The following is a 576,716-nucleotide window of genomic DNA, read 5'->3' on the forward strand; positions in this document are numbered from 1 at the left end:
GCAGCTCCAGACGCACCAAAAGAGAGAGAGCAGGGTTGCCCTGCCCCCTGGTTTATGCTCTCGAAAGTTTGACCTCCTGCCAGTGGAGAGGTAGGCGGGGATAACCCACACAGGAGCCTCTTCCTCCCTACAAAGAAGGGACTTATCACAGTAAGTACCAACGCTTGCTTTCGTTAGACTACATTTCCCATCTTCCCTGGCCATTGGCCATGCTTCCTGGGTGTGATGGGAACTATAGTACAGCAACATCTGGAGGACTCCGCATTGGCCAGCCACGATCCTTGCTGTCCTTCGGTGTAAATATTCTCAGGGTAGATTACGTAATAAAAAAGAAAACAAACACAACAAGATAGTACCAAAATTTAAAAAGCCTAAACGGCGGGTTAAAAAACGACAGCAATACAAATATTGCTGTTCAACCATCAAAATCCTGGGAAAATAAAATATTGTTGGCACCAGAAGGATAGCAAAGGAGGTGTCAGGCAAGGGTCTGGAGTGTGAACTACATAAACAGGGCACCACCACTGAGCTGATGGTAGTACTTTACTAGATAAGATGGTTGCATACTGTGATCGAAAGCCTTTGCTTTTTGTACGTGCAAATCCATTATTCCCAGCCTGTACAAATAATGGACCTAATCAATTGGAATGTTTCTTGCTCAGGTGCAAGTTATACAGGTGACTGTTGTACAATTCTAGGTTCTTCTGCACGCTGTACAGCAGTGCAGTTTGGCTTTGGCAAGGATCTACACACAAGCATCTTGCATGAGCCAAAAGCACTGCTGAATTTTCAGAGGTCAGTAGGTGTGATAATTTGGAAGTTCTGGCTGCATCCTGTGGCACAATGTTGAACCCCTCGCTGGAAGATCCAGGGGTGGCTTTTCAGTCAGCATAAAGTGCTGTAATGGGGTGGGGTGGATCCCGCTGCACACCTGACATTGTGTGCAGCCCTTTGGTTCCTTGTCTTTGTATGATATTCCTGCAGATACCTTTTCAATAAAGAGACCTTGATATTCCACCTGCATGCAAGTAGATTTTAATGAATGCTTTGCTTTGGGTTGGAATAACGACTGGTTCCACCTTCTCAAAATGGTGTGTCTTACCGGAGGTTTGCTTTGGTGCAAGAGGAGCACATACCATGCAAAGACTACCATGCAAAGGAAAAGAGTATTATCCTGCTGTACTTGTCCTACAAGGTACAATGGCTCATGTAACTTGAAGGTATTCTTTATTGCACTTTTGAATGCCTGGAAATACAGTATCTCAAGTACAGAATCACAGTCTTAAGGTAAGAGGTGTACACTGTGTACAATAACTGTACACAGTACTATTAATTAGCCTTAAGTGGACGAACTTTAACGATTTGGTTGTTTCCTCAGTTGGCCCTTGTTGACCCTTAAGTTATTCCTAAGGCTTAAAATAAATCATAGGATCATAGAATTGTAGAGTTGGAAGGGATCACAAGAGTCATCTAGTCCAACCCCTCAATACAGGAATCTTTTGCCCAATGTTTTTCAAAGCAGAGAAGACATAGAGGCTCAGTAACAGGTGGTGAGACTTCATAAATGACTTGGATGAAGGAATTGCAGGGATGTTCATCACATTTGCAGATGACACCAAACTAGGAGGGGTAACTAATGCCGCAGAAGACAGAATCAGCATTCAAAATGATCTTAACAGATTGGAGAACAGGGCAAAACAAAATGAATTTCAATAGGGACAAATGTAAGATTCTGTAATTAGGCAGGAAGAACCAGATGCACAACTATAGGATGGGGGACACCTGGCTTACAAGCAGTACATGTGAAAAGGGTCTTGGTCGACCACAAGCTTAACATGAGTCAACAGTGTGATGCAGCAGCAAAAAAAAAAGCTAATGCTAATCTAGGCTGCATCTTGTAACTTGAAATAACTTGAGATTCCTGCAATGCAGGCGGTTGGACTAGATGACCCTTGGGTCCCTTCCAACTCTAAGTTTATATGAGAGCAAGGAAGAGATGTTTATTAAAGCAGAGAAGACATACAGGCTCAGTAACAGGTGATGAGTCACAGCATCTGCTACGCTCAGGCTAGCTGGCAGGAAAGGAAAGGCTAGTCAAGCTAGAAGCAGTGGTCCAGGTTTATGGAGTCCAAGATCAGGGCAAGGAGTTCAGAACTGCAAGGAAGCAACAGAATTGTCCCAATGGGTTGGCACACCCACTCACCAAGCTTTCAAAGACTGGCAAGGCGTTCTTATTCGTGAGAATTGTGCCTTGCAAGACTGCTGAACATGTAGATGGTCACTGTGTCTACCAGGTCCTGGGCAACCTCCCCTAAGAGTGGACTGACTCCTCCCCTTGGATTCTGTTTCTGTGCCCCTTCCTCGGAGAGGAGAGGTGGGGGTCCCGCTTCCCCAGCCAGTGCAGCTGCATCCTGGAAGGGGGAAGTGTTCCCCTCCAGCCTATGTCCCCCAACCTCAGCCCCATTCATCACACTGTCATCCACCTATTCCCCCTCCTTGTCCATCTTAGGCCAGCCAAATCACTCCTGAGCCCGGAAAACACTTTAGGACTTAAAAGTGTATTCAGACCAAACCTCATAAACTATTGAAATACCATTGTAATGGGAGGGTTTTTCTTTTCTTTTCAAAATACAACCTTGCAATAAGCTCAGGGACACCTTTCATTCTAGAAATTAATATTGCCAGTAATAAGCTGTACAGTTACTATTGCTTGACAGCAGCAAGCAGCACGCTGTTTGTTATGTCTGCATCATCTACGGTCTTGTTTATGTAAAGAAACAAGTGATAAATTCTCTTTGCAACTTTTTCTCTAGGGTGGTTCTGCTTTGGCTAGATGTTTGTGTCAAACTCCAATTGAGGCAGTGTGAGCTAAAATACAGATGGAACGAAGTATTCATGGTTTTAAGTTGCCCATTATCCTGTGCTGGTTTGCTACAAACCATATGTATATACTGCTTTTAAACATTGGTTTGATCATGCATATGCTTGATTGGGGCCCCATTGTTCCTGATTAACAGTGGTAGAGATGCCTTATGAAAACCTGCATTCAGGTGTATGAAGATGCCCTATAGATACCTACAAAGAGATGCAGCTCTATTCATAGCAACATCAATAGAGAGGCTTCCAAAACTGACTTTCAGCAACATCTACATGTTATTTTTGTGTTTTTGTTTTTAAAGATACCTAGGCTCAGTTGTGCAGGTTTTTCTTGACTGAAACTTCTGTTGCACTCTAAAGACTGGAACCTACATTTAGGTCTGAGTGTTTAAATAAACCAAAAGCATAGGAGTTGTGCACATTTTATAGTATGCTTCCTAAAGCAATTCAGCAGTACGTCAGTCTTAGAAGTCATGTGCCTAAACACACCCCTCTTTGTTTTTAGATATGGGAATACTTGGTTGGGAGAGCACTCCATTGTCTTGAAAACACACATAGCTTTCTTCTGGTTTAGTTGTAGTGTTCCTGATCTCATAGCCACAGCCTCTCCATCTCCTGTCTTTTATTTCCTTTAGGCATGCTAGATCTGCATCAACGCTAACCAGTTTCATAACCAGGGTTTTCAGATCCAGTTCAAACCCTGGTTTCAAATTGGTTACATAGGAAAATCTGGCTGGCATTAGCCATGGTTGGTGATGATGCAGACATAATGCTTCACCGTGGTTAAAATAAAGGCAGTGGAGTAAGGATTCATGAGAGGGAATGGGGAGGGAACATGTTAAACCAGCAGCATGGTCAGGAGATTAGGAATGTGATATACATTTACATTAATTTATACTTAATAATTGGTTAAGTTATCAGTCTGAGAGTTGCTAGGTTTGGGAAATAGGAAGGCTGAACAAAATAAATATCTTTGATGATGAAGTGATTGTGCTATACAGGATAATCAGGACTATTGCTGATACACAGATTTCTGCTTATAACTGCTCATGTATATAATATGGTGTCTTTTTTTCTCTCCACTGTCATCAAATCTTGCCTGTGTTTCTTTATTCCAGTTTTATTGTCTAATTTTTTAATAAAATTTATTTTGCTCCTCGAAAGAAGGCTTGGTGACTTAATGATTGCAATGAAATTAATATTCGGTTCCATAAAATGCCTCAAAAGATTTTAAAACCAATTTGATCCTACCCTTATATTAAAATTGGCTATCACACCAACACACTCTAGAGCCCAGAGGTGGAAAATGTGTGGCCCTCCAGATGTTGAACTACAACTCCCATCATCCCTGAACATGGGCCATGCTGGCTGGGGCTGATGGGAGCTGGAGCCACAAGAACATCTGGAGCTCAGCAGGTTCTCTGCTGCTCTAGCACCTATTTGATACCTCAGAGTATCTGCTTTCTGTGGTATTTAGAAAGCCTTTGGGTGACTGTGCTTACACGAGTTAGGCCATATTGCTGCCAGTTTCCGTGCTATGGAAGTGCTCTCCATATAACAGAGATGGGGAAGCTGTGGCCCTCTACGTGCTGTTGGACTGAAATCCCCACCATTCCCTGACCATTGGCTATGCTAAGTGGGGCAGATGGGAACTGGGAATCCAATAATATCTAGAGGGCCAGCAGGGAGTTGTGGTGCTCTGCCCTTGAACTTCTGGCAGTGGTGTTGCAACTGCTTACCCAATGCAGGTGGAACAGGGGAGTGGTGAGGTCTGGGCTGGTCTAGTGCTGGATTGGCTCCGCTGGCATGCATATACACTGCCCTGCTAAGAAGGGACACTGCTGCCAGAAGGCCAGGTTCATAGCTCCCCTCCCTGCCAGTTGCTCCTGGTGTTCCCGTTCCCTGCCTATACTACGGTATGCTGCTGCCACAAGCCCAAAGTGGCGAGAGACAGCAGCACAGTAGATACATGTGTCCCACTCTGTGGCATCTGACTCTGCCAGCAGACAATTCCAGGCTTGGAGTTCTTTCCTCCATGAGACCCTCCTGTGTGACCCAGAGATTCCACAGCAGAGCAGCTAAGACCGGTGGGGAGGGAGTTTGCCGCCACCCCTTGTAACTCCTGTCCGTTTTCTTCCTTGGTTGAAATATTTGTTCAGTCAGCAGGATATCCAAATAAAAAAAGAAATGGTTTAATGGCTAATTAAAGCAAATACGGCAGCTGTTGTCAGAGCTGCGCCATTCTGGGTCACTGGCTCTTACTGAGATGGAGGTGCAGGGAGCTCAGCCTAGTGTGGCGTGTCATGGCAGGAGCGCTGGAATGGCTCTGTGGCCCCACACCACACCTGGCCAAGCAAAGGCGGCCTCCACCCCAACCCTGGGCTGCCTCACCAGCTGCTACCCTCCAGATCAATAAGGAGGCCCATGAGAGTGTTTAGGTGGTCCCTCCCTGGCCTTTCCACCTGTCCAGCCATTGCCAGGCCAGAACCCATTCCGTGGAATTGGAACATTTTGCCAAAATATGCATCACTTAAAACTTGCTGACGTTTGCCATGTTACTTGCCATTCACCCAGCTTAGAAAAGTCCTGTTGGACCCCCCTTGCGATCCATTTTGGCACATGTATTTGGCACATGTATTTGGCACATGTATTTCAATTTGTCATGAGCTCCTTGGAAGAAAGGCAGGCTTTAAATACAAAATTTAAAAAGGCTTTCCGTTCTAGGCTTGTGCAATCAGTTGTCCTACAAAGTCACCTGCACTACGTTGGCTGCACAACCCCGTTATGTAGCTTCCTTCATTGCACAAAGGTAAACTGCACAGCTCTTTGGATCCTGGCCAATGATTGTCCTAAGCTTTTGAAAATTCAATTTATTGCCTGGCTAGGTTGATTGGGCTAATTCAAAAGCCATCAGGGGGATGGAGGAGAGAAAAAGGGGTCCTGGAGTTAGACAGGTCAGGGGAGATTGGAGATCCCTATCAAGTGGTGCTGACTAGACTCCCATTTCCCCCCACTATTCATGTGGTGCTGGGATGGTACTCTGAGCACACAGCTGTGAGTGTGACAGCAATTTGCTCCCCTGCATTCTTTTGTCTTTGTTCAATCCTTGTCCTTTGGGCTAGTATAATAAAAGTGCTTTAGTAAGCAGGGTCAAATGGGATGTGCCAGTTGCAAACGTGAAATGGGACTATAGGCTGTGATTATGGGCTCTAATGTCTGATGAATCCTCCTTAATCACATGATATGAACTAATGTCACCATTTTATTATAAAACAACAATTGTGCTCAGCTACGGGAGGGAATAGAATGGATGACAGCTGCATTTTTAAACGTTTTGTTTAAGCAAGTACAGCGTGGCTGGTTTAGACAACAAGGAAAAATGAAGTTGAAATAACTGCAGATATTTTTAGTTGAAGGTTCATATTTTTAGGGCTGCTTTTTGTGCCCGTTGCTGTCGACCAAAACTCCCTTTGCAGCTTTTTGATTAGGAACTGTGGAGTTGCGAAACTGAAATTCAGGTATTAAAATGTCTTGCTGGTTCGCTTAACTTGTATGTCTGAAATGTTTTGGCATACTGTACAGTGTTGCTTTTTTAAAAAACAAAAACCTGGTGCTACACTATAGATCAGGGTGGCCAACTCCCAAGAGACTGTGATCTACTACTCTCAGAGTTAAAAACTGGCGGTGATCTACCCCCTTTTTGGGGGGTTCAGGTCAAAATTGTTGAGCTTTTTTTTTTTGTGCTGTGTATTTTTAAGATGGCAAAGATATATGAGCTACAATTTTTGCTGTGCATTGACATGACTTTCTTTATCCTGACCACTCTCATTTTTGAGAGCCAATTCACCCACGTGCATTTTCATGGCTCGCCAACTGACAGGGTGAGGAAGAAATGCCATTCAATTAGCATCTAAAAGCGATTTTACAAAATTCACATTTTCTGAAACAGTATGTGAACAGAAACAGAGCTATTCTGCAAAATTCTCATCTGGATTTCGCAATGCAGTTCTCCAGACAAGTAATGTGTACAAAAAATGTGTACACAATGATTAAGTGTGCATATAAATGCATATGTTAGAGAAAATAGCAAATAAATATGCATTGGGGGGTTGTTTTGCAAAAATGTCTACACCATGCAAAATTGCATATAGAAATGTGTACAGTAGGAGCAGTTCACAAAAATGCTGATTACTTTTCATTAAAAAATAGATAGCAAAGTGATTTAGAAATGTGGAGAACTGAACTGAAGTTCGGAAAAATGAGAAATTTAGAGAACAGAAACTGGCATATCTGCTTTTCCCTACCTGCTGATGAGCTAAAAGTGAGGCTTTGCACGTTAGCTAGCATGTTAAGTCATAAATTATGAGGCAACAAATGTCACATATGAACTGGCTCTCTATCTCTAGTGGTGCATTTAGCATCACTAGAAGGTAAACCTGCTAATCACATAAATAAATGGTAATTGCATTCACAGACTAAGGCTGGAAGTGACCCCCACTAGAAGGGGGGGGGAATAGCTAGTTCAGTTCCATCGTTCTGCCCACTTGTGGTGTGCTTTAAATCCCCTATCTTATCCCTAATTTATAGGGAATCGGCAGGGCAAAAACTAGGTTGTTTCACCATAATGTCTAGTTGTGTTAGGGATTGCCAACCTCTTTGGGCAATGGGAGGTTCTGGCAGGCGCCCCTGGGTTATGCCCTAGAAAACATGACCATGCATAAACTTACAAAATAATCACGACTAATATTATTTGATGCCTGCTTGCTTTTGTAAACTTTTGATTTATTTTTTGGAAACAAAACAACACACAGGTAGAAGAAAACCAGTAGTTATCATGGCTTGGTCAAGACATAGCCCTAAACTATCCTGGCTTGGATAAGGCAAGAACAAATCCTAGTTTGCTGATTTGGATACAATGACCAGCTATAGTCTGCGGAAAATGAAGCAGTAACTAAACTTCTCTGAAAGAACCAGGGAAGGAGGAAGAGCATACATGTTGAAAGTTGCTTCCATTCTCCCTCTTGTAGGTTTTTCCATTCCTGCAAATTAATTATGCTGCTAAAATGCCCAAGAAAGTCAATTAAAATAACAGGGTTTCATTTTCTGTCTCTGACAGCTCTACAATTCTGGCTCTATTATTCTGCCTGGTTAAGGTGGATTGTTTCAAGGCATCATCACTGATGTAATTCCAGGGGTGGCCAGGAGTTGTAGTCCAGCAACATCTGGAGAGGGACACGGGTGGCACTGTAGGTTAAACCACAGAGCCTAGGGCTTGCCGATCAGAAGGTCAGCGGTTTGAATCCCTGTGACGGGGTGAGCTCCCGTTGCTCGGTCCCTGCTCCTGCCAACCTAGCAGTTTGAAAGCACATCAAAATGCAAGTAGATAAATAGGTACCACTCCAGTGGGAAGGTAAACGGCGTTTCCGTGTGCTGCTCTGGTTCACCAGAAGCGGCTTAGTCATGCTGGGCCACATGACCCGGAAGCTGTACGCCGGCTCCCTTGGCCAGTAAAGCAAGATGAGTGCTGCAACCCCAGAGTCGGCCACAACTGGACCTAATGGTCAGGGGTCCCTTTACCTTTACTAACATCTGGAGAACATTAGACTGAAGAAGGCTACACTAAGTTTTTCATTCCAATAGCTGGCCGAGAGAGAGAGAAGTGGTGCATTTGATTCAGTGGATCCCTTCTATTATTCTATTATTCAGAAAGTAAGTATGATGTGCTTTCTACCTCCATTTTGTCCTAAGGAAAAGCTTAACCTGTTATATGTTGTGCATTGCTGGCTGCTGTTAAGGAGGAAACAGCAGGGCTGGGGAGGAACCATAGCTCAGCAGTAGAGCACCTGCCTTGCATGGAGAAAGGCTCAGGTTCAATCCCCATCATGTCCAGCCAGGTAGGGCTGGCAATTCCCACTGCCTGAAGAGCCCTGAAGAGCTGTTGCCAGTCAGTATATCGGGGCCGGCCCACCCATGAGGCAAGGTGAGCTGACCGTCTCAGGTGACACAATCCAAAGGAGTAGCAGATCTAGCCTCCAAGGAATGCATCACCAACTGTGGTGCACTCCTTGGAAGCCAGATCCTCCACCTCCTTAGCAGGCCCCTCCCTCCAGTATCGCCTCTATAGCAGCCTCTTGGCAAATAGGAAGCGCTGCTGGTTTCCTCCCACCTTTGCTCGTGGTGTAAAGTACGTTTCCGAGCACCATTCAAAGTGTTGGTGCTGACCTTTAAAGCCCTAAACGGCCTTGGTCCTGTATACATGAAGGAGCGTCTCCACCCCTATCGTTCAGCCCAGACGCTGAGGTCCAGCGCCAAGGGCCTTTTGGTGGTTCCCTCATTGCGAGAAGTGAAGCTGCAGGGAACCAGGCAGAGGGCCTTCTCGGTAGTGGCGCCCATCCTGTGGAACACCCTCCCTTCAGATGTGAAGGAAATAAGCAGCTATCCTATCTTTAAAAGATATCTGAAGGCAGCCCTGTTCAGGGAAGTTCTTAATATTTAATGCTGTACTGTTTTTAACACTTGATTGGGAGCCACCCAGAGTGGCTGGGGAAACTCAGCCAGATGGGTGGGGTACAAATAAATAATAATAATAATAATAATAATTATTATTATTATTATTATTATTATTATTCCCACCCTTGTTTCTGATGTAGATCTTCATCCACACCTTCTTTGTTGGGGGCGGGGCACGAGGATTTTATGGTTCCCCTCAGGTGCCAAAATGTCTTGGGCAGTATAGACAGAAGTGAGCTGGATGAGCTAGATGAAACAATGGTGTGCAAGGCAGATTTCTCTGTTGCTAAAAAGCTGGCAACCTTATTCAAAATCCCTCTTATATACTGATTTTTAAAAAATTATTACATCCCTGTTAATGACAACCATGCTATATATAGGAAAACAGATGTGGAAAACTTGTTGTAAAAATATTTCATCATCTATGCAGAGTTAAGACCCATCTGCCTCCATTCACATATAAAGCAGGGTATGTGGTTTTTAATTGGAAAAAAAAAGGCTGGAGAGGAGCTAAACTAAGGTGGGAAACATATTTCAGCCAAATGTCTGCCTGTGCTTGTGGGAAGGCCAAAGGGGACTGTGACTGGAGCAGTGGATGGGACTCTTATCTTTGCACATTAGGCTAAATCTCAACCACACAAAAGTCACACACGTCCTCTATTTTTCATTCAGGCAAGCAGGAGGCTTTTGCACAGTCCGAAGAAACATTACTAGCAGGACAAGAGTACTGAGGGAGGATGTGAAGTCTAATCAATGCTAGGTGTGACCAGGGGAGAGGCCTGAGGGCTGGGCAGAGAGGCCTGAGGGGCCATTTGTAGCCCCTGGAGCTGAGGTTCCCCATCCTTGAGCTAAGCCTCACCTGCACCTCTGTCCTTAATCCCACCAGTTTCATTGGTTTCTTTTCCTCCAAGCCTGACTTAGTTGGGGTAGCAGACCTAAGGCTAGTATCTGAAGCAAAGGTGCTGTTAGGTTGTCGGTGAACATATCAGACGACACAGCGATTCTTCAAACAGCTCTTGTTTATTCACAGGCCAGAACTGAACTGAACTGAAGGGTTCAGCCAGCCTGCTTATATAGAGCTCCACTACAACGCAACTGTAACAACTTTCTGTAACTATCCAATCACTGAACGTCACTTTTGATCCCTTATTTGCATATGTGGACCTGAGTGAAAACTATCTACAGTATCCCCCTGCTGGCCCAGGGTGAGAACTTCAGTACATAACAGGTGCAATGGGAGATAAGGTAGGGACTGGTCCAGGGCTCCTCACCTGTGCAACCTTGTTGATTTAACTTTAGTCCCCCACCTCTGCTGGCCTACTTTACAGCCCTTTGAAGGGCTGTCTGGTCCAAGTCTAGTTTAAAGAGCAAGTTCTGTAATAAGGGAGACCTGAAAGCACCTCAAAGTTGCCCATCAACAATTGGTGGCTGAACAGCAGACTCTGTGTGCACACAGCACACCTTCCCCATTAGGGTGAGCAGTACTAAGTGATAGTATTTCCTGCCCCCCTAAATTTGCATCTATATGCACAAATTAGCATATGCACTTTTTATGCAAATATGTCTCCTGTCCTCTTCTTCGGCATTGTGCACAAAGAACCAATACAGCCCTTTGATTTGTAGCATTTCTTGGACTGCTTTCAATGATGTTTGACTTTTTACAAACTGAGATACGATGTGCACTCTGCACATCAAACAATGCTTTTATTGTTTTCTCATTGAAGGCCAGATATATATAGAGAGAGAATATGTACCGTATGTGCCCGTGCACACCCAAATATTATTTGGCACGGAAGTTGTTTCAGTTAGTGTTAAATGACTTAAGCTGTGTCTTTTTAGCCCTATGCATACTGGAGAAAGTATGCATAGACTTTGCATTCATTATTTTTGGCACAGGACAAAACGTTGCACTCTGTAAGAAGCATCGTGCTTTGGCCCAAACAGGGCCTGTACCATGGCAAAATGAGTGTCAGCTGTGAGGCATGTGGTAGGGCTACATTTTGAAGATAATGCAAGGAAATTTTAACCTCTCTTTCTTAGTACAGTGGTACCTCGGGTTAAGTACTTAATTTGTTCCGGAGGTCAGTTCTTAACCTGAAACTGTTCTTAACCTGAAGCACCACTTTAGCTAATGAGGCCTCCTGCTGCTGCCGCGCTGCCAGAGCACGATTTCTGTTCTCATCCTGAAGCAAAGTTCTTAACCCGAGGTACTGCTTCTGGGTTAGCGGAGTCTGTAACCTGAAGCGTATGTAATCTGAGGTACCACTGTAGTGTGTGTTTGTGTGTCAGTGCAGGTGGAAAAGTGAAGTGGCTTGTATAAAGAAGAAGAAGAAGGAAATGAAAAAAATGTGTTTCCTGTACTTCTAACGAGGAATAATCCATGCTGCATTCATAATAAAAACAATAGTTGATAATTATTAGTGTTTGTGTAGACCAACATGCACAGCATCGTGCATAAGAACACAAGCAGAGCAGTGCTGGATCAGGCCAGTGGTCCATCTAATCCAGTATCTTGTTCTCTCAGTGGCCAACCAGTTGCCTTTGGGAAACTTGCAAACAACTGACATTCTGAAGCACTACTGCCTCTGATTGTGACATTATGGCTGGTAGCAATTGATAGCATCCTCTGTAAATTTTTCTAGTCCTCTTTTGAAGCCATCTAATTTGGTTATTTCTATATTCGTAATTGCATATAAAATTCAAAAGCATTAGTTTTGAAACACAGACTAAGGAAGTGAAGGCAGAAAGTTCTCAGGAGTCTGGAAATGAAGATAATTCCCTTCTGCCAGGAGGAGGCAGGCGTAATATTAATTCCTTTTTCAGGGTAATGTGTTCATTTAATGTTGCATGAACTGAGAAGAATGTAGCATAATTCTTTTAAGCTGCCGTGGTTCTCACATCTCCCAGCCTGTGAAAATATCTAGCTAACACAAATATTTTCAGTTGAGTTGGCCTGTCATTTCCCACAACTTTTCGCAGCTATGACTTTTCCCCAGTTGAGCTCCGGTTGCTGACGTCTGCGGTTTGTGCAAAATACAGTCCGCTATCACAACACATACACCCTCCAGGTCTCTGGCAATTCAAACACATTCGCCTTTAGCCTTTGCTCAAAGCAGCAAAACGTTATTTCTGCTTTTAATTCTATTTGAACATTTCACACTACAAAGCATGGACTCCTAGTTCCTGTGTGTGCTGTTTTTTCTTACTTTGCTTGGGGTGACCTTTCTCATGGGCATCTTGAAAATGGGTTTATTTCAGGACGTTTTCATCACTTCTAAAATGAAGAACTGAATCTATAAAATTGTGCAGCTTTTAAAACAACAACCACCACCACGTCCCACATAATTTGTGACTCTTAATATGTGGTGCTGTCTAACACAAAGAATGGCTTTTTGTTTGTTTGAAAGGACACAGTTAATGGATGCAAGTTAAGACTCATTTTCCTGGGATTTAGCTGTGGGTGAAGTGGAAAATCCAGGCTGTACTGAAGCTGAAACTTAGTTCTTCCCTGCCTGCTCTTGTTTTGTTCTGCAGGGTAAAACATTTCCAACACTGCTGTTCCTTTAAAAGAATTGTCTTTGCAAACCTGTCTTGCTCAAAGCTTTGGACTGGTCAAAGTTCAGGACAAAGTCTGCTCATCTCTGGTTGCAGTGGTGTGATCAATTCCTTAAATGTGAATTGTTTCTGAATACTGGTTGTATGAAAGGAAGCCAATGTCTTAGCCAGGGGCATAGTTGGATTTGTGTTGGTTTGGACAGGACACCCACCTGTCATCATCTTCTGCCTGGCTCTGTCTAGATTCAGAATGAAATGTCTCCCCAACAGTTGTCTTCAATTACTTTCTTTGGACCCCAAGTGCTCAGAAAAATCTGTCAAAATCTTCAATCATTTGAAAACTAGGGAGCTAAATAAAAAATTAACACCCGGGAGTACATTTCATGCGGTTAATGAGTATATTTTGTAAAATTACAACAAACACAGCTTTTTTCATTTTATTTTAAAAATCTAAACTAAAACAAGTTTTCTTGGATTTGCTGAAAACCTTTTCAGCACTTCCTTTTCAATTTCCTCCTTTTCCCCCAATGCATTTTTTCTGTGCACAACTCAGTTAGCGTGGCCTATTTAGATGCTCCCCTGTCACTGTCAACCTTAGGCAGGTCTTCACTCTCACAAGGTACTGAATGACTGCTCTACTAGTGCATGGCTGAGCAAGAGAGATGGAGCAGAGCCTTTTTTGTAGTGGGTTAAAGATTTTTATTTATTTACTTGATTTAGGAGGGTGGGCAGCCCATGGTCTTAGCACAGAGTCTTTGGCCTGCACAAGGGAACTGCATGCCCCTACAAATGCTCTGGAGCCAGCATAGGCAAACTCAGCCCTCCAGATGTTTTGGGACTACAATTCCCATCATCCCTGACCACTGTTCCTGCTAGCTAGGGATCATGGGAGTTGTAGGCCAAAAACATTTGGAGGGCTGAGTTTGCCTATGCCTGCTCTGGAGGGTTGAGGAGGAAACCCATAATAGATTGAGGTCGGGGAGGCAAGGGACAAAAAGTCCCAGTGTGCAGATTGAAATCCTTTTGCTAACTGGACAACTTGGTTAGATAGAACCCTATGTATTGTTTGGCAGTAGTTTTTGTACAGGGTGGGAGACCTGAGTGGCTCCCTACCACTCACATGCCATTGGAAGTGCCATTGGGGTTCCTTCCAGGCAGTGGCATTGTATGCCGTCCTTTCCTGGTGTGCAAGAATGCAGCTATCCTAGACCACCACATGACAACTGAGAGGAATGTGGATTTTGCCTTGCCACTAAGAACCATGTTATGAACGTGTAAGCTCAGAGGACCCCTTGTACATCAAGGAAGGGGGAACTTGTGGCCCGCCGATGTTGGTGGACTTAACTTCCATCAGCACCACGCAGTCAAGAATACAGGAGTTGGAGTCCAATATTATTTGGAGGGCCGCACGATCCCCACTCCTGATATTTATTTATTTTGTGTACCCCTGTCAGGCTCCAGGGAATCCGCTCCCCCTCTCTCATGGCTGGCTGCCAGTAAAGGAAATACAAGAAGCTCTTACCAAGGTCTTTTATTCAATATTCACCGAGAGAGACGTAGAAATGCCATCTCTCTTGGATAACGGTGTTGCTCCAAGTAAAGCTCCACCCCCTTGTCTCTCCTATAATACGTCATCCCTACATTGGCTGATCTGTGCTTCCTGCCTCTGAGCTTTCTGCTCTCCTACTTCCAATGCCCGTCGGGTCCTGGAATGCTTTCTAAAGACACTGAGTCTGTCAGCTGTCCCTTCCCTGGTGCTTCTTCTTCCTGCTCCTCTCCCAATATTTCCCAGCTTCTCCCCTCTGTGGCCTTCTGCAAACCACTGTTGTAAATCTATACTGTCTTCTCTTTTGCAGTAGAGGAGGGCAGTCTCCACCATTCCAACCTCAGTCCATTCCCTGACAGCAGGTAGCAGCAGCGCTGCATCCCAGCTCCCCACTACCAGGTCTTTTGCAAATCTGACCAGGGACTGGGTGCTGCACATAAATCGCTTCTTCTCTGGGATCCGTTTCAAGCCATGTGATGACTCCTCTTCAAAGTCTCCTCCTCTTACCATGTCTTCGTCGACTTCTGCATCTTAAGCCATTGGTTTCCAAAAGGGTCTGCTTCCAAAGACTTGTGCCTAGCTAAACTCACTGGCCCTTTCGCAGGGTGGTTGCGCATCCGCTTTTTACAGAGCGCAGTCCTCTATTTGAAGGGCTGCCTCGTCCAAGTCTGGTTTGAAGATAATAATCGGGGGAAGGGAGGAAGCAGAAGACTCCAAGTTGCTCAGTAGCTATCGAGAATATAAGGAGAACTTGCAGGCATGTGAAGGCTCTCCCAGACTACAGTGGTACCTCATGTTAAGAACTTAATTTATTCCGGAGGTCCATTCTTAACCTGAAACTGTTCTTAACCTGAAACACCACTTTAGCTAATGGGGCCTGCCACTGCACCGCCGCCGTATGATTTTTGTTCTCATCCTGAAGCAAAGTTCTTAACCTGAGGTACTATTTCTGGGTTAGCGGAGTCTGTAACCTGAAGCGTCAGTAACCCGAGGTACCACTGTATTGCTATTTTCAGGTTGGATTCAATCACATGCCAGCAAGCTCAGCTTGCACAATTATACGTAGAAGTTAGGAGACACAGCTGCTATGGAAAACAGTGTGCTTGTCTGCCCTTCTTTATTATGTGTAAGTGGTTGCCCTACGTTCTGACATAATTTTTGCACTCTGGGGGTTCACTGGGGAGGCAACTGCAGCTTAGTTCTTTTCCATGCCTGTATCATGGAAAGTGAGGGAAGGAAATTCCTTGTGGGTTCCTCTCACACATTCTGACTTCTGGTTTGTGGTGTGGGAATAAATGATATGACAATAGCTCCCACACAATAACTTCAGAGCAGGCCCTTTTATTGTCTTCCTGCACTGGAAGCAACAACAGTAAGTTACTTCCTAGAGTTCTCTCTATGTCAGACAACCTCAGCCTGAGAGGAGTAGTTGGTCACAGCCATACAGCACATGACTTCCCGTGGAATCCTGGGAGCTGTAGTTTAAGGGTGCTGGGAGTTGTGGCCCTGTGAAGGATAAACTATGGCTCCTGAGATTTTCTGGGGTAAGCTATCTGCTTTAAATGTGCTTTAAATGTACAGTGGTACCTCGGGTTAAGTACTTAATTCGTTCCGGAGGTCCGTTCTTAACCTGAACCTGTTCTTAACCTGAAGCACCACTTTAGCTAATGGGGCCTCCTGCTGCCTCCCGCTGTTGCTGTGCCGCCAGAGCACGATTTCTGTTCATCCTGAAGCAAAGTTCTTAACCCAAGGTACTATTTCTGGGTTAGCGGAGTCTGTAACCTGAAGCGTATGTAACCTGAAGTGTATGTAACCCGAGGTACCACTGTATGCTGTAGAGGTGACCATGATGTAAAGCTCTAAGAAAGTTGTTTGTGCTACTTGAAGAAGAAGAAACAGCAGCTGCAGCAACCAATGGGATGGGTGTGTGGAAATGTCATTTATAAGAGACAGCGTTATGGTACAAAAGTTTATTTAGTAACAGTTTTGTAAACATTTGAGGTAAATGAACATGGACACCAACTGGTTCTCACATAATTAATCTACAAGGCACTTCTTCAAAGACAGCACTTGGAACAGTTTGATGCTTTTGGCGTGATTACAAGTCCCTGACTCCCCAGAAAACTCTCTCCTTCCTTGTTGGGAGGTTCGGTGATGTCGAAGGACACGTGTACTTCGAGCGACATAAATGAGTAAACATTCTGATGCAATCCGATTCTCCAGTGGAAATACATTGCGTTAAGAGGGAATATATCCTCTGCTTCAAAATTGCACACACTTATTTCAAATGCAGTAAGCCCGCAATTTACACAGGGGTTACATTCTGGAGGTTGCACCTAAAGCCAGAATCATATATAGTCAAAACCCATTGGAGTCAATGATGAGTGGGATTACTAAAAGTCTCCCCCCCGCCCCGACACCTGCCCCCTTTTATTTTTTACTTTTTTACCCCAGTGCATAAAGCTGAATGTGTTAACCATGCGTAAATTGTGGGCTTACTGTATGCCAACAGTTGTGAAATGCCAGAAATCAAAGAGTATCATAACTAAACATTTTTTTAAAAAAATCCAAACCTGCATAGCCGTGTCTGCCTCATGGGAATAATTTATACTTATGCATAAGGTTTCACAAGAAATATCTCTGTGAACAAATAAAACTGGCATGTTGTTCGTAGCAAGCTTCAAATGATGGTGGCAACTTGTCCCGTAACAGCTGGACCCTGAACACACATATACGTTCCATTAATTGCAAATAAACTTTCACATATGGGCTTCAACACTTATCACGAAGTTCCCACACAGGGGACTTGTGGGAAGGCACATGTAAATCACAACTTGAGATGCATGCATCCTAACGATTAACACAGCATTATTGGTGCTTTAGAGAGGTGCACAGGCAAGAGGAAGACAGCCCTTGCTTCCAAGGAGCTTACAATCTAAAATAATGGGGAAGCGGAGGTGGGGGGTGGGAAGCAGACGAGAAGGGAGAGACAAAGGTGGGAATTATGTTATGCTCTACATGGGGTATTCCCATTATGGTCTGCTTGTGGAATTAACACAAATTCCTTCAGGAAAATTCAGTGTCTGCATTTTGTCCTGTTAGGCTGTGATCCTGAGCACACTGATAAACCAGCTACACATGTCCATTCAAAGGCAGCATTCAGACACAACATAGGATGCCTTTTCTCTGTAACCAGGCCTTTGCCCTTTAACTATCTGCGGCCTTTTGGAAGTGGGTGGGGTGTTTTTAATGCATTTCTAGCCCCCCCCCCCAGGTTTTAATGTATCTATGGTGGGGGGGGTGTTTGTTTGTTTGTTTGTTTGTTTGTCATGTTGGGTTGCCTCATGCAAGATAAAGCAACCCACACACTTAATAAAATAACAAATGGATAACTATCTACATGTCACAGAGGTGGATCTGAGTTCTAAATAACGGATAGCCCTGAATAACTGTAGTATGACATGAAGGGGCAGAGGCAACTTCAAGGGGAGAAGTAGCAGGAGGGATGGGTTGGGTGAGTGCTGAACATTCCTCTACGTGTTCTGCCTCCCTCTTCTCCTCTGTTCACTTATTCCCAACTTATTCTCTATTGTCTTGGAGCCTACGTGGGGGGTGGGGGGTGGCTGGACTGGTGGACTTACTTGGGAACATCTGCTTGGCATTCAGAAGATTCCAGGCTCAACCCCTGATATATCCAGGTACGACAGGGAATGTCCCCTTTCTGAAAACCTGGACACTGCTGCCAATCAGTGTAGACAATACTGATCTAGATGGACTCGGCATAAGGAAGCTTCCTATGCTGCCATCTTTCCTGGTTTGAATCTGCCGCCATCTTGCTACTTTACCTGTGTTGGGTGCAACCAATCTTCTAAAACACAGCTCTGCTTCTGTCGTGAAGAGTTTGACCTAAGAACCGCTTCATGTGGGATTCCCATTATTGCTCAAATTGTAGGCAACTTGCAGTGACAATTAGTGGTGGCTCTGGTCGGGCTGGGCATCCCCATTTACACCAAATGACACATACAGATGGTTCAGTAGGGCTCAGATGAACACCATAATATGGATAGAGTTGTCTATCCAGCTACACATTCCCATGAACAACACACTGAAAAGAATTTCCTTGCACAAATCTCTCGCTGCTTAGGGCAATGAAGTTTCTCTCAAGACAGTTACCATCCCCAACACCTCTGTATGTGGGAAAACATATGTAATGATGTACATGTTTGGAAAAAAACACTCTTTATGAATACACATGACTGGAGGGGCAGCTTCCTGCTGTGAAACAAACACATGTGAGATACAGTTTTTGTACATGACTCTTCTGTTTAGGGCAGGGAAACCCACTGTGTGAAGGGGCAATAATTTAATGTAAACTTCAGGAAACAGAATGATGAACAGAGCACACATTTCACAAGGAAGAGAATCCAGAGTACCTAAAAATACGTATATTTAAATACCCACCAGGATTTAAAAGTCAATAACATAATCAGCACACTAATAAGCAAAAAGAGATCAAACTGAAAAAGGTCCTAAAATACTGTTTCTATATCTATCTATCATCTATCTGTTACTGACCAATTTTTTTGGCTAATATGCTCCAAAGCTCCCTTTCCTCTTTATAGTTTTACCAAAACATGTTACAAGATATTTCAGTGACCTGAATTAACTTGTGTCTTACAAGATGTTAAAATGTGCTGTATCTTTTTTTCTTTCCATGTGTAGCTTCATTAACTTTGTGGGTAGCCTGGTGCCGATCTAAGGACTCCCTTGGCTTCTGATCAAAGCAGGCACAACTTTTTTTGTCTCTCCACTACAAAATTGGGTAGGAGGAGGGCTGTGTGCTGATTAAAGGCTCCCTTGGAGGGAGATATTCCCACTGTCCATAGTAATTCTTAACCATTCTGCTGCTGTTGGTGAACTAAAACAAACAAACTCAAACCCTTCTACATATTATTACATTGCTTTTCCCATGCTTGATCACCTGGGAGAAATGTCCCAATGGGGAAATCCCACCAATACATGGAGTACCAATGATGTTTATTAGCATAACTCGCAAGGGCGAATAGGGAGCAGGGGATTTCCTATATTTCTTTGACAGGGGAGCAGGGTGTGAGAAATTTGGCAGTGGCAAATATACATTGCATATACTTCCAGTAATAGGATATTTTTAAGTCTTACAGCTTCACTCTATGCCTGAGTATGTTGGTTTGCATCCAGTGGAAATTACCTGCAGGAAGGTCTACAAAGCTCGGTAGCGGAGTAACACAATTTTTAGACCAGGGCTAGGGAACCTGTGGCTCTGCAGATGTTGTTTGACTCCAACAACCACCATTCCCGGTTACTGGCCCTATTGGCTGGGGGAGTCCAAAAACATCTGGAGCGACAGAGGTTTCCCAAGCCCTGTTCCAGCAATTATATATAAAATAATTTAAGTTCCATTGAAGTAGATACAGTTTAAGGAAAGCAAAATCTGTGCAGGATTGTGGCCTGTGCCTCCGGTATGCTGCTTATGAATGCTGTACTTGTCAATGGGATTTAAAAAGCTATAGAGAGACAGTTTCAAAACCACATATGAGCATATGAATGTTACTTTTTCATTTGATTAATTGGAACACTCAGCTTCTTAAAAGTCACATGTGAAAACACCCTTATAAACATACTACTTTGAGAAACCTCTTCCAATATTAACAAGAGTTAATTGTCACCATACTCTCTGTTTTGTTTTAATGACCAAAAAACAACAACAAGGTAAATGAACATATTTACAGCAGGATATGTTGTTTTTCCCAGCAGATGTTTCTTGAACTAATTGCTTTCTAAGTTGGTTGAGGTGTTTTCTTGGTATTCATGAACTGAACCCTTGCTCCTATTCTGCTTTTGGTTCTTACTTGTGCTAATACTCTATGGCCTATGTAGATGTTATCTCAGTAAAAAGTAATAAATATTGGTATCTGATGCCAAAGCATTTCTCTATATCCTTCCAAGAGAGATGGAATTTATTTTAGTGAATTTAGAACAAGGCCTAGTTTTCAGTCCTACAACACTCCCCTGGGAGAAAGTCATATTGAACTCAGTGGGTCTTACTTTTGAGTTGGAATGCATAGGACATAGTATATTAAAAAGCTTAGCATACAAAGCAATCTTTTAAGTAAGGCTTGGCCCATGTGGCCAAAGCAATAAATAAATGATGCTATAATAAGTTTTCTTTTTCTTTTTATTATTATTATTATTATTATTATTATTATTATTTTGCAGATACCTTTAACATTGCTTGGAATGTGGGCAGCACAGAGAATTATCAGGGAGCCTAGGAAATTGTGAGTCAAATTCCATTCCAAGCTGTTCCTTCCTAGATCAAGAACAGCACTCATTAAATAGAAAACCAGACTAACTTTGGAAAAATCACTCTATTCCTTGAGATACATGCGTACAGTGTGTACAAAGAACATTGAAGCAACTATCTTTCCCCCTTTTCATTTATTTATTGAAATAAGATATATGGTGCTACCTTGGCAATTCGTTTTGTGTTACATTTCAGACAATAGAGTATAAAAAGAAAAGAAGAAGCAAACTGAGTACAATTCTGTTCTCATTTCTGCTTAGACAAGCCTGTTGACTTAATGCTGGCGTCAGCAACACTGCATATGCAACCCGGGGAGCAGAATGTCATCTATCATGATATATTAAGGCACTGCTTAGATGCCTTTAAAAGGGGATTAGACAAATCCACGCAGAATGGACCTATCAATGGCTATTAATCATGATGGCTATAGGGGTACATCCAGATTCAGAGGCATCAGGGAACGCAATTTGATGGTGGACCAACCAGGAGTGAGCATCTGATTGGTTGCTTTGGGAAGCAGCATGCTAGACTAGATAAACTTTTGGTCTGATCCAGACATTCCGGGCTGTATCCAATGCTGCCATTCCACCTGCACAGCAGATTTCCAGGTCTGCAAAAGATTATCCCCCTCCTCTCCCCTGCAGCCCCTCCAGAGCAGTTTTGGGGACAGGCAGAGAAAGGAGTGGAAGGGGAAATCCCACATGATTGGAAACCCCCCCCCCCCACACACACACTGTTGGATACAACCCAATGTCTTTAAATCTTCCTCTGATTTAGGTTGCAATCGTATATTGGCTTACTTGGAAATAAGCCTCGTTGAACTCAGTGAGACTTACTTCTGAGCATGCATGTGCCACATTGCACTGTTAATTGATAGCACAGTGCACTTCACTTTATGTCTTCAAAAAAGGACATCTTTAGTCTGGAATAAATAGATTCAGATAGTGGAAGACAAGTTGCCGCTTAGTCAAATAGACATCAACATTTCTAGACAGTAAAGTGGTTGAACGTGATTTAAATATATGAGAAAAGCAAACATGTGCATAAGAAATACCAGATAAAGCAGTTTTACACTGTACATTAGGCTATGATCCAGAAAAAGTCAGTTGCGCTTAGGTCCTGTTGAGATCGATGAGGCTAGTTGCAAATAACAAGACCAATGGATTTCAAAGCTACTCAAGCACAACTTTCTGTGGTACGGGGCCTAATTTTTCATTTTGGACATTTTTTTTATGCTGGAAATCAAACAGAAGCCAATTCCCATTTGTGAAGATGACCAGAGTCAATACAAAGACACAATAAAGATAAAACTAAAGAGCTAAGTGCACTGCCACATTAATTTGAAATACATAGGTTATTTTTAAAATCTTCAGGTGTGCACTGTAGTTATAGTCTTTCAATTTCACTGTTTATTACTTCTGCCAAATACATTTTACAACAGCAGACCCCCCCCCAAAAAAAATCTCTTTTTAGGTTGAGATTGTAATCTGCTGCTTATTTTACTCACTCCACTAAAATCAAGTGTTAATGCCTCTTTTTTAGCTCAGCTGTGCCCTCACTATTTCCCCCAGCTAGTTAAAAAATAATTAGCCACCTAAAATGCACAGTCCTAGTTCATCCTATAATTTTGTTCACAATAAGCATAAAATACTGGAACGGTTTCTTTGCTTTTCTGGGTTAAAAGCCAAAGTGTGCCATATCTTAAGATGTGTGTGCTTTACGTTCTTGTTCTTGCATTTATAGTTTCAGAAGTAATTTCAAGAAAGGCAACCAAAGGTTTAAAAATACATAGATTTAAAATGTGTCTTCATGGTTTGGAAACACTTGTGTAGAATTTCAAGCTTGACACTTCCTCACAGATTAAGAGCCAAAAAGAAAAGAAAAGAAATAAATGAAAAAAAATGAACACTTCAGTCTACAGCAGGGGGTCAGTACAGACCCATTAGAAACTGACAATTTGTGAAGAGCAGAAAGCTGCCTTAAATTAACTGAAGACACCTAAACCTGCTTTTGTTTTAATTGCGGCTCTTTGACCATGAAGGGGAAATATGATATGCAGTTACCTTCAGGGCTGACCCTATCATTAGGCAGAGTGAGGCAACAGCCTCAGGTGGCTGATGCTGAGGAGCAGCAGGGCCTTCTATTGGAGGTTAGAAATGTGTGTGCCACACAGTCTTTCCTGCATCCCTTAAACTAGTTTGCTGCCCTAAGATGTTGGGGAGGATGTTATCCCATTGGCACCATTTTAGTAAGATTCAACTGCTAGTCTAGTCAACTTCTGTATGTAGAGTGGGAAATGGGCACCATCTTGTCCTTTGCTTCAGGCAGCAAAATGGCTTGGACTGGCTTTGGTGAGCTTCAGGTTTATGGAAGTGAGGTGAACGGGAAGAAGAAACCCTCTGCTTACTAGAACTAAATGTGAGCCTCTGAAAGGAACTGGAACTGTGATGAGGGGCAGAATGAGATGACAGATGATGACAAGGACTAAGCACTGCTTGTTGGGATATGTGATTACAACATGATGTCCTCATTTGCTGCTAGCACCTATAATCTACGAAGGCCTCTTTTCCTCTCACGTGATCTGGCTGCTATTGGTCCCTTGACCAGTGGGCTGCGCTTTCGCCACCCCCAACCTATTACAAAACATTGGTGTTTGTCCCGCCCCCGCCCTCACCACCACTACAACCCACAGAGTGCAAGAACTGCAAGCTTCAAAGTTTGGGATCTTGGCCTCCCCTATCCCCTTGTCCTGGGGTTAAGCCTCCCTACCCCCAGAATAGTTCCCCTTTACACTTTGCTACCTTCGTCTTCTTATTCCTCCCAGCGTAGGGGATCCAGTTACACGGTCAAGTCATCAGACCTGGCTCTGCTGCTGCTGGATTTACTAGCCCTGCTCAAGCGACGCGTGTCTATGAGCAGCGGTGGGTCGTGCATCTCCACCAAGGTGCAGGCAGCCGACATCGAGGACCCTTCCTCTTCACCCTCTCCATCCCACTTGCTGCCACTTCCCCCACTCAGGCTGGTACTCAGGCTGCTGCTGTTGGCGGCAGCCACAGGCGACAGAGAAGGTGGAGGTGGCGGGTGCTCTCTGGGCTCCCCTTGCTCCGGGTGAGGTTGTTGGAGGCTACTGGGGGTGGAGGAGGCAGCTGAGCTGGAGCCTGCGAGTTTCCTCTGCTGCTCGACGGCCAAATTGGCCCAGTTGTGCTCATCAGCCAGTGCTTGGCTACTGAAGTAGGAGTTGTTGACGGGCGAAGGTGAAGGGATAGACGACGTGGTTGCGACTGGGGTGGAGACTGCCGTGTACCTGAGGGCTTTGTGCCTGTCCTCGCCGGCCAAAGGACCCCCTGGGTAGCCAGTCAGAGAGGTTGCAACAGAGGCCGGCTGGGGCCTGGAGGTAACGTCCGCATAGTGTGGCAACCCAGCTTGCTGATAAACCAGCGGGGTGATGGTACGAGTTTCAGGCATGGTGATGGAGGTCACGGTTGGTGGTGCTGCAGGTACCGGCAAGGCTGCGTGGGAGGCAGGTTTGGAGTCCTCCACTTCTGAGGCTGGTGTGATGGGGGTGAAGGTGGGTGCTGCATGGCTGCGTCTACTGGTCATGCCCTGCTTGAATTTTTTCCATCCCAAGTGGTACATCTCAAACATGTTGAGTAGCAGAGAGAGGCAGGCCACCGCCAGCATGAAGATGATGAAGATGGTCTTCTCCGTGGGCCGCGAAATGAAGCAATCTACAATGTTCGGGCAGGGCCAGCGGCCGCAACGGTAGAGTGGCTTCAACTCAAAACCGTAAAGGAAGTACTGGCCCAAGATAAAGGCTATTTCAAAGAGAGTTTTGAAGATAATGTTGAAAACGTAGGTGCGCAACAGGGCACCTGCCATGCGAATCCTGCCATGCTCATCGCGGACAGGTAGTTTCTCCTCTTTCTGCTTTGGCGGCTGCTTGTCGTTGCTGCCGCTGCTGTTCTCGCCACCGCTGCCAACTTCAGCTTTTGATCCTTGCAGGAGGCGGCTTGCTTCCCTGCCGTTTCCGGTTTTCCTAATCTCTTCTTCCTTCTCTTTTTTCTTTTCCTCCATGCGCACAATGTGGAGCACGTGACCCAGGTAGATGAGGGTCGGGGTGGAGACAAAGATGATCTGCAGCACCCAGAAGCGGATGTGGGAGATGGGGAAGGCTTCGTCATAGCAGACGTTCTCACAACCAGGTTGCTGGGTGTTGCATGTAAAATCTGATTGTTCATCTCCCCAGACCTCCTCAGCAGCCGCCCCCAGCACCAAAATCCTGAAGATAAACAGTACCGTCAGCCAAACTTTGCCAATAACTGTGGAGTGCTCTTGCGCATTCTCTAATAGTCTCCCCAGAAAGTTCCAGTCACCCATTGTTTCAGCTCTCTAACCTACAATAAGAACATTATGGCAGCATTATTACCAAAAATATTAAAAAAAAATCCCTGATAAACTGGTAAGCAATTCCCCCTCAAACCATGCTCAGGCATTTCTGTGCAAGGCAGTCTTTTCACAATAATGCATTATTATCATCAGTAAGAGTGGTGAAAAAACATATAATCTAGGATATTAGGTTGAAAAACAATAAATTCATGATTTGTAACTTTCAATTACAAAGGGACCATAGCACAGAAAATAGGTAAACATATAACGAAGGGCAAATTATCACTCATAGTAGCTCAGGAGGTGGGTGGTAGTTGGAAATCACTACAGCCGAACCTTCACATATAAAAATAACTCTGTAAAAATGCTTTGCAAAAAACACACACGTTTAAATATATATATTGAATTTGCAATTAGCTCACCTTCGCCATCTAGTGTCACATTGTACACAGTAACTAATATGGGCCTGGAGTGCCCAGACAGACACATTTTATCAGAGTGATCTTAACAGCACAATTCTCAGTATCAAAGTATTTTAACTTGAGTGCATCTCCCCCCCCCCCCCACGCGTCGTCAGTAGTACATTCCAGAAACATTTTTACCATGTGGTCAGCAGTATGTCTAGATGGAAGTCTTTTGGGAACTAAGGCTGGAGCTCTTCACAGAATTGCATTTTTGAACTTGCACATGAGCCCTTCAGGCCTCCCGATTAGGCCCTGGAACGCATGAGCTAATTGTTGGCTATACTCAGAATGGTGTTTTGCTAACAGTAGATTCTGTACTCAATTCAACAATTTGTTTCAAGAAGGGCCGGCAATAAAAGGTTGCTGTGTAGAGCAGTGGTTTTCAACCAGTGTGCCGTGGCACCCTGGGGTGCCTTGAATGGTGGTCAGGGATGCTGTGGGCAACACTGCCTTCTGTCCCTCTTTCCTTCCCTCCCTCCTCTGATGCCCTCTTGCATCTCTGCCTCCCAAAGACTTGCACAGCTGTTTGTTGCAGCAGCCCTGGCTACAAGCTCCCCAGGCGAATGCTGCCTCTGGGGCTGGCCAGGGGGTGCTGGCTGCCAGGAGCTGAGGCAGCCTCGGAGTAAGCAAGCAAGCAGGCAAGGGAGCCTAGCCAGCCAGTCCACCAGCCCTTGCTGTTGGGAATGGACAGACAAGTCCCAGGGGCAGTGTGAGGAGGCACCTCTATTTGGGGCAGGGGGGGCAGCTCTGAGACCAGGGGTGGCAGCAGCGGCTGCCCAGAGGACTCTCAAGGAGAGGGAAGAGGAGGCTGAGTGAACACTTCACAAGGGAGGGTGTTCGAAAAGGGGTGAGGGGCTGCCAGCTCTGCAGGCAAGGGGTGACATAACTGGGCTCCTGAGCCCCACAGGGGTGCCACAGAAAGAATGTAGTTGGCCAAGGGGGCTGTGAACTCAAAAAGGTTGAAAACCTCTGGTATAGAGTTTTCAATGTTCCAGCCAACCAGCTGTATGCCCCTTTCCAGAATACTCAATTCCACCAGCCCTATATTTCTGTTTCCCACACCAACAGTCAGCCAGCTTTCCATTGGCACTGAAAGTGTTGCATCTTTATTTAGCTGGGGTTTTTTTTTTGGGGGGGGGGTTCCCTTCCCTCACTGCAGATTTCTTTTAAGTTGGGTAGTGGGTTGTTGTTGTTTTGTAGTTCTGCAAACTTTCGTGTTCCTCCAATCCTCTTGTGTGGTTTTGGCTGCATGAGCTAAATGAGCTCATTATCAGTATACAGGATTACTATTGCAGCAAAAATGGTGATCAGCACAATATGTCTGTAAATCTTTAGATGATGCCCACTTCATTCCCTCTGTGCATGAGTTATATCACAAATGTCTCAGATATAAAGGCTGCTCTTCTCTTGACATGGAAAACACTTCATTTGCTTTCAGTTCCAATTTCCAGCAGTAGACATTCCTGCTTCCCTGTTGCCCCCCAAAGTCAGTCCCGAGTGCTGGGGGACCCAGTGCTGGTCAGAGCTGATGGGAGCTGCCATTGTAGGTTGGCAAGAACCTGCAGCAGCAAAGGGACAATGGAGGACCCACTTTTGCTTAAGCTGCTCACACAACAGCATATAAATAATGGCACAAAACCTACACATAGATACGATGAGCCCACTCACATTTCTTTCTTATTCTATATGCTAGGAAACCGCTGACTAGCTTCAGCTTTTTAAAATGTATATTTATCTATCTATCACATTTGAACCTTATCCTTCCTTCACTGAGCACAGAGCAGGGTCCACAATGTTAGCCAATTATCTTTTCCACAGTCTTGTGAACTAAGCTGAACTGAGAGATAGCTGTGGTGCGCAAATGAGTTCTCTGAGTGAGCAAGGATTTGAGCTTTGTCTTCCTACTCCAATAGTGTGTGTGTGTGTGTGTGTGTGTGTGTGTGTGTATGTGTGCGCGCGCGCGCACACACACACACACACACTGTAAAAACACACACATGTGGAATCAGTACACGGGGATCGCCTGCTAACTGCTCGGATCTCCTGTTCTGACTGCAGCTAGCCGAAATGCTTTCCTTGTGGGAAGGTGTTAGTGCGCAAAACATCCAAGCCTAACTTCCAGACTTGTCAACCTGGTGCCCTCCAGTGTGATCCAAAACATTGGTGAATTGCTGGCACTCCTCTGCTTCTGTTTCAGCTGAACCATAATCACAAAATGGTCAGGTTTAAACAGGGGAAAGCCTATGTGGACATCACACCTGGAGGGGTTGTATTGTAGCTGACTCTTGACAGTAGTCAGAGCAGCTTGAATTGTCAACTGATTAAATAGAAATACATTTATGTATTGCAGAATGCCATTGAGGGTTGAGGATCCTGAGAGGAATAGCTACAAGAAAGCTCATAAATTGATAAGCAAAAGCTACCACTTGTTGTTAATTTATCTATTTCATAAAATTTATACACCGTCTGATTGTAAAAAATAAATAAATCCTCAAAGCATTTTACAAAAAGATAAAATAATATTTTTTAAAAATACAAGACTTTGAAACATACAAAGAGTTAAAATGCTAAAACATATTGAAATGCACATCAGGATTTCTAAGCATCTGGATAAGCTTGCCTAAACGAGAATGTTTTTAAGAGGGATGTTTTAAATATTTTCTTTTTTCATGACTCTGGAAATAGGGGATTTTAAAATATTCCTCACTATAAAGTGTATCAGAGGCAAAAATAATAATAATTAAACATAAACAAAGTTCCAGGCCCATCAGTTCTGCAGGCAATCCTGGTTTGAAAGGTGTATTTGTATTGATTTCAGCAGAACACTGCTTCAACTATTTATTATTGTTAGAAGAGAAATCATATCAATCTCATTCAAAATACATAAACGGGAAAGAAAAGCCATTCTTGAGTTTCTTTATCATAGCATTTGTCATAGAGAAGAGGAAGCTGGCTCAGAACAAACTGCGCTCCAGGAGTACTTCATCTTTGCTTATTATAATCCCTAATATTTAATTGGGGAACTTAAAAAACCCCCTGCAATTAAAGCTTCACTTTAGGAATCAATTAGACAATCAAAGCTTTATTAATTTTACATGCATCAAATGACAGTACTTTCTTTTGAAGAAATCTACAAATATGTATATATTATTCTTTTAAACGTTTAATAGCATTTAGTCAAATCAGGGTTTCTCTCCAAATACATTAAAAGCTGTGAAATGAGCTTGAAAGTATGCCTCATACTAATGTTTAACAGCACAATCCTAAACATGTCTACTTAGAAGTAAGTCCTATTGAATTCTGGTGGGGCTTACTCCCAGGTAAATGGGGTTAGGATTGCAGCATTCATGCCAGTGGCACAATCTGTATCGGTTCCATGACACTTGTTCAGTCATTATTCCCTCTCTATAACGTCCAGAAAGCAGGATCAGAACAGGCGCAATCTAAATGTTCTTCAGCATCCTCTCTCAGATCCCCTCCAGCAAATCTAACGGATTCCTCCTCGGAAGGAAGGAAGGAACAAAGTGGTTCTTTTGGTAGAGACTGGCTTCAATTCAAAACGAATTCTATATAGAGATGGGGGAAATATGTGACTCTGCAGATGCTTTTGGACTTCCTCGCCCAAGCCAGCATGGTGGCCAGGGGTAATGGGATTTGTAGTCCATCTATATCTGAAGGACCACAGGTTCTCCAGTTCTGGTGCAATGGAAATCTCAAGAGCTTATGGGGGAAAGACAACCGGACACCAGTGGCTAATTAGACCTCCTCCGTGTGCATCTTCTTGTAAGAGTCTCTATGAAGTTAGTGATGGTGGATGACCCACACATTTCTAGAATTCAGCATGTTTGTTCTCAAGAGCTCCTGGTGAGAACTGCCACCAACACTTTCAGGGGCTTAGCTTCGGGAGGAGAAAGACGCGTGTCTGTCCCGAGGTCCGAAATATTTAAATATATTTAGATTGTGGTTCAAACTCACAGGGGCAGCCTCCTCTGAAGTCCTACCGAAGTGAAATGTAAACCAATCTAAACCGATTCGATTTCACTGACTCCGCCTAACCAAATCATCTTATAGTGGGCGGTGGGCTCGGGTTGCTTAAGAGCCAAATTGTTAAGAATCAAAACGCTATTAATTCATTTTGTTGTATTTAGCGTCAAGTGATTGAAAACATCGATTCCCTGGCTCCCTCCAACCAACGCCTTAAAAATACACAAACTCGTCCTATCTTAATCCGGAATTAGAAAATCGGATTTCACGAATATTCCGCACCAAGCAGTATTCATGACACCGGGGAAAGTGGGCGAGGGAGCCTTAAAGGAGCCGGCAATTTAACTTATGCTGGGAAAGGAAACGCTCAAGTCCCGCGCAGGCGGATCCACGCATGTTTACAGTACTTCAGAGTAAGTCCCACGGAGTCAAGGGGCTGGAGTGTGAGTTCGAGGAGACAATCCCGAACAGGCTCCTTTGCAAGAACGGCCACCGCTTCCGTGGAACTTGCTGCCAGGTAGATGCGTTTAGGATCGCACGCAATGATTTTGCACCTTGGCATCAGCATCTCGCGGTGCTCTGATTGTTTCGTTAGAGGGAAGATGCGCTGCATCCAACGGAGCTCATGACACCAGCCTAATAACCTCAACTTTTGCATACTCTGAAATAAGCCCGGCAGATTTTTTTACTGGGGCTTTTTCACTTAGTAAAATGTGCGGAGGATTGTCCCGCAAGACACGCCAGGAATTAAGGACTTACCTCCCGAGTAACCGAGACCTCACGACTAGCTGAATTCCTGGCATTTCTCGGGTGCCCCTGAGAACGTGGTTCCTGTTCCCACAAACACTGACACGCGGTTCCAAGACGTTCTCACGTTTCCCTACATTACACTGAGCGCCGATGGGGTGCACATTTGGTTTGCAACTTCGGCTCATGTGAACAAGGCTTCTAAATTCTAATTGTTAATTTTTTTTAAAAAATAAAAATGTGCCGATTCTAATTGCAAGTTCGTTTCCTAGCGATACTTCAAACGCCTCCCGGTGGTTAAAAGGTCTATTATAGACTTTCCCACTGCATTTTAGCAATAATTTTGGGGTGACACATAAAACTGGTTTGGGGTGGGGGGTGCGATCAGGCGGACGATCGGATTCTGGAGGAAAATTAACTACTAGTCCTGTGTGATCTCGGAATATTCCCTGCTATTTCACACCCGTGTACAAAAGTGCAAAGCAACTCGATTTCCCCTGCCCGATCTGCTGAACTGTCCACGCAATCCTATATTTGTGTGCTCAGAAGCAAGACCTGCTGCGTTCAGTGATACTTATCCCGAAGTAAATGGGTCCAGGATTGCAGCGAAGCCCGGGAACCAGCAAAAACTCTGAACCACTATTTACCTCTACGGTGCCCTTTTCTTGCAAACTCGGAGCAACAGGACAAGCCTCGCTCCTCATCCTCCGGTCTACCTTTCACACGATCCGAAGAATCCACTACCGTGTTTGGGCTTCGAGTCTGCTCGGGTATCTCTGACCTCTTTCCGTGGCATCTTATCCTCTGCCAACTAGTCGCAAATAAGCGAAGCAAATTAATTAGCAGGGCTTAATCTGAGTTCATCCTGCAGAGGGTAGATTCCTGTTTCGTATATATTCATGCGATTTATTTCCTGGTGGACAATTCTATTGACTTATTTCCGAATTCATGTTGAGCAGGATTGAGCCCTAGGCGCGAGTACTACGGGCAACACCTTAAAGTAACGGAAACGTTTTACCGTCTGCCCTTGCACTGATAAACAGCACGCCATCCTGAAGAGCATTCAGCACGTCCACTAAATAAAAAGTGCACATTTTAAAGGAAACGGTAAGTCGCAGTTAAAAATCAGAATTCCATGCCAGACTTGAATTTAAAATTTATGGTGTACATTGTCTCTCCCCCCCCTTCCTTAAATTCAATAAATTAATTTACTACTAGTAGTAGTGTCCAGGCACAGAACAATAGAAGGACAATACGCAGCTCCCTGCCTCGAGGAACTTACACTTCGAAATCTTACAAATTTCTACAGCGAGAAAAACAAGAAGGGGGGGGGCAAAGAAGGGCAACGGGGTGAATCACTGATGACCCTGGAAAACTCTTCTCACATGTTGCGTTTCGTTCGGTATATACTTTTAAGCAAGGCAAAGCAGGAAAAAAACTCGATATTCCCGAGGTTGTCATTATCACACCAAGGGGAAGCAAATTACACAACTTTGGACCAAAGCATCCCTACTGCTATGCAACCCGCCGCCTGCCAATATATGTGTGTGACAGATAAACACACACACACTGCCTTGTAACTACAGTATAGGAATTGTTTCTGAGACTGCAGTGTTACAAAAATGTCAATGTTATCGGTGGGGTATTCATTTAGTCATGTACGATTTCTTAATCAAATAAGACACAACAAAGCAAGCACTTGTCTTATCTAGTGGTTAAAGAAGCGACTGTCAGTGCAAAACACACACACACACACACACACACACACACCCCTAAAGCACTTAAGCGCTTGCAAACAAAACAAAAAAGAAACGAAGAGCAGCTTTTAGCAATCAAACAGGAAAAGGATAGAAATCAAATCCTCTCCCCTTACCCACCCCCATGAGCTACAGGAGAAGGCTGAACCGCGCCTGCCTTGGAGGCGACCCGAGCGCATCTCCTAACGCCAAAGCAGGCGCAGCGCAGGAGCTTCCAGCAGCAGAGCGTGCGCTCCCACAGCTGCCACACACACCCCACGCTCGCAACGGAGCCCCTTATTATAAGCGGCTGAGTGCAGATTTGCGCCCCGCAAAGCGGGACAGCACTCCCCCCCTTCCATTTGCAGCAGCAGAGGGAAGAAGTCCACGTTGCTAGACCTCAAGGAGGTGGCCAGGCCGGGCTGTACTTCGGAGCGGCCTTCGCTGCAGGGGAGGCTGCGGCGCGGAGCAGGTCCCTTCCCTTCCCTTCCCCGCCCCGGTCTCCCGCACCCGCGCGCGCCCTCCTTCTCCCGCTCTGCCCCGCGGCGCTTACCCCAAACTCTTGAGCGCAGCCGGCGGGCCAAGCTCACCAAAGTCCTTCTCGGCACATGGGAGTCAAAGGGCAGCCTGGCTCGAGGAGAGAGAGGAAGAAGAGCCAGAAGGGGAGGGAAGAAGGGGGAAAGGCAGAAGTCCTCTTATTCTCTCTCTTCCCCCCTCCCCCTAAAAAAAATTTAATAAGAAGAATAACGACGACAATAATAATAATAATAATAAGGATAAAATTAAAAAAAGAACGCTTAAAAAAAGGGTGGGAAATCTGTCCGGTGTGGAAGTTTAATGGCGCTTGGTAACGTGGGGCTCCCAGAGAGAGGGAGAGAGACCAGGGTCTCCCCCTCAGCCATCGCCGCTGTCACGTCGGATGAGCAAGGCCTGGCTGAACCCGCCAAGTTAGCGCCGGGGGAGAGGCTGGGCCCCGGCCAAGCCACGCCTCTCCGCCGGCTCAAGCGCGGCCCTTGAGGGCGCGGGGCGGGCGAGGCGTCGCTCTGCAGCGCTAGGCCTCGGAGGCTCCCGCCAAAGAGGAGCAGGCCCACGGGTTCAGGGCTGCGTCTGGAGCAGGAGGCAAGGGAGGGATAGGTTTCGTGTCTGTGAGGGGAAGGGATTCCGCCGTTTTAAGTTTTTCTGTAGGTTTATTTCATTTTATAGCATTTATTCATTGAGCTAGTTATTGCATTTCTGTGGCGTGTTTATGGAAGGGTGTGGGACCTCTGGTGTGGGGCACCTGCAGAGGTAGTTTGCCCACTTTTTGGTCCCCCCTCTGCCACTCGGCTGTCACCTGTGGCTCCTAGAAGCTGTCAGCATGTGACAGCGGCCACACTCTGGAAAGTGGCTTTGGCTGGGTGGCTAAACCAGGTCTCAAAACCCTCGGGGAGTTAGGGACTTCCCCTGCAAGTGGCTCTGGTGGATTGAGCGGATGAGACCAATGGTGGGTCCCATGGTCAAGAAGGCGGTTTCTGCACATGTTGTAGAGGGAAGTGAGGGGCAGATGGGGCTCGTCAACCTGGGAATCCAAGGAGAGGGAAAACTCTGACCCTAAACCTTCCCTGCTTCTTTGGGAGAAGAAAAATCTAAGCAGCAAACCCTACGAAATTCCAGAGTGGAGTCCCTAAGGCGGTTGGATGGCACCTTGTACGCCTCCTTCTGGCAATTCCAGCAGCCAAGCTGGTGCCAAGCCTATTGTTCTGCTTTCCTTCGGACCACATCGGTAAGAATGAGTCTTCACCCTCGGAGGCATACTCCATTATCTCTCGAGACAGACGGATGTCAACAGTACATTTCTATACTGCCCAATATCCAAGGATCACAGGGCAGTTTACGATCTAAAAGCACAAAAATATATAACATAGTAACAAACTAATAATACTAACCCCCCAGTTTAAAAGGTCATAGACCAGGCATCCCCAAACTTAGTCTTCTAGGTGTTTTGGGACTACAGTTCCCACCATCCCTAGCTAACAGGACCAGTGGTCAGGGATGATGGGAATTGTAGTCCCAAAACATCTGGAGAGCTGAGTTTGGGGATGCCTGCCATAGATTGTTTAATTAGCCAGAGGCCTGGGAGAAGAGGGGTGTTCTTCACCAGCACTTAAAGATATGCAGCAAAGGTGCCAGGCAAGCCTCCTTGGGGAGCCACCACAGAAAAGTCCTGGTAAGGGAGTCCACCCTAAGCAGTTCATTCCCAGGTGGGGATTAAATAACAAGTGAGACCAATGATATGAGAATCAAGGCAACTCTTTATTTCTCTGTGGGCACTTCAGGAACTGGAGATCTCCCTGCCCCCAACACAGCATAAAGTTTTTATATATGTTTCAAACAAAGAGCTTTAAGCCAAGCTAACTGATTACAATATGCTGCAACATGAGTCTGCATATTATACCCATCTCTAATTATAAACACTACACACTTGTCTAGTCTAGTTATTTGGCTTTTTTGTTACTTTTCCTTTCATTACACTTTGCTTCTTGCTATATCTCTTAGCAAGAGATATCTTTTATCCAACCTCTCCCATTCATCTTGTGAATGTCAAGTCATATAAACAGTGGCAGGCGTTCTACACGCCCTGACTTCTTTTGCTTCCATAGAATTGTTAGTTGTATGGGACCCCGAGGGTCATCTAGTCCAACCCCCTGCAATGCAATGCTAAATTTAGAGCACAGTTTCAAAACTATTGCTCCACAGCTCCATTCCCATGTTGCTACCCTCCGGACCTCTTGTGGAAGATGCACACAAAGAAGGACCTCGGTGGATGATCTCATAGTCCAGGTAGGTTCATATGGGGAGAGGCAGTCCTTGAGGTATTGTGACGCTGAGCCGTTTGGCATTGTAAGTCAAAAACAGCACTTTGAATTGGGCCCAGAAACTAATATTCATCCAGTGCAGTCACTGTGTAAGCAGTGGGATTGAGAAAGCTAGAAGGGAAGTGTCTTAATCACTTATCTGAGTGCTCATTTGTTTTGGTCAGCCTTATCCAGAGTTCAATGTAGTGGCAACAGCTTCGCTGTGACCCACTGGTTGAAGACCTCTGATCTAGATGCTGCTAGATTGGGAGGCACAAATGACCCTGGATACATTCTACAGAGACATGTGCTCCCCTGTCTGCTCCTGCTTCTGGGGAGTGTCCCTTGAGATAAGGTAATAAGGCAGGAGCCAGATTCTCAAACCCTGCCTTGTATCTGGTGGGATTTCTTTGGTCACAAGGGCCTTTTGTATGTTGCTGGACAGTCTTCAATACATCATCTTCCACAGCATGCACTTTGATGAAATATCTCACTTCGGTCTTGTGGAATGAAGAGCCAAAGGAGGGTTTAACCACAGTGGTGGTTTCTTTATGTAGGTGGGGAAAACCGTTAGTCAACATGAGGGTGTCTGGACAGGGTTGGGAAGGTGAGAAGTGAATCAGAACCTTGTCAGAAGTAGTACTGAAGAGGGGAGTATGAGTCCCATCTCAATCCCAACTTTTTCCAGAGTGTATTAGGAGCCTAGCAATAGATGGCATCTGATGTCCTGCCTTGGGTGTGTTCTAGTAAGCCCCTTCTGTTCAGTGAGTCTTCATCCCTAGTGTGTTTGACACTGAAGCCTATGGCTTTTGGAATTAATATAGATTGCGAATGGTGCTCATAAACAGCAGGTGGCAGTATGACAATTCAAAACACTTAGGCCGTGGTCTAAAGGTTGCAAAACTGTCAGAATCAAGCCAATAGCTGGAAGAGAAACATAGCCAGATGTTTAAAGAAGTGTGATGTTATAATTTTGAAATGGGAAAAGACTTGGTAAAACTACATGTGTTAATCTGCGGCCAAATAAATAAGTGAATAAGTAAGTACCGGTAAGTTGTGGTTATGATTGATTTCGGTTATCAGACTACCCCACCTACAAATTGCAAACAATTTCTTTTACAAATGCAGACAAAGTTCAACTGTTGAGAAAGACTTAGAGAAGAATAATAAGAACTTTTCCATATTATTAATTTTAGTGCAATAATTGTACAGTTTTAACTCAATTGATTCTCTTTCCCCTCTTTTAAAATAATAGGATCGAGGGAGGGATATCACATTACCCATGCCTCACATAGTTTGGGGTGATACTTAATCAGTTTCACCCTAACATGGACAGCTATTACAATTGTCAATACTGTCTTTTGGCTAGAAATAATTAACAATGGTGCTAATTGATATTTGTGTAGCATGTTGAAGGCATTTCACATGCATGAAGACCATGTGAAAGGATCATTTAAAAAAAGAATTGTTCAAGGCACACTATGTAGTCTTTGTGGATAAGTAAGCAGAGTATAGGCATAGCAAGTTTGGGTGGTTTCTGCAAGTTTACATAAGATGTTTGTACAGAATGAAATCTGATATTTGAAACAAGAGGTGGCAAGTCAGCTCAGTACAACTCACTAAGGGCTGTGAGAATCTTGAGATTCGGTTTCCTTCTTTTTTTAAAAAGCAACTTTCTGTTCCTTGTGATTGTGGCAGCAAAGTGTAATGATTGCATGTTTGAAAGGTTCAAACAAAAAGTCCTGTTTCAAATGTCACAGATTCTAAGTGTCAATATATTCTTATCATGAATAAATGTTGTAGCTGTTGTTGCACGCCACCCCAGTGGTGCGAGATTCCAGGGGTTCCAGGCGTTCACCCAGGGATTGTGTTTCCTTTAGGAAATGAAACAGTGGAGACTGTGGTGTCTTTATGATATATGGTTTATTTACACATATATACAACCTGAGCCTATGATTGAGAGGTTCACAGCATCAGCACCCCAAAAGAGTCTTGTTTCTCCTATAGCCACAGCCTTGGGTTAAAACAGAAATCAACCCACCGTACTTGGACTCTCTCTCTTTAGCAACCTGCAACCTTTTTTCCTATAGGTCACACCACAGCCAACCCTAAAGACTCTGCTTCAAACTCTCACGTTGTCTTCTAACTCATAGCTGGCCACCAAGAGCGGTAGACTCGTAATCTGGTGAACCGGGTTCGCTTCCCCGCTCCTCCACATGCAGCTGCTGGGTGACCTTGGGCTAGTCACACTTCTCTGAAGTCTCTCAGCCCCACTCACCTCATAGAGTGTTTGTTGTAGGGGATGGAAGGAAAAGGAGAATGTTAGCCGCTTTGAGACTCCTACGGGTAGTGATAAAGCGGGATATCAGATCCAAACTCCTCTTCTTCTTCCTTAATGGCTCATCTCCCAGGTGATTACTTCAAGAGGAAGCCATCCTCGATGCAGGGATTCAGGAGGTTTGATTAATTTCTAACACTTACTGGGTCGAGGACTTTATGGGAGTCTTGCGCTTAGTTCTTGGCATCTCCAGGTTAAAATTACTTAGGGGGCAGGGAAGGGAAAGCCTAAGCACCTGGAGAACTTCTGCCCAACAGAGTAGATGATGCAAGACTAAATGGAGCAGTGGTCTGACTCCGTATAAAGGTCACAAGCCAAGTTCCAAGGTGTGTTCTGGTCACCCCTCTGATTGTAGGTCAGATTATGTGGGTATTTTGAGTGGGTGTTTTTGAGGGTGTTGTTTAAGGCAGCATTTCAGCAGAATTTAGCTTACAGCAACTGGGGCAGCTCAAATATTTGGTTGCATGCCCTTGCCAGTTCCATTGATCCATATTTCCCCAGTATTTAACACCTGGTGTGCTATACATGCTGATCCAGAAAGTCCCTGGGAAGGTCACATAACTTCACAGCTTATGTGATGCTGAGGCAGGGTTAGTGGGTAAACACGCCCTATGATACCTTTTCTGTGCTTTAAATACTTTAAAAATGAAGGCAAAGCCCACTGATCCACCACCACAGCAAATTTTTCCAGCCCCTCAAGACCTTGCTGGGGTGTACGAAGCCCAAAACTTTGAAGGTAATGTCAACTGCCCACTCCTCAGTCATCATTTGATGAGCAAAAGGCAGCATTGACCATGCACCAGCTGAGCAGAGGGCCTGTGTGTGCGGATGTGAGAATATGCATGAGAGAGTATGGGGTGACCACATTTGTCTTTTGTAATAATGAGAGTGTTTAAGCAATTCGTTTGAACTATTTACAAAACTAGTGACCTATTTATAAATTTGAAATGTCCATATTTGCAGGCGTTTTGCACTGTTACAAGTGGCACTATATTTTCCACTCACTTTTGGTATAAACATAGCATACCCACAAACCCTTCAAGTAACAAAACTGAAGGCATGACAAATGTGATTTATTTATGAGTACAGGATAATTAGGAAAAAAGTGTCATTCATACAAATAATATATTTTGTAGTACTGACCATTGAGTAGCAGAATGTTCTTTTGGCAGTCATTCATTCAATTACGCATTCAACATGCAGAAGCATGAAACACACCAAAGTTCCTGTTTGTCATAGTTGGATTAAGGATGTTCTCAGGGAGACAGAATTACTTGTTCTAGCTAATCCTGATATATCTTTGTGGTTTCCTGAAACTGCTCATAATAGCTGTACAATAATTTCTTCCAACACGGTGTCATATATATATATATATATATATATATATATATATATATATATATATTCAGAACTTTTTAAAGGACAGAATTGGCTTTCTTCCTACATCAAGTGAAAGGCACATTTTAAATAGTAACAAAGTAGTGGCAGAACTCAGCTATAGTTTCTCCACAATTTATTCACATAGGCAGCTCTTATGTGGTATGCCCAGTTCTGTTGCCACCAGATTAATAAAAACCAAGAATATCATAGCACATTAAAGACTAACAGACTTTATCATACCACAGGTTTTCACAGACTGGAGTCCATTTCATCAGAGGCATGGAACAGTGTGCATCTGAAGCACACTCTAGTCCACCAAAACGTACGCTGAGTGTGGTGATCAAAACTGTTACAGAGCAATTTGATGGCATTTACATCTCAACAAAGGGAAATGCATATTAAATATATGATTTTTAGAGCTTCAAGTCCCATTAAACCCTGGTAAGGATTATATAAGGCAGTCAGGGTTTGCACAGCATGTTCAAGAGTGGCTGTTTGCAGATGTAACATGGCTAAACTGTGGTTTAGTGTGCTGTGTAAGAGCAAATGAGAAAAACTCTCCTGTATCAGACTAAAGGCTTATGTAGCCCTACATCCTATTTCTAGACACCTATGTGAAAGACATAGGTTGGGCATGAGCATCATAGCCCTGTCCCACTGCTCCCCCACAAATGGTATTCAGAGGAGGCAGGCTGCCTCTGATTATGGAAGTGAGTGAGCCTTGAGTTTGCTCTCCTCCTCTGGAAGGAAATTGGAAGCATTCAGTATTGTTTTCAACTAACCATGGTCTGTTGTTAAATTTAAACTGGGACAAACTGTGGTTGGTTTTAACTATGGTTTGTATAAACATGCCAACTTCAAACCATGATTTATCTGAATAAACCAGGTTTGTAAATCATAGCTAAAACTAACTGCAGTAAGTTGAGGGGGTAAAGTAATTAGGGAAATAATTGTTACTTATCCTGAGTCCTGAGAATAAAACACCTGATAAAGAATCATGATGTTTGAGGCTGTGCGCGCTTCTCGCCCAAAGGAGCAAAAAAGGAGCTGTTTAATAGTCAAAATACTAGCTTTGTAATTAGATGTATTTGGGTATTATCAGCCTGTACTGATAAAAGAATCCCTGCACTGTGGGTTAAATAAGATGGACTCCCACTATTTAGAAGGTGTGTAATTTACTATAGTTTAATTAAAAACAGATGAGCTTTTGAGCAATGCAAAATAGATACATGACATACAAACATCTAATGATTGGGCAGTGGTTTCTTGGGCTGAGACTTCTTCATGCAAGACTTTAGTATCAAATAAGACAACTCAAGTACATTTAGGAGCATGCAAATGCCTGACACAGCCAGCATGAAAATAGTAAATACAGTTTTCTCAGTGGGACGAGAAATAAAGCAATCTACTGTATTTGGGCAAGGAAAATCAGTGCATTTCACTACACGAGGCATACGGTACCCATCGTACATGTGATAAAATATGTACATGAATGTCGCTTCGAAGATAATTCGGAAGAAGAGGCTGCTGGTGTATGTCCACCATAAGGGTCCTTCGATGTGGAACTTCTGGGTTTTCAGACTTTCAAGGTCAATTTTCTCCCCATGTCGGTATTTCCGTTTCTTCTCATGCCTTCTGTAGGCAACATGCATTGCCACCAGAAGGGCAGGGGTAGACACAAAGATAAGCTGGAGAGCCCAAAGTCTAATATGAGAAACTGGGAAATAATCATCATAGCAGGTATTTTTGCACCCAGGTTGTAGAGTGTTACAAGTGAAATCTGACTGTTCGTCTCCCCAGACATTTTCTGCAGCCACCACAAGGATCATGACACGGAAAATGAAGAGGACAGTGAGCCATATCTTCCCAATGCTGGTTGAGTGTTTGTTTACACCTCCTAAAATGGATTGGAGGGTTCCCCACATGGTGGCTTGTGCGTTCTTTAGCCTATTAAGAAAAAGGAAAAAGAAAAAGCCAAATGATTAATTATTCTATTCCTTCACAAATGAGGAGGTCCTCTGCTGCTAGTACAGACAAGTTGTAAGCAGACGGGCAGAACAATTCTGAAATGTTTTGGCTTCTTTCTCTCCCACCCATTCTGGAAAATGAATGTTAAAACTTGATATACATCTATCCAAAGGAGCACAGTGACATTAAAACACTGACATAATTAAAGGGGTGGTTAAACCAGAGACTTCTTTTGGCATGGGAGTATGTTGATGGTATGCAGTGAATTTATACAACTAGGATTCACATATAAATGAAGCCCATATCTAAGCTCCAGCATATTCTTCTGTTCTGCCCTTATAGAAATATCCATTAAAGGAGGTGCTGTTAAAGGCTGGTTAGGTTATAATTAAACTAAAAACACTGGCATTTTTTCACTTTTCCAAATGCCATCCTATGGCAACTTTAGTTTACAAGATGACTTCAGATGTATGTACAGAAAGCCCGCTATTTGTGTGCATTTAACTTGTGTGCATGCAGGGAAGAGAGGGGAAGGGAGTGGGAACACCTGTGGTCACTGCAACTCATTCTTATTAAACTAAACTATGGTTTGACATTATATCTGAACTGGGTCAGAGGGAGAGGTGCACCTATTTGGCAATGGAAGTTATTATTATCATTAAAAAAAACTTACACAAAGGTAATGGAGAAATACGTTTTCCAAGATACTACATTTTAATGGCATGAAAGAATCTTGCTGTAACTGCAATCGCTGTATCATCACTTATCAATGATTACCATTCCCTGCTATTAGCGCAGATCTACACCACAAATGTAAACAGATTTAGTAATCATCCTCTGTCCTCAGAAAACCCAAAACCCTTAAGCTGTGATGGGGAGTAGGGGGTGTCAAGATATGTAACAATACCGTCAACAAACCTTGATTGCCAAGATTCCTTGATGGAAGAACCCCAAGCAGCAGCAGGAGAGGAGTAGCCAGAACCACAGCAAAACAGGTAAAACTTCTGCCACCAGCTCCCTGCTTTGCTTGGCTTCCCCCTGAAGGAAGGTGAGAGATGCCAGACCATCCTGGAAGACCCTGGATCCACTCACCATTGATTTGCAGGAAGCGACCTGCCTTCTGGGTGGGGTGAGCACCTTGAATTAGGCCCAGAAATGAACTGGTAACTAGTGGGGGAGTTGTTGACTCCATGTGAATTGTCATTTGAGCTAGGGAAGAGGGATGAGTTTTTGTTTATCTGCTAGTTAGTGGGTGGGAGTATTGCCTTGTTTTTTTGTTTCAGTATTGCAAATTGTTTTTTAGTACTATGTAGGGGGCTGGTTTGTTGTTTTTGTTTTCCCACATGTTGAATGAAATATTAGCATATTATATGATTTTCCCTTTTTTTATCGTATGATGTATTTGCACATCTTTTTCTTTAATATTAGTTGCTTGGAGACCTTTGGGTGACAGGCAACTAATCAGCTTAAATATTTATTAATCTGGGTTTTTTATATTAAAAAAACACAACCTGATATAATTTTATAGTTAGATATGCCTGTCAAACAACACCTTTGGGTTCATTTCTGGTGACCCTCAATTCTAATTTTTGTTGATATTGCTAATTAAGGTCAAACTCATTTTTAATCTTCATTTTCATTGGAGATGCCTGCATGCTGGTTTTGGCAGTTCACAAATAGAAATAAATCCAAATGTGTGTGCCCAATTATGCAGCTTTCCTATTCTAAGAGTGTGTTGGCATAGTACTATACAAACAAATAATGTGGTTTAGTAAAGCCTTAACAAGCAAGGCCAAGCTGACTTACAAGAAGACAGAACTCCAACATGTTATAACATAACCCTTGACATGGTAGCTTTCATTACACCCACTAACCCTAAGAAAAAAGTCGATAGATTTTGCTGATGTAATTAGGAGTTGCAGAATCAAGATGAAAAGATGGATAAAATTACCGGTATTTCTTTTCCTACTAATCACCCTCCTCCCTGTAGGATTTGATTTGAAAGCTGCACGGATTTATTTCTTTAAAATAAATCATTTATATGTTTTCCAATAACCAAGGTCTCGGGTTTTCCTATAACCAAGTTCAATAAGAAACCACACCAAACTCTGTGACCACAAATCAAATACACTTCTGCTAACCATTAAATAAGATGAAGACTTTCACCCCTATTAATTCAATTCAAACAAAGCATTCAACCAATAGAAAACAGGATAAATATCAAGTGTTTTACTCTTCTATTATATAGATCAGTGGTTCCTAATTGGTGGTCTGTAGACCCGAGTGAACCTGTGCCCCATTCACATAGCAAAAACTACAATAGAGGTATCAACATTTTCAAAGGAAGGGGGTCCATGTCTTGCCTTTGGAAAAAGAGGGAGTCCACAGGACTTAGCTAACTGGAAACCACTGATATTTTTTGCCAGTATTGCAAAATGTGAACTGACACAACAAATTCCATCTATCGTGTAAGCCTAATGTGTAACTGATGCAGACTCTTAAGGTTGCATTCAACTAAGACAAGACTAAGTAGGCTAAGGTAAAGGTAAAGGTACCCCTGCCCGTACGGGCCAGTCTTGACAGACTCTGGGGTTGTGCGCCCATCTCACTTAAGAGGCCAGGGGCCAGCGCTGTCCGGAGACACTTCCGGGTCACGTGGCCAGCGTGACATCGCCGCTCTGGCCAGAGCCAGAGCCAGAGCCGCACACGGAAACGCCGTTTACCTTCCCGCTGGTAAGTGGTCCCTATTTATCTACTTGCACCCGGAGGTGCTTTCGAACTGCTAGGTTGGCAGGCGCTGGGACCGAGCAGCGGGAGCGCACCCCGCCGCAGGGATTCGAACCGCCGACCTTTCGATCAGCAATCCCTAGGCGCTGAGGCTTTAACCCACAGCGCCACCTGTGTCCCTACCTAAGTAGGCTAGACCCATTGAAAATAATGAACCTATGTTAATCATGCCCATTAATTTGAATGGCTCTGCTTTGAGTAGGGCTAACATTTTATAGAACTCTTACCTATGAAGATTAAGGTTGCAATCCTGTATAAATTCACATGAGATTAAACATCATTGAGCTCAATTGGTTTTTAGTGAAATGCATAGGATTGCATTGTAAAACAGCAGTCCTGCACATACTGGAAAATACTCATTTGACAGACACGGTCCTATGTATGTCTGCTCAGATGATACCTTTGAGTAAATCATTTTCTCAATTCATCTACTATTCTAGAAACCTTAAGGTAAAAGGTTAGGTATATTAATATTAATACTACTAATGAATATTGCATCTTAAAGGTGAAAAATTAATCAGGCAACTGCAGTATCCCTCATGCAGAATTCTGCATCTACATGGATCACTCTGAGTAAAGGGGCAAATGGTTATCCAGGGCTCAACATCAAATCCATTTCTTCCTCCACTGTATGGAGAGGTCATATTGCAGATATTAAATATGTCATTCTTTCTGCATAAACTGTTAGATAACATTTTGAAATTACATCCCTGTATAAAATGCAAATGGTTAGCATATGAAAATCACAGAATGTTTCTCTGCTTGCATCTCTCACCCTTTCTGTCTTCAGCAGTATTATTTCCACTGGAATAATATGGCGGGGGAAGATAATAGAAGAAAAACACATGTAAACATGAGGATAGAATGGCATATGAAATATTAATTAAAATTTCAGCTATGAGGCTTTTTTAAACTGGAGAGATGTTTTATGTGTTTTGATTTCAGGAATCACTTTCTTGCCCCAGGAGGAAGAAAAAATGGGCGTTCCTAGTTCCGTGAGAATTTTACAGGCATTTTCATGACTTAATATTAAGGGAAGTTGTTGAAGCATGTTAACGCTTTAGTCACCCAAGAAAGAAATCACAGATTGTATTGAAAAGAGCTATTGAGAAGTAATATATCCCAAACATTCACTGTATAGTGAATGAAAGCAGTTCTTAGTTACTTCAATGTGAAATGATTTCAGTGGGCCACCTCTGAATATGACAAACATTTGGTTATCACACTTCATATTTAAGGTGCCACAGGATGTCTTGAAAAACTAGTCCTCCTCCTTTTTTGTACTAAGGTCTCTTAGAAGATGAAAATAAGCATCTTACAGGACAAATCCTACCCTTTCCTCACATGTTACGATTGTACCAGAAGACCGAAACTAATATTTTAAAATAAACATTACAAAAATCCTTGAGTTACATGGCATGACCATGTTGCTAACTTTGTATGATAATGTTTCACCATAATGGTGGGGCTGGACTTCACAGCTGGTTAGTAAAAGACAGCATGTGGCTATTAACTCCCAGCTGTAAGTTGTAGACTTTGGCCTTAACATGATGATGGGTCTTTCAAGAGAAAGACCTCTTTTTCCTGGCAGAACCTAAGCACTGGGAACCCAGCGAAGAGTCTGGACTACAGCCAACATCCTGGCAAAAGAAAGATCGTAACATCTTGTGTATCTCACAAAACCGAATGGGGAAAAAACATGTGTGGAGGGATTTGTTTCCCCAATTTTGTCTGTATTTCAATTCTGCTTTATCTCTCACACACAAACAAACGCGCGGAGCGGTCAGACTCCGCATGGTATTCAGCCGCTCCTTTCACTTGAACCCCTCACAGAAATCCTGCAGAGCTGAAAAGGGACCTCCAGGGTCATCTAGTCCAACCCCCCGCAATGCAGGAATCCTGCCCACAGCGAGACCGACCCCTTTCATACGTCTATAAGCCTAGCAAGCCAAATACACCGGACTCTGCTGCCCTGCGAAACGCAACCTTCTGATTTCTCTTGATCTTTTAAAACGCGCGCACAGCGTTTTAACCCCATTCCCTCTCCACCCCATGGAAGTGCCAGGCGCGGACATTTCCATTCACATCGGCTGGAGATTTCATCTCAACCTAAATCTTCCCTTCCCGCAAGGGGGGGGGGGGAGAGAAAGCATCGCCCCTGCAACAGCAGCAGCCCCATCACCTCGCTCAGCTCCGCGCGCGGGAGAAGAAACCGGTCCAGCTGCGTCCCCCCGCGGGGCTCCGTTCCGCTTCCCGGCGAAGTCCAGAGAGCGCCACTTGCTCGTAGGCTGCCTAGTTTCGTCGCCGCCGCCGCCGCCTCGGCAGCTTTGAGGGAGGCTCCTTCCTGTTCCCGGGCAGATGCTCTTTAGCGACGCCTTCGGCAGGCGCGGCTGCAAGGCAAGAGGCGGGAAGAGCCCGTGCGGACAAGGCGGGAGGAGGCGCCACCCTCGAAGAAATGGTTGGGACGCGGCCCCTTCCCGCCCTCCGACGACGCCTCCGCAGCGCTTTGACTTCTCCCCCTTCGCTTCTTGCCAGGGCTCCTGCGCTGGCAACAGCAGGTAGAAATTCAACATGTGGTGTGCACTGCCATTCAAATAGTGTTTGTGCGCACCGTGTCATGTGATTAATAATAATAATAATAATAATAATTAATAAATAATTTTATTTATATGCCGCCCTCCCCAGCCTCCTCAGGGCGGCTAACAACCAATAATAAAAACAAGTTGATTAAAATACAATTTAAAAAACAAGATTAAAATACAACATTAAAACATTAGGATGCAGCCTCTTCACAGGAGGAGAAAGGAAAAAGAAAGAGGCGGAGGGAATCAAATTGGCTCCAAGCCAAAGGCCAGGCGGAACAACTCTGTCTTACAGGCCCTGCGGAAAGAAATCAGATCCCGCAGGGCCCTGGTCTCATGAGGCAGAGCGTTCCACCAGGCCGGAGCCAGAGTTGAGAAGGCCCTGGCTCTGGTTGAGGCTAATCTGACTTCCTTAGGGCCGGGGACCTCTAGGGTGTTGCTATTTATGGACCTTGAGGCTCTCCGTGGGGCATACCAGGAGATATGTGGGGCCGGGCTTACCTGACACCCCCCCTCAATATTTTTTTCACCCTGGGGGGTGTAATAATGGGGAAAGCATCTACAGTGGTACCTCAGGTTAAGTACTTAATCCATTCTTAACCTGAAACTGTTCTTAACCTGAAGCACCACTTTAGCTAATGGGGCCTCCTGCTGCCGGAGCACGATTTCTGTTGTCATCCTGAAGCAAAGTTCTTAACCTGAGGTAATATTTCTGGGTTAGCGGAGTCTGTAACCTGAAGCGTATGTAACCCGAGGTACCACTGTACTGATGAAATTCCACTGCCTCTCTGTCACTGTGCTATTACAACCACGGTGTTAAGAGGTGGATTTAGGGGAGCACAACCCGTTTGGGTGCCAAGGGTGCCAACTTGAATAAAATATGGGGGGGCATGTAAGCCCCGCCACACACAATTGATCATATGTTGCAGTGCGCCCACATCATTAGAATGGCAATGTGCATCAACTGGTCTCCAATATTTTATGGGGGGGGGGGGGAGAGAGAAGGGACCTCAGCTCCTAGGAGTTGGGCTGGGCGCAGAGCCTCGGCGGGTGCCGCCAGGGTTAGGATGCCTCAGCTATACTTTAGAATGGAGCATGAGAGGTAGGGGGTGCTGAATCTTGGTGTTGCACAAGGTGCTGCTGAATTTTGAGACCCCAAGATCTACCGTTGTTAGGGTGGATCAGGAGCGGGAGACCTTTGGCACCTTTGGCCCTGAAGATGTTGCTGAACTACAGCTGCCATTAGCTGATTACAGGGGAAACATCAGAATAGGTACAGAATAAATGCTGCTGTTGTTGTTGGCACTGGTGCCACTTTCCAAAACGGCAATGAGAGTGCACTGGACGCAAAGCAAACTGGAGTGTGTACACACCCTCAGACGTTGGGAGGAATTTAATCAAGGACAGAGTGGTTCATGAGTCGTGATGGCTGCCGTCTGCTGTGCATACATTTAGGGAAATGCTAGCACGTGGAAAGAGACCTGAATGGCCAGCCAATGAGACAACAAGGATGTTTAACTTTTCATACACAAGTATTGGCTTCAATTGGTGTGCAATATGAAAGAAAGACTTCCATTGGCTGTCATATACAATCAATTTTTCTGGTCACATATGGGCACATACATTGTGTGTGTGACTCCAAGGCACATTTAAACCTAGCATGAGAAAACGCCCAAACCCAGGTTCAGACAGATTTTAGGCTTTCAGGTTCCATTTTGTTTTGCTTTTTTTTCTAGGATCTTAAGGCCCACTAACCAGAGCCACATGCCAGATAGGGGCTGGTGGATCAGAACCAGATGTTAAATAGTGATTCAGGGGCAAAGCCTTCTGCACTCATACCAACATGACCTTAATATAAAAATATAAATCAACGTCTCAGTTACAGCAAATCTAATCTGGGGCTGGAGGAAGTTAGCATTTTTGTTACTGCCATTGTTAAAAACTGGGAGTCAGGAACCCCTTGCTATTAACTACTGCAAAATACCCAGCAATTTACCAATAGAACTCAGTCCACCTTCTGCCCACCCCTCTCCTAAGTTGTTAGTCCCTATGATACATGTTGCACATGGATGATGCCACCTAAATGCAACACACACATATCTTGTATCAATTAGATACAAGTTGATCACATCAATAGTAAAGGGTTTTCTTGTCAATACACTTCAAAGCAGTGTCATTGAATGTGTGTGTTCCCCAGTTTTGAAGCCATATTCAGCTACAAGTCTGGTTAGCTTTTCCACATGGAATGTGGGCACTGGGGCAAAGTACACATTAATGGACTAAAACAGGTCATCCCCCCATGTGTTTCAAGTCATATTTGCATATCGCTGTACACAACAGAGAAGGGGTAGATATATTTTCAATCAATGTGTGTTACCTGCTTGGTTTCCGCTTGCCTGCTGCAGCCACCCCACCGACTCCTATTCATGAAATTGTCATTTGTGCATTATCTGCAATCTGCACATGTACAACAGCTGCTTCAAATGTGCACGTCTCATCTTAACTGCATTGCAATGTGTAATGTGGCTTATGGGATTTTTGCCAAGTTGAACAGAAACTTTAGAGCACTTCAAACGGTAACAGTCAGTATTTAACTTCTAAAACGAAAGAGGCTGAAGCTGTGTTTTCATTTCTGGATTCCTTAACCCCCTCAATTGCACAAAATCAGGGGCTTTTGTGTCTCCTTGGTACCCTGGCTGAAGCATGGGAAAAAAGTTCCCGGGTAAGTAATGACATTGAAAGAGAGGCTGGGCGCTTCAGAGGTGTAATATGTGTCAGGACTCATTGTCGTTCCTCACATGGTGTTTTGTTCGATATTATTCTGTGCCAAGCAATGAGGCGCTCTACTGACACTGTCCTGATATTCTGCAGGAAATAAGTGAAGAAAAAACCTCCAGCTAATAGACAAAAACAAACAATGCTCATTTGTATCCTCCGTGCCACTGTCTCTCTCCAAAACAATAAGGATGCTACACCATCACCAGTCTTGCTTGCCTGGAGTGAGACCTCCAATCTTATCTCAAAAATGAAAGATTCCTAGCAAGTCCTGTGGAAGAAGGGGCTCCTGTCTGAGAAGAAATTGCCTTAAGGATCCTTTCTGTTACTATTCACTGGCAAAGAAGCCCTCTAGGATGTGCCCTTGTCAGGAAAAAATGAACATTACCACCACCACTATGGCCCATTGATGTGCTTTAGCACGATAAACTACACTGCTTGGTAAGACTCAAGTTCATTCCCCATCTACCACCAGTGTTTACAGCAAGAACACTGCAACTTAATTTTAAAACAGTAAAAGTAAATACAGTATGCATTTCAGTGCTATGCAGCTTTAGAGCAAGTGGATAAAAAAAAATGGAATTTCATTATTTATTGGTGGATGAAAGGGTCAAAATGCATTTGTAAGAATTACTCAACTTTTCTGGCTCATTTGCTCCTAGTGTAGGGTATAGTTAGATTAAATCCAATTTTGTGCCTTTTCATTCTACTAATTTTTGATCCCCCATTGACTGGGTGCCACCTTCCTGTTGTGGTATGTTTTCAGAGTAAACAAACAAAGGCAACTAATGCAAACATGATAATGAGGCTTAACTATTAGGCATTTGCATTTTTAAGTGCATCCCCTCTGAGCACTGCTTCCCAAGTTACCAAATTCATAAATGGAAGTCATATTCATGTATGAAACTATAAAATTCATGGGCATGGGTGTGCACAGCACATTTCATTAAGGTGTGCACCCATAGATGATGATAATGATGATGATTTATTTCAGTGAAGGAAGGCGGGGAAATGATGAGACAAACAAATAAGGACAAGGAAGAAGTAAAGGGGCAGAAAGCTAACAAAACAACCACAACAAGAGGGTAAAGAAGCCAAAATGAAATATTTTTCCTGCAGAGCTGACCTGAGGCATGGAAGACCCAGAGGGCCAAGGGTGGGGTAGCTCCTTCTCTTCCTTGCTTGAGCAACAGCAAAAACAGGTCCTCACTTTTATTGAAACCATTTTTATTAATAATGGGCATGCATGTTTTTAAGTCTCACAATAAAACCCCACTAGTAACCAAAGGGTGCAGTGAGACTTGCAAGTTGTGCTTTGTGCCTGCAATGTAGGCAACCTTTTGAGGGGTAAGTAATCGAGCAATGCATGCCAGCAGGAAGAGACTGCAGATTCTGAATATTGACATTATGAATCCAAAAAGGGTCTTTAGGGCAATTCCCATAACTTAGTTATTCCAACTATTTATTCATCATATTTGCCTGCAGATATGAGCAGCAGTTGGGACACGGGTGGCTCTGTGGGTTAAACCACAGAGCCTAGGACTTGCCAATCAGAAGGTCAGCGGTTCGAATCCCCATGACGGGGTGAGCTCCCGTTGCTTGGTCCCTGTTCCTGCCAACCTAGCAGTTTGAAAGCATGTCAAAGTGCAAGTAGATAAATAGGTACCCCTCCGGCAGGAAGGTAAACAGCGTTTCCGTGTGCTGCTCTGGTTTGCCAGAAGCGGCTTAGTCATACTGGCCACATGACCCAGAAGCTGTACCCTGGCTCCCTTGGTCAATAAAGCGAGATGAGCGCCGCAACCCAAGAATCGGTCACGACTGGACCTAATGGCCAGGGGTCCCTTTACCTTTTATGAGCAGTGTTGTTTTTGCTTTTTAAATTATCGGGCAACAGAGAAATAGAATCTTGAAGTTCAATTTGTAAGTGTGTTTGTAATTCCACAAGTCCCATGTGGCTAACCTAAGGAGGGTCTGTCATGTAGCCTTCTTAAGTGATTAACATAAAACTTGAGTATTTGCAAATAAGATAATATAAAATTGATTTTGTAATTGTAAGGCTACTTATAATAATTGGGGAAAACAAGGTTTGAGGGAAAACATCTCCATTTTCAAGTCAACAGAACATGAGACGAGCCTTTCTCTACTTATAATGTTTTGTGATTAAGAAATTCTATTTGCAGTGCGTCAAGTTTTTCAGTAGTATACTTTACTTTCATTTACAAGTCATCATTCTTCCTTGTACCTGATGACATATTTTTTTCTCTTGCATAATTGTGGTATTATTGCGCATTCCTTCTATGGGATTGTGGTTCTGATTCATCAAGGCACTTAAGTGCAGATGGATACATACTGTGATTTCCCTCAAATAATAATACGTGCGCTGACATGTTTTTGAAATGTGTCTGTGAGGCAATATTCTCTGCATTTAGCGCACCTACATTGCTATATTATGCAAATATAGTGTCTAATAAAGCCAGTAATAGAATAGTTTTCCAGAGTTCAGTCAGTAGAGCATGAGACTCTTAATCTAAGGGTCACGGGTTTGAGCCCCACGTTGGGCAAAAAGATTCCTGCATTGCAGGGGGTTGGACCAGATGACCCCTGTGGTCCCTTCCAACTCTACAATTCTGTGGTGTGGGAGCATACAGGGATGCTGTTGAACTCCAAGTTGGGAGGCACGCATGCAGAGGTCAAGTTGAATGAATTGGTTCTTCTGAATTGAACTGGTAGGGTTTTCTTGAACTGTTGTAGTCACACAGACCACAGGGATTGTGTTTATGGGCTCCATGCAGAGGAACCAACTGGTTCAATAGCATCCCTGCATGCATCGGTCCTAGCTGCAAGCTCTATGATCATCTGGTGTAGCATGTGATTAAGGGACCACTGGCTAGTGATGCCAAGAAATGTTCTTTATACAGTGGTACCTCAGTTTACAAACGTAATCCGTTCCGAAAGTCCATTCTTAAACCAAAGTGTTCTTAAACCAAGGTGTGTTTTCCCATAGAAAGTAATGGAAAATGGATTAATCCGTTCCAGACGATGACAAACAACCCCTAAAACAGCAATTTAACATGAATTTTACTATCTAATGAGACCATTGATCCATAAAATGAAGGCAATAATCAAAGTACTGTACTATAAAATAAGTAAGACAGTATTGTAGATGATAATTTTTTTTAAAAAAAATTTCATATGTGCACTGATGATAGTCATTGTTTGGATGGGGGGCTTTTATCTATTCCTGCAGTCACACAATCAACCAGTAGCTGAACTAGGTTCTGCACAGTCACAAAAACAAGTCACAAGCCACAGTCACAAGTCAGTCCCATAAAACAAAGAACAAGTCACAGTCAAAAAAAGCCACACAAATAAAACACAAAAAATAGCAAAAACAAAAGCTCCAAATGTTACCTCTGTGTTGCATGGGTGCTTGGGACTCAACAGCCAACAGACTCAACAGGAAGCCTCTAATTGGCAGCTGGGGACTCAATTTACAAATGGAGCACACTCAACAGGAAGCGAAACATGTCCTGCTTCCAAGGCAAAGTTCACAAACCAAAACACCTACTTCCAGGTTTGCAGCGTTCTTATTCCAAGTTGTTCATAAACTAAGCTGTTCTTAAACCAAGGTACCACTGTACTGAGAAAAGGGTCTTCAGGCTGGTTATAAGGGATAAAGTGGTAAACCTGGGTTCATGTGGACTCTTCATGCCCCAAATGTCCTTATCCAGTTGGACCAATGTGTGAGAAAGACAGCTCCAAGTTGCTTTTCACGCTCTTTACTTTCCAGGTTGGGCAGGCTTCCAGGAAAACATTACTTAGCAATGAAAGGTGGTAAGTAGAGCAATTATGTCCCCAACCTTCCTGGTACTCTGCTTCTCCCCTCCCCTCCAAACCTAATATTTGATTGCAGATTAAAAATGGGGACATGTCCCTTTTGCATCACAGATAAAAAGTGACGTTCAATATTCACAGAATCACAAGTTTCTCCTGTGCAAGCTTCTGAGCTTGTGTTTTAGGAAATTAGAAGGGAGGCTTCCTGGGTGGGGGCTAGCTGCAAAGCTAAATGGTGGCATAATTTTATGTCCCTGAGCATGACCAGGGTGGTGGTGTCGCTTTGTGGCACAACTATAGGCTTTGGAACTGCAGAAATTTCACACCAGGAATGGTAATGATTCAAGGAATTTGAGGCTCCAAATCAAGTTTGCACATTTAGATCTAAAATAACAAATCACAGGGGGTTGAACTTTATGATCCTCAGAGTCCCTTCCAACTCTACAGCTCTATGATTCTATGATCCACCTCAATAGGGACACTCATCAAGGCTGCCCCCTGTCGCCGCTGCTTTTCGCAGAGAAGTCGTTGGATTAGCCATACTTGACAAACCTTAATAGAGACTCTGACAACGCAAAGAGAAAGGGAGAACTCAGCCTTGCCAGTGAATGGGTGACTACGTGAGAGACATGGTGCAAACCCTTTGTGTTTGTTTCACCATACTAATTAATGTGACTGTTTCCCGAACGTAGGTTGGTCAAGCAAAATAGGTTACTTTCTTAGCTGCGTCACGGTACAGTATTTTCTCTGTGCTCAGTTAGCATCCTTCCTTGACTTGCATCACCTCTAGGATTACAGTGGTACCTCAGGTTACATACGCTTCAGGTTAAATACGCTTCAGGTTACAGACTCCGCTAACCCAGAAATAGTGCTTCAGGTTAAGAACTTTGCTTCAGGATGAGAACAGAAATCGTGCTCCGGCAGCGCGGCGGCAGCAGGAGGCCCCATTAGCTAAAGTGGTGCTTCAGGTTAAGAACAGTTTCAGGTTAAGTACGGACCTCCGGAACGAATTAAGTACTTAACCCGAGGTACCACTGTACTGAGCAGTGACAGCATTGTACTCTAGATGGTGTTTTTGAGTAGATTTCCACCCCCTTTGAACCAAACTACACATTATGTCGGCTACTATATGTGCTTTTAAATGCATAATTAGTATTAAGCAATATGGGTGTACTTACGCTGAAACCAACTGGCTGCGCTGGAATAACACCACAAAATGTTCACAAGCATTTCTGTTACCCAGACAAAGTTGCAAAGTTAAACTGTTGAAATAGAGGTACAGTGCTGTCCCCTGTGGTGCTAAGATCTCTGTGTTATCTGTGTTATCTCCCAAAATATATCTTCCAAAAGTTTTTTTTTTGGAATTATAGGGACAGAACTACCTAAATTGTATAGAAATTTATTTATGCATGCTACCCCAGCAGCAAGAATGCTACTTGTCCGAATGTGGAAAGAAGCAGAAGTCCCAGTAAAGGAAGAATGGATACAAAAACTCATGGAATTTGCAGAAATGGCAAAATTTACTGGAAGTATAAGAAATCAAGACCATTTTTTTAAAATAAAAGAATGGAAATGGTTTATTGAATATTTACAGATAAATGATAAACAGATAAAAACATTATCAGGATTATTGTAATAACCTGCAGTTCCACAAGAGTATATTTTTATAGTAGATAATCAAATGAGCAAGTGAAATGAATTTGGATATGCAGAAGATATTTTTAAAAAATTAAGGAACCACAGAAAGGGGGGAAGGAAGTCAAATTTTGAAATGGTAAATTGGTTGTAAAACTAATGAAATGTATAAACTTGAAAAGTATAAATAAAAACTTTAAAAAGTGGGGAAAAAAACCTCTGTGTTACCAGCATAACGGGTGATTTTTATGAATGTCCCCTGCTGATAATGTAATGATAATCACCTGTCCTTTTCTGCATTTCCTTCTGACCTCGCAGTTCCCTACTCACCCAACTTAGGATAACACTTCATGCATCTGATGGAGCGAAGTTAATGAATGCCATAATAAATTGGTTACTGTGAGCTTCTGATAAAGTCCAAGCAGGTGTCTGCTTGTGCAATAATGCTTTGTGTTCATCACCTCCTCCATGCAGAACCCTGCATGTTCCCCCAAATCTTCTCTGGAGGCTTGGGGGGACCCTCCAGTGGAGATTTTGTGGGTGCTTGGGGTGGCTGGAGGTGACAGAAGAGGAACCAGGCACCCATTGCACAAATGGGAGAGCTTCCTTGTATGCCACCTCCGGTCTTTAAGATGCCCCAAGTCTCTTTGTTATCATAATGTTTGCAACCCAAGGAATGCTGTTAGCCTAGAAACAATGTGGCTGAAGGACAGGTGAGGATTAGACAACAGACAGAAAAACAAGAATGTGTATGACTAACACTGGCTATTGCTCTATGTATTTTGCATTTATTGGTGAAAAGTGTATCTTTAATTTGATGGGGTGACATGCTAAAAAAAAAGTAATTGAGATCTCTACAATTTAAGAAAAGCCACTAGTTTAACCACCATATGCAAATTGGAGAAGTAAAAATAAGTTAGTTTATTCAACTAAAAGCCAAGCAATTCTCATCTTGCGAAGGAATTAACTAAAAAGAAGTTATGTGTTTTTTATTTTTCTGTAACAATGTATGGACCTAGTGTGAACTTTCTGTAGAGATGTAGACCTCTTTTCTGCCTCTTCTCTTTATGTTGACAAAAAAACCAGAATTAAAAGTTGCATTTGATGGTTCATAATTGCTGTTCATTTTCTAGCACTTAATTTTGCAATGTCCTGCAGCATTTTATGGAGGGCAAGGGATGCTACATAAACATTTTACCTGTTTGTGTGTTTTTAAAGTCTCTGAAAGACCTTAATTACTGACTGGTGCTGAATAAAGTACTGGTGAGTCACAGCCACAGAGGATGATATTTGTATTGCAAAACTGGTCAAGCCCAGTGAAGCCTGGGCCAGAGTCCAGAGATGTGCCAACTTTTGATCCAAGATCAGCATTTGATGCCAGTGCTTGGCCCTTAAATGTAATAGCAGCATTTATTCATTATCTCCATGTTTTATTTATTGGAAAGGTCAAGACTTGGGTCATGTTGCGCATATGATAGGTGGAAAATGGCAGCCTTTAAGCTTACTAAGCAACAACACTGAATATCTAACACGTGAGGTGCAAGGTTCCTTCATTAATTTAAACAGCACATAACAATTGGGGTCTAGGATACTTCAAGGACTTTCTAATCCCTCATATCCCTGCCCAACAGCAGAGGTTTGGGGGGAAGTGACTGTTAGTTGTCCCCCATAATTTAGACAGAATCATAGAATAGAATCATAGAATCATAGAGTTGGAAGAGACCACAAGGGCCATCGAGTCCAACTCCTGCCAAGCAGGAAACACCATCAGAGCGTTCCTGACATATGGTTGGCAAGCCTCTGCTTAAAGACCTCCAAAGAAGGAGACTCCACCACACTCCTTGGCAGCAAATTCCACTGTCGAACAGCTCTTACTGTCAGGAAGTTCTTCCTAATGTTTAGGTGGAATCTTCTTTCTTGTAGTTTGGATCCATTGCTCCGTGTCCGCTTCTCTGGAGCAGCAGAAAACAACCTTTCTCCCTCCTCTATATGACATCCTTTTATATATTTGAACATGGCTATCATATCACCCCTTAACCTCCTCTTCTCCAGGCTAAACATGCCCAGCTCCCTTAGCCTTCCTCATAAGGCATCGTTTCCAGACCTTTGACCATTTTGGTTGCCCTCCTCTGGACACATTCCAGTTTGTCAGTGTCCTTCTTGAACTGTGGTGCCCAGAACTGGACACAGTACTCCAGGTGAGGTCTGAGCAGAGCAGAATACAGTGGCACTATTACTTCCCTTGATCTAGATGCTATACTCCTATTGATGCAGCCCAGAATTGCATTGGCTTTTTTAGCTGCCGCGTCACACTGTTGGCTCATGTCAAGTTTGTGGTCAACCAAGACTCCTAGATCCTTTTCACATGTACTGCTCTCAAGCCAGGTGTCACCCATCTTGTATTTGTGCCTCTCATTTTTTTTGCCCAATTGCAATACTTTACATTTCTCCCTGTTAAAGTTCATCTTTTTTGTTTTGGCCCAGATCTCTAATCTGTCAAGGTCGTTTTGAAGTGTGATCCTGTCCTCTGGGGTGTTAGCCACCCCTCCCAGTTTGGTGTAATCTGCAGATTTGATCAGGATGCCCTTGAGTCCATCATCCAAGTCGTTGATAAAGATGTTGAATAAGACCGGGCCCAAGACAGAACCCTGTGGCACCCCACTAGTCACTCTTCTCCAGGATGAAGAGGAACCAACCAAGAGGAACCAGGATGAAGATGTACGGTATGGTTCATATCCACCAAGAGCCATGTGTTTAGCACGGCAGGCTAAACAATTTAAACTTCCAGCAAAGGTCAGTTTAGCTCCCTCCCTAATGAACTTCTGGCACCAACTGAAAACATTTTTTGTAAAATATATACACACACACACACACACACACACCATTATATATACAGTGGTATCTCGGGTTAAGTACTTAATTTGTTCCGGAGGTCCGTTCTTAACCTGAAACTGTTCTTAACCTGAAGCACCACTTTAGCTAATGGGGCCTCCTGCTGCTGCCGCGTTGCTAGAGCACGATTTCTGTTCTCATCCTGAAGCAAAGTTCTTAACCTGAAGCACTATTTCTGGGTTAGCGGAGTCTTTAACCTGAAGCGTATGTAACCTGAGGTACCACTGTAGTAGTGGACCATGCAGGTATATGCATGTGTTATTTCTGGTTGGTAATTCATTTAAACTTGAAACCATACTTTGGACTGAGGAAAGGGCAAAGGCCAGCAACCGCAGTTGCATAAGCCAAGACACAGGTCAAGGGATTTTCAACCCCCTCTCCTTTTTTGAATAGCTTTATGCATCTCGGCTGCTCAAGTAGAGCTTCCATTGCCATTCACATGGGGGACGAATTAAAGAGCCTATTGCGGTTGTCCTAGTTTTGCAGAGAAAATGCATAATAGATGGGATTGCTGGGATAAACTGTTACGTAAAGGGCAAATAACAAGAGTCTGGGGAGTGACTGGAGCTCTGGGGCGCCAGCTGGCTAACCAAAGTTATTCCTTGGAAGAGATCTATATCTCAGCAACTTGTACACTCAGTCTTTGGCAAACCCTTGTTGAAACTGAAGCCCACATTAAAGACAGCAGGAAATCACCAGTTATTAATGTAAAGTCTAGTCGTCACAACGGATTGGGCTGTTAAGTAAACACGCCTTCCGGAGGTCAGATAATTATTATTATTTTTTTAATAATATTTATTAAAAATTTTCCAGAATAAAAAGGAAAGATAGCAAGAAAGAAAGAAAAAACAAATATGATTTACACTTGGTTTCAGTGGCATCTTTCCCGGACTTTCCCCCCCCCTCCCCCTCTTGTATTCCATTTCCCTTAAATTGATTCCACAGATTCTTACCCCAAATTTTAAACCCTTATTTGTAATTTTAAATAACCCATTTATTCCAAATTAATTTATCTTATTTATCTTAATGAACCATTTCTCCTTATATTTTATATAATTCCCTAAGATCGACCCCATTTCCCTTCCACGAATTCCCCTATTTTCAAACAACAAACATGAAAAAAGAAAAGAAAGAAATAATATATAATTTTACAGCCTTTGGATTCCAAATCTCCCGCCCCCCCCCATTCCCCGGTTCCAATCCCCAAAGTTCATCCATTGTCTACTGCCAGCCTGGTGTATCCACGTCTATATCTCAACTCCACTTTGCCGTCTTTTGATAGCTTTTAATTTCAGAAAGTCCAATCTCGAAAAAACTCTCAGAAAAAGTCATTGTTCTTCCATCCAGACCTCTATGTTTAAGAGTCTAACTTAAATTCTATTTCTTGGTCCTTTTAAAGTCTGGATGTTCCAAATACTCCGGCTTCAAATTTGGTCCAGCTCTTATTCCTCAGGTTGCTTTTTCCTGTTCTGCTGCAGAAACCTTCTAATTCAGAAACTTCTTGTTCTCCACAGAGGCTTTTGTTATTCAGGAACATAACTTGCGTCAAGTCCCTTCCTTTCTTCAATAGATAAATCCATTGTCTCCTTTAGTATAGAAACCTCTGTAGACAAAATAATGCTTCGTTTTTGCAGCTTTCCCAAGAGATAACAGATCCTGCTCAAATTCATAGTATTTTTCCACTTGCTGCTACTGTTGCAATGTCCCAGCCTCCCTCTAGAGGGAATATGGTAACTTAATTTCTTTCAAAATCAGACCCAAAAGTCAAATAACTTGTTGCCTTTATTTCCAATAATTTATGTCCAAATTGTAATAAATCTAACCAGCAAAGCCATCGTAACAAAGTTCTCTTTTATTTTCCTGCTTTGACAGCTACTTTGACAGCTGTCAAAGTTTCTGTGTCTCTTCACCAGTCTCTCATAGCGGATCGTTCCCGGTTCCTGGGGGGGTTGCATTTTAGTTCCCACAAATCAGTCTTCTCCTCCAGCACAATTATTGTAATTTCCCTTCGTGAAGTTAAAATTTTTTTTCAGGTAAACAAGTTCATCTCTCGATCTTAGTTGTCAAATCCTTGCGTTGAGCCATCTACAACGGGGGGGGGGGCGGACTTCCTTTTTGCACTCCCCCCGCTCGCTCCAAATTCAAAGATCAAATTTCCCTTTTAAGTCCAATCAATTTACTCACGGGTTGTTCCTTTTAGTCCAAATCCGAAATTTTCAAAGAAGAAGTCGTTGCTCTCCGCCGAATGGCATGCGGCTTCGCTGGGCAGGGGAAGCATTGGACTCACAGCACCACACCCCCCCCCCGTCACCCGCTCCGCAGCCTTTAAAAAGGCTCCTTCGCGGGTCGGGGGGGGCGCAAACGGTGCCCGCCGAGTCACCAAGTCCATGGGCATCTCCGCCCATGGTTTTTGAGGGTCCCCGCGTCGCCGGCACGGCAGGACCCGACCCCTACCCAGCCGACTCCCTCCGGAGCTCGGAGGGAGTCCGCCATTCGGCGATGGCGCCGACCCGGAAGTCCCAGAGGTCAGATAATTAAATACCTTCCAAGGTGTAACAAGTTCTTCAGAGTTTGCAACATGTCTCTTTGACTTCGCTGGAAAACCAACTCCTGTCAATTATCTAGCTACATGGTCTTGCATTACTGACACTGGAGTGCAATTCTGCTTCCTGGGAACTGGAAAAAGCCCCACCTGATGTGTTGATGTCTGATAGTTACAGGAAGCCTCTGGTGCATGACTGTGTCTTCTGTGGGGCAAAAAACCCCAGATTTATAGGATGATGCAAGAGAGGGCAGGAGGAGTTCATTCTTTCATAGAATTGCTAAAGCTCTCTGTAATACATAGCATCTGAAAGAGAAGCACTGTTGCCAAAGAGCTTGTGCCAGTCCAGATCTGTGCCCAGGATGATGACGAGGATTAGTTTAATTTACGACCCACCCTTCAGCCTAAGGTCCCAGGGCGGGTTACGTCAATTTAAAATGCAACATTAAAAACAGTTTAAAGCAAACTTACAATCACAAAAATAGGGTGGTAATGTGCATCTTAGGTGTCAAAAGCCAGGGTAAGGAGGTGCGTCTTCAGCATTCACCAAAAGCTGTGGAGTTAAGTTGGAGTTTTTGTGCTGCTGAGGATGCCATAGTGAAATGCTTGGATTGCAGTCTGATTCACTGGCATCTCTAAAAGTATATCTGCCCAAAGCATCCACTTCAATTTTCCACAGTCTTGTTGGGTAGATCCTTTCCTTGAACTGCTTATATGGTCATGACCAGGAACCAATTGAGATATGGGCCTGGTAACCTGGGAGACAGGAGTGCCTGGCGTGCTCTGGTCCATGGGGTCACGAAGAGTCGGACACGACTAAACAACTAAACAACAACCTGGGATATTGCTTCATTGCCAAAGGATGTCTCTTCATCCTTTCTACCACCTTCTCCAGCAGTCTCCTTGAAGGACACTAGTTCAGTGGGAGAGCATCTTCTTTGCATGCAGAAGGTCCCAGGTTTGATCCCAGACATCTCTAGGTAGGGCTGAGAGAGACCCCTATCCTGGAGAACTGCTATTAATCAGCATCAACAAAACATTTTATTTTTATTTTCCATAAAACCTTTGCAAAGACAACTACCTAGGAAAGGGGAGTGTGAACCATCTCAGGTTCTTGTTCCTTTAAGTTCATTGGGTTCATTCACTCCAAGTGTGTCAGCATAGTTGAGCTAGATCAACCAATGGCCTGACTCAGTAATGTGTGAGGCAGCTTCTTATCGTTACAGATCTGGGGTGACCAAGTTTGGATGTGCAAGGGCACTCATCACTCCTAGAACTAGTGAATGTTAGAAATTAATAAACGGTAGAATTTGAATAATATTTGGAGTATTGAAGGGAAGATGCCAGACGTCAGATTTGAAATACAGGCTGAACCAGTTCTGCTGTTCAGGAGATCACAGATAGTGATGCCATTAAGGAGAACTAAATGCCATGGAATCATAGAATTGTGAGTTGGAAGGGACCTTGAGGGTGCAGGAATGCCAGACCATTCAAGGACAATTGACCAGGAAGGTGCTGTCCTTCCTCCAGCTGTGTGTTAGTTAGCAGAAGAAATAGCAGAGTTTGGGAGGTTACAGGAGGCGTGATATCACACAGGAGAAATGTCCTTTTGAAAAACAAGAGGTCTGGATAAGGGGTGTGTGTGAGAGCAGAGGGTGGGGAGGAGCTCCTTGGAGCAAGGGTTCTTGGGAAGGAGAAAGGATGTGGGCAGAACTCCATGCAGGTGAAGGCAGAACTATCTTGGCAGGCTGGGACAGAGGCATGGAGATAGCGTTGAGGATACCTTGGGCTCAAGTGTTGCGCTGCTGTGGGGAACAAGCCCCTCTTGAGATGCCCTGAACTCTCTCCAAAGCAGACCCAGGTGTAAATATGTGTACAATAAGCCACATTTCTTAAAGACACCATCCTCCGCTGTGCCCAGTCTTCCCCAGCCTGGCTACCTGAGGTTGCTTGCAGAAGGAGCTCTTCTACCACAAACCAGTTAATCAGATCTAATTGTATTGGTTTGCAATGATAGTTCTTCCACATCATCCTGGTTGTTCTTTTGTTTTTGTTTATTAGCCCTGGATATCCATTGTGACTTGTCCACCCAACCTCCATACCTCTGGGCAGATCTTGACAGAAGGGATCTGCACTGTGGAGTGTTTTCATTGTCACTCCCTGTTCTCCTCTAGCTTTGCCCGTTCCCAGGCATATACCGTATTTTTTGCTCTATAACTCACTTTTTCCCTCCTAAAAAGTATGGGGAAATGTGTGTGCGTCTTATGGAGTGAATGCAGGCTGTGCAGCTATCCCAGAAGCCAGAACAGCAAGAGGGATTGCTGCTTTCACTGCGCAGAGATCCCTCTTGCTGTTCTGGCTTCTGAGATTCAGAATATTTTTTTTCTTGTTTTCTTCCTCCAAAAACTAGGTGCGTCTTGTGGTCTGGTGCGTCTTATAGAACGAAAAATACGGTAGGTTTTCTGTGTCTCTATGTATGCACATCTTTTTTTTTTTTTAATAATAATAATAAATATCAGGATGTGCACAAGCGTGCAATAGCTAACATTCCCAGTCTGATTCAGTCAGTAATCAGGTCTCACATTGAGCAAAATGGAGGGTTGCACCTTTTTTTTTGAGGAGAGTATCATTTTTTGTTTGGTTTGGGGTCCCCCCCTTGTAGAATAAACCCCTGTCTGGGAGAACCCTGTGACCCTTTCTTTAAAGAAAAGGGAAGGTGTGGAAGGACAGTTGATCACACATCTTGTCTGGAGCAATGGTGACAATTTTGGGTAGCATTGTCATCTTGCTCAGGGCGGCTGTATGCATGACTGGACACCACTGCTTAGCTAATTGTCATGGGTGTCATTAGTAACTGAGAGTTAATGAGTGTACAGTGCACTGGTGATGCAAAGCTAGGCTGAGGAGATGCAAGTGAGGGATTTGGGCAATTGTTCTATGGGGGGAAAATATTGTGTTGTGCTATATCAATCCATTCCTGCTGAAATCCCCTCTTTTTATGCAAATATTAAAAAGCTAAAGGAGCTTTTAACACCCTGATGCATTTGGTATCAGCATGAGCCAAATGAACATTTAGCTTAGTTTTTATATAATGATCAAAAATATTTATTGAATAGTCCCCCGAGTGGTTAAATTATCAGTTTCCCTTAAAAGTTCACCTCAGTGGGCTTTGGATAAGGAATTGCTAATGTCTTGTCACATTTCACATGCTGAGGCACTGACATGCTATTCCTCCCCCCCCCCCAAAAAAAAATAGTGAACCCATATTTCATTGTATTGTCCCTTCTAGTAGCTGTGCCTTCTCTTTGCTTCCCATCGAAGAGGTTTTTCCTCTTCAGAAAAGCCTGTATTTGATTCTGAGCAAGTGGGCAAGACAGCACCACTATTATATTTGCATTTTGTTTCTACCAAACAGCATCCATGTGGCATCCAAAAAGATTCAACTTGCCCTCATCTTCTGACTCTTCTCTCACTTTTCCTTCCTTCCTTCCTTCCTTCCTTCCTTCCTTCCTTCCTTCCTTCCTTCCTTCCTTTTTGCAAATTTTAGGGAGGTATGGGTGGGTTTCCTCTGCACAGGGACTGAGCTATTGTGAAATAAAGATACAGCGTTGTGAGCAATTGTCCTCATGATGATCACCTCACTTCTATGGGGGGAAATAGAGTTTTGTGTTCAGAACCCATTTCTTTGCAGAAAACATGTATTAAGGACACTGTCTTTTTATTCAAATTATGTTACGTAATTTTCACTTTTTTTCAGCTCAGCACCCTCTGCCTGTCCCCAGCCCAAATTCATTGTTCTGTACACCAATAAATTGGCAAACTATGAAAATAATAGCTCTGAAGGAGGAAGATTCTTTGTTTTAAAACATTAACAAACTATTAGAAACAAGGGTTAAATTTCAGACAATATACTGTCAGGAGCAACCGCAGGGGCCGAGGGCTGTATGGAGACTATGATGTGTGTGTGTGAAGACTTTGAGCCTTTGATTCCTCCATTGTCCTGATCCAAATGGCCCCCATTACACCTGCTGTGGTTGCGCCACGAGGAGTGCTTCCATTAGCACCAATGAAGGAAGTAATGCTTTCACATTCTGTGCTAGGATTTCATGGGAAGAATTAGCCAAACGCCTCTGCTAAGTTGACGTTTGCCACCCACAGGTGATGATGAGCTATGATCTCAGAAGAGAGATGAGCAAATGCCTCTTCCAAGAAAGAATCTGCTGCCTGAGCATCTTTTTTTATAATCGATTTATAAAACTGATTTCTTATAAAGGTACTCAGGGCAGTGGATGGTTGATTTAAAAACAAATAGATTGCAGCTACTGTTTTGCTCTCATTTATTGTTAGCGACCTTATAAGAAATACTGTTCAAGCTACCAGGATGACTTGCAGTTGCACAGCAAAGCGCTAGATGACAGCAGAGAGGCTTCTGTTGATATCCCTGGCCGCCAAAGCAGCTGGCGAAACAGCAACTACAGATGATGGCATTCCGATTTCCAGCTGCACTAAGGGAGTTCACTGTCCTGATGACATTGCTTGGCTGTAGTCTGCTGTTATTAGGATGAAAAGTGGGTGAGGCAATATGGGATGGTAGGCTGAGTCACAGGCAGTGGAGGTTCTGGTGAAAACCATTTAAGGTGCCTGAGTTCTGAAAGAGAGAGAGGCTAATTAAATTAATTAGTTTGTTTTTTTTAAAAGCAAATAAATCAGTGCTCATATTGTACCAAGGGCTCAAGGTGGGCTAGATGGCTAAGGGCGTGTCTGGATTTGTTTCTGCCCCAGATCAAATGCAATATAGGGCTGCTGTACAGGTTTGGCCTCTTAAATGCAGACGGGTACATCACAGGATGACACAGCGCCATTATCACAAATCATAATGCAGCTCAGATGCTGACTCAATCATTATATTCACTGGCAGTGCGGATAGAGCAAGCTGGTCACATGTGATATGAAAACAGCTATCAGGCCTTGCGTTTACTCTAGAGAGTCTTGGCAGGATTGGAACCAGGTTGTTTAAAGTTTTTTTTGCTCATTCAACTGGCCACAAGACTTCTTCATCTTAGGTAGCCTTTTGCAGCTTGTGGCTCACCAAGCTGCATGCAACGCAACACTATTGTGGCCTGTCAGTCAGCCAATAAAATTAAGTCTTGCTTCTGATGCCCATCTGCCCAGGGGTGCAAAAAATAAATAAATTAAAATGGGGATTGTCAAGTACTTGGCTGACTCACAACTTGTGGTAGGCAAAGCAGTGTAATTTATAATTTGGAATTAATGGTCTTACTTGGGAGACTTGCTCTTTATATGGCAAAGTGTGTTACCTCACTCACTTCCACGTGTGGTAGGTCGGCCCTGCAGAGCCACAGGGCTTTCTTGCTCAGTAGGCGGCGTGGGATGATGGGCTTCCTTCCCAGAGTCTTGCCCCGATGGCATCACGGAATGGATGGGCTGCGTTCAGCTTAGGAGGTCATGATGTGCATTCCTCGCCTTATGTATCGGATTAAACCCAGCCACTATGCTTCTTGCGCATCTGTGTGTGGCTGACAGCAGGAAGCAGGTGAGGACTCACTGTTAAAGTAGTTACTGCCAACAGGGATGAGCAAATCTCTCGGTTTCGGTTTTTCTCGGGTTCTCGTTTTCCCAATCTTAATTCAGTTCTCCACATCTCTACATCTGTTGGTGATTAAAAAAGAGAGAGATCCTCATGAAAATTCATTGTTTTAGTGCAAATTTCTCCCAATAAACACATTTTTAGCAAACACATATTTCCCTTAATATTTGTTTTTTCTCCAGTAAATGCATTTTGTCTGATATTTTTCACTAATATATGCATCTTTATGCACACTTTAGTTATATGCATTGTTGTACGCATTTCTTGGCTGGAGAACTGCTTTGCAGAATTCAGACATGCGTGACGTTTGAAGAACGGTTGCATTTCAGTTTGCGCATGGTTTCAGAAAGTATGAATTAGGTGAATTTTCCTTTACATGTGAGCTGAATCAAATTCTGCCTTCCAATGTATTTGCTGCCAATGTAGTTGCTGTCCTGGGCTCCCTTGGGAAGAAAGGTAGCATATAAATTTAATTATAAATAAAAGCACAGTGGCAACCTCATGCCTGCCAGCTTCCTGACTAGTCCCTCTGCTAGCTTCGTTTCTCGTACAGTCAATTGTGTGGACATACAACTGCTTTGGACTGGTACAGTTAGGACTCCTGGCATCAGATGCCCATCACATGTGCAGGCAACTTTTGGAAACATGTCTGTTTCTCAAGAACAAAGAGAAACATGGCTCCTAACAGACCAAGCTCTGCATTATTATGATGGGCCAGTATGCAGAAACACCGAGGAGAAATCCACACATCCAGCCAACTGATCTTTTATCCTTGGTGGAGATGAACCTTTCCCTTACTTCTGTCGTAGGTGGACTTTGTCAGGAGAGGAAGCAGAGGTTGCAGCACTCCTGGGATTATTGACTTGCAAGACCGGCTGAGAGTTGCTTGCGTGTAATTTTGATGGGTGTGGGAATAATTTGCCTTGACTGTCCTGTCTTGACGGAAGGGAATCAAAAAGAAAAGTCTAAGCTTTCCAAATTTTGTCGCAGGGAGTTTCCTTAACGTCATGAGAGAAGTTGGCTGGGCAGCTCCAGAGGCAATCTAGGTCATAGTCAAATGGCAGCTTCCAGTTTCATGCCGAGGTGGAACACAGCTGGAAACTGTTGGCCGTGTGCGCGGGGGGAAATGCAATAACATCCCTCTCCCTGGCACCTGCAGAAAAATCAGCTGTGTGGCTACATGTTTCAGTGGGGCTGTGGGTGTGATCCCTATTTGTAAAGCTGATTGTTTGCTTTAGGAATTAGTGGTTGATGTTCCTTCAGTGAGAGGTAACGAATGCTGGAGATGTTTGCCTGAATGAGCAATGCACCTGCAGGCTTACAGCTGAGATCTGTGGGGGTGCTGGCTAAAAAGAAGGTAGTGTATAACCCGGGGCACAACAGATGATAATTCCCACCCCCTGCAACTGGCTAAAAGCCAGTGTGGTGTTCAAGTTAGTGCTGTGTAGTGGTTGGAGAGTTGGACTAGGACCAGGGAGACCATTTGCCTGTGAAGCTCACGGTATGATCTTGGACCAATCACTCCCTCAGGGCTTGAGCCTAGAATGCATGGGTCCAAGTGGTTTTCCGCTTGCCTCATTTTCGGGAGTAAGATGGCATTAAATCACACCGTTCAAGTCAGAGCTAACTATGAGCAAAAACACAGTGTACACTGCATTGCAGCGGGTTGGGTCTCTTCCAACTTTATGATTCCGTGATTCTAGCCTACATTCTTGCTATTGCTCTTTTGATTTAGTCTTATATATGACTTTGAGTGGCGTGTGAGCTCTCACACAGCGAGGAGAATGTAATTAACCAAGATTAACTGAACTTGGTTTTGATTTCATGCACAGGTTCCAACACATCATGGTGCTCAAAGGAAGTATCTTTTTTTAAAAAAATTCTTATAACTTCACATCATGTTCTATGGTTTGGCCCAGGGAAAGAAAACAAATTCAGAACTTGAGCTGTGGCTCAAAATAAGCCTTGGGGAAGATATATTCCTTCCTCATAAGCGTATCATGTGGCTTAACTTGTTGAAACAATGTGTGACTAAAGTAAAAACCTTAACAGTGAGAATTGTGCTATACGTTGTATGCACCACATGCTCATTCTTGTTTGCTGGCTACGAGTAATATTTGTATGTGTGTGTTTTACAGAAGATATTGGCACAGTCCACATGAACAGAGCTAATAAAGAGAATTGCAGCCCTTCTGTGGAAGCAGAAAAAGTGTAAAATATGGTAGTCAATACAGAATGCAAACTGCCCAAAACTCTCAGTTTCCATGTTCAAAAGCATGTTTCTTGCTCTTATGGCTGTGGCTTGAAAGTGCGCAATCAATGGCTGCTGAAATTTCAGCGGTCAGAGATTAAGCCCAATAACATTTTCAGCAGCTGGGGGTGGGGGGCAGAAGTTCAATAGCTTGGCTTCTTCCATCTCAGTGACATTTTAATGTTCAGCGACAGCATCGTGGTTCCACTGTGGTTCAAGTGGAACCAACCCTTGTTTAAGGGGCTCCAATTGTCCTCAAATGTTTCTCAGAGCTTTAAAAACAAAACAAAACAAAACACCACCCAGTTTTTTCCTCCTGACATAGTATTCCATCTATGCATTGGTAGCTTGCAGCTCTGCCTAACTAGCTGGCTCTAACCACAAAAGAGGTAGCCTTTCTGAAGAAGCTCTGGGGTTCAGCATCTTGTCTAGCAATTTCACGCACCATATAACACTAGTCCACCATGGCCAAGCTGCAGACTCAGAGGCGTCTCATTTCCTCCCACTGCAATGGCCTCCTCTGCTTTCCAGCTCATGGTGGCCATAGTCTGTAGCAATAACACTCCTCTGCAAACTATGGTTAATGCAGGGATGGGGAGCCCATAGTGCTGCAGCGTGGTCCCACTTTGATTGTGACATCTGAACCGAGCCTACATTTTCCAAATAGCATTGTTGTCGGTGACTCGTCTCCAGCTCTCCTTCAATATCTGCCAATCTACAAGTTGCATAATGTCCACAACCTTTGTACCAGGCACAAATGTGGGCAGCGTGCCGACCCCAACCCAAGCCCTTCATGATCCTCATTATCAAATCTTCCAGCAAATCCTGTTTTCTCCCCAACTCCCAAGATGTGTTATCAGAAATGGGTGTTTTAGGGATCATTCTCCTCTGCCAGGCAAACAGCCCCCTGCTTCTCTCCTGTGGTGCAATGGGCCAGTGCATTGGTGATTTCAGCCCACCCAGGGATCGCTGTAGGCAGAATTCATGGACTGTAGGAGGTTGGACTAGATAACCCTCAGGGTCCCTTCCAACTCTACAATTCTAGAATTAGAATACAGTGGTACCTCCAGTTACGTACGCTTCAGGTTACATATGCTTCAGGTTACAGACTCCGCTAACCCAGAAATAGTACCTCAGGTTAAGAACTTTGCTTCAGGATGAGAACAGAAATCGTGCTCTGGGGGCGCAGCGGCAACGGGAGGCCCCATTAGCTAAAGTGGTGCTTCAGGTTAAGAACAGTTTCAGGTTAAGAACAGACCTCCAGAACGAATTAAGTACTTAACCCAAGGTACCACTGTATTGAAGCCAGAAGCTAACTGTATGAAGCACACACGTATTAGATGACTTCTGTCTTACCAGCAGTGGTAAACACTGGATAGCCCCCATATCATGCCGATTTCTAGCTTCATGAGAGTTTTTTTTGTATGTTGTGTTGTTTATTTTTCAATATGTTGCTTTGCTTCAACATCTGCTTTAAGGTTACTGTAGTGAGGTACAGGAAAGGGGTTAGGGTCATCTTACCTTTACCATGCTAGCTGAATTTGCACAGGTGCCTAAGTGTGCGTGTTTACCTTTTTACTGTTTACCTTTGTCTTGAATCTTTGCCATCGGGGCTGTGACACTTCATTGCTGTGTCTGCTTGAACTCACACAGCCAGGGCTCCTATAGAAAGTGTCTCTAAATATGCAACGGTGGCTGGTTCCCCTCAGCTCTTGTTGCAGTGATGCCAAGGCTGGCTCACCTATGAAGCAGAGTGTAGTAGCCGCCCGAGGTGGTGGAATCTCATGGGATGGTGTGTGGTCCCCCCCCCCCCGCCATGGGTGCCCCACCCCTGCAGTCATGTGGCAACAGCAGCTTCTGGCGAGATGTCACAAGAGTTCTGCGCAACCCCAATAAGTGAGACTTTGGTAGCAGGGTAGCGGGGCTGGAATCTTCCCGTTTCTTCTCAGGTGGCGAAATGGGATAAGTCAGGGGTCAGCAAACCTTTTCAGCAGGGGGCCGGTCCCTCAGACCTTGGTGGGGGGCAGACTATATTTTTTTTTGGGGGGGGGGAAATGAACAAATTCCTATGCCCCACAAATAACCCAAAGATGCATTTTAAATAAAAGCACACATTCTACTCATGTAAAAACGCACTGATTCCAGGCCTGTCCGTGGGCCGGATTTAGAAGGCGATTGGGCCACATCCAGCCCCCAGGCCTTAGTTTGCCTACCTGTCAGATAAGCTGCCCCTGATTAATGCTGTTGATAAATTAGAGGACCTTGCTGATTAGCTCAAAGGCCAATCAGGTCTTCCAGATGAGATGAATGCTGTGGAATGCACAATACTAAAGCTACAGCCTATTAAAGGAGATTCAAAGCAATTCCACATCCATTGCAAGTACCAACCCTGCCCCATCTTAAACTTGGTGAATTCCACACTTTTATCTTCAAATCTTTTCTATCATTTGTTATCTCCCAGTACAGCCGAATGTGGGGTTGTTGTTTTTTACTTAGCCATTAACATTTTTTTTAAAACTGCATGCAAAATATTAAACACATACCAAGTTAAATATATTTTTCCTTTATTTGAAACACTTTGTTCTAAAAATTTGCTCATACTGGTTGAGAGAAATTTCTTCACATTATTTTCAGCCAGTTAACCTCCCTTTCCCCACTACTGTCATTTCCAGTCTACAGGTTTTCATTTATTTATTTAAAAAAAAAAATACTCCTTGAAATCTTCTGCAGCGTACGAAACCAAAATGTCTTTGTTATTCAGATATGACTATATCATTCATGGATTAGAGTACAAATAAATTTAAAACTGGTAGTATGTAAAATAGAGTATTCATAGAATTATTTACAGCATGTAGTCATATGCTTAGAAATGATTCACTTCCAGCAGCGTGAAGACATCGGCCGTCATGCTAGCTTTCAACAAAATATTAAAAAGAGACGCTACTCATTCATACATGTTAATACCAAGGAACATGGCATATCAGACCGTATAAAAATACTTTGATTTAGATGCAAGCTCACAATTAAAACTGCTACCACAGTAGTAAAGTGTCTCATAATACTAATAGTATCTAGTCTGGAAGGCAGCTATTCCTTTCCTTTGGCTTTAGGATGAGTTTCAGCAAGAAGTTACTCACAAGTATTACTTTCTAATGAAATCAAAGCTGACTTGGTACAGATATGCATAATACGATGTCATCTCTTTAATTTCCAATACTCTTTACATTCCTATGTTGTTATTGACCTTTTAAAAAAATGACACCACGTGCCTAATTCCAACATGTTGTAATACGCATGTTTCCCCACTTAATTTATTGCTTAGTTAAATCTAACCAATATCACAGGCAACTATGAATGTGGCTATTCATTTATTTTGTATGAATCGCATGTTAGGCTTGTGGCCACCTTAGCTGCTTGGAAATCCCGTGACTGTGTTCTGGCAGCTGTCAGATATAAGCTCATTCATTTCGTTTTGTTTGCTTTCTTCTTTGTTCTCATGGTTAGTGTGATTTTTTGGTTTCCCTGCTCTTCTGGACCTTTTGACACAAACCTTCAGCAGCAAATAGGAGAGCTCGGCCACATTCAGCAGAATGCAAATGCCGGACACTGAAATCATGAAAATGGTAAAGACGGTCTTTTCAGTGGGACGAGAAACAAAGCAGTCCACTACGTTGGGACACGGCCAGGCGCTGCATTTCAGTAGCCGAGGCATGTGATATCCCTGATACATATAGTAAAACACATACATGAAAGAAGCTTCGAAAATCAGCCTGAACAAGATGCTGGCAGTGTATGTCCACCACAAGGGACCTTCGATGTGAAATTTCTGTTTCTTTATTTCTTCTATGTCCTTATATTCACAGCTTTTATCTCCCTTTCGGAACTTCTTTTTCCTTTCGTGCCGCCTGTACGCGACATGCATTGCCACCAAGAGTGCAGGGGTGGAGACAAAGATGAGCTGGAGGGCCCAGAGTCTGATGTGGGAAATGGGGAAAAAATGATCATAGCAGACGTTTTTGCATCCTGGTTGCAGCGTATTGCACACAAAATCATCTTGCTCATCACCCCAGACTTCCTCCGCTGCAACGACAAGGATCATAATACGGAAGATGAACAGGACAGTCAACCAAATCTTTCCAATACTGGTAGAATGTTGGTTTACACCTCCTAAAATGCCCTGCAGCGTTCCCCAGTCCATGTTATCGTTTGAGTCTTTGGACCTATTATGACAAGGAGAGGATATAAAAAAGAAGAAGGATTGAGTTATAAAATACAACACATTAAACATAAGCTGCTCCAACACAATCATGGAAAAAAATATTTATTAACTGAAGAATGATTTAAAAAGCAAATGAATCTTCTACTAAATTCAAAGTCCCAAAATAATGTGTGCCCAGAAAATAATTCTAATTCAGCTTCTTAGCTAAATACTAGTTCTGCTATAAAATATGAATGAGGCTTCTATCCTATACAAACTGACTTGAGAGTAACTCCCATGGAACTCAGCGGAACATTTTTTAGTGAACAAACTATGGATTGTGCTGTTAGTAGCATCCCATTAATGTGCACATATGGTGTGTTTTCATGATATTCTGCATCTGTTTCTTAAAACGGGCAGTTTTTGCATTTCATTACTAGGATACATGTTCCAACTAGGCATAGCCAGAACTTGTACAGCAACTGGCACCAAAAGGGAAATTTATTCCCACTGCAAACAACATCTGCCAACAACCACAGTAGGAGAGGAAAGGTTAAGCCCTCCTTCAGGCTTGCTGCAATCCTGATCATTACATGCTCCCTCCCTCCCAACGCTGTTTAAAACCTGAACATTAAATGCAAAGATGCATTTAATGTCATGTCTAGTTTGGCCCCAAAGCTCTAACAAGCATGATTCACTGTACTCCAAGCATGGCATAGAAGCATTATTGAATTTGTAATAGGAATGGAGAGGAAATACTTAAACTCGCTGGAGAGCTTGATTTCCACACATTATCCCACTTACTTCACATCAAATTGCTATGAATTATCTGCTTAATATTCTGTTGAGAACCAATTCCATCCTCAGTGGAACAAAACAATAGCAAAGCACACACCACTGCATTAAGAGTCTAAACTACCTTTTTAACCAGGTAAATGAACACATTAGTGAGGTATGTCAAGAAGTCAAGAGTGATATTCTACGTAGTCATACTAATGGTGCATTGAAATAAATGCATGTCTATTTCAAAGGGTCTGCTTTGAGCAGATATCACTCTAGGAGTCTTACTGCTTTCTTTAAGCCAGAGCAGTGCACAAAGAATCAGGGCGGGGCGGGGGGGGGGGGAGAGACTAAATTTTCTGTGCAATTTAGATTCACCAGAAAAAGATTTATCTTTTTTACATATCCCTGCTCCAAGGGAAATGCCTCGTTCTGGCAACTGTGCATTGCAGTGATTCAAAGCTTAACTACTGGCCTTCGATTGGTGAGTAAGGTCACAGCCTGTTCTAACGTGGATTGCAACAGCAGCACTTCACAATATAAATACATGGTAGAAAGTTTAAAAAAAATGCATGTTTGTGTTGAAGATGGATCCTGGGTTTGAAAAGTTTGGAGACTACTGACCTAAACTATATACTAAACTGTTACGGACTAAGCTTGGATCCGAGAGCAATAGGCAGGTAGGATCCTAGAATGCAACAAATGATTGGCCTGCTGGAGAAGACCAATCAGGCTCCAGGAGGGAAGCAGAATCAGCCAATCAGATGGGACTCATTGTGTAAATAATGTATATAAAAGCCTGAGGTTTGGGGGGGAACTCAATCACTGTTTTACAAGCTACAATAAAGAGCTTGAAATCACTGCAAGGCTCCGAGTATATTTCATAAACTATATGTACTAACATAAAATGTAACATTCAATTCAAGATACCAAGCAAGTAATACATTATCTACAATGAGTGATTTCACACAAAATGTATTGTTCTCCTAGGTGCTTCCAGGCATGGAAAATTTAGCAACATTCAATCATTGAATTTCTACTTAAATCTGGAAGAGGACTATCAATTATGCTGCCAGACTTCAAACACACTATAGTCAACTGGGCAATCTCCCTTTCCCCAGCTCCACTGTGTGTGTGGAAAGGGTTAAATGCCCCTCTCCCTTCATTGCACAATCCTCCCATTGCAACTGGGAAGGGAGAGAAACTGATATTAAAGCAATGCTATTTGGAACTGCAAGCGCCAACAGAATAGAGTTGGCTCTAAAGAGAAGAGACAGAACATAGAGAAGGAAATGTCTAGAGCAATGTATCCATGCCATAATGAACCAAGCAGGAGCACAAGAGGCCTTTTGCAACTGGGGAAATTGTGCAACTATTCCATTAAAGTGTTTGTTTTTTAAGTTCAGAATTTCTAAGCTCTGGCGGGAAATCCTGAAGCTGAACAGGGAACACATAACTTCAAGAAGGATGTTCTGCTTATGTTGTGAAGATGCCCTCTTAATGAGTGAACAGAACATGGTCATTCCACAGTAAGTTCAGTCTTCCACAGTAAGAAGCACTCCTAGTTTCTTATGACTTAATAAAGATCAACTCTTTACATAATAGGTTTCTGCTGGTTAGGAAGGCAACTTCCAAAATAGGAAGAATTTGTTTCAGTGGATGAGTAGTAGTCTTTCATTTTTTAAAAAGCACAAAATTATGTATGAAGAAAGAGAAAAGGCAATCAAAAACTCATGTTTTGAACTGGGAATGGTATATTTGATTTTGGATTGAGATAAAACCTTTTCTGGAGGAAATTGGCATTCATCCTGCATTCATCAAATTAGTGGAAATAACCTTCATAAAGAAAAGATATGATGAATGATTTCCATCTTATAATTTTTAAGTCATCCTGTAAGGCTGTTCCATTTCAAAGGTTCAGAGGAAGCAACACAAGTGAAAGTGAGCAACAGAATAACATTCCATCAATCTCTCTGCCTGACTTAACCATGGGATAAAGAGGCCATCACAAAGCGGTAGGTCTTACAGTGCTTTTGAAAGGTGCCAATGCTTAACTTACAATTCCATTTGTGGTCCAAAATAGTTGAACCCAGACCTTAGGTTTATGTTCTATTCCATTCATTTCTGCAGAATTAATTTCTGCATGATTATTTTTGTTTCAAATCACATTTTGTTTACAGATGGGATAGTGTAACATTATATGCAGGATGCAGTTAATTCTGATCCACGTATGTGTCATGGATACAACCTTTCATAACCCTGACTCAAGCTATGAGCACTGGGCAGGAAACGAGCTCAGCCACTTGCAAGAAAATTTGTGTGTCACACCCTTTTACCCAAGAAAGCACCAAAAATATTTTCTGCTCTGCTGGTTGAACATAATACAGCACTGCTGTTTAGAGTTAGAAGCTGCTAGACAGAGTCAAAATCTTAGATAACCAGGATTACTTAAGGGATCAAAGAAACTGAAACTTTTGGAGAGAATAGAGACCTGTTTCTGGACTCACTATTGAAAAGGCACTGTTTACACTATCTCTAGCTAATCTAGAAGATTAACTAAGCACCAAGTTTAGAAACATGTTATATTTCTTGCTTACAACAGGGATAAAATAGTTATATCTGAGTATCAGTTCTGAGCTATGCTTAGATCCATTTATATATCACATGGTACTATGGGTACACCAGGGCTTGACCAACATTTGCTCAGTAAACACATGAAGTGTGAAAAGGCATTTGTTCCCAACTACACAGTGGGCAGGTGCCAGGAAGCTACACCCAAATATGACCACCCCAATATATATATATGTTCACTGTATCTCCTCAAGTTGTGGGACATGCTTCTTCCCTTCACATTCAACATGATTACCACAGCAGTCTTTGGCCGAACATCAGTATATGAAGCTCCTTCAAAAATACACCTTAATAACACAAAAGTTAGTGGCATTTTTACAAGACATCATGTTAGAACCTGGCCACCGATATCATGAATTTCTGTTGAGCCCAGATTTGTGCCTCATTTCTTTATTAGTCTTATTGCTTTATTAAGCAATAATGATTATATACTTGGGAGACAAGAAAGATCGAAAGGTCTGCTTCCACACTATAGGAAGGTCAGTAAAGAAAATGCTGCATTCAGTGCTGGCCCAATAAAAGTTGCTGCCCAAAGCAGAGCCCAAATGGTTCCCTACCACTGGTATCTACACTGTATCCTATGAGCCAAATACAGCTGGCTGGGTTTGCATGCCAGCTGATGACATGCATTAGGAACAAATAACTTTATGTCTGTCTGAGCCAGTATAAAGTTTTGAAGCAAGGTTTGTAAAATGCTTGGATATGTCATCAGTAAGGACCACTCAACTAATTCAAATAATATGATCAATATAACACTAAGGATGTGGTCCAACGTTTCCTAGGAGAGCATCACAGGGTTCTTAGGAAGGACTGGATCAGCTCCTACATTGACAGTTCCAACGACCAACTCAGCTGACATTGGATTTGTAACGGTGGAAGACGCCAAAGGAATCCAAAGGATCCAAACGCTCCTAGACACTTGTCAAGTCACCAAACAAAGGGGGAAATGAGACATACTTCTGCTTTCCCATTCCTTCCCACCAGAAACAATGGGAAAGAGAATGTGCTTGTATGTGTATGTGCATACACAGTTGAAAGCCCTGCTGGCAAGAGCCCAAGAGAGCTTTAGATAAGGCAGTAGAACCACCCTCCCCCAGTCTTTAGAACAACAGCCTGAAGTTGTAATCCTATACACACTTAACTGGGGGTAAGCCCTATTGAAAATTATGGGACTTCTGAATAGACAGCTTTCGGTCAGCCTCAGAAAGAAGTCTGTTGCCTTCTAGAGGCACTTCCCCACAACAGTCTATTGTGGACTTGGGCATGCAAGTTTTTCTTCAGTGTCCAAGCAATACCACCACCATCAAAATACCTGTAGAAATGGTAAATCCAGACTGAGAAAATAATATGGGACAGTATTTTGGTGAGGAATACCATTTCTTGCATGCATGAGCAGCAAGCACACAGTTCACAGTAAACTTCTGTCCGGAAAAGCCCCTTTGTCTAGCTAGTGCAAAATATGGTATGGTGGCATATAATACAAAAATTCTCATTAAAGATTGAATGGCTTCTTCAAAGAGTTAGTATCACATGTTAAAAGTCAATCCGCTTCAGTTTAAATTGTAGTATAATCATCTTAAAAGTACCCTCTTCAGCAGTAAAAGTGGCTGGAAGAACTGCATAAAGCAGCAACCAGCAACAGCACCTGTGGATAAATACATGGTTCATCATATTGCAGTTACAGAAGACCGTGGCTGAGTTTTGTTTAGAAAACCTCCAAGCACCATCTCATATGGTAGTCAATAACGTAAGGACCAAATAAGGTAAAGGTAAAGGGACCCCTGACCATTAGGTCCAGTCGTGGCTGATTCGGGGGTTGCGGCGCTCATCTCGCTTTCTTGGCTGAGGGAGCTGGCATATAGCTTCTGGGTCATGTGGCCAGCATGACTAAGCCGCTTCTGGCAAACCAGAGCAGCACACGGAAACGCTGTTTACCTTCCGAACTGCTAGGTTGGCAGGAGCAGGGAATGAGCAACAGGAGCTCACCCCGTCACAGGGATTCAAACCGCCAATCTTCTGATCGGTAAGCCCTAGGCTCTGTGGTTTAACCCACAGCGCCACCCGCATCCCCCAATATAAGATACTGACTAGTGGACAATTCTAGGCCAGGAGGGTTTCCTTTCTTTTTTTCTTTTTAATAATGTTTTTATTTATTTTCATGGTACAGAAGATAAATAGAAGGGTTTCCTTTCTGACAGATAAATGACCACCAAGAACTGCTTTACTTACCATGAAAATAAATAAAAACATTATTAAAAAGAAAAAAAGAAAGGAAATCCTCCTGGCCTAGAATTATCCACTAGTCAGTATATTATATTATATATTATACTAATCCTGGATGCTACTAGCAAATAAAATATTAACTCTTGTCAGTCTGTCAAATGACTGTCTTTACCTTTCAATTTGACTTCATCTCCGTGTATCAGATGGCTACCAGAAATCATCACAGTTACAATATGCTACCTCAATTCACACATAATGCTAAGCCATAGTGCGGTTTATTCCAATGTTCAAAGGCAATACAGGACACTAAGCATGGTTTGTTCACTTGCAACAAATCACAATGTGAAACCATGGTTTGTTGTTCACTTCCAGACCATGGCTTCTTTTAGGAATGGTTTGGTGTTGACCAAACCAAACAGCCTTGTCCAAATTCAATAACCTTGGTTAGCTTTGCAAATATGCTGGGTTTGTTATACATAATAAAACAAAAACAAACCAATAACCCTCGACCCACAAATATTTAAAAGACTGTGGAATGTTAATCAGAGAAAGGCCTGGTTACAGAGAAAAATTGTCGTCTGGCACATAAAGATGTGTAATGAAGGCACAAGTCAAGCCTCCCTGGGGAGAACATTCCACAAATGGGGAGCCACTGCAGAAAAGGCCCATTCTCATGCTTCCACCCTCCAGACCTCTTGTGGAGGAGGCACATAAAGAAGGGCCTCAAATGATTGCAAGATCCAGGTCAGCTCATTTGGGGAGAGGCAATCTCTTTGGGGAGAGCATAGATTTTTAAGTGATCAGCAGCATGGGATTTTTCAAATTGTGCTTGCTATGCTAGTTTTCTCTCTGTGTGTATTCTACTTTTTTATTATATTTTCACATATCCTGAAAGTAGGTGCAACTTAAGATGCCTTTGAACAGTAATGTGGAGATAGTGGGTGGTGAAACCTGATGCATGATGAACAATGTTAGATGGCATCCAGATTGTTATCTGTTTTCAGTAACAGGGGTGGGCGGAATACATAGCTTGTTTGCAACAGATTTTGGCTAGACTGTAAGAAGCCCACTGGGTGAGGGACACAGACACACACACACACACACACACACAGACACACACACACGGAGCCATTTGGAAACACCAGACCCTTGGACTACTGATTAACTAAGATTGCAGAGAGAAAACGGCATTTTACTTTCTAGGTTAAGTTAAAATCTGCAAGGTACATTCACTTAAGAAACCTCCTTGTTAAATGTTTACCATTGAAGAAGTCATTCAATGTGGATTTCAGTACCTGGAGAATCTCTCAAGTACACTTGTGAGATTACAGATGGCATTCATACAACAGATAGATGAGAAATTCTAAATAACATCCATCCCCCAGAAAACTGTGGTTTCTCATCTACCACAGAAGAGGTACATGTCCACCTACTAACACAAATCCAAGTGAGATATTGTTACTTCTAGAAATGCACTTTTTTGCTGTCCTTGATGCTCCTTGCTATAGGAAGAGCAGCACCACACATTTAAAGCACATAACTTCTCCAAAGAAACCTGGGAACTGTAGTCTTTTAATGTTGCTGGGAACCATTGCTCGGAGGGGGGAAACTGCAGATCCCAGATTCTTTGGGGAAATTAATGTGCTTTATTTTTTATTATTAAAATTTGTATACCACCCTTCATCCAAAGATCACAAGGCAGTAATTCTTGTATCTATAAATACTAACAAAATATCCACTATGTTTCAGGTGCCATGGTGGTGGGTGGTTTGTATGTTTTAGGGATATCTGAGCTGCTACCATGCATCTCTATTTGCAACCTCTTTGAACCTTTAACAGTTTGCCAAATATAAATCACTGCACAATTAAAAAAAACCAACAACATATGGTCACGAAGACTGTCAAAGCTTGATTCTGAAGCAGCATCTCAAAAACTAAGAAACTTTTAGAGCCTGCCATTCATCTTAAATCCCAGAGCATTTTATTTTATAATTCACTATTTAATGTAATGTAACTTATTGTTCTTAAATGCTATGTCACAATTCACATTAAAGAATGGTAAAATGTTTCTTAAAATTCTTCCTAGCCTTGCACAACAAAATAACTTATTTGAGGCATATTGGACCTGGCTTCTGAGATAGCTCAGAGTCTTTCCCTTTGCTAAAGTTGTAGATACTCCATATGATTTAGCCATGGAAACTGGACTTATTCATACCCTATTGAATTGTAAGGTTAAGGGCTGACACTGCAACCTTACTTTCATTGCCTGGATAAAGGAAGCCATGGTAGTTGCCAAGTGGTTGATATTCCAGTCATGGAAGGCCAAAATTCAGCCTGGCATGGAGATACAGGTCATGGATATAGTAGACATTCTGGCAAAGGTGTAAATGGAAATAAACAGACCTGAAATTTTTAAAGAGATCTGGTTCATATCTTGAACATTTGACCACTTTAATTTGCCCCTGGACCAACAAACATATTGGTAAATGTGCCTTATCCATCCTTTAATTTTTATCCTTTGCATGATGAATGGGAAAAGTGAAGAAAGAAGTAGGAGAGAGAGGCAAAAATATTGGGCTAGGAACAAAGGAAGCTGTGTTTAAGTCCATTTAGTTCAATATTGTCTGGGTTGATGGGCAGGGTTTCAGAAAGAAGTATTTTCTAGCCATACCTGGAGCTGCCAGAGACTGAAACTGGGACTTTATGTATGCAAAGCTGTGCCATAAGCTAGGGTCCTACCCTGCTTCATATTCTAAAGATTTTCAAAGGATAATTTTCAAACCGTTAACTCAGGGCCCACTGAAATAAATATTAAAAGTTATTATTCCAGTGATTCCAATAGCACCTGTGACTAATACTATTCTGTGTGTATGGTGGATGATTGCCCCATCCACATCAGAATGCTCACCCTGGATTAAATTGGTTAGATTTTTTTTGATTTTTTTTTGTAAGAATAGGCAATGGTTCCCATCCAGGGATGGGAACCAATGACTAGTTGTCCATTACAGCAAATTTTGTAGAAATAGGCAGGGGAAAATATCTGTAAGATGGGCAGGTAACAGATCAATTTGAGCAAGTTATGTTAGTGTTTGTGCAAAAGCGTGCAATTACTCAGAACTCTTTTTCTAATTCTGAAGTCAGACATACCGTGCCCAACTTAGCAGTTCCTTTACTGTTCTATGTTCTGTGATGTCCAAATGGAAAATTGTACACTAATGCCTTAGCTACTAGTCTCTCAGGGCAAAACTATATGTAATCTTGGCAAATGTGTTACTTAACCAGAGGTCACTGGAAGCAGTAGGACTAGAGCTATAACTATTTCCATTTCCAGACAATGCATGTAATTTTGTAAACTAAGAAATCTTTAATAAAAAACAATAAACAACCCATAACTGTTTCCATTTGCTACATCACACTACTGATGCAGTTGCATTTTGTGGCTTAAAATTTTAAGTATTCAAGATCTATCAACTGCCTTTCTACAAAGAAAACATGATGCCATTTTATTCTTGTTATCTGTATCACTTCCATTGATCACAGTGAGCAAGAAACACACCCACTTTTAATTTACTGATCAATAATGTGTTGGAGCATAGGTTGTGTTGGACCTGTGACAGAAACTCCCAGAAAGGAATCTAATGATTTTACAAACTTAAGTCTGTTTCATCTACATGTGAGGCTTTTGTAAAAAAACAAAACCAGACTAGGTGTGTCACAAATTAACTTTAATTACTTCTGCCTTTATTTATTTTGCTAGATGGTTTGGGTATGTCATATACAGCTAGAACAACTACGCATTTACGGTAATTGGCTGCAAGTTAACAACAGAATAAGGAAATCCCCATGACTGCCCAATGTGATGTGCACTCCTTGTGATACTAGGCAGGAGAATACGGCAAAAGCTTTTATACTCTATAGAGAACCCTATGCAGAACTCTTAAACGTAAATGAGTACATTGCAAAGCCATCCAAACAGGTGGTGGAAGGAAGAAAAGCAGAGAGGGAGCCAGATTTATAGAAAAGTTTTGCAAAAAAACCCCATTGCTCTTTACTTCAGTGGAGATAATTAAATATCTACAATAACTGTACTCCACACATACATCAAAACTGGATTAAGATGCTCAACAGCATCTTTCTGCTTGAGCCACCAATAGAAAATTTCTTAACATTTGGCTCTCCAGAAGTTGCTGAACTACAGTTCCTATTATCCTTAGCCTTTAAGCATGCTTGGTGGAGCTGATGGGAGTTTTAGTTCAGCAACATCTGGAGTGCCAAATATTATCCACACTTGGATTGGAATCACAATTACACCACCAAAACAGATAGATAGAGCTGTGGGTATGTTTGAAGGAAGTGATTTATTTATATTTGTATCTCGTAATTTCTCTAATAATCTCAAAGCAGTATTTTAAACAAGAACCCAGACAGGCTTGAGCTTTTTGCTGCTTTTCTGGATCAGAGCTAATGACCTGCCAAAAACTGACCAATGAGGCAGGGGCTATAGAGAGATTTGAATTCATATCTTTCCAAGTCCAAAAGTTTACATATGTTATATATGTAGCATGCTGCCAAATGTATCAAAATCACATCATCATAGGGATATGGAATAACCATACCTACATGAAGAGAAGGGAGCAATACACCATTTTAAAAGGTAATTACATTATGAGGACCAAAGAGAACTGAAGTAGTGGCCACTCTATGAAAACAGAATCAGATGAAATTAGTGGGCAGGGTAGAAGAGTGGAAAAGAAATATGAAATAACTATTCACAACAAAACTTGCTAGATCTGTTTCTGAAGTGATGAAAAAGTAAATTAGATGCTTTTGAGTCTAGTAATCTTAAGGTGCTATTAGGTGTGTAAGTGCATTCTTGGCAAGGTCAACAGAAGTACCATTTGAGGACTAGGCAGTCCAATTTCCAAACAGTAACGACTTTAGTCTTACAATGGATATCTGAAGGAGGCATTAAGAACTCAGTTTTACGACTTTGATTAGATGATTTGTCCAAGATCTCATCAATGTATATGATAGAAGAAAACAATACACATAGACTGATTTCCATTCTTGTGCCTCTTCAAAAAAAGAAAAGAGAAATCTGATTATCTGTTAACCTATTTTTGCTCATAAACTCATCGTATTGTCTTTCCCTACAATTGCCATATTGATCAGCCTGGTGAGAGACCAGAAGTAAACAATGTAAAACGCAAAAGAGCAATTGAAGAAATAGATTCTACAGAAAGGCATCTTCCTGAACACCATGTTTACCAACCGTGTTGCGCAAGCTGATTACAAACTAGCCCATTTATTTTCTGAAGAGGCATATTGGACTCATCGCTCTCTTTATCCCGAAACTTCACAACTAAAGGAACTCCCCAGTGAGGAAGTCCCACTAAGACTAAATGGAGTGGAAATCTGGAAAGGAGATGCATGAAAGGGGATTATTTCTTTCACCAAAACCCACGGACAGTTAAAAAATAAAAATAAATCACACACACACCCCAAAAGTGTGTGCATGGGGGAGTCTTGTGGCATCTTAAAAATTATTGTGGCCGAAACTTTCAAGGGCAAATCCTCTCTTTAATTAGTCTCTTTCCTACTTGCTTGCTATGACAGACTCCTTCAGGATTATTATTTTTTTTAACAAAGGAGGAAATACTTTATAAAAGAACCTGTGCTGAATAGCACCAAGCTCCATTTTGTCTACATGAAGCCAACAGCCTCCGACCATGGAGCTCCTTGGATGTCAAGAATTTGCTTTGCTCTCTCTTCACCTCCCATCCCACCCCGCCTATACAAGTTAAACCCGGCTTTACCAAGTCCCACACAGGGCTCAGGCTTTCGGCTTCCCCTCCGAAAAACCCAGCACGCAACAAAACAGCAGCAAATATTCCCCTTCTGAGCATGTGCAGAGGGCGCTTTCCCTAGTCCGTTTGGAATTAGGGGTAGGTAGCGCTTGCAGACTCTTAGGCTTAGCCATCCCACTGGAGGTTGTGAACCATTCTGTGATCTTCGGGAGAAGGGCGGCATACGAATTCCACTAAATTTTTATTTTTAATGAAGAGTAGTATGGCGCCGGCTCGAAAGGGTCGCCCGGCTCCCCGAATTGGCGGCAGGCGCGCAAAGTCTCTCTCACCTGTCAGCGTCTGAGGGAAATCAACGCCCCTGAGCGCCTCGCCGAGCGCACCATGGGCTGGAAAAGGGCGGGAAAAGCGGACTTCGCCGGCGACGGGCTCCCCCCTCGGCGCTTCGGTGGTCGTCCGCGTCTCCTTCACTCCGGGGCCAGGCAACAACGGCTGCAGCTCGCGGTCTCTTTCTCTCCCCCTGAGAGCGTCAAAAAGTTCTTCCCTGTTGCTTCGCCGGCGGCTTTTAACCGCGCCCCCTACCTGCCTCCCGCCCTCCTTCCCTTGACGTGCCGGGACAAGAGGAGGAGGAGGCGAGGCCTCGTCCTCAGGGAGGCGGGAAAAGGGCGCGAGGGAAGGAGAAGGAGAAGAGCGGGCAGGAGAGAGAGGAGCCTCTCAGGGTCGAGAGGCGACGCCGAGCGGAGGGAGCCGGGCGAGGCCTCCCTCAGCCCCGGCGCCCCGCAGGTGTTCCTGGACGGCGGTTCCCGTCACCCCCGACCGCGATGGTGCATGGCGGGCACCCGGTTGGGGAAGTCAGCGCTCTCGACACCCCCCCCTTTTTTTTTTGCTGGGGCAAATTCGGCTATTCAATGGTAGAACCGCCAACTACATACCAAAAGCATCCAAACTGCAGCAGCGGGTAGAGTTAGGACATTTTATTAGAGCCACCTGAACGTCCCAACCGAGTTCAGGTAATAAATGCAGGTGTGGTGGAAAACTACACGCAGAGCTGGTCTGACCATGCATGAATTAGCTATATTTGTATATCACTTTCCAGGATACAATGCTCTGGGGAACTTCTGCCCCTTCCCAGCCAGAGTTGAGCACATTTGAATACCACAGATTTCAGCAGGAGAGATCATAAGAATCTTCTTTTTTATGCAGGTGGTGCTTTTATATTGTATTTTTATTCTATGAACCACCCTGAGATCTAAAGATGAAGGGCAGAACACAAATTATAATAATATAATATAATAAATAGAATAGTTGGAAGAAACCCTGAGGATTATCTATTCCAGTCCCATACAGTGCCAGAATACGTAGCTGTCCCATACAGGGATCAAACTTGCAACCTTGGCATTTATCGGCACCATGTTCTAACTGACAGATCTATCCAGATCTGACCCAAGTCTATGCACAACTCCATCCCATAGCATGACATGTTTAATTTGGTGGGAACAGGATTAATTAATTAAATTGCTTAATTAATTTCAGACATTTGATTGGCTATTGCACATATTGATGGTTAGTCATATGCTGCGTTTCAAATTGGTGTAACCTGCCCTGGGACATTAAGGTGAAGGGTGGGAAATAAAATAATAGTGGTGGTGAAATAAGGAGCTTCAGTGAAAATACCTCTTGAAAACTTTGCAAATCATGTCACCACTAGACAGGCATGAACTTTGAAGAAAGGCTGTGCAAGATCAGCTGTTGGGATAGTGGAAAGAGTGCTTGTGTCATACATAACACTCCTTTTCTGCAAGGATTAGGAAGAAGAGGCAGGGCATTCTGGAAGCACTTGTGACAGCTGGTCTCCAAGTTCATATTTCTTCATTCATGTGGGGGAAAGTGTTGTCTCCTTTCACAAATTGTGGAGCAATTATTATGCCTCATAATAAAAGTTCCCTGGATGAAATCTGACATGCTCCCCAATTCCAAACAGGGCTATTCTGTGCCAAAGTTATTAAGTGCAAGGATACGCAGAAGGAAATTGCACAGGGCTACCTTGAAAGAAGATAATCTGCTGAATGGTGGTTTAAGTTGAAACACATCTGCATCAGGCAATAAGATATGCTGTTGCTATTGCTAACACATGCCAAAAAAACCATTTGAAGATAAGCTATGTTTTCTGTGAATCTACCTCACAGGAATAACTAATGTGATTTTAAATATAATTGATATCCATATCTTCTTGAGATTTTTGAAACAAATACAGCTTGCTTGAAACAAATGCAGCTAACTTCAGGTAGTAAGCATTCAGCCTATTAGTTAAAAAGAGAGTTGGACACCTCTCCATTCTTTGCTATCATTGATATTGCACAGATGCAAAGGAGAAGTGATTTTATTGATTTAAATATTTATTAAATTTCTATACTGCCCTTCATCTGAAGATTACAGGGCTGTTTGCAACATCAAAATATAAGACAAGAAAACAAAATACATAATAAAAACAAAGCAAACATCTGTACGCCATTTATTTTCTAAATCACCTAGTTTGCCTTTTGAGTGACTCTAACAAACAATCGATCTGGTATATGACATCAAAGTTTGATTTGTTGCTGAAACACTGTATATTTTGATAAATAGAAGATACAACTGCTTGATCCTTTGGATCTTAGAGCACTTGCAGACTCACTATTTTTTAGTGGGATTCAATCAATCAGGTTGGCAACAAGATTAGATTTGTTACAATAAGGAAAGAGATAGGAAAATGCACTGGAAAGTATGGGGAAACACATGCTTTTAACGCAATGTCATCTAACCTCCCCAGAAACAAATCAGAATGAATTCTCATTAAATAGCAAACAGCATCCAATTTCCCTCTAAACAAATCAGGATGAGTGCTCAATGAACATGTTGGCTGGGACCACATTTAATGCTGCAGTCAGCATGTTTCACAGATAACTCTTCAAACTCAACTTTATCACCTGAAGTCAGCAAGCATTCCCCCTCCCTCCCCAAGTATATTTTTGTTTCAAGGTTAGTTTATCCAGTTTTCAGATCTTACAACTGAATTGCTTAGGAAATATTTTGTTTGTTAGAAATAAATTGCTAACAGTTTGGCTTTAAATTCTGGCTTTCCTGTATGCTGTATCATTCAATGAATAACTGATATATATTTCTCAACCTGGGATAGCTCTGTTATCCCAGGTTAGGATAGATTAAGAACATGAGAATGCAGGGGGTTGGACTAGATGATCCTCACGGTCTCTTCCAACTCTACACTCCTTTGATTCTATGATTCTCTCCCTTTAGGCATCTCCATTTATCTTATGCTGCCCACCAGTAAACAGCTTGGTTTAGTATTTCAGCTTGTCAAGCAACATCGAATGAACAACACCTGTATTGTTCCTCTGACTCTGGAAAAGGTACATGTGTTTTTACTTGTTAAAATTACTGGCAAAAGCAGATAACCAAATGAACCAAACTAGATGGTTCCTTTTTCCTAGCTACTTTCAGACAAGACTTTTGCAAGTGATAAAAGCACTGAATCAGGATACATAGACCTCTCAATGCGAAGAACTGTTCAGACTCTCATGCCGCTTGTTGCATTGCTGATCTATACATAATAGCAGGTTCAGCACAGCAACTATGCAAAACCACAAATTGCAAACTGACACCTCTTGATTGAGGTATGTTTCATCACCAACACATGCACTTTTTTTTTACTTACTCCTGCTGTTTCTGGAGGAACAACTGTTTTGAATAACTCCTATAGAACTAATGGGCTAAACCAGGCATAGGCAAACTCGGCCCTCCAGATATTTTGGGACTACAACTCCCATCATCCCTGACCACTGGTCCTGTTAGCTAGGGATGATGGGAGTTGTTGTCCCAAAACATCTGGAGGGCCGAGTTTGCCTATGCCTGGACTAAACAATTTAGTCTTTTGCATATCTCAGAAACTCCCAAGAATTATTAGAATCTTTTAGTTAGCTGAAAGTGCTATCTGCCTATATCTGTGCACCCAGTAAAAGCATGCAATGCTTTCTGTAAAGTTTTCTCTTTCTGTAGAGATTTCCTAAACCTCCAGTGCCAGGATATATACATAAGCTGCAAGATGCCATATTTTAAAAATTTGGTCTGAATTTAGTGGTCAGGTAATTTTAAGCATAGTTTAACAGACTTTACATTGATTGGCTGATATGTAGATGCCAGAGAGAGGGGTGAAGGAACTGTTTTATGAGGAATGGTTATATATTCAGATGCATTGCTTTACTTTATATGTGAATGGGGAACCTATGGCCCTCCATATGTTGTTAGACTACAGTTCCCATCAGCCCTGAATGCTGGTCATGCTGAGCAGGGTTTATGGGAGTTGGGAGTCCACAAATATTTGGAGGACAAAGCTTTCCCATGCCTGCTTTAAATGCATCACCAGTAGACTTTTAAATTGCCTTTATATATCAATAAGGAACAAGTATCTGCTTCAGTAAATGTGATATTATTTCATTCTTAATGGCCAACGGCAGCCATGTAATGGGAATATGTGTCTAGTTTAATATTCATTTGCTGTGCGTGGATTGCTATGGGATCAATCTTAATCTCATGAGATCAAGAAACCAGCTTGCTTGAGAATTAGATGCCATTCGTTAGTACAAATAGTTTTTGTGTTTTTTTAATGATGAAGCTTTAAAATACAACTCAGAGCTCCTCCTATTTACTTCTTTCTGAAAGAGGTCAGCATTCTAGACTAAGTCACACTAGTAGCTGTAATGTCAAACATGCCCCCTTGATGTTTGCCTCCAAAGGTCATTCTTGAACTAAGTTATTTAGATAAATCTTCTTGTAAATAAGAACACTTACTAAAATCTTGTATTAGTTTGATAAGAGATAAATTCCAGTTGATTAATGTGGAATGCAGAGCATCTGGTGTTAATTTCCTATTTTTATAACAGTATTATAGCATATTGCAAGGGTATAAGTGGGACCTGCAACAAATGGTTGCAGTGCATTACCCAGCCTAAAATGAGAGTTCCTGTTCGGTGTTCAAGCTGCCCATCCCTTCCAAGCAGGATATTCCACTTCTCCCTATTCCATTTTCCTTTTCCAACTGTTGTGCTGCATTCCATGACTACTGAACCCCTAAGGGAATTTTACTACTGTAGTGTTGTTGTTTTTTAAGTCTTTGTATTTCTGAAAACCCAGAATTCCCCTAAGCATGCTGATTTTCCTCTTGTTTTCCAATGGCCTTGCTGCCAGCGCTCCAACTAAAGCTCTGAGAGCACAATATTTCAACACAGTTAGCCTTTGATGTACATGGCAAGACACACACTTGCTAAAGCAGGGGGGAAAAACTCACTTGAGCCCTAAAATTACACCCACAGAGTCATTTCCTTTTCTGCATAATTACCACATGACAATATGAAGTGTCACAGAGGTCTCCTGTAGGTTGTTCATTAGCTATTCTAGCTCAGGCAGTAGGATCCTTAAGTTTTAAGATCTATATTAGAAGGAACAAGGGTGTCCAAACAGAGCAGAGGTGTATTTGGGGTTGCTTCATTGAAGTGAAAACCTGAGGTGGAGGAGTCCACATGTAAGGTGGAATAGAATGTTGCCATTGTGGCAGTAACTCAGTGACTTAAGATTTCATCTATTATGGTCAATTTATGGTCAATTTTTTATTTAGTGAAATGTTTAGACCACTAAACATCAAAATATCCAAGCAGTTTTCATGGTGCATTGCAATAATCCAGTCTTGAGGTATGAAATGCATGAATCACTATAGCTAAATTATCCCTGTCTGGGATCAGTTGTAGCTGATGTACCAGCTGAAGCTGGCAGATGACACTCTTAGCCACTGTGGTCACTTCCAGTGACAAAAATGAGTATAAGAGCATGCCCCAGGCTGCAAACCTTTTCCTTCAGAGGAAATGTGACCCCACCCAGAACAGGCAAATCTTCTAGATTCCTTGTGGTGTATTCAGTTCTTACAGTGCTGTGAACAACAGCAGCAGCTATCATCATCACCACCACCACCCACTCTTCACCAGCAGATCCCAGGATGGGTTACAACAATTTAAAAACAGTTAAAACTGAGGATAACTGAGAGTTTTGTGTGTACCATCCTATGTGACAGAGCTTCAGAGGTTATTTTGTATCAGTTGGGCCAGAGCACCCTAAAATGCTCAGGGTGGGTGAAAAGCTGTCTGATAAAAGTTTATGTATATAAAGAAGCTCCTTGCAGGGTCATCTGAGATGTCAAAGCAGGCATAATGGCACAGCAGCCTACAGGAGCCTGAACAATTTTTCTGCAGGCTTCTGCTTGGAAACAAGAAAAACCAGTTGCTCATAACTTGATTCTCTGAGAAGGGTTGTGCATCAGGCCAAAAGGGATGAGTGTGGTTCCATAGCGGAATGACCTGTTTGAAGCTGAAAACATTTTATTCCCTTTGCATGCCTGCTTGCTCATCTTTGTGAAAGTCATGTATACTTCTATGGACAATTCACATAGAACTGTAACCAACAAAACCAATGACTGTAACCAGTGATAACTGCTGAGTGTTCTATACTGATTCCTGTTGAATCCAGAAACAACCCTCAGCCAGCTGCACTGGGCTGCCTTCATAATTATACCATTCTATACCGTGCTGTCTGAGCCTCCCATACCATTTGATCATTTATTCTAACTTGTGACTCCGGATAACATTTGTCTTCCCAATCCCGAGCTAAGGATGAGAAAGGAAATGTTTTGGTTTATTTTCAGATATATTTACATCTGCATGCTGGTTATTAAGGTACACAAAATGGCTTAATATCCTTGCTCCTCCTTCCACTTTAATAAGCTCATAGCTTCTCTTAAGTCTCTCAAGTGTCCTGACTGCAGCTATCATCCATGAATGAATGGAAAGTTTTATGGGAGAGATAAGGCTGCAGCTGAGCATTATAAACGAAGCTGTTAGTTGTAGCATTAGTCCAGAACTTGGAATATCCCAGCTGATTTATCTTATGTATCTTTCAATCCATCCCTTTGTTCTCCAATTTACATAGCAACCCAGTGTGGCTGGGGGAGGGAAAATTTGAGACACAGAAAGCACCAAATCCAGAGCTATATAGAGGTCACACGCTGGGTGCGTTTCCATGACTTTTAATAAAGCCCCTCCCATTGGTTCGATTAGGGTGGTGTAGGGAGATACTAATGCTAGCTCCAGGACCAATGTACTTCTTCCCACTACATACCCCCCCCCCCCAATTCTGGGGGCACATCAGGGAAATAGGAGGACAATTTTCTGTCATGCCGCTCCTTGGCCCCCTTGTTTTTAGAGCAAGATGTCCTTTATGTGGCATCTAGGAGAGGGAGTTCTGCAAAATCCTGTGATCCTGCTGAGCAAAGCTAAATACGTACTAATATCATTGCACTGATGCCAGTTGATGTAACTGGTCATCACCCACTTTTAACACCCAGTCTCTTTCCTATATATAGTATAGATTAGCAAGTACTTCCCAGTTCTGTAACCTGTGGTTATTCATACCTAGGCTATGTGATTATTCATTACTGTTTATTCATGTCTATGTTGTTGCTTCATAATGGAGATTATGTTATTTCCAAATTGTTATTTCAAAGTTACTTTTTTAAAAAAATAAATAAATCACATTTTGCTAACTTTCTTCAAAACATTAGAAATCATTTCCTATCAATATAGACCGGTAGCATGTCTTGCTTTAATTTAACTTCTATGTGAGAGGTAGCTAACCTTCTTCGGCTGAGGGCTGCATTGCCAAACAGCCACCCCATCAACGGTCACATGCCAATGGTCGTCATGGCCAGTGTATGCACACATACATTCACCACATATGCATTCACACAGGACTTTCTCTCTATTCCCCGCTCTTTCATAAGCACACCACACATAGTACTAGGTTGAATACAACCTATGTGTGTGACTAAGAAGAACCTTCCATCAGTGCAAGCATGACTGCTTGACCAATGGAATGACCCCACCATACTGTTCTGGGGATTCTTCCGACCTTCTAGAGCAGATTAGGGAGGATGTCCCATTGTATAAGAGGGAATCCTTGCACTGGCTTCTCTAAGTGCACGGAATTCCTTTAATATGACTCAAACACTCAGACATGCATGCAGACACACACCACCAGAATTTGCAGCCCTCAGCTAAAGTGTCCCACAAATGACAAAGCCTCCTGCGATCTGACATCTCATAAGTTGATCTCCTCTATAGCTTCAGTCAGAGGAGCTACCAGCAGCAAAGTGCTGCATGCTGCCTCATGCTCTACAATAGGTGAGATAGTAGTAGTAGGATTGCACTTGTTTACACTACTAGCCATGCCAGCAGCCTCAGAACCAGGGAGAAGGGGAAACATTCAGTTGTGTATTCACTGCTTCTGCCTGCAACAGTGAAGGTGCACTTGGGTTGGGTGGAGGAGAAATGAAATTGTCAGTGCTGCTGCTTGCAGGTGCAGCACCTCTTGCATGTACCTTGTTCCCGGGGGCAACTGCCAGTATGATGTACATACCTCATGATGACCAAACATAATACTGGTAATAATAGGGATAGGACTGTGGTGATGACGACAGTAACATGATGAAAATGATTGTTAAATATATATGGTGTGATTCTTTGCTGCCTATAACAGTGAATGTTTGTTGACACACAATAGCACTCAGGCAGGCACTAAGAAAGTAAGAATTTAATAATACTAGTAATAATAAGAGTACTAAATAAGGCAGACTGTGCTTGGCTTCCAATACAAAATTACCCTATTTTTCGCTCTATAAGACTCACCAGACCACAAGACGCAGCTAGTTTTCGGAGGAGGAAAACAAGAAAAAAAAATCTGAATCTCAGAAGCCAGAACAGCAAGAGGGATTGCTTCGCAGTGAAAGCAGCAATCCCTCTTGCTGTTCTGGCTTCTGTGATAGCTGCGCAGCCTGCATTCGCTCCATAAGACGCACACACATTTCCCTTTACTTTTTAGGAGGGAAAAAGTGAGTCTTATAGAGCAAAAAATACGGTACTTAGGTTTGATGAAGGGATGTGTTGGGTAACAGCCACAACACATACAGAAAGAGGCACTAAGAAATAACTAGTTGAATAATAAGAACCACTTTATAATTACTTGTATAAAAGAATTAAAAATCACCAGGACTACACACATATAGTGAACTAAAAGCAAACTATTTTGCTAAGGAAAAGAGAGGATCCATTGACTTGCCTAGTAATAAGAATAAGCAAGTAATCAGCAACACTTACACTCAAATTCAGTCACAAAGGAACTCCCTCCTTCTCCTCACACTGGTGTTCCCATTATATGAAAAAAATAATCACACTTTTGGCAGACACAAAGCAGCATATATATTTTTTAAAGACGGAGTCCATAAGGTCCTTAGGATGGGATCCGTACTTTAACCCAGGGCATCTCATGCAGATCCCACATGGAGAACCCCCAAATCCCTCTGAGGCAACCTGCCCCAGTTCAAGATTCATTTGAATCCAAAGCATATGTCTAGCTCCTGAAATCTTTATAATCTTTGCAAGACTAGACATGACTAGGTGTTGGATTGTCAAGTTGCTAAATCACAGTTCATACCTCTTTCAAGATAAGATCCCTTTGAACAATTCTTTCTAACATCACTGCAATAGATTTGCTAGTGCGGGCAGCTCCTAAATGTTGACTATTTCCTGATTTAGGCAATTAACTTGAAATATGAAAGCAAGATACAAAGTGTATCTTATTTATATGTTCATTCAGACCTATCTGTTTATCTTATATGTTCTATTTCATAGAAGAAACCTTTGGTAATTATGTGCAAAAAATTACCAAAGGTTTCTTCTATGAAATAGAACATATACCGTATTTTTCGCTCTATAACATGCACCCGACCATAACACGCACGTAGTTTTTAGAGGAGGAAAATCCGTAGGCATGCCACCCGTAGGCATTCCCTCCATAACACGCACAGACATTTCGCCTTACTTTTTAGGAGGAAAAAAGTGAGTGTTATGGTGCACAAAATACGGTAAGATAAACAGATAGCACTGAATGAACATATAAATAGCCCTGTTTAAAATTGTCACAGCCATAGGAGCCACAGCGATAGGAGCCAACTGCTAGGGCCAACAATACATTATTTGAGGGGGCAGTGTCACTGAAATTGTATGCATGCACCGCATCATGTGATTTATTATGGGAGGCTGGGCTTATTTGCCGCTCCTATATTTTACTCAAGTTCACAGCCATATTGTTGCATCTCAGAGGAGTGGCAGGGCAGGCAAGCCCAATAATATTAGTGAAGTCTAGTGATAAAGTCCAGTCCAATCAGCGACTGCTTGCTGGTCAAGACCCTGGATAATTCCCTTTGGGCACTGTTGGCTAGAGAGCTGTTGCCTCAACAGTATACTGAGGTCTTGTGAAGATTGGTTGGCTAGATACTTCCTATTACCCTTCCCCACCCCTTTGTTGAGGAGCTGCCTATTCCTTTAAAATGCAGTTACCCTGCTCTCTAACCAGGGTTAGATCAAGGATATATTGGTGCATCAACAGCCTATAAAGCACTGCCAACTCCATCTTATCATGGGGCTGCAATCTTGTTTGCACTCATCAACTTATTTTACTATTAAAATCATTCACTGAGATCCAGCACCAAGAGCATTCTGGTGGTTCCCACACTGTGAGAAGTGAAGCTACAGGGAACTGGGCGGAGGGCCTTCTTCGTAGTGGCACCCTCCCTGTGGAATACCCTCCCTTCAAATGTCAAGGAGATGAGTAATTACATAACATTTAGGAAACACCTGAAGAAAGCTTTTTTAAGGTTTAATGCTTTATTATGTTTTTATATATGCTGGAAGCTGCCCAGAGTGGCTGGGGCAACCCAGTCAGATGGGTGTGGTACAAATCAACAACAACAACAACAAAAATATGGGAATTTGAACTGGTTTGGGACAAACAGGGAGGGCTGTTTACCTTCATATCCCAATAACTTGGAGCATTTGGCTGGCCATTGCATCAAGAAGTTTTGCTCCAGCATGGCTATCATGCTATGATATGTTATGTAACTACAATTTCATGTTTAACATGCTTTCAATATGAAATTCTCCAAATGCATTTAAATAATGCTTTTTAATTGAATGAAGGCCTTTCAAGGTCTTTGCTTGGAGAGTAGTCGTATTTTATTGCAACTGAAGGGTTTCCTTTTCTTGGCAATTTGTGTCTCCCTGGTTAAATATTACTAGATAAGTAAATGTTTCCATTTTCAGATTTGCTTCATAGTATACTTTTGTACTCAAGATCCGTGTACTTTAGGGATCACAGAACCTTGGGACTACAAAAAAACAACAACCCAGCACACAAATAAAGTGTAACCTTAGTTGGACAGATTGATGTTAACCAACTTTTCTATTCTAAATACAAGAAAGAGACTACAAACAATCAGAGGACTTGATAGCTGCAGTCCTCAGTCTTTTCAGATCCAGGAACCATCTTTAACCCAAATATTCCTTAATTTCAATGGTAGTACTGCTGTTGCAATTCACCAGTTCAAAATGAATGGTTTAGAGTATGATAATGTTCAGACAGAATTTAACCAAACTCTAAACTCCACTGATCTTTCCAAATACTAAACTTTGTAGTATGTTCAACTTTTAGCTTTCAGAATGAGACAATTTGACTTGCATTTCAGTTATAATGTACTCACATGTATAATTTATTACATTTCTGGAATTTTATATCAGAAATCCAGACTAATCTCAGGTATTATGGGGCCTTTGGGAATTATACTTTATGTCTGCAAAGTGTTATTATAAGCCACAATAAGATTAGGCTTGGAATAGTGAAAACACATGAGAATATAACATCCTCATATTGATATTGTTGCATGCCGCCCTGATCTCTGAGTGGTGTGAGATCTCAGGGGTTCCAGGCTCTTACCCAAGGTTTTGTTGTCTTTGGAATGAGGCACAGCGGAGAGTGTGGTGTCTTTATGATATATGGTTTATTTACACATATACACAACCTGAGGCTATGATGTAGGGGTTCACAGGGTCTTGCTTCCCTCAAAGCCACAGCCTTGGATTCAAACAGAAATCAAACATCGCTCTGACTCTCTGGCTTCCCAGGCTGCTACTTCCAGCTTCTATCTCACATCACTCAACTCTCCACTCTAGTGTTTCTCTTTCTAACTACCAGCCAGTTGAGGGAGGGGGCCCACCCATTTGTCCTCTAGTGCTGAGCCACTCCCTTTGTTCCCTTAAGGGCCTGTTTCCTAGGCTACCATCCCACCAGGAATTGAAATCCTTGCTTACATTTTAAGACTTGCTGGATCTATATCATAAAGAACAAATACATGTTCCTGTTTCAAGATAGATATCTGTCTTAGGATGTACTTCCAACAATATTTTCAAACAAAAGGGCTTCCAGTTGGGGCAGTATGCTCTGTTTCCCTTCCTTCCTGGCCTTCTATGTGCCTTTTATTTTCATTAGGTATAAAATTAGATTTTAAATACCAGGTTGGAGGAAAAAGAGATCTGTCTCTTGTAATGTGTGTAACCTTTGCCCTTCTGTCCTCCTTGCACCCTGCCTGCTTCATCCTTGTGTTATGTCTTGTCAAATCCAGTTTGTGTAGCTTTCAGATGGGATTACATTCAGTTTACCTCTTCCTTCCTTATAGAAATACTTTGAGAATTGCAAGGATTTTCTTTACAATATATTATTGTCAATCAATGAAATAAAGATATAAAAGATACACAATAACAGAAGAATAAATAAGGAAAATTTCAAACCAAAAGGATGATTAAGAAAAAGTTTCAAATACCATTATAGTTTTCCACCTAGTCATATAAAATTGAAGATTATATCACTGCTAGAAAGTATGTTTCTACACGACAAGTCTTAAACCTACACTCACACACATCATTTTAAGTATAAATAAAATATCTTCCAGTTAATATGACTGTTAATATTCTTGCAGCTGTTGCTGTAAGTAGCCGCTTTGTTCTGTATACTTCATATGGCGTATCACTTACTGTAGATAAACATAAGCCACAGCAGCAAATATCTTGGATAAAAGTATATTTAGTATTAACAGTTCATTCGTCTTGGGAAGCATGAAAATTATACTGAATGAAAATACTCTATAATAAAATTATGGTGGACACAATCCAGTCAAAAAAGTTTTAAAAATTATTTAGTGGTACACAAATGTTTACAGGCTTTGCTTGGATCATGTTATGTGTGACATATATACATATATCTCTCTATACAGCAAAGATTATAAAGTCTATAGAATCCTTATGATTCAATAACCTACATGGATGTCACTTCAGTATCGGAAATTAACATACAAGCCGCAACTATTTTGTTGCATATACAGGTAGTAGAAAGCAGCAGCAGGCTGTAGCTTCCCTATGTTTGCAGACTCAGCAAGTAAGCATTTATACTCATCACATCTGAAAGAGTTCCTAGAGTCTGGACTCAGAAGTGAAGAAGGATATAGCATTCTTTCCATGAGAGACATCCATGCACAAGACATGCTAAATGACAAGAAAGTTAACAATGGCACTCTCTTCAGTTCTTTCTTACATGAATGACTGGCCTATGAAAATAAGTTCTATCATCCATCTAATAGTCATAAGGGAAGGGGAGATGGGTGCATTAATGAGCAGAGCAGAAGTCTGGCAACCTGGGTGGGGATATTTCTGAGATGTCAACACCTTGCATAATTCTCATGGCTTTAATTCTGTGTAATGGAGTTGGGATAGATTCTGAAAGTTTCACATGCTTCCTTAGAAGTTTAGTGTGAAGCTCAGAATCTGCTTTCAGTAAAGCTGTGGCTTAAGAATTGTAATGTTAATGTAAACTCTTTTGGAGCAGTTGTTAAGGAGCCAGTAGAAGTGCTGTTTAGGCTTTTCATGACTAATCTCCTAAATGCTGCTGAAGATTATGTATCCTCCTTAGTAAATAATATATATATGACACAAAACTTTTAAGAAACAACTGTCAGATTAGTTGGCTTTAGTATGCTATCAAGCCCTTGAGGGGAAAAGGCTGCAAAGGCTCTACAAAGCTATAAACTACACAGTATACTGGGGGTTGCTTTTTCTGTCTCTTTAAAGAGCTTCAGATCCCTAACAGAGCCCCAATGTGCAGGTATTTCCTCTCAATCAGTGCTTCTTACCACAGCAGGGGAGGAAGTTGTGAATACAAAACAGCTGCTTAGTTTTCAAATAAGAGTTCAATCTCTATATCTGTTAATTATGCACCTCTGTTTTATGTAGTGTGCCATCTGCTGACAGAAAAGATAATAGTTTAGTTTCCTACCGCCTCTACTACTGCTGTCATTAATTATGAGCATGTAAAGATATTCTGAGTACTGTTTACCTGCCAAACTGACCCACAAACTTACCTCACTCTTTCTACTTTAAACTATGAATTATACTTATATAATTCAAACAAGGATTAACTACATCTTTTTATCTGCCTTTTTTAAAAAGCTGGTTTGAAATAAGCCAGTAATCAGCTTCAGCTTTGGGGCTTATACATAATGGCCACTGAATGTTAAAAATTCAGTCGAGATAGTCACATTCCCTGAAACAGGTTGAGTATTATGCATATTGACAAGAAAATGTAGTTGAGATATTTATTTTTTCTTATTTGGAGAACATGCATAAGAAAAAATGTTACTTATTTCTCACTAATATATGTATTTGTATGCACACTTATCCATTTTGTATACTTTTTTGTTGAAATGCACTGGAAATTTTTTAGTGAAGGTTTTGAAGATAGTTCTATTTCAGTTCACACACTGTATTGTTATAGGAAGTGCTATTTAGGTATATGTTCACATTAAAATGTGAATTGAACCAATTTTCTCCCCCATTCCTACTGGAGTTAAGTCTCATTGACTTTAATTTCTTAGAATCATAGCATTGTAGAGTTGGAAGGGGTCCCAAGGGTCATCTAGTCCAACCCTTTGAAATGAAGAAATCTCAACTAAAGCATCCATAACAGATGGCCATCCAACCTCTGCTTAAGACCCTCCAAGGAAGAAGAGTCCACCACCTCCTAAGGGAGCTCCACTGTCAAACAGCTCTTCCAGATGTTTAGCCGGAATCTCCTTTCTTGTAACTGCTTTGTCCTAGTCATGTAATGATTCCTCGCCCACACTGATGGACCTGTTCAAGTAAAACATCCCTCCCCCAGATTCTATCCAAATTAAGGGAGGATTGAGAGTGGATCTTGGGTTTGCAGGTTTTTCTTTCCTGCTCCTCCCTTTCCCACACTTCATCCACCCAGAAAGAAGTTGCCAGGGAAATGGGTGGATCTTGCATTTCTTTGAATGGAGAAATGAAGAGCTCCCTAATTCTGCAAGTGGGAACTTAAATTCACAGCACACCCTGACCAGTTAGTATTCCAACTCTATTCCAATTCATTAGAATTCTATGATTTTGTGACTGAAACTCTGGGGAACTTTGAGAGTCAGTGAAAACAATACTAAGTTATATGGACTAATAGTCTTACCCTGTATGAGGCAGCTTTTTATGTTCCAAAAACTATGGTACCAGAGGAGGCTTTAAATTGAGAACAGAACCAACATGTGGACAGAATGTAGTTCTTGAGCAAGGAAATGCAGAAGTGAGAGCTATTGTTCACCTCCAGGTGGTGCATTGTTTTGCACTTTTCCTGTCATTGTTCGTACACACAAACACACACTGCTTGATTGTAATAAAATCTCTAAATGGTTTAATAAAAATATTAAAATTATCAGCAGTAAAAACAGTTAGTTGTGCTCTTTAGCTTACACAAATAAAGTAAGGTAATAAATAAACAAAACAGACGAAGAAAGGACCAGATATGTATATACAGCCCCACAAACTCAGATATCAAATCATTGACTGGAAATAAAGGGACAGTTAAGTCCAGTCGCGAACGACTCTGGGGTTGCGGTGCTCATCTCGCTTTACAGGCCGAGGGAGCCGGTATTTGTCCGCTCCGCAGACAATTTTTCTGGGTCATGTGGCCAGTAAGCCGCTTCTGGCACAATGGAACACCGACACCAGAGCAGCGCACGGAAAAGCTGTTTACCTGGAAATACTGACCATCATTTCAATGTACCATATTTATTCTTATCAAGCTAAGGCAAACTTTAAAAATATTATAGTTTTTCTGGATAATTATTTCACAAATAAAGTACTGTAGTGGAATCTGAAATCCAGTTTTATTAATGAAATCAAATACTGTGTTATTTCACACAGTTATTTCGCGGGGATTTTCCCCTAGTCTGCGTCTGCATTGGATTTAAAGTAGTTTTAATTGCTTTTATTAAAATGAAATCTATTTACATGCATTTTACTGTTGCTATTTTATTGTTAAGTTGCTTTAAGATTGTTCATAGGAAGTGATTCACAAAATAGAAATAAATAAAAATTATATCCCATTCAGTCATACTTGCCAATTCTAGAATATGAATTTTAACTTACTGGCTTTTGAGCTTAAATATTACATTTTGAAAATACTCAGAACTGGTAAAAATTAATAGGATTTATAATCCTGTCTTTATATTAGCATACTGTATATACAGTAATAATACTTAGCCAGATATAAATTACAGTGGTACCTTGGGTTGCAACTGCTTTGGATTATAACCATGTCAAACCCAGAAGTGCATGTCCCTTTTTTTGGATTACAACCCATTTTGGGGGGGAGGCCCCACCGGCAAAAGCACGCCTTGGGTTACAACCTGTTTTGATTTACAATTGGACCTCTGGAACGGATTATGGTTGTAAACCAAGTTACCACTGTATATGCTTCTTTATCTGGTTTTTAATGTCCTTGCAAATACCAGTATGTTCCAGTAATAAATGCGTATTTGGTTAAATTATTGAAGTTCTGTTCTGACTTGTTGTGTAGTCATTGTCATTGGGCTTAAAATATTAGAGCAGAACTTTCAGGGAGTAGGCTAGGAGAAGCTGGATATCACCATGTCAAAGGAGGAAGAGAGGTGTTTTGTTTCTTGCCAAATCTCAGAAGACTCCTGGTGATGTATTTTTTAGTAGCTGCTATTTTATAATAAGTAGGAACTGGTGGCAGAATTTCCCTTTTAGATTTGAAGTACCAGTCCAGTGGTACCTCTAGTTATGAACTTAATTCATTCCAGAGGTCCATTCTTAACCTGAAACTATTCTTAACTAGAGGCGTGCTTTTGCTGCTGCTGCGCCGCCGGCACACAACTTCTGTTCTCATCCTGGGGCAAAGTTCTCAACTTGAGGTAACTCTTCCAGGTTAGCGGAGTTTGTAACCTGAAGCGTTTGTAACCTGAGGCGTTTGTAACTCGAGGTACCACTGTATTAAAAAAGAAGTGTAGATTTGGTCCATAAGAAGTCATGACTCAGGGGTTTTTTAAAGCAGGAACTTGCCAGAACTCAGTTCCAGCACCTCTCATTGCCATTATAAGAGAACAAGGGAGGTGTTTATGGTAAGTTCTGGCACCTCTTTTTCTAGAAAAATAGCACTGGATAGGAGTTACTATAATAGCAAAATTTTGATTTTGTGTCATATATCCACTAAGATACACATATAACTTGCTTGTCAGTTAAATTAAAGGTATTGTTCAGTGAACAGAATTCTATTATTTGCTATGGAAGCTGTAGATTGGCTGTAAAAGTTGAGAACATATGGGAGCTGGAATAGCTCAGTTGGTAAGAGCATGAGACTCTTAATCTCAGGGTTGTGGGTTTGAGCCCACATTGGGCAAAATATTTCTGCATTTGTAGGAATCTACAATTCTGTGATTCTGTTCTAAGAGACAGGAAGCACAAGTTTCATTCTCTTACTTTCTGATCCATGTTTTTCTTTTTCAATGTCTAAATCTGTAGTCAGATTATCAAGATCTCAAACTAGAGAGAGAGGGAGAGAGAAATTCTCCATCGCAGATGTTTTGATTTTCACATCAGGTGTTTCAAAGAATGAGGAATATGAAACATGAGTCACTTGTATTTCCTGTCACCACCTCTGCATGTCATGCATCTGAAGCTATTCAAGGTCACACAAAAAAACCTCTTCTTAGTTATGGACTCAGCAGTAAGTCTTGGATAAATTGTTATTTCTCAATTTCAGATCTGCATCTGTAAAATGGGAATAATAGTGGCCTCTTTCTCAGGAGTAATCAAGAGAAAGATAATAAAACTGTTTCCACACATCAAAAGATCTCTGTTATTAATAAGAAATTTGTTATAATAAAGTCAGTGAGACATAACCATTTAAATCCATGTAGTTCACTTTAATTAGTTATTTGTGTTGGTACACCAGACCATAAAGACCAGGTGCAAGCCTTACCATGTTTACTCAGAAACAAGTCCTATTTAATTCAGTGAGGCTTAATCCCAGGTTTAGGATTGTCAGCATAAACAATACTGTAACAAATAATAACTTGCCATTTCAAATCTTAAGCTTTCTGCTTTATAAACAGTATATAGCTCTACTTGTATTATCTAAGAAAAGAAATAATATTTTAAAATTGCTTGTTGCCTAAAAGTAGTTATACTGGAAATCAGTGTTAGAAACTGAGATATCAAAGCCAGGAGCTAAATGGCACCTTAAACCTAGGTTATGGGCACAATAACATAATGTCTAGGTGCACTTTTTTATAAGAAGAATACAACGCTGAAAATAAATGATCTGCAGCTAAAATACTATGTTCATTTTTTACATGGTCTAGTCCTTCCCCTGCCCACCCTCCTAATATTCTTAAGAGGGGTCTCTTCTCCAGTCTTCAGAGAGTAGCTGGAAGTGGGGAAGCAGAAAAAGGTCCCCCTTTCCTTCCACTCTGCAGTTTTAATCTGAAGTCTTAGGCGCAGTCCTGCACCCAGAGCTCAGAAACCTCTTGCACTAATGAAATTCCGCAGCAAAATGCGCCTATTTTGAAACTATTCAACCCACACATGTGGGCACCTGGAGGCATAAATTACAATTAATGTGTCCTCTCCTACCCATTAAAACCCATCCCATAGTTTGGGTGTCACTAATGCATGGATAACTGGTGAGATCCACTGTCTCAAGGTAGAGTTGCAGCTGGTGCATCAGCCTATGCTGACGCAAGGCAATCTTGGCCACAGCCACAGCTGAGCCTCCTCCCAGTTAGCAGTGTGTCCAGGAGCACCAATGTATATAGGACCCATGAGGAAAGTGTGGGAATATTATAGTTCTCTTTGAGATTTTCCTGACAATAATTACCATAATCCTAGCATAAAGATAAGGAGAGTTTGTTGAGCAAAGGTTAGGTGCATTATAGGGCTACTCTGTAAAGAAAGCAGAAGGCAAATAATGTGTGCACTGCTTCAAGAGGCAAGTGTAACAGTGAGTCAACGGCGGAATCCACACACATATGAAAAAATGCTGTGAAAATGCTTTTTTTAAAAAATCATTTTGAAATATACATTGAATTTTGCATAGCTCTCCATCTAGTTTCACACTTGTATATTGCACTTTACAACATATTTAAAACGTTTTATTTGCAGCTGTGTAGCTGAGTCCACTATCTGTTCTCAGTGTTTCATGTTGCTGGCTCAGCATACTGGGTGGCTGTCAATTGGAGGAATGTATATACCTCTCTCTGCCTATCCTCAAAAGAGGCAGCATTGCAACCCAAGTGTGCCCTCGTTCACCCCACTGAACTTCCTTAGAAACTAGTCTTGTAACTTGGTCCTTACAAAGAGGGCATGCTGAGCAAGATTTGAGACACACAAAAAAGTCCCGGGTTGCAATCGTACACTGACACAGGAGTAAGACCTACTGAACTCATTGGGACTTAACATCTGACTAGACAGGTAGAGGACTGAACTGTTGGTTTTATTACCGCCTTTTCTACAGCTGCTGCTTCCAGATTATTATTCACCTTGCTTGACAACAAGGTAGTAGGAGAGTAGACAGCCCACCAACCTAAAAATTATTCTCACCAGTAACTACAGTGAAACCAAAGAAAGCAGCACAGGGACCAAACCTTGCAACATATCCAGATACCTACACAAGCAATACTGTTACAGGACCTAATGATATGGGATATCATCTACTAGAGATGCCTCTCTACACAGAAGAACAAACGGCTACAAATCTTGACACCAGAAACAGCAGTAGCCAGAAACCATTATGAGAACATGTCAACATGTAGGGATATAACTGTCAAAGGAATTTCCAAGAGAGACTCCAGTGTGCAACCACTGAATTACTACAGAGGAATCTTTGTTCAGGAGCAGGCTTCACTTCCTCTTCTGTCTTCCTGAGAGACCAGAGAAGCCCTGTTTATCACAGGGTGGGGAGGGATTACAGATTTCTAATCCCATGTACCAATACCAGGATATTTGTGCTACTATGAGGCATGGCTGGCCTAGTGGAGTGGGTGTCTCTTGGCTGCCATTCTGACAATGGCATTGCTGCTGCTTACCTGGGTGATGCGGAAATGGGGCTGGGTGTTGGCAAGGGCAGGGCTCCGTGGGTGCAAAAGTTGAGCCAACTGCTGCTACCCTACCTAATCCCTGCACCATCCAGGTGAGTAAAAAGGTAGAAGGTAAAGGACCCCTGGATGGTTAAGTCCAGTCAAAGGTGACTATGGGGTTGTGGCACTCATCTCGCTTTCAGGCCAAGGGAGCCAGCGTTTGTTCACAGACAGCTTTCCAGGTCATGTAGCCAGCATGACTAAACCGCTTCTGGCGCAACGGAATACTGTGACGGAAACCAGAGCGCACTGAAACGCCGTGTACCTTACTGCCACAGCGGTACCTATTTATCTACTTTTGTAGATGGCATGCTTTTGAAACTGCTAGGTTGGCAGCAGCTAGGACAGAGCAACAGGAGCTCACACCATCGTGGGGATTCGAACCGCCAACCTTCCGATCAGCAAACCCAAGAGGCTCAGTGGCTTAGACCACAGCGCCACCTGCGCCCCTTTCATATCCAGGTGAGTGGCAGTGACAGCACTGTCAGAGGTGCAGCTCCACAGCAGCACCGATCTCAACAGCCACTCCTGGTTATCACCAACACTGCCTTAGGAAGTCTAGACATTTTGCTGCTATGTAATTATGTACCGTAATTATCACGGCCTGTTCTTTTTGCCTTTCTCTACTCTTTGACCTCTCCGTTCCACTATTATAGACTTCATGCATTTGATTAAGCAGACTCTATTATTAAAACCATTGTTAGCCTTTAAGGTGCTTCATTGTTTTTCTTGCATTTAGGCTGATTGATATTTTGGGATTTCTTTGATGGATATATTATTTTAAATTTTGTATTAGGGATAAGTGGAAAAGCTAGGCATTTTATCATTTTAAAAGGAAAAAATCCAAAGGAAAAAGACTGTGGTGGTAGTTTAACTAATTATACAATTGTGTTGACACAGTCCCATGAATGCATTCCAAGCATTATATCTGAATCTTTTCCAGAGTGTATAGTTGCATAATGGTACTTTTCCACAGTTCCATGTGTTTGAAAACCCATACATGGGAATTGTAAAGGGGGGGGACGACACTAGCTGGTGTAATATGTGCAAAGGTGCATCGTTTTGTAGAATATCAGCCTCTCTGAACAATAGGCCAATTTATTTAGAAGCAGAAGTCAGGCCTCTAAAATCTGTACATCATTAACTGGTGAGGGTATGATAAGGTAGAACCACTAGGTTAGATCCATACCATGTTATTTGAACTTGGGTTTCACTGAAATCCATGTGAAACATTTGCATTTATATGGGAAAATGCTGAGTAGACATGATTAGGATTGCACTGTTGGCCACAGTCCTACTGATTTCAATGGGAAAGTTTGAAAACAAATGACTTTCCCTGGTGAAAGTCATTTATTTAGATAACCTAGCTATAAAAACACCTAGCACCTTTAGAGAAGACAGACAACTAACAAATAAATCCCTACATGCAGGTTGCACATCCCTGCATTGTCAAATTGTCAAAGCAGTCTACTTAACCATTGTTGGCAATATTCATAAGACAAGATGCTATATCCAAAGGGCATCAGGGAGCAAATAGTTTGTCTATTTGCCCAAACTCAAACCATCTATGGTTTACTGAAACAAGGTAACTTCGAACCTTGGTTTATAAAGTTGCTTGTTTCAATTAACCATAGTTAGGATTAAACAGTTCAGCGTTCATATGTAGCCCTAAACTGTGGTTAATCAAAATGGAAAGAAAAACTTCCAATTTCTGCACAGCCACACTAGAGGAGCAGAAGGGAGTGAAATCACATGAGCCCAAGGCTCATCTAGCCTCATTCCTGGAACAATAAAAGTTTATCACCACATTCAAGAGCAGCCAGTAAGCCTGCTTTGGAGATACTGACCAGGTTCCGGCACTCCCCACTCCTGCTCCCATCTAGGCTGAATCAAGTTATTTTACATCCAAATATTCGCACTTGCCATTGTGGCATTCCGTGAGCAGACCAAGACTATTTTGTTACATTGGGCCTTCTGTTGTTAATTATGTTGTGTTCGTGCTAGTTTGCCATTTTCTTGCAATCAGTTCTCATGATTTAAAATTATTGTTGCTGTGTTCGAGTTGTGTGGTTGTAAACCACTTTGAAATCAGTCAGCGAAAGGTGATGTAGAAACTTTGAAAATGAAATAAATTGGCAACGTATTATGAAATTGGTAAAGTAATATATAAAGCAGTTTATATACAAAAGCATTATTAAATAGTTATTGATAAAGTTTCAAGAACGTAGAATACCCTAGGCTTTTTAAACAATTACTAAAGTCACTTGAAAAATATATTCTTTCAAGAAAATCTCTTTGCAAACTTGTCTTTAAGCTGTCCCAAAGCTGTGGTGGTGGTGGTGGTTTTCTTATGCAAGGATATTAACATAGCTATCCCTCTGGAACGTGTTGCAAATTTGTGATGCAAAAAACCCTAATTATCAAAGGAGATTATAATTATATACCCTTTCATTTCAGATACATAGAAAATAATGAATTATGACAACCAGGATAGTATGTGTTGCTGTAGTCTTAGATGACTGCTTATATAAACCTCATTCATTTACAATTACATCGTAAATACAAATCCCTAACGAAAGTCAACGTGTGCCTGCAAGCTACTTGGACTAGTAGAACTGGTGTGGTCAAAACACATCACCAGTGATGGTTCCATAGCAGATTTTCCCAACCCCAGTGCCTCAACAGATGTACCATCAAGTACTTTAGCTGGAAACATTGTGAGGTTCAAACCAAAATCCTGTAGGACTAAATATGTAAATCCTTCACATACATAGAAATCCATACGGATACTGCTAGGTTTCAAAAGTGAAACATTTGTTGTGGCTAACTTATACCATGCATCACATTCCACATTATGACTTTAAAAATTGGCTCTCTTGCATGAAGCACATCAGCCCAGTTCGACTCAGCAATTTAAGACCCTTGTGGTTCCTTCCAATGCTACAAATCTAAGTCAATAGTATAAAGGTTTAGAAGTCTCCCTTGAAGAAAAGCTATATATACCGATTCATCTTCAGAGCAGTCCTACCTCATAGATGATATTTTCTCATGCACCTCAGCCCCAGCGAGGAGGTCTCAAGGCACAACTTCACGGTCTGCTCAAAGAGATGGTGCAGCAGTAAACCAGGCTTCTCCTCCCAGGGCTCTGCTCAATGAGGGGAGGATGAAGCAGTTATGGAAATAACCTATGAATGCAGCACTTATCACCCACTATCAGATGCTGCACCCACAAGGGATTACATGAAAGCCCACCAGAAGCCAGGCTCCTATGTTGGATGTCATATAACAGGTTTTCAGCTAATCTGCCTAGCTCCAATACAAAGCACTAACATTCATCTACTTATAGGGATGCTTCGCGTAATTAATGTCCAAATAATAATTGAATTGCTCTTCAACTGCTTTACTCCTCCTCTGATACGATTTACTTCCACTCATGGTAATTTGCAACATGATTTAGCAGAACACTTTAAGTGGGTCTGCCACATTAGCAGAAGACTGCGGCTACATTCTCAGCAGTCTCAATGAATATACATTTACTCCTGAGAATAGCAATTTTTAGCAGCATAAATCAAAGCCACTACAGCTAAAATTAAAATATTCCTCAGAAGTCCAGGACAGCCATGAACTTACTTTTAATGGCCCTGGCAACCACCATTTAACTTCTATGATTTATATATAATTATAGTAACTTCTTAACATAGGGGTTCTACCACTGAGTTAAAGAGAATCTTGTCCAAGCTTAATCTTAGGGACAGGTAGAATATAAATTTAAATATAGAAATAATAATTCATGTACTGGTTAAAACAAATTGTCCATTCTTGCATACCACTTTTTCTCAAGCGCTCTACGTGGGGCTACCTTTGAAAGTGACCTGGAAACTACAACTAATCCAGAATGCGGCCGCCGAGACCGCATAACACCAGTTCTGAAAGACCTACATTGTCAAAGTGTTGGTCTGACCTTTAAAGTTCTAAATGGCCTCGGCCTGGTATACCTGAAGTGTCTCCACCCCCATCGTTCAACCCGGACACTGAGGTCCAGCTCCAAGATCCCTCTGGCGGTTCCCTTACTGCAAAAAGTGAGGTTACAGGGAACCAGGCAGAACGCCCTACCATCAGAGGTTAAGGAGATGAGTAATTATATAACACTGAGGAAGCACCTGAAGGCAGCCCTGTTTAGGGAAGTTTTTAATGTTTGATGCTTTATTGTATTTTTAATAATTTGTTGGAAGCCGCCCAGAGCAGCTGGGGAAACCCAGCGATATGGGCGGGGTGTAAATAAAAAATTACTATTATTATTATTAGCATAATTTCAAAATTATTTACACAAAATTAAAATTAACATTAACAGCAAGATTCTCAAACTGCATTAAAACCATAGTGTGATGTTGTGGTGTTGGAATTAGACAGTCACTTTTGCCTTTTTATGATAAGCACAAGATGAAGTACATAAACAATTGAATTCTCTGTAAGGTTCCACAGTGTTATAGACTGAAATACATTTACCACTAGCTGCAAAAACTTTCCCGTCCAAGCTAGCTACACTGGCGTCAGTAACTATCATTCAATGGATCCCTGTTCAGACCTGTACAGATAACAGCATGTGGTAACTTCAAAAGTAAACTTCACAGTGGGGTGATGCATTATCTGCATCTACCCTAGCTTATCTCAAGCTCAAATTTAATACTGGCATAAAAATATCCCACAAACATAACAGAGATTTCATTACATATGTTTATTGACAAGCAAAGTGAAGATATTTACCAGTGTTAAGAGAGCTTCAATATTTCAGAACAGAAGCAAGTTAGAACAAAATGACTTTTAAAAAGCCACACTCATATTTAATAAAATGAAATTAATGTTATGGCAATTATTTAGAAGCTGTATTATAATTCCACCATGATGTGGTTTAAATAAAGAAAAGAAGTTCTCTTTCTGTTAGATTTGCTAATGAGGTTTTGAACATCATGTAGTTATTAGCATAATGGAACCAATCAGTCAGTATAGCTCATCCCTGTCAACAAAATAGCCCTGAACACCATGCAATCATTAACAGACAATTGAAAAGTCATCATTATAAAATGGCAGCACAAAAACAACATCACCAGTAACCAAAAATAAAACGATTATACAGGGCTGTGATAATTAATCCAAGCTGAAACTCAACTAAACAAGATGGTCTTTACAGGTCTAGTCTAGAAGAAGCTAGGGTAGTCTCCCAAAGGTGGGAAATCCAGCTGAGAAAACCCTCTGCCCAGCACCTGCCATCCAAACGGAGGACAAGGAACTCCTCTGAGCAGAGTCTCCCCTGCTGAAGTTTCTTCTGTATCTATAATCCTCTTAAAACTTCACATTAAGACTAGGGCTAGGCGATATCTGATTTTCAACACTAATATATCACAAGCTAAACATTATGATATACTGATATATCACAATGTCTGAAATAAGGATGGAGCTATGCAGAGGCATTGTTGGCTTCACGGTTTTTCCTGCACCATGATTTTTGCACAGCTCCGGCGGCGCAGCGGCAGCAGGAGGCCCCATTAGCTAAAGTGTTGCTTCAGGTTAAGAACAGTTTCAGGTTAAGAACGGACCTCCGGAACGAATTAAGTACTTAACCCGAGGTACCACTGTATGGACTTCAAACTGGCTTTGGATGATATACTGATATATCACCCAGCCCTAGTTAAGACATGGAGGAAAACTGAGCAGCTTGCCCCATGTTGTCTATAAGTTATGCTACAGGAGGACCCTATGAGGTATCAACTACACTCCCCACCTGTGAAGGCATCTGCCAAGGTTACTGGTTCATTCCGTGTGGTATATAAAATATTGATATTTGTCCCATGGCCTAAGGCTTTCAATCTCACAAAAAGGCAGTTAGTTGGTTAGCAATGATGAAAACAAGGTCATCAGTTTATCTACAGAAATATTTTAAATCGGATATAAATTGTTGCCAATAAGAATTCTTCTACTTCATAAGACTAAAAAAAAAGGGGGAAACTGATTTTAAAAATGCTTTTCTCATATATATTTTTGTATATTGAATATGGTACAGTAATCTGTGGCTGAGGCATTGGTTGGTTCCACCTTCATAGTGGAGAGACATGCTTTGCAACAAAATGACACCAGATACAACCCTTGGTATCTCCAGGTAGATACGACTCTTGTTTGAATTCCTAGAAAGCCAGTGCCACTCAGTGTGGACAATACTAGATGGACCAATGATCTGATTTGATATGACGAAGCTTTCTTGATTAGTTCAACAACCAACACATAGTTGCATAGCTTCTACACAGACTAGTACAAGAAATATGTCTGCAATGGTATTTGAAACTTGGAATCACTGTAGAGAACTGAACTAAACAGAAGGAACTGATTCAGGTAAGATAGTCAACACAGCAGCCCAAAGAGTTATTTTTGAATGAGCTTCTCTTATCAATGAGCTGTATAGAACCCTGTTGAGAAAACTGTTTAGCTACCAAGCTGTGAACATCATATGGGTCCTGAATTTAGTACTCAAGGCTTCAGACAACACATCTGGAACAAGTAATATAACCTATGACATTGTAAACTGCATTTGTTTACTTGATTTTAGGGAAAGCTTTTTTAATCCCTAAAGTCACGTTGCAATTGGAAGAACAGTCAACAGAACCAGGTTAAAAACAACATCATCTTCCAGTCACTATTATATGTTCCTGTGTAGATTTATTGCCATCACAGGCACCATACCAAAGTCTATGATGCAAAGTTCATAATGTTAAAGGCCCTTTAACATTAATGAAACAGACTTGTCTCCAAATTAATTTGCTTATAATCTCAACTGATCATAAATCAGGGTGTGATGGCTAGTACTCAACAGAGCAGAATGCAGCCCAAAGGAACAACCAGTCATTATTTTTGTCCCAGCTTAATCTTATATTCCCCAAAATGCAAGCTCAAACACATCTTGGGCTAAATTAACCACAAAGTATGATTATAACAAGCATCATTTTAAATGAATAACATCAGTGTTCTGTACTATTAATATTTAAGGGTGTGCTGATAAGAAGCCATCCCAGAGTAAAACTACTAAAATTACATAATAATTAGTAATTTCTGTAATACAGGATGTTACTTAAAATGAAGGAAGTCTTGCATTGAAGGTGCAATTTACAATCAAATATGCAGTCCCACTGAAATCCATGCATCTGCCCCAAGGGTTTAGGATTGTAGCTTTAGATAAAAAAAATTCCAGCCTTAATTAACTTGACTATAGTTATGTGGATTGACCAACTCTGGCATTTGCAGCTGAGTCTTCCATGCTTTTAACATCTGCTTGTGGAAGAGATGCATGTGCCCATTCAAATACCAATCCAATGATGACTGCCGCTTTGGTTTAAAGATTATGCGTATTGTCAGATTTAATTTCCTTTTTCAGTTTAGCCAGGCGTGCAAGACATTCATCTCGCCAGTGTCTTCTGGCATTTAGGTGTTCAGGGTCAGCTGGGGTCTTTTCACACATTGCCTGGTAAGAAAAGGTTAAAAAAAATACAAGTCACAAATAGGAGAACTACAGTCATACCTTGGTTTACAGACGCTTCAGGTTGTGCGTTTTCGGGTTGCGCACTGCGCCGAACCCAGAAGTACCGGAGCGGGTTACTTCCGGGTTTCGGCGCATGCACAGAATCACTAAATCATGCATGCGCAGAAACGCTGAATCGTGACCCGCACATGTGCAGACGCAGCACTGCAGGTTGTGAACGCTGCAGGTTGCAGACATGCCTCCCGCACGGATCAAGTTCGCAACCCGAGCGTCCACTGTACAAGTAGGACCTGTAACAAAATGTTGCATTGTATCCTTCTACCTAAAAGAAGTGCAAAGCAATTTCAGTTTGTTGTGGAAGCAAAGGTCCTTTCCATTCAACCAGTATATAGCACAACAAATGGTGAATCCAGGTATCTCCCATCCATCTAGTTAAGGCTACAGTTTTGGAGATATCACGTTAACGTTAGTCCTAGAGAAAGAAGTTTGTACAGGAATCATAATGTGTAGACTAATTTTAAAGTGTTTTTTAAAATAAACATCAGACAGTGTAATCAAAGTAGGATGCAACCATGGTTTATCCTGTTTATTCTCATCTGGTCCTGAACAATGCCATTGCATTTTTTTATTTTAATTTTTTATTTATGGTTTTCAGTTATATACATTTTAATAGTTTTGCAGTCATTTAAACATTTCAAAACTTGACTTCCTTCCTCCTCTTTCTGCAGTTCCTTAAATTTATTTTTATCATTTCCTGCATATTTTAACTTAACTTATTCTTTTATTAATCTGCTTTAATTGTATACTCTTATGAAACTGCAGGTTATTACAATAATCCTGCCAATTTGTCATGCCACTGTTTTTTAAGCAACATAGAAGATTCCTGGTCCTTGGCCCTTTAGGCGTCAGTACATGCTGGGCATTTGACCTCCTTTTTGTCTCCTCATAGACATTGTAAAGCAATTTGTCTGTTTAGATGTCATTTTGAGTGTATCCTTAGAGAGGTAACTTACGTAAGGTGAAATACTTAAGCCTCTGCTTTTGTCAGGCATAAAGACAAGAATGGGCCTTGAAAGTCAAGAGAGACACTGGTGCCAGTAAGATAAGAATGAGACAGGCTGTTCTGGGAAGATTATACATTAAAGGAACTGAGTGGAAAGAATGAAATGACTAGCAAGAAGAGGTTCAGCTTTGTATCATGGAAGCATTTTTGCCCAATGTGTAAGAGTGCTCCAGATAATGACAACCAGTTTGTTGAATTAATGAGGTGACCCAAATATTCCAAAGTCGAGCATTTCAACTTACCTCTGATGAAAATACAGTGTTAGGTCCTTTGGGCATGTATAGTGGTTCCTCTACCCCCCTTAGATCAAACTGTCATTGCCTTTGGTGACAGCCATATAGCCTTATTTTGCATGTGGTTAATGTACTGATGTAGGGCGTACAACAGGTAAAGTTGGCGTATAACAGGTAAAGGTGGTGCGTATGCGCAATTCATTCTGTATGCTACACTGCAGAAGTGCCACCCAAAGTGGTAGCAGGCCATGAGCAATTGCTCACTGAGTCATATGCCTGCAGTTCATGCAAACTGGGCCCAGGTTGACTCTGCTGATCTCAACATCTATTAATTTATACAGTGTCGGAATTCATTGTTCATTAAACTTCCAAACAAAAGCCAACTGATGTGTAAACTGTACCAAAAATGGGTAAGAGCTGTTTCCTAAAAACAAGATATTAAATGCAGGCTGTAAGTTTGATGGATGTCATGTTACTCCAATTTGCACATGTACCTGATTGATTTTCTGTTCTGTTTTCCCTGCAAAATCTGGTATTGGCCCAAAGGTTTTCAAGACACGTATCATACCTTCACGGTATCTGTCACAATAGTTCAGCATTCCTGAAATACAATTGGAGATCTCTTGTTGGTCTTTCCTAAAAAGAGAATTCTACATATACAAAGAACCATAAAACCAACAGAATTTCAGATCTGAGAAGAATTTCAAACTTGAGAAATCAAATCATGTAGACAAAAAGAAAATATTTACAAGATGTCTGAAGTAGTTGGTGGTTGTTACTTCACATAGATCCATTGAAACCAATTGATCTGCTCTGATTATATTAATGGATATCACCCATTGATATTTACTCCATCTCTTGAGTAATTCAAACTTGGAAGCGTTAGCTATGAAATAATCCTGCTGTCATGAATACAGTACTACAGAAATATACAGAGATTATGATGGGGGAGCTGCCTGAAGCATAGTGTCCAATACAGTTTCCCCTGCTTGTTTTGCTGGTGATTTTTTTTTTTATAAGCTTAAAGTAATTCAGAAAGCTTGAAAACAAGCGTATAATGTTACCACATAATGTGGAACCTCAAAAGATTAGGCACCCACACAGGAGGTACTTTGTGTTAAGATAATACTGTGATAGGTAAATGAGAAAATGTCTCTAGAAGCACTGTATTGCTGGCAGGTTTTTTTCACTAAAAGGATCTGATAGCGTTTCTTTCTCGTTTTAAGTGCTGCTTTGCCAAAATTTTAAAATGCCCAGCTCTGGTATAAGAACTCACTGGACCCAAAATCAGCATTCACCATTATCATATTAAGTCAATTAGATATCCTTATAGTACTTCTCTTGTTAAAAAATGTTAAGGGCTTCCTTTCTATCTGTCAGCATTCAGTTCTCATGTTTCTCCCTCTCTCTGTGTTCTCACTGACTTGCTGTTGGCACTTGTTCTCTAATCACAAGGCTACTGGCACAGTGCCCTACAGTCAGTTCCCTTCCCATCTATGAAAGATTGTCATTGCAGAGCAAAGACTCCTACGACCCTAGTCAGAAGCAAGCCCCAGTAGTACATATTCACAACAACATCCTTGGGAGGAGCAGCTAAAGGCATTCATTTCCCAAATAGTGAAGTCCATTGGATAGCCTATAGGTTTATGGGTTGTTGTTTTTTTAATTTCGGACCCTTCAAAAATGAATCAGGTTCTCCCTTCCAGAACAAATGGAACAACCCAAGAAGTTCCATTTGTGTTGTATCCCCAAAGGTTGAGAATAAGTTGGACCCAGCAAGCTTTCACAGGTCTAAGGGATTGGTATTATTTTATTTTCTCAGTCAAGCCAGTGAAGTAACTCTTGTCTTTTTGTTCCTGGATCGGCAGCTGGAGATGTTTAGCACATGAAATGTACCAAATGGACTAGAACAGTCGGCCACAATTTTTGATAGATCAGACACAGCTCAACACAGGCTGAATTAACTTTGTTTTTGTTTTCCAGCTAGAAATGCAAAAAAGTGTGTGTGTGTTTGTGTGTATGAGACAGCATGCGAGTAAAGCTCCTTGCACATCACAATACACAACTGGAAGTTTATTATTGTTTTGGTGGATCATATATTGTGTAGACCTAGTCTTGGGGTGCTTCTATGTGATGACACTCTGAATTGGAACACTAGTCACCCACAAGCTGCATGTAAAAAACCATTTTTACCAGGCCTGAATTGGGGATAAAGCTACATGCCAAAGCAGTAATCCTTTATCTAAACCCAATGCTCCTCTTTAATGAAGTACCTCATGTTGCCAATTCTTATCATTCATCATGGTGATGTTTGGAACAGCTTTTACAAATGGCCTGGAACATCCTGATACTGAAGATTACGGTGTAAAGAAGAACAGGATTTAGGTCTTAGATCTGACCTGTTAAACCGAAATTCACAACAACTCCATATCATGAAACATTTGCATTGGAAACTCCCATGTTTAAATCTTAGTGGAACAAATGGCATACCTTCTGCATTCAGATGCATGGTTTCCAGGGGTCCAATAAAAGCGTACCGCATTCCCAAACCATCAGACATTACAAGGTCCAGATCATCAGAAGATATTACTCCATCCTGCATGGCGAGAACATTATGAATGTTGAAGAACTTCACAAATTCTACTTCTTTGCTTAATCTCTAATCCCAGGGATGGAGAATATATTGAAAACGGGTTGTTTTTTTAAGTAAACAAATCTGTTACTACTCTTAAATGAACCATATATATTATATACATGTATTACATCACGTACTATATTCTCTAGTTAGCTACAGAGTTACCTTCCTATAATATATTACTGTATCATTATTTATAATATAGTATCAGTGTGCTTTGTCTCTTTTATGGCAGTCGTGTGGAAGCATTGTCCCTCCAGTACAACTTTATCAGCCCTAGCCAACAATTAAAACATCTAAAAACTAAAAATGGAAGCATAACACAGGTTTTCTGAGCGGTAAATCCAAGTATATTTGGTAGAGAGCAAAGAGTCTTTGGAAGAAGAGAATCTTGGATAGTGGTGGGCTGAGCTGGAGAAGTAAAGGTCATATATTGGGATAGAAGAACAAGATCAAGGAAGGCTTTGAAAGTAAGGACAAGGAATGGCGAGGAAGTCAGTGTTTGGATTTAAGGGTAGGCAACTCACGATCAGGACGTGGGTGGCGCTGTGGTCTAAACCACTGAGCTTAGTGCTTGCCGATCGGAAGGTCGGCGGTTCGAATCCCCATGATGGGGTGAGCTCCTGTTGCTCGGTCCCTGCTCCTGCCAACCCAGCAGTTCAAAAGCATGTCAAAGTGCAAGTAGGTAAATAGGTACTGGTCCGGCTGGAAGGTAAACGGCATTTCTGTGCGCTGCTCCGGTTTCGCCACATGACCCAGAAAAACTGTCTGCGGACAAACGTTGGCTCCCTTGGCCAGTAAAGCGAGATGAGCGCCGCAACCCCAGAGTCGTTCACGACTGGACTTTACTGTCAGGGGTCCTTTACCTTTACCTTAACTCATGATCAGTCTAATGAGAAAGTTTGATGATTTGGGCGGAAGAGTACCAGAGACCAAGGTGAGACAATGGAAAACCACAGGACAAAACTGCTGTAGTTTAGGTGAGAGATAACCAGGACATGGAGCAGTTTTTTGCTAAGGGGATGAAAAGGAAGAGCCATATTTTTACAATGTTGTGAAGCAACATGACTTGGGCATGGGCTGAACATGGGGAACAAAGGAAATGAGTAAAAAATGAAATCAAGGCTATATTCCTGTTCAACAGGCTTAATGTTAACACTATAAAAGGATAAGCAAAGTGTACACAGAGAGAGGAAGGGTTGGGATGGAAGAGGTTCAGGCTTAGATACAGTAAACAGTTTAATTTAAATTTGACACGGTAACAAGGCATCTGTACAGAAATATATGAGAAAAGCAGCAGGAGATGTGGGATTAGAGTGAGAGTGAGAGATAGAGCTGGCTATCATCTGTGCGTAAAGGTAAAGGGACCCCTGACCATTAGGTCCAGTTGTGACCGACTCTGGGGTTGCGGCGCTCATCTTGCTTTATTGGCCGAGGGAGCCGGCGTACAGCTTCTGGCAAACCATAACAGCGCACGGAAACACCGTTTACCTTCCCGCCGGAGTGGTACCTATTTATCTACTTGCACTCTGATGTGCTTTTGAACTGCTTGGTTGGCAGGAGTAGGGACCGAGCAACGGGAGCTCACCCCGTCGCGGGGATTCGAACTGCTGACCTTCTGATCGGCAAGTCCTAGGCTCTGTGGTTTAACCCACAGCGCCACCCGCGTCCCTATATGCGCATAGGTGGTACCAAAAGCAATGGGATTTAATGAGGAAACATGGGGTTAGCATGTACCAACATAGAGAGGGAAAATGAGGAAAAGTTGGAGATGATTTTAAAAATACATTCACTTATCTCCTATTTATTTGTTTATTTTTAGAACAGTGGGACATTGGCATGTTCGAAGAAGTTGGAGAGAGGGGCTGATTATGTAGAAGAGAGGAAGGATAACAACAGGAGAGATTCCACAAGGAAGCAAGTGAGGATGGGATCGCAGGGGACATATGGAGGGGCAAGAAGAAACTAGGGTAGTTAACTTATCAACTGAGATATGGGGGGGAAAGAGGAAAGGCAGGTTTTTAAATGTTTATTATGTTTTTATATATGTTGGAAGTTACCCAGATGGCTGAGGCAACCCAGTCAGTTGGGCAGGGTACAAATATTTGATGATGATGATGATGATGATGATGATGATGACATAGACAGCAGAGAGGGGAAAGAGACCAGAGTGAACAGCTTTGGATATTAAACTGTATACTTTTGATTATTTGAATATTTGACTTTTTAGAATAAATGAGCATTTAAATTTGATGCTGGCAGCTACAACCAAAAAGAACAATTCTTTTCAAAAGACTTAGCAGCATAAACCATTATGAAGCTGCTCTGTACATTGTATGTAAGTAATGACTTTCCAGTTTATGCAAGGCACATTAGTGAAATCCTGCAGGGTGGGGCAGGGTACAGATTATGAGTAGAAGAGAGCAGAATTTCAGAAGAAATGTTAAGCGTTCTCATCCCACTTTCACTTCTTTTGAACAATTATGGTTTCCACTACAGTACAACTTTTGCTTTTGCTTTAGAAGTGTCTTTTAAAATGGAATTCTCCCAGCTGTATGTCTTCATGGTTGGAACAAGATGACTGAATACAGACAATGCAGGTGCCACACAACTGCTATGAGAAGCTGCTTGCATCATGTAGCCAATTTGCATGGCTTCAACATGCCAACGCTTTCAGGAAACTCCCAAATCTCCTATGTGGCATCCGTCACAAAGTGCTGTTCAAAGCTCAGTTAAATCTACAGGGTACATTTCCAAGAAATAGCATCACACCCTAAAAACAGGTTAGGACAAGTGCATCCTCTTGGCTGCTCCACAGGTTGCTGAAAACTTCTATAAGGCTATCCCTAACATATTTACAAAGCTGGGGTTTCCCCCATTTTTTAAATAAAGCTTAGATTAGAATACATATTCTTAGTTAAGAAAGTCACATTCCATCGTGGCATACTGAACAGTTTCTGTAGCATAACTAAGAAAATTACGGAAAGGCAGACCTCATTTCCAGAGGGCTACAGATACACAGCTCTGTCCCTGTTTAGTTGGTAATGCAGATCTGTAACACTCATAGCAGAAACCACAATCCTGCATCACCAGTTGAACTGGCACGTAACTGCACGTTCAGTGAATTGTGCTGTTTGGGGTCATTTTGTGATTCTGAAGAAACAGAGCTATGGTAGACATTTTTCTAGAAGTTATATAAAAAAGATACACAGCAATATAGGTCCCTGCAGAAATACCATCCAGAAAAAATGATGCCAATGGCCAATCTGACATACGCCATACATATATACTCTCCAGATCATTCCATTAAAATGCATCTTAAAAACCAAAAGCAGTGTTGAAAGAAGTCCTTAACAGGAGTTTGGTGAATTCCATTCATTGGCAATTTTCTCCTTTTCTTTGTAGCTTGCAGATATCAGGAACTCTACAGCACAAAATCTATTTTCCCTTCTCCGGGATACTTACTATATAAGTTGTCAGGGACTTGAGCAGGCCAATTTAATTTCTTTCTCTGTCCTCCATTTCCTTTTATTTTCTCCTTTGACTGACACACAAAAACACTGGATGTCTCAACTATAGATTTGACTTAATGTTTCTTTAGACTCTACTCCTCATCCCTAACACCCACCCACACCCACGGTTCAGATGCCATAATATTTTTGTAAGCTCTCATCTGGATGTTGTTTTTCAAATTAACATACTTGTGTACTTCTGTGTACCTAGGGTATCCACAAAGTATGTACAAGTTGCTCCTTTATTTCTGGGTAAAATAAAATAAATAATGACAAAACATGATGTCGAGATATTAAATTTTTTTGTACGGTATTACTATCCTTCAAAATGTCTCCCCCCGCAACAGAATAAGGCCTTTATTTAAAAAGTGCTTAGAAATCTGTAAATAGCTGGCATGTCTATAGCTAGAAGACCATCGACAAGTTCAAATTTCACATTCCCTTAGTAAGTCAGATCAGATGTTCAATTGACACACAAATAATTTTGTCCCTGCTGCCAAAAGAGTGTTTTTTAAAGACTACCCGTTGTTCTTTGTGCTTTTAGGAGTTCTTTACAGTCTTACAACATACAATTACAAATCCTTTGACTAATTCCCTTAGGAAGCAATCCTGCTCACTGTTGAGCCGGGTAAGCAGCAGTGAAGAAAGTAGCTGCTGTCCTAAGGGTGCCTTCCAAAGGTCTCTCTGGGGGCAACAAAATAAAGGAAGAAAAATAAGCTACTCAGTTCCACACATTACAAAAGCACCAGGAGCAACTTCTGCTTCTCCTTTTGCCATTGCTGCTGCAATGCGGCAAGTGGGAGTTATGGATCTCCTCCCCTGCAAGATCACTGGGGTCACAGGTCACGCTGTGGTGACTAGTTGCACGTCCCACATTACAGCAAAAGCAGACTTGGCTTGATTTTCCTTTGAAGTGTCGAAAGCATCTCCCACCCTATAGCACAGTCTGTTTTCAAAATGAGTTTAAAAACTCAAACAGAAGATGAACCTGTAAAGCAATTGCTTTATGTGCTTCTTTGGTTTCCTTCCCTAGAACTAATATGGTAAAACTCCATGAATGGATTATGCTGTCAGCGTGTTGTATTCATACTATTTTAAGTGGGAATGAAATAATGTTTAGGCAATGGAGATTGGATGCAACGTATTTTAATAATCCTGAGTTGGTAAATAGTATTAGTAAAGAGTTAAAATATATTTCTCAAAGGAACCAGAAGTCTCTTAGCCTACTATATGGGATCCAGGTAAGGCATATATAAGAGGTATAATTGTATTTTTAAAAGGTGTCAGAAATAAAGAAAATGAATATTCACAAGAAACTCAACTAAAAACTAAGATTAGCACTTAACAATAACTGCACAAACGAAACAGAAGTGTGCAAGGAGGTGAACAATTGAAGAGTACAAGACAACAGCTTGAATAAATGCAAGTTCAGAAGTGGGGGAGATCTTTAATGTTTCTTAGACAAAAACATTTTGAATTTGGTAACAAGCCATCTAAAATGCTAACAAAGTTATTAGGACATGCTCTGGCAGAATAAGTGGGTGAGACCATTAGTGGGTCCAACAGTCAAGAAGGCAGTTTCTGGAAGTGAGGGGCAGATAGGGCTCATCAACCTGGGAAGGTTGCCCATCTAGGAGAAGGAAAACTCAGTTCCTACACCTCTGTTGCCTTGTGGATATACTCATCCACGAGAAAGGCTTCAGGAGTAGACTCCGAGGAAAAATCCTGGGGGACATCTTCAGGAGAAGAAAAGGTTAAGGAGGAAACCCTACACAAATTTGGAGTGGAGCCCCTAAGATGGTTGGATGTTGCCTTGTATGCCTCCTTCTGGCAACTCCTTCAGCCAAGGTGGTGCCAAATGTATTGCTCTGCTTTCCTTTGGACCACATCCCTCCTTCTGGCAACTCCTACAGCCAAGCTGGTGCCAAATGTATTGCTCTGCTTTCCTTTGGACCACATCAGTGAGGCTGGGGGTCTTGTCCTCTGGTGCTGTCCAGGACTTCCGTACCCAGTTCTCAGGCTTGTGCCTTGGGGAGGTCACTTCAGTGCTGCAAATGCAGCAGTTTGATTTCATCCCCAGAGGCACACTCCATTGCCTCTCGAGACAGGCAAATGCCAACAAGTTGGCATCCACACATTGTTACTAATGAACTTATGAAATGGAAAAATTCCTGCAGAAAAATAAAGCGCTAGAAACTTTTCCAACCCACATCACTGATTGAAAACACATATGCAGTTTAACCCCAAGACCCCATGTGAAGCAACACATACAAGAATGAGGGTGGGGTGGGTAACTTTTGGCTGTCCGTATGTTGTTGGGCTCCTCCAACTCCCATCTTCCCTGACCACTGGCGACGATAAGAGTTGGAGTCCAACACCATAGTCAGGGCTACACCTGATCTATGATATCAAGAGAAAGATATAGAAAACCATGCATAACAATGCTTCCTTGCTATCACACATTGTTTACAGTTACACACAAAGGAAAAACAATAATGGGCTTCACCATTGAAACTCAAGACAAAGAGAGGAGACTGAGAAATTGCCTTTTTGCGCAAGGAGGTCATAACGAGTATCAGAGAATATGTAACTGTGGGAAATGCTACAAGCAATGTCACTACAAGCCATAATGAACTACACTCCAAAAAAGCAGCAGCAGGAGAAATTTGTCTTTTATTCCCTTGTATCAAATGATTATCAAAAGTTGAGAGATGTGATTCTTGAAAGCTGAGCTTACTGCTGCTTAAAGGATTACTTTCATAGTTGTTTCACTGAGCACAAATGTTATAAAGTATACCCAGAGCCTTCTGAATGCAACAGGAAACGAAGGGAAACAACATGAAAATCAATATTTCTCTCGCTGACCTTTTCACCTTGTTCTTCTGGGCTTGAATGAAAATGGCATTGTTTTGGAGTGTTCCTCATATTACTGTGCAACTTAGCTTGCGTCTCTCTTTTTTTAGCATTGACTAATTATCAGTTAATGTTATTACACAGGGGTTGTTAAGAAAATAATTAAAATATTTTGGAATATTAAATAATTTAAAATAATAATAAGTTTCTGGTCCTATTTATTAAAAGTAAGCTCCACTGAGCTCAACGAGACTGATCTCCAGACTAAGTAGTACAATGCAGTCTACTGGAAGCACATTCAAGTCAGTTAAAGAATAAAAATCATACATACACCAACAAGTCTCCATGCTTCACTAATGATTGCATACTGGAGTCGGTTCAGAGCAAAACCATCTATCTCTTTTGTCAACCGAACCGGAGATTGCCCAATCTTCTTCATCAGAGCATAGGTTTTCTCGACTGTAGAAGGTTCAGTTTCTGGGTGGGGAACCAATTCAACCAGAGGAACATAATATGGTGGGTTTACCTTTACACAAAACATATTTAGAAAGAAAAGAAACATATTTATGAACATACCATTACAGTCAGTTAACATAATTTGTGACCTTTGCATTTCAGGGGGTGGACAAGATAACCCTTGAGGTTCCCTTCCAATTCTATGAAAACCAGTACTGACATTAGGCAAGCCCTCTGATAGTACTATTAGATCAGGGGGTCAGCAATGTTTATCTTGCCTGGGCTAGATCGGTTCCGCGGAGATCCCTCTCCCTGCGCAGACGGGATTTCCGGCACCATGGAAGCACGTCTCCACGCCACGCTGTACCAGTGGCTCAGTTTGGGGGCGGCTCGGGGGCCAGTCAAACAACCTCCGTGACCCCTGTATTAGATGATAATATGGGCACACCCACCATCATTCTACTCATGGACAGACACGTATTTGCATGGCACTGGAAAATAATTAAATCATTCAATTCAAACCTGGAAATGGTAAGGGAGAGCTGGAGACTCCTTGTGGTTTGCAAGGGAGACCCTTCCCAGAGCCCGAAGAGGCACCAGTAAGGGCGGAAGAAGCCCTGAAGAGACTGGAGGTGCAGCGGAGCTTTGTTTATGCTGCTCAGCCTCCCCGCCTAGCAGCTGATGTGCGGGGTAGCGCAACAGCCACTTTCCTGCACATGCACCAGTCTCCTGGCAGCCCCAGAGCTTCAATTCTAGTTGTGGATATTTTTGGATACGGAATTTTTTTGATATGGATTGACGAGAGAGCGGCAGAGGGGCAGTTTAAAGGGTGTTTAGAGAATGCTCCCCATTTTACGTGATTTCACTTATGTGTGCGGGGGCCTAGAACACAATCCTTGCGTACGTGGGGAGTCACCTGTAACATATCATCAGTGTGGATGGCACTTGACAGAGTACAAGGGGATAGGCACCTTCCCTGATAAGCTTACAACCTAAAATTTATCACATGGAAAATAGTTGAGGGTGAGAGGGAAGGGTTTAACAGGAGAACAGGATGTGGTTGGTTCAGTTGCACATGCCTAGGTTGGCTATGATCCAACTTAAAGTGGAACATGGGAACCAAAAGCTTGTGCCACAAGTTTCAGGGAAATGTAGGATCTGAGTGTTGAATTCACAGAGGGAAGACCAAGTTGTTTCTTGTCTTTCCCAAGCCCAGTTTGGGTGCATGTCTTGACAACAGACGCTGACAAAAATGAACCAAGGTCTTTTAAAACTTGGAAAGGCACTGACTGAACCTGGGAGCCTCTGGATGTAAAGCAGATTGCTTTGCCACTAAGCCTACCCATCCCATGAAGAATATGATCTGCCTCCATGACCAGAATGGGGCACGGGTGGTGCTGTGGTCTAAACCACAGAGCCTAGGGCTTGCCGATCAGAAGGTCGGCAGTTCGAATCCCCACAACGGGGTGAGCTCCCGTTGCTCGGTCCCTGCTCCTGCCAACCTAGCAGTTCAAAAGCACATCAAAGTGCAAGTAGATAAATAGGTACCGCTCTGGCAGGAAGGTAAACAGCGTTTCCGTGCGCTGCTCTGGTTCGCCATAAGCGGCTTAGTCATGCTGGCCACATGACCCGGAACCTGTACGCCGGCTCCCTCGGCCAATAAAGCGAGATGAGCATTGCAACCCCAGAGTCATCTGCGACTGGGCCTAATGGTCAGGGGTCCCTTTACCTTTACCATGACCAGAGGCAGCAGTGCTTCTGAATATCAGTTGCTGGAAACCACAGAAGAGTAAGGAGAGTGCTCTTGTGCTCTGGTCCTGCTAGTGGGTTTCCCACAGACATCTGATTGAATCAAGGAAGAGACACCAAGGATCATCTAGTCCTGTGTTGTAGGAATCTCAACTAGACCATACATTACCAGGCGCTGGACTAGATGATTCAGCAGGCTCTTCTTACATTCTTAAAGCTTCTGATGGCTGTATTACAATACTAGAAGCAGCTGATGGCCATCACAAGCAGATGAGGACCACTGAGGTCTTGTTGTGCTTGTGGGTTTCCCTCTGGCATCTGCCTGGCCACTTCAAGCTAGATAGGACTTTGCTCTGATCCGGACTGGCTTTTCTAATGTAAATGTTAATTGTGATATACTGGTATATCACCATGTTGAAAACCAGGTATTGCCCAGCTCTACTGATTACTGTATTTATACCACTCTTCCCAGGGTAGCTTGCAAAACTGTGCCATCATAGAATAAATGCAACATATCAAAGTGGCATCCCTTTGAAAAACTTGCATATAAATGAGTAAGAACTGTACTTATGACATACAAGCCGAACACACAAATTTAGGCTTCAACACAATAAATTACTGAAGGATCTTGGTGTACTTACAGGATGTGCCACGATACACTGCTTAACGTGCTTTAGCCCGGTGAACAACTTTGTAGGCATAAGACAAGAGGTTGAGCTGCCTAGTATTACATCATTACTGACAATAAGGTCTAACTGGCCAAAAATCTTCTTTTTCAGTTCTAGGTTCTCAGGCGTACACTCCTAGAACACAAAAAAGTTGAAATCATTTAAAAAAACACCTATTACATTCATTTCACAAACTCTTTAGAAATAAACTAAGAAGTCGTTTTGAAAAGTGGCAAACAAACATCTGCTTACTGCTTTATAAATCGAAACAACTTACAACTTTCCACTGTCAAGCTAACACTTTATGGATCTTTAGGATCAACATTTCCAGATGCTGTGCTTAAGGAAAAGTGATTGCACCAGATACAAGAGCTAGTAAAATCACAATATTTTTTACAACGTGGTATCCTTTTATTAGCTTTGTAAAAACAAGTCTTTGATAACTTGCCTATCATCAAAACAGGTTTTTCATCTCATGCAAGTACTATCTAGGTTGAAAATAATACCCATGTCTTTGCATTTAAATGCCCCAATGATGATGGAATATTTATTTAATACATTTATAAAGCATTTTTTGAGATTAACTATTTTCTACTTATTTGTGAAAAGCTTATCTCTTATAATTTGAAACATTTTATTTTATCTTGTTCAGTGATCCTGATTACATAATGTAAAAAACAATGTGCAAACTTCCGTCTGGAGTAAAACACATTTCTCATGAGGCCAATAATTCCTCAAAGTTTTACAATGCCAGTTTTATAAAGTATACCAGTTAACTGAGAAATCACTGCACTTGTGGCAGATGTTATATGCTCCAAATTTCAGGGCTTGGGGAAGAAGCTTGCACAGGATGGAATTTTACTGACCTTTTAAAGTCAACAACCACTGCAGTTCTGAGTGATAGAACAGGGCCATTTTCGAACATCAGAACCAACTATAATGCATCCCTTTATTGGTGCAAAACAAGGCTTTGCTCGTAATTCCTGGATCGGTTCAGTCTGCAAGGTGGGTTACCTTTAAATATTTTCCTTTAGCAAAGTCACAAGGCTAGAACTCTGTAGATACTTGTTCAAACTAATAAAAGAGCAGCAGTGAATAGTTTTATTGTGAGATTCTCCACCTGAAACCCAAAGCTTTCTTTCAGATCAGATGATAGTCACAGAGGTGAAGCTCAACACTCTTGGAAACTCAAACCTACAATGATTATGCAAGGCTTCTGAATAGACCATTTGCTGAGGGCTTCTTTGATAGTGGCACAATTGTATTCAATTTGTTGGACTGGTGCAATAAAAGTTTCTGTCCTTGTCAAGCATGGATTTGTTTTCTTAGCTAGGGAGACTGACTCCCTGAAGAATAGAAGGAAAATTTAGCTCTAAACCAGCTATTAATCCGGGGCTTCATCACTTGCGACCAACTACAGAGCTTCTCAAACTATTCAGATCACCCTGAGAAAAAGATCAAACGTGAAATGGATAGGCCTAGTACTGAAAAGCCAGCTCACCTCAGTACAAGTCCACCTGAGTGAATTTTAAAAGGACATTGTATATTCCTGTGCCCATTTCTGTTTTGCTGAGGATCACACAGCTCATATGCACCAAAACAGTAGAGCCTTATTTGAAAACTTTAACACTTGAAAAAAAGGCTATTGCTGTAACCTGAATTTCAACTTAATTGACCCTTGTAAAAGCCCGATTAGGACATGCCAAATTGTTGGCTTTAACAATAATTCACTGTTGAGACTTCCCCCTTAGGTGTTTTAAAAAAATGCATGCCCCAGGTTTACAATGTAAATGCAGACAATAATGGGTAAAAGCCATAGGCACACTGTCCCTGAAAGTACCAGAACAGCATCATGAGAGAATTCCCAATTAATTCAATGAACACTTGAACTGTTGTGAATTACTCTGATATTATGTGCCCAACACCAAGAAAAAGTCAACTTGTTCCAGTCCTCAAGTATGTTTTGTACTGTACCTAAATGGAGCAATTTTATAATATGTAATTTTGAGGTACTCCCTACACATGAGCTGAATCTTTTTATTTATTTATTTAAAGTGTCTTCTTAAAAGGGAGAAAAGGCTGAGATCTGGGAGAAGGAGCTCACCAGTTCAAAATCAGAGGTGGCTACTCACATTTATATAAAGGTGAAACCAAGCTTTATTTAACCTCTGTCAAAGACCCAATTTGACACCCCCATGTGCATGTGCATTTGCGTACACATACATACACATACACACGGACACAGACACAGACACACACACACACACACACACACACACACACAGAGAGAGAGGGGGGGGGCTGGGAGCCTCAATGGCATCCCTCTGGAGGCTTCACGCCGGCAAAAAACACAACTACCCCCCCAGCTAGGATATTGTATAAGGTATGTCTATGGTGTGAATTAGGGACGCGGTTGGTGCTGTGGGTTAAACCACAGAGCCCAGGGCTTGCCGATCAGAAGGTTGGCAGTTCGAATCCCCACGACGGGGTGAGCTCCCGTTGCTCAGTCCCTGCTCCTGTCAACCTAGCAGTTCGAAAGCACGTCAAAGTGCAAGTAGATAAAAGGTACCGCTCCGGCGGGAAAGTAAACAGCGTTTCCGTGCACTGCTCTGGTTTGCCAGAAGCGGCTTAGTCATTGTAGAAGCTGGCCACATGACCTGGAAGCTGTACATTGGCTCCCTTGGCCAATAAAGCGAGATGAGCACCGCAACCCCAGAGTCTTCCGTGACTGGACCTAATAGTCAGGGGTCCCTTTACCTTTACGGTGTGAATTGTCCCCATTCTCAAGACAATCAGACTTGCAAATGTGGCCAGCTTCTACAATCCCAACAGCCCTTCACAGTAAGAGGCATTCTCCCTCACTGAATGTTCAGCCCTAGGAGGGTAAAGGATAGAAATATCTAATACTGCAAAGCCTATGTTTGTAATACTGAGACTCTTAAGTTGAAGTCATGCCCTGGATTTTCAGAAAGTTCTGTCCCCAATTACAGAGCCACCTTTTGGTATTTCAAAGACCCAATTTGCAATGAATAACACACCATCTGCACTATATACGTAAAAGCAGGTATCATATCACTTTAAACAGTTATGTTGTTGTTATTTAGTCATTTAGTCGTGTCTGACTCTTCGTGACCCCATGGACCAGAGCACGCCAGGCACTCCTGTCTTCCACTGCCTCCTGCAGTTTGGTCAAACTCATGCTGGTAGCTTCGAGAACACTGTCCAACCATCTCGTCCTCTGCCGTCCCCTTCTCCTTGGGCCCTCAATCTTTCCCAACATCAGGGTCTTTTCAAGGGAATCTTCTCTTCTCTTGAGGTGGCCAAAGTACTGGAGCCTCAGCTTCACGATCTGTCCTTCCAGTGAGCACTCAGGGCTGATTTCCTTCAGAATAGAGAGGTTTGATCTTCTTGCAGTCCATGGGACTCTCAAGAGTCTCCTCCAACACCATAATTCAAAAGCATCAATTGTTCGGCGATCAGCCTTCTTTATGGTCCAGCTCTCACTTCCATACATCACTACTGGGAAAACCATAGCTTTAACTATACGGACCTTTGTTGGCAAGGTGATGTCTCTGCTTTTTAAGATGCTTCATGGATCAAGGCAGTGATCCATGAAGGGGTAAACAGTTTTGGCTTCCCCCAAAGAATCCTGGGAAGTCTGCTTTGTTAAGAGTGCTGAGAGTATCGTGCAGATGAGGTTAGCAAGCAGTAAGAATTAAGTGGGACTGCCTGCAGCCAACAGGACTTCTATTCGTTATGTTGACACTGAACTTCTTTACATCCCAACATGAAGATTTGTGTGTTATGCTACGGTAGGTATTTTGTTTGTAAAAACCTCATTCAGAAACATACCACACTCGCAGAGCGAATGACAATTATATCTTTGGCATAGCAGGCAAGTGCTGACCTGTACTCAAATCCATTTCAGGGCATTTTTGTTTGTACTGCACATAATTTTACATGAGCAGCTATGAAAAGTAATATAAGGAAAATGTTAGAAGTAGGTAGTTGCACTCAAAGCAGATAGCAGATGGGTTGCATAAAGGTTCTTTAGAACCCCTGAAGCTTATTTATTTATGAAGTATTTTCATACTGCCATCTCATAAGATATCAGGGCAGTCTGTACAACATAAAAAACCGTTAAAAAAAACCTTAAAAATTATCATTAAACTGAATGGTTAATCAAAACGTTTTAAACAGCTGCATAGCCCTGCCGGCCTAAAAAGTGCCTTCAAGTGATGCCTGAAAGTCAAAAGCAAATATTCCTGCCAAATCCTCGCTGAAAGAGTGTTCTTCACAGTGCAAATATGAAAGGGAAAAGAATTGGAGCTGCCTGGAGGGACTAACCGTTGGTTAAGAAATGACGAAACAAAGCTTGCATAAGTGAATTTCAGTTTGCTCAGCATCAGAGTGTGCACCATTTCTGCAATACGGCAGGCAAGTGCTGGCAAGTACAGCAGATGTACTAATTCTCTGATTTAACTGGTATTAAGGAGAACATGAAGTGCAGGAGTTCTCCTTCAAATAATTCATCTTACGAGAAGTAACAAGCGAAGGTCCTAGAGTAGGGGTGAGGTACAGGGTCTGAATTTGGCCCTCTAGACCCTCCTACCTGGCCCTTGGGACTCTCCCTGGGTTATCTCCCTCCCCAGCCCTACTCCACACTCTCTGTGTATTTTGTATGGTTGGAATGTGTCCATGAACTAAAATAATATCAGCTTTCCTGGACGGAAAGATAACATAGCTTATATTCTCATTCTCACATAAGAAGGTGGCCTTATGACTGAAAAACCCCCACGACAGCCTCCCTCATCCCATGGGAACACTTGCAGTTATAAGTTAAGACAGTGTGTATACCATGCCCCTATCAGTGTGAACAGGACAGACGAAAAACGAGAACCACAATTACCCAGCCTTGTTAATTCAGCTGCTGCCTTGAATAATTGGATGAAGGATTTTGAAGGAAGTAGGGGGGAATGTTCTAGCAACACATTCAGGCTGCTCAGATTATTAAAAGCAGAGGGAGGAAAGAAAGAGAGCCCCTCTTTATAATATGTCAAAAGTGTCTTATGGAGAGGGTGGCAAGAGATTCTTCCTCACCCAGGCCTGCTACTACTTTAACTGGCCTGGATTGAACATAGCTTGGCACAAACATGCGATCGTGCCACTTCCAAGAGAGGTCACAGTTCTTTGCTCCTTCACCAGTCACTGTGCTGTTGCACACTCTGCTGAACTAAGTCGTGACTTGGCATGTCGTTCAGATTCCAGCCTAACTGCAGGCTGTAGCCAAGCTTTGTCGCATGGGATACAGCCGAGTTATTCAGATTTACTTCCACATTTGATCCATATTAACCACAAAACCCTTGAAAAAGTTTCAAATGAATTTTATGTATAACAACATTTCTTACAATAATGAGATTGGTCATGCCTGATTGAGACTATACACTTCCGTTGCCCGATTTTTATCAGATTTCTATTGGTGTTAATAAAGTCAACCATGAATACAGATAATATTCACTCCAGTAACTATGTAGCTATGCTTTACTTACTGAATAACTCGGAGCCTTTACTAATTGTGGTGAATTATCTTCTAACAAAAGACAAAGTCCAAAAATACAAAAAACAAAAAAACAAAATAGGACTTTCGAGAACCACAACCTCACATTGGAGGAATGAGAGTGAGTGAGTGGACATTCATGTCACTTTGTAAAATTGAGAGGCTGCAGATAACCAAATATTACACCTATGTGCTCTTCTCCTGTTCAATTGTAGGGCTTATGGGATAGAAGCCAATGATATTTGAAGAGGGTATTTATAGGTTTTTGCAAAGATGGCTCTCAAGAAGAATATCCCATTTCTCATTTCCCCAAGGCAACATTGTTATGACCATTGTATAAAATTAACAGAATTATGACATCAAGTAGCCCATTCTTTAACAACCGAGACCAATGGTCTTTAAAGAGAGAATGAGGGCACTTCCAGGGAACTTGTTTTGAGCATTGACTCCAATCAGATTGCTGGAAGGCTAAACGACATTATGTCAAAGTGAGTATTATCCTGCACTTCCCACTGAATTGTCCAACTTTGGCACAAAAAGTCCAATCCTTTAGAGAACTTGGTCTGCAGCATAAGACATTCCAGTCAACTATCATTGTGTAACCTGGATTTGCTGGTATGTGATTGAATCCCACCCTAAAATAGAAAGGTCCCTGGAAGCAACTTTAGTTTAAAGCCCCACTGACTTCTGTGGGAAACATTTAAGACCATGATTACACTTTTCCCAATAATTTTGTTTAGTTAATAAGTGACCATAGGCCAAGTAAATTGAAAAGCAGGGATGGAAGAACGGTACCTAAATACCTAAATCAATTTATATGAAGAGTATTTGCATTATGCTAGACAACTAATGTTTTATGGCTATGAAGTAAGTTTACCCACTGTATATAGTGAAGGAAAGAGAAAGTTTTAAATAAGAAACAAAGGAGAATGAAAAAGAACTCGCTAGATTTTATCTGTTTAACGTAGTTTAGGAAGTTTTAAGCATTAACATTCTCTTAACAGGTTTTTTTAAAAAGAATTTATACTCTTAAGGACAATGTTCATTACAGGAGTTCCAAGGAATGCAGTGAAATTACCATATACATGACAGGGCTAGGGTAGCACATCCACAGCAGAAGTAACCTCTGGAGCAGTGCTTCTCAACCTGTGGGTCCCCAGATGTTGTTGGACTACAACTCCCATCATCCCTGACCACTGGTCATGCTGGCTAGGAATGATGGGAGTTGTAGTCCACCAACATCTGGGGACCCACAGGTTGAGAAGCACTGCGTCTGGAGCCACCAGGACAGGAAATTGGAGCAGACGTCAAAGGCCTTCATTCAGAAAAAATGAGTAGGAGGGTCCACAAACTCAGTAGGGACCCTCATTTTTGATGAGATCAAGATAATAAACATTATCACCTAAAGAGCAGGGATCCAGGGGTCTTAGTAGACCACAAGCTTAGGACAACTCAACAGGCAGCAGCAAAAAAAGCTAATGCTATTCTAGGCTGCATCAACTGAAGTACAGTGTTCCGATCAATGGAAGTAATGGTCCCACTCTATTCCATCTTGGTCAGACCACACCAGGAATACTGTGTCCAGTTCTGGGCACCACAGTTTAAGAAGGCTATTGACAAGCTGCAACATGTGTAGAGGAGGGCGACCAGGATGATCAAGGGTTTGGAACGGTTGAGAGAGTTGGGTATGTCTAGCTTGCTAAAGAGGAGACTGAGAGGAAGTATGATAAAAAAAGGTAAAGGTAAAGGTACCCCTGCCCGAACGGGCCAGTCTTGACAGACTCTGGGGTTGTGCGCCCATCTCACTTAAGAGGCCAGGGGCCAGCGTTGTCCGGAGACACTTCCGGGTCACGTGGCCAGCGTGACGAAGCGGCTCTGGCCAGAGCCAGAGCCAGAGCCAGAGCCGCACACGGAAACGCCGTTTACCTTCCCGCTGGTAAGCGGTCCCTATTTATCTACTTGCACCCGGAGGTGCTTTCGAACTGCTAGGTTGGCAGGCGCTGGGACCGAGCAGCGGGAGCGCACCCCGCCGCAGGGATTCGAACCGCCGACCTTTCGATCAGCAAGCCCTAGGCGCTGAGGCTTTAACCCACAGCGCCACCTGCGTCCCAGGAAGTATGATACCCATCTTCAAATATCTAAAAGGCTGTCATATGGAGGATGGAGAAAGCTTGTCTTCTCCTGCTCAGAAAGACAGGACATAAACTAATGAATTAAAGTTACAAGACATGAAATTCCGACTAAACATCAGGAAGACCTTTCTGACAGTGAGAGCTGTTTGACAGTGGAATGGACTTTCTTGGAAGGTGGTGGACTCTCGTTCATTGGATATTTTTAAGCAGAGGTCGGATGGCTTTTTTTGTCATGGATGCTTTAGTTGAAATCAGCAAAGCAGTAGGAAGAATGGGATAGGGTGGGCTCCCGATAAGTGATCAACTTATATTTTCCTTAACATATGTATTAAATGAAATGTGTGTGTGTGTGTGTGTGTATTTCCAGGGTCAATCCTGAGCATCTCTAGGCAGAGCTGTCAATGTTGCGTCTGAAATCTTGGACAACCACTGCTGAACTGTGCAGACTAATGGTCTGAGTGAGTACAAAGCAGTCACCTATGTTTGGTATTTCACAGCCTCTCTTGACACGGTACTAGTCTGGCCATTGTAGGACGGCAACAAAATGTAAATGGGGGTACAGAAACCTTAGTCAAAGCTCTGACTAAGCACTGGCCATACACAAAGCTTGTGAGATACATAACTTATTGGAAAGCTGGTCAGGGGTTAGTGTCAGATACGTTTAAGTCATCATATGCTTGCTTTAGCAGTAGCTTCAATGCACCAGCTCCCTCTTCTGGAAGAAGAAGCGGGAATATTCAGGTAGAAGTTATCTTAAGCAGGGGATTGTATAAGCAAAATTATGCAAAGCCAAATTCCCCCCCCCCTCCAATAGTCCTGCACATCCATTTCTATCTCTCTGAGGCCAGTGCTGAGCAGGCCTTGCCCCCCCCCCAATGGAAAGCTTTTTAAGCCCCTCAAGCTTGCTTACCGAGCAGATCGTGCGAGGCCTTTGGAAGGCTCTGCAAAGTTGTGATGAGATTGTCTCAGAAACCTAAAAAGTAAGGTGGGGGCTTAAAAGCTCTTTCCATACTGTGTTTTCCCACTGCGAAAAGAGCTTTTTAAGCCCCCACCCCGCCCCGCTTGCTTTCCAGGCTCTGGGAAGGTTGCATGTGGGTTCCTGTGAGACCTCTTCTGGGGCAGAAGGTGTCTCCTGTTCTCTCGCCCATTTTATTTATTTTATTTTCTGTGGTCACATTTGCAAAATCAGTCTAAGATGAGAGCTACCCATATTGCAATTCTGTCTGTTTATAGTATTACATCACAAAACTACATGGAACCTTAACTGCATAGTTCTGCCTTTGAGAGTATGCCCCTCCTCCTGCAAGTTGCCAGTGCAGGGCATCAATCCAGATCAGGATATGTACAAACAACCCTTAAGAAATACGTGTAAAACTAGGGTAGTAAAATATATGATAAGACCCTTTTCACTACTTTCATTTTTAAGTTGATTTATCTGGGGGGGTACTCCAGTAAAATGAAGCAATAGAATAGAATAGAATTGACTGAAGCAACAGAATTTCCATTTCTGCACTTAGCTAGATCACCTATTTATTAAAATCTGGTATATTCTTTATGCACAACCTAACCACAAAAGATTCTATACAAAAGTACCTCCTGTAACCAGACTTCTGAAAACTTTACATATTAAGTGTGGCTGATTTAAACCGGATTTAAACTTATCGTTTACTTGGCCCACAAATTGCCAATGAAAAGAGGTAGGAGTACCACTTATAATTTTTGGTCAGTTAAGCTCTATTAGATGTAAAAAATTTGCTGGAATGGTAATGACCAGCTGCTGCATAGTCAAGGCTGTATTTAGAGGCCGGTGCTTTTAGTTTCATCCAACTATGAGATAAAGGTGGTGAATGAACAAATGATTAGAGCGTAAAGAAGCCAGTGAATTCCCCACAAAATTTCCTCCCTTTGGCCATGTCAAGCAAACAAGCATGTACTGTACTCACCTGAAGGTAAATGGCACCCTCTACTGCCGCTTTTAAATCTGTGCAGCCGCTAATGAGAGACAGCTGCTTGTCGGCTGTCAGAGTACCTTTCAGCATTCCTGTATTTCCTAGTTCTTTCAATTCTTTGCTGTTTGAAAACAGAAGAACAGCAGAAGAATTATGAGTTTTATTTATCACACGTACTAATAAGAATATACCACAGGAAAGATTCCGGCAACCCATTCTTCCCTACTGCACTCTTCACTTTTTCCATGCACACTTATTAAACGGAACCCTCGTGAAATATGGTGCAGTGAATGGCATTCTCAAGGACGCTGGTGGCGCTGTGGTCTAAACCACTGAGCCTCTTTGGGCTTGCCGATAAGAAGGTCGGCGGTTCAAATCCCCGCAATGGGGTGAGCTCCCGTTGCTCGGTCCCTGCTCCTGCCAACCTAGCAGTTCGAAAGCACGCCAAAAAGTGCAAGTAGATAAATAGGTACCACTCCGGTGGGAAGGTAAACGGCATTTCCATGTGCTGCTCTGGTTTTGATGTTCTGTTGCGCCAGAAGCGGCTTAGTCATGCTGGCCACATGACCCAGAAAAACTGTCTGTGGACAAACGCTGGCTCCCTCGGCCTGTAAAGCGAGATGAGTGCCGCAACCCCAGAGTCATCTGCAATTGGACTTAACTGTCAGCGGTCCTTTACCTTTTTATGGGCATTCTCTAGATTCATGCTTCAGAGCACAATGCAAACATTGTTATTCATTTATTAATTGCCTCCCATGCCAACATCTCAAGGTGGTGTGCAATAAAAATAGCTAAAAATGGCTAAACACAGCACAAAATGGCTAAACACAGCACAGAATACTTTCTTTTAAAAAAACCAGAAAGGCAAAAGCAATACAATACAGACACCCTTGGCAGAAATCCAGCTGGGAAAGCCTGTCAGAAGAAAAATGTCTTCATTTGTTCCTGGAAAGTGCAAATGGTGGGCTCTTCTTGTATCCCGAAATGCTATTCCAAAGAAAAGGGACAGTCATACTGAAAGTCTTGCTCCAAGATGCAGACTTCTGATATCTTTGGAATTTGCAGAAGGAGCTCTTCCACAGACCGCAGTGACCTCCTGGGCATACAAGGGAGAGGGTGGTCTCTCAAGTAACCTGGTCCTGAGCTGCGTAGGGCCTTACATGTTAGTACCAAGACCTTGAGCTTTTCCTTGTAGCAGATCAGAATCAGGCCAATTGCCCATCTAGTCCAGCATCTTGTTTCCACAACCAGAGCCTATGAGAAACCCACAGGCAGGACCCAAGTACACTCTCTCCTCCTGCAGTTTCCAGCAGCTGGTATTCAAAAGCCTAGTTCCTCAGACTATGAAGGCTGAGAACAACCATGATGGCCTTTGCCTCCATTAATTTGTCTAATCCTCTTTTAAAGCTATCCAAGTTGCTGGCTACCAGTGACTCCAGGGAGCCATCACTGATGTCCATGAGTCCTACCATTATGAGAGAAGAAATTTTTCTCTACCCACTTTCTATGTGACATGTATAATTCTATCATGTTGCCTTTTATTCGCATTTTCGCTAAACTACAAATCTGCAACCTTTCCCCATTGCTCCATCCCCTTGATCGTTTTGGCTGCCCTTTTTATATCTTACTCATCTTATTCATAGAAATATTTATATACCACTGTAACACAAAACATGTGAACTTTTCCAGCCTCTCCAGCAAATGAAAACCTTTTGCATGTCTGTTGATGACTGAACAAAGATTATACAAGAAAGGGCAGACTATTATTCGATGGAGGCACAGCATAATGTGATGTCCCAGACAATATTAACATACAGATTCCCAGTCATCAATCTGCCTCAACCTGCTCGTGTCTCCACCATTCTCATGCAGAGTATATTGCAAGTGGGACCTGCAACACTCGCATCCACCAGGAGGTGTTTAAAGTTATGTGCAGAGTGGTCACAACTTAAAAACGAGTCGTATGCAATAAATAAATACCGGATGTGGGGAAAACCTTGAAACGAAACAAAACCTTGAAAACAACTTGGCGCTCCTTCTCACAAGTCCGTGCTTCTGGCAAAGCCTTATGTTGATTATTGTTAGAGCAGTAATGTTTTCATATTGTACAATAGCAGTCCCATCACCCATAGGCAATTAGATGCTTCCTCATATTACAGACAGAGAAATCAGGGAAAACAACTTAACAAAGGAATTGGGAGTGAAACACTAATCTGATAAGGGGCTTTGCTTAGCCCTTAGTCCAGTCAAATCAATTCTGAAGGAGAAACAAAAAAATGCATTCCTCTTCACACTTTTAAGTATCCCTTACCACCAAACGCTCAGAAACATGAAACTGCTTTGCTGAACCCTCTCTCCCCAAGTGTTTTGTTTGCTTGTTCATTCTGCTGTTACCTAGGCAATGCCATTTTGGTAGTGCAAAGAATATCACATTTCTACCCTCAACAAAGAACACTCTGGCCTGTATGGATAACTTTTGTGATCACCATCGGAAGTTTGCAACGACATGGAGATAAGATGGGGCAATGTTAGAAACATAACTTCTCTGTGACATTTCAGTGGTACATCATGCGAGTTCTCAGGAAGTTGGACATGGGAATTTAAGCCAGCACCAACTCAATTCTTACAATTTAGCACAGCTGAAGTGTCCAAAGTGCTTCACGTGCATTATCTCAATAATTCTTACAACAGCATTGTAAATAGGTCACTATTGCCACCATCCCATATTGCAAGGGGTGGGGCTGACGCCAAGAGAACAGTATCTTATCTAAAGACACCTACGCAACTCCAGACTGAGTGATTTGAATACGGAAACTCCTAACTCTCAATAAGCATTCTGGAAACTTAAATCTCCACTTACTAGTATTGGAAGGGACTGGGCATCTTAAACAAGCTTTTTTAAGTGTTACTGATACAGTGGTACCTCGGGTTACATACGCTTCAGGTTACAGACTCCACTAACCCAGAAATAGTACCTCGAGTTAAGAACTTTGCTTCAGGATGAGAACAGAAATCGTGCTCCGGCAGCGTGGCAACAGCAGGAGGCCCCATTAGCTAAAGTGGTGCTTCAGGTTAAGAACAGTTTCAGGTTAAGTACGGACCTCCGGAACGAATTAAGTACTTAACCCGAGGTACCACTGTATTTTTATAACATGAAAAAAATAACAAACACATGGAGCATCTGAAAGGTGAAGGTATGTGACAAGCCAAGCAAGCTACTGAAAGGTGGAGGCAGCTGAGGCAGCTTCCCCTGCTGCCTTGAAACAGGCAAGGCGGACTGGCGAGGCTTAGCTGGGGGGCGGGAGGGCTTCTTTAAGTCTTCTCGCCGCCCTCCCCCCAGATGAACAAGCCCCATATCCCTCCAGTATGCACAAGCCGGAGGGACATGGAATTTGTTGAAGCAAAGGGAGGAGCAAGCTGTATTGTGCCTCGGCAATGCTGGTTGTTTCTCCCTCTGCAGTGGTATGAGGGCAGACTATGATGGTGGTTTCCCTCAGTGGTATATCACTGGTGAAACTGCCACCACTCCCAAGTCCCTCTGCCGCCAGAGTCCGGATGCAGCTTGTTTTCCCCTCAGCGCGCTGGTAGCAGTGGGACTCAGGAGGTAGCGGTTTCACCAGCAATATGCCACTGAGTGAAGCCGTCATCACTGTTTGCCCTAATACTAGTCCTGGGCGATATATGAATATATTGCCCAGGCCTACTAGGTGACCTTGGGCTAGTCCCAACCTCTTAACCTACCTCACAGGGTCGTTGTGTAAGGATTACCTGAGGAGAGGGGTGCACCATGTACTCCGTGGAGAAAATGGTGGGCTACAAATGCAATAAATAAGATCTTCTGTGTACCTGGAGGGACCAGCCAGATGGAGATGTCAGACTAAGCACTAAGATGAGAGATAAGGGACATCCTATCTCCATTCTATGTGCTAAAATCAGAGATAAGCCTCTGCCTGCTGTGTGACAGTAAAAGGATTTATTCCTGTGTGTGTGTGTGTGTGTGTGTGTGTGCGCACGCGCCTGCTATTGCTTTTAGAAGGCAATAGAGGACACATTGGACAATTGATCAAAAACTGGAGGGTTGGTAGTGGGGCTTGTGGGTCTCACTGAAGATCTACTACCTTTTATCCCATAATTTGAGCAGTACCTTGAATAGATAATCTCAATGCATCCTGAAATCCCATTGGTCCCCTGTTCATCTTGTTTAGAACTAAAAGCTAACCACAGTATTCAAACAATTATAATCCTGACTAATCTGTGCTAAAGGAACTCAAATGACTTACCCGATTTTTTCCAGGGCTTTTGTTACCTGTTCTTGTACAATATCATAAAGCTTTACTTGAAATCCAGCAGAAGCAAATAACATGGCCCAGCTACATCCAATGAGTCCACTAAGAAGAAAAGAGAAAACCGTTAGCACAAATCTTTTATTGTTATTTATTTGAAAATACTTACAGGCCACTTTTCCAGGCAAAGCCTGCCCAAAGCAGCTTACAGCAATAAAAACTACAAGTATATAAAAATGCTTTTTACTAAAAATCAATAATTATTATTGATCTATTCCACAGAAATTCCACAAAGAGAGTTTGGAATTCCAGAAACATAATGATATTACAGTCCCTTTCCGGCAAGCAGGACATAAATTATTCAGGAGAAGGCCAACTGAAACAAATGAGTTTTTAAGGTCTTCTGAAATGTCTGAGGTGTTGCTGCTATTGCAGTATTTCTGGGAAAGAACTCCAAAGGTGTGGTGGAGCCACCACAAAAGAGGCCCTGCCTCTTATGCTCAACCACCTCACAGACCTATTCCTGTCACAACACAGAAGCAAAACAAGGTTTTCCTGTTTCAGCACCTGTTGAAGGCAGCAACCTGGATGTGGATATAGTTAACCAACCCACAGATTCAGCAATAGAAGTTTAAGGTATGTTTTGAAAGGGCAATGAAGGACGCAACAGACCAATCAGCATATTACAAAGCAATTTGGCTCACACCCTACTTTTGGAACATCTAAGTTTATTAAGCAGAGAGCGAATGTTGAACAAAATGGACTTGGGTTGAAAATAGTCTTGTTTCACTATTCTGTAGGTTATTCTGCATGCTACAGGCCTGAAATTCTGCACACAGAGCATCCGTCCAAGTACATATGGAATGCAGAAAAATTCAGGTGAACATATATAGTCATATGACATTGCCTTACCCCAAGTTAGGCTATTCATCTAGCTTGCCCACTATTATATACTCTGATCATGGCTCCCTTGCCTGTCAGGATTCTTCCCTGTCCTGTTACCTGAAAAACTTGAGACTAAAGATATCAGGATTGAATCTGGGAGATTATGCATGTGCTCTACCACCAGGGTTCAGCCCCTCTTGGCAATTCTTTTTTTTTTTAATGTACTGCATATTGAGTCAATACTTATTTTTATTTTTTTACATAAAATGATATTCTATGCAATTCTATCTTAGATACTGCTTAGTAATGATAATACTCATTTCAAAGATCACCTAAATTGCACAGAGTCAACAAACAGTCCTGTTTAGTATCTGCCTGCCAACGGGCATAATTCTTGCTAAATACTGGGATCTAATTTGGATATCTAGATGCAAATTTTCTGGTCCTACAATAAAATATTAATATGGAAGGCACTCCCTAGCCCCATTCATTAATTCATTTGTTCAATTATGTATATGTAGTCAATTTCTCCTAGTTTTTTTAAATCACCCTTTTCATTTGCAGATAATATATTTGTATTACTTATTATTATTAATTGAATTTATATATACCACCCTATACCTGGAGGTCAGGTCTCAGGACGCTTCACAGAACAAAATCAAAATATAAAACCATAAAATATAGAATCAAAATAAAAACAACAACCTAATACCCCCCCCCAAAAAAAAACACACCACACATTTTAAAAGGGCATAGGATGTCAATCAAATCAACCAAAGTCCTGTTTAGAAAGGAATGTTTTTGCCCAGAGCCTAAAGGTACATGATAAAGGCACCAGAAGAACTGCCCTGGGGAGAGCATTCCACAGATGGGGAGCCACTGCAGAGAAGACCGATTATCATGTTGCCACCCTCTGGACCTCTCAAGGAGGAGGCACACCAAGAAGGGCCTCAGAAGATGATCTCGGGGTCCAGGTAGGTTCATATGGAAAGAGGCAGTCCTTGAGGTATTGCAGTCCTGCACCGTTTAAGGCTCTATAGGTCAAAACCAGCACTTTGAATTGGGCCCAGAAACTAATTGGTAGCCAATGCTGTCTGACCAGGATCAGTGTAATATGCTCAAACTGTTTTGCTCCAGTGAGCAACCTGGCCGCTGAATTCTGCACTAGCTGAAGTTTCTGAACCTTGAGATTACCAGAGCATAGACAACAGTAGTTAGGCTATCCCTGTCCACATAGGGGTGTAGCTGGGCCACGAGCTGAAGCTGATGGAAGGCACTCCGGGCCACAGAGGCCACCTTAGCCTCAAGCAACAGCAAAGGATCCAGGAGTACCCCTAAGCTACAAACCTGTTCCTTCAGAGGAAATGTAACCCCATTAAAAGCAGGCAATCTCCCACCCATCTGGCCTAGGGAACCACCCACTAACAGTGTCTCAGTCTTATTTGGATTGAGTTTCAGTTTGTTGGCTCTCATCCAGTCCATTACCAAGGCAAGACACTGGTCCAGCACTTCCACTGCCTCACCTGCAGATGTAAAGGAGAAATAGAGCTGAGTGTCATCAGCATACTGCTGACAACGTACTCCAAACCTCTGGATAACCCCACCCAGCAGTTTCATGTAGATGTTAAACAACGTGCGGAATAGGATTGAGCCCTGCAGAACCCCACAATGAAGGTTCCACAGGGCTGAAAAGCATTCCCCAAACAACACCCTCTAGGAACGACCATCCAAGTAGGACTGGAACCACCGCAAAGCGGTGCCACTCATCCCTAGTTCAGACAGTCGCTCCAGAAGGCATCTAAAGCCACTGAGAGGTTGAGGAAGAATTAACAGGGACGTGTTTCCCTTGTCTCTCTCTCAACGGAGGCCATCATACAGGGCGACCAAAGCAGTTTCTATGCCAAAACCCCAACTGAAATGGATCCAGAAAATCAGTTTCTTCCAAAAGCACTGGGATCTGGTCTTGCTCAGGAAAGGGAGATTAGCAACAGGCTGGTAGTTAGTTAGGTTTTCTGAATTCAGGGAAGGTTTCTTAAGGAGTGGTTTTACCACTGCCTCCTTCAAACAGGCAAGGACCACTCCCTCTCATAAAAAGGCATTGATCACCTCCCTACTCATGTGCTCTTATTTATTGTTTTGTTATTTCTTCCATGTAAAGAGCCAGTAAAATCCATGTTTAAAAATACGAGAGTACTCCTAAATTCTTTTCCATGTCTCTGTATTGCTGTAGTTGAAGGAATAATCTAAACTGAGAGTACATGTTGTAGTCAAGGTCCCTTCAGTTGCCCTGTCCACATCCTCAAATCACAACAACAGAACATGATTCCATACACTTTGACTGGCCAGTGCTCTAGAAACCTCCTCTAGAACTTTATCAACACTGACATCTAGTTTGGATCAAAATGTAAGTGACCTTGTGCTCAAAGTGCCTTGCAAATTGTTCACCGCAGGTCTCGGGAATCTCTCAAATTCAACAAGTCCGACAGCAGAACTTCCCAATAGGTCCTTCACCTCTGCATTTGGGGGTGGGGTGGAGGAAAGATTACCAAAGCCAATCTAAATCTCAACAGGTAGCGATCCATCCATGACAACACTGTTATATTAACCGGCACTAACAATTTCTCTGTGGCAATAAACAGATTCAGTGGACTTAGGATATATGTTGATTCCACAATGTACAGTAATACCTCAAGTTGAATGCGCTTTGGGTTGAGCGCCTTCGAGTTGTGCTCCGCGGCAACCTGGAAGTAACGGAGCACATTACTTCCGGGTTTCGCCGCTCACGCATGCGCTCAAAATGATGTCACACAAATGCGTGGTAGCAGTGAAACACGACCCGCAGACGCACCGTCCCGTCCTGCGTTCTGTTCGGGATGCGAACGGGGCTCCAGAACGGATCCTGTTCGCATCCCGAGGTACCACTGTATTGAGAGAGAGTATGGCAGTCATGTATTCCTCAGTTAGATCAACCAAATGGAATTGTCAATACACAGCTATAAGAATAAGAATAAGAATAATATTTTATTATTTATACCCCGTCCATCTGGCTGGGTTTCCAGGTGCAGTGGGGAAACTCTCAAAGAGGCAAGATAAGGCCACATGAAGTCACAAGTTATTAAAGGTTGTAGCTATAGTCATGTCATATCAAAGTCACTGAAGAGCAGACATCAGAACAGAATATTCCCGTTTTATTCTATTCTGCAGCCAGGCAGTCTATGCAAACACCTCTACGGATTTTAAATGCAAGAATGTGTCATGAGATGCAAAACACTCTTTTAATTAACATGTTTTTATTATTCTTAGGTGATAGCGAGAAAATCTTTGAGAAGCTTTTCAAAAGTCTTATCATATATTCTTAGGTGTTTCTTATTTAGAAAAGACTGTAAATAAAGCAGTCTGACTTTAAAAAATGATTTTTGCAAGTTCTTTTTTAAAATTACAGTGGTGCCTCGCAAGACAAAAATAATCTGTTCCGCGATTCTCTTCGTCTAGCAGTTTTTTCGTCTTGCGAAGCAAGCCCATTGACGGCTTAGCGGATTAGCGCTATTAGCGGTTTAGCAGCTTATCCGCTTAGCGGATAAGCAGATAAGCGGCTTAGAAAAAGGGGGGGAAAGGGGGGGAAAGTCGGAAAAACTCGCAAGACATTTCGTCTTGCGAAGCAAGCCCATAGGGAAATTCGTTTTGCAAAGCGCCTCCAAAACGGAAAAGCCTTTCGTTTAGCGGGTTTTTCGTCTTGCGAGGCATTCGTCTTGCGGGGCACCACTGTAAATTTCTATACCGTCCATCAGCTCTTGCCACGAAAATAACATGTGCTTTATATAAGAAAGTTATATAATCCTTGCATAATATTGTCCTCCTAGGTAAGCATGTATAGAATTGCAAGCTAAATGTGCTTAAATTGGCCCGGATTATGCCCACAGTAAAGTCCCATTGAGTTCAGTAGGACTTAATCTGAATGGCATGCATAGGATTGCACTATTAATTGCAATACATTTCCACTAGAAATTAAGCACATGCTCCACTTCAGACAATAAAATGTCTTGGGCACTGACATTATTGTGAATGGAACTGAATTGCCCAATAACTAAGCAAAGCAAAATAAGGAAGTATTTATCTTTTTTTATAACTGGGGACAATGATGCATGGGTCAAGTCATATTTGCCAGGAATCTTGCAGATCTCAACATCTGCAAGTAAAAGGCAGCAAAGGAGAAAATCGGAACAAAAAATGTGGAAGTATATTGCAAATGTGGCTGAGGAAGCTATCTATCTACACTACAACACTGTATACTAAAATAGGAAGACAATATGCTTTAGAATAACTGAAATAGAATTTACAGAGCAATCATAACCCATACAGGTGGAGTTTGGACAAATAACTTATGGTACCATCTTTTCTTGAATATGGCTTATAATTCAATGTATTAATATTTCCATAAGATGCTTTTAGACTTCAGAAAAGGCTTACGAACCTCTGAATCAGTACCGTATTTTTTGCTCTATAACACTCACTTTTTCCCTCCTAAAAAGGGGAATTGTGTGTGCGTCTTATGGAGCGAATGCAGGCTGCGCAGCTATCCCAGAAGCCAGAACAAGAAGAGGGATCGCTGCTTTCACTGCGCAGCAATCCCTCTTGCTGTTCTGGCTTCTGAGATTCAGAATATTTTTCGCCCTGTTTTCCTCCTCCAAAAACTAGGTGCGTCTTATGGGCTGGTGCGTCTTATAGAGCGAAAAATACGGTATATTGTCAGTATTTTCCTTATAAAAGCATATGTATATACAATACACTTTTTGCCATATTCACCATAGGAAATTAAAGCTTTCCACATATAAAGGCATGGATGACCACACACTTTCCTTGGAGTTTTACTGATTTCAATGGTACTTTGTTTTCATACAGTTAATAGCCGTGTTAAAAATTGGCAATAAACATGATTTGTTTATCACTTGTTCTCTTAATCAGTTAACAGGATACAAGAACAATACTGGTGCAATTCTACATGAAGGTTACTAATGGTACAGAGGTCATCTACTTCACAGTTTTATTCAGACATACACTCAATATTCAGAACAAACATGTACTTTCATTCACTTAGTTTACAAGAGTCTCTTAATCACATATCTGACAGCAATTCATAGTCCACAGTGCAGTAGCCTCAACAGACTACCAACAAACCTCTAGCACAGAAAGAATTGCTGGTTGACCTTTGTTCTGTGCTAGCTGAAGTGTTCCAATTTTCGACATTTAAGCAGTTTCCCAGTTGGTGCTACCATTGGGCAAAGTTTGACCTTACCCTCTACATACCACTGGTGACCGATGCATAACTGAGTGCAGCCCCTAGCTGCTGCCTTAGTCTAACAGCATGCGACAACGTAAAAGGCACATGCTCCAAACACAATTCACACCTCTTATGTTCTGCGGTCGGGCAGCAAGACTGCGTATGGAGCAAGCCTTGAGGTCCCTTTGTTTGAAGAGTTAAGGTTGGGGCAAAAACATTCAATTATAAAAATAAGCAAGCCAGAGTTTTAGGCCTTATCAAACGGGGGAAACGGAGGCATATATATTTTAAAGCCATTTGTGAGCTTCCAATAGACATTTGATCAGCCACCAAGTGAACAGAATGCTGGACTACATAGGCCTTCCATTTGATCCAGCAGGGCTCTTTTTTTCTTAATTATAAGCAAGCACACACAGCAGCACTAGTATTAGGTACAAATTTCCTGTTACTTTAATTAGATGCACTTAATTTAGAGGGAGAGAAAAAAGAACAACACATACAACCTGAACATAAATACATGAAGGCTATCCAGATTTCAATCAGGTTACTACACTATAAAATTATCTTGGCAAAAAATCTACATTTTGCTGTTTATAAAAGCTTTCCAAAACACACCACACTTTGAATTTCCATGCTGGCAATGGACTTTTTCCCGTGCTGCTATTCACCTAGAATATCCTTTAGCTCTCCATGTGTTTCAAGGTAATCTGTACAGACTAAACGCAAACAGATTAAATGGCTTAGATAAGTGTTCTATTCACACGCAGGAAAGTTACTCATTTGTTTTGTCTTTTTTAACACCTTGCTGCAGCAACAGCAAATGCCAATGTAAAAGTTGTGGTTTGGTGGCTTTGAAGATCCCACGCCTAAAACGCAGGTTCCACGTCCTTCGCGCTTTCCTGGGGGGAAGGGGGGCACAGGATCCCCTTTCCCGGACTGAAACACCCTTCTCCCTCCTCTCTCCGAGCCAACAGGAGAGCCCCTCGTCAAGGGATTTACCTGCCAACAATCACAACACGTCCCTCTTGCACGAGATCCATTGTGCCAAGTTCAGGTTGCAGCACTCACACGGCAGGAGGAGGAGAACCCGGGAAAAGCCACTGGGGGGGAACGTGGGCCAGCGGATCCCTTTTCAAGGCGGCGCTTCCTCCCCACCCCGCCACCCCCCAATTCCAAGGGATGTCACGGCCACTTCCATTGGCTCCCAGATAAGAACACTTCCCATTGGCTCCTCGGGTGCCCCAAGCGGCGGCTCGAGGGAACGTCTCCAGATGGGGGTTACCCGGGTCAAGGGGAAAAGAGAGGCGGGCGGGCGCGTGGGGCTCTTCAGCGGAGGGGGGCGAGGAAGGGGGTTCATTTGCTTCTTCCTGGCTTCGTTGTCGAAGGAAGTCGGCGGGGTGGGCGGGCAGTTCCGAGAGACTTTGCTTTCCCCTCATGGCTATGCATCCATATATATATGGCTTCCTCTTCCGCTTCTTTCTGTGGGGTGCTGCACGGCTGGGAGGATCGGGCCCTGTGAGGGTACCCACGAAGAGAGAGCGCATGCGCAAGCCAGAAAAGGCGGCAGGAGGTGCTACTTTACTCACCTCTTTCTCTTTGGGAAGGACTGCACAGCAGGTGTCTAGAAGAGCCACTTTGCAGGGACTCCATCCCAAGGGATGTGGGGTGGTGACCTCCTTGGCTGCGGTATTTGAAAGGCTTGGGGGGGGGGGAGAACCCACCACCAGCTTTTTCTTTCTCCCCAGGAAGCAGTGATGGCCACCAAGTTGAAAGGCTTTAAAAGAGGATTAGACAAATTAAAGGGAAACCCAGCCAGATGGGTTATTATTATTATTATTATTATTATTAGACACGCGGTGGCAGATGCCGCCTCAGGTGGTGGAAGCCAAGGTGTGCTGCCAAGGGGAAAGTCATATTGGTAACAATTCCAATATTTTGGCTGCAATCCATACATGTTTTCTTGAGAGTAAGATCCATTTAGTTCAATGGGACTTTGAGTAGACATGCCAAAGGTTGCAGATACTGCTGCAAGTGGGAGGGACACAGAAAGACTTTAATTCCACTGATTACTCAGGGAAAGAGGACACACAAACAAATCCCCTTATTCCTCTGCTGAGACAGAGGAAGGAGAAAGTGATATGCTACTAAACAGTCAATATTTACTCTGAGAGACCAGAGATAGGCACCCTTCAATAGGGCTTCTATGGACTTTTGCCATATACTATGAAATGGAAGCAGTGTTCCTTTCCATTTCATTTCCCCATTGTCCACATAATTTGGAAAAATTCAGAGGGCTTAGAAGGCCATTAAAAAATTGTATTGCACATTTTGGGGGACTTTTATATTTAATTAGTTACTGTAAATTGGCTCAAGTACTTCTTTTTGAAGGGCAGGGTATAAATGTTTAAAAGAAAAACATAAACCCACTTTTACTTTCCTAGTCTATAGAATATTATTATATATATATTCTCTCTCTCTCTCTCTCTCTCTGTGTGTGTGTGTGTGTGTGTGTGTGTATTTATTTCCTAGTCTATATAAGCAGTTCTGTTAAATGCTGTGAAAATATTTCCTTGCTCTGTCATGTCCTTTTCTGTTTAACATGTACTATTGTCATACACCAGTAATTCCCATACTGTTCCACATGAGAACTATTAGTGTGCCATGAGAAACGCATTGTATTAATTAAAGGCTTGTGTGAGCCCAGAAGTAAAAAAAGGTAAAGGTAAAGGTACCCCTGCCCGTACGGGCCAGTCTTGACAGACTCTGGGGTTGTGCGCCCATCTCACTTAAGAGGCCAGGGGCCAGCGCTGTCCGGAGACACTTCCGGGTCACGTGGCCAGCGTGACATCGCTGCTCTGGCCAGAGCCAGAGCCAGAGCCGCACACGGAAACGCCGTTTACCTTCCCGCTGGTAAGCGGTCCCTATTTATCTACTTGCACCCGGAGGTGCTTTCGAACTGCTAGGTTGGCAGGCGCTGGGACCGAGCAGCGGGAGCGCACCCCGCCGCAGGGATTCGAACCGCCGACCTTTCGATCGGCAAGCCCTAGGCGCTGAGGCTTTAACCCACAGCGCCACCTGCGTCCCGAGCCCAGAAGTACCCCACCACAAAGGAGGATGTCTACAACATCCCTGCAAAAGTGATTCACTCTAACTTTATTTCCTTCTGGTCACTGTTGAGGGTAGGCAATTGTGCCATCTATGTCAGGCTGGTATGATTATAGCACCCAGTCGTTTTCTATGCAGAAATGCAAAAGGATTACTCTATCGCAGAGAAGACTACCTCTTGCATCTCTGTGTGATTCATTGCTCTGGCCCTGCCTCCTTCCAATTAGTGTTAGAAAGGAAAAAAGTAAAGGTTTTTGGAGGACATTTCCTATATGTAGACATATAGAAGCTTTTCAGTTACTCAAGTAGAATTATGTATAACTAACAAGCTTCTATGTTCCTGCACCAACAGAAGCTGGCCCCATAAAATAAAGCGACATACACATTACTGTTTACTCTGGTACACTCCCACTGGTAGTGTCTGAAGCTGTGTACAGTACACATGAAGTTAACCACAATGCATATCTACAATGTTGTTTTCTTGGGAAAGACTGCTGTTTAATGTATTTTCCCCCTTAAAACCAGCTTCCGTCTAATTATAAAATGTAAGCCACATTCACTTTACAATCTGAGGTACTTTTGAGGTAGCTGTCATGCATGCACAATGACATGTATTTACAAAATTGTTATATGCACTGCAGCAGCAGTAGGATCAAGTCCCCAATCTTCTGAAAATAGGCACTGGGCTTTTGTACATAGTATGCACAGCACAAACCTTTGGATACCAGGCAGCTTGTCAGCTTAGCTAACAAAGTGTGGGATCTGAGAGAGTTTAGAAAATAAAATTACTGGAAACTACTTAAATCAGTTAACATGGATTTGTGATTCCTTCATTACTCCTTCCTGTTCCTTTCACTCCCACATCAATCACTGTTGTTGTACTCCAGTTTCCAAATTAACCAAACCTGCTACAACTTGTTTCTTGTCATTAAACAGAACCTAAACATCAAAGTGGAACTGCACCAATCCATCCAGAACAGGAAGTGTGCATACTAATAAAGAGATGAAAGTTCCAACAAAATATTGTGCCATCAAGCCACATGTTCCCATTGTTTAAACCACTTTAGGGCAACCTTACAAATTTGAACAGCGGGAAAATGTTAGAAGTTTCTAACTGACGAGGAGCATAGCCTGATCCTTACTGTATTTAAAATAATAAGAAAAAGGATTCTAATCAGGATAATTGCGTATGAGTGTGAAATCTTACATAGCTTAAACTCATCCTATTTATGCCCTTAAATTGTTCCCCTTTTATACAACAAATTGCACTATTTTTCTGCTCTCCCTTTTATTTCCCTGTAGTGCTCCCTTCGTTTTATGATCCAAACCCCGTCCTTATGCTCGCGCTAGGAAGTAGGACGTGACCAAAACTGTGGGCGCGCTAAGGATGCAGTAGCTTCACCTTGTGCTACTGCGCATGCTCTAATGCTTTCTCCTTTCCGAGCAGAGCGTTCTCGTCGCTAAGCAACCTGAAGGGGTGCATTGTGGGCTTGCGAGGGAGAGATATAGGCCCTAACGTTGACAACGACCCGGGGCTGCGTCGGTCGCCCGAGTAGAGGGAGGGAAGGCAGCGCGGACTTGCTGGACGTCTGATAAATTTCCTGAATATTGGTTGTCAATCTTATTACGCTTACAGGTTTTTTAAAATTTTATTATTCTGTAATTATTTTACTGTTTTGAAAAATATTTTCAGCAGTGTAACTCTCGTTTTGGTGTTTGCTTTTACTGTATAGGAAAACCGACACAACTGGAGTAGCTAATCGCAGCTCCCGACTCCAGAAGAGTTTAACGTCCATTGAGGTAAGCATGAAATTTTAATAAGTTTTTCTTTAAAAAACACTTTGGGGGTTTTTTGCTGTGATGGTTTGTATTGGGTTTTTCCCGTGATGATTTGTAATGCAAATACAAATAGCAGTAAGAAACTGATTTTGCTGGTGCAAGAGCATCGGTGATGCAAGTTAACTGTTACACAAAAGTGTGTGCCGATGCAGCTGAGCGATTACTATCTGTTCAAACGCTGTTAGGAATTATCACCGTGGGCGTAGTAGACAGGATTTTTGTTAGGGGTGGCAGGCTTTTGTTGGAGGCAGAATCTCAGATTTGTATTGATTTTTATGGATTGGGGGGGGGGGCAACTACCCTTTGCCCCCCCCCCCGGCTATGCCCATGATTATAACTTTTCTGATTTATTCCATTAGAAGTATATACTTGATCCTTATCAGTCTGGTTTTATTGCTTGCAACTGATGGTCATTACATTGTGAACCACAAAAAAAGCAAGGCATTCCAAGAGCAAGTTAAAACTATAACAACTTTTAGGACTGCAGGTTATCAAAACTTAATGTTATTAAGTTCCCAAAATCATTTGATTAAACAATCTCCCTGGCAGTTGTCACTGTTGTGGGTCCTATAATAAAAATGTAACTTCCTCACAGCTAGCACCTATAAAGCTACTTTAGGTAACCAGCTTGTTTACATTGGCCAGCACAGCAGTCATCTAATTTTGAAAAGCTGCTTAGTAAATTTTGAAATGAATAGAGGGACCTTTCCATAGGTAGATTGCATAATGGACAACATATGATATGGCACACAATGTTTTTGATCTGGCCTGATCCACAAACACAAAGACTATACTTTGTTGGGCTGTTAAATAATTTATCCATAAAATATTCTGTGAGCATAAACTGATCCCAGAAGAAAAAGACTTGAGCAGACACTCATAATTGGAAGATACCACAAAAGTAATCTAGTTTAATGCATACTTTATATGTTGTAACAATTTATGTAACTGGACTAACTGAATGTTTACTGAACGCTGAAGATAAAGGTAAATATTTTAACGTAGTCAATGTTTTATAGGTTAAAATGATGAAAAATGTCCACCTGGCAACCGAGGCAGATGAAGATGATATTTATTCTGGTTACAATGACTATAATCCTACCTTTGATACAGAGGTAAAAATATGGTGATACCAAGTTTATATGTGGATATTTTACAGTTTTGGTGTGATAAGGAAGCACATTCCCTGTTTCCGTGACCATCTGCTACTTTGCACAGAAGGGGAAATGAAAATGTGCAGAACAGTTTGGATCAGCGTAATTGACATTAAAAAGCTTGAGCTAGTGAAATAATGTCCTACTGTGAGTCTGCATACAAATGTAGCAAAGGCCATGGATGATATCCAATGTAAGCCACACTCGAAGTCAACCTGCTGTAACTTAAGTCCATTAATTTAAGTGGATTTAGTCTGAGCATGATTTCATTCTCTATCACCCTATAAGAACAAGTTACAGATAGGTAGCCGTGTTGGTCTGCCATAGTCAAAATAAAATAAAAGAAAAAAAATAAGAAAAATTCCTTCCAGTAGCACCTTAAAGACCAACTAAGTTAGTTCTAGGTATGAGCTTTCGTGTGCATGCACACTTGTATCTGAAGAAGTGTGCATGCACACGAAAGCTCATACCTAGAACTAACTTAGTTGGTCTTTAAGATGCTATTGGAAGGAATTTTTTTTCTTTTATTTTGTTTTGACTATAAGAACAAGTTAGTGAAAATCAAATGAAATGCATGTCTGTATTATCTAGCTACACTAGCAAACAAAATGAATTGCAAAGTTAATTATTTTAATGTTTATCTTTTTTATGTTGTTTTAGGATTTAGAGAATGATCCAGCTTTTCAGCAAGCTGTGAAAACTAGTCATGGTAGAAGACCTCCTGTAAGTAAATATTAAGAATTAAAATATATCAAAGTAAGCATGCGTAAGCACTTCTAGAAACTGCATTTCTGCTGCAGCAAGTTCAGCCTATATGCTTATTAGTCCCACTAAGTTCATCAAGGCTTTCTTTCTGCTGAGTATGGTTAAGATAGCAGCAGCCTTTGCTATTTTCACACCCAGCAGAAGTAGCATGTGTAGTGCCATAACTTTCCTCAGCTATTCTCCTGTACCTTTCATTGTGAAGTTTGCACTTTTCTTACATTTGTGCCCTTGGGACTTCCCAAGTAGTTTTCTTCTGTAATCAGACTCCACATATGTGACTCTCAGTTGTGCCCCTTGGAATGTTATGCTCAGAAAATCATGCTAAGGTTCTGGAGACGCAGTAAGGACAACCTGTTATGATCAAGCACTGAACATATGCAGTAATTAGCAAGTTATTGGAATTGAACAGAAATGTGCAAAGGGGCAATGAAAGTTTTCCTTGATAACTGCGCATAAGTAACCACTTAAGTATTTATCTATGTATGTTTCATTATTCTAGTCAAGCACTGTTCATACTGACTAGCAGTACTTCTCAAACCCAGCTCTTCAAAGTCCAGAGCAGAGGGTTTTTTTCTGAGACTAGCTACATGAGATTCCTTAAATGAAGATTCCGGGGGCCATATCTGTGGCCTCATACCCACAAGGCACATACTTTCTTCCTGAGCAACAGATGATTTTCTATCAGTGTTGACTTTCTGATCAACCATTTAGTAATACAGTAGGTTGGTAGCCTATTGCTTCAATAGATCTGACATGTGAGGATTGCCCCTATTTTTGGACAGTAGGAGACAGTCTTGTCTGAATTCTGAGAGTCACAACTTTTTAGTCTTTTGTCAAGAGGTTGCTCCAAAAACACGACATGATGACATTAAAACAATTTTGTATTTTCTCACGAATAAAGGGAAAAAACATTTTTAGAAATTGGTATATAGCTTTACTGTAATTTTCTGTAGTAATTATATTTTTAATATGCTAGTTTCTTTGAACGAATACATAATTCTTGCTTAATCTTTAATCTTTTCTAATAAGCTTACAGCCAAAGTTCCAGGTACATCAGGTTCACGACCCTTAGCTACTGGATATGGGGTAGGTTTTTATTTTGTACTGAAATTTACTCAGCTTTTCTTTCTTTGGCTCAGCACTTTCTCCAGTGAACCAATAAACATTGCTGTTTAATTTCTGATTCCAATAAGCCTATACAGTTGCATAGCGATGGGTCTTACATTATGCATAGATGTAACAGGGATTGATGCCAGACAGCGACAAGTGAAGTTCTGTAGCTGAAGAATCTCAGGGTGGTCTTCAGGTCACATAGTACAAACCCAGGAACTGGTCCTGGTACTTGTTGGCATTTGTCTTTTTCATGGTTTGTTAAACCTGCCATTCTTTGAATGAGATTTACTTTCCCACTTCAGAGAACATCAGTGTGAAGCTAGTGTTGCTTGTGCAGGGTGGAGAAGACAATTGGAGTTGTATCTTTCTCTGCTGCGGTTTAGAAATCTGGTATCTGCAGTGCGAGTTCCCATCCTTAGTTCTGTAAATTCTGTAATAATAGAGCAGTGTTCCCTTTACGGTTTTAGAACAGTATCCTCTGAGATCCAGCCCTGTTCTTCCCTTAGAAGCAGAGCATGCAGTGATTATTGACTTTAAATATTTTCTTACATTGTGCTAGTCAAAGACAACACTATCTTCATCAATGGGCAGACCAATGACAGCAGCTGTACAGGTAATATTGCTACAATTATTTATAGTTTATAGACAAGCATCAGTGTAATGTATAGAGCAAGTGAAGAGACAGGTCATGGTGAAGAGTTGAACTTCAAGCAGAAAGAAAAAGAGCTGAGAAAAAGAGGGGAGGGAGAACAAAATTCAGTGAACACAACATTAAATTTAATCTGTCTCTTTTTCTAAGCTATCATTATCTGTTTGTTTCTTCATAACTGTCATTGTATTTATCATGGGCTTCTAAAAGCTGAAGGTGTGTCTAGATTAAAACAAGCTTACACCTTTTCACGTATCAGTTTATTGCTTGATTTGGTGTATTTCCAAACATAGACCAGTTTCTTTCACATGCTGCAGAAGATGGAGGAATCTGTAGTAGGTAAGAAGCTAGAAAAGTTTCAGGTTGTGTTGTGTTGCCACCAGGTTGCAGGAGGGGTAAGCATGGTCAAATTCCTGAGGATGTTCTGTACTCTGCAGTATTTAAAACTACCTCTCTGGTATCAAGTCCTAAATGTGCTTCTTGTCTTGTAATACAATCAAATGCAGAAGCTGTGCTATCATCACTTAAATTAATCCAAGTGATTAATCAGCCAGTAAAAGCAGGGGTCCAGAGGGCATGTGATCAGTTGCATCTCTGTGACTATCCTGTCCGCATCATCAGGCTGCATCAACTGGAAATGATCCCGTAACAGTGGGCCAGATGTAGCATTGGAGACTTCAACTGGATTTGGTTTGGTAGCATCCAAGTCACTTTGAAATCAGATGCCTTTGCCCTCAAAGTGTATTGCAAAGCTCTTACAGCTAGTTACCATGTACTCCAGGAGTCTGTCCCTTGAATCTGGGGTAATGAGTCTCTGGTCCTCATGCAACAACCCTGTCAGCTGATTCCTCAAGGATGCAATAGATGCAGTGAAGAATGACTTATTTGCTGCCTTCACCCTTTGGTAGGCATGATTTTGTGTCATAGTGTGTGTTCAGTTGGCTTCAGAGCAAGATTTGCATCACTTGCAATCCAGTCTTCATATAGCCTGCTTCATCAACCACAGCTCCTTGGAGTACCAGGGAACAATACAATGTCCACCATTTCTCAGCCTTTTGGTATTGTACCTTGGTTTGTTAGTCTTTCTTTCATTGGAAGCCCCTGAAGAAGGGCTACCAATAATGATTTGCCAGCATCCTGAGACAATGTAACATATCATCTAATGGGAGCAATCCATTAGTAAAACCATTGTCTCCTTTCCCCCATTTGTTATACAGGGGTGGGGGGAAACCTCAACGTATATTGTGCAGCCTTTTGCTATGTCTAAACTTGATCAGTATTTTAGAAATGGTAAAATTAGATTGTTTAAAGAGAATAGTGTAAGATTATTCTGAATACCTCTAAGACTGATGCATTTTAGTAAAGTACAGTTACTGAGAAGTAAGGCTCACTGGGGTCAGTGGGGTTTGCTCCAAAGTAAGCGTGTAGAGCAGCAGCAGAGTACTATAAAAGAACAGACAGCATTTATCATCTGTGATCTTAGCATGGTGGGGCTACAGTACTAAATTCTGAGATAAGCCTCTGCTGCTGCCTTTTTCTATCAAAGAAAGGGTATCTTCCTGCTCTATGACTTCGTTTGAAATGCCTGATGCCATATGGCATCAGGTGCTTGGTGGGTGAGTGGCTCTGCCCATTTGTCAAAATGGCCTGTGAAGGGTGGGCCAATTTGTTTATTCTGTGAACTGCTGTTAGATCTTTTAATGAAGGGTGGCATATAAAATTAATGAATAATAAGAATAAGTAATAATTCTTGGATGTAGTCCTGGCCAGATGCCATTCTCCATCTCTGTTGTAGAGTATTGCAGTCTTGACAGGAGTTCAACTAGTGTATTTATTATAGAGTACCTAAAAGGTCATATAATTCAGTGTGATATAATTTATAAAGCCCTGCTTCCTCAGTTATCCATACAAGTAAGCTTTTGTTTTTAAAGGATGGTGTTGCTCGACCGATGACAGCAGTTCAGGCAGCAGGTTACACCAAAGCAGTTTCCAGAGGTACAGTTTTAGAAGAATCCTTGGCACTAAAAGGTTTTTTTAAAAGCCTTGGGAAGGCACTTTCTTACAGTTCACACTATTTACTAATCTGCAGGTTCTGTATTTGATCCTCTTGGTCAAGCAAGGGGACCAGCTCCTCCCCTAGAAACAAAGAACGAAGATAGGTATGTGGACAATGTTTGACTTTTGCAGTTAAATGCTTCAGATCTGTTTTGTTGTTGTTGTTCAGTAATTTTTCATTAAGATTCCACCATTTGTGTATCTGGATTCTGAAAAGAAAGAAAAGAATTTTATTAGAAGAGGCTTTTTGCTGTGCCTTTATTTTTCTTAGGTTGCTACAATATGGCTTTGATAATGTAGCAGTGGTCCTGGGTTATCTCACCATATGGTCAGTTGTACAAAGTTTAGCTTGCTTTCTGTGGGAAAGTGCTTTGCTGGCACGTTTTGATTTTTTAATATAAAAGCTAATAAGTTAACAACAGAGCTGCATTTAGCTATATATCTACTAGCTTGAATGAATTCAAAAATATATTATTTACATGTTGGTGGATCTGCAGACATAAATCGGAACGAGGCTGGCCAGCTGTGCACAATAACAGCAGAATCTTAAAGCAGCCAAAAATAACAGGGCTTCAGCAGCTTCTTTTAATTTCTTCTTCCTAGACCACCAAGTAAGGCATGCCTTTTAATGATCAAACGTGTTGTAATTTATCATCATCAATATTTATTAAATTTTGATAGTGTTCCATTACAATGTTCCTTGTGAGGCTGATGATACAGAATTAAACAATGACTGCAGTACAAAAATAAGGATCTAAATCAACGTTTATAAAATATTTCCCATGGCAAACAGATGCAAAGTAGTTTGTTGGCCAAGGCTTAGTTAAAAGGCTAAGCACCAAGTTAATTGTAGAAGGGAACTGAATGATTATTCTCAAGGGTTCTGTTTGGATTCAAAATCAGAGTGACATGGTAAAAGTAAAAAATCTTTTTTTCATGTAAGGAATAAAGCAGTTTGTAGCAACTGGAAAAGCTCACTGCTAAGGGTCACATCAGTCTTTATAATTTATTTATTCCTTTTTGTATTCCTGAGGCTTATAAGATTATAAAAAAAACTCCACAATAATATGATGTATGCAATTGCAAGAATAATAGCAGCTTATAAAGAAACGGCATCATCAAAAGTTGGAAGATTAAAATACAAGTCAGAACAGAGACGAGAATAAAACAATTATTCCAATACCAGAAATCTTTCAGGTGCCAGGTGATTGCCCCCAACCCCATCTGTAGGTTGGAACCAGGGAAGTGCAACAGGGTGTTCTCACTGAAATATGCTTTTGAGGATTGGGGGACCCTCCAGAGTGGCTTGGGATGGAGAGTAGGGTCCTGCAGTGTGAAGGAAGAATCACTGGAATTGGAGGAGGTGCACCTTTCATTGGTGGAAGTGCCTTTCTGCTCATGCAAAGCACATTTGAATCCAACCCCTGGATGGTAGCAGGCAAACTCCTACATCTGAAGAGAGTATTCTATAAATGTACCACCAGAGAAGACTCCCATCACCAGCTTAGTCAGTTGTTGTTGTTGTTGTTTTTAAAAAGCACACATTACCAGTGGTGTTTAATTTTTGTCATGGTATTTGTAGATCTTCATGATGATTTGATTCCATTGTGTTCCCTAACTTTAGTCCAGAGGGAAAGATTAAGCAGTTGGAAAAAAAAGTGAACGAGTTAGTTGAAGAAAGCTGCATTGCTCACAGTTGCGGAGACTTAAAGTTGGTAAGTCATAGCCTTTCATTTAAGCTGCTGCTTTCAGCTTAGTTGGCATACTGATAGCTGAAGCATATGAGACGGCTGCCACAAAGAAAGCTTGCCTGTCGAAGCATTCCGTGAACATCCCATAACATAGGAAGTCATTTGCCACACAAATTGGCCCATTCATTTGTTAGAGGTAACACAGTGGTGGTGCATTTGTGCAGAGCCATCAATCACTGACTCCCTTGTGTTAAGATACTGACATATGCAAGTATATTTATATGTGATAGATTGTACATGAAACACTTAAATTGACTAGCACTTCACCACTGGCCTGTCTATTTCAGACACAGTACACTTCCTCCTGGAAGAAATGCAGCCTGTTTCTGTTCTCAAAATGCATTTCTTAGAACCCAAGCCATGGAAACTCTCCTGGCTATTTAGTGTCCGTAAACTATATAGAGACAGATGTAGATTGTTTGCTAGCTCCCTGATGTGTGTGTATTTGTCCCTAAAGAAACACTATTGAATTTAGCCAGAAAGTACAATGAGAACTGCAATTTCTACTATATCTCCAATTTAATCATTCTTTCTGTGTGAATATGCTGTTTCTTGTTCTTTTACTGTTCTTCCCCTTATTGTCTTTATGTATGCTATAAAAATGTGTTTGTATAAGTGAAAATAAATTGTTTCATACAATATTTTCTAAAGAAGGGCAGAAGGTGCTACTGAAATGTGATTTGTTTCTTTAAGGCTCTTGAAAAGGCGAAAGATGCTGGAAGAAAGGAAAGAGCTTTAGTAAGACAACGTGAACAAACTATGTCTCCTGCCAACATCAACCTAGATCTTACTTACACTGTAAGTACTTGTCTATTTAGCAGATCAGTTTCTGACCTACCCTTTCTCAAGGACTTGAGGAAGGTAATGACAGTTGAGGGGGGGGGAAATGACAGTTGAGGGGGAAAAATATATACAAGAAGAACAGTATTCCAGTTTATCAAATAGAGTGCATGTCTAAAACGTGAAGAATGGTGATATTCATATGTGAATGCTGACACTCGGATAAATTTTGTAAATGCCTAAAATTTGAACTATACATTGTCCTGCCTCTATGATGTTAATCCAGCCACCTGGGATCTAGGGGGATTTAGTGAAGGAAGTTTCCCAGTAGTGATGTATGGAAGTGAGAGCTGGACCATAAAGAAGGCTGCTCGCCGAAGAATTGATGCTTTTGAATTATGGTGCTGGAGGAGACTCTTGAGAGTCCCATGGACTGCAAGAAGATCAAACCTCTCCATTCTGAAGGAAATCAGCCTGAGTGCTCACTGGAAGGACAGATTGTGAAGCTGAGGCTCCAGTACTTTGGCCACCTCATGAGAAGAGAAGATTCCCTGGAGAAGACCCTGATGTTGGGAAAGATGGGAGGGCACAAGGAGAAGGGGGTGACAGAGGACGAGATGGTTGGATAGTGTTTTCGAGGTTACCAGCATGAGTCTGACCAAGCTGCGGGGGGCAGTGGAGGACAGGAGTGCCTGGCGTTCTCTGGTCCATGGGGTCACGAAGAGTCGGACACGACTAAACGACTAAACAACAACAACAAAAGTGAAGGAAGGGAGGGAGACAATGCATCCCTGAAATACTGTCTTCTCCATAGTGAAGCCAGTTGCTGGTGTTGTCATTCCATTATGCTGCTGCTGCTGCTGCTTCTGGCTCCTCCAGGGGGCAGCTACTCTCTTGCTACTATGCTGACTGATGCATCATTTGTGATTATGAAATTCAAAGTTGGTTGTTTCTATCATATGATGTAAATGTTCTCACTTATTTTCTTTCAGGTGCTCTTTAATTTGGCCAGCCAGTACTCTGCTAATGAAATGTATGCAGAAGCATTAAATACCTATCAGGTCATAGTGAAAAACAAGATGTTTGTCAATGGAGGTAGGTTACACCCACAAAACCCAAACATTCAAATCAGTTCTTGGGTACATCCTAGGAGATGGGGACTCTTGGTCAGTGTCTTTAATTTGCGTTAAAACGAATGAGAAGTGAGAATCGGCAGCATCTCCTGATCCAACTCTGAATTCTGATTGTGTTATTGTGATTGGTTTGAAATCTGAAGTTATATATATTTATAAACTTACAAATTCTGTACAGATGCCAAATACTGGTTGCTTTCAGCTAAGATGACTTTATACTGCTATAGTTTGTTTCCTTCAAAAATAATTTGATAAATTCACAACCTCCCTCTTTTCAAAGTCACGTTTATTCCAAACACAAATGCACTTTTGGAGTCAATTCAGATTTTCCTATTAGGTTAAAACATGCAGGAAAAGGTACTGGGAACAAGTCCAAACCTACCCCAGCCTGCCTGCTCCCCCCTGCACTGCCACTGCTCCCCACTTTCCCTTGGTAGAAGCCAGGTTAAGAGAGTAGATTCAAGCTAATTTTGTGCTGGGCAAGAAGTTGCTTTTTACTCAAGGAGAATGGGCAACAGGAGAGTTTATGCTATCCTAAGGCCTGCTACTACACTCCTTAACCTGGCAGAAAATGAACCAAACTTTTTTTTAATGCCATTGCTTGTTGCCGCCAATAGTAGTTTCCCATTTCAAGCAATCACATAATCATTTCGGCAGCAGATTGCTCATCCTTGCCCAGTAATTTAAAGGCTGCTGATTCATCTGTATCCAAGGTATAGATTTTCTACATGTAACCCGAGTAAAATCCTGTGCGAGTCATGGGATACATCTGTGTCTCATTCTGTGCATTGTTTAATAGGCATGCTGAAGGTGAACATGGCAAATATTTATTTGAAGCAGAGAAACTATTCAAAAGCTATCAAATTTTACCGAATGGCTCTAGATCAGATTGCAAGTGTCCATAAAGAAATGAGGTGAGTTCCAACGAGAATAACTTTGACATTATTTGCTTATAATAATGTGATAAAAACAGTTAGAAAAAACTTTATAATAAGTTATAAAAACAAAAATTGCCTAAGGAGGTCCACCAGGCTTGGTTTCTTCCTATTTTTTGGAGGCTAGTTCAGACGTTTCTGTGTAGATGGGTTTTCAATTGATTTAACTTCTGTCTTTGTTTTATCTTGGGGCCAAAGTTTACATGATGGAGGCAGTCATGCCTGTGCATTCACCTATCTGCCCTCTTCATGTATAATGTTGAGAGGAGGAGTGTCTAACATTAACAATATACAAATTTAGTATTTATTATTACACAAATAAAATAAATAAATAAATAGCATTAACAGCAACATGTGAACATGGATGAGAGCCAGGTTGCACTCTTGTTGCATCTCCATTACTTTGGGCATTTTTCTTCCACTCTACTAGCAGTGAGCCAGGCTGGGAAATACCAAGGGAGGTAAAGTGGGGAAAGTTTCATCTCCACTCACAGCCTGCCCTTTTAATATAAATCATTGGCATTATAATTATCATCTTCCTACCCTACACCCCTATTTATGGTTAAATGGGGCTGACACATGGCTGTTTTTGGCCTAGTTTGGCCCTTGACTGGTTGCTGTTTTATTGTTTATAATATTGATTACATTGTTTAAATTGCATCCATTGCATTTGAACTGAAGTGTAAGCCGAACTACTAGTAGTATTTTTCAATCTACTCCTGTATGATAAGGTTCTAATGGTTATTTACTTATTTAGGATTAAAATAATGCAGAACATTGGAGTCGCATTTATTAAAACTGGCCAATATACAGACGCCATTAGCTCATTTGAGCACATCATGAGCACATCACCAAACCTAAAAGCAGGCTTCAACTTGATCCTTTGCTATTTTGCTACTGGAGACAGAGAACAAATGAAAAAGGCTTTCCAGAAATTAATTGCGGTGCCACTGGGAATTGATGACGACGACAAATACATTTCACAAGGAGTAAGCAGGAGCAAAGTTATATCTCCAATTCATAGGGCAAATAAGCTTGAGATGTTGATTACAGGGGTTCTTTGTTGGTATATTCCAGTGGTAGTGTTGGTTCAAATCCCACATGTGTCATGCTGAGAGGGGGATGAGCTGCGTAGTTCGGGGCTGTTGGTCTAGGGCAGGGGTGGGGGCCCTTGAGCTGGGGGTGGGGGCCACATCTCTTCCCTTTGGGACTTTCCCCTCCCCAGTCCACAACCCTCACTGCCCTTGTTTGAATGCATTTGGGTGAATGGATTGCAGTTCTGAACTGTGATGATGCCTCTTGCTTGTCTGTGGAAGGGATAATGTGTTTAGAAACTCCAACTTTTGCATAGTTGCAATGCAGTCTATTGTAGTTCTTTCAGCATTCTGTTACCAACAGTGACCAGCCAGATGCCGCTGAGAAAACCATAAGCATAGCATGCAAGCAACAACTCTTTCCTCTTGTTGTCCCCTTTGGGGGGGGGGAAGTAATTATTTTTCTGATAAAAAATATGACATGTAATGTACTGTAGTTTAGTCTGTTCTCATATGTATATGTGGGTTTGTATACATCCTCATCTGCTGTTGATGTAGCTGTAGTGAATAGACATTTATTTGCCTTATTTAGGATGATACACATACAAACCTACTGATTGAAGCTATTAAAAACGACAGCTTGCGGCAAATGGAGCGTGAAAGGTAAAGTTTGAAGTCCTTTCAAAGTTGCACCATCATAGTGTGTTCTATGAATGTGTGGAACAGCTGAACAGAGGTCTGGTCTAGATTACTGATTAAGCAAATATTGAACTCTCACCTTTTTTTTCTTTGCCATCCCTGTTTTTCTATGTAACTTCAAGTACCCATGTTCAGTCCTATTCAAGCTTTTTGTTTAGCTTTGCTTTTCTATTTTTATTTTTTACACTTCTGCAAACATATGGTTTTCCCCAAGTCCCTCTTGTGTGTGGATGGTACTCCTTTGGCTACATAAGGATCCAGACTCAAAGAATGAGTTCACTATTACTATATAGGATGTAGACACTACTACTGTTAATACATCGGATGAAGTGCTCTGTATAGTTCACAAATGCTTATGCCATAATATATCCATTAGTTTTTAAGGTGCCGCAAGACTCTTGGTGTTGTGTTCTGCTTCTATATGTTTGTGATATTTGTTTGAAATAATTTTTTGTGCTTTAAAGGAAAGCTACAGCAGAAAAGTATATCATGACGGCTGCTAAACTAATTGCTCCAGCGATTGAAACATCATTTGCTGTAGGCTATGATTGGTAGGTGGCATTTTTTCAGCTGAGTTGCCTTTCTCAGAAAACTCACATGTAAGTCAGTGGTTCACCAATTACAGCCTGTAGTAGTTTGGCCCAAGCTATGTATACCATTTTCTGCTTGTATTACATTTCACCAAGGCAACTATCTGTAAACAAACAATAAATGTCCATAAAAATGGCAAAATAATATCACCAGTAAATAAAGAGTTCACTTGTAATATGTTGTATTACAAGTCAACTCTTTATTTACTGTGTTTGCTATTGTTTAAGATAAAACTGATTTGGGAAAGAAACTACTTTTGCCAATTATATGGATGTTTATTGTTTGTTTACAGATGATATTATCTTGTGTCGATTGCAGTAATCATTGTATCACCACCCTGTTCATTGTTTTCTTGCATTACAGTTCATCATTTTAAAATGTGGCAATTCCTAAAGGTTTAAATGTTAAGCTTTTAATTCAGCAACCACATGATGTTCTCCCTAGGGTTACAATGAAACAAGTCACAGTTCATTCATCGTATACTTGCCTGTCAGACCTCCAGAGTGTAAATCCTAATCTGAGAAGTGGTACTATAGGTAGTGGCTCAGAATGAGAGCTGTGAGCTAGGAAATCCCTGGTTCAAATCACACCACAGCCATAAACGTCCTCATTGGCCTTTGGCAAGCAGCTATATCTCAGTCTGAAGTATAGTAGTACTGCAATAATAATAATACTGAGCCACCATACAGGGCCGCTATAAGTCAGGCCTCTGGAATTTTTCACTTGCCAAGATAGACTCAGTGCATTAGCCTGTTAATAGACCACCAAGTGTATAATAAGCCCCTGTTGCCTGTTTGCAACTGTAAACAAGCACGTCGTTTGTTTGGATCCTAAAACCAATATATTGGATTTGCCTGTAACTGATGCTTGGCAAAAACTGTACAGTTGCTTTCTTGACTTAGAGAGGCTCACTGCAACCAATAATTTCTCTCTTTTTTATTCTGTTCCAGGTGTGTAGAAATGGTAAAAGCTTCTCAGTATGTGGAGTTAGCCAATGACCTGGAAATCAATAAAGCAATTACATATTTGAGGCAAAAGGACTTTAATCAGGTATGATGGTGTACATAGCTTCCCCCTTATTTTATCCTTACAACCACCCTGTAATGCAGATTAGGCTGCAAATGTCTGACTACCCCAGCCACCGTGACAGTCTGTGTTCTAAGCAGTGGCATTTGCCACCAATCACTACTTGTTTTCTTGGAGATCACAGAATTGTAGTTAGAAGGGATCTCTAGGGTCATCTAGTCCAGCCGCCTGCAATGCAGGAATCTCATACATGACAGATGGCCATCCAACCTCTGCTTAAAAATCTCCCAGGAAGAATAATCCACCCCCTCTCATGGGAGTCTGTTCCATGGTCGAACAGCTCTTACTGTCAGAAGGTTCTTCCTGATGTTTAGCCAGAATCTCCTTTCTTGTAACTCGGATCCTTGCAGTTATTCCACGTAGCCAGTGGGATTTTTTTTGCTGTGTTCCTAAGCTTGCCTCTAACTACTGCAAGGTCCAGGGCAAGCTGCACTCACTCTTGCCCTTGTTAACAAGTGATACCATAATGAAATAAAAAGTGTGCCATCTACACACTGATATTATAGGAATACTGTGGTTGACAATGAGATAGTGGGCAAATCAACTGGCTATATTTGACTGGTCCTTTGACCAAAGTGCTAACTCTTGATAGGATTGGTTTGTGTAATGTGTCTGTCCTAAATGTTTCTCTTTCACTCATACATTTAATTTATTGGTGTTCAGCTCAGTTTCTCTGTTTATCAAAATGTTACTTTTCCTTTCCTTTTAATTATTCCTTTCCTTCTTTTGTACTGTCTCTCCCATTTTGTTTGGTACTGTAAGTATGAAGAGGTAGGTACTATACCAATACCTATTACAAGATGAAATTTGCATAGGTTTAGTGTAGTTTGTCAGTCTTTCAAAGAATCGGCAGCACTTAATGACTGGGTAAAGATGAATTGTCCTTTGCATTCTCTGCTCCTGCAGCTTAAACCCAGCTTTCCCCACCTAAATCTGGCATTAGCTGTCCAGGGAACTGAATGCTGATTCAGCAGTCATGTTTATTAGGGTTGCCATACATCCAGAATTTCCAGGACATAGCTGGGATTCGGCCGTTGGAAACAGCGTCTGGTCCGGAAAGTGGTTAAATATCCAAGAAAATCTGGACGTATGGCAACTCATGATGGAAGAGTAGATTCTGGCAAATGTCCTTTAAAATAGCTCAAAACTAAAAAAAAAGGGGGGGTTGCATGTACATTTATTATTTATTTACTTTATAATAATTAAATGTACAGCCATAGCCATACCCATAGAAAGAGCTGAATCTGTTTTTAAATTTGAAAAACTACTTCAGGGAGGGGAAGGAAGGTGGACTACTGATGTCACTGGCTTCCAACCAATCCGCACTCTGCACAGCCATCTTGCGCTATACACACACAGAAGTGGTTTCACCTGGGCTCCACCTGCGAGAAAGGCTGTGCTGCACTTCTAAAACATAAATCTAAAACAAAGCACTGTGAGCGTGCTTCAGCTGCAGACTCTGTACGCATCCTCCTTCCGCTATTAATTCTTATTAAATTCAGGTCCTTGGTTAGGCAAGGTTCTATACGCATTGCCATAGTTTTACTGTAGCTGCGTTGTTTTAGTTCTGTCGCTTTATTGGTAGCAATCTAGGTGTGTATCTTCTACAACTCACGCTGTAGTGCATTTGCTCATTATTTATGTTTTCCCATTTTCTTATCCTGAAATAAATTATATCCTCGGGGAGGTTTTCAGAAACCCACTTGAGCACCAGAGGTGAAGAAACCATGCAAAAACTGCCCTTTGATGGCTTTTGGCTTCACTGCCCAGGGTTGCCTTTCAAATTATTTTTGACGTGGTTGTTTAATTATTGTCAGTAAAAGTGAGGGGAGGTGTAGAATAAAAAGCAACCTCTACTTAACTTCAGGGTTATTTAACACAATACTTATTAATAATTCTAATGCCTCTGTATAGAAAAATGACAAGTACAGCAAATTATAACACATTTTTTATTTTGCTATGTGTAAACACAGTTTTTCCTATAAATCAAGAACATCTGTAGGAAAATACTTTTCATGACACTACTGGCTGTATTCCGACATAATAATGGGTTAGTGCTACACTCTAGCTTAGAATTCCGTCCAGATGAGGGCAATGGAAGGAAAATGATGATTACTGATCTGGGGTAAGCCCTGGTATCAACCCGTTTGAAATAAAATATAATAAGTGGATATTTCTAGCAAGCAGCATTCACTTTGCAAGATAATCTGCTATTTAGAAGGGAAGGTTGTAGCTAAGTGGTGGAGCAGGTTGAAATCACTGGCATTTCCTGGTAGGACTGGGTAAAGTCTCTGTCTCAACCCCTGGAGATCTGTTGCAGACTTGGGTATATAATACTGAGCTAAATGGACCAATGGTCAGTCTCAGTATATGGCTGTTTTGCTCAATTTCCCATGTTGCATCTTATTGAGAAATTTAGATAGTGACTTACTGATGATTGGACTTTACTTAGTATGCTAACTATTGCACTATACTTACTATACTGACTTGTTATGATTACCTAAAATGTTTTAACAACGGTTTTATACTCAAGTCCTTATTCCCATTATTTGGACACAAGTCTTGTGACTATAACAGAATTGATTTGGATAGGTGTGTTTAGGATTATAGCCAGATATTCTTAGCGATAAACAAAAACCCATGGTTGAGAGCTTCCATAAAACCTAAGCGTAAGTCACGCACCTCTGAAATTAATGGTTTCTTTAGATAATTCATTGTAATGAGAAAAATGTTCTGCTATAGTAGAAGTATGGACTTCCTAAGTGGTTTGCTGGGGAGCAATAAACTTGAGCTAGCCCCATGTGTTTTGCATATGCCCTCTTTTGCACCTCATAAATTAAGACAGTAATGCACTTTGTGCTGGAAACTGTAAACCTAAAATATACTTAAATTCTTGGCTTGCTGCTTTAAGGTACATTCACTTTATAGTAAGTAACTGAATTTCTGTGCTCCATAAACTTCTGTGTAGGAGAAAACGGAGCCTGGTGAATTGTAACAAGTATTTTTATATTGTAGGGAAAAAATGAGTCAAACTGAAACTGAAAGAAGTATAACTTTCCAAAGCAAAAATGCGGTGGCGGCTGATATGATTATGATCTACATTTTTTCAGGAAATTTTGGAACCTTCTTTTAAAAAGCAGTGAATTGCATTTATTTTAATTCCTGCTCCATGCAACAACATAATTTAAGTTCCAAATGTTTAAAAACAAAGCACTTTGTTAAGACTACTTGTACCTAGTGTAAATACAAATCCAATAGTACTATATTCTTTCTCCACATAGTAGAAAGTAGGGAAAACTTTGCTTAGGAAGAAGGAAAAGAGTTATTGTTGGGCTGCTTGTTTTTTTTTTTTTAAAAAAAAGTAGAGATGTGCTCTAAAGCACTGCAAAGCTGGTATGCACAGCTCTCGGTTCTTGTTAAATTTAGCAAAATTAAGCACCTGCAAGAACAGCATTATATGTCTGTCTGCTGTGGCAGAATTTTACATAATTAATTACCTAATCATTATGTTATTCCACGCTATTCATTTCAGCACAAAGGAATCACAATGCAATTGGAAAAGAAGTGATCAATGACATATTATTTGCGGACAAAAAACAACAGCAGCAAATACTGATCATATGTGCAGGATTGATTTCTTTTTCAGACATGAATAAGCAAACATCAACAATTTTCACTCCCATTTCCATCAGAATTCTCTGACATCCCTAGTTACATCCACACTGTAGTGACATTCTCTGTTGCTGCTGCCCACAAATTCCCCCACTTAGGATCAGGGTGCCAAAAATGCAGCCATGAGCTGGCGTCATCAAAATCCAGTAATTATTTTGAAAACAAATCACTTCAAGAACCTTGCATTTGTAATACAAAATGCATACAACAAATTAATTTGTTTTAAATTAATGATTCAGTGATGTCTACAAATTTATTTATTAAAAATATAATTCAGGATGGAAAAATACAGTGTGAATCCAGAATAAAAATGTACTTATCCTGGTTTCTTAAGACTGGTCATTGACCATAATAATAAAGATTTGATTTGATTTGGTTAAAACAACATAAAATAAAAATACAATAATGCCTAAAGCTATTCATCGTTAAAGATCTTAGTGCTCCTTATCTTGAGACATACTGTAGATCTGTTTTATAGCTGCTGAACTTACATGGCTTTCCTCAGATCATTCTGGGATGTAAAATTTCCAGTGCATAGTTATGCACGTTTACTCAGAAATCTGTTCCTTGCCCCTTCTCCCACTGAACTTCAGGGAAGAGGGCTTGACTGTAGTATATAGGCCTCTAAATGCATTTACTTGGGGAAAAGTTGCTTTTGATTTTATTGGAGCATCTTGAGTATTAATGAGTTTCAGATTGCTATCAAATGTGATTCTGTGATCTTAAACATGACACATACTATCATGCTTTATGATGTTATACTGACAGATAGACACTATATCCTATCCTAAGCGTTTATTTTGCATTGCTTCTCACTACAGAAAAAGTGCATCAACCCCAGTTTGCTTGAATGGTTTAACAACGTGAGTCACTTTATTATTACTTGCTTCTAGGCTGTGGAGACTTTAAAGATGTTTGAAAAAAAAGATAGCAGAGTTAAAAGTGCAGCTGCAACGAACCTTTCGTTTCTTTACTTCTTGGTGAGTGAATGCGTGGAAGGTGTATTTCAGTTAATTTACTTAATCCAAGTCTGAGAGCATGTGGCCACTTTGGATTTAATATATTTTGTCTTAAATTCAATTAGTAGTGGTTTCGAAGATAATTGTTGAACACATTTATTTGAATTAGAATGTTAAAACTGCCAACTCAGCTTCATTTTAATTGTTTCTTACGGTTGCATCCAACAAAGTCGCCCTACTTCTGCTTGTGCAATGGGACTTTCTTTCCTCCATTCCCTCACTCAAAAAACCCCCTTCTGCTCTGGAAACTTGGGGGAAACCCCAGAACAGATTTACTGCAAGAGAGGAGAGGAAGGAAGTTCCATTGTGAAGGTAGAAGCCCTTGTGTTGATAGAATACATTCATTGGAATTGGATACAACTCTTAATGTTCTAACACTTGGATATATTATTCTAATACCAACACTGCACATTTTGAGAAGCTCAGTCTGCATTAACTGAATAAAAACTCATCAAGAACTTCAGTAGAATCTTGATTTCACTTAATGCAGCCCACAAATGTCCATGACGAACCTGTCGCAGTGCCATAGACCTCTCTGTAAAAACAAAAAAGAATCATGAGTTCATTGTGATCTTTAAAGTGCACTGTGGTGTTATGACAGTTGTCATGACATGACAGACCTCTTCAGATGCCAGAAGTAGACTGAAAATGGAAAAGGCAGAGAATATTATTTTAATATTGCCTGCCTGCCTAAGATGTGATCAGTGCATTGTGGAAGCTCATCAGACTAATTGTGTATGATAAGAGCAGTAGAGGACAAGGGAAGACACGAGCCAGCGCCTGCTTTTTCCCTCTCTCACATCCAGTGGTGCAGGAAGAGGGGCAGGGGGGCGGTTCCATCCTGAAGGGGGTGACATCGCCGCGGGCGCCGCCATTGGGATGCTCTTGCATGGGCAACCGCTGCCCTCATTGTGGCACTTGCGCACGAGCAGCACCCCCATTGGGACGCTCGTGCAGGTGACATGCCACGCCCCCCCGCTCCAGGTGCCAAAGCCCCTAGCTCCTCCACTTCCCACAACCCACCCTAAGAAATGATAATGCAGATAACACGTCACCTCTTGGGTGGCTTGTGTAGTTTAGGACATTGCCCATGGAGTCATGGATGCTGGATTGGAGCATATACCCTGAACAATAGCTCTTTGTCTGGACTTCCTAGATTTGGTTATTGACATCAAGAGCCTTGAGACATAAAGGAAGAGAAAAACTATTAAAGTCCCTTTCCCAAAATTTGCTATAGGATAGAAGGATATTTGGAATGCTGATGTTAAGCTTGTTTCCCAGGTTTAATAGTAAATGGAATTTAATGATACATTTTTAATGAAATTTCAGAAACAGAATCTCTCCCATCTCTAATTTGATCAATGTACTGCTTGTGCCAGCAAAGTATTGAGGATGCAAAATGGCAACTGCTTAATTTGTATTGTGTTTAATTCAGGAAAATGAATTTACACAGGCAAGCCACTATGCAGATTTAGCAGTAAATTCTGATAGATACAACCCATCTGCTCTCACAAATAAAGGAAATACGATCTTTGCAAATGGAGACTATGAGAAGGCAGCAGAGTTCTATAAGGAATCTCTAAGAAATGATTCTTCGTGCACTGAAGCGCTTTACAACATTGGTAAGTCTAATATACTTTATGATAAATTTTGTGCTTGACATTCTGGTTATTATATGTATCCTTTTTAGAAGGGATTGAGGGACTACTTTTGAGCTTTATTATATCCTTCTGATTAAAGCTGTATTAACTGACGAAATAGTAGTGTGTGATATAATTGTAATTGTCTCTCTTTAGAATCTGCTGTCCACACAGATGCTGAGACAGAGTTTCTGTCTGAGCAAGTTTCTTTATCTCTTTCAACACTGACATATTGTTGTGCTTTTAACTGGGGTGAGGGGACACGAGAGGTACCCCTTATTTTTTAATGTTTATGTATTGTTGTTTAACTAATGGGCCTTTACACCAGCTTCTTGTACATAGGATTGCTCCCTTATTTCATTTTCCATAATAAACATGTTCTTAAATTTCTGCTTCTTCATCTTATGAGTCAATGAGATTTGAATCTTCCCATTTAGATGACCTTTGTTTTTAGGTTTAACATATAAAAAGCTGAACAGGTTAGATGAGTCATTGGATTCTTTTCTGAAGCTTCACGCTATCCTTCGAAACAGTGCCCAGGTTCTCTTCCAAATAGCAAGCATGTATCTTTTCAACAATTATAGAATCAATCATATTACACACTAAATCCTCTGTGTGTCTTTATAATGTAATAAAGATCTTTTTGAAGGAAGGGCGGGATACAGAATTTATAAATAAATAATAGTAAAGTGTATGATTACCTGAAGATTGCAGTTAAATTCCCATGCGTCAGACTCACAGTGAGAAGTTCCTTAACTGGTGGTACTTCAGATATGAATTAATGGAGGATCCTAATCAGGCCATTGAGTGGCTTATGCAACTCATCAGTGTTGTTCCAACGGACTCACATGCATTAGCAAAGCTTGGAGAACTCTATGACAGTGAAGGAGATAAGTCTCAGGCTTTTCAATATTACTACGAGGTATGTGCTTTTGCCTTCTGCAATAGGCATACAATGCAAAGGAACGCATGCTATCTTAAACTGATGCTTTGAAAAGGAAATTGTATATGGTAGACATTTTTATATAAAGTAGTAGCTATGTAAGTGTTGAATGTAGTTTGATGGTCACATTCAAGTATACATACGGCATAGGTCCCAATATGACTAATCCAACCCTCTGGGTTGGAGTCAGAGAACAATAAATAGCAGCACTCTTACAACTTCCCTCTCCCAACTTGCTACAGTCCCCTCTGTAAATGTGTAGAGTGGGGTACAGGGGGCTTCAGTGGTATGGGAAAATCAGAGAATTTTGTCGGGGATGTAATTCAGAAGGAGAAATATCTTTCTGTTTGCACGATACAGTCAAACTTCAGTTGTCGAACATAATTCGTTCCAGAAGACTGTTTGACTTCCGAAACATTTAACAACCGAGGCGCAGCTTTCGATTGTTTGCAAGAGCTTCTTGCACTCAAGCGGAAGCTGCGTTGGACGTTCGGGTTCTGAAAAACTGGAGGATTTACTTCCGGGTTTTTGGCATCCGGGAGCCAAAATGAGCTGTTGAAGAACTGAGGTTTGACTGTATTTTTTTGGATACATATATATGAATGAAAGAGAATTAGATATAGTTTCCTATGAGCTGCAATATTCAAATAATGGCTCTCTTTTTAATTCCTTGCTTTTAGCTGTAGCATCAACTAAAACTTTCCTACTGCAGCATCAAATAAAACTTCTGTATTTCCCGAAAAACTTCCTTCTTTCTTTTAACCACATAGTGGCCTTTGAATCACCATTCTCATTCTGTTCTTCCTCCTGGCAGCGGCCTATAATAATAATAATAATTTATTATTTATACCCTGCCCATCTGGCTGGGCCTCCCCAGCCACTCTGGGCGGCTTCCATAGAAACCAAAAATACAGTAAAATATATAGCTATGTTGTTGTTTTTTGCTTGCACAAGGAACAGCACGTTCTGTATTATTATTTTTTAAAAAAATCATAACAAGAATGGATTTGATCTGATATTTTAGCTTTTTGGGCAGCAGTCCTAAACACACTAGGGGAGTAACTCCATAGAGCATACTGGGATGTTTTTACCATGTGGAAGTGCATAGGATTGTACTGTAGATGTAGCTTGTTGTTGTTTTTTTAAGTCAAGACAACTAAAAATATTTTTCAATTGCCAATTTTACCTTTCAAAATATAAAATACACTCCTCCAACAGATTGGCAGGAAACCTGTCCTGAATACAGCTTTTTTCAAAATTGTAATGTAATGAAAAAATAAATTATATAAGAAAATGAAGGTACTTTGTGGAGTGTATCTTTAGTTTCACAAAATAAAAATGTTTGAAAATAGGACATGCAGAAACCTACCTCAGCAAAGTTTTCTAAAATGTCTTTTTGCTATTTGCAAAACCTGCCACATTTTCTTTAGGGATTAGTTAGTGTATTAGCACACTGCTCTCATTCATAAATTACATGTTTTCAGCATCTGGAGGATTAAACACATAAATGAGTAAGATATTCCGAAAGCAGAATAAATATGTTGTTTATCACTAATGTTGTATTTCTTCCACCTTCTTTATTTTGTCAGTCCTATCGGTATTTCCCTTCAAACATTGAGGTCATTGAATGGCTTGGAGCCTATTACATTGACACACAATTTTGTGAAAAAGCCATTCACTACTTTGAAAGAGCAGCACTTATTCAGTAAGCAACCATTCATGATGTTGTTATTTTTGTTGTTGTTGAGTGTTTAGACCAGTATCATTTGTAAGGGGACTTTCTGCAGTACACTTATATTGGACACGGGGGAAGCACATTGATATATATTTATGTATTATGCTACATGTAAATTATGGAGTAATTTGTTTGGAGTTTTAAAGGAAGGAATTCTAAGACTTCAGCTTAAGCCGAAACGCAGCACTGAGCAAATGCATCAACTTAGGTGGTCTTCATGTGATCAGAAGGTTTGATTACTCTGGATGACTTTTTTCCTAGGACTGCATTCATAAGAAACAGGAGGCAACATTTTTTAACAATCCTAGCCTACCCAAAGATGTTTGCTATATGAGAAAGTTTTGATTTATTTCCAGTGTTTCCTGCAAGCCACATAAGAACAGCAACAGGAATCACAGATAGCTACAGAGATGCTTCAACCATCATGTCCCCTCCCCAGCATCTCTCATACACACCCTCCCAAAGACAAATTAATTGCTTTGATAATTTTAAATCAAGAAATGTGTAGTGAGGACAATATGCTAGATATAAAAAAGCTATTGGGCCTGGGATTTGCTGCAGCTCATACATAAACCAATATTGAGCTATCTTGATCAACGTTCTAACTTAGCCTGCAGCAGCCTCCTTATTTTATTTTTTAAAATTCCCGTAAATGCGTTTAATTCTCACCAGCTGAAATAGTTGAACTTCAGTGTGCTTAACATTGGCTGGGACAATATCTTCTATGTGAAAAGAAAAAATGTTGGGCTCCATCTACTAAGCATACTGTACAATCTTCAACAACGTCCTTGCCAGATTAAAAACTGGCACGGTAACTTAATCCCAATGAATAGCATATTTCGCCCTCATGCTGGAATCCAAGCAAGGATTCATTTGGGTAAAAATTCACTTGGTGAATAATTTCCTTTATACCCTTGATGTTTAGAGCAAAGATGCATTTATTTAATTAATATCTTGCCACTCTTCCCAAGGGAGCTCAAGGCAGCAAACTAAATAACTAAATAGCAAAACAATACCCCAAAAAAAACCATGTAGAAAAATAATTATATCTTAAAAACATTGAAACATTTTATGAGTAACACTTTGGGATATTTACCTGCAGACCAACTCAGGTGAAGTGGCAATTGATGGTTGCAAGCTGCTTCAGAAGAAGTGGTAAGTCTCCTTTCGTATCTCATGCTGACTTTGATCATCACTTTGATCTCACTGTTTCACAGTGTTTAACCGTTGCAGGCAATCGGGAGGGTCTTTTTTTCATCCTGATCTTACGCACATTTACTCAGAGATAAGTTCAATGGGACTTACTCCCTGATAAATATGTATACGATTGCAGCCTTAATAACTAACTGGTTTCATTACGTGTTTTTTTATTTTGCATTTGAATGCTTAAAGAGCGTGCTATAATGTTTGGACTATTTGTAAAGTAGATTATTAAACATCAGGGGTTGTATTCAGCAAAGTTGACCCGTTAATGCAAGGACTTCAGCCCGTGCAAAGGGATTTCCTCTCCCTGTGCACCGCCAATACATTTTTGTGAGGGGGTTCTCCAACCCTCCAGAGCAGATAGGGGGCGCAAACAGGAAGAGGAAGCAGGAAAGGATGTCCTGTTGCACAGCTGCAAGTCCTTGTGCTAATGGGACGACTTGGTTGTATATAACCTGTGATCTCATTTTCCACATGTTTTTCAGGACAGTGGGTTTGGTCTTTCCTCAATAGCTGTGGTACTGTCAAGGACCCTGTTGCCTGAATAATACTAACCCTGTAATGGGGAGCGACAGCATTCTTGTATTATTTTTTTACAAATGGGTAACAATAAAAATGATATGTTTGACTATCTAACATCTTGAATTCTGAAGTGACCAAAATGCAGTTGGGATGTAGGAAATCTTTGATCTCTTGGCATATTTTTTCTTTAGTTAAAATCAGCCATGATAGGGGTAGGATATGGATTAGAGTTGCAATGCTGTGGTGTTTAACCCTTTCCCTCCCCATACCGTTTCCTGAAATAAATTGTCCTTCCAGAGCTACTCTTAACTGCAGAGGATGAGGGAGATGGGTACCCACATTTTCCCATTCTGCAGCTAAAAACAGCTTTGGCAGAGCAGACAGTTTTAAGCAGTGACAGACTTTGGCCTTTAAAATTTTAGCAGTGCCAAAATCCCCATCTCTCATCTTCCATTGTTTGTCATTGTTGTGGCACCCCTGCAGAGCCCTCTTGGCTCAGAGCTCAGCGCGGGCAAACTGGTTGTGCTCCCCTAAATCTGCTTTTTTAAAGTTGGGGAACACTGCGATGGGAAAGAATTAGACTCTCCCTCAGCCCTGCAAGCCAGTCCACCCCTTGCCCAAGCTAAGGGATGCTGGAGAACCTCTGTTTCTCATGCAGAGCTGTAGCTGGGGGCAGGCAAGTCTAGCCAGGGTTTCTGCCCTGGGTGAAGCCTCCAGAGGGATGCCAATGAGGCTCCCAGCCTCCTAGCATGTCTGGGCTGCAGATGGAGAGAAACATGAAAAAGTGAACAGCAGCCACAAGCTCCGTCCTGAAGAAGGCTTGTTTCCACTGTGATGCAGGGAGAAGGAGAGTTGGAAAATCTGGAGAAGCTGCGGGGCTCTCCCCAATGAAGAAGATAGGATGGCCTGTGGGTTTGCTACTGTGTGAGAAATAAATTTTGGAGGGGGGGCGGGAAGCTGAGGAAGAGAATCAGTTGAACTAGATGATCCTTGGGGTTCCTTCCAGCTGTACGATTCCGTGATCCCTTCAGAACTTTGAATGTGTTTAAATAGCTTTGGTTGAGTCATTTTACAGTCTATACATGATCTACACACAGGAAAGTAAGGGGTGTGTGAGCATTATTCCTGCCAGAGACAGTTCCCTGGCAAGCTCTGGTCAGCCCAGCTGCATTAGGAATGTAATGGAAGGGCACTTTCTACTTTAGACTCGCAAAAAGCATTTCTTCATCTTACACAGAACCTAAAATGACTACAAAATGTCTTTGACCCGGGTGACAGAAAACCTAGTTTTGGCCCTGTCTCATGGTAGTGTCTCTGTGTGTTTTATATTACTAACAGGTAACTACCAAAAAGCTCTTGATACCTACAAGGCGATTCACAGAAAGTTTCCTGAAAACGCGGAATGTAAGTGGTTTTATATGATGCACCTTTTATCCTAAGGACACTTTTTATATTGGATAGTCTTAAGGCAAGGGGAGCCAATAGCATGGCCTCCAGATGCTGTGGATTTCAACTCCCGTCATCTGACCTACTGACTAGGGAGCTGAAGACTGTGTACACAGCATACATTTAAAGCACTGCCCCCCTCTCCAAAAGAAGGATCTTGGAAATGGTAGTTTACTCCTAACAAAGCTACAATTCCCAGCGACCTTAACAAGCTACAGGTCCCAGGAATCTTTGGATGGGGGGAGGGATATGTTTGAAACGCATGGTGTATATGCAGTCTTCGTCTACATACAACAACTGGAGGGCACCATGTTGGCTACCCATGTGCAAAGTATCAATACTTGCCTTAACACAGTGATAACCATGATCCATTTGTGGCAGGTCAATGCCATCTATGTTGCTTCTCAAAATAAACCTACAGCCACCAGTCATGCCCTCATATGGCTCTGTGGTTAGCGCATAGCTCCTACACGAGCAGGCTTCCCAGTGCTCTTCAAACAGAGGGAGCCTCTCCATCTGAGAATTTCCTGCTTTGGGGTAAATAGGAAAGATGTGGAGAAAGGATCTTTTCTGGATCTCTCATGTTGAAATCTGGAAGTCCCATTTGCATAAAAATCATTGGATATAGGGCTTCTCTGTAGTGCATTGCATGCATAGTGTAGATGGCATTGGTGGGATACACACATGGGACTTCAACAAATGGCTTGTGCAGATCAACAGGTGCTGATATTCCTAACATGTATGAACAGTAAGTAAATTCAGTTTATGAACAACTAACTTTCAGTATGCTCATTAAAGATGTTCAGTATTCTGCGTACAAAGAGCCATTGACACTGGCTCCCTTGGATATATTCAATGCTCCTTCCTCAGTGTTCAGCATTGTAGGTAGCCATTCTAGCCATTGCTTGCTCCCATCATCATATCAACTCATCTAATCAGTGAGTTCAAACGCATCTGATGAAATGGACTCTGGCCACAAAAGCTTATGCTAGAATAAACATGTTCAATTCTAAGGTGTCACAAGGCTTGTTGTCGCTTTTGCTACCACAAACTAACATGGTTAGCCCATTAATTTTTTAAAAAACTGATCTAATAAATTACTTTTCAACATATTAGACTTTTTTGTGTTGTTTTCTTTTTCTTTTTTTAAGAATTTTTATTAACTGGCCAATCACATCAAATTAAATCACATCATATAAATTCCGAATTACAAAGCCAAATTTTTAAATTTTTGTTGGGGGAACCCATACTTCAAGATCCAAAGGGGAATTCAGATCATCTTCTTATTACTGCGTTAATGTCCAAATCAGTCCCAATCAGTCCAAACAAAGTTCATAATTCTATCCAGTCTTATCTTGGTGTTGCCACATCATATCTTGTTCGTATAATTTCTCTTTTTCCTTTACGATCTCTTCTGTTAGTCTCCTTAAGCCGATAGCAAGTGTAATAATCCTGTGTGGATTTCCCGTTCCTCCACTAAGTCCAGATGGTTTCCATATATCTCCTTCGTAGATAACATCACTTTTTCCATCGTAAATTTTGGCATTTGTCGCTCTTAAGTCCCACCGAGGAGTTGATTCACGATATGTAAACAACTCTGTTTCTTTCTCCTCCCAGACCCAAGAGCTCCCACAATGCCTCACAAAATGGTGACGGCATTTTTTTTCTGAGTGCGACACTCCAAAACTCTTAGCTTTCCAGCTTCATCTTGAAACATTGCCTTGGATCGAAAGTTTACCTCCACACAGCCTTAAATCCACAGCTTAAGTCCTTAATTTCTGACTCATTAGGGGAGGGGGATTCTTGTTAAATCACATAAAAAGGTAGAGGCAGGTTTTTCCCCCCCTCCCCCCTCAGTCATTTGTCATACCGTATCTTGACGTTCTTCTCGTATTTTATTGTTGTCTTGTTATCAGAGATCTCTTCTGTCAGCAGTATTTACTCCCCTTTTTCCTTGATGTATGTGCAATTAATCACGTCCAAATTGTTTCTTTTAAGGATCATTGCAACCAGCGGCGCGAATCGGGGACGGCGTCGAGGAGTGCCAAAAATCTCACAGGAGGGCTTTGTGCCTAGTGCCCCCACCCCCACAAATTCGGGGGTGGTATAGGGCACAGCAGGCAAGGGCCGTCCCCCCCATAATCCTGGGGGGGGTTAAGGAGGCTAATTACCCCCATCATAGCCTCCAAATTACTTCATGTGGGTCGGAGAGATGTTATTGTCAGCCATCTTCCGATGCGCCACCTAGTGGCCCCCCCCCCCCGTTTTGTGTTGTTTTCTTTGGGCTACAACTGCCACCATGGGCTTCTGCCCACCTCCATATCTAACCATGGACCTGTAACTTATTATTGTATTACCATTCTGCATATAGGAAAGTATTTTTACAAAATCCCAGCTTGTTTTTATTTAAATGTATTTCTTTTCACAGCTTCATTACTAGCTCTTTTTTACTACACTTCTGTCATGTTTGCTAAATCATATTGCCACTCAATAAATACAGTGGTCACAATTCAACACAGTAAAACTACTTAATCCATTGAAATCACAGGGCTTAATTGCAGTTGGATTGCGGTCATTGTTGCTAGGCTGTGTGCTCTGCTTATTTTTTCAGCTGCTTTTAAGTCCAATAATGGCAACCAATGGTATGACTTTTATACCACTAGGTTTACGCTTTTTGGTCCGACTCTGCACAGACATGGGCTTGAAAGAAATCCAAGAGTATGCAACAAAGCTTAAGAGAGTGGAAAAACTGAAAGAAATAAGGGAACAGGTATGTTGGGTCACTTAAACAACTAAATCTCACTGTTTCTCAAAAATCTGTAAAGAATGTTCTCTTAAATTGCAATTTGTATAAGCAGCTGAGGTGCGGCTGATTCTTCCTTTATTGCAAATGTTGCTCACAAGAACGGAAATCTTGGTATCTTGCTTTCTAAAGCTACTTTTTATGCTTCTGAACAAGCAGCTGTTTTCTGTCCTCAATGCAAATTAAGAAGTGGGTGGTAAAATATAAACTTTTAGAGGTTTGTGATTTAATTAGTCTGTCTAGGACCGTCAAACCAAAATTTCACTTCAAATACAATTCTTAATATAATATTTAGAACAGAGTTATTGTCTACATCTTACTGAGCTTGCTGGACTATCTGAGGCTGTGATCAGTGATCTATCTATGCTCAGTAGAAACATACTTTGGAATTAAAAATAAGCCCACCAGCATCTATGTTGTGACACAAACTGATCTGCATCTGTCATAAGTCACCCATTGTCCACTCCCATAACAGTTGCATACAAAAAGGACCAGCCAATGTACAGTGTGCCAGGAATGGCAATACTTAATATGAGAGCTGGGGTGGTGCAGTGGTTAGAGTGTCAAACCAGGACTTGGGAAGCCAAGGTTCAAATCCCCACTTGTCATTAAACTCACTTGGGCGAGTCCCTGTCTCTCAGCCATTGGAAACTCAGATCAATTCACATGCAAAACTAGTTAAACTGACTTTCTGTTTGTTTGTTTCGTTTTTCTGAGTGGCTGATAAATCTTCAGGGAAAATGCATTGCTGCAGGTTTTCATAATGGAATGCCCTCCCCCAGAGTACCTCACCTGACAAAAAGTTTGATGCCTTTCCTTTTTATTCGCCTAGGCCTTCCAGAATATTTTGTAGCTATTTTTCACGTTTTGTTTTGTGTCTGTATTTTCAGTCTTAAGTTCTACTTGTTGAAGGGGAGGGAGGTACAGCCCTGAAAATAATAAGCCACGCACAGGTTATTGATAAACAGCGAAAGGATCTTGCCCACTAGGTGTAGGCTTTGGCTGTAAAGTCTTTTGGCTGTACCTCACACTGCCCTGCTGCTCAGTACCTAGCAACTACAGTACTTGGAAGGATTAAGGAAGAGCTTCCACTACATCTCTTGGATACTGCTAATGCCATTCTACGATAGCATGGATCATACATTCAGAACTGTTGCTTTAGTACGATAGTTTCAGTTGAAAACATTAACTTAATAGTCTGTGCACCTGCACAAATTCTGTAGAGTTGTTCATGTATTTAGTCAAAGGTATTTCCATCTGTCTACAAGTTCATGACCTAAGAGACCTTACAGCCAAAGAAAATTTTCCTGCCTGTTTTTATGCTTCCTACATCAAGCTGACCTAGCAGTTTCTTTACAAGAAGTTGCTGAGGAACAGCTTTTTAAACACCACATATTCTGTGATTTTAGATGAATGCATACCCACACATCTTTTTTTTTTAAAAAAAGAGGTTTGCAAAATACACACTGGCGCTGGGGTGAGATTTGTTTTTCAAGCTAGCAATTAAAGGTTAACCTTGGATCCATGCACCTGTTGATTGCAAATTCAAATGTTGATTTTTGCACAATTGACAAAATCCATATTGTGAAAAGTGGGATTTATAATTAAAATCCCAATCAGTCGTGACATTAAAAAGTGTTTCTTGAGCAAAATTAGCGATTATAAAATTTATGCAGCTGGAAAAAATCTTACCGCCTTCCTCATTCCAAGAAAGTGCACTTTCCCAATAAATATTTTAACGGTTTTCATTTTAGAATTTACACTTTCCAACAAATAAATTAATGTTTTTAAATTCAGTGCCAAGTATATTAGAAACATAAAACCTGGAGGGTGGCAATTTTTTTAATGTGTTCCCTACAAGTTTGCAATAATAAAATAATTTTGGATTTACAAGATTTTAATATGCAGTCATTTTCTTGAAGTGCTGTTGAAGAATATCTTCACTATTTTTTCAGCTGAACCTTCCAACTGTAATATAAGGCATTTTTCATCATCTGTTTTATATGAACCTGATCTAAAATAGCATAGATTTTATTGAAATCCCTTTGCTGAACCTTCCAAGTCTATGCAAGCATTGTTAGGTTCAAGATTTTTATTACGTGCAACTTTTAAAACCGTGTTTTAATTATGCCGTTCAGTGACAACATGCCAAGTCCACTTCACTGCAATTTTTATTATATCTAGAAGTAAATGTACTTGGCAACTAGAAGTGCAATCTTACTGATTTCTTGGATTTGCTTAGGAATAAAGTTGATTCACATATGTATGTTCACCACTTGGTGACTGCTGTGTTCAGTGATGACTGTGTTCAGTGAATAGATCCTGCATAAATAGTAGAGTGTTAGGACCTGAAACATCAACTCTGTCACTGATGCTTTAGCTGAGTTTCCTACATTGCACTAGAAAGATGACCCTTGGGGTCTCTTCCAGCTTCTATGATTCTGCTTTTCTGCTTCAACAATATTTCATTATGGTCCTATCATTTTATAGTCAAAACAAAATAAAAAAATTCCTTCCAGTAGCACCTTAAAGACCAACTAAGTTAGTTCTTGGTATGAGCTTTCGTGTGCATGCACACTTCTTCAGATACACAGTATATTTTTTTATTTTGTTTTGACTATGGCAGACCAACACGGCTACCTATCTGTAACTATCATTTTATGTAATTGTATTTTGTATAAATTATAAAAATTATATATAATACATGTTCTATTTGCAAACAAAACATTTAAATAGCTACCTTTCTACCGGTAGGACAGGGGAGGCATAGGCGGAGCGAGGACTTTTGTTAGGGCAGCAGAACCTCAGATTTGTATTGATTTGTACTGCTTTTTACTTATTTGGGGGGCAGCTGCCACCCAGGCTACGTCCAAGGGGGAGGCACAGGAAGGAAACGAGGTTGGAAGTGGGACATGGTTGGGAAAAGTTTGGGAAACACTGCTGTGGAGGACATCAGGCATGGAAAAGTTCAAGTAATCGCCGATGTAATTGGAGCACACTTTTAAGTACACTTCTGATTGTTCCTTTGCAGTCCCATTTTGAACTTTCAGTCGTCATATGAAGTCACGTCCTCCACAGGTGGGCAGCCCTACCTGCCTGTCCAAGTGGCCCTCAGTCCTGTCAAAGCGGCCCTTGTCCAGGATATGCTTGCCTTGCCTGAGGTCAATGCTTGATTCATTTCCCCCTGAACCATTCCAACAATCTCACTGATTCTGTTTTAGTTTGTCATGTTAATTTTCATGCTTTATTATTTTCTTTTTTAAAAAAAGATTTTATTATTTCTTACTACTCTGGCAGCCATCCTTGGAACATAATTTATGTTGGTGGGGTTTGATATAAGTGACATAAACAAGTAATAGGTACAGTGGTACCTCGGGTTACATACGCTTCAGGTTACATACTCCTCTAACCCAGAAATAGTACCTTGGGTTAAGAACTTTGCTTCAGGATGAGAACAGAAATTGTGTGGCATCAGTGGGAGGCCCCATTAGCTAAAATGGTGCTTCAGGTTAAGAACAGTTTCAGGTTAAGAACGGACCTCCGGAACGAATTAAGTACTTAACCCGAGGTACCACTGTAATCAGAAATCTAATAGCTGCCAGTCATTAAATATACAGCAGTCAAGAATGGAGAAATCTAGTGACGTAGGCACAAGGAGACAAAACATGGATGACAAAGAGACAACATTAATTTGAATATTGGAAGCTGCCTAATACTGAGTCAGACCATTGGTCTGTCCAGCTCAGTATTGTCTACACTGACTGGCAGTGACTCTCCAGGGTTTCAGGCAGGAGTCTCTCCCAGTCCTACCCAGAGATGCTGGGGACTTGGAACCTTCTGCATGCATAGCAGATGCCCTACCACTGAGCTGCGGCCCTCCCCAGTGCCACCTTGGGATGGAATAGCCTTGCAGGCCAAATGAGCACAGTAGCACTTCTTGAGATATGCTTAGGGTTTCAGCTTTAGGGTAAGCTTTCCACTGGGAAGTTCTTTTCCACATGCTTCACAGAAACAATGGGGATACCACAAGACGATGATGGTGCTTTTGTATGATTCTCATTCATTTCACCAGAGTGTTGGACTGGAAAGCTTTCCAGCATGTGGAGCCCATCAGACCCTGAGTAGGAAGCCAGGGAAGTACAGTTGACTGAGTGTTTGGTTTGTTTATTTGCATATTTAGCTGTCTTGGTCCAAGATGGTCTGAGAAGTTTAGAATTCGTTCCAGTACACAGAGTAAAAACTGGCATTAGCGTTACACACGAATCTTCTTCGGTGATCACTTGTAGCCAAGTAAGATTGTCTTCCATAAACATGGTTTGAACAGTGAGTCTGTAAGTGACTGTGGAAGCCAATTCTGGATCCACACGTCCTTCCACAGCGGGGACATAGGTTTTCAGGAGGGAGTTGATCACGGTGAGGGTTTGCCAAACGTGCCTTCCTCTTAGTACGTTTCTCCCTTTTGTCCTGAGTTTGAGTGTCTTCAAAGCCCATGACACCTTTGATAAAGGCTGTTCTCCAATTGGAGCGTTCAAAGGCCAGTGTTTCCCAGTTGTCAGTGTTTCTACTACATTTTTAGACACAAATATAGTGTGTTGAACCTGCAACAAATCCCCACTCAGTCATGATGCTCACCAAATGGCCTCGCTATCCAGCAGAAGTGTGAGGTATACCTTGTATGTTAAAAGTAACAGAAATGATTGGTGATAATATTAAAGAGCACTTCTGTCTCTTTCTTCCTCTCCTCCCTAGCGTGTCAAGTCTGGCAGAGATGGCAGTGCCCGGGCACGCAGAGAAGGCAGCGGTGGTGGTGGTAAGTGCTGCTCATATGCTGCCATATTTAAGGTTTCTGAAAGCAAAGAAAATGTGATTCCATTTATTAATCCTGCCGTCTCCATTCTCTCTGTGGAGAGGGAGATGTGGATCAAAGGAGCATTGGAGAATTGCAGGGGATGGGGTAGAACATGTGAAAGGAGGTGATACCTAAATAACACTACTAAGAAGCCTGATGTACTTTAATTTGTTAAGATAGAGCCAGTGTACGGGTACTGAGTCAGGAAAACTGTGGTCCAACTCAAGATGTGATCAGTACCAAAACCTACTCATGGTGGTGGCTGTAAGGATCTCTGAGTTCACACTTAACGATTGGTATTTGCTTGTGGTTTCATATCCTGGTTCGTAAGCAAGGATTAAACCAATAAATCAGAAACTGATTTAGCAGCCCAAGATTGTTACATCTGAACCATATGTGGAATGCTTTAAATACTGTTTTTATTTTGTTTCATATCGAACAGAAACACATAATATTTGGTCTCTCATACGTGCCTTTATGGTGTAATATTTTGTCTAATCTCTCCCTTCTGTCAGATCCTGGTAGCATCACGCATAAAGGGGAGCGTCTGAGTGCTAAATTGAAAGCTTTGCCAGGAACATATGAGCCCTATGAAAGCAGTGGTAACAAAGAAATAGGTAACTGATGTTTCCAATAGCTTCCTTTGAAACAAAATACTGACTGTCAGAAGGCACCCTTTTTCTCATGCAGTTATTAAAAGTTAGAGACTGTGTTGCTTTTCTTTGTAAAAAAAATGTGTGTTTCTACTTCTCTTTTAAAATTTAGATGCTTCCTATATTGACCCACTTGGACCACAGGCTGAGAGACCAAAAACTGCACTGAGGAAAAAAATAGATGAAGATGAATTTGCTGATGAAGAACTGGGAGATGATCTGCTTCCAGAATAACCTGTAGCTCAGTATGGTAACCTTAAAAGCTTTGAAAGGAAAAAAAAGAGAAATGTTTCTTACAGGTTTTGATAAGGTTGTGAAGTTCTTATGTTTATTTAAGCAATGTGTATATGAACTGTGAATTTTGAGTAAACTGTTTTTATAAAGCACGATCTGAATGTTCTTTTGTTACTCATACAGATTATCCCATGAGGGAGGAAGTCTTTTCTGAATATTTGGGAAGATTAGGTAAAGATCTGGCAGGACAACATATAGTGAGCATTATGGAAATAAGAGCAGAAGGACACTTCTAGATTAGAACAAAGGACTATCTAGCCAAGCCAGCCAGCTACCTTTGGGAAGCCTACATGCAAGGTCTGAATGTAGTAATCTTCTCCTACTCCTGTTCCCCAGCATGCTCTCTCTGACCCTGAAAATAGAGGCATCTAACTCAGGGGTAGGTAACCTAAGGGATGTGGCCCAATCAGCTTCTCATTCCGGCCTGCAGATGGTCCAGGAATCAGTGTGTTTTTACATGAGTAGAATGTGTCCTTTTATTTAAAATGCATCTCTGGGTTATTTGTGGGGCATAGGAATTCTTTCATCCCTCCCCCCTCCCCCCCAAAAAATAGTCCGGCCCACCACATGGTCTGAGGGACAGCGGACCAGCCCACGGCTGAAAAAGGTTGCTGACCCCTGATCTAACTAGTATCCACATGGAATATCCTAAAACCCCTAATTTGATGATTCATTCTATGGGAGCAAATTTCATAGTTTTAACTATACACTCTGTGAAGAAGTACTTCCTTTATCTGCTCTAAAGTTTCCAACACACTCAGCTTTATTGGCTAGCCCGGCCTCTAGTATTATAGAGAGGGAGCAAAATTTTTATCCACTTTGTCTGCATGATGTGCAATTGTATACACCCAAGTCATTTTTATTTTGAAAGAAAACTTTTTGCCTTTAATATCATCCTTGCGTAGAATTTTGTAGTGACTGCAGGAAACCAAGTTAATTTCCGCTGTTGTCAATGCGATGGAAGCTGCCACCACTTGTCAGGCTTGCAGCTCTGAGGTTCCACTACAAGGGTAGATAACGTGGTGCCCTCCAGAAAGCATTGGACTACAACTCCCATCAGCCTCAGCCAACATGGCTGACTGTCAGTGATGGCAGAAGTTGTAGTCCAGTAACTTCTGGAGGGCAGTGTGTTGACTTCCCCTCTTCCACTTCATTGTGAGAAGTTTTCAACGATTTATCATCGCCGCCGAAGATCCAGTTTACCTTAAAGGTACTTAATTGCATTGTTCATGTCTGGATTTCATCACACAGTGTATTAGGATCTTAGACTGGAATTCTTTGTTGGAATTCCAATCTGTTCTTGAAGCAGAAGGAAAATGAATGTGCCAGATGTTTCCATGCTGGCATCACCTGCTGTTGGGACATTAGTCAATTGACTAAAGTCCAGTATTATCGAATATTCCAAGGTTCAAATCCTTACCTGGCTCTGAAAGTTACTAGGCAATGCTGGGCCTGTCAAAGACTCTCAGCCAACTACCTTACAGGTTTATTGGAAAGGTAAAATGGAAGGGGGGGCAATGTCTACTACTCTTACTTCATTAGGAGAAAGGGTGGAGGGAAACAAGCAATTCAGTCCATTTTTCAAAACACAATCATTTCACAATAACAGCTATCTAATTTGTTTTTGAGACAGCTTTTATACGTAACATTTTTGTTCCCCTAACAATACTTTGACAATATTTGATGGGTCGGTTGATTGGTGAATCCTGACATACAGTAAGTTCTTACCTGTTCATTTGCAGATCTCTTGTGTTATTGGGTGAATTTATTTGTGCCATACTAGCTACAACCAAATATTTCCCTTAGACCGAGCGGGCTTCTCCTAATAGTTGCTGGACTGAATTTTCCATATACTTTTCCATATCCATCAAGTAGTCTTTGTTTCATAGTTCTCTCCATACCTGTGAGAGTACTACAGAATACTGCATGTCCCCAGTAATAAGGTGGTTATGCCACTCACCAGCACTGAGATAATAGGAATTAAAGAAATTGAAGTAATTATTATTGCACAAATTTCCATAAGAATAGAATTGAAAAGCATGTTGCTACTGACTCCAAAAGGGACGCAGGTGGCGCTGTGGGTTAAAGCCTCAGCGCCTAGGACTTGCCGATCGAAAGGTCGGTGGTTCGAATCCCTGCGGCGGGGTGCGCTCCCGCTGCTCGGTCCCAGCGCCTGCCAACCTAGCAGTTCGAAAGCACCTCCGGGTGCAAGTAGATAAATAGGGACCGCTTACCAGCGGGAAGGTAAACGGCGTTTCCGTGTGCGGCTCTGGCTCGCCAGAGCAGCGATGTCACGCTGGCCACGTGACCCGGAAGTGTCTCCGGACAGCGCTGGCCCCTGGCCTCTTAAGTGAGATGGGCGCACAACCCCAGAGTCTGTCAAGACTGGCCCGTACGGGCAGGGGTACCTTTACCTTTACCTTACTGACTCCAAAGGTAGTGTTTCAGCTCTTTGCTTTTTTCCAGTTAACTGAATCATGACTTTTGACATACCATGATGTAAAAACTCCTACACATTTTTTCCTGTGCATAGTAGAGCAGTCCTTTAGCCGTAGCAGAAAAATGTGCTAGAGTCAGATCCAGCTCAAGAAATCTCCAGGGAATCATAAATTATGCGTTTGCTTCTCCTGTAAGCTAACAAAAACCCTTTCAGCTTGCAGAGGCCCCTTGTTTTCCTTTCTGCATTTCTGTCATATTTATTTGTAAAAGGCAGAAAGTTAGAAAGATACACTATAGTGGAAAACCCCCCCAAATGCTTTTGTTTAAATAATCTGAGGTTTTTTGTTGCGAGGGATAACTCACATATATTGTTTTGAACAAGAAAGGAGCAAAATTAGGATAAATTAAACTGCTGTTCTCCAAACTGTCTGTCTCACTCAATTCATAAATTAATTATATTTTATAGACAGGGAATGAAGCACACCCCAAAGCAACACTTATTGTTGTAACCTACCCCGGGAACTTAAGGTAAATAAATCTAATCATAGGTAACATAAACACAGTCTCTCTACGTGTTTTTTTCAGTGACAGCACTGTTGCCATTTTGAAAATGATGATTTTATTATTTATACCCCGCCCATCTGGCTGGGTTTCCCCAGCCACTCTGGGTGGCTTACAGCATATATAAAAACATAATCAAACATCAAACATTAAAAACTTCCTGAAACAGGGCTGCCTTCAGATGTCTTCTAAAAGTTGTATAGTTCTTTATCTCCTTGGCATCCGAAGGGTGTTCTGCAGGGAGGGTGCCACTACTGGAAATTTGCATATAAAAACAATAATCACATTATTTAGAGACAGAAAGGTGGAATGCTTATTAATGCTTATTTATCAAAACTGGCTTTATTTCCATTAATTAAGTGAATCCGAAGAACAATAGTTAAATGATAGAATATTCATGTTTCAAGGGCTCTAGTTCAAAATGCCAGGCACCTCCTGAGATCTTGAAAGACCATGCCTTAATATAATTGACATTATCAGACAAGATAGACCAACTTGGTAGAAATCAGCTTTATGTGTTCAATTCTGAGAAGTTATTGCAATGATGCTCTAGTAAGAAAGGCTTATTGATGCATCTCGAGAGAATAAATTGGCAATCTTGAGGATATCTGTAGGGCTCTGCCCATACATAATATTTGAATTACAGGAGGGGAGACCCATCTGGGCCCCATTTTCATCAGACCTGCAATTTGGCTAAAACTGGGAGGTGTTGGAGTGGGTTTCATTATGCCCCCACACCCTCATAATTCAAGTGTTGCTTAGGCTCAACACTAAGTAATCAGTGGAATTTTGTAAAATTAAAACAGATGGCTCTAGCAAGCTGGATCTAGTAGAATCAAAACACCTAGAATTCACATTCAGGACCTTACTTTTTGTGAACCGCCCATAGAAAAAGATGTTAGTACCCTGTGTTTCTTGATGACAGAAAGTGAGGAGGAATTAAAGAACCTTTTAATGAGGGTGAAAGAGGAAAGTGCAAAATATGCTCTGAAGCTCAACATAAAAAAATGAAGATCATGGCCACTGGGCCCATCACCTCCTGGCAAATAGAAGGGGAAGAAATGGAGGCAGTGAGAGATTTTACTTTCTTGGGCTCCATGATCACTGCAGATGGTGACAGCAGTCACGAAATTAAAAGACGCCTGCTTCTTGGAAGAAAAGCAATGACAAACCTAGACAGCATCTTAAAAAGCAGAGACATCACCTTGCCAACAAAGGTCTGTATAGTTAAAGCTATGGTTTTCCCAGTAGTGATGTATGGAAGTGAGAGCTGGACCATAAAGAAGGCTGATCGCCAAAGAATTGATGCTTTTGAACTATGGTGTTGGAGGAGACTCTTGAGAGTCCCATGGACTGCAAGAAGATCAAACCTCTCCATTCCTAAGGAAATCAGCCCTGAGTGCTCACTGGAAGGACAGATCGTTAAGCTGAGGCTCCAATACTTTGACCACCTCATGAGAAGAGAAGACTCCCTGGAAAAGATGCTGATGTTGGGAAAGATTGAGGGCACAAGGAGAAGGGGGAGACAGAGGACGAGATGGTTGGACAGTGTTCTCAAAGCTACCAGCATGAGTTTGACCTCCACTGTGGGAGGCAGTGGAAGACAGGAGTGCCTGGTGTGCTCAGGTCCATGGGGTCATAAAGAGTCGGACACGACTAAACAACAGCAATGCCATGAAGGCCTACGAGGATGCCTTGCTTGGGAATTGTGGGGTTGACATTCTTTTTGCACAGCCTGCTGCATCTTACGGTTTTCCCATTGCATTCTCTGCTGATTGGGACATAGAATGGTTTCGCGCGACAGCTGATCTGCAAGTGCATTGTTGAGGGGGATCAAAGAAGAGCTACAGTGGGGAGATTAGATCATTGACTTTTGCAGGATTGTTAGGCCTCTGGCCCAGGTGAGCGGACCCCGAGGAGGCCTGCTGCGCGCGCCTGGCTGCCCCTGCTTTCCTCCTCCTCAGTAAGCGCGGCAAAACTCTTCGCCAGCCAGGAGAACCTCCCCCTGCCTCCCGCTAGCTCAAGTCACACCCCAGCGAAGGAGGAAAAAAAAAAAACCTTCGCGAAGCAGCTGGGGCTGAAAATGATTTTGGCACCGGCAGGCCGGGGCGACGCAGTGCGAAGCGGGGCACTCTTCCAACTTCTCCTCTCGCCGCCCGCCCCCCCCCCAACCGCGAGAGCCAAGGCCATCAGCAAGCGCTTCACGCGCCGACGCTTCCCAGAGGCTCCTCGCGCGCCTGGCCGGGCTCCGGGTCCCGGCGCGCGCGCGTCCCCACCATGCAGACGGCCAAGGTAAGGAGGGAGACGCGCGCGACGTCGCGGACCCTTGGCGCAAACTTCCCGCCTGCTTGCCGTTGCTCCAATTCCCTTGCTAAGGCGGCGGCCGCGGCCGCGGCTGCAAGCTGCTCCTGCCGGCGGGGCTGGAAGGCTTGGCGCGGATTTGGTTGAAAGGCGCGCGCTGAGGCGGCGGAGCTCTTCCCAAGGGGCGCGCGGGGTGCTTTTCCTCAGAGGTCCTTGGGAGCCGGTGGGCGTCACTGGGTTGAGGATTCCCTGGGACAGGGAGGAATAAATTATTATTATTATTATTATTATTATTATTATTATTATTATTATTATTATTATTATTTATTATTATTATTTATTAATTCGAGGCAGCTTTTAAATTCGGTCCGAATGGGAAGCGTTACCTGGGCAGAAAATTACCTCTTGCAAGCTGAGATGCGCGGTTGGGATGAGCGGTTGCGCAGCGGGAGAATCGTTCGCACTGCCGCCGCGCAAACCAGGGCTGAGGACGCTGTTGGGCTGGCGCTGTAGAGGCTTAAAACGACCTGCAATGCAAGGCGGTGGGGTTAGACTAGGTGGCCCTTGTGGGATCCTTTCCAGCTCTCCAAGTTCTATGACCAAGCGTTGCGACTGCGAGGAGTGAGGCTCCCGACCTGTAATTATTTAACAGACGCAAGGATTAGGAGAGCGGGGCGAGGTTTACTGTGCAGGTTTACTGGGGCACCGTGGATTTCTATACTTGGGCATCGTCTGCCAATGGCACCTACTTAGCTGACAGAATGACGCCTTTCTTGCTTGGGAAGTGGATTCCTAATGTGAAATGAACAGTTTTACTCAAGGACCTACCAAGGATTAAATCCTTTTGCTGGATTAGATCCTATTTGCCCAGAAGTTCTGAATCCCACACTGATCACCCTGAGACTGTGCATCTAGGGATCCATGCCCCCCCTGCGCTTTCCTCTCATCACCTGTTTGAAGGATGGGTGATCATCAATCTCAAAACTGAATTCTGAATGCTGACTTATCTGTTTGATGAGTTTATATGTACAGATCTAAGTTCCTATCAAAAATGATTTACCAATGATTTACCAATCATAGGCTAGCTCGTTAAAGTTAATCTTTATATGTTTACCTGCTTGGGGGGAGGGGTCAAGTAAATAAATAAAAATACTTAAATAAGTAGAAATTGTAGAAAGAGTTTGACAGATGTTTCTAAGCACTTGGGGTCAAAATAAAGCAATTTAAAACAACAGTTGTTGAGACATTTCATTCCAAATCTGCTAGACAGAGCCAGACAGAGGATGATGGCAGGTGGGTGTCCTTCCTCCCTAATTTAAATCCTGACTATGCCTATGCTTGGATTATGTCCAATTTAACTTGATAGGGCTTACTTTTGAATAGATGTGTAAGATTCCATTTCAAATCTCTCTTGCGAACTAAATCTAGTGTACCTGTTATCCTCCTTCAGATGTGGGCGTGTCGGGGAAGCAAACACCTAGAAAAGCACCCTTTATATGTTTTCTTTTCCTGTGCATTATAGGTATGGGTGCTTGCCTGCCTTCTCTTGTGTGGACTCCCTTACCCTGGGTTAGAGACTTTCAAGGTAAGCAAGCGCCCACTGCGTGCACGAACCTGCGCTGACCGGCCTGAAGAGCTTCTGGAGCAGCTGTATGGGCGACTCACAGCAGGGATGCTCAGCGCTTTCCATCACACCTTGCAGCTGGAGCCTCTGGAAAAAGATCACAATACCAGTTGTCCAGCAGGGGGCAGATCAGCTGCGGACAAGGTGTACCGACTCCCTATCAACCTCAACAGCATCTCTCCTTGGTCCTACAGGTAATGTGAACGCAATTCATCTGCCACTCCCTAGCTTAAAATGTGAAGTAGGGTTGTGTGGTTGTCTTATCTCTCCACCTATGGCGCTGTGGCTATGTGTCGCTGAACTTCAGTTCTCATCAGCCCCAGCCAGCATGGCCAATGGCCTATAACATCTGGAGAGCCACAGGTTCCCCATCCTCTGCTCTGTGGCTTGAAGGGAGACGCCACACATGTGACTTGTGTCGAATAGGACCAGCCTATTGAGGCCGTTTCTTCATCTCTCTTCTGGTCTCTTAGAACTACTGATTCTTGAATTTGAAGGGGGAAATTAGTCACAAGACAGACCTTGCTTAATGCTGCACTTTTAAAAACCAGGGCAGAACTATGAGAGCTGTGCTTGCAGCTGATTCACTCCCCCCCCCCCCGCACCCCAACTTAATAGCAGCAGGACAGGTGAGCAGAACAGGGTCTGGGTGTCTTGTTCTACTCTCTAGTAATTAGGCTGTCACATTTTTAGCTCAACCGCAGCATCTGGGAAGCTGCTATTTTAAATGTGCATACAGGTGTCACAACAGGAAGAACTGAATTCAAAGCAAATGCATCCAAAGTGGGGCAGTTTCTAATTTTAAAAACGTGTGTTGTTATTATTATAATACTCTGAATAAATAGCAGCATTTGCATTTGGTTATGTACCTTTGTGGGAAATGCAAATATTGTCTTTTTAATGGCCACTAATAAACACTGGCTTATGTGGTTTGTCTTCTGCCTGCTTTAGCTTTAAAAACAGCTGTTTTCTCAATATGGTATTTTAAAACTAACTTTATGTATTTAGAAACAATGTTTACAAAGAATACAAGCTGAATGCCAGCACTCTAAACAGAAGCTCTGTATATACTGTACTGAAATATCAAAAATAGTACTTATACTTTGCCTGAATAGTTTAAAAACGTTAATATACTATTAACACTGAAGGTCACATAAGGTTGACCTACAATATATAGATCTTGGGCTGGAAATAACTTTGGAAGGATCCACTGTTAGATCAGCTGGGTGATTTGCACTAGATCTACAAGGACTTCTATTTTTCCCATTGTGTAACAATAGCAGGAATGGAAAAGCTTTCTCACCCCTCAAAACCAGGCTGCTTAAGTGAAGAAAGCTTGGAAGAAGACAAAGTTGATTTTTGTGCAAAAGTACTGTGAGCTCAGCTCTGATACTGAGCGCATGTTCAGTTGTGTTCTGAATTTACAGGGCTCTATTAGGAAGCAACGCCTGCCAACCTAGCAGTTCGAAAGCACCTCCGGGTGCAAGTAGATAAATAGGGACCACTTACTGGTGGGAAGGTAAACGGCGTTTCCGTGTGCGGCTCTGGCTCGCCAGAGCAGCGATGTCACGCTGGCCACGTGACCCGGAAGTGTCTCCGGACAGCGCTGGCCCCTGGCCTCTTAAGTGAGATGGGCGCACAACCCCAGAGTCTGTCAAGACTGGCCCGTACGGGCAGGGGTACCTTTACCTTTACCTATTAGGAAGCAAAAGTCGAGTCCACAGTCCTGGGCCCAACTACGCCTAGTCTAAGCAACAGCTTTCAGCCTCCAGTTCTGATTAATCAGGGCAGTCAACAAAACCAGAAATAGGATTAAGCTGTTTTGACCCTGGTTTCTGTTTAGTGGCTCTTCTTTTTCTCTGCCTTTTTCTTTTCTCCGGCTTTTTCTTTTTCTCCAGCTAAGTAGATGCAAGTACCCAAGTACCAGAGAGGCGAGTTCAAAAGTGTTTACGTTTTCTTTCCCATAAACAAGTTGGAACTTGAGAGGCCAGTTCAAATGCCTAAACGGCCTCGATCCAGTATACCTGAAGGAGCGTCTCCACCCCCACCATTCTGCCCGGACACTGAGGTCCAGCTCCGAGGGCCTTCTGGCGGTTCCCTCACTGCGAGAAGCCAAGTTACAGGGAACCAGGCAGAGGGCCTTCTCTGTAGTGGCACCCGCCCTGTGGAACACCCTCCCACCAGATGTCAAAGAGAAAAATAACTACCAAACTTTTAGAAGACATCTAAAGGCAGCCCTGTTTAGGGAAGCTTTTAATGTTTAATAGGTTATTGTATTTTAGTGTTTTGTTGGAAGCTGCCCAAAGTGGCTGGGGAAACCTAGCCAGATGGGTGGGATATAAATATTTTATTATTATTATTATTATTATTATTATTATTATTATTAAAACAAAATAAAAAAATTCCTTCCAGTAGCACCTTAAAGACCAACTAAGTTAGTTCTTGGTATGAGCTTTCGTGTGCATGCACACTTCTTCGTATCTGAAGAAGTGTGCATGCACACGAAAGCTCAAACCAAGAACTAACTTAGTTGGTCTTTAAGGTGCTACTGGAAGGAATTTTTTTATTTTGTTTTGACTATGGCAGACCAACACGGCTACCTATCTGTAACTATTATTATTATTATTATTATTATTATTATTATTATTATTATTCTGTCCAGTGGTTTCCCCCCTAGAAAACAGGTGCTGGTACTCACCATAAAGTTGTTACAGTAAGTGCCACACTTTTTAACAACTAAAAAAAGAAATGCCGATAGTGCATACACTTTAGTACCCCCTGAAAAATTTGCACTGATCTTGTTGGTCCTTGAGAGAGCTGTGCTGTGCTCCCCTGCACACGCTCTCTTTCTCATCCAGTTGCACAGATGCTGAGATGTCCCGTTCTTGAATTTGCCTGCCTTTGTTTCCCTTCTGCATGGGCCCCTCCTGATTACTTTTCATCTCCTCGCTGACTTGTTCACCAGCTCCCCCTTGTGATGTCATCTCCAGATGTCATTGGCCTGACCGGTTTAGAGTCCAGATTATTATTAATGATGGTGATGGTAAATAAATCCAGGCCTAAAGTCTTTTCCTGCAGCTCTTCCCTGGACACCTAACCCCAGTTTGATACGCTGCCATTTATCACTGCTCCTTCCGGTCCGTGTGGCTGCATTCCTAGCTCAGGCAACTGGGTTATTTCACAAAAGAGATAGAAGGCATCTGCTGAAATCCGCATGTAGGATAGTCATGCCAGACAGATCTGCCATAAACCTTTGTGGATCTGTAGTGCAGAAGTGGGGAACAGGATCTGGCCACTGGGCCAGATCTTTCTTCCACCCAATCATGCAAGCCAACTATGACAAGTGGGTGAGGCTACTCATCGGTCAATCACCTAACATCACAGTGGCATCAGGTGGCCCTTTTTTTTGCACAGGACTTTGCAGGCAATGCCGGTCGTCTGTTAAGCAGTGCCTGCGCACCATTATCAGCTGTAGTGGCATGCGCTGCCTTTCCATATGTGTAATTCAATTCAATTCATCTCAGCTCATAGTCCTTAGGACTATGTCAGCAGGTTGATTTGGCATCAGTTCAGCAACAGCATGCTTAGAAGATGCAGAGCCACCACACAGATGCAGAGTACCGCAAATGTGTTTCATCAAAGAACACACCTAAGGGATTGTTCAGTTGAAATTGCGCCCTTGCAAGGGAAAGCTAACACAACACAAGTAGAAGCTCTCCAGTGTTACTGTAGACGAACCAGGTCACTTAGTGCCATTCGCTTGCAGAAACGATCATGTGGAGCAATGCAGAGATGTGGAAGCATTTGGAAAGACCTGTAGGTATACATTGGAACAAATTGCATGTAAAAAATGGCACTGCCATCGTAACTCTCATGCTCTGTGCTGAAAATTCCACCTCTCAAATTGGATGGGCAACAGCATTTGGGCTCTTTATAACGCACTCAGGGATCTAACTTAATATGTAGAGCCTAAACCTTGCTGTTCAATAGGATGTACCAATAGCTCCAGTGGAAGATGCTTCTGGTAAGCATGCTTAAGACTGTAGCCACTGCCTTCTTTTTTCCTTTCTGGATGTTAATTTGACTACAGAAAATGGTCAAAATGTTAGAGGTGCCTGCGTGTAAGGAAACAGTCTACTTAAACTAGTCTGAATGGCTTGAGTAAGTGAGCAAAGTACAAAAGAAAACATAATTATCAGGACTCTAATCTGCAGGAAGAGATCTTCATTATTCCAAATCAATTAAACTGTAAGAAGAAAGGCCATATCTCAGTAGTAGTGCTCATGTTTTGCAGAAGGTACATCTGTGAATGTCCCTTGCCTGAAACCCTGGAAAGCTGCTGCCAGTGCGTGTGGACAGTACTGAGTTAAATAGGCCAATGGTGTGTCTCGCTGTAAGCCTGCTTCCTATATACATTTCAAAGACCTAATTCCAAATAGGCTTCAGTTGCCACTCAAAGAGTTTTAGAAGTGTTAAAGGATTTAGGAGACCCAGCTTAAGACATATATTTTTATTGAGTGTCTCTCAAGGGAGCCACGCAAGTATTTTGCAACGTTAAACTCCCTGACTCTTGGTAACACTTATTTTTGCAGCCTCCATTCTATAGGGCCCAAACTGGCACTACTGCTTTCACGTTCTTCTTCTGTATTTTTAATGACTAATTCCAGACATCCTGAACAGAGTCCAACTTGTAGGAAGCTTAGGCAGACTACAGTCATCTTGAATCACTATTAATTCACTCCTGACACTGAGCAACAAAACATTTAAGGTTTGAAGCAAATATAATTTTGTTAACAGCAATAGCAAATGGAATTGGATAACCTCTTGGGACTCGGTCCTGTTTGCCTTTAACTGATTTGTACATGCATTCCAAAAATCTAAAAGGTAGTCATTTCTCTTTTACTCTCTAGACTTTTTTTGTACATTCAGGCACTCCAAATACAAATTCCAGGTGCACAAATATATGTTCTGGTTAGATCAGCGTCAGAGTTGGATAAGACTGGGTCAGTGAGTGACTTGGCCTTCCCAAAGTGCTAGTTTGCACAGCTTAAGGATGTTTTAGAAAATGTAAACCATGGTAAATAGTGAGCATCATTCAAGAAATTTGTTTTGACCATTCTCTTCTAGCAGGTTAATTTGGTCATATTTATATGGGGTGGATGTGTTTAAGTAAGTCTGGTACATGGAGTTTGAAGCACTAATAGGGTTTTGAGTGGGGGGGGGAGGGCTCCCACTCATTAAAAAAACAACACCTCAATCTTTTTCTATTCATTCTTTAAATTAAAGTCACCGTGTCACAAATGGGAAAGCCTGTTTTACAATAAAGCACAGTCATACCATGAAGACCCTGTTTATCCTTCATGGGTTTTTTTGCATGTAGCTATTTGTGTGTAAAAAGCTGCACCAGTTGATTTACTGACTGTCAGGCAGTCTTTAGGCACCATTTGCCAGAAGAAAAAACTGGACCGAGAAAACCCTGCTTTCCCTTTTTCCCTTTTTCCTCATTGGTGTGTTAGCATGCGAGCCTCTTTCTCAGGGCTTACTATTTCCTAGAATGCTATATAAATATAACTATAAATGTATCACATGCATTATTGCAGACGGGCAGGGATTCCCTACGTGAACAGATAGCTCAAGGCAACAAAGCCTTTCTTTTTAAAAGGGGGCATTTCTGCACCAAGGCAATGAAGCTTGGTTGTGCAAAAAGTGAGCTTTTTCAGGAAAAATTGCTTTTGCTTCACATATGGACATGAGTTGCAGAAACTTGGATCTAGTTTTGTGTTCCATTTGAAGCCAGAGGTCATGTTCATCCTCTTTCCAGAGCATCCATCTATGTGATGCTGGAGCTCTGTGCCAAACATGTCCCCAAGCATGGCTTTGAATTACGCCTAATTTCTTCCATTCTGCGTTTGTTCGTGAGCTTCCAAGCAGCAACAGCTTCTGAAAAGGAAAGGTTATCTGATTTCCCTACCTCTTATTTAAACCTGCTTTTGCCTTCCTTGCTTTTACAAATAGGTACTTATCGCCTGCCTGTGAGTAGACATACGGTATATCCCCTGTTATGACGAAGGGCAGAACTACACATTTATTGCAGCTCTGTGAGTCCTTCAAAAGTGTAACTGGGTCTTGCTAAGTCAAGGAAGGGAGATCAAGGGGTTTTGGCTGTTACATAGCACTTCTCCCCTCTCCTCCGCTCCTGCCATGTGCTCCCTGTGTAAATCTGCTCCAGAGGGGGTCTTTTTTGGGGGGGGAACCCTGGAAGAGTTTTAGGGGGCACACAAAGGGTGCAGAGGTTAGGGGATCACAGCTAAAACATTGCACATCTAAAACTTATTGCGTTAGCAGGACTGTTTCGTTGGAGACCCACCTCCCCAAGCTGCTTCATTTTTTGGCAGTGTTAAGAGAATAACTTTGGGCCTGCTGTTAAAAATGAGCAGGAGCAGGGCCAGAAAAAAGGGGTCCAACTCTGTCCACAACAAAGGCACTGCATTAGTGCTAAAGATGTGTGGAAGAACAGAGACGGCATACCCTCTACAGCTAAGAATCCCCGGAAGGAAAACAGGCAAACTATTGATGTGCATCGGCTATGAGAGAGTTGAGCCGAATGAATCCACCTTACCATTGCATGAACAAGGAAACTGAGCATGCCTTTGTTTCAGATGCTGATCCGTTTAGGGAGCTGTCCAAAGGGTTTCTCTCTCCAAGTTTTCAAATAAGCAGGCCGTCTTTAAGAGCTGCAGCTGTTCCCCTCCTCCCCTCTCCTTGGCATAATAACGAAAACATTATTTAATGCAGTGCAAAGCAACTGTCAACATTTTGCCGTAATCTTTTCCAGCTGGGATAAAACAAGGAGTTGGGAGACGGTAGAGGACGCACAAACTGAGTCCCTTTTCTTTTCCTCTGGCACAGAATCTCCTATGACCCGGCAAGGTATCCAAAGTACATCCCCGAAGCCTATTGCCTATGCAAGGGCTGCCTGACTGGTGTTTACGGGGAGGAGAACTTCCACTTCCGGAGTGTCCCGGTGCTAATGCCAGCGGTCATCTTGCGCCGAACCACGACGTGCACCGGAGGACGCTATGTCTACACAGAGGATTATGTCACTATCCCAGTGGGCTGCACCTGTGTACCACAGGTACATGAAAAAGAAGTAGAGGGTGTAAATTCCAGCATAGACAAGCAAGGGGTAAAGTTGCTCGTTGAATCGTAACCGCAAGCCACCATCAGAATGAAGGCCCCAGAAGAAACCTGATGGCAAAGGTTGCTTTGCATGTCCTTTTAGCTTCGCCATTCCCTGGTTCTGGGAGTTCTAGAGTCCATTCATAAACACACACACACACACACACACCTGCATGATGATGTGGGCTGCAGCCTGCATCCATGAATGAGCCATTGGAGAACAGTCCATATGCACAGGACGTTTGTGCCAGCTCAAATACAGTCCCCTTCAGAGCAGTCAGGTCAATGTACCCGGCTGTGAGGCCTTTGTTTTTGATAGGGCAGATGGTGCTTGTGCATATATAGGGCCCACCCATAGAAGCAGCGTGCTTTGAAAATATCATTACAAACGTTGAGAAGACAGAAGCTGGAGGTGCGGTGGGACACAGTCCAGTGACACAGAGCCATGATGAGATTTGAAGAATCATAATGGGAATGAGTTGCACAAATTAAGAAATCACGCCTGGAAAGTAGCTCTGGGGATACAGTAGTAGTCCAGGAAATATTAGGCTTGTACCACCTAATAGCTGCTATAGATAAAGGCAGAGGTCCACAAATGTTGGCTTTGCTCTGAAGCAGAGCCATTATGTGTCGTCATCACTGACCCCCTTCTGAGACTCACATATGCCCTGGGGTCTGTCATGTCACACTGAACCTTAAAGGTAGTGCAAGCAGCTCATTTTTTATCTGCTCCGAACATCAAATGATGGGGGACTCCCTTTTGTCACATCTTCTAAATCCTTAATGTAGAGGTCGCTGAAAGGGCTGTGTCTTTAAGATATGACCCTGATGTTGGGATTCTGATGTTAGGATTCTAACAGTGCAATGTCCTGGACTCCTGATTATTTTTGTTTCAGCTTTAATTGTTACTTCTGTGTTCAAAGGAAGAAAACATTTCACAAAATATCATTTCAAAAGCAGCATCGGCAGACTCGCTGAAAAGGTAGCATCCTCACACTGCAAAGGAGTATCAGTCCACGAATAGTTTACTCAGGGGGCAGGTGTGAAATGTAGAGAAGTGAAGAACTTTACTGCTGGTGTTAACGAGGAGTAAAGTACTGGTGTTTTTCCAGTTTACAGCTCAGATGTTGATCAGGGCAGTATTGTATATGCCGCAAATGCACACCAACCCTATACAATATACTCTTGCTCACATAACATCATGGAAAGAGAAGTCTCGGCTTGAAAAATAGTCTGGTTTATGACCCCTTTCAAAAGTGTGGAAACATGCCAGTTGCCTTTTTAAGCTGTTCTTAGCTTTCATCTTACAAGCCAGTTATCAGTTTTAGATTTTTCAGGCTGTAGGAGCCTTTGGGAATAACAAGGATGATGAGAGATCAGATAAATGAAACCAAACTGCTTGGCCAAGGGGGGGGGGGGATGTGCCTTGGCTTCCATCGGTGAGAGAGGAAAGCACCTGCCAAATTAAATGAATGTATGAGCCAAAAGCTCTAAACAGCAAAGGTTCAGAAAACTGTGTAAGCTGGAGGCAGCAGCCTCTTTAAACTCCCAATGATAGACAAAGCTGTTGGCTCAATTTACAGGGTTAATTCTGTCTATAACTCCTTTCTCCGCAACTTCCTACATTGCAAACACCATCCTTTATGGATATTCTGAGACTTTCCTCATTTCCCAAGTCACCCATTCCACTTGGAGAGAGTGAGCCATGGTTTTCTAATGTGTAATGTTAGCAAACATCAATAGGTTACCAAATTGCTTTGCCTTTATTCATGTATCTTTCTAGCTTTCAGGTAGATGGTTGCTAATCTATCTCCAAATTGCACATGACACAGCAGTTGCCATTTGGCCTTTGTTTAGGGTGAACAGAATGACACCGTTGGACCTTCAGTAGTTGTGTAGAAGGGGTGGCAAATTTTTGGGATGAAGATTTCCCCTCAATTCAAGGAAGACACAAACTGAGAGTAGCAACTAGTATGATGACCTGCTCTGGTTCCCCAGAAGCGGCTTTGTCATGCTGGCCACATGACCCGGAAGCTGTCTGCAGACAAACGCCAGCTCCCTCGGCCTATAGAGTGAGATGAGCGCACACCTCCAGAGTCGTCCACGACTGGACCTAATGGTCAGGGGTACTTTTACCTTTATGATGACCTGAGAAGGGTGATTAGGAGGAAGAATCTGTAAACCAAATCCTATACGGAACAGTTAAAGAATACCTGGGTGCATCTAGCCTTGAAAAAATTAAGGAGAGACATTCCAGCCGTCTTCAAATATCTGAAGTGCTTTCATGTACCAAATGGAAGAATTTTGTGTTCTGTTGCTCCCGAGGATAAGTCTAGAACAAATAGGTGGAAATGGTGGGAAAGCCAATTTTGGCTAAACCTTACGGGAAACTTCCTAAGAGTACAAGCCACTCAACAGCGGAAGTGCCTGCCTCAGGAGGCAGAGAGCTCTCGTCTTCATTGGAGATATTTAAGCAGAGGCTGAACGAATGTCTGGGATTTTGTAGTCACACCTTCGCAATGTAGATCCTGCATTGAGCAGAGTGTTAGACAAGTTGACTTCCACGATTCCTTCCAACCCAGAGGCCCATCTCTGCATGAAAAGGCATATCTGCCAAAATCCCTTCTTTTTCATAATGGACTCTGGGGATGAGAGGATTTATTCCATTCTGTTATTTCCTCTGATGTGCTCTGCCCAGAGTTTAACTCCTGGTCTCTAGTTTAACTACTTTTTTATTTTTAAAAAATTACAACTAGTTTTTTTCACCATCTAGCTCTCATTTCTAAGTTTCTGAAATTACAGCACATACAGAGTGCAAATGAGCTGAAAGCTGAGGCATCTCCCTCCCCACAGCTTTCTTAATGCACCCCTTTGTACTGAAAAAAACAGTGCAGGAAGATCCATAACAATGTGAACCTATTTTTGGACGGTTTTACTAATGTGCACACTTGTTTTGACATGCTGGTAAATACCATCCAAAAAGAATCATCACACAATTGTGTAGAATCACATATTGCTGCTTTTACAATATTACCACACAAATGTTCACGAACACATTGGTAAAATGGTAGAAAAGGGATTGCAGTGCAATCTTGATCAAGTTTGTTTCCTCCCCCCCCCCCCCCCCCCCCCGGTTTTATCACCACGTGGAGAGGAATGACAGACACCCTGAAAAGCCACTGCTAATCAGAACAGGCAGCGCTGGGCAAAAACTGATCTGCTATAAGGCAGCTTCCTATGTTCCACCATAAAAATGAAAAAGAAGAACTCAAATACAGAACAACTGTGGAATTCTAATCCAATAAGAAACAAGAGATCAGCTAATTCAGATTTCCCAAAATCCAGGTAGAAACTTCTGAAATATGCCTAATGGAGCCTGGCTAACCTTTGCATCCATAACATGTCGTCCTTCTAGAAAACTTCCAAATGATGAATTTAATTTCTCTCTCGATTGCTGCGTTACACTGCACTATGCTGTGGCTCTTCCAACCAAACATTCCTTTGAGATTACAGCCCTGAGTCCATGGACCCCTAACAGAATCTCTGCATTCTATACTGGGGTGGCGGGGAGGGGGAAGGAGGGCAGATTTAAAAGGAAATAAATGCTTGTTGAATGCAGTCCAGACATAATTTGTGAGTACAATTCAAAGGAAACTGGCAGCTATACCTAATTTGATATAACTTTTATGGCAGGAGCCCCTCCCTGCAACTTTTATTGGAAATTCAGATGTGCAAATGGTGGTAGTCATTCACTTTAGTATCAAAATCAACCGACACAGAGGATTTTCCTTGCATCTGCCTTGTATTTTACAATACAACCAGCAGCATCCCACCATAATTTCCAGCATCAAACTGTTCAGGCATCTGTGACTACTATACTATGCAACTCACTGGCATGCACTATCAGAGAACAGCTAATTTTAATGCACCCATTTGACCACCGTTCATATGCTAAACTGGGTGGATTATGTGTATCTGCAAGTGTCTAACGCTAAAGTTGTGGCTTTCAGATGCCCCCGGGGAATCTTTTCCACACTGGCAAACTAGTTAATGACCTCTGCACATTTTGGTTGGAGGCGATTATTCATAATGGGAAGGAATAAGAATTTGCGTGGGGAATGCAACTATTATTGTAGAGGAAACTGTTCCTGTCAGAGCTGCCTCTAGGTCCCAGCTCACAGAGGACCAACGCTAGGCTGTAGTAATGTACAAAAGTCTTTATTGAAGCTCAGTTTCCATTTCAAAGCCACAGCGTGCAGCCCTACGTCTTAAACCCTAGATCGGCGAAGTCCCGTCTGAATCTCCTCCCCTCTGACACCAGTTTAAGATCCTAGCCCTGCTCCACCTTTTACGCTGCTCTCTCCTCCTCTGGGTCCTCCTGCCCGCTGGGGCACTGCCCTTTCTGGACTCTTCTGACGCTGAGTCGCTTAGCTCCTCCCCCTGCCTCCGGCGGGCTTTAGGACCCGGTTCCCAATCCTCATTCTCTGCTGTCCCACGCTCCTGTACATTTGAACTTGCCTCTCGCGCCAACCCAGTGACCTTCCTCCTGACCGTTACACTACTTCCGTCACTCCTTCCCTCTTCCGGGATACTGGCCGGATCTGACCTCCCCTCCGTTGTCTGACTCTCCGATGGAGGCGTGGTCAGCCCTGACTCCTCTCCTCTCCCTGCTGGGGGAGACGCTACTCCCGATACCTGTGACTCTTCCCCCCCACTATGCTCTGGTGGGGAAGCTGGTCCTGATTTCCAACTGCTGCTCTGGGAGTCCCCGCTGGCCCCTTGCTTCTGGGGTGTCCCCCTTGGGACCCCCCTTGCCCTGGCCACCGGCGCCCTCTTCTGTGAATCTTCCGATTCGCTGGAGAGGCTCATGGAATCTCTCAGGCCACTGTCATCTTCTCCTACGCTGCCCTCAGATTCTTCCCCTTCGCTCTCCATCTCCCCTCTTCCCTGTGCTTCTGCTCCTGAACCCCTGACAGTTCCAATCAAAGAGCAGAGCACTTGGCGGCTTAAGTAAGGGCAAGATTTTAAAGTACAGGCAATATACAGGCTTAATCTGGAGTTCTGAGATAATGAATACAAACCAGACTCGAACTATTGAAGATTTTGTGCCAAGGCATATGTATCCAATGTTCTCTTTTGCTCTTATTTCAGAATTTAGTTCATATTCAAATAAAAATGTAAAACCTTTGGTGGATAAGTTAAAGCACAGGGGGCTGTCACCTGTAGAATGCACCCTGCAGGGATGCTGGGCAAGTGAGAGGTGCTATGGCCGTGGGAACTGCTGAAATGCAGGGCTGTATGAAGATGCCAGGGCACTCAACTTCATAAGAACATAAAAGAGGCCGTGCTGGATCAGCTCAATGGCCCATCTAGTCCAGGCAGCCTGTTCCCACTGTGGCCAACCGGATGTCTATGGGAAGCTTTCCTCTGCCCAAAATATGAGGGGGAAAGAAGGAGCAGGTGTGTAAACACAAGGACCAGTGCATGGAAAGCTGGAAACCCCATGGGAAATGTTAACATCACACTTAACATGGATGTCAGCAAGCTCTTTAAAGCAAACTGGAGAAATGGGAGAACTGTAAAAATGGGAAGACTGACTTAAAAGGGAAGTAAGTACCGTATCTTCCCACATGTAAGACGATGTTTTTTATTATTAAAAAAAAGTTAAAAATTGGGGGTCGCCTTATACACAGATAGTGCAGAGGAGGGACGGTCAACTGATGGCATCCATGAGCAGGAGATTATTAGCGGTGATTTGGCGGGTGATTGGTGGCTGAGGCCAGGCCTACTGCCAATTCCCCCCTTTTCCTTAATTTGGAGTCTCCCCAAAATAGGGGTCATCTTATACGCTGGGGCATGTTATACATGGAAAAATACGGTAGTGTCCTGCACTGCTGAGCAGGGTGTAACTAAAATGAATGGTTGCAACTTTCCTCCTGGTAATTGCGTTAATCATTTGCTGGACTAGAGAGGAAGGGGCACCACACCTTCCCCTTCATCGTATCTTCAGTACAGGGAGGCCCCATAATCCATAAAATCAGACCAATACTCGTTAACAGTTAGGGTTCTGTACAATGACTGCAGCTCAGCCAATGGCTGGGGCAGAATAAAAAGCTAGCCATTCCCCATCTCCAAAGCAGAACAGGATTTAGGCAGTTTGAAAGGTTGGCAAGTCCCTGTACCATAATACATTATACAGGAGAATATAAGGACATTTTATGGCACACAAGTGTAAGAAAATGAATTCAGTACTGTGCATACAACTTCAGTTTGATAAAGGTCAGAAAGGTTATCCAACTGCCTCTTTGGATCAATGGATGTTATGCTGCAAAAGTGCTTAATGGCTTATTCAGAGAAAAATGAAATTAGTTCATGTTTCATATCTGAAAATGCTGTGAGATGCACCTTGAGTGTTTGATGAGGGTCACGGTCTTACGAATTAGGAAATAATTGGGAACAAGTATTTTGCAACTCAACCACATGATAAAGTCAGGTTCACAATACACCTGGAAAGATAATATGGCAGCCTAATAACATAAAATGCCCTTTAAAAAACATAGCATTTTAGAGTAGAATAGTCTCCCATTTCGGTGCAACATTTTAATAAAATGTTTTCCCTTCCTCTCTAAGAAGGCAATAATTTCTCTAAGAAAGTAATAATTTATCACAAATCAAATACACAAGGTAGCAATACATAATGAAAAATATGGAGCTTGTTACCAGTGCTGGAGTTCAGATTTATGCTTGCCAGGGACTCATGAAGAGGAACTCGGTTACATCACTTGATCTCAGCTTCAGTTGCCCAGAGAATTATAAAGAGCAATAGGAAAGGGAGCAAGACCTGTCAGTTGGGTTGGCAGTGTATAAGAAGTGTTTTGGTGGGAGAAAGGTTATCCAATGTTATTGCACCTGTTCCATGTCCACTTGCTCAACCCTTGCCTCTCATCACCACCTCCCTCCTATTAGCACAAATACTGCTGAATGTTAAAAACAAAAACAAATCACAAATGTTCACACCTCCAGAGAAGGAAAAAAGTCCCAGACTGAAATATTTGGTTAATTCTTTATGAGCAGTGTCAAGAAACAGAATCTAGTCCAGAATCATAGTTCACGTAACATCTAAATTCATTGGCTAGGTTTCGAGTATGTTTTGGAATAAACTTGCTCATCTTCACACCGAGATACTTAGCAGCATATTCCTCCATAACAGCACCTGCAGCAGAAAATGAACAAAAGATCATGTCTTAATGGAACAAAAAGAGTAAGAACTTTCTTGTTGGCCCATCACATTTCAAACAGTGGCCAACCTCAGACTTCTCAGAAGCAGGGCATGAAGGCAAATAGACTTTCTCTCTGGTTGCCACGAGCAGCCAATGTCCAGAGCCAACATTGAGATTTCAGTTTGCTATCATAGCAAAACAATGGCATATTTAAATTATCTTTTTTAACTACTCCTGTTTCCCCACACTATCCTATATCCCCTTACAGCAGCTTTCTGTAAGAGCTGACTGTTTCCCAAATTAAGATGCTGTACAAAATCATGAGCATTATCCTTTTAAATGAATGCAGACACTATAATTATAGATAATAAGATGTTAGATGTTGCAATGCTTATACCTGTACAAAGCAGAACCTTTCCTTTAGTCAAGTATTTTATGGTTTCTGCAGTTTTTCTGAGACACTCTTCAGACAGGTAGGGTGGATCTGCTACGACAATGTCAAAACTGTGTGCTGTGAGGTTGGCCGGAAGGTTCAAGGGATTGTTGTAATCGTAGAAAACATATTCAGCTCCATACACAGAAAATCTTTGGTCATATTCCAATAAACATGTTGAAAAATCTTTGTTGTCCTGTTCTTTCAATTTTTGATAAACACTGGGTGCACTAACACATGCTATTCTGAAAAGATAAAGAAAAAGGTTCAGATATTTAATCCAGAACTTGTGCTAAACAGCGTGTGCATGGTAACTTGAAGTTCTCATTGGCATAGCAATTACCCAAAAAAGAAGGATTTCTTTTTTCGAGTGGAAATGCTAACTTGGAATCACTGAATTTAAGAAACTTTACAAGCAACTGCAAACAAAACCCTCACACACCAAGTGGACTGTATCTTCCTTAATAAGGAAGGAGAGCACCCACAACTGTCTGCTCCTTCAGATATGACAAGGTTAAACAATGCATTTTTATTACCCGTGTATTCCCAATGATATCTCTACTGACTGCATTGTGTATATTCAACCATTACAGTTTTCATGCTCCAAGAAATGCAATCCCCACCACATGTAGGAGCCAAGGGATGAGCTTCTGTACTGCAAAAACAGTTGATCATACAAAGGTAATGTGCACAATTAGGACTGTGGCATGTCACAGGAACCAGAAAACTGGTCCTCCAAACAGTTCCGGAATGCCATCTTAGTCAAATTCACAATAAATATAAAAGAGGTCTTAGAGATGGACAGGAGTTCTTAGCATCATTTTGCAAAGTTCCCTTGGACCTCAGAAGTGAGGCTTGAAATCCATGCACAAATTAATAGATGGCCTCAAGTCTCAGTCTCAATTCATCTGTAAAATGGAAATGTTGGTTGCTTCGTCACAGGTAGGTGATAAGGAAAGCTTTGCATGTTATATGCAATGTAGAAATTATAAACACCAACATTTCACAGTCCTGTGCTTTAATGATCAAAGTTGTCTCACTATCAAAGCTGTATTACAGTGATGTACTACAGAAAGGTTGACAGATTAACATACTATGAAAAAAAATGGAAAACAGTATTACAATATTTTCAAAAAGACAAAAACACATTGCTAGATTCATAGAACTCACCTGCCACCACTTCCAGCTGCTCTTGCAGCCTCGTTAGCTAAATGGAGCGCAGTTTCAGCATCATACCAAAACTGGCTCAGTTGCTGGGGGTAATAAAGCACAAATATCAGTAATACACTTCTCTTGTACAATAAACGTCAACAGAATGGGGGGAAACACATCTGACTAAGCAAAATGGGGCTCAGGGTTGTATATAGCCTCCACTACGGATATCCAATAGTTGTGTCCTTTTCTCTTTCCATTTCATTGTCCCCTAAGTAAAAAGGGCACACAGAAGAAAAAGGGAGACACAACATGTCAAATGATCATGGTAGAGATCTGAAAGGTCAGACTGTGGAAGAATCAAGATGATAAGATACATCTTATCATCTGGATGATACAAGATACAATGATACAATGGACTCAGTAGACAATGCTGAGTGTTTGTGGGGGAGGGGGGGAGCCAGAGAAGCATCAGCAGCAACAGGGGTTAAAGATTGGCTGCTGGGTGCAGACAGTGGACATACACACCTCAATCACATTCATGGTAACAATTCATAATTTGTTACAGTATTTAAAATATGTATATGTGTGTGGCCCAGGTTTATGCGACAGACCAGGAACTAGCTGCCAAGAGAAGTGGGCAGGGAAACTAGAATGGGAAACAAGCAGGGTGGGGGAGGACCACATGCTTGATGCTTGGAAGACATATGAGAATTTCACGTCCCAAACTGGGATCAAGAATACAAGTAAGATTTTCCTGGCTCCACTCTTGGTTCCCTGCACCCTCCAAATGTCCAGTTCATACCCATTTCTTTGTCATGAGAAAAACTGGAAAGTACAGGTTAGGTAGAAAAAGCTGAGCCAATGATAACATTGTTTCTTAGTATTAAATTGGATCTTCGGTTCCGCTTAATTTTTCACTGAAGGAAAAGATAATCTCTCTTCCACTTTCCCAAACTGCAAGTTTCCCATGAGAAGCAAGCTAATGAGTGGAAATAGTGCAATTATACTAATGCAGTCAATGTCTAACAAACAGAGGAACACACACCACTATAGACAATTTGCTTGCCCAGAGTTTACATTCTGTGAACTGTTTCTCAATACAGCAAGATGACTTTAAAGCCAAAACCAAGTGTCAGAGCTGCCTCTAGGTCCCAGCTCACAGAGGACCAACGCTAGGCTGTAGTAATGTACAAAAGTCTTTATTGAAGCTCAGTTTCCATTTCAAAGCCACAGCGTGCAGCCCTACGTCTTAAACCCTAGATCGGCGAAGTCCCGTCTGAGTCCCCTCCCCTATGACACCAGTTTAAGATCCTAGCCCTGCTCCACCTTTTACGCTGCTCTCTCCTCCTCTGGGTCCTCCTGCCCGCTGGGGCATTGCCCTTTCTGGACTCTTCCAACGCTGAGTCGCTTAGCTCCTCCCCCTCCCTCCGGCGGGCTTTAGGACCCGGTTCCCAATCCTCATTCTCTGCTGTCCCGCGCTCCTGCACATTTGAACTTGCCTCTCGCGCCAGCCCAGTGACCTTTCTCCTAACCGTTACACTACTTCGGTCACTGCTTCCCTCTTCCGGGACACTGGCCGGATCTGACCTCTCCTCCGTTGTCCGACTTTCTGATGGAGGCGTGGTCAGCCCTACCTTATCTTCTCTCCCTGGTGGGAAATGCACTGGCCCCGATCCTTGGGACTCTTCCCCCCCACTCTGCTCTGGTGGGGAAGCTGGTCCTGATTTCCAGCTACTGCTCTGAGAGTCCCTGCTGCCCCCTTGCTCCTGGGGCATTCCCCTTGGGAACCCCCTACCCCTGGCCACTGGCGCCCCCTTCTGTGAATCTTCCGATTCGCTGGAGAGGCTCATGGAATCCCTCGGTCCACTGTCCTCTTCTCCTACGCTCCCCTCAGATTCTTCCCCTTCGCTCTCCATCTCCTCTCTTCCCTGTGCCTCTGCTCCTGAGCCCCTGACACCAAGTAAAAAATTTCATCTGAGCTGTAATAATAATGGTGGATCGCGATGTCATTTAGCATTCCAACTATTGTTAGTCTTGCTGGGTGCCTCTCTTATCATTTCTGTGATCCTGTACCATTCTATAGAAGTGCTACCACAAACTGTATTTTAGTCAAAATGCACCTGCTTACCCAGTTCTCTTCTATTGAGCCAAGAGAATTGTTATCAAATCTTTCTGTTGCCTTAACGTCTTCTCTCTGCTGTTGCTCAATATAGAACTCTTGCAGAGCAGATAAGGCTTCAGATGAAAGCTGAGGGACATCATCGTCACTGTCACTCATTTTCTAGACACAAAGGAAAATAAAACAACCCTTTTGTTAATTAACAAAAATCTTCAAAAGATACAGGGATTAGCTGTAAAATTATATCTCTTTGCCATAAGAGGCAGAGATGAGAACATTTTCTTGTTTCTGGCAACAACAAAAATAGGAATCAAGGCAATATTTCAGAAATATTTTAAATTTCATACATTTTGACTGCCCATACATCATGGAAATCATCTCTAGGAATCCTTATAGGAAAGGAGTTCTCAAATACTGTGGGTGTTTGCAGCTGATATTACTCCAGATTAATTCCCTTCCTATGCTATTTTCATGCTGTAGTTACATTTTAATTGGTGGGGAGGTGGGGAGTAAGAGAACTAGAAACACTCTTTAGTTTCACTTTTAAGGTGTCAAGCAAAATTATGATGTTTAAACTGTATATTTTATTATTCTCTTCTGAGCCAATATCAGCACAGCTGTCAACTTCAAAAGAACCATGTTTTCATGTCTACGAACTTCCAGCTGTGTATATTTATAGTATGTTAAACATGGTTCATAATGAAAAGTCTTGTATGGATTAAGATCAAATTTGACAAATGTATGCCTAAAGCAATTTAGTAGTAGTAGTGGTAGTAGTAGTAATAGTAATTTTTATACCCCACCCATCTGGCTGGGTTTCCCCAGCCACTCTGGGCAGCTTACAGTAGAGTCATACCTCGGGTTGAAGTAGCTTCGGGTTAAGCATTTTTGGGTCGCACTCCGTGGCAACCCGGAAGTAACTGAGCGTGTTATTTCTGGGTTTCACTGCTCGCGCATGCGCTCAAAATGACATCACACGCATGCGCGGAAGCTTCAGGATGTGAACGGGGCTCCGGAACGGATCCTGTTCACATCCAGAGGTACCACTGTACATATAAAAACATGTAAAACATAAGACATTAAAATTTTCCCAATACAGGGCTACCTTCAGATATTTTCTAAAAGTCTGACAGTTGTTTATTTCCTTGACATCTGATGGGAGGGCGTTCCACGGCAGGTGCCACTACCAAGAAGGCCCTCTGCCTGGTTCCCTGTAACCTCACTTCTCATAGTGGGGGAACTGCCAGATGGCCCTTGGAGCTGGACCTCAGTGTCTGGACTGAACCATGGGGGTGGAGACGCTCCTTCAGGTATACTGGGCTGTTGTTTAGAGCTTTAAAGGTCAGCACCAACACTTTGAATTGTGCTCGGAAACATACTGGGAGCCAATGTAGGTATTTCAGGACCGGTATTATATGGTCTCAGCGGCCACTCCCAGCACCAGTCTAGCTGCCGCATTCTGGATTAATTGTCATTTCCAAGTCACCTTGAAATGTAGCCCCATGTAGAGTGCATTGCAGTAGTCCAAGCAGGAGATGACTAGAGCATGTACCACTCTGGCAAGACAGTCCGCAGGCAGGTAAGAGTCTCAGCCTGTGTACCAGATGGAGCTGGTAGACAACTGCCCTGGACACCGAATTGACCTGCACCTCCATGGACAGCTGTGAGTTCAAAATGACTCCCAGGCTGCGCACCTGGTCCTTCAGGTGCACACTTACCCCATTCAGGACTAGGGAGTCCCCCATACCTGTCCGCCCCGTCCCCCCAAGACAGTACTTCTGTCTTGTCAGGATTCAACTTCAATCTGTTAGCCCCCATCCATCTTCCAACTGCCTCCAGACACTCACACAGGTCATTCACTGCCTTCACTGGTTCCGATTTAAAAGAGAGAGCTGGGCATCATCCACATACTGATGAACACCCAGCCCAAACCCAATGATTTCTCCCAGCAGCTCCATATAGATGTTTAAAACATCTCTCAAGTGCATTATAGAAATGCTTCTTTAAAAATTATTGCCTAGTTCACCACCACTCTGGGGCTTAAGTGACCAATTTATATCAGAAACATATAACCGATAGGGACACAATTTCTTCATATAACTTTGTATAGTGGTTGGCGTGTGCGGTGAGGTTTGGAAATAGTCAGACTCAAGCCCCACTTCGTCATAAAGCTCATGATGCGTCGGAAGTCGCTTTGCCACTTGACCTACATTGTGTTATTGGTTTTGATTTTTATCTAAGCAGAGATGAGAAGCCTGCGTCCCGCCAGACATTGTTGGATTACAACTCCTACCATCCCCGACTATGGACTGTGCTGAGATTGCCACAGGTTCTCCATCCCCAACCCGAGTAGTTCAAGGAAGCCACCACACTTAAGACCCTATTCGCCCAATTCATATTTGCAGGTGCTGGAGTGAAGGAAAGCCTTCCTTGACTTCTGCTCAGCTGCAAACTCAGCAGGGAACTTTGGGTCCAGCCAAGGGATCAGGGAGAGTTTTACACTATTCCTGAAGCATTTTGGGCTCGCTGTCTCTTCTCAATACCACCCACTTGTGCAACCTTTTATACGTTCCCTCTTCCTGTCCTTTCAAAACGAAAAAGAAAAAGGGGGCACCCGGGCTAGCGACTTCGAGAGCGCCCCAAATTGCTATGCATGCATCCCTGGAAGGCGGCGTGAGGAAACCTCAGCTAAATAGAACAAGTTTGCTACACTGACTGCCCCCCCCCCAAAAAAAAGTTTTTAAAGGAAGTGCGTTGGGAACTGCGGCGTGGAGGGACTTTGCAAACACACGCAGACACACCTGACCTTCACAAGGAAAAAAACACAAAATAAATAAACCCAGAGCGCTATTTGCGGGAACATGCTGCACCACACGCCACCTTTGCCCCTGTCGCTAACCTTTTCCACGATGCTGCGAGCTCAGCCCAATGCAAACATTCTCTCCCCACCCGCCCCGTCCCACGGCACGTCCTCTTCGTCCAACCTATTCCCCCCCCCCCCATAGGCACAACACTGAGAGCTGCCGGGCCTCCCCATCTCTCCCTTCGGGACTCCGCTCCTTCCCTCCTGCGCCGGCAGCCATTTGCCCTTCCCCGCCACTCACCGCAGCTTGGCGGCCTCTCCGCCCGCGGCCTCCCTTCCTCAGGCTCCGCCCGCCTCCCCTCGCGAGCAGCCGGGAAGCTTCTCTCTTGCGCCCTCTAGCGCAGGGAAAGCGGCTCCTTTGCTTGCCCTGTTTGTCCCTCAGAGCGAGCCTGATTTTTTTACTATTTTCTTTAATCTTGCCACCTACCGTTTATGACACACCTCATCTTTATTATTTCATTTTATATTAACGGAGTGTGGGTGGGTGGAACGGGCCAGTTAATAAGCATGCAAAGCTTACCTATAAACTAGTTAAGGAAAACCGACTTGGAAGCATGAGAATTAAAATAAAGAGGGGAAGGGAGGCGTTTAAATAAAAGGGGGAAGGGGCTGTTTGAAGGGAATAAACAGAACTCGGGGGAAAGAGAAATGGGAAACGAAGGGAAGGGTTTTAAAAAATGCTATTAGAGAGAACAACATTCATTAGTTCTGTATTATAATTAAGTTCAGCTACATGACCCTGCCAGTTATTGCAAAAGACCTGTGGGGGCTTCAGTTACTCGGACTACCAGATTTATTTAGGATTTGCAGCCTACCGGGAAGTAAGACCCATTGAGTTGAATGGGGCTTCCTCCCAAGTTCAGGAATTGAGTCTTCGTTCTGAGCAAGCTTTTGCTCTCTCTCCAGTTTGTACATTGGTGTAACAAATCAGTTACTGTTAAGTAGTTCTGTTCCAAATGGTCACTGAATATATAAAATTAGTTAACCTGATAGTCACAGCTATTGGTTGGTTCAACAACACTTCCATACTGCCCCAAGAACTGGGCGCCACTTAATATTAAATCCAGGGTTGCTGCCCCTCTGGTTGATTCAGTGGCCAACTGTTCTAGGGCAGTGTCATGCAAGGTACTGTATCTAGAAACATTACCTCTTTTGCCATAACAGTTCCTCCCACTAATATCAACTCCATGTTGCACAGGGCTCAAGAGATCATATGACCATCATTTTGTTGTTTCCTGACAGCTCCCATGGAACAAGAATTAAACTAGATCTTCAATGGGCCATCAAAATCTTACCTCGGGTTAAGAACTTAATTCGTTCTGGAGGTCTGTTCTTAACCTGAAACTGTTCTTAACCTGAAGCACCACTTTAGCTAATGGGGCCTCCTGCTGCCGCCACACCGCTGCTGTGCGATTTCTGTTCTCATCCTGAAGCAAAGTTCTTAACCCAAGGTACTATTTCTGGGTTAGCAGAGTCTGTAACCTGAAGCGTCTGTAACCCGAGGTACCACTGTAATGTTTTATCTTGTGCCTCCTTTCACCTCAACGGTAGTACTGACTGCAACTTTGGCATGCTGGATCAAAGCATGTACTGCATTGCAATGCTATGAGGTGTTTGCTATTGCTGTGTCTGGGGGCATTATTGCTCACTCCACCAGGCGTGCTGCTACCTTGGCTGCACCCAGTATTAAAGTTCCTGGCTGATATCTGTAGGATAGCCACCTGGTCCTCAGTTTCTTCCTTTATCAGGTACTATGGATCAGATACATTTTCCTTGGTCAAAGCTTTGTTCAGCAGATGGGTGCTCCAGAAAAAAGTCTCAGTGTAAGGGAGGACCCCTGGACAGTTAAGTCCAGCCAAAGGTGACTCTAGGGTGCAGCACTCATCTTGCTTTCAGGTCGAGGGAGCTGGCGTTTGTCCCCAGACAGCTTTCCAGGGTCATGCGTCCAGCATGACTAAACCACTTCTGGCACAACAGAACACCATGACAGAAGCCAGTGTGCATGGAAATGCCATTTACCCTACATCTGACTATAGATGGTTCCTCAGGCAAGTTCCTGACCCATATGGGGAGAGCTGTTGAATATCCCATCTTGGGATCCTTTCTGCAACTGCAGAAAAATTAAATATTGGTTCTTATTTGAGTCAGGAGATTGAAAGAATCTTCCCCGTTTCTCCCTTTCTTTCTCACTGCAGGGTGGAAGGTGGGACAGTGTAATCCTGACTGTAGTAGTATGTTTCTGGTTTGGGTGAGAGCTGTTCTCCTACTGCTCCTGCTGCTATGGCCCTTTTTCTTCTTCTAATGTTAATTGGAACTAGTTTGCTGTGGTGAAGAGTGTATGGCTGTTGAAAGCTGGACATCACTCAGGTTTTTCCATTGCTTTTTCCATCTTGGTACTGTTATGCCCTGGAATATGGAGAGGGGCTCTCTTCCTTGCAGACAGACTCTATGAATTGCACCCCCCTTGTCTACTAGTAGAACAAATGGGAAGAGCAACCCATATGTGTTTATGTCTTTGTATAGCACCTAAACAAGGCACATCATCATGATCACGGATGCAATCCTAAGCATGCTTCTCTGGAAGGAAGAGAGCCCCTTCCTTGAAAGTTAATCAAAATCAACATGACATGCATCAGAGAAATTATGTCTAGGGGTGAGTGTGTTAATATGAAACACTCTTATTCCTCTTTCAGAAATCTAACCTGTGGAACAAAGTTCACCTCCCTCCCAAATGCACCATTCCCATTCTGTGCCCCTCCAGATTATTTTTCTTTTTCATGCCACCAGCGGCTGCTATAGCTTACCCACTGTATTTGGGGCCAAGACTGGAATACATCCACAAACGTGGGTGAAAACATCATACAAAAATGCCGAATAGATGACGCAATGCATATATAATATGCATGAACATGTTTTTCAGTTTTACTTTTGAGTCCCAGAATTTTAAAGCAAGCTGGTGCACACTGTACAGGAGTCTCCACACCACCTACAAACAGCAAACCGGCTGGCTGTATTACAAATCCTCTTACGTCTGCTTTGCTATGAGCAAAGGAGATACATAAACCCAATGGCTCTACGTTGTTCAGATTCCAGCCTGTGTTCAAGCCAATATTTCAGCCCAACCCTAACTCCTCGGGTGATACTTTGATGCAGTACAATTTCTGTTTGGTCTAGAGACTGCATAGAAATTTTAGTAACTACTTCTTCACCAAACATGCCCCTCACGTTTTCAAACCGTAAGAGTGTGGCAACAAAAACTTACACAGTGAGCAAGAGACAAGGAAATACTAATATTTAAATATCTGCTCCAAAGTACACCACTGCAATAAAATAGAATTAATGAACTGCCCGAAGCCTACTTTGTCTTCACTCCAAAGGAAAGCAGTGTCCAACCTAGTGATAACAGAATAAACAATACAGGGAGGGAACTGCAGCCCAGTATAGGGAAAAAGGGCAGTAAGGGAACCCCTAGCTACTTTAAATGAATTTAAATCTCCAGGGCCTGATGAGCAGCACCTGAGAGAACTAAAGGATCTTGTGGATGTAATCTCAGTCTCTGTCTATAATTTTTGAGAATTCTTGAAGAATAGGTGACGTCCCTACAGATTGGAGACGTGCAAATGTTGTCCTAATATTCAAAAAGGGAGGGAAAGACCACCAGCTTGAAATCAATCTCAGGATCAAACAGTCGGTCTATGAGCACTTAGAAAAGGATGCTGTGATGAAAAGGATGGTGGATCAAGGGAATGTTGTGGAAATAGTGCATCTTGATTTCTGTAAGGCTTTTGGCAAGCTGGAATGTGTGCAGAAGAGGGCAACCATTGATCATCAAGGGTCTGGAAACCAAGCCTTATGAGGCACAGTTGATAGAATTGGGTATGTTTAGCCTGTTAAAGAGGAGACTGAGGAGATATTATAGTCATCTTCAAATATCTAAAGGGCTATCATATGCAGGGTGGAGCATATATGCAGGGTTTTCTCCTGTTCTAGAAGCTAGGACTCAGACCAATGGTTTCAAGTTATAAGAAAAGATTCCAACGTAACATCAGAAGAAGAGAAGAAGAGGAAGAGTTTGGATTTGATATCCTGCTTTATCACTACCCGAAGGAGTCTCAAAGCGGCTAACAATCTCCTTTCCCTTCCTCCCCCACAACAAACACTCTGTGAGGTGAGTGGGGCTGAGAGACTTCAGAGAAGTGTGACTGGCCCAAGGTCACCCAGCAGCTGCATGTGGAGGAGCGGAGACGCGAACCCGGTTCCCCAGATTACGAGACTACAGCTCTTAACCACTACACCACACTGGCTCTCAGGAAGAACTTTCTGACACTATGAGCTGTTCGACAATAGAACAGACTCCCTTGGGACGTTGTGGACTCGCCTTCCTTGGCAGTTTTTTAAGCAGAGGTTGGAAGGCCTTCTGTCAAGTATGAGCTAGTTGAGATTCCTGCATGTCAGGAGGTTGGAATGAATGACCCTGAAGGTCCCTTCCAACTCTACAATTCTATGAATCTATACTCAATTATAGTACATTCTGCTGATCAGTAGGTTTTAATACTATACAACTTCTCTCTAGTCTACAGTACCCATGTCCGTCCTTTTTATTACAAGGGCACTCAATTTAGGATCCAACAGCATCAGCATAATTCCCCACCCCAGAGCATATGTGGCTTTGCCTCAATAGCTATTCTAATAGGTAATACAGTGGTACCTCGGGTTAAATACTTAATTCATTCCGGAGGTCCGTTCTTAACCTGAAGCACCGCTTTAGCTAATGGGGCCTCCTGCTGCCGCCGTAGCCCGATTTCTGTTCTTATCCTGAAGCAAAGTTCTTAACCTGAGGTACTATTTCTGGGTTAGCGGAGTCTGTAACCTGAAGCATCTGTAACCTGAAGCGTCTGTAACCCGAGGTACCACTGTACATTTCAAAGTGGGTGGGTGGGTAACCAATGAATAATTTCAGGCATTTCTCCAGCAACAATACCACCTAATCCAGAAATTAAAGAGTATTTATTTGTTGAAGCAGCACTTGAAAATCCAGGGTTTGGGAGATAACTTCACTAGTTCTGAACAACAGCTGCTGTTCTCTCATGCCAATTTTTGCAGCTTTCTGGTTTATAAGCACCTAGCTTGCTGAATGTACTGGTCATCCATATGAGCAGCAGAATTCCCTGAGAAAACTAGTGTCTGGGATTGGCTAAAGAGACTGCTGAATATGAAATACTAGGCAATAAAAACATTCCCATATATTGAACATTATAACTGTTCCAAGAAAAGTTCAAGAGGCTTGTCTCCCACTAAATTAACCCCACTTCCACGGACTATGACAAATACCATTCTGACATATCTGTAAAGCTGGCAGAACAGCTTCCCTTCCCATACCTTTGCAACAGTCAGGCTGCTACCAGAAAAAGCAGGAAGAAAAATAAGATGTATTTTAGCAAAACCAGTATAATTAGAAGTAGAACAAAAATGAATTCAATAGCAAACCAATATGTACAGTGACAGATTTTCCCAAGGGAAATGGATAACCTATACACACCTACAGTATGGTTTGTTCATTCCTCATTCTTATGCTCTGTTCTAAAAGTATGAAAGGAACCAAATATAGAAATCAACATTACGGGGGGATGGGAATGTTTAAATGTGAACAAGGTTTTGCTTTACCAGGTTAAACTAATAATCAGTGTTGATGGTTTTTTCCCCAAGTTACAGTTCTCGTCTCAAAACTTGATGCGCCTATTTTAAAGACTGTAGATGGAGATATATATATATTTCAGTTAAAATAAGAGACAGGTACCTATTGTAACTTGCTTTCCTGAGGCAATTTGGTTTTGTTTGTTTTTAATACATATGCATTTATCAAAATATTTGCAAGACAATTCATTTCAACGGCCGTAAAGTCACAAAAGTGCATAAAAGCCTGAAGGCAGTCTGAGAGAACTTCAGCAGAACAGTCTTTGATTAGGATGGGGTAGAAGAGTACGTATAAGCATTCACCGCAGTTAAGTGTTGATCTTGTGAGAAGAGATCTTCCTAAGATTCTCTGGTCAATACAGCAATAGTTCAAAAGTAGCAAAATGCTGTTTTAAAAGCGATGGAGCAGATCAAGAAAAATGAATCATAGACACAACAGTTAAGAGCAGGTGTGACAAACATTGGATATTGGTTCCCCCGCCCCAGCTATTTTGCAGTATTGACATTGACTAAGTTTACCGAAAGAATAAACCAGACAAAAATATTTGTACTGTAGTCTTGCTTGCAGCAACCACCTCCTGCTTCAGAACAGATAGAAGACACGTAAGCCTGTTATATAATCCCACTTTTTGGTAAAAGGCAATACAATGATTTTTAGAGTTGAAGACAGAAGCTCAGATAGTCAAACATTCATGTAGAAGCAAGCATTATTAGGTGTAATAAAGAAAAAGTTGCAATCTATACTTCCAAGACTTCTGCAATAAAACATTTTTCTAGTCACCCAGCAAAGAATACCAAACCCAAATACTGTACTGAACGATGCACATTGAAGCACCAAGATTGTGGTGCTACATTTATGGGTGTTTTTCTTAAAAAAAAAACAACCCACTGTCAATTAAACAAAAGGTCTGATGTTTCAGTATCCAGCCAGGATTAAAAGAATGTTTCTCCTTTCCCTTCCACTCAAATGCTGTTCTAGAGAGAATTCATTTGCTGAACAAGGCAGGTTGGTAAAAATCCTACAGCAATAGTTCTTCATTAATGAGATATACAATCATAGCATGAAGCTGAAAAATAGAGTGTGAGCAAGAGAAAGGGCAGTGATGGGTGAATTTAAGGGTTTCCAAGTTGATGATGCTCACCTGTGAAAAGAAACAATTATTTCTGAAACAGGCTAGCATTATTCAGTCAACGGCAAGCCTCAATAATTTGAAGACAAACTGTTAGTTGCCCAAGATTAACATGTTTTTCCAGCTCCTAAAATTGGTGTCGTAAGAGACGAGAAAACAAAACAGCATCTGAGGTGTTGGGAAGGCAATCGTGATTTTGCAATGTTAATTGCACCCTGGTTGCCTCTTCCCAATACTGAATGCTCATTTCACTGCATTACCAAGAGCAAATGGCCCAGATTCTACTCAGATTTTGGTGGCACACAGAGGTAGAAAGCTGAATAACTCCCAAACTGGGTTGAAAATGTGCTACTATAAACTTATCTTGAGTAGAAACAACTGGAAAACAGTATTTCAGAATTCAGAGCAAAGGGAGATTGTAGTGGAAAAAGCAAGAACATGAACACCACAAAAATAAAGTTTCATAAGGAACCCTTTGCCACCAGTATTCTGGCTTCTTAGGTGACTATAACCTATGGCTTTTTAACATCAGCTTCCTCTTTATCATGGGATATTCAATTTACTCTGATATGCAGTGGGATTCAGGAACTCTTATGCAATTTCAGCACTGTCATTCCATTTTTTGTTTAATTGAGACCAGGCTGAGAACTGAAAAGGTTTCATGTTCTACTTCAGTCTTATGGTGAATTATGTTTAAATGTACAAAATTTACAGTGCAACATTCCACATATCTACTCAGAAATAAGTCCCATTGAATTCAAAGGAGCTCGCTCCTAGGGTGTGTAGGATTGCAACCTTCATGACCTACATCTTACAGGACCTTTAGCATTATGGCATTAAATTGTGTTCTGCATCATGAAGAGAAAAAAAAGATTTTGCATATTTGCCAATTTTTGCATAGCATGGAAGTCCAAAAAGAACTTGTTCTATTTAGAGGACTTCTCAAAATAGTGAAGAATCTCAAGTTACAGAGATGACTCCACAAACATCAGCTGGCCAACTCAACAAAATGCATACCCTTCCAGTCAGCTCAGTCAGGAAAAGCAAGTTTCTCTGAGTTACCAATGATTTCAGATGGCTATTGTTTTGCTTGTGAGGCGCTTTTGCACACACAGCCAATTTCTGGCGTAGTAGTAGTTCACATAACCCAACCTATTTCCAAATTAAATATCATCCTTGATTCTGCCCTATTACAAGACTGGAAAAACCTACCATACCTACTACACCCAATTTTAGAATTATTATACAAATGTGGACTATTAGTGGGAAACACTGCTTTGTTTGTATGTTTTTGTGATCACAGGGCTTTCTTTCAGTTTACATTGTAGTCAATTAACTGTCAAATAGTAGATGTTATAGTTAGCATATGGAGCTAGATTCTAAGCACTTCACAATAATATACAATTGTTTAATTGCTTGACAAGCATTATACCCAGTATTTGTGAATACGGGAAGAATAACTTTCACTTCGCTAAAGGTCATGGAGGACAGAACTGCTATTAGAATTTAGGATTCTTTTCCACTGAAATGTAAACTCACTTACCGCCCCGCCCCCCGCCCCTATATTTAATTTCAACAATAATTTGTGATAATACATTTTGCTAGGAGGTATGCCTTTAAAACTTATGAACTTAGTTACAATTGTTTTCAGATTTTTAGCTCTGTTGTAAGTTGAGATCATTAAATATCTATCCCCAATTTGAATATGTTTGTTTTATGTACAAAAAACTCTTCAAGAACCAGATGAAAGAACAAATTAGAATTCCTGTTCGGTTCTTTTGGCTATAAATATGCTAACACTTCTATTGACTCCCATGATGAGTTCAAAGTTAACTTCCCCATGCTCAATCCTCTAGTTTACTCTAGATGTATTAAACTTTGTCAGTCAGATTCATATGCTTTGAACAATCTAGCAATTAGCAGGGTGGAATTTTAAAAAGCTATCGCCAAGAGTAATGTATGTTTTGGAAAGGCTGACTTTAACCTTGGGGGAAGCAGGATTGGCGTGCTTATTATGAGAACAGACATCCCATGGAAGCGTCCAAACACCACATTCAATATTTTTATATGTTAGAATTATACAACTGTGACTTGCATAACAGATCCTTGCATAAATCAAATTTTTAAAGCATTTTCTGTAATTTCTCACTGTGTGCCAAAACAAAGTGCTCTTATGTTAATGAACCAATTTCTTTAAAAAAAGGTCGCATGGCTTAAATTAACAGCCAACTGAAATGCATTATTATTTTTTATTGACTTCCATGAGCTTTGTTTGTGCCCCCACTAATAGAAGTACATATTATCTCATTAAAGATTGCTTTCTTTTAAAGACATGGACATAGTCAAGTAATAAAAGAGCTCTCCAGTGTGGTGAAGGTGCATAGGCACCAAGCCAGGTTTCCAGAGCTACTATAAATCTCTGAAATTGGTAAAATGCTAACATTCAGAAGCTGGAGATACATATTGCGACATCTGGAAACATGTCGGATGGGGAAAGACAAGATTGAATGTCATTTATACTTTTAAAAAATACAAAAAACAGAAAAGATAGTCAGCCTTCTTAGATATTACTAACAGTTACAAAAATTTCAGGTAAAAATGTACTGGACAGTGTCCCTTTAATATAACATACATTTAAAATGAGGAAGAAAAGTTTAAGATTACAAATAATCCATGACAACTCTTAATTTTAGAACCAGTCTGCCAAGCATTGTTGTTCACAAGTTCCATTCATTTTGCACTGGCATGTACAGAAGCCTGTAGCACATGCCCTGGAAAAAAATGGAGGTGCAAAGCAGCAGTGTTTGGTAGATATCTCCCCAAGCCAGCCGGAAAGGTAGAATTCTTGGGCAAGTTTCACTATTGCCTTGCAAGTTTTTTACACTTTAAAAGGAATCTTGCAGACCTGCTTTTTCTCAAAGCTTCTAGAGATAACCCTCTTATCTCTATTTCCAGAAATTAGAGGTTCACATGGCACCAATTTTAATCACTAGTTATATAAACTAGAGCAGTTATACACAATAACTGAAAAATGCAATTGAGTTACACCCCAATTTGCTATGTAGTTGCCATCTGTGAAACCTATTTGCCTATTACTAACCGTTAACGGCCTTCAACACAACCGGTCATGTTTTGAAAGCTGTTGTTTCAGAACCCCCCGAATTATCAAATCATTTAAAAGGACACACTCAGAATCTGTCATAATTAGAGTGAGAATGGCTTTGGTGGAGCCACAGGAACTAAATTTTCAAACAAACAGGCACCAAAGAAATTTCCTCATTCTACAAAACAACACTAACATTAGATTAGAAAAACAGGTGAAACAATATTAACCAAGAAGGAAGAGACTTGGGCTCAGTTCAGATGTCACAGCCAAACCATGGTCCTCAAACGAGTGGTTTTTAGTTTGGATAAAAATTATGGCTAGTAGAAACCAACATTTGCACCATTCAGCCATCACTGCAAAATACGGCACATTGGAACATGGGGGAATGCATGAGCCTGCAAGGGGAGAAGGGAATGCATGAGCCCAGGGTGTGTTCTTGAAGGCAAAGCCATGGTTTGGTGGTGGTATCTCAATTGAGCCCTACTCAGTAAGTATTTCAGAACTTATCTTATTCAAGGAAACAACTTGCTCCTGCCTGTCTTCATTCTATGAAAAGGTTTTGCAGAAACAGTGACAAATCCCTCTCTTGATTTCTGGGTTCATGGCTTACCAAGAAGGAATTAAAGAAGTTATGTTTTGGACCCTTACAAAATCCCACAACGTGTGTGTGCGTGTATACACTCACGCATCAGGTAGTGTGATTAAATTTTGAGATGAACAGCTCAAGGGTGGCAAAGAATTGAAAACATGATGCTTATACAGAGGCGAATGTTTTATACATCCCCATATAAAATGTAAAAAAATTACTACTTGGAAATATCCAATGGGGGTGGGGGAATCTTGCAGAGGATGAAGCACAAGGCCTTGGAGACAAATTATCCCCTTCCTTCATCAAAACAGTTCGTTTTAACCAGCAGCATATGCATTAGCATTGGTTTAGTTTGGCTTGCAACTATTCAAAAATTCCCTGCTTCCATATTCTTGAGTTCCTGCCACTTCATTCCCATGGCAACCTCCTATTTGGTGGGTGCAGGATGAAACCATAAAGATAATCTTACATATTATTTTTTTAAAGTGCCAACACATTAAATGAGTGGGATCAGAGCAGCAGAAGACAAGCACCGCGGAATCTGACACTGGTGGCAAGACATCAGACCACAGTTCAGCATTCTGAATCTTGAAGATCAAACGTTCACGGCTTATGGCTAGACAAGTCTGACACTCGTGGAGTCTAGCCATTGGATCTAATGCCCCAACATAAAAAATAGTTTGTAGAAATTAATAATTTACACCATTTGAAACATTATTGCTTCAACAAATTCAGTCTAGTTCAGTCTAAAAATACACTGCAGTTGTGTACAACCTGGGCATGAATCAATAGATATCGAAAGTAAAATTACACATGAACTTCTCTCTTTACACTCACACGGACATAATACTCTCAAACACAGGAGGAGGGCTGCAAACAGGTACAATGGCAGCTTAATGCCAACATTCTAAAACAGTTCTGAAGACCCAAACTTGCCTTAGATTTCTCACCTAACTTACATCAGCTATTTTTATTTTTATTATTATTTCTTTTAAATTAAGGCAATGAGATGGCTACAGTTCCTAAAGTTCATTTCAGGGGAAACAAAAATATACACCTTTCTTCTTTCTGAACTTTAGGGCAGCAGCATATAATGTAGAAACTTGTATTACACAAACATGCAACGCCAGGTTGATGTAAAAAAACAAAAACAAAACCCCTCCAAAAAACAAGAATCCCCCCCAAAAAACCCTAAATCCACGTTAAAAAATATCATTTGGTGTTTTCTCTTCTTCTCCTTCTTCTTCTTCTTCTTCTTCTTCTTCTTCTTCTTCTCCTCTTAATTACACACACAGTTTTCAGAGGGGGGAAAAATAAAGCTTAAAATTGTTTTACAGTTCTGTATGTGTCTAAATCACACACTAAAAGGGTTTATAGTAACAGCAACAAAATTAGGAATCTGAATCGTCACTATTTGAGGCCATTTGGGACAAGGCACTGGTTATTTTGACTGTGCCCACATCTGTATACACTTGTGGAATTCTTTTCTCTCCCTCTTTCTCTCTCTCTCTCTCTCTCTCTCGAAGATTTCAGTTTTTCTGTTTATTCTGTACAACATAAAAAGGTATGACAGACTGTGGCTAACAGACATTAGCAGAAGCTGATTTTAGAGTTGACACCTCCTATTCCACTGCACTATATAAAAACTTCCAGGCTCTCTAAAATCTTGGATGGCTGCAAAAAACCCAGAAACAGGCGTTAAAATTAAGTCAGCTTTCAGCATTTTTCAGTGCATTTTGCAGAAAGGGTCAAGGTTAGGCATACAGTTCTGGTGTTTATTTTACACAGAGGAGACCACCGACATTTGACATAAAGTCTTCTAAACTTTTGAGGAAGGCCATCTTCTGCTTACGGTCCAAAGTTGGTGGAGTGCTGCTTGCAGTAAGCTTGTTGAAGGCATCTGCTAATCGCTGGTAAATTATAGGATCTTGTTGACTTGTTAATAATGTTTCAACTAATTCAGAATATTCTGCCTGTGAAGAAGAGAGTCTTTGTTACACAATAGAACACTGTAATTGATGTCCTTTTCATTTCATTATATATCGTTTCCCAGTAAGCTTTAACCTTTCAAGACCACCACATATGATAAAAATAACCTTCTTTAAAAGATGTTTAAAATAACCTTTGTAAAAAAACTCCATAATCTTTTATTTTGGGAATTATAGGGACAGAACTACCTACAATGTACAGAAACTTATTCATGTATGCTACTACAGCAGCTAGAATGTTACTCGCCCCAAAATGGAAAGAAGCAGAAGTCCCAGCAAAGGAAGAATGGATACAAAAAGTTATGGAATGCACAGAAATGGCAGAACTTACCAGAAGAATAAGAAATCAAGATAACAAACTTTTAATAAAATAATGGAAATGGTTTCTTGAATAGTTACAGATAAATCGTAAACAGATAAGAACATTGGCAGGATTATTGTAATAACACGCAGTTTTATAAGAATTTAATTTAAAGAAGATGAATAAATGAGCAAATTAAGTTAATTTGGATATGCAGAGGATACTAAAAAATAATTTAAGGAACCGCAGAAAGAGGGGGGAAGGAAGTCAAGTTTTGAAATGTTAAAATGATTGTAAAATTAGTGAAATGTATAAACTAGAAAAGTACAAATAATATTTGAAAAACGGGGGGGGGGGCGACATTGTAATTGATGAAGTATCAGCACTTATATCGTGTAAATCCAAAGATTTCACATAGATCCTAGTAGTATTAATAACAGCAATTCGAGGTAGGTCAATATTTAATTATTGCAGATCTGGGTGTGTGTGTGGGTGTGGGTGTGAAGGCTTAGGAAGAGGGTCTTGTCTCAGTCCACCAGGTGAAATTAAGGCTGAGGGTAAGGTGTGCAAGAGGGAGCTTCACTCTCCCAGACACCTCTTACTTCTTCACGCATGCACAGGCCTCTTAAGATTCCTATCCATTATTAGAATTATTCTGCATGGAAATAGGTGCTGAACATTACTGGTGAGAATAAATCCAGGATCCAAAGTTACTTGTTGTTAACTTCCTAGAGGCAGTTTATTCTCGACTCTGACATAAGCTGCTTGACATTTTGAGAACTATCACAGCTGTGATCATTGGAAGTGAAGAGAATAATAAAAACGCAGAAGCTCATACCTGATGCAAACATACTAACGTGTAAAACGCTTCACCCGCTGCAGCTGTCATTTCTGTATTGTGCTTTTGCAGTACCAGCATATCAAAAACCATCTAGATTGTAATAAAATGAAGTGACTTAATAACCTTGAAATCAGTTTTGTATACATGTTGACAGCTGAAAATCAGAACCTGTACTACAGAAGCCACGAGACGTCATAGCTATTCAAGACAGTCGCAATAAATAAACTTTAAAATTGCACACAGATCTGTGAGGTGGAGGGAGGGAGTTGTTGAAATCAGCTCCTGTGAATGATTCAATGCATATTCATTGAGCCAGAGTAACTACTCCTTTATTTTTATTTTGCCCTTCATATAACTATCCCAGAGAGTTTTACAATAAATTTGGCTCCTTGAATAGATAGGACCGCTTTTTTGTTTGGTTGCAAACATTATTCTACATTAAATATCAGAAGAAGGAATATTACATAGTGTGTATCCTAGCTAGCAGGGATGATGGGAGCTCCAGTCCAATGGCAGCTGGAGACCCAACTTTGAGAAACAATGCTTTAGCAGAAGTGTTGTGCAAGGCAACTCCCAATCCAGTTTTTGCACCTTAAAACTTTTGCAGAAGCTCATTTTAAGAACTTGGCATGGCTCACTAGAGTTTATACCCCACACCTTGTATTCTCCTTATTTGCCATTTCTTCTACTGGAGTACAACCTTTGAGACATGTGCCAGTCGGGCAATAGTTTGAGGAACGGCACTAACAGACTTTCTCCTTCCACTCATGTCTCTTTGGATTCGAGTTTCAGTTCACTTCTGATTCAGAACATGGATACTGACTTTGCTTTCTAGGGAAATAAAATGAATAGGTCCACGCCTGCAACTCACAAGACAGTTAAGATACGGAACACCCCTCTCACCTTAAGAAAGTGCCTTGTTGCTAAAAAGAGGGATGAATCGGTCTCCTGTGCTTTTGCACACTGTTCTGCTAATGGGGTCAGAGCTTCCAAGCAGAGCTGGCAAACGTCCGAACTCATTCTGATTAATCAAAGTCAAGGAATCAAAAAACATTTGCTACTGAAAACAGGAACGTGGCATCAGGAAAATATTAGCAATTAGACCTTGTAACTTGCCAACTAGCTTTAAAGAACACAAGACCATCATAGAGAAATTTGTTTTAAAATTGTCACCATTCTCCTACATGCACAAGTCCAGACCAACTGAAATCAATGGGACAAGTTATCACAACTAACTTAAGTCAACTTGATTTCCATAGGTCCACTCTAAGAATGATTATATATTGGTTCAACCCTACAAAATGTTTCCAGAAAAGGTTTCTTAATCATTTTTTCTCATGGTTCAACTCAAATGCAATTAAAGAAAGGGAAGAGAGAGTTTAGCGCTCAAACATGTACATGTAAGGGGGTCAGTAGAGAGACACACTGGCTAAAGGCAAAGGGAGGCACACAAAGTTCACCAAAAAGGATACGACGTCATCCCTAATTCTAGGGAATACATAAGGCTTTTAAACAAGTCTTCTGGAAGCTGTGGAATTTTCTCAGGGAATATTTCACAAATAAAAGTAATTAGTTTGTAGTACTGATTACACAGCGACGGAAACTATAGGAAGGAATAGAGAAATCTTGGTTAATTACAAACTTCTATTCTAGCACCTAAAATGCAAACTTCTATTCTAGCACCAGATTATAAACACCAGATTAGTCAAAAACAAAATACTACAGAATACAACATAGATGTCTTCAGTTTATACATAGTCCAGATCCTGCAGGCTAGTTCCAAATTGTTAATTCAAAACACACAGGTTACGTGAAGAAAAATAATTTTAAAAGCTACGGTTTAAGAATAAAAATTGCCGAATTATGGCAGGTAGAAATCAATTTGATGTAAAAATATTCATTTGCATTTACAGTGGTACCTTGGAAGCCAAATGCCTTGGCTCCCAAACAAATCGGTTCCCGAATTATCAAAACCTGGAAATGAGTGTTCCAGTTTTCAAATGATTTTCAGAAGCCGAACATCTTGCGTGGCTTCCGATTGGCTGCAGGACACTCTGCAGCCAATCAGAAACTGCGCTTTGGTTTTCAAACGGTTCCGGGAGTCGAACAGACTCCTGGAACGCATTTTGTTCAAGAACCAAGGTATGTCTGTATATCCAGCATTTCCTCCAATGAATTCAAGGTGGTGTACACAGTCCTCCCCCCCATTTTAATTTAAAGGCATTTCTGAAAAATTACAACTGAAACTCTGGGTGGACAGAACTACCAGTGGTGGGCTTCCCAGCAGCTTCAGTCTGTAGTAGGCCCCAAATGGGGTGTTCTGACAGGGTGGTAAGAGGCTGAGGCAGCTGAAAATTGAGCCTGCCCCATTGGCATTGGTCCAGATCAAAGCCTGATTGCTGTGCCAGTTCCAGGCTGCCTAGAAAAATTTGATTGTTCTGCAAGCCTCAGGCTAACATACACACGTACATATGCTGTACAAAGCTCAGAAAAAGGAGAAAGTTTCCAGGAATGGGTTGGCATTCCCACCCAGGAACACAAGAGCAGGCAGCAGTGGAAAATGTACTGTTGTATTTAATGGCTTGGTGTATCTAGACTTGCGGGCTAAGAGTTTCAGTTGCCTTGTAAGCCACCACCCTCTCTGCAATGTGGCATTCAATGGTACTTACTTTTAGCAAGTCTTGGGACATTAAAGGCAGAATTAGATTCACCCCATATAAGACAACGTCGGCTGCTGACACAGATCTACTTGTTGCCTGCCCAGGCTCATGTCCCCTAAATACTTCATCTAAAAGGAGAGGGGGATACAACAACACATCTGAAATATGCCCCATTAAGACAAATACACATTCCCTTCCTGACAAGTCTGATATATAACGAGCACACACTCTGCTTAAAAATTATTATGCAGAAGCAACTGGAGTTCAGAACAGGCATTCTTGTAAGTCCATCTTGAACTTGATTCTGGCCACTGTAGCTGGTCTTAATTTTCTTTTCAGAGGCACTAAGCAGCAGAATGTTGCACACATACCAGTTCTGCATGTTCTGTGTCCACGACTTGGTACAGATGTATTTTTAAAGACTCACTATACGCAATGATGCAAAGAATAAATTGTGTAAAGTTACAGATAGTGGATCAGATTCTTCTTTGGACTCCACAATGGACAAAAGGAATCTGAAACCCAACTAGGAAAGGAAGGAAGGCAACTCTAAAATAGAGAACTGCCATCAATTCCAGCTAGGGGATATTGAGCAATCCAACTGCATCACAGACTTAAGTTTGTGAGTTTTAAAAAAAATTGTATTTACTCTTCAATTTAAAGTTGTCTAGAAATAGATGCTTTGAATATATTTCAGAGCAAATGCCTCCTAATAATTTGGCTATAAATCTACCTTGTGGTACAACGAATCTCTTTGGTTCAAAGTACAGAAAGTACAAAATCTAGGCATTACATAAATTAGCCACAATAGTTTTCTGTAAAGTTCAGCATCATGAAGTTAAAATCTATCTCTAGGAAAGCTCAATGTAGAATCTCATATAACCTTTAATTATAAACTCGGAAAGACTTGCAAACCTTACACAGATATAAACCAGGAATCACATGTGTATGGTCCAAAGGTGATTAACGTGAGTCATTCACATTGAAGTTTCAGTTTCAAGTTTGGTGCAAAAAAAATCAAAGAATGTGAAATCACTGCATTTCCCCATTGGATAAAAGTATCTGTGCAGTTTTTGGTTGCTATCTGAACAAGTTTACCCATGAATAAACATGTGTATTAACTAATTATATAATTTCCAATGCATTAAAATTATATAATTTCCAATGCATTAAAATGAATATTCTCCTGTTTTAAATGAAAATGCTCTAATATTCTCATTAATTGAGAAAATTCTCAGGAATATTCTTGAGAGTATTCTCCAAAAGATTATTCTCGAGAATTTAACATCACTACTTATACTTAACACTTCCATTTAAGAGATTCATGCTCTGCCTTCCAGTTTATCAGAATTCCCAGCTGACTTCCAAAATTACACAATATTAAAGGATGAAACTTTAAAAATACAAAAGGAGCAAGCAATGTTAAAAAAAAAAAAAAGCAGGAGGGCAGCTTAAAAATGAGGGGGGGGGGGAGCAGGAAGTTCCATAATTGAGGTATCACTGGAGAAAATACCCTGTTAACTTGGTTGCCACATGTCCAACATTTAGAGGGACACTGAGATCTGGGGGGAGGGGGGATTATCTCAGTTTGTTTGTATCAAAGCATGTTTCATATTGAAGGAATGGGGAACACACCGGCCTCCGGGATCTGCCATTTATGTTGAGAGTTCAACAACATCTAAGGGCCATAGGCAAACTCGGCCCTCCAGATGTTTTGGGACTACAACTCGCATCATTCCTAGCTAACAGGACCAGTTGGTCAGGGATAATGGAAATTGTAGTCTCAAAACATCTGGAGGGCTGAGTTTGCCTATGCCTGCTTTAGCTACTCAAATGCCAAGAGGTAAAGTGCCTTTTAGGTGTGAAGAAGCCCAATGCTTCCCACCCCCACTCTGAATTCTCTCTTACCTGTATCACTGAAATCTATAAATTCTTTTGAAAGTAAATTGGTAAGGAGTTCCATGATGAGAAGAAGATCCTGGTATTGGTCCTCTTCTGCTGTAACATCTATCCGCTGCCTACCTAAATTATTTTTGGAATACACTTGAAGTAGGGTCAGACAAGCTTCGTATAAATTCATGGCTTTAGACTACAAAGAAAAGAAGAGGAGGCTTAGTGGGAAATGTACGTTTGTTTCAGTAAGGACAGCGCAAGCTTAAGAAACAGTTTCCATTACTACTTACGTTGTTCTAACAGTCTCTAGGATACCGTCTTTTTTATTATTTATTGCATTTGTCACTTTATAGAAAAAAACCAAATTTCCTGCAAGTGCACAACCAACAATACAATAAGGAAGTGAAATCCTAGCCAATCCCATTCGAATATGAGCACCACAGGAAAGGTTTGAAATCACACCCCAATATAACCCCAAAACTTGACCACCAAAAGCCTAGATAAAAGAAAACTTAAGCCTGGTGCCTAAAAACTGAGTGATGCCACGAGGTGTGTTTCCCCAGGGAGAGCATTCCACAAACAATTTCTCATTCTTCAAGAGCCATTTTCAAGTTCCTATGGGTGCGAATCCCTAAAGGGGAAAGCCAGCTTCATAAACTATGGCTTAAAGCGAGCTTGTATCCACCAATCATAGTAAAGGTTAACCACATTTTGTTTGAGGCTGGACAATATGGCAAACTGCAGTAAGTCACAAATGGATGCAGAAGTATGGTATTTGCGGTGGCCACTCTTCACCCCTGGAGGCACACTCCATTGTTTCTTGAGACAGACAGATGCCAACAGCACCACGAAGGAGAGGGAAGCATGTGAGCCTGGGAAGAAGGCTAGTCTTGTTCCTGTAATGTTAAACTATGTTAGTGCTAGGTCCAAAACAGCCCATCCTGCAGGATTTTTGATTGACTGAACCAATTCCAGAGCGGTAAATCTATTAAGTTAGTTGCAGCAAAAACCACAAACCTAACACAGGTACCTTGAAGGCATAACAAATTAATTGTGCCACACTCCTTCATGGGCTAGAGACCACTTCATCAGATGCATGAAACCCAGATGCATGACAGATGTTGTATGTTTATGTGTGCATGTGCACACAGACCAGCATAGGGCTGTTCTGTTGCTCTGTAGAGGACAAATGCTCATGAGTTCAAGCCAAAACCATTCCAAATGGGCAATGGAACAGCATAGAAAAACACCTAAAAATGGGCAAATACTTCTGCTAGTAAGCCAGAAATTTCCAGTCTCTAGTCAGCCCATCTGCTAACATCCAATCTGTTTGTGAACTCCATCTCAACAGCTTGTCTGTGCTTCCCTATGGAAATTTTCTGCTGCTGTATGGCCAGCTGTTCAGGAATAGATTTACTGGAAAAAGAATACAAAGCAGTTCTTAAGTTTGAAAGGTAGTGGGCAGGTAGGGTCTGGGATAGCCTGAAACATAAACCTTAAGTACTAAGGGGAATTAAAAGGGCTGACCAAGTGCTCCAGTCTTCAGAAACTTGCACCCCGCACCCACACCCAAATTGTGTATTTGTGCCGTTATTTACCTCTCCAAGATAGCATATTTGTTTATGTGCAACTTCAACAAAAACTTCTATAATGAGGTTAACAGTCTCTGGTGTATTCTTGTACACCTCCATGAGTCCAATGCAATTGGTGAGGAAGTCCATTAGAAAATTAAAGAGAATTGCTACATTGTCTATCTGCGTAGCCTCAGCGATGCCGCAAAGTGCCTCTAAGGTGGCAGTGATTTCCTGTTTCACCTCCTCCTCTTGACAAATCTGTTGGAAGTTTTCTTGGTTTATCACATTCAAGAACCGCTGCTGAAGTGGTTGAAGGACCTACGGAGGAAGAAGCAAAACAGAATGTGTTGCAGTTCCATGTTAAAGCAGTAACAAACCACCTCAGCTGGGGGTGTGAAATTTCTGACTTTTAACACTTAGCGAGAGCAGCTCTAACATTAGAGAGGGAGTACGTCTCTGAATGCCAATGGATGGGAATCGAGGGCTGTTGTGCTCAGATCCTGCTGCTGTGTTTCCTATAGGCCTTTGGTTGGCCACTGTAAGAACAGGATGCTGGAACAGATGGGCCACTAACCTGTTCCAGCAGGGCTTTTCTTGTGTCCTTACAGAGCCATGCCATTCCATAGCAGACAATCGGAAGATTAGCCACTGAAACCCTGTTCACTCTCCAACTTATTTGGAAGCCAGCCTGGCCTCCAGGAGGCCAGTCAAAAGCTATAGTCAAAAGGTGTCTTTTGACTATAGCTCAGGAACGTCCTTTGTCAAGCTTACAGTGCTACTTTGGTTGTTGAACGCAATCCGTTCCAGGAGTGCATTCGACTCCCGGAACGGTTCAAAAACCAAGGCGCGGCTTCCAATTGGTGGAAGGAGCTTCCTGCACTCAATCGGAAGCCACAGACACCGCATCAGACATCCGACTTCCGAAAAACATTAGCAAACCAGAACACTCACTTCCAAGTTTGTAGCGTTCGGGAGCCAATTTGTTTGACAACTAAGCCATTTCATTGTACTCTTTAGAAATGTGTCCCCGTTCGACAACGAAGCTATCACTGTATTTCCTGTTTTAGTGCCATTCTGCGAATCTGCAGAGACCATTATATCTTTAGGAGCTAGTGCTCTTGCTGTTCCTACTTATTTTTGCTGGTGGTTTTGTACTTATTACTGCTCTGCGGTAGAAAAGGCTTCCCGAGCAGCTTGCGGAAGATCAATAAAAATAAGGCAGCCCACAAGTTTACAATCTGATTCTTTCACCTACGCTATCATACAAACATTTGTCCTTCTGAACTTACTTCTGATAGTTTTTTGTTCCAGTGACATCATATAATACTAACACTTGGTTCTATGCGGATAAGAGGCTCCAGTAATTATTTCTGCAGTACTAACGTCAACTACATGATAAAGGTAAAGGTAAAGGACCCCTGGACTGTTAAGTCCAGTCAAAGGCGACTATGGGGTTGTGGCACTCATCTCGCTTCAGGCCAAGGGAGCTGGCGTTTGTCCAGACAGTTTTCTGGGTCATATGGCCAGCATGACTAAACCACTTCTGGTGCAACAGAACACTGTGACGGAAACCAGAGCGCACGAAAATGCTGTTTACTTTCCTGCCACAGCAGTACCTATTTATCCACTTGTACTGACATGCTTTCAAACTGCTAGGTTGGCAGGAGTTGGGACAGAGCAAAGGGAACTCACCCTGTTAAAGGGTAAAGGTAACCCTGCCCATCAGGGCCAGTCGTGACCGACTCTAGGGTTGTGCGCTCATCTCGCTCAAGAGGCCGGGAGCCGGCGCTGTCCGAAGACACTTCCGGGTCACGTGGCCAGCGTGACTAAGCTACATCTGGCGAGCCAGCACCAGCGCCGCACACGGAAGCGCCGTTTACCTTCCCGCTAGAAAGCGGTCCCTATTTATCTACTTGCACTTAGGGGTGCTTTCGAACTGCTAGGTAGGCAGGAGCTGGGACCGAACGACAGGAGCTCACCCCGCCGTGGGGATTCGAACCGCCGACCTTTCGATCCGCAGGTCCTAGGCTCTGTGGTTTAACCCACAGTGCCACCCACGTCCCTAACTACATGATACACTAAGACTAATGTTAAAATAAGCTGGCATTTAAAGGTTTGCTTGAATTTTGTCACATGCAAAAGGAGATGGGAAGCCTGTGGTCTTCCAGGTGGTGTTGGGACTCCCAACTCTTACCTCCGTCCAGTACTGCTGTTTGGTATCTGTGTCCATGTGAGCGAAACCTCCGAGAACTAAGGCTTTCATTAACGTTCGTTGCACAGAGCTAGACAAAAAGTGAAGAGGTGGGTTCCGCCGGGCAAACTGCTTTGCTAAGTTCCACCAGTTCTCACACTGAATCACTAAATTTGCCCTAAGAGCAGAAGGAGAATTAGACAATGTAGCTCAAAAGCGCACAGTAGTGACACAAATAAAGATTCAAAAGCCCTAAATGAGCAAGGCATATGGAGGACCCGTCTTCATCCATGCTGCTTTTGTAATTTTTAAGCAGGTTTCAGTGGCGGCCTCCTCCATGTGCCTCAGCCTTCCTAGATTAGGGGAGTAACCAGAGAGGTATTTTCCACCTGGATTAGGTTGTTACAGAAAGATAAAATACACACATACAATAGCTTTATTTCCTTAAAAAACAACCCCTAAAATTATGGTAAGGATTAAAAAACAACAATACAGTGATATTGTTAAGAACTTAATTCGTTCTGGAGGTCCATTCTTAACCTGAAACTGTTCTTAACCTGAGGTACCACTTTAGCTAATGGGGCCTCCTGCTGCCGCCACACCACTGCTGCATGGTTTCTGTTCTCATGCTGAAGCAAAGTTCTTAACCCAAGGTACTATTTCTGGATTAGTGGAGTCTGAAACCTGAAGCGTCTGTAATCCGAGGTACCACTGTAATCTAAATCAGCCTTCACCATACTGGTGCCATCCAGATGTTTAGGACTACAGCTCCCATTAGGCCCAGCCAGCTGATGTTCATAACATCTGGAGGGCACCAGGTGAATGAAGACTGATCGATGCACTGGGGATTCTTTCGAAAAATGACAACTATTTCCAGCAGTAGATGTGCAAAAGCGAATGCAGAGCCGGCAGTGGGATATTTTTTTTTGCATGGGGCACATCTATTTCTGAGGTCATTCTTGTTCCTCTTGTGCTCCCAAATTGAGGTCTAAAAAAATGCTGATGAAACAAGCTGTGGAACTCCCTCACTAGGCCTATTTGCCTGGCATCTTCCTAATTACATTTTACAGTGTAATCCTACTTACGTCCACTCTGTACAGGACTGCAGCCTTAAGCACAAGGTGATGTCTATCCTGTTTCTTTGGGCTTTTTAACGATATCCAGTTGAATTGTATGATGCTGTTAGGACTCCTTTGAGCTGCTTTATACATACTTGCATGCTCATCACTTGGTAACAGTGCACCCTGAAAGCTCTGAACCTGTGTGCTCTGAACTCACCTTGGATTTTGTTCTCAGAATGAACAGTGTAATTAAATGAGTGGCTGAATATTCTTAGCAAACACTGGTTATCCTTATTACCATCAGCTTTGATGGGGCCAAGCCAGAAGAGAGGCTTTACAAATAGCAATTTGCAAGAGAGTGGGATTTTTTTGGGTTTTGTAAACTTTCCCTTCTGATGTACATTGAACCTAACCTTTCTCAGGCACCTTGCAGCTGCTATTTATATAAACGAGAGACATCAGCTGCATTCATGCAACTAGCTAACAACAGAATCACAACCAAGAATGCTGGGGAAAGGCAAATATTTTTCTTTCAGCTTGTAACATTTAGGCTTACCTCTCTCTCCTTTCTACCAACGTTACTAGCAACTGCACGGTGTCATTTGCAAGGTCCTGCTCAGAACTCCACACGGCAAGGTTGCTGATTACTTTTTCTAAGAGGTAACCCACAATCCATTGAGCGCCCTCTGTGTCAGCACCAAATGCTGTATTGAATGGCAGACTTATCTAGAAAAAAAGGAGGAGAAAGGTAATCAATACTGTACCTTGATGAGCACCACATAATTACTCTCCCATGAAACTATGCTGACAATTTTGAATAGGCTAAGGAATGGTTGGGTAGCCTTTGCTCCTCCATATTTTGCCCAAATATTATTCCCATAACCACTGGCCATGCTAGCTGGACCTGATAAGAGTCCAACAGCATCTCGAGAGCCAGGGATCCCCTTTCCCTGGGAGAAGGCAGATCTTTTGAGTTGTGTAAGTTATACAGTACTTTGATAAGAAAATTCTCAAGTTCATTCCCTAATGCTGCCATGTTCACATGTCACAGCGGATCATGTTCCAAACACTTTCATTTTCTGTCTTGTCTAATAATTTATTTAACAAATTTTATACATCCCTTGACTGTAAGAAAACCTCTCGGTGGTTTTCAAAAATATAAAACAAAACACTGGATTTCTCCGTAAGTATGGGCTAACCACAATTTAAGGATGCTGTAATTATAACTGGAGGCACAGGATCCCTGGCAGTGCTGCATGCATATGTTTTCAAGTTAGAAACAAAGGTCTATGGTCTGATTTGAGCCCTAACCTGCATATGCAACAGAATGAGGTGGTAAAGGAAACTGAAGCATTTCAGACCAAAGGTGAGGTATGCCATTTTAGGAATTTCCCTCCATATACGGACTCCCTGTGAGTAAAATGTTAGCACATCAGACAGAAAGATTCTATAATACTCACTGCTATACAGTCGTATCTTGGATCTCAAATGCCTTGCGACTCAAACGTTTTGGCTCCCGAACGCTGTAAACCCAGAAGTGAGTGTTCCAGTTTGCAAACGTTCTTTGGAAGCCAAACATTTGGCGCGGCTTCTAATTGAGTGCAGGAAGCTCCTGCAGCCAATCGTAAGCCATGCCTTGGTTGTTGAACGTTTTTGGAAGTTGAACGGATTTCCAGAACGGATTCTGTTCAACAACCAAGGTACGACTGTACTAGCTTTCTACTTGCAGGCAGGTTTTTGTTTTTAGATAGAATTCAATCCTTTGCCTGCTGGTGGTCCGGTCTAATTGGATCACCTCAGAGTTCTAGCACCTCATCCCCAAGTCATGCTGCTGTATTTACTCTATTTAGAATAAGTAGTGAGCAAGACTAATAATGCAAGGTAGAAGCTTAGGCCTTCCCTAGCAAATTCATCACCTGATTCACCTGGTACATTTAAATGGAGGAGGGGGGAATGCTTTTAGATTAAAATAGTTTTACCTGGTCATACAGTTTTTCATCTACTAGGAGATAGGTTTTTGCCCACCGCTTAAGGAACCATACAATGTCTTTTCCCATTTGCGGGCTCAGGAGGTGCGTTAAATCTGCTCTTATTGCTCGAGATTCCACTTCTGACACTCTTAGAATAGAAGACAGTAACCTGAGGAAAATTAAAGACACCATGATTCTCCCTCAGTGTTCTCCTGTTTATCTATTTCCTCACCACAAACACACACACAGGCTTGAAATTTTCAAAATAAGGGCTGAGGTAGACTGAGTGACATGATCAGTACTGGGATTTCTTAAGGGCTGGGTGTAATTGTTCCTGTTTGGAAGAGTATGTTCTCAAAGGATTCTCTTAGCTCCTTCATGCTCTAAATGACAGCTATGCTGCCTGCCTTACAGACTAGTATGTGCTGAAGAGTCATCTACATTTGCCTGGGACTCAGGTTACTAGAGAAGAATTATTTCCCCAAGACCCAGATAGTGCTGGGAACACACTCTAAAGTTCTTGAAGCGTCTGTTGAAAGACGTGCCAATTTTAATGTCTCAAATTGGTCCAAAGCCACAAAGGGCTGTAATTTTGTAATTACTTCAATGGTAAAGTATGCAAGTCGGTGAATTAGACTAATAATAATAATAGTCATTGCTCAATGGTACAGCATGTATTTCACTGCATAATGTCCCAAGTTTAGCTCCCAGCACCCAGAATACAGGTTCTTGTGTAGCAAAACTGGGACAGATTCGTGATCTTAGAAAGCTTCTTCTGCCAGGCAGAAGGCAGGGCTGGGCTATTGGTCTAGATGAGTATAAGGCGACTCTTTAGAACTCTATTTTTGTCCGCAAGGTGTCTCTGCAGTGGCAACTGTACTATTTAAAGGGGAAACTGTGCTCATGGATATGTAATGAACAAACACCTAGGAAGTAACTGCAAACCCAAATGTGTTTACCATGTATTATGTGAAGTGGTTCTTAAGGATGCTTGTAGGGCTCTGGAAAGCCATTATCAATTTATTCTCAATTTTGACTTCCAAAATACTGGAACATGGTAAATATTATTTCTGTTGCCACTTCTATACCCATCTTCCCTTACATTTATTGACCAGTGCCGTGATTCCAAGACTTGCAGTGCTTCTAAGAAAATACTCAGCCACTGCAACATCACAATACTGCAAATCACATTCCATCTCACGGCACAATATTTCCCCCCAGCATGTATAAATATTGTCAACTTAAGGGTCACATGCGCAGCAATCAAAACATTTTATATTGTTTCTTGAAGAACATTAGCTGTCAAAAAGACCACAAGTTTAACATTAATTTGAACTGAAACAGGGGATGCTGTAAATTCAGTAGAATATACTATCACTTCCTCAAGATGAGATTTTGGAAACTGGCACTGCTCTTGTAAAAGAGAGGAAACCCTTCAAGTATTCCCCTTAAAAGTCAATTGAACTCCACATCTAAAATCCGTTTTGGAAGCACACAATTGGTTCTGTGAACTGCAGCCCTAACAGCCAATAGCTTGCAGTTGAAAAAAATCTACCCCTTTCAATGACTAGAATGCATTTTGAAAACCTCATACTGACTTAAGACAGTGTACGCTTGGGCCCCTGCTAAAGATAGAATTTTTATTAATTGTTTCTGCCTTGTTATGATATATAAATATACACTTCAGTGGATAACCTGCAGGTAGCATTTCTACACATGCCCACAACTCACTTCACTTCCCATTATAAACTACTTACTTGTCTGTTCAAACACTTAGCCCCCTCCAGACTTGGTGCTTTTGTCTAGTCATAGCTGCTCTTGCAGTGAAAACTGATTTTAAATTGCAATGCAGCACTAACCTCTCCTCAAAGCAGAGAAACCTTTACAGATTTGCTTCCTCCTCGACCATCAACTCTAGGTCACTACAGCAACTTGCCACGAAGCCTATTTAACACTTTTTCACCATGAGTGACATTCACAATGCTCACGTGGATTAAATAATCTAGAGTGTTAGCCCTATCTACCTCTGATTTGTTTTCAATATTTGGCATTAAAATACTAAATAAGTTACCTAATAACAGAATCGGTTCTGTTGTACCCTGGAATGGAAGAGGCCTTTTCTCCTGGAGATCCAAGAATTTGAAGCGTTGTATTGATGTCAACCTCAGTTGAATGCTTAATGGAATACTCCATTATTTCTGGAGGTATTAGCGGAGTCTCTCCCTGAGTATCATTAGCTAAGAGGTAGCCTTAAAATTAAAAGCAAACAAAACAAAAAAAGAAAGTAGTGACCTCAGGTTACCTGACCTAAATTAAGTACTGCTTTAAGGGCCATCAGAAGAGATGTTGAGAGCATTGGCATCAACATTTGACTATATTCTATCAGATGCTTAAGCTGTAACTTGCATTTACGTTACCATATTTCAGTTTTCTGCATGTGGGGACACATTCTGAAGAGTACAATGAAATATAATCACTGGGGTGGAAAGCAGCAGGCAATAGGAAAAAAATACTTATCACTGTAAACTACCACAGCAAATGTAAACTAACTTTTTAAGTAAGTACACAATGCAAATAACCTTCACAAATGTCAATTCGACCCTTTTTCACGTTCACTGTACCTGCAGCAAACCTGAAATATTTCAGAAGTTCTGCAATATTGGTAGTCCAAAGAAACTGACTTTCATTTCAGAGGGAATACAAAAAGGCTAGGAGTATTTCATTAGGAAGATGCGATAAAACAACTGTAGCCCTATGGAGGAAGAACCTATATATTATGAGGAATATATAGCATGTGAATCATGCCATTCCACCTGCCCTTGAACCTGATGAATGATTGCAAGTCTACGCCTCCTGCAGCATTAAACTCCATTTGAATGTGATACCCAGCAGGTGGCCGCCTGGCAGATTTGAGGGGGTAGGCAAGTGCCTGATTGGCTGGTGTGGTCCAATCTCAAAACTTGGGAGGCCCTACAAGTAACTCCTTGTTCAACACACCTTGCTTTGTCATCTGGTGAAAAGTTTTAGCCTTTCAAGAAGGAAGGTTCGACAAATGGCACGTCAGCGAAATTTCGCTGTAAGGAGACATTCAATTCTACAAACACACTGATGGGAAGCCGTCAACCATTCGTATGTTATGTACCAATAGTCTTTCTCTAAAACAGGACTAATAATTCTTCAAGCATCAGCCTGAACTTATCGTGGTGGGGAGGTGGCAATACACTGGAGGTAAATGTGACGTTCCGTTCATGCTTATTAAGGGGAAAGTAGTTTGCACTGTGATGAAGCTCTTGCCTCTGGAAGGTCTTTCCTCTGCTGCCCCTAGCTTGGTTAATGGGTGAGGGTCTGGGATTGACATTAAGTGGGCAATGAAGCTTATTTGCTGAGGGAGAACGTGTAGAAGATGCTGCTGCTGCTACATAAATTCTGGCTCCTTCAGTAGCAGCACTTTTGTTTGCCACCTTTCCATTCCCTTCCTCTTTTCAAGCTGGCTCTGGCCTCTGGAGCCACTTGCTTTAAGTAAAGCAAGAAAGCTAAATCTGGGTGGAATGAATCTCCACCTCAGTTGGTGATGGTGGAACATGGGAAGCAGCTATGCTACAGAGTCAGACAATTGGCCCATCTATCTCAGCGATGTCTGCACTGGCTGGCAGCAGCTCCCCGGGCTATCAGGCAGGACTTTCGCCCAGACCTACCTGCAGATGCTAGGGATTAAGCCTGGGACTTTCTGCATACAAAACAGATGCAAACTGGCCTTGGCAGTGGCAGCTATCGCCTCCACTAGGGTTATTTTGCTAAGCTTTCTGTGCTTGAGTTTCATTGTCTCAGTGCTAGTGGGACTAAGTGGTGAGGCTTTCTGAACTCTGAAGGAAGAGACTCCTTTTAAGATTCCCTAAATATTTAGGGTCATCGAAAAAAGTGGGGGGAGAAACTTAAGGTTGGGGGGTTGATAGCCTGTTGAGCTGAGTTTCTACTGGAAAAGCTCAGGCCATTGTGGCTAGGCAGCACCATTGGGCAGGGAGAAGAAGAAAAACTGCCTCTCCACTTCCTGCTTCCTGGCTTACAACTGTAAGAGCAGCTTCATCCCAATGTAAACTGTTCTCCCTCAGCAACAGAGAATTGATGTGTTGTTTAATGGTACTATCCTTTACCCAAACCTCTTCTTCAACAGATACACACCAGAGGCACTAAGAAACTTTTGCAAATGGAGTTATTCATTTTTTATCATTCTTTATTATATTTTGTTTTATGGCCGGGGGGCGGGCTATGATGAGCTTCTGTCACACTTACAGAAAGCCCAGCATGGCCTCTTCCTGCTCCCTTGAGGGCGCATCCTTCATGTGTGAACAGTGTACACGCAACTTCCATTGTTAAGCAAAAACTACCAAAACGTCAGTCAAAGCAGCACCCGCTTCCAACGGTGCAACATCAGTGGTTTGTGTGTTCAAAGATTTTCTACTCACCTGTGACTAGGATGAGCCAATGAATGTCCTCATATAGGTCATCAAGCGCTTTATTGTCAATAGAGGCTGACCCGGCTGAGCCAATTAACTGCTGATGCCTTTGCAACTGGCCATGAAGCCTCGTCACTCTGTCTTCTAATAAGCTGAGGGAAAGTATTGAGAAAACTTGATCGTAATTGCATTCACCCTGGGGGAAACCCCTATAAGCACATTTACAAAGGACTGCCACAGTCCAGAAATGATTGAAGGCCATACCTTGTAAGAAGAGGTATACAGTGTTCGGCAGCAATTCTTCCTAACATGCCTACGCTGGCCAGCTGGTCACAGAACTGCTCTCTGTCATCCTCCTGCAGCTCACTTATTTCTTCCTCTTCTCTGGAGGCAACACCATTCGCAGTCTGACATTGAAATGAGTTAAGCAGACGTTGAGAAGAAGAAGAAGAAGAAGAAGAAGAAGAAGAAGAAGAAGAAGAAGACGAGGAGGAGGAGGAGGAGGAGGAGGAGGAGTTTGGATTTGATATCCCGCTTTATCATTACCCGAAGGAGTCTCAAAGCGGCTAACGTTCTCCTTTCCCTTCATCCCCCACAACAAATACTCTGTGAGGCGAGTGGGGCTGAGAGACTTCAAAGAAGTGTGACTAGCCCAAGGTCACTCAGCAGCTGCATGTGGAGGCGCAGAGACGCGAACCCGGTTCCCCAGATTACGAATCTACCGCTCTTAGCCACTACACCACACTGGCTCTCTGTGAGTTCCAGTGAAGTTCCTCCACTGGTACACAGAAAGATACAACTCCCTGGCTGCTTGTTAACTGTTATTCCCCCCCCTCACCCCCCCCTTGGTACCTCAAAAACAAAACATAGATTCAAGAAATTCTGGCTGGTTTCCTCACTTTCTCTTCCCACAGGTAGAGGAACTAGAAACACCATTTAAAATTGCTGAAGACATCACAGTAAGGATGCAAGGCGTGACTTCTTTCTGAGGGCCTCTTTCAGCCCTCTTTCATTTATGCAAACCGTCAAATAATACTCTTAAACTTCAAAGCCTCAGCTGTTTCCTAAAGAGTGCCTCTCTACTTGAAAATCCTAGCTGCTACTTTGATATTGAACAAGCCAGCCTCTGCCATGCCAGCTGTGGCTTTTAAATGGTTACTCATGGGATGAGTGCCTCATCATGCAGAAATCTATGAATTAACCTGTATAAACAAATTACGCTAAAATTGCCAAATTATAAATTTGATGGCTTCATTTACTAAGTATTTCTTGTACTGGCACTGATAAGCTTCTAATAGTGCCACAGTGAGCATTAACCATGCTTTGTACAACACATGTAGAAACACTGAGGCACTTCAATATACTTTAAAAGGGCAACAATGGGCATTCCGTAAAACAAAAGGAATACGGCTTCTGATAGGTACTCGCTCTCAAGCAATCTACATAAAAAACTGGAAACCAAGCAAAATTTATATCCATTTTGTCCTTTAAAACACCGCAGAAGCTTGCTCTCTCTTCCTGGCTTGATAATACCCTACACCTTGAATTGTCAAAACGTAAAACCTTAATAATTCTGCAGTAGATTATATCTGAGATATGAAAAAACAACAACTAGATTCCGACTCTTCAGAACTTTAAATGGCAGACTAAGAAAGCTGGAGGAGGCTTAAGTCATACCGACAAGGAAATGACTGCCCTGTTGTTGTTGTTGTTGTTGTTGTTGTTGTTGTTGCTACTATTTGGTTAGGCTTTTTGCTTCCGATAGGTTTAGACTTGTTTAAATTGGGAATTTTTAAAATCCATTTTTGTTGTTAGGTGCCTTGGAAACAGTTACAGTGGTATATAAATTTAGGGCTCAGCTCACACTGCAGCAGCCTTCCCCAATCAGATGCCCTCTTGATATTTTGAACTATAATCCAATAGGTGCCAGCCAGCATCAAGGAAAGATCCCTTTTGTTTGTGGAGTTACAATTCTGGATCCAACCCATAGTCGATAGGTAAAATTACTTCTGCTATTTATTGTGTGGTTTGTCATGGGCAGGAGACAACTGGAGCTAAACAGCAGGAAGAAAAAGCTCAGTCAAGTGTCTTTCCTTTCTTGTAAATATGTCAGCCTCCTCTGTTAATTTTAATATTTATTTTATTGTAGGCAAACCAAAGTTTTTTAATTACTCTGCAACCCCAGACCTTCACTGACAGCTCAAGAACTTACCAAATTCCTTGTACCATCAGGAGCAGCTAAGTGGCACTGGATGTAAGAATTAAAAACCTGAACAGCATGTTGGGTAAAGAAGCCTTTATGGAAATGTTTGTCATCTTGTACCAGAGTTAGCCAGGATTCCAAGAGCTTGTCATATGCCTCCATGTATACCATGTCGTCTTTGTCAAGCTAAGGAAACAGAAGAAAAAGACCTGTTACCCGACAAAAAGTTGCCCAAGCTTTCTTCAAGTTACACTACTGTGCCTATTAAGAACACAAGGACAAAGTGTTTTCAATAACATACACTCGCAGATTATCAACACATGTACCACTCATTCCGAAAACAGTTCACAGTTGGCACTTTCTGGAGAAAGATACTTTTTAGTGGATCCAAGCATCTAAAACTGCAGACAGGCTGGATCCAAACAGCTGGTTGCAAAGTCAAGTAAGACACACCACCACCAGCTGTAGCCACTTGTGCCACCTCAAATGCCATTACAGAGGGTCCCTCAAGTCTCAGTTGGCTTTTCAGGGATGTAGGGGGTTGCAGCACAAATGAGGCTGCGAAAACCTGTTTGGGGAGCAGAACTCAACTTGCAGTTCTTAACGTCTAATCCATTTCGACTGTAACAAAGTAGGCAGATGTGTTTTGATGAATATGACATCTTTTTGTTAATTCGTTTACCTTTTTTAAAAAAACAAACAAACAAAAGACCACCAATATATTTTGCCTCTGAAAAACATCTTTAACATTTTGAGAATAAGGAATCATTGAACACAATGCCTCCAGTCAGTCAGTCTTCCATAGTAATAAGTGCTCCCTCTTGCGGGCTCTTTTTTTGCAAGTTATGAGGTCTCAAAACTCAAGGAAGTGTTTTAGCTACCTAACAAAAAACTAAAAAAACCCCAGCAGCTGCTCAGAGCTAAGCTTACCAAAAAGTTGTCTTATGATAATAATAATAATAATAATAATAATAATATTCCTTCTGAATTTCTTGAAAAATGATTAGAAAATTCAACCAGCTTCTTCAATGCATGGACAGTGGAATTAGAATAGACTCATAGCCCTTTTCACATATTGGTAAAACTGGATATAATCAACATGCAGTGAGATTGTCCCAGTTCAGTTCTTATGCCAAGTATACTCACTGGGCCGGCCTCACATACATATCATGGAGTCCCAGTGGAGTCCCATGATTAAATCATTGTTGTACTACAATAAAACATGATGACCGAAGCTGCCTGTTAAATTGAATAGCCCCTCCCCTAAATGAAACTGGAAGGCCTTGTTTCCTTTTCCCAGTCTCAAAATTCTTTTTTACACCCAGCTACTCCTTCCTCTTCCTCACCACCACACAGATGAGAAAAGCCTACTTATGTACCCCACCCCCAACCAAAGCACACAGCGATTGTCAAGAGATGTAACGCTTTTCCGAACTGAATTATTTCGAATGTGCTAGGTGCTGATCAATGTTATCGACTTCAGTCCATTTGGCACAACTTTTGGCTTGTTGCTGATCCTTGCTCTTCTCTGCACATATCAGGAGGGACTTCAGGAGTGCCGTGCACAGTGGTACCTCGGAAGTCAAACGGAATCTGTTCCGGAAGTCCATTCAACTTCTAAAACGTTTGGAAACCAAGGCACGGCTTCCGATTGGCTGTAGGAAGCTCCTGCAGACAATTGGAAGCTGCGGAAGCCGTGTCAGACGTTCAGGTTCCAAAGAACTTTCGCAAACCAGAACATTAACTTCCTGGTTTGCGGTGTTTGGGAGCCAAAATGTTTGAGTCGCAAGGCATTTGGGATGACTGTACTGCACTTGGTTTTTGGAGCAAACACTCATGGGCTGCTTCTGCCTGCACCAAACTTCAGCATAGCATAACTGCTCCCCAAATCCTCCTCTAAGAATGGGAGGTCTCATGTGGGACTGAGCTTTTACACTCCTGGTTCTGTGTAAGAACCTCCCTCCCTACTGTGTGTGGAGAACCTCGGGAGGGACACATGAGCATCTAGCCTGCCAAGTGGGTCAGGGATACTTCTTAAGCAAACAGCTTGGAGGAGGCCTGTAAAAGATTATGAAGGAAACCTGACAGCACAACTCACGCTTTTTTTCAACCCATATGGAGATCTATCATTCCATTCTACTGGAATGTTGTAAATACAAAGCAAAAATTAGCTTTGTGAGCCAAAAATACATGTTCTGTTAAGTGAAACCAGAACACATGCAAAAACTGGGCTGTTCTAGTAATTCAACTATTTAAAATATTCTTTAAAGAATGAGGAAACCTGAGCCACTTGAGCCTAACGCCCTGACAGCCCATAGGCTGGTCTTCCTGAAAATTTGGCCAACCCATGAAAAGGCAAACATCAACTACCAGAGCAGTTCATGGGAAACTGTCCCTTGTAATTTGTTTCCAGTCAATCAACTGCCTTTAGAAAAGTTCTGAAGGATATTAGCTTGTTTGATAACCATGTTGCGTCCCTCCCTGGTCATTTAATTAGAACACACGTTTAAAGACTCTTTGGGCACAAGGACATGCTGTACCAGTACGAACCTACAAGGTATTAAGAACTGTCAGTGCAGAATCCTCTGCAGGAAATCTAATACCCATCTGGTGTTTGAAATATAGCCATCTGTGCCAAAAGAAAAACCATAATCAAGAAAGCTAAGTGCCACTATGACATTGCATCCAAAATTAAGCAAAAGCGAATAAATTATTCCACTAGTTGCATTCAGGATTTTGGTGACAAGATGGCTTCAGAACCTTCGGGGAGGATGCATTATAAAAACTGGAAGAATGCAAGTGGTGGTGAACTGTTTGTGTAAGGCAGAAGATCCATTCAGTGCAAATGAACTGTAAGCAGATTCAATGATCTTCCATTACTTCTTTCAAGCTAGGACAAAATGCACTAAACTGCAATCAGGAGTGGTAAGGCCTACCTACACTGGACATTACAAGAAAACTTTATTATAAGATGAAAATGGATTTCATATGAAGCAGAATAAAGGCTATAAAGGGTGAGAGTTTGCACTGAGTAAGACCCAGAACAGAGTCTTAAGCCAATTTATGAAGAGTTGGTCTGTCGGTCTTTGATATTATTATTATTATTGTTATTGTTATTATTATTATTAGCCGCCCTTCGCCCTACAGGCCCAGAGCAGCTAAGAACAATTAAAACACAATCTCAAGAACAGTTTAAAGCAAATTACAATCAAAGTGTGTCCTAAATATATACATCTCATGTGTCAAAAGCCATGGTAAAGAGAAGTTTCTTCAGCATTCACCAAAAGTTGCATAATCAAGATGAAAGATGTACTTTTGTGGGGAGGAAGTTCTACAAGTTAGGCACCATATCTCCTGTGCACAAGCTTTTTTTTTTTTTTTTTTTTTACTAATACAAACATTATTTTTGCCTGGCAATATGTCTTTACATAGCTATGAAGCACCACATTCCGCCCTGACAAATCAACCCTTCCATGAATGGCAGGGGCTATGCATAATGTGTGCATCTTACTTGATTATAAACTAACTGGAATCAGCTGCGGAAGCAGTGTGTCTTTTCTAGGTTATGCCAAGTGTGAAGCTTTGCAGTGAAAATAGTAAAATGGTGGGGCAGTTGCAAGAAGAACCCAGGAGGGAAGAATGGTGTGAAGTTCATGGGATGTGAAAAGAAGTCCTGTCATATCAGTTGGGTATCCTTCACAAGAATAGTTAAAAAAGAGTCATGACAGTTATTCATTTCCATGCTTCAGGCACAGTATTGGTGCTCAAGCTGTACTTTGCTGTAGGTGTGTCAAACTACACACAAAAACATGAAGCGTATTGGAGGGAAACGTTTATCTGATTAGGATTTATTGAGCTTCCTTTTCAACTACCAGTTCATAAAAGGCACAGCAGTGAACAAAGCTGTTCATGTAACAAAAGTGTCCAATTCAATCCTGCTGTTCCCAATAAAAGGCAATGATTTCATGGATGGGAACTAAAGGGATAATTTAACAAGAACTAGATTTGGTATGGTGTCATAGCAAGAAAAACACCCCAAAGCAGCCTCATTTTTTCACTCTGTGGTTCCCGTTTCCCCACGTTAAAAATATTTTCTTAATTTTTTTAAAAAAGTAGTTATACTCTCAAGCAAAATTCAAAAGCTGCCACACTGAGGCAGCTACCTAACACACAATTTTAAAATGTGAATTCACTGCTGAAGTGCCAAGTTTTGAACTAGTACTAACTTCTCGCGTAATACTGTCTCAAAAACTGCTCTCCAATTACCCCGTTTGCACACAAAAAGTAAACTAAGACAACTCATTAGAACTATTACAAATATATTTAGCATTTGTGGGGTGGGGGTGGAGGATACATGGCAAGCTCAGCATTAACATGAACTAAAAACTTAAGATAAAATTTTTGAAGCAAGGCTTTAGGAATTCAAAGATCTGTACTCACCACTTCTTCCAAGGCAGCACTTCTCCCAAAAGAGCAAGTGAGGTGTGTGAGGCAGTTAACGAACGAAGAAAAAAGTTCATTTGGAATGGCTGTTAATATATTGCGAGGAAATACAGTGATCAAGTTGCTGATTATACTTGATATTCCCACTGCTTCAGAGTCCTCTATCTCAATTCTGTTAAGACAAAACATTTTTATTTTTTAAGAGAAAAGAGTAAATAACTCTACCGGCATAGTCAAATTAAGACCCACTGTCAAGAATCTTTTAAGTATTCCACGCCACTGTTCAAGCTGCAAAGAACTTCAGGAAGCAAGTCCCTCCCTCCTCAAATTCTAGGAAGCAAACCTATTACATACCCATTGATAGTGTTGAGCAATCCCTCAATGAAGTGAGCTAAGTAATCGACTTGAGAACTTTCGTCTGGAAACACTGGCCCGTGGAGAGAGGCTAGCTGAGCTAGGCACTGCAGCGAGTCTTGTGCCATATCTGTGTCTTCTCTAATTTTTCGATGCACCTTTTTGGAAGCAAGAGGGTTAACACCACATGAGAGGCGGGGGTAGGAAATTAGACATTCTTCTACCATAGTCACATGGCTCGCAATCCTAAAGAGCACATTGCAATTCCATGCACACTCAACACACGCTCAGGGCTTTCTCCACTGAATTTGAAATCAAGAGTCTTATTATTTCTAGGCACTTAAACCTTCCAAGCTGCCCTCTCAATATGCCAACTTCATAAGCCATATTTAATTAGTCGAAGGCAATGTTTCGCTGGGACCTACCTACATGTTGAACTGTCTATGCATGTTGAGACTTAAGAGAGAAACAGATGCCAGCCAGTCAGACATGCTGCTACTTCTAAAAACAGCAATAATGACAGCCATCTGTATTATGCTAACTATGCCTGGGCTACAGTGTCTTGCTAAAGTTAGTCGACAAGTTCAATCAAGATTATATAGATGCTTCTTTAGCAGAGGTAAACACAGAACCCGCAAGAAACCAAATATATTTTGCTTGCAGCAAAATCTTTTGATTCCGTTTTGATCCACTCATTTCTGTGAGCAGGATCATGCCACTCTTCCTCAGGAGGTCTTCAGTGAGAAGAAATCATCTCAACAAAGTGAGCATCCATTTATTGACTGAATTTTTATGACAAAATAAGAATATCAAGAGAACTTACTTTACATAAATTCTTGGATGCAAATTAGAGCATCTAGAATCCGACATCAAGAAATAGTCATCCAATAAGAAATATAATACTAGTAATTGAAATCTATGGATATAAATTAAATGAATGCCCATCTCAAAGTACTAAAAAAAATAGAAGTGGTGATAAATTAGAGTTCTCTTTGATTAAAGGAACACATTGAATTTTTAATATAATGAGATTCACTGTAGTGCTATGTTTTCTAGTTTAATCAAAGCTCCTACTGAAACACAAGCATGGCAAATAAACACTGCAAATCAGGAATTAGCCAGCACAGCAGAGAGTCTGCTTTTTAGATACTTAGTAAGCCATAAAAAAGCTGATAAATGTGTTAGTTACCCTTTCATTTGTATGAATTTGATATCTAAAATAAATCTAAGTGTGTCTGGTAAAAAGAGTGATATAATTTGAAAAGAAGTTCTTTTACCAATAAAAGTGAGCCTTTGAGCCAGAGACCTCATAACAGAGAATTACATTAGAAAGGGTTAACCTGTAAATGCAAAAACTATTTGCTTGTGAAGGTTCCCAGCTGACAGTAGCAACTGTCTGGGTTGTCTAGACAGCTGTTCACATTGTGTGCAGCTGTTAAATGGTCTGCCAGCAAGTTTTTCACCTTTTTGAAAATGCTTGAGCAAGATAAAAAAACTCACAAGTAACTATGTACACACAACAGCTAAAATTGTCAAGCAAATTAATACACTATACAAAATATTTACTAAACGCCATTTGACATCTAGACAAGAGTTTTAAATATTTCTTAGCTTGGTTTCAACCAATACCCGCACATTCCTGCAATACACAATTTTATTCCTGGAGATAAACCTAAACTGGTTTCTTCCATGTATTTTTTCCAGGATGGTAATCTATATTCTTAAAGCATTGTCTTTTTCTCCATTAATGTGCAATGATTTGGAACCAAACCAAAGCACCACTGAACATGTCTAGATGGCCACAGATTTCCTGAACAGAGTGCTCAAGGCACCAAAGGCTGCCTCACATGCAATGCCGTGATTTCTTATATGGTAGTGAGATCTATGTAGAAGACATACATGTGCACTGTTCACATGCAGCAAACATGCACGACAAAATTGAAGCATGTGTCCCTGGTTGCTTATGACAGCGACACACATCTTTCCTGCACGGAAACATCATCAAAGTAGGAAGTTGCCTACATGGGAAAACAGCCCTTAAGCTGCATTAAGTTCTGCTATACCAAATGAGAATAGGGCCTTCCGAGACAGCGGGCAAGGATTTGTCTGCTTTTTGTAATCGACTGGGAATTTTTAATTAAGTGTCGTTATTACGGAATTGACTAACTTCACCCTGCAACACAACTTCTCAGGTCTAAATGACACCCAGATTAAACCCTATTAAAATTCATTGGAAACTTAAATATGGTGCCTTCAATTCTTTTCACCAAGCAAGATCTTAAAGCAACAACATCAGCACGCGACTAGGCGCACATAGGCAGAATTTCCGTTAACCTCTAACAAACAAACCAACAAAAACAGTGTGACCTTTAGAAATATAACTGTTTGGCAAGTAAGAGAATTTCATCTATGCAACCCTCACCTGAATTCAGAGAAGGGAGTACCAGCTTCTTTCCTACTTAGCTAGCAACAGCAGAATGGGACTTACCGTAAAGAAAAGCTCCATAACTCTGCTGTCCAGGAGGGTCTCACGCCAGGACTCTGTTGGCTTTAGCATCACATTTTGTGAGGATTCAAACATAGCTATATAATGTCTGCCTAGTTATCGGGTGTCAAGGTCAACAACAACATTCCGACTTGGCTTTAAAGAAAGAGGAAAGAAAAAAAAGAATCCCAGATACAACAGGTCCCATTCAGAAAGAATGCAATGGAAACAAGCTTTAAGCCCCTCCACATACACAGCATAATTCATGCATGAGGGCAAGGAATAAAAGGTATTAAGGACTGGGGAAAAAGAATGCCCTAGGAATGCCAGATAACAGTTTGATCACAATGACGAGACATTCCATAGTGGCACAATCACTTTAATAATCATCCCGTTGTGACAGGAGAAAGGGAAACAAAAATGATACCACACTTGGCAGGTATGCAAACTTGAACAAAATATTTTTCTTAAACCATTCTGAAATGTTATTGGCTGGCTTTATCACAAATTTAAAACGAGCCCTTTGAAATCTGTTGATCCTGATCTTTATAACAATCTAACAGGCTTCACAGAATTAAATGGAGTTCATCTTCAAGCTATGCAGAAGAACAAATGAAAATCCTAATATATAAGTACTGGGGCAGAGCCATCCTGCTGGGGTGGGATGGAGAGAATCCAAGGTAGAAAGAAAGAAAGAAAGAAAGAAAGAAAGAAAGAAAGAGGAAGGAAGGAAGGAAGGACTACCACTAATTTCAGTGGGTCTTATTTCCAAGTTAATGAGCTAAGGATTTCTGAATCAAGGGACAGCCAATGAGTTCTATGCGGCTAGAGCATCAAAATGGGAGACAGTCCTCTAAAATAAACAGGCTGAACAAGCCTATCACAGAAAACTATTACAAAATATTATGAGATTTATTTTGGCAATAAAAATATACATGTAATAAAGACGTGAACATTTGCACTCAACGTTAAACCAAAGTTATAACAAACTATGAATGTTTAAGATATCTGCCAGTTATCTGATTTATTGTGTGGTTCAATTTATCGTATTTTGCCAAGCACAGAAAAATATTCCATTCATTTTAAAGTTCCACACATAAAGCAGGAAGAAACCATTGGTCTGAAGGGCTAAACCGCTAAACACATATTTCTTCCTAAAGATGCGTTGCACAGCTTTTGGAGGCCCCCCCCCCCATGATGCATAGTTGGCTAATTTCAAAACTGGAGTGGTAAATTACGCTGCACATCATTCACCACCCTATCAAACAACTGGTAGGCTTTTTTTGGGGGGGGGTGCTGAAAATTGAAAAACAACAACAAAGGAACCATTTCAGTGCTGTCAGAATACAATGCCTTTGACAATTATTCGATTTAAATAAAAACCATTTGCAATAAGGGTAGGGCTTAATGTAATTCAAGAGGGTGCACACTTGTTTTTAAAGATAAAGATTTGAAAGATTCTCACAACATATTAAGTATGTATTATTATTACAAAGTGTAAATGCAGCAGTTGCTATGATCAGAACGGCGGGTCTTGTCTTCTGTATGGGCCCTTTGGCCTCCAGCACCTCCCCCTCCTTTTTTAACCTCTTATTTTTAACTTTGCTTAGGGGCGGGGTGGGGTGTGCTGCAAAGTGCAATGTCACTAGGACCCCAGCCTCCTGCCATCTTAATTTGCCCAGAGGCAGATTTCTGCCAAAGGCCTGTGCCCCAAAGTCTTTTAAGAACCTAGCAACGCCCATGTAAATAAATAAAAACACCCAGATAAATACAAAAATATAAATAGCAGCTTCAGCATAAGTATATGTCTAACTGTATAACCACATATATTAATAAACCCCCCGGTTTGGTATCCTCTTGACCCGGCAGTCTAATTCCAGCTCCTATCTAGCTGCAGGTTTTTTGTGCTGCTAATTGTTGTCTTTCTGCAGATGCTTAGTCAAATATTTTGATGCATTTGCAACAGGCGAACTATGAGTGATTAGCAAAGAACGCAGCGACATAGCAAACGTAGCAGCCCGTTGGGAATAAAATTAGAATTCTGAAGCTTACATTTCCTCAAGACTGTTTGTCAAGATCAGGTGATTATTTCCCACATGTAATAAATGATCTTCCAAAGGATATAATTTGGAGGGAGAAAATTCCAGCTTAAGACCTGATTGGCTAGTGCAAGGTAACGCTGAAAGACTGAAGACATCTGAGCATTAAGGTTTTCACGCCGGCTGAATTCCTGTAGTACCTCTACTGTGAGCATGAATATCTGTCGGAGGTCGTCCTCCTGTGCAGGATAAGCAAAAACGTTTTAATTTCTTTGGTTAAAATAATAAAACTATCAGGATTTTTTTTTAAAAATAAAAATACATGCTCCTTAGTGTGTGTTCTTTGCAATCTGAAGACTGCCTTGCACCAAGTCAGATCACTGGTCTATCTAGGGCAGGGGTGCTAACTGGATTCTAGACCGGCTGGCAGTGAGAAGACCTTTAACCAGCCTTACCTGGAAATGTTAAGCAGTGGCGTGCAATCAGTGGACTAGGGGGACGAGGCTAGATCCATCTCTCCCACCACCTTCCCAAAGCCCACCACTGATGCCAAGAATTGACGTGCCTGCAAAGCACTCAGCTATGGCCCAAGTTAACAGACAGCTCTTTTCAGATGACAGGTGATCTAACGCAATGCGTGTGTGTGAAGAGGCTCATGGAGATAAGTGTTGTCTATTACCTACAAACTCAACTACTGTGCTTATGGATACTCTGTTAACTTTTGTGTACGTATCTGTAAGTGAAATGGGGATTTCCTTTATTCTATATTTCTAAGAAGATATGTGAACCATGCGTCCTTTGTTTACCTGAAATATCCGCTTGCAGTTGCCGTGGAACTCCATGCTTAGCCCAATGTTGCTGGTTTTACTTGAACTTGAGAACTCGCTCAACAGCGCCGTTAAAATGGAGCAGGCCAGTGTTTGCTGGAAGGATACAGGGGAAGTATTATTATTATTATTACTACTACTAAATTAAGTGTATGATGAAGTAAACTTCAACAATATCTTAAGAAGAGCCTGCTGGGTCAGGCTAATGGCCCATCTAGTCCAGCATCCTGTTCTCACACAGGGGCCATCCAGATGCCTGTGGGAACCCTGGAAGCAGGACCTGAGCACAGCAGTATTCTCGCCTCTGGCTACTGGTATTCAGAAGCACAGTGCCTCTGACCATGGAGGCAGAACATAGTTGTATACCACCCTCTACAGTGGTACCTCAGGTTACATACGCTTCAGGTTACATACGCTTCAAGTTACAGACTCCGCTAACCCAGAAATAGTGCTTCAAGTTAAGAACTTTGCTTCAGGATGAGAACAGAAATTGTGCTACGGCGGCGCGGCGGCAGCAGGAGGCCCCATTAGCTAAAGTGGTGCTTCAGTTTAAGAACAGTTTCAGGTTAAGTACGGACCTCCGGAACGAATTAAGTACTTAACCTGAGGTACCACTGTATTCAGAAGCACATTGCCTCTGACCATGGAGGCAGAACACAGTTGTATACCACCCTCTATCTGAAAATTGGGGGAGGGGGGGTACACAAAAAGGAAAAAAAGAAAACAAGTTTAATGGTTGAGATTCCTAAATGAATCAATAAAAGTCAAGATATGGCTTTATAGAACATTTCGGCTACCTTTATACTCAAAAGAGCTACTTATTGTCATGGTTCCAGTTACAGGTAGGTAGCCGTGTTGGTCTGCCATAGTCAAAACAAAATAAAAGAAAAAAAATTCCTTCCAGTAGCACCTTAAAGACCAACTAAGTTAGTTCTAGGTATGAGCTTTCGTGTGCATGCACACTTCTTCAGATACCAATCTGAAGAAGTATCTGAAGAAGTGTGCATGCACACGAAAGCTCATACCTAGAACTAACTTAGTTGGTCTTTAAGGTGCTACTGGAAGGAATTTTTTTTCTTTTATTTTGTTATTGTCATGGATCAGTCATAATCTTGCCAGGTTACAACACATGAGGCTTTAAAGTTTTTTTTTGGGGGGGGGGAGTTAAGGTTGGACACATATAAATTTCACATGAGAGTGTGGATAGAGAGAAGTTTCTCTCTCTCAAAAGGCTAGAACTTCAATGAAGCGGAATGGTGGAAAATTCAGGAAAGACAAGACCTTTTCACCCAGCACACGATGGAACGATCACAATGCGTAGTGGTGGCTACCCATATAGACACCTTTAAAAGGGAATTAGACAAACTCATAGATGATTTATCACTAGACATGATGGCTGTGTGCTCCAAGACCAGGGGCAGCAACAAGAGAGAGGGCTGCTTCACTCATGCCCTGCTTGTGGGCCTCATCCAGGAATCTGGTTAGCCACAGTGAAAAAAACATATGCTTGACTGGATGAGGCTTTGGTATCACCCAGCAGGGCTCTTCTTATGTTCTTATTCCAAGGTTCCAAAGCCCCTCTAAAAGCTAGAAGCTTTAAATATTGCATGCTCATATTAGTAGTACCTCGGGTTACATATGCTTCAGGTTACATACGCTTCAGGTTACAGACTCCGCTAACCCAGAAATAGTACCTTGGGTTAAGAACTTTGCTTCAGGATGAGAACAGAAATCGCTCAGCGGCAGCACAGCAACAGCGAGAGACCCTATTAGAGACCTCCAGAACGAATTAAGTACTTAACCCGAGGTACCACTGTATTTGTATTTTCCAGACAAAGGTCTGTTGCCGTTTTATCTTGGTAGCTAAACAGGTCTTGACCAGGCCAGTACCTGGATAGGAAAACCCTACCTGTGTCAATGAATTTCTCTAAAATCTGTAGTAGTGAACTTTGTTCAGTTCATCCACAAAATTTCCAGATGCACTGAAGTTCATAGATCTTCCAGACTCCATTAAAGGTGTATACTCTTGTCCCAAATGGGTCAAGCTTTACTTTTAAGGCGAACTTTCAAATACCAAATGGTACCTTTGGCGATAATTGTCACAATACCTATTTCTGCAAGGGAGAGCGATTTATAGCTCCTCTATATCATACATTAAATGTCCCGTATTCCATTGTTTTGCTCTTCACAATGGTTGTGTGCACAATAGATGTCTACAACTATTGGCTTTATTCCTAGACTATTTGGAGCCAAGGTGCCAAGGATGGACAGAGGAACAGGAATTGTTAAAGGGTCATGCATGCCGGCAAGTGTCCAGGGGTTAAACGGAAATATGCACACTACCTCTGAACACCCGAAAGATTAAAGTCGTGATGATACTATTTATGCGAGGTCACGCAACAGCTGACAGTAGTGCCATCCACCCACCAACTGCGACATCTTTGTTCAGAAATGCCTCTGATGTCAGTACCTTGACCCCACAGAGAGCTAGTTATCTCAGCTAGTATACACAAAATTAACATTCTTCTTAGCTATATAAATCCCAGACAATCCAAGAAAAAAAGAAAGAAAAAGAAAAAGATACTTTTAGATTAAATACGCATTTAAGTGGAATTCAGTGGAAAATTACAATACAGAGTTTGGACTCCACAGCCAAAACAAACAAGCAAAAAGCTTTATTTTATTTTCTAGAACTACTTATTGTCTACTGCTGCAGTGCATGCAGGTTATGGCTTTGGCCCATTCATGAATCGTCCTGAATTCTGGGGTGCTCGCTTCCTGACAGTCTACTACAAAAGCAAATTTCAACAAATTCAAGTGCTGGGCAGCAGGTCTCTATCCTTTCCTTATATTCTCATATACTTCAAACAATACCTGATGATTTCAGTCCTTTAATTTTTGTTAAGTCTCCATAGTAGTATTTTACATCACTATAACAGACTGATGCAGAGGTAATATTCCTGATCTACTAACCAGTGTGCTGTCATCTCACATGTTCTTTCCCTTCCCTCCCCAATTTCTCTCTTCCTTCTGTGATTTGCTTTAACCACGCTGTGCAGCTTGGTCAGCATTGGCCAAAACAATGGTTAAAACTGGCTAGAATTGCTTGCTAACCAAAGTTTGCAAATCCACATCGAACCCTGGTTAAGAAGAAAGATCTAAAGTGTTGTAACTGGAGACAGTACATTAGCTTCATACCAGTAAGGATTGTACCTCATGAAACTAGTTTGTCTCACTCACCAGAAATTTCATTAGTTCCACCACATGAACAAACTACATACCCAAACAATAACCCCATCTGACAAAATAAAATAGTTCTCTTGTTTGCAGAGTGAATTGTCTCTTAGAATAGCCTGGCACTTACCCCAGTTGGGCTTTACTACCAGGAATATACTTTATAAAAGTTTGCCATGCTTAAAAGAGACTTTCAGCTGCTCTAACGGAAGATCAATGAGAATGTGCTAAGAGAGATTAACTGGGCAATCAGACACCCAGTGGAAGAAAAGTGGTCCCAGACAATTATGATTGTTGTTTAAATTTAGGATCTAATGAACCCAACAATGCTACTTTGCAAAAAATATATAAATATATATATATATACTTTTTATTATAAGAGAAATAGTATGAATTATTTCTGCATGCTGCCGTGCTCTTACCAGAAGTGTGACTCGTGCCTTCAGAAAAGAATGTCACTTAAACTGAATGATAAAGCCAGAATGAATGTTTGAAGGGATTTCACACTTGTGTCTGGGACTGTCAATGGCATACGCGCACCATTTTATTTGAGAGTGGTTAGGTTACAGAGGATGAAAGGGATAAGAGTTCAAAGACTGTTTAGGAAAATAGAGGGGAGAGTGCACACCTGTCCAAAACACAGAATCTGATCGGAGAATTAATTTCGGCAGCTAAAACTGTTGTGTCTCCATCAGACATGTGCATCCTAGTCCGCGGCAAGTGAAGAAGGATCGCTTTGCTTTGACCAGTTGCCTTTGCTAGTGCTTCTCAAAACAGAAAACAGTGAAATCCCTTTGGAAAACGCCTGTGTGTATGTGTGTTTTCCTCTTTATATCTAAAGCAAAGAGAGTGCTGCACTTAGGGCCAAGAGGCTTCACAGTTGTGTTATCGCAGCATCTGAAGCTAATCCTGCTGTCTTAAATCATTTTCAGACACCGCCAAGATGATTTATAGGGTGGCTATTCTTCTGAAATGCTTCTGTGAAATCCATATTGTCATTGTTAGCTGATGTCTAAGAACGCAGGAAGTATTTGATAACACCACTCAAGAATTACTTGCAACTAATACAGCGGGAGGAAGCAGGCACAGTGAAACAAGGAAGCTCTAGAACTAACATGGGCGTTCTGGAAGCAAACCGTTTTCTAGAACAGCGACTTCAACAAGTAGCTTTTTGTTTTAAGTCCTTGTCCTTATGCAACCTTCCTCAGATGAAAAAGCGGTAAATATAGCTTCTCTTTTTCAGTCAATCCTGAATCATATGTACTGTTTAGATGTTCTGGGGTTAAATCCAGCTGCTACTCAAGTCAATGAAAACCCTCACACACTTTGACAAAGCTGGAGCCAACGCTCTCTGCGCTAGCTGAGTGTTGCATGGGTGCTTTTCAGAAAAGAAGGATCTCCCCAAGAAATCCTGCACACTGAGTAAATGTGGCTTGAATTGCATTTCATTACAGCTGAATTATGCATTCAGGGATAATTTTTTAAAAACATTAGTTAAGAGTTTGAGCTAGCGTGTCAACAAGTAGTTAACAATAGACCAAACAAAGAATCAACACACAAATTCAGGTTCATAAACTAGGGTTATGTATGTAGCTGCATGAAAACAAGAGGTAACTGGCTAACCGGAGACAATTCTCCCCTTTCAGCTATGGGTATCATGTCTAGACAACCACCTCTCAGCTTAGGGTGCTCAGATATCATTGCCCAAATAATTCCAGTCCGTAGCCTTACTGATATTTAGAATTATTCTTACATAGGAAATTGTTTTTACTGCTGTTTTTATTTTAAGGCTATCGCTTTTTATTTCTTTCCTCTATGTTAAACTAGTCGTGAATGGAAATAAATAAATAAAATGGTAACCGCAGACAGTTAAACAGGCTAGCAAAGAAAAAACCCCACTATAAACATTTGTGGCTTTATATAGGTTAGTTTAACATAACAACAAAGCATTCACCTTTATTTTCTTTTTCTAGTATTTATTACTACATTGATATCTCACTTTTCCTTCAAGGAGGAGTTTTTTCTCACAACAACCCTGTGAGGGAGGCTATGCTAAGAGGTGCTGGCTGGCCAAGGGCCATCCACTAAGCTTCGGGGGGATTTGAATCTCATCTCCTAGGCCCTAGTGCAGCACTCTAGTTGCTACAGCACACTGGCCTATCAATCAGCACCCACCAGCTCCCCAGCTTCTCTCGCTTAAGGACCTAATTACACAAAACTGGTCCACTGACAGACTGCTCCATTTATCTTTTCTTGATGTATTTTCATTTTTCTTCAAAACACTATTAGTAACAGATGCCTGAAGAGGCCTAAATTTGGCAACACTTCTTGAAATTGCATTGGGTTATCTATTTTTATACAGTTTACACGTATTCATATTTATATAGGTTTCTTACTGAACCATTCCTTGTTTATTTATCTTTGTACTAAATTACCTGCTTTAACACACGAGGTTTTGTTGTGCCATCTGTCTGTGGGCTATGCAATTTTGCTTCCCCTTCCTTTTCCCTTGCAAGTCGTGGGCGGAAAGCACCAACATTACTAATCTGGGCCCTAGAGAAGAAGGGTAAGCATGAAGAAGCCCCTTGGGCTTTCGTTTGCTGTTGCACTATTTCCAGCTCCAATTTATAAAACACAGGTTATTTTATTTTACGTTTTCATTTGCTAAATTTATATACCGCCCAACGTCTGAAGATCACAGGGTGGTTTACAACATAAAATCATGCACCAAAAGGACCCCCCACAAAAATGTGTAGAATAATAATAATTAAAAAATAACACACCCACACCTCACGTATGTTTAAAAGGACATAGATTTTGACAGCAAAGGCCTAACTGAAGAGGAATATTTTTGCCTGGCGTCTTTTACAACTGGAGTGAAGGGACAGGACTCTTCTAGATCATAAAACTTAAGATCTGTGTGCCCTGAGGGAAGGAAGAAGAGAAGCAGTCCAGGCTCCTATGGGCCGCATACCACTGCTCCTGAAGCAACTATCAGGTCGCTTGTGCCCCTTCACCCTCTTGCTACTTCAGATCTGTGTGCCCCGAAGGAAGGCAGATGTGAGGAAGGCCCAGACCAGGGGGATCATGCCAAATGGTCCCCAAAGGACCATCAGTCAGCCTGGAAGGACTCTGCTCTGCCGTTCTGTATCATTTGCTTTGATATTTTAAGATTGCAAACCATCTTGGGTAACTTGGCAACAAGGTCATGTATAAAGGCAATAAATAAAATGTTTCAAGAATCCACTTCTGCTCTTCCTTTATATAGAAAAAGGATCGGTGCAAAGCCTTAGGGGTTCCATTGCTTCATAGTAGAACTGTTATCAAGAGTTTGAGGGGGGCTTATCAGTTCCAATATGACCGAATTGTCCTATGTGTACTGAACTACAGTGATACCTCGGGTTACATACGCTTCAGGATACATACTCCGCTAAGCCAGAAATAGTACCTCGGGTTAAGAACTTTGCTTCAGGATGAGAACAGAAATCATGCAGCGGTGGCACAAGGCCCCATTAGCTAAAGTGGTGCTTCAGGTTAAGAACAGTTTCAGGTTAAGAACGGACCTCCGGAACGAATTAAGTTCTTAACCCGAGGTACCACTGTATATTCAAGACTACAATGTGATGCCCTTTCTATCAGTGGCTGCTACCACGTTTTGATGTCAACCTCTGTTAAAGTTAGCAGCGCTGGAATCAAGAAGCGTTTGCCAGAATTCACTGTGCAGCCTGTTTTACAAATTTACAAGGCACTTCATGGACAAAATTGCCCCGAGTGATAGCCTGCCTTCTTGCCTGCTTCAGTGACAGGAACAATATATTCCCACTGACAAGCTTTCTAACTGTCATCCATTCCACTTTGTTCTGTCTATAACAAATGAGTTAGTTTTGCGTGGTGATGCTGCTGCAATTTTCCTCTGAAACTGTTTGGTCTGGTTCTCGATACATAAAGCAGCAGCTTGCTTGCATGTTCTCAGATCCTCTTGTTCCACTTCAAAGAGTTACCCCTCTATACATTTGCTAATAGGTTAGGGTTTTTAAGCTTTCAAATTTCCAAAATCAGAACTTGCTCTGTGCAAGTTCAGATCCCACAAGTAACTTCCTTTGCCCATTTCCACAAAACATTGAATCCAAATGGACATACTATGGTTGTGCTACCGTTCCAAAGCAGAGCACAAACCAGCTTCCAACAGTGGGGTCCAATCCTGGTTTGGAGGGCAGGCACAAACCATAGTTTAATGTTCAAATGCAACAATAAAAGTAGCAACTTGATCTGCAAAGTGCAAGGGGGGGGGGGGAAGGAACATGAGGCTGGTTTGTGTAGCAGCAAACCACAGGTTGGTATTATAGCTGAACAGAGCTTCCATCTCTCATGCTATTAATAAGGCACCCCCACAGGACACAAAATGTAACAGCTGGCTCAGAATTTTTCACTGAAACTTTTGCTTCATGATTGTACTTAAATAAATTCAATTTTTAAAAAACAAAACCGGGATGAGATTTTGTTCAATTACAAAATGTTTTAAAAAATTGCTTCCTTAGAACACATTTTATGTGGGAGGGGAATAAATTTTTAGTTCCATTTTATAGCAATCCTTTACTGAAATGCTGAATTCAACCAGTTCCAAAGTTTTCCACAGGCCATCATGAACACCTTTACCCTCCTCCTCTGCTTTGAAACTTTCCAAGAGTACACAGCTCACTCAACACATTAGAAGCAGTGTTCAACAGACTATTTTTATGTATTAATATGAGGCAGCTCCCCAGGCAGCTAGAAGCAAGCAAGTACACGTACACACACACACACACACACACACACACACACACACGAGTATGATGCATCTGCACTTTAGGTCTCAAAGAGGGGAATCCTTCAAATAGCAAAAGCAGAAAGAGTACCAAGGTCCAGGGCCAAGGAACTGCAGGCATCTGTGGTTAAGAGGAGTCTCTCCCACACACATTTCCTCAGCATCTTGGAATCAGTGATGGAAAGCATGATTTAACTGACTAAAATTAGTCACTGGCTTTTTAGCAGAAGCTCTGTCCATCAGATACTGAAGCAGGCTATAGTGCAACAGATTACAAGAGGTAGAAACTTTCATGATGGGTGCTTCTAGTTATATAGGCAGTTTGGTCCACCCTCCTCAGCTCATAGAACAAGTGAATGGTGTTTTAGACACATCTGTATAAGATGTATTTTGCAGTTCGTCAAGGGTTTTTATGAATAACCAGAAATGTGTAAACCTCTTCATCAATGATGGTCAATGAGCAGGATTAGGCCTCTGAATCAATTCTATGTGGTGCCTGGTAGTCCTGTGAATCCTGCTCAAAAAAAATATTGCCCAATTTTACTTGTAAGGAATAGAAAAATGTTTTCCAGTTATAAAGCAGAAATAATCAACACATGCAATATTGCATCTCTTCCCAATTCGGTACACAAGATCCATGTAATTAAAAATGCATGTGTTTGCATAGAATGGTACACTCGAGTACGCTTGCTCTGTAAAAGTGAGAACATTTTCTGTTTGATAAAACACACTTTATTGTGGAGACTGACTAATTCACAAATGGCTCAATTTGTGTGGCAAGATACACACTCTCAACCCCTGAGCAACGATCCAGAGAAGATCTGTCCCCAAGAATTACTCCTGAAAAAACAGAGCTGATCCAGCACTGCTCTACATCACATGCAGGACTTTGTTGGGTTCTTTGGAAAAAACTCAAAGTGCTCTTTGATCTGGCTGTTGTTGCGTGATGCAAATCTGGGGCCTCTTCCGTTGTTACCCCAATTGCTCCCATGCTGCTCTAATGGCTTCCCGCATAGCTTCCCTACCGAAAACACGGTGGGGAACCCTTCTCAGTCCACTGTGTACAACATTCTAAGGGCCACATGCCAGCAGTGGTCAGGGCCAGAGGGAAAGTGGGGAGAGCCAGAGTCCCTTTATATAGTGGGCTACATTCCAACCATGCAAAAGCCAGCAGTTCCTATACAGCTGAACCTTGGAAGTTGAACGGAATCCGTTTCGGAAATCAGTTCGACTTCCAAAATGTTAGGAAACCAAAGCGTGGCTTCTGATTGGCTGCAGGAAGCCAATCGAAAGCCGCAGAAGCCTCGTCGGATATTCAGGTTCCAAAAGAATGTTTGCAAACCAGAACACTCCAGTTTCCGGCGTTCAGGAGCCAAAACGTTCGAGTACCAAGGCGTTCGGGATCCAAGGTACAACTGTACACACACACACACACACACACACACACACACCTTCAAGTAATGATTTAGGTTTTATACATATTTGTGCTTTTTGTAGCACTGCGATAGGAGTTGCATTATTCTCACTACACCCCCTTCAGTATTTTTTGTTAGTCGGCTCACAGAACCTGTAGCACAGATTTCATCTGGGGAAAACAAACATACAAATCTTATCTTTGGACAAGCATTAGTCGCAGATAAGCATTTCAACTTATTTGGCTTTAACTAGGAAAGGTTTCAGTTTGAAATCTAGATGGCTTATTTCCACAACGGAACTTTTTAAACCTTATCTTCTGGCTTAGTGTGTGGAATTGAACTCTACAGGCACACAAGTGGAAATAAGGTACTGGAAATCTATTTAGAGCTTCAGAGAGGCTGGAGGATATTTCCTCATTGGATTCTAAGAATGTAACACGAGTAAATTTTGTATTGCCATTTTCAGTTCTGTGCCGGCACACACACACCCCTTCGGCCCAACCACACCACTTCCCCAGGGAATGGAAAAGGTCTTCCCTCAGACAATTCCAACAGCTGAATCATAGACAGGACACAGCAAGGGACAGATGCAAATTGAACTGAGTGCAAGGGAAACAATGCTTGCCAATGGAAAATCCACTTTGATATCAAACTGTTGTGGCTCTTCAAACAAGTTCAGTGCTTCAGTGTTAACATTCAAATAAAGTTGTCACATTAATAATATGAATGAGAGCTCTACAATCAATCACTGGGAGAATAACATATCCCTTGTGTTGTATTTAAGTGTCAAATTTGAATCAAAGCATAATGATCTCACTTCGTGGCAGAGTACTGGGATTTAACTTATTACAATACCATAACTAAATTCATTTCACAATCGCTAGTTCATTTTTCCCACTTAATGGCAAACTTCTACTCAAGCAGCAACTTCGGCCTGGCCTACAGATGCAGCAGGATGAAGTGGTCAAGCGGGCTGTAACTCTGCAAACTACAAGTTTTAACATTCCTTGCCAAGTAAAGCTCCAGAATATCAGAAAAAATGGTATTCCATCCCACTCCACTCTCTGCTGTGCTAACTTTCTACTTGTAGGAAAATCACAAGTATATGATTTCTCAGATGCAGGCTACATTCTGCTGCATGTGTAGACCAGGCCTCAGTGCAACTCACCGGATTCAGTTTTTAAGTGCCTTAAGTTTGTGAAGAAAAGTTTGTGCAGATGGGTTGAAATACATTTTAAAACACAGGAACTTACCACTGTGGGGTTGCCGCTGCTTATCAACTGGCTGACTTCATGAAAAATGCTTTTGCATTCAATTGATTTGTCTAAGGACCCTCGTTTCACTATTACCGCTACGGCTAACAATATCTGCTCCCGCACATACTTCTGGAGGCTGCAAATAAAATTTTCAAAAAATTAATATTCAGAATCAAGACAAGCATTCCAAGACTTATAAAGTAAAATCCTTAGCTGTACTGCTCTTGGAGTAGAGCAGGGATAGGAACCTTTGGTCCTCTAGACGTTGCTGAACTACAACCCATTGCCCTTGGCCTTTGAAAATGCTTGCTGGGGCTGATGGGAGTTGTAGTTCAGTAACATCTAGTGGAACAAAGGTTCCCCCCCCCCCCCAACCCTGGAACTGAATTGTTTGGTCCGCTGCTACTTTCAGCCTGGTTCTCTTGTGCATTAATTGTTGCATGTTGTCTGGAACATTAGCTGCAATCTCAGAGAGATGTTTCTTTTAAGTTACTGAAAACTTCTTTAGCTCCTATGGTATATAATTCCCCATGGTTAATATAAGTAGCACAGACAGCATCCATCTGACTGAATAGAATTCCAATTATTTTACAATCTCGTAGAATTGTAGAGCTGGAAGGGAAACTGAGGATCATCTAGTCCAGGGGTAGGCAACCTAAGGCCCATGGGCTGGATCCGGCCCAATCACCTTCTAAATCCGGCCCACATACAGTCCAGGAATCAGCATGCTTTTACATGAGTAGAATGTGTCCTTTCACTTAAAATGCATCTCTGGGTTATTTGTGGGGCATAGGAATTCGTTCATTTTTTTCCTTCAAAATATATTCCGGCCTCCCACAAGGTTTGAGGGACAGTGGACCGGCCCCCTGCTGAGCAATGTCAGCTGATGGGCAGGAGCGTGGAGTTCAATCCTGCTGTGCTCCATTTTGGCCGCGTGCTTCCTGTGGGGAATGTGCTGGCAAAGCAGTAAACCCTGCAGACAACAGAAGTGGTTTAACAGCCAATTCCTCTTTCCAGGGAGCTCTGGGAACTGTAGCTCTGTGAGGGGAATAGGGGTCTCCTAATAACTCTCAGGAGGCTTAAAATACTACAGTTCCCAGGAATCCTTGGGGGAAGCTGCGACTGCTACTGTTTTATATGTACATGCAGATTGGGACTCAAGTCATTGGTCTATCTAGTCAAATCTTGTCTACTCTGATTGGGAGCAGCTCTCTACAGCTCTCTGGCAAGGAGTTTTCCCTGTCACCTGCTACCTGAAACCCACAGCTTTTTGCATGCAAACCACATGATCTTATCAATAAACTATGCTCCTCCCCATGAAAACAGAAGGCATTTTCTCACTGACTGGGTTCCATATTTCTGAACAGGAACACCTACAATATTTTTTTAGAACTGGCACACGTACAGAAGTTTTTTTTTTAGCAGTACTACTTACTTAGGTCTTTGTAAGACATATGTTAAAAGGAATGTTCGTAGGGACTCGATGCTACTTTTTTCCAACAGAATCCATTCTCGTACAACTGCTTCCATGATCGCCGTGGCAGCTTGAAAAAGGACATAGTCCACTTTACTAGTTTCTGCCGGAGAGATCCAAAATAGTAAGTTTGCAATCCAAAGGAACTAACCTAGAAGGCACTGGTTACACAAACCTGCCACAATTAAACACAGTTAGCACAAACTGAGCACGTTAAAAGGGTTTCCCAATCAGAATTAAGTGGCAAGTGGCAGGTCATAATGTTTTTTCATTTAAAGCAGGCTTCCCCAACCTGGTGCCCTCTAGATGCTCCCATCATCAGACACAGCCAGCACTGCATGGAGGGTGCCTGCATGGAGGTTAGAGAAAGGTGATTTAGAGCAGGCTTCCTCAACCTCAGCCCTCCAGATGTTTTGAGACTACAATTCCCATCATCCCTGACCACTGGTCCTGCTAGCTAGGGATCATGGGGGTTGTAGGCCAAAAACATCTGGAGGGCCGAGGTTGAGGAAGCCTGATTTAGAGCATCATTTTTGGGTGCCCTTGCTTTTTCAAGCCAGGTGGATGCTGACTAGAGCCAAAAGGCAGGGTCAACTCTGTGCATGACTTTGCTGGACACTACCCAGAGCCTTTTCTGTACTGGCACTATGTCTTTGAAATACCTTCCCCAGTGAAAATTGCTTGGTGCAAACATCACTGTAATTTAGGTGCCATGTAACTCAATTTTTTGTTCAATTCGGCTCTTTTATGTTTGTAAGCTGCTCTTTTAATTAAACAGATTTTTTTTAAAAAAATCTAATTTTTGTTTCATTTTGTTTTAATATCTGCCAATTACTGTAAGCTACTTTGAGCACCATTGGTGCAAAAACACAAGACAAACATTTAAAAACTCAAAACCATCATCACCAAAAGCAACTAATTCATAAAAAAAGGACACCACAGGGTGCCAGGGCCGTGACAATGATTTACAGAGAATTACATAAATTGGTGTCCTGCTTGCTACAGCTGGCAAAAGAGTGGACTTGCTGGTCCCTAACTCAATTCCCCCGTTTCAGTGAATATTGACCTTTAAATCAGGGGCTGAGGAGCCCCAGTGATATCTGGGGCAACTTAGTCCTTGGTTAAGTGTGCAAAGGACTGCAGTGTGAAAACCCCAGGTCCAATCTGGCACGCAGACAGCAGCATTTCTCAAACACACCAACACACAAAGAGGCAAGTGATGTAATGGGCCAATGAATTTGTCTTAGTGATACACTTTGAATATTCAGCTGAATACACACATAAGGACTTACCTAAAATATGCTTGCAAACAGCAAATGGCGATTTTGATTTTCTAAATGATAAGAATATGTGTTCAGCATGCTGACGTTGTTCATTATTGACCATGGAAGGTGGTGCCTAAAGAGAAAATAGATAGTTTGCTTCAATATATTGGGGCGGGGGGGAGGAACCAGTAAAAACCCATGTTAAGAATAACCACAAGTCCCCTTTTCATGGGCAGAAAGATGACTACACTTAACTGAAGGCTATTTTGGTGTGTTTTTCTTTAAAATAATAATATAAAAGATTATTATTATGATCAGAGTTTTAAAATATATATTTATAGCACTTTTTCACATTCATGATCCCAGGAAAGGCTACAAAACAAAAAACATTAATCAGCATTCAAATATAATTACAAAAATTCCCTAAAACGGATTCACAGACAGCCTGTGATTGAGATCCATCCCAAGCAATACAGTAGCAGCAGAACAACTCCCAGTAAAAGCCAATGCACTACTTCTTCAGTTCCTTCATTCTTGCCAAGAGCACAGCAAATAGCTTACTCAGCTGAATAGCCGAGAGAACTTCAAATACTGGTAAAAGAATTTAGTATCAAAAATACCAGTGTTAAAAGGAGTCAGCTACTTCCAGCTGTAAGCTGCCATTAAGTATCCTTGCTACCTACAAAGTGATTCTTGTTGACAATCAGCCATAATTAACTTCTCCTGCACTGAAGACATATTTGGTCCTCGACAGGGAGAACCTGAATATAGTAGTATCATATTTCCTAGAGAACGTTTCTTTTGGGGTTTTTTTTTTAAAAAAAGGGGGGGGGGAGAACAGCAATGTTGCAAACTGAAGATTCGTTAGATCTGAACTTTCAAGAAGCCAACAACAAGGTCTTTAGCAGTAATATACTGCCCTCTAGTGCAGTGGCTCTCAAACATTTCCCCCACAGACCACTTGAAAATTGTTGATGGTATTGAAGGGCCACTTGATGGTTTTTTTCCTGTCCGCAGTTGCAACTGTAATGTGCTGCGTTGAATGCTGTATCATTTCTAATTATATCTGTATCGCTTCCCCTTTCTTTCTTGCATTTTATTGCAGTGCAATTTGAATTCTATAGAATTAAAATTTTACATGTTCTTCACAGACATACTGCAGAGGGATAGCTCACTCAGTAGAGAATGAGACTGGACCACAAATTACAAGGACTGAAGCGGCATACCATCCGTTCTGCAAATGCAGGTGTGAACTTGCTTGACTCCCCATACCCCTCTATGCACATGTTAAATGGTTCGGAAGAAGCTGTAAGTTATTCAGTTCTCGTGCATCAGGAATGAGAAGCCTGTGATCCTGCAGGTTTTTGTTGGCCGGGGCTGATGGGAGTTTCAGTCCTACAACATCTGGAAGGTCACAGGTTCCCCACTCTTCGAGAGCTTATTTGACAAGTGAGGATTTTTAGTACTGTTCCTTATCGTAAGCTTAAATTTAACATTGAACCTAACGTAAAGGAACTAAGTCATACTCCAGCTAAAATCAATGGGTTTGACTAATATTAGTCCACTGATATCAGCTGGTCTACTCTGAGCATGACTTATGAGTCAAAGAATCAGAATTGTAGAGTGGGAAGGGACCACAACCCCTGCAAGGCAGGAATCTTTTGTCCAATGTGGGGCTTGGACCCATGACCCTAAGATTAAGTGTCTCATGCTCTACCGACTGAGCCACGAGCCATGACTTAGCTGGATACAACTTATAGCAACAGCCAATACACAAGAAAGAATATATCCACTTAACAACAAAGATTATCAACAAGGACAAGTCACATGCAAGGCAGAAGGAAAGGAGAAGCCAGAGAAGACAACAATTAAATCCAACACATGATAATAGTCTATGTCAATTCTGTGTTAAAACTTCGTCCATTACCCTCTAGTCAAGCCAGCTGAGTTAAAGTGTGTCTCTCTATGCAAAATATCGAGTTACTGGATGAAAATAAGAGGCATGTCTAAACGTGATCACTTTGATGTAACTTGGTTTCCATCCGTTAGTTATATAAACAGGTACAGAGATGCTTATCATACATGCAACTTTATGGTGGGTGTTTTTCCTTGAAGTAGCTGTGATAAGTAATACCTAAGTAATTTGATGCTGTACTCATGCTCTCCATGAACAAAAGTTGTTTTGGTTCTTATGTTTTTCTTTATATTTACAGAAATCGATAAAAATATATATTTAAAATGTTACTGGGTAAAATACACCCTTTCGGTCAAGCATCACAAATGTCAAAAAAGGTCTACTTTGGTGGCAAATTATGGAAAGTTTAGGCACCGAGGCAAGAATCTAAAGAGTAACAGGCTCAGACAAGAGGTTTGATGATATTTTCATCAAACAGATCACACATACACAAAACACATGCATACCATACCCAAGTACTTTTGAAACTGTCCTCAGTTTGGAGGCTGCTGTTCAATAAAAATAAGCTGAAAGAATTTCATGGTTCATTTGACCCTGGCCTTAATCTTCAAGTAAATTATTTTGTTTGGTATTCTTGCATATGTACAGGAGAGATAGACATATCTATCAGCCTCCCTCCCACTTGTCTCTAAGCACTGCAAGGGGCATGTATAATACACAAGGAAATGCCCTGATTGTGCGCCTAAGTTGCACACAAGCTCCATTTGGTGGCAAACCAGTGTTTAATCAACTATAATAACTATACAATATGCCAATTATAAAATGAAAAACTAGTTTCAATCAATCTTGCTTTCCCCCTTTGCCAGCACCATAAAGCCAATGTTGAGGTTTTATTCCTGACATTTAAAATTTGTTTTGAATTCAACTGATCCACCTGGGATCATAATAAAAATACATAAGTATTAAACTTTTGGAAAGACAGTACAAGCATATGTTTTATTTTACCACAAGAAAGTGTAATACATCCATTGAAAGTTTTTAACATATGGCATGGTTTTTTAAAAAAACCCTGCAATTTTGTCAGGACAAGTTATGTGTTGTTTACTGTTGTAACAATTGTTTTCTCAAAATTTATCTTCTATACCATGAAAATAAAAAATGTTATTTTAAAAATTGAAACAGGGAAACACAAAGGGAAGGAGAGGCAAATGGAGACATGCTAAACAAGGAAGCAGAATGCAGTTGCTTCAGTCAGGTGCATTTAAGTTTAGCTGCAGACTACAGTAGCTAGCATGAGAACTAGGAAGTTGAGCCAAGCCAAAGAGATTTGAAGAGAAGAGAGAAGTCTTCCGGAACAGTGCGCTCAGCGTCGGGTCGGAGTTTGAGCTCTGAGCTGCTCAAGAGACAGACTCGGCACCTGGAGAGGTGAAGCAGGAGCAACAGGAGACGTAAGTTGCCCCTACTCAGGTGGATTTCCCGGGAGCAGAGGCTCAGCGGCGCAAAAATTGGTTTCCCCACACTAGAATTGGACTTAAAGACACTTTAAAAAGAAGAAATTTAGGGGAGAACCTCAGCGCAAAGGAGCGAGACCACCCTCCGGTGCCTTCGCCTCCCGACCCCATGAGCTAGCGCTGGACTCTCCAGTAAGATATTGGCACAAATTCAAGGAGAACAAGGCCATGGAGGTCTTTGAAGGCAAGGGCAGGCTTGTGCTGGATCTGGGAGAAAACAGGAAGCCAGCACTGTAAGTTAAAGATCCTCTGTCTAAACATGTCAGAGGCAAATGATAGCCAGATAACAATAATGCCTGTTAAAGGAATATTTCAGATAGCCAGTGTTTCTGCATGTGAGCAAATTTGATTTTAGTGTGTAAATTGGCATCCAAGGCTCCACTTTAAAGACACGTATCCAAGAAAGAATGTTGTAGCTGAGGACAGCAGACCTTTCTCAAAGGCTTAATCATGCTTGCTTTTATTTTGCATGATTACATACAAAACCACTGTGTACTGTCCCTACTCTTCTCAGGTACTTCCAACACCTTCAAATATCCAGCAAGTATCATTTCATATCGGAAGCAGGGTTCTGCCTATAATGAATGGCTGGGCTAGGTTTTGAATTTTTTGTTTCTAACAGCCAGCTGCAAAGCCCAGTCCCACCATGATAACACCAACAAATTATAAAGATTGGTTCAAAACTGCAATGTGTTTCCTTCTTCATTAGCCTCTATCAATGTTACATGATCTGATCAATGGAACCTAGTGGCATGATATGAACCTTACTTACCGAAAGTTCAAATAGTGAATTAAGGTATCTATTCAAAAGGGGTGTGCATGTGTAGACAGATGTGAGAAATCCGCTATATTCCAGGTACAAAATACTACCTGTTGTCCAACTGTTGCTAACACTATACTGTGATTCTAAGACTGTGATCCTTTGTAAATTTACCTGGGAATAAGATCCACAGAACTCAGTGGTGTCTGCTTCTGCATAAACATGCGTTGGTTCAACTTTGAGAAACATAATAAGCATTTGTTTTACAAAGGCTCTTCTTCAGCCTGATGAAATTTAGATTTCATAGAAATGCAAATCACCTTATACAGAACTTTTACCATTCTGCTTATATAAACATCAAAGAGAAAAGGTACAAGCTCCACCCTATACTCTCCCAGCCTTGGTTTTTAAGCTGAAATCTCTTGCATCAATCAATTAGCATAGATAACTGAACAAGAAATCTCCTGTCTACAGAGTGTCTGGCGGCCTCTGTCTTCACACCTTTTCAATTTGAGCTGATCGTCATAGACAACAGTAAAACTTTAAACCCTTCATTCACCATAGCAGGAGGGCCTAATAACTTGGCAAAAAAATATGGCCAAGCAAATACTGGGAAACTTTTGTAGTTAAACTGTCAGGTCTATGGAGACAGACATGCTTCATTAAAAAACTCTAATTCGTGAAAGTGCTACAGCAACACTGGGGATTCTCCAGACTGCCAAGCCATCCCATTTGCCTTCTAAAATGGTTTGTCCCAAACTACACACATCTTTCCATCACTTGGCGTCATATAAGGTTAGGCACTGGACTTGTAAGCCAGCAGAAACAAATAGAAATGGAAATTCCTTTTCAGCCAGCCTTCACCCATTATTCCATTGAGATGTCCAAAATACTTATGCATTATGTAGGTATCTTATTAGTAAAAATGATTTGCTCCTTTAAAACAGGGGTGGCTAACTTGTGGCCCTCCAGATGTTGCTCTATTATTACAACTCCCACCAGCCCCAATTAGCATCCAATGATCAGGAATGATGAGAGTTGTAGCTGAATTGCAGGTAAGAGGGTCTACAAATTAAGGTTCCTTGGATTAAAAGTAGCTTTCAGCTGCTTTTGCAGCCCACTTTTACTGTTGTGTTCTGAATGCTTTGTTTCTGAATGTTTCTGCATATTGAAAGAGATGGAGATTTTTCAAAACTCTAAAAAAACCTCTGGTGTGCGATTTTCACAACCTCAAGGAACTACTGGCAAAGGTTGGAATTCTAAAGCCATTTATTCCCCAGGTTGGGCAATATGCCCCCTAAGAGTTGTGTCCACAGAAAAATCAGGAATGGGCCTCAGGCTATCGTGCCCCTCCCATCTCTTTCAACTCTATCACAGCAGGAAAAAGCAAACAACTGAACTGGAAAATCCCATGTGCTCTCACTAGTCCTGTGAGATTAAGCTCCTTCCCATATTTGACCACATAAAATGTCTATGTGGGGAAGAAGGGGTTAATTGCAAGTAAATCCCACCATTATTGGTTAGCTTTGCTTCCAAACTGACTTGCTAATAACTGAGGTGTAAGACACATATCTAAGCCTTAACAACAAATACTTTTACAGAAGCAATTATGGAATTGTTTTGATACATGTAAAATACCGGTAGTCATTTTCAATCATATAAACAACAACAACAACAACAACAACAACAATTATTATTATTATTATTATTATTATTATTATTATTTATACCCAGCCACTCTGGGCGGCTTCCAACAAAATATTAAAAATACAATAAATCATGCAGACTTTCTGGAAAGATATTAGCAAAGAAAGAAAGAGAGAAAGAAAGAAAGAACAACAAACACTTTTAAAATCATAGAATTGTAGTGTTTACAGGACTCTTAAGGGTCACCTGGTCCAACCCCCCTGAAATGCAAAACTGTACTTAACATATATAGAAATGAAGCATAAAGAAGAATGGACCCATATGCACAACTTTCCTTTTGTCAGCTATGGAGAAGGTACCACAAAATCAGGGAAATTTGCTCATCAAGAGCAAGCAATGGGAATCTCGTGAACTTCTGAACTGCAATCAAGGGATGCACTCTGGCATCAAAGAAAGTTGCTATTAACTCAAATAAAAGAACAGAAGGCATGGGAAGAATGCCAAGGTATATATTAAAAACACTCCTTTTCTAATGTTTTGCTACCAAAGTTTTGTAAATTATTTTAGCCTTCCAGTCTGTAATGTTGTAGTCTGAATTAGAAAACTAGGCATAGCTATCATAGAAGTAACCTCCCACATACACATCCCACAATCATGAAGATTGTTTGTTTTAAAAATAGTACTTTTCCATCAGGCAAGGCTTTTATCTGTACAACTTTGTTGTGATCTGCATTTGTAAGAGATTGGGAGCATGTGCATAAACAGAGCACACCTGGTGTGTTCTGCTGATATGAATAGCTGCACACAATGAAAATTTCTGTCAATAATACCATTAATGGGCTTTTGTGTCTTGCCTCCTCTTGAAGTACTCTGGGCTTGTTGGGTCACACTCTTAATGGCACTGGCAAAGGGGTACAAATGAATTCATAGCTCACTTTATACTCATTCACCCAACACAGAATCTACAGTCCTCTGCAAATATCTCTGAGTCTCAATTACAGTATTAAGCAGATTTCTTCCACAGCTCCTCAGAAGGATTCAGAGTGTAGCTTATTTAGTGCAAAAGTTCCTCTATTTTCCTGCTTTTTTCGAAACATTCAAATCTGATGTTCTATTTCAGTTTAGAGTTTGGGAAGTCTTTACAATATCACAATGGCTTTAATACCTATGCATATTTTCAGTAAAACATGAACCAATACAGTGTATTGTTCAAACGCCTATCTTGCACAGAGAAATAAATGTGTGCTTAGTAGTGAAATATAGAGTGCATTCCCATATAAGCAGGCATAAATCACTCCTAAACCAAAGTCTGTGCTAAATAATTTATCCTGTGTACTATTAACTCTTGGCAAAAGATAATAACCCAGACTTTTCACTCAGATTTCCTTATCTACAGTAAATCCCAGGAAACGTATCCACAGATTTTAAATCTGCAGAGTAGAACCAGCTTAACCATAAAGACTGCTCTCTACAACAAGAAAGTACACAAACTACTGACCTTTTAAGTGAAAGATATACACCAAGAGAATTGTGTTTACATTTGAGACATGCCTGAATTGGAAGTGAAACCCTGTTTGCCTCTAGTGCTTCATTGTTTCTAACTATACAGAAGTCCCCTCCCCTCCACAAGCCGCCTGCTCTTGTCCAATAATTGCTAACCCACCCGTTAAAAAAACGGGTACTGACACATATTTAAATAGTTCAAGGGGAAAAAATACCATCAGCAAGTCTACAACAAATGAAGCTGAAATATTAACAATAAAGCAATCCAATACTTCCTTCAAGCACAGATTTTCTACATATCACCACATGTTCACCAGTGCAGTGGGTAAAACCAGAGATACCTGGGTTGAAATTTCCTCTTGTACATCAAGCTTGCTAGGTGATCTTATTTTTTTGCTTTCAAACATTTCATAAAATTTATATCCTGCTTGTTTGCAAACTGCTTTGAGGTTTTTTAACAAAAGGAATAAAACAATAAAACTATCAGTAAAAATCATAAAACTCTTTAAATCATTCAAAATATAAAGTCAACTATAAACTAAAATCAGATTAATGCATACATCCACATTCTACACTCTAGATCCAATGGGAGCCTAATCTATCTCAAAGAGTTGTAATGAGGAGCAGGAAAGATAACCACAGACATACCAGCCTGTTTAAAGAAAGAACAGGACGCAACACTCACACATACTAGGTAATGTTTTCATCCATGCTATGCATTAATGTATAATTGTTAAGCAATTCCTCAATATCTACCGCTTGCAGGGTAGTACGGCAGATCGTATGATGCTTGTGTGGTAAACTTATGCTTACATAAAAACTGCTCACGTAGAAGACTATGAGAAAATATTAATTACCAATTCAGAGCATTAGTTTCCCACTTGTATAGTGGAACACCAATGACTCGCCTTCTTGTATTTTGGGAGAATAAGGAATACCGGTAACTTTTTGACATTTTGGCAATATTATTATGGTATAGTTTTTTGGTTGGAGGATACTTTTAGCTGACGGATTTATCTATTTCTCTAGTATTTTATTGCTTTGTCAATAACCACAGAAAGGTTACTAGCCCACAAAACAAATTTTAGCAGCCTGCTATAAGGCCTGCATTTTCATGGCTGCTCATGAGGACAAGACTCATCCTTAAAAGCCTACATGGAAACCTATTGAAAGGCTTGGTTGTTGTTGTTTTTTAAAAAAGACTTCTATAAAGCAGACTGGCACAGAAATGATGGAGATGTTAAAGCACAGGTTGTGTGGACCATTTGCACAAGACCCCATACCTTCTGTGCCTTTCTCCTGTTTTTAAACATCAACTTTAAGAAAATTCTTACCAAGTAGTTTCTCTTCCCCCCTCTCAAAGTTGGCCTAAGATTTCATCTAAACAAATAAATTAGCATACACCAAAGTGTGTCATGGGTATAAGTTCTTTTAAGGATCTAGCTTTGCTCCTGGAAGAAGAGAACCGGCACTTTTCTGCTAGCCCTTTGCATTTCTGTGCAGCTCTGGCTTCTTCAGAGTCAGGCACAGAAACCAAGTGGGCTATTCAGTCAACTCACACGCATCTATGGCATTCCTGGACACCTATGGCTACCAGGAAACCTATGAAATACGAGGCTGGTTGCAAGTGTTTTGGGTGTGTGTGCAGAAGATGCAACAAGTTACACTGCAAAGCACTTTCCACACACACAAAAAATGTTAAAAAAAATAATGGTCACAATCCCACAAAGCCCAAACCATCAAAATTCTACAGGAGTAAACAAGTGTACTTGGGTGGAGGTGGGGGCATTGATAGCTTCAATGCTAACAACAGACTGACAAAGTGGCTCTGACTGCCTTGTTTCACACAAAGCTTTTAAACACTGATTGAAGGAACAGTTTTCTCTTTCATAGGCAATACTAATAGGTGGAAAGGTTTTGCTATTCAAGCCCAGATTTTCCAGGTGCCTTGACTGTTGAGGAGAACAAGCAAATAGAACAAGCATCTTAAGATTTATGTAACCCAGACACATGAAGGTTGGCTTGCAGAGACAGAGGCGGGGGGGGGGGGATGGGGGGGATGGGAGCATTCACTAGTTAGCAAAAAAAAAAAAAAAAGGAAGGAAGGAGAATTTCGTTTTATACTGATTGTAGCAGATGCGCAGCAGGAAAAAATGTTCCTAAAATGAAAAAAGGAGCAGAGCAAAGAGTGGTGGAGCAGCCGATATCAAGGATCTGAGCACGTGGGTACAGGAGTGAAATGGAGAGGATTTGGGAAGCAGAGGCTATGATGGTGCAGAAAGGAGCAGGAGCCCGAAGCAATGATAAAGGAAGCGAAAGGGTTGTGGAGGGAGAAGGGTCCCCAAAGCCGAGAGGCACTAGCAGCCCCATCCTACGCCCGTTTGCTGGGAAGCAAGTCCCCCCTCGCGGAGGGGGGTCCATGGGACTTGCTCCCCTAGCCAGCGCGCACGGGGCTGCAGCTTCGGAGGAGAAAAGAGGGCAGCGGCGAGATTCACGCGGCACCGTGCGGAAGGAGGCGCAGCCCCGCCGAGTCCCTCTACGAGGAAGGAGCCTGCAAGGGAGCCCAGGGAAGAAGAAGAAGAAGGGGCACTCGCGGCGTCTCCCCCGCCCAGAGGGATCAACTGGGGGGCGGAGGGGCCGCCCTGCTCCCCGCCGCCGCGCCCTCGGCCGCCCAGCCCGCCCGCTCCGCCCGCCGCCGCGCCGCCCTCACCATCAGCACTTTGGCCGCGTTCTCCAGCTGGGCGATCACCTCGGGGGCTCCCCCCGCCGCCGCGGCCGCCGCCATCATGGTCTCTCTTCAATGACGCGCCATGCACTGCATTCTGGGACGAGGCGGCCGCCCAGCCAATCCCCGGCGCGGGCGAGGAAGGAGAGAGGAGAGGGAGGGGCGAGCGGGCAGCGCCGGGAGAGCCTCAGTCGGGCGGCGCTGCCCGCCCCGGCCGGGAGGGTCGCGGAGGCGCGCGCGTGTGCCCGCGTGGGGGGAAAGGGGGGGGGTCTCCCACGCCAAAACGGCCATGAGGAAAAGCTGGACAGTCGCTGCCCTGGTCGGGGGAGGGGGGGTGGGGTACGAAGATGCCCCCTGAGAGTCACCGCAGCCATTCGGGTGCCGCGGTTCGTTGCCTTTTTAAGCGCAAAAGTAGCGCAGACCCCGAAAGTCCTCTGGGTAGAGTTTGCCCCGCCGGAGCTCTGCATGCATGCGAACGAAAGGTGTGTTTGTGTGTAACCGTGAACACGGGGAAAAGCGCCTTTGAACACGTGCAGAGTGTTCGTCACTCTCAGCGCGGAGTAAGCGCTGCCCGGGAGGTACTTGGTTTCCACGTCAAAGGGTGGTGCACGCGCTTTCCAAGTAGGCTCAAAAGCGGCGGAAACGATCCTGGACTATTTTGGTGTTTTAATATCGCGCCTCAGGGCTTACAGAAGAAGTAAAGTTAGCAAGCGCGCACGGAGAATAAAGTCGGGCCAGTATACTAGCAGCTCTTATTTAGCCCCGAGAGCATCACTTTTTATTATTATTTATTGATTAGTAAAGCGGTTTCACTGAGCCCAGATTTTGAACTTTTTTTGCTTGCTTTTGTAATAGGCAGCAATTCAGTAGATGCGCATCCTGAACTTGTACTTGTCATTCACTGTCAAAGGCACTGTGGCCCTGACAGAATTGGAAATACCCTGTTCTTCTGTGCAAAGTTCATTTTTTAAAATGGGAAGGAAGGACTGTAGCGATAGAGCTGTTGCTTTGCCCCAGGTTCAGTCTCTGGAATTACAGTTTTAAAAATAATCTGATAATGGGGAAAACGTATGCTTGAGACCATGCGGACTCACTGCCTTTCATACAAGACAATATTGTTGTTTAGTCGTTTAGTCGTGTCCGACTCTTCGTGACCCCATGGACCAGAGAACGCCAGGCACTCCTGTCCTCCACTGCCTCCCGCAGCTTGGTCAGACTCATGCTGGTAACCTCGAAAACACTATCCAACCATCTCGTCCTCTGTCGCCCCCTTCTCCTTGTGCCCTCCATCTTTCCCAACATCAGGGTCTTCTCCAGGGAGTCTTCTCTTCTCATGAGGTGGCCAAAGTACTGGAGCCTCAGCTTCACAATCTGTCCTTCCAGTGAGCACTCAGGGCTGATTTCCTTCAGAATGGAGAGGTTTGATCTTCTTGCAGTCCATGGGACACTCAAGAGTCTCCTCCAGCACCATAATTCAAAAGCATCAATTCTTCGGCGATCAGCCTTCTTTATGGTCCAGCTCTCACTTCCATACATCACTACTGGGAAAACCATAGCTTTAACTATACGGACCTTTGTTGGCAAGGTGATGTCTCTACTTCTCAAGATGCTGTCTAGGCCTGTCATTGCCCTTCTCCCAAGAAGCAGGCGTCTTTTAATTTCGTGGCTGCTGTCACCATCTGCAGTGATCATGGAGCCCAAGAAAGTAAAATCTCTCACTGCCTCCATTTCTTCCCCTTCTATTTGCCAGGAGGTGATGGGACCAGTAGCCATGATCTTCGTTTTTTTGATGTTGAGCTTCAGACCATATTTTGCACTCTCCTCTTTCACCCTCAATAAAAGGTTCTTTAATTCCTCCTCACTTTCTGCCATCAAGGTTGTGTCATCTGCATATCTGAGGTTGTTGATATTTCTTCCGGCAATCTTAATTCCGGCTAGGGATTCATCCAGCCCAGCCTTTCGCATGATGAATTCTGCATATAAGTTAAATAAGCAGGGAGACAAAATGCAGCCTTGTCGTACTCCTTTCCCAATTTTGAACCAGTCAGTTGTTCCATATCCAGTTCTAACTGTAGCTTCTTGTCCCACATAAAGATTTATCAGGAAACAGATGAGGTGATCAGGCACTCCCATTTCTTTAAGAACTTGCCATAGTTTGCCATGGTCGACACAGTCAAAGGCTTTTGCATAGTCAATGAAGCAGAAGTAAATGTCTTTCTGGAACTCTCTAGCTTTCTCCATAATCCAGCGCATGTTTGCAATTTGGTCTCTGGTTCCTCTGCCTCTTCTAAATCCAGCTTGCACTTCTGGGAGTTCTCGGTCCACATACTGCTTGAGCCTTCCTTGTAGAATTTTAAGCATAACCTTGCTAGCGTGAGAAATTAGTGCAATTGTGCAATAGTTGGAGCATTCTTTGGCACTGCCCTTCTTTGGGATTGGGATGTAGACTGATCTTCTCCAATCTTCTGGCCACTGCTGAGTTTTCCAAACTTGCTGGCATATTGAGTGTAGCACCTTAACAGCATCATCTTTTAAAATTTTAAATAGTTCAGCTGGAATACCATCACTTCCACTGGCCTTGTTATTTGCAGTGCTTTCTAAGGCCCATTTGACTTCACTCTCCAGGATGTCTGGCTCAAGGTCAGCAACCACACTACCTGGGTATATGAGACATCCGTTTCTTTCTGGTATAATTCCTCTGTGTATTCTTGCCACCTCTTCTTGATGTCTTCTGCTTCTGTTAGGTCCTTTCCACTTTTGTCCTTTATTATGGAAATCTTTGTACGAAATGTTCCTTTCATATCTCCAATTTTCTTGAACAGATCTCTGGTTCTTCCCATTCTATTGCTTCCCTCTATTTCTTTGCATTGCTTGTTTAAGAAGGTCTTCTTGTCTCTCCTTGCTATTCTTTGGAAATCTGCATTCAATTTCCTGTATGTTTCACGATCTCCCTTGCATTTTGCTTGCCTTCTCTCCCCCGCTATTTGTACGGCCTCATTGGACAGCCACTTTGCTTTCTTGCATTTCCTTTTCATTGGGATGGTTTTCGTTGCTGCCTCCTGTATAATGTTACAAGCCTCCATCCATAGTTCTTCAGGCACTCTGTCCACCAAATCTAAATCCTTAAACCTGTTCCTCACTTCCACTGTGTATTCATAAGGGATTTGACTTAGATTGTATCTTACCGGCCCAGTGGTTTTTCCTACTTTCTTCAGTTTAAGCTTGAATTTTGCTATAAGAAGCTGATGATCTGAGCCACAGTCAGCTCCAGGTCTTGTTTTTGCTGACTGTATAGAGCTTCTCCATCTTTGGCTGCAGAGAATATAATCAATCTGATTTCGATGCTGTCCATCTGGTGATGTCCATGTGTAGAGTCGTCTCTTGTGTTGTTGGAAAAGCGTGTTTGCCTCCCCTTCATGGATCACTGCCTTGCTGTGGCGAAGGGGCTTGAAGAACTCAGAGAAGCTATGAACTATGCCGAGCAGGGCACCCAAGATGAACAGGTCATAGTGGAGAGTTTTGACCAAACGTGATCCACCTGGAGGAGGAACCGGCAAGCCACTCCAGTATCCCTGCCAAGAAAACTCCATGGACAAAGACAACAGGCATACAAGACAATACAGATGGACAAATAGTTTGAATTGACCTCTTATGTCTGTATTTACCAAATGGAGCTGTCTCTCTTGTACTTCACACAATAACAGGCTAATCTTCGCATGCATATATGGCCACTCACATACAGAAATGAGACCCCATGCTGCACCTAAAAAATTGCTGATACAAAGCATGCAGCTTCCCAAATGTGTGCTTGTATGCACTACACTTTTTTTCAACCTGAACAATAAAACGAGTGGGCAGTCTGCTTTTTGTTGAGAGTCACATTCCCTCAGAGGAATCAGTCAGGGACTATATGCCAGTGCTGAGCAGAGCCAAAGCTGCATGGAGGGGGAATAAAGATCTGGCCCACCTAGCCAAAAAAGGTTCACCCATGATGTGCTTTTTGAAACTGATGCTGCACATTTCACATAGGTCCATACCAAAAACTGAATTTGCAACATACTGTATACTTAAATCTTATGGATTCATTGCACTTTAGATCTTCACTCATAGGGAATCATACTTTGACCTTTATTATATCAGTTGTTCCACCATAGCTACTTTTCACACATAGGTTTAATAACTATAGTGGGATCTGAAGAGCTACTTCAGGGAATGCTATGGTTTTATTTTTCTTTCAGGAGCAAATATTAGAAACCGTTTTTGAAAGTCCTTTAATTGTGCTATGTTGCAAGTGGGGTTTCATTCCTTAGCTCCTTTGGTTCTTGCCCTATACATTTTAAGACTCCTAGGCAAAATAGATTTTAATAAATTGTTACAAATTTATAGCATTAAGCTTATAGTATACTATGGCAGCATACTATCAAAAATTACTTAGTTGCTTGGAATAACACAAAATTCACTTGTTTAGTAAAAAAGGGGGGTAATGGTAAGAGGAGAGGAGCAAGAACAAATTTTCCAGATACTTACTGAGAGCCGATACAGATAAATTTCTAAGTGAGAACTGTAAGCAAACTGAATTACTCCACCACCTGCAACTCCTGAAGATAAGGCTGAAGGTTAACATTTCTACAGCTAATTATAATCTCATTACACTTCCCCTTTGTCCATATAGATTAATAGTAACTAAAATAGAACCATAAAGAAATTAATCATAGTGAATATGATACAGTGAGAAATGGAACTGTGACACTACATATTACCAGCTTAACATGCAGCTAGGTTGTTATTTTTCTCAATTTGTATCAAAGCTGGTTTGGGTGGAAATACATAAAAATGTGGTATTTCATAAGAAATTATAGGAATGATATAGGACAGATGTGGATATCAGGAAAGGTCCTAGAACAGATAATTAAACAGTATGTGGACAGTTAGAAAAGAATGCAGTGATTATTAAGACTCATTATGAATTTTACAAAAACAAGTCATGCTAGACGAATCTCTCTCTTTTGGATAGAGCTGCAAGCCAAGTGGATCAGCAGAATACTGCCGACCTGGTGTATCTTGATTTCAGTAACGCTTTTGACAAAGTCGCACTTTTCGAGGAAACTGGTAAGATGTGGGCTGGATGAGGTAACTGAAAGTTGGATTTGTAGCTGGTTGACTGACCAAATCCAAAGAGGGCTTGTTAATGATTCCCCTTCGTCCTGGAAAAAAGTGACAAATGAGTTGTCCTGGGCCCATTGTTCAACATCCTTACAAATGACTTGGATTTAGGTATTTAAGGGATGCTCATCAAATCTGCAGATGACACCAAACTGGGAGGGGTAGCCAAGGCAACAGAAGACAGAATTGAGATTCAAAATGATCTATCAAATTGGAGAACTGGGCCCAAAGTGAAACTAGCAGAATGAAATTCATTAAGGATAAATGTAAGGTTCTACACTTAGGCAAGAAGAACCAGCTGTGCCAATATTATACGGGGGACACCTGTCTTGCCAGTAGTACATGTGAAAAGAATCTAGGGATCTACTGACTACAAACTTAACATGAGTCAACAGTGTGATGCAGCAGCAAATAAGTTAATACTGTTTCAGCCTGCAACAACAAGTATACTGTCCCGATCAATGGAAGTAATAGTACCACTCTATTCTGCCTTGGTTAGACCACACCTGGGGATTGGATAGGAAGTACTGGAGCTTCCCTGATGGAACAAAACTTAGCTTGAACTACCAAGTTTTCTCCAGTTCCATTGTAGGGACACAAGACTCATAGCTAAAGAAAAGCCAATCTAAACATGTGTAGAGTTCCAGTTGAACTGAGCTTCTGAGCATCATCTTTCCCAGCCCTACCTGGAGATGGCAGAGCTTTTAACCTGGGGTTTTCTGCATGTAAAACATGCTAGTATTGGAGCAGAGGCTATTATTAAATAAACCACTTGCTCTACAAACCATTGGCCCACGGCTAGAATGAAATCTTTTAATTGTGTGATGATTAATTGTACGGATATGCCAAATAATGTAGAATGTCACCCACATATACTGCATCCTTTATTCTCAAATGCGAAGTGTCCTTCATGCTTTGCTGTTGGCTGAATGCCAGCTGCAGCAGAGAGGCTCCCTGAAAAACAGTGTTATAATATATATAAAGGGCACCCTTGTCTTTGCTAGCAGACAAACCCTTAGTTAATTAATGGCTCTGCTTGTATGGATGCATGGTTTCTGAGCTTCCTTTGGTTCTAACAAAGTCTTTGTTTACGAAATGTGCTTATTAAAATGAGTTAATGTGTTATTTTACTGGCTGCAGCAACATAACGTTAATTTTATCTTTGTAGAACTATCTCTGTATAACTGCCCCCCAACAAAAAAAACCCCCAGGATCAGGGCCATGCTACAAGGCAATAGGTTTTTAACTCAGGTGTGGGATACTTGACCCTACAAATGCTACTCAACTCCAACTTCCATCAGCCTCATCAAGCTTGGCCATAGGTCAGGAATTATTCGAGTTGTGGTCCAATAACACCCAGCCATGGTGCCCCAACTCCTGCATAACCATTTATCTCCACACCATAACTGTTGTTTATTCATTCAGTCATTCCAGGATGGATGTTTACAATCATGCTATTTCAAATGCTGTTTGCAACCACCAAGACTCAGGCAGAAGTGTATATTGCCACATGCCACCCCAATCTCTGAGCGGTGTGAGATTCCAGGGGGTTCCAGGTTGCTTTCCCAGAGTTCGGTTTCCTTGGAATGAAGGAGACAGTGGAGACTGTGTTGTCTTGATGATATATAGTTTATTTGCACATCTATACAATGTGAACCTAAGATGGAGTGACTCACAACATTAACACCTTCCGGGCCTCTCGTGGAGGAGGCACACGAAGAAGGATCTCAATGAGCTCAAGGTTCACGTAGGTTCATATGGAAAGAAGTGGACCTTTGAGGTATTGAGGTCCTGAGCCGTTTAAGCATTTAAAAGTCAAAACCAGCACTTTGAATTTGGCCCGGAAACTACCCAGTTGGGTCAGGATCGGTAATATGTTCAAACCGTCTTGTTGTGGTTATTATAGTTCTGGGAGGGGAGTGGGGTCTCCTGACAACTCTCAGCACCAACAAACTACAACTCCCACAATTCCTTGGAGGAAGCCCATGCTGTTTAAAGTGGCATGATACTGCTTTAAAAGATGAATTGGATGCATTTGTATATTTCACATACTGTCTCCACTTTGTTCCTCAGGAACACAGTGTGTGTTTATGTTCTTTTGAGACAGCCCTTTTAAGGATCTTTTTAATTGTATTGGACAAAGTGTTCATGTTGAATGTACATCATTAATCTAATCTTTCTGACAGATCAGGTCCTAACACTTTAGAGAAAACCAGCCTGCCACACCATATATTAAAAGCACTCCTGTGTCACTTAACAGCATAGCTTTCACCAAAGAATTATGGGAACTATGGTTTGGTAAGGGTGCTGAAAGTTATTAGGAGACCGCCCCACTCACAGAGCTACAGTTCCCAGCACAGTTAATAAACTACAGTCCCCATAATTCTTTAGGAGAATCAGGACTGTTAAAGTGCTTTAAATTTATTATATGGATATGATTGAGTCACTAATATCCTTTTAGTTGCACATAGGCAGGATTATTTTCTTCCATCTTAAGCACTGGATAAAATATTACAGCTCAGTGGTACCTTAATAGCTGGAAGATCATTAAAGAGGATCCTTTTAGATTCCAATCCTATAACGCGTACCTGGGAGTAAGTCCCACTGGACTCAATGGGAATGACGTTGTTATAAATTCCACTCAAAATTCCAGGGCAGAACTCCAATGTATAGCTAGCAGAGTAAAAACTTGAAACATGTTGCAAAAACATGTTCCAAAATAGGCCAGAGGCAACTCTATTTCATATACCAGAATTTACTATTGCTACTGAAGGTAAATGAGCATAATGGTCACAAATCCAATACATTCAGGATTGGCACTGTCCATAAGAAATCAATTTGCAGCAGAATTAACCTAAACTTACAATAACTTAACAATAAGACTAAAACCTTAACACTAAGTGTACTATGTACAGAACACCACGCTGTTATTATAGTCAGCATGACCTTGAGTGAAAGAGATAACAGAAGCAGTCCAAACCAGCTGTTCAGCTTCTCCGAAGGAATAACCCAAACATCAGGAACCTTCTGCCTGTTTTTTTGGCAAAACAGAAAATTCCTTGTCAGTTAGTGTAGCGTTTGCCCATTCTTTGGGGATACGTTTGTATTGGGGGAGACAAGGGGTTACTAGGTTGACCAATAAGAAAGCCCGAAGGCAGAGCCTACCTGATTTTGAGGCACAGCCCAGAGGTTTTGACAGTTCAGTTGGTTCTTTTGGGGGTGGGGGAGATAGAGGAGTCAGGGTAAGTTAGAGGCAGGGACCAAGACTGAGAGGGAATAGAGTGACAGCGTTTCGAATATATTTTAAAACTTGTTTGTGTTTGAAATAAACTTTAATCTTCATTGTTAACTCTACCTGACTGATACTCAATACTTCAACAGGGAACCCTGGGTTTTTTCCACAAAATTGGTGGCAGTGGAGGAATAAAGTAGTGGTGTACAGGTCAGTAGTCCGTGAAACAACTGGGGACTCTGTACGAACGCCACAGTTAGAGACCTCTGTCTTGCACTAGCTTGTATCACACAGAGAAGCTTCCAGAACCCTCTTGAATCAATTAGAATAGGAAAGAGCTCTCTACACGTCAGATCAATACTTTCTTCACCAAAAAAATGCAAACTGACAGACACTTCTAAAATCAGAAATAACTTTTCTTCACAGTCATATAGCATTTGAATTCTTCATTCACATAAAATAATAAATTATATCCATTATACATATATGCAATAATCAACAACAAAGAGAGATGGGCAAAAGGTACACATTAATATGATGTTTCTCCACTAAACTGACATTCCGCACAGGACAGAATTGGAAACAACCAAAGAACAATAATACCTAGTACTGTATGTGACTGTTGCCATGGAAACAAAGGGGCAGTCCATTCTCCTTATTGAGCACAGGATGTGAGCTCAGTGTGTGTCATATGACCTGTACAGGATGTACATGGGTGGAGTTTGGAGTTTTCTCTCTGTTTTGGTTGAAGAGAGTAGACATCTTTCACTGTATGACTGCTGAAGACAGGAATAAAAGACATGTAGATAAATTTCTGTCTGAGTCTGATTCCCCTCCCTGGGGATATGCAGGGAGCAGGGAGGAGGAGAAGCAGTTGGTGTGTTTTTCTCACAGCCTGAGGAAAATCGCCGGAACGGACCTCGTGTGTTTTTCCTGCCGGGAGTCGCCGGAGGGAGGTCAAAAGAATTCAGCCGGTGCCTGGAGAGATAGGCACATACCTCTGACCGAGCCTGAATTCTAACAATCCCTGCTTCTTTTCAGATGCCTTCTAAAAAACTAATTCAGACAAGCCTTTCATATCTGGAACACCTATTGGTGTGTTTGATTTTTTAAAATTGTTTTCATTCTAATAGTGTGTTTTCAGTCTGTATACCACCTCATTATATTCTAGATGAAAGTGCAGTTTATAAATAAATAAATAAGTAAGTAAGTAAGTAAGTAAGTAAGTAGGTAAAGGGGTGCACAATCTGCATAGTATTATTTAGCTTTATAACAGGCTTATGATATAGAACCATCATAACACTGTGACCTGAATGGTGCCTGCTATGGGAGCTTATCACTAAAATCTCTCTGCTGACTAAGCTACAGCATACTCTTTTCATTATGTAAACCACTCCGGAACAAATTTTAATGAAGGGTGAAATATAAATATTTCAAACAAACAAAGAAATCTGTGTAATAGTTTACAGGATGATTGCAGAGCAACATACCAAGCCATTTCTCAAAATTGGCATGGTTGCAATGAAAATCCGTATTATTCATTTGCTGCATGCCCATATGATTTATTCCGTGTGTTTTCAACCCAAAATTGAATTTAGGTTCATATTCCTCATAGATGAACAATTAATCTGGCCATGCATACTAGAGCAACCAGAAGATTATCCATGTTGATGCACAGATAAGCTTCTGATTGCTGTAAAGCATGCATAGCAAGATTAATTTTTAGCCTATAAGGAGTAGCACAAGGTGAACAAACAGAAAGGTTAGAGCTAACATCTGTTGTCTTACAAATGGAGTGGGCAGCCTGTGGCCCTACAAGTTCATGTGGACCTTGGTGGTGGAATTTTATATGGCCCTCATTCAGATCTTTGGCAAGAGCAATCTGTCCCTCTCCATATAGCTTGCAGGGGGTAGAAAAAAGAAAACAGATATGAGATAGAAGGGTGTGCCTAAAGTGTGTGACTCTACCACAGACTTCAGCCCTGCCTACCATCTGCACACGGCTCCCAATGTATCCCCCCCGGCAAGGAAATGCACATACGCTGTAAGTGTCACAGAAAAAAAATAGGCATCTCGTTTTCTCATGGGAGAGCATGGCAGCCATTTTGTGTGCCATGAGATCTCACGTGATTTCACATCAAGATCTCGTCCAGAAAAAAACAACACTTCTGCTCCCCAAAAGCACATTTTTTATGGGTGGCACCCCAAAGAGGGCATTTTTGGTTGCTGTGTGAACAAGGCTGTGAAAAAGGGCATCTTTTGGGCTCCATGGTCTCCTGCAAGTCATGTGACTCGTGAGGGAGCACAGGCAGCAAGACACAGTTCCTGGTTTGAGGGTTCAAGATGTTGGAGGGTATGAATGCAGTCCTAGAGAAACAGAAAGTTACTAGCCCCAGTGTTAGAACATAGAAAGATAACGGTCTGGTGTAACTAGTTACATATTGTTATTATTTTGCAGTCGAACAGTCTCACTTCATCCTATCAGTACACAAAACAGTAGTACCTCGGGTTAAATACTTAATTCGTTCTGGAGGTCCGTTCTTAACCTGAAACTGTTCTTAACCTGAAGCACCATTTTAGCTAATGGGCCTCCTGCTACCGCCACGCCGTCGGAGCACAATTTCTGTTCTCATCCTGAAGCAAAGTTCTTAACCCGAGGTACTATTTCTGGGTTAGCGGAGTCTGTAACCTGAAGCGTATGTAACCTGAAGCATATGTAACCCAAGGTACCACTGTAAACCATTCTGTTCATTCTGATAGCTAATAAAACCAGCCTTCAGGGAAGACATGTAACATTAATTTAATGGGCTTTTGTTTTATTTTTAAAGCAGGAAACAATATTATAAGTTTTTCAAATCCAATTTTTCATTAAAAAAAATATTCAGTAGTCAGTGGCAAAAAATAAATGTGATAATGATATAAGGTCCTGTGAAGTTGTTAGGAGATCCCTGTTCCCCTCACAGAGTTACAGTTATTGGGAAGGAGAATTGATTGTTAAAACACTCCGTAGACCAAACTTGACAAGCTGTAGTTCCCAGGATTATTCGGGGGAAGCCATGTTTGCTGAAGTGGTATCCTAGGGCTTCATGCTACTTACATGTAGCACATGCCCTTCCTGTACCACTAGGTGGCTCTTTCCAACCATAACTTTAAATTGTATAGCGAAATACATTTATATTCATCATTATACACATATAATTCATGGTGCTCAACCCATAGTACCGCACCTCACACAATCCAAATACTGACAATTACCCACCTAGAACACCTTATTCATTCTGCAGGATTTGTACAACAGCCAATAGCACCATGGAGTTTTAACCTTCAGAGCCTGGGGGTTGGAGGAAGCTAGTAATGACTTATGTAAGGCCTACAAAGCTTATGAGCCATAAAGCAGAATGCAGTTCTTCGGCCATATATAAGCTGGGTCCACTCAGTGTTCTGTGTTTGTGGTCTGTCTGGGATTGTAAGAACTGGGAAATTGCAGTCAAACATAATTAAGCATAAGTGCACGAAGGGGTTAAGACCAGAGAGGTTTGTTTCTAGACTCAGGTGATCATGCCCCCTTACCTCTGTGAGGGAGGATGTGATGCTCTTTCTCTTGCTTTGTCTCACTCTCTTCTCAGCATGTAACCCACCAGAACAGACGGGTCTGAACATTCTCAAAGTTCAGACTGCATGTTTGAAACTATATTGTGAATTTTGCACCCAAGAGTAATCTACCTGGCTTCTCCTTGTTGCTGCGTGGGGCAACACATGAATCACGCCTTTGAATTTAGTGCGTAAATATTTTAAACTTACTTAACGGTGTGTGGTCTGTTCATTGCTAGAGAGGGAGAGGGTGGGGCAAGTGCTTTAAGACAGAGTAAACAGGCTGAACAACCTATATTCCAGGCTATGCTGCAGGTTAACTCTGAAAGTGTTTTCTACTCCGCTGGGGGCTCTTTCCAGATGGAGAGTGTGCTAAGCCCCATGTTTTAAATCTAGGTGCTCAGCTGATTCTGTGGGTCAGATCTATTTTCCAATTCCACAAAAACGGGGGGATTGTCAAGCATTCCCGAGGCTTGACCTTTGTTTGAATCAAATAGCAGTCGTACTTCCTTTTGTGATGGCCCCTGAAGAACATGATTTGGCTTGCTACCTCTGTTTGTGGCCTTTTGTAGCCTCCCTGCTTTTATCTTGGTTTGGTCGTTGTGGTCTAGTCGTGTTCGACTCTTTGTGAGCCCATGGACCAGAGCATGCCAGGTTTGGTCATACATTCCATCTACTGGTAAAAGAAGGCATTGTGCTTCATATTAGTATTATGCCACATCCTAACTATGTACTTAAAGCACCTCCAAAAGGATCAAGGCTTCAAGGCAAGAACTCCAGCAAGTGAATGACAAAGAGAGAGTTAGCTGGGAATCCAACTCAAAGAGCCACTAGGAACCACACAGAAGAAAAATGAAAACCCTATTACTGTGATCAAAGAACAGGGAAGTAGAAGTCAAAGGGGACCCAGCCCCTTTTCCTTTGACAGTCTGTGTTTCAGGGGATGAGACTTGTAGCTTTCACAATAAGCTTTATTACCTCCCCATTCCCCACAATTTGTGCACTAGGTTCAACAAGCTAGCTGGTGAACTTCATTTGGCTCAATGAGTCACAAGCCTAGATTAAGGGTTGCCCACAATGCGGGAGTCATATTTGGGCATCCTGATCGTTGCTTTAGTTTTGCGATTGCTACGGGAATTATTTAGTATGATTCTTGAGAGACTTTTGTGTGTTTTGCATGAGCCAGCAGGAGCTCTTGTGGCAGGCATTTTAGCTTGACTGTAAGTTCAGACTGCGTGATATTTAAGACTAAGTATGGTAAAAGAGAAAAATGGAACGATAATAGAGGATTAGCACAGATTACGTGGAAACGACAGAATTCCCTGCTATGAAATCAATCCATTATTTGGCACCCACAAAATGCACTGAAAATGCTCTGTACCCCAGCAGGAGTGTCCAATATGTCGATTCTGCTGCTGTCCTGAAAAACAGTGTCCTCTCAGTTTTTTAATTAAAGAGTCTGATCTGTGCCAACCAGAGATAGAAGAATTGCCGGCAGCATCCAGTCTGTTTGGGGGATGGGGGAGGGAATGGTGGCATGAAGGGAATTGCCATGCTATTTCAAGTCTTGGAAAACAGAATTTACAAGCAGGTACTGGAGAGCGCGCATGAATGTGCTTTGACGGTTTGGCTTGATAGTGCACGTTCTTTGGTTATTGTTTCCTAGATTATAAGCTAAGTTTTGAACTGATAAAAAAACTATAGGCAACAATGCTGTGTGCCTCACTGATTTCTGAGAGAGCTACCTGCATGGTAAATCAGGGCAGGGAGTGGGATTTATGCCAAGCATCCTGATTCAGTGGTTCTGCTGCAATGCATCTACATGTAGAGATCTGCAAGTGGTGCATGGCTGGTGAATAGGTGGCCCTCCGCCATAATGCAACATTTTGTCATAACTGATAGCCACTTGTAGGCTTACTTTCCACTGACTTTTGTGAAAAGCTTTCTCCAGTATTTTTAATGTGCTTTTCATTCATTGTTATGATCTTTTGCTGCTTTTTTATGATGTAAGCCAGGCATAGGCAAACTTGGCCCTCCAGATGTTTTGGGACTACAACTCCCATCATCCCTGACCACTGGTCCTGTTAGTTAGGAATGATGGGAGTTGTAGTCCCAAAACATCTGGAGGACCAAGTTTGCCTATGCCTGATGTAAGCTACTTTGAGCTGCATTATATGGTCAGACCATTGGTTCACCAGGCTGTATACTGCCAACAGTGATGGGTAGTGGTTTCAGAAAGCATCTTTCCTAGTCCTTACCTGGAGATGCCAGGGATGCTGCATGCAGGTGATGCCAGGTTCATTCCCCAGTATCTCTCAGTAAGGCAGCAAGTGATCTAGAGTGCTGCTGCTGGTCAGTGTTGACAGTGCTAGGCAGACCAGTGGTCTGACTCAGTAGAAAGCAGCTTCACAGGCTGCTTTTTTGAGTTTATGTATATGTTAAAGAAGCAGCACACATATTGTTAAAATAATACTTTTGTTTGCCTCATTTGCAAACCCTCAGACTCTGAATATATTTTAACAGGCTAATTCTGAAAATGTAACATTTTCTTCTGCTCACTCTTAATTAGGAAAATGGTGTATAAGGCAGATGGCGGAAATCTTGCCAGTGAACAAACCCAGAATCCTTTCCACCACATGCTACCATTCACTGCTTTAACACATTTCTCTGCCAGAAAAAACATTCCGAGTTCCACCCCCCATAGAATTTAGCATTTGCTATTTATGTCATATGCATGTCTAAATCTATTATTGCCTGCAAGGAGAAATTCAGTAAAAGTATGTTTGGAATTACATGTTTGATGATCTGCCAATAACATTGCATTTTTCTGTTATTATTTTAAGCTTACAGGTCTGTTTTTGCTTTGTACAAAAACAATGGCTTGGATCGCAAGATGAATTAACTTAGGCCACAATTCTAGCACCACTTACCTCGAAGTAAGCCCCAAGTAAATTTGATAGGACTTGCTGTTGAGTAGACATGGTTAAAATTGCACCGTAAGGCTGCAATCGAGCTGGGAGCCAGACTTGTAGAACTCAGTGGGACTTGCTTCTGAGGAGACATGTATGGGATTGTGTGGATAAGGAGCTTTGTGGAAAGAAAACTTTCTGTTCCTTCCTCTCTCCTGCAGCCACCCAGCCCCTAACTCCACCAACTCACAAAAGGCTCTCCAGAGGTTTAGGGAGCCTTCCTGAACATCTGGGGATGGACCTAAGATGACTCACAGGTAGTAGTGCATTGACAGCTGTGCCCCTTCTATTATTATACAATAACCTTATACAGTGGTACCTCAGGTTAAGTACTTAATTCATTCCGGAGGTCCGTTCTTAACCTAAAACTGTTCTTAACCTGAAGCACCACTTTAGCTAATGGGGCCTCCTGCTGCCGCCACGCTGCCGGAGCATGATTTCTGTTTTCATCCTGAAGCGAAGTTGTTAACCCGAGGTACCATTTCTGGGTTAGCCGAGTCTGTAACCTGAAGCGTATGTAACCTGAGGTAATTATTGTAATAATTTGGGATGCTTTGCAACAGTCTTCATGTGTTGCCTATCAGTGAGTTCTGTTTTCTGCACACGTAATTGGGAAATGATTAGTAGTGCTCCAGTATCGCCTTTCAGAGCGGTTTTCAGAACTCCTTCCACTTTGGCAAGTGCTGTGATGCTGCAATTACTACTGTTAAATTCAATTTCATTATAGACTTCGACACCAGATTGGGTTTTTGCAAAATCCGGCAAAACACCCTTTCCCCGCTCCCACAACAACTACAATAGTCTTATTGAAAGTCCTGCTGACTTCCTTCACATTTTTGTCAGTGGCTTCACCAGAAGAGGAACCTCCATATTTGTTTCATATTTATATTTCAGGCAATAAAAGACTCCTGCACTGCAGGGAGTTGGACTAGATGACCCCCAAGACCCCTTCCAAATCTGCAATTCTCTGATTCCATATGGTGACCACAAGGGAGTAAGTATACTGATCCCCTATCTTATTCAAAATTCATAAATCTGATCAAAACACTTTTGACTTCATATGAAATTCCTTAAAAGCCATTTGCCTGAGGAGAAACTACCAAATTCAGCTTTGAACTTCACTTTAGGTGATGTGGGTTTTTTGGCAATTCTCACGCTAGGTTTGCAAACACCCGCTTACTTGAGTTTCTGTGCGAAGAGTAATTGCCAGGGCCTACAAGGGACAGACGTAGGGATATTTAGGGAAGCAAAATTGTTGTGAGCTAATCAGCATGTATGGCAGAGCTTTCCAAACTGTGTGTTGCAACATGTTAGTGTGACGGCTGCAGGTGTGTTACATGAACACTCCCGGAGCTGGAAAAAGTTAGTTTAACCTCTGGTTTGCTAGTAAAACTGAATTACAGTGTCGCAAAAGTAGCGGGTCCAAGGCTTGGCTTTCAAAAAAAGGGCGTTTGCAGTACTTCGCTAATTAAGAACCACTATAATAAGCTAAAAGAACACACACAAGATACATCCTTTGATTTTGATTCGGTATTTTTTTTTTTTAATAATAATAAATTGTGCCAGCGGAAGCTTTCGAAAGGCAAATGATAAATAAATAACAGTTAAACTGAGTTCCTGAGGAAGAACCTACCACATGAAAGAATGTCAGATAGTTGTAAATATATATAAAAAACATGGCATTATTATATAAAAAGTAGTAATACTGAAATCTTTCATAAACTGCCACAACACAAGCACTGCATACCTCAGAACACTCCTTTCATACAAATGTAAACAAATACACAATCATTTTGTTTAGTTTAGCCTGATGGATTTACAGGTGCTGTTGCTTTAGATATCTAGACAATGGGTAGGATTTGATAGGCTAAAATGTTAAGGAAGAATATTTGGAATAACATGGGAGTGGGGGAAAACGCAGCTTCAGATTCAAAAGCTTAACATAAAAAGCAAGAACACAGTGGAATATTGCCCTCAAATGTTATTGCAATGAATTATTTTAAAATAGGACTGTTAAACTAATCTGATTTAGGTATATATATAATATAAATGAAGATATTTATGGCTTACTTATTTTTAGTATTCCATTATCATTTTGAATAATCCTTACATTAACATAACTAATAAAATGCATTATTTTAAACAATTTTTAGAAAATATTTTAACGTACGCTTGCATTTTGATAGAGATGCAGGGTTAGTATAGTCCATCATAGATATATAACAATATAACAGACCAGGTATAATCGGGGCCAGCATTTGGGAACGTCACTTAAGACAACTAAGGCTGCTACCCCAAATATATTCATTTCTGTGTATACATGGTTAGAATAGGCCTATTTAAATAGGAAAGAAGAGTTCACAATTCCTGGCAGCTCTGGAAGTGCCAGCCATTGTTGCCTCAATGTGATGTTGATAAAGGACTGCACGCATTCATCATGTACTGTAAGCCATTTCTGGTCCTCCAAGTGATCACAGAGAAGCAGCTAGAGAGGCCAATGTGTATCTATGGTTTCGGGGATTGCTATATATACTGTAGATCGGTTTTCCACCATAAGATATAGCCGCAACAAAGAAAAGATGCACCTGGAGAGGGTCTATATCTCAATGGCAAAATTTATGTTTTGCATGTATATAGTTCCACGTTAAATCCCCAGTGCCTCCCAGTGAAATGGTCTCAGGTTAACTGGGCTTGGAAGAATTCTGCCTGAGAGACTGTCTGCCAGAGGAGACAATACTGGCTAGGGTGTTGAGGAAACAACTTCGTATAAAGGCAGCTCCATAGATTCAACATATCCCAGAAAGAAAGGCATTGTCACTGAATTACCTTTAATAATGAAGAGTCCTTATCAGTTTTAAGGATAAGGAAGTAAGGCCCACAAATCAAATTTAAGGCACAAAGAATTCTCCTCTGTATATTTTCCCCCATATAGACACTAAATGATAAGATAAATGAATACTATATGGCAAGTTTCAAACAACTGAACACTGCATACCATGTGGTAGGTGAGTGGGCCATCAAACAGTTAGATTTTGGCCACAAATTTATTTCCAAAGCAACTGTTTTGCTAGTTACCCATCTTTGGGAGAAATTTTAAGAAACAAGATAATCAACTGCTACTAACCTCTCTGTCTCTTCCCCTGTACACACCACCAACCCCTAACCTGAATTAGAGCTTTGTAATTTGTTTTTACAGAACACACAGTCATAATAAAGAGTCAAAACCATCCACACAATACATTATCAGCACACAAGTCCCGAGGGTCGCTGAGATCCTCAGTACAAGTACACGCACAGGACCTGCCTGTGAATGGCAAGAAATAGGTCATTTCAAAACAGAAGAAACAACATAATCACAGCTCCATGCAACATTCTACACAAATCCAGTCACTGAAACCACTCTTCAATTGCCACTTGCTCACACTTTGATTACACTAAATTAAAATTTAAAAAAATCAAAAAAGGGAAATAAAGCAGCTTCAAAAATGATGTCAGGATATTGAAAGTACATATAGATTATTATGGTGTGAATAAAAATGGCACTGGTAAATGTAGGACAGCAGACTTTTTCTTCTCTTATTAAAACATTATTGCACAGAGACCTCTAATCACACGTTCTTCAGTCTTACTTATTTTCCTAAAAATGTGACATAAGTGCGATGGACATTAAAAAAAAAAAGAATGTAGAAAAGAAGAACAGCAGCATGATTTGTCTGAATTAATCCCTATAATTTAGTAGGATAAACAGAACCCTGCTATAAACAAAAATAAGTGCTCTCTGCTCACTTGAAAATAAAATAAAACAGCACAACACTGTGGAAGCTTGTAAATGCTCAGAGTGGGCAACACTGACCCAGAAGGAAAACTTGGCTTAAGAACACGCCTGTCCTTGGAAATCGATGCTGAAAATCTGGATTTCAAGTGCACTCATTAACATAGCTATTTACAGTCCTAAACAGCCTAAACTCAAAACCAGCTTGCATTTAGGACCTGGTCTGCAAGTCCTTCTATCTGCAGGCTCAGATGGAAGTTATGGATAAATGGGTTAATTTTGTAGAACTCTGTACAATAATTTACACGTATACGGGTTGACAGGCTCCTGCCTGGTCCAGCCCATCTTTGCTTTCTGTATTAGAATTCTCCGACTGGCTCACTTCTATTCCAGAAGGCTTTGGGTATCTGAACGGGTATCCATTGTCGTCAAAGAACCTTCGGAAAGTGAACTCATAGAAGGCATGTTCCGTGTGTTTGCCACTGGAGGAAGTCTGCGGGTCCCATGCCCTGGTGCTGTCCTCACTAGCGTCATCCCAAGGGCCTTCTTCCTCAACGGGATCAAAATTTGAGGTGTCCATTGGATGGCTGATCTTTGGGACGTAGGGAGCTGCCTGCCTGCGGATATCGGTGGAAAAGTCCATGGAGTCAAAGAAAGGGTGAACCTTGAGATCATCTGCTCCATTTCTCCCGAGCCTCTCTTCGGCAGCACAGCACAGTTTTGTGATAAGGTCACTTGCTTCGGGGCTCAGCTTGATCTGGGAGGGGATGTGCAGTGTGTTCTCCCAATTTATCACCTGAAGAGTAGTTAATATAGATGGTTAGCATCCAGTAGCATTCCTCCTGAAAGGCAAGCCTTCTAGACATAAAACAGGTCAGAAGTTAGGCTATCCTGGTCCAGATAGAGGCACAACTGGGCCACCAGTTGAAGCTGATGGAAGGCATTCCATGCCACTGAGGCCACCTGAGCCTCAATTCAGAAGTATCCTCAAGTTACAAAACGTGTTCTGAGGTAAAAAAAAAAAAAATTCCCCAAAGGTTCCACCCACCCTCTCAAGAACTCTTAAATTACTGATATCTACATATGGATATCACTTGGTTAGATGCTAAGGAGTGGCAATACGAAGTAGGAAATTATTTAACAAATTCATTTAATTTAGAAGGAAATGTGATCAATGTTATCTACAGAGAAGCCTAAAATGAACTTTATATTAGAAATACAAATTCTGACTTCCTTCTAATAATGATTTTTAGTACTGGCTCTGTTAGGAATTTTGGATATCTATGGCTTTTTTATAGTATTACTGTTGTCCTACAGATTCGATTTTATGACAGATAAAGGGCCTTTCCACCCATGGCAAATTCCTTCAAACTGTGTCATCTGTCAGCTTCAGACTGTCAATATTTTGCAGCCGGCATTCTAGAGCATACTAGAAGTTTAGTTTTGTGCAATTAAAGTGGGTTAAATTGCTCTGTTGCCTGGCACAACAAATCCGCTAAAAAACACACCCCAGACTTTTTCAGTTAGGAAAATGGTGGTAAAATGTATGGACAAGATAACTACTATGCAAGTAATTCAGGTTGAATGCTCATTGCCATGTAACCTCTTTGTATAACTTCCTCCACCTATTTGCCCACCCTGTTCCTGGTTGCCCTGCTAGCCAGGAACGTTTGCTAATTCCAGAGGAAGAGGAGAGTGGAAGCATACTTGGGTAATACACTTGTCTCCCAACTCACGGACTAGGTAAGAGACTGGCTGCAGTGCAGCAAGCGACTGGTGATGGGGAATTCACAAGTGGTTGATGCTAAAGGGAATGACCCCTTTGCGATTTTTTTTATCCATTTGGATAAAGTGAGTGATATATTATTGGGTTGCTACTGGCACTGTGCTTTTGTGTGTTTCAAGACTGCTTAATACCAGACTGAACCGGTATAGAGTAAGTCAGTAAAGCCATATCTGAGTGGCAGATAGGGAGGGAGTAATTCTGTGGACATCTATCCAACTCAATAGATGGAGTGAAGGCAAACCACTGCGTTTGGGGCACTGAAGCAACGTCCCCGGGGCGCCAGCCTGGGCAGTGTGTATGGAGGTCCTGGGATGCCCCTCTCTCAGCCTCACTGATGTGGTCCAAAGGAAAGCAGAGCAATACTTTTGGCACCAGCTTGACTGCAGGAGTTATCAGAAGAAGGCATACAAAGAACCATCCAACCGTCTTAGAGACGCCACTCCAGATTTGTACTGTTTGTATAATAGTGTATTACCCTAGGTGGAGGTGGGTGAATGAATTGGTTTAAGTTGTGCTTAATGCTGCTAGTTGTTTTTATTTTTATTTTTTTTTAGGGATTAGCTGTTTTATCTGTAGGGCTGGTATAGGGATGCCTGAGAAGAAGAAGAAGAAGAAGAAGAAGAAGAAGAAGAAGAAGAGGAGGAGGAGGAGGAGGAGGAGGGGGAGTAGTAGTAGTAGTAGTTTGGATTTGATATCCCTCTTTATCACTACCCTAAGGAGTCTCAAAGCGGCTAACATTCTCCTTTCCCTTCCTCCCCCACAACAAACACTCTGTGAGGTGAGTGGGGCTGAGACTTCAGAGAATTGTGACTGGCCCAAGGTCACCCAGCAGCTGCATGTGGAGGAGCAGGGACGCAAACCTGGTTCCCCAGATTACGAATCCACCGCTCTTAACCACTACACCACACTGGCTCACACCACACCACACATACGAGGCCTGTATGTGGAAGATTGCTAAGGGTATATTTCAGTTATTTCGTTCAGCTGCCAACTATGCTGAGTATGAAGAGTTGTATTTCTGTGATTTTTATTAGCACTATCTTTATGTGTAAGATAATATTTATATCAAGTGCAAAGTACATGTTTAAAGCAGCACAAAGTTAACAGGTTTAAGATTTTTGTTGACGTATAAACTGGTACAGAAAGGATTTAAATAAATCAAATGCACAATAAAGACTGGGCACATTCTAACCTCCTGGAAAGCTTTGTGCAAGCAAATCAGGATGAATGCTTAATAAACATGCTAATTGTCTAGAGCAGCCCATGGCCTCATTTTGTACAAAAGATAATTAGTATTAGATGGGCCATTGGCCCGATCCAGCAGGCTCATCTCATGTTGTGGACAGCTCAGTCAGGAAAGCATGAGATTCTTAATCTCAGGATCATGGGTTTGAGCTCCATGTGGAGCAAAATATTTCTGCATTGCAGGAGGCAGGAGTAGATGACTCTCGTGGTCCCTTTCAACTCTGAGATTCTACGATTCTATATAAAGGCCTTTGCTTAGGTTAGGCATCCCCAAACTCGGCCCTCCAGATGTTTTGGGACTACAATTCCCATCATCCCTCACCCCTGGTCCTCTTAGTTAGGGATGATGGGAGTTGTAGTCCCAAAACATCTGGAGGGCCGAGTTTGGGGAGGCCTGGCTTAGGTGTTCATTCTGTGTTGTTTTTAAACCTATCCTTGGTTGTTATATTGTTTTAGTTTTAGATGATTTTGAGGATATGTCTGTAAACTGCCATATATATATATGTGTGTCTGTGCGCGCGCGCACGTGTAGAAAATAAATAAATAAATAAATAAATACACCCATGCCTTGCCCAAATTGGATTGTTGCCTAACAAAAAAATCCAGGATTGAGATATTATTTGAAGAAAATTGAGAAAAGGGGGTGGGGACCCCCACAGAGCCACACCATTAATTTTTAACAATATTAATTGGGAGTGAATTTACCTTCAGCTGGGTTTCTGTGGGAGAGGCAGCCAGAAACGGAGGCTGCCCAACCAACATCTCAAAGAGAATCACACCAACACTCCACCAGTCACATAGCTGAGTGTATCCTGAAAGGCAATCAGGAAAACAATGTGTTATCTGCTGTGTTTTCAAAGACGCAAGTCAGATTTTATTTTCAATTTTATCAATAACCTTGCCACTTATAGGTTGGTAACTTCATCTCAGAAGAATGAACTGTGGCCAAAAACCTAAACTACTGAAAAATCTGCTTTATGTGCCTTGTGATGGCTGACCTTGATCCTGCCTCTGAAAGCAAAGTGGATATTCAAAAGTGCTCAGAGTATTTTATTCACTGCACTATGAAGTTTATAGCAAGCCTCAGAGAATATGAAATTCTGTACTGAGATGCCTGAACTTTTTGTATAAAACGTATATACAGTCAAACCTTGGTCGTCGAATGTAATCTGTTCTGGAAGTCCGTTCGGCTTCCGAAATGTTCGACAACCAAGGCATGGTTCCGATTGGTTGCAGCAGCTCCTGCACTCAAGCAGAAGCCGAGTCGGACATTCAGCTTCCGAAAAACCTTAGAAAACCAGAGCATTTACTTCCGGGTTTGCGTCGCTCGGGAGCCGAAATGTTCCAAAACGGAGGCGTTTGGGATCCGAGGTTTGACTGTACTGCAGTATAGAATACTGAGTGCTTGTGATGAAGGGTGAGCTAGAAACATTTTAATCAAATAAACCACCTACCTTTACGAAGGAGAACTTCAGGTGCAATATAATTGGGTGTTCCAACTAATGAATGGGCTAAACATCTCTGATGTTGCTTTTTAGCTCTCTGCTCCAAGGTCTTCAACCTGTCTCCACATCTACAGTTAGACACATCATCCCAAAGGTCGCTTGGCTCCATGCTGTCCTGCCTGATGTGGCTCCCTTTCAAAAGATGGTAAAAGAAAACAGGAAATTACATGGAAAGATCAACAAAAGCTCTCCCAAGAAACAAAACGAGCACAATTCACTATGTTTTCCTCTGAACTGCAAGTTTTGCAATGTAATTTGGGTTGCAATTTTTGTTTGCATTTCACCCCTTCCCCTAACATGTAACATCTTAGAAATGAATAGAGTGTTTAAAAAAAGGTTCAAGAGACAAAAGGTAGCTGCTTACTCAAAGGTAAAAATGTTTGTGGCTCTGGGGACTCAGAAGCAGCCGCAAAGGGTGACTACATTCACCTCCGAGTTGTCAGTATTTTTCTTCAATTAAAGCAGACTATAGTGCTCTGTTGCCCTGACGCAACAAATCCACTTAAAACAACAACAAACTAGACACTTTGCAATTTAAAAAGTAACAGGGAAATGTAGTGAAAAGTGTGGGATGAACATCTGAAAAACGGGAAAACCACCATGCAAGTAAATCAGGATGAATGCTCATTGCCGTTTAACATCCTCACAAACAAACTGGAATGAATGCTCAATAGAGACTGGACAATGTTGTATTCCATGTAGCACTAAGTCACTAGTTCTGTCAGTGCAGGATTTTCTCCTTGTGCAACGACACCTTTCCTCTCCTCTCCTCCCTCCATGTGCCCCCAATTCTGTTCTGCTGGCTCAACATTTCAGAGCAGGTTTTGCAGGGTAGGACAAGTGCGAGGGAAGGAGGAGGTGGGCGGAAAAATCCCATTGTGCTAGCAGTAATATTTGCACTGGTGGGAATATTTAGCTGAATGCCACGTGCATTCGAAGATGAATGCCCTGATTGTCTGGAGGAGCCCTATATATTATGTGGCTCATATGTTTATTGTGCATTTATTAAAAACACCTGTGTTTGAAAATAGGCTGGCGTCGGCTACTGCTACCATCTCTCTGATTTTACACGGTCACAGCTTGGCCTTCTCATCTCCATCCAAAAATTTGCCACCAAAGTCATTCACTTTTTTTCTCTTTCTGCTCCTGGTCCAGTACAAATTCCTTGTCTTCCCCTTTAAAGCTCTCCTAAGCCTTGCCTGCCCTTATCTCTGCTCTTATATCCCCCATGCATCCCCTGCCCATGACCTTCCCTCCTCCAGCCTCTGCTCCATCTCCCTTATTGCCCCTTATTTTTGGAACTGCCTCTTAGAACAAATGGGTGACATCACCTCTCTCACATTCTTCAAACACCTCCTCAACCCCCACCTTTCTCATGGGTTTTTTTAAATGTGTTTATTGTATTTTTGAGTTTGTGCTATAAGCCACTCTAGGGATTTTTTCTGAAGGGGAGGATATATACATATGTTGAAGTCATCGTAACAACAACTATGGCACATTTCGAAGCTATCTCCTTGCCCCCAAGCCCAGTACCTTTCTGGTAATATTTCGAGTTGTGTGTCCACCTGAATCCAGTGCAGAGGCCAAAGTCGGTCAGTTTGATGTGTCCATCGAGATCAATCAGAATGTTATCAGGCTTGATGTCTCTATGGATAAACCCCATTTTGTGCACGCTCTCTATGGCCAGCGTGAGTTCAGCAATGTAAAACCGAGCTAGCTTTTCTGGAAAGACTTCCATCCGGATGAGCAGGCTCATCATGTCTCCGCCGGGGATGTAGTCCATCACAAAATACAGGTTCTCCTTGTCCTGGAAGGAGTAGTAGAGCTTAACCACCCATTCATTGTCTGCCTCTGCAAGGATATCCCTTTCGGCCTTGACATGGGCAACTTGGTTACGGTTCAGCACGTCTTTCTTCCTCAGGGTTTTCATGGCGTACAGGGCGTGGGTGTCCACTTTGCAGGCAAGGCAGACTTCCCCAAAAGCACCGATACCCAGAGTCTTGATTTTTACAAACATGGATTTGTCCATTTTGGCTCTCTTGAGCCTGTTGTAGTTGGACTCCTTTTGGTAGAGAATTTTCCTCATCTGCTCTTGTTCTGTTTCACAAAGGCCAGCCTGGGTTAAGATTATGAGGTAGGGAGAGAAAAATCAAGGGAGTCAGGATCATCACACACAAACACAAAATTGCCGGAAAAGCTGTACAATCACATCAGTTACGAAAAATGTGGAACTAAAGCTCAGTCTGTTTTTGTTCCATCTCACCCTCTAAATATCTAAAAGCAGTACATGCAGGTTGCATTCATTCTATTACTTTGTTATTTTCAGTTCATGCTTCTAAGGTTAAAATCTGGCTCAAAAATAATCACCGCAACTATCTAATTCCTCACTGCATTTCACTAGCCCACATGGCAAGGAAGGTAACCTTGGAAAATCTGAGGGAAATCCCTGATAAAATTTTGTAAGTCAAAGGGATTCCACTGGTCATTAAGCCATAAGAGGACCCATAAGCAAAGGCGTAGCAAGCCACTCAGGTGCCTGGTATGGGGGCGTGTCCTGCAACTGGGGGCGGGGTGAGCCTCTTCGACACCTGAAGCCTCTTCACCACATTCCCCTCAGCTGTAGGGCAGCTGAGAGAGAGGCAGTAGGCAGATGCAAGTCCCACGCTGCCATTTCAGGCAGCGCAGAACCTGCAGGCACCTAAGTCACCATGTCACTCCTAAAAAGTTTCGTGAGCCCAATTTTTAAAAAAAACTTGTTTTGTCATCCCCCTTCAGTGATGACACACAGGGCGGACCACACCCCTCATACCCCCCTTCCTCCACCACTGCCCATAAGAGGAATCAAGCCAAAGGCATAAGAATTCTAGCATCCTAGTTTCAACACTGGCAACCAGATGCCTATGGGAAGCCTCCGAGCAGAATATTACAAACAGCCCTCTCCCACTGCTATACTCCAACCACAGGAATTTAGAGGTCTGCTGCCTTTGATAACACAGCTTCCATAGAGCCAACATGAAGAGGAGTCTACCAATTCTATGAGTCATTGACAGCCTTATCTTCCATGTGTTGTTTGTCTATTCCCCTTGATATCAGGGGCAGTGTGGCTTGGCTTTCTGCTCCTTCCTCTGTATTGGCGGGAAAAACTGGGTGTGGAAGAAGCACAAATGACACCCAGCACTAAATCAATGGTCCTGAGTGTCAGAAATTATCTCTGTAGGGGGTTGGATGAAATTGTGATGTATCAGGAAGTGTGAGAGACTTGCATATCTATGCTGTAATCAATACAGAGGTCTGCTACGTTATCCCAATCTTACCTTTCGGAAAAAACAAAAGCACAAACACACAAATTACCTTGGCCATTTCTTGCTCCAGCTGCAGCCGGCGATTAATTTTCTGCTGGTAGGTCTTGATGACGTTCTCCACATGCTGCTCCATGTAGAATTTAAAGGCAAACGGCGAGTAGCTTTTAATACGTGACTCTCTTTTCTCTTCATCTCTGCCGTTCTTCCGCACCGGCACTGGGGACGTCTGGATCTGTTTCTTATCTTTGCCTGGCTTTTCCGCTTTGGCCGACTTGATTTTGTCATTCCTTTCCCCGTTTTCCTCAGCTTTGTTTCCTGATGAGCTGGGGACTCCCCGAAGGGTCTGCTCGATCCCTGTACGTAAGCAGTTCATATCAAACTGCTCGGAACTACTGGGCAGCAGCAAATGCTTCGGATAAGGAGGCGGAGGGCACCTCAGCTCCTGATTGCTATAGTCCACATCTAGCTGGTAGGCATTAGCTCCTCCAACAGGAAGGGGGTGCTGTTCGGCCATTCCTAAGCCATCCACAGCCGAAGACTGCGCAGCCAGCCAGCCAGGATGAGCGGGGCCTACTGCAGTCTGAGGCTCAGGCCTCATCACCCTTGTGCTCTTCACTGGCTGTAGAATATGAGCAGATGTGACGGCCGTGATGGTGTTTGGAGAAGTAATGGACGCCTCAGCTTTGCCTGGAGAAGTCTGCCTCATGGATATCGGCATCTGTTGCTGGTGGCTGTTGAAAGAATTGGTTCTGCTTGGGACGCAGCCCTCAGGCCTGAAGGGCACGTGCTGCCGGACCGATGCTTCCAGGGATGGGTTCTGCAACGAGTCGCGGCGGGACGACGACGAGGACGACGACGAAGAGGTCGTCTGCCACTGCTGAACTTGAGGGTTGTTCATATCATACAGGTCCATGTTCAGACTGTTTCTGGATGGCGTCAACAGGCCCTGCGGTGGGCTGTCTGAAAATTCGTTCGTGTACGCTGGGCCTCCTCTGGCGATCACGTGCATCGGATGGGAGGAGGGGATGGGTTGCTTGTGATGGGAGTGTGGCATATACAGACCGCCTGGCGCTTGCTGGAACCCGTGGCCGGAGTTATTCTGAACAACCGTTCCTTTGTTTGGAAGGCTTGGATACCCTCCTTCCTGCTGCAACTTGTTCTGGAAAGAATGGCTCCTCTGAATGCCATAGCCGAGAGCCTGAGCCTCCCCTTGAACCATCACGGGCTGCCTGCCGTAATGAGGGCTGTTTGAGCCAAGCTGCAAGGCCTGGCTGCTGTGGCCAGCCACTGGGTAGTTGATCACTGGGGCATCCATGTTTGCAGGATAGGCTTTCTGCTGGTGACTGCCAGGAGTATTGTGGGAGCCTAAGCTGGCAGGCCTTTGTACTGGAGAGTTCATGGTTGCAGACTGAGAAGCAGAGAGCAAGTAGTCCATGTATGGCCTGGGAACGTCACCCAGCATGTTAGCAGCTTCTGCCCCAAAGCCTGCACCTTCATAGCCCGGGTTGCTAACCTGGTGGTAGGGTGGGAAAGATTCGCTGGACCCTTCAAAACTTGGTCTGCGGCTTATGTTGTTTGGCATGATACCCTTTCCTGTAGTGGGGAAAGAAAGATAATGGGTTGGGTAGTGTTAGGAAACCATTCAGGTGAATAGACTTATTACTGCGTATGCACATAACACTTCATTCATCATTTCACAAAAAGGTTTCAGATCTGTGAACAAGGGCAAAAAAATACCCCACTGTCATGGGTTAAAACAACACTTAAACTTGGCTCTGTACAACACTGCAATGCAAATGATGAAACAGTTTTGAAACTAAAAGGTCGAACTGTTCTTCCTAGTAAATTCAAGTGTGTTTCTTGGCTAAGTTTACCTTTGCATTTGCATTGAACCAGAAATAAGGAAGTGGAAGGAGGAGTAAGAGTGAAATGCTACATGATTCTTCAGGATGAGGATACGAGTGCATCCACACTTATGGTAAAATACAATTTCTTTTCTTTCTGTACTGACAACAAGGCAAAATTCTCACATTCAATCTTTCATTGCAAACTCCCATTTAAAACCCTTCAACAGCAAAATGCAATGCAATTGTTGCAAGGCTTCTATCTGGTTGCATCAAACTTTAGCACATTGGGAATGAAACTTGAAGTATATATTGCCACACAGTCCACAGGTCAATGATCATTTTATCCCTTGAGAAACCACACTTAACAGGGTCAAGACTGCTACCAAGTTGCTTTCATATTCCACACATCATCAAACCAGGTGAAAGCTTAGGAATGAAATGGAGAGAGCACCCACACTTACCCGAAGATGTCTGTTTAATTACCCGGACTATTTGTTCATTTCTGGGATCCAAGTATCCCATCTTGCTAATGTATTCCAAAGCTGCTTCAATGCTTCTACTGCCAGTTTGTTTTAGGGCTCTCACAGCCATCTCCTAGACAAAACAGATATACAGAAACACAAATGAAGGCCCAAGTCAACGATCCGATGGCATAACACCGTTGAAGCTAAACAGCCATATGAATTTCAGTCCATTTACTGATTAAATCATTGATGTAAGTACAGAACTCTGGCTTTGAAGAAAAAACAAACACCCTACTTTAGGAACATAGGAAGCTGCCTTATACTGAGTCAGAATGGTGGTCCATTTAGTATTTAGTATTGTCTCCAGGGTTTCAGGCAGAAGCTTTTCATAGGTCTAAAGACACCAGGGACCAAACCTTAGACCTTCTGCTGGCTAATGTGATGCTCTACTGCTAAGCTGTGGGCTTCCCCCAGTTTCAGAAGCATTAACATGTTGCAGCAGACACTGCAGGGTGACCTTTTCTAAGAGGGCATCACCTTTCTATAAGTACTTGCATGAAAAATAACATTTTTAAAAATCCTGCTGCATAACCAGCAATTAACCTAAAGGTTTGAAGTGTGTTAACCAAAACTGGGCTGACCAAGCAATGAAGTTTTTGCTATCGGGGGGTTGGATTAGATGAACCCCTTCCAACTCTACGGTTCTAGATTAGCAATATCAGGCACCTTAGAAATAATAAAACTATGTTTTGGCATTCTAGAAGCAATCAGCACATGGCACGCACAGCATGGAGCAAGTGGACAGACAAAAGTTCTTTTCCCTCTTTCCGAACTCTAGTGCTTGTGGAAATCCAATTGAAGCTGAATGTTGGGAGATTTGGGACCGATAAAAGAAAGCACTGCTTCATGCAGCGCATGATCAAACTATGGAGCTCACTTCTCCCCAGGAGGCAGTGACCAACTTGGACAAGCTTGGAAACAGGATTAGACAAATTTGTGGAGGACAGGACTTTCAATGGCTGCTAGCCGTGATAGCTATGCTCTGCCACCACAGTTGGAGGCCAGCCATGCTGCTGAACACCAGTTGCTGAAAACCACAAGAGGGAAGAGTGCTATTGTCCTCATGTCCTGCTCTCTGGTTTCCCAGAGGCATCTGGTTGTCCACCATGAAAACAGGCCATTGATCTGATCCACAAGGCTCTTCCTATGTTCTTGGATGTCCTACTAGTGTGAAATGTTTTCCACCACTCTGAAATTATGGTTTCCTTTATGTCCACTGCCATTTTTTTTAATGAGTCGGTGGTTCATACTCTTATAAATAAATCAAAATAAACAAACAAAACTTCGTCCTGTAGTTCCCTGGATAGAAATCACTTAGAAAGTTCTTGTGAGCCTGTAAAACTGTTTAAACAAAAGTATAATTTTTTATTATATTACTGACTTGGTCCCAACAAAGCCAAAGAAACCATTCCTTCCAGTATTCCTTGTGGCAAGCCTAGTATAAATTAAGCCTAGACTTTAGTAATCCCCTCATGTTTTGAAGATGAACATTGAATGGACGGTGTTGAAGGCATATTCAGCAGTCAGGAGGTTCGGGCTTACATATGCCCCAATTTCCCCCTCTCCCAACCTTTGCCTTGTGGCTGAATCTGCTTCGCTATGTCAAGCTGCAAAACGAAGGCAAATGAGAAACTGCAAATGTGCCCCTCTGCCCTCAACATTTTTATTCATTTAATTCCTATCCTCCCTTTCTATCATAGTGTTCTAAGCAGTACGTACACCTCAAAAACATGTTTGATCATTCCATATGGGAAAGCAAACATTACATAATCCAACAGCCGTCTTTGATGCCAGTTGGGTTCTTCTGTTTGGACTGTGGCAGCTTGGGATGGAGGGAATATGTGTCAGCAGTTTGCTTCCTGGCTAACCAACCCGCCTTACACACAAAACATGACTCCCCCACCCTAAAAATAACCTCCACTCCATTACGGAGAGCCTTCTTTCGTACTCTGAACTTCATGGCTCTAGTGTAAACACAAGGTGAAGTCAGACCCGGCAATAAAGCTGAACTAGCACAAAACATGCTATTTGCTCTGAACTGGTCCAGCGTTAGTGCTTATTCAGTAAGGGAGTTATGAGTCAAAGGAATCTAGTTGCCTCAAGTTAGAAGCCCTTTAGAAAATACTAAATGTTTCCACTTGCACACAACTGAATATATTTGCCACAATAGAGAAACACAGCGATAAAAATCGTGCTAGTTACTGAGAGGTGCTTAAATGTTTTAATGTGAATGATCTTGTAACCACAGGTTAAAACGTATTTTTTAGAAAACTTAGTAGGCACCCGAGCAAATTTGCAAATTTCCCAGAGTGGGAGAGGGAAGGGGGAGACATTTTCATACGACTCTTTCACTACACGCAAGTTGAAAAGCCAGTTTTGTTGCTAAGTCCTATAAGTGGATGTAAGACAACAATGCCGGATTTACGGTAGTTTTTCCAGTTAAGTAAGATATGCATAAAATGAAGCTCAAGCAAGGAGCACATAAGGTATTTTGTGTGTGTGAGCTTTTGAAATAAAACAGCAATTTCTGATACACTTTCTTTTTTTGAAGTCTCAGATATAATGTTGTACTATTAAAAGCAGTCATTTTTATAGGTCTTAATGATGTCCTACTTGTTCTCATCTAGAGACATTCTTCATGTGCTCAGCTGTTAAGACTGTAATAGTACTGTATCACAAATAGAAGCCATTTATTAATTAAAAGCATTCTTATTCCTCTCTTCAACAAAAAAAAGATTCTCAGAGTAGCTTACAAATGTCAGTGACAAGGCAGTCATACACTAAGGTTTAAGGATACAGCACAAAAGGAAATGGGATTAGGAGGGAGGAGAAAGAAAAAGGAACCATTACAGAATCCTTATAACGATTAGCTGGAATTAAAACATTTTAAGGAAATGTTGCTGGCTTTTCAAGTAGAACTGATGGAGGGGCCCTGCCAGACCCATCTGTCTGTCTGTCTGTCTGTCTGTCTGTCTCTCTCTCTCTCTCTCTCTCTCTCTCTCACACACACACACACACACACAGTCTCACACGCTTTCAATAGCAACTCCTTGAACTCAATGTTCAGGGCAAGTAATCTGTCCGTTTGGCACTTTCAATGAACTGCGGCAATGAGGTTATTCCCTTCATTAGCATCAGTGATGCATTTTGCTAATTTTACCACACGCACGTGTTAGCCAAACATTCATTTGGCTGACATTACATTTATAAAATGTACCACCCAATATGCCAACTATTTCAGTACCGCAGGCACTAATTTAGAAGTGACTAGGTTCTAGTCATTCCCTTCCTGTTGCTTCCAAGAAAAATCTAGGGTATGTGCAGAAAAAAGCAAAACAAAACAAAAAACCCCTGTGCTGTTTACAAATCCTCCCAGGATTCAAGGAGAATAATTCTGTCAAGCTGGGTGTAAAGAAATCCCTCAGCTGTGAGTACAGATCAAAAGTTACAAGTCACTGGACTAACTGCCCTCAGAAAAACAAGCACGTTTAAGAATTGCAGGCCTGCCTTCTGGCGTCAGTTACAGCCCTTATACAAATATAGTATGGCAAATAACTCCCCACACTTGTGACATACTTTATATTAATAATGCAGCTTCATTTTATGCACAAAAAGGAACAGTGTTCTACTCATTTATATATGCTTGCATCCAACCACCTTTCCAAGGAGGCCAGAGAAATTTATAGGGGTTCTGAGACAAGTTTCCCATCCGTGTCTGGGCCAAGCCCAAATTGGGCTTTGCTTCAGAAAAGGAATGGAAACGCACCTGGTACCTTCAAACGATTTCATTTTACAAAGCAGTGAAGTCTTCCAGTTCATCTCACCATTGTGTATAACAGCACCTTTGGGCAAAGCAATAATAAGCACCTTAAATAGGAAATTTCTATCTTTAATATTTCCTCTAGGAATATTTTAAACAGGGCTGTACACCCTTCAGGATAGCTGACCTGAATGCATTATAATTGATCCATATTCTGCTTAAGATATTCCTATCACTGTGAGCTGTTTACCCAGGTCACATTGTAATTAATGTGCGCTAGCTTTAAAGACAGAACTGCAATGGGGCAAGTAACAAACACAGTGGTATCTCGGGTTAAGTACTTAATTCGTTCCAGAGGTCCGTTCTTAACCTGAAACTGTTCTTAACCTGAAGCACCACTGCTTCCCGCTGCTGCTGCACTGCTGGAGCACGATTTCTGTTCTCATCCTGAAGCAAAGTTCTTAATCCGAGGTAATATTTCTGGGTTAGCGGAGTCTGTAACCTGAAGCGTATGTAACCTGAAGTGTATGTAACCTGAGATACCACTGTACAATCATTTGGAGTTCTGGATTTTAGAAAGTAATTTTGTACTACAGTGGCAATGTGGTGTAGTGGTTAGTCTATGACATGGGAGATTAGGGTTCAAATCACTGCTCAGCCATGAAGCACACTGGGTTGACCTTGGACCAGTCATAGTCCTATTATTATCATTATGATGATGATGATGATGATGCCCTTCATCCGAAGATCACAGGGTGCTTTACAATATAGAAAACACAAAAACACAAATAATAAAAACAAATTCAACCCCACCCCCACATAGTCATAATCATTTATAATTTTCTATAATAGTCTATCCTACCTCACATAATTGTTGAGAGGATAAAAAGGGGGGAGCATTTTTGGGGGAGGGGGATATAAATAAATAATACTGAAAAGGCACCTGAATGTCAGCCTAACTATTCCCATATTTTTAAAAAGCATGGAGAAACTGTTCCTTTCATTGTTCAAATAATATTCTGTAGTAGAATTTACTAATACATACATATATTTACACATGTATACTTAGTAATAATAAGCACATCAGAATGTTCTACATACATTATCTCAGTAATATTTATACTAATCGTGGTCCCTATTATTATCGCCACATTGTAGAGAAAAACAAGTAAGACAGGCCCAATTTCCATTGAATGTTAAACCATGGTTCAGCAACGTATGAGAACAAAACTCCACAAGCCACAAGGAAAAACAGGGTTCACACATCCCCCCCTTCCTTTTCCCCATGCGGCCAGGACTTGTGTTGAATTTATTTCCACCTTCCAAGGGGCTCACAGTTTAGCACTACCTATAAACTGGGGGTTGCAGTTTACAATGCTAGTTTCATAAAACATGGTTTGAAGTTGGCTTGTTTAGCAATTAGCCATTGTTTATTGTAAACCACAATTGCCCAGTTGGCATGCAAGGATAAGCTGAGACTTCTTCAAAAGCAGTACCAAACTCAGCAGAAGTCCTCTGCCTGGCCATGCAAGAAAATGAGAGGGGATGGGAGACCATACAAGCCTAATGTGTTGCTTGGACTAACAGAAGGTCGCCTACATAGTCCTAAATCATGGTTTAGGATTACGTGCGAGTGCTTCCAATTTCTTGCCTTCAGATCCCTAGTGAGTTTGTGGCTTAGGCTGCTCACAGCTCACACTCTTAATCATTAGCCTACACCAGGTGTGGCCAGCTTTTGTCCCTCCAGATGTTGTTGAGCTACAAGTCCCATCATCCTTGGTCATTGGCCATGCTTGCTAGGGCTGATAGGAGTTGCAGTTCAGCAACAGCTAGAGAGCCAAAGGTTACTCACGCCTGAACCACATCATCTTTTAAATGTACTCTCAGCGGGAGCAAGAAGACAGGGGACTGAGGATGTTTCATAGCTGTTATCGTCAACAAGTCTTGTCTCGATAAAGCCTGAAAGCAAAATTGACAAGGGGAATGAAAGGTTTGCAGCCAACAAATGAATTCCGGAAACTGTACATGGGCAAACGAAGGCAGCAGATGGTGGATGGAACAGCAAAGTGTGGGAGGTGATGTAAAGGATATATCCTGCCAGGAGCAGGAGACTGGAGCGGGGAGATAATGAGAAGAGTGCACACAGGACTAAGATGATTAGCGGAATCTAGGCAGGAGCATGTAGCCAAGGAAATAGGCTGCAGACAAAAATCTCTGTGGAGACATCCTTAGGAGTCTGTTGCACAAACTAGGAGTTGTGGAGTCACAGTTCAATTCATATGAGCCAGGATCAGTAAGACAGTCCATTACTGCTACCAAATCTTTGCCCATAATTCTTTAGGCTAAGCCATCGGTAGGCAAACTAAGGCCCGGGGGCCGGATCCGGCCCAATTGCCTACGGACAGTCTAGGAATCAGCGTGTTTTTACACAAGTAGAATGTGTCCTTTTATTTAAAATGCATCTCTGGGTTATTTGTTGGGCCTGCCTGGTGTTTTTACATGAGCACAATGTGTGCTTTTATTTAAAATGCATCTCTGGGTTATTTGTGAGGCATAGAAATTTGTTTTTTTAATTCAAATTATAGTCTGGCTTCCCCACAGGGTCTGAGGGACAGTGGACTGGCCCGCTGCTGAGAAAGTTTGCTGACCCCTGGGCTAAGCAATACAGAAGAACTCAAAACAGATCTTGAGCAGCAAATTATCTGTGCCCAAGCAAATCCCCTGCAATGAGCCATATAGAGCTCTTGTTTGGAACACAACCCCTGCGACAACAAAAAGTGGCTGCCTTCATATTTCCCCCAGTATTATGCATTTCTCCTTGCAATCTGTAAACCAGGAAAGAAATATGCCAGCGAAATAATATCATCCAGGAAAGGCGTGATCAGCTTACTATAAAACATAACATTCCATTTATATTTGCATGCTACTCAAGTCTAGTTGCACTTACTACATGTAAAATGCTGCACAACACAGAATCAGAATTCAAAATGACCGTAACAGGTTGGAGAACTGGGTGCAAGCTAACAAAACGAATTTCAATAGGGACAAATGTAAGGTTCTGCACTTAGGCAGGAAGAACCAAATGCACAAATATAGGATGGCTTACTGGCAGTACATGTGAAAAGGATGTAGGGGTCTTGGTGGACCACAAGCTTCATGGGAGTCAACAGTGTGATGCAGCAGCAAAAATAGCTAATACTATTCTAGGCTGCATCAACGGAAGTATAATGTCCAGAAGTAAGGGAAGCAATAGGTAAAGGTAAAGGGACCCCTGACCATTAGGTCCAGTTGTGGCCGACTCTGGGGTTGCAGCGCTCATCTCGCTTTATTGGCCGAGGGAGCCGGCGTACAGCTTCCGGGTCATGTGGCCAGCATGACTAAGCCGCTTCTGGTGAACCAGAGCAGTGCACAGAAACGCTGTTTACCTTCCCGCCGGAGCGGTACCTATTTATCTACTTGCACTTTGACGTGCTTTCGAACTGCTAGGTTGGCAGGCGCAGGGACCGAGCAATGGGAGCTCACCCCGTTGCGGGGATTCGAACCACCAACCTTCTGATCAGCAAGTCCTAGGCTCTGTGGTTTAACCCACAGTGCCACCCGCGTCCCAAGGGAAGTAATAGTACCACTCTATTCTGCCTTGGTCAGACCACAGCTGGAACACTGCGTCGTCCTGGGAGCTGCAATTTAAGAAGGATGTTGACAAGCTGGAACGTGTGTAGAGAAGGGCAACCACGATGATCAAGGGTCTGGAAGCCAAGCCTTATGAGGAACAGTTGAAGGAGCTGGATATGTTTAGTCTGGAAAAGAGGAGACTGAGAGGAGATATGATAGCCATCTTCAAATATCTTAAGGGCTGTCACATGAAGGAGGGAGCATGCTTGTTTTCTCCTGTTCTGGAGGGTAGGACTTGAACCAATGGCTTCAAGTTACAAGAAAGGAGATTCCAACTAAACATTAAGAAAAACTTTTTGACAGTAAGAGATGTTCAACAGTGGAACAGACTCCCACAAGAGGTAGTGGACTCTCCTTCCTTGGAGGTTCTTAAACAGAGGTTGGAAGGCTACCTGTAATGGATGCTTTAGTGAAGATTCTTGCATTCAGGGGGTTGGACTAGATGACCCTTGGGTCCCTTCCAACTCTACATTTCTAAGAAAAACACTTTGAAAAACAACTAACAAATAGGTATGCTGACCACATTCCCAAGTGGCAACTCCATCTGCTCTTCTTTGTGTGTTTCCCGATACACACGTTTCATGTTTGCTCCAGGTCATTTTGCACAATCAGTCATTGGAAATAGCTCAAGGACCTATCCACACTAATCTCAGCAACCTTAGCGGCAAACAGCAGCCAGAATGAATGTTTTCAGCAGGAAACCTGAGCCCCACTGGCTGCTCTTTCTTCAAAACAACAGATTCAGCTTTTTTAAAACCTTCAAGTGTAGTTCGGTGATCTCCTCCAACATTTCTCTCGCAGTGGTGCCCCTCCCCAATATTGGTAATTGTTCTATCCTGCCTTTCTCATTGTTTCTCAAGAGTTTTTGAACCAATTTTGTATGCAGTGACTCATTCACTATAGCTGCTTTGCAAATTTATTTCGTTTATCTTTTTTGAATTGGGGGAGGGATCTGTATTTCCTCCACCTGGGCTTGCTTCACAATCAAAAAGATTTTTTTCAACACAGTTACTGCAGTCAATACTCACAATTTTGGGCAATTAATTTGCTGGGTTGTGTTTTTAATTTTGGTATGCCACTTTGGGCATTTTCTTTTAAATGGAAAAGCAGGTTTAAAGCACCCGAAGGTTTATTTAATTTAATTTATTAAATCTGCGAACCGCCCTTCATCCGAAGATCTCAGCGCGGTTCACAGCATAAAAATACAAGATAAAAACACAAAATGCATAACGCAGAAAGAGAAGAGAGCAGAAAAAGAGAAGAGAGCAAGTCCAAAATGCTGAAAAGCAGCAGCACATACCTAAAGCAAATGCTGAATAGAAATGAAGTATAAGAGCCAGTGTGATTACAATATATAAGAAACACAAAAAGAAAAAAGGTAGCTTTTTCAGGAGTGGAACTTGATGTGGAGATGTGGGTTCAAATCCTCCTTTGGAGCAAGGAGAGCTACAAATGCGATAAGGAATTTGAAACCTGAACAAGAGCCAAATGGAAATGGAATCAATAGACAACATGAAACATTGGTGCAAGACAAACACGTACATATTTTGCGGATGTGCCTGTGAGAACCTTGTTTAAATCAAGTAACTCCACTGTGCAGCCACTTCAGAAACAGACTCTGCCCTCCAAAAGATCACACTTGATCCTGTTCAGTCTGTCTGATGAAACCACCATGAGATGCTACAGTGAGTTGCAGGGGAGGGGGGGGGCTAGACTGCAGAAGGCAAGATGCAATATGGAGGACACGGCAAATGGCAGAAATATGAGGGAACATTCTAGCACAAAAGAAACTGGTGACAAGAGCTAATTCTTTTATTGAATTTGTTCTCATCGTAGAGTCGGAACAGCTGCAAGCTCCACTTGGAATTCAGACTCTTATATCAGCATAGAAGTCCATTACAAAGGAGGATTGTTAATTAAGACACTGTCAATTTGCTCTGCTTTCCGAAACCGTAGGGTACAATTTTTGAATAGCTGGGCGACTGCTGGAGGCAAAACCATCAGCAGAATAAAATGTCCAAGAGGTCAGGCGTTTTCGCATAAAGCAGCTGCAGCAATATTACTGAAGTTCTTGTGTGTCTACAGCTGACCAAGAATAAGGTTGCACGAGAAGGCTAGCACCTCAAGAGAACAGCTGCAGGTCCTTCATCTCCGAAAGCGGGGGGGGGGGGGGGGGGAGAGAATACATTCATATTGCATGACTATTGAGCTTGATCTACTTTGTTCTTCTGCGACCAAACTAGATGCTACAAATAATGGTTTCTTTTATCCTTCCTCTCCCTGGTCCTTTCACCTTCTCTTCTTCCTTCCACGGCAGCTTTCCTCTCCCGATCCCCTTCCTTTCCATTCCTAGTTTACGTACTGATAGATGAGGTGAGGGGAGAGACTCTATCAGGCAGGGCCTCCTTCCACCTGCCTTGCCCCACCCTCCGGCCCTAGGAGTCCTCATAAGGGAGCTGTTTCTGGAGGAAGAACGGTGAGGGGAGAGACTCCATCAGGCAAGGCCTCCTTCCACCTGCCTTGCTCTACCCTCTAGTCTCTGCTTCTCAATGTGTATTGTATTGTTTTATGTACTGTGGCTTGCCGTTGTTTTATTGATTATAGTTTAGATATTATTGTAACTGTTGAGTGGATTTCTGTTTAACTTTTATATGTTGATATTATTATTTTATACTATTCTAATGATTGTTTAATGTTACTTTTTTGATGGAGGTTGCCTATTTTAAAGTTATATTTTATTATCACATTTTTGTATTGCATTAGATTGTTATAAGATGTACATTTTTTGTTTCTTCAGCTTGTAAACCGCCTTGAGTACTGTAAGATAGAAAGGCGGTATACAAATTAAAAATGATGATGATGATGATGATGATGATGATAGATACCAATGACGATAAAAATTACTGTTTTAACTTGCTAATTTCCCTCAGCATCTCCTCCTCCTCTCATGAACTTCTCTGTCTCATGGCCACTCTTTACTCACCTTACTCAGTAAGTTGATGGTACTGGTCCAGCCCAATGGCTATGGCAGGGCAGGCAGGTGAGGAGGCACTGAGGCACCCAAGACCACTGTTTGGTCTTGGCCCCCAGTCTGAGAAAACACTGCTCTTCACAACAGCATCCAGTCCTGGCCCAGGTGTGGTTGGCGGATGCAAAAACACAGCTCTAAGTCACTGTATTCCCTAAGCAGGAACCACTCTCTGGGGTGGTTTCCATTCAATATTTCATGTTTTTTTTCTTCACAGGCAGAACTAGCACAAACCCATGAATACTTCTCTCGCCTCATAGATCCAACAACCTGATGATAGCTACAAGGTTTTTCCATGACCAGATAAATCGCATTGTTTTATGTTGACGTTTGTATGTTTTCCTTGCAACAGAAAACCACCCTTAAGTGATCCAGCCATTCTGGGCATAGAGTCCGATGTGCTATAAAAGGCAAGGTGAGGCATCAACGATTGCCTCAGATTGTGGATTTGGGCATTTTCTTTTAAATGGAAAAGCAGGTTTAAAGCACCTGAAGGTTTATTTTATTTATTAAATCTGTGTACTGCCCTTCATCCGAAGATCCCAGAGCGGTTCCTTCATTTTCAAATTTCTTTGCAGATAATTGGATATTTGTTTTTAATATAAACTGCTTTGGGCGTTGGCATGTTGGAGAGGGATATAAACTTTTTTCTTTTTAAAAAAGTGCATTTTTTATAAAAAATGCTAGGTTTAAATGAGATGTGTGTCAGTCAAAACACGAGTGATTAGGAGGCTGCAGCTGCCAGAGAGGCTGAATCAAAGGCTTCCATGTAGCATCTGCTTCACCTGACAGCACACACCTTGTATAAGAGCATTAAATTTTAAAGGCTTTCAAGGGCCTCATGTACAGTAGTTGTGATGCTAGAAAACATTGTGGTCTACGTAGAACAGTTGTCTGCCTTATGGTGAAGTTTAAAAATTACTGTGGTGATTTAAGGCATGCACCTGATGAAACATGCATATAAATTACAGCTAAAAAGTGACTGTGATACAGATTTGTTCTGCCAGGGATATGTCTCTTTTTGAACAGAACTTCTCCATTTCCCCTCTTCTGTCTGAACACGTAAGCGACTTCAAGTAAGTACACAATCTGAGCAATCCTTTGATATCCTGTCTGCCAGGAAAAGATCAATGAATCTCCTTTAAAAAATATTGGTTTTAACAATGCAGGGATCTGCAACTGAAAAAGCAGTGGCTGTAAAGAAACAACACCAGCCACAACTGGCTTCTTGATCACCCACTAGATGCTCCCAGCAGTCTGCCGAAACTACCTGGCTGCAAAGACCATGGGTGAAATTCTGCTAACCATGGCTCAGAGTAGACCAACTGAAATTAATGGCCATAACTAACTTAGGCCCATTAATCTCAACGGGTCTACTCCTGAGTAAAGGTTAGTTGAATACAACCACATAAATATAAAAAACAGTGCCTATCTATACCTTTGTATAGATACCTGTTTTTCTTGCACCTTTGATCACCCAAGGACACTGTTTGCTCATGATTTCATACATCTGCCTCCTCATCTTCAAGGTGCAGAACAGACAGGAACGGGGTCTTGCACAGTACATTACCAGGGGAAACGTTAAAAGATGCAGAAACCTAAACCACAAACAATGGCTTTCTCATTCTCAAAATGCCACAAATATATATTAGCAGTGTTCCACACCAAACATATTCCACACGGGAACAGGAGGTTCTTAATCACCATTCCAAATGGTCAGTTCAAAACAGAAAACTTGCACTTAAACTAAAAAATGAAAATACAACTTCTTTTTTGCTTCTTTTGCCAGCTCAAAACTCTTCCCCGCCCGCCCGCCCCTTACAGATGGACAGTGAAAGCATTTCACTGGCACAAGTTGGAAGAGGAGGAAAAGATGGTGTGGAGGAAGGGAAGTTATCCATGAAAACATGCATGTTCCTCTGCCATCTGCACTTTCCGGCTTTTGAATGCCATTGCACTTTGTACTTTTTAATTAAAGTCTTTGTCACATCCTTAAACTCAAGCCTTTTGCCCAATCGAGCCACCTTAATTCAGATATTTCTTGTGCTGGATGTTTGTAGTGAACATGAAGGGTGGCGTTCAACAAAGCACTAAATCACTCCCTGTGCGAGGGGAATGACTTGCCCTTGTGCAATGGGACTTCTCCCTTTCCACCAGTCCCCCGAGATCTGTTCTAGCACTGTTCTAGCACTACCGAGAAGGCCCTCTGCCTGGTTCCTGTAACCTCACTTCTGGCAGTGAGGGAACCGCTAGAAGGCTCTCGTAGCTGGACCTCAGTGTCAGGGCAGAACGATGGGGGTCGAGACACTCCTTCAGGTATACTGGGCCAAGGCCATTTAGGGCTTGAAAGGTCAGCACCAACACTCTGAATTGTGCTCGGAAACATACTGGGAGCTAATGTAGGTCTTTCAGGACCAGTGTTATGTGGTCTTGGCCACTCCCAGTAGAATGTGAGGGAAGGCCTTTAAAGGGAACCTTCCAGAATGTAAATAAAACCCAATGTCTGTTTGAAGGAGGATTTACTCTACCTTACCCATGACACCCGGACTCTGCCCAAATTCCGTCGTGCTTCGCCTTAAGCAGCTAGAGCAAAGATTAGGTTCATAACTATCGGCCTGCTAGGCAATGAACTAGAAAACTATGGGAACATGCACAACTTTCTGCAAGAAACATCCTACATACGCTGCTTTGAAGCGATACTCCACTACAAACTGGCACGTAGCCTGCGCATTCCAGAGCACCGTGTCATGCTTCTCTGACCTACAACATGCTGAAAATTACTGGCATTAGAAGTCCTCTGGCGCAGGATGTCTTTTGCAACGCTGAAAACAAAGTAGTTTTTTAAGATTGGTTAAAACTGGCTTATCTTTTCAGCGACTGCATTTGTTTCCTGAGCCGTGCAACTCTACTGCTTTACACTTCACACACACACACACACACACACACAAAATATTGTACTAGTTCATCGTCAAACTGTTGCACAGGCTCCAGTGTAGGGGTACCATCAGAGACAGGTCGGCAGGCAGCAGGGCGAGCAAGCAGGGCAGCAGGTGGGCGAGCTGGGCTGGCAGTGGCAGAGTCAACAAGAGGGGTGTAGAGAGGGGCGAGAAAGAGGAGGGGCGAATGAGCTGGGGTTTGAAGCAGGCCAGTGAGCTTTCGGTTGAGCGAGAGGGATGTGTCCTCTCCTCTCATAGTCATTGCTCAGGCAGGGTACCACCTTCACAACTAGCAGCTTTAAGAATGGGGTTCTAGTTTGCTTTCCTTGCAAGAGAGGTGGTTGCCCAGTAAAACTGCCTCCCCACTGCAGCAAGCCCAGGGGACCCCCCTGTTAATGGACCCTTTGCTGGGGAGGGGTGGGCCTACACAGAGATTCAGGCAAAGGCTATCTCTCAAAGATTCTATTACGGCACTTTTCCATCCTTTGGTTTTATACATGAACAGCAACAAGTGCCAAATATGGGGGGGGGGGGATAAGCCTACTGAGAAACTTTTATAGAGGGTAAAAGGTAAAGGTAAAGGGACCCCTGACCATTAGGTCCATTCGTGACCAACTCTAGGGTTGCAGCGCTCATCTTGCTTTATTGGCCGAGGGAGCCGGCGTACAGCTTCCGGGTCATGTGGCCAGCATGACTAAGCCGCTTCTGGCGAACCAGAGCAGCACACGGAAATGCTGTTTACCTTCCTACCAGAGGAAGCAAACTTGCACTTTGACGTGCTTTCGAACTGCTAGGTTGGCAGGAGCAGGGACCGAGCAATGGGAGCTCACCCCATCACGGGGATTCGAACTGCCAACCTTCTGATCGGCAAGTCCTAGGCTCTGTGGTTTAAACCACAGTGCCACCCGCGTCCCTTTTATAGAGGGTAGTCTGTATTATAAAACGGGAGTTGTCATCCCTGGTGAAATGAATTTCCATGTCAGTGAGATGATATGGGAAGAAAATGAGATCACTATCATCCCATGTTGGTTACAAATCTCAGCTCACATGGCCAGCAGTCAAACTGGGTGCACATGAATTCTTAGTAAGTGAAGCAGGCATGGAGCTAGTCAAGCCCCTAGAAATTTATTATATACAGAAACTGTCTATAATATATATTTTTAAATCCACTGGGGGATTTAAAATCCACTCAATCCACTGGGGCAAGGGGGGACTTTTCTGCCCTAACCCGAGCCACTTGGGGGCCTGTCAAGTCTAAACTATCAAGAAGTGTGGTTTTGACTAAGCATAAAAACCTTCCAAGAGGAACTATTACACCCTGATTCTATTGTGATACCACTTCCTGCTGCATTAGTAGTTCTCTCAACCCTTTCGGACTCAGAAGTGACTTTGAGCACAGGAATGAACAAACGATCAATGTTTTCAATGACCTGCTGAAGCAATCGTTTCCTCTTTTCCTACCAAGACTCTGTTCTCACAATACTACACATTCCTTTGTGACTTTTTACTGCTCCCTTTATGCAGCCAAAATCAGATGACAAAAATCCGGTGTCAAGTGGGTGAAGGGTTTTTGTTGTTGTTTGTTCTGTACAGACACAAAAATCCCAATTTCATTCCAAGGAAACACAAGCTCCGTGCTCAGAATTGAGCCGTTATAATATATTAATTATTCTGATTAGAGCATTAAAAAACAAACAAACCTGGGCTTGTTTGCATGTCACAGTAAGCCATAGTTTGCATTAGTTGTGGTTTCATTGTGAACATGCCTCCCCTCGTGGCACAAGCAAGCCATATTGTGGCTCACTATGTTTGGGGAAATGCTGCAGCATAATTGTCTGGAGCTCTTTTTTAAAAAAGCAACTCATGGATGTGATCAGCCAGTTCATTTGGTTATAATGGAAGCAACTTTAAAATGGGCAGAAATATACTTTTGTTAAGGACAAGGGGCTGCTGGAGAAATGTTAGATTTTTTTTGGCTGGAGATTGAGGAGGAGTGGGGTGATGGATCTGTCAATTTTGGTTCTTTCCATTTCTCATTCTTCCCCAGTTCTCCACATTTTGCAGCAATTTGTCATTTAACCCTCTTGAAAACTCACCAGCATTTTAGTGCAAAACACATTTCCATGTGCAGTTTTGACTAACGTACACATATTTTAAGCAATTTCCCGTAATGTGCATTTTTGTATGCTATTTTCGCTAATGCCTTTATTTTTCATGTACACTTTCCCCTACTATATGCTTTTTAAAAATAAACACTGGCTGTAGAGCTACATTTCAAAATGAAGATAAGTGTGAATTTCAAAGGGGAGCTGTGTTTCAGTTCAAATAATGTTTTGGAAAGGCCGGATTTGATAGATGCAACTTTAAATGCGTGCTGAATCAAATTTGTCCTCCAACCCTACCTAGAGACAGACATGCTATAAAGAAGGGTACATGATGTATTTTTTCAGTTTTTCAGCAAACTCTTCACATCTGAAAGCTCAGATGAGTATACAGTGGTAGCTCTGGAGACGAACGGGATCTGTTCCCGTTCGCATCCAGAAGCAAATGTAACTAGCGACGGCACATCTGCGCATGCACACGTCGCTTTTCACTGCTTCTGCGCATGCGCGTGACATCATTTTGAGCGTCTGCACATGCACGAGCAGCGAAACCCAGAAGTAACACACTCCGTTACTTCCGGGTTGCCGCAGAGCGCAACTCGAATGCGCTCAACATGAAGCATATTCAACCCGAGGTATGACTGTATTAGCAAACTAAACACCCATCTGTCTTCTCCTTCCTAACCATTCCCTCCCACCTTAGGGTGAGAGCCCTATAAGGCTGTACAACCAATGCAACCTTCTCCCATTTAAGGCTCCCAGCTGGAGGACCTTTGCTAACTTTCTCCAAGCTACAGGTGGCAATGACAGGCAAGAAAGCAAACAGAAGCATGGCTGGCAAGCTTTAACAACAACAACAACAACAACAACAACAACAACAACAAGAGTTTGGACTTGATATCCCACCTTTCACTCCCCTTAAGGAGTCTCAAAGCGGCTAACAATCTCCTTTCCCTTCCTCCCCCACAACAAACACTCTGTGAGGTGAGTGGGGCTGAGAGACTTCAGAGAAGTGTGACTGGCCCAAGGTCACCCAGCAGCTGCATGTGGAGGAGCGGAGACACGAACCCGGTTCCCCAGATTACGAGTCCACTGCTCTTAAACATTACACCACACTGGCTCTCAAGGTGATTTGCTGGTATGTTCACCTGATGCTTCAGATGTAAAAGCAGGCTTACAGCCCATACACACACACACACACATTATTTTATTTGTATGCTGCCTTTCCACAGGTCAAACCACACTTATCGCTTATAATGGGGGGGGGGAGCATAACTGCAACATAGCAAAAGTAGTCATGAACAATAAACAAAACAGTTTTAAAAATACAAAACCAAACTGAACCAATTCTACATGGATGACAACTAAATCTAAAAAAAAAGATACAAAAAAACCATCCACAACCCACCCCCAATAACCCTAAACAACACCCCAGCCCCTTAAAGACTAAGGAATTTATTGTGGCACCATATTTTGTGGACTAGAGTCGAATTTGTCAGATGCCCTTGGCCCATAAAAGCTGAAGCCACAATACATTTGTTTATTCTTTAAGAGACCACAATACACTTTTTGTTGCATTTGCTCTTTTCATCTCACTATCGGTCTTTGGTTTCTCAATGTGTTTTCCATCCCAGCAAGATGAAAGGATGTTGGAATGCAATCAAGACTGCTGCCTGAACAGACAAGATTCCAAGCCTTTGACTTCAACACAGGGGACAGGTAGATGTTCTCTGGCACATTACAATATTCACAAATAACTCTTAACTTCCCAGGTCATGGAAAGGCATCATAAATAGTCTCAGGTATTAGCAGAGATGCTACTCCCCTTTGTTGGGTCTGAGCACAGAATCTAGCGGCACATCCAGAATCCAGCAGTCTGACAACTGCAGTTGGTAAAGTCCTAGATGCTAGAGAAGGGGTATTTGTTTTAATTTGCACATTGCCAAAAGAACTCGTTATGGTGTGGCTGATAAAAGCAAATTAATGAATATTGAAAGTAGAGGGAACTGACTTGCCTTCCACTGGGACCTTATCTGTGCTCAAGCTTCATGGGCACAGATGGGACATACATGAATTATACTCTCCCCCTCCCCTTGAATAAACGGTCCCTAGGTGGGCTAGGTAGGGACGCGGGTGGCGCTGTGGGTTAAACCACAGAGCCTAGGACTTGCCGATCAGAAGGTCGGCGGTTCGAATCCCCGCGACGGGGTGAGCTCCCGTTGCTTGATCCCTGCTCCTGCCAACTTAGCAGTTCAAAAGCACGTCAAAGTGCAAGTAGATAAATAGGTACCGCTCCGGTGGGAAGGTAAACGGCGTTTCCGTGCACTCCTCTGGTTCGCCAGAAGCGGCTTAGTCATGCTGGCCACATGACCTGGAAACTGTATGCCGGCTCCCTCAGTCAATAAAGCGAGATGAGCACCGTAACCCCAGAGTTGGCCACGACTGGACCTAATGGTCAGGGGTCCCTTTACCTTAACCTTTAGGTGGGCTAGGTGCAAAATAGTTAAAACAGGTTTTAAAACAAAAACAAAAAACAACGCTCAGACTGACCATATTTCAGTTTATAAAACCTGACACACCACACCACTCAATCCTCATGGGGCTGTCTACCAGAGATCTCTTAGCTTAGCTCAACTCAACTCAACTCACTAAGTCTTGTTACCTCTTCAGCCTCCGACACATCTTCCCAGTCATCTCCCTCTAACCACTCACTGTCTGAGCCTTCTTCCAGTAAAAAGTTCCCCAGCTGGTTCCTTCCACCATTCCTCTGCATTCAGACAGTCCTATGACACAACCCTCCCCATGACTAGCCAAGTATATTTTGCCTAATTTGCATAACTTATGAAAATTCAGATATTAAGCTCACACAGTTCCTGGTATTAGTATAAATGGCAATGTGTGTGCACGTGGTTCTTCTCCTCCCCACCCCCGAAATTTGGGAAGCCCCTGAGCTGAAAGACGTCAGATCACAAACATTTTGCCGCTTCACGCCAAACTTTGCTAAATGTATTAACGCACAACCAGATCCATATTGCTGAAAAACAATTTCCCGCACTGCAGCTGTTCCACAATTCACATCAGCATATCATTTTGTAGCAGAAGCAACAACCCTGTCAACATTTCCGCTCTGAGAAAGAATGAAAAAGAGAGAGCAAGCTGGAACTCAAAACTTCTCCGAGTTGATGAACAAATCCAATCATATGCTCAATTGCATCTATTCAGGGCAATTAAAATATTTAAAAAGCTACTATCTACAACTTCATGCAACATTCCACATCTAATTGCCTGGGGTGCTTCCAAGTGGATTAATGATCAGCAAGGAGGACAGCTACAGTCCTGCCACCAGTATTTCTCGAAGTCTGAAAGGTGCACTTTCAGGCCCTGCAAGTTTTGTTTACCAGCCGATGGGCAACTAGCAGCGATTCTGGCTTCATGTTTTCGTACTGAGTAAGCCTGTGCCTTTTTGCTGTCTAGTTCTACAACTCCTGAAACTGTCTGAGCTTTTTTTAAAAAAATCATACTATCACATGCTATTTGGTTTAGTCATCTCTGAATGAATAAGAAGTTATACATTCAGCTGTTGGGGAAAGATAAAGCCCATATTTTTGTTGCTGTTGTTCTTAAGGCCACCTCTAGACACCAATGATTTGCAGTATTTGAGACCTCTAGAAGCCCTCAGCAGATGTAGATCAAAATCACCCACTTGTGCTTTTAAACCAAAAGTGGTGTGTCGTATTAGTTGTTGATTTAAAGGATAGCCAGTGAACAAGCCAGAATCATAAACTAAGGTTCGTTAAAGCCCTAGTCATAGTTTAAACCAATCAGAGTTTCCTGCCCAGTTCAAACTCCCTCAACAGGGAACTATGCAGTGGCGTAGCGTGGGTTATCAGCACCCGGGGCAAGGCAAGTAATTTGCGCCCCCTAACCCATGGATTGGGGACGCAGGTGGCGCTGTGGGTTAAAGCCTCAGCGCCTAGGACTTGCCGATCGAAAGGTCGGCGGTTCGAATCCCTGCGGCGGGGTACGCTCCCGCTGCTCGGTCCCAGCGCCTGCCAACCAGCAGTTCGAAAGCACCTCCGGGTGCAAGTAGATAAATAGGGACCGCTTACCAGCGGGAAGGTAAACGGCGTTTCCGTGTGCAGCTCTGGCTCGCCAGAGCAGCGATGTCACGCTGGCCACGTGACCCGGAAGTGTCTCCGGACAGCGCTGGCCCCTGGCCTCTTAAGTGAGATGGGCGCACAACCCCAGAGTCTGTCAAGACTGGCCCGTACGGGCAGGGGTACCTTTACCTTTACCTTTTAACCCATGGATTTGCGCCCCCTAACCTGTGGATTTGCGCCCCCTAACCCGTGGATTTCCCTAACCCCCAGATGTTGCGCCCGGTGCGGCCGGCCCCCCCTGCACCCCCCACGCTACGCCACTGGAACTATGGTTAGGTTATGTGAAAACTTCCTCCTTATAGATTGCAGCACACAGCCACATTAACGGTCCATTACAAAACTACTAATATTATTACATTTCTTACTTGCCCTTCACTATTAGGTCCCAAGGGCTGATCACAACCATTAAAAATACAATTATTAAAGCCAGTTAAAGCAAATTACAGTCAAAAGAATACAGTGGAGCTTAAAATATTTATCTCAAGTGTCAAAGGTCACGGTAAAGAGATGTGTCTTCAGCAAAAAGGACAAAGCTAAGGTTTTATTTCATCTTTTTAAGCCAGAGAACATTTAGTTCTCTTTATAAACACATTTATGGGAAACCTGTGCCTGTCTGCAGATTCTTTGGAGCATTTAAAGCAGAACCTAGACTCTCTTGGTGATAGATGGTCTAGTACTTATGCCCCAAAGGACAAAGCCAGGCCTCACTGCTCAATACTTTTTCAGTCGCCACAGCACTTGGCATTTATTTATTTTTATCTGTAAAACTTTTTCCATACCAGCGTAACATAAAATAACAGGGCGGTGCACAACGTCAGAATACAAAACGCCATTTAAAAACCAAGCTGATGATATTTCATTTGATGCAAACATTATTCTATTTTAAAGCTCATTTCTAGCCCCCATGGGTTTCTAGAAAAATGGTGGGTTCAATTTACACGGCCACTGTGCAATGGTCTTACAGCCTTTGGCTTTCTTGGACACAAGAGGCAGGAAATAGGGGAATGTCTAGAAATAGAATGAGCTGCCAGCAGCATCCAGTCACAGGCCGCTCTGTATTTTCTTCAGTCTTGATACTCTGTGGCACCATTTTTGCCTTACAGGCAGTGCAGCTCAGAACAGAAGTAAAACAGAGTAAGAAAGTCCTTTTAACTGATGCTTACATTCCGAAACCAGAGATGTCAAGGCTTGGGACTCTCTAGAACAGGGGTCGGCAACCTGAGGCCCGTGGGCCGGAAGCAGCACACGGAGGCCGTTTAACTGGCCCACAAGCCGCCCACGAACCAAGCTACCCGCTCAATGAGTCCCCGGCCCGGCGCGGGGACTCTCTTCTGCGGCTCTGGAAATCGCTTCTGCACATGCCCAGACGCCAAAAAAACATGATTTTCGGCATCTGGGCATGTGCAGAAGCAATTTCCGGTGCCGCACTGCACTGGCCCAGCCCACGGAGGATCTCTGCGGGAGTGATCCAGCCCATGCCCAGTAGGCTTTGCCAACCCCTGCTCTAGAAGTTATAACCCTGGCACAGAAAGGACGCTTAGTACCAGCTGTATATGAGTTGGTTACCATTATTTAAGCAGAGAAAAAGAGAAAGGCACTCTATACTTTTTACTTTAAATGTTCCGGTGAGGAAACGTCCCATTAAAATATGCCCAGGGGCAGCATCATGGGGCTTGTCCACATTGGAGTATTGTTGAGCTGTCAATCCACTCCCTCCCCCCATTCAAATTAGACCGTAGCAGTCCACACCCACACGTAATTGGATGTGTATGAGGAGCTGCTTCGATCTTTCCCCATTCATACCAGTAGGAGTTCCTTTTTGTGTTTGCCCCGCCTTCTAATTTGTTGATTCTGCTATGCCGATTAAGTACTAGCAGGGCATGTGGGCAGAGAGATGTGCGAGCACACCTTGTTTTTAAAAAGATTTCCCTGCCCAGGAAGTGTGCAAGAGTGCACAGTCAGGGAATTGTTTTAAACTCTCAGCATACACCTTGGCAGTTTTCTGGTTGGGTGCAAATCTACACTCCTCCTTTAAGAAGCATGCTGTAAATTGTTAAGAACATAACCGGAAATGAAAGCACAGAGGAAGCAGTGAGCGTGCAAAGGGAAACAGCAGAAAGTGACGACTGATCCACTCCCAAAACAATGCAACAAATCATCTGTGACCCCCAAGTGAAACAGTTTTGTGCCTAATCTCCCTCAACATTCAGATTATTCCTGTATCAGGTAAACCCAAATTTACTGGGGGAGATTGATGTTGTTTGAAGGTAACGTCATATGGACAACGCAAATTAAATGTGAATGCAAACACGCAGCAAACTCCAGTGTAGACAAGCCCCAGCGAGTCCTGGAACTCATCTACACAGCTGCAAATAAAACGTTTTAAATGTGTTGTGAAGTGCAATATACAAATGTGGGACTAGATGGCGAAAGCGAGCTATGCAAAATTCAATGTATTTTTCAAAATGATTTTTTTAAAAAGCATTTTCACTGTGTGTTTTTAATGTGTGTGTAGATTCCACCCTGGTTTTGCATCTACAGTGGCAAACCCCACTGGAGATTCTTCTGTTACATTAAAAATAAACAAATAAATCACATCGTCACTTAAGCATGTTGCATTTTTTTAAGCAAAATTATGAGCAGTCTATGGAACAAGAATGCAAAGTACAGTGGTACCTGTGGATGCGAAAGGGATCCGTTCCGGAGCCCCGTTCACATCCTGAAGCGAACGCAACCCGCGTTCGCGCGTCGCAATTCGCTGCATGCGTGTGACGTCATTTTGACTGACTGCGCATGCGCGAGCAGCGAAACCCGGAAGTAATGTGCTCTGTTACTTCTGGGTCGCCGCAGTGCGCAACCCAAAAATACTCATCCTGAAGCTACTTCAACCCGAGGTATGACTGTATTTCATCTCATTTTGTCAACCATTCTCTTTCAATCCCCAGAGTGAAAGCTGTAGCAGAGTGAATGCTGTGGCAAAGCACATCAGCATGTGGTAAACAGAACCACAATGCTCAACCCCATGGACCATAATGAAGGGGAGTGTTTAGCTTGGTTCTTGTATGCCTGTATTTCCACCAATATCACTATTCGATTAATACAGCCTTGAAGCAGAGCCAGCTTGCTCTAATATAATGCTTACCTGATCACACCCTGCATTCACCAGTTCCTGGAGCATCTGCCTATTAACTTCAACCGTTGCAGAAGTGGTGCCCAATTCATTAGCAAAGGGCAGCAAAGAATATCTGATTTCTCGCAGTGCTTTCTGGTAAGGCCCAAACTTGGCAACTGGTCTCATTTGCTGCTGCCTGGCTGCATCTTTCCCTACTGCAATTTTAGGGTCCAGAGAAGTTTCGCCTCCTGGTCCAATGGGCAATCCCTGGCTGGAAGATTTGGTAGGTTGCTTCAAACCTTCCCGGATCTCCTGCAATCTTTGTCTGCTGTTCCCAGAGTAAGTGGTAGCAGGAAAAGTCTTTGGCCTCATGGTTAATCCAGGTTTGTTTCAGCATAAATTCCAACTTCTTTTGCATAAAACCAAAGGGACATTCAACGCGGTTCTTCCTGAAGGTATCAGTTTGCTGCAAAACATAATCCCTTGATAGTAGTTCCAACATAAATGGTAAAACTGGAGAGGAGACTGTGTCACACTTCCGTATTCTCCGAAGTCCCCTGGTATGTCTATGACACTACATAAGTCTCAAGGAGCAGGTGCCACTTTCAAGCTTCTTCAGTTCAGAGTTTTCAGAATTTCTGTACACAGAGGGGAACCCCGAAACTTCCATCTCGCTGCTATTTAGTATCTGGAAGAAAGCAGAACACAGATATAGTCATGCAGTTCTCTGCTTCTTTATCAAAAGAATTCTTCCCAAGAGTCAGTCTGGTATGTTATTATATTCCACATTGCTGCTTTGCTTGTGAAATCCAAAATGGTGAACAAAGATAAGATTAAGAGCATGCAGAATATGGAAATATGTCACAATTAAAACTGTCCAGGAAGTTTTATACTAAATCAATCCAACAATAAACAAAACACTTTCCCCAGAAGCTCTTAAAACTTTTTCCTGAAGAGCATTGGGTGTCTGGGAGATTCAATGAGGAGAGTTTTCTAGAGATTCAACTGTAAGTCACTTTGGGTTGCCCTGGCCAAGATAAAGCCACTAACAAATTTAATGCATAACAAAACAATAATAGAGGAAATGAGGTAAAAAAACTGTACTCAGTGAACAGACTGCTAGTTCTGGATCAAGGAGTCAAAATATCCATGCAAGGCTGTGCCCTGCAAGTTACTCTTATTAGAATTTAGTAGAGTGGATGGGAATATAAAAATTGGATTTATCTCATGTATGCTGCTCTCAGCTTTTTGGAGTAACAAATAATAATTGTCAGCATTTGGCAATGACAGGAGAACTTCCAGAATGGAATCACTGTGTTGACAAATGCGCGCGCGCACACACACACAATTTACAAGTTTTACTGAGAAACTTTAGAGCCCATCTCTAAGGTGTGCAGAGCAACAAAAAAAGCAAGAGGACTGCTGCACAACTGCACTGGAAAAACTGTGCCTCCATGATGACACACATTTACATGTTGTCCGTAGTGTGTTATCAGAAACACATGTGCACTTGGTAACATCCAACTTATGACGCTCTGAACAACTTGGGCCCCCAATTGCCTCACGGGCCCCCTGATTCCTTACACTCTACCCTCAACCACTGAGGCTGTGGAGACATTACCAGTTATTCCACATTCAGTGTCCTCCCACGACCAATTTCTGAAGCCAGATACAGAAGACATTAGCCACAATCCATAGAGATCCTGCCATTTCTGTTGTACAGTGCCTTGTTACATTTCTTAGGGAAGTGAGGTTTATAAATATCTAAATAACAAACAAATAAATCTAAGAATGACAACTTATGCCATTTATGAGGAGACTTGGAATAGTCTCTGTCCATTATGGCCAAGAATTTTTATTGGTAAATAGAAACTAATATATTTAACTGAAAAGGCGGCTTCATTTACTTTTGCAGGAATGTGTATGCATTACTGGTGTTTTTGTGTGGATCTTAAAGCATACCATGGATTGTTTTAATAACGAGCATTTTATTATTGTGCTGGGCTTAATGTTCACATTGGTTTGTTGGTAAGGTATCGCAAGCCACTCTGGCAGAGTCTTAACTGGAAAAGGCAGCCTATACTATTTAAATTGTAATCTTGCCATTAGACGTGCTCAAGAATTCCAGTAAACATTCAGGAGATTTTTCATTGATGCAGTAATTCGGGGTGGCGCAACTATGCCAGCTAAACTGTGCCAGCCAAACTCTTGCTGCTTGAGTCAAAAGCAGGTGAAGGGAGGCACAAGGGGGAAACTTCAGAAGAGATGTGCCTGGGGTAATGGCAACGCTAAATCAATTTCTAATAATCTGAGTGGCCACTGAGAGGACAGGATGCTGAGCTAGATGGGAAATTGGCTTGATCCGGCAGGCTCCTGTGTTCTTATGGGCTTTGTCCCTGACCCTTCTTACACATAACAGACTGGTGCACATTTCAACACAAATATATTCGCTCATTAAAAAGCAGTTCCTAGCTCTGTGGGGGAATAAACTAAAGTTCCCAGGATTATTTGGGTATGTGAATGCGCTTTAAATATATGGTTTGTACCTAGCCTGAGTCTCTTTGCTCTTCTGGGGACAAATTAGCTACAAACAATATGTTTCTAGCTCAGTCGGTAGGTCTTAATCTCATGGTTGTGGGTTGGAGCCCTACGCTGGGCGAAAGAAGAAGAAGTAGAAGAGTTTGGATTTGATATCCCGCTTTATCACTACCCGAAGGAGTCTCAAAGCGGCTAACATTCCCCTTTCCCTTCCTCCCCCACAACAAACACTCTGTGAGGTGAGTGGGGCTGAGAGACTTCAGAGAAGTGTGACTAGCCCAAGGTCACCCAGCAGCTGCATGTGGAGGAGCGGAGAAGCGAACCCGGTTCACCAGATTACGAGTCCACTGCTCTTAACCACTACACCACACTGGCACTGCATTACAAAGGCTTTGGACCAGGTGGCCCTCATGGTCCCTTCCAACTCTGCAATTTTATGATTCTGCTGTTTCTGAGCTCTCATACAATTCCCATTCATTTCAACAGCACGCACATATGAGAATTTTCTAAATATCGTTTGCATTATTTACAGTGGGGAACCTTTTTTCCACTGGAGGGTCTCATTCCCTTCTAGATACCCTTCCAAGGGCCATATGCCAGTGGTAAAAAAAGGATAAGTAAAAGAGGATAAAGTAAAAAGAGGATAAGTAAAAAATAGAACTTGGTGTTGCCCAGCAGGCTCTGCAAGGTCCTGGGGAGAGTTCTGAGGACCAGACAGTGTGGGCTCATTTGATTTCTGAGGTTCCATTCCCCTAAATCCTAAGCAGATGTACATAGAACTTTACTGCTTTCAAGAAATTGTGCTTAGGATTTAGATTTTGATCACATTCCGTACCACCGAACTACTTTCTTTATAAAACAGGAAAAAGCAATCTCCAGAAAAGGTGGGGGAGCAGGGAAGAGGGGGAGGAACAGAAGTATATACTGTAGATGAAAATTTGTGCCGAGGACAAGCCTTCCATCAACACAGAGGCAAAACTGGCTATAGCACACACAGCTGGTGCAAACAGTCCACATTCCTCTGGAGGAGAGCCCAAAACGGCATGATCAGCAGGGTAGGCGTGATAAAACTGTTCGTGGGTTTCTTCAATCTCCAGAGCCACATGCAAACAGACAGTCTTCGAGACGATGCCAACAGAGGCAGGGACGTGCCCCTATACAGAGGGCGATTGTCTAACCCCCATGGCTTGGTATTTTGCGTCAGGGTTTTTACCGGCAGCAATGTATTTTCATTTTGTTAGTATTTTAGCTCCAATGAATTTATTTTTACTTCTTAGCTTAGGGTGCCCCCCCCAAAAAAATATTTCTCAAAATATTTGGAGAGTATATGGAAAAAGAATCAAGGTGAAAGAGAAAAGAAGATTGAAAAAAGGGATTGAATTAACCTGAAGAGAGTGAAATATTAGGTTTTTACTGATGATTTGTTAATTATTTCATATGACTTATATGATGCATTTGTGATGTTCTGTTACGTTTCACTATGTTGCCGTTGTTTATTACTTGTAAGCTGCTTTGGGATTCATCTGAATGGAAAGTAGCACAGAAATAAAATGAATCAAATACCTACGGTGAATGAAAATAGCACAGCAACTAGAAACATAACCCAGATTCAAAATCCAAACCAGATTCCACTGGGGCTTTACTATAAACCAAAAGTGAAGCTCACCACCAAAGAGCAAAGTGTCTCCCCATCAGTTTTTTACATTTACAAGAAGGTGCCAACTTCATCCATTCTTCCTTTGAAAAAGCAAATCAAGAAAAGTATCGCTGCTTACATTAAAGTGTGGGTTTTATTAACATGCAATTTTGATCCCCTTGGGGCCCCTCGAATATTTGATTTCTTATTTTTCAAACTGTTTCTCCTATTTGTTTTTTAATATTTCTTTTAAGGCTCATCAGCACGGGTTTTTGGGGGCCTTGTTGGGATATAGGCTGCTCCTTCTCCTTTCCCTGAATGGAATAACCAGGAACTGCAGGATTTACAAAGGAATACTGATGCAGCTACTGAAATAATGCCATATCACACTCCTGTTATCTTTTCCTGGCCCACAACATTACAGATAGGGGTGCAGTAACCTTCAAGGAACAGGCAAATTCTCCTGAAAAGGTTCGTACTTGGGCTAGGATCCCAAAAGGCTGAGATGAGCAAGTGAGGGAACAGTAAACTGTGCAGATAATCTAAAGAAGAAACAGAAAGGAGAGCCATGCATGTGGATGAAACTTTCATTTGCCACTGCAGCCATTGCTTTAGCTTCTGTTTAAAGAGCAGAACGGTTGCGTTTGACAGCGAGAAGAACCTGAAGTTGCAGAGAATGCACAACGCATTCTACAAAGCATACATATTCCTTGCATCCTAGCTTCAATGTATATATCTCCACAGGCTGTTTCCCACACTCATGCTTCAGACTGCAGCATTCAAACTGAACCATAAACTTGAGTTCCCACATAACTAGGAACAAGGGAACAAAGCAAAACCTAGACACCAACACTCCATCTGCATCTGTCATGTGCCATGACCTCCTACATTTTCAGTGCAAACAGGCAACGAACAGGTATCAGTGAAACACTGCTAACTGCACTCATGCACTTTATGGCTAACAACGAAAGGGTCACATTCCTTAAAACAAGGCCTTTGTCCAGAATACAGATCACCTGCCCCTCACTTTTTTGAAAAGCATGTGCGGAGATGTTCAGAGTTGGCAAAACACTGGAACACTTCTCAGAACTGACACAAGCGACAGCATGGTTGTTTCTCACTGAGTGGAGGCTGCTTCATGTTCTGTGTAAGAAGGCTCACCATGCAATTCTATAGACTTTTGCCATCCCATAGCAAAATGCCTGAAAGTGGGGTTGCAACAGCACGGCAAACACATGTGCATTTCCAAAGAGATGCCACCTTGCTGCTTGTGTAAATCAGGCCATAGCAGTTTCCAAAGTCAGATTTTCCTGCAGCCAAATTTCTCAGGCACCTCAGAAATACCATAACCCAAGTTTCTAAAAGGAGTGTGCAAAACAGGATTAAGTAATTTTTCTTCCATCCAAGACCTCTGAGAGTGGGAGTAAAATATGGCTCTGCTTGGGAGAGGAGGCATATTTTGTCCAACTATGATTCCAGATTCCCGAGCAGTGAGATGAGACAAAGGGGAAAGTCCCCCTTCCTCTGCCAATAGCTGCAGGGATTTCAAGCACCGGAGAATATGAACAGATTATTCTGGTGCTCTATGCACTTTTACTCAAGCATAGATGAGCTATCTGTCAATCTTATTAGTCTAGACGTTAAGCTCTTCAGAGCAGTGACTCTCCCTCAAATTACACATCAAATTGCATGCACTGTCCTTGACACACAAATGAGCTCCAATATCATTTGGGTGTCTCCAAGCTTGAATAACTTATTTGCAGCAGATTAATATTGGGGAACAAAGAGGTAAATCCAGGCACATGACCTTCTCGCTTGGGGTGTGGAATTAAACACTGGATGTTTTACAATGGCCAGAAAAAAGACTAGCACTCTTCTGCTTCTTACAACTCAGTGGACGTACTGTAAAGTTCTCGATGGATTTCTGTGATGTGGAGTTATTGCATTTATCAAAGAATTCTGTCTATATGGTTCTATCACACACACGCACCAGCGATAGTCCTCTGGTGAACCATAGAAAAGTCCTACCGCTTTTTTTTGTACTAGCATCTTCTGCTCAAGAACAGCAGAAGTGATAAAAGGGGCAAGAGAAGTACTGCCTGATGCTACAGTATTATTATTATTATTATTATTATTATTACACCATCAGCATACAGCAAACAGAAAGCCAACCAAATAGTGCTATAGAGGAGATAGGCAGTGATAGGTGGGGAATTCAGTCTACCATGCTTGGGAATGAAGCATGGGTTGGTGAGCAATTGCAGCCCATCCCCAGAAAGGATAAAGTATTCAGTAAGGACTGTCTGCATGGGGAATTCTAGTTTCCGGTCCAACGCAAAACTGAAACATGCTGTGTGTAAAGGGAGATTTGCTTGTCTGTGGTGAATGTACAGATGATGACTAGGACACAGAACAGACAGATCCCATTGTTCGGGTTATGCAGAATAGGAAGAGACTGCTGGTCTTTGTTACCTGTCTGATCCACTTCCCTGGTTTAAAAAGGTGAGGCACATACATGCCCCGGTGACTTCATTTCCACGTAGTTGGTCTTTTTCAACACCCTCAATCCCCATCTCCATCAATATGCCGTTCAATTGTGCAACACGGAAATGTTTTGCCAGACGAGTTACCCATGACACCAATTGCTCCTATGCTATACTCACTAGTATGCTAGACATGTGGAATAAGAAGAGGATTACACAATTCTCGTGAGAGCTCTGATGAAAAAGAGAAAAGCAAGAGCCCAGTTGTCCCAGCATGACCTCAATATGTACAAACAAATGCAGAATCATGGGCTGAGAGCCATTCCCACATGTCCCTAAAGACATCCCATTTGGCCCAGGATAATCTGCCCACAGATGCAGCATATGCTCTTAACATGGAAACCCTGGAAATATCAGCTATATGCACCCCAAGCTATGCAACACAACATTGCAAACACAAATAAACCTGCAGTATAGAAATGCCTACACAAATTGCAGCTGTCAAAAGTTCCTTTATTACGGAACTTCACAGAGCATAATGAATCTCACTTTTTTAAAGAACAATTCAGCACTGCTTAATATCCCACATAATAACAATTGCTAAAATTCTGCAAAACAACCAATTTTTTTATTTTTTTTTGCTGAACAAACTGCTAATTGTGTAACTTTCAAGTTACGCAGAAATCTGCATAAAGAACAACTGAAACTGCGGAAGAATTAGCTTTCTTTATGCATTCTGCCTAAGATAGTTATCATGGATTGAGCTTTCCTAGAGAGCCTTCACAAGAGATGAAAATGTTATCAGCAGCAGTTTGCTTGTCTGTTTGAAGTGAGAACTCCCAGAGTGCTCTATAAGAAGGATAAGAGTCCTCTGAAACTACTAACATCCGTGTAACTTGGGAGAAAAAGTGGTGGTGAAAGATATAAGGAAAGAAAATGATTGTCTGAAAATGCATCTGCCAGAAAGAAATAGACCCAAGCCATCAACTGCTTACTACCACCCATGTCTCCATGGCTAGTCACCTGACCTGATGAAGCTAGGTCCCCCTTCAACTTCTAGCACACAGTGATGTCTCCTTCTCTAAAAAATCCTCAAAGGAACCTCTTCTCTGGTCCTCTCTCCTGCTAACTAATGTGGAATGGAAAGTAAAAGACTGTCACTTTTAAAGCCAAATTTCTCACAGCAATATCGGATTTACATCTGTGGTAGAAACTGCAGCAATAAAATGTCATTTGTGAAAATGTTCTAAGAATGTAAGAAGAGCACCGCTGGCTCAGACCAAAGGCATATCTAGCCCTGCATTTTGCTCTCCCAATATCCAACCAGTTGCCCATAGGAACTCACAAGCAGGACATAAGCACAACAGCACTCTTGCTTGTGACCTCTAGCAGTTGGTATTTGGAAGCATCCACAGTCACTATGACTAGTAGCCACCGAGAGCCTTATAGAATATGAATATGCCTCTTCCCCTTCTAAAGTCATCCGAACTGGTGGCCATCCATACATCTGGTTATAGCATTTTCTACGGCTCAGTTATATGCTGTGTGAGGAACTGCTTCCTTTGGGGCTATCCTGATTTCCCTCCCACCCTTCAGCTTCACTGGATGACGGGGTGGGGAGTTCTAATATTATGAGGTAGAAAAAAAGAAGATATTTTGGCATCTGGCAGACCCCCAAAATGACAAAGGGCCCCCTCCCCATCCAGGAATGCGTGAGGGAAGATCTACATCAGCAAAAGGAGGAGATAGATGGACATTGTGATGTGCTTCCACTGTAGACCATGCCACCTGAGAGCCAGTGTGGTGTAGTGGTTAAGAGCGGTAGTCTCGTAATCTGGGGAACCGGGTTCGCTTCCTCGCTCCTCCACATGCAGCTGCTGGGTGACCTTGGGCTAGTCACACTTCTTTGAAGTCTCTCAGCCCCACTCACCTCACAGAGTGTTTGTTGTGGGGGAGGAAGGGAAAGGAGAATGTTAGCCGCTTTGAGACTCCTTAAAGGGAGTGAAAGGCGGGATATCAAATCCAAACTCCTCTTCTTCACCTGAGGCGACTGCCTCACCTGGTGGGCCTGCCCCGAAGAAAAACATCTCTACCCACTTTTCCCCAAACCACTTTTCCCCGCTTCAAACTTCAGCCCCAGTCGCGCCCCTCAAGCCCATACGGAGGAGCGCTTCTCCAAGACTGAGGGGCCGGGGTTGGGAAAGCAAGGAAGGAAGGTCCTGCGGCTGGGCTCAGCTGTCACACGGCCATCAATATCTCCTCCAAAGCGGGTGAGGAAAAGCCGGGAAGGCGAGGCCCGCGCATAAGGGATGGGCGGCGGAGGCAACCGCTCCAAGATTCCCCCCGGCCCAGAACTGGGACTCGAGCAAGCGGCCAAGGCGCCCCTCCCCTCCGCGCAGCGCCGTCCGACTTCCAAGGGCTGGGAAGAAAGTTTGCTGGTTTCTTCCGGCCGGGGAGCCGCGAGAGGCCTCGAGCGAAAACAGAGGGAGCGCCGCGCTGCAGCAGAGGGCGAGCGCGACAGCGGCCGGGCGCACCCAGGCTCACGGCGACTCCCCCCCCCCCCGCGCCCGTGCAAAGGCCTCTCTGGAAAGGCTTGAAGTGGAAGCGCAATCCTCCCCCTCTTTCCTCCTCGCTTCCACAGCCCACGGGAGGTGTGGCGCTGGGCAAGAGGAAGAGGCGAAGGTCGCTCGGCCGCTCCCGAAGCCGGGAGGTTGCAATTCCGAGCACGCCACCGGGTTCTGGAGCGCCAAGCCCCGCGGAACTTCCGAGGAATCGAGCACAGGACCGGGCAGGAAAGCCCCGTCTCTTGTCCCTTCCATGCCACATCCTCAAAAAAATAATAAAATAAACCACGCTCTTGCGCGCCGAATGGCTTAATCCGAAATAATAATTAGAATGAAACCCGGACTCGCGCGGCGAATTAGAAATGGCCCTGTTCTACACCGAAAGGACACAACAAAATCCCACATTTGATTTTATTTTAAGGCGCGGACGCGCACACGCCCCTCCCCTGCGTAAAGGTTGACTTGGACCTTAAGACTTGCCACGGGTTAAAATATTGCCCATCTTGTTCCGCATCTCTCGCCACCGTCCCTTTACCACGGAAGAAGCCCCATTCGCCTGTAGAAATGAACACGCCGCCGTCGGCTCAACTGCCCGAGCCACCTCTCCCTGGACGAGCTGACGCTACACACGCGAATGGGCTTACCTGGGCGTGTAAACGCTCCCATAGGGGACCGTGTGGAAACGCTTACTTTGCAACTGGCTCCACCAGCGGCTGACACCCCGGCCAGCTCAGCCCCTAAATCCAGATACAAGGGCACGTCAAGTAATCCAGAACTCGCTCGCTCGCTCTTCCTCTTCTGCATGCTGCGCAACACCCTCTAAAAACGTTAAGTTTTAGCCGACGAGGCCCCCTGGTCAGCAACTAGCGCTCCACTTAGCAAAGCAAAAGGGAAGCGGCGGGGCAGAATCCCAACCCTCCCTCGGCTTGCCAGCAAATCCTGTTGCCACAGATACCACTTTCTCCACCCCTGCCGCCTCTGGGGCTGCCGGCAGCCACCATCCAGCGCGGGCATTTGGTCCCGAGCAGCCTTGAAAACGGGAAGATGCTTTCGCGGGCCGCCTTCCTCCGTCGAGCCCCCGAGGTCTGGGCCCACAGGGCTCCCTCCTCACAACCGCATCTTCGCCCAGCCCTGGCTTTGCTGGCTTGCCAAGCCCCCCCCCCCCCGTGTCCTTAGCACACGCCGTCGAGTAGGCGGCCACTTTCCGCTTCTTGGCCAAAGCAGCTGCCCTCCGCCGCTGCCTCGGAAGAACTCCCCCGCTCTCCTTCCAAGAAGAGCCGCTCTCCTCCGCCGACTGCCCAGCTCCCTCCCGGCCTCTTTCCCTTCCCGGAATAATAAATCGCGTCGCGTGGATGCCTTTTTCTTTTTCTTTTAAAGAACAACTTCAGGATTCCCCCGGGAAAGCCGCCCCCTCTAAAATCCCTGCGCAACTTCTGCAAAAATCCCCTTTAAAGAAAGACGAGGAGCCAGAAAGCTGCGAAGTAACGCCGAACGGGGCGGGAGGGGCAGGTGGAAAGGCTCAGCCTGCTCCACCAGAGGGAAGCCCCCTTGCCCCACCCCTCCAACAACCCCCTTACCGTCTTGGTCGAGCGGGGAAGGGGGTTCCCCGCACGCAGCCCCCTCCCTCTCTCGGTGCCCGCGGGAGAATCAGGGGGCCGCCGCCGTGACTCCTCTCCGCTGCCTCCTGCCGCTGCCTCGACTGCTGCCGCCGCCCCCAGCGCTCTGCTCCGTCTCCATTCTTCCCTTTCCCCCTTTCGGGCTCCGAATGCGGCGGCGGCCGGGCACAGTTGGGACATTCGCTACATTGTTAGCATTCCACTCGTGCCACGTGACCCGGGCTCCGGCGTCATTCCGCCTCCCTCCCCTTCAGCATTCCAGCGGGGGAAGAAAAGGGGCGGGGCGGGGCCCTGCTCGTCAAGCGCGGGATGGGCGGGGCACCGATGGACGTCCCGCGCCTCGGCTGCCGCGCTCCTGTTCGCACGATCCCGGCTGCGCTGATAAATAGCGCGTTAAAGAAGCGGCTTGGGACCTGTTGCGGGTCTGCTTGGGTCGCGAGTCGTTATTAAGCCATGTTGGTTACCGGGATAACAGTGGTAATAATAATTGTTGCTGTTTTGCAGTTTTTTTAAAATAAAAAATAACTCCATTTTATAATGATGGCTATAGAATTGTAGAGTTGGAAGGGACCGCGATCCCGCTGCAGTGCAGGACTCGTTTGCCCTGCGGAAAGAAACAGAGAGGATAGTTAAAACAACATGAAAAATAAAAGATGAAAAACAACACAATAGGCGCGTAGAATCAGTAGTTGCACGTGAGTTAAACTATCAAAGTCCAAGTAAAGGCAATCAACCTTATCAGATCATCAACTATTGTTCCAGATTTGCCAGGCTTGTGAGGAGAGTTGTCTTGAAAATGATGGTTCCACTGTATATATCCCCAAAGGAATGCCAAATCGTATAAAAAGTGGCTGTAGGTTCTGGTCCTTGCCGAAATCTCAAATTATTTTCTCCATAATAGCTATATTCCAGAGTGAGCAGTACCAAGCATCCAGTGTAAGATTTGGGACTGTTTTCCATTGAGTTGCAATGACTATTCATATTTAAGACCAATTCTTTTGACAATACAGTATATATTTACATTGGTATCATCAAAAATATTCAGAAACATTAATGTTGCTTACCAGTACAGTGGTACCTCGGGTTAAGTACTTAATTCATTCTGGAGGTCTGTTCTTAATCTGAAACTGTTCTTAACCTGAAGGACCACTTTAGTTAATGGGGCCTCCCGCTGCTGCCATACCGCCGCCGCCGCACAATTTCTGTTCTCATCCTGAAGCAAAGTTCTTAACCCGAGGTACTTTTTCTGGGTTAGCAGAGTCTGTAACCTGAAGTGTATGTAACCTGAAGCGTATGTAACCCGAGGTACCACTGTATAATTATTAAGGTTGCAATTCCAGGAAAGGGGGAAGCTGCCTTATCCTGGGTCAGATCAATGGTCATAGTACAGCTCAATATCATTTTTTAGCAGTGGCTACAACCCCCATCATCCTTGATCATTGGCTTTGCTGGCTGGAGCTGATGGGAGCTGGGATCCAACAGCTGGAGGGAAACAGGTTCCCCATCACTGAACTAAGACATACATAGCATGGAGCTTACCCATAGACTGTCGGATTGTATTACAGTCCCTCACTGTGTGTAAATACAACAAAGTCATACCCAGAGTAAAGCTTAAGTCTGTTGATTTCCGTGGGCCTATTCTGGGTTTGACATTGTTGGATACAACCCTACAGCCCTAATACTTATAATATAGATATTCCAAACTGCCTAAATATTCCAAACTGCCATGTTCCATAAAAAAGTGACTCCACAAACAGAATATGTTTGGTATTTCAACTGTGCTGCCAGTTACATAAGTATTCATTTTAAACTTCAAGTGGTGTCAATGAAAATACCATATTTTTCGCTCTATAAGACGCACCAGACCACAAGACGTACCTAGTTTTGGGAGGAGGAAAACAAGAAAAAAAATATTCTGAATCTCAGAAGCCAGAACATCAAGAGGGATCGCTGCGCAGTGAAAGCAGCAATCCCTCTTGCTTTCTGGCTTCTGGGATAGCTGCACAGCCTGCATTCACCCCATAAGATGCACACACATTTCCCCTTACTTTTTAGGAGGGAAAAAGTGAGTCTTATAGAGCAAAAAATACGGTAATTTATTAAGGAACTGAAAGGAAACCCCATCTTGGAAGAGAGCAAGAAAACCATTAGGTTCTCAGAAAATTCCAGGGCTAAAAGAATGTGGTGGGGTGAAGCAGTTCATTTTGTAATGATCAAATACCTGCAATTTAAGCAATGCTGCACATCTTCATTTTTCAAATTATTGCAGCAATTAACCCACGAAGCATGGCAATGTGCTTGCTTAAATATGAATATTGCTCAGTGGTGTTTTCTTTGGCTTACAAAGGGCACCTAAAAATAGTAGTACATACATGAACTGAAAATATCTCTGGTAACAAAATATATTTCTGATGTAAGCTTGTGTGCTATACTGTCCTGCACTAGGACCAGGGAGACTCGGGTTCAGATCTCCATCTGCCATGAAGAGTTCCTCCTCTTAGCCTAACCTACCGCACAGGATTCTTGTAAGAGTTAAATAGAACTCAGTGAGGCTTACTTTTGAGTAAACACTGTCAGGATGCAAACAGTGGAGCTTAACTTCTGAGTAGACATGCATGGGGCTGTGTAGTATCGTGTAGAATTTATTTTTAACACCACACAGTGATTAAATTTGTACTCCTGTTGATTTACATCAGTGTTTTTCAGACTCCAGACACTTCTCCCCCAAAATAAAACAGCAGACATGTTATAGTGCAAGAGTAATTCCTAGCTGTGGCTGTGCCATGGGACAAGCGCATTCATTAAGGCTGCAGTACTGTATATACACAGGGATGCGGGTGGCGCTGTGGGTTAAACCACTGAGCCTAGGACTTGTCGATCAGAAGGTCGGCGGTTTGAATCCCCGCGACGGGGTGAGCTCCCGTTGCTCAGTCCCTGCACCTGCCAACCTAGCAGTTCGAAAGCACATCAAAGTGCAAGTAGATAAATAGGTACCGCTCCGGCGGGAAGGTAAACGGTGTTTCCGTGCGCTGCTCTGGTTCGCCAGAAGCGGCTTAGTCATGCTGGACACATGACCCGGAAGCTGTATGCCGGCTCCCTCAGCCAATAAAGCGAGTTGAGCACCGCAACCCCAGAGTCCGTCACAACTGGACCACAAATGGTCAGGGGTCCCTTTACCTTTACCTTTACCTTTACTGTATTTGTTGTTTAGTCGTTTAGTCGTGTCCAACTCTTCGTGACCCCATGGACCAGAGCACGCCAGGCACTTCTGTCTTCCTTTACTGTATATACACACTTAACCTGAGAATAAGCTCCATTGAACTTATTGTGTCTTCTGGATAGGCATAGATAGGATAATGAAAGAGGCCAAAATACCCACCTGTGGAGGCTGTCCCCAGAGACCAGTGATGCCTTTACTTGCATATGCATCTCAGAGTTATCGCTGCTTCACTCCTCATCAGATTCACCAGCAGCACAGGACAGCACCTCTATACTACAACACTCTGAATATGTGCAGTTTTGAACACTAACTGGAACCATAGCTCCATCATGACCAGAGGGATTAAAATGGCATGTTTATTTCAGCCTAGGTGCTGATATCAAGCTTGTTTGCTGCTGCCTCCAACACCTGCCGCTCTCCAGGTGGTCATCTTGTGGGTGGGGGGAGGTCCCTTGGGCTGCAAAGTCCTGGACTTCAGCCCCGAGGTTCACCCATCATGAAAACCTTTGCACAAAACAAAAGCCTGAGACTGGGCTGTGTGTGAGAGAGACCAAAAGTGCTAACTATAAACCAATGAGAAGGTGCACAGGCACTCCTCCAGGCACAACAAGAATTCTGGGAATGCTAACTATAAATCAGCTCACAGGTATTTCACCATTGTTGTCTAATCCTGTTGTTCAGGGAAAGAATGTGAGATTTTCAGAATGACCTCTGAATAAATCGAGGATTGGCATTTGTTTACTAGCAAAGGCCGCTTCGGAAATGTACCGTGAGGAAGGCTGCAAAAATGTTACCTCGCTGTGCTCCCGGCATTCTGGCATGCTCCAAACCAGGGTGGGGGAAACTATTTTCAACCTGCATTCCCTCAAAGGCAACCTTCCATGGGCCATTTGCCAGAGGCAAAAATGGCTGGAGCAGTGGCTGTGGTCCTTTGTTGTTGTTTAGTTGTTTAGTTGTGTCCGACTCTTCGTGACCCCATGGACCAGAGTACGCCAGGCACTCCTGTCTTCCACTGCCTCCCGCAGTTTGGTCAAACTCATGCTGGTAGCTTCAAGAACACTGTCCAACCATCTCGTCCTCTGTCATCCCCTTCTTCTTGTGCCCTCAATCTTTCCCAACATCAGGGTCTTTTCCAAGGAGTCTTCTCTTCTCATGAGGTGGCCAAGGTATTGGAGCCTCAGCTTCACGTGATCCACCTGGAGCAAGAACTGGCAAGCCACTCCAATATCCCTGCCAAGAAAACTCCATGGACAAAGAAAACAGTTGTGGCCCTTACCTTTGTACAATCCAGGTATGCAAGCGGGATGTTTCTGCAGCCCCACACTGATCTTCGCCCTCCATCCAGGCATGCAAAAGGCATTAGCGCAACACAAGGGCACATTTCAGCAAAGCAAAAGCGCTCAAGGCGTGGGGCAGGAGGACCAGTGGGGGTTGTGGTCTGCAGAGTTGACGTGGCCTGGGAGAGTGCAGAGGGGCAGGAAGAGAGGCCTGGAGGATTGCATTTGACCTGAGGTTCCCCACTCCTGCTCTGGACCCAGGGTGGTGCTATGCAGATAGGAGCTGATGGCTGTAACTGGATTCTGTGGGGCAAAGTAAGCAGGAGGATGCAAGTGGGAAAGGCAGACTTTTCGCTGCAAAGACTAGCGCCACCAGAGACACGGGTCAGCATTAGTCACCCCACCCGGGTGCCGTCTCTAAGTTTAGCACATATAGCTGAGATCTTAGAATTGGAAGAGTAGGAAGGTACCCTAAGGGTCAATCTAGTCCGACCCCCTGCATTGCAGGGAGGCTGACAACTATTCCAGGGGGTAGGGGACAGCAAAGTGTTACAATGGGAGCAAATCCTGCCCACTTGGCCTCTACCAGCAGAGACCCCATGGAGTGTGCGCTGTAATTCTATGAGCCTGCAGGAAGTAGTTAGGATGGTGATCTCCACTCAGTTGCACAAAGTGGTTGTGATGATGACCCCCACTGTGGCCCGTTCAAAATGAGCAGCAAGGAAGGCCATAGAAAGGCTAGACCCAAGTCAAAGGCCCTTAGCCAGAACTTGTCTACCAAGTAACCCAAACAGGGATCTAGAGAGGCCTCTGCTCTTGAGTATGGGTCCCAAGCAGCCAACTGCCTCCTTGCCTGTGGCCCCATCTCAGCACAGGTAATGAGCCAAGAGGGACGTAATGAAGAAGAGGAAACCGTAAGGTTCTAGGCCAACATTGAAGTTCAACATTATCCAGGAAAGAGGCAGTGCTGAAGTATGAGCACCTCAGCTAAGAAGGCTTCACTTGGAGATCAAACTTTGTTGGAACAAATGAATCTGTCCCCCCAATAAACATTCCTAGAGTAAGTAAAAGAGTGTTGCTTTATGCAGCAACTACGGCTAGAGTATTAATTGCCAAGTATTGGAAAGGGGATGTGATACCAACTAAGGAAGAGTGGCAAAAGCAATAGTGTGAATACACTGAATTAGCCAAAATGACAGAAGCAATAAGAAATCACTCAAGTTTAAAGGTGAAAAAAGAACAGGATTGTTTTAAAAGTTATATGTGTAAACGTGGTTCCCAAATCCAAACGGGTGTGTCTAGAATAAATTTCACAAAATAAAAGACAATCAGAGGAGATATACAAAGAAAAGGTGCCAACCTAGCAGTTCGAAAGCACATCAAAGTGCAAGTAGATAAATAGGTACCGCTCCGGCGGGAAGGTAAACGGTGTTTCCGTGCGCTGCTCTTGTTCACCAGAAGCGGCTTAGTCATGCTAGCCACATGACCCGGAAGCTGTATGCCGGCTCCCTTGGCCAATAAAGCGAGATAAGTGCCACAACCTCAGAGTTGGTCACGGCCGGACCTAATGGTCCTTTACCTTTTTTTATATGAGAACACAGTACAAAAGAAAATGAAATAAAGAGAGAAGATGAAGCTGTTAAGAGGTAGGGTAGGGGAAATTCAATTATAATATAGAGTAGATTAATATGTATAGAAGAATAAGTAGATTATATATGCAAATGTAAAAGGAAAAGATTATGTTTACCTGTTAATTTTAAATTGCAATAATAATATTTTTTTAAAAAAAAAAAAAATGTCCCCTGCACATTCAGTTCTCCCTTGAGAGGTCCCTTAGATAGAGCTGGAGAATCTGTAGTCCTCCTGATGTTGCTGGACTACAGTTTTCTCCATCCCTGATCATTGTCCGTGCTGATGGTGGCTTTGTGTGCTACTCTCAGGTGAGTATTCATAGGATTCCCAGGTGTGTATAGGACTGTAAGCTGTAATCTTATCCACACTGCACCGGGGAGTAAATGTGGGACTTCGGTAAAGGTATTCACTGCACATGGTATGTGTAGGTGTGACTGGTCCCTTGTACAATACCTACTAATTAAGTGGTTTCTAGTGTTATACAATTAGCAGCATATGCTTTCATTTTAAAGTGCTTCCGATGTGTATGGATTTTTGGTGTCATTATCATACTATTGTTTGCTGCTTATAGTCTTCTGAAGCTCAAGGATTTGTATACCCATTCTGAACTTCCTTCCCACACCAGTCAGTTTTTAGCTTCTCTCAAGGATATTTACTTGCTTTGAAAAGCTCTGCAGCAGTCTTGGCTTTATTTTACATTTTTAGCCCTTTTCTTTTTCAGTCTCTGCTGTGTGTGCTATAATTTGATGCTGAGTGGGATCTTATGACTCATAAAATCCAGGTTGGAGAAGACAGACCTGGAGTCTTCCAGTTGCCATTTATTCTGCCCGCTAGCGTGGGCAAAAGTTTTACAAAAACAAAACCACCAAAAGTAGCTGTGGCCCAAATGACAAGTATCAATCAACAGGGGGAAGCTGTAAACAGCCTTACTAGAAAAATTAACCAATAAACTGAAACTGACACGGGGACAAATAGAAGAAGACGCCTTCATCCCTGTATGGCTCCCCTTTATCACACACACAGCCCAACAAGACAATGACAAAAATCCACCAACAGCATTCAAATCAATATGGATAACCTGATCCAAAACACCCACCCACCCCACTCACACATGAAAACAAAGACCACCACATCCAATCACAAACAAACAACCACACCCCAGGCCAACCCCAACCTCACCACCAAAGGAACACAAGTGAACAGCAGAGAACCTGCACAAGCAACGCTGACACAAAACCCCACATATATTAAGTAAAATAGAAACATCACCACCTGACCCCACCCCCACTCATCTTTCCTCCCACTCCACCTCTTTCCCCCTATTCTTCCTAATGTCTCAACAAATGAAGCCGATTTGTAAAAAAAAAATATTACATGGAAAAAAAATACAAGAGAGAGACATTGCCCATACCTTGGTAAATCAAGAACATCTTTAATAAAAATACATTTAAAAACACACACGGGGAAGCTGTTTTACTACAGCAGGGATGGAGAATGTGTGACCCTCCAGATGTTTTTGGACTACAAGTCATCATCCCTGACCATCAGTTAGGCTGGCTGGGGCTGATGGGAATCCAACAACTTAGAGGGTCATAGGTTGACCACTCCTACCCAGTCAGATAATTTATCCATCCAGCAAAGCACTGTTCATTCTGATTGCCCGAGGGTCTAAAGGGTCTCTGGCAGAGGCTTTTCGTTACACCTTTTAAATTAAGATGCCAGGGATTGAACCTGGGAATTTCTGCATGGAAAGTGAATACCCTTCTACTTTGCTAAAACAAATAGATTGGTTTACAGCAGCTGCAGCTCTTCCTCTTGTGATTTTTCATGGGGTGGGTCAAACAGTTCCTGATTCTCCCCATTCTAGCTCTCTTTTTTTGTCAACATATTTAGAGGGACACAGGGGAGGTCCTCCCAAATCTACAGAGACATACTTGCCAGTTGTGTAGCATTTAGAGGACCCTAGAATGTTTGATGGGGTGGGTGGTGTTTCTGCAACCTTGGGCAGAACTATACCTTGCAAAAAACAGAAGGCCCATGACAAATTCCCTCCTGTATTACTGCAAGGTGGAATACAATTTGCATCCTCATCACACTGAGCATTCTGCCAGTGGCACTCAGTGATGCAGGGCAGGTAGAAACACACTTAGTAATGACATCAGAACATCAAGTAAATTGAACCACACTTTACGGAGGAGGAAAACTGCCTTTTTCCAACAACAACCCTGTTTTTCTTTCACTGTTTTGTTCCTATCCTTAGAATGAGACCTTCCGTTAAACGAGCACAACTATTTTTTTTACCTCCTCTGATAAATTCATCCCTTAAATCAGGGGTGGAGCACCTCATTCCTCAACCCTGGGGCGATGGGGGAACAAAGCAGATGGAGCCATACACAAAAGTGTGTGGAACAATGAATGCAAATTTTATCTTTTAACTGGTGGGCAAATTTCTACACACCCCTCTATCCTCCCTTCAAGCAAGAGTCATTATCAGTGTTCAAGGATATTCCAGCCAAGCAAAAACACTCAAAGTGGGTGAGATGCAAGGTCAGCCAGCGAGTGGGCATGGCCCGGGAACAATGCCAAGGGCCAGGCAGAGAGGTCTGGGGGGAGACATCCCCCCCCTCCAGGCCTGAGGTTCCCCATCCCTGTCTTAAACCTTCAAAAACTATTTTTTCACTGCATTCAGCTTGCTTCTCCCTCTCTTGTTCATTTGGGTGGAAGGCCCAATTTTAACATACATGCTTATTGATGCTGTTGTGACCATTTATATCCTGAGTGCCTTAAGAAAGGCAGTAACAGCTCTCATATAGCTGTTCTGTTCTGCACGCGTGAGACTGGAACAAGCAAATAGGTTTTTATGTGCGTCACACAGTGGAAAGCGACAGCCTGTGTTTGCTCTCTAATTAAAACTCTTGAATGGCTTTATCTTGCAGAGTGTGAAAGGGAGAGGAAGGGAAGCACCACAACATCCCTGTCTTGAATCCCTGCCTTAAAAGCAGCTCAATAAAGATTTTATAGAAAATCTGTTGCTAGACTATAAAAAATATAGAGAGTAGGTAGAGATGTGAAAGTCCAGAATAAGCTAGGATAATGAGGGGAGGCAGGTCCCCCTCCAAATTTTAAGGGAAAAAAAAAAACCCACCCTGCCTGGGCTTTCACACCCCTCACCTAGTAAAAATGAAGGTCAAAGCACATGGCTGTCTCTCAGTTATAGGCCAAGTATTTCTGTGCTGTTCCCAGTTGCCCAGTGCTTGAAGGGAAGGGGGAACTGAAGAAAGAAAAATCCCCTCCCTCCCCATTCTTTACCAAACGGAGAAGAAATAAGGTTTGAAAATGAAGGTTAAAATAAGTATGGGTCTGATCTTGTCATGCAACATGAAGCTATTTACTACGCAAACATTTGCTCACCTGCTTTTCATCAAGAAGGGTAGGCTACATGGGAGCAATGCTGTTTGACCTGGTAGCAGGTAAGTGAGGTAAGTAAGATAAACAGAGCAAGGGAATTCATGCTCGGATCCAACGCAAATGCAACCCTCTAGAAAACATCACTGGCTTTAGCACTGTGTCCCAGATCCTGTACAGAAGTAGCATAGACCTTGCTACAGAGGTTTGCAATCTATTCCAGGAAAGATAAATCAGGCAATAACAGGGATTACAGGTTGGTGAGTGAGTCGGTGGGTGATTTGTAGATATTTTTCAGCACAGTAACTTATTATTTTTTTATTTACTGGTTTTAAGCAAAATCATAAGACCTGAAAAACTAGGAGGAAAAGTTATCTCATAGTAGTGGTAACGCTTTTTCCTTTAAAATGGCTGTGTGCCCTTGAGACCCAGTTATCACACGGTTGGGGCTGTATTTTTGGGAAACGGGAGCCACTCAGGGATTTCAGCTCAGCATCAGTTTATTATCTATGCTCTGGCAAGGCAGGGCATTCTGGCCAGAGCAGCAGCCCTTGTGTAACAGAAAGGCACTCCAAGCAAGGCACATCTGCATACAGAAAACAAAACTTTGTTTTACCTTTGTCTGACTCATGGTTACTGATTGACCCAGGTGAGTGTGGTTGTTCCAAGATGAGATGGCACAAGATATTATTGTGCCTGAAGGGGAAAATCCAAGTGGCTGTCTTTCCTAGAGGTAAAAAGAAGTTAATAATTATAATAAATATGGCAATTTATGTTTTTTAACAGTACCGCCAAAATCTGCCACCTGCAACATGTTCAAATGTGTTTGTTACTCCTGTAGAAGTAAGTGAGAAGAAATTGAATTGCAGGGGGATAGATAAGCGTGTTCAAGGAAGTGCCAAAGGTAGCATGGCAAATTGAGATGCTTTGATTGTTTCCTGCTGGCAAGGGTCATTTTCAGAGCAGATAGTGATTCTGAGTAGTTTAAACCAAATTGGAGAAGGGTCCTTGGTTATAAAAGGAACGCGGGTGGCACTGTGGGTTAAACCACAGAGCCTAGGACTTGCCGATCAGAAGGTCGGTGGTTCGAATCCCCGCGATGGGGTGAGCTCCCGTTGCTCGGTCCCTGCTCCTGCCAACCTAGCAGTTCGAAAGCACGTCAAAGTGCAAGTAGATAAATAGGTACCGCTCTGGCGGGAAGGTAAACGGCGTTTCCGTGCGTTGCTCTGGTTCGCCAGAAGCGGCTTAGTCATGCTGGCCACATGATCTGGAAGCTGTACCCCGGCTCCCTTGGCCAATAAAGTGAGATGAGCGCCGCAACCCCAGAGTCGGCCACGACTGGACCTAATGGTCAGGGGTCCCTTTACCTTTACCTTGGTTATAGCATTTACAAGGTAGGCAGAAGGCCTCCTAAACTGGAGTACGGAGTTAAAAATGGAACCTGACAGATGTACCTAGCAGGGGTAGGGTACTGTTTGGAGACAGTGGGCGACCTTCCCTTCTGGACAACCTTCTGTGGGGGTCGAGGGGGGCACATGGGTGGGGCCAGAGACACCTAATGTAAATTTCATCTTTATACAATAGGTTGGTTTTGCAAACACTCAGATGCCTCTGTCTAGCCTCCATTCAGGCAAGAAGCATAATTCAGAGTTCAATAACACAGTCCAGGTGGGCAAAAAAAACTCAAGGAGGCTGAAAAATAGTGCCAGTGAGAGGTGTGACTTGGTTTTGAGAGGTCACATTTCAACCCCTTGGCTTGTGGTTTTGCGGCACTGGCCTAGAGGATAACACAGGGAACTGGCTCTAAGAAAAGCATCACAAGTTAGTAGAGAAACACTGCTAGAGATGAAGAGAACCCCAGAAATAGTGTTCAGTTTAGTATCATACCACACAGTATCTAAGTAAGGAAGATGCAGCTTGTCTATTAATGGTACACTTCCAGCTCCTCTGCCGTCTATTTCAGTAGCTCATGATGCATTTCCAAGTGAAAGGCTGTTACAGTACTGTGTTTCTTTTGCTGTGTGTGTTTTTATTCATGTTCGCTTCACCACTGTTGACTTTCACTGGCAAACAAAAATCCATAGCAGAAACTGTACAGGGAAGCAAAATGTCACAGTCCGTCTGCAGCAGAAACTCTCTTGCACTTGGAGGGGGAGGGGTGTGCCTTCGTGAGACAGGATGCAGGCAGAATGACCTCCATTCCTGAAGAGGGTGGTCCTGAAAGGTCAGGGCTCTACTTGACAGAGTGGTAATGTGAAAGGAAGCTAGCTCAAAGCACAGTTTCATAACTCTTGGTCTTGGAATGAATTCAGTCAGCTCCCAAGCATTAGTCACTCACTGATTTCTATGAAAACATTAAGGTTTGTTACAAAAACCCTCCAGCCAAATATTTACAACAGAATAATTATTTTCCTCCTGGGTTTCAGGAAAAAGGGAAGCATGACTTTCAATGACTATTTTACAGGAATTAATATATGCATACATAGTCAGTGAATCTTATTATTGTGTTCTTCCTTTCCCCACGGAAATATCACCATAAGGCAAGGAACTCCCACAATTCTTCTATGTTCTATGCCACGTGCGCCTCTTGTGATGAAATAAAACCACAGCTGTGGAAAGACGATATATATTTTTCAGTGGAAGGATTTCATGACTGCATCCTTATTCTCCCATGCAGAAGTACGTGAAAGCATTAGACCAGGGGTTCCCAAATTGTGGTCCACAAGGTTCATTCAGGTGGTCCAGGGCACACTTGTGGATTTGTGGTTGAAAACAGGCGACGACACATCCCTCATTCCATAGTCGTACTCCTTTTTAATGGTATCTGTATGGCTTCTTTTATTTCTTATACTGTATTGCAATTTGAATTCTATTTCTTTACAAAATACAGTATAGAAAAAAATAAAAGCATCAAAAAATAAAGTTTAAAATCATACAGCATATAGCACAGGGTATCACAATCACTGCAGTGGGCAGAAATACCCTAAGTTGTCTGCCAAGAACTTCAGCATTTTTCAATAGGACTGGGGTGTATGTGGGAGTTTGCAAACTACTGCATTAGACAGATTTCTAAGCTCAAAGCTATTGCTGGTGCCAGAGTTTAGCTTGGTTTGTTAGTTGTGGGGGCCCTCCTGACAAGAGCCAGAACTGCCACCTTAGTTCTCTTTTTAATTAATTATCAAAATTTACATACTGTTGATTGTAATAAAGCCTCAAATTGGTTTACAATAAATATTAAAATTATCAGTAAAAACTATTGAGAACAATTAAAATTAACAGTTAAAAATATTAAAATGTTTTTGTGTGGATCAATAAATTGAGCTCTGAGCGATTTCTATGGAAGCTTAAGAGTAGAGTTGCTTCATTCAGGCTGCATTGCTAGGCACATTTACCTGGGCGTATGCCTCACTGAACACAGTGGGTCTTGTTTATGGGTAAACATACATAAGAAAGCATTGCTGTCAGTGACTTAAGGCATTTGCTGGCAGAAAGACAAGCATTAAAATAACAGTAAATACTTTAACCTCACACAGCAGCAGCCCTTCTGGTTGATTACAAGTCCATTTTGACTGTCTAAAATAAAGCAGGTCACCCAGTTAACTCAGAATGACCAGAAGACCTCACTGTGACGGCAGCAAGAAATAAAAAGCTTGACACTGGTGGGGCACTGCCCCATATGCCCTAATGAACCAGCCTCCATGGATCAAACAGATTTAGGGCTGATTCTGTCCCACCCCTGGAATGCCCAGTTTCAGGGCTTAACACTAGTTAATGCCAGCAGTAGATCTATGCCCAAAGGATTTCACACAAGCATAGTGGGGGTCTCCATGGTGGACAAAGAGCTCTGGCAAAGCTTTTCTCCTCTACCCCTTCCCAACCTAGTTATACAGGAAAGAATTACTGTGTTATTCTATTCTAGAATTTTATAATTCCCAATTTAAATACATCCAATGCTGCTGAATTCCACAAGGCAGCCCCAGATACAACACATTACCAGAGTATAGACAACAGAAGTTAGGCTACCCCTGGCCAGATAGGGGCGTAGTGGGCCACTTATGCAAGGCACTCCAGCCACCGAGGCCACTTGACCGTCAAAGGACAGCAAAGAATCCACAAGTACCCCCAAGCTACATACCTGCTCCTTCCTGTGGGAGTGTAACCTCATCAAGAGCAGGTCACCTCCCATCCATTCTAGTCCTTGACCACCCACAAAGAGTGCTTCGGTCTTCTCCTGTCTGAGCTTCAGTTTGTTGGCTCTCATCCAGTCCATTACCAAGGAAAGACAAATGGTCCAGCACGTCCACTGCTACACCTGCAGATGTAAAGGAGATGCAGAGCTTTTATCATATCCTTTTTCAAAACGGGGGGAAATGAAACAGTACATGGAGTGACACCAAATCTATAAAAATATGCCTCGGATCCCAACTAGTCCTCTGTGTGCTCCCATTCAAAGATGGAATTTGGATCAAGCGGAGGCAACAGATTCTTTTGGCCAATCTCTTCTCCCCACCCACTGCCTTCATGCTTCTCTGGAGGGTCCCCAAACCTTCCAGAGCAGATTTTCAAGGAGCAAAGGAGCTGGGGGGAAACCAGCAGAACATGCAATCCCTCCTTTCTGGAACAAAAAGACAGGAACATAAGAAGCTGCCTTATACTGAATCAGCCTATTTGTCCCTCAAACTCAGCACTGCTTGCAGTGACTCGCAGCCTCTCTCCAGGGTTTGAGTCTCTTCCAGCTTTACCTGCAGATTGAATCTGCCCACAAGGCAGATCTTCTACCACTGTGCAATATATTTTTCTTTCAACAGGAATGTCTCATTAGCAGAAGTCCAGGCATGGGATGTTCCCACCACCAGAGCCTTACTAGCAGTTTTGTTTTCAAAACCTTTTAAAATCATCTGAGGTACGGAATTTGCTCCCCCCCCCCCGTCACCACACACTGAGCTGGTATTTTCAATGAGCTGTGCAACGCAACCCAATGAGCTCTTTCTGAGTTAGCCATGTGCAGTTTTCAGAGCCCATCAGTGTTTATAGGAAGTAGGTATTTTAGCTCCGTTGTGCTTTATTTCTTGCTCATTTACTCAGTTTCTTGTTGCATTACTGATTGTTCACCAAGACAGGGGCTGCTACAGTCCCTCTGCTGGTCTTGAGTAGCCCAAACAATTTAGAACCACTTCATAATTTCATAATTTACCCTTTTAGATATATACATAACACGCTAAGTGTACACTTAAAAATGATGCATATATATATATATATATATATATATATATATATATAATATAATATATAGGTACTCTCACCTGGAATTGGCTCAGCTGGAATTGACTCCAGTTTTGCCTCTTGTAATGACCGCACAATTGCACTCATTTCACACGCTAGCAAGGTTAGGCTTAAAATTCTACAAGGAAGGCTCAAGCAGTATGTGGATCGAGAACTCCCAGAAGTGCAAGCCGGATTTGGAAGGGGCAGAGGAACCAGAGACCAAACTGCAAACATCCGCTGGATTATGGAGAAAGCTAGAGAGTTTCAGAAAGACATCTACTTCTGCTTCATTGACTATGCAAAAGCCTTTGACTGTGTCGACCACAGCAAACTATGGCAAGTTCTTAAAGAAATAGGAGTGCCTGATCACCTCATCTGTCTCCTGAGAAATCTCTATGTGGGACAAGAAGCTACAGTTAGAACTGGATATGGAACAACTGGTTGGTTCAAAATTGGGAAAGGAGTACGGCAAGGCTGTATATTGTCTCCCTGCTTATTTAACTTATATGCAGAATTCATCATGCGAAAGGCTAGGCTGGATGAATCCCTAGCTGGAATTAAGATTGCCGGAAGAAATATCAACAACCTCAGATATGCAGATGACACAACCTTGATGGCAGAAAGTGAGGAGGAATTAAAGAACCTTTTAATGAGGGTGAAAGAGGAGAGCGCAAAATATGGTTTGAAGCTCAACATCAAAAAAACGAAGATCATTGCCACTGGTCCCATCATCTCCTGGCAAATAGAAGGGGAAGAAATGGAGGCAGTGAGAGATTTTACTTTCTTGGGCTCCATGATCACTGCAGATGGTGACAGCAGGCACGAAATTAAAAGACGCCTGCTTCTTGGGATAAAAGCAATAACAAACCTAGACAGCATCTTAAAAAGTAGAGACATCACCTTGCCAACAAAGGTCTGTATAGTTAAAGCTATGGTTTTCCCAGTAGTGATGTATGGAAGTGAGAGCTGGACCATAAAGAAGGCTGATCGCCGAAGAATTGAAGCTAGCAGCATGAGATTGACCAAACTGCGGAGGCAGTGGAAGACAGGAGTGCCTGGCGTGCTCTGGTCCATGGGGTCACGAAGAGTCGGACACGACTAAACGACTAAACAACAACAATGGGCAAAATAATGCCTTTAAGCAGAATCATAATGGGCAACACATTCAAAATGTGAACTTGATTTTCAGCTCTCACTTCTTCTCCCATTTCTGCAATGCAAAAAAGCTTTAGGAGGATACCTTTTTGCTCTTCGCTCACCTGACCACTAGTTCAATAGTAAATTTGCAACATATTTTGAGCAATAACATTTATTTACTACATTAACTGCTTCCTTGTCATTTATTAAGCCTTCTACACAGATCCATACATGTATCTTTTTTTCTCCTGTTCTCTTCTCCCCAATCACTTTTGTGCTCTCAGCTTACAATATTTCGAAGGAAGTTGATCAAACTGAGCATTCTTGTAAACTTGAACTTGGTTGCCAAGAATGTAAGTGATTCATGCCGTATGAGGAATTGATTTCCTGTGTCCCTACTCCACCCCCCTCTTTTAAAACACACATTTACTATTATAAACAATCAACCCCCTTTTTTTAATTCTGAACAAAGCACATCCTTAATTGCATGACAAACAGATTCCTAAAACACTTCCGAAGAGCTATTATTAGAGGAAAGAAATATTGTCACTAAAGGCCTCAGCATTAATGAGATACTGTATATATTACAAGAATGTTGCGAAAGAACAAACTGGTGTCTCTTGATTACATTTCTCAGGGAGGGTTACCTGACAGAAGAAAGAGAAGAAAGAGAACTGCCCTACATAAAAAAACCTATTTAGTCTTTTAAGGTGCCACAGAGCTTCAGAGAAAAGGATTGGGGGAAATGGCAGGCAGAGCCATAGAAGTCCCAACAGCTTTTGCCAAGGCAATATGGAGACTTCTACTACCTTCCAAGAAGATGAAGAACACTTTTCAGGTGTAAACACGTTACACACACACACACTCTCTCTCTTCAATTAGGAAAGAAACAGCAATAAAATACTGTAGGTTGTTTAATGCAGTGCCTTCTGAGTCTGCAACTTCCTTATGCAGCTAAGCATGGAAATATACTTGAGTGCCCTCTAGCTTATCCACAAAAGTACTCCAGATCACCAACAATTGCTACTATCAAGTAAAAGAAAATTCTCTGTAAAATGATTTGCATAGACAATGCCTCAAGGTTACCTTGCAGCTCCTGTGAAACTTAGCTAACAATGTCAAATTGAATTGCTCATAAAAGATGTACAGCTGAATTTCTGACTGCCAGTGAGCCATTTAAAGACACAGGCCCACTATCCAATAACAAAAGGTGCATACCCAGATTAAGTCTTTTATAAGTTTTATTGTTGAAAAGTATGTCACACAAAACTAAAGTCATCGCACCCATGCTGTTCAATACAGAGTTTGTTTCCCCCATGCTGGAAACTCAAGGCAGACTTAGAGACTGCATATTCTCCTGTATTTTTTCTTTTAGTAAATATTTCATTGAGATTCTATTATGCAAAAAGAAAACAAGTCCCAGAGATCGTTGTGCTTGCTGAATTGTGATACTTGGGAGTTGCTTTCTTCCTACATGTATATGATTTTTTTTTTTAATTGGAACAGTTTTACCAGCAGTAAAAATGATTACTACTTGTAAATGCAAGGGGTTAGGAAGATACTGTGAGGGCACTGAAGTGCGATCAAAGCTGGTGTTTTGACGCATGGAACTTTATATGCTCATAGGTAAAGGTAAAGGTACCCCTGCCCGTACGGGCCAGTCTTGACAGACTCTGGGGTTGTGCGCCCATCTCACTTAAGAGGCCAGGGGCCAGCGCTGTCCGGAGACACTTCCGGGTCACGTGGCCAGCGTGACATCACTGCTCTGGTGAGCCAGAGCCGCACACGGAAACGCCGTTTACCTTCCCGCTGGTAAGCGGTCCCTATTTATCTACTTGCACCCGGAGGTGCTTTCGAACTGCTAGGTTGGCAGGCGCTGGGACCGAGCAGCGGGAGCGCACCCCGCCGCAGGGATTCGAACCGCCGACCTTTCGATCGGCAAGCCCTAGGCGCTGAGGCTTTAACCCACAGCGCCACCTGCGTCCAATTATATGCTCATAGGCTGACACTATCCTAAGACCGACGCTCTATAAACCACTGCGGCTTACAAATCATGTACCTGACACTCCAGATGCGTTTTTAGGACCCACTTCACTTCGGAAATTTTAAGTCGTTTTAAACTGTTTTTCATACCACGTTTTAACTGTTGTAACTTGCCCTGGGACGTTGGGGTGAAGGCTGGGTAACAAAGAGTAATTGTAATGACGATACAAAATAAAAAAATTCCTTCCAGTAGCACCTTAAAGACCAACTAAGTTAGGTGCTACTGGAAGGAATTTTTTAATCTTTAAGGTGCTACTGGAAGGATTTTTTAAATTTTGTTTTGACTATGGCAGACCAACACGGCTACCTATCTGTAACTGTAATGACGATAATATATATTGGGCGTGTGTACTCTTTGCAGTGCATATAAAATGAAAGCTTTCAATTACTAAATGTTTTAGGCGTATAATGCGCGTCCGAATGACAAAGGGGGGTTGAACGTGTGAATCTGCACCTCCAGACACGCGTCCCCGCCAAGCCCGCATTTCCCGGGGCCGAACACCTCACAAACAGCCCCCAGCCTCTCTTTTCAGTTCCCCCAACCGCAACTCTTGCCCCGCCCCCAGCCCCGCGCGCCCCAATCTCCGCCCAGGATCTCCGCGCCTCCATCGCGGAGCGAATCCTTATTGGCCACTTCGAAGAAGCTTCGCCTCTGAAGCCCAACGTTTTGTTTCTTAGACCTCGCGAGAACTTGCGCCGCCGCCGCGGTTCCAAAAGCAAGCTTGACGCCCGTGGGCGCCGCCATCTTGCTTCAGCGGAGCTTGAAGAGGCGGGTAGAGGGGACGTCCGGGCTCTTGGGGTGGGGGAGAACTTGCGGCGGGGAGGAAGGTGCGGCTTGTGGGTTGGAACCGGAGCCTTGGCGCAGAGGCTGCCGCTTCTCCCCTTTCGCTTCGCTGGGCCGCTTCCACAGAGGTCGGTGCGACCAGACAGCAAGATGGCGGTGGAGTCTCGCGTTACTCAGGAGGAGATTAAGAAGGAGCCCGAGAAGCCTATCGATCGTGAGAAGGTGTGGGGAGGAGCTGGGGGAAGAGGCGGGAGGGCGCGTTCACACGTTCCACGCCCGCGTTTGCAGCAGCGTGTATGCTTCACAGGGAGGGCTGGTTCACCTGTTGGGAGACTCTTCGTGATGGCCTACTCAGACGTTCCGTGTTTAGCATTAGTGAACTAAGAGATGCCTTTCTCTCAACCATACCGTTTACTTGTGTATGTGTCCTATTTTATGGCTGAAGAAACGCTCGTTTAGATAAGTTGTCTAAGTGGTGTTGGAAAAAGTGGGGAGGGGTGTGTCCACACAAGCGGAAAGGCTTCCAATAGCAAACTTTAGTTTTTCCACTTTGGCTTGGTTTTATATCCGTGGGATATTATATCTAATGGGAAAGGGCTAAGATGCAATAGCTTTTTTTTATAAAAAAAAATGTAGATACAAAACAGTAATAAAAGTACATAAGGAATGAGAGTACAGAAGAGATTCGCATGCAGAAGACAATGTAAATAAGAAATATCAAGACATAAAACAGCAGCACTGCCTATTACACTATAAGAGAATTGACATAAAATAATGACTCATATTATGCAGGTGAATTGATTGGAACATCTTTTGAGCAGTTAATTTAATTAGCTAAAGCCTTTATTTAGCCACAGTTTTTGCAAAATTTTGTAATTACATCCTACAGTGTCTTCTAGCCCTAGCACAATTCTCTTACATGTGAAGAAAATTCCAAGTACCTCTATATTTAAAAAAGGTTCCACAAGCGCCTTGAGGTTTCTTAGTCAAATGGTGTATAAAGTTTATGAAATAAATAACAAACGTTACAGAAAGGGCCAACTTTTGTTATTATTTATTTCATAAAATTTATACACTTCTTCATTGTAAAAAAAAAATCCCACAAAATGGTTTATCATAGATTAAACAGATCCCTGTTCCATTTTAATGTACGGTATATAAGGTGTTGGCTTTTTGTTATCAAAATTAAAAGAAAAAATGCAATTAAATGTTAGAAATTATTTTTTAAGAGTCCTTAACAATCTCAAATTTAATCTTAGGTCTTGAAATATTTCCCCCTTTGATAATTTTAGCTGCAAGAATTGATTAAAGGATAGTCTTTACATTAGTCTTACATTAAGGACTTGGTCATAAGAAAGAATTTAAAAGTTTTGTATAAAAATGTAGGTTGAAAACAAAACAATTCTTGTATGCGATCTAGGTTAGTTGGGTTTGTTGTCATTCATTGCTTGCTTTGCAACAAGTGAATGGTCTCTTCTTTGCCTTACAGACCTGTCCCCTCCTTCTGAGGGTTTTCACCACCAACAATGGGCGCCATCACCGAATGGATGAGTTTGCCCGTGGAAATGTACCTTCCAGTGAACTGCAGATCTATACCTGGTGAGTGGCAGCAGTCTGAGCTGCACTTCTCCACTTGTAGCAGTTTTGGTGTGGTAACTGAAGGTGGGCTGCCACACACCCCTCCACTGGACAGAGGCTGGTTTTTTCATTGCTAGATGAAAGGCCAAACATCAACTGGTGAAGCTTTGATATTTTTGCCTCAGATATTGAAGGCCTAGAATCTCTGCCACCTCTTATTTTAGACAGTCTGGAGTAGAGCACTTGTGGAATGCATCCAGCTCTTATTCTTTGTTTTCTGCAATCCTCGTCACTGACAAATACAGTCATACCTCAGGTTGAATGTGCTTTGGGTTGAGTGTGTTCGAGTTGTGCTCCGCGGCAACCTCGAAGTAACGGAGTGCGTTACTTCTGGGTTTCGCCGCTCACGCATGCGCAGATACTAAAAATGACGTCACGTGCATGCGCAGAAGTGGCAAAACGCGGCGTGCACAGACGCGCTGTTGCGTCTTATTACGTTCCGTTCAGGATGTGAACGGCGCTCCGGAACGGATCCCGTTCGCATCCCAAGGTACCACTGTACCAGCCAGTTGGGATAAAAACGTCCCAGTACTGCTTTTTTCCTGTGGAACAAGTGACTAAGGTCTCTTGGTTGTCCTCCCATTTCTTATGGGCCATCTGTTGAATGCCCTGGTCCAAATTTGAATGTGACCGAGATGCAAAATTACAGTTATGTTTCTTGCTCCTAATGCTGTTGATTTTTGCATGAGTGTTCTGCAAATTGACAAAGAGCAGTTGAACAACAAGACACTCATTCTGGATTTTAGGTTATGGTGTAGCCATAGTCTAATAGTTCTTTGTCCTATATGAAACTCAGACTAATCCTTTGTGAAATCTCTAAAATGAGATGTAGTTCTGGATGCAATTCACTGACCTCTTAAGAGGTTTAACTTAATATCACGATGTTAAAATCTAGGGATACTATACTGACTTATAATGCTGCTTTTGTTCCAGGATGGATGCAACTCTAAAAGAACTGACAAGTTTAGTGAAAGAAGTCTACCCAGAAGCAAGGAAAAAGGGCACACATTTTAACTTTGCAATAGTCTTCACAGATCTTAAAAGGCCTGGTTACAGGTAATTGTCAATGGAGTCAGTAGATGCAAATTGTAGCAAAATCTGAAAAGTTCTAATGAAATTCTTCATAGGAATTATAATACACTAGAAATTGTGCATTAGCTTCTAAAATCTTAAAACATGTACTAGTAAGTGCCCATATATGCTGTAATCTGAACACCTAGGCTGTAAATGGGAAGTTTATTATGTAATTAGGTCCCTCCCTTTCCGTAGTCTGAGGAATGCCTTCCTAGGCTGTTGCAAAAGGGCATGAAAGTACAGGTAACTCACAACTTAAACACATTTAACTTGTGCACATTCAACTTTATGTGTGTAGAATTTTTAAAAAGAGGGTGGACATTCAGGAAAAGAAGACCTTTGGAAATTCAACCCCCCCCCCCAATTGCACGCAGTGTGTTGACTATATGTGGTTTTGGTTTTATCCCCATGTAAGTTGGCAGTCACCTGTACTTACCTCTGCACTTTTAAAGCTATCAAACCCACTGCTGCTGATCACAGGAGACAGTACTTGACTAGGTGGAACAAAGATATGGCTCATGTTCTTATTTTGGTCTTAATTTCTTTTTACAGGGTGAAAGAGATTGGCAGTACAATGTCAGGCAGAAAGGGCACAGATGATTCCATGACTCTGCAGTCTCAGAAGTTCCAGATAGGGGATTACCTGGACATAGCAATTACTCCCCCAAATCGAGCACCGCCTCCATCAGGTCGCATGAGACCCTATTAATATTTTGCTTTCTTCTAATGACCACACTACATGGTCATACAGATTACAAACGGCTTGTTTTTTTTAATGCAAAGTGAAAATACTAGAAACCTGTTAAGCTGTAGAAATACTGAAATTATGTTACTGTATATTTTTAGAAGGGTGCTCTCTGCTAGGTTTTCTTTTTCTGAATAGCTGAAAACCAGACACTGCAGTGTTTCTTAAAGTGTGTAATGTTTGGCTAAAACACCACAAGCAGTCTTGAGGTATTTGAAACCGTATATATTGTAAGGCCAGCCTGTAGTGTGGAAAGATTAAATGAGAGGTATTTCATAAGTGCACTGTAAGATTGCCTTTTAAGAAATCTGGTTACTTTTTGAACATCCATAAAGTACCTATTTTGTCAGAAATCAGAGTCTACAACGCAATCTGGAAGAGCTGCATTTTCCCAGGTACAAAGTATTGGGTGTAGATGATGGGATTGCCAATGTGGTGAGTGCAACATCTGTGCTCAATAATTGCATATTCATTGTGCAAAAATATTCACCCTAATACAGCTGTAGTAGGACTTACACTATCAGATGGACAGAAGTGTCAAGGTTTGTTGAAACGCATCCTTAAATTGGTCATAATAGAAGGAAATCATGGCAGCTTAACACCTGTAATATTACACCCTATTTTATTCACTGATATGTAAATGCGACCAGGAGGGCTATCATTTTTGCTTCTATATTTGACTACGAAAGGATTTGAACCACTTAAGGTATTCCCAATTTAAAATGCAATTGTTGCTTCAACTGGAAGTTACATCCTTAAAAATGGGAAGTTCTGAAAAATCTTCCACAGGCAAGGTTATCCATTGTTTCCACAGCTGTATGACTGTCTTGATATAATTAAGTCCTTGTGAAATAATTTTATTTTTTAAAACTTGTAAAAATAAAAGCAGTGACATAGCTTTGTAAAATGTGTTTCATGACACTGACAGCAGTTGCTATCAAAAACAAAAATTGGAAGTTTTCCTGTTGCTTGCTTGCCCACCTGCCCTTTTGTCTAGACATTACATCACATGCTGTAGACTGAAGATGTGATTCTCTCATGAATTGCTTGCTATAAAATTGAAAACATTCTCGATCATGATAGAACAGGATTGCTTTAGTTGGAATGTTAGTGGGGGTTTTGCCTCTCAAATCTGCCCCAGGGTCCCCCCTCCACAGCACATAACTGGATGCTTTCTTAATACTATGTTGAAACATTAGTAACAGACCATGGTTAAGTATGAACACTTACAAGCTTGGATGTTCCATCTACCTTTTTTTTTAAATCAAATTTAAAAAACCACAATGGCAACTCCCGCAGTCCTAAAAATATGCAGAACATTTGCAGGCAGGGAGGGTGGATTCAAATATCAAATTAGTTTAAGAGCAGGGCAGCAGAGTTGGCCACTCTTAATACATTATTTCCCCCTCGCTTCTACCATCCTTACGTATCAGCTCACAAGCAGAATTTAAACAAATATTTAATAAATGCAGTCTTAACTTCCATTAACAGGTTTTCATAATGTATATGGGGGTCTCTGGGGAAATGAAAGAAGAGAATATAGCTTTAGTTAAACTGGTTGCCAAACGGTTAGAAATAAATATTCTGATATTTTCCCATGGAGTTTGCTGGACAATCTTCATTATAGCAGCCTCTAAAAAGCCAAGTCATAGCCTTCGTCCAGATTATTTTCTGCAAATGTAATAAAAAAACAAACAAAGCAGTTAAATTATAATATTGGCACCATGTTCAAGTGACTTCCATTGAAACATGCCCATTTGTATTCATTTCATAGGGGTCTTGACTAAAGGACAGCCATCTTGGTTTTTGTTTTTGTTTTAATGTCTAAAGATTTACTCTTCTAATGAACTGCTAAGTCTGAAAGTGGAAACACATTGCATTCTTTCTTTACCAGTCTTTGAACTCCTGTTCACCTTTTCCTCCAATAAACGTGGGTCATGCCCAGGCAATGAGAGCTGATTTGAGTAATGGGATTTTCAATTAGCCCAATTCCACCTTTCAGTCTATCCTCCTTTCTATTAGACACTGACAAGGCTCTCAGTGGCTATGTTCTACTTCCAGTGTCAGCCACAGTTTGCCTCTGAATGCCAGCAGCAAGGAATCTCAAGTCAGAAGAGTGCTGTTATGCTCAAATCCTGCTTTTGCGCTTCCCCGTAGGCATCTGGTTGACCACTGTGGGAACAGGATGCTGGGCTAGGCAGGCCACTGGCCTGATCCAGAGCTATTCTTAATATATACTGAATCTTAAAACTTCAACAAGATATTGGCAGTAGCTCCAGATCCACACAAGTGTTTCCAAGAACTATGGCTGGTTGCAGGAGAGTTCCCAGACAGCTAGCTTTCATTGATGCCATGTGGTAGGTTGGAATTGTGGCTGGGTGCAAACCCACATATACAGCTAGAGGCAGGGATGAGCAGGAGTCCTGTTCTTTGGACACCATGCCACAAATCTACCTACTAATTCCAGGCCTTCGCGAGGGGCAGCGAGTGCCTCATATGCCTGCACATAGTACAACGCTACTTCCACCGAGTCTGGAAAAGCCAGGTGTGTGTGTGTGTGTGTGTGGAATACCTCATGCTCAAATCTCACCTGTTTTCTTTGTTCCCAGTATCAAAAACAGGCTGTTTTTCAAACTGTGTAGCAATTCCTACACGAGTCCCCCTTTCCAGTGATCTGTATGCTTCTACCTTTGGATTGTATTTTGACAAGATCTGTAACAAAAAATAATAATAATTAAGTAGATGATGTTGGAGAAGCGTGGACCTTTCCAAGTTTTATACTTTCCATGCACAAGGAAAACAATTTGCTGGCAAAAATGTCAAAATCGGCATTAGCAGCAGGAAGGTTTAACTTGTTCACCTGAGAAATCTGCCTTGGAATCACGGTTATTTCAGGAGGAGGAGGAGGAGAACTGAACAGGCTACTGTAATCTGATATTTCTGGAGGAGGCAGTTCTTCAAGCCTATCCAGCACTGCTGAAGGTGCTTCAAGACACTCCAGATACTTGTCTGAATGAGGGACAGGTGGAACAGTGCCGTATCCAACAACTGTATTATTTGGGACACATGTTTGCTGTAAGGAAAAAAACCCAAAGAATTGCAATGTTCAGATAATGAAATACAAGGACAATTTTTTTTATTTTAAAAATCATGCAGTTAAGACATCCTTTGAAGATCTTCATTGTTAAAAGCCTTTCCTATGAGTACAGCACGGTGCAGAAGTCCCATTAAGAGACCCATTTCATTTACAAAATAAAAACTCAGTGCTTACTTTAGGTTTTGTTATCAGAGACTCTGTATCTGGAAGAGACGTTTCTGTCATATGATTAGAGGCATCCAATTTATTACTCTCTGGGGATATGGCATCCTTTCTGCTGGGAATCTTCAAGCCAGGTGTGCAGAACTCAGGTGCAGCGGGTGAAGCCATATAATCGTCATCTGAAAACATAGTATATGATTGGCAATTTCACACAGATAGTGAGTCTACAAATTCATTCAAGCGTAAAAGGATGAAAATGCAGAACTGAGGACCACACTTCCATGAATGAAGAGTTCTCACTGGACCCAGAGATTTATATCTGAATGCAATAGAAACTTTCATCACTGGTGAATGCAAGCTTTTGGCCTTTCTGCATAGCAGAATTTGATATATGCCTCTGAACAGTTACATTCAGATAATGAAATCAGATTGCCAGAAACAAGTTTTCCCAAATTCTGAAACTCCTTATCAGGATAAATTGTCATCACTCTCTCAGTTCATACGCACTTCAGTGGTTTCTGGTCCATTTCCAGGCCAAATTCAATGTATTGGAGATGACCTTAGGCTGGGGCAGCCAACATGGTGCCCACCTTGAGAACAAATTATCCAAACGGCTGCCGTCTCCTTCAATATCAACTAGGGCCACCCTCCTGCTTGTCCCACCATCTGATGTTCAACTGATGGTGGTATCCCATGTGGTTGGTTGCCTCTAGGCTCCAGAACCTATCCCCTTCCCGAATGAAGTCAAAGACATTTTTCATTCCAGCAGCCTTTAGGTGTGTTGAATAGGCAATTGTTTTGTTTTGCTCCTGGCTTTAAATTGGAGCTGCTTACTAGATTTTATTTCAGCTTTCATTCTGCCTGTTCTTTGTTTTTCTTAGACTGTTCTTATGAAACTTGTGAGCTGCCTTGAACCTTTTTCTAGACAGAAAGGCAGTATATAAAGGTTTTTAAGGGCAGGGGGTGCAGAACAGCTTCAACCTATATTTGGATAGCCCAAGATGTTGTAAGTTATTCAACTGTATGAAATATCAATTAAAAATATTTTTTATTCAATTTCTAAATAAATGCGCTTCCCAGTTATTTTCTTTGTTGGTCAAAACACTGGAAGAACAGATTTACTGGAGGTTAGGCTGCAATTCTAAACACAATTTCTAGGGAATAAGCTCTATTAAACAAAGTGAGACTGACTTCTGAGTAAATATACAAAGGCTCACACAAGAAAGATTATTACTTCTTTTTAAAGAAAACTGATTAAGAGAGCCTGGAATATCCCTAAAACCAGGTCTCCACAGGCTCCCTTTGAATAACTCTTTACTTTCATTACGTTTCTTCTAGATCACACAGACCTCCATGGCACACGTGTTACCAAGTGCCAAGTGCCAGCTAGGTAGCAGCCTCACATGCCTTCAGACCTTATACTCTGGAATCTCTTTAGTTACAAGCCTAGGATATTTGAATGGTTCCTTACGGAAAAGAAATCACTAGCCTAATTTGAATACACAGGGCTTACCACAAAATTTGTTCTTTTGCTTAGGTGTAGCTAGGTTCTTGTTTGATTCCAATTCCACTGCAGATTCACTCGGTTTATTATTAGCTTGCCTAAGGATAAGACAAAAATATTTTCACATCATTTCAACTCCCTTCTCTTTTCAGTAATTGTGAATTGAGCAGAGGGGAACAAACTTAAGCACAAGTAAAATAAAATAGACACATTTTCCCTGTTTACCCCAGTCTCCATTTCCATCCCATTCCTCCTGTGTTGAATTATAGACCGTAAGCCTCTTGGAAGGGAACTTTACAAGGTACATGGCACTCAAATATTTGGGAGACTGCAGTTTATTAAGGAGGCTCAAGGAGATGCCCTTCTCTACTCTCCCTCTTTCATGACTTCAACACAGATCCATCACCCACACCTGCGGCCATCTTTTCTGATAGCTCAACTCTCTTCCACAGTCCCATCACAGGTTGGATGGAGAGATGGGGGCTTGCTTTTCTTTTCCCCAGCGCTAAGTTATTACTGATGGCATCCGGAAGGGGATGGAGTTATTTTGTGCATTTTCTTTTTTTAAACTGGAAACCATTAGCTGAAAGTGTTTTGTACAAAAGGCAGAATTAAAAAATCTCAAAAAAAGAGTAAATGGTTAATTGGTCTTCCAGCTGGGGGGTCAGAACCCACTACTTGGGCGCAACCTGATTCAAGATAGATTGCAACAGCAGTACCAGCACCGTATAAACATGTTTTTTTTAAAAAGGAAAAAATGAGTCTCCAAGTGCATACTTGGGTTAAAACAGGGAGGGGGGTGCAAAGTTGAAGACCACTGCTCTAAAATGATGGTGCCATTAGAGGTTAGCAGCAAGTCTCACCCTCCTCCCACTAAATATTTGTGTGCACACAACATCTGCAAATCTGCTGGCCGATTACCTCAAGGATTGAAAGTGTCATCAGACTGAGAAATGAGAACCCATGTATTTTTGGAGCTCTCAAAGGATGTCACTTACCTACTGTTTTTGGGATTGAGTAGGAAGATAGTTTGATCTGCCACTAAACTTGTGGTATCATCATTCAAACCCATTTTATACCCATAGATACGAAACTGTTCTGCCTTGGGTGATAAACGCTCAGAATAATCCACTCTCGGTTCCTCCTTCTGTGCATATGTGGGCTGATTATGCAAGATGCCTGAAGTACTTGGGAGAGCATATTTTGAAAGGCCAAAATCTGAAAGCTGTGGAATTTGCAGCAGAGCATGATGTGCAGATGATTGTTCAGGAAAATCAAGGATTTTGGGCTCTTCTTCAGCAGATGTAGACTCAGGGTTAATTTCAACTTCATCCTGTTTTGCTTTATTAAAAAGATAATCTGCTTAGTTTCAAAAATAACCAACTTTTTAAAAAGACTGAATTGCTCATAGTCATTTCCACATTTCTGATCTAATCGAAGGAGATCAGGAATATTAGCACAGTATAGTGAAATAGTTGAATTTCCGTTGTTAATACAGGGTTATGGTTTAATATTTAGCAGATTCTATTGTAGGGTGGATTTGTTTTAAATCAAATCGATTTAAATCACTAGTCAGCAAGACTTGATTTAAATAGTCTTTTTTCTTTTTTACAAAAAGACAAATTCTTGCTGGTATTATCTTCATATTTACAACCAGATGAAAGTTTCATTTTTGGAATAATAAATTTTCAGAATAGTTTTTACAGTTACATCAAAAATTACTGATTTGGTTATACTATTAGAAATACATAGACAGATAGTTATGAAATCATTGTGAGGTTTAATAAGTTAACTGTTTATATTTGGACAACTTTTCTGCTGTACTTTATTGGAAGGAGAAAAATAATCATTTCCTTAATAACAATTTAAACAATTTATTTAACTGAAACAATAACATTATAGCATATGTATCCATGTTTGTTAACTGATGTGGTTAAACAATTAAAAATAAATAAATCTTAGACTGAGTTTTAGCACACATGAAAAACTTAAAACAAATCCTTATTTTCTGATGAATAGCCTTTGGACTATAACTTAAATAGAAAACTATCTTTAGAATGATTTTTTTCTCCAAAAGCATTTAAATTTTAAAAATCTGATTTAAATTTTAAAAAATCTGATTTTTTAAAAGAAAATCATTTATTTTTATCCACCCTGTTCTCTTGTAGTCAAGCTTTGCAAACTCAATTAAAATCCTAGTTCAAACTCATTATAAGAGAAAGCCTGGTTACTACTAATAATAATATACCATTGTGAGGATTGATATATACTATTTAATAATGGTATAGCAAACTATAGAAGAGGAGTGGAATTTCATGGATAATAGGAAGAAATAGCAGTGAGGAGGTACATAATATACTCCAGAGTTCCTAAGCATATTTAGGAAACAAGGAACTCTACTGTTCGAATGCAGCTTAAAAAAAGAAAGAACTAAACCTGACTAGCTACACCAGAATATGGATGTACACTTGAATGCAAACACCACTGAAAGCAATTCAATGTGGGCAGTATCTGCAACTGGATGGCAGGTTTATTACGCAAATCTTAACACAGCAAGCGATACGTGGGCAGAAGCCTGGGAAGTATATTAAAGAATTACATTAAAGCATATAGCTTCCACAGCTTCAGTATTTATAGGCGTATAGCAGTTACATAAGTCAGAGCTTTTAATTAAAAGGATTCTAAGCACATTTTACACTAGAATAAAAAAGGAGGATGACTGGAGTGAGTATGCAACAAAAGTATTAGCAATTTCCAAGCTGAAAGCTTCTATTGCATTCTGTAAAAACACCCAATATGTTCTTTAATTTTAAAAATGCACATACAGTGATAAGTGAAATGTGGAATATATTCAGAGTTACCTGCATCCTCGCCAACAATGGGTTTATAGCCATATTTCTGGAAGAGGTCTCTTATTTTCCCAAGATCTGTTGAAGTTCGTTTCATCAAAACTTTAGTGGCTTTCAAGAAATAATATGTAGCATCTCTTTCTGAAGAACTCTTACAAAGAGTATTATCAGCATCACTCTTCAATTAAAAAAAAAGTTTATCTTTAGACAATGCTGAACAGTTTGTATAGGTCAGCAAGCAGTATGGCAGGATTATGACATCAGTTTTTTATTATTGCCAACAGAAAAGCAGCAACAAAGGGTTCTTTTTTTTAAAATGAAGGGAAAAATTCTTCTACAAAATATGAATGATATACTGTATTTTTCACTCTATAACAGGCACCAGACCATAAGAGACACCTAGTTTTAGGAGGAGGAAAACAAGAAAAAAAATATTCTGAATCCCAGAAGCCAGAACAGCAGGAGGAATCGCTGCGAAGCGATCCCTCGTGCTGTTCTGGCTTCTGGGATAGCTGTGCAGCCTGCATTTGCTCCATAAGACGCACACACATTTCCCCATACTTTTTAGGAGGGAAAAAGTGCGTCTTGTAGAGCGAAAAATACGGTATTCCTCCACATGCTTTTGGAGGATTAGAGCCAACATTGTATATCACTGATGGATAATTTGGTGCAAGCTTAACAGAAGTATTTTAATTTTCCTGCATATTTAGGATCATAGCTGACACACAGGAAGAAAACAAATGTTACCCCTTACTACTAATGTGACTTACTTCATAAATGCAGAAATGTGAACATTCACTACCAAACAGGACTTATTTTCATGCTTACATTTAGTCCTTTATTTCAGAGTGCATAGAATCAGAATTGTAGAGTTGGAAGGGATTTCAAGGATCATCAAGTCCACCTTCCCACAATGCAGGAATCTCAACTAAAGTATCCATGACAGATGGCCATCCAACCTCTGCTTAAAAACCTCCAAGGAAGGAGAGATCAGTCCCTTCCACTGTCAAACAGCTCTTACTGTCAGAAACTTCTTCCTGATGTTTAGCTGGAAATCTCCTTTCTTGTAACTTGAAGGACTTGAAGTCCTAGGTAGGACTAGAACAAATGCTGGCTAGCTCTTTCTTTAGAATTTCAGTGAATTAGAACTTGGCATACCTAATACAGAGGTACCTCGGGTTAAGTACTTAATTCGTTCCGGAGGTCTGTACTTAACCTGAAACTGTTCTTAACTTGAAGCACCACGTTAGCTAATGGGGCCTCCTGCTGCTGCCACGCCGCCAGAGCACAATTTCTGTTCTCATCCTGAAGCAAAGTTCTTAACCTGAAGCACTATTTCTGGGTTAGCGGAGTCTGTAACCTGAAGCGTACGTAACCTGAAGCGTATGTAACCTGAGGTACCACTGTACATAACCAGTGAAATTACAGCAAGAGTTTTAAAAGGTGGGGCAGGGGTTGGGGAGAGTAGATCAAAAGTACCTTTAGTGTTCTGACTTCAGAGAACAGTTCGTGTAAGTACCTCATTGGTGAATCTTCTTCAAACTCTTCAAGCCATGTTTTTAAATGAAAATGGATTTAGAAAGAAAACACAATTCAGTATCTTTAAGGTATTTTGCAGGACAGCAGTTCCCAAACTATTTTTCCTATGGACCATTTGAAAAACTCACTAATGGTCTTGCTGGACCATTTTTCACCTCATTGTAGCAATGCACTGTGCTAGATGCTGTATGATTTTTAATTACAATTTTATTTCTTATATTTTATTGTATTACAATTTGAATTCCATAGAATACTATGTAAAATACAATAAATAATAAAATACCATGTATTTTTTTATTTTAGTTTCATGGGTCTTCCTTACCTGTGTCATCACTCTGAAAAATCTGCTTCAGCTGCTCGGCCTCTTTTTCCACAGTGACTGCTAAGGTTCGCAGTTTGTTGAAGAACATGCCGCTGACGTCCATAGTGAAGGAAAACCCTAGACAAAGCAGCAGGTTTTTGTTGCTATTGGCATAATTTGCAGAAAGAATACAGAGCAACTTTTCAACAAATAGGCAGAACACAACCCATAGAAGAGTAGTAGTAGTAGTAGTAGTAATAATAATAATAATAATAATAACAACAACAATAATGTTTTAAAAGCTCAGCATTGGGAAATTTGGTTGTTTTGCAAGAGACTTTCCTCACAATCAGTTTAATCCAAGGAACACCTGCAGCAGAATAAATTTGTGTCACATACACTGCTGGATATTGTGTGTTGTCATTAGCTACCATTGATACAACACCCACAAAGATCTGACATTCCTGAGACTTTTCAGTGCATAGGAAATGCCACAGTTTTGTGTTTGTGTGTGTTATTATCACTGATAATTATATTTTTTGGATTCAAGTTGAAGTGAAATTCCATTTATTCCTTTGAAATAAAGTACCAAAGAACACTGCAATTTTATGAGAAGCCATCACCCTAATAATTCAAAGAATATCTTCCTCAAAAAGCAACCAGCTGTAGCTACAGCTTGCCAGTGTGCTTTGTTGCCTCTTTTACTATGCCATATACAAATGATGTTATTACAGAATAAAGCATGGAATAGTATATTGTAGCTAATCTAAGCTATACATCTGCATTCTAATTTGTGAGCCTCAGGCCAGGGACTGTGCATTTTAATTTTGCTCAGGACTTTGAGCCCTTCTATAAAGAATAAATGGCAGTGATTATTTAAACAAACAGATTCAAATATTTTATTATTAGTTAATATATTAGTATACCATCCTTCAGAGGGTGGTTCACAACATAAAAATGCAAAACAAGAACATAAAATACATATTATGTATTTTACATACAAACACAATTAAAAGACAATAGCCAAAGGCCAGGTTATGGAGAAAGGTTTCTGCCTGGTGCCTGAAGATATTTAATGAAGGTGAGGGAGAGAGCATTTCCTAGCAGGAAGCCACAGTAGAAAAGACCCGTTCTCATGCTGCTACCCTCCAGCAGAGGTGGTCCTTGAGAACCTCTGTTTCCTGAGAGTAAGATCCACTGAAACCAATTTTCTTCTGAGTAGGCACTACACTGCAAGACTGAACTTTTTATAAGGTCCTAGACAACTCAGGTCCAGGCTTTTTTGTAGATCACCTTGACCGCTATATCTTCGCACTCAAAAGATGAAGTGCTCAGCGTGCAGCTACTGACAAGGCCTTCAGTACGGTTGCACAAATATTATTAAATTCTGCCGCTCCTTGATTAGACAGGCACCTATTGCCCTGTGCTTTGGACATCTACTCAAACCTCTGCTTTTTACTCAGGCCTTCCTCCAGCTAATTATTACTTTAGCCCATGGCCAATACAATCTACCACGAATGACTTCTAATATGCTTTGCAATTTTGTTTTGATATTTCATGTTAAGCATTTTATAAATCCTTAAAAATGTGGATCAAGCCAAGGCCTCTTCAGTCCAGCATACTAGGGCCAGCCAGATGCTTTGGAAGCTTCCTAATGGAGTTTGAAGATAACTCTCCCCTAGTAACCTCACTATCCAAGAACACGCTTTCCAGTTATATAAAAAGAAACGTTTTACATGCTGCTGTTATTTTAATGTTGCTAAACTCTATATCTATATTACCACACTTTACACCTTAGAATGCTTAATGGTATATTTTATTGCTGCATTGCATCCACCTTGGGAGAATTGTTGTTTAGTCGTGTCCGACTCTTCGTGACCCCATGGACCAGAGCACGCCAGGCACTCCTGTCTTCCACTGCCTCCTGCAGCTTGGTCAAACGCATGTTGGTAGCTTTGAGAACACTGTCCAACCATCTCGTCCTCTGTCGTCCCCTTCTCCTTGTGCCCTCCATCTTTCCCAACATCAAGGTCTTTTCCAGAGAGTCTTCTCTTCTCATGAGGTGGCCAAAGTATTGGAGCCTCAGCTTCAGGATCTGTCCTTCCAGTGAGCACCCAGGGCTGATTTCCTTAAGAATGGATACGTTTGATCTTCTTGCAGCCCATGGGACTCTCAAGAGTCTCCTCCAGCACCATAATTCAAAAGCATCAGTTCTTTGGCGATCAGCCTTCTTTATGGTCCAGCTCTCACTTCCATACATCACTACTGGGAAAACCATGGCTTTGACTATACGGACCTTTGTCAGCAAGGTGATGTCTCTGCTTTTTAAGATGCTACCTTAAAAAGAACTGATGATGTTGTTCAACCACTATTAAGGCTTTCCAAAACTTGCCCTCCCCACGTTTTAAAGAAAAACCTAAAAGGTGCAGAAGACAAAAAGTAGCCTTACCGTTGCCACGCTTGGGGAGTCTGCAACTTCTCTGCCTTCTTCCACACGACCGCTCACTAACACGTATTTACAGCCCCTCTCCCTACGGGCAGGAACAATAAAATGGTGGGGGGGGGCGAGAAACAAACGCGCGCAGACTCCTGCCCAGTAAAAGGGACCTTTTTGAAGACCAGCAAACGGGTGGAATTGCTCCTTTAAATCTCTCTCTGTCTCCAACCCCTCCCGCTTTTCTCTCACGCCACACCCCTCTCTCCCGCCTCGACGTTTGAATCTGCCAGCTCAGCGATTGGTCAGCTGGGAAGCGAGCGAGCCAGCCCCGCCCTTGCTTCCTTTCCACGCCTCTTCAGTGAACCTGGGAGGTGGGGTGGGAGGCCATCTCCTCACTCTCGCGAGAGCTTTGAGGCTGAAGCGCGGAGGAACCTTTCGGGCGGCGCCATTTTCTTTTCCCTGCCGAGGTGGGACGGGCGGAGCTGTGACCGGTGAGTTGAAGAGGAGCAGCGGGAAAGGGGTTGCGGGGACGGGCGGGCAGAGCGGAGGGACGGGGAAGCAGGTGGGCGGGGAGAAATGGTTTCCCTCTAAACCGGCGGCAAGAGGAAGCGGGCGGGACACCGAGAAGCTGCCCAAGGTGGCCGGTAGGCATTGATAGAATTGCAGTGGAAGGAGTCAGGGGCTAGTTGCCATCTCATCCCGGGATGGGAGCACTTCAGACGTGTCAGATCTGCTGCTTTTTCTTTATGTTGTTACTAGAGCTCCTAAGATTTACCAGCCGAAGCCCAGGCGCAAAAGGCAAACGTGTAGCATTAAAGCAGAGGACGCACCTTGAGCAGCAGAGGCGTCGTTTTCCGCTGCTGGAACTGAACTCGGTTCACAGTCCTTTCACACGCTCCAGGTGAGCCTCCAGGGAAGTGGCGCCCAGGGAAGTGGGGATCCTCTGGTCCTCAAGGACGTCCAGGTTTGTCCATGGGGCCATCCCCCCCCCATCATGCACACCTTGCTGATCAGCTGATATCACTGGTGGCATCAGGCGATGGGCGAGGGAACAGGGTCAATACAGAAAGCAGGATTTCCTTCCCCATGAGTGGGTGGAGGTGGGGAGCCAAAGCAGCTCATATGCTTCTTCCAGCATGTAGTGCATAACTGTCAACCTTCCTTTTTTTGGCAGGAAATTCCAGCGCCATTTCCCGCTGCTATCCCAGGTTGTTAGATATCCCGTAGACTGTCCCCAGGACAGGTGAGGCGGCTGAGCCCTTATTTTCGAGGCTGCTGATCCCTTATTTTCAAATCTGAAAGTTGACAGCTATGATGTAGTGTGTGTGAGGTGTTTCAAACAACGCGTTTGAGAAGCGATGTAGGGCAGCCTCCACACTTTCCTTACAGCAAGAAATGGGAGCGTGGGGGTTGCCTTGCTTCTCAAAAGTGTTGTTTGAATCAACCACATCTAAATTCCCAAGACTAGGAATTTCAGCAGCGTGAGAGGTTTGCAGCTATGTGAATTTATTTCAGCGTTTACTTTCTACAATGTGCAGGTGGTAGAGGGCTTCCCTGGCCTCCCTGTGAGATAACAGGGACAGGGCTTTATCGGTGGTGGTCCTACACTTTAGAACGACATCCCGAAGGTGCAGTCCCTCACTGTTGGTGGTCTTTAAAATAAATATTTCTTCTGGGGGTTTTTTTTGTCTGGTTTGCTGAATTGTGCTGTGAAAAAAACAATTAAGATGCTGCTGCGTTTTTGTTATTTTATTTCATGCATTTAGAGTAATGTAAGCCGCTTTGTGCCCTGAAAACGGGGTTAAGAATAGTTTAATTGACGAGAGCAATCAGTAACAAAGTGTGATCTTTGGTACTGGGAGAGACGGGTTTCAGCTGAGTGACTATTTTCATCTGTTAATACTTTTTTGGGGGTGGGGTGGGGATTATATTATACTCCTGTGTCTCTTCACATGAATCTGAGATCTCTTGGAGATTTCATGATATTTTTTTCTCACAAAATCTCCAGGAACTTGGATGGCCTGCAAGAGCCTCCTGGAGCCCAGGAAGCAAGGCGGAGAGCTTAAAATTAAGCTCTGTCTTGCTTCACAGTCAAGATTGCTCATATGAAGGTGGTTCAAGTATCAGAGTTTTTGCATATGAGGTGCTACCCCAAGAATGTAGTCCCTGCTCAGTGTACTACTGTGGGTTCGGCATAGCACAGTAGGTGGGGTTGGCATATCAGTGTGAAGGCGTTGTTTGAGCTCTTCTCTGATACTTAGTTTTTGATGTGGGACATTCAAATATGAGTCCCCAGCTGATGACGGTGGCTGCATACACACCATTCATTTAAAGTCTACACAGCCCTCACAGAATCTTCTGTCCAAATATTTTTTATTGGTTTCCATGTAAATACAAGAATATATAACTACAGTAACTTGTCGTGTGGTACATTCTTATTAAGTTTTGTATGCAATACACAGCACAAGCAATATGTTTGTTTATGCATTATCAATTCAAGTCTCCGCTCCACAGAGATTCTTGTGTTGTTGTTGGAATAAAAGTACAGTATATTCTGTCCACCCATCACAGAATCTTGAGGACCGTAGTTTACCCCTCATAGAGCTACAAGTGTCAAGATTTTATTTTATTATTATTTTTTTTGCAGGCAAGGAATAAGCTTTAAATGTATGGTATGTACCTAGCCTCAAATGGTACAACCCTTACTGGCTTATCAGTAGTAAGTGTTGCCTCACTTGGATTTTCCATTAACTGAAGAGAATCAAGGGAAGGGAAGAGTGCCTTTGTGGGAATCAAAAGATGCACCAGTCTGTCCTCTACTTACACATTATCAAAAATCAAGCGAAAGACCCCTGCAGCCTCTGACACAAGGATGATTGCCAAAAATCCTATGAGATAGGTGTACACATTGATGTCTCAAGCTAGAAGTCAGCTTCTCTAATTCATCATAGCCATGGGTTCTAGCTGCTAACTGTAAATAATATTGACCTCTTGTATTTGATTGAAGAATATTCAAGTAATCAATGTTAACCTCCTTTGCTGTTAAAGGTATGTTTCTGACCATAGCACGGCTTCGAAACCGCATTCCTGGGAGTCAGTGGATTGGTAAACACAGACGGCCAAGGTTCGTTACAGAGATAATGAAACAGGGTATCATCAAGAGGCTGGAAAGGGAAGCTGAAAATGAATATTGGCTGAGCCGGCCATACATGACAAAAGACCAGGAGTATCGCCACAATGCAGAACGCAGACGTTTATGGCGGGAGAGAGCAATGGCTGCAGAAAAAGCTAAGTTTCCAGAGCATAAGTATGCTACAGAACATCTGGGTCACCTTAATGTGACCAAGAAATGGACAGAAGCTTGAAAATTAAGTTGGCATTCAGCTGGACTGCTTGCAATTGCTGACAGTGGCAACCACCAGTTATGTAAGAAGGCCTGTAAATAAATGTATTACTCTTCAGCTCTCAGTCTCAGTGCTCATTCCAAGTTACAGGTGTTCTTTTTCTTCCAAACTTTGGTAATGCTATTCTGCCTAGAAAGGATCATCCTCTCTCCTCAAGTTGTGCTTGCAAAAGTTTCTCGTAATAATCTGATGATTATCCAGAGTAATGTCCAGTTATTCGTTCCTTCTAGGTGTTATTTTCCCAGTGTTAAATCCAGGCATCTCAGTTTCATTTCTTTCCCTTCCCATCCTAGAAGTCCAAAAGAGGTTCTCCAATTATTATTAAAAGTAAGAGTCAGCCTTAATCTTCTTCCGGTCCACCCTCACAACTTTACCACCAGATTTTAAAAGACAGTTCAGTCCTTATTCTTTATTCATCATGAATTTCTTTACTGTTTTTATATGACAATGTCTACAATTGATCAGAAATTAAGTAGACATTAATTCGCACTCCCGCAAAAGTTCCTGTATCTTCCAGTTCCATTTCCTGTTGCCATGGTCTTCAGTCCTTCAGTCCTGTATTTCCATTCTTTTTTTTTCAAAAGTATGGCAGGAAACATGATCACTTTGTCTTCTGAGATGATTCCAAGTTATACACAGAGTCCTCCTTCCATGAATTCCATCGCCTTCCAGCATTACATCTGTTGCACTCCTTCCAGCATCAGCAATAAACCATCCTCGAGGGCTGACAAATTATCCTTGATAATTTTTTCCAGGAGCTGTGACTCTTCAGCAATCTGTGTAAAACCTTCCTCCTGATGTAGCAAACCATCTCCAGTATTTTTCCCCAGGAGCTGTAATTCCACACCCACCTCCACTTTACTCAGTGATTTGCCCATTATCATTTTCTGCATCTCCCATTTTTAATTGCATTCTCTGTTGATCAAATAATTTTTGAAAACCTGCCACAGTTAATAGATTATTTCTTAACATACTTGCAATCTTGGGTGCTGCTAGAAGTACAGTCCTAACCACATTCTTAGCATTCCATTCTTCCTACTGCGAGCGCAGCAGTAACCATTAATTTTCATTACTGTCAATGCAATCACTTGTGAAATGGAGGATCAAAGATATAACAGCACAAGAACATAGACACTTCTTAGAGATTCTCTTCTCTGTTATAAACAGGTGTGTGTTATGAACAGCTGTATACTTTCCTCGAAACAAACTAGATGCTTCCTGAAAAAACCAATTTTGCCGTCAGTCTTTCAGTGACTTCTCTTCTTAAGCCAGCTTTAGGGTCGTATTTCAAATTGACATTTTTACTGACAAAGGAGTAGTTTCTTTAATTTCTTTAGTGATTTATAGTAGTTTCAGATAAAACTAAAGAAAGGAGGTATGGCTACGTCTTTTCCTAGGAGATTGACCTCCAGAGATCTTTAGCAGTGCCTGGGCAATGTTGTCGTTTTCCCCACTCCTGGTCACTCAGCCGTCCAATAGGATTTCTCGATCCCACGTCAGCAAGCAATCCATCAAGAACATCCAGGAATTAATCCAAATGTTGTCTCTGTTCAGCAGAGACAAAAATGACACATAATCCTCCACCGTTAGTCACCACTTAAATTACATCTTTGGGGAGCTCCCAAGAGAGGTGACTAACCTGCGACGGCTCCTTCCCCGGAAGTGTATCTTGAGAGTGTTTCTTGATTTTAGCTTTGTCATGTTGTGTGTCCTCAGTGGTAGCATGCTTTCTAGCAGCAACCTGTCAGGGACAGAGGTAGGCAACAGTGATCCATGCTTTGGGCTGGGACACTTCCATTTCAAGTATAGTGTCAATGGGACCTGTGAAATGTATCCTGTCCTAATTTGTTAGCCTTTACTAGCTAACATTTGCAGGCAAAACGGAGCCAAGTGTGGGAACCCAAAATGGAGGTGAACTCTGGCAACATCTGCCCACTGTTATCTTTATTTAATTGGACTGACACATGAGAGATAGCCCCAACTAACTTTTAAAGCTCCTCTTCCCAAGTGATGTCCCCACGCATTTTTTTTAAAAATAATATTTATTAAAGATTTTCAAATATAACAAAAAAAGAAAAACATCCAAATTTAAAACCTTATTTTCATTGGCTTCTTTCCAGGACTTCCCCTCCCCTCCCCCTCTTGTATTCCAGTTCTTTCAAATAGATTCGACAAATTCTTACCCCAAATTTTAAAATTATTATCATTGGCCCAATTTAAAAAATATTTTCCCATCCCCTAAAGTCGACCTGTTCCCTTCCGCGAGTTCCCCTCTTTAATATGCAATACAGATTAAGATAAACAGAAAAATAGAAAAAAGAATAAAATGTAATTTAACACCCTTTGGATTCCAAATTTCCCTCCCCCCCTTCCCAGTTGCGTTCCCAATGTCCGTCACTGTCTACTGTCATCCTGGAGCTCCCACATCTAAACCACAGTCCTTCACCAATCCGCTTTGCCGTCTTTTTATTAGTCTTTGCCGTCTTTTGGTCATCTTTGATTTCACATGTCCGATCTTGGAAGGAGTCTATCTTCCAACTTTATCCAGTTCTTGTTATTCTTGTTGTTCTTAATGTTCTCTCTCCTCCTCTTTTTTTTTTTTCCCTGCTCTCCTGCAGAAATGTTCTAATTCCAAAAAGTTTCTAATTCCTCTGCAGAGGCTTTGTTATTCAGGAACAAAACATTACGTCAAGTCCCTTCCATTCTTCAATAGATAAATCTATTGTCTCCTTTAGTGTGTAGACCTCTGTAGACAAAATAGTGCAAATTCTGCAGTTTCCCAGGCGATAAAAAGTCCTATTCAAATTCAATGCCAACAATACTTGTAGTGTCCCACAGCTCCTCTAGAGGGATTATAATAACTCAGTTTCCTTCTCGATCAGACCCAACAGTCAAAGTAACTTATTATTCCTTGTTTTAAACAATTTATATCCAATTTGTAACAAATTTGACCAGCAAAGTCCTCGTAACAAAGTTCTCTTTTTGTTCTTCCGCTTTGACAGCTCCTTTGACAGCTGTCAAAACCTCTATTTCTCCTCTCCCGGCGCTCTTACGGATCGCTCCTGGGGTTTCCGGGGGGGGGGGGGTTGCATTTTAGTTCACATTCCACTTTTCTCCTCCAGCCCAGTCTTATAATTTTCCATCGCGAAGTTAATAACTTTATCAAAAAAAAAGGTTGCGCTCGATCTTAGTTGTCAAATCCTTTGTTTTAGCTCCTCTACAACAGGGGGGAGGCTGACTTCCTTTTTGCACCTCCCCCGCTCGCTCCGAATTTAAAAAGAATTTTTCCCCTTTTTTAATCCAAGTTCCAATTACTCACGGGTTATTCTTTTAAAGTCCAAATTTTCAATGGAAGAAGTCAGCGCTCTCCGTCGAATGGCATGCGGCTTCCCTCGGCAGGGGAAGCGGAGGACTCACAGCACCACCACCCCCCCGTCACCCGCTCCGCAGCCTTTAAAAAGGCTCCTTCGCGGGTCGGGGGGCGCAAACGGTGCCCGCCGAGTCACCATGCCCATGGGTTTCAGCGCCCATGGTTTTTAAGGGTCCCCGCGTCGCCGGCGCGGTAGAACCCAGCCCCTGCCGAGCAGGCTCCCTCCGGAGCTCGGAGGGAGTCCACCATTCGGCGATGGCGCCAACCCGGAAGTCCGATGTCCCCACGCATTTATACCCGCACATAAAAGAGAATTGAAATTGTATCTTCATCACTTGCACCAATTAGAAATGCATTTCACAAGTTAGCTCATTTTTTCAACGTATTTATTTAGTTTCTTTTGCATTCAGTGTGTCATAATCCATTTTAATGTATCATCACTTTGGCAAAGAAGGGTTTAAAGATTATGCTTTTCCCCCTTAAAAGGAGCTATGCTTAAGATATTAATGGAAGTCTGCACTTTGATATATAAAATACTCAACATGATTTAAAATTATTGGTGAAAAATACACATGAAAATATTACAAGGTGCAGATAAAAACATGAAAATTTCAGGCAAAATGATCTGTATTCTTTTATATTTAATTTATTTATAAAAGTCCGTTTAAAAAGTCACTTTAAAGTATTAATGGCAATGCTTTCTTTGTGCATAGGAATATTCCTATCTGCAACATAAAAAACAGATGCATTATTCACATTATATATCCTCTAAATAACCTCATACCAATTTAAATTTGAGTATTTGCAAGCTTACTTAGTTACAGTGGATATACCTTTATTTAAGTAAAATCCTTGCATACACCTTTGTCATAAATACAGGACAATGTATTTGACATACCCACTGGTAAGCACACAGGTTGTGGCAGCCCTAGACATAAACTAAGGATGTCACTCTTATGGCCTTGTAATTTACACACGAGGGCAGAAGAAATGAAGACACAGTGGAGAGATGTTCTCTGTTTTGCATTATGGTCAGCAATTCTAAACCATGTATTTATGTGTTATCTCTGCAGAAACCCATAGGACTTCCTGGTAAATGCATTTAGGAATGAAGGAAAAATCTGCATTCCTTAAACCACTTTATATAAAATTTTCCTGGTAGAATCCCAGAATTCTGGGACTACTTGGGAACTGCAACATAATGTAACTTGTACATCTGTTGGTGTTTACAATTTCTGGGTACCAAGAAAAAGGTTCTGATGCTGTCCTAACTTGACCCAAGTTATGAGTCAGTCATATCCCTGTTGGATGATCTTCTACAACTCAACTTCACTTAATGTTCTGTAAATGTGGACAGACACTTTCTACCATTTGCAAGATTCAAGTTAAGATCTGGGGAATACATATTGGATATTAAGACTGAGTTAAAGCATAAGTTTCCAACACAGATCCAAGAGATGTATTGCTAAGTAACCAGGAGCTAACGTCACATTGTGTATTAGGGTTGGCATCTTATTAAAAATAAAGATGATGTTTGGAACTTGATTGACTCTAGTAGTAGATACCAATTGTTAAGGCATTATTCTACCAGAAAAATGAGTGGTTGGTAAATGAAAGAAGTGCTGCTGTTTTAAAAAACAACTTCACCCCAAATCTGTAACATAAAATTGAACTCATAAAAGTGGCCAGCAAGCAACGCCAGATTGTTCTAGAATCAGAACTCAGAGGAGCTTCTTGAAACAGGAATGTGTCTGCTAGGGAATGCAAAATTACATTGATCCTTAAATGTGACCTGCTGGTGCTAGGTCATTTACTAGCAAAATGCTTTCATAAGGCATTGGAATTAAAACTAAACAGTTTACAAACTATATTCTTTGGTATTATTTCTCAATACTGGTCAAGATAGTTTACACATTAAACAATGGATACCATGAAGAAGAGTTCTGGAACCTTTTCAAAGTGGTTTAAGGACTGCAAATCAATAAAGTATTAAATATTGACAATTATTACCCCAATAGTGAAAAAAGGGAATGCATTAACAGCAATGTGTGGACTTATAACATTCACGTTAAGTGCAGATGGGCCTTAATTCCTATGTACACTCTACAAAGAGAACCCTGTTACCCATTTTACGTACTCTACATATATGACATACTATAAGAAATGTGCTGCTATAGTTGACCTAACTGGTAAACGCAACCCATAAATTTATGGCCTGGCTCCCAAGATATACTTGATTCCATTCTATCCTTTCCTGAAGCTGTTGAGAGTCAAAGCGCAGGTGCTGTATGATGAATGGGATAAGCAAGGCAGAGCATGGCACCTCTGCCCGCTTGTGTCAACACTGAAGGGGCTGTCCATTTGCTACAGTGCCTAGCTAGTGCAAGAAGTTGTGGGACCATTCTGTGGGCGGGCTGGGACATAAGAAGACAAAAAAACAAACCTGCCTCCGTTCATCCCCACCTGACCTGGAGAAGCTATATGCAAGGTGCTGTTGTGCCACATAAAGCTTATTTCCCCCATGTGCTCTGAAGCACTGATGGCAACTGCTATTTCAGGGCAGGAGTTGGGGTGAAATCCCACTACCTTGAGTATGGAGAGTGAGGTTAGCAGTTGCACTGAAAGCCCTGAGCTTGATTTATGCATTTTGCACAGGAAGGGAGTAGGATCCAGCTCTTGAGTTTGGGTTGGTCACAAAGACAGCACAAACCATTTTAGCTTTTCCTTCATTTTGTAAACTAAGCTGATCTAAGAAGATCCTAAACTATTTTATAAACTACAAAATTTATTTTCAATATAATTCCCCCCACCCAGCTATCGCCATGTTTCCTAAGATTTGCAAAGTGGATCCCGGTTTTTCCACTCGTATCATACATGGGATAATTTGTATAAAAGGGGTTTGGGAAGAATTTAATATTTTTATGGAGCTAACGAAATATGAGCAGCTTGGACACAATTTATGATAGGGAATTAAAAGGTACACATCAAGGTAGAATGATGGGGCAGTCCAACACCATACAGTGAGCCAAGACGGAACTTCGTGGCTACAATGGTCTCCTCCTTAAAGAGTACTGGAAGCCAGAATTCTGCTTAAAGAGCTGGGCGGCTGGAGATGAGGATTCTTCTGAGTCAAGCATCGAGTACTTTGGTGCCCCTTGTGAACTGATAATAAAGATTAAGCCCCCACAGTAGTTTGTAGAATTATTTGCTCAGAAAAAGATTTGTGTCTTAAACGGATAGGCCTTGGATTCAGGGTCAGTGAGACTGTGGGAGGGAGAGATGCCAAAGCAGGGGTAACTAGAGAACAAACCCTCTTTCTCCCTTGGGTGCATTCTTCCACATCTTACTCAAGGAATTTTGCTAGTAAAAATGCCTGTGAAATCCAGTCCCGTAAAGTACAGTACATATTTGTTTCTTTTCTCTTAAAAAAGAAATGGATGATCTCTGGAGCTGAGCTGAAAGAAGATGGATAAATCAATTGGGATCTTTATGATGGGATTATCAGCAAAAAAGACTTGAAAGTAATATTCAGGTAAACATCTCGGGGGGGGGAGGAAGGAGAGGAATTCACTTTACTAAATTATATTGTTGATATGGCTTAATAAGACAAATTCTAGAAATTAAACTATTGGCACTTTAAAGAAACAGAAAGTCGAGGAAACTTTATTCTCCCTAACTAATGTACCATGTTGCCAGTGGGCCCTTATTTCTGGGGGGGGGGGGGGAAATGCAATGGAAAAACCTTGCTTGTCTGATGTTGTATTGCAACAAAGCAAGCCTGTAGGAAGAGAACTTCAATATCAGAGAGGACTAAAAGGCCAGAGTCTTGGGTTGGCTGTTTAGCAACACCTACCAATACCACTGGTTATCTGATAATGGTAGTGGAGAAAGCAAAAATGCATCATGCTGCAAGTCCACCAGATAGTGCTTTGAGACACATAATCGTACTGTGCAGTTTCAATGGCCGTACTCTATGATTGTTACACACTTTCCTCCCCTGCCCCATCTTTCTTCCATAGACTTGCTATGGAAGAAACTCCCGTATGACACCGGCATGGCATTTCTCACACCAACTTTGCAGAATTAGTTTCCTCCACCGCGGTGCAGCCAAAATGCATAGTTTCTGCACTTCTAAGAGTCTTGCATACTCTCATATCCTTCCAGGGTATTTCAGGATTTGGCCCTTGTAGTGGCTTACGTCCATGTTGCAAAAATGCACATCAAGAATCTTAAGGCATCAAACTTTCTGCTATGCAACAGTGCTCATAAGCATCCACTGGATACCGTCAAGGATTTTGTTTTTTCATATCCTGCTAACATGCTGGCACTGTTCCATTGATATATCAGTGTCTTCCATACAAAATTAAGTAATACCCAAGCACAAATGTAGTGTAGAAACCTATACGGAAAACAAATTACATTAGTGTAATGCTGCATAAAGACAGAGATAGAAAAAAGACATGGCTACCTACTCTGTATTTCGATCTATGTCACTTCCTTGCATGACTTACTGCTTACGAAGGGTTTTCCCCAAAATAACTGAAGCCCACCTGGGGTCTCTGTGCTGCCACCTGCGTTCCACTCATACAACTTCTATCAGCTTGGTCTTGGGATGCTGGCAACTGCACTGTAAACACATTTCTATCCAAACAGGAATTGGCTTCTGCTCTGTGAAATCTGCCTGCTGCTTTAAATCTGCTTTGGAAATAGATTTGCAGTATCTCAAATTAGCCTATAGAAAACTCATCCCCTAATCACAGACACAAGGGAACTGATCGCGGCTACTCCACACTGAAGAAACACTGTCCTTAATTGCTGTGTTTCTGCCTTCACTTTTAAGACTAGGCTTTATATTTCTGATGCATCAACCATGCTCCATTTTCCTTTTTTTTTTTTTTAAAAAAAAGGAAGGCCTTCAAAACGAAAAGAATCTTATTTCACAGCCTTACAAGGTCACAATAAATCACTATTTCTGAGCGGACGTTATCTTACCATCTTTTCCTCTCCACTGAGAGGGATGGACACTGAAGCCAAGATCAGCTCTCCAATGAAACTATAATATGCTTTTTTACACCTTTAAAAAATAAAGAAAACATAATTATAAAGGTACATGCTTTAGAGACGTTTACATGATGAAAATTTTGGGGGGAAGGAGCGGCATTAAGCCAGTATCTGACCTCTTTATTTGTATTAATCTGCAAAAGACAAACTTGTTCATCTTTAAAATCAGTTACTCTCCATTCTCTCTTTCTCTCATTTAATCAGAATGTTGAATTTCTGTTCTATAACAAGTGATTATAATTAATCAGTTAACATTCAGTACCTGATTTAACATTTTCATCTTCTGAATTGGTTTCCACCCACTGGTTTTCACTGGCCAGCAATCGATTTTGGGACTCGCTTAGTGGCCTAACAGGAAATGGTTGACTGGGACCCGAGCTGAAAAGAAGAACTGCTATCAGAAGCTGGAGTTCATGCACCAAAGAACTTGAAATTCTTAAACACTATTCTGGAGACCAACACAATATAAATTAATATTGCTCAGTTCAGACATAACTTAATGAGCTTCAGGCTTTCCTGCTGTCCTCTCCCCTTCATGCATGATGGGAGGAAATTTAAGGCACCCATTCCTAGTAAGTAAGAAACTTTGCTAACCAGGAAAAGAGGCTTTAAATGTCCTCCCCTCAAGTGTAAAGGGGAGGGTTGGATTGTTCAAGCCTATAACAAGAAACAATAGTTTGTGGTTACATGATCTAAACTGGCACAATCTCTCTCAAGGGCTACTCTGAATGCCTGGCATACAACAGAAAGGATGCACAGGGAATTAATTGGTGAGAACAGTGAGCTTGTAAGAGATATAAGGCTGAAAGCTCCATATGGCAGGTCAGGACGAAGGCAGGAAAAAATGAGGCTTAGAAAGCTCAATTTTAAACGGACAAGGTGTCCATAACTAAGCTTGCACTATAAATATTGTCAAACATAAAGAACTTCCCATTAAAAAGAAATAAACTTTCCAGCCTAACTCACTTCAAAGTCAAACAGCATCAAAGGACGTTTAGAGTTGGGGAGTAAAAAAGGAGGCTAAGACCTGGTGAACAATGGGTCAAAAGCAGAGGCAGGGAAAAGATTAGACTGTTCACATTTGGCCACAGCTGTGGTCTTCAATATACATTTTTCCTTGCTTTGTAAAAATGATACACGTAAGATAAAAGGAAGCAAGACACAAGTGAAAGAAAAACCACACACCTTTTAGCAGGATCATTTTGGCTTGAGACAGTAAGCTGCTCTGGATCCATAATCACCAGGCGTGTTGGAAAGTTACAGCCATCCCCTAAACTGAAGAATAAAATAGACATGACATCTAACTAGCGTGCTATTAAAAACTAACACTAATGGATACACTGGGTTTAAAACAGTTATATGAAGTGGCACATTTGAGTGACTCAGTAAATGTAGATAGTACATCGCCCTGTTCAAACAATGGAATGTTCTGGTTGGTATAGCAGATGGTTAATGTAACTTTTAGCGCCTGCCAACCTAGCAGTTCGAAAGCACCTCCGGGTGCAAGTAGATAAATAGGGACCGCTTACCAGCGGGAAGGTAAACGGCGTTTCCGTGTGCGGCTCTGGCTCGCCAGAGCAGCGATGTCACGCTGGCCACGTGACCCGGAAGTGTCTCCAGACAGCGCTGGCCCCTGGCCTCTTAAGTGAGATGGGCGCACAACCCCAGAGTCTGTCAAGACTGGCCCGTACGGGCAGGGGTACCTTTACCTTTTAAGTAACTTTTAAGCACTGCAACCGCCACTACAAATAATGCAGGAAATGACTTATTTCAGAGCTGCAAGTAATTTGCACATTTATTTATTTAGTATAAACACCATGGAAGCATATATGTACTTGTTCAACAAAGTTTGTCTCCAAAATCAAAAAAAGGCTTGTGCTCCACTGGAACAACACAAAACACCTATGTGAGCTTGACGGTAGGAAATTTAAGACTTAAAAGAATGTGTATTATCAGTAAATTACATGCAGTCTGTTTAACCTCAAGAGTTCACCGGAGTGTTTTTGAATGTCTCAGTTTGAACTGAAATCCAATTTTCTTGTGGTTTCTCTTAAATTTCTAAAACATGGGGCGTTAGCTACTACTGTAGAAACTGTACCTGGCTGCTGACCTCACAAAGCAAGGCAGTCTTTTTAAATACAAAGTTCTTACAAAGGTCTGAGTGACCTATATTCCTTGACAGTATGTTATTTCTGCATGTTCAAGGTTACAGCACAGCTGTTAGCATGTGGAAGGCAACTAAAACAGACGCTTTAAAAAAGTGTTGTCCTCATGCTGTGAATACTAACAGTAGGACTTGGCAAAGATGCCACTTTTTAAAAAAGGACAGTTGTACAAATGATCTGCAAATATCCACAGATAAGAACTAATGACGACCAACTAGTTTGACTCTGCTTTATTTTGTAAAGTCATAGAAATACTTTGATATGGTTCCATTTGTATTTAACTTGAACCATAAATGTATATTCCTATTGAATATTACTTGGGAGGTATATCTTAATACTACTACTAATAATTTATTATTTATACCCCGCCCATCTGACTGGGTTTTCCCAGCCACTGGGCAGCTACCAACAAAATATTAAAAACACAACAAAATCGTGACAAATAAAGTTTGCTCCCAGGCAAGCGTGCACAAGACTTACAAACAGTTATGTAGAATAAAAGAGGTGTCTACTGCAAAGTTCTGAAAACGTTTGTCAACAACAGACGTTACAATGGAGAAAACAAAAATCACTGTCTGGAATACAGAGGGATTAAAAGTAAAAACTGGTATGTAATACAGTGGCACGGTCCTGAAGAAAAAGGTTTATACAGTCATACCTTGGGTTGAATGTGCTTCGAGTTGAGCATGTTCAAGTTGCGCTACTTCCAGGTTTTGCCGCTCGCGCATGCGCAGACGCTCAAAATGACGTCACGCGCAGAAGCGGCAAAACGCAACCCGTGCACGTGCAGACGCACCGTCATGGCTTACGTTGCATTCAGGATGCGAACAGGGCTCCGGAACGGATCCCATTCGCATCCCAAGGTACCACTGTATATATAAATACGGAATATTTTAAATAATTTGTCTAAAATACCCAGTACAGAACAAGGACCTCACAATATAGAGGTTTGAACATGCAACTTCCAGGCTACATTATGCACAAAAATAATTTAAAAAATAATGCAGTTTATGTCTTAGCAGACAATATATCATTTAGCTAGCACATAGGTATGTTCATTGTTCAGGAAATAGACAAGTTACAATTTTAGCAGTATTTAGGACTGCTAGCTTCACCAAACTCTAGATTTTACTCTAAAAACTTTTAAAAGTAGAAGAATAAAATTTAAATAAGAATACCTTGTAAAAATTGGTAGCAACCAGTACTTCTTCTCATCTCCAAAAACCTCTCTCAAGTTTTTACTGCATCCGAGAGAGAAGCCATTTTTGTCAGGTCCATTTCGAAACATAGGTGCCCTGAAAGCTTCTGCATCACACACAGAAAACAAAAGTAAACAAACGTGGGAAAGAGGACAGATCTCTTAAGAATATATGAAGAGCCCTGGTGGATCAAGCCAAATGCCCACCCAGCAACTTGTTTTCACAGTGCCCAGCCAGGACCTCAGCACAACAACACTCTCCCACTTGTGCTCCCTAGCAACTGGTATTCAGAGGCATAATTCCTCTGAGCCTGGAGGTAATATATGGCCATTAAGACTAGTAATCACTGACAACCTTACCCTCCATGTATTTGTCTAACCCTTTAAAGCCATTAAGTAGCAAAATGCAAACTGTCTACAAAATAAGAGAGTTTTTGTTGTTGTTGTTTTCATTAAAAATGCATTCTTAAAAAATGAGCTAGAAAAACACGGACCAAATTCAACAAAAGCAGCGGCTGGAACAAATGTAGGAAGCAACTAATTAAACAGACATTTTCAGTAAAGATGTTCCACTTGCTATGGTTTAAACCAGCTCCTGGAAGTGAGAGCTGGACCATAAAGAAGGCTGATCGCCAAAGAATGGATGCTTTTGAATTATGGTGCTGGAGGAGACTCTTTAGAGTCCCATGGACTGCAAGAAGATCAAACGTATCCATTCTTAAGGAAATCAGCCCTGAGTGCTCACTTGAAGGACAGATCCTGAAGCTGAGCCTCCAATACTTTGGCCACCTCATGAGAAGAGAAGACTCCCTGGAAAAGACCCTGATGTTGGGAAAGATGGAGGGCACAAGGAGAAGGGGACGACAGAGGACGAGATGGTTGGACAGTGTTCTCGAAGCTACCAACATGCGTTTGACTAAACTGCGGGAGGCAGTGGAAGACAGGAGTGCCTGGCATGCTCTGGTCCATGGGGTCACGAAGAGTCGGACACGACTAAACAACAACAACAACAAAAACCCAGCTCCTGTATCTAACAACAGCCAACCTAAGATGGAAAGGAAGCATTTCAAGAAGTTAAAAGGGCCAGTAGCAGGGAACGGCATAAGTCACTTTAAACCGATATGCTGATTGAGGGGTACAATCCTAAACTCCAGGGATTCTTAACAGAACTTGCTTATGAGTAAGCACAGCCATGAAACACACTAAGCAACCTTGAGCCAATAGCACATGCTCAGACTAACCTAGCTCACAGGATTAATGGTGAGGAAAAAGTAGAATAACATTGAGTTTCTTGGAATTGGAATAGATAATACCGCAGATTGTTTACTAACCTATTGTTGACCTGTTTTTGCCAACCAGCCAGCAGTGATAGCTGAAAAGTGACAGTATACTGATGAAGAACATGGCAGCCACAAAGAAAAGGAAGAGAACATGGAATTTTGCACGCGTGTCCAGCAGTTCATTCTGGGAAGAAGAAAAAAAAGGGGGGTGGGATTAGTATTTCTATTCAACAGCTGGTCTTCTATAAAGTTGCATCTCTGAGCTAAAGCCAATATCACCATATCCGAACATTACTATGAGCATATTTAACATTTTAGAAACCTAAATTATATGAAACCAATGTAGAACTGCGAGTCAGAGGGCTTGTCATTACTTTGTGAGAGAGTGTACATGAGTATCACTGTAAAAGCACATTCAACATCCTTTGTTGTGTGTCTGTATGATTTCTAAGTGCTGCTATACTTCCTATATGATGTTTACAACGTGTATTTTTCTTTACATAACTTAAACTGCCTGAGGGAAGATGTAGAGTAAGCCTACACACTATAAATTAAACTATAAAATTGAAAATGGGGGCAGGATGAGCCTTCCTCCCACCCATCTGATGTTCAGTATGAAGTTAACTGAACACTGTTATTTGTAAGTAGCCACATGATCATGTGAACCAACACACACCACATACAATGTAAGCCTCTGTAAGAAGGTGAAAGTTATAGGGAATGTGCATGTTTTTTTAAATGATGTTTTTACATTGAGTAGAAGTGTCATTTCAGGAGAAAAGGTCTTGTGTATTTTTAATTCAGTTTCAAGTTTTTCCACATATGCTCAGATTACAAAAATCTCATGAAACAAAAAATAGTTTAATTGCAGCAGTTACATAGCTTGAAAAACCAATTATTTCTAAAAGATGACCTTTAAAATAGAAAGGTAAAAGTAAAATTCTCTCATCATAGATTAGCATCCATTTAAGTTACCACCAGCATTTAAGTGTACTAATTTCTTCTTCGGCTCTCCACAATAATCTTCAATTAATTAAAAATACATAATTATACAGATAGTATTACAAAATAGTATGATAATCTTGTTTCATTATTAAAAATGAATGAGCACACCAGAACAGACTTCAGCTTAAATTGCATTTTACCTTTGGACAATTCTCAGCAGATTTCCTGCGGCAAAGCTTTGTGCAAATAAAGACAATTTATTAAATAGCTTTATCCCTTCAAGGCTGGTGTTCAGAAACAGTAAAAACGTTGTTAGAAAGTTAATGGCTTATGCGTGCAGCATTCAATGGCAAGAGGCCTTAGTCTACATTCAGTGGATGAACATGTAAAGGTGAGCTTGTGTTTGCACAATGGGATTGAAGTAAAAGGTAATTTATTTTAATGGTGTGGACTCAAGGCACACCATTAAAATTAAGATTAACACATTGCTCTCTCTAATTTTCCACATTGGAAGTTCAGCCTTGAAGCCAATTGGTTTTATATAGATCCAAGAAGACTCTTGGAAGCTAATGTTCATAGTGATGTGAGGTTTGGAAATTTGTTACCCCCCTGCCCGTACGGTCCAGTCTTGACAGACTCTGGGGTTGTGAAAGCACAATGTCCTTGCCACTATTACAGAATTACAGAATGAGTTATTTAGAGACTCCCTTCAGTTTATTGTATGATGCTTAGTTCTTTTTATGTAACTAAAAGTGGGTTTGGGTACAAGCAAGATACCTATCATTTTGCTTACGTATATCACTTTAATTCTAAAATCATAGCTTAAACCATTCTCAATGGATCTTTAAAAAGCCACAGATCTCCCTATGCTTTAGAGCAGTGGTTCCCAATTAGCTAAGTACTGCAGACCCCATGTTTTTGAAAATGTTGACATCTGTGTGGTAGTTTCGGTTATGTCAATGGTGCCACCATACCCTCCAACATGTCCCAGCGCAAAACTGGGATGCATGTTTTCTGGGCCATGCACCTGTGCAAGAGCACGGCACCCAAAATCGTGTGATCTTGGGTGCTGCAATCTTGTGTGTTTTGGGGCACAGCATGGCCCCAAAACAGGATTCCCCAGACAGTTGGCAGGCATGTGCCATCGACTCCCTGGGAAGTTATGCCAGGTGGAAACCACTGCTTTAAAATGTATCTTTGTAAGAACTGATGGAGAAGTATCTTCAAAAACGTTTAAAAGGAAAGCAGCATGTTTCCTTTCAAAATGTTAGTGAGCTAAAACTCACATATCTGAAAAACGGAGGAAATCAAGAATATCTAGTAGTTTCTTGAAAAAATAATGGGAGTCAGAGAGAGAGAGAGAGAGAGAGAGAGAGCGCGCGCGCGCAGGAATGGAATGTGTTTAGGGAAGTTTTTAATGTTTGATTATTTATTGTGTTTTTAATATTCTGTTGGGAGCCACCCAGAGTGACTGGGAAAACCCAGACAGATGGGCAGGGTATAAATATTATTAATTAATTAATTAAACACATCTTTAGATTAACCAGTTCCAGTATCTCAGAGCCACTGACTGATATTACATTATCACATGAAATAATATTACGATTCTATCTGCCTATTACTAATAGCTGCCCAGAGACACTTGTCTCCTTATTTGTACTGTATGTATTGCTATATATAATTCTTCTTCTAATATCTTTTGGTAACTTTCACTACAGTTACTGAAAACAGTCATTGTGGGTATGTTTAACCTGGAAAAGAGCAGACTGAGGGGTGATATGATAGCCATCTTCAAATATCTCAAGGGCTGTCGCATGGAAGAGGGAACATGCTGGTTTTCTCCTGCTCTGGAGGGCAGGACTCAAACCAATGGCTTCAAGTTACAAGAAATGAGATTCAGACTAAATACAGTATCAGAGAAAACATTCTGACAGCAGGAGGTTGTGGACTCTCCTTCCTTGAAGGTTTTTGAGCAGAGGTTAGATGGCCATCTCTCATGAATGCTTTAGCTGAGATTCCTGCATTGCAGGGGGTTAGACCAGCTCTACAATTCTATGATTCTTTAATAGATAATTGGTAAACCCAGAAAGTGTATGTGGTGCCAAGCACAGAATTTTGGATGCATCCCATCACGTTTAAAGCACTGGGTGAGGACGCACAGGACATCTGCTGTGAATGTAGAAGGTTCAAAGTACAGTCCTTATCATCGTCAGGCAGGGATGGGGAAAGACTTTTATCTAAAACCCCGGAGAACAATTGCTAGTCAGTGTAGATCAGTGATGGCCAAACTTGGCCCTCCAGCTGTTTTGGGACTACAACTCCCATAATCCCTAGCTAACAGGACCAGTAGTCAGGGTGTTGAATGGTTTCTTTAAATTTTAGGTTTCATTATTGTTTCACAAGATGTGTATGTCTTTAACATGACCTAGTTTTACAGCTGTGAAGCAGTATAGCCGGTACTGTTATGTTATGTTAATTAAGCTGTTGGGTATAGTATATAAACCATAAAGAAGGCTTATCGCCGAAGAATTGATGCTTTTGAATTATGGTGCTGGAGGAGACTCTTGAGAGTCCCATGGACTGCAAGAAGATCAAACCTCTCCATTCTTAAGGAAATCAGCCCTGAGTGCTCACTGGAAGGACAGATCCTGAAGCTGAGGCTCCAATACTTTGGCCACCTCATGAGAAGAGAAGACTCCCTGGAAAAGACCCTGATGTTGGGAAAGATGGAGGGCACAAGGAGAAGGGGACGACAGAGGACGAGATGGTTGGATAGTGTTCTCGAGGCTACCAGCATGAGTTTGAGCAGACTGCGGGAGGCAGTGGAAGACAGAAGTGCCTGGCATGCTCTGGTCCATGGGGTCACGAAGAGTCGGACACGACTAAACGACTAAACAACAACAACATAGTATATAAACAGCAGCATGCAGCTCTCTCAGTACCCTGGTGGATGGGTCACACTTATTGATATAATGTAATTTAATGTAAAATGAGTTTTTATTTTTGTTATTTGTTATTAAACCAAGCAAAAGTTACTTTTGCATTTCTTGAATGTGTGGTCTCCCAAGCACTGCAGCCCAACTAATTGTGAAATAGCCAACACAGGGATGATGAGAATTGTAGTCCCAAAACAGCTGGAGGGCCAAGTTTGGCTATTACTGGTGTAGACGATACTGAGCTTGATAAACCAGTAGTTTGATTTGATATAAAGTAGCTTCCCATGTTTCACTGGATGGCGTTTGCCAAGTCTGTCTCAGTTCAGATGTATTTAGCTCAGCTTAAAGAAATACGAGTGAGTCTTGCATGCATGCACACCACTGTTTCCTTCTCAGGAGGTTGCAATAAGCCTCCAGTTAACCATCGTTTCCCCCATTATCTTAAAACCTAGAAACGGTGGTTTTCAAATTAGAAACAAGTTAGGATTGTAAACCACCATTTAAAGTTGATCTAAGATCCTGGCCTGTTCCGAAACTGCTAACCATAGTTTCCCAAATCAGATGTAATGGGAAACAAGCCAGAAGAAGAAGAGGAGGAGGAGGAGGAGGAGTTTGGACTTGATATCCTGCTTTATCACTACCCTAAGGAGTCTCAAAATGGCTAACAATATCCTTTGCAAGGCCAAATAAAGCCCTTTGTGGCACAGTGGATCAGCGCGTCTGGCTGTTAACCAGAAGGCTGGTGGTTTGAGGCTGTGGGCAGGATTCCTGCATGGCAGGGCATTGGACTAAACAACTCTCAGGGTCCCTTCCAACTCTACAATTCTATGATTCTATAAGGCCCATATTTCTCTATGCTTAACTAACCCTTATAAGGGTGTCTTTATCCTCACAAGAGAAGATCTCATGGAATATTAAGAGAGAGAATTTACTCTGAGCCGGTCAAAGATTTTCCTTTTCTACTTGTGATACATGCACACACAAACTGTTTTCTGAAATCAAAACTGACTTCTTTAATGTAAGAAGTTATCTCATTAAATAAGAAGCTCTCTTATATTCCATGTTCTTCAGAAGCACAACGGTGCAAGTACACAGCCATTGGCAACATGAGGCATTTTTGGCTTCTTGTGGCACAAACCTCAGTGGTCTACAGCCTTCATAATATTGTATTTCCAGGTAGTGATTTAATATGAAGTAAATAATGCTACTCAATCAGAGTAGTGAAGATCATTATTTTGGAATTAGATGAGGGCAATGTTGACATTTTTCGAGTTAATAAATGTCATATGAACATAATGTGGTCTCTTAAAACATGCAGAGCAAAAACTGTCCCAGAGTTTTCCAGCTCTAGTGAATCTGAAAAAACACACATTATTAAATAAATAAATTTAGATGAACTATCGGTAGGTTTTTATTCCTTCAGCCGCTTCAAACTGATGATGGTTATATGTGGTATGTCAACAATAAATGCATGATGTTTAAACACACAGAGACAGACAGCTAAATAGACAGATAAAATATCTAAGATATGATTTTTAAAAAAACAACACACCACTTACTGTCCAAAACTTTATGAAATACTGAAGCACTGTAGAGGCAACAAAAAGACAATACAGGAGGGAATAAAATAAAAACAGGAGGAAAAACTTGTAGTTTGAAAATCCCACGCAGTTATTCACCCTAGAAAAGAAAAGAAAAACTGCTAAGTAAACTTGGAAGAATGGCAGGCATTAAAAGGGTCTATCTTTTAGGTTTGCCATTGCAAGCAGAATTAGGCAAACTGTTTTCTGGAAGTAACTTAAATGCCTAAAGTAAAAAAAGTTTCCCTTTAGGTCAGGAGAGTTTGCTCTCTTTTACAATGCATAACAATTGAAACTGATTTTTAAAAACCATCCTTTTATCAATTAAAAATGACTGAAATGTTGCTTATTAACTATGCAAACATGAATACAATTTGTATTTTTGTCCAGTTGTTCCCATTTATTCACAAATTGTCTCTTTCATTCTAATGATCCTTTTTTGCTCTAAACCTGATTTTATTTTAAAACTCTAATCCTTCTGAAGGGAAGTATTAAAACCATTCAGTAGAAACTGTCACTACGTAATAATATTAATGCTTTTTATGGTACAATCCTCTTCCAATATAAAACTTCCCATTAATTTTAACAGAATATGACTGCAGCCTTAGGCTTTCATTTTTCATTTCGTTTTTCATTTCATTTTCATTTTCATTCTGTTATAAAAATCAATCAAACCCAATATACATTTAGACTTTGCCAGTAGACCAACTCCAACTAATGTAGCATCAAAATTTCCCCAGAGGAGGTAGTCACTCCTAGTTATCCCTGTTCTTGGTTCATCCTGCAGCACAGCCAACAAGAAGTGGTTTACTTATTTCTCTCTGTACAGACAAAAATTAAGAACCCAAGGGGGTGGGGGAGCATACCAAGGACAATGATGGTCCATTTTCAGTACACACCTAAAGAAAAAAGAAAGACATTTCCAATAAAGTTAATGATGACATGTGGATTTTCCAAACAAGAATGTCTAATTGAGGTGTGCACTGGTCAAATAAAAAGCTGAATTAGTTATTCAGCCTCCTCCCCATCTCAGTCAAGGTATGATGTCATTATATCCTCTGAGTCAGATTAGGTTCCCACAAAGCTTTGGGTCACACTGCCACTCTTTTCCTCCCCCCCCCCCCCGCATGCCATATAACAATGTTTCTATACCTCTGTGTTTCTCTAGGGTGGCCCACAGGCTTTGCAAGAAGTGAGGCTATGGATTTTTTTGGTTAAAGCACAACAACTGGGAAACTGGGAATTTTTTGAAAAGTAAAAGCTTCATTGAGTTTTGTTTTGTTTTTAAAATCCTATGTTCCTCTGCTTTAACAAAAGCCCAGAGCTCTTCAGAACCCTGCAAAGAGGTTTCTCGACAACCTTGCACCATGAGGCCCATCAGAGATCTGTAAACGCTATCAGAGGACACAAACAACAATCAGAAAAAGACTGGTGCAAAGCTGCCATGTTTCTAAAAATATACCACCTCTTAATTATTTATTTTAATTAAATATTTTAAGGTAAGGAAGAGACAAACCCAACAGGAATTATGGAGAAAAATCCATCCCTTTTAATTCTCCTCCACAAGCCTCTGGATGTATTTGTCTGCAGTTTGGCAGGTTTAATCTATCCAGAGGGGCTTGTGTCTGTAAGTTATTTTGGCCAAAAAAGGGGAATGTTATAGTTGTAGTTAGATTATCCATTATAGTGAATGGGGATAACGCAAAGCTTAATTGTATACAGAGGAGCAGAGAACCTGAAACACAGATCAAAACAGAGAAAGTACAGAGTGTTTCAGAAGCAGATCAGATACAATGCAAGGCCTGGAGCCTGTGCATACCCCTAGTATCTAATCTCTAGCTTTCAAAGCCTGTTAAAGCATTTCAACATCCAGGCAAACATCACAGTTGCCAAAATTCCCACCCACTACAGAGCCATGCAAGATGTTGTGTAGGTCCTCCTCTTCCTTCCTTTTTAGATTTTAACTTTTTATTTTAAAAGTTTGTTTTCCTCTCCCCCTCTTTCTGTCAAGCAGCCAAGGAAGCCTGAATGAAAAAATAGCTGAAGAGGGGGGGAAATAATGCTTCCTCTTCTACAGTCATTTCCCCAATAAAAATCTCTCCCAAACTAATTTTTCACCCATGAAGTGAAACATACATATCTAATTTTCATAGCATGTTCTAAATCTAAAGCGTATGACTACAAGCAAATATCTTCCAGCAGGTCATTGCAGTACAGACAACAGCAAAAGTGCTAACAGAACCCAGGAATGCAAAAGTGAAGGCAGAGAAGCATAGTGTTTAAGAGTGTATAAACCCAGGAACTCCCTGGTGAAGCTTATTTTTGTGGAGAACCATCCTGTACCTGGAAAAATAACACAGTAGTTTCAGGTGTGAACATGTGCTTGATATTGACAACACTAAGAGGCATAAATCTGAAGAAGTCTATCCTACCCTGTGGCTAAGTACCCCCAAATACTTACAGGTCACAGGCAGAACAGTGGTGGCATCGATCAGGCTTGATGAGCTGGCATCTATCGCAGTATCTTATGGCTATATTAAACATTAAAATCAAGGTGTTAAATATGAAGCTGTAGTTTAGCAATCCGAAGGTCAGAGGTAATCTAGACCTCAAAACAGGATTCTGCCAAGTCTGCTTTAGCAAAATACACAGTGTACTGTAAAGGTGATTGGTAGCTCACATATAGCAGAGGTTGAAGCAAGCTATCATGACGAGAACTAGAATGCAAGAGACACATTTGGACAAGTGATGAGCGAAACATAAATGCAATCTAAACATTAGTCTAAGCATATGGACACAAGGGTGCTCTTGCTCTCAGGTCCTGATTACTGGTTTCCCACAGGCACCTGGTTGGCCACTGTGGGAAATGGATGCTGGACTGGATGTACCAGTGGCTGAACCAGGAGGTGTTTCTTACATGCTCATGGTCTGGTTTGCAGAATTAAAATATGGTTTAACCCACTGTTTAAAGTTGGCTTCCGGATCCTACCCTGTTTGGAAGAAATTAGCCATAGTTCCTGGTTTGCACGTAATGGGAAGCTATGGTTAAAAGGTTTGTTTTCCCACGCATGCACGCATGTGATAGCAGGAGTGAAGTGGGAGCACAGAGGTTGCATGCAGGTGCAACTTGTACACATCCTAGCTTATTAAGCCAAGTTTTGATTGCATGAGTGCAGCTGCTATCTTTCTTCTCCTGCTACAGATGCACATATCTGTATTTTAAATTCTCCCCAAGCAGCTATGTCTCTGTGCAAAGTTGAATTCCAGAGCTGGTTTTACTTTAGAAAACCTGTATGCCTTTTGGTTAATAGATAAAACAGGCTAAAACCAATTTGAAGAACTAGATGGTTCACCACGGTGAATTAGCTGAAACACAATGCTAAACCATGGTTTCATTAGAAGAACTAACAGGCATGCACCTCACCATTGTGCATTCCCTCTCCCCAGTCTTTCATTTATGCATGCCAGTTACTTTCCTTACTTGCAGATTCTCAGAAAACCAAAGGTTACCTGTTTATCCAAATCAAGGGAACTATGGTTTGCCTATGAATCAAGGGTGCAAACTTCATTCAAACCAAGCTCTCCAATCCTGATTTGCCAGGTTAAAATGATATGGCAAACTATTGTTTGCCAAGAATCCGGAAGTAAGGGAGGAAACATGTAAGCCTAAGGATCATGCCTGCTGAATGGCCCCAATCCAATCAAACTTGATAGCATCATTAAGGAGTTTATGCAGTGCTAGGATTCTTTGCAGGCTAACCTCTTGAGGTTGTTGTAGTATAGACTGGGAGGTCTTTAGCAGCTCTTCTGAGGATTTCTTGTTGGGATTCTGGTCTCTCTTCTTTTTCATATTGTTCCTTATCTGATTTGGACAAACAGAACTGAAAAAAGACAACAGAACTATGGTTTTTTTAATGCCATATAATAGCAGCTAGAGAATACATCAATTTGTTTTAAGGATTTCTGTTAGCAATTCAAAGCAGAAATGGGAAGGAGAAAGGAAATCCATAGCTATTCTTTACAAATCAATTTCAAAATGTTATTTTTGAAAGTGTTACTCATGTGTAACAAGGAACTTTTAGATCACTGTGAAAAAGCATCAGGGCCTCGTCCCTTCCAACTCTCCAATTTCTATGATTCTCAGGGTGCAGGTGTGAAATAAGCCTGCAGTTCAAGGTACATGTTTGCCTGGCAACCCCTCCCCTGCAAAATAAAAACCTAAGAGAAAAGAACTGAATTGAATAAAAGTATGGCTGCCAAACCAAACGTACTATATGGATGCTTCTTTAAGTGGCTAACAATCACTCCCCCCAGTTATAAAGTAGGATACTCTCAGTGAATGAGAGAATGCTGACCAGTCTGTGAGTTCAGCAGGCTGAATGGAATCAAACAGACTGCTCCTTGTTTCTTCTTAAGGGGGGCGGGGGCTAAAGAAAACAGGATGTTGGGTCTGCCAAGACTAATGCACCTTCGGTATGCATCCTCCAAGATGATTCCTTCCTTCTTTCCCATCCTCACAAATTAGGGAAGAAACACTTCTTTTTACATCAGCTGTGACTTGGGATTCTGGACTGTATTCCGTTAACATGTTCAGTTAGTGCAAGGGCTTCCATTTGTGCAACAGAACTTCCTTTCACTCCCCTCTCCCTGCAACATATCTGTTCTACAAGTTCCCCTAAGCCTCCAGAGCAGATGTGGAGAAAGGGTGCAGAAAAGAACATAGAATTTCCCTTTTTCACAGGTGTTGATATCAAACTATTCACCACAATCCAATGAGGAGCATGTCTTGGGACTCCAAGGATCATGGCCACCAGAACCTCAAGACCCAAAGTTCTCATTATGCACTGTTCCATAATGTGTTTAACTACTCTGAGAACCATATTATAAACTGGTCTTCATCAGCATCATTATTAATTCACTTATTAAAATCTCCACAACTGTCTCAATGCAGTGTACAATAAAAATAGCAAAAACAAAAAACAAAAACAAAACAAAAACCTGTTAAAAACACAAAAGACTCCAGCAGATACATTTAAAACAAAACTAAAGCAATACAAAATTGGCATTCATTGCAAAGACCCATTTACTCAGCTGGGAAAGCCTGCTGGAAGAAAAGTATCTTCCATTGTTTTCAGAAAGTGGACAGTGGGCACCTATAGAATCTTAACAGGAATGCTATTCAACAGAACAGGAACGGCTGTATTAATACCTCTACTCCAAGTTACCATGGAGCGGAATTCTGAAATCTTTGGTACTTGCAGGAGAAACTTTCCTGTAGACTTCAGGGATCTACTAGAAAACCCGGCATGATAGGCGGGGTATAAAAAATAAATTATTATTATTATTATTATTAGGAACCAGGCACAGGCAAACTCCGGCCGTCCAGATGCCTGGGACTACAGTTCCATTCATCCATGACCACTGGTCCTGTTAGCTAGGGATGATGGGAATTGTAGTCCCAACCATCTGGAGGGCCGGAGTTTGCCTATGCCTGGATAAGGCCGTCTTTCAAGTAACATTGTCCTGAGACGTATGGGGCCTTATATGTTGGTTCCAACACCTTGAACTTGACCTAGTAACAGACTGGTAGCTAGTGCAAATCCCGCAAGCAACGTGCTGCAGGCTGGAGGAAGTTTGCTCCCACAAGCAACATAGCTGCTGCATTCTACACCAGTTTCAGCCTCTGGTCCATCCCCAAGGTATGCCCCCCATATTACTAAGGCTGCTTTGTTTCTGGCCCTGCCCCATGGTCTTTAACATCAGTGTGATGCACATAAATTTAGCAGGTGACATTTCATACTTCCAGCTTATTTTTGTTGAGTCGGTTTACTGTTAAAGCCCCGGAGAAGGGGCCATTTAAATGTCCTTGTCAGGACATAACAGAATAAAATGTACCCAGGAAGACACTAATAGCTGTAAAGTAATTATACATCCAGAATGTCTAAGGGACTTGCTCAGTTGATAATAATTTACTTTGCAGGGCATGTCTGCCCCAAGTAAGAAGAACATCATGTAAATATTCTGGCAGCTTGTCAAGAGCAAGGGTGTTGCAAAGAAGCTGTGAAAAGATGAAGCTCAGACAAGCTGTTTATGTCGATAAGAAACCAGGATACTTTAAAACACTTGTAAAACCAACCACCACCGGCAGAACACTGACTGATTCAAGAAATTCTTGAAGCAATGCTCCATTTATATCATCTTTAGGTGCTAAGAGGGCCACAGCATCTTCTTCCCCAACAACATCTACATACATTTGAAATAACATGAGCTCGCAAAAAGCAAACAAAAAACCCTAGGAGGGTTTCAAGCAAGGTGCAGAATATTTTCCAATTAATCTGAAAAAAAAACAGCATCCCTTTGTTCTCCTGTTTCTTTCCAGGGTGTCAGACAAAACCAATTGTTCTTTTCATTGACAAAATGTGGCACTGCAGTACAGCAAAAACTGCAGTCAATGCTTTTTGTAGTACAGGCTTCCCCACTATGTAAGAATGGTTGTTTTAATAAACTATAATAATACTCTTTTATATTTGCATTAGGTATTTGAAAGAGCAAGTTGGACACCATCAACTTGGAGATAAATCCACCATAATTTATGAAGAAAGAATTGCTCTATGCAGGGAGCATGCTCTTTAAACACAGATTTCCTATTATTTCAATCTACAAGAATGCATTTTTCTATAGTTAGATCGGCACCTCTTTATTGCTACCTGAGAATACATACAGGATTGGAGGAGGTAACTCAAAGCAATTGTGGCAAGATGTAATTAATATGTTTTATATGGACAGCCCTGGTCCTTTACATAGCAATTGTGCAAGTAATGGGGCTGGAGATGCCTTGTCCCAAGTAAGATGTTTTGCTACATATTCCTCTTAATGAAAGCTTAGCTAACTGGTCAATTGACCCAGACTTGCTAGGAATTGACACACATGCTCCCTGGCAACCTCAGCTTCCTCCATATAACGAAATCTCAACTATGTACGATAACAATCCTGGCAGAACAGACTTGGCCACAAAAGAGACCAAAACTCCTTCACTGTGGGAACTGTGACCAATGTCTAAAATATCTTAATAAATAAATGAATAAATAATTCTGAAGGATTTAACTGGATAAGAACACAGGGAAACCATGGTTAGGAGATCAGAAATACCTTATCTGCACTAGGCCTACCAGATGCAGTGCGGTGCAGAGTAGCCAAACAAATGGTAGCATCTTTGTAATTTGCATGGGTCACAATATATAGGTTACCTACACACAAGTCTTTTTTTTAAAAAAAAAAAAAAGCGTGGGTGGCACTGTCGGTTAAACCACAGAGCCTAGGACTTGCTGATTAGAAGGTCAGCAGTTTGAATCCCCACAATGGGGTGAGCTCCCGTTGCTCGGTCCCTGCTCCCGTTGCTCGATCCCTGTTTCTGCCAACCTAGCAGTTCGAAAGCACATCAAAGTGCAAGTAGATAAATAGGTACCGCTCCAGCGGGAAGGTAAACGGCGTTTCCATGTGCTGCTCTGGTTTGCCAGAAGCAGCTTAGTCATGCTGGCCACATGACCCAGAAGCTGTACGCCGGCTCCCTCAGCCAATAAAGCGAGATGAGCACCACAACCCCAGAGTCGGTTACGACTGTACCTAATGGTCAGGGGTCACTTTACCTTTACACACAAGTCTTCTAAAAAAAACAAAAAACAGAAAATATAGTATATCTGGCCTGCAGATATCCTTCATTCTGGGGCACTTAGAGCACTTTTTTTTTCTACTGAAATGTTTTCAGCTGTAAAAATGTGCTTTAGGCCAACTTTTCGTAGAAAAGCAGCATATGTCTACAATAGAGAAGAACGACTTAAGTAGTTTAAGTCCACTGACTTCAATGGTTCTGCTCCAAGCACTACTTAGTTTAGACAATACCCATGATTTTAGGAAGAGTCATGATTAATTTAATTTAGCCAAATAGATTTCAATAGTGTTTTACGAGAATGTGACCATAAGTCTACATCTGCGTTATGAATGTGACCGTAAGTCTACAACTGCATTACTTTTCTCATTATCTTCTTTGTTGAGACATATGGATTGGTAAATATGACACATTGCTCAGTACAACAATGGTGGCTCCCTGCTGACAGTGCTCTTCCATATTGTGCTTGCGTATTGCTTGGAGTCTACTCACTCTTAAAAGAATTCCTAAACAAGTATGAGACTTGTCACTGAGCACAATGGGATATTGTTAAAATAAGGATGCTTACAGAGATACACATACAGTGAACTAATTCATATCCATTTCAAAATATTAGATTAAGAAACTGATTAACAACATCTCCTACTTGAATGCCACATTATTGGATTACAGCATATGGAAACGTGAGCAATTAATGTCCAAATTAATGAAATGCGAAGTTGGCATCAATGATGTGTTAATCATAGAAAATATTCTTAAGAATTTCATTCACAACAGAACAGGGTTAATTACTGAATGGAAATGAAAAAAGCAAGCCACATCATACATCAGTAGCAAAAACAATTCTGTTGTAAGAAAGGCAACATTTTGCCAAAGTTAACCTTTACCTCATTAGAAGGAGAGGCAGGAGATGTAAAAATAGTCTTCCAATAGGACCACACAAACATGACAAACGACAGATGGAAAACCACAAGGTAGACAACTGCAATAAAAAAAATACAAATAAGGTTTTAGTGAATACAGCTGAAGTAACAAAACAAAAATGCAATGGTTTTTCTTCATTGTATCAGCAAAATAACTTTGAAGAGATGATCGCAGAACAAATGGTGTGCTATCCTGGCCAGCTCTGAAGAGAGAAAAAACTATAGAATCAGTGTCGGGAGGAATTCTACTAATGTGGATAAAAACAATAATTTTGGTTTAACTTAACCCAGATTTTAAAAACATTTTAAATTTCAATCATAATATGATTCTATTTCTTTTTTAATCACCTGCTTTAGGATGCTGTAAGAATTCAGTATAAGCATGTTAAAGCAAAACCAAAATCTATCATTTCAAAATAACAGAATCCATGGCCCTTTCTCTAACATACAACTCAATTCAGACATCAAACCAAATCATGGTTTATTGAAGCTAAACTATGGTTTGGTGTGGGAATATGGTCATTTGTCCATGGGAGCATGGGCAGAAGTTCATTATTGCAAGGTGATTTCATAGCAGAAAGCATTGCTTGGAAGCATGAGCAGCGCGTGGACAGCTCATGCCATCCAATGATTGGTCCACGTAGTATAACATGATCAACTGCGTGGTCTGGTGTGAGAACATGAGACTAATGTATTGTATTGTCTTTTATCTGCTGACTGAGGCAAAGTTTTCTCCTTGAATTTGTATCCTTCTTCGGCACACAATAAAAGGTTGGGGCTACAGCAGCTTCAAAAAAGAGAGCTGCGGCCAGACTTCTTCAACCCATCTTGGCGTGAGACTGATTATTTATGGATGGCGAGCGGGTTCTCGTCATTTGGGGCCCCGTGTGACTACCTTCGGACTCCACGTTGTTTCTCATCGTCCAGCGCTCACCACACCTTTCTCATTCGCTTCGGATCCCAGTGAGCGCTCCCTGTCCTTCTGCCTTTGTGGGGCAGTCTCTTTCGGACTTCGACTGATTTCGGACTTCAGGGCTGCGGCCCTCTCAGCACTCATCTCGCCCGGCACGGGTTTCAGACGCATCTTTCATCCACTTCGGATCCCCGGTGAGTGCTCCCGCCCTTTTTGCTATTATGGGGCTGTCTCTTTCTGCACCACAGAAGAAGTTTTTTGATGAACTTAAGTCTCTCTTGGCCAGTAACAACCTTGTTGTACTTGATGCCGACCTCAAAGCGCTTATACTAGCCCTGGACACCCACTGCCCCTGGTATCCTCAAAATGGCACTTTGAATTTGAAGGACTGGGAAAAACTAGGGCAATTTTTCCAGAACCATCCTAAAATTGATGTCAAAGTGTTACATGCCTGGTGTAAAGTCTACAAAGCTATGTCAAGTTTAACTCCTGCAAATATTCTCCTGGCTGCTGCATCGGCTTTTTCACCTACCCTCCCTCCTTCGTCTCTATATCTCACGTTGCCTTCTTCGGAACTACCAGTTTATGTCCCTCCAAAGCCCCCACCTCCTCTGCCCAAGGCATCTGGCACTGCTTCCACCCCACTTCAAGAGGCCCTTCGCGCCGCTGCTCCATTGCTGGCCTTTGATTCTACATCTCCTAATCTCTCTCCTGTGATTGCTCCTGCCGCCCCGGGGGGAGGCCCAGCCCGGCACGAACAGTGTGATTTGAGATTCATAAAGGAAGCTTTGTCTTCTGTACCTGATGACAAAAATGAGCGAGATGGCCGTTGGAGCAGCGTCAGACAGGATCCTACAGAGCCTTCTGGACAATTTGTCGATCGCTTGTATAACACCCTTAAGCAGCAAGTTCAAGACGTAGCAGCCCAAGAAGTGATTGTCCGCCAGCTTGCGTTTGATAATGCGAATGAGGACTGTAAGCAAGCACTACGCCCTTTGATGACAACTCCCAATATAGCCATTGCAGATATGCTTAAAGCCTGCCAATCGGTGGGGACTGAGATGCACAAGGCTTGCCTTCTAGCCACGGCTTTGACTTCCACCGTGTCTCAGAATCCTGCCAAGGATAAAATCTGCTTTGGATGTGGCGAAGTGGGTCATTTTCATGCGCAGTGCAGATCTATCGCGCAGCAATGTCACCCCAGCACAAAGTGCTCCATCTTTGATACAGGCCAGGACTTGTCAATTTTATGAAGCACATCTTAGATCTCACACTGGCCACCCTGGGTATTTGGCAGAAAGGATTTTACGCCTGCTGAACTTCACTTCGTCTTCGCCCAAGGAGACACCAGCGCCTTGAAACCGTATTTTACGCTGTCTGCCAGTGATGACCTCCCACCTGACCTCAACCCGCCCTGCAGCTGGAGACATCGCCATATTGACGTGCCCTGGATGGAGTCACCTTCTACAGCTGTTCCAGTGTTTCCCGGAACGTTGAAAGGCCATCTTCGTCTCTACTGCATTGGCCCCCCTTTTTCCCTGGGAAGCCACTTCAACCACCAAATATCATTACAGTTTTGCTGCTTCTTGTTTGGGAACTGAGCCTGGCTTTGAAGGATGCCCTCGCTATACTGGCATCGCTTGGATTTTACCCCCCAGATCTCTTCTTCTTCTCTCCTCCCTCAGCAGTCCTGCCCCATGGTGTGTTCCCCTGAGCATGTACAGAAAGCTGTCTTGGAACTATTGTGGACTCTTGGCAGGACAGGGGGTGAGGGGATTTCAGTGTGTTCCAGTTGTTTCATTCTTGTGCTTTGGCATGGTTCCCAGACAGAAAGCAAGTTGCAATGTGGTTCTTTAGCAGGGCCTGAGAAGACAATGGGCTCTGTTCTCTACCTTGTTGCAATCTTTTTAGTTACAGCAAGCGGGATATGCTTGGCTAGTGCCAGTTAGCTGCTGAGAAAAATGATTTTGAAATAAATGTCAGAAATAAGAGATGTAGCGCTTAAAATTTTTTATGTAATCCTTGCTTCCTAAGATGGAGTTTGTGCCTTGATTCATTCTCATTGTTGTATGTATATATCTGATCAATTGACTAATATCTCTGCTACTACTGATTATATGGAACAAATGATAGCCCATAATCCTTTGAATCCACCCGAAGGTTTTGATCCATGGAATGGTTGTTTTCTTGGCTACCTAATAGAGCATAGTTAAGAAAAATATTATTGATTGTAATTGCATGTATTGTTGGTTTTATTATGGTGTTCTGCTTAAGGTTCTCTCTTATAATATAAACAAGAAAATAGGGGATGTGGGAATATGGTCATTTGTCCATGGGAGCATGGGCAGAAGTTCATTATTGCAAGGTGATTTCATAGCAGAAAGCATTGCTTGGAAGCATGAGCAGCGCGTGGACAGCTCATGCCATCCAATGATTGGTCCACGTAGTATAACATGATCAACTGCGTGGTCTGGTGTGAGAACATGAGACTAATGTATTGTATTGTCTTTTATCTGCTGACTGAGGCAAAGTTTTCTCCTTGAATTTGTATCCTTCTTCGGCACACAATAAAAGGTTGGGGCTACAGCAGCTTCAAAAAAGAGAGCTGCGGCCAGACTTCTTCAACCCATCTTGGCGTGAGACTGATTATTTACGGATGGCGAGCAGGTTCTCGTCAGTTTGGCATGATGTCCCCACTGATAAGTCATGGTTTGCAAGTGGCTAACAAACCAAAATCAGAAGTCACTGTTTGATGTAGGTATTCAGAGGCTACAGCACCTAAATATGCACCTGCTGAGCAGACACAGAACAAAACAAAAACAGAAAAGCAGCTCTAAACCATGGTTTGCCTGACTGTTTGGAAACTGAAACCTTGGGACAGGTTGTACTACTGGTATTAAGTGCCAACCAGTTTGGCTTGGTGTCTAAATTGAGCCTCTGAGTTAAGGGCTGCTTCATATTCAAATAATGAAAACAGGTAAAATATCTGTCACTGAGGTTAAGCATTACAAATATAGCATAGTAAAACAGTTATAGATAGTCTCTTCCAGAGTTGTCTTACATGTATAAAGGGCAAAAGAAAGAGAGGCAAATAGAAATCTTTATTTTGAGTGCATAGTTATTTTGTATACCAATGCAGCTTGACATAAGAGACAACAAAGAAGCTATCTGCTAAATTGTGTGCTGTTTTCTAAAATATTAAAAATGTCATATTTAAGAAATGGTACATCATTTTTAAAAGACCCTTCTAGGTAGCACTAGAGCACTATATAATTGTAAACCAACATTTTGATACTGTTATTATTATACACTTTTTTTAGAACAATTATTTTCTTCAAAAAATGCTGTGAAAATTGGTGCTATCAAGTCATTATCTGGGGAAGAGTTGTTTAGTGCCTTATGTATCAATTATTCTTCCTAATATGCATTCCTTGCCTAATCTCAATTCAAAGTGGGATTACAGTGACATGAAACCTATTGCATTGTATGGACGTAGCACACACACAAACACACCTGTGCACCAGAACAGGCAAATCATAGAATCATAGAACTGTAGAGTGGGAAGAGATCCCAAGGGTCATCTAGTCCAATCCCCAGCAATGCAGGAATCTCAACTAGATCATACTTGACAGATGGCCATCCAACCTCTGCTTAAGAAGCTCCAAGGAAGAAGAGTCCATCCCCTCTTGCGGGAGCCTACTCCACTGTCAAACAACTCTTACTGTCAGAAAGTTATTTCTGATGTGTAGTCAGAATCCCCTTTCTTGTAACTTGAAGCCACTGGTTCAGGTCCTAGCCTCTGGATCAAGAGAAAACAAGGTTGCTCCATTATCCATATGAAAGCCCTTGAGATATTTGAAGATGACAGGCCTAGACAGCATCTTGAGAAGTAGAGACATCACCTTGCCAACAAAGGTCCGTATAGTTAAAGCTATGGTTTTCCCAGTAGTGATGTATGGAAGTGAGAGCTGGACCATAAAGAAGGCTGATCGCCGAAGAATTGATGCTTTTGAATTATGGTGCTGGAGGAGACTCTTGAGAGTCCCATGGACTGCAAGAAGATCAAACCTCTCCATTCTGAAGGAAATCAGCCCTGAGTGCTCACTGGAAGGACAGATTGTGAAGCTGAGGCTCCAGTACTTTGGCCACCTCATGAGAAGAGAAGACTCCCTGGAAAAGACCCTGATGTTGGGAAAGATGGAGGGCACAAGGAGAAGGGGACGACAGAGGACGAGATGGTTGGATAGTGTTCTCGAGGCTACCAGCATGAGTTTGAGCAAGCTGCGGGGGGCAGTGGAGGACAGGAGTGCCTGGCATTCTCTGGTCCATGGGGTCACGAAGAGTCGGACACGACTAAACGACTAAACAACAACAACAACAAATCTAAAGGGCTGTCACACCAGAGGTTCACGTCAATGTAGTAAATTGGTGGCTCACATTTCTAACAGTCTTGTAAATAGGTCTTCAAAGCTACTAGCCTACGAAAATGACTGGGGAGCTCCATCTCTCCTGCAACAGCCTTTTCATCCACCCAGAAGCAATTCCTCCTTAGCTAGTGCTACCAGGCTAACACACTATGGATTAAGAAGCAATTTGTAGCTGTTCCCAACTAATTTACAAGACTGCCAAGTGCACTCGCTTTTTGGCCCATACGTTCCTCCAGTGGCCTAATCCAACCTGCTTTTCTAAATAGGTATATTTAAGCTACATTAAGAAGATAACAAAATACTAATTAGCAGGCTTGCTATTGCATCTTAAATCCAGTTGCTGCTATACTATCAATTCTACCAAGCATCTACAGAAGAATCTTAAGAGTGGTGAAAGAAAGCACTTTGTATAACTAACTGATGGGGTGAGGGAAACTGCTGCATGGTGTTGAATATTTAATGTTACTTCTGTCATATTCTCACACCAAAGGAGAAATTATTGACCTACTTTCGCAGTCTGATAAAGGACAGAAGTTTAAGAAGATATTCAATTAAGCCTCAGTCCAATCCCAGAAACATTAGGGGATTCCATCTGCTCCAAAGACATTGTGCACATGCTAGATTTTCCTGTGACAGTCTTTCTTTTAGAAAGTTATATGAAACCTTAAAACTCTGTCAATAATATTATTTAATTTAATTCTTAATTGTTTAAAATATTTATATGTAGTCTTTCTGGAATATATCCTTGCAGATATTATCCAGAGGGGAAATATAAATGTTTAAAATTATTATTATTTTAAGTAGAAAAGTAAATCAAGCTTGAGGTTTTCTAAGTTTGGAGTTTGAATAGTTCTTAAATTCAGGAATTATAAGTAGGACTTTATTATTGAAGGGTCTATATCCAAACAATTCACAAAAATCCAAATACTGTAACGTCAGGCAATTATTGTTTGATTGCAATCATAATGCATTAATTTAACTGAGGAACTGCATGCATTCAATACTAATCCTGATTTACTAGCAGTTTCTATACAGCATCTTGCTTTAGTGATTTTATTTTCCTCAGAAAGGAACTGTGAGACTATTACTGGGACCTTTTTGTTGTGGCTCTTGTGACTTAGCACAAACAGAACCATAATTCTGTTGCTTTCCCCCGCTTCTTCTAAATTAAGCATCCTACTTTATAGGTGTACCACAGAATAAGAGACAGTTCTACCACAAGTGTTTTCCTACAGATTCAGATACAGTATCAAGAAAGAGGAAGAAACTAAATAATCAAACTAGTGTGGTTACCAACAAAAGAACACTACTGAGACCAAGGACAGGCTTCACAAGGAGGAGGAAAACAAATGCCAAATGGAAAAATTCAGCTGACTGGGTAATAAGAAAGCTAACCTAGCAATATAGATCATAATATACATGAATTAGGTTTCCCACAGACAGACACTCACTTTGGCAATCCTTCAAACAAGCATCTCAAGATAAAATCTGAAATGCAAAATCAGGAAATACGCATCCCACAGGTTTAAATCGATTAAGCAGCTATTCTCTCCCTATGGAACTGCAATACTACAGTGGTTCTCAAATGTTTTTCTTTCTCTGGGCCACACTTTCAGAGTAAAAATTTATTCGCGCCACACCAAATTTCTTATTGACAAGAAATACACAGGGGAGGAATCTTCCTAGCAGTGCTTGAGTTATAATATAGAACACAAAAAACTAAGCAGCTACATAATAACATGAATCATTCTCTTTGCATGAAGCCACATTTAAACTGGTAGAGAATGTGTTATGTCTATGGTAGCTACACAATCTCGAGAAATGTGTTTGAAGTCAAATGGAATTCTTCAAACAGCAGTAACAGCAGAAAGATTAACATACTAGAAAGTAAAATAAAGAGAATGACAGTTGTTTCATACCACTGTTCAACCATCAAGGCAAATATTCTTTTCAGGAAAGAAAAGTTTTCTGGAGACTAGCAACCTTTCCTAAATTCTATACAGTGGTACCTTGGTTCTCAAATGTCTTGGTACTTAAACGCCTTGGTTCTCAAAACACCGAAAACCCAGAAGTAAGTGTTCTGGTTTTCAAACCTTTTTTCGGAAGCGGAACGTCCGATATGGTTGTCGGCTATTGTTTCTGGGGTGCCTGCACCAATCAGAAGCTGTGCCTTGGTTTTCGAACATTTCGAAAGTCAAACAGACTTCCAGAATGGATTAAGTTTGGCACTTTTTATGGGAAAGCATGCCTTGGTTTTGGAATGCTTTGGTTTTGGAATTGACTTCCGGAACGGATTAAGTTTGAGAACCAAGGTACCACTGTACTCTACAAGCATTCTCTCCCCACACTGCAGCCTGAATTTCTCATGCAGAAATAATGTGAGAGCAATTCCCAGCAGCTTCCAACACACTCTCTTGGGAAAAGGAATGAATCCTAACCCTGACAGATGGTAGCAATAGCAGTCCTCAGGATGCAGTACTTCAGCTTATGAATAGCCCAATGTGAGGCTCCTAAACTGCCAGGTAAACTCTCCCTGCGAACTTTTTTGTTGATCAGCTTCTCACAACTTTCCAAATGCATGTCTAGCATGCTAAACCGATGCATACTGTCAGGGAACTGCCATCAGGGTTGGAGGGAGAGAGCGGGCTAGAGCGTCCCTGGATGGGGAGAGGCAGTCCATCTTCTGGGGAAGAGAATCAGCGTAGCACCAGTGGAGAAGGGAGGCAGATGGGGGAATCGGCGAGGTGGTCCCATGACTCCTTGCCAGGGACCAGCGGGGAGAGTAAGGGTCCTCCGCTGCCTACACCCTCCTTGCGCAGAAGGCTTCCGCGCAGGGAGAGTAGGAGGAGACTAGGCGTCAAAGAGCTTCTTTGCTGGAAGAAGTTCAAGAAACGCCCACTGACAGATTCTGCCAGCGATTGAGACAGCCACGGGTGAGTGGCTGTCCGGACAGAAAAGGTTCACTCAGGCAACCCAGCCAGGTGTTGCACCGGTTTACGCACGAGCAACCCCTAGAACCATTACACATACCTGGCAATTTTTCTCTATGGGAAATCCATTACCGGTACCACCCATTTTTTAAATGTGTCCTAGCTACATCACTTTATTTTCTCTCTGTGCTAATTCCAAAGATGATAGGATTATAATTATAGGCAGCAACTATAAGAGGGAAACTAAAAGAAGAGATATGCAAGGAACCACATACATGCATAACCAATGGCATGCAGGAACACAAGAGTAGGGGAAATTTGTGCCATTCTTAATAAAAATACATAAATGGAATTCTAAAACTCAAACAAAAGGTCATCTTTTTACCAAGGCTAATGAATATATGCACTCTATGCAAAGAAATATATGTGAAGAAACATTCTTACCTTTTTCGCCAGTTGAGGTTATCGTAACTAGGGGAAAAAACAGAAAAAAACTAGAGTGAGTCTACCTGTAGTCTTTTAGAAACCAGTATTAAAAAAACCTGAGCAAAGATCATCTAATTTTAATGTAATCCTGGAGAAAATTCATTTTGCCATTTTCCAAAGTACGTACAAGAACTTAAGAGGGGAAAAAATTACTGTGTGTGTTCAGCAAATGAGCAGAATTCCTTTCACATAAATTGTTGTATCTATTTAGTTAGGGAATGGTTTGATCACAAAAGCTATGCTCATTTCAGTTCTTGTGGGGGAAAGCAGTAGCTGTGACAAATGAATGCAAAATACACTAATTCTTCAATTTTATTTATTTCACTTTTCCTTCAAGAAAATGAAGCTCAAGTAATGCAGACGACCACTGAAAGAGTGTGAGTGTGGCAGTAAGGGAGCCATAAGCTTCAGTTGCCAGAGGGCTAAACCTGCTGAAGACCCAGAGTCAAAACCAGGTGAGTCACACATGTGCTGTGCTCTTGGGCAATTGCCATTTCTTTCATACTCCATGGCCCAGTTCAGATGACTGTATCTGGCAGTAATATGCAGTAATATGCCGAGATATGAATTAGCCTTCTGCCTGCATCACAACCCTTTCCCTTTCTTGGTTATGCAATTAAGCCCGGATTCAGGTCCTTTCGCCAACCCAGATTGTAGCACAGGTTACCAGGTAGAGGTTCAGTAACCAAAATAAAGCCAACAATGCAGTTTTAAAATGGACTTCAGTTACTATTGCTGGCATGGTCTTGGTCTATTTTTATTTAGCCTAGCAGGATTACATACATCCAGTAGCAGATTCAACATACTAAAAATAAATTTAATCTCATATGGAATAGTGACCACTGGCAGCACTGGGGAATCAATTTAGTACACTTTATTAAACTCAAATACCTAACTGATATCTACATTCTACCACTGTAAGTTACCTATGCTTGTCCTGCAAGTAAGCCTTGGAAGACGATAAACTTGCTAGACGAAGGAGTTTTTCGTTTTCTTAGCCGCTTCGCAAGACGCATCTCCCTATGGTCTTGCTTCGCAAAACGAAGCTTGCCCCGCAAGCTCTGAGGATAGCGGGGAAGCGCAGCGCGCCCCGGACCTCTTTTGAAGCAAGGGGCGGCGGGGAGAAGATCGCTTCTCCCCGTTGCCAGCCCCGCAATCTCCGGGGACAGAGGGGAAGGCACGCACGCCTTCCCCTCTCTCCCCGGACCCCTTTTGAACCAAGGGGCGGCAACGGGGAGAAGCGATCTTCTCCCCTCCGCCCCTTGCTTCAAAAGAGGGGACGGCGCGCACGCCTTCCCCTCTCTCCCCGGACCCTTTTTGAACCAAGGGGCGGCAACAGGGAGAAGCAATTCTCCCCGCTGCCCCTTTCCTTGCTTTAAACAGGTCCGGGGACAGAGGGGAAGGCGCGCGGCGCTTCCCCTCTGTCCCCGGAGATTGCGGGGCAGGCAACGGGGAGAAGCAATCTTCTCCCCGCCGCCCCTTGCTTTAAACAGGTCCGGGGACAGAGGGGAAGGCGCGTGGCGCTTCCCTTCTGTCCCCGGATGGTCTCCATAGGAACGCATTGATTGATTTTCAATGCATTCCTATGGGAAACCGTGCTTCGCAAGACGAAAAACTCGCAAGAAGAAAAAACTTGCGGAACGAATTAATTTCGTCTTGCGAGGCACCACTGTAAATAATCATAAGGTCATTAAGATATTGCAAGGTATAAATTCCTCATGCAGAAATATGCCAACAGGTACAAAAAGCTGATTAATAATAATGTACCCTAAAACACTTGCAGCAATTCTTTAACCATCATCAAAAAGATCTACAAATTAGAAGTCATATTCAAATATAGGTAGGAATTTTTATAGAGAAAAAACAACAACCAACCATGCATCTTTGCTATGAACTGCAAGAGCTGTTCCGAAAACTAATGCCACTTCCAACAGAAGTGATTACACCCTATACAACCTACAATGTCTGAGGCACAAAACTGGCAAAGTGATACCATAAGGAATACAAGCCTACCCTTCACAAAGACTGTGTGCATTGTTCTTGCCAACAATATCTCTCATACACAAACATACGCGCGCACACACACTGCATTTTTGTGAGTTTTTAATCTATTCAGAAGTTGTATGCATGGAGAATGTCTGTTTACAAGGAACTGGTCAAGCATTCTCTCCCTAGACTTAGGCTATTACGTTTGGATACTGACTCCCAAATTTGTGCTCCCATTAAATTTTAGTGGGATTTGTATTTTGTGCAGGATATATTTTCCAGTGGATTATGCCCTACATCTTTTGATCTCTTCCAACTGAACCTGAATTCAGGCCAATGGCACTGTTCTGAAAGTCTTGGCATCTTTTTACCCACCCTGAATCATCTGGACTCCACACACAAATATTTGATACTGAATAATTTCTGACAGGCTTAAAGGTTTATTTTGGGAATTCAAGAGATTGGCTGGCTGCTTATTTCTAGGAATTAACTAAGAACATTCCAAATTATCTAGAAGTGACCATTTTAAATGTCTTCCCTTCAGCAATATCAAGTTAAATCACACTCTTTTATTATGTACTGTAAATGTTTTGGTTCCCTGCCCAGTATGCAAACATACTAGGGACCTATTCCACTTTTATTTCACTTTTATTTATTTTATTTCCACTTTTATTAAATTTCATACTCAAATGCAGCTTGTTTGTGTAATGATCTGACCACCACACTGCCAACTTCAGCTGGTTTACAAACCAACTTATTGACTTGAGACAAGATGGATCATACAACTTTGAGTCATTTTGTAGTCCACATGCTATTTGTATTGCAAAAGTATTGTGCTTCTTGAACAAATATCTATCTGACTTTTAGAAGATATCTGAAGGCAGCTCTGTACAGGGAGGTTTTTAATGTTTGAGGTTCTTTGTGTTTAAATATTTTGTTGGAAGCTGCCCAGTGTGGCTGGGGCAACTCAGTCAGATGGGCAGGACATAAATAATAAGATTAGTAGTAGTAGTAGTAGTAATAGTAATAGTAGTAGTAGTAGTAGAAACAAGTTCTCAATTTCAAAACAACTTCCCCAATTTCCATACATGGTCCACTTAAGTTCCTCAGAGTTGTTTTGAAGGCTACTAGGATATAAAAAAACTTTATTAAATGCTGCTTAATAATGAAGACACAGCAGGAAAATACCAGTCTAGAGTATAGGAAATGAATCAGACACAAAGGATATACCACACTTAGTATCCTGTCTAACGTAAACCCAGATGTTTCCTATTCTGCTAGAAACTGTACTGCCAATAACACACCTCCTCAAACTCAAACTGCTTGACTGACCAGCCTCTGCTTTTCAAGTATCTTCCACCTCCCTTCCTAGCCTTTCAACAGCTTTCTTCCTTTAAAGGCTGGGCTGGATTGACAATGAATGGAAGCCAGCACAATGACTTCCAGTAGCAGTGGGGTTGCCCCCACCCTCCTGCACTTGTGGGAGGTCAGGGGGAAAACTCCAGAAAGAGTGCCTGGGGAAAGAGAGGTGAGATCGTTCTGTCTGGCAAGTTGAAATGCTTGAGCAGACAGAATTATCGCCATAGCGCTATGTCGAATCCCTCCCATCCTCCGCATTTCATACACAAATAATGCATGCAAAAAGAACAATGTTCGATCTTCGTACCAGTGTTTTTTTCCTGAAACACAGCTGGGACACCATTATAAACCTGAGAACACTGGCAACCCAACTCAAGCATAGTACTCTCTGCACCAGTAAAGGCAGCTTTCCTGAAACGAAATGGCATGTAAACTGTACCCTTGACCATTGTCAGGACAGCTGCCTGGAAGGAAGAACACCAGACATATTACACCTGCTGTCTGCCACACCCAGGCAAAGCGCTGCTGATTCTGCATTGCATCAGGTGACCATGTGAGCCAATGATACTTCACCAGGAACTATAAATCTCTAGTACTTTCTCTTGCTGCTCTTTTGCTAAGCAACTTGCCTTCTTAACAAAGATTAACCTAGCTCCCTGTGTACTCACTGAGGTGCCCACCAGTGCACCTTCCCTCGGCCACTGATTTTGGTTTTTTGCCTTCACATGCTGCTTTGACTATGTCTCTGTCCACCATCACCAGGAACTGTCTTGCTCACTTGTCAGCCTTGACGATCAACACTGTGTTCTGTAGGAGTGCGCTGAGACATTCCCACCCAAACACAAATGTGATAGTCCAGTAAGAAGAATTAGGGTGCTACACTGAGATCCTAAGTAGTCTTCTCTGGCAGTGTTTCAATTAATTCAAAGAGGCATGTAGCCTGATCTCATATGTTTACTCAGAAGTTAAGTCACAGTGAAGCATGTACAGAATTAGAGCCTCAGTTACCTCTAAGAAAATTTAATTAGGCCTACGGTCATTACTGTCCATTTCATTTAACTAACAGCATATGAAAGAACTGTGTGCGAACTATTGTAGCATTACACAATGTACAAGCTACCAATAAAAAGGAAAATACAAGCCACAAGAACAATCACATATTTTTACTTTAGTAATTCTCCTGACAGGCAAAGGAAAGAATATACCGTATTTTTCGCACCATAGGGCGCACCCAGTTTTTAGGGGGGGGATCAAGAAAAAAAATCTTCCCCCCCAGCCCCCAAGAGCAGCGTACAGGCTGCACACAACCTCTCCCTGCTGGAGGGGTTGCGCGCGGCTATGGCACAAGCCAAGGCAACGAGCGGGAAGGATCCTGCTCACTGTTTTGGCTTCCTTTTTAGCCCCACGCAACCTCTCTCTGCCGGGAGAGGCTGCGTGGGGCTAAAGAAGCCATAGCCCCGTGCAGCCTCTCCTTGCTGGATGGGTTGCGTGCAGCTATGGAACAAGCCTGCATTCGCTCCATAGGACGCACACACATTTCCCCTCAATTTTTGGAGGGGAAAAACTGCGTCCAATGGAGCGAAAAATACGGTAGCTTTTAACATTCTGAGTCATTACAAATTTCAGAGTAAACTGTCTCCAACCTTCTTTTTGTCCCCTACTGCAAAGTGCCCACATTAATCAGCTTCTGCCTGGGACTCTTACACATCACAATAAAATCTAAATGTCAAGTGCTTTATTATAAAGAGTAAAAAAACCTCATCATAGTGCATGTCACATGCAATGATTTTTGACTGGTAGGAGAACAGACGGCCGCCAGGAAGAAAAGCAAAAAGGTTTTCCTGCTCTTGAAGGTCAGATTTTCCTTTTCAATAACTTCATCTATAATCTCATGCGTATATTATCACACAGTGCATTAAAACAAGTGGGCACTTTCATTGGGCTAAATATCCCAACCAGCAAGTTATGGACAGAAAAAGAGTTGCCAGAGTATAGTGCAAAGTTCCCACCTGGTAATGGGAAAGAAAAATCTGCATGGGTAGCGAACTCTGTATCCCTAATGCTAAGTTAGGAGATTGCTCTAGCTAAGAGTGTCCGGATGTAGTTGGTCTCCATTTTCCATCAGCATGGCCAATGGTGAGGGACAGTGGGAGTGACAAGCAAGTGGCATTGGGAGGACCACCAGTGCCTGGGGCTGATCAAAGTTGCTGAGCTTTTTGTTCATGTGGTTCAGCACACTTGCAACTACAATTATCACTACTGTGTGTTATATTAGAGAGTCAAGAGTACATCAGTTACTTTTTATGTATTTATTTATTATATTTAAATACCACCTTTATCTTCCAAGGATTTCAAGATGGTTCCCACCCCCCATTTCATCCTCCCAACAACCCTGTGGTGTAGGTTAGGCTAAGTGACTGGCCCACACAATTGGCAGAAATGTCAGATAAGAATCTTTCAATTCTACCAACTGTGATTCTATCCGCAGGTTTGTGGATGTGGCAGGTTGCTCTCTACTGCTTTCAGAATTTTAATCTGCTTGATGCAAGCTAACCTGGTGAACATATTTTCACATCAACAATTTATTCTTGAAATAAATTGCTGGCAAATAATAATAAAGGGTTGGGCATCCGCGGGAAAGTATTTTGGCAATCTCATCCACCACTGAACCTTCTGTGTTTTTATATGCGCTTTTGGCTTTAAGAATGATCCCCAGAATGTAATTCCCATGTAAATTGCGAGCTGACTGTATCATTAATAGTTATTGTTGTTGGAAGCCACCCAGAGTGGCTGGGGAGCCCAGTCAGATGGTCAGCATATAAATAAGTTATGATGATGATGCCTGTCTATACCAAGCATTTGCAATTTGTAATGGAAATTATCCAAAACTAAACATTTTACCTCTCCTTTATCCTCCCTATCTTAATCCAAAGCAACTACTCTATTCTGAATTTAAAAATTGAAAGTGTAATGCTGGTGGCCAACAAAAGAGGTTTAAAGACTGTCTCAAAGCAAATCTAAAAAAATGTAGTATAAACACTGACAACTGGGAAACACTGGCCTGCGAGCGCTCCAGTTGGAGAACAGCCTTTACCAAAGGTGTCATGGGCTTTGAAGACACTCGAACTCAGGACGCAAGAGAGAAACGTGCTAAGAGGAAGGCACACTTGGCAAATCCACACTGTGATCAACTCCCGCCCGGAAACCAATGTCCCCACTGTGGAAGGACGTGTGGATCCAGAACTGGCCTTCACAGTCCCTTACAGACTCATTGTTAAAACCGTGTTTATAGAAGACAATCTTACTCAGCTATGAGTGATCGCCAAAGAAGAAGAAGAATCTGGGGTGCTAGAGGAAGATCACAGACTTAACAGTCAAAGATTAATCCACCAAAATAAGAGCCATAAGTTACACACATTTGCTTTACGAAGCAGTTGCTAACTTTTTGAGGTTCCCATATGCCTGCTAGCTATAACTCCTGAGAATAATTAACTCTTTTTTACTGAAGAAACATATAGCTTACAATTTTGTTTCAATATATTGATGTATTTTGTGCATAAATAAAGGCATATATTTATGTATTTATGTGAGATATAGATGACCTAGTTCAGATATAATAATTTAGCACAAACTATATTTTAGTAGCCAAGTTATCAAAACAGGATTAGATCCTGGTTTGATATTCTAATTTGTAGGAAGTGTTTAAGTCATAGTTTCAGGCATTATGGAAAGCATGTGGTTTAAGAAGCAAGGAAATCTTTGCTGAAACTTGGCAAAGGGGGTACATGGCTCATTCTAGGTTTGAGATCATAATGTCTGAACCAAGCTTGGACCTTCATGTGGCAATAGACACTCCATGGAAGAAAGAACAAAGAACCTGAAAAAATATTCCAAGCCATTGGTTTTGTGAATGTCAATTGTTTGACCTAGAATTAGGGAGTTTTAAAAAGTATGTTTAAGTCAATCCTTCAGGCATTCTACCAATAAAACCTTCATAGGACAGAGATATAGATGAAGCCTTGATTGCTGAAAACATTATGAATATTAACACATTTCACTCTAACATCTTAAGTTTCCTGTATGAGGTTATATTAAATGCTATATGCATTGTACTGCCGTCATAATAAATTCATAACAAAAGTAACCTAGTCCAACTTCAGAAAGGGTTTCAATAAAATAATCAGATCAGTGGTATCTTTGCTTTATGATACAGTATAGCATATATACCAGCCCTGTTTCAAATAGGGGACATTTAATGCATGCCACTTGCCTCACCCTCAGCCAGCCATAACTTCTGCAAAGTGCATACATCTACAGTGGTACCTCCGTTCTTAACCTGAAACTGTTATTAACCTGAAGCACCACTTTAGCTAATGGCTGCTGCCACGCCACCACTGCGCGATTTCTGTTCTCATCCTGAAGCAAAGTTCTTAACCCAAGGTACTATTTGTAACCTGAAACGCTTGTAACCTGAAGCGTCTGTAACCCGAGGTACCATTGTAGTATGCACAAATGCTCTCTATACAATCTGTACTCTATATTTACAGGGTACAAACTGCACACACTGAGTCTATATACATTAGGCTTGTGTATGTGGAGTTTCTGCTTAGAGATCTGGATCAACACAATGCTAATTCTCCCTTTCCCTTGCACACACTGAAATCTACAGTGCTTAGGGGTCCTGCAGAACAGTGCAGGATGTGGTACTGTAAGCATCAGGGAGGAGGAAATTGGTAAAATGCACCCCCCACCCTTAATCTGCAGAATTCCTCCAAGGATGAAAAAGCCTTTTGTGAATGGCAGGAGCCCTTCTCTTCATGGATGGCAGAACCCTATGTTTTTATTTTGTTTTAAGTTCCAGATTGTGAAACAGGAATATTGAACCCTTTTTATATTTTATTTTTAAAAAAAAAAATTCTAGAGGAAAACAAACAGCAAGTTTTTTTGTAAATATTCCCATATTACAACACGGAACATTCACATGTTATTATTTATAGGACAAAGAGCTTTAAGGATGGCTAGTGAAGTAACTCAAAAGTTGAAGAAGAAGAAGAGTGGTCAAGGCTGGAAGTAATCATCTGCTCATTGGAAGGAATACACTCGAATAATCTTAGCTCCTTTATTTTGGATGAGTTAACAACTCCTTACTTGCAATCACTAAAGCATATCTGCCATTCAGCAAATAAATATGCATGAAGCCTGTTTTCAAAAATCTATCCTTTCATCTCCTTTAATTAGCCTAATTGCGGGGACAAGTGCTGTTAAAATGAGCAACTTGTATTAAGTGATCTTGAAGAGGCACCCATAATCATTTCATGAACAGCAGAGGTTTAGACTCATGCTAATGTCTTACCATACAATTGAAATTTATCTCTGAAATCATCATTCTATTTCTCTTTGGGGTGGAGTGTCTTATGCTAAACTACCCTACCACCCATAAGGATCCATTATCAGACCCTTCCCAGACTATCTCACCAGGAACCTTGTTCAATGTATGCTTTCAAAAGAGCAATGACAAGAGAAGCACAATGAAGCACTGCAGGAGTGCTAAAGGACTGCTGTTCCTGCCCGCAAGCTCTCCACTAAAATTTTGTCCAACGAAAGGGACTCACAAGAACATTTTAGCATCAACCAAAGCACCATAGGGTCATGGTTAACGGCAGCCTCAAATGAATTAAAACTGAAGCAAAAACTTACAGGGAAGAGTGAAAACCCAAGGATTTTAGCATAGCGCAATGTTCAGTAACACCAGCATTTGCCTACTGACAAACACACATCAGTTAAACACCGTCCCACAAAACCTAAAGCGTCCAAGATTTTAACATGAGACATGGGCTTGTTCTGGCTTCAGTCCTGTGCACACTTCTGATGTTTGACACCAAACAGGGGCTTATTTAGGCTACAATCTGAACACAAGGGTGCTTTCAAGGAAACGTGCATGGAATAGCACTGCTCCGTCTTAGAAATACCCTGTTGCATTCACAAATCAGAGCTGCAAAAGGGTGGATTTCCTCCTTCGGTTCCCTTCAGCGCCAAGCCTCGAAGGGAAGCCTCTAATCCACTTTAACAACCCGAAGTGCAGAGAGAGAGAGAGAGAGAGAGAGAGAGAGAGAGAGTGGTGCTTGCTACTACCTCTTTCCAGATTCATAAACGCAGCAGACCACCCAGGACAGACCCTGTGCATATGGCAGTGCCAGATACCAGGGCGAAAAAGAGGCAACAGGTCTCCCCAATACCCTTTCGCCACGAATAACCGCTGCTGCTGGGCTGAGCACCTCAGGGCTGCTGCTCAGCAGGGAGGAAGTAACGAGGCCGGCGGTGGCTGATTTGGGGAAGGAGGAAGCACAAGACTTGCCTTGCCACCATTAACGTTTAATGGACTTAATGTTTATTTTGTGGTGGTGGTGGTGGAGAAGAAGAGGGCCTCCACCCGAAACTCACCCCGCCGCCGCCAAACCCCCAGGACAGCGGCGGTTTCAGGGGCATCCCAGGAAGCGCCTTTCCTGAGCCCGCCCAGCCCGCTTCTACTCACACAAGCACAGCTCCACCACGTAGGCGTAGTAGGACCAGGCCACGACCAGGGCGATGAAGACCACGGGCACCCACGCCAGCACCTTCTGGCAGCACTTGAGGACGTGCGACGGCGCCATCTTCCCCGCCGTCGAGCCTCCGCCGCCGCCGCCGCCCGCAGGAGCCATCTGCGCCGCCGCCGCCGCCGCTGCTGCTGCTCCCACTGCCTGGAACCGCCTCTCGGCTCTCCGCTGCGGCGAAGCCTCCTCGGCCGCCTTGCCAGCCAGCCACCCCCGCCCGCTCGCCTGCTAAGGGGGCAGGGCCGGCCGGCCTCCTCTGCGCTGCGACTCGGGAGGGCGGGAAGAAGAAGAAGAAGAGGCGCCTTGGCTACCCTCACGGAACAAAATCCTGACAGGGAAGCGGGAGAGGGCGGCGCGGCGAGGCGAGGGAAGGAGACGCAGGGCTCCTGAGGCGGACGGAGGACGCCTCCCTCGCAGGCTTCCTTGCACTTCAGAGCGGCTGCCCTCCTCGGCCGCTGTCGTCTCCCCTCGCGCAAAAAGGCCGCCTCCGCTTCTTGTCAAGGTCACGGGGCGGGGGGGGGGGGGCGAGGCAGCTCCGCGGAAAAAGCGCTCCCGCCCTCGGCTCTGCAGTCCTCCTCGCAGCCCAGGGAAGCCCACCGTTCTTCGGGGTCGTCGGAAGAGGCATTCGTGCACACCACACCCCTCCCAACAATCTCCTGGTTTAGTGATCACAAGATGGGGGGAAAGAGATTTCGAGCCTCGCTGGTCCTGAGTTTGCGCTTCAGCGAACGCTTCACCTCAAGTGTAGGGAATGAGATCCCTTCGCCCCCACCCCCAATAAAATGTTTGAAGGGGCCGCTCCCCCCCCCCCCCCGAGTTGATGGGCATTGCCATTCAAATGGTATTTGAGAGCCGCATCGTGTGATCAATTATGTGTGGTGGGGCTTACCTGCTCTCTCTCCCCTCCCTATATTTCTTCAGGTGGACACCCCTGACCCCAAGTCTTTCATTTTGTGGGTGAGTCTGAAATAGAAGATCCTAGCTATTCTGATGAACAGAATTCATCATTCACCTGTCAATGAAGTCTGAAAGGTTTTTCAAGCTATGACCCACTAGCTCCATTCAAGTGGTACCATGGAAAGATCGTGAAATAGTCAATAGTGCCCATGTTTGGCCCTGGGCACTTTATGCCACACAACCCATGGCTGTTCTATTCAGATGTTCTCTTCTCCGCGCTATGGAGCTTGCCCCTCAGTCCCCCTACAAGAGTGGGAGGGCAATGGAGAGGGTGAGATTTGAGTGTTCCTAAAATAAATTGGTTTGAGATTGAGGGCCAAATTGTCAAGAGGCCCCTGCCTAGAACCTGTGATTTTCACAACCCTGTGCTGATTTTGACAATGCCAGCTAAGGTAGAAAGAAATCAATGTTTTCTTTTTCTCCTAGCTATGGTTAATGAATTTTCACCGCTTGCTACCCTCATCCAAATTCAAAAGCAGGATGACTGCTGAATCAAGTGAGGCTAAATCTGACAGACTTATGCTTTGCTTCACAGGGTTTTGCACACCCATCACACTGGAAGTTCAGTTCGGTTTTACATTTTATGTATTTTTAGCAGGCAGCTAAAATTCTCCATAAAGTCTTCTTACTACTTAGTTTCATATTGAGCATTAATTCAAAGAATAAGCTCATGCACGTTAAAAGATAACAGTTACAGAGAGAAATAAAATACAAATGAGCATAATGGATTAGACTAGTTTATTCTTGCTACAGTTAGACACCACACATAAATTCACCTGTACATCCCCATCTACGCCTATTAAATTTCAAGCGCTTTTTGAAATCTGCAATGAATTTAACAAGTTCTGCGTGTGACATACTTGCTCTGACTGAACAGTAAATCTATTAATTTCTCACGATTCCCTTCTGAACTTCAACAATAATGGTAGAATACATCTCCATTGTACTTTCATATACATTTCACACTGCAGCAAAAAAAAATATGTGCAAGAGTCTTCACTTCTGCTAAAAATATTCGCCCTAGGAATAAGACAGAGTTGCAGAGTTTGACGACAGGAGAATGGGCCTTTTCAGTAGTGGTTCCACATTTGTGGAATGCTCTCCCCAGGGAAACATGCCTGGTGCCATAACAGCCTGATTTTTGGCACAAGGCAAAAACATTTTTGTACCTCCAGGTTTATATTTTTTAGTTGCAAGGATAACTCAGTGGCCTTTGTTGTATTCAGCCTTGATGTGAGGTGGATAGGACTTCTTCCTTTAAAATATATTGTTGGATGGGTATTTTCATCTTCGTTGCCGTTTTTATCTGACTTTCAAGTCTTTATTATTTTATTTTTACGGTGTAAATTGCTTTTTTTGTACTCAAGTATTATTTTATTTTTACGGTGTAAATTGCTTTTTTTGTACTTTTTTGTACTTTTTTTGTACATTTTTGTACTCAAGTGAATAATGTAATAAAAAACAATCACCTGGTAGTGTACACACACCATTTGCATATCAGAAATTAGAATAGCATCCTCTGTGTATCATAAGATGGCACAACACCTTGGCCTTAGTGGAAAGAAGTGGTCTCATCTTCAAAGAAGCTGCAGCCCTGTTCAAAATATAAATTAAGCAGTAAAGGGACCAAAATACATCTTTGCTGGACTACCTTTGGGACTGGAGTCTTAGCTGAGAGTTGACGATTGGCTCCTATCTTAGCTTTCAAGGTCATGTTCGGTATACAAATTCCTCATGCAGTTCAAAAGCTTAGTATTGGTACCCTAGCAGACCGGTCTGGTCCATAGCCAGTTATGAGGTACTGAGTCAAATGCTCCTCTTACAACATCAGAAAGGCAAGATTATGTTACTAAAATAAGAGTTAGGTATGTGCTTTGACTTGTAGACCAGAAATAGTTTATTAAGTATTCTGTTAAGACCCCCTATACTTTCCAGTCTGATATAAAATAAATGTGAGAACCATTGCCTTAGAGCAGTTGTCTTCAACCTTTTCAGACCCAGGGTCCCATCTTTAACCCAAACATGTGTTTGGGGACCCTTTTCTTAATCTTTTACCATATATTATATGGTGGAAGCACTCCTGTTGTGACCTACCTTGGATCAGGCTGTGGCCTGATAGCAGGTCCTGACCTACCAGTTGAAGACCAATGGCTTTTAACAGCTGGGGCCCTCCAGATGTTTTGACTTATGCCTTGCATGACCCCCCAATATCTTATTGTTTTGCCCGCTACTGGCATGTGGCTCCCACAAGGTTGCTCATGAGGCAATGTGGCCCTCAGGCTTAAAATGTTCCCTACAACTGCTTTGCACGCACGCACACACACAGCCCTTTCTTTTTAGCTGAGGTGGGTAGGTATATTCAAGTTTATAGCACAGCAGCAGTTTGCCCATATACAACACTATCTTAGATAGAAATATGCCGCTTATTTGGTGCTGGGGGGTGCAGCTAAAGCAATTTTGGATCTCATGGGCCTTTGAAATAGGCACCATCCAACAGAATGTGACCAAATATTTATTCTCTATTACTCCACAGACATTTTAGGCCACACTATTTTTTTAGTGCCTAATCAATTTTTACAATTCACAATAACTGTTGGAATTGGTCCTCTTAATTTTACAAACTATTGGCCTGTTGTATTAAAGGTTACTATTGCAGTCTCGAGAAAAAGAGGCCTCTCTCGTGCTTAACACAGCTTTAATGCAGATTAGATGAGAGCAGATGTAAGGGATCTCTACAAATTATTTGGGATGCATTTAAGGCTTTTTTTTTGAGAGAGAATCATTATTCACACCTCGTATAAATGAAAAGACAACGAATCTGAACTATTTATTTTGGAAACTCTTTGGATATAATGTAGAACCAGGTTTGCAACACCAGATTTATAATAAAATTAAGCACTAGGAAAGCAAACGGGCCAGTAAACTCCCAGATTTCTGCTTGAAACAGCAGAAGTCCAAGAATATTACTCTGATGCATGATGCTAGAGGGGCAGATTCTTGTAATGCCAAAAAGCATTTAGACACAATTTTTATAAATCCTTTTACCTGGCTGATATCAATTCTGCTAGGACAGAAATACAGAACTTGCTTGATACATTGGCTTCCCTGTACTACATGTATCAACAAACTTTTGCCGCATTCACAAGTAGACATAGGAACAAAATATAGAATTGAAAATGGTAATAAAACTTTTTCGACTAGATGATTTTAATGTGGAACAGTATAAAGCATTTAAGGGGTAGATTATCCACCTTGCATGCAGAAGGTCCCAGGTTCAATCCTAGCATCTCCAGGTAGACTGGGAATGTCTCAAGCCCTGGAGAGGCGCAGCCAGTCAGTGTAATGATTCACTATAGGGCAGCTTCCCATGTTCGAATTAACTATTACTTTGTCCATCAAAGTTGTATTTCCCTTGGAAGGCTGGGAAATTCCAGTTTCATCCCTCACTCGATATACTTAGTGTGTTCCTATTTTCAAGAGTGGAACCTATTTACTGGACCTGTTTACTGAATATGTACACCTGTTTTAATTCAATGTCTCAGTCTTCATGGCAGATATCACACTGCCGGTGGTTGTGTGTGTGTGTTTCTTGTGTGTCTTTCAACAGAAGTATTGATGTTCATACTTGAAGCACACACCGCCATCTTGAACATGTACACCAACTTGTTCCTGTATTTCAAAAACTCAAGGCAGATACACAAATGGGTTCCCCAATGGTGTTAACATTTCCCATGTTCCACTTGAAAAAGTGTGCCAAGGTTGAGCTCATACTGGAACGAAATGTAGTATTCTGTCCTGTACATATTCCGTTCCAGTACTTCTGCATTCAGTGAGGATTTTGACCCACATGCTGAAGTCCCAGGTGATAGACCCTATCAACTTCACTTCATTGGTTTTCTGTGCTACTCACTAGAATCAATATGAGCTTATCTAGTGAAATGCGCTTGTATTTGGCCAGAGTCCAAAGTTCCTCCTCTGCATACACGACAGCTATTTATTTTGTGCAAGGAGAACTTTGAGCAGATACCTTGTGTGAGGAAAACCAGGTTGCTTCTAGAGGAGTTTGCTGTGTATGCAGAAGCATATTTTGGACAGCTGAATAAGCTCATAGCTCCTGCAGTTCTTATGTGCTCATTTCTATAACAGCAAGAACAGCATTTCATCTCTCTGGGTCTCTGACTTATTTAAAGAGGTGGCGCTGTGGGTTAAAGCCTCAGCGCCTAGGGCTTGCCGATCGAAAGGTCGGCGGTTCGAATCCCTGTGGCGGGGTGCGCTCCCGCTGCTCGGTCCCAGCGCCTGCCAACCTAGCAGTTCGAAAGCACCTCCGGGTGCAAGTAGATAAATAGGGACCGCTTACTAGCGGGAAGGTAAACGGCGTTTCCGTGTGCGGCTCTGGCTCGCCAGAGCAGCGATGTCACACTGGCCACGTGACCCGGAAGTGTCTCCGGACAGCGCTGGCCCCTGGCCTCTTGAGTGAGATGGGCGCACCAACCCCAGAGTCTGGCAAGACTGGCCCGTACGGGCAGGGGTACCTTTACCTTTACCTTTTACCCTACTTTTTCCAAGCAAATAAAGCAGTTTCCAGTGTAACCAAACCAATATAATACAATATAAATACAAAAATACAAATGAAATTAATGAGTCACCAAAGCAATTAACAAACTTTATAAAAACATATTTTTGTTTAAACTCTTTGAGTTTAAACAAAACCAGTTTAAATGACCAGCTCTTTTTTTTTTTGGGTAAACACCCAGATCTTGATCATTGTTACTACAGTCAGAAACTGCTCACCACTGCTCCAGTGCTGATCATTGCCTCAGGTGAGCTCTGAGTCATTACAGGCCTTAGTTAAAAACTTACCCAACTGACCCAACCCAGGCTCCTGGGCAGTAAGAAGTATAGGAGGGCTTCCTGTCTCAGTGGAGCTTTGTTTGTGTAATAAGGTCTACTGGAGCACTGATGCACCTTGTGATTCTAGTCTGTCTTCTGATTTTCCCTCTGCCCCAGATTGCTCTTTGGTCTTGAGTTCTGGCTCCAGAAATCCCTTACGAATACAGAAGTTCCTTATACCAAGCAACACTATTTGGAAGCAACTGTCCAAGGTTTAGCAGCAGCTCTCCAATGGTGGCAAAATGACCTCTTTGAAGATTGGAGTTTATGACAGTCTGGAAAGCCTTCTTCAGCCTAAAGGTCAGGTCAATAACTAGCCTCCCCTGCATGGGCCATTTTTTAAAAAGTGGCCAGGGCCACACACACCTGTTAATCACTTGACATTATGATGTCAGGTGGGACTTGCTTGTCAGCTGATTGGTACTGACAGCAAGACCTGCTTTGCCTGTTTGTCAATATTGTTTGGATTCAAACTGTTTCTTCAAGCTGACCTTTTTCCTCTGCAGACCAGCAGCAAATCTGTCTGTAAAGCTGGCCTACATTGGGGAAATGTTGGTTTGCAGGGGCAGCTTTAATCCGGTTTGTACTTGCCAATGGACTTCAAGGGGCTTGCTGTCAGCACTGGCCAGTGAGCCCTGCTTGTCAAGAAACTGTTGAAACTTTAAGCTCCTGTTTGCTCTTTGCTGCTGTGTCTTTACTTGCCCCATACCTGCCATATGATGACACAGGTGTGGGCCTGGTGGGTATGGTTGAGGAAGATGGCCTCATAAGCCAAATTAGGAATCTTGTGGGCTCTTAATTAAGTCACAAACCAGAGGTTCTCTATCACTGATCTACAGCCAAGTATATATATTTTTAAAGCTCTTTCAAAAGATCTTATATTTACAGTGTCTTGACCCTTATTACTTAATGACTTTAACATATATAAACTTTTATTAATATGCTGCTGCAGTGCCAAAAAGCCACAACACTGGATGACAACTGCATTATACATTAGAACATAAAAAAGCCACGAGGTATGATAAAGAGCATTTATCATAAATTTATCAAGAGCATTGAAATAAATTATGCATTTTGAAAGCATGCTTAAATGCCCTTGCTCAAGGCCTAGCTTTCTCTGGATTGCACCCACAGGCTAAATTTAGATATTCATGGAGGTTTTCAAGCAGAGGTTGGATAGTCAGTCATCTGTCATGTATGATTTAGCTGAGATTCCTGCATTCAGGGGGTTGGACTAGAGTTGGGGTCCCTTCAAACTCTATAATTCTATGAGCATATTAAACACGGACATTTTCTCTCCCATTTTAGAAACCATCAAATTAGTCTCTGAATGTTGACTCTGGAGAGGGACTATTAGAAAACCTAGGGCTCCACCTTGTGGGAGAGTGGTAGTATTTTATTTCCCAAACAAAGATGCAGACATACTTAAAAACAGGTATGCCCCAAGGATAGCCAGTGATGCATAAAGAAAATTACAAAAAGAAGGGTGTGGGGACAAAAGAAAGATGCAGATTTCTGCATATGCTAATTTACAGGTGTTGGTGCAAACATATCAATAATGATTATAATTTGAACAGAAATGTTGTATTGGGGAAAGGCTGTGACCAGGTGACCTGTGTGGCTGCTCCATCTGCTGCCCAGAGGAACTGTCCTAATTGCCCTAATGGTTGATGGGCAACTTCAAAGCATCTGCTCTCCTTTCTTATGGTTCTTTATCTATGAACTGGACTTGACATCTTCTCTATGAAACAGGACATGTGACCACCCAACGTACTGAATTTTTTAATCATTTCCGGAGAAAACAGGCGACAGGACTTTGTGAACCATGAGCTGTTCTTAACGAACCACACAGAAGAACAGGCTGGAGTCTAATTATCTTAATTAGGCATGTGGACTGTGCTATATGGGTGCAGCAGATGACACCAATCACTATTCCAAGGCTGCATAGCTCAAAATAATCTGGAGTGCACTGCTAATAGAAGATTTTAGGTGGCAGGGAGTTATTGTACATTGAAGTAGAGACATAATGGCTGGCAGCAGACACAATGATAGCGGCCATTCAGGCATTTCCTCTCCCTCCCCCCCAGGTGAATAAATTACTGTGCCATAAATATACACAGCACTGTGTCAATCATTTCCACTAGGAAAGTACGATAGCAAATAACAGACACAATTATGTTTGCTCAATTTATTACAGGGGTGGCCAAGCTTTTGTAGTCTGAGGACCACATGCCAGCGTTGGATATGGTCAGTCTAGGCATGCATTCACCCAAGACATAATCACACAGCATTCTCTCCCACTCATGAATATACCCTCGCACAAAACATACAGATGTATACGCAAGCGCATGCATGCACCCACCCATCCAGAAGTTCTAGCCCTCTCCTCTCCAGCACAGAAACACTGCCTTTTACTTTCAACACAGTAGTTTTACATGAAGGCCATTACAAGGATAGCATAAGAGGCTAGGACTCAGACTGCCAGCAAGTCCTGTTGCCACGACTACAATATACCACTTGCTTTTGGAGCTGTCTGATACTGACCAACTGGGCTGGGAATGATGGAGCTACTGCTTGGGCCCAAGGGTCTCAGAAGAACTGCTGGGGCAGGGGCTGTCATCTCTCTCTTCTTCACTTTCGCTCTGGCCCAGTGCTCAGCAGAGAACAGTGGCTGTTTATTGCACCAGAATGCCTCTCTTTATTGCACCAGAATGCCTTGCCCTTCTGGATTAATGAAGATGCTGGCGGCTCCTTCACCCAGCACTTCTTCTTTTTTTATATATATCTTTATTGGTTTAAAAAACTGTGTAACAGAAGTAATCAACAGAAACAGCACTTCTCTGCTCAGTGGCGGGCTCAGTGCTGCTCTCTATCACCACCCACCATCAGGCCACACTACCAGGGGAGGCAGCAGGAGGGATGGGGAAGCTGTGATCAGCCAGCTGCTCAAAGCAGCGAATGAAGTGGCTACAGCCATCCCCGCCTTCATTTCCAGGCGAGGGGGAGAGACAACAGTGGTGGGGGTTAGAGAGATCCTTGCCTCAAATATGGCAACAGCCCTGTCCCCCGCAGACTGAATTTGGCTCAGAGGCTGCTGGTGTCTAAATTACAGATTGGCATTGCACAGTTTCTCATTTGTATTCAAGTTAACTTCCCTCCCATTTCTATTTATACTAATGTTAGAGGTCTAGTTAAGGCCCCTCCCAATTTCAATCTTTTTTCTCCTGAAACAATCAAGACGCTCATTGCTCTGCAAAGCTGAACCACTACGGACATAGCAAGCCCCTAGAGAAAAGGTAATTGCCAAGCTCAGTGTCAAGGATGGCCAAAAGCTATTTCATTTATATCTACCAAAAGACACTTTATTTTCCACCCATTTCTTGACTGCATGCAACTTTTTGTCTATACAAATTCACACCATTTACAATCTTCCAGTTTATGTAAACATGTTCCTATTTCCAGGCTGGAGTGAGAGATGCAAAGCATACTGCAAACAGAATAGTCAAAAATATATTTGTATAAATTAGAAGAAAAATATACAGGAATATACAAAGTTTCAGTCCAGTAATTGTTCAGAACTAGTGAAATCTGTGAGGCAGCTGAGGATTGTAGTTTTAAAATGATTGTTGCTTTATAAAATTCATTCTGGAGTTGTTGGTTTCAGGCTTTTCTTCTTTCTGGTCACAGGATATCCTTTTAGGTCTTTTAGCCCTGTTAACAGAACGTGCTTTTCTTATGAAACAAATGCAAAATGAGAAATTTCTACTAAATTCCAGGTAGATTGATCAATTCAGCGATTTTGATAGTATCCATTTTTTTAGAACTTCAGTACTATTGGAAATTAAAACACCTTATGAAATCTGCAAATTGTAATAGTCCCCCATCAGTGGTGATTATACTGATAAATACTGTAGAATTATAATGAGAAAATAAATTTGTTCAACACTCAATTGTATAAAGATATTCTATTCTATCAAATATAGCCATTATGTAAACAAACATACACCAAAAGCAAACCCAGACATTTATAGTTGTAAAATGATGCTCTTTTTTCTAGAAGGGACTTTTCCCAGTTTGTTTCCAGACTTCTTTTGCACCTTTAATGCTCTCCCTTTTCACACATTTCCAGTAACCTGGAACTCCTTGCTGCTGAGGCACCTGTTTTTGTTTTTAATAAAAAACAACATTAATTACCACACTGCATTTAAGTTTCATTTTTTTTAGCTGGCTATACCAGATAAGAGAGGCAAGGCAATGGCTTCGATGAAACCCAATGACATTTGGTCCTTCCCCACCAAGAGCTGTCTCTGGAGTGGCCATTCCAGCTAGTCATTACGAGCAGCTAGAAACAAGAGTACTTCATCTGCTTATTTTTGTGTTCCTCCCCAATCCCCTTTTTATTTGTATCACACTTCGAGTACACTCACAGAAGCAGTATATAAAGGACAGCAAATAAAAGGACGATTGAATATGATGAATTAAGTTATTTAGACTTGCCCCATTAACCTTGATCCATTATGGCCATTAGAAACCTGGCTGCTAACTTCCATGGAGTTGGGGATAAAATCCCTAACACAATTATTAAAGGACAGTAGCCAACTAACTCATCCCATCAGTGTAAATATTTGCTCTTGTGCATTGAAACTTTCTCTCATCCCCTGTTCTGGATGTTGTATGTTGTGGACCACCCTGAGATCTACAGATGAAGGGCAGTATACATATTTAACAACAACAACAACAACGTTATTCTACATCAAGTGTTATGCTGGGTAGATTTCAATCTGGTTATCAGTTCACTTGATAGGTTTTCATTGTATGTGTGGGTTTAAATTTTAGGGTCTAAGAGAGAGACCTCTCTGAAGCCAGGAAAAAGTTCTCCTCACAAAGCAGATGGGCATATTTTGGTCTTCTCCTGTGGGGTCTGTCACACCTTACTGTTGAGCCATCTGGGTGTTACGAATCTAAGCTTTTGGCTTACTGGAGTTTCTGGCATGGAGCACTTTCTCACTCTTGGTCTCTGCTTGTGCTAGCACTGAATGATAGTGGTTAATCTGGTAGATGTGTGTTATATGTTGGTATGGAGGTACATGGTTTGTGCCTCCCTTCACCAACTGGATGTTCAGTGAAGTCTAATGAGCATACATCAGAAGAAACAACTTAATAGGCTACCTAACTGTTCCATAAAAAGTTCATCTTAATAAGAAAACTCTTTGTTTTTAATTCCACCTTAAAAGCAGTAGCCCTGTAAAATTTCCACAATTACCTATTTCACAAACTGCTCCCACTAGGATTATATGGTCTATATGCTGGCACCTTGACTGATTAAAAACAGTTACTCCATTAAACATTCTATTTTAGGAATAAGGCTTCATTACCCTTAAGCCTCGATGCATCCTGTTTTTTAGGACTCCAAGGAATTCTGCATGGCTGAGGCAATTGTCTCCATCCAAATCAAAGATCTTGAAGACGGTGTCCAAAACATTTTCGGAGAGTTCCTGTCCTGTAACAGCTTTCACAGCTCTCTTGAACTCGGCTAATAAAAGCACAACACACCATACATTACCATTAAAACGTAAAATAACTAGGGAGATTATAGATCAGTTTACGGAACTGAATAGTGGAAAGATCTATAAATTTAACAAATAAACTATTCCTTCTGAGTGCAAAAACATAATTTGAATTGTGTGATCAAATAAACTATCAAAACATTGCATGCTAAGTCCTTAATATTAATTTTTCAGCTTCTTAATGGGATCTAATCAGTACTTCTTGTCTTGAAGAATGGAAGAAGACAGCAAGCTGCCATCTTTCAGTTCCAAGTGCAGGCAGCAGTCATGGCTGGTGATCAGCTGTAGCGTCTCCCAGCTGACAAAGGAGGAGTAAATGCCAGGGAAAATTCCTACTGCCGCTTCTCCCAACCACCAGTAAATAGTGATCCGTAATCTTCAACTGGTTGTCCAAAACAAGTAGCAAGGAACTGAGAGGAACTCAGAATCCTTTTATAAAAGGAGAAAACACAACATGACACAGGTTTATAGCACACATTTTCAGAAGTCACTTGCAAAGTGTATTTTCTTGCTTAACATTCTGATGTGCAAAATTATCCTTACCTCGTTTAACAGGGCGGCTGGCTACCGTGAACATTTTCAAGGCAATTGAAAAATCTTCTAGGCGGTTTGTAAACTGGCAGAAAGTCTTAAATTCCTCCAAACTGATACTCTGAAATACCAAATAGACCTACTTTATTTATTTTTAGGTGAGTGATTCAAAACTAAGCATTTTCTTAAGGCATTTAATATTATTATAAAGTTGTGGTGTAATGGATAGAGTGCTGGACTAAGACTTGGGAGACCAGGGATCGAGACTCTACATAGCCATGAAGCTCACTGGGTGACCTTGGGCCAGTCACTGTCTCTAAACCTAGCCTACATCCCAGGGTTTTTGCGAGGATAAAATGGGGAGACTGAGAAGCATCAACACCATTGAACTCCTTGGAGAAACATATAACTGTAATAAAAATGAAGAAGTAAAGATGGTAAAGATTGGAACAACAAAACAAGTAAAAATGAATGCCTTTGCTATACTTTAGATTTAGGAAGAATGTTATTCAATTACACCAGAAAAAAGCCATTTGGGTTTAGAAACTCCATACGCACCTCTCCTGCTTGGATTCTTTCCTTCACATTTTGCCAGTAAATTTCATTGTTCTCTTGCTCAGTAAAATACAGCAACCACTCTACAAAATCCTCTTTTCTCATGAAGGCTAGACCTTTGGAAAATTGGATGAATTCCATCTCTTGCACCTCTGTTTGTAAATCCTGCATAAATCTAACAAACAATAGTTGCAACTTAATTCCTTTCATAAGCAGAGAATGCAAACCATTTCTTATAGCAAAGATAATGCTTTCACATTTATAAGGAACTCAAACACGGCACATAAGCAAGATCGCCTTGAGGTTCACTGTTTTCTCTCACAGCTATTATGCAGTGAAAATGTCTCACCTTAATTTTCCAAAAACTAATCAGATAGAAAACACAGCACACAAATTGTTGGCTTCCAGGTCTCAATAGCAGGAACTTCCATAACTCAGTAAGATGAGATGATTTAAGTTGCTCATTGTGAGATAAAGATATACTTTCAGTGCATAATGTAGTTTCAACCTTTCCAATTTTGTAATGTTGTCTTTCAGCAGTTCTACCAGTAGGGAGCACTCTGAATCTATGTACGTTTATGAATGTTGTAGCAGCAAGCTGTGTGCTGCAAAAAAATTGCTGCTACACATATGCATAACTCTTACCTGAGTGGGAAAGGATATTTAAACATGGAAGTGGCATAAAACTTGTAGCAGCCAACTAGACAGTAAATGGAACAACAAAAAGACTCACATAGCTTTAAAATTGAGAGTATTTGAGGAAAGCTGTAAACAAACAGAATAGGGGAACAAAAGGTGCTCCAATAGTCTTTAAAAGGAATAATGATTGATTAGGCACAAATAACAGTTAACAATTATTACCCAAGTGCTCTGCCTCAAAAATCCTTTACTTTGATATAAAGTAGTGCACAAGTATTTGAGAACGTTACAAAAAATAACTTTATGTAACAGTAAATCATCATCATCATCATCATCATCATCATCATCATCATTATCTATACCCCGCCCATCTGGTTCGGTTTCCCCAGCCACTCTGGGCAGCTCCCAACAGAATTAATGATGATGATGATGATAATAATAATAATAATAATAATAATAATGCGATAAAACATCAGACATTAAAAACTTTTCTAAACAGTGCTGCCTTCAGATGTCTTCTAAAAGTCAGATAGTTGTTTTTTTCCTTGACAACTGATGGGATCCAAATATTCATTGGGTGGGGGAAATCTTATTTATTTCTCTATGATACTAAGGTAGGGCAGGAGAAGAGAAGGAAGACCTTATCTGTAGGAAAACTGATCAAAATCTTTGCCTTTCCTCGTCCCCATAAATAAAGAAAACATAAGAATAATGTCACCTAAAATATGTCACTTTTGTCACTGGAATTAAAACTCTGCCAGTTGTAAGTGGCTAACTATTTTTGCAAGTTTGCTGCTAGATCTTTCAACATATTTTTAAGATCCACAGCAGGGGTGGGGAATCTCTTGCCCATGCACCAACTTGCAGAGGCATCAAAGGGGCTTCTTGTAACCACCAATCAGCTGACTGGCAGTTACAGTGACTTCTTTGGGGTTTCAGTCACTTGATGTCACAATGACATCAGGTGATTGACAGGCGGGTGGTCCCACCCACTGGTTAAAGTTGGCTTGCATGGGGGTGATGGAGATTAGGGTCTGGTCTGCCTGAAGATGCAACCGCCCATAGTCTAGAAGGATAAGGGTAGGAGATGACTTTTGCCGAAATCCCCTTCCCTCTGTACCCCCTTGAAAATATTGCTCTGGCGTGTGGGAGAGACAATCTGGAGTACCATTTGAGCAGAGCAGAGGGTTTGGGAGATCAGCCAAAAATGTTGTGTCATCCCTGAGATCCTCTGCTCAACCCCAGTACCCTTTGAGAAAAGAAGGAGCCAACCCATTTGGAGAGGATTAGTCAGGATACAAACCAATGATTTCAACAGGGTCAAAGTTCAAATAACTGAGCCAGGATCCGATCTAGTGCTTCTAACTCCACTTCCAAAAAGAGTCACACCTGAAAACTACACCCCACCCCAAAAGACACACATTGTTGAAAGCCAAAGTTTACAAAAGTTTGGGACAATTTTTTAAAATAAAAAATACACATTTTAAATCACCAAGACAATTATCAGCTACAGAATATGGTTTGCTTGGCAGTATCTGAAGCCTTTCAAGTGCGTGTGTTGATTCTTCCACCAGGAATTTGGAACCAACTTAATTTAATTCCTACTTAAAGCAACAATAAGGGAGATATTTATTGGGTGAGCTGAGGGAAGGAAAGGAGAATGTAAACCTGGAAAGAATCCCCTGGGGAAAATAATATACAAACAGACCCTAACTAAGAGACTATGAAAAGATAAATTAGAGCTGGATTTTCACTAAATCATCATTTTAATAAAGTTAGCACAGACAGTGGGAACAGGTATATTGAATAGAATGAATACAATGCCTTCCCTCATATGAACACTGCAGTACGTAACACTTTTAGGTAGCCCAAAACCTTCCTTTGCGGGATTTGTACCAATTAGGAGCAAGGCCTTTTTGGTCATGGCACCTTGTCTATGGAATACTATCTCCCATGAAGCCTATAAGGCCAGCTTTCAGCTAATGGCCTTTAGCTGGGTTTGGGGTAGTGATGATTTCTTTTGTTTTTCCATGCTATCTTCTCTGTCAATATAATAAATTACATTCTACTTTATTTGCTTTTTTGATGGTTTAGAAGTCTGGATTTAACCAGTCCACTGTTGTAAGCTGCCTGGTAGGCCTACGGAATGGAAAGACGTGTTCTAAAAAATTATTTTAAAGCCCTAGCTACTTTTCTGGCACGCCTCTGCTGCAGCTGTTGCGGAAGTGCAGAAAACAGCTAATTCATAAAGAAAGTTTTCGAATCCTTTTGTACTGTTTGAATAATACTAACAAGGAGGAAGCCAAAATCTGCACAGAAGTGCAGTATTTAAAAATAAGTATTCAGAGACTTCAGAGGAGAATGTCGGTTGCGCTAGTTAATTCTAACCAAAAGCTGGAACAATAACTCTAGAAGGTTCAAAACAGTATCAATAATCTCTTATCAATTCAGCTAGGCCTGGCCCTGAACTCAGCAAGCAAATGTACTAAGGTCCCACTATGAAGACTCTAACCAACTTGAAGCTAGTTTGACAGATAGTATATACCACTGGTGTGCAGATGTTAAGCATGCAGATCAAGCTATTTGCTACTGTAAATGGTTAAAAAGGAAAACAGGAACAGTATGGAGAGCGAGGGAGGGGGAACCACACTCAATACACAGAAGCAACTTGCCATGTGGCTTAGTTTAAAAAGTGGATTCTGAAGGGAGGAAACAAAGCACACCAGCCTTGAGCTAAGTGTTGCAAAGCAACAACCAATCACTCTGAGAAGTGAGAGAATAAATAATAAAAGTTTTGTTCCTGCTTTTTTCTTTGTGTGGGGGGAATAACTCACCTACTAATCACAGGTAAACACCATTAAGCTTTATGAATGAACCCCCGCCCCAATTTTAAGGAACGTAAATTACACAGGTAACTATATCTGAAGTAGCCTAATCAAATGTAATCACTCCTGCTTTCTCTAGCTACTCCGCTGATCAATGGAAAGCCTTTCTAACAAGAACTTGGAAAATGATAAAAGCATTTACCATCATTTCCCCCCTGCCTTTGACAATGATCTATGTCTGTACAGCTCATCAGTCATCTCTTGTAAAAACATCATGGCACTTTGATCAGAAAGCCAACAATGGCTTCCCATGTGAGGTAGAAATGTTGTGAAAAGCCATCAGATAGAAATCACATTTCCCCCGAACAATAGAAACACAGAAATGATGTGCTTGAGTTACTTGCAAATAAAATAATGTGAAAAGTGATATCTCCACTGCGCTTTTTTTTTTTTAAAGACGCTGATCCTTTCATTCACCTTCCTATGCATTAAAACAAACTTTACTGTCAGGTCACAATGCAGATGGAGTGGGTCTATATGGATAGTGATAAGGAGACGCATTCCAAGTGCATGAAAAATAAATGCCATTGTTGAAAAATTACCTGTATTAAACCCGACACTTACCCAACAGCTTTAAGAGTAAGATGTGGGAGTCCAATTTTGATTACAGGCTTCTATCTGTGTGGTAGGCAAAGGTCTTAAACCTACATTTGCTGAATGTAGTAGGTACACAGTATTATCAGTGTTATGCCTCATTGGGTCAATGCAGGATTTTATCTAATTACCTGAGACATTCCAGTTCGCACTATAAATGCAAACAAGCTTTTACGGGTGCACTCTGGCCTTTGCTTTGTTAACAACCCCTACTGTAGAGAAAAGGGAGCAGAGGGAGTGCTAACTCAACAGAATTCTCAATATCTTTAAGAACTTCAAAGGCTTGTTTATTTGAAGGTTGGTGTGCACCTGAAATCAGTGGGAGGAAACATTTTGCACAGCATTTGAAACACCTCTCCATTCTTGGTTTGGCTGAGAGGAGACAAATTGCAGAAAACCATGCTGGTCTGTTGGGGAGGGGGGCAGAAACCAAACGTTAGCTGGAGGGTAATACAGTGGTACCTCGGGTTACATACGCTTCAGGTTACAGACTCCGCTAACCCAGAAATAATACCTCGGGTTAAGAACTTTGCTTCAGGATGAGAACAGAAATCACGCGGTGGCGGCGTGGCTGCAGTGGGAGGCCCTATTAGCTAAAGTGGTGCTTCAGGTTAAGAACAGTTTCAGTTTAAGAACAGACCTCCAGAACGAATTAAGTTCGTAACCAGAGGTACCACTGTAATCGTTTGCTATATGACTTTATCATTCTCTCAGATCCTTGTGGAGGAATTGTGGCCCACTCTTCTTTATGATGTTGCTTCAGTTCATTGTGTGTGTATTCCCAGATTCTCCTGTGCAATTTTTAGTTGAAATCCTGAGCCAATATAGGTAGAAATACCTCCCAAGCTGTGTTTTCCAAGAGAGCAGTGATTTATAGAAGAACTCCTATGAATGACAACTAATATGTGAAGTGGCCTTGAGGGAGTTTCTTAAATAGAGTTAAAGTAGACAGACTTGATTTGCAGATGATTCTGCAAATAAAAGGATTGAGTTGAGTAAGCATACGAGTTTAAGTAACTAGGATATTTTTACTTAAACATCAGCCTAGACTTTCAATGGATGCAAAGTTTTAATGTGCTTTTAAGCATCGCTTTAAAAGGCTTTCTAATATTAGTAATGCCAGTGGTAGCTAAGGGTTGATTAAGATTGGATTTCATGCAGTCTAGGTTTAATATTTAGTTGGCTTTCCATGTTTCCAAAACCTATCACATTTCAGTACTGGCTTTCTACACAAAGAATACACCAAGCAGTGTGCAACACAAATTACAAGTATTGGAAGCAGTTTGTTACACGGTGATATTCTGCATAAAAGACTAACAAGTATAAAAGGAGTCAAAGACTTCATCAATAGCTAAACATCAATGGTCTCACTAAACATTTAGGGCGATATCCAACAATGGTGTCTCACTTGCTCAACCGATTTCTGGTTACACAAATATTTCCCCTTCCTCCCCCATGCAGCCTGTTGTACACTCCCAAGATCTGCTATGAAAGACTGGGAGACCCTGCAGAGTAGATGTGGGAGGAGCATGCAGAGCTCTGGGAACAAAGTAAAATCCTGTCACATGTGATGGTGTGATGTTGACTCTCACCCTCAGAAACAAGATTAGGCCAAGCAGGCTGCTCTGGGAAGAGCAACCCAAGGTTTTATAGCCACAGAGTAAATATCACAAAAGGTGATATTTCTCACCTGAGGTGCCTCTGCTGCAAAAAACCCCCCAAACACTTTATAGAGGGTAATGAAATTCATTATGCATTAGTCTACAATTACGCATTTCTGAACGAATAACTGTAGAACAAAAAATATGGTTCACCCAGTTTCTCTATCCTAACAATGGAGAGATTGGGTAAACTGCATTTTTTTGTTCTATGATACATTTAGGTGTCATCAACCTTTACAGTCTGTCAAGGGATATTGTGACCTCAGCATGAGCCACACAAAACTGCAGCATACATGGTGGTAATCCCCATGGAATCCTGGCGACTGTGGTTTGTTGGGGGGTTTACTCCATGGTGTCACAGCTACAAGTGTGGTCATAACCTCCTGGCAAATGTGGGTGAAGGCATACACATGTTGTTGTTGTTGTTGTTGTTGTTTTCAATTTATACCCTGTCCTTCCTCCCAAAGGAGTCCAGAGACCCAATGGGATGTGGACAAGATGTCTGACGCAATTCCCATGGTGTGCTACTAAATATAAAAAGTTATTTGGGATCTCTTTGAGTTAAAATACTAAGACAAGCCAAAATAGTGAATTGTAGTATCTGATAGACAGATTGATCTGAAAAACTCACAACACAGAGCAAACCAAGATGACAACCGAAGCGTTAATTACTATCATTTTTCAGTGCTACCTGTGAAATTCACAGTAATGAAGCTTCTTTTTTCCTCCTCTTCCAAAGAAGTGGACCAGTAACATGGTATTAATATCAGGGTCTTCTGATTCTGGCTCCTGAAAAAATGCACATCAGTACTTTGTCAGAATACCTCTTGTGTTAAAGCTCTATATTGGCTCAAGATCTACATTTCCTATTAATGGTTAAATAATTCTACAAATGCTCTATATTTGAATTTTTCCTTATGGAAAAAAGGCCTGTAGAAAACAAATAAAGTATTTCACATAGCTCAGCTATTCCATCCCTTTGAAAGGCTAAAGCCACAGACACAAAATACAATATTTTTAGATTATGTGTTTCTTTCACCACTTAGCCTAAGTCTCATTTCTTTGAACACAACAACACACTAAGCAACGTGGAGTCTATGGGGATTTCAATGTAATGTTCTTGTGACATCTAAATAGCCGGTGTGTATTTTACTCTGCTGAAGAGGCAAGATGAAAGACAGCCATCTATTCATAAGATTAAATACTAATGGTTATTTGGCTTTCAGTATAATCAACTAGTTGCATTAGTTCAGTGTATTTCATGCTTTCTGCACACATGACAACACATTTTATAGTTCAGGTAGCACTCTTCATTTGTTCCATGACACTTTTCACTAAATGAAGTAACATGAGCCATCTCTAAGCCACCCAAAAATTGTTCAGTATGTGTGCTGTATTTTACAGTATTTTTAAAAATAAAAACTAAATAGAAATACTGCACATTTTTAAATACCAACAAAAACTTACATACTTATGCAAACCTAACAAATAATGTAACTTCATAAATCATTAATTATAGAATACTGCCACTATGTTTTTTACATTAACATAGTACTTGAGAGAAAAAAAGAAGATACACAACAAGATAATCCGAACTAGAAAGAAAACAATCTTTTGCAGGGGATATAGGAAAATAAACTTCCTAAGGTTAAAAAACAATATAGCAAACCGAAATATATAGCATCTGATTTGCAGGTGATAAATGTTGACCAATTAGTAGTGTAGAAATTCTCCCAAATATCAGTATTTGAGGAAAACTGAATGCTTAATTATTATCATAGATATTTTCAAACTGATATTTCAATAGTAGGTCCGATGGCTGACTTCTAAAGTTGCGTGAGTGCCAGTTGAGCAATGGTCCTTCCTTCCTTCCTCCCCACCCCCACCGCATGCTCCACAAATCTGCTCCAGTGTCCCCCAACCCCCCAGAGCAGGGGTGCCAATCTGAATATAATATGGGGAGGGACAGGTAAGCCCCACTCCATGTCATCAATCACAAGTCGTGGTGCAAGCACACCATTTGAATGCCAATGTTCATCAAGTTTGGGGAGTTCCTGGGCCCCTCAAATATATTGGGGGTGCTGAAGAGACCTTGGCCCCTAGGATTTGGCTCCTATGCCCTGCAGCAGTTTTTGTGGGCACATGGGGGGGCAGCAAGGAGAGGAGGGAAAGATCCCATTGCATGAACAGACGTTCATTCCGCTCATGAACAGACAGCACTGGATACAAACCATTGCCTCAAGCCAAATGAATCAAATTCTTTTACCTGTTCCACTTCTCATTTGTATTGTAAAAGAAGTGTGGACAATAAATGATTGTTATTCATTGTTATTTCAAATTCCATTGCTTACTTTCACTCAGGTTATTTATGCATAAGAAAAATATGACTTGAAAGTCTTCTAGCCATCAAACATTAGCCCCATTCCATTTATCTTTTAATTTTATTTCTTTTAGACCAGACTTTGTTATGTAGTATTCTTAGGATAGCTTCCAACATGACATATAAAACAGCATATTATACAGAGTAAAATAACAACAGTTAAGACCATTTATTTTTAAAATTTAATACTAGATGTTTCTATCAATAGGTCTTGCATTTCTTCCATAAATCAAATTGTCCTAAACTATGAGTAAAGCTTAGATCATGATGTCCAAGACTATTAATGATTTTAAAAAACAAATCTTTCCTTTGGAATTTACTTTAAATTCTCAAAAAATAGTCAATTAAACTGAGCTTCTCCTCTATAGTCTTAAGATTTTTATTTGTCCATATAAGGCCAAGCAAAGTATTTATTTGTATTCTGATTTTGAAATATATGGCAGAGATGGTCTTGGATGTGGGGTTGAAGAGTAGAATAAGCTTTTTGACTCTAGTTAGTATTTTAATGTTTAGTACTTTATTGGCAGGGTCTGAAAGATTAATTTTAACTTGGGAAGTAGGGGTACCAAACTGACCTGGAAGTGCATTTATTGTTCTTTGATCAAGTCAGCTAAGTATAATACTAAAAGTCTCCCTTTAGACGTGACTACATATTAAATAAAAGAATTCTTTTTCAATTGGAATTATTTTACTAAGAACATGCAAAAAGCAAGGTCAACTGATCAGATGCTTTCATTTAATGAAGCATCAGAGCTGACATGGATGCAATCAGCTACAAGCTGTGAAAGGAATAATGTTTAAAAGATAACAGTGCATTAGTGCCAGAACAACCTGCTAGAAAGAAAATCACACTCTCTGAAGACCTACCTGAGATAGTGTTTCATCTCCTAAAGCTGTTTTAAGCTCATCTTGCGTCCCAATTATTTTCTGCAGCTAAAACAAAAGTGATATATATTTCCATTTACTATCTTCTTTTTCATACCAAAGCATTTTTAACAGATAGCTTCTTTCTCAGTGCTATTTACCATACACAAACTGTAAAATTCTCTGCAAAGGTACCTTGAGTGCAAAGCCTTTATACACATTCGTCACATGTGATGGAGCTTTCACATTTATCCAGTGCCTTTCATTAAGGAATCTGGTAACACGTGAAATGAATGATCCACACACAATTTTCAAGCATTAAAGAACACACTCATCATTTCTTTTTCTTTTTCTTTTAGATTTTCTTGGTTTACAAACGTACACGCCTTGTCTCTTTTTTTAGGTTGTACAGTTTTTCTTACAAATCAGTTACATTTGTTGTGAGACATTAGTGCTGAGTAAAGTACAGTGGTACCTCTGGTTGCAGACGGGATCCGTTCCGAAGGTCCGGCCGGATCCAAAGATTTTCGCAACCAGAGGACCGTTTCTCCACATGCGCACATGGCAAAACCCAGTCAAATACTTCCAGGTTAGCCACTTTCGCATTCCGAAGTTTACGTAATCAGAGGGTTACATAAATGGAGGTACTGCTGTATACGGTTGAGGAAGAAGAGGAGAGAGAGAGGAGGGGAGGGGTGGGGTAGTGAGACATATTCTTTTATATAGTGTACATGTGGGGTTTTGTGTCAGCATCAACTGGGTAGGTTCTCTTTCTATTCATTTATTACATTTCCTTGGTAGTGAGAGGTATTGGGGGCAAGGTGTGGTTGGTTTTCTGTGGTTGTCTGCAGTGGGGTTTGTTTGCATTTGGTGGGGGTGCTTGTTGGGTCAGGTAAGCAAGATTTATTCATATGCTGTCGGTAGACTCTTGTCATTGTCTTGTCGGGCTTTGTATGTGATAAAGGGGATCCATACTGGGGTAAAGGCATCCTCTTCTATTTGTCCCCATGTCAGTTTCTGTTTATTGGTTAGCTTTTCTAGTAAGGCCATTTCCCATACAATTTGATACCACTGGTCCATGTTTACTACTGACAGGTCTCTCCATTGTCTGGCTATGAGGCTTCTGGCTGCTGAGAGTAGGTGGGTTATAAGCTCTGTATGATGTGAGTGGTCATAACGATCTTAAAAGATGCTCAGTAGGACCAGTTCTGGGGTGAGTTCTAATACCTGTTTAATTCTTTTGCATATCTCTTGTAGGACTGGTGTCCAGAAGGGTTGGATTTTAGGGCATTCCTCCTACATGTGGAGGTATGTGCCTGTGGAAGTGCAGCCTCTCCAACATCTTAGTGAGGTTCCTGGGTGTATCAGCACCAGTTTCCATGGTGTTAAGTACCACCTGTAGGTGAGTTTCAGAGTAAGTTCTTTTCTTTTTGGCTGATATGGACTTAAAGGGAGGTTTAGACCACATTCTAATCCATTGGGTAGGGTTAATTTCATAGCCTATGTTGGGCTCCCATTTTTCTTTAATTGTGTCAAGGGGGGTTGTGGGATTTTGGAGGAGTATTTTGTATATTGTGGATACCATCCCTTTGCCATGTCCCTCCGCTGTCAGAAGGTTTTTGAAGGTGGTCAAGGGCCTAGTGGCTGCTGATTTTACTGCTGGATTGTTTAAGAAGGCATGTAGTTGATGGTGTGTTAGCCAAGGTATTTGGGTGTCCCATAGTTTGTCTTGTATTTCTTGCATTGGTATGGGTTTGTTGTTTTTGTAGAAGTCTTTTAGACAGTGTAGGCCTATGGCTTGCTAGGTTTTAATCTGGCGGTTTTGTGCTGCGTGTTGAAATAGTGGGTGATAGGCCAGGAGAGTTAGTGGGGATGGGAATGGGGATAGTTTGCCTACTTTTCCCCAACCTGTTCAGTGTTGTGGGCATTTTCTTTAGTTTGTTTTGGAGCAATGGGTATGCCGTAGTGGGGATAAACACACTCATCATTTCTGATACAAGCTTTCTGGCTGAATAACCACAAGCAGGTTGCATGAATGGAATCCTCCACAGCAACCAATCTTTCTCCTCCCTTCTGTCCAGGGCTGGAGACCTTTGACTGCAGCTGCCATTCGGAGTAAGAACTGTGCTAGGCGAACCAATTGTTTGACTCTATATAAGACAGTTTCATAAGGTGCATTAAGACTGCATGTGAAATACTTACATGCTCACAAAGCACTAGTTTTGTTTTGCTTATGCATTTTTTTAATGATCCAAGTATGACCTGACAATTTCGTGTCATACCATTCTTTAACAAGTTCAGATCCAAAAATAAGGTCTCCAGCAAATAAAGAAATCCATTTGCAGCTTACTATAAATCTCTAGCAAGTCATTCAGCAGACTCCTGGCAGCAACCTCTCTTTGGGAAACATTTGTAATTACATGTACTCACAAATCTCTTCAGAGGCTGAGTTTCTAGCAAGAGATTTAGCACAGCACACTGCAAAGCTCACCTACCTTCCAGAGATGTTAGCACCAGTCCTCAAATGGACAGCAAAAATAAAAAAAACAAGGGACTTATTATTTACGGTTACAGCACGGATAGAGATAGAAAGCAGAGGATTTAGAGTTGCTTAGGAGAGGTGCTTTTAAAAGTATGTTTATCACTGGGAGACAAGCAGCGCATAACTTTCCCTTCGAATAATGTGATGCTCCCAAAGCCTGCTGCTTTATCATCCTTAGCCTTCATCTCCGATTCCTCATGCCAACACCAGGTGATCGTTTTGGCAGGTTAGGATTGAAATGGCACTATTTCCCCTAAATAGTTTGCACCTGGCCCTGTCCAGTCATTAGTTGATGCGCACTGAAACCCAACACTGAAAACAGCGACCCTTTTCCTAGCAGTGCATGCAGCAAGACCACCCATCTGTGGTCTGTTTGTTCAGGCAAGGCAAGCTGGGGGGGGGGAATAGGGCATTATTTCCTCTATTTATCCCAACCTTTAATACTGTTGAAAGATGACGAAACAAGGGAATGGGGGACATGTGGCAGAAATGTGCCAACGCACTAGCAGCTGCCATTTACAGCTATGGCAAAAGTGCTAGTAAGGTGAGGCAAGGAGTCATGGCTATACAAGGATTTTCCTTCCAAGTCATCCATAATCTGCCCTACCTTCATTTGAACCTGGGAGGGAGGGAGGGCACCATTTTCTTCTGTTGCCAGGAAGCCTGTTAGGTCCCCTAAGGGTTAATTCCATCACAGTGGTTGCATTTCTTTTTGGCACTGAAACTGAAGTAGCTCCATCCCCTCTCCAGATGGTCTCAACAGCAAAACACATTATCTTCTATTCAAATTAAAAAGGCATTTGACTTTGACCTCAAGTGTGCATTTCATAGTATTCATAATAAAAAGGCTAAATATACCTTCTCTTTCCATTTCTACAATGGAAGCCTCTCTCTAGAGATGGATTTTCTGCAGTTTTGCTTGTATGGGTAGATATAGATCCGTCTATTCCACATATATAAATAATCGTAATTTTAAAATTAAATAAACTCTTAACCCTAGCTATTGACACCAAAGCACTGTTCTTGATTAACCATGTTAGTTAAGGAACAACAGATTCGCTATAAGTTCATTGCCACCTGTATCCAAATGTAAAAATAGGAAATCTGGTTTTAAAAAAATGTTCTCGGTTTAACTCAGAACTTCAATGAAAAAGGGTTGCAAAAGGTTTTAATTTCCTCAGTTGTTCAAGTGAAGACATGATCTCTTTTGTACAAAGCAGATGAGGAAGGAATAATCTTGATCAACTGCACTTTTCATTTGTAAGTTATATGGTAATTTCATAAATTAAGAAAGGGGTTTTTTTAAAAAAATATTGTCATTCATACCTTAAAAAATTCCTTTTTCTCTAAATGTTCATTCCCGTCTGCATCCAGCATTTTAAAAGCAATATGAAATCCGGTCTGTGGTTCTGCAATGAATCATAGCATACAGATTTATTCAGAAATATTTTACATGTAAAATAATGCTTCCCTGCTACTCCAGTTCCTCATAAATGGGCAGATGCTTCCAGTTTCATATGAAGGCAGAGGATCCATGGTTAACTATATAAGCATGTGCGAAGGTGTTCTGAAGCTAGTGGAGCGGCACTGTGTACTTAAAAAGGAAAAGTTGACCAATTCAATCTCTGCTATTGTGGAAGTGCATTGACTCCTTGGTTGGTTGGTTTTACTTATATGCTGCTTTTCCACAATGAGCTGTGCCCAAAGCGGCTCACAACAAACATTCAAAGCATCAAGACAGAGAACACTGGAAATACAAATATAAAGAATACAGAGCATGTCAACAGATTCAAAATAACAAAAATCAACAATTTAGCAAACACAGAAAAAATTCAATATATATATAAAAAACAATTTAGGCTGAAGTACATAAATACTAAAACCAAAGTTAACTGATGGAGTTTCTGGTAGTGGTCTTGTTGCACTCCAAGAAGTCTGGCTTAAAAACAGTTTATAGGGGAGGTGCATGGTGGGTGATGTCCTAATCAGGCAAACCAGCATGTTGCTAATTAAAAAGTGGATCTTCAATCCATGGTTTGAAAAATCAGAAATGGGATGTCTAAACTGAGCCAATGTCACAGCAGCAGCAACTAGAGAAACAAGACTTGGAAAGATCTAAAAGGATCTATATTGGCTCCCAGTACGTTTCTGAGCTCAATTCAAAGTGTTTAGCTAACCCTGAAAGCCCTAAAAAACCATAGCCCTGTATACCTAAATTGATCCTAAATAGGTGCTATAGCTTTCTTGCATACTATTCAAGTGCCTGATAAAGTGTTTGGAATGTTTGTGAGGGATCCTGTCTCTTTTAAGAAGTTTGATTAGATGACTTTCAAATCCCCAGAATTTTGAGCAGGTAACTATCGTTCATGAATGATCAATATATATTTCAAACAGCACTGTCACAGTGTGCTAACCTTGAAGGAGGAATCTATTTGAGAGACAGTTGATTTCTTCCTAGTGGAATGCTTCGTTCTAAACATTTTACTAAGTATTCTTTGAGTCAGTAATAATGTGAATGTAGCCTATAATGTCACTGGAGAATAAAAGCAGAATGATTTATTCCAAAGTGATGCATACCATCTGTTGCAACAGGCTGATAAGAAGGTAGCCCTGCGTAATACATAAGAGCTAAAGCTGCTCATACGGCTCATAAGATGACACTCTTATCTGATATGATGCAACCCCAATGGTATGTATTTATAAAATAACTGAGGTTCAAAGAAAAGCTCAATGCACTTGCTTTTAATTACACAGACAATAACTCTAACATGTGAGTTTCAGACACTCACAATGACTATTGGTGGAAGTTACCTTTGGATGCTATCTATGGAAAGTACCTCCAGCTTCCTCAAAATACTAAGACGGGTCTTTTTGCAATATACAGTAGATTAAGGTTACCAGACGTCCCCGTTCCTGGGGACAGTCCCCGGATTTACAAATCAGTCCCCATACAAAATCCACTGAAGTTGAAAAGTGTCCCCGGATTCAGTGAAAAAAAATCTGGTAACCTTACAGTAGATGTAAATGCAGGGCCAGACTAACCTTTCCACAAAATTATTCAGCTATGAGGTCCAGTGGCTAAGCATTTCCTTCAGAGTAGGGAACGTGTTAATCCTCCTCTACTGGGAAATGAAGCAGGGCCTCAAATTTGGCCCTTCCTAGTAAATTCTTGCTTGTTCTAGTGGATGTAGGGCAGTCTGCCTTTTGGGGATACACCTCTTCCTGAGAGCAGACAGGATCCTCATACTAATGGCATCCAACCACAACAAGGACCTACTACAGTGCAGGAACCTTTCCATTTCCCAATGACTGCAAAAAATATAAAAAAGAAAAGCTAGCTATTGACTGGAACAGCTTACTTAACTCCGAAAAGGAAAGGAATAGTATCAACTGGGTGGTGCTGGGGAGAGTCCAAAGGAGTCTTCCCAAAATCCTGTTCACTGTAACTGTGTTGGGCATGCAAGATTGCCTTTTAACCACTATGAAAACAGAAACAGCAAGTTCAAAAGTGAGGCCCAAAGCCTCACTTAACGCTGAGGTGATTCTGTGGGATGTGGATATAAAAAGCAGAGCACGGCAGCTGCTTTGAATAATCTAGTAGCTTCTAATAAACTAGGGTTTCATAAATATACTTGAGAGCTACGAAGCACCAAGAACGAATTGAAATGGGAAACCTGTTAGATGAAGATGGAGATACTAGCACCTGCTGACATTTTCTTTCAAAATGATGGATATGATAACTTAACACAATAGGAGCAATGGATTTTCCACCGCAGACAGAGGCTCCTTTGTGTTTGACATTCAATCAATTTGAAATACCAAGGAAATAATATCATTCAGTCCTTTGAAAAAGGGTGGGAAAGAGTTTGCTTTGATTCCCCTTGGTTTCCACTTCTTCAACGCAGCAACGTTTGAGACCCCATAGCACAAGTTCCAACAGCACTCAATACACGTTGGTGCTAAATGGCAAATGATGGCTGCTTTATTCCTAAATCGCTACATGGGAAAACTGGTGCTGCAACAGGTGTGTTTCTATCTGGCAAATATAAATGCACATTAAGAAGGTGCAACTTTTGTGGACTTCCTTGGTCAATGATGTCCATGCAAAACACCCCACACAATTAAATTTGCCTTAGGTAATAATTTCTGTCTAGCCAATTACATTCTTTTTTGAAATATTATATCTTCACTGATGCACCTTTTTACCCCGTCTCTTGACACCTGGGATAAATATTTTCAGAACTCACCCTGTTTTTTGTGATTTTGTGTTTTTTGTAATTGCAAGTTTTAAAAACTATTTTTAACATAATATTTTAAATTATTGTAACCCAGGGTCTTCCTGGCCTTGAAAGAGATGGAAAGAAGGCACACTGCCTCTCACAAGGTCAGGGAGTTCTTTTTAAGAGAGTGGCAAAGAGGCAGAGAGGTACCATGCAAGTCAAAAAACTACTCCCGGTGTCAACCCTGGAAAAATCACAAGAGCGAGGGTGACGACACCGAACCTCGTGTTCTTTGTTTGAAGAATCTGTGCCCTGCTCATCAGCCAAGAATGCTCCCAAACCAGTTTATGTATGATCAATAAAAGCAAGTCCGTTCCTGCTCAGAGAAATACAATCCACATGACAAAAAAGGGGGGAAAGAGAGAGAAAGGAAGAAAGATAATCTGAGCACCAGCTCTGAAAGTTAAACAGTAGTTCTTATAATGACCAGCAGGAATGGAAGCAGTTCAGGGAGAGAAGGAACCTGATTGGGACTGCCCTTTCAGCAGAGTCAACGGAATGGCCCTGCTCTCCCTCTGCTGCAGCCTGATTGTTCAGCTGCATAAGTAACCTGTGAAAACTGGCATCATTTTCAAAGCTGTTTTAAACTACCCATTGTCTATTTAGTCATAACCATTTCCATAACTGCTCATTTTGAAACAAGTGATGTTTATTCACAAAAATATTACTCAAAATCTATCAGGAAAAGGCACTTTACTGGAGAAAGCAAGACATTCTTTTTAGATGGTAGAAAACTAAGTTTGCAAGGAACCATCCCTGCCTTCTTTTAGACGTCTTCTGAAAACTGTATTGTTTAGATAGTCCTCTGCAATATGAATTTCTCCTGTTAACCAACCAGCATTTATTGATGCTTTAAATGTTATTTTTATAGACGCTTTCTCTGATCGTATTACAACTTTGTATGTTGTATACTGCTTCAATATATTTTTATGAAAATCTGGATTGCAAATACTTTAATAAATACATAAATAAACAAATTACTGCAGTTTTTGGGAAAAGAGATTTATAAAGGCTTAGTGTGATATGACAGAGAGGCGGATCTGCGCTCCTTTCTTAATACAAGATATGGAAGGTCAGTACTATTAAGGAAAAAGGGAATATATTTCATATATGTATCGGCTTTATAGTGACACTTTACAAAGACCCTTGTAAAACATGTTTATGTGGTTGCATAATTCTCCCTCATTTTGATTTGGCCACTTAGTGATTCCCCAGAACCTCAGCTTTCATTTTACAAAAGCCAACAAAAACAAAATCCTTAGATTTTATAGCTGTTCAGTAACCTTCAAAACATGACTCAAGAGTAATTAAAACTGCAAACTCGGAGTCTCAGACGACCTAAAAATAATAGCCCTAAGGAGCATCTACCTACCAATATTTCATGTCAGAAGAGCTTTAGACAGTTCTTCTGTTTCATAGTCCAAATTATCTGACTAACGGCCACACATTCACAAACAGGACTGGATATGCTGCAAAACCATGGAGACTGGTGTGCAACTATCTCCATGGTTCTTCCCAGTAATGTGTAACACTTCCACTCATGTGGTTGTACAAGATGGGGTTCGTCAACCTGGGAAGCCCATCTAAGAGAAGACAAACTCTGGTCCTAAACCTCCTCTGCCTTGTGGGCCTTCCAGCAACTCCTGCAGCCAGGCTGGTGCCAAATGTATTGCTCTGCTTTCCAGTGAGGCGGGGGGTGGGGACTTCTCATCTGGGCAGCGCAGGACCTCCATACACACTGCCCACAGTTGCACCCTGGTGTTGCTACTCAATATCCTTCAATTGCTGTCTTTCATTTTGTAGTACAAGGCTAGGTAGTAAAGCGATATGGGTGAAGATCAAAATCAGTAAGCGCACAGACTGTTCTGGAATTCATCTGTTTACCTTACCCGAATGAATAGTGAGCAAAATGGTAAGACAAATAGTATTAGTTAACATTAAAGGTGAAACAAAAAATTAAAGCAGGAAGGAGGACACATTGTCATTAAAAACGAGATACCTGCTCTAGAGATCCTAGAACATTTGTGATACAATTCCAATGGTCCTCGGGTATGCATTATATGATACATATATTCCTTCGAATAGCAAACTTTGCTGGCTGCACGCATTTGAATTTGGAAATGAAACACAGCCAGCCGAATATAAGTTAGACAGTGATTTCTGCATACCTTTATGTCATGGGAACTCCTTGGGTGCACAGAAGTTTGCGAATTAAAAGAAAAAGCATGACAGTACAACTCAAAAAAAGTTCCTGAGACCTAGGGATTGATGGGGGCACAGAAATGAGAAAATTCAGACCAACTCATCTCATGGTTTGGAAACTCAACTTTTGAGTTCATGCCAAAGACAGGAAATTCTGTCTTTGCAGTTACCTAGCAGAACACCATTTCCTGTGGCAGATCATGGAGGCTCTGCATAGACATGGGACTTTAGTTTGCACAACTTGCGTGGATTGTGTTAAAAAAAACTGTTCGGTTTGGACATACCCACACAATTCCCAAATGCTCTCTCAACCAGTATCATCTCCAAACAGGCAAAACAATCAAATAAAAAAGCAGGCAAAACATCCCTGCCCCAAACAAACAGGTGCAAAACCCAAGCAAAAAATTGCAGGAAAATAGACACACATGCCCCGTTGTTGCCCAAGTTCCAAGTTTACCAGGCAGCAACACAGTCCCTTTTCCTTTCCTTTGGAGTTCCAGGGGATGGCAGGAAGCCAAGGCACAGGTGTCCAGTTGCCCCACCCTCCTCCTTTCCTCTAGGCCCATGTGAGCCTAGAGGCATTCTGGGGAAAGGGAGAGAAGAGGGTGCGGTGGATGGATGCTGGCGCAGCTCAAAATGCAGGCCTGATGTACGACGTGAGCACTATGGTTCCCAAGCTCCTTCTACCTTGCCACTCCCATTGACCTGTGAGCTTCAAACCCTTTCCTTTTCCCTTACCGTTTCCTAGAGTTTCAACCTTGGTGCTGTTTGTATCTCAGTGCCAGGCATGTGGGGTGAGGGTGGGGGAGGATCTCCCCTTCTTTCTCCCCCCCTGCTGCCACCACCAGAGCTATAGCAGCTGCAAGATAAACAGGTGGGTGGAGGAATGGTAGGAGAATGGTAGGTAAATGGGTGCCTAACAGAAGTACACAGCCCTGTCATATATCTAGAGTTAAATCAGATCCTGTTGAAACACCCACCCTGCCCCACATTTCCCTGGAATAAGGCAAGCCATTTCCCAGTATGCGTGGAAATTGTTTAGTCTGTTCCAAGCTGTTCCAATTTCAGAAGAATGGAGGGGGAAGGTTGTTTCACTCATCGCTATTCTTGCAAGTAATTTATTGACTGAACTTTGAAGTTGGATTTTTATGTTATAAGAAAATTCACTAGAGACATGGAAGCTAGTAATAGTGATTCTTTCATACTACAATGTACAGCTAACTAGCAAACTACTTACTTGTGAGTATTGTCAGCAAAAAGAGGTACTCTGTGTAGGAGATCAATCCTGAAACAAAACAGTAAAATGTGAAAATTACAGAATACAGAATCAGGATACTAATGTGGCTTGCATAATCAACCACTTTTGTAAATATTATTCCATTCAACTCTGCGTAACAAATAAAGGAGGTAGTTGCTATTATTTATCAGTCAAGTCAGATGTTTCTGTTCCCCTTTCTAGTGCTCTGGCAGTGAACTTCTTATTCTACAATCCCCCGTCATGTTGATGTCTCATTAAGAGACTTGGGTTTATTTGGCATTAATAAAAGGTCTGCACTAAATCTTTGGATTTTCGCAGAAAATATTCCATGTTTATACGAAGGATGAATAAATTAAGTGTGCTTTGTCATATTTAGTACCTGGGAGGAGAGCTACTCTAACGTTACTCTGAAGGATCAAAGTATTTTATCCCTTGGCAGTCTTGGAAAAGCGAAGACCAGATTTTCTCTAAGTCTCAAGGGGAATATGGCAACACAAAGCTGCCAAGCTGCTAGATTGCACTGATAGGGCTGCTGGGCCCAGAGCCAAGAAGAGGCTTCACTTAAAAAAAGAAAGAAAAAAGGTCTGAACACGTCCTTTCTGCAAGGTGAAAGTGTTTCCCCCCTTCCTTTTTTAAAGGAAAATTCCACCACCTCCCTTTGAAAGGCCGACTTAAACGAACAGCCTGAACAAACACAAAGATGCGACAGTGTCAAAATAGCAACATGCCAGCTAAAGATAGAGAAGTATATAAAGAAGTATGGTTTCAACAAAAGAATCTGAAGTATCCCTCCTGTCCTGTAAGAGCACTTTGAGGATTTTTTTTTTTAGAGTGGCCTCATATAAGTAACTTAAAAAAAATAATCAGGCTACTTTTAACATGCGAGCCAAATACCATCCTGCATAATGGAAGAACCTGTTAAAAGCAGATGTTTTAACTCCACTATCTACAGGGAAGCCATTTCTCTAATTTACATTTAGCAAGTTGGTAGGCAAACAGCCTTCCTTATGACTTGTGCGTACAAAATATTCCCGCTTACTGCACTCTGCCAGCAACTAATTTGTAACTGAATTTAGAAAGGTAGCGTTCTACAAACTTGCAGTGTGCTGTGTGGCACTGCTGTGTCTGTCTCAGCGCCAGCACTGTCCAGAAGCAGGAAGAATCAAAGTGGCTACTCATCTATGTCAGATTACGGGGAATATTAAAATGTTGTCTGCATGGTGGAAACAACTTTTCTCTATGTTGCTCCAACGATAACCGTGTAGTGTTTCCAGATCCACCACTTCTGGCTGATAGCTAGGGTCTTTCTCCAGCCCTCTGGGGAACCTGGCTCCTAGTTGTGGGTCTCTCAACATTACACAAGTGCTGTGGGATGAACCCAAGGAAGAGAGCCTCTCATGGTGGTCCTGCAATGTTCAAAGCACATCTCTTACTCTATTGCTTTTAATTTGAGTTTCCTGATTTTTCCTTACAACTTTGTCATAGCTGGGCGAGGCAACTGAATACAGTCAGTTCCATTTCGTAGGATTGGAATGAAAGCAAAAGGCAATAGGAATTTTGGCCATTGAACCTGTGCCTCAATTGAAATATAGCACTCCTCAGGGCCATGTTGTGGTTAGATTCTGCCTGTACCTGTATTGGATTTGAAATGGTTTTATATATGCAGTTGTTTTGATTGTTTCATATATGTTTTAATTGTTGCTGTTTTTATTGTTAAATTGCTTCAATATGTTTCAGAGGAAGAGATTCAGAAATGGAAATAATAAACAAATAAGCCTCAGAGTAACCACTTCTAAAAATTGGGTTCAAATGCTCCAGCGAGTGGTTAAAGACAACTACCTCCCCCACATGGAGCAGGTGCTATGTTGTAACCTTATAGCCAGTTTCCACATGGCTCCAAACCTTTTGAATTCATTTCCTTTAAGTGAAATAAATACTGTTTTACACTTCAAAGTGTGGGTTCTCTTGCTATTTACAGTTTGAAAGTACAACACTGCAATAGGCTATTTTCAGAAAAGTTGTGCAAATAATTCTTTTACTAAACCTACTTAAGGATTTGTTTGGGTTTTTTTGAAAGTCACAAGATATTTTACATTTTTTCTGTCCGTGGTTGATCCTATTATTGTCAACATACATCTGGCTGACTCGAAGCACATTTTTACTGTGGACTCAATTTCATAATAGTTCATCACAGCTTTTACTTAGCTGTTCCATAGACCTGCCAGAGAATTCTATCCAATGTTAAACGGAATTCCTTTCTGGAATGTGCTTTATTTCAAAAGAGGAAACATAATTTATTTTGTTCAAAGATTATAAAGGTGCAATCATAGAAAAGAATCATGTATCCATGTGATCAGAATTAAAAATTACAGAACTTTAACACAGTGAGATGGTGATGATGCAGCACACATGAACCAAACCTTTTAATTTGGGTGTAATTATTTTCTAACTTCTAACAAAGAGGGCTAAAAATTGTGACGTTTATACTTGCAATTATCAAAAATTTTAGATACACACAAAACACAAAATTAACAGTAAATGATAAAATGGGGTTACAGACATTCCACTAGGAGGCATAATTGTCTTCAACTAAAATCCAATGAGTGTTCATGCTCTTGATAAGGTATTGGTTGTTGATATTGCAGTAGCCCAAGCACAGCGGAATGATGAGGAGTACGTGCCACATACTCTATATTACTTTATTTACACTTCAAAGCTGGTAGATTACAGAAAAACATCTTGCCTCTGCCGGAGCAGAGAAAGCAACCTCTCTCCTCTAAAGCACGGAGAGAACACGGTGAGAACAGTGAAAAACAGGAAACCAGTGTACGTCACATCCAGTCTCCTTTCCCGTGGGAAAACCCAACAGCACAGACTGTGGAATGTAAACACGTATCTCGTGACAAGCACTTCGCTGCACAGTGAAGAGAGCAGAAACCAACATTGGTATGGGGTAAACTGCGGATTCCCAGCTTCTTCTAGATGCTTAGAAATAAAGATTCCCCACTTTGAAAAATCCATAATGTTTTCAGAGTGAAGCCTCAGAATTAGGGAACAGTGAAGTGGCTTAGTGAGGAGGTGGGAGGGGGAGCCCAAATCCATTCAAAAAGTGCTGAATAAATAAACTACGCCTGTAGGTGATTCCATGCAATATCTCTACCTTTCAAATAAGCAGCTCAATAAAGTGGAATATCATCACCGTAACTGAAGATAACCAAGGATCCTACAGAAATGTTAAGCCTGTATAAAGATCACAGATTCACATAAGTCTTAAGAACATGTAAGCTGGAATTAGAAGAGCTATGGACATAAACAAATGTTCTCCCTGCTTGTGTCCATGTAGTAACAGGGCATGCTGTCTTTCCCTAAAGGGGCCCTAATTCCTAGCTTTCGGTTTTCCTTCAGATCAAACAACATAGGATCAAGGGCATGTGTATGTTTCATTTTTTGTGTGCAAGCTGTTATGTACCTTCTTCTCAATACAGGGTACATTCTGTCTGTGCTGTTTGGGTTGGTTTGGCAGATCCCTAGACAGATGCTCTGTTGATGATATGGATCATCTCCTGCTATTAGCGGAACTGAGGATCCATCCACCCTCTCGACCACTTGCCCCCAGCCCTTTTCTGGTGGAATTTCACAACCTTCTCTGGGTGACAGCTATCCTTTGCATATAAAAGTAATGTATGCAAGCCACACTTTAGTCACTGGCCATGGGATGTCAAATCAAAGGCACCCAAGTCACTTGGAGCACATTGCCATGCAGATCTTAGTAGTGCCACTGTATTCTGCTCTGGTCAGACCTCACCTGGAGTAATGTGTCCAGTTCTGGGTACCACAGTTCAAGAAGGACACTGACAAACTGGAACGTGTCCAGAGGAGGGCAACCAAAATGGTCAAAGGCCTGGAAACGGTGCCTTATGAGGAACGGCTAAGGGAGCTGGGCATGTTTAGCTTGGAGAAGAGGAGGTTAAGGGGTGATATGATAGCCATGCTCAAATATATAAAAGGATGTCACATAGAGGAGGGAGAAAGGTTGTTTTCTGCTGCTCCAGAGAAGCGGACACGGAGCAATGGATCCAAACTACAAGAAAGAAGATTCCACCTAAACATTAGGAAGAACTTCCTGACAGTAAGAGCTGTTCGACAGTGGAATTTGCTGCCAAGGAGTGTGGTGGAGTCTCCATCTTTGGAGATCTTTAAGCAGAGGCTTGACAACCATATGTCAGGAGTGCTCTGATGGTGTTTCCTGCTTGGCAGGGGGCTGGACTCGATGGCCCTTGTGGTCTCTTCCAACTCTATGATTCTATGATTCTATGATCTTCTCTAGTACCAGCTAGTCAATGCATGGAGCAGAGCTCAATTTAATGATACCCCAATGTAAATGTAGCCCAGGGACCCCTAACGGACCGCATGGTTTCCCATACTGTAGTACACTTCAAAAATGATTTTTAGAATTATTGCTCTCCAACATCCTGGTTTCCTTAAAAAAACATGAACCATAGACTTTCAAGTCTCACTGCTTGCTAACCAGAGTTCTTTGGGGTAATCTAATGAATCTAATATGTAAATATGCCTCCCTGTCCTAAATTTACGTTCCCAATCTTACAAACAGCTACAATACCTAAAGAAATAATTTATTTCAGCCTGCACAGATCAATAAGAATTTCCAGACCCTGAGAATTCTTCTTTAAAAATGAACAGAGTTCCCTTAGAAACAAATTCCACTAATGAATTAAGCCATTACCTTTATCTCCGAGGTCTCTAAAAAAAGTTGGCCCTGGTTTAGTCTTTGCAACATTTCCTAGAGTCGATTCTACCTCCTTTGAACAAACAAAATAAATACCAAGTTAGTCGTGAAACAGGAATCCATTAAAACAAGTAGCAGAAAGAACAAGTGTTCTCTTGAAAAACAGCAGGAGCACTTTGCTTACCTTTTTTGTCAGTTTCTTGGCTAAAGTTTTACCTGTAAAAGAAAAAAAAAATCACTCAATCATCTGCAAGTCAAAACTTTGATCAAGTTCTGTGGCATTTCTTCAGATTCTTTTATGGGGAAAATGGAAGTAATATGAAACAGAACCAAACTGCCAACTTCAAAATATTCTAATTCCCACAATGCTCAGGAAAGCACAGTGTTCAAAACTAATAGGAACAGCCTGTTCAAATGTTCCTTAAATACAAACAAAAATAAAATAAAATAAAACTTTTAGGTATTTCTTATCCTTTTTATTAACTTAACTTTCTACTTTATTGCATCACCTGTTGTGCATAGAACCAGGATAACAAAAAGCAGCCATCATGGGGCAACAAAAGACTTATCATTGCAGGTTACAGTAAAAGACCATCACTGCAAACAGTGGTTGTCTTTGGGGGCAGCAGGACAAAATGGCAATGATGTGGCAACCCATGACCCCCATACTTTGTTTTTATACCCTCCCCTTCCTTAGGCATGATGGGACGCTCCTCTCTCCTCCTTCACTGCTGCAGTAGTGCCAATGCAATGAGTGAGAACTAGGTAAATTATGTGAGATGGAGGCTTAAATACTGACTTATGCTTGGTTTGTCTTTCATGAATGGGAAGTTGGAAAGCCCCTCTGCCTTCTGCAACCTGGTGCCTTCCAAATGTGCTGCACTACATCTCCTGGTGGGACGCAGGTGGCGCTGTGGGTTAAAGCCTCAGCGCCTAGGACTTGCCGATCGAAAGGTCGGCGGTTCGAATCCCTGCGGCGGGGTGCGCTCCCGCTGCTCGGTCCCAGTGCCTGCCAACCTAGCAGTTCGAAAGCACCTCCGGGTGCAAGTAGATAAATAGGGACCGCTTACCAGCAGGAAGGTAAACGGCGTTTCCGTGTGCGGCTCTGGCTCGCCAGAGCAGCGATGTCACGCTGGCCACGTGACCCGGAAGTGTCTCCGGACAGCGCTGGCCCCTGGCCTCTTAAGTGAGATGGGCGCACAACCCCAGAGTCTGTCAAGACTGGCCCGTACGGGCAGGGGTACCTTTACCTTTACCTTTTACATCTCCTAGCCTCCATGACCTTTGGCTATGGAGATACATTTGGAAATCTTCTTCTTTCTTCTTTGGCAATCACTTGTAGCTGAGTAAGATTGTCTTACATGAACATGATCTTAACAGTGAATCCGTAAGTGACTGTGGAGGCCAATTCTGTATCTGCACATCCTTCCACAGTGGGGACATAAGTTTCTGGGTAGGAGTTGATCACGGTGAGGGTTTACCAAATGTGCCTTCCTCTTAGCACATTTCTCTCTTTCATCCTGAGTTCAAGTGTCTTCAAAGTCCATGACACCTTTGGTAAAGGCTGTTCTCCAATTGGAGCGCTCACAGGCCAGTGTCTCCCAGTTGTCAGTGTTTCTACTACATTTTTAAAGATTTGCCTTGAGAGAGTCTTTAAACCTCTTTAAGTATTTCACTTTCCATTCTTAAGTTGGGAATAGAGTAGTTGCTCTAGAAGACGATAATTAGGCAGCCGAACAACATGATGTTGCTGAGATTAGTGAGGACTGCAGAGTTATATTCCCTGCCCACTCCCAAACTCAGCTCTTAATGGGGTAAGGGGAGGGGGTAAGTTTCTCGAACATGGTCCTATATACCACAACAGTCCCCAAACATAGCACACCCTCCCCCACAACAAATATTTTTATTTTTATTTATAAAATTTGTATACCGCCCTATACTGTAGATCTCAGTGCAGTTCACAACATAAAATTACAATATAAAAAACACAAAATGCATAAGAAAAACAAGAACAGAAACAAACCAATAACCCCCCCCCCAGCACATTTTAAAGGGCATGAGATATCAATCAGCCAGAGGCCTGGTTAAAGAGAAACGTTTTCGCCTGTTGCCTAAAGGTGTACAGTGGTACCTCGGTTCTCAAACGTCTCAGTTGACTAATGTTTTGGAACCCTAATGCCAAAAACCTGGAAGTAAATGCTTTTGAACACACCTCAGAAATCGAATGGCTTTTGCTGTGTGATTTTAAATTTTCACAATTGAATTTGCAGACAGCCCTTTGTGCCTTGGTTTTCTAATGTTTCAAAACTCGAATGGTTTTCCGGAATGGATTACGTTCGAGAACCGAGGTACCACTATATAATGAAGACACCAGCCAAACTTTCCCGGGGAGAGAATTTCACTAATGGGGAGCCACTGCAGAGGCCCGTTCTCATGTTCTGGATCTTTCATGGAGGAGGCACACAAAGAAGCACCTAAGATGATGGTTGCAGGGTCCAGGTCGGTTCGTATGGAGAGAAACACTCCCTGAGATATAGCAGTCCTGAGCCATTTAATGCTTTATAGCTCAAAACCAGCACTTTGAATCAAGCACTTATTCACATAGAGAGGAAAAAGGTGCGCACAGGTACAGCAAGGGGAGGAGGCAAAGCCAGCTCCCCTGTGACCACAACCGTGAAGATACCTCAGTCCTATATGCACAGCCCTAACTTGGGTTGTGTATCTTGTTCACAACAGAGCAGGGATGGGGAAGTCCTGGCTTATGGGCCAAATGCATCCCCCGAGATTATCTCCAGGGCACCACTCTCTCTCACTGCCGCTTGCTCTCCTCCAATGCTTTTGCCTGGCTGGAACCTGTTGTTGAACAGTGACAAAGGCTCTTTCTTGCCAGGATCACAGAACTGCAGAGCTGGAAGGGACCCTGAGGATCATCTAGCCGAAGTGCAGTGCAGGAATATGCGGCTGCCCCATATGGGAATTGAACCTGTGCCCTTGGTGTGGTCAGCACCATGCTCTAACCAACTGAGCTATCTAGCGATGTGGGAGATTTGTAGAACCTTCTGGCTCGTGTGTGGCAGGAATGTTGCATCTGCTGCTCTGATCACTTTTGCAGATGGCCCTGCCCACCCCTGGCATGAAGGTCCTGGAAGATTGCTTGTGAGGGAATATGCCCCACCCTTGCACTAGGAAGTATGATGCAGTGTTGGGAGAGTTGGGCAGAATGTGATCTTAACCAGGCTGCTATTAATATTCACAAGACTGTCGAGAATAATGCAGCCCAACGTGAAGCCCTCTGTTCTGATTCAACATGCCTTCTGGATACACTTACATTAGAACACCCATGAGCACATTTACAACTCAGCTGGGCTTCAACCCTTCAGTTGCTTTAATGGTGTCCAGGGTCCTGTAAGTTCAGGAACAACACAGGAGGGGAGCAACTTGACTCTGAACACTGGAATGATTTCAGGGAAAGGGTACTAGACAATAAGAGGCAGAATCAGTTACACAAAAGATTATGGGTGCTAGAAAAACCCAATAAAACAGCTTGATATGTGAGATTTATGGACATGTGACAGAGGAGAAAAATGTTAAGTCTTGAAGCAAGAGATTTCAGCAGCGAGTTATAAATATTACTACTCCAAAGCAGTGCCACTGATTCAGTGAGACTGCTGTAGAATAAATGCATTTTAAAACTTCAGCCTGTTTAACAAGGCATTTTTTCAGGTGGGGAGAAAGGAGAGAAAAAAAGTTCTTCCACTGTGTCTTTTCCACAGTATTCCTAGTTCCTGAATGCAAAGGGTATGTGAAAGCTATCTGGTGCGACACTTTATTGCAGCATTCCATTACACAGTAGAAGTACTGGGAATCAATTTATAATCTTGGAATGCATCTGGGGGTTGACACCAAGTAGGTTCGGCGAAAGACTCAACTTTTCTACAATTTTATCATCTTCACTCTGAGTACGTTTACTCATGCAAACCGAAGGCCGAGTTTCATCATCTTATTTACCGCAATAAAATGTAACCTTCAACGCTCTAAAATACAGTGTTGCTTTCCCCCCCTCTTTTAATTGTTATGTGCATGAAAGAATGGAAACTACTTCAAGCCTCAGATCTTCCAAGCCTGCGATGGAATTTTGGCTCAGGAAATAAAACTGAATGTTTTTCAAAACATCCCCACCTTTCTTGGAGATTCCATTATATGGTTTTTAAACAGAAGAACGATGAAGCACCAACCAGGTACAGGTACATTTTGTTACGGGCAAAGGGCCATTTCCGGCCTTAAACGTAAAGGTACACATACAAGCAAAAATGATTTTCCACAGGTCAAGAGAGTATTAGCTGACAATTGCACCCACGTCAAGAGTAAAAATTTCAGCTTTATACTGCTGTAGGTAGTTGTGGTCTCTTGCCATATAAATTTTAACAATGGACTTTTCTGCCATCTATCATCTCCCCGCACTAATGTTCCAAATTAAACCTGACATCAGTGCGGAATTGGTAGTATTATAATGGTGATGGATTAAACTAGTGTACTTTTGCGTAGAGCTTACACACATTATTTCCATGCAGCTAAAAAGAGCTTACAAGTGACAAAGAATGCTTAGAAGAAGAAAAACCTTTTGTACAATGGGAATCCTCATCCAACTATTAGTGATGAAGTCAGAATGCCAAATGAGAAGAGGAAGGTGTTAATTCTTTCCCTGAATTTTTCCGTAACTTAAAGTTTTCTTTACCTATTATTTAGGTAGGGCAACACCAGGCAAATTAGAACTATAAATCCCACTTGCATGCATTTTCCACTTGCATTCCCTAGTGGCTGGAAGCAGCTCCGCAGTATTTTAGGCAGGAGTCCTTTACCATATAGGAATTGAGATTGGGACCTTTTGCATGCACAGCACATGGTGTGGAAGATGTGTCGCTTTATTTCTCTCTCTCCCCCACATGTGCCTCAAAGTAGTTTTACTTTTATCCTGCCATTTATTCTGCTTTTCTCCTTTCACAATTTGTACACAGCCCCACCCCCCAAAACCAGCCAGGCACTTTTCATCCTCTTCTTCCTCTTGTAACAGGTTTTCCTCTTTGCAGCCTCCTCCTCCACATTCCCAGTCTTTATCATTATTATCACCACCACCAAATACAGTGGTACCTTGGTTCTCAAACACCTTGGTACTCAAACAACTTGGAACCCAAAACACTGCAAACCCAGTGTTCCAGTTTGCGAACTTTCATCAGAAGCTGAATGTGTTCTGTTTTGAGTGTTACGCTTCCAATTTGAGTGCCACACTTTCATTTTGAGTGTTACGCTGAGGTCTGTCTATTTATTTTGCGCTTTTGTTTTTGCGGCTCTCTCTTTTTGTTTTTGTGACTGTGTGGAACCCAGTTCAGTTACTCAACGGTTGATTGTGTGACTGCAGTACAGTGGAACCTCGGGTTACAGACGCTTCAGGTTACAGACTCCGCTAACCCAGAAATAGTACCTTGGGTTAAGAACTTTGCTTCAGGATGAGAACAGAAATCACACGGCGGCAGCAGGAGGCCCCATTAGCTAAAGTGGTACCTCAGGTTAAGAACAGTTTCAGGTTAAGAACAGACCTCCAGAACGAATTAAGTTCTTAACCCGAGGTACCACTGTACATGGTTTATTGCTTTCATTTTATGGATCAAAGGTCTTGTTAGATAGTAAAATTCATGTTAAATTGCTGTTTTAGGGTTTTTTTTAAAAGTCTGGAACAGATTAATCCATTTTGCATTACTTTCTTTTGGAAAGTATGCCTTGGTTTTGGAACGCTTTGTTTTTGGAACGGACTTCCAGAACGGATTAAGTTTGAGAACCGATGTACCACTGTAGTAACCTTTTCACAGAATCCCAGCATCTTCTTCCAGTTTCCTTCAATGCCCTCTCTGGCCCTTTCCCCTCAGAGGAGATATGAGAGGCTTTTTGACTTGGGACGATACCAGGTAGGAAGGAGGACTGGGGTGTTGGGTTGTGAGTATTTATGTGAAGTGGTGGGGCAGACAGTGCAGCAGTTGCTCCAGGAGCTTATCTTTCCCTCTTCCTCAGCCCATCAATCCATTATAATTCCTTTCCCCCCAAAGATTTTTATTAAAGTTTTCACAATGCAATAAAATGATATCTAAAACAAATGGAATCAAAAAGACAAGAAAAAGAGAGGAGAGAGGGGGGGAAAACAAGAAAAGAGAAAAAGAAAAAGAGAAGGAGAAGGAGAAGAAAGGAACAGAGAGACAGGAAACATTAAAATAGTAGCAATAATAATAGCAACAACACAAAATTATATGTACGTATGTAGCCCTCTATTTAAAATTTTAAACGATGATGCTGTCAAGGTGCTACACTCAATATGCCAGCAAATTTGGAAAATTCAGCAGTGGCCAGAGGATTGGAGAAGATCAGTCTACATCCCAATCCCAAAGAAGGGCAGTGCCAAAGAATGCGCCAACCACCGCACAATTGCTCTCATTTCACACGCTAGCAAGGTTAGGCTTAAAATTCTACAAGGCAGGCTTAAGCAGTATGTGGACCGAGAACTCCCAGTAGTGCAAGCTGGATTTCGAAGGGGCAGAGGAACCAGAGACCAAATTGCAAACATGCGCTGGATTATGGAGAAAGCTAGAGAGTTCCAGAAAGACATCTACTTCTGCTTCATTGACTATGCAAAAGCCTTTGACTGTGTCGACCACAGCAAACTATGGCAAGTTCTTAAAGAAATGGGAGTGCCTGATCACCTCATCTGTTTCCTGAGAAATCTCTATGTGGGACAAGAAGCTACAGTTAGAACTGGATATGGAACAACTGATTGGTTCAAAATTGGGAAAGGAGTACGGCAAGGCTGTATATTGTCTCCCTGCTTATTTAACTTATATGCAGAATTCATCATGCGAAAGCCTGGGCTGGATGAATCCCAAGCCGGAATTAAGATCGCCGGAAGAAATATCAACAACCTCAGATATGCAGATGACACAACCTTGATGGCAGAAAGTGAGGAGGAATTAAAGAACCTTTTAATGAGGGTGAAAGAGGAGAGCGCAAAATATGGTCTGAAGCTCAACATCAAAAAAACAAAGATCATGGCCACTGGTCCCATCACCTCCTGGCAAATAGAAGGGGAAGAAATGGAGGCAGTGAGAGATTTTACTTTCTTGGGCTCCATGATCACTGCAGATGGTGACAGCAGTCATGAAATTAAAAGATGCCTGCTCCTTGGGAGAAAGGCGATGGCAAACCTAGACAGCATTTTAAAAAGCAGAGACATCACCTTGTCAACAAAGGTCTGTAGTTAAAGTCATGGTTTTCCCAGTAGTCATGTATGGAAGTGAGAGCTGGACCATCAAGAAGGCTGATTGCCGAAGAATTGATGCTTTTGAATTTTGGTGCTGGAGGAGACTCTTGAGAGTCCCATGGACTGCAAGAAGATCAAACCTCTCCATTCTTAAGGAAATCAGCCCTGAGTGCTCACTGGAAGGACAGATTGTGAAGCTGAGGCTCCAATACTTTGGCCACCTCATGAGAAGAGAAGACTCCTTGGAAAAGACCCTGATGTTGGGAAAGATGGAGGGCACAAGGAGAAGGGGACGACAGAGGACGAGATGGTTGGATAGTGTTTGCGAAGCTACAAACATGAGCCTGACCAAACTGCGGGAGGCAGTGGAAGACAGGAGTGCCTGGCGTGCTCTGGTCCATGGGGTCACGAAGAGTCGGACACGACTAAACGATTAAACGATTAAACAACAAAGCCCTCTATCAAAACTATACCCTGTGCTTTTTTCTGGGGGTATGCAGCGGTACGCACCCCCCGAAACATTTTGTGAATCTTTGTACTTTTGTCCATTTACTATATTTATTTTTCCCAATTTGAATGAAAGTACCCCTAAACATTTTTTTAGCAAAAAAGCACTGGCTATACTTTAATCTTCAATCCACATTACAAAGAAGTGAGTCTTCCCAATTCTCACCTGGGAGAGCTTCCCCCTTCCTCAGCCTCATCCTTTATACCTTGTGTTCTTTCTCACCCTTCGCTCGCACTTGGTTGGTCACTGTCAGTTTCATCTCTTTCCTGTTGTCCCCACAACACTGCATGGTTCAACCTCAACCCTGCACTTCTCTCTAGTTAATTCCCTCTCCAATGTGTACCCATGTTCTGAGCCCGCTGGGAGCTGCTGTAATCGGTTCAATCAATAGGCTGTATCACGGCCATGCAATGGGGTACAGTGCTGAGGGCTGCCCAAAAGAGGGCTGAGGCCTACTGGCAATCTCCAGTCCCCATGCTGGAAATACCCTGGGCTAAGTGATTCTGCAAAGAGATTACCTGTTTTGAAAAAACTGAAGCCTCACAATGAGAATAACAACTCACAAATTAACAGTCATTAAACAGCAAAGTTGAAACAAACAAACAAAAACCCTCCAGAAACTTACGTCCGGATTTGTCAAACATCACTGAAAACAGGAAGTCCCTTGGAGTCATGTAATATTCGCCTTCGTATTCCAAGGAAGCAAACTGCATAAAACGTTGCTTTCGGATGGACAGCTTTTCCGCCATCTCTTCATCGACATTATCCTCCTTCTGAAATAGAGGGAGAAAGTAGCACACAGTTAAACTTCCAGACTCTCGCAAACAGCAGCCATGAGTTAACGAATGAAGTTTAAAGTTCTTTTGTCAAGCAGCCTTCCTCCTCATTTTGCAGCAGCAACTCATTTTTGAAACTGAGGGGACTTTCCACAGCAGTTTGCAAAACTGTGTGTGGACCCAGTTCAAATCCCAAATCCAACTGAGGGCCTGAGTTTTCCTGCCCCAGTTTTAAGATATGTGAAGTTAAAAACCAGTAATATACAATCATGCGTCAGGGCTGAGGGCCAAGAACTATACACCACATTACATTTGCATCTCTAACACAAAAGACCAGAGTTGTTAATATGCAAAATGTTTTTATCCTCTTGGGTGTATTTGAAAATATGGTATAAATATTCTGTTGCAGGAAGTCATTTGCCTCAGTTTGTGAATATCAATCATCTAGCCCATGGGTCGGCAAACTAAGGACCGCGGGCTGGATCAGGCCCAACTGCCTTCTGGATTTGGCCTGTGGACGGTCCGGGAATGATCGCGTGGATTGCCAGAATGCGCGTTCTTTCCCTCTCCCTGTCTCTCCCTCACACGGCGCCGGCGCCTCCTCCCTCCCTCCTCCTGGCTTCTCCCCACCCTGCCTAGAGGAGGAAGGGGGCTGGGCTTTGTTGGTGCCAGCAGCAGCAGCAGCACTCGAGCAGCCGCCATTTTAAGCAGCCCCTCTCCAGAGCCCTTTTGCGCGCCACTCATCATCGCTCCACCGCCGCCAACAGCCCCTGCCAGTCGCAGGACACAGGTAAGCATGCACCGGGACTCGTGGTGCTCTTGCATCATTCCCCCCCCCAAAAAAAATATAGTCTGGCCCCCCACAAGGTCTGAGGGACTGTGGAGTAGCTCCCTGCTGGAAAAAAATGCTGATCCCTGATCTAGCCATATATTTGGGACTTGTGATTATGAATTTTGCTTCCTAAACAGGATTTTATGAATGTTGCTTTAGTTATCAGGTAAAAAACCAATACTTGCAAGTTATTAAACTTCAGAATTCATATCATATTGCAATACAGGAATCTCAACTAAATTATCCACAACAGATGACCATCCAACCTCTGCTTAATAACCTCCAGTGAAGGACAGTCCACAACCTTTTGAGTCCCTTCTACTGTCGAACAGCTCTTACTATCAGAAAGGTCTTCCTGGTGTTTTGATCTAGTCTCCAATAGATTACCTTCTCCCCATTTTTCCTTGTCTAAAGTTAGAAGCTGAAAATGACAATGGGGTGGCAAAGTCCTTCGTCTTTGTCTTGTCCTCACCCTCCCCATGTTAATTTTTGTGTGTGCCACCCTCCCTCTCTCAACTCTGTCCTAAAACAAAGGTAAAATACGAAAACCTCTCTCAAATTCAACTTCAATCTCCCCAATGGCTACGAGTTCCATTCTTCTATGCCACTTACAATGGCCAAACAGTTGGTACCTGGAAGTCATGCCACACAGCAGCATGAAAATAAATCAACAGTTTAGTTGATTCTTGTGTGACATTTACAAATTTTGCAGAGGTGGAAGTTTAGTGCAACCTGCATAAGCATCTTATGCCAAGCTTTTTAAAACCAAATCTATTTTTTTGCACATATCGCTTAAGAACAGATGGGGTTTTTTTAAATGAAAAATCCCAATTATTCACCAGCAAAGCAATGCTTCCAAGAAAATATACTTCCAGCGAAGTGTGCATAAGATTGCAGTCCAAGCCACTTTCTGCTTTCTGCTCAGAAACTGAAGCAGTAATAATAATAATAATAATAATAAAACTGCCCTCAACACCAAGGAGCTGCTTGCAGCCTGAAGAGCTTTGAAATCTTCTGGCTAGTGGTTATGGATATTGAGACACCAAAACCCATGAAGAGTTATCGCATTTCACTTTGTCTCAAGGCATTTATAGCCAACATTAATGACACTGTTTTGGACTGTTTAAAGCAGAATTCTTGTAAACGGCTGCTTGTCTTTGATGAGGAATGTGATAATAAAAAGCTGAGGAAAAAATGGAAAGAACTTCTTTTTTTCCACTGCTTCTGGAGATATCTTCTATCCTTTCATATTTTTCTCAAAGTGATAAATTGTTACTGATCTTTCAGAAGTTTTAGTAAGATGCTTAAGTGCTTATTTAAGGTAGAAGTGGAATGAAATCTTAGAACTTAGAACAGGACTAAAGTGCTCCAAATGTTCCCATTTTATGTTAGACATCTTACACCTTTTTAATAAGCCAATTTGTTATAACAACTATAAAATCTAGGACAATGCACCTGTTCAGCGGTGGAAAAAAATTATTTGTAACTGCACAAACCCATTTGGGCAAAAAACAAAAACAAAAGAAACTGGTGTACATGTGTGCCTGGGAATGCTGATTAGGTGAGTGTGCTGTGGGAGTGTGATTAAAGAAGTGGAATTATTCAGATTTATACAGCATATTTGTATCAGTTTTTGCCTGTCATAAAACTTGCTTTCATTATAAAGCAGCAAAATAAAATAAAAGTCAGATTTTTATTTTAAAAAATCTTTCATCTTGAATTATCTCCAAGATAAATAGGATTCACATTTTTCCCTTCCAAAACACACATGCTCTTTTATCTACTGCAATTGTTGTATAATTCTATTCGACTGGAAGTGCCAGGTTTTAAAAGTTCAATTCTATTTCATATTTACTATATCTTATCCTAACCACTATGCAGCACTTGAATGCAGATCAGAAGTATTCTAAAATGAATGCAGATCAGAAGTATTCTGAAATGTGTCAGCAGTCCATCCACAAGAATATCTCACTTGTGGTAATTATTACAAACAAAATAGTATCACATCATTTTTCTTTATTGTTTATCACAGCTTTAAACAAGACATTTGTTAATGTCTGAGATAGACCAAGTTGTAAGAAAACAGAAGGAACCATAAAAGCCTAATTAGTTTGCTACTTTACTGAAGACTTGAATAAGAATTGTGAAGGGAGGAAATTAATTATGGAAAAACCAAATTGAAATAAAACCCTTAAAAGCATTGCCTCAGACTACTAAGAAATCCAGTGGATTCCTTACCTCTTCTTGCTTTTAGAGCAACAAGAGGCCAGTCTTCTTTATCCCTAGCCAAATATAGATCACACACTGAAAAGAATTCAACAATTTATGTCCAGCATATGGTCAGCCAATGTAGAGGTTTTTCTCAGCAGCCTGTTGCCTTCTAAAATAAATTACCCATACTGGCTTTTATTCAGTGTATCCACAGCAACGTAATATTCAATGCCACAGCGATACAGCATACTCTGAACTACTCAAGCTAACCAACCTCCTACTCTGAATGCCACATCAATGGCAGTGCTTCAAGTGTCAATGCTATAAGGCAAGTGTAATGGCAAATAGATGAAAGCTAAAAAAACAGAGTTGATATTGCATACTAATTCATAAAAGCTCCTTCCATTCACTATAAAAAACAGAGTTATTTCAAGGACTGGTACCAAAAAGGGTCTTTTAAAGAATACTTCTATAAGGATAATTAAGACTGAACATCAACCAATTTTAATAACAATATACTGGGGGGGGGGGGGGGGACCATTACACTACAGTGAAATGTGTTCAGTTATTGTTAAGGGTAGAATTTCAGCTAATAACTTTGGTTGTTTTATTGTGTCTACATAAAGCAAGGGCGTTCCCACCTATCAGATGTTCCACAATAGCAAGGCACCAACCGAATTAATGAAGGATGGGGTTTCAACCTTAACTCTGGATGTAACTGCTTTTGTGGTTTTATGTTAGACATCCAGCGTTAACTGGGAATGTTAATGGCAGATCTCTAATAGTTAATGGTGTATTAGGCTTGAATCACTTCAAAGAAGTCTCAAGTGACGCACGTGTCTTCCCCTTCCATTGACGTGGCAACTGATCAGCTGCAAGGAAGCAATTTATGTCTGAGCATTTTTTGAACACACAAATACTCTGGGGCTGGCACAGTAACATGCTGCAAGGCAGCCCTTTTCTCTGTAAGTGTATTTTTTAATTTGAGCTATAAATCTGCTTAGGTTAATTGATTTTATTTGAAGGGGGGGAGAGAGACAATGGCTTTCCTCATTTTGGTCTGCGTAGGAAACCTGGCCTGAGGCGGCTATAACAGCACATGCACAATGTGCTTCCCCCCACAACAATCCTCTGTGAAGCCTATAAAATGTATCTCAGAGGAGAACAATGGATCTTAATCATAGGCCATTTAGTTCTAGCAAAGGAACAGAATAAAAAGGCTTTACACATTTGTTTCTTCAAATCTTAACACGTACCATAAATAATGTGTTAAGCACCTTGTTAGTTATTAATAATGTGATGTTCACAAGAAGCTGTGGAAAATAAGTTTCATGCATTTGGATCCATTTTGTAATCCATGTTAAATGCCTGGTGTCTGCTCATTTAATTTTCTCTCTAGCATTTTCCTGCTTTTTGCAGTGCTATTTCCTTGTCCACATTTTTACAATTTCCTTCCTTCCCTAGCTATACAGTACTTCCAAACCCATTACCCTTGGTTGCTGCTTGGGCAAAATGGCCTCACAGACAGGTTGGAAATTCTGTAGGTACCTACTGCATCCTTTTCTGAAACCTTCCAATCTCGCTAGGGCAACCCACATCTTAAGTCATCTTTAATCTTGACTACAGTACTGCACTCTGCCTGGGGCTCCACTTGAATACCATTCTAAAACTTCAATTGGTTCAGAATGCTGTAGCAAAGTTTATTATAGGGGCAGCATATAGAATTCACGCTAACCCCATGGACGCTCTTCCTTGTCTTTCATATGACATGGAGGAAAAGCCACATTTCTCTCTTCACCTCTACCTTTGTATATCAGGAGACAAACATAATCCTTCCGTACTTTGCATATCAGGTAAGATTGCACTTATAGGTCTCTCACTTGATGCACAGTAACAATGGACCATTTCAAACATTATAACATTCCTACACGGAAGCAATTCAGCATAGAAAGTAGTGTGTAAACCATGTGTCCATGAAGCAACATGCACATTAGCAAAACAAGGTGGCTGCAAACCAATTCTTGCACATTCTTTTGCAATGTAAAGTTTAAAGCATCACCAAGTGCAACAAGGATCCCTTCACTGTTGATACAAGATATTAAAGGTCATGGTAACCACCAAGAATAGGGAGACAATGCTTGCTATAGACGGAAGTTTGCAGTTACAATTGTACTGCAATCTTCCAACTGTACCCGGGAAGCTATTGCATTATGAATGAATATGTATGTCACTAGTATTACATGCTGGCTGCTAAAAAGCTTTACATAGTTCATCTTTTTGTTATTCTTTTTTAATCCAGCAAGCTCCAGCTTGGCTTAGATTTTTCCTGAAATATAAACTGAAGGGGTGGGGAGCAAAAGACAACTAAAGAGAACACAAAGGCAGGGAAGGTCCACAAGTTATAACAAGCCAGGAACCAACTTGTTTAACAAGCCATACATTTACACTCCAGCCTGCAAGTTATCACATTGAACTACTTCAGAATGACAGTACAATAATCATTCTTTTCACACACTAATTTAAAAAGATATACGCATGCAGAAGTGTGGTGTTGGTGGTTTTTCTTTCCTCGTGTTAGGAATAAACCAGATTTTCTAGGGAGCTAGCTTGGAGAGGGGAGGGATCCTATTCTCACTGGCATATTCTGCTCTTTCCCCCTCTTCTCAGCCTCCAGGCAATGCTAAGTGGGAAAGGGACAGGTCTCATACCTTGGACATCATAGCCTCAAACTGTAATGCCCTGCGGCACATTTAAGGACAAGTATTTATGGCACAAGCTTCTGCAAACTTGACCACAAGCTGTGGTCATCACTGCCTCCTCTGGGAGCAAGTTCCATAACTTATGTAAGTATGAACTGCATAAAGAAGTACTTTCCTCCTGAACCTTCCAACAGTCAGCTTCATTATTCAATGAAGTTGACATCGCCATTGAGCTATCTACTACAATTTGTTTCTCCTCCCATAACCATCTGCATTTCTATTCAGAGTAGACCCACTGAAATGAACAGAGTTGTTTGTCCTGATTATCAAAGTCCATTGAGTTTTAAAGTTCCACTCTGACTATAAAATTGGATTGCAACACATGGAGTTTGTAAGGGTAGTGGCAAGTGGGGCAGTGTGTATGTGTGTTTGTGTGTCAAATTGGCAGACACAGAAGTGGAAGTACAGTGGTGCCTCGCAAGACGAAATTAATCCGTTTCGCGAGTCTCTTCGTCTAGCGGTTTTTTCGTCTTGCGAAGCAAGCCCATTGACGGCTTAGCGCTATTAGCGGCTTAGTGGCTTAGCGGATCAGCTGATAAGCGGCTTAGCGGCTTAGAAAAAGGGGGGGGGAACCCGCAGGAACTTGCAAGACATTTTCGTCTTGCAAAGCAAGCCCATAGGGAAATTCGTTTTGCGAAGCGCCTCCAAAACGGAAAACCCTTTCGTCTAGCGGGTTTTCCGTCTTCCGAGGTGTTCGTCTTGCGGGGCACCACTGTACTTTCTTTTCCTATTTTTAAAAATTATTTTCTTATTTCTTTCCTTTCCCTCTTTCTTACTCTTTTTCTTCTCTTTTTTCCTTTGGTAAGATATTTAAATTAATGTTTTAGTTTAGGGAAAAAGGAATTTGATATTATGTTTTGTATTTTTCTTTATATTCTAATAAAATTTATTCTTTTATAAAAAGTAATGTCATGTCCCTCTCCTCATCCCATTTTAATGAAACTGTTAAATTAAAAAAAGTGGGGAGATGAAGCATCACAGAACAAATGGCCCTTTAATATAAGAGAGTATGAAGCAGTACATGTTAACAGAAAACTTTTTACACCTACTTTTGGTACCGCTAACAGAAGGGTTAAATCTTGACTCATCATAATGGACTGTTCAGAGAAAGAATGTGCAGGTTTCCCTTTCCTAGGCCTCCAGTCCGACCACTGAAGTTGCTCTTATCAGAAGCTCCTGTATTCTTGGAAGCAGACTGATAGTAAGTTCTCCATTAAACTTCCTTGGGAGGTCCAGAATTCAAAGCAAAGCAATCCTTTTCACCTCCTGCTAAAGGTTTTCAACACTATTTCCATCTCTGCATTTTTTTTTCAAAAATAGTTTCTGTATAAAAATGTTTATTTGAAGAAGGATAAAGCTATGCGTGAAACAGGTTGAGTCAAGTTACACGTAAATTGGTGCCATCTCCTTTTGCTCAATAAATGTATCCAAACATCCCAAGACTTCAGGTACTCCTACATTTTTCCAAAGCTGTCAAAGTATTTATTTATAAATGGGGGTAGTATATTTAGCCGTAAAGAAACTTTTGCTTTATTTTTTGCCAGAGAAGTTTTTACCAAGGAAAAAAAAAGGTTGGATAAGGCTCTTTTCAGTTTCATGTAATGTGGAAGACCAGTGCGATATGTGGCTGTTTTTAAAGGAAACATCCAGTTTTTTAAACGAAGGAACTACAGACCTACTATTTGTAATGAAAGTGTAGCGCTGATTCCACTTTGATAGTTAAATTACCAGTTGTTGTTGCAATGGTGTACAAAGTAGCTTGCACTGATTCAGGCACGAAAGCAACCTGTCTGTACTACTGTCCTGTTGCATCAGGTTGCTACTGAGTGTTCTTTAGAGAGTTCCCATGTGCAAGAGAGATGCCTATTAGACAGCAGTGTGTACACCTCTTCCTCTTCCCCAAGCTACTAATGTATCTATAATGTCCCTGACGGTGTACTCTCCTCACCCTCATCCTTTGAGGACATTGCTTGCACCGTTGTTATTTGCATAAGTGAGGCCTGCACTGGCTCCTTCATCATACCCTAGGGATGTATGAACGAGACCATAGTGTCTAAAAAGGCATTTAAGTCTACCCTGGACATTTAATAGTGCTTCACAGTCGTTGCTGCCTTAGGGTCACACAGCACTGTCTGGAATGCCCTACACTGACACAACATAGTGGTGAATGAGTACACAAATAATGAATGATGTGATGCTTTGATTAGGCAATGCTGTAGTTCATGAAAACCAATGTGTTCGGCTGTTTTATGTAATACCTATGGTGAAACCCTCTGGGGTAGATTTGGCAGCATGAGGGAGCTGCAAAAGAGGGGAGAAGAGGAAGGGGGAAGTCCTGCATGAGCAGAACTCCATGCCTCTCAAACACAGAACAAGTTGGGTTCAACCCTATGCTTACAGTTACAGAAGACATTTAGACAGGTGCACAAAGTGTCGTTGCGAGGACCTCCCATTTCTCCCATTTTCTGCACGCATTTGGCAAATAATGAAATAAGAAGTAGCAACAAGTGCAGCCTTTTAAGGATTACTAAAGAAATAGGGATTGCCATGAAATTAAAAAGGAAAAGGCAGCAGTAATCCAAGTATGATTTGAAAAAGCTTTCAACCACTTTGCTCAACAGAGCAGCACCTGTTGGAAATAAAACAAAACCTCAAAATGTTCAAACAGTCCCTCTCTTTCGTCATTAATTCCTATAAAGGTGTCAGGTGTCTCAAAATTTAGAGTTCCTGCATCAATCTTTGTCAGGTTTCTGGAAAACCTTCGTGTCTTGAAAGAAAAAACACATGTTACTCCTCTCCAAAAGTGTTTTGATATTGACTTTGTTTTTCTGATGAGTAACAGAAAGAATGAGTTTCTAAGCATATTTAGAATGCAGGCAGATCTTTCTTTAAGGTGGGAATTTTCTTTTGTGAATTTCAGGCTGCATTCAGAGCAAAAGCATATATTTCAGTTATGATTGTGAATTAAAAGAAGTAACTTGAAGTATGATGAAATAAAAGGTTCTTCTTGTGAGATACTGCTGAAATAGTTATTGTGCATATGAACCAAGTTTCCAATTAGTTTGATTTGGCATTCTATCAGCCTCATGAAAATGGCGGCAGCAGCTAGAGAGCTTGCCAGAGGTGGGTGCTCATCATCTGAGGAACCACACACAACAACGGAGTAAACTACCTTGAACTTCTCAGATCGGAAGAAGAATATAGTCCTAAGTAGCAAGGCAAACAGCATTCATAAAATTATATTGAGTTAGTACACCTCCAAATGGAAAATTACAAGTTCATGGTACTGTGGGACCGTCTCCCTGCTGGTGAGATTTGTTGTTGTTGTTGTTTAGTCGTGTCCGACTCTTCGTGACCCCATGGACCAGAGCATGCCAGGCACTCCTGTCTTCCACTGCCTCCCGCAGTTTGGTCAAACTCATGCTGGTAGCTTCGAGAACACTGTCCAACCATCTCGTCCTCTGTCGTCCCTTTTTCCTTGTGCCCTCCATCTTTCCCAATATCAGGGTCTTTTCCAGGGAATCTTCTCTTCTCATGAGGGGGCCAAAGTATTGGAGCCTCAGCTTCAGGATCTGTCCTTCCAGTGAGCACTCAGGGCTGATTACCTTAAGAATGGAGAGGTTTGATCTTCTTTCAGTCCATGGGACTCTCAAGAGTCTCCTCCAGCACCATAATTCAAAAGCATCAAATCTTCGGCGATCAGCCTTCTTGATGGCCCAGCTCTCACTTCCATACTACTGGGAAAACCATAGCTTTAACTATACAAAGGCCCGTATAGTTAGCTGGTGAGATACTATAAACATAAAAGGGAACAAATGTGTTTTTCATTACTGCTGAATCTAATCAGGCTGCAATACTACATATACTTATCAGGGATTACTGTATTTTTCGCCCCATAAGGCGCACTGGCCCATAGGACGCACCTAGTTTTTTGGGGGGAGAAATAAAGAATTTTTTTATTCCCCCCCCCCCGGCACGGGGCTGGGGCGGGAAGCTGTCCCCCGAGCTTGCGGGGCTGGCGACGGGGAGAAGCAGGCTTCTCCCCGCTGCCAGCCTTCAAACCAGGTCGGGGGACAGCGGGAAAGGCGCGCTGCGCCTCTCCCGTTGTCCCCCGAGTTTGCGGGGCTGGCGACGGGGAGGAGCAGGCTTGTCCCCCCCCGCCAGCCTTCTAACCAAGTCGGGGGACAGCGGGAAAGGCGCGCTGCACCTCTCCCGCTGTCCCCCGAGCTTGCGGGGCTGGCGGGGGGGAGGAGCAAGCTTCTCCCCGCCGCCAGCCTCCAAACCAGTTCGGGGGACAGCGGGATGGCGGCGTTCCGCCTCCCCGCTGTCCCCCGAGCTTGTGGAGCTGGCGGTGGGGCTCTCCTGAAGCCTGGAGAGCGAGAGGGGTCGCTGCGCACCGACCCCTCTTGCTCTCCAGGCTTCAGCGAAAGCCTGCATTCGCCCCATATGACGCACACACATTTCCCCTTCATTTTTGGAGCGTAAAAAGTGTGTCCTATAGGGCGAAAAATACGGTAAGCTCCACTAAGCAGGGTGGGACTTTTGAGCAGCAGCATCTGGTAGGGCAGGATACTTACCTGACCTTCTGTCACTGGCATCACTGTGGTATCCTGGGAGGGCGGGAGGGAAGGCTGGCATGGTGCAAACACATTGGTAGGACTGGGCTACAGCATACTTAAAAGTGGAAAGTGTAATGCTGGTGGTCAGCAAAAGAGGTTTAATGACTCTCTCAAGGCAAATCTTTAAAAAATGTAGTTGAAAGACTGACAGCTGGGAAACACTGGCCTGTGAGCGCTCCAGGTGGAGAACAGCCTTTACCAAAGGTGTCATGGACTTTGAAGATGCTTGAACTCAGGACAAAAGGGAGAAACGTACTAAGAGGAAGGCGTGTTTGGCAAACCCTCACCATAATCAGCTTCTGCCCAGAAAGCTATGTCCCTGCTGTGGTAGGACGTGTGGATCCAGAATTGGCCTCCACAGTCACTTACGGACTCACTGTTAAGACATGTTCATGGAAGACAATCTTACTCGGCTATGAGTGATCACCAAAGAAACAGCAGCAGCAACTACAGCAATGCCTCTGATGGGAGATCAGGTAAATGCTGCAGCCCTGATAACGACTGCTGCTTTTCAGTCAATGGTCACCTCAATTTTCATTTTAAAACAAATAAAGTGATACATTTATACATAACTACTCTGGTAAAGTAATCAATACTAATGATGCCTTTTTTTTGAGGGTGATATCCAACATTAGTCATACTGAGAATGGATGGACCTAAAATAAATGGATTTAAGTAACAAGTCAACTGATTTCAATGGTTCTACTCTCAGTAACACCAATGTTGGAAATCACTCAGTATCATGCATAGGCTACCCACTTCCCATATATTTGTTCTAAGCAACACTTCTCACCAGTTAAAACAGAGGCACAGGAGGACTACTCTCAACTGTGTATTGAGAGGGGTGCAGTTAGGAGTTGAATTTGTATCAGGGTGCCAATCAGTAATATGTTACACCAGTTTATACCCATGCCAGCTTTGAAAGGAAGTTAACACGGGATAATATGTTATAGATCTATAAATTCAGGCATCACTTTCTGTAGAACTGTAAGAAGCAGCCCTGAATCTTTCAGGAGAACAAGGATTACCAAGCCAACATGCAGTAAGTACCAAAAGGAAGCAATCAGCTTTCAGTTATTCTAATAACACATGCTTTACACACTTTACAGAACTGTGTTCTGCCCCAACTCCTTCTGCTAATATTTTTTAGCATGTCCATGATTCATCTTTGCTGCCAATAGCACTGTCCATGCTGCAATATCATCTGCCTTTTATGATCAACGGAACATATTGTGTGATACAGTAGAGCTCTTGTACTATGTCACTTTTTGTTTTGCATTCTCACCATCTGTAAGTTCAGCCTAGTAACTTTCTTACAGCTGTGCAACTAGCTGCTTGGTCCCAATGATTTTGTTCCATCAAAGACTTTTCAAAATCCTTTTCGGGTGTTGTATGATTGTTCCATTTAGGCACATAGTGCCTTTAAGTTTCTGGTCCCAGACAAACTGTTTTACATTTTTCCACATCAGCTGCATTTGCCAGCTGCTGGGTCAGTTACCTGATTATAGTATTTCCTTTACTTTCCCTTCCCAGCTCAATACAATGAATGCTGAGAAGTCAGCTTCCTAGGAACAAAAAAATATGTAGAAGCTATTCATTTGTTGCAGGTGATGAAAAAGGCATTCCCTCCATGTCTGTTGCAATATTTGGTCACTCAAAAAGGAAGAAAAAAAGATTTTCCATCCATTTCACACATGTATTTCAAACAGAGCATGTGGATGGAACACCATCTACAAGCGTACCTCACAATCAGATGTGCCTACAGCATAATTGCAAACTGTATCCTACCTATGGAACAAGCTTCCAAATAAAGATACATTGGATTGGACTAAATGTGGCACATTCCAAAAGTGTTTTCTGTTCTTTATTAGACAATTCTTCATAAGCTGGTCAGAAACTGTTCTGCCACTCAAGTGCAATGAACACATTTATTCCTTATGTACAGACATAACCCCAAAAGATGAAAACCAACAAGGTGTCATCCTGCAACAATGACCCCCCATAAGACTGTTCTGATGAAAGAACTATGTTGACATTTCCTTCCTGAATTTATTGCAAGTCAGACAAAATAAGAACTACATTATTTGTTAGTATAACTGTCGATTCAGAGAGTTTATCTAAGGGTTTTACCTCTGCAACCATATTATGTTACTCCTTTCTTCTAGTGGAAATAAAGTATTCTCCATGCACAAGTTCAGCACAGCTAGAAACTTTAGGTCATACCAAATGCAGTTGAGTTAGCTCTTCCCTTACGGACCACTAAAGAGGACCAAGAATGCTTTACTGACAATACTCTCTAAGCAACAACAACAAAAAAGCCAGTCATATGTTCTCAATGTTGCTCCAAAAATAAACATCTATACATTGGGGAACCAAAAGCCTGTAAAACCTGTGATTTTTATTTTGTCTTGCTTTTATTATCTGAGATGAAGTCAACATAGAGTAAGAAGAATGGCAATGGGCAAGATACCGTGTGACACATGCATTTTAATTTTATATTGCCATAAATGTATTGTAGCATTCCCTTATACAATCTGTAATCACCATATAAGTTATATTAAGGCACGCAAAGTACATGACCCTAGATAAATACAATTAAAGTAAGGGCTCCCTTCAAAACAGTTCCCTCCCAAAGGAAAACTCATTTTTAACAACGTACATGTTTAATCTGTGTATTACGGTACTTTTTAAAAAACCAGGATTGTGTGTATTTTGTGAGCTTTGAACCAAATTCTGTGATGATGTGTGTGATGTGAAAAACACAAAATGTTGTTCAAATAAGATGGAAATTAAGTTGTGCAAGCATAAATAATAGATGTTAAAATATAGTTAGTTGCGTATTTCATCTTAGTTTTATGGCTCTCCTACTCTGTTGGCTCCACAAACACAGCAAGCTACCAGCTTAAGAATCTTCCGTAAGTATAGGTGAACAAAAGCTGGAGCACCTGTTATTCTGTTAGTTTATAGCTCTAAAAAGTATTTTAGCAGAGGCTGTTAAAGCTCCATTTGATTTTTTGATTTATTTTTTTTAAGTTCACTTAACTTCACTATTTTTGCTACCACATAGAATATGTATAGAAGTTTTTATACAGAGTGATTTCCTACAATTCCTACAACCAGGGAAAATTTTTGATGCATCATATTAAATAGTGCTTCCTTAACCATTGTTCTGCATAATGTTAATTTAAAAAACATCGACTACTTAAAAGTTACAATGATTTTATTGCCACCTTAAAGATCTCAGGTGCTTTCTTAAAGTGGCAGCTGCTAAAAAGCTGAGGTTTCATTAATGGTTTCCAAAAACCCGCCATAAGTGTTAATGACAAGCTTAACTATACCATTAATTCAGCACCCGTCCATTCCCAGTTATTTTTCAAACGTGATGCAACTGAACCACATGACTCTAAAGTCAGACACATTATTTTTTGCCTATTTATGGTTGGCACCTATATTGCTATTTATACTGTGGTATGGTATCTTCTGCCTTAAAGGATTTCAGTCAACCATTTTAAGGTCACATAAACTGCACATATTTTTCTGGCAAAAATAGACACATCATAGAAATAGCAACAGATACGAGCATCATTATTTAACTTCTACAATTTTGATATCTGCTTTAGGCAGTACATCACTCTTTCACGGTTCTCGGTCGCAAAGCATAAGTCCTGGGAGAGGCACTGGGCTTCTTGAAGTTGCCCAATACAAGAAGAACAGAAGATGAGCCCTGCTGCATCAGGCCAAAGGCCCATCTAGTCTAGAATTCTCATAATGGCTAGCAAAAAAAAAAAAAAAGATAAGAAAAGACTCTTGCTTGCTTTGCTTTGCTTTGCTTTGCTCAGCTGAGCTACTTTTTCCTCATTTTTCTACGGTTTATAGTGGCTGATCAGATGACTGTGAGAAACCTGCAGGAAGGCTATGAGTGTAACAGCACTCTCCCCATTTGTTATTTCTAGCAATAGTTACACAGAGGCATATTGACTCAGATAATGGAGGTAGTCTTATTCCGCAGGAATCTGTCCATTCCAGCAACAGCCAAGGCGACATTTTTCCACCTTCGCCGCATCAAGCAGTTGGTCCCTTACCTTTCCCGCCCCAACCTGGCCACAGTGATCCATGCGACGGTCACCTCCAGGCTTGACTACTGTAATTCGCTCTATGTGGGGCTGCCCTTGAAGCTGTCCCAGAAACTCCAGCGGGTGCAGAATGCTGCAGCGAGGCTCCTCACGGGGTCTCTGCCATGGGAGCATATTCCCCCAGTGCTTTTCCAGCTGCACTGGCTCCCGGTGGAGTACAGGGTCAGATTTAAGGTGCTGCTTTTGACCTTTAAAGCCCTTCAAGGCCTAGGACCCTTGTACCTACGGGACCGCCTCTCCCGGTATGCCCCACGGAGAGCCTCAAGGTCCATAAATAGCAACACCCTAGTGGTCCCGGGTCCTAAGGAAGTTAGATTAGCTTCAACCAGAGCCAGGGCCTTTTCAACACTGGCGGAACGCTCTGCCTCATGAGTCCAGGGCCCTGCAGGATCTGATTTCTTTCCGCAGGGCCTGTAAGACAGAGTTGTCCCACCTGGCCTTTGGCTTGGAGCCAATTTGATTCCCTCCCCCTCTTTCTTTTTTCTTTTTCCTTTCTCCTCCTGTGATGAGGCTGCATTTTAATATTTTAATGTTTCAATATTTTAATTGTTGTATTTTAATCTTGTTTTTAAGTTGTATTCATTCAACTTGTTTTTATTATTGCTTGTTAGCCGCCCTGAGCCTGGCCTTGGCTGGGGAGGGCAGGGTATAAATTATTATTATTATTATTATTATTATTATTATTATTATTATTATTTTAAAGCTATCTAAGTCAGACCATTGGTCCATCTAGCTCGGGTGTATTTCAACTGAATGTGGGTCACTAATTTCTATGCAGGCATTTCCCCTAGCTTGGCCACTGAGATCTTTTTCTCCATGCAAAACATTATTAAAAGTTATTACTGAGCTTGAGCTCTGGCACTCCTTTCCTTCGAAGTGGAGAACCATACACGTTATGCCCAAATTAATTAATCAATCACACAGTTGTTATGTGGGTTTTTTCTTTTTTAAAATCAGTTATAGAGATGTAGAACCTGCTCATATAGATAACTAATTCTGATGAAGTGGTACACACACAAGAGATCATTTCCCACCAGTATGTGCCATGAGTATGCCAGTGAAGGATCGTAATTTCCCTAAGTATTTTGTTCAACCTCTTGACCCAATGTAGTTCTCTTTATTTTAGGAAGTCATTCATAAGAACAGAAGCAAACTATGCGAGCCCACACAGCTGGTTCATCAAGGACAAAATTTCCATAAAGAATAAAGCAACTGAGCTCTCCTTACAATTCACTCAGATTTCAAAGGAACATTTGTTTCAATACCCTACAGCAGGGGTCTGCAACCCGTGGCTCCGGAGCCGCATGTGGCTCTTTTACACCTTTGCCGCGGCTCCGGGGCGGATACTAGCGAGGGGAGGAGGCGCATTGTGCGCCCTGACACTCCCCACTGTGGCGGGCGCTGTACTGGCTGTGACGTCGCATGGGGGCGGTGCGTGCATTAGTCGCGCACCGTCCTGATGTCACCTTCCTGCCCGCTGTTAGATCGCGGCTCCGGAGATATATTTGTTTTAAATGTCGCAATGGTTTTGCGGCTCCCAGTTTTTTTTCCTTCGGAAACGGGTCCAAGTGGCTCTTTTTGTCTTAAAGGTTGCAGACCCCTGCCCCACAGCAACATAGTTGCTTTCAAGAGATGCTCATTTCATTGTTCTGACAAATATGGCAAGAGGTTTGTTTTTCAAACAAGACCCTTTAGTGATTTTTCAGACATCAAAGCTAGTGTTAAGTATATGTAGTGCACTCCACTTACACACGATCCATTAACCACAGAAGGTACAAACTAAAGATCACTGCTTCTGTTGTCCATCACAACACACAAAACAAGTTTTCTAGTACCCAGTATGAAGAGAGTTCAGCTTCCCAACAAACAGCAGGAGATCTTTTAACTTTCATATTAGGTAACTTTTTTCTATAGAAAAAACTTAAAGTGGTCTAAAAGAATGAGAATTGTATTTAATAACGATGCAACATGCTTTCTTAACTCTCACTGATAACTGACGCTTAACTAATAAATCAAACACCACCTTTTTTTTTTATAAAGAGGGCTGGCAGTAACATTTTTAAAAAGATACAAATGTTAATCAAAATGAAGCAATACAACAAAGGAACCCTTGGCCTCCAGATCTTGGACTACAACTTACAGCATTCCTGATCATCAGCCATGCTAGCTGGGGCTGCTGGGAGTTAAGAGTTCCGCAACATCTAGAGGACCTCACAAACTCCAGAACAACGAATCTGAGTGTTAAAACTCAAAACACTCTTCAAAAGCAGTTTAATGAATGCTTCCATTATAGGCCTCTGGGCTTAACAAGTTTTCCTTTAACCGTTTTGCAGTGCACTACATACATTGCATTACCATCTTTTAAGAAAGATGGGATTATGTATAAAGAATCCCTGGCCCAGCTAAAGATTAAGTAGTCATGTCACACTATTTCTATTCTGCCACAATAAGAACAGTTTCAAAGCTGCTCTAAATCCATGCTCAGATTTTAAATACAGCATACTTTCTAAATCCATCTGCAAAACAAAGGTTACAGGGAATAAGCTAGCTTCTAGATGTTTTAAAAAGTATGTGTTATTTTTAAATCTCAATATATCCACAAATGGGTGTACTAAATTCCCAGCACCAACTGTCATTTGCCAGTCAAGCTTGAACTAAGAAAACTGACAAATAATTTACAAAGTAAGAAAATTCATTTGATTTCTAAGAGCTCATTCAATGCATTTTTCTTTGAGTCTCACATCAGACAGGATTTGAATCTTTTCAGATCCTGTAGTTTACATGGTGTTTGAATATCACCCTGAAATGTAATATGATAAAGGGCAGAATAAAGGTAAAGGTAAAGGGACCCCTGACCATTAGGTCCAGTTGTGACCGACTCTGGGGTTGCGGTGCTCATCTCGCTTTATAGGCCGAGGGAACCGGTGTACAGCTTTCGGGTCATGTGGCCAGCATGACTAAGCCACTTCTGGCGAACCAGAGCAGCACACGGAAACACTGTTTACCTTCCCGCCAGAGTGGTACCTATTTATCTACTTGCACTTTGACGTGCTTTCGAACTGCTAGGTTGGCAGGAGCAGGGACTGAACAACGGGAGCTCACCCCATTGTGGGGATTCGAACTGTCAACCTTCTGATCGGCAAGTCCTAGGCTCTGTGGTTTAACTCACAGTGCCACCCGTGTCCCCAAGGGCAGAATAAAAAAGTTTAGATAAAGTAAATGTGATAATAAAGTCACACATACCCAATCTGCTCCAGTGGGTCCACCAAACATCTGCAGAAGTTTTGTGGGGTGTAGAGGGTGCTGCAGGAGGGAGAAGAGGAAGGAGAAATCCTCTTTGTGCTAATGGAAGTCTATTGCACAAGTGTGGAATTGTTTAAACAGAGCAGAGTTTTACAGCTGTGCAGAATTGTCCAAACTGTCTGCAGCGCAACGATTTGAATCCAGGACTCCTAACACACCATAAACAACTAGATCACCTTAGTTTTCATAGCTAACTTTTTACTCCTAACCCATTAATAATAATAAGTAATAATTTTATTCTTTATACCACACCCATCTGGCCGGGTTGCCCCAGCCACTCTGGGTGGCTGGTTTCCTAACCCATATAAAAACATAATAAAACATCAAACATTAAAAACTTCCTGATACAGGGCTGCCTTCAGACGTCTTTTAAAAGTTGCGTAGTTATTTATCTCCTTGACCTCTGATAGGAGGGCGTTCCACAGGGAGGGCAACACCGGTGAGAAGGCCCTCTGCCTGATTCCCTGTAATTTCACCTCTTAACTAAACCAAGACACCTCCCTGTGCTATCTCCTGGGGGGTGCATTTTACCCTGACTGAAGTACTAGGACCTTATGAAAAGAGACAATTCATAAAGATGCCAAGCACATAGTAGGAATGAACTTCTTCTACCCCACAGCATTGGATGTCTCTGATCCTATTTCCAGGATCAAAGGTAAGCTATGGTAGTTCCAGATAGCTACTTTTCCTCTCATATATAGTTGCTTGCCATGCTTATCTAATCTGTACGGTGCCTAGCAGGAATAAAGCAAATGTTGACACAAAATTCAGGAAAGCAAATACTATCCTAATTTTTCATGATTTCAAACTTACCTCTTTATGTTTTCCCCAGTCAAATGTTTTTTTAAAAAACAGTTTAAAAACCTCGTGGAGAGAGAATTTTCATGTATTTTTTTAACTGGAATCCCAATATTTATGTAACTTTAATGGCACTTGTCACAAGAGGACAGTTCTATTTTTAAGCAAAAAACAATTACACTAATTTATGACCAATTTTACAACAAAGTATTTACAAACCAATGAAGTTTGTGATGACCTCTGACCAAAGCTTTATAGGAAATTTTAAGAGGATTTTGGTAAGCCTTCAGCAGGCAATTCAAGAAAAAGTAAAGTAACTCACAAGAAAGGTTTACTAAGGCTCCAGCCCAATACTCATTCATATCTGAGAGTAAGCCCCATATAACTAAATGGTATTACTTTCGAGCCTGCAGCACATCCTGTACATTTTAAAGGCTTAAGATTTTAAGCAACTCTGGATTTAAACCTAACAATTTAGCAATCTCTCTTTTAGAAACCTACAGAAGGACATGTAGGTTAAATACATGGTACTGTGGTAACACGTGGGTATAATTTTAGCACAGGCAATAATGAAACAGCAATACAAAAATTGGGACTATATTGTTAAATTGTTATTAAATTGTTACTAGAGAGTTAAGCATGATGACAATTCAACAGAAAATATGAGGACGCTTTTATAAATATTGTAAATAATAACCAACCAAAAATGTTACAAAAATGCAACATAAAATCCTAGTTTCACTGATGTTAAAAGATTTCTCTTTCTCATTCCTTCTCAACTTCCAGTTGCAGAAGAAGTTGATAACCCTGCAGATGCTGCAATTACATGGAACCCAGACCAGTAGCACAGCCAACACAATTGTGTTGTTTTTAGTATATAATTACTTTGAAACCCTGATCAGACATTATTTAGGCAGCTCTTAAACAAGCAAGGTCACAAAATTATTTAATTGAATTGTTCAATTGTTCTCTTCTCTGTGTGGACAACTTGTAGTACATCTGCGGTTAAGACTTGTGCCAGAAAGGTAAACTGTGGTTTTCCTGTATTTTACTACCACCCCAAAACTTTGCTACTACTTTTTCTACTAAATACCTGCACCAGGTAAGTTGCTGCTTCAAGTTTTCCAATTTTAAAGCTATGTATCTCCAAGTCAGGCATCTCAAGGGGGGAGGGGGTGCTGCTGTTGTCAAATACTTTAAAAAGAAAGAAAGAAAGAAACCCTGTACATGTTTAAGTAGATGTGTCAGTACTGTAATTCTATTATACAAGCAAAGAAAATGTAAGACAGCCTCTCATTCATACAGGACAAATAGCTGTGCCAAAAGCACAAATTACACCTAATTACAGGGTATAACTCTGTCATCTCTCTTTTTATAACCTAGCCGTTTACACACTTTGATTTTTGACTTCCATTTGGGTTTATTAACATCAAAGCTTTGTCATCACTTATCTGTTTCCACAGAATTTTTACTTGAGGCAATAAAGAATAAAAACTTCTTTGCATTCCAGCTTTTCGGATGCAAGAATAGTTTAGTCTGCATTGTTCTTATGATGTTTTATACAAAGGTTTTAATAACCATGTTGTTAAATTTATTGCCCTTGGCAGAGAAGTCTTAAAATACACTATAATTTAACCTACTGTTGTATTAAATACATTAGTACAGTACTCTGAAATTATATTCTTATTGTTAATACTATTTTCATAAACATGACTATGTGTGTAATTAATGAAGATTTGAATGGGAGTATAATGGACAGTTTAATTTTAGAAGATTTATAGGCTTTTGTCAATACTAAATGCCAAGACATTGCTCATGTTCTTCTGTCAGATGTGGGAGCAATAATGTGGAATTGTATTTAAGGATGGTGGCTCAAAAGGATCAAACTTCTACTCAGCAGGCACTTTCCCAGTCCTGGGTCAGTTCCCTGCCTGTGACTTTAAAAAAGTCAACAGCATTTAGTGAACAGTGCTCTTCTGTGGGTAGATCTCAGCTGCCTTAAGAGGAGCATTTTTAAATTATTATTTTTGAAAACTGAACAAGGGAAAGGCAGGGTGAATTAAAAATGGAATTAAATAAAATTAAGCAAATGGAAAATATATCAATAATGCTACTAGGAATGGAAAACCATAGTCGGTAATAGAAAACCATAATAACCATATAACACATATTTTAAGTTAAACATATAAGTCAATATAAGCCCTCCAGATGTCAAGTTATGTATCCACAAAAAACTGATGTCTATATGAAATATGTCCAATGCAGCCAGGATCCTGAGGTCCTCAGACCATTGTGTAGTAGAGGAGTTTTAGCTTTACAAGAAGGCTTATTCAAAACAGTACACATTATAACACACTCAGGATGGATGGAATGGTCTAAATTCCCAGTTGCTCAAAGGAGGAACAAAACAGCATAATGCCAGAATATGTTCAGGTTTCTACTACTTTGAAATTTTACTGCGGTTATTACTAATACACAATGCCATCATAAACCTAAAGCTTGAGCTAAAAATAGCCCTTGCAGCTGGTATGCCAATACCTTTATTGCTGCACAGCAGGATACCTGGTCTACCTTCCCAACTTTACAGGAGATTTCTAGTAAATAGCTGTCAACAAGCCTGTGCATGACTGAAGTCAAATTACTAATAGTATGGGAATAAGTGTTTGAACTCTGTGCCAACAAAATATCATGTATCTAATCTAAGGAGGAATTACAGGCCCCAAGACTGCTATTATTTTATTAGCCATACCACCTTCATTTTGATCTGTTCCAGTAATTTTGTTTTGTTTGAACCTACTTGTCAGTGGTATCTTTCGTTGCTATTTAAAATGCACTACATTTTATCCTCTAGAGAAGTTGTGACTCTGTTCTAACATTTCTGGGTTTTAGAAAGGTCTGATTTGTTTCCAGCATATATAAAGACTTATTGTCATCAATTACATGAAACAGATTACCAACTCTCCATCATAGCTAACTAAACATTCTCAAAGTGGTAGATATAGTTTAATGACTACTGATTCCAAAGCATATGTTTATTTTAAAGTGCTGACATTTTAAATGTGTTGTGGGAGGAGGGATTATTGGTCTGTTGTTGTTCTTAATTTTATTATGTATTTTGTGGTTTTTATTTTGTAATTTTATGTGAACTGTCCTGAGATCTATGGATAAAGGGCAGTATACAAATTTAATAAATAATAATAATTATAATAACACAACTTAGAAAAACAAAACAACTGTGATGGGCTAAATCTAGTAAATGATGATTTACTAGATTTGTTGGTGGCTTTTTACAAAGGCAATCTCAAAGTGACTTAGCATGATAAAATGCAACAGATAAAGCTACACCAGTTGAAAAATACAACAGCTAATGGTTCAGCTGAATACTGTGTCATTTCCAGGCAGCATTAGAGTGGTACCTCGGGTTACATACGCTTCAGGTTACATACACTTCAGGTTACAGACTCCGCTAACCCAGAAATAGTGCTTCAGGTTAAGAACTTTGCTTCAGGATGAGAACGGAAATCATGCTCCGGCGGCACGGCAGCAGCAGGAGGCCCCATTAGCTAAAGTGGTGCTTCAGGTTAAGAACAGTTTCAGGTTAAGAAGGGACCTCCGGAATGAATTAAGTAATTAACCCGAGGTACCACTGTAATGTCTTTTACTGCATGTAGCTATTCCTGCAAATTACTGTGTCTGTAAATGGTGGGGCTGGGGAACCTCACATCTTAGAGCCAGATGCATCCCTCCAGGCCTTTCTTATCTGGCCCTCAGGCCCCTCTCCCTCAGGCCATTCTCCCTCCCCAGTTTTCCCCCTTCAGTGGCTTCGCTGTGTACCTTCCTCAAGTGCTGCTGCCAGCATGGAACATGTCCATGAACTGAGATAACGGTCTCTTGCATGAACACATGGAGGATGGAGATGTGAGTGCATGCAGAAACCTCCAATTTCTGCATGGCTGAAAGGTAATCTTCTCTAACAATGTAAGAACCACATCCATTGGTCTATGTTCTTCTACCCATGTCTTATCTGTTTTTGCCTGTGCTCATGCCCACCAGCAGCACACATCCCCCAAAAGCTGACCATGAGTTAAAGTGGCCCTTGAGCCACAAAGGTTTCCCCACCGCTGCTGTATAGGCTATCCAACTCTTAGAAACTTCAGCACACTCTCGTGTCTTTGATTGATGGATGGAGGGGAAAAAAGAAAGAAAGAATCAGAACGCCTGCTTGAGTGGTGACCTAAGCACTAAAAATCAACTTGAGATGTGCCACAGTTTTCTGTAAGCGCATTTACTGGAAGGCGTTTGGAATGGTCTGGAACACACTGCCACATGGCTAAATAAAGTGAATCACAAGGAAATACCGATGTACCTCCCTTTACATTTGCAGCACTCTTTTAGAGCAGTTGTACTTAGGACAAACACCACCACATGAACCACATAATGAGATTGGAAAACTGAAAATTAACACCAAGGCTAATAATGCACAGAAGCTACCCCCTGGATAGTTTAGTCCTGTCAATGGCAACTATGGGGTGTGGCGTTCATCTCGCTTCAGGCCAAGGGAGCCAGCATTTGTCCATAGACAGCTTTCCGGGTCACGTGGCCAACATGACTAAACCGCTTCTGGCACAATGGACTGCCGTGATGGAAGTCAGAGCGCACAGAAATGCTGTTTACCTTCCCGCCGCAGCAGTACCTATTTATTTACTTGCACTGGTATGCTTTCAAACTGCTAGGTTGGCAGAAGCTGGAACACAGCAACGGGAGCTCACCCTGTTGGGTGGATTTGAACTGCCGACCTTCCAATCAGCAAGCCTAAGAGGCTCAGTGGTTCATACCACAGAGCCACCTGCGTCTCCTTAGCACAAAGTACTCAAGTGGGACCCTTAGTAACATGCTTCAGCCCCCTGACTCTCCTCTTGTCAGTTATTAAGCACAACAGCCCTTTGGATGCTTCTTAGAGCCCAAACTCACATTCAGAATCCTTTCTACGGCAAAGATAAGCTGAGCCTGAAAAGATTTTTGCAGGTTGGAAGGAACTGAGCTCTATAAATGTGTCCTTGGTGTGCGCATGTCCTTAAACCCAAAAGCTTTCCCCAGCACATGTTATTTCTGAATTAAGTCTTCAAGAGGCAATCTAACTCCTTACTGCTATGAAAACTTTTCTTTGACTTCTCTCCTTGGGCTTATGTATGCCCGAATACCATGCTTTATCACCAAAGTAGGCACATCACAGGGCTAATTCCAACCGAACTGACATACAACAGAAAGATTAACCATACAAGTATAGAGGAGGAATAATCATATATACACCAGTTAGGGACATTCTGTATCCATTAACTTTAAATATTTAAGCATTCAATATTTAGGGTGATTCTGCATCCCTCTGGACCCCTGTAGGATACAGTCCACAATGTTCAATAGGTCCCCCGGCCCTCCAGGGAGGCCTTTTGAGCGGAGTACAGGGGGAAGGAGAGGAAATGAAACGAAGCAGAAATTGTACAGTATTGCCTCTGTTCATGCACCATTGGCTACAACACAATATAACTAATTGTATAATGCACACAATCTTATTTTAAGTGTTGTTTATGTGAATATATGGACCCTGGAACACCTGCCAATTAATTAGTGTCTATGAGAATTAATTAGCCACAGGAAAATTGATGCCTGGCAATGCAGTTAAAATTTGCTGTTTATACCATATTTTATAATTTAGACAAAATGCTTCCCCGCCCCCAATTACCTAGATTCCTGCTAATTGATCTGTCAACACTTATGGAAACTAAAGGTATTGCATTTGTTGACAGAAAGGAAAGAACAGGAGTTGTCCTACAAACAACAGCCATCAACATCATCCGCCTTTGGTCATACAGCATATTTTAAAGACACTGTTGCATAAATGCAAATGATGCTTAGGATTTCCATAATTAATCTCACATAGCAAAAGTAATGAATATCCGTAACAAAGCAGATTAGAGAAAAGCAAGTATATAAGAGGGTACTGGATATTTTCCAGAACCCTAACTGAAATATTAACACAAAGCATGGATCCACTATATTTTCAGAGTCAAAGTTTCAAGATATTTATATCCTGCTTTCAAAAAGTTGTAAGTGATACTATGTTGTGAAACAAGTGCACACCCCTAAGTAAAATCCATTTCTAAATTTAAACATAACATTATGGCCTTACAGATTCCATACTTGCTATATTATTGACTGTTTTGGTCACTCAACATGACAATGTCTGTATGTCACTAATGCAAAGCATTATACTTGGGATATATTTAATACCCAAGTTATTTAAACTTCTTCAGGGATACATGATACTTAAAGAGCTTCTTTAACATGTTTTAATACAGAATAAAAGCAGCATGGGGAGTTCCTAGCTTGATTATAACATATAATAAAAAGACTTTCCAGGAAAGATTTGTAAAATCTTGTTAGGGGTTTGGGGGTTTAAAAGACAGTGAACTAAGACAAGACATGCTGACCTCAGGGTTGTGATATCATTTGAGAAAAATATTACACACAAAAATACATAACATATGCCATAATAGTAATGACTACATTGCTTTCCTGTTGTGCATAATACGAAAAGGGGAAAAATATCCACTGCAAGATGCTTAAGGCCACAATCCGATACATATTAACTGGGGAGTATGTCCCACTAAACTCAATGGGGCTTAGTTCTAAGTACACATGCTTAGCAATGTATAATACGAAAACTATAGTACTGTAATTAGGTATATTTTATACCCACTTATCACCATCATACAATTTGCACACATATTTAGAATCTGTGGTTCATTTTAAGCAGAAGCTTGTACAAATTCAAGTTGTTTTTATATTCTGGGACAGAGATTAAAATAGGAACTCTAGACTTTTCCCACATAAGCTCATACAACTGAGCCAGCTGGTAGAAGCTCCTGGCAGAGCATCAAGCACTTATGTATACTTCTTGCAAACAGGTTCTCCAATTCTTGATATTGTGAAACTTGATAATGCTCTAAGCCATAATATATGCAGGACAGAAATCAATTTGAACAATGAATAGTGTTGTAATTACATAATTTGAAGACTTGTTGATTAAATTAAATGTTCTAACAGCAATCCTTCTGTAGGTAACTTTATTACAAGAGATAGTTGCAGGCTATAACTTCATGAAATGATGTTGTTTACTCATCAGTTTTTCAGTGAATAATTCGATTTTTCATCTATGAATGATCTTGTGGCAAAATTATTATGTCAGGCACTGTACCTTGCTTTATTAAATGAGCTTGTTAATTTCACAATTTTAATTGTGTTTAATTGTTTGTAAACTGATGGTGTTATAGTGGTCTAATAAACAATAATACAGATAGTTGGTTGGCATCTGTCTTTTTCAGGAGACAATGGAGGAGTGAGCATTTGGAGGTGAAGTCAAACTACTGGAAGGTTATAGTGCCTGCTGTGACTGTAAGGACCGATACAGGAGAGACATGTTTTGTTACAGCTGGGGTAGATGAAGGTGTCCAGTTGTGCTGCTGGCATTTCTTCTCTCTGTGCTCCTCCCAGTGATCATTCCTCCTCTGGTCAATGCTATGGATACACAACCTGATTGTCTGTCTGCAGGCACTGTGGTTGTCTGCAAGGGATTCCCACACGGTGGGATTGATGTTGCCAGTCTTCATGTCACATTTTCAGACATCTTTCTAACACAGAGTTGGTCTGCCAACAGGCCTGGAGCCAGCTCCCCATAATGTAGGTAACAAGAGAATGTTCTGCCTCTAACATCCTCCCGTAGTTCCCGTAACAAAGATACATATAGCAAAAACAACAAAACAATTTCCTGCTATAATATGTACATCATCTGTCTTTATCTTCTTGTATTTCATCTTTCAAGGGAGCCTTCCCAAACCTGATGTTTTGGACTACAATTCCCATCAGCCATTGACCTGAATGCATGGACTGAGGAATAAAGATGGGAATTAGAAGGAAAGTTGATCAGTTCTAGAACTGAAGGTAACTTGGCCACCAACTCCTACTCAGCCCCCACTGAGAATGGCTCTGTTCCAAGCCTGCAAGCACAACTCAATGTATAGGATACTATTTGTTATGCACACCACCCCCTAGACAGGACTTAATAAAGGTATAGTCTACCCATTACAATACCTCACTAACAGTACAGTTAAACTATTGGTAATTTCTATAATACTTTCAATGCATAAGGTGCTCTATGACTTTTAAAGCATTTGTCTGAACTGCAAGCCCATCTAGACAATCGCTTTGCTTTAAAAAATAATAAAAAAAAATGAAGCAATTTTGAAGACTCCAAAGCTAAGCTTTTTGCATCCAGAGAATAAATCTAGAGAAAGGACCAAAGACTAGTTTGATTTAGAAGCTGAAGTTAATACACAGAATTTAGAAGGGCCATTAAATGCAAAAACAAATCACTATACCAAAGAACTGGCTGAGCTCAAGGCTTAAGATCACAAAAGTAAACCCATGAAGACAAGACATTCCAAGCCCAACTTGGTTAATGAGAGGAGCATGCTGTGTAGTGGCATGTTAATGCAGAGGATTGCAAGCTGTCTGAAAATAAACATTAAGTCAAAGCCAACAACAGATGTTTGACAGAAGTGACCCATCTCAAAATCTTCTGCAGTACATTACTGTGACTCCGATATTGGAAATACAGTGCTAAAGATAAACAAGTATGAAGTATCACTATGTCTGGCATCCAACAACACTGGAAAATGACTGTGCTAATTGCTACGCAGAGTCCACACAGAAGAAAAAGCTTTTTATTTTGAGCACTGCAGAAATCTGATGTACTACCTTCATCCTAAATTCTAAAACAGGAAAGATCCAGAGCATGGGAAAGAAATGGAGGGCGACTGAAATTATTCACAATTTGAATAACTGAAAGTTATTGTATTTTGAATTAAATGTGGAGAATTACAAGAGTCACTACATTTTAACAAAAGTTTAGTTTCAGAGGTGGACAACACAAAAGTCTAAGCAACATGCCATATATATGGATTAGTACATTTCAAGTGTTCAGAATGGTTCGTGCACAATAACACAGTAATCCTTACTAGAGACCTAAGGCCGCAAAGTTTCCTCATATTGTAAATTTGTGAGTGGGAGGGAATCAGCAGCTCTCTTAAGGCCTGCTAGGCAATTTGTAGTTAAAAGTCTGAACCAGGGACTTCCCTTCATTCTACCCTCAGTCGTTATGCTACACCAGTTCTATTATTATTGGGTGTCTAGAAATAGACACAATGCTTCCTATTTGGATCTGGAGACTCTCTGTACTCACCAGGAGACATAAGGTTTATCCTATTTCACTTCCCCTAAGAAACAAAGCACTGATATTTGGAATGAAAGTAACCCCAGACAGCAACCACGTAATTCCCATGGCCTTTTAAGGAGAGAGGTGGACATAAAGGGTGTTTTGTAAGTAACTTCTTTTTGAAATCATGAATGTCCTTATTTATTTTTAAAACATATGGCTTCCTACATGATGCAATTCAGACAGCATAGTTGAGCATTTTACTTGTGAAATATATTTTTTTCTGAATGAGTAAATATATATTAATCTTATAGGAACCAATTCAGTACATTTTTATGTAAACAAAGTTAAGCATCAGGTGACAGCTACACAGATAACACAAGCTCCTAACTTTTTACACACTGACATTCTGGCATAGTGCAAATGGGAAAAAATATTGTCCATCAGAATATACCGTATAAGTCTAGGCTTTTTTCCTAAAAAATAATGTCAAAAATTAGGGGGCGTCTTATACACTGATATATCTCCCCCCTTTTCCTTAAATCTGAGTCCCCAAAGATAGGGGACGTCTTATACATGGGGGCGTCTTATAGATGGAAAAATATGGTATGTTATACTAGAGAAGCACAAGCTAAAGTTATGCCAGTACAATATAAACTAAAGGAAATGAACTATTTGATACTTTGATGTATGTTTAGTGACTAAACTTTAGCTTCATACAGCTGAACAATGAATGCCCTAGTGATAAAATCTTATACATGACTGCTCAGAAGTAACTTCCATCAGCCCAATGGAACTTAAAATACATATAGCAGCTAAGCTATAATGACTGCATTATGGAAAATTAAACATCACAAGTTGATGTAAACCAGTTACAATTAATTGATTGTAAGACTGAAAACAGATGTTTATTCATCCACAGGTACTGCCAGTGACTAACACCTTTGTTATCCTATAATATATGCTATTAAGCAGAAGCAAGTACACTTCCTCCTGTCAGGTTTACTTACAACAATAGCACTGTAAATACTGACTTACTCACTTAAAGTGAAATGTAATTGTGCTCCTCATATATCGTTGCCAATTAACTTCCATATATCTTCCTTCACATCTTTTGTCAAGCCATTTTATTATTATTTTATGCGAAAAATTAGTATACCACTTAACTACAACTGTCTCTAGTTGGTGTACTAGAAATATAAAATCAGACTTCAGTTTTAAAGCCCGCTGGAATAAAAAAGTATTCAGTGGGCTCAAGATATACAGCCTGTGTGACTAGAACTGGAAGGGAGTTCCACAAAATTGGGCCCACAATACTGGACACAGAAATCCTGGTCGATATATAAGGCACGAGTAACAAGGACTTTCACAAAGACCTCAGTGATCTGGCAGGGATAAAAGGGATTGAAAATAATTGAGGGCCTAATTTGTCAGAGACATTATAAATTTATAAAAGATCCTTGAACCTGGCCCTGTGCAAGCTTTGAACACCCGAGGTATGTGCTGTGAATAGCATATCCCCATCAGCGGTCTAACTGCAGTATTTTGTACCAACTGGAGCATCTGAAATAGGTCCAAGGGTAGCCACACATAGAGCACCTTGCAATAATCAAGGCCTGACATTACGAATGCATGAATCACGATGGTAAAACAATCTCTGTCCAAGAATGGTCACAGTACCATAGCTGGTAAATGAACTCCTAGTCACTGAAGCTACCTAAGCTTCCTGTGACAATTATGGATGCAGGAGCTCTGAACCTGTTCTTTCATAGGGAGAGCAACCCCATCCATTAACAGGCAACTGGTTGATCTCCCAGACACAGAAACCACCAACCCAGAGTCCCTCCATCTTCCCAGGGTTCAAGCTCAGTTTAACTGCCCTTTACTTTCAGAGGACACCAACTTCTGATTCAAACCTACCCACCCTTCCTAAAGTATTTCTCCTAACACAGCACAACAGCACTGCTTCTTATTCAAACTCCAAGAATCAGTACAGTACTGGAAAGCCAGCAAGCATTGCATTTATTTTCTAGATAAGCCATTCTCCCCCTCACCCCACATCCACATATAACCACTTCCTTGAGTTTTCCTCTTTTTTCTTTTTACTCCGCCTTTAGGTATCAACGCTGCAAATCAAAACTATAAAACTGCCCTCAGTGGGGTTGGTTTGTCTGTCTGTCTGTTTGTTTTGCCTTAATGTCTAATGTTTTACAATTTTTCATGTGCTGTAAGCCGCCCAGCCAGATGGGCGGGGCATAAATATTATTATTATTACTATTTACACCATCATATCCATGTATCACATTGTCTCCCCCATGACAAAAGTGCCAACAGACTCCCTTAGACCTCTGAAGCACAAAAAACCCAGCAGCAATAAATGAGTCAACAGCACTTGGGCAAACAACTCTATTTTATGCCTCTATATTCAGCCTTGCGGAACTGATTTTTAAAAAAACCCTTTTCACTGGTGTTACTGTGCTTATTCTGTGTCTATTATTATTATTATTATTATTAGTAGTAGTAGTAGTAGTAGTAAGCTCTAGCTGATCCCCACTGCTTGAAACTGTCCCTTTTACAGTTGCTGGTTGCCAAAGAATTGATGCTTTTGAATTATGGTGTTGGAGGAGACTCTTGAGAGTCCCATGGACTGCAAGAAAATCAAACCTCTCCATTCTGAAGGAAATCAGCCCTGAGTGCTCACTGGAAGGACAGATTGTGAAGCTGAGGCTCCAGTACTTTGGCCACCTCATGAGAAGAGAAGACTCCCTGGAAAAGATGCTGATGCTGGGAAAGATGGAGGGCACAAGGAGAAGGGGATGACAGAGGACGAGATGGTTGGACAGTGTTCTCAAAGCTACCAGCATGAGTTTGACCAAACTGCGGGAGGCAGTGGAAGACAGGAGTGCCTGGCGTGCTCTGGTCCATGGGGTCACGAAGAGTCGGACACGACTAAACAACAACAACAAAATCCCTGCGTCTAAAGATGACAGGTCGTGAGACTCTTGGGTTTCCCCGAGCTTAAGCCCCAACGAGGCGTGCCAAGTATTGAAGGCGGGCCCCTTTTGTTCTTGCTGCGACAGGACTGACGCGGCCCCCATCTGAAACGCCACGCCGCCCGGGCACACGCTGCCGCGAGGCGGGTTATGAATATTTCCCATTCGATGGAAGGCAAGGAGCCGCGCAAACCGCCCGGAAACCAACCAACGAACAGGGAACAGGGTTGGGCAAGCGCGCTGGCTTCGGCCCCCGAGGCTCCCGCTGTCCTTTCCACGCCGAGGAAAGGGAGGAAGGCCGGCAGCGGCTCCTCGTCTCCTACCTGAGCCAGGACTGTCAGGAAGCCGCCGCTCCCGCCCTGCCCGCTCCATCCTCCGCCAAAGCCCGCCAGCGCGCCGCCTCCGACCAGAGCGGCAGTGGCAAGCCAGGGGCCCGCCCGGGGCCTGTGGGCCCGTAGGCTGCCCAGCACCGGCGCCCCGCCGCGCCTCACGTATCCCCGGGAGACAACCGCCCCAACGGTTCTCCAGGCCGCCGCCATTTTCCCGGAAGTAGGAAGAGCGCCGCGAGCACCTATCAGGAACTATAGACTTTGCAAGAGGTAGATTCGTACGCTGCTGCTGCTGCTTCCGGGATGATTATGATGATGATTTCCCCCGCTCCTTCACACGTTTGTTTGTTTGTTTGTTTGTTTGTTTATACATACATACATACATACATACATACATACCCCGCCCATATTTATTTACTTCCCCAGCCACTTTGGGAGGCTTCCAATCCAGTGTTAAAAACAATACAGCATTAAATATTAAAAACGTCCCTAAACAGGGCTGCCTTCAGATGTCTTCCTGGGGAAAATTGCAGCAGCTGTTATCCTTTTTGCATGAAGAATGTGTGTGTGTTTTTAAGCAGAACTTAAAAGATTTGATAGCGTCTTTATGCAAACTAATGGAGCCCATGGCTTCTTCTGCCTGCGACTTAATTGGTAGCTTTGGATTGGAAGCAGGTCTGAAAGGGCACTCTCGTCAAAATGACATTTGCTGCCGTCTTTGGGGAGAGTGGCTGACTGCAAACCCGCAGCTTTAACAGCAATATATTAATAATGGACTGTTGCCATAAACTTCCCTCCCAAATCTGCAACTTTCATTATGGGCGGAGATTGTGGAATTGGAACCGGCAATGCAATTCTTACTTTCTAAAATCTAAACTCATCCCCCCGCCCTCACAAACACAAAATAAGATCTGAAGCACAGAGATCCGTCCCCGCTTTTGTTCTTTTTCATTTTTGGTTGGGCACCTCGATCTCAAACGACGCCGCTCTTTTAGGGTATCTTCTCCGTTGTGTCCTAGGGAGGCAGAAAAAGAAACCCGCGAAAAGGAACTTGGAAGTTCTGCCTCATCATTAAACTGCCATTCTGCACTTTTGCTATGTCTACAAACGATTCCAGCTGTTAAGAACGAAGGCTCGCCCTCTCTCCCTCTCTCTGCGCACGCGCGATTTCCATCGGGAAAAGAGATCGTGTGAAGCCTGCGCGTGGGTGATGGGAGAGGTGGTGGTGCTGAAGTCGCGGGGTTGCTCTGTCATCCGCTCCGCTCCTCTTTTCTTTCCCATTCAGTTTTGGTGTTGGGAGAACCAGAGACAGACTGGCCTAAATCAGGGGTGTCACATTGTTATTTCAAAGTACCTTAAAGTTTGAGCCGGGGTTATGCCATTCCCATACTGTGTTTTTGCCTCAGATCTGATGTTGGCTATTGTATCTATGTGTGTATGTATGTATGTTGGATGTAGATACAATAGCCAACATGATCAGAACTGAGGCGAAAACACAGTATGGGAATAGCAGGGGGATCTTATGATTATTAAAGGTAAAGGTAAAGGTACCCCTGCCCGTACGGGCCAGTCTTGACAGACTCTGGGGTTGTGCGCCCATCTCACTTAAGAGGCCAGGGGCCAGCGCTGTCCGGAGACACTTCCGGGTCACGTGGCCAGCGTGACATCGCTGCTCTGGCCAGAGCCAGAGCCAGAGCCGCACACGGAAACGCCGTTTACCTTCCCGCTGGTAAGCGGTCCCTATTAATCTACTTGCACCCGGAGGTGCTTTCGAACTGCTAGGTTGGCAGGCGCTGGGACCGAGCAGCGGGAGCGCACCCCGCCGCAGGGATTCGAACCGCCGACCTTTCAATCGGCAAGCCCTAGGCACTGAGGCTTTAACCCACAGCGCCACCTGCGTCCCTCTTATGATTATTACTAGTATCTATATTATTATGATTATTATATTTGTATACTGTACTGCCCTTCATCTGGGACCAGCCTCCATTGTAGGCATGAATCCACGGCCTTAGCCCTGCCAGGTTTGGGGGTAGCAGGTTCTCTCCCACCCTAATTCAGTATTTTCCTGAAAACTCCAGGAACCCCAACTTCTTGTAGGGACTCACACCTATCACTCCTTCCTTTCCATTTGCTTTGGTGCCCAGCATGTCTACACACCCCACTTTACTAATAGAGGGAGTGATGCTCCTGTGAATTAATGCTTTCGTCAGCCTTAAATTGCATCTCCCAGTTTCATAACATTATAATTACATCAAATTATATTACTCACATTGCACTTTAAGATTTCAGAGTCCCTAATAAATACTTCTGCTTTTTAAGAGATAAAATTAGCTTTGCTAATCTTGACATGTTTTATTTGCACCCTTGAGGGCAATTTCTCTCTTTCTTGCTTTATGTGTGGCCATATTGTGGAAGGTCTTTTAAATATAAATCAGTTTCCTTTCTCATAGTGTAGTGCACCTTCTCGGTCCCTTCCAATGGGAATTGCACAGATACCACTTTCAGTGAATTGTTTCAAAAGGCTGCAGTCCTCACAGAACATACACAGAAGTAGATTTAACCCATCTACAATTATCCAGAACTATGAGCACCCATGTAGAATTAAAACAACACTGTACTTATTCTCAGCCACTCAGTAACTGCTTTGGTATCAAAGCAGTTGGCGGGTGGTGCTGTGGGTTAAACCACAGAGCCTAGGACTTGCCGATCAGAAGGTCGGCGGTTCGAATCTCTGCGAAGGGGTGAGCTCCCGTTGCTTGGTCCCTGCTCCTGCCAACCTAGCAGTTCAAAGGCATGTCAAAGTGCAAGTAGATAAATAGGTACCGCTCTGGTGGGAAGGTAAACGGTGTTTCCGTGCGCTGCTGTGGTTCGCCAGAAGTGGCTTAGTCCTGCTGGTCACATGACCCGGAAGCTGTACGCTGGCTCCCTTGGCCAATAAAGTGAGATGAGCGTCGCAACCCTAGAGTCGGTCACGACTGAACCTAATGGTCAGGGGTCCCTTTACCTTTATAATATGCTTATCTGTTTTCGCAATCGGAAAAGAAGCAGAAGATGTGAGTTGAAGTTCCAGCAGGAGGAAATAACATACCCTTGCTCACCATTGGCATGCAGGCCAAAGAGAATCCAGAGCTAGTGTGAAGTGGTGCCATTGTAGGGTTGTGGTTGTATTCCAGACTATGAGATACTTCCAGAGTATGAGATACGGTGTAAGTGTTCTTCTGTCCTGTGCTGCCCATGTCTGACCTATAACTCCACCTCGTTTTCCCATTTTACCAGTGCACTTTTGACAGTGCAGCACTCCAGTGTTAGGGACACGAGTGATGCTGTGGTCTAAACCACTGAGCCTCTTGGGCTTGCCAATCAGAAGGTCAGCAGTTCAAATCCCCATGTTGGGGTGAGCTCCCATTGCTCTGTCCCAGCTCCTGCCAACCTAGCAGTTTGAAAGCACACCAGTGCAAGTAGACAAATAGGTACTGCTGCAGCAGGAAGCTAAATGGTGTTTCCATGCGCTCTGGCTTCCATCACGGTGTTCCGTTGCGCCAAAAGCATTTAGTCATGCTGGCCACATGACCCAGAAAACTGTCTGGAAAAACGCTGGCTCCCTCGGCCTGAGAGTGAGATGAGCACGGGGGCCACCAGGTGGCACGCTGGAAGATGGCCGACAATAACATCTCTCTGACCCATACAAGCTAATTAAGGAGCTGCTATGGGAAGTATGCAGCCTTCCCTCCCCCCAGGATGTGGGGGGGGGCTGTCTTGCCAGCGGTGTTCACAATGCACCCCCTGATCTGAGAGGTGGGGGTGCCGAACACTTGGCACGAGCCCTCGGTGAAGTCAGATCTTCCTGACGCTGATTCCAATTAGCGCATGCTGGTTGCTTCAACTCAGAATTATAATTGGAAACATACAATTGGAAATGAAGCTGAAGCACATACATCAAGTAAAGCTCGACAGATAAGGCTGCTGATTAATGGATCTCTGTGACCGAGAGTGACGGATGGATAAGTAAATCTTCTGATGAATCACCACTAGGAGACTGTATGTTTGGAACGAAGGGGGGGGTGGAGGAAAAAACTCTTTTTTTCTTTGCACAATGTGATATTAATAACCCTTCACCCCAGAAAGAAATAAGATCGTCGTGTTTTTATTAATCATAAGCAGGATTTTAAGAACTGTGTCAGGATGGATTACAACAGGAGAGAAGACTGGTGAACGGTGAGAAAGAGGAAAAATTTTAAGACGCAGTTAAAAAATGGCGTCTCGCCAAGACAGGCTTGCCGGAGAAAGAAGGACAGGGGGGAGGAGAATCAGGATCGTTCGAAAGAGAATGAGTGTTGAAATGCAAGTTTGACCTGACAGAGTCCCCTGATTTACTGTATTTGATTTAATTGGCTAGCCTGAGAAAAAATAAAGGACAGACCGAAGATTAACTTTGTTTATGGAAGCGTTGAATAGAGGCTGTCCCTGAGCGATATGGTTTTTGAAGAGTACAAAACCCACACAGAGACGCCAGTTTTCAGTCTGCTTGTGAGAATCATCAGAGATCGCAAAGAAAGGAATATATGATAACAACAAGATGAGAAAGAAAGTAATAAAGGACTATCCGGATCGAACTGGATAGAACTGTCTAATTAAAGCAGTAAAATAAGTGATGCCTGGAGTTATCCGGAATTTTGGACTCGTGCGGAGCTTGATGTATGGGTATCCTCAACAAAATTTAAAATTTGGCTGTATAATTTGGAGCTAATGTGATTAGAATAATGTGATGTGATTGGCCTGTTAATAAAAATTATTTTTTAAAAAAAGAGAGCGAGATGAGCGCCGCAACCTCATATTCGCCTTTGACTGGACTTAACCGTCCAGGGGTTCTTTACCTTTACCTTTTACTCCAGTGTTGCATTTGAGCTGTTGCACTTGTGTATCTGCCAGTGTGAAAGCACAGGAGGGGCTTCCACCATAGCCCACAATCCATAGCCCCACAGTCCATATACTGTATCTTCATTACAGGATTGTGTTCATAATTTATTTTGTACCTTTCTTGCATCTAGGCCAGGGGTAGGCAAACTAAGACCCGGGGGACAGATGCGGCCCAATCGCCTTCTCATTCCGGCCTGTGGATGGTCCAGGAATCAGTGTGTTTTTACATGAGTAGAATGTGTGCTTTTATTTAAAATGTATCTCTGGGTTATTTGTGGGACGTAGGAATTCGTTCATTTTTTCTTTCCAAACTATAGTCTGGCCCACCACATGGTCTGAGGGATGGTGGACTGGCTCACGGCTGAAAAGGTTTGCTGAACCCTGATCTAGGCATTAATTGAGCCCATATTATCCATATTCAAATATGGGGGTATTGGTTTTGTTTTTTTAGTAATATGAAATGTACTTTGTGTTTTTATGTTGTGTTTTTATGTTGTAAACTGCCCTGTAACATTCGAACAAAGGGTGGTACAACAACAACAACAACAACAATAACAATTCAAAATTACAGTGGACGCTCAGGTTGTGAACGTGATCCATGCAGGATGCACGTTCGCAAAATGCAGCATTCACAACCTGCAGCGGTGCATCTGCGCACGCATGGGTTGCAATTCGGCGCTTCTGCACATGCGCAACCACCAAAACTGGGAAGTAACCCGTTCTGGTACTTCTAGGTTTCGGCGGTCCGTAACCCAAAAAAACGCAATATGAAGTGCCTGTAACCTGAAGTATGCCTGTATTTAGAAATACAATGCCCACTGTTTTCTAGTATGTTAAGTCACCCCCTGCAATGCCCACCATACAATAAAAACTTAGATGTTTTTTCTTGATGACATAATAGTAATCAGCAACTGATAATAGCCCATATACTGGAAGCTGCCACTCTGTTCACAATTCTAATAAGACATACTGTTCACAATTCTAATAAGACATACATAAGGACAGTAATTCAAACAGAAAAATGGCTCTTTCCTGTGCTGCAAACCATACTGACAATATTCACAAATTCCAAAGAAAATTACGATTAGGGAATTGATAAGTAAGAGTTCCTGGTGTCGTTTGCAGAAGCAGCCTTAAAAATAAACAGTGGTGGTACAGAAAGGTTTCTAATTAATGGCTCAGTGGGCCATAAAGCTGTGTTTCCTTTTCTCCCAAATTGCCATTCCTCCTTCTCCTGGATCGTATCACTGTGCAAACTTAGCAAGCCCCAAATCATTGTGAGGAGGAATAGCATTTCCAAGTTTTAAAACTATTTTTAAAACCTGTCCAGGTTCTACCCTCCTCCCTTGCAGCTGTATAAACTTCCCTAGCCAAAAATAACATGATGTTTGATTAATTGAGATGTCCGTGTGTAATAAAATCAAGGGGTATTCCTGTATCTGGGCTATATAAAACCTAGTTCTTATCTTCCATCTAGTCCTTTCTTCTCAGAAACCTTTCAACTTTATTCATCGCTGACCCTCCACCAAGATGACACCAGCAATGTGGGACTGTGTTGGGTTTAATTAGTAGTAGAACAGCAGCCAGCAACTAAAGAACCCACAGCAACAATGCTTAAGGTGTAGGAATAAATGGGTCTGAGTATTCTTAGCCTACCTCCAAGTAAATTCGTATTGGTACTCTACTGAAAGTGTCTCCATATACTCCAACTTTTCTCCAAAATAGGGACTATCTATCTCTATCTCTATCTCTATCTCTATCTCTATCTATCTATCTATCTATCTATCTATCTATCTATCTATCTATCATCTATCTATATCATCTATCCAAATTAAACTTTAAAAACTTCTCTAGAGAAGGCTGCTGTCAGATGTCTAAAGGTTGTATAGTTACTTATCTCCTTGGTTCGGGGGTTGCATAACTCTATACACTCCAACATTTCTCAGATGAAAATAGGGGAAAGAGAGACATTCCAGGATCAAATAAGAAACTGGGATGGTGTCTGTCAATCCAGGAGTGTCCCTGAAAAAAAAGGACACTTGGAGGGTCTAGTCTCCTACTCATATATTTTGGTTTATTAATTTTACAGAAATATCTTTTGGTCATGTCACAACTTTTTAGCACTCCTCATTTCAGGAAAGTTGAAAAATTCAACATGTCTTAATTAATTATGTCTCCATGCATATACACAGGATGCACAAAAATAATGAATTATAATAGGAAAGTCGCAAGGTGGACCTGACTCTCAAAGGATACTGAACCTGTGGCCCATATTGGTTGGCATCTCTTGTCCAATTAGCACATGGATTTACCTTTGCCCCCCATGCATCCCCTAATCTGTCCTGGGGTTTACTCCAAACCCCTGGAGCAGATATGGTGAGAGTGCAAGTTGTGTGTGTATGGAAAGTTATCTTGTGCAAAGACAAATCTTTGTGCTAATGGAGCAAGGGCATTGTTGGACTACAACTCTTGGCACCCTAACCACTGCCCATGCTGGCTGGGGCTGGTGGGACTTGGAGTAGAACATCTGGAGGGCCACCAGCTCCCCCACCCTGTCATAAATAAGTGGCAAGGTTTGCACAGGAACAGCCCTCGTCCTGACTCATCTGCGGGCTTGCTGCTTATAAACACGTCTGCAGTTTATGAGCACCATCCAAAGAATATTCAACCAGCCTTAATTGCACCTTGTTCACAGACCCAAGATGTGCCTATGGAGGCTTCCCTACCAATGTAAAAGGCAGCTTCAGATAAATGGCTTCCCTGATGAGGTTTTCCTTCCAGAAGCATGGGAAGAAAGGGTTAATCCTCTCTTCACTTCCTGCAATCCCAGTAGTGATCAGTCCCCCCAGTGGCTGATATGTGCATTTTTTAAAAGTGCACATGAAATGCAAAGGTGCATTTAGTGTCTCTTCTAGTTTGGTCATCATTACTATGTTGTGTGCAAGTATTTCCAAAGAGGCTGCTCAGGAGGCCGTTGCAAAGAGCAAGCTCAGAACCTTAAATGCTAAATTATTCCACTGCACTCATTATACATTCCACACTGGGTGTTAGTCTACATTTTAATACCTGAGATTACTCAACATTAACTATCTTTTCTGATTACTGTACTCATATATTCCTACCTCATTATGCAGCAAAGACTCAGCAATTTCATTGAAACGTGTTTCCATACAATGTGCTAAGAATCATGGCAATATTGTGATCTCAGAACTGAACTGAGATCTCCCCCAAATAACAATTACGAGCCCAATATTAAGCACACTTACGTGGAGGTTCAGCCAGTCCAAACCATACACTTTCTGCTTTCAGCCCCTCCCTCTCTTCCTCCAATACTCCATTTTACTTCAAATGGGAGGGGGTTTCAGGGTTGTCTGAACCTCCTTTTACTTTCAGATAATATGTGGTGAGCTAGTTCCACCCCTTGCCGCAGCCATGCCCAGCACTTTTGACACATTTGGAAATGGGCTGTATGCATGTGCAGCTTCTTCTCACATATGCTGAATGCATGGATAGTGGCAACGTGCCTTCCAGATGCAGTGGCTCATGCAACAAACAACTCTCCCCTCCAATCTGAACCCCCTAAGTTTGCTTAGGATCACAGGTCTTGGCAGTAAATCTAACCCCAAAGGGCTACAGTCCTATGCTTACTTGAGAATGGCTTCCATTTAACTGAATGAGACTACAGGACTAAGCTCTTGCTTGGGAGTAAGTTTCATTGAAACTAATGAGACTTGCCTCCAAATAAAAATGGTTTGTGCTGGTAAGCTCTTTCAAGCCGATTAGTTTGCTGTGTTCATTTGCAAAGATTCCCCCCTTACGAAAAAGCAAAACACTTGCAAGGATCCCTTCCAACTCTACAATTCTCTGATTCTGTTCTGAGGCGAAATAGAAGTAACGAATTATGCATTTTTCAGAGCCTTTCATTATGAGTTTCTACAGCTTCCTTAGAAAATAACAGTTGTTGGGAAAGGATAGAATCTCTAAAGTGAAAACCAGTAATGTATGTCAGAGAAATGTAGGCTAGGATACAGTACCCTGACACCCCATTTTCTATCTGTGAAGAGTTCTTCCTATCTATCTATCTATCTATCTATCTATCTATCTATCTATCTATCTATCTATATCATCTATCTAATACACACACACAATCCTGACCTGCAGTTTGAAATGGTACTGTACAGCTGAGGAAAAGTTTTAGCACATGATCTTGAGAAAGGACCTCAGCTGTGAGTGATCAAATTAACACTCTATTCACACCTTCAGAACGTGTTTGAACATGTAAAGAGGAGAGGTCATAAAAAACATAAGAACATGGCTGCTGGATCTTCAAAGGCCTATCTAGTCTAGCATTCTGGTCCCACGGTGGCCAACCAGACGCCCATAGGAAACCTGCAAACGGCATCACAGCAACTGCACTCCCCAACTTATGTTCTTGTCTAAACTGGAAATAATATTGTGACATCCGGACTAGCAGGCATTGACAAAGGTGCAGGATCTTGTATAGTCACTCCACACACACCCCAGCGTTCAGTGGAAGGTGTGATGGAGCTATTTCTGTGTACATCTCTATGATTCCATGTACATAACCCGGAACCCTGATTGAGCCAGGTTCTCAGATGAAATGAATTACTCAAATACAACAACTACCTGTAACTAAAAATGTAGTAAAGCTACATGAAAAACACACACTCCTCTCACAAACAAGCCTATTAAACCAGCATAAAGTTAACACCAAATCAAAGCAGGAGATTCAGTAAAAGTGGCTGGGTCAACCCAATCAGATGGGCGGCATATAAATAATAAATAATTATAATATTATTATTATCAGGGAAGTCCTTGTCTAAACAGGTGTGTAACGAAGAGCCAGCAAAATGCCAATATCAGTGGGGCCTCTCGTATTTCAGCAGGGAAAGCGTTCCACAATACTGGCTCTCACCAGTGAAAAAGCCCACCTCTGCGTTATCACAAGCAGATCAGGTCTTGACAAAACTAACCAGGTCCCATTTGTTCTTAATGTGCTTACCAGGCAGTGGAAATTCTTGTTGTAAGTTGGTTGCCATTACCAGCTACTTTCATCCTCGGATCAGCTAATTTGGCTGCTGGTGGTGTAAATCAGGATGATGATGATACGATATGATAATGATGGAATGGTATGCATGGGGAGGATTGGTCATAAGTCTCTATAGATTCCTTCCTTAATCTGAGTTATAGCCTGTGGGATTGAGTGCTTTGGTTTGGTTTTTTTGACCCTGGTAAATTTTGTTTCCTCCCATCTCCTACCAGGATCCCGGAGGAGGGTCAGTTCACAATACTGTTTGGGAGCTACCACGCAGGAATTAATGTATATTCTATTCCCAGGAGTGTATGTGCATGCACAAAGAGAAAGGATGAGAGCACACAATAATCTGACACACCAGAGAGCTATTTCATTGAGAGCATTAAACCTCCAATAATGGAGTCCACAAACCTGTCTGAGGGGCAGCTATTATAAATCTGCTCTTACTTTACGGATCAGTTAGGAGACTGAGGAGTCAATCAATCATTCTTCAATGGCAAACGGTCAGGTTACTAACACCCTGCTTTGGAGGTTATTATAGAATGGATGAATACAGGAAACAGAAGATGCAAATGAGACTTCAGTATTTTGTACTAATGAGGGGATTCTCAATTATTCTTAGCATTTAGCTTAAACGTGTTACAAGTTTGCAAGCATGTCCCTGTTTTCTATTTGTAAAAGGTTGGAGAGCAACAACCTCTCCATTTTAATGTGTTTTGCAGTGCCTTTGTCAGGGCTTTCACAACATCGGGAGTATAATTAATTATCACCAGTTAATACGAGATATGAACTGCCAATTAGCACATGTGCCTGATCATAGACGAGAAATGCGTAGGAGGAACCTCAGGCATTTTTGGCATGTTTCACTTGTGCTTCCTTCTTATCTATCTTAGAATATACCCTACAGATATAAATTACATGAAACCACATCAGTACTTACGAGGCAGTGCGCTCTGGCTGATTGATTATGGGATTATTACTCCTGTACTTAAAACATGACACTTGAATTCACGTAATCACTTCATCCCCACAGACTGAAATAATTCTCATTCTCACCATGAGGATGAGCCAGCTTTCTCTATGGGCTCATGCCAGTTCCTAGAAGTGATAAAACATAATTATGTCATAGGATATTCACGCAGAGCACCGAACTGCAGCAGTAAATCAAGGACTGCATTCACAATTGCAAGTTTGACTTGAAATCCTGTGTACTGAAAGTTAACTCAGTTCTCCAAGTGTCAATCCTTATGTAGCCAAAGGGATACACCATCCATGCACCAGAAGGAGGTATCAACAGGATTGGGGAACCACAAGATGTGCAGATATACAGGGGGAAATTCCCTAGGGGAGGAAAGAATTCCGAAACCGTCCAATGAGAACTGAGCATGCTCAGCAGAGACAGAATGCTGACTGACAGTTGGAGATGGGAGATGGGGAAAGGGTATCTTGTATGTAACAAAAATTTGATAAGAAGTTGAAGAAAGAAATACATACGGGTAGCTCAAATCCCAACAAAAACATTTCATTCTGCAACATGCTGTGGAAGGTCCCACTTCTATTTTATGTACTGTAAGACTCACTTTTTCCCTCCTAAAAAGTAAGGGGAAATGTGTGTGCGTCTTATGGAGTGAATGCAGGCTGTGCAGCTATCCCAGAAGCCAGAACAGCAAGAGGGATTGCTGCTTTCACTGTGCAGCAATCCCTCTTGCTGTTCTGGCTTCTGAGATTCAGAATATTTTTTTTCTTGTTTTTCTCCTCCATAAACTAGGTGCGTCTTGTGGTCTGGTGTGTCTTATAGAGCGAAAAATACGGTAATTACACCTGATGTGTTGTAGCTTTGGGTCTGCCTTAGAGGTTGGTATTTTTCTGCTTCAATTTTAATCTTATTTGTATCTGTTTCTTCTACACAGCTAGCCCTCCAAAGGCCTCAGAAATAAAGGGAGAATTAAATTAAGAGATTGTATTAAAGGTAAAGGTAAAGGTACCCCTGCCCGTATGGGCCAGTCATGTCCGACTCTAGGGTTGTGCACCCATCTCACTTAAGAGGCCAGGGGCCAGCGCTGTCCGGAGACACTTCCGGGTCACGTGGCCAGCGTGACTAAGCTGCTCTGGCAAGCCGGCACCAGTGCAGCACACGGAAACGCCGTTTACCTTCCCGCTATAAAGCGGTACCTATTTATCTACTTGCACTTAGGGGTGCTTTCAAACTGCTAGGTGGGCAGGAGCTGGGACCGAAAGACGGGAGCTCACCCCGCTGCGGGGATTCGAACTGCTGACCATGCGATCGGCAAGCTCTAGGCGCTGAGGTTTTACCCACAGCGCCACCCGCTGTATTAACTAGTGGGTAAATGAATACCCTACCTACAAGTAAGTTTCAGTGCATTGTTTGCAGCCGTAGTTACATACCTAACATAAAACGGTATAAAGACTCACTTACACAATGTCCTTTTGATTTTACAAGTCTCAGACCAGGTCCCATCCTTTAAAACGGAGGATGATAGAGGTCAAGACTTTATGTGTTCACTCCATTATCAGAAAATGGACAATATAGATTGTGACTAATACAGTGGTACCTCGGTTTAAGAACAGTCCTGTTCATGAACGATTTGGTTTACGAACTCCGCAAAACCGGAAGTAGTGTCCCGGTTTGTGAACTTTACCTCGGTCTAAGAACAGAATCCAAGGGCACCGACGGCGGGAGGCCTCATTAGGGAAAGTGCACCTCGGTTTAAGAACAGTTTTGGTTTAAGAATGGACTTCCGGAACGGATTAAGTTCGTAAACCGAGGTATCACTGTATAGTGTAAACAAGCAGTGGGAGCGCATTGGCAAGCTTTAACGGGTTACAGGGGGGAAAATGTTCAGAAAACATCAGTATCTTATTTAGGTTGAAATTTCCAGCTGTTACCCAAACAGAGAAGACACACTTGGACACCTACAGTATTTAATATATGATGTGAGTGTTCCGTGTGAAGAGCCACTCTGTGCATGTGCAGAGGCTTCATCTGAATGCTTCTTCCCCTTCAAAAGAGATGGGGAATATTGTGGGAATCTGTGTAAGCCCACACAGACACACTTTACACATTATGTACAGACTACACCACATGCTACAAGACCTTTATGGGGTGTGTGTGTGTGTGTGTGTGTGTGTGTGTGTGTGTAATGAACAAGTCAAATTCCTCAACCAACAAAGCTCAATTCTATAAGTTTATCAAATTCTGTAAATCAGAATAAATTATGCAGATGGCATACACAATACAAATGCTGTTTGACAAGAATTTTAATCGTTGCAAAATGACACAATAGGAGAAGGGGAAGGGGAATTAATGGGAGAGTGGGTGGCAGTGGAAAAGGGGGCAGGGAAGTTGTCGTGGGGGTTATAAGGATAGGTATTCCTACTGGCTACTGGATACATTTTCAAGTCATTTTAGTCTCTGAGTGTTTAACACATGAAGGCTTTCTCTTTCAAAATGTATCTACGTGACCATGAGATCTAGGAAACAGCTACTTAATAAACTGAATTTCTGAAGCATCTGATGGATGCACAGTGGTCCAGTGGAAATAAAGGTTATGCTTGAGCCTTGATTCAAAGTGCCATTTAGAATCCTGATTCTAACTCCAGATTGGACTTGGGCAAGACCCTCTCATCTTTATTTTCTAAATGCGAATGTTATGAGCATATCTCACAGGACTAGGGGGGCGGGGAGAGAATGAAGGGTGTTAAGTGTTGTGAATTCTGTAAATGTGCCAAATCCTGTAATTCTCTGCTTAATCACAGCAGTGCAGAAAACTAATGTCTCTGCCAGATCACTTTATATCTTCCTACAGAAAAACACTTCCAACATGTAGTTTTAGATGTTACAAGAAAGGCAATCTACACACCTTAGGCTGGTATATGAAAGCTGCTGTTACATATGCCTAGTTAATAATATTACAGTATTTATTGAATTGCAGTAAAATTATGTAAATTGCATTTACAGACGTCATCTCCGGTTCAATTGGTGCATATATGGGAAGTTTATGGGATGGTGAAATGCAGCTATAAGGAACCAGCTGGGAGACAAATATGATGACTCACTGCTGGTCTGAGATAGACTGGGGCTGATAAATTAAATTTTGATGACCGATAGTGAGAAACGCAGCTTTTGAATGCCACTATTATTCAGCAAGGAGGCAAATGCGCCAACAGTGTGGTCAAAGGGAGCCCTGGGAAGAAGAGGAAACCCTACAGACTTGTGCCTCTCTGGTAAAATTTGGGTTTTAATATTTGCACGAGTAATTAAAAATGCAACTACTTAGGATGGAAATGAGGGGAGGGGAGAAGAAAAGAGAGGTTTTATATTATATAGCAAATGTAGATTTCTCATGAGACTTGGCTGGAACACCGCCTACTCATGGATGATTAATGATAGCTTGCAATCCCGTTCTGAGTTTGAAACTCATGAGTAATGAAAACATCAAAGTCCTAGGTTAGTGGTTTTAAAGCTCTTCATTTGAGGATGGGGGAAAATAGAATTTTCTGTTTCAGTTGGGCTTATTTATCAGCAGTTGTATTTCAATTCAATGCCCTCTTACCCACTTTCTGCCCTAATTCAGGCACTCCTATAAAGCATCAACATGCCTGGTATTTGGAAATGTATAAAATGAGGACAGTGTTTTGGGTATGGAGACAGGAAACAACAACTGTCTTCTTAACCATGAAACTTATTTGGTGGTCTTGGGAAAATAGCTATTTCCCAGTCTAACCCACTTCACAGAGCTAAGTGGCCAGAAAATTTGTATACTATCAGAATGGGAGATCGCTTCAGGAAACATACATACAATAGGCATCTTGTTTTATTCATATTAATTTTTATTTATTAAATTTACTTAATGTGCCACACATTTTATTTTTAATTCAAAGTGCCTGCTACATTCTGATTTCCAACCCCTCTGCTTCTAAGCATATAAAAGGTAAAGGGACCCCTGACCATTAGGTCCAGTCGCGAACGACTCTGGGGTTGCAGCGCTCATCTCGCTTTATTGGCTGAGGGAGCCGGCATATAGCTTCCGGGTCATGTGGCCAGCATGACTAAGCCGCTTCTGGCGAACCAGAGCAGCACACAGAAACGCCTTTTACCTTCCCTACTTGCACTTTGACGTGCTTTCGAACTACTAGGTTGGCAGGAGCAGGGACCTAGCAATGGGAGCTCACCCCGTCGTGGGGATTCGAACTGTCGACCTTCTGATTGGCAAGCCCTAGGCTCTGTGGTTTAGACCTCAGCACCACCATAGAAAAGGGATAAAAACCTGAATGTGGCAAAAACAGATGTTGCCTAAACTGCGATGACCTTATCACCAACTGAGCCCAGATTCCGTGCTAAGAAAAGTAGAATTCTGTAACCTATATAAATTATGTAAGGTAAGAATACTGTATCAATATAACAAACTATTCAATGTTTAACAACTTGGGACCTATGAGATTGCTTTACCCCACATGTGCCCACTTGATCGCTTCAATTGGTGGAATGGAACTAGCACTGTAATAGGTGCCACATAATACCTGGCCGGTTTGCATTTGTAAGAATTTAGTTATTTGGTGTGGCAGCGCCTAAACTTTGGAACTTCCAGCCTATTGAGATCAAGCCTTCCCTTTACTCTTTCCAGCCCCTGCTTAAAACCTTATTGTTTAGAAAAGCCTGCCCAGATGCTGAGAAAGTCAAAGTAATTTTAATCGGCTTTAGAATTTTAAATTTCGTATGTTTTAAAGTATGGTTGTGTACTTTTCTTGCTTTTACTGTTTTATTTTCTGTAAACTGCTTTGAGTTTTGTCTTTTTACAATCAAGAGGTGTACAAATTTTACGAAATGAGTGAAGTGTGTGTGGTGTCTTAGGCTGGCAAGGCAAAAGATGCAATTGAAATGGAAGAAGTTATAAAATTATTTTAGAGAAGAAGTTATAAAATTATTTTAGGGCATAATCCCGAGCTCTGAACGGCAGGGCTGAGCAGTTTAGGATCCAGTAGATCTCTGGAGATACAGTGGCACTAATCCCCATCCTGGTTCAGCTGAAACCAGTAAATGTTATGCTGGTGTACTCTCAGAAAAAGGGAAGTAGGGGGGGCAGGACAGGAGGGGGCATTGCACTGGATCCTAACCCCATGGTCAAGCTCTGGATCTGACATACTTCATGCCAGTTTAATACAAAGCAGCATAATTTAGGCTGGTGCCCTGTATGGTTCTGCCACCCCCCCCATTTAACAGATTGCCATAGTAATAAACTGTTTTCCTGGCCCACCTGCCACCTTGCAGCCAGAGACTTGAATTGCTGCCTCAATGGTCCTTCAGCACCCAACTCCCGCTTTGCATACTGTATTAATTTGTTTTAATTTGCTTGCTTCCTATGACTCTATGGGACTTGTCTTTAGATGGCATTACTTCACTTACACCAAAGGGTGCAAAGCCAGACCTGTTGAGGGTTTTTTTTGGGGGGGGGAGGGGTTTCATGGGCATTGCCGGGAGGGGGGGGCAGGGGGCAGTGGCCCTCCTTAAATCCTCAAAAATTATTGAAAAGCATTAAAAAGGTTCTCCCCCCCCAACAAAAGCCCACTGCTTGTAATATCCTCTTTGGGGGGGATTTTTACCTGTGATCTCCCCCCAAAAACTCAACAACTTTTTGCTTCCCCCCAACAAAAATCCTGGGAGTGGGGTTCACCCTTGTTTACACTGGTGGGCAAGGCCATGAGCTTATTCCCCAGCAGAATGAGGGGAACACCCCCAACTCAGCTGGCCCGGCTTTTCACATGTTGCAGCCAGTCCGGCCCTGACAGCGCCCCTAGCTCCACCAAACACAGGAGCATGGTGAGAAAGGCAGAAGTGAGGCAGGTCTGCTTGAATGAACTCCTAGAGGATTGCCTAATGCTCTTTGCCTTTGTTCAGGTGAAGGCATCCATAGGAAATAACCACAGGGATCATCCGTCTAAGCCACTGCCTCGTCTAAGCCACCGCCTGGAGGCAGGAAAGTGGAGCTCAGCATCTTGACAGATGACTCTCTGTAGCCACTCCTTGCAAGTTTCCGGTTATGGAGATTTCCTTTGAAAGAGCCTGCTATTTTCATAGGGACAGCAGAACACAAGGAGAGATTGAGAGGTAGGATTAAGGAGAGAGAACCTGCTCCCACTTCCTGGTTTTCTGTGAAAATGAAATGGACCATATGGGACCTGGAGCCTGCAGGTTGTTTCTCCCTCTAATCCAAAACATGTTTAAAGCAATTGAGTGGAAGAACAGGAATTCTCCAGTGAGAAGAAGCTGGCTGGGCTGTTTCAGAAGACTCAAGGCATTTCCACAAGCGATGCTTGTGAATGGCCTTTGGAGGCCATTTCTGCAGCTGACATTTCAATTCTTTTTTTCTGCTGAATTTGTAATTCAGATGAAATATATGCACTGGGCAGAATCTGTGCATTTGATTACAGCTACCTTCCATTTTCTGTCCTGCCTCATTGGTTTTATTATCTATTACATTTCTTTACCCTTCCCTAAAATGAAGACCGAAAGGTTGGCTACAAATCAATAAAATGACATTCATAATGATATTCAAAAGTGGTGCATTCTAGATTAAAAAGCACCTGTGCAACCTGATCCTATCTGTGTTTACACAAATGTAAGCCCCCTTCCTTCCAAGTGTGCTTCACACAGTTTTGTGTGTATGATTGTGCCTGTCACTTGCAAAAACATCACTTGTGAACACGGTGCCGTGCAAAACAAAAAGCCTGAGAGATACATATTCAATTAGATATACATACTCTAGTTTTTGTAGCCTTTTCATTTGATTTACAAACACATGGGGAAACGCAACCAATCCATTTTATTAATTGAAACATCATGAAAAGTACCTGTCATAAGGTGCTTCTATTGGAGGGGGGGGGTGAAATTCTTCAAGATACTGCAAATAAGTAATTGGCAACAGTTTACTGTTTCCCCCAGAAAGGGTAAACCTGGATTAAATGGAGTAAAAATATGGGCTGGCTTTTTGATGATCATGCCATGTGAATGCAGCCCTTCCACTCACCATGAGGAGGACCAACCCACAATAAACTCCTGTCTGGAAGCAGCAACCGGTAGCTTAACCGGAAAACCTGGACCTATGGGTGTAGCCAGGATTTATTTTAGGGGGGCAGGCTTCATGTGGGGGGCGGTGGCAGAACCAAGTTGTCTGCGATGCAAATGGTCAGTTAAGTATTTTTATTTATTTACTTGATGGCGTGGGACAGCTGGACCTGCTGGATTTTGCAGTGGCTGCAGTTCTACTACACAGTGATGAAGTCACTCTCGCTGGGAAACATGCTGAAAGTCCACCTATTGCCAGAAGGGTAAGAGTTGTGTCTAATCCGGTGCCACAAAAAGTGTTGTGTCTTGTGGCTCCTGAAGAGATTCACGTTTATTCTGCATAGGGCTCAAAGTTATTTTAAAAGGCTCTGGGTATCCAGAGGTATATATGGGGGTGTTTTGGGGTGAAACTGGCCCTTGCTGGGGGTGCAAAAATCACCTATCAGACTATGCAGTGTGTGACATCTGTGTGTTGTGGCGATGTGATGCCGCTGTCACAGCAAGATCAAATGCAAGAGAAGCTACCAATCTTCCCCACACCATGACTCAAGGGTGTGGTTTTTTTTTTGGGGGGGGTGGCGTGCCAATACATATTGCGAAATACACAAGGGACCCTGGGTACATCTCTGTGGGTACCAAGGCTGCCTGTTAGCCCGTTAGACATGTAGACCCTGCAACCCAACACTGGCATTCTACATATGCTCAAAGGTACCGGTGTCACTATTACCCCACAGCTGGAAAAAGTGGTGCTGAGTCTGAACACAGATAAATCCCAGGTCTGAAGTTATTATTCACATCGCCATTTGAACCAGGCATCTATAGATCATCCCAGACTTCTTTAACTCACTGGAGCTTGGCCTGTGGTAATAATTTGTATAACACCATTCACTGTGTGTTTTTGTTTTGTTTTGTTTTGAGGCTGTAGCGCAGTACAGTGGTACCTCGGGTTACATACGCTTCAGGTTACATACGCTTCAGGTTACAGACTCCGCTAACCCAGAAATAGTGCTTCAGGTTAAGAACTTTGCTTCAGGATGAGAACAAAAATCGTGCTCCAGCAGCGCGGAGGCAGCAGGAGGCCCCATAAGCTAAAGTGGTGCTTCAGGTTAAGGACAGTTTCAAGTTAAGAACGGACCTCCGGAACGAATTAAGTACTTAACCCGAGGTACCACTGTACTTGAGAAGGTCGTCGGTTCATCCCCAACATTTCCAGAAGGGGCTGGCAGGAGTCTCTCTCTTAAACCCCGCAGAATGAGTGCAGACCACAGGGAGCTGCTATGATCTGGTGGGAGAACTCAGCCTAAGACAGCTCCCGTCTCCCCAGGGTGGGCTTGCGGCGCCCCTGTGACGAGGAGCCATTTCCCGACGGCTGCTTCCACGGGCGTGGCGACCGGAAAAGCCCTTCCCCGCGGAGCCGAGCACGTGGCGGCGCCTCCAGGGCGCCTCGCCACGTGCCGCGGGGCGGGACTAGTCCTCTCGCGGCTCCGCCCCGCCCCAGTTCCCCGCTCCCTCGCAAGGGCCCGGGGCGGCTGGATGCTGCAGGAGAAGCGGGAGACCGCGGGGCGGTATCTGGTTCCCTAGTATCCTATAGACGCATTTCAGCGGCGCGCCCGGTTAGCAAGGGAGCGCTCCTGCAGAGCAGTCGCACATACACACAGAGCAACCCCCTTGGCCAGAGCCCCGCTGAATTCGGCGAAACTTGTACCGTTGTAAACGTGCGCGGGATCGCAGCCCGTTTTACCTCCCAGGAGTTTGCTCCGCGCGCCGATCGCGCTTTTGCCTTTGCCCCCGATCCTAAGGCGCGTCTACTGCCCACCCTTCTTACTGTGCACGGCGAGCCTTACTTACTCCCAGGTAAGTGTGCCCTGCCCAACCTTGACTTGGGAGTAGGAAACGCGCACATAAAGCGTGCACACCTCTGAGTATATAAGCCCAGGCTGCGCAGCAGGCTCGCCGCGCGGGGAATCGACTTGCAAACGAAATCGGCACAGAACCGGGATGACTGGAGAGGTTTTCCTCGCTCGCTCTTCCCCTCCTCTCCGGAAGGACGCCCCGCGCTAGTGGATGACCCAGTACCTGAGCCCGGGATCCCCGCCTTAAAACAAAACAAAACACGCCTTGACCCAGCGCCGCGCGCGCTGCACCCCCCTTATCTCCTTCCCCACCCCCGGTTCTAATCCCTGCGCCCAGGAGCCCCTGGATCCGCGCGCGGCTGGGAAGTTCTCCGCCGCTTTCAAGCTGCAACGCCGCCGAGCCTGGCGTGCCGCAGACCAGCAAAAAGCCCGAGCGACGGAGCGACTGGCTGGCTGGCTGGGTTTTCGCGCGAGGCGCTTCGGTGGCATTGAGCTGGCTGGGATGGAAAGGGAGCGCCGCCGCCGCCGCCGCCGCCGCTCTAATGCAGCAGGTAGCGTTGCGCGCTAGGACCTGGGCGGAATCCGTGTCCGCCCGCAAGCTGGACTACCTTAAACCCAGCCCAATGCCTCTTCCTGCGCCACTTTTCCCTGCGTGCTTGGATGGAAGAGGCACAGTCGAGAGCCGCAGCTCGGCACTGGAGGACAGCGGCAGCGGCGGCGGTGGCGCGGCACCGGGAGCCCTGCGGAAGCGGCACCTGTTCCCAGGCGAGGCAGCCGAGAGAGAGCAGCCGTGGGACGCGTTGTTCGGCGCGGATCGCCAGCCCGGCTGAACCCAGAGAAGCACCCGCGGTGCCTCCTCCGGAGAATTCGGGATAATAGGATCTGGACGGCAAAAGTTTTCTTTATTTGGATTTTTTTAATTATAAAAAAAATCTCTTCCCCCCCTTCCGGGCGGTGGAGAGGGGGATTCGTCTCAGCCAGCCAACGTGAGATCTCCCACCCACCCTGCTCTTCTTTTTCTTCTTCTTCTCCCGCTTTTCTCCTTGCAGGAGTCCATGCTGATGTATGCAGCCAGTTATAGAGTAAAAACAGCGCATGCCTTCCTGGAGTCAGAATCCATAAAAAATCCTGGCGTCGCCCGTGCATCTTAAATATATCTGCCTATATAACAATAATCGGTGCGTGCAGCTCCCACTAGAAAACAGCCTCAGGCGGCGAAGTTGCTATGGTCGTGCTGCTCCTAAGCCCCATGGAGAAACTACGGATTTTTAGCCTCATTACGGTCGGATGGGCAGAAGACCCCACCGCTTGCTAAGAGCTGGAGGAATATAGATGATCCCTCGCCCTGGACCCCTCCAGACCCGTCTGATGTGTTTATAAATATGTCCGTGTGCGGCGCTTTCTTAAGACTAACAGCGGCTTGACCTTGAACCTGGGACAAGTCGAAGCAGCAGATCACTTTCAAAAATATATATATCCTACTTATTATTATTGATGGATTAATGCAAAGGACATTCTTCCCCTCCATGTAACTACAAGTGGGAGGGGAGAGTGGAGTGGGAGCACGTCCTCCCCCCCACCCACCCAAAAAAAAAGGGGGGGAAGAAAAAGATCTCTGCCTTGGGTTTTTGGGCACCGGCACTACAGTTTTGCTTCAAAAACGAGCTCGCCTTCCTCCCCCCTTCCTCCTCCCTCCCCCTCGCTCCTGATGGCTCCCTTAGGTGAAGTTGGGAACTATTTCGGCGTCCAGGATGCGGTACCCTTTGGGAACGTCCCCGTCTTGCCGGCTGATAGCCCCGTGTTGTTAAGCGACCACCTGGGCCAGGCGGAAGCGGCTGGGCTGCCCCGGGGCCCTGCGGTGACGGACCTGGATCACTTAAAAGGGATCCTGAGGCGGAGGCAGCTCTACTGCAGGACTGGATTTCATTTAGAGATTTTCCCCAATGGTACGATCCAAGGAACCAGGCAAGACCACAGCAGATTTGGTAGGTATGGGCGATTTAACCTTCTGGTGGCCGTGGGGCTGACAAGGACAGAAGTTGGGTCTTTTTTTTTAAAAAAAAAACCACAACCAAATAAAATAATAATATTAATTTTTTTGGTCGGGAGGAAATGGGATGGAGAGTCGATGATGAGGATTATTGTTGTTGTTGAAACAGCTCGGAAGAGGAAATGCCTCCGGGATTTGCAGATGGCATGCAAACGGGACACCCCTGCAAGCGTGCAAGTAAGAGTTTTTTCACCAAAGAGCCACAAGTCTGGGGAATAATAATAATAATAATAATAAATAATATTTTTAAAAGAAATGTCGCTCCTCTAGGTTTGTGGCTAAGGGGCAATAGAGGTGAGCATAAGGTGTCCTGTTATAAATAAGGTTAATAGAGCCCGTTCTCCCGATGAGTCAGTAATGTGCTTCCCAGTCGCTTTTTTTTCTTAACAGCGAAGGATCGCGGCTTCCCAGGGCGAAGGGAGCGCCTCGCACTCTTCCCCTACCTCAAGACCCCCCCCCCGCCAAAGGATCCCGCCCCCTTATCCTACCCCCATCACCGTGAGGGATCCCTCTACAGTGAGCGGCTCTTGCTGAGAGAGCTCTCTGCGAATAGCCCCCGCTGCTGTGGGTGCCTGCATCATAAGCCCAGATCTCTTGGTCATTAACGAAGGCATTCCCTCGCCTCTGTCCCTCTGCTGTGCGCCCACATGCTTGAGCGCAGGTACCCAATGGGAGCTCCCTTTCAGAGTTATGGGGGGGGGGAAGGTGTGTGTTAGAATCGCAGAACCCTAGAGTTGGAAGGAACCCCGGGGGTCATCTAGTCCAACCCCCCTGCAGTGCAGGAATCTTTTGCCCAACGTGTGTCTCGAACCCACGACCCTGAGATTTAAGAGTCTCGTGTTCTGCCGATTTCATTCCCAAGGGCTCCTATTTGTGACTCAGCAGTATAGAGGGGCGTCGTAGGACTTCACGTGGTACTTCCGATGCTGTGGCCACACGCAAGTGGGCCTTCTCAGAGTAGCTTCAAAATGCCACTGAGTTCTTACAACGGGCTGGCGCTGGCCTGATTTTTTTATATATATTTTTTAAAAAATTGGATTTTTTTGAAGGGGGTTTGGGTGGTAAAATAATGCCACTTTGGGGGGGGGGGTAAGGCCGGCTCCAGCGGCTGTTGGAAGGAGTTAACTCGTGAGTGAATCCACCTGACAGCACTTAAAACCAGGTCGTAAAAACAAAGCAAAAAACAAAAGAAAAAGAAAAAGTCCCGTGGTGCTTCTCCCCCCTTCCTTCCCCACCGCCATGCTTTAATGCCAGATGTTGAACAAGCTCTAAACTGTGTTCTTTTTATTGCTTTCGAGAGCTGGGGAGATAATGCCGGGGCTCGCGAGGAAGGGATGCGCTTCAAAGGGGTCATTGGAGATTCGAACCGGTCGTTACATGCAAAGTCATCCGGTGTCACCCTTCGTTCTCCAGAGGCTAAGGGGGTCCTAAGCGGGTGCTAGCTAGTCCTACTCAGGTTGCAATGAATGGCCCTCATATGCATGAAGTTCAGTAGGTCTACTCTCGGTAGGGCTAGTATTGCCTGCAGCCCTGAAACAGCATCTTTCCCCCCCAGTTCTCTGCGTTGCAACATATGCAGCACACGTTCCCTTTTCAGGCCTGGGCGCCGTTTCTCATGCACCTGAAAAAGAGAATAGTTCTTGGATGCAGTTGAAGGGAAAGGAAGGCGAAAGTCTGCGAAGAATCCCAGCGCTAGGCATGTAAACTTGAGGCTTACGGGCGCAAAGCAGCAGAGATCTCCTCGGCAGCTCTCAAATGGAGAAAGAAAGTTGAGGGATTATGCAGAAGTTGGCTTTGCGCTTCTGTAGATATGCGTCTATGCAGACGCACGCCCCTTTTGCTCCGGGGTGGTTCTGCACGCCAGCAGCAGCAGCAGCAGCAGCAGCAGAGGCGAGATCTGGTGCAGGGATGTGCATGCGCGCTCAAGGACGGGGCTGCAGTCTTTACGGTACGCTGGCTGGTGCGAGATCAAAAGCAGGAAGCTCTGGTGCGTTAAGAGGCGAGATTTGCACGCTGTGCTGGAGCCCAGCGGCAGCCCGCGGGCTCACGCCGCTAGCAGGTGTACGGCGGCCGAGCTGGCGCTCCTGCTACCGCGCGCATTGGCCTTGGCAGCAGCAGGAGGGCACTGCAGGGTCCTACACCCCGCCGCTTCCTCTCCTCCCAGCCGCTCGCCTGAGCTGGGCCATCGCACCAGCTGCTGCTGCTGCTGCTGCTGCTCTGCAGAGCTGCAGAAGACCCGCGTTAGGGGGAGGCGGCTCATTTTACATGCGAAAAGGTGGATTTCCCGATACGGTGCGCCGAGAAGAGATGCAGTGCAGTAACAACTATCTCCTTGTAGTTAAGATTCCTTAATAGTGTCATTATCTGTTGGAAGATTGTTGCTCTTTAAATAAAGGTGATTCTTAATAATAATAATAATACCACCACCACAAGCAGCTACTGATTTAAGGGGTGGAGAATGGAGGGGTCATTGTCTAGGTCTGCAGTCAGTAACCTGGGTGCCTTCCAGGTATTTTGGACTACAATTCTCATCAGCCTCAGCTCCCATCAGCCCCCAGTCGGTAGTACAAAATACCTGGAGGGCACCAGGTTAGTAAAGGCTGGTATAGGGTGGCCAAGTGCAAAAAGGACTGTACTTGGTAATAGTTTGTGGATTTTTAAAATTATTATTAATTAAAAATGTGTTTTGGTAGGGTGCAGCTTATTGTGCAGGGATGGTGAAATGACTCCTGCTTCACCTGTGCAACAGAAGTTCAGGGGAATTTGTCCTCATTTGTGTCTGGTTGCCCCCTATAGTACTGTTCCGCCACTTACTTGGAAAGGCTATGTGTAGTGGACAACTCAAAAACCTCTGTGATCTCATGGCGCTTAACGTGGTGGGATCCTTACACCATCTGTTCAGCTGCAGCTCTCCCTGCGAGGGGATGACTATTGGATCTAGGACCGAATGGAAAGGGGAGGCAAGATAGTTTAGATATTGTGAGAATTCTATTCTGTAGCTAAAGTTGCAAACCTCCCGTACTGATTTCGCTGGGAGCTAACTTCTGGGTAACTCTGCATAGGCTCAAGCTGCTGGGCCCCACAACCGGCTTTTATGCCAAGGGACTCTTGGTTTCAGGCATGCATTATTCCGTTAACAGAATGCTGAATGCAGTGAGGATAAAAACTTCTCCTGCTTACCTCCATAGGGACATCAAGAGGTCAGGCCACACAATCATGGATGGCCATGATGGCTGTGTTCTGTCTCCACTATGCAAGGCAGTTTGCCCCTGTATACCAACCAGTTCAGCACAAGTAGGGAGAGTGCTGCAGCCACTGCTTGTGGGTTTTATGTAGGCATCTACTGGCCACCTTGAAAGCAGGATGCTAGACCAAGTTTGCCTGAGCCAGGTTCCTAAACTACAACATTTCCCAGTATGTCACATGCAGAAAGCAAATAAGACGCAAATGGATCAAGCAAGCCAGCCAAATCCACATTCCATAAAATAAATTAGCCTTTGGAATCTTCTGAACAGGTTTCATTGCAGACCTTGAGAAACCAAGGTCAGAGGAGTCTTTTCCATAACAAGCTTGGCCAACCCATTCAAGGACTGAACACCTTGGGCCCTTGTACTATCCTGGAACCATTTCAGCTGGTTTAAGTTCTGTACAGAATGCAAAATGCCTGCTTACAGTATATATAAAAGGTGGAGAGAGCGCTCCAAAAAGGATTGGCTTTTCATGATGGTCGTGGGTTCATTGGGAGCAGGCAGGGCAGAAAGGGGACCCCAAAATATACTGCAGCCTACCCGATCCTAAAAAATTTGACTTGACATTAGTCCAAGTCTAGTACATTTCAGTGTACTTCCTATTGGATTACGTTTTATCTTGAGAAGTAAATCCTGTTGAACTACTTGTATCTTGGCATCAACATCAGATGGTAAAACTCTAAAGTAATTATGTTCTAGTTTGCCCTAGAGAATGCTGGGAATTACAGTTATGTTGTGTGCCAAGAGAAGAATGGGCACATCTTGGCTCCCTCACCATTGCAGCATCCTTACAATTCCCAGGTTTGTTTTTTTCTTATTCTTCAAGTTGTCAGTTATTTTTAAACCAAACTTCGTAATGCATGTGTCCATGTGTCCTTGCATTCCTATGCGTTTCCAGAACCAGCCCCAGGGACTTGTATTTCGGGAGTTGCCCAAAGGCCCCAGCTAATATAGCTGCCCAACACCAGTGCATTTCCGCAACTCAAGGCTACTCAGAAAGTAAGCTCCATTGAGTTAAAGGTCACTGACTCCCAAGCCAGCAGCTACAGGATTGCAACCCTCGTTTCCAATCCGAATTTAGCTGGGTAGCTTTTGGTGCCAGAATAAGAGGAGGCTTCTCCATGCATTTGAGTATTTGTGGGTAGGCGGGGTTTTAAAAGTCATGCTCGGAAATAGGACCCAGGGACCCAGTTTCCTGCTTTGGCTATGCACCCCGCCCCCCACTTCTCAGAAGAAACCTTAGTCGGGAAGCCTATTTTAGACACGTGCCGGGGACGTGTCATAAATCAAGCTGCACCGGCTCAGGGACCCGTGATACTTTTACCATTTTAACGTCTTCCTTTAAATGCAAGCTCTTTTACGAGATCCAGTGTGGAACGCGATCCCCGCGGGATCAAAGCGGATGCTATCTCTCGGGGGAATGTCGGAATTTATTGGGGATTTTTTTGGGTGGTTTTTTTTTTTTTTTGCGTGTGCCTTTGGCGTAGGTAGGACATTGGCGGCGCAATACTGGTAAACTTAAGGAATTTTGTACCGGGGATGGGGGAAGGTAGCGTAGCTCTTGCGTCAGCACAACCACTGCATGAGAGGGAGAAAAATCCCACCCTTCGAGAGAGAGAGCTCTGTTAAGGAGTCACGCTAGTCAACCCTCGTCCGGGCTCCGGCCAGGTCAGCTCCCAGCAGAGAAGCAACCGGCAGCACCGGACGATCGCGCCCCCGCCCTCCGGCTAGGTGGTTTCGCACGCACTCGCGCTCCGCTCAGCAGCAGCAGCGTTAGTTTTCGCCCAGGGGGAGCGTGGGCGGGGCTTTCGCACGTGCTTATGCGCGTCACGGACCCTCTATAAACGATCGCTTTCCCATTATTTTTAAAAAGAACGGTGCATAGATCCCCGGCGGAGCGCGGGCGTCTCCGCTCCCCAGGTGTCGTCACGCGCCGGCAGCTGCGTGTCCTCGAGCGACGTGCTGCTGCTGCTGCTGCTGCTGCAGAGGGTCCTTGCAGCGCCCGCTTGCAGTGCACCTGACGAGTCTCGGGGCTGCAATCCCGAGGCAAGCTGAGCTGCGGAGCAAGCCCTGCTTTCCAGTTCATTTATATATCTATCCATTGCATAGGATCCGGCTGCTGCAGCGTCATACTCCCCCCCCGCCCCCCTCTACTTCCCGGGCTGCTGTAAAAAATCCTGTTCTGCTGCTGCTGCTGCAGAGAATGACTCGGATAAGCAAGAGGAGCGGGACCTGCAGCACTAAAGCAGCTTCTTCGGGCGCATCCTGCAGAGAAAGGAGAGCGGACCCCCCCCTTCCTTTGTCCAGCACCTCCTGCTCCCCCACCTGGCCGAGGCCTCTGGAAAACGCAAGGGGTAAAATGTAGCAGCCTTAGGACCCGGGAGGGGAAAGGCAGGCAAGCCCCTCCCTCTGGGGAATGACCCCGCTTCATTGCACAATGTCATTGCAATCTTTAAAACCGATTTCTGCCTTCTCCTTTCTCACCGCCCCCCAACGCCCTTCTGCTTAGTGGGTAGGAGTGAAAATGCAGCTTGCACTCTTCTTCTGTTGGTGCCCCCCCCAGTAGCTGGGGCAACCCAGGCAGATGGGTGGGGTACAAATAATAAGACTGTTTGATAAACTTTTAGCCTGCTCTACCTTGCAAGGTGTTTGGGAGTAGCTTGCACAATTCCTTTTTTAAGGACTTGTGAGGTCAGTTAAACTGAGTGAGGCCCAAGGTCACCCAGTCAGCTTTGTAGCTGAGGGAAGAATATTTGAATCCAGGTCTCCTAGTCCAGGAATACCAGTCACTGCACAATGCCATCAGAGGCTTTCTTCGATTAGTACTCAGTTCTTTACACCAGGGTTGGAGAAACCTGCAGCCCTCCAGATGGTGTAGGACTACAACTCCCATCAGCCCCTGTCAGCATGGGCAGTGGCCAGGGATTAGGGCGGCAGTAGTCCAGCAACATTTGAAGGGCTACAAGTCCCCTACCCCTGCTGTACATGGTTTTCAGTTTTCAACATTTATAGAGCGCTTGCTTTTCAGAGCTCTTCTTTAGCACAGCCAAGCTTACAAGGTAGGTCATTAATTCCCAGTTTTATAGGTGGCATGTCCACTTATAAAACTGGCAACTGGAACATGTACAGAAGAGGGTGGCCAAGATGATAAAGGGTCTGGAAACCAAGCCCTGTGAGGAACGGTTGAGGGAGATGGTTGTGTTTAGCCGGGAGAAGAGGAGACTGAGAGGAGATGCGATAGCCATCCTCAAAAGGTCTAAAGGCTGTCACATGGAGGCTGAAACAAGCTTGTTTTCTGCTGCTCTGAATGGTAGGACCCAAACCAAAGTTAGAAGAAATGTGATTCCGACTAAACATCAGCAAGAACTTTCTGACGGGGAGATGTTTGACAGTGGAACAGACTCCAAAGAGAGGTGATGGTCTCTCCTTCCTTGGAGGTTTATAAGCAGAGGTCATGCATGATCCAGTTGAGATTCCTTCATGGCTGAAGGTTGGACTAGATGACCATGGGGGCACCCTCCAACTCTACAATTCTATAGTTCAGTCTAACATTTTAGCCTCTAAGCTTTAAACTTATTATTAAACAAATTATTTTGCATCAACAATGCTGCTAAGCCAGACCGTTTCCTCTCCCAAGTCTTTTTAGTGTAGCCTCAACCCAGGAACTTTGAATGGGACTGAGTATGTCTGAAAGGACAAAGGGAATGTCTACCTATTTTCACTCTACCTATTTTGCTTGAACAAACTATTCCCTCCAAACACCTATCATATTCTACATGGACAGATGTTTCTGGAATCCCATCAGCTCTGGCCAATTCGGCCTGTGGCAAGGGATGATGGGAGTTGTATTCCGATAGGCTCCTGAGAGCTACAGGTCCCTCCACCCCTGCTCTAGAGGAACCCTGTATGCAGATGGAGCAGACTCAATAGGGAGCTGGTTTAGCCCTTAAGCGCAGTGCTTTCCATTCAACTGATGGCTGCCATTCTGCTGCCTCCTCTGGGCACTGGTGCAGCAAAAGCAGAATCTACCCTCCGCCTCTGGTCCTGAGTCCGTACTAGGTGCTGGGTGCATGTGCAATATACGAGATCCAGTGTGGAAGTGTTGGAAGTTTCACAGGGTGACCTTGGGCATGGCATGTTCTCTTACACCAGGCTTCCTCAAACTCGGCCCTATAGATGTTTTGAGACTACAACTCCCATCATCCCTGACCACTGGTCCTGCTAGCTAGGGATCATGGGAGTTGTAGGCCAAAAACATCTGGAGGGCCGAGTTTGAGGAAGACTGTCTTTACGCTAACCGACCTCCTAGAGTTGTTGTGAGGATAAAAGGGGTGAGCAGCATGTAATGTCGCCTTGATCTCTTTGGAGGAATGGGGCCATATTTGCCCCATTCAAACTGTCCCTGTATATATATTTATATATGCACACACCTCTGCTTGCTCTGATGATGACGACCAAAACTTGGCACTTGTGTGTACAGCACTTGTGCTTTCTGTAGCGCTACAATTTTCTTTAATAAAAGGCGCCAGCTAACTTTCATAGCCTCATGCTGCTCTGGAATAGGAGCCAGCCCTTTGGAGAGGGGGCGATTGGCAATTAAATACCCTGTTAGCTTCAGGAGAGTTTGCCTTACCTGCTCCTCCAGGTAAAAATCCCTGGACGGGAGAGAACTCATCCTATATGATGGCAAGGAAAAGTGATGCAAAAGCTCTCACCTGCACAATGTCCTTCTCCTGCAGTCTGTGACCTTCCATGCGTAGCTTGTGACTCCAGCTCCGTTTGCACGTAGGTGATGATGCAGCAGCAACAGCCTCCTTGCAAAGGCTGGGGGGGGGGGAAAGCTGAGTCCTGCTGCTGCAGATGAATTGCAGTAGCTGTTTCATAGGTGGTGGGCAGGCACTCTTCATTTAAGTCTTTAGAAAGTGCCTCCTGTGGCTGGTAATGCAAAATAGGATCACAGCCATCACTGGCAGGATATTTTTGTTTCAGCAAGCTGGGGATGCCCAGTTATGATTTTCCTAAATTTGGGCAGCATAGGTTGGCTGTTGAACAAATACTTTTTTGAGTCTGTGCACAAACTAATAAATTTTATTATGGCATAAGATTTGGTGGACTAATGCCCACTGCGTCATATGCATGTGTTAAGAGCTTGTGTTTTATTCTGTTTTTATTGTGTGCACCACTATGATGATTTTATGTTGTGAAGCGGTCCATAAATTTTAATTGCCACCACCACCATCAGTAGGGGTGGGAGGGGCCCATGACTTGTAACTTCAGTCTTTTTTACTCCTTTCTGAACTGACCTTGCTAGAGTACTCATTAGTTTGTGATTTCTGTAATTTGAAGTTAGAGAGAATGCTTTTGAATTTCAGCTTATCTGGGTTTATGGCAAGGTGTCAACAGGGCCGATGATCTTCTAATTTTGCATATTAAGTGCATGTGCATATGCGAAGTGAGGCCTAATGGATTTAATAGTATATATCCAGGATGCAAATTCTGTCCCTTTGTTCTACATCAACTCAGGCTTCTTGCTGCTTTTACTATTTTTTATTCTATTCAATTATTCCTATTTATGCTATTTCTATAGCAATAGGATTTTGGTTTTGTTTTTTAAATAATGGCAACAGATGACCTTTCAACCTGATGAGAACCCAGGGCCCAATATTCCCTTGCACCTATTGCACCCCCTAGAAAATCAGCTTGGGGCTCAAAGTTAACTTACAACAGCATTCTAACATTCAAAGGTGTGTGTGGATGTTAACTGGACAATGGAGGCTTGTATTGAGGTGTTATAATTCATCCCATTCCCCAAACCTATGTCAACTAACAAAATAAAAACAGTATTATATTGAAACCAAATAATACTATTCATGTGCATTTGGTTGGAAATGATTTCCCCTGCTTTCAGTCGGGCTTATTCCTTATGAGCGTGTTTCGGACTGCAACCTAACTCAGACTTGCATCCCAGCTTCATGTTAAGCCCATTGAACTCAGTGGGACTGCCATTTGCTTCCTAATAAGTTACTTTGCAGCCTTTAAAAATACCAAAAACAACTCCTCTCCAATGTCTGCTGGCTTCACTTTGACCCCGTTGCCAAAGCCAACCCAAACAGGAAGAGCTTCTAAGAGATACTTTAGCGCATCTCTAAAGGACCAGCCACCAAGAACACCTTGGTTTGAAGCAGGCTCGATAGTATTGCTAAGAAGGCTCCCTTGAACTAAGGACTTGCAGTGGGATGCAGATTGCAATGTCTATCTGCCAAGAAATCCCTCTATGCTTGTGGCTAACCTCCCCCATGCATGGATGTGTGTGTTGTGGTCACATGTGTTTTCTCTCTCTGCTTGGCTTGTAGAAGAATCAGTCTGGATGGCACAGTAGCTATAGCTCCAAGGCAGCAGGTTGGATCCAGCAAAGTTATATCCAACTAAGCAAGTCAATGTTAGTTACGTAATTTCAGTGAGCTTCTTTTAGTGCAAATGGAGCCAGTGATAACGGCTCTATACCACAGTGTTGGTTGGTTTCTCTCTCCATCAGGCTTTTCACTTCCATCACAGGTGATGTGGGTGGCGCTGCAGTCTAAACCACCGAGCCTCTTGGGCTTGCCGATCTGAAGGTCGGCGGTTCGAATCCCCACCATGGGGTGAGCTCCCATTGCTCTGTCCCAGCTCCTGCCAACCTAGCAGTTCGAAAGCATGCCAGTGCAAGGAGATAAATAGGTACCACTGTGGCGGGAAGGTAAATGGCGTCTCCGTGTGCTCTGGTTTCCGTCATGGTGTTCTGTTGCTCCAGAAGCAGTTTAGTCATGCTGGCCACATGACCTGGAAAGCTGTCTATGGACAAACGCCGGCTCCCTCAGCCTGGAAGCGAGATGAGCGCCACACCCCATAGTCACCTTTGACTGGACTTAACCGTCCACCTTTACCTTTTACTCCAGTGTTGCATTTGAACAGTTGCACTGGTGTATCTACCAGTGTGAAAGCACAGGAGGGGCTTCCACCATAACCATATTTGTAAATATCTTCTCAAGGCCATTAGTCCGACCAAATGCCTTGAAAGTAGGTCTCCAGCCCCTTATGCCACGCCAAGACTACAAAAAACTAAACTTGAAGGTTCATTCCCCCCCCCCCCCAAACTAGTCACTGCAGGAACTGTCAAGAGAGAAATAGGTAATATCGACAAAAAATAGTTCCCCCCCCCCAAATAATACAAAATTAGGAATTTGGCAAAAGGAAACACTCCCCACCCCAACAGTGCATGGTTAAACTATGGAATTTTCTTCTCCTGTAATGATGGCCACTGACTTTCATGTCTTCAAAAGGGGATTAGGCATACTTGTGGGGCATAAGGCCAGGGCATTTTTCCCCCAGTTGGAACTCACTGGAACTCAGTTCTGGCACCTCTCAGGTGGGGGCCATTGCTATTTTAAGAGAACGAGGGAGGTGTTTGTGGTGAATCCTCACAAAGCTACAGTTACCAGAATCCTTCACAAACTGCAGTTTCCAGGCTTCTTTGGGGGAAGCCATGACCGTTCAAGTAATACCTGAGTGCTTTAAATGCATGATGTGGGTGCGAGTTGCTAGAGCAGAGAGGGCTCATGCCTTCATGCCCCACTGTAGGCTTCCCAGAAGTATTTTATTGACTAGATAAGCCTTTAATCTGTTCCAGCAGAGCTCTTCTTATGCGCATTTTGCAAGCTTTTTAATTCTCAGTATGTATCCAGTCCCATAAACATTGCTGCCTCTTATACTCAGCCTAAATAAAATGTGTTCCTTTTTTATTCAGTGCATTCATACACCACCTTTCCAAGGAGCTTGAGTTGTAGTACGTGGTTCTCCCCCTCTCCCTTTAATCCCCACAACGACCCTATGAGGTAGGTTAGGCTGGGAGGCAGTACCTGGACAAAGGTCACATCCAGCGAGTTTCATGGCTGAGTGGGGATTTGAACTCTGGTTTCCCAGGTCCTACATACATTTTTGTGCAGCTCTGCACATAACATCTGTCAGTAAGTTATTTGTTTCCTATTCCTCGCTGGAGCTCATCTGAGACTGAGCCGGCTGAGATGTTTTGTTGGTTCTGTCCTGAGCCGCCAGCAGCTCTTGCAGCTCACAGTGCACCTTGTTATGGAGACACCTGGGAATGGCTGCTGAGTCAGCACTTAGCATCACTAAGTGGATTTGATAGTTTTGGTACTTGGGTACTCGCTTAGGAGCTTGCTCTAGGTGAGTGGGCAAGTGGCAAACTGCAATTCTGCCCTCGTTTTCCCAAACACTGGTAGTCTGCAGCCATAGAAGGTGTGCACACAACAAATTTAAAGCACGTGATGTTCCCCTAAGAAATATTGGGAACTGTAGTTTACCCCTCAGAGTGCTGCAGTTCCCAGCACCCTTAACAAATCACAGTTCCCAGGATTATTTTGGGCCGCTTTTAAGTGTGATTTAACTGTAGTGTGTGTGTGTGTCTGTGTGTGTGTGTGTGTGTGTGTGTATGTAACCATAGTCATGTCACCTGCAGAAGCACTTTCTTTCTTTGCCGAGTGTGCAGCTGTTTTACTGGGATTTAAACTACAGCTGTTCCCTTCCCTCCTCCCCTCCCTTCTGATCAGGGGCTGTTCCATATTGCCTTGTATTGAGTGACGGCCCATGGAAGACGCCGCCTGTGAAAAAGGAACTTTGTCTCTGATTGAAGGGGCTCTGCTTGAGAATTGTTTTCTTGGCTCCCTTTGAAATATCCCGGGGAAATTGAAGCCCGTTAAACTCCAGATTGCAACTGGTCAGATGCAAACCCTTGAAGGGGTCCAGCAGCGAAGGGCCAGTGTGAGTACTGGTGTATCTTGCGTGTCTGGTTAGAGAACATTGGCAGCCTAATGACCCATTCCTGAATCTCTTGCCAGCTGATGTATGGGAAATGATGGTTCAGCAACCTGATTGCAATATTTCTTGCAGCAGCATACAAGGTCTAAAGATTGTACAACAATCCAGTGCAGTGTTGCAAACCATGATATGGCTGTATGCACCCCAGTATCTGAGCAAAATGAGAGATTTCGGGGTGCCAGCACATACTTTGGCTGGAGTTTTCCTAGAATGAAGGTCACCAGAGACTGTGGGTCTTTTATTTACATCTATTTACGTAGAGCCTAGGACTTGCTGATCAGAAGGTCGGCAGTTCAAATCCCTGTGACAGCGTGAGCTCCCGTTGCTCGGTCCCTGCTCCTGCCAACCTAGCAGTTTGAAAGCACCTCAAAGTGCAAGTAGATAAATAGGTACCGCTCTGGCGGGACGGTAAACGGCGTTTCCGTGTGCTGCTCTGGTTCGCCAGAAGTGGCTTAGTCATGCTGGCCACATGACCCAGGAGCTGTACGCAGGCTCTCTCGGCCAATAAAGTGAGATGAGCACCACAACCCCAGTCGGACACAACTGGACCTAATGGTCAGGGGTCCCTTTACCTATTTATGTAGAAAAGTACATACCACCCTCTCATAAAATATCAGAGCAGGGTACAGTGGTACCTCGGGTTACATACGCTTCAGGTTACATATGCTTCAGGTTACATACTCCGCTAACCCAGAAATAGTACCTGGGGTTAAGAACTTTGCTTCAGGATGAAAACAGAAATCGTGCTCTGGCAGTGTGGCAGCAGCGGGAGGCCCCATTAGCTAAAGTGGTGCTTCAGGTTAAGAACAGTTTCAGGTTAAGAACGGACCTCCGGAACGAATTAAGTACTTAACCCGAGGTACCACTGTACAGCGATATACAACCACAAAAAGCAGTATGCTTATATATATAAACATTGGAAAGAACTTTCTTACACTAAGCTGTTCAACACTGGAACGGTCTCACTCAGAAGGTGGTGGACTCTCCTTCTTTGGAGGTTTTTAAAGCAGAGGTTGGATGAGCTCTGCCATCCATGGATGACTTCATTGAGATTTCTGCATTGCAAGGGGTTGGACTAGATGACGCTTGGGGCCCCTTCCAACTCTGCGATTCGATGATATATCTCACACACACACACACACACACACACACACACACACACACAGGCTGAGCATATTATGGAAGAGCTCCAACAGTTTTTTGGGGGGTGGTGGGGATGGTAAAGCCAGAGTGTTGAATTCAGCACAGAGAACAAGACAAGGCCCCTTTATCTTTTCTGGGAGCATCTTCATAGAATTTCAGAACTGTACAGGTTCCTGAGGGTCATTTGTCAAGCTTTCTGTAATGCAGGGATAAGTAAGTATGGCAGCTGCTAGTTTGTATGGCAGCCTTTATCCTTGGGTCCTGCAAAGAGTTGCTTAGCAGACTTGGCAAGAGCCATTGCCAAAGAGGCTTGTTTGACCGCTTAAGCAGTCTCTCTGTCTACAGAATGCCATCTTCCAGATATAAAGCCACAGGCTGGGAGTGGCTCCAAAGACGACATACAAACCAGCCCTGCCAATCCTATAACAACATTACCCTGGAGCTGTAACTATCAGGGTCATATTCAGCAGTGCGTACTAGTTCGGGTTTTAAAGCAATCAGGGGAAATGAACGAAATCCTGCAAAGTGCAATGGGTTGGCCAGTTGATAGCATGTTAGGAATGTCATTGTGTATGGCGTATGCCTTGTCACTTTGGCTCTAGTGGCAAAGTTATGTTTGATCTTTGCAAATGAAACATTATCCTGGATTGCATGCTTACAAGCCTTTGAGTGTTAAAGGATTTGGAGAGGCAGGATACAAACCTTAGCAATCTGTGAAGTTAGCATATGATTCAGCCCTTAGACCAGAGGTTTTCAGCATTTTTGAGTCCATGGCTCCCTTGACCAACAACTTTCTTTCTGCAGCACCCCTGTGGGGCTCAGGAACCTAATTATGTCACCCCTTGCCTACAAGGTTGGCAGCTCCTCACCCTTTTTCAAACACCTTCCCTTGTGAAGTGTTTCCTCAGACTCCTCTCCTCTTCCCTCTCCTTGGGAGTCCTCTGGGTAGCTGCATCTTTTGCCCCTGGTCTCTGAGCTGTACTCCCTGCCCCAAAGAGACGTGCTTCCTTCCACTGCCCCACAGGGGCCTGGGAAGCACCCCCTGGCCAGCCTCAGAGGCACCATTCGCCTGGGGAGCTTGTAGCCAGGGCTGCTGCAACAAACAGCTGTGCAAGCCTTTGGGAAGCAGAGACACAAGAAGGCATCAGAGGAGAGAAGGAAGGAAGGAAGGAAGGAAGGAAGGAAGGAAGGAAGGAAGGAAGGAAGGAAGGAAAGAGGGACAGATGTCAGTGTTGCCCGTGGCACCCCTGACCATCATTCAAGGCACCTGAGGGTGCCACGGTACACTGGTTGAAAACCACAGCCTTAGACTGTATGTGCTACTATTAACTGAATGAGCACATTATTTATGTCCTGGAAACATTCAAAAGTGCCTTGAATTAAACAATACATCTGCTGACTTGGCAAAACTCATATTATGGACAGTGGGCACGATCCAGAGTGATTTGCGCTTTGATTTACGTAGGGTTCAGATGTGTCTCTGGATAGTTTTCCCTAAGGGAGTGTGCCGAGCAAAGAGTAATAAAACTGAAGCATTTCCTATTGTAATATGTAAACTCTGTTGTTTGTGGGTTTCACAGACTTCTCAAGAACAGAGACACAACCGACTTGAAAAAATCAGCTACAGGGTTAGCAGCGTTTTACTTTCCGGTGGTCAGCAGTGTGTGACCCGGCCATCTGAAATTGGAGTAGCAATTTCACTCCCAATTTACTTTTACACCAGAATGAAAGATACCAGGTTTATAAACCCAGAGCCTACAATATTGGACAATAGGCACATAACCTAAGAATTGGCCTCTCTTAAAATTGCTTGGTGATTATATGTACACAGGGGTAACTTGATAGTTTGGTGAAAGTTTTACAGTTTTACAAGATTTGGAGCCCTGATTATGTAGCTCTGAACATGGTGAAAGCTTTGCAATGGGCTGTTTGTATCAGATACTGTACTAGAAGTATTGCACCTAGCAGAAGAATGCTGATTTTTTTGTTCTGTTTTATTACTTCGTAAGAATGCAAACAATTTAAAATGGGCAGATTGCCTTTTACTAAGCTGGAGTTATCAATGCAGTGATGAGTAAAATATACAGCAATAATCAATAGTGTTCTCTTAGACTAGCAAGTGGGTCACAAAGCCTGTGCAAGCTTTTTTTATTGCTTGCAATCCTTAACTGACATGATGAATATCTCTTACAACTTTTTGTTTAGTTGGCTTGTTATAATGCTGTCTTGACACTTGTTGCAATAAATCAGTGAATTTTTGACTTGCGGGCCACCATATTAAAAAGTTTGGGAACCGCTGCCTTAGAGAAAGGTACAGCAGTACTCATCTTTGCAATCTTGGTTACAAAACTATCTCTTGGCTTCTACCTGTTGTTGATAGATCTATGCTGCTGAGGCTGCTATTGCTATTGCTCCTTTGTGAAAGATGCAAAATGAATCGCTCCATAATCTGTGTAACAGCTTTTCTGTTGGTCACTCCCCCCCCCCAACGTTTGTCTTCCTCATATATTTGCTTTCATTGGAATACCCTTTCAGATTTCTGCCTGTTACCATTCCATCTTTCTCCTTTGGCTTTCCATTTTTACAACCACACTCTTTCTCTGTTCTTCTCTAACTCATCTTTTGCCTTGTTTTTAAAATAGATTTTGACCTGGTGGCCTCGGGGCCTTTGTACAACATCCTATCAAGTTTTAGTGGAGCTTTAAACATTTCAATAATAAATAAATAAACAAACAAACATAAATGTAATGTGACGTGCAATAATTGTTTGGGTAACATTTTTAGAGGAGGGTTTAAAGGAGGCCACATCCACTGGTTCACAGATATTCCTGGTAGGACCATGGCCTGAACAAAAACTGGCATTGGGTGAATCTGTCTGAGAAACAGCTATTTTCTCTGTCCCATTCTTTCTCTCCAACTTCTGAGTTTCTCTTCCACCTATAGGGAAAGGGCTGTAGCTCAGTGACAGAGCATCTGATTTGAGTGCAGAAAAGTTGCAGGTTCAATCCCTGGTATTTTTAGGGCTGGGAGTGTCCCCAGTCTGGAACCTTGGACAGCCACTGTCTGTCAGTTTGATGTTACTAAGTTAGATGGACCAATGATCTTGACTCAATATAAAGCAAGTTCCTATGTCCGTTCCTGAAGGTAAGGATAGAGCAGCAGAGAGAAACTGGTGGAATTCTGGTTATTTTGGGCTCTTAACTTTCATCAGCCAAAGTCAACATGGACAGTGGTTGGAGATTATGTGAGTTGGAGCCCAACATCTGGAGGGTCGCAGGTTCCCCATGTTTGCCATACTATGTGAGCAGCATTTGAAATTTTCCAGGTGCATTTTGCACCTGGCTATTGACCGCTTGTGACCAAGTGAAGTTGCCCAGGTGCTGGGATGGCGTCTGATGTCTCCGCCATCTGGAAGTGCAGGCTGGGGAACCTTGGATCTTGCATGTTTTCACACACTGGAACATATCCTGTAGAATTCTATCTGTGATATTTTATCTGCACAATCGGAACAAATTTCAGGAACCAAAAAGTCTTTTGAGCCATCTGACCCCAAAATTGCAACTATACATTCCATTTTTGGTGACTGTAATCTTGGTTTAAGGAGCCATTTGGCACCTAGCTTACTGTATATATGTGAGTTTCTAACAATACATGTGAGATATCTTGACCTTTGATTACACTTGGAAGAATAGTGTATTTTTTTAGAGATTTGTTTGGCAAGACACACTCCTTAGCAATGTTGTCAATCTATATACAACCAGGTTTTGCTGTGTTATCTCTCTCTCTCTCTCTCTCTCTCTCTCTCTCTCTCTCTCTGAGATATGACACAGTAAAACCTGGTTGCTGTTGGTTGCCCATCTGCAAAATCCTTTCATAAGAACATAAGAATGGTTCTGCTGAATCCAGAATCCTGTTTTGCATAGTAGAGGCCTATGAGAAGCTCATAAACAGGCCGTGAACACAAAGACACTTGCTGTTGACTGACATGGTTTAATTATGACAACACCTGTAAGCTGCTTTGAATCATTTCCATGAATAAAGTGACTAATAAATAACAACAACATCCTTGTAACTGCTGATGTGGACAAATCCTTGCTTTTGGGAGGGGAAAGGAATTGTGTAATATAGGCAATCTGTTCAGTGGAGATGTGGACAAACATGAACTATTAGGGGGGAAAGGTTAATGGTGTAATATGCAAAATCAGATCAGTTGCTATGAGGCAAGTTGACAATTGGTTTGGTAGAAATGGAAAGGTTGCCAAGAGTCTTGCGGAAGGACTGGAGGGGCTGTTTGCTGCAGGGGGCAGGATTGGGAACACGGGCTGAAGGGGGGTCAGTTGGCTGTCTATGAAGGAGTTGAATTAAGCAGTGAAGGAGGAAGAAGGGGAAATATGGAGAAAGAGAGGTGGGCTGTGACTTCAAGGAGACTGTGATAGGTCAATTTAGCAGCAGAGGAGTTGGAGGGAAGGTAGAGAGGGAGGCATGGGTTGAGGGGAATGCTCAGAGAAGACTTGGGCCAGATTTGGCTATTGTGGGAAGTGAGGGAGACAAGGGTTTGGGAATTTGAGAACTGGATGGCAAATATTGGTTACAGACAAACTTTGGACTGTAGGTATCTAGTTTATTTGGGGTGGGGAGTGGGTAGTCTTCATTATTTATAGGTAATACCGAGATACTGATATAAAGCCCAACTAGACAATCAGCCAAATCCTAATGGCCTGTTTTATTCCAGAAAAGGTACTTTTGTTGGTAGGTAATCTGATGAAGAAGCGGGGAGGGAGTGAGGTGATGCTTATGCATTCGCTGCCCTTTGTTCCCCTGTTCCAAATTGTCCCATCCGCTGCTTCCCTCCCCATGTTTCCCTTTTCATACACATAAATAAATGAGGAATTGGACACCTTGCAAGGTTGGGTTGCTAGTGGGTGTGTGGCAGGTGTAATTTGAAGCATAACCATGGATCAAATCCTCTATTCCTACTGCTTCTCCTCCAGATCGACTCATTCTGGGGTGGCTTTTCCTGAAGCAAAAGGGCGGAAGGAACATTGGGACTTGAGCTGTGTACGTGCTGCACCTTTAAAGCACATTTGAAGCACGTTCTTCCCCTCAAAGAATTCTGGGCACTGTAGTTTACCCCTCACAGATACCATTCCCAGCAACTACTGTGCCCAGAATTCTTTGAGGAGAAAAATGTGTTTCGAATGTACTTTAAAGGTATAGCGTGTACCTTTATTGTCCGTCGAACCTTAATCACTAAATTAAGGCTCCGCACCAGTTGTGGTAACATAGTAGGTTTATTAAGTTATTAAGGAAGTTTTCTACTGTTCTCTGGCAAGGCTCTTACTACAGGCCTGCAGGAGCATTTCTCCTAGTCTGAGGGAGGGCTGGCTTCAAGGGTCAGCATGGTTGGACACCTGCTGAGAGTTGCTAGGAAATGCCTTTTCACAGCTACAGTGACCTCACAGCAACAGTTATCAGAGTGGCTTAACAGTCAACCCCTCTTCCCAGGAAACTCTGGGAATTTTAGTTCTGTGAAGTGAATAAGGGTCTCTTAACAATTCTCAGGGACGCAGGTGGCGCTGTGGGTTAAAGCCTCAGCGCCTAGGGCTTGCCGATCGAAAGGTCGGCGGTTCGAATCCCTGCGGCGGGGTGCGCTCCCGCTGCTCGGTCCCAGCGCCTGCCAACCTAGCAGTTCGAAAGCACCTCTGGGTGCAAGTAGATAAATAGGGACCGCTTACCAGCGGGAAGGTAAACGGCGTTTCCGTGTGCGGCTCTGGCTCTGGCCAGAGCAGCGATGTCACGCTAGCCACGTGACCCGGAAGTGTCTCCGGACAGCGCTGGCCCCTGGCCTCTTAAAGTGAGATGGGCGCACAACCCCAGAGTCTGTCAAGACTGGCCCATACGGGCAGGGGTACCTTTACCTTTACCTTTAACAATTCTCAGTACAAACTACAGTTCCCAGGATTCTTTGGGGGGAAGCCATGGTGTGATACTGCTTTAATCTATACTGCAGATGGGGCAAGCAGAAGTGAGGCAGAGCAGCAGCAGTTGGCATTGAGTGGGCATTGAGGGTTGTTCAATCCCCCTATAGCTGGCACTGGTTGTACTTAACAGGACAATGCAGTTTAATTACAGTTCCTGAACATAATGCAGGTTTCCACACGTGTGTGTGTGTGTGTGTGTGTGTGTGTGTGTGTGTGTGTGTGTGTGTGTGTATAAAACACATATTTAGACCAGGGATGGGGAACCTGGTGGCCTGGTAAGGTTAAGGTAAAAGGTAAAGGTACCCCTGCCCGTACGGGCCAGTCTTGACTCTGGGGTTGTGCGCCCATCTCACTTAAGAGGCCAGGGGCCAGCGCTGTCCGGAGACACTTCCGGGTCACGTGGCCAGCGTGACATCGCTGCTCTGGCCAGAGCCAGAGCCAGAGCCAGAGCCGCACACGGAAACGCCGTTTACCTTCCCGCTGGTAAGCGGTCCCTATTTATCTACTTGCACCCGGAGGTGCTTTCGAGCTGCTAGGTTGGCAGACGCTGGGACCGAGCAGCGGGAGCGCACCCTGCCGCAGGGATTCGAACCGCCGACCTTTCGATCGGCAAGCCCTAGGCGCTGAGGCTTTAACCCACAGCGCCACCTGCGTCCCTCTGGTAAGGTTAACGTGCCCCTTAGACTGAAGAAAGGTTCCTCTCGCCTGATTTTAGACCTGAAGTTGTGTTTTGTAAGCTCCGCATTCAATCTTCAACAGATTCTGAGCAATCTTTCGCAGCCGATCACATAAATACCTTTTAAAAAACAACGAGCAGCCTGTAAATAACTTTACAAACCTTTCTGCATGCCCCAGCATGCCAGAGGATTGCTGGAACATTGGGTCTGGTCAGGTACTTGATTGGAAGGACTTAAGAAAAATCTCTTTGAACAAGTAGCCCTCCTTGAAAGGCTGAGCTTTTCACTTGGCACTCCTCTCCCGTCTGCATTGCATAATTTCGGGAGGGATGTCTTTATCTCTAATAATTACTCATCTGTTGGCATTTTTCTTTCTGGTGGAAAACATCTGCCATCTTTGTAATGCCACTGAGTCAATTTCAAAGTTGACTCCGCAAGTGCTAAATTTGTGAATGGAAATGTTATGGACATTTTGTGTGTGTTGTGTTTTGCAGGTATCCTGGAATTTATCAGTATAGCAGTGGGCCTGGTAAGCATTCGAGGGGTCGACAGTGGACTTTATCTGGGAATGAACGAGAAAGGAGAACTATATGGCTCGGTAAGTTCCTTGTGGTTTTGAAAAATCTTGGCCTCTGTGTTCTTTAAACGTGCTATTATGGTTACTGTGGTCGTTAAATGGCTATCTGCAGCTCCTAGAAGATCATGCACTTGTAAAACAATGCATTGTGCACATTTCTGGTCAAAGGTACTAGAATCCAGTTAAGAAAGATAAACAAGACGCTGTTTCTTAGTTTGACAGATTGATCCTGTGTTTTCATTAAATAAACATAAAAGCTGGGATGTACTTGCATTCTCACAACCTGTAGTTTTGTGCTGGTGTGGTAAGCTCACCTAGGATGTTAAGCTGGCATAGCACTTTGGATGATACTACTGCTCTCTGCGAATGGCTGCTGTTAACAGATGCGCTCCTGTGCTGTTTGCAGTACTCTTACATAGTATAGTAATCAGCAGAACCAGGCCATGATGGGAGGGTGGAGGTATATGCGCTTGGAAAGGTACATTTCCAAGGCATTCTAGCCACCATGGAACGTTCTGCGGCAGGGGTAGCCAACGTGGTGCCCTCCAGTGTTTTGGACTACAGTGCCCATCATCTGCAGCAATGGTCAGGAATGATGGAGGTTGTAGTCCAAAACATCTGCAGGACGCTGTTGGCTACCTCAAATCTATGGCTACGTTATATTTCTAGAGCCTTGCTTCTGTTCACGCATTTTATATGCCAGACTATCAGAAAGAATGAGAAATTCCACTTATTTCATCATGTCAAGGTGCATGTTTGCTTAGCTATCCAGAATATCTTGAAGTTGTCAAAGCTTGAAGTTATGTCCAGTGTAATTGCTACCTAAGCTGCACAGGAAGGTTTACGCCCATCTATGAAGCCATGGGAAGATATTATAGGATGGTTCTCCTTTGCTCTGGGTTCTTTTAAATAGTCGATTCTATACCAAGGAAGAAGCAGTAGAGTCCATCTGAGGTGAAGGGAACAGAGCACTGGCACCTGCAACTGACTATTAGTATGGATTCTTTCTACAGTGGTGCCTCGCAAGACGAAAAGAATCCGTTCCGCGAGTCTCTCCGTCTTGCGGTTTTTTCGTCTTGCGAAGCAAGCCCATTAGCGGATTAGCGCTATTAGCGGCTTAGGGGCTTAGCGGATCAGCTGATAAGCAGCTTAGCGGATCAGCTGATAAGTGGCTTAGCGGATCAGCTGTTAAGCGGCTTAGCGGATCAGCTGATAAGCGGCTTAGCGGCTTAGAAAAAGGGGGGGGGAGAAAAAAAAAACCGCAGGAACTCGCAAGACATTTTCGTCTTGCGAAGCAAGCCCATAGGAAATTCGTTTTGCGAAGCACCTCCAAAACGGAAAACCCTTTCGTCTAGCGGGTTTTCCGTCTTGCGAGGCATTCGTCTTGCGGGGCACCACTGTATTAGTTAGGTCAGGTACGAAAACCTGGAGTTAGGCCTCCATTACCCCTCATCTGAGATGGCCCAGTATGTTTTCCTTCCTGAGGCAGGACAGCAAATGGCACCCACTAGTTTGTAGTACCCAAGCCTGGTCAAGTTAACTTGGTTCCTCGGCCATCCTGCAAGTCCCTTTCTTCCTCACTTGCAGGAAAGATACAACAGCAATAAATTTCACTAACCCTTCACTTCCCTTTCATGGCACCCAAAATTAGCTGCCTGAGGCGGCTGCTCCACTCTGCCTAATGGTGAGCTTGTCTTTCTCCGGGACAAAAGGATAGCTTCTCTGGCTTCAGTCAGAGGATTTTTGGCTCTGCTACCCACAACCTTAGCCTGGCTTGGACACCCCCTTTTTTTTAACCCTCAGTTTCATTCCTACTTCAGGGTGACATTTAAGAATAGTCATGCATGTCAGCCTACGTAATTCATAAAGACAGAAAGATGAGGGGGCCACCAAATGCAGGCATGAAAAGAGGAGACCTCACATACACAAAGGTTGGTTGGCCGAACACGTTTTGAGAACGGGAAGGGATAAGGAGTCTGAGTTGCCTTCATCCACAAAACGATTGGATGCAGCCCTACAAGCCTCAAAAGGCACTTTGAGGCAGCTGCATATGTAAAGAGTCAAAGGATGCTGCATGGAGCCAAAGGATGATCATGAGTTGTACTGGCTGAGCAAGTGTGCTGTATCCTACCACAAAGTCTGAAGGGAAGCTCTGGAAAGCTAATGAGAAGAATTTCGTTGATGCTGTTTTGTGAAGACTGGCAGTATCACACATAGAGAGAAATAAGAACAATAAAACTGAACACATGCTACCTTAGACCAGATCAGATGGCTGGGCTGTCAAGCTCACTACTGTCCGCTCTTATTGATCATGATTGCCCAAGTCTTTGGGTAGGTTTCTTTCCAAGCAGTGCTGTCTTTGATCCCCCAAGCTAGAGATTCAGAAGGTTGCACCTGGGCCCTTTTTGGGCCAGTCAGCTCTGGGAGTAGGCACAAATGTCAAGGTGGCCATGAAGGTCGCCATATGCTCAAATTGTTGTCGCCAACCAGATATCAACCTTCTCCATCTCATGTTCCATTGATATATTGCTGGCCAGCATCTTGTGCTCAGAAAGGGTTGTGTCCTAATTCAGTGGCATCGTTGGAACTGATGGCACTGGAATACATAAAAACATAAAATAAATGCAGAGGATAAAGCCTAGCTTTGTGAGAATTTGTGTGGGGTGTAAAATAGTGGTGCAGGGTGGAGGGGAGATGGGGAATACACAGTACTGATGGATACCATTTGTGTTATATACAGGGCTTGTTTTGGTAAAAAAATAAAAATAAATGAGGTGCCGGTACTATTGATAAAAGTGCCGCGGGTGCCATCACAAAATGGCTGCCATGGGCAACAAAAAGAGGTGTTGGTACTCCGTTCCAGTGAGTACTGTCACGAAAGAAGCACAGGTTATATATCACAAATGGTTAAAGATGAAGGACAGAACAGGGAGGGTCTGTCATTTACGGTGGAATAAGAGAAAGTGAAAGTTATAATACATTAAAGAAGAGCAAGAAGATTCAGTTATGTACCTATTGCACCACAGAAAGTTGTATTACAATGTGATGATATCCAGATCTACAGTATACAGTAACCTGCTGACAGGAGTAGAAAGTTTTTTTTAAAAAAGGCTGTCTGTAATTTTATTAGTCAAAGAAACCATTAACACTACCTTAATTAAACCCTAATTAAGCCTTTAATACTTTTTAAAACTAAAAAGCAGATATTTAAGTGTTCTACAAAGGAAGGCATGAAACTGCATTTTTATACAAACAAAATAGATTTGAAAAGTCGTTAATTTTGTATATGAGCTGGCATTCATCCTTCCTGTGTTAACTTTTGCAATTGATGCTTCTGAGAGCTTTAATGTCATACTGAACTACGGAAGCTTTCTTTTATATAAACTGAAAATTTAACGTACAAGGAGCTAATGAAGTACTTGGCAGCTTTATGTCTGGGGCATAAGCTGTGCTTTTGTGCAATTCCCACTTCCGCTGGCGGGGCTTGCGTAGGAGAAATTCCTGGTGGATTGAACCCCTAGGCCAGCGGAGTTGGCTTTGAAAACTGTACACAGAAGATGGGTCTTGCCGTCAGACTGCAACGTGATGAAAAGTGGCTGTGATCTAATTCCATTAGTTCCAATGAAACATAGCATCTAATATTCATGATCCTTTAGGGCCTTGTTGACACTGGCAAAATTAGTACCCATATTTCAGCAGCTGCCAACAGTAGCGCAAATACTGTTGTGGCCTGGAACCATTTCATTTCCCCCTATCCTTCTGGGTCTTGAGGCATGTGCCAACAAATAAGTGCTCAGGATATTGGGTTGTGCCAACCAGTGTGCTGGTGCAGCCTTGAGGAGCTTGTGCAAAGATGGCATTGCAGGATGCCAAAAGCTAAAGAATTGTTACTGGCTGCTGACATTGCAGTACTAATGTTTGCTAAGTGATAGGCATTCCCCATTTTTTTCAGCTTTTGGGGGCGGGGTGTTTTTTTTTTGCTGTATTATAAACCATATACACTGTAGGCAATTTCCAGAGGCGTTGCCAGGTTAGAATTCAAAGTGCCAACAGACTCTGCTGCTGCAACAGAGTAACCTCTTTCAAAGTTGTCAATCATGTTTGTCAAGGGTTTTGTTGGACTACAACTCCCATCAGCCCCAGCAAGTATGGCATAATGGTCAGAGTTGGTGGGAGTTGAAGCCCAAGAGCATCTTGAGAACAAGTGTTGGTTCCCCCTCATATATATAATCTATAGAGAAATCTAAATACAGAGGCTGTTCCTTTGTTTGTTCATTAAATTTGTATATGCCCTTCATCCGTAGCTCTAAGGGCGACTTACAACATAAAATTACAATGTAGAAAACACAAAATACATAATAAAAATAAAATAAAAGGCAACCCAATGACCCCACCCGCCACCCAACACATTTTAAAATGGCATAGGGTATTAATCAGCCAAAGCCCTGGATAAAGACGAACGCTATATGTATAATGAAGGTGCCAGGCGAGCCTCCCTGGGGAGAGAATTCCACAAACGGAGCTACTGCAGAAAAGGCCTGTTCTTGTGTTACCACCCTCTGGACCTCTCATGGAGGAGGCACATGAAGAAGGCCTCAGAGGATGATCTCAGGGTCCATGTTGTCCTTGTTACTGTTATTAATAACAGTACCAGAAGGGGCCCTAGGCTACAGTATCAGGTTCCAGGTTTGATGTGGGCCTGGGAGAGATGCCTTCATGAACTATTCAGTGTTGCAACATGGCATAGACACACATCCCTGGTGATGTGATCCGACTTGGCTCCCCCCACCCACTGCCCTGATAGGCTGACTGGGCAGTGGCAGGAGCAGGGATCCTAGTGGTCAGGGGCGGACTGTCCAACAGCTGCAGGATGTCCCAGCTGTGGCATCAGCAGGAGTTCTGGGCTCAGTTGGCTGGACTTGTGGGTACTGCCTTTCTAATTATGCTAGTGGGTTTACACTCAACGTATGTACTGGGTTATGGAAAAGTCTAGTTGCACCAGGAAGTGATCTGATCATGGCACTTCTTTTGTTCCACTGGAACTTAGTGTCAGATCACCCACGTCCACAGAGGTAAACACCAGATCTAAGAAGACATGTCCACAACTATGAGTAGGGCCAGATTTATTCAGGGACAATACCATCTGTGTACAGGGCACTTCACAGAGTAACCCAAGCCAAGCAAAAGTACCTGTGTTGACCATAAGAAAAAATCAAGTATCCACATTAGGGCAATTCTTTTATCCCACTAAATGTTGGACATGCCAAAAAGAAAATAGGTGATTTCCCCTACCCTTATGTGGTGGGAATGTGATTGTCAGAAAATATTGGAAGAAACCAAGTTTAAAAGGTCTTAAGTTATGGAAATCATCTTCAACCACTATTCATTTTATTTAATTATGTGGAAAGCTTGGTGGGACCAGAACATAAATACCGTATTTTTCGCTCTATAGGACGCACTTTTCCCCCTCCAAAAATGAAGGGGAAATGTGTGTGCGTCCTATGGAGCGAATGCAGGCTTTCGCTGAAGCCTGGAGAGCGAGAAGGGTCGGTGCGTACTGACCCCTCTCGCTCTCCAGGCTTCAGGAGAGCCGCAGCGCCAGCCCCACAAGGTCGGGGGACAGCGGGGAGGCGGAACGCCGCCATCCCGCTGTCTCCCCATGTGGTCTGCAGGCGGGCGGTGGGGAGAAGAGCGCTTCTCCCCGCTGCCTGCCCCGCAAGCTCCGGGGACAGCTGGGAGGCGCAGCGTGTCTTCCCGCTGTCCCCGGACCTGGTCTGCAGGCGGGTGGCGGGGAGAAGAGCGCTTCTCCCCGCCGCCGGCCCCACAAGCGCCGGGGGGGGATTTTTTTTTTCTTTATTTCCCCCCCAAAAAACTTGGTGCGTCCTATGGGCCGGTGCGTCCTATGGGCCGAAAAATACGGTAATTAGTTTCTTATATGTTAAGTGCATATGTGAGGACATTGCTCTTTAAGTCATGGAGGTCAGTGAACATGCATTAAAGAATGGATGAAGAAACTTTGGGAGATTGCTGCTGTCACCAGATTAATCCACTACCTGAGATTTAGAAAACAACAAAGTTATTATAGCTTTCAGACACAATGAAAGGGCCTTGCATCAGTTAATATTGCACTTAGAACGATCCAAATAGTGTTAGATTAAATTAGTAACTTTGTGTTTTCAGAAGGACAATATTGTTCCTTCATAATAATAGCATGTTGTTGTACTCTTTTTAAACTGAAATATGATGGGTTATATAATGGGTTATAAATGTTGATATGTTTTATTGGAAAAACAAATTCTTGGAATATGAAATCTTTTATTAGGCCAACTGAAATGTTACAGAATATTGTGCAAGACTTCGTGTTCTCTGGAACTCTGCATTAGTGTAGATGGTAAACAGGGGGTGAGGGGGGGGGAAATTGGCTAAGGTTGGAGCCATGGATGGAGTCTGCATATAGCCATGGTCTTTTGATGGATTGTAGGAAGATGTAGTGGACATTCAAGCAATGATGGGTCTTTGTCCCAAGGAGCTTATGATGTAAATTCCAATAATGGAGGGATACAACTGAGAGAGAAGAGTCAAGGGAAAGGCATGGTTAATAAGGGAGAAGTGTGAGTAGTTGTGTGCTTAGTTTTTCTTTCAGTCGTGTATGGGGACTTTTCAGGAGCATAGTAGGGCTTTGCATGATTTTATCAGGAGACAGAGCTGTGCTTTGTCTTTTCAAAACTAGACACAAATGCCATGTAGTACATATTCTGAATCTAATATTGACATTGGAAGGAAATTACCCACTGGTACCAAAGTAAATAGGGGACGCGGGTGGCGCTGTGGGTTAAACCACAGAGCCTAGGGCTTGCCGATCAGAAGGTCAGCGGTTCAAATCCCCGTGACGGGGTGAGCTCCCGTTGCTCGGTCCCTGCTCCTGCCAACCTAGCAGTTCGAAAGCACATCAAAGTGCAAGTAGATAAATAGGTACCGCTCCAGCGGGAAGGTAAACGGCGTTTCCGTGCACTGCTCTGGTTAGCCAGAAGCAGCTTAGTCATGCTGGCCACATGACCCGGAAGCTGTACGCCGGCTCCCTTGGCCTTTAAAACGAGATGAGCACCACAACCCCAGAGTCGGTCACGACTGGACCTAATGGTCAGATGTCCCTTTACCTTTACCTTACCAAAGCAAATGCTACACTAGAAGAAGTTGTTGGTTGGCATCTGTCTGTCTTGGGAGGCAGTCAAACCATTGGAAAGTTACTGTGCCTGTTGTGGCTGTAGACACCAAAGTGGGAGAGACAAGTTTTGTTGCAGTTGGGGCAGATAAAGGGGTCCGGTTATGCTGCTGCAGATGCGCAATGGTGTTTCTTCTCTCTGCGCTCCTCCCAGTGGCCATCCCTTCTCTGGTCACTGCTGTGGATACACAGCCTGACTGATTGTCTCCAGGCGCTGTGATAGTCTGCAAGGGATTCTCACACGGTGGAGTTAATGATGCCAGCCTTCATGTGATGTTTGCAGACATCTTTGTAACTCAGCATTGATCTGCCAATGGGTTCCTGGAGCCAGCTCCCTGTAGAGCCCCTCCTTGGGGATCCTGCCATCTTCTATTCTGTGGACATGACCAAGCCAGTGTAGACTGTCACTGAGACAGGAGTGCGAACATGCTCAAAATCTTCCTGATACAGGATGTGTGCAAGGGGTTGAGGCATCGCTTCTGGTGGGTGTAAGTTGCCCACATCTCACTACCATAAAGCAGTGTGCGCAGGTGACATGACCCACCTCTCGGCCTCACTGATGTGGTTCAAAGCAAAGGAAAGCATTTGGCACCAGCTTGGCTGCAGGTGTTGTCGGAAGGAAGCATACAAGATGCCTTCCAACCGCCTTAGGGACTCCACTCCCGATTAGCCTAGGGTTAATTCCTTAGCTTTTCCTTTTCCAGAAGATGTCGTACAAGGCAGCAAGGACAGATTGGTGCCCAGTATTTGCTTCCAAAGCCTTTCTCACAAGTGAGTTTATCTGCAAGGCAGTGGAGGTTTAGGAACAGAGTTTCCTTCTCCTAGATGGGCTTCCTTCCCAGGTTGACAAGCCCCATCTGCCCTTCATTTTCCTCAACAGTACATGCAGAAACTGGACCATTGGATGTAATATTAGTCTTGGCCACCAGAGCCTGTTTTGGCGTCTACTCAGAGCTGTAGCAGGTAAGGAAAGGGCTGAATTTGTCACACATGCCTGCTCTGATCCTCTTAATTGTCAGGCATGCCCTACCCAAGGTGGTTGCAATTTGCATTTCTTTACCCTCTCTCCCTGCAAAGATGCATTTAACAATACACCTCTTTCAGCCTTACTTTTGAAGCTGGAGCTTGCAGGTAGGCGGGTGATTATTAGGTGCCTAATACTTACACCTGACTTGGTCGATTTAGGGGCCTCATAAGGTTTGCCACCCACAGAGGTTGATATTGCACAGTTCTACTCTCTTTTGCCCAGGATGAAGCTTCTGGGACCCAACTAAAAATAATCTTAGGTGCTGTTTTCAGGGTCACAGGATTCCCAGCTCAACTCTTACATTCTTTGACAGGACAGAAGGGCTAAGCTAGGAGTAGCCAATATGGTGCCTTCTAGATGCTTTTGGACTACAATTCCCATCTCCTATGTCCCGTGGTCAAGGGTGATGGGAATTGTAGTCCAACAACATCTGGGAGGCACCACATTGGCTACCCTTGAGCTAAGTCAAAAGATTAACGAAAATTTTTGATTAGTGATTTGTCACTGATTCTTATTGCACCTCTGCTTGAGTTCTGTGTATTTGTAGGAACCAAGAAAAATAAAACCTGGAGTATTTGTGAGGCAACCTTTGCATTTTGTGTGCAGTCCATCTTATGTGTTCAGGTCATGTTGATTCTTCTTGGTATAATGCATATTTTGCAATGTTATCCCTCTTCCCTAAAGAATTTGTGTCAGACCACAGAATAGTGACCTTGAATCTAACACAATGAGGTGCGTGAAGCAAGGTATAATATGATCAATAAATGAATAGTGTTATGAGAAGGAATAGTGTCTGGAAAACTCTTCGGCTTTAGTAGGCTACAGTGTGAAAATAGGTAGGAAGGAAGGAAATGATAACCTTGTAGATAACTACTGGCTAAATCATTTATGTTCTCAAAAGAGATAAAATGGTACCCTTGTATTAGGGATGGGTAAATCTTGCTAGTTTTGACTTTTCTCTATTTCCAGTCCTTAAGTTCAGTTCATTCCTTATCCATTCATTATTTTTATTTTTATTTTTTTAAAAAAGCCTGCAGGAAAATTCAAATGATTCTCCTAATATATGCAATTTTTGTATGCAATTTTGCCCAATTTAAGCATTTTTGCAAGCAATGTGCTCTAATATAATTTATTTTTGTATGTTATTTTGTATGTTCTGCACACCTGCCCAATATATGCTTTCTTTTGGTGCACAGGTGGGCCTTTTTTTTTAGTAATTTGCCTTGCAAGATTGGCAAGAGGGCAAAGTTTGAAGGATAGTTCCATTCCAGTTTGCTGTTACTTTGAAAGTAGATATTAAAATGCAAATAAAATGGTCTCCCAGCCCTACCTTGTATATTATGTGGGATAGCAATGTTCTGGGGTTTGAAGCTGGCTTGTTTCCCTACAATCTGGGTGAGACTAATAACTGTTTGTCCAGGTTTTAAGGAATAAATGCAGTTAGTTAAAAACGGAAGCGGAAACTTCTGATTTGCTTATGGTTGTCTTAGTGGAGAGGGGAGCTCATGAGGCTCATTTGCATAGTGGGGTAGTCAATATGGCACCTTCCAGATGTTGTTGGACTTAACTCCAATCAGCCACAGCCAACAAGGCTTATAGTCAGGACTGATGAGAATTGTAGTCAAACCACATCTGGAAGTAACCGCATTGACCATCCCTAAGTGAAACCACCTCTTAGGATTATGTCTGAATGAGACCTTTTTGTGCATGGGTGAATGTTGTGGAGGACAGGATACAAAGCAGAAGCAGGATACAAACTACAGTTGAGAAGTATGAATAATAAATAATAATAAATTTTATTTATATCCCGCCCTCCCCAGCCGAAGCCGGGCTCAGGGCGGCTAACAATAAAACAGTACAAAAGTACAGCACAAACAACACTCTAAAATCATTCATTATAAAATTAATGATTAATGATTAATTAATGAAAACTTGTCTTTACACCACTTTTGAATAATATAGCCTTAGGTGTGTTTTTCATTGATCACTTTATACCTACCGTGAGCCTGTAAAATCTGAGAGGGAGCACCCAGAATAGACATGCAGTTTGGGCGGAAGTCTCACAGTATCTCGTTAATGGTCTTGTCCTTTGCATTTTTACTCAAAAATAACTCTGACTGTATCCTGAGGCTGAAAACAAGGACTTGCTGCTTAGGTGATTATTTTGGGCTTGGATATTGTGATGCGTTCTGTTGGAGCATCCTTTTTTTGTTTGCTGTTGACTTTGAGAAAAAGAGAGGTCTGTCCTACTGAATCACTAGCCCCAAGTTGCCTTTGTAAGGCTTTGTACCATGTGCTCAACAGGTTTCACTTGTTTAGTTTATTATGAAATGTCAAGATCACAGCACACAGTGGCATAACACAGAAGTGATGACAAGGTCTTGCAAGTATTGGCTCTGTTACAAGCATCTTATAACTCTGCCTTTTATGGCTTCAGCAATATCACAATAGCTTAAAACTTTCCCTGCTAAATAACTCAGTGTTTGTTTACATAGTGCATTGGAGATAACGTGGTCTGGGGGTGGATTATCATTTTGACTTAATGTCTATTGGGGTTTCTTGCAATGTCTGAGGACCAGATGCCAGGCTAGCAAGTCAAATAAATGAGCAAGAGGCTCATTTTATTTACCAGATTTTGACCAGTTGTACTTGGTAATTTCTGTATACCAGCATTTCCCAAATTTTGGTCTCCAGCAGTTTTTAGACTACAATTCCCACCATCCCTGACCGCTGGTCCTACTGAATATACACATTTTTACAAAAGGATTTCCCCCAACTAAAATGCAAATGCACATGTTATTTTCACTAATATATGCATTCATATGTACACTTTACCCTAGTATATGCATATTTGTACATGTCTCGTAGCTGTACAACTGCATTGCAAAAATCAGAGAAGTATGAATTTCAAATTATGGCTGTGTTTTGGCTCATGTATTGTTTTGGAAAGTACAGATTAGAATCAAATACAAGCTGAATCAAATTTCTCCCTCATCCCTAGATGTGAAAGGTTTTTATGTAGCATCCTTGAACTCTGGACATCTTGATTTCCACAGTGAACTCTTAAGATGGTTTTATTCAGGTTATTGTTTTTGTCTATCTGCTTCCAAAGAGTAAGCAAGGGACTGCTAATGATCTACATCAGTCGATTGTGAGGATGCTTGAGCCAAGAGTTGTAAACATAAAAGTGGTAATGACACCTGGAAATATGCAAAGTAAGCTGGACATCTCTTAACTCCATATGTATAGATCTCTCACCCTCTCTACATAACCTTGTTTTTAATGTTTGTTTTATTTTTTGTAAATCACTTTGAGGTTCTGTTTACAATCAAGCACTATATAAATTTTGTAAAATGAATAAAATAAGCCCAGTTGAAAACTATTAGTTTTAGGACTACAAGTAAAGCACAAATCTTGATGATTTCATTGTGACTTAGGTGTGCTGACTTTTCCTTGAATATATCCCTGCAGAGGCTCTTCACATATGCATAATCAGGTCAAACTGGGGATTCCAATATCTCCCATAAATCAGGATTATAATCTTTGGAGCCTTTCAGAGGCATGTGTATGTATTAATTGCAGAGCCTTTGAGCAGGTCAAGCAAATGGTCTGAAGACGAGTTAGCATCAATTGGCTGAGCCCTTACTAGTGGGTACACCAAAAGCAAAGCCACCTCTCCTTCCTTTCTTGTGGTCTTTCCTCAGGGAGCACAGTAAAGGTAAAGGTAAAGGGACCCCTGACCATTAGGCCCAGTCGTGACCGACTCTGGGGTTGCGGTGCTCATCTCGCTTTATTGCCCGAGGGAGCCGGTGTACAGCTTCTGGGTCATGTGGCCAGCAGGACTAAGCCGCTTCTGGCGAACCAGAGCAGCGCGTGGAAACGCCGTTTACCTTCCCGCTGGAGTGGTACCTATTTATCTACTTGCACTTTGACGTGCTTTCGAACTGCCTGGTTGGCAGGAGCAGGGACTGAGCAACAGGAGCTCACCCTGTTGCGGGGATTTGAACCGCCGACCTTCTGATTGGCAAGTCCTAGGCTCTGTGGTTTAACCCACAGCGCCACCCGCACAGAGCACATACTAAAGCCCTGAACCTCTGAACAATTTACCCATTTCTCTGAACCACATCAGAGCTGGAGCAGGCTGGATCAGATATGGATCTCAAGAGAACTAATAATAAGAACGGAGAAGTGCGAAATTCTACCCAGAACCTTATCGGATCATAGCCCAATAACATTACAATTAAAGTGGAAGATTCAAGGGCTGTACAGATGGAGAATGAATGACTACCTACTTGAAAAAGAAGAAGTGATCGAAAAAGCCAAAATTACCATTAAAGACTACTTTGACTTAAACATCAACAAAGGGACAGGTATAGACACAGTATGGGATGCTAGCAAGGCTGTGTTAAGAGGCCTCCTGATACAACAAAATACCCAAAGAAAAAAGGCTAAAGAGAAAAAAAAAGAAGAATTAATCCATCAATTGAAAGAATGCGAAAAAAATATGATAAAAAACCCAAATGACGATGGCTATAAGCAACAATATAAAACGCTCCAAACAGAATACTCGATATTAATAAGCCAAGAGGTGGAATGGGGAATAAAGTTAATGAAACAAAGGTCCTTCGAATCAGCAAATAAAATTGGAAAGTTTCTGGCGTGGCAACTGAGAAAAAGAAGAAAATTTAGTACCATCAATAAAATAAAAGTTGAAGAACAAGTCTTGGAAGACCCCAATGAAATAAAAAAGAACTTCCTTAAATTCTATGAGAACTTATACAAAAGGGAAGAAGAAGATTTAACGGGCATCGCAAAATATCTAGAAGAAAATAGTCCCAAAAATATATCAGAAGAGGAAAGAACCGCCTTAAATAAACCCATAAAAATAGAGGAAATCCGAGAGGCAATCAAGAGGATGAAACTGGGGAAAGCCCCAGGCCCAGACGGGTTATCTGCCAAGTATTACAAGGTCCTAGAGGAACACTTAACACCAGTACTATGTGACGTAATCAACGAGATACTAAGAGGAGGAAAAATGCCAGCATCCTGGAAAGAAGCCTATATCACGTTGATTCCGAAACCAGATTCAGACAAACTTAACATCAAGAATTATAGACCGATTTCATTACTAAATAACGACTACAAGATCTTCGCAGATATAATGGCACACAGGCTTAAAAAGTGTTTAACTAATCTCATCCATATTGACCAGGCCGGTTTCCTTCCCAACAGACAAATAAAAGATAACATTAGACATACAATAGACATCATTGAATATTTAGAATGTCATAATGAAATTCCCGCTGCTTTAATGTTCGTCGATGCCGAGAAGGCTTTCGACAATGTCTCCTGGGGTTTTCTGATAAAGTGCCTGGAAAGATCAGGGATAGATGGCATATTCCTGCAAGGAGTTAGAGCAATCTACACACAACAAAGAGCTAGATTAATTATTAACAATACCCTGACAGAACAGTTTGAAATAGCAAAAGGCACTCGACAGGGGTGCCCTCTGTCACCGCTGTTGTTTATCATGGTTTTAGAGATAATCACAAACAAGATAAGAAAAACCCCAGAGATCCGTGGCATAAAAATAGGAGCGAAAGAATATAAACTGAAAACATATGCAGACGATCTTATGCTGTCATTGGAAGAACCAAAAGAGAGCGTCGGCAAAGTGTTAAAGCTACTAGAGGAATTTGGAAAATTATCCGGATTTAAATTGAACAGAGCAAAGACTAAAATAATGACCAAAAATATGGAAGAAGAAACCAAAAACGATCTTGAAAGTCAAACTGGAATTAAAATAACTAAAAAAGTACAATACCTTGGAATCTGGTTAACTATGAAAAATATAAATCTGATTGAAAATAATTATAAGAAAACATGGAAAGAAATAATGAAGGACTTGGATACATGGAATAGAATACATCTCTCGTGGTTGGGGAGAATGGCGGCGATTAAAATGACCTTACTACCTAAATTACTCTTCCTATTTCAGAATATACCGATAATTAGAGGAACCTCAATATTCAAAGAATGGCAGAGATTACTTTCTAAATTCATTTGGCAGGGAAAGAGACCAAGAATCAGATTTAAATTGCTCACAGACCAAAGAGATAGGGGTGGCCTTGCGGTTCCAAACTTGAGGTTATATTACGAAGCTGCATGTCTTTGTTGGGTAAAAGACTGGATTGTCATCAAAAACAAAAATTTGTTAGATCTAGAGGGGTTTAATCTAAGATTCGGTTGGCATGCCTATTTATGGCGAGACAAGGGAAGGGTTCATAAAGGTTTTTCTAACCACATTTTCAGAGGGCCACTGCTGGAAGTGTGGGAAAGGAATAAAAAACTGTTGGAGCAGAAAACGCCCTGGTGGTTATCACCAATAGACATTTTAACAATTAAAAAATTAAATATAGAGGGGGAAAGATGGACATATGAAGATTTACTAACCAAAACAGAATCCGGGTGGAGGATTAGACCTTATGAAGAAATAAAAAGCAAGCTGACTGGCTGGATTCAATACCATCAAATTAATTCAATGTGGAGGGAAGATAATAAGATCGGAATAAATGACAAGAAATCTAGATTTCAGATTGAAATAATAGAAAGTAAAACAAAATTATTATCAAAAATGTACAACCAGTTACTTGAGTGGGACACCAAGGACGAGGAAGTAAAGGATGTAATGGTGAAGTGGGCGGTAGACCTAGGGTACAACATAGAGTTTGACAAATGGAAGGCATTGTGGTGTAAAGATATAAATTTTTCAGCATGCACGACACTAAAGGAAAACATGTATAAGATGATGTACAGATGGTACATAACGCCGGTAAAACTACATAAAATGTATAGAACGGGCGATAAACTGTGTTGGAAATGTAAGAGCAAGGAGGGCGAATTCATTCATATGTGGTGGACGTGCGAGATTCTCAAAAATTTTTGGGAATCCATCTATAATGAATTAAAAAAAATTCTTAAATACACGTTTGTTAAAAAACCCGAAGCCTTCCTGCTGGGGATAATTGGTAAGGATATCAAAGAAGAAGATAGAACCTTTTTTCAATATGCAACGGTGGCCGCCAGAACCCTCATAGCACAGTACTGGAAAACACCAAAAATCCCAACACTAAAGGAGTGGCAACTTAAATTATCTGATTATTTGGAGCTGGCTAAATTGACACAGAAAATAAGAAATCAAAGAAGTGCAAAATTTAACAATGAATGGGATAAATTTAGGATATATATGGAAATAGAGACAAGGGGAAAATTAAAATGTTGATCAGAAACACATATGTACTTATAGAAATCACAGTAGGCATGAGATAACGCTTACTACGTAAAAAGTTTTATTAAGGAATAGACACAGCAGATAGATAAACAAGATAATAATTTCCGAAATCGAGATAAAGGGAAGTCGATCAATGTCATCAAAGTTGTATGTATTTCATGTTTTGTTTGTTTGTTTTTTTCTCTTTTTCTGTTTTTTCTTTTTCATTTTGTCTTTTGTATGTTTGTGAAATATATTTATGTCAAAATTTAATAAAAAATTAAAAAAAAAAAAAAGCCCTGAACCTCAATACTTTGGGACCAGGTCTCTTGCAAGCCAGATAGCTGAAACTGGGACAAATGCTCCCCTAAGCCCAAATTCTGTGACTTATGAATAGCTCTGGTGTATTCATAGGCAGAGCTGTCTGCAGAAGTTGGGGGTGGGGGAGAGAATCAAACGGCCAAATCCAAAGCCCTGGTAGCTCATGACAGCAGTTCAAATAGTGTGTGTGTATGTTGCTTATTTTTCTGTGGGCGGGTTTTGCTCTTGGTCAGCTTTCTAAAACAAGGATTTCCCCTCCCACTGATCCCAATGAGAGGGGAATTAAGTATGCCAGTTGGGGGCATGTCAGACGAATAGGAGGGTTATTGATCCAGTGAATCCAAAGTTCCCCATGATCTGTCCCCAGAATGCCTCCTTTTTGCCCTCTTTGCCCCAGGGCCTCTGATGGCAAAGGAGGGGGCAAACCAGGGAGATTTCTGCAGCTGCAAGGAAGATGGCGTCATGGACAGATCTCCTGTCCTCATGGGTCTCCCTCTCTCTCTTTCAGAAAGAGGGACCATGCTATCTTATGGCCTCTTGGATGCCTTCCTAAGGACCACAGGATTACAGATTTACATTATATTCAATCAATATTGGGTTTTTGCTGAAGCGCTTGTTCCCCATTTTTATTTGAGGGGGGAAATGTTATGGAAGTAATTTTAGCCATTTTAATAAGGCATAATAGGGTTGAGTAAAACCAAGTCTCTTCCCCCCCTTCCCCTCCTTCCTTCATTTACAGCCTTACAAAAATAGTAAAGTAACTCCACAAATACGTTTGCGATTCAAAGCTTGAGTGCTGGGTATTTTTGCTCTCAGGAAAGGTCCACATGACATCAAGCAAAGATGGCTGCCTGTTATCTGACCTCCTCACTCATCAGTTCAGTTGAAATTTTAATAAATATGTAATTATCTATTAAGTATTTGACATAAAGTGTCATCAAAATTGAAATTAACTGTGTGGATAAAGCCTTAACCAATTACAAATGGATTCCTGTGTGGGAGATGCATGCAGCAATTGCCCAGTGTTTGTGGGCTTAGATGTATTTTATTTGAAAGGTGAAACAGTTGCTTTCAGCCTATTTTTGAGGCAAAGCTGTATGGAAGGATTTTTTTTTTTAATTTAAAAAAAATTCTAGAAATGTCTGTTAAAGTAAATCATGCAACAAATAAACTCCTCTATAACTTATATTGTTAAGTATTAGGTTAGCAATGTAAGTATTTGTTATGTATTGCTTCTAAAGTGACCTCAGATTGGGTAGGGTGGGGCAAAAATGAAGGGAAAATTGTGAAGGCCAACAGAGCTAAAAACATTATATTTTATATAAAGGATCATTGGCAGCCAGAAAGTTTACATGGTCTTCCTTGATATTTGGGGCGTTTTTCTGAAATGACTGGAATAAAAGCATGCTGTGGCTCTCATGATGGTTTTGAGTTAAATGTTCCCACCATCCCCAGCCAATATGTCTAGTGGTGAAGGAGGATGGGAGTTGGAATGCATCACTCAAAGGGCAAAGAAGAACGGACTCTGCACAGTGTGGTGTAGAGCATTGTACTAGGACTTGTGAGACCAGTGTCCAAATCCCCAGTTGGCCATGAAGCTCATTGTGTGACCTTGGGCCAGCCACTGCCTCTCAGCCTGACCTACCTAACAGGTTTGGTGTGGGGATTAAAGGAGGAGAGGGAGAACCATGTACACCCCCTTGAGCTCCTTGGCAAAGGAGATGGGATTTAAAAGCAAGAAATAATAATTATTTTTTAAGGGGGGTAGTGTATAAAAAACAAGTGCTGAGTTAGAAAGAACATGAACAGCTGTCTTTTATTTATGGGTGGACAGGTTACTTTCTCTCAGCCTAACCTGCTCCATGGGGTTTTAAGGCGAGGAGAAAATGGGGAGGGAGAGAACCATATACAATACCTTGTCAGCTCCTGGAAGGAAAGGTGGGGTCCAAATGTAATTGTGAGTGAGCAAATGTGTGTGTGTGTGATAATTTATATGCATCAATGCAAGCATAGAGATAATTACTATTATTTAAACAGAAATACATATCTTCCTCCTCTTCTTTGGCAATCGCTCGTAGCCGAGCAAGATTGTCTTCCATAAACAACGTTTTAACAGTGGGTCTGTAAGTGACTGTGGAGGCCAATTTTGGATCCACACGTCCTTCCCCAGTGGGGACATAGGTTTCTGGAAATTGATCACGGTGAGGGTTTGCCAAGCGTGCCTTCCTCTTAGCATGTTTCTCCCTTGCGTCCTGAGTTTGAGCGTCTTCAAAGCCCATGGCACCTTTGGTAAAGGCTGTTCTCCAACTGGAGCAAGCCAGTGTTTCCCAGTTGTCAGTGTTTATACTACATTTTTAAAGATTTGCCTTCAGAGAGTCTTTAAAGCTCTTTTGTTGACCACCAGCATTATGCTTTCCATTTTTATGTTCGGAATAGAGTAGTTGCTTTGGAAGATGATAATCAGGCATCCGCACAACATGACCAGTCCAACAAAATTGATGTTGAAGAATCATTGCTTCAACACTGGTGATCTTTGCTTCTTCCAGTACACTGACATTGGTCTGCCGTGTCTTCCCAAGGATACATCTCACCATATTGGGAGAGACTGTGACCATGTGAGCTGTGTCTGACATGCTCAGTCTGCTCTCCAGGTGTTAACTGTTGATGAGCCACTTTAAGGCCCTTCTTACACTCCCTTCTTATGACTCTTTAACTATCTTAAAAATAGACTTGGACTGAACAGACTTTGAAACAGAAGATGCTTTCACACAGAGGGCTGCCCTCTTGTAGCCCTTTAGAGGAGGACCCTGGTCACTCTTTCAGTGGCACAGTTAAGTTGTAATATGTCTACTCAAATTCCTGGTTGGCTCATGTGTATGAATGAGGCTGATGTCTGGATGATTTGCAGTAGATTGGCAAGAGTCCAATTACATCTGCAGAACACCCTGTTGGTAAGGCTGTCCTAGGAGATATCCCCCAAAAGATAGCTGGTGGTGACATACATGTGGTAATAATCCCCCCTCCCCCAATTCAAAACCATTTGAAAGAAGTGCCTCCTAATGAAAGATCTCCAAACGAAGAAGGAGACACGGATTATTTATATATGGTATCAAATTACTCTTTTAATTATGTAGTTGGAACTAAATCAGCAACTATTTACTGGAAGTGCATTTTATAATATGGAGCCTGAGGAGTAAAGTAAATTGCAAACTTTTGCACATTTGGAATTGTTACATTTCTCTTCGTACCTTTTAAAATTATTTGCTCCATAGGGGCAGAGTTTACAAATTTTTCATCCAAAGTATTCCATGTGATGTCATCCTTCCCTTCAGTTTACTAACGCATGGCAACATTACAATGGGGAAGACTGAAGGTTTCGATATTGTAATTGCTGTTTTGTTCTAGCTGTGAAAATTCAAAACTGGAAAAGGGTTTGTAGTAGGTTGAACACAATCATAATTGATTTAAAGCTTCTAGAATAGCCCTTTTTACAAGCTTGCTCCCTCCCCCCGATGATGTTGGACCACCCCTCCCACCACCCCTGACCATTATGGGATTGTTGTTGTGGTGGTGGTGGTGGTGGCATAACAACATCTACGGGTCTAAAGTTGGGAGAGCAGTTATGGAGAAACAGAGAACTGTTCTTAAGAGATGTATCTTGGTTTCAAATTAACCTTATATGGGTATTTATGATTCAGGAAAGCAAAGAAAGACATTTAAGAGGATCTCTCTCTTTAAAACCCGAGTAGTTCAGCAGCGCACATCATGTGATGCTTGCAGATAGCAGAAAAAACTTCATTTGAATGAGTTTTACGCCTCCCCTCCCAACACACAGAGCCCAGCATCCACCGACTACTTCTTCTCAGCATCTGCTTTTGCAATTGAAAGAATATAAAGTAATTTTTAAAATTGCTCCAAGAAATGTGTAGACTGCAAGAGCTGTATTTACAGACTATTCAACAAATATAAAGAAGACATTGATTACAAAGCTGCCAGCATTCTTCTCTCTCAATAAGATACGGGAGGCTGTTAGAACACATTCAGCTTCTACCTATTGTTGTGTCAGCTTCTGTGGGCAAATCCTCTGGTACTGCTGTCTTCAGATTTTAGGTTGGAACCAATGCAATGGTGGTCATGGGTAAAGAACATTTCATCACACCACCACTCCCGAGCCACCTATGCATTTGTTTTTTTTATATAGCTTTTAATACCCTGCCCTTCATGGAAACACACAGGGTTGCATATGACAATGGATACATTAAGGTAAAGGTAAAGGTACCCCTGCCCGTACGGGCCAGTCTTGACAGACTCTGGGGTTGTGCGCCCATCTCACTTAAGAGGCCAGGGGCCAGTGCTGTCCAGAGACACTTCCGGGTCACGTGGCCAGCGTGACAAAGCTGCTCTGGCGAGCCAGCGCAGCACACGGAAACGCCGTTTACCTTCCCGCCAGTAAGCGGTCCCTATTTATCTACTTGCACGCGGGGGTGTTTTCGAACTGCTAGGTTGGCAGGCGCTGGGACCGAACGACGGGAGCGCACCCCACCACGGGGATTCGAACCACCGACCTTTCGATCGGCAAGCCCTAGGCGCTGAGGCTTTTACCCGCGTCCCTAATGTATTAATGGATACATTAATTGCTATTAATGAGTCTGACCAAACTGCGGGAGGCAGTGGAAGGCAGGAGTGCCTGGCGTGCTCTGGTCCATGGGGACACGACTAAACGACTAAACAACAACAGTATTGTTATTGTTATTAATATTGCTATATTTAAATTTTCCATTTCAGTTCTTTGAGGAAGCAAAGGCGGATTATATTTGTGCAGATGATGAGGAATGGGGGATTGGAGGAGGAATATTTTTAGATGTCTTATTCACTAAATGAAAAAAACTCAGCACTAATCCATTAATGAGCACAACAGTGACTAAAAATAAAAAGAGAGAGGACACAACAGATTACGATGCAGAATTTAAAACAGCAATAACCATTTTTTAAAAAATCAACTATCAGTATATTTAAGTACATATCGCAAAAAACAGATAATTTAAAAATGTAATAAAAATGTCTTCGTCTGCAGCCAAAAAAAGACCTAAAGATTGGCTCTAGATGAAGCTCTCTGGGGAGTTTCACAGATGAGGTGCCATCACTGAAAAGGCCCTCTCTCTGGTTGCCTTGTCTCATGAGACTGGGACCCCTAAAAAAGAGATTCTGAAGTAGTGTTTGAAAAGGGACAAAATTATTATTATTATTATTATTATTATTATTATTATTATTACTACTACTACTACTACTACTACTTTATTATTTATATGCCGCCCATCTGACTGGGTTGTCCCAGCCACTCTGGGTGACTTTCAGCAAAATATAAAAAGCACAATAAAACTTCAAACATTAAAAACAATACAGGAAGTTGGATGTTCCAATTTCCAATTAGACCAGACTCCACTTAGTTTCTGATCTGTTCACAGGCTTTTTTGATTCCATAATATATTTGTTAGCAAGTTTGACTTTGTGCATTCATACTTTAAAATAATTACAGACAGCTTTCAGTCGTTACTACAAAAAGAGCGGATTTTCTAGAAGTGAACTCAAAACCATCTAGCTTGAACTGGAGTAGAACGCCATACCATTTCTTATTGAATGAATGTTTTATTTTGCGCTCTGATGCTAGCAATCAAATCAACACAGGACAACCCCTTTTCAGGCAACAGTATCATTTTTAATTTCTGACTGTGACTCTAAAATTTACATGGACAGTTATTTTCTAAAACAGTCCCTCAGTGTACAGCACGGTCAGGGGACCAGATGTCGTTGGCCTGTTATCCCTATCATCTCTGACCATTGGCCATGTTGACCATTGGCCAACAACATCTGGAGGACCAGAGGTTCCCCATTCATGGTGCAGAGCCAGAAAGTTAGCCAGAGATAGAGAGACTACTGAAGAATAATCAAATGTAATTTGAAAGCAGTATGGGGAAGAGAAACAAGAGGAATGAGCCTGCCCCCACATAGTGACTGGGAGTGGATGCCGAGACCATATAACACCAGTCCTGAAAGAACTACATTGGCTCCTAGTACGTTTCTGAGCACAATTCAAAGTGTTGGTGCTGACCTTTCAAGCCCTAAATGGCCTTGGCCCAGTATACCTGAAGGAGCATCTCCACCCTCATCATTCAGCCCAGACACCGAGGTCCAGCTCCAGGGGCCTTCTGTGAGAAGTGAGGTTACAGGGGACAAGGCAGAGGGCCTTCTCGGGAGTGGCGCCCGCCCTGTGGAATGCCCTCCCATCAGATGTCAAGGAAATAAACAACTATCTTACTTTTAAAAGACATCTGAAGTCAGCCCTGTTTAGGGAACTTCTTAATGTTTGATTGTTTCTTCTTTTTCTTTATACTTTATTGAATTGCAGTAGCAGAAACCAAACAATATCACAAGAAAAATAGCAAATTACAAAAAGGAAAATAAAAAGAATACACACAAAATACACAGAACCTTGACTTCCCTCCACCCATGTTTGCCCTCCTTCCCTTAATCTTGTTTCATTTGTTGTGTTATTAGTATTACTTTGTTTTTATTCCACTTCGATCTATTTCCTCAGTATTTCTACCCTGTAATCTTCAGGCCAGAAACTAAGTGGAGTCTGGTATAATTGGAAATTGGAACATCCAACTTCTTGTATTGGGAAGCTTTTAATGTTTGATTGTTTTATTGTGGTTTAAATATTCTGTTGGGAGCCGCCCAGAGTGGCTGGGAAAACCTGGCCAGATGGGTGAGGTATAAATGATACATTATTATTATTATTATTATTATTATTATTATTATTATTATTACAGTGGTGCCCCGCAAGACAAACGCCTTGCAAGACGGAAAACCCGCTAGACGAAAGGGTTTTCTGTTTTGGAGGCGCTTCGCAAAACAAATTTCCCTATGGGCTTGCTTCGCAAGTCGAAAATGTCTTGCGAGTTCCTGCGGGTTTTTTCCCCTCCCCCCCCTTTCCTAAGCCGCTAAGCCGCTTATCAGCTGATCCGCTGATAAGCCGCTTAACAGCTGATCGCTAAAAGCCGCTAAACTGCTAAACCGCTAATAGCGCTAATCCGCTAAGCTGTCAATGGGCTTGCTTTGCAAGACGAAAAAACCGCTATACGAAGAGCCTCACGGAACGGGTTAATTTCGTCTTGCGAGGCACCACTGTATTATTATTCCCAAATGGCAACCCCTGGTTTTTCTAGATGGCATTTGGCAATAAGTAATTAAATATGTTGCTAATTCCTTAATGTTTCTCTCTCTCTCCCTCCCTGTTTTTGTTCACAGGAAAAGCTAACCCAGGAGTGTGTATTCAGAGAACAATTTGAAGAGAACTGGTATAACACATACTCATCAAATCTATATAAGCATGTGGACACTGGAAGACGATATTACGTTGCATTAAATAAAGACGGGTCTCCGAGAGAAGCGACTAGGACTAAGCGCCATCAAAAATTCACACATTTTTTACCTAGACCGGTGGATCCAGAGAAAGTCCCTGAACTATATAAGGATATTTTAAGCCAAAGTTGACAAAGACGTTTCCTTCACTTGTGAGCCCTTAAAACAAAAGTAACCACTATAAAAGGTTTCATGCGGTGGGTTCTTAATTGATTAGCTGTGTCATCGCATCAGCTCCACTGTTGCCAAACTTTGTCGCATGCATAATGTATGATGGAGGCTTGGATGGAACATGCTGATTTTGTTCTGCACTTAAAGGGGTTTTGTCTTCCTGGAGGAGTGCCTATTGCCCACTCGCTTGGTTTATTATGAGAGGAAGGAAGGAAGGAAGGAAGAGTGAGAATGTGTGAGAGCGGAAAAAAGAAAGGAAAGAGGATGAAAGAGAGAAGCTGGAGCAAGAAGGAAGGGGGAGGGGGAAAGGCCTGATGCATGCTGGGAAATAGACACGCTTTTAAATTTTTTGATTCATTGTACTTCATCCTATATCAGCATAGCTGCCATACTTTGACTCATCAGGAATTTTGGCTGGTGGCCTGCTCAAGTGTACGCTGCATTTATAAAAAAGAAAACGAAGAAAAAAAAAAGAAGGCATGGAGGGTTCAGTCTTACTTAAACAAACAAACAAACAAACAAAAAGAGACTTACTATTTTTTTGTTTGACTGCTCAAGTGGGAGCCACCCCTCGCTGAATTTAAAAGCAAAGACCTCCTAGGTGAAAAAAACGAGAAAAGATTAAAATAAAAATAAAAAATAATAAAAAGTAGTAAAAAAAATACGTAAAAAAGTTTAAATTTATTTATAGATATTCCAAAGGCAACATTTTATTTATTTTATATATTTATTTATTATATAGAGTTTATTTTTAATGAAATATGTACAGGCCAGATAGGCAGTTTGGCAGCTTTAGGCTCTGTGAAACATTTCAACAGTGAAGGCCGCTCTTGAACCTGTGATAAAACTCATGCAAGTCAAACGTAAAAGGTGCATGGAGGCAAAGAGAAATCTAGCGACCCTAATGTACTAAAGGCGACAATCTCCTTTGTGCCCATATTATTGTAAAAGTATGCACAACCACTCATGACACAGAGAGCTCACTCTTCTGACTGCTTGTTTCATAGCTTAAACTCTCCCCTCCCCCTCCTCCCTCTCCAAGGATTAAAGATAAAAATGGGTCTTCAAAACTTTAATTCTGTGTCTGTAATATTTCCTCTTTGGTAAGTCGACTTATTCCATCTTTGTAAGCTTCACAGTTGTGAAAAGAAGAAAGAGAAAAGAAAATAAGGGTTGGTATATACTCTACTTGTTAAAACCTACTGCAGATAATACCAAAGCTAAATGATAAATATGCTCTTTTTATTTAAGCAGAATGCCAGAAACATCCTAATATTGACATTTTGTACTAATTAAGGTTTTCACAACTAGTACAAGAGGCCCGGGGCAAGGTTCACTCTTGTAAACTTGTTTAATTGTGCACTTGACTATCTACTCTGAAATTACACAAGTTCCATAGGGGTTATTACTGTAACATCTTTTATGGAGAAAAAAAAATTGCTTTCAGTGTGAACTGTCATAATACATATTAACACCCTTCTTAAAGTAAGACTCTTGCAAATGAAACTAATAAATCTCTATTGAGAATTGCAAAGAGGGGGAAAGTACTATACTCGTTTTATTTCAAGTTATCTTCCATATGTTCCTGGAGTGTATCGTGAGGCAGGCTCTGCTACATATACTGTATGCCGTTAGGACTGTGTAACGTAATAAGTGCAAACACACCTTTCGTTAGGGGTTGTAATTTTGGAACTTGCCCATAGAAAAGAGCCCCTGGGAATAGCTGAGTCAGAAGTGCTGTCAACAGCTGCATCCCAAAGGCACTATGTTTGTGTACCATTGTGCAGAGTTACTGTACAAGGTTTCAGCTCAGCCTGGTTTGGGTTGTTGCCTGGATTCTATTTAGTTTGGAAACTTGTGCATCCATCTCCGTATGAATGATGCATATTTCCTTGGGTTGCAGTGATGCTTAAAACAACTGAAGCACGTCTAAGCACTTCTGATGCCACTTGTTTTGGTTGATACTGCATGTCATTCTGGGACCGTACAAGTTTTACTTGAGTTTTCCGGTGCAAGTATTAGCAAGTAGTTTCAAGGCTCTGGTTGCCTCCAACGAGCTTGTACTCAGAGTAGACTCATTGAAATGAGTAGTCATTTTTGTTACTTTCAACTGGTGTGCTTTGAATATGGCTGTCACTAGAGACAAGCCTAAATCTTTCCCCTAGCTGGAGTAAGAAGGGACTTTAATGCACAGAGGGTTGTATCAACTAAGTCATGTACAGAACAGACCCATAGACTTAGCAACAACTAACTCAAGCCCCTTGATTTCAGTAGGTCTACTTTGAGCATGCCTCCGTTGGAGACAAACTAAAGATATTAAGTACTGCTTATAAACAAATTGGAGATAACCATCAATATGTTCAGAATGAATTCAGCATTCCTTCACTCGGTTGCAAGCTGCACAAGATGAGTTTACATGTTCGGTTTTGGGGCGTGGGGAGCACATTACATTCCACATGGGGCTACAAATGAAAATTATATCCCCATGTACAGTTCTTACCCCTCTCTCGCCACTCTTTGATACAAAGTCAGTCTTCCCCTTATTATTATGTCATCTATCTGTATGTTTCCACACCCTTGTGGACTATCAACCTGTGTTCTGGACAAGGGCTGAGGAATTATGATGTCAACACAGGTGTGTTTAATCATTATGGGAGAGGTGGAGAACTCAACATGGGGCTGGGATTTTCAGAGGCAGCCTTGAGTCAAGTGTAATGTGTAGTTCTGCCCTTTTGGCTAGCCAGTCCATCCTATCCAATCTTGGGTAATTTTTTGATGCAGCTATCCATGATACACTGAAGAGATCTGTTCCACATATCTGATAGCTAAAATTTATTATGTGAGCACCACAATGTGTGCAGTCACTTACTCTGAATGGGATCAGAATAAGAAAACTATTCTTTCATTTAAAATGAAAATCTTAATGCCTGTTGCTTCTTGGCCCATAGTACAATCAGACTCAAGACTTTACCAATGTATAGTAAACCGTTGAATATTAGCTTTGGGCTAAATCTTTCAAAGTAAATAAATGACAGCTAGGTTAATTCCAAGGGATGTTGGACATCTAATGGTCAGAGCATTTCTGCTTACATTCAACACATATTGACTTAATTGATCAGGACTTTGTTTCTGTTTAAGAATTTGATACAGTTCTTCTCTCATAGATCAAAACCCACTTCATGACGACCCTTTTTCTTTTTGCTGCCTGCCTGGGATTTTGAAAATGGGAAGACTGTTAAGCAGTTGAAAAGCCACCATACTGGGCTGTGTATTAGTTGGGTGGATCACAAATGGTGCAGGCCTGCCAAAAGACCACTTTAATTGGACTAATTCCACCAGAATCCTCAATAGGACTATCATTGTAAATTACTTTGAAATTGTGTTTTTAATAACCAGAACCAGAAAATGATTATCCTTCGAATAAACGAGTTAAAGGACATACAGCATGTTCAGCATCTAACAGTAAAAGATATATATACATATTGCATAAAGGTGGATTCAAGTAGCAATAAGTATCTGATTTTGCACTAAGTCCACAAAAATGTTAAGGACACCCATAATAGCTAAGGTCAAACTTGCCATGAACTTACAAGAATAATAAGGTCATACTTTTTAGCCTTAATGTGGAATTTGCTGGTATTTTTTATCATAGACAGATCATTAATATTACTTAACATGTTTTTTATTTAATTTATTTTTTGTATTTTTTAAAGAAAGGACTAAAAGTAAGCAAGAAAAATGTTATGACTTTATGGCAGTTGATGCAATAAACTGTAATCAATTTATTCAAATAACCCATAGTGCTGTGTATATACCTATTGGATTTTTGTAGATACGGAGTTATGATATACATTATCTTGGTACAACACATGGTAGCAGGCTACTCAGCCTTTTCTATTAGCATATAACGGCAGTCGAATGAAAGCTTGGTTGGTCACTTCTAAGTCCTCCATGGAATAATTCCAAAATAGAACTGGGGAAAAATACGCTCCCTTTATAAAACAAGATGAACAGTGTGTGATTAAATTTCATGGAGTCCTCAAATGCAGCAGTAATATAGAGGCTTGGGACCTCATTCCCTTCCTGAATACACAGACATTCACCTTTGCATCAAAGCTGGTTTGCCTGTCTGCAAAACATCAAATATGGATCGTGTTCCATCAGTTTCCTGATTTCACTAATACAGTGGTATCTTGGTTGTCGAACTTAATCCGTTCCGGGAGTCCGTTAGACTCCCTGAACTGTTCGAAAACCAAGGTGCAGCTTCCGATTGGCTGCAGGAGATTCCTGCACTCAAATTGGAAGCCGCGTTGGGCGTTCGGCTTCCCAAAAATGTTCGCAAACCGGAACACATACTTCTGGGTTTGCGGCGTCCGGGAGCCGATTTGTTTGGCCACTAAGCTGTTCGGGAACCAAGGTACCACTGTATAGGTTGGCTTACTTCTCATCGATAGCAAATAACCAAGGCCACATCTACTGTTGCAGTTTGATGCCTTGGAAATAAGTATAGTGAGTGGGGGAACACGGGAAACTTTTATTACTGCTATTCCAGTGCTGTGGGGGAAAAAAGGCTTCGTATATTCTAACGCTCTCCATCTCTGACACCTCTTTAAAATTCACACGGCAACTTGGTGTTAATATACTTGACAACGTGTAACTGCATATGAATGGAAATATGTGTGTTGGATAAATGTATTGTTATAGAATTTTGAAAGTGAGTATTCTTTCATAAGGGAAACGTGTGGCGCTGTGGTCTAAACCACAGAGCCTAGGGCTTGCCGATTGGAAGGTTCGAATCCCCGCGACGGGGTGAGCTCTCATTAGTTCGTCCCTGCTCCTGCCAACCTAGCAGTTCGAAAGCACGTCAAGTACAAGTAGATAAATAGGTACCACTCTGGCGGGAAGGTAAATGGTGTTTCCGTGTGCCGTTTCTGGTTCGCCAGAAGTGGCTTAGTCATGCTGGCCACATGACCTGGAAGCTGTACGCCGGCTCCCTCGGCCAATAAAGCAAGATGAGCGCTGCAACCCCAGAGTCGGTCACGACTGGACCTAATGGTCAGGGGTCCCTTTATCTTTACCTATTCTTTCATATAGCTCCCCCAGTTCCATTCGAGATGTATTGACTTCATAATCATACAGGAGCATAGGCACAGCCCAGTGTAACTTCATATACAGAACAGGCAAAGCTAACTTCTCCCTGCTATTACTGTTAATGTGTCAAGTCTGTTCACATTATGGTAGTGCCTATGCTGTATGGAGCCTGTGGGAGATGGAGAGGGCACCTTTGTTAGGGCCATCGGATATTCTCATTGCTGAACATTTCAAACATCATTTGAACATTTAGGCACAGATTGTTATACTTTCCGCTGCGAGATGGAGGAGGAGGAGTCCTTTTGTACTTGGAGTTGTCTTCCTACAAAGGGTAAATTTATGCCCTACAATCAAACCATTTTCTGTCCTTTTTAATGAGTAGATTGCACATTCAGATTGCAGCCTGTGAATCTGTCCTAATTAAAGTCTGTTTCTCAGCCATCAAATTATTATTTTCAGCATCTCTGTGTGGTATAAATGTGGACAGTAGCATTTAACACAATGTTCTGGTGGACATCCTCTGAAGAATGAGATATTCTTGGCATACGAGGATGCTGCTGTTTGCGAGGAGAGAAGATTTGGGACAAAATGATCTCCAGACAACTAAAACCTTCACAGGACTACACTGGAGGAACCAGTCCTAGTACAGTAATGGTGGTGGTGGCGGCGGCATTCAGTCTTACATAGTCTTGCTGTGTGGGATATCTATACTCATATCCCTGCAAATTAATTTAGGGTATACATGCACTCCAGTTATTGTTAAGAGGAGTGGACATATTTCAAAGTATCAAATAAAATAAATGGGATGGTTCAACAAACGGCAGTGCAGTGCTCCAAGAAGGACGGTGTCTATGATTATATGTCCCAAGTATTATCCTTTCAGAAGGATGATAGAAAGTCTTCTCAACATCTGAAGCACCCCTTTTCAGCCTGAGGATCACTTTCCCCCCTGAGCAGCCTTCCTGGGCCCACCTGCCAGTGATGGTTGGGGCCAGAGGCAATATATGTGACTCTTTTCCATTGTGTAGTAAACTACATTCCAGATATGTAAAAGTAGGAGGTTCAAGGACATATCCTGGGCAGGTTGAAGCCTGAGGGAGGGTGTGACTTGGAGAGATTCTTCAAGGACCAGGGCATGAGTCTGAGAGATTCCTCAAGGACCAGGACATGAGTCTTCCCACCTCTGTTCAAAAACTAAATATAATTATGGACTCACACAAGGGCAGGGGCAAGAGGGGGCACATTGTAATGCCATATACTTGCTACAGAAGCTCTACTTGTAGTTGTATCCTGCATTGTTGAAGAACTGGTTTGGTTGGTAGAGCATGAGGCTCTTAATCAGGCATAGGCAAACCAGCCCTCCAGATGTTTTAGGACTACAACTCCTATCATCCCTGACCACTGGTCCTGTTAGCTAGGGTTGATGGGAGTTGTAGTCCCAAAACATCTGGAGGGCCGAGTTTGCCTATGTCTGCTCTTAATCTCAGAGTCATGAGTTTGAGCCCCGTGTTGGGAAAAATATTCCTGCGTTGCAGGATGTTGGACTCAATGGCCTTAGTTGTCCCTTCCAGATCTACAGTTCTGTGATTCTACTTTGGTGACCCCTTCCCCCAACAAGGCACAGCTCATTTGTTGTGCTGTAAACTGATCAACCTTAAGAAGCTCAAAGTGTCACCGGATAAAGAATGGGATGTTGCTGTGCTTTCAAAATACTATGTGCAGAACAATACCCTGTGTATGTAGTCAGAATTAACTGCCATTGAGTTCTATGGGGCTTGCTCTTAGGTAAGAGAACATAAAAGTGCAGTCTTACTTATTTTGTTACATCAATTTCTGTTCCATTTCCTCCCTTAAGTTTGGGACTAAATACATTTTTTTAAATAAAAAAAAAATGGGGCTGGGGGGACCAATAAAATTTGGCTGAACACCAAGTTTTGATGCGCTTAAAAGCTCTACTCTAATCACTGAAAGCAATCCTTTGAGGGAAAGGCTCAATATTAAGATGAGGAGGAAGAATTATTCTATGCCAGCATAAAATCTAGAATAAGGGCAGATTCTAGATTAAGGTTTTATTTTTGCTTCCTCTTCTGTTCAGAAAGTTTCATACACTATATGCACTTACCTGGGCTGAGTGGCAGTTAGTCCCATTGAATTCAAAGCACCTTGCTTTTGAGTAGACATGCATATGATTGCACTGGAGCTAATTCCGACTGACTTCTGTCTATAGAAAAGCCTAACAGGTTTACAAGATCCATTTCCTAATATGGATCAACGTTCACTAAATAAGGCATTTTGTTCTAAATTTGGTATAAACTAGATTCCCATACATAGCTATTTACATGCAGACAGCATACTTTTAACAGTGCATAGTTGACCACATAAAATTCTTTGTATCACCTGCAGTGCCATTGCAGCAAATACGTTTTCTCTCCCTCAGCTGCTTTCAAGCAAAGTCACCTTGATTCATTTAGTCTTTTCTTGGGAGACAAATAGTTGCATATGGAATGTTAATTAATCTCCACTTAGGAGGGTAGCAGACTTGACTTTAATTTACCCATTAAGAAGAACAGCAAAGAATTTCTGAAGAACGTTCTACAACCTTTATAGAAGTGTGACAAAATTTTACTGGGACTTAAGTCTCAGACTTTATATATGACTATTTTATTGTGTGTGTGTGTGAGTGTGTCATTGAATAATTTTAGTTTATTAAATTTCTAGGCTTTGTCCAGAAGGCTCACAGTAGTTTACAATAGAGAAATCATCCAAGTAGGTAAAGGTAAATGACCCCTGGACGGTTAAGTCCAGTTGAATTTGACTGTGGGGTGTGGTGCTTATCTCTGCTTTCAGGCTGAGGGAGCCAGCGTTTGTACACAGACAGTTTTTCCAGGTCATGTGGCTAGCATGACTAAACTGCTTCTGGCACACAGAACACCATGACAACTGCCAGAGCACATGGAAATGCTGTTTACCTTCCCACTGCAGCGGTACCTATTTATCTACTTGTGTTGGTATGCTTTTGAACTGCTAGGTTCTCAGGAGCTGGGACAAAGCCCAAAATGGTTTATTCAGCAGCAGAACAAAGGAAAAACATGTCTGCTTCCCTTCGTGTCCAAGCAAACAACAGCATAGCAAAAGGAAGTGCCCAGCAGACTGTGCTGGAAGTAAACAGACATGTGACATACAACAATTCCACATGCCTGTTCTAAAGGTGGAATGGAACTATATCCCAACACAGTGGACCATTTGAGGGGAAATATAATGTCAGGGTTGTAACAACCAATATATCACCCAAGGCCAGTGAAGCTAACTCTTTATTCAAGGAAACAAACCACAGCTCAGGCCTAGTAGCCTCAGCAACGCTTTGCAGGAGATCTTGCCCCAATGAAGCAGTTGTGAGGAGTGGAGGTCCCCACAATTCCTCTGCTCGCTAAGGCTCCTTCCTTGGTTCCTTCCCCAGTAGCCTAAGGTTTCCTCTTCTGGTTTCTCATTGCTCCACCCTCTTAATTTCTCTTCATGTTCAGGGAGACCAGGGGGGAGGGGAACTGGTCGCAGCAGGAGGGGAAGACTCCCTGTCTTTTCCCATCGCCTTCCTACACACAGCCTCGGAGTCGTGGGGGAGAGGGGCAGACACAAAAAATGGAGGGTCAAGGAGGGAGGATCTTTATGACATATCTTAAGAATTGACTCTATCTCAGTATAGTCCCTGCAAAGTTTGAATTCATCTGGAAGTAGCTTTAAGTACTATTTTCCACATTTATTCCTCACCCATGACTTACCTTGTTTGTCTGTTTCCCCCTTAAAGTTAGGTGTTAATGCACTTCCATTTTAAAAAATGTGCATTATAAAATATATTTTTATACTTTTTTTCTTTTGTATACCTACCACGGCCATTATGTCTATTTTTTCCCTTTCTTTTTAGAAAATGTATACCCATTGATTTAAAAATATGCAGTTAAAAAATAAAATAAAATACATGGAAAATATGACAATGATCCTGCACTGGAGACCTGTTATAAAGAGCCGCTGCCAGGCCTCATCCCTTTTCAAGTGGGTCCTCCTTTAGCTCTTTGGTGTTCCGATCTGTGTGTAGATGGTACCCACATCATCAACAACAGTGAGACATGTATGGCCAGGCCATGGGAGTGGCGTGGTTGCAGCACTTTGGACAGCTCCTAGAGAGCAACTTACTCCACTGAAGGCTAAGGGTGCCTTCAGACTGGCCTTATGTTGTGAAAGTGACTGAAGCATGCATCCCAGAAAATTAGGTTTGCACAATTAAAGTGCACTAGTGCAACAAATCCACTGAATAATTTAGCATCACCTGCAAATTCGGTCACCTCACTCCTCACCCTCAACTCTAGATCATTTATGATCAAGTGAAAAGGCACAGGTCCCAGTACCAATCCTTGAGGGACTTTCTAAACCTCTCCAACTGCAGAACTACTGTCCGTTTATTCCCATTGTCTGCTTCCTGCTACTTAACCAATTCCCGATCCACAAGAGGACTTTCCCCTCTTATTCTATGACTGCTAAGTTTACTCGGGAATCTTTGGTGAGGTACCTTGCTGAAAGCGTTTTGAAAGTCCAAGTCCACACTATGTCAGCTGGATCATCTCTATCTACGTGCTTGCTGACCTTCTCAAAGAACTCAAATAGGTTCGTAAGACAGGGCTTGTCCTTGCAGAAGCCAATCTGACTGCTTCAGCAAGGCATGTTCTTCTATATGCTTGGTTGTGTTATCTTTAACAACACTTTCCAACAGTTTCCCCAGGTCAGACATTAAGCTGTCTGGCCTGTAACTACCAGGATCCCCTTGGGATCCCTTTTAAAAATTACATTGTTTCCCCCCATCGGCTTGACTCTCCTTGGGATCTGACAATGGTGGTGTAGGAAGGAATCGCCCTATTTGCCCAGACTGGGAGATTGCTGTATCCAGATGTTACCAGAATGGCATGGGACTCAGCCTTCCAGAAGCACCCCCACCCTCACGGCTCCAAAGTCACAGTTTTGCAGCCCTGCTATGTCAGAGACAGCATAGAGAGTAGCAGAAAATAACTCAAACGTGAAATAACTCAAAGCTTATTCATTTTTAAAATAATTGTTTCACAGTGGCCAGATATTTTCTGAATGTGTATAGAGGCTGGTGTGACATTGCACCCTCTGGCCACACCCCCTGAGCACATCTGAGGTACTGACTGAAGCAGCCTTTGTGAATAAAAGCTGTCCTCTATGTAGGCTACTTTGACACAATCGGGGTACCACAAATATGCAGGGTCTCCAACTGCATGTACAGTTCCAACAGGTGTGTCAACTTGTATGTACATAGGGATTATGTCATGCATGCCCAGGGGGAATTTGCTTTTACTCTTGCTTCCCTGTTCCATGCATGTTCTGAGAATGTCTGAACAGTGTTTCTGTCTCTCGATCAGATAGTCAAAGTGACTCTTATAGAGTGTGGCCAATAGGAACATGACAGTAAGAGAACACTATCATATTTTATTTTATTTTTGCAATGGGAGGAGAAGAAAGGTTGCCATACCAATATTTCATCAAGGATACTGAAGAGCTTATAAGTAGGAAAAGTACAGAATTCAAAATTCTCTCTCTAGGTCACCTCTGATGTTTTGTGGGGTTGCAAATGACGCATGCAGCTAAGGGCTGGTTTTGAATGCAGCAGTATTGGAGTTCTCTCTCCAAAACGTTATATTGAAAGAGCTGATTCACAGATCATACGGATGGACCTTGAGTCTTGTCTAATGTGGCAAGTTTTTCTGTTGGTTAAACAAATAAATAAATGGTGCTGCAGTGAGTCAGCAAAAGTGCAGGAAAATCCTGCAGTAGCATTTGTCAGTATTCAGGGGAAAGGATTTCCCATTCTTATGTAAGTGACTCTTGTGCCAACTCTGCTACCTTCATGCAGATTCCAAAACAAATCAAATGAACTGCAATTCTGTGTGACGTATGTAGAGTTAAACAAGAACAACAAACCTGCCACTTTCAGATCTTCTTCGATAATTTTTATATCTTCTACAATAAGCCAGACTATTCTAGTCTGTAAGGAATCTAGTTAATATTTTAATGCAGACTGCATGCACGCCATAAATTTAAAGCATCTCCCCCCCCCCCAAGAATCCTATGAACTGAAGTTAACTCCACATGGAGCTAAATTTCCCAGCACCCTTAGCAAACTTCAAATCCCAGGATTATTTGCAGGGGATGTGCTTTCAATCTGTTTTACATGTATGTTATGCACTCAGACTTTCCTGGGCTTCCCATTTCCCTTTGCTTTTCAGGATAGTCTGTGGGATGGGAAAAAATATCCCACATTTTTCTGCTC

General features: G+C 42.2%; 14 protein-coding genes, 6 long non-coding RNA genes and 1 pseudogene across 39 annotated transcripts; 9 read left to right on the top strand and 12 right to left on the bottom strand.

The window, feature by feature from the left end:
* Positions 1-20,835: 20,835 nt before the first annotated feature.
* Positions 20,836-33,112, bottom strand: GJA3 (gap junction protein alpha 3). 2 transcript variants are annotated; one of them, XM_079973165.1, is made up of 2 exons: positions 32,702-33,112; positions 20,836-25,225 (listed from the first exon to the last, which is right to left on the bottom strand). In XM_079973165.1, exon 2 carries the CDS (start codon positions 25,206-25,208, stop codon positions 23,670-23,672), a length of 1,539 nt encoding a protein of 512 aa, XP_079829291.1. In that variant the 5' UTR covers positions 25,209-25,225; positions 32,702-33,112; the 3' UTR covers positions 20,836-23,669. The 2 variants fall into 2 exon arrangements, with proteins under 2 accessions (XP_079829291.1, XP_079829292.1); XM_079973166.1 differs by lacking the exon at positions 32,702-33,112 and adding an exon at positions 25,820-25,952.
* A 4,253-nt stretch (positions 33,113-37,365) lies between these two features.
* On the top strand, positions 37,366-39,667 carry LOC307215109. Its single transcript, XR_013838270.1, has 2 exons — positions 37,366-37,608; positions 37,681-39,667. It is a non-coding gene; the product is annotated as an uncharacterized lncRNA (long non-coding RNA).
* LOC307215035 (gap junction beta-2 protein pseudogene) lies at positions 38,375-45,800 on the bottom strand (annotated as a pseudogene). 2 transcript variants are annotated; one of them, XR_013843993.1, is made up of 3 exons: positions 45,638-45,800; positions 39,359-40,647; positions 38,375-39,302 (listed from the first exon to the last, which is right to left on the bottom strand). The product of XR_013843993.1 is annotated as a gap junction beta-2 protein pseudogene (transcript). The 2 variants fall into 2 exon arrangements; XR_013843994.1 differs by having other exon boundaries at positions 38,375-40,647.
* Positions 45,801-63,474: 17,674 nt separating this feature from the next.
* On the bottom strand, positions 63,475-65,853 carry LOC307215159. Its single transcript, XR_013838333.1, has 3 exons — positions 65,822-65,853; positions 65,043-65,385; positions 63,475-64,363 (listed from the first exon to the last, which is right to left on the bottom strand). It is a non-coding gene; the product is annotated as an uncharacterized lncRNA (long non-coding RNA).
* Positions 65,854-70,121: 4,268 nt separating this feature from the next.
* On the bottom strand, positions 70,122-92,669 carry LOC307215015 (gap junction beta-6 protein). 2 transcript variants are annotated; one of them, XM_079974156.1, is made up of 2 exons: positions 92,462-92,669; positions 70,122-71,794 (listed from the first exon to the last, which is right to left on the bottom strand). In XM_079974156.1, the coding sequence occupies exon 2, from the start codon at positions 71,770-71,772 to the stop codon at positions 70,981-70,983; it is 792 nt and encodes a 263-aa protein (XP_079830282.1). In that variant the 5' UTR covers positions 71,773-71,794; positions 92,462-92,669; the 3' UTR covers positions 70,122-70,980. The 2 variants fall into 2 exon arrangements, with proteins under 2 accessions (XP_079830282.1, XP_079830281.1); XM_079974155.1 differs by lacking the exon at positions 92,462-92,669 and adding an exon at positions 83,543-83,699.
* On the top strand, positions 84,004-142,602 carry LOC307215125. 3 transcript variants are annotated; one of them, XR_013838290.1, is made up of 6 exons: positions 84,004-84,220; positions 86,505-86,617; positions 132,443-132,533; positions 138,319-138,433; positions 138,590-139,186; positions 142,496-142,602. It is a non-coding gene; the product is annotated as an uncharacterized lncRNA (long non-coding RNA). The 3 variants fall into 3 exon arrangements; XR_013838291.1 differs by lacking the exon at positions 142,496-142,602 and having other exon boundaries at positions 138,590-139,389; XR_013838292.1 differs by lacking the exons at positions 132,443-132,533; positions 142,496-142,602 and having other exon boundaries at positions 138,590-139,389.
* On the bottom strand, positions 108,409-145,649 carry CRYL1 (crystallin lambda 1). The gene is made up of 8 exons (XM_079974070.1): positions 145,470-145,649; positions 138,305-138,412; positions 134,019-134,145; positions 124,360-124,521; positions 121,845-122,039; positions 115,004-115,109; positions 113,008-113,114; positions 108,409-111,199 (listed from the first exon to the last, which is right to left on the bottom strand). Exons 1-8 carry the CDS (start codon positions 145,508-145,510, stop codon positions 111,071-111,073), a joined length of 975 nt encoding a protein of 324 aa, XP_079830196.1. The 5' UTR covers positions 145,511-145,649; the 3' UTR covers positions 108,409-111,070.
* A 3,403-nt stretch (positions 145,650-149,052) lies between these two features.
* On the top strand, positions 149,053-184,030 carry IFT88 (intraflagellar transport 88). Of its 2 annotated transcripts, none has more exons than XM_079973604.1 (27): positions 149,053-149,186; positions 149,309-149,375; positions 150,434-150,529; positions 151,229-151,291; positions 152,363-152,419; positions 153,006-153,059; positions 155,027-155,090; positions 155,185-155,254; positions 156,775-156,865; positions 157,595-157,699; positions 158,674-158,776; positions 159,614-159,728; positions 160,507-160,738; positions 161,376-161,446; positions 161,947-162,033; positions 163,024-163,123; positions 167,725-167,811; positions 169,286-169,472; positions 169,945-170,053; positions 170,262-170,412; positions 172,023-172,138; positions 173,271-173,323; positions 175,232-175,297; positions 178,003-178,109; positions 182,892-182,952; positions 183,507-183,608; positions 183,757-184,030. In XM_079973604.1, the coding sequence occupies exons 3-27, from the start codon at positions 150,440-150,442 to the stop codon at positions 183,876-183,878; spliced, it is 2,463 nt and encodes an 820-aa protein (XP_079829730.1). In that variant the 5' UTR covers positions 149,053-149,186; positions 149,309-149,375; positions 150,434-150,439; the 3' UTR covers positions 183,879-184,030. The 2 variants fall into 2 exon arrangements, with proteins under 2 accessions (XP_079829730.1, XP_079829731.1); XM_079973605.1 differs by having other exon boundaries at positions 149,054-149,211.
* A 4,573-nt stretch (positions 184,031-188,603) lies between these two features.
* IL17D (interleukin 17D) lies at positions 188,604-200,268 on the top strand. Its single transcript, XM_079974683.1, is given in 4 exon segments — positions 188,604-189,230; positions 190,762-191,057; positions 197,773-198,064; positions 198,066-200,268. Coding segments are annotated over 4 exon segments (633 nt in total). The 5' UTR covers positions 188,604-189,215; the 3' UTR covers positions 198,096-200,268.
* Positions 200,269-205,093: 4,825 nt separating this feature from the next.
* Positions 205,094-212,169, bottom strand: EEF1AKMT1 (EEF1A lysine methyltransferase 1). Of its 2 annotated transcripts, none has more exons than XM_079974195.1 (5): positions 212,074-212,169; positions 208,979-209,131; positions 206,866-206,948; positions 205,660-205,940; positions 205,094-205,255 (listed from the first exon to the last, which is right to left on the bottom strand). In XM_079974195.1, the coding sequence occupies exons 2-5, from the start codon at positions 209,126-209,128 to the stop codon at positions 205,119-205,121; spliced, it is 651 nt and encodes a 216-aa protein (XP_079830321.1). In that variant the 5' UTR covers positions 209,129-209,131; positions 212,074-212,169; the 3' UTR covers positions 205,094-205,118. The 2 variants fall into 2 exon arrangements, with proteins under 2 accessions (XP_079830321.1, XP_079830322.1); XM_079974196.1 differs by lacking the exon at positions 212,074-212,169 and adding an exon at positions 211,869-212,054.
* Positions 212,170-220,891: 8,722 nt separating this feature from the next.
* XPO4 (exportin 4) lies at positions 220,892-277,230 on the bottom strand. The gene is made up of 23 exons (XM_079973409.1): positions 277,130-277,230; positions 267,111-267,216; positions 265,780-265,921; positions 264,342-264,480; positions 253,615-253,731; positions 252,894-253,047; positions 250,773-250,885; positions 248,285-248,442; positions 247,928-248,102; positions 243,497-243,673; positions 241,549-241,691; positions 241,294-241,436; positions 238,902-239,079; positions 236,840-236,999; positions 235,417-235,586; positions 233,803-233,977; positions 231,633-231,926; positions 230,050-230,230; positions 228,151-228,269; positions 226,954-227,084; positions 226,385-226,502; positions 225,479-225,571; positions 220,892-224,324 (listed from the first exon to the last, which is right to left on the bottom strand). Exons 1-23 carry the CDS (start codon positions 277,205-277,207, stop codon positions 224,127-224,129), a joined length of 3,462 nt encoding a protein of 1,153 aa, XP_079829535.1. The 5' UTR covers positions 277,208-277,230; the 3' UTR covers positions 220,892-224,126.
* Positions 277,231-277,576: 346 nt separating this feature from the next.
* LOC307215133 lies at positions 277,577-296,391 on the top strand. The gene is made up of 7 exons (XR_013838300.1): positions 277,577-277,626; positions 282,159-282,274; positions 283,476-283,629; positions 289,166-289,317; positions 291,974-292,066; positions 292,994-293,093; positions 296,265-296,391. It is a non-coding gene; the product is annotated as an uncharacterized lncRNA (long non-coding RNA).
* On the bottom strand, positions 293,615-339,877 carry LATS2 (large tumor suppressor kinase 2). Of its 2 annotated transcripts, none has more exons than XM_079973410.1 (8): positions 339,649-339,877; positions 328,881-329,538; positions 306,018-306,150; positions 303,759-305,302; positions 301,941-302,523; positions 300,357-300,539; positions 299,608-299,714; positions 293,615-296,667 (listed from the first exon to the last, which is right to left on the bottom strand). In XM_079973410.1, the coding sequence occupies exons 2-8, from the start codon at positions 329,220-329,222 to the stop codon at positions 296,173-296,175; spliced, it is 3,387 nt and encodes a 1,128-aa protein (XP_079829536.1). In that variant the 5' UTR covers positions 329,223-329,538; positions 339,649-339,877; the 3' UTR covers positions 293,615-296,172. The 2 variants fall into 2 exon arrangements, with proteins under 2 accessions (XP_079829536.1, XP_079829537.1); XM_079973411.1 differs by lacking the exon at positions 339,649-339,877 and adding an exon at positions 338,716-339,176.
* Positions 298,275-301,437, top strand: LOC307215144. Of its 2 annotated transcripts, none has more exons than XR_013838315.1 (2): positions 298,275-298,617; positions 300,441-301,437. It is a non-coding gene; the product is annotated as an uncharacterized lncRNA (long non-coding RNA). The 2 variants fall into 2 exon arrangements; XR_013838316.1 differs by having other exon boundaries at positions 298,275-298,592.
* A 7,347-nt stretch (positions 339,878-347,224) lies between the features above and the next one.
* LOC307215137 lies at positions 347,225-358,215 on the bottom strand. 3 transcript variants are annotated; one of them, XR_013838304.1, is made up of 4 exons: positions 358,121-358,215; positions 353,357-353,533; positions 349,838-349,948; positions 347,225-349,435 (listed from the first exon to the last, which is right to left on the bottom strand). It is a non-coding gene; the product is annotated as an uncharacterized lncRNA (long non-coding RNA). The 3 variants fall into 3 exon arrangements; XR_013838305.1 differs by lacking the exon at positions 347,225-349,435 and having other exon boundaries at positions 349,704-349,948; XR_013838306.1 differs by lacking the exons at positions 347,225-349,435; positions 349,838-349,948 and adding an exon at positions 351,230-351,565.
* A 232-nt stretch (positions 358,216-358,447) lies between these two features.
* On the top strand, positions 358,448-362,814 carry SAP18 (Sin3A associated protein 18). The gene is made up of 4 exons (XM_079974235.1): positions 358,448-358,672; positions 359,940-360,049; positions 361,022-361,144; positions 361,715-362,814. Exons 1-4 carry the CDS (start codon positions 358,601-358,603, stop codon positions 361,869-361,871), a joined length of 462 nt encoding a protein of 153 aa, XP_079830361.1. The 5' UTR covers positions 358,448-358,600; the 3' UTR covers positions 361,872-362,814.
* Positions 362,815-363,348: 534 nt separating this feature from the next.
* Positions 363,349-374,006, bottom strand: SKA3 (spindle and kinetochore associated complex subunit 3). Its single transcript, XM_079973958.1, has 10 exons — positions 373,809-374,006; positions 371,381-371,497; positions 370,999-371,063; positions 369,532-369,697; positions 367,669-368,011; positions 366,680-366,768; positions 365,179-365,345; positions 364,768-364,980; positions 364,498-364,619; positions 363,349-363,578 (listed from the first exon to the last, which is right to left on the bottom strand). Exons 2-10 carry the CDS (start codon positions 371,481-371,483, stop codon positions 363,572-363,574), a joined length of 1,275 nt encoding a protein of 424 aa, XP_079830084.1. The 5' UTR covers positions 371,484-371,497; positions 373,809-374,006; the 3' UTR covers positions 363,349-363,571.
* A 177-nt stretch (positions 374,007-374,183) lies between these two features.
* Positions 374,184-377,257, top strand: MRPL57 (mitochondrial ribosomal protein L57). 3 transcript variants are annotated; one of them, XM_079974267.1, is made up of 3 exons: positions 374,184-374,287; positions 374,556-374,760; positions 376,845-377,257. In XM_079974267.1, the coding sequence occupies exon 3, from the start codon at positions 376,847-376,849 to the stop codon at positions 377,159-377,161; it is 315 nt and encodes a 104-aa protein (XP_079830393.1). In that variant the 5' UTR covers positions 374,184-374,287; positions 374,556-374,760; positions 376,845-376,846; the 3' UTR covers positions 377,162-377,257. The 3 variants fall into 3 exon arrangements, with proteins under 3 accessions (XP_079830393.1, XP_079830392.1, XP_079830394.1); XM_079974266.1 differs by having other exon boundaries at positions 374,556-374,697; XM_079974268.1 differs by lacking the exon at positions 374,556-374,760 and having other exon boundaries at positions 374,190-374,287.
* A 3,682-nt stretch (positions 377,258-380,939) lies between these two features.
* ZDHHC20 (zDHHC palmitoyltransferase 20) lies at positions 380,940-423,200 on the bottom strand. 2 transcript variants are annotated; one of them, XM_079973986.1, is made up of 14 exons: positions 422,958-423,200; positions 413,039-413,065; positions 404,289-404,383; positions 399,496-399,616; positions 398,197-398,266; positions 396,602-396,634; positions 395,715-395,835; positions 391,420-391,455; positions 390,326-390,458; positions 388,975-389,101; positions 386,817-386,906; positions 385,894-386,009; positions 385,563-385,644; positions 380,940-384,969 (listed from the first exon to the last, which is right to left on the bottom strand). In XM_079973986.1, exons 1-13 carry the CDS (start codon positions 423,121-423,123, stop codon positions 385,607-385,609), a joined length of 1,173 nt encoding a protein of 390 aa, XP_079830112.1. In that variant the 5' UTR covers positions 423,124-423,200; the 3' UTR covers positions 380,940-384,969; positions 385,563-385,606. The 2 variants fall into 2 exon arrangements, with proteins under 2 accessions (XP_079830112.1, XP_079830113.1); XM_079973987.1 differs by lacking the exon at positions 391,420-391,455 and having other exon boundaries at positions 422,958-423,196.
* Positions 423,201-432,197: 8,997 nt separating this feature from the next.
* Positions 432,198-499,624, bottom strand: MICU2 (mitochondrial calcium uptake 2). The gene is made up of 12 exons (XM_079973943.1): positions 499,394-499,624; positions 468,001-468,148; positions 459,752-459,783; positions 459,565-459,640; positions 454,800-454,847; positions 448,407-448,489; positions 444,542-444,607; positions 441,986-442,083; positions 435,519-435,690; positions 434,973-435,081; positions 434,238-434,395; positions 432,198-433,020 (listed from the first exon to the last, which is right to left on the bottom strand). Exons 1-12 carry the CDS (start codon positions 499,607-499,609, stop codon positions 432,916-432,918), a joined length of 1,311 nt encoding a protein of 436 aa, XP_079830069.1. The 5' UTR covers positions 499,610-499,624; the 3' UTR covers positions 432,198-432,915.
* Positions 499,625-520,183: 20,559 nt separating this feature from the next.
* Positions 520,184-569,082, top strand: FGF9 (fibroblast growth factor 9). Of its 5 annotated transcripts, XR_013838263.1 has the most exons (4): positions 520,184-521,293; positions 541,773-541,876; positions 565,004-565,513; positions 565,550-569,082. XR_013838263.1 is itself a non-coding variant. In XM_079974208.1 (3 exons), the coding sequence occupies exons 1-3, from the start codon at positions 521,017-521,019 to the stop codon at positions 565,247-565,249; spliced, it is 627 nt and encodes a 208-aa protein (XP_079830334.1). In that variant the 5' UTR covers positions 520,184-521,016; the 3' UTR covers positions 565,250-569,082. The 5 variants fall into 5 exon arrangements, 4 of the variants coding, with proteins under 4 accessions (XP_079830334.1, XP_079830336.1, XP_079830335.1 ...); XM_079974208.1 differs by having other exon boundaries at positions 565,004-569,082; XM_079974210.1 differs by lacking the exon at positions 520,184-521,293 and adding an exon at positions 540,583-540,601 and having other exon boundaries at positions 565,004-569,082.
* Positions 569,083-576,716: the final 7,634 nt, after the last annotated feature.

This window comes from Podarcis cretensis, assembly GCF_951804945.1.
Source record: "Podarcis cretensis genome assembly, chromosome: 4".
Classification (NCBI taxonomy): Eukaryota; Metazoa; Chordata; class Lepidosauria; order Squamata; family Lacertidae; genus Podarcis; species Podarcis cretensis.

What these genes read in the sequence shown, in the direction of transcription:
- LATS2 (XM_079973410.1), bottom strand. Translation starts at nt 329,222, where the DNA reads ATGAGGCCAAAGACTTTTCCTGCTACCACTTACTCTGGGAACAGCAGA. An exon ending in CTCGAAATATTACCAGAAAG is followed by an intron (nt 300,540 to 301,940) that starts GTACTGGGCTTG and finishes ATCTTTTGAAAG; the next exon opens with GGAGCCACATCAGGCAGGAC. An exon ending in CCACAGAAACCCAGCTGAAG is followed by an intron (nt 296,668 to 299,607) that starts GTAAATTCACTC and finishes ACTACTCTTCAG; the next exon opens with GTGATAAATTGGGAGAACAC.
- SKA3 (XM_079973958.1), bottom strand. Translation starts at nt 371,483, where the DNA reads ATGGACGTCAGCGGCATGTTCTTCAACAAACTGCGAACCTTAGCAGTC. An exon ending in CTCAATCCCAAAAACAGTAG is followed by an intron (nt 366,769 to 367,668) that starts GTAAGTGACATC and finishes TCTTATCCTTAG; the next exon opens with GCAAGCTAATAATAAACCGA. An exon ending in GCAAAAGAACAAATTTTGTG is followed by an intron (nt 365,346 to 366,679) that starts GTAAGCCCTGTG and finishes CTATGTTTTCAG; the next exon opens with ATGACGATTATATGGCTTCA.
- XPO4 (XM_079973409.1), bottom strand. Translation starts at nt 277,207, where the DNA reads ATGATGGCGGCGGCCGCGGCGGCGGGGGGAGCCCCCGAGGTGATCGCC. An exon ending in ACGCGGCCAAAGTGCTGATG is followed by an intron (nt 267,217 to 277,129) that starts GTGAGGGCGGCG and finishes TTTTCTCTTTAG; the next exon opens with GCACCACCTTCCATGGTCAA. An exon ending in AACAGCAGTACTGGACGGAG is followed by an intron (nt 231,927 to 233,802) that starts GTAAGAGTTGGG and finishes CTTCCTCCGTAG; the next exon opens with GTCCTTCAACCACTTCAGCA.
- LOC307215015 (XM_079974156.1), bottom strand. Translation starts at nt 71,772, where the DNA reads ATGGACTGGGGAACGCTGCAGGGCATTTTAGGAGGTGTAAACCAACAT.
- GJA3 (XM_079973165.1), bottom strand. Translation starts at nt 25,208, where the DNA reads ATGGGTGACTGGAACTTTCTGGGGAGACTATTAGAGAATGCGCAAGAG.
- CRYL1 (XM_079974070.1), bottom strand. Translation starts at nt 145,510, where the DNA reads ATGGATCTCGTGCAAGAGGGACGTGTTGTGATTGTTGGCAG. An exon ending in AAAGCCCTGGAAAAAATCGG is followed by an intron (nt 134,146 to 138,304) that starts GTAAGTCATTTG and finishes GTTTTCAAACAG; the next exon opens with CAAAGAATTGAAAGAACTAG. An exon ending in AAGCATGGAGACTTGTTGGT is followed by an intron (nt 115,110 to 121,844) that starts GTATGTATGATT and finishes CTCGCCATGCAG; the next exon opens with GATGGAGTAATATCTTCTGA.
- EEF1AKMT1 (XM_079974195.1), bottom strand. Translation starts at nt 209,128, where the DNA reads ATGAGTGACAGTGACGATGATGTCCCTCAGCTTTCATCTGAAGCCTTA. An exon ending in GCTCAATAGAAGAGAACTGG is followed by an intron (nt 206,949 to 208,978) that starts GTAAGCAGGTGC and finishes TATTACCCCCAG; the next exon opens with CAACTGAGCCAGTTTTGGTA. An exon ending in AAAGGTTCTGCTTTGTACAG is followed by an intron (nt 205,256 to 205,659) that starts GTATAAGCATTG and finishes TTTCTGCTGCAG; the next exon opens with GTGCTGTTATGGAGGAATAT.
- ZDHHC20 (XM_079973986.1), bottom strand. Translation starts at nt 423,123, where the DNA reads ATGGCTCCTGCGGGCGGCGGCGGCGGCGGAGGCTCGACGGCGGGGAAG. An exon ending in ATGGACCATCATTGTCCTTG is followed by an intron (nt 395,836 to 396,601) that starts GTATGCTCCCCC and finishes TTTCTTTTCTAG; the next exon opens with GGTGAATAACTGCGTGGGAT. An exon ending in CAAAAACAGGTCAACAATAG is followed by an intron (nt 389,102 to 390,325) that starts GTTAGTAAACAA and finishes TGTGTGATGCAG; the next exon opens with AAGCTTTCAGGGCACCTATG.
- FGF9 (XM_079974208.1), top strand. Translation starts at nt 521,017, where the DNA reads ATGGCTCCCTTAGGTGAAGTTGGGAACTATTTCGGCGTCCAGGATGCG. An exon ending in GCAAGACCACAGCAGATTTG is followed by an intron (nt 521,294 to 541,772) that starts GTAGGTATGGGC and finishes TGTGTTTTGCAG; the next exon opens with GTATCCTGGAATTTATCAGT. An exon ending in AAGGAGAACTATATGGCTCG is followed by an intron (nt 541,877 to 565,003) that starts GTAAGTTCCTTG and finishes TTTTGTTCACAG; the next exon opens with GAAAAGCTAACCCAGGAGTG.
- IFT88 (XM_079973604.1), top strand. Translation starts at nt 150,440, where the DNA reads ATGATGAAAAATGTCCACCTGGCAACCGAGGCAGATGAAGATGATATT. An exon ending in GAAACAAAGAACGAAGATAG is followed by an intron (nt 155,255 to 156,774) that starts GTATGTGGACAA and finishes CCCTAACTTTAG; the next exon opens with TCCAGAGGGAAAGATTAAGC. An exon ending in GTTTCCTGAAAACGCGGAAT is followed by an intron (nt 175,298 to 178,002) that starts GTAAGTGGTTTT and finishes TTATACCACTAG; the next exon opens with GTTTACGCTTTTTGGTCCGA.
- MICU2 (XM_079973943.1), bottom strand. Translation starts at nt 499,609, where the DNA reads ATGGCGGCGGCCTGGAGAACCGTTGGGGCGGTTGTCTCCCGGGGATAC. An exon ending in AGAAAAAGGAATTTTTTAAG is followed by an intron (nt 444,608 to 448,406) that starts GTATGAATGACA and finishes CTTTTGTTTTAG; the next exon opens with CTGCAGAAAATAATTGGGAC. An exon ending in CAGCCGCCCTGTTAAACGAG is followed by an intron (nt 434,396 to 434,972) that starts GTAAGGATAATT and finishes TGCTTTTATTAG; the next exon opens with CCGAGTTCAAGAGAGCTGTG.
- MRPL57 (XM_079974267.1), top strand. Translation starts at nt 376,847, where the DNA reads ATGTTTCTGACCATAGCACGGCTTCGAAACCGCATTCCTGGGAGTCAG.
- SAP18 (XM_079974235.1), top strand. Translation starts at nt 358,601, where the DNA reads ATGGCGGTGGAGTCTCGCGTTACTCAGGAGGAGATTAAGAAGGAGCCC. An exon ending in GAACTGCAGATCTATACCTG is followed by an intron (nt 360,050 to 361,021) that starts GTGAGTGGCAGC and finishes CTTTTGTTCCAG; the next exon opens with GATGGATGCAACTCTAAAAG. An exon ending in CTTAAAAGGCCTGGTTACAG is followed by an intron (nt 361,145 to 361,714) that starts GTAATTGTCAAT and finishes TTCTTTTTACAG; the next exon opens with GGTGAAAGAGATTGGCAGTA.